The sequence below is a fragment of the Dipodomys spectabilis genome, unplaced genomic scaffold (genome assembly GCF_019054845.1).
Source record: "Dipodomys spectabilis isolate Male_0828 unplaced genomic scaffold, ASM1905484v1 ptg000288l, whole genome shotgun sequence".
Taxonomy (NCBI): domain Eukaryota; kingdom Metazoa; phylum Chordata; class Mammalia; order Rodentia; family Heteromyidae; genus Dipodomys; species Dipodomys spectabilis.
In genome coordinates this window covers 3182962-3759677 of record NW_024870965.1, presented here as the reverse complement: position 1 = coordinate 3759677, position 576716 = coordinate 3182962, and the positions used below count along the sequence as shown (strand labels likewise).

Genomic DNA, 576716 nt, shown 5'->3' with positions numbered 1-576716 from the left:
AGCACTAGTAACTCTAAGCTTAAGCCATAAAGACTTAATTTTACACATTTTTATCTTTGGTCTTTTATAATCATTGTTTTAAAATACATAAAATGAATTCAATTAAAAATCTTTCAGACAACATTTTTCTTCCACGTCATAACACTGTTATTTATGGCCTATTTTATTTTTGTAATGAAATCTTCCAAAGCCATTTTATTTTACTAGCTTTCATTTATACCATTTTTGTTTTAAGCATGGTGACTTTTTCAATACCCAAGAATCACTGGGGAAAGACTAAAGTTTGTTTTTTTTCTTTTTATCTCAACCAGATAACTTTGGTTATATGGTTTTAATAAAATAAATGAAATCAAGCTAATATTCTATTGTTAAAATCAGTTATTCTGGGGTTTTTTGAGCTGATTTAAATCAGATAAATATATACTTAAGCAATTATTACCAGGAGATCCAAATGACCAGTGATATAGATCAATCATAAAAAGGAATTTAATTAGAATTATGTAGCAATGGAATTGGCTTTCAATTCTTCTCAACTCAGTAGGTTAAAGCTGTACAATTCATTTACTTATAGTTAATTCATATTAGAAGTCTCTCATGTGTCTCTTTTGGGCTAAAATCTAAGTGTCTTTTGTGAGGTTCAAGAAAAACATCTCTTTTATTGTCATTTCTTAGTCTAGAAATTGTTGACAATGCTATATTTATGTCCAGGGTCCATCTCCGTTCCTCTGACAATTCTTCCCATATCTGATTTATCTAGGAGGAGTTCTTCAATTTTCATGATCAAATAACTTCGTGTGCGTGTGTTTATGTTGATGTTTACTGAATAATTCATGATAATCTACACACCAGTGCTTAATCACTTCCACAAAATGTCTTTGCCATGTAAGGTGCCATATTCCTAAACTTTGGGGTTGAAAGGTGGACATGTTTGTAAATCACTATTCTAAATTATCTATCCTACAAGATTTCTTTTGTGATGTGTTATTTGGTTTGGTTTGGTTGAACCCATTACTTGAGAAATTTGACAAAGAGAGAAAGATAGAATGTAAATAAATAAACTCAACTATTAATAATAAGAATATTAAGTAATCTTCCAGATATAATAGACACATTAATGAAAATGAAATCAACCAGTAAAGTGTGAAGACAACAACTTGGTAAGAAATATATATGCAGAAGACTTAGCTCACTTTCAAACCAACGTTAATCAATTCATTCATATAATAGATACCTATTCCAACAGATGGAAAGACATCTAAGGCAGGCATCACATATGTACAATTTTCAGAACATAGACTGTGGTGATTTAACAAATTCCTGAGCTGGCCAGATGAACAGAAGGCATTGATGAATTAGAATGTGTCAAGAAAAGAGTTATTAGAGTGAGAAGTACAGTGAAATTATGCTGGATGATGAACAGCTATAATAACTGGAGGTGTGAATCAGGAAATGAGAGGGTCAGGAGCTACTCTGTGGTTATCATTTCACACTGGATGTGTTATAAAAGAAACTAGTATTTAACTAGAAGCCACTATTTTGTCACTACATTGTCCCTGATTGCTCCAATTTTCCTCTGGTTTTGTGTTAATGTATGAAGCTTCAACCATACTTTTTAAATACAGGAGGTATATGTAAAATAAATTGAAATTAAATTAAACAATGCACAGGATGGAACTAGAGAGCAAGAATTTAATCATAAGGACAAAAATCCTTTAGATGGATCTAACAGGCCAACACAGAGATAAGTCATTCTTCTCCTAAACCTGCAACAATGCTAGTTAATGGTATACAAATTAAAAGCTGAGAAGGTTGAAAGGGGTTACAATGATCAAGATATATTGTATTCCTAAAGTGTTTTCTTAAATGGTAAGACCTTTGTGAAATTATTTAAGGATAATTTTTTAGAAAGCAGGTGGATTTTTCAGAAAATATTTTTATCTCTTAACATTGCTTATTTCAGTAACTTGCCACTAATCATAGTTACCAGGGCTGGCATACTACTAAATAAAATATTAGCCCCACAGAAAAATTTGAATATCAAATAAACACATATTTTAGAATCTATGTAAATAAGGCTTATGAAATATTTATACTTTATTGAGCTTCAAATTAAACTGTACCTCCTGTATTTACATGACAATTCTGATTAACTAAAAAGATACAAACATAGAGCAGAGGAAGAAACAGCATTTCAAAAGTGAAAGGTTTACTTTAATAAAAAATAAAACATTTTCCCCCAGCACCACAGAAAGTAAATAAAAAATAAGCTTGATAACTCCTCACTTTCTTCTGAGATATACAGTTTCTCAGTACATTTCAAATCTGTTTTATACTTCTTTATGCTAATTCCAGGATGGCTGAGGAAGGAGGGTAGAAAACTTAGATCTTTCTCAAAAAAATTGTTTATTTTGACTCTGTGGATGGAATTTATGATATCATAACTTAATATTATTTCGTGGGAGGCATTAGAATAACTAACTGAAAGATAGAAAAAGATTATCTCAAGATAAAAGTTGATCTGAGAAAAGAAAGAAAAAAAGACAAAGAAACTAAGTATATTTACAGGTTTAATTAATTTGGGATTTCTCAAACTAAGTTTGAGAAACATTATTTTTGTCTTATGCAAGTTGCAAGAGACTGAGTGCATGTATCTATTATTTAGATGTTTTAATAAAGTCATTTCATTAATAAGTGTATTCAGAGAACAACATCATGAACCAACTAAAATAATAATAATATTAATAATAAAGTAGTAAGGTAACAGCCCACAATCTGATTGTGTTGAATAACATAGATAAAAGCAAATGAAGGGAAAAAAACTAATGAAACAAATTGTTCAAGGCTTTAGGAAGATTTATTAGCAAAGAAATATGGCGGAGAGAGCAGCTAGTATGAACATGCTGAGGCGGGGATGCACCGTCTTGGCCACGTGGTGGATGATAGGTACTCAGGTTAGCTGGCGCCATCTTGTCTTCATGGAGGAGGAAGGGGAAGTCCTGCCTTCCAGGTGATGGACATGCCTGAATTCCTAGAGGCAGTGGAGGGGACTTGGATGATAGGTTACTGGGCCTTGAACTTGGGAGACTCTCACGTTTCCTATGACCTTGCTCCTGTCCCTGACACTGTTTAGGCCCACACCAGCCACTATTTCGCTATGCCACAGGTCTCCTGTGTCTCCAGTCTCCTGACTCTCCTCCAGCCACCAGGGTGTTCTACTTCAGCTCTCCATTGGAGTTGATCTGGTTTGTGGGTATTGTTTGTCTGCTCTTTCTGTCCTTGTCTGCTCTTCCGGCTCAGTTTTCTATCAGCATTAAGTGTATTTGCTGGGCTGCAGACCTACATTCACTGACTTTCCAATAAAGACTCCCAATGTGACCTATCAAAATGTGGCTTCTCTGTTTCTCGCTATCAAGTTACCTTAGAACAATGCCACAGGAAGACAGCACCTCAGCCCATGGCAGCCATTCTAGGTCTTCTTTATTACCTAGGTCGGCCTTGGTTTAGAGGCTGCCAGCTGGAATCCTTGTAGATGGCATTGTGATTAGTGGGTCTGCGTTCTGTTCCCGGTAAACTTGTGCTGCCAAAGATTTTGTGCTTGGTTCTTATTTCTTCATTCTTTGTCATTCTTTGGTAGCCTCAGCCCAAAGCATATTGTCCCTAGGATTAGGATTTATCAGCTTATCCTGCCTTCTGCAAGAGAAAAGAAACTTCAAAAGACAATCAAACCTGGAAGAAGGAGAAAAAAATGTGGTTCATTGATGGAAAATCCCATGCACAAATTTCTATTGATCACCTTATAGGAAGCCTGCCACACCTTCTACTAATATCAGTTCTGCACATCAAGTGTGGATTCTATTATTTGTGATGGGAGTTTGAACTCAGGGCCTTACTTTTTCTCAGCTGGCACTAAGCCACTATTCATTCAAAAACTATAAAAAAGCATTCTAGCCAGGTGCCAGTGGCTCACGCTTGTGATCCTACTAGCTACTGAGGCTGAGATCTGAGGGTTGTGGCTCAAAGCCAGCCTGGGTAGGAAAGACTGTGAGACTCTTATCCCCAATAAACTACTAAGAAAAAGCTGGAAGTGGTGCTGTAGCTCAAGTGGTAGAGTGCTAGCCTTGAGCACAAAGAGACTCAGGAACAATGCCGAAGTCCAGAGTTCAAAAAATAAATTCATTGCCTGAATTGAAGAAAGAAAGCCAACAGATGATGCCATTTTTATTTTGTTTTGTTTTATAGATAGGAGAAGTTTTGTGCTGATTTCAGGTCATGGGTTTAAATTATAGATATTCCTGGACATACCAAGTGGCAAGGTTTCTTTTTTTTTGGGGGGGGGGTCCTGTCGTGGGGCCTGAACTCTGGGCCTGAGCGCTGTCCCCCAGCTCTTCAGCTCAAGGCTAGCGCTCTACCACTTGAGCCACAGCACCACTTCCGGCTTTTTTCTTTTTGCTTATGTGGTGCTGAGGAATCGAACCCAGGGCCTCATGCATGCAAGTCAAGCGCTCTACCACTGAGCCACCTTCCCAGCCCCCCAAGTGACAAGATTTCTGAAAATAAACACAAATGAATCTTGTATCATAAAGAAAGAAAAAAATTGTTAGCTAGAATGAAGACACCTGGTGAAATAAACACCAAGTATGATTATTTTATGTGTAAAAGAATTACAGAGAAATGATATAATATTTTGTAAAGTTTGCAGGGCCTAACATGTTTTTTCTTTCTGTTCTTTCTGCATCATGATCTGTAGGTTATTCTTGGCTTACAAAAATGTTTAGATTTTTTCCCTCAGAGAAAATAAAGACCTCCAAATAAGCACTTGATGAGTTAGAATATGTAACACACACAAACAGACATATATTTGGTGGTTCTAAACATTCCCTAATAACAATGTTTTTGAAAGTAGACACTTTAGGGCAAAGCAAGATGTTTACATTTCCTTTGGCCAGGATATTAGAAGAAATATCCATCCCTACATCTACCATACCAATCTCTGTTACACATTTTACACATCGACTTTCCTCCAAGTTTTTACAACATACGATTCTGGCCCTTTGAGACTAGAAACTGAATTTCAAGAAGAAAAAGTACCAAGTGTATGAGGTAGAGAACTCATCATTATAATTCTTTAAAGTTCAAAGAAACAATAAGCGATGTTTGGGAGTTTGAGGAAGAAATGATCCCATATGCAGTTGTTTAATGGAGACTTTATATCTCATTTGCATGAGAAGTGAATTGATGAAACAAATGAACATTGTGGGCACTCATGGTGAACTTACCAAGCTGAAGTATGCGCTTTCCACAAATATTAATTCATGATTCCACAGTTGCCAATATCACAGTGGTGTACTGTACACAATGCTAGATCTAGATCTAGTTCCCTATATAGTTGTCATTTTCTCTTTTCTAATGGAGTAGCAGTCTATTATGTACATACGTGCAATGTTCCTTATCTTTTCATCGGTTAATGCATACACGTGATGATTATATGAGGCTCCTGTATTTCACCCTGTATAAAAATCAATTCATGATGAGTCAAAACATTAATAGTAGATCAGAAATTTGAAACTAGTGCAAGAAAGCATTGGAAAAATATTTCAAGACAAAGGGCATAGACAATAAATTTCTGAATCGGAGTTTGATGGCTCAGAAAATAAGAACAAGAATTGACAAATGGAATATTATCAGATGAAGAAGCCTTTAAACAGCAAAGGGAGCAATCAGAAGAGAGAAAGTCTACCCTATAGGGTGGGAGAAAATCTTGCCAGACTTTTAGTCATTCCCCCAAAGGAATTTCCATTCAGCACGTTTGAGGGTGCTGTTTGTTATGTTGCACATTAGATAGACAGCATGTTCATAGAATAGATTTTAAAACTGAACACAACATCTGCAAAGGACAAAAGGTGAATTCCATTAAGTTTAAAATTCATATTTACAGATGGACATAGGTTAAAAGTGGACTTTAGTTCTAGATTCTTTCTTAAAAGGCAAAATGCGTTATGCAGCATAAGAAAGTACTTATTATATTGAAAATTATTCTTAAACCTAGACTTGTTAATATTTCTGAGTAAGTAAAATTTCAATAACATAGGTATGAAATTTATTTTATATTATATAAGTAAAATCCTTTCCAATACTGCCTGTATGTTTATTAGGACAAATGCACATAAATAGTCATTCTTTAATTGTTATTTGTGTATTTTCTCTACAAGAACATAAGGAAACCCTCAAAGAAACAACAACCACCCAATAAATGGGCTCATGACTTAAAGAAAGACTTCTCAGAAGAAGAAGTAAAATGGACAATAAACACAAGAAGAAGTTCTCAATATCTCTGGCTATAAAGGAAATGCAAATAAAAACCAAACTGAGAATCTACCTCAGCCCAGTTAGAATGGCCATTATCAAGAAAACAAACAACACATGTTGGTGAGGCTGTGGCCAGAAGGGAACTCAATTACACTGTTGGAGGAAATGTAAGCTTGTTCAACCCTCTGGAAAGCAGTATGGAGATTCTTTAACTAAACTTAGAACTACCCTATGACCCAACAATCTCACTCCTGGGCATTTATCCAATATAGTACAAACAAGGCTGACACTAAAAGCCAGTAGAACAACCATGTTCATTGCAGCACTATTCATCATAGGCAAGACATGTAATCAGCTAATACACCCCTCAATGGACAAGTGGTTCAAGAACATGTGGTATATAGACACAATGGGATTCTACTCATCTATTAGAAAAAAATAGCATTGTACCATTTGTAAGGAAATGAAAACACTTGGAAAAAAGTTATATTAAGTGAAGTAAACCAGACCCATAGAAACAAAAGTTTCATGGTTTCCCTTGTTTGTGGTAACTGGAATGTGCCCACAAATCTACAAGTAAACACCTTGGGTGGTATGCAGGTAGTTACAAATGAATTAACTGAAGTAAAATAGACTCTCTGCAGAGCTTTTTGAAAGACTATATCAAAGCCCAACAAAATCAACACCAGGAAATGGATACAGGCAAGGGACCAAGGGAAGAGGGAGAAGAATGAAATAAGGAAGGGAGGGAGAATGCAATCATTATATATTCCTTATATATGCCACAAAATTAAGAAAAGAAAGGGGATGGTTCAAAGCAGGGTGAGAATGCTGAGGGATGACACTGACCAAGATGACCTTGTACACATAAAGTACGTTGCTGTGTGGCACCTCCTCTGTACAACTACTGAAAGATAATTTTAAAGAATAGAATGTAATTGGAGCCTCTCACAGGATGGTGGGTGATAGGATTTAGTTGTCAGTCAAGGAGAATGTTAGCTAAAAGCTGGGTGTGTTTGTATGCTCTTATAATCCCAGAATGTGGATAGCCCAGTTCTGAAGATGTTGGTCTAAAGTCCAGACCAAAACATCTACCTGAAAAGCAAATAAATCAGAAAAAAAGAGCTACAGACCTTGTTCAAATGGCTGAATGTGTAACTGGTAAGTGCCAGGTGGCTTTGAATTCAAACCCCTTTGCTGCCAAATTAAAAAAAAAAAAAGCTAACACAGACTATCTATCCCTACAACCTATTTGAGGGATGGATGCACAATAACTCCAAATCCTCTCATGCACTAATTTGTTTGTATTCAAGAACTCTTTAAGGCTATCATACAAAAGCATTTCATCAGCCAACATATGCAAAGACACTGAAATATCATCACCTATGCAACTATGGAATATTCTAGAATAGTTATTCCTCCAGTACGTAATAACAATATGAATGATGCCACTGATCCAATCACATCAGTAGGAAAAGTCTGTGCAAATCATTCTTGAACTGAATGTTTCCATGGACCGTGAAAACTAAGCAGGAGAAAGTCACTAGCTAGATAGTCATGGCACATTTTGATTCTTTCAGTATCACTTGATATCCTGCCCAGCTGGGGTATACATATTAAATTGCTTGGCATAAAGTAATTTATGATGAAAGTTTTAATGAGAAAACAGCAGATAATTTCAGGCAGAGTCATCTTCCCCTCATGCATATGACAGAATGCATTCACTGAAGAGAGGAGCAGAGTGACTGTCTGTTGACAACCATGTGTGCTCAACCAATCAGGAAGGCTTTCTCTTCAATAGCATGAACTGCATTTGCACATGATCATCTGTGTATTTCATTACTTATAGATAAAAACACTGGAAAAGTATAAAACAGTCTGTGATATAAGTAATGACTAAAATAATTCAGTAATACATACAACATCAACAAGAGCATTGATGACATCTTTAATTTGTTTCCATCCCATTAAAACAAATCTGATAAGAACATGGAGAATTTATTGCCTGCACGGTCTGAGTGAGGTGTTAAATAACATTCCAGTAAGTAAAACACTCATGGGAGACATGTGATCCAACAAGCTTTGACTAAATAAACACACAACTAAATAGATAGGACGTTAGTGATATAAAGGAAGATTGAAATATGCTAGGTTTTAGAACCTTGGAAGATGAGAGTTCCATGAGAAGGCTACATTGACCTGGTCCACCATTGATGTGACTCATTGATGTAGTGACCTTGGAGATGAATATTCAAAGATGAGAGAACGTTTATTGTCTCTGAAGATGGCGAGAAAACATGCTTTGCAAAAGACTTGAAGAAGAAATAACACTGTATACAGAGCACAAACTATACAAAGAAACTGTTAGAAACGGTAATTTCTTAAAGGTTTTGTTGAACTTAATTCACTGCGGTGGCCATTTTGTACATAAGCTATTTTTGCTCACATGCATTATTTTTTAAAGGAGGGTAGGATCGTTGTCACAATTCCACACCTGCGTATACCACGTAGGATCAACCTCACCCCCTCAGTCCCCCTCCCTTACCTCTGCCCTGCTTAAAACAATTTCAACAGGTTTGTTGTTTTGTTTTCATACATGCAAACTGCTTTGACCATCTTCATCCTCCTTTAGCCCTTTGCGATGCCAGTCCCTCTCTGATCCACTCCCTCCTACCACCACACAAACACATAGCACAAGTCCTGTTTAATTTTCACTCTTAAGTTTTCATAGTACTTTAGCTGTACCAAGGGGTTAGCTACAGCACGGTATCTCAGATGTGCAGATATTGTGCAGATCAGAATAAGCCTCTCTATTGCTTGAAAACCTAATAGCTTACCCTTTGGCCAGGCACCCACAGAACTCATAGAAAATGAAATTAACAAATGGAAAATAAGGTCACAAGTTTTGTGAGTTCAGTAAAATTATGCATTTTAATTATGACCGGTTGAAGGATACTTTCATATTCAGATTAAAATGGAATGATTTGATCTTCATAGAATCTTCAAATGAATAGGATCTATAACAGCTCTTCTTTGAACAATATTCTTTGAAAGACATTATCCGTGATTGCTCTCAGCGGAGGCCACATACCTGAACTTCAATGCTTTTTTTGTTTTATCATAGTCTAAAAGAGAAAACTGGCACAAAGTGGTTAATGGCAGTTCAATTTAGCACTTTTTGTTTGTGACAGAATAGAAAAAAAAACACAGGATGAATGATGGTTATATTTCTAGAAAAATGTTCTTTTAAGCTTATGAGTCATTGTGTTTTTCTTACAAACAAATAGATTTTAAAACGTTCTTTTTCTTCTCTAATATAGTGTAGCTACAACTTTTTTATAATTTCCATAATTTATAGCCCTTAAATGATCCTGGGAAAAGTCTCATTATTAAAAACATCAGAATACTCACTACCCTTAAGGGAAGAAATATTTATTTTGCTCATTGTATATCTGTATACCTAGAATAGTCTCCAATATCTAGTAAAAATAAAAAAAATATTTGTTTAGTGAAATGAGAGTTTTTAATGAAATTTGTAATGGTCTATGACTGTGTTATTCATGTAACCATTAAAAATTATTGATGGCAGGTGTTTCAAAGCTATGAAAGAAGTTGGCACAATAATAATTTCATAGGCAAAATATCTAGACTGTAATCAGTACAATTAGATTTATAAATGTTATTATGAGTACATCTATTTTCTAAGAAATAACACAGCTTTAGATTTTAGCTGTTTTAGTATATATTAATTCCAAAAGTTTGACAAATATCTATAAATATGCAAAAACAATAGCTGTGTATCTTCCTGTACTACTGAACTATGAAGATTGGCTTTACTCATTGAGCCATGAATTGTGCAAGATCTTTATGGTATAATCAATCCAATGAAAACATTTATGAAAACTCGAAGCATTATATATTTAATATTGTTATGAATAATCACACTGATTATTGTAGGTTAAAGAAAGGCAGAGAAAGTTTCACCAAGGAGTTGGAAGGAATTTGCATAAGAAAAATAAGTTTTTTGAAATCTGTGGCAAAGTTAGTAATAACTGGCATATTAAATTGCTATGAGTATGTTTCAAGTGTTCTTATTTCAAAAACATAATAAGTTAGCAAATATAGCCAGTTTGATTTAGTCATTCTCAAATGTATTCATATATCAAACGTTGCAAACCATATATAATTTTACTTCAGTGATAAACACAAAAAATGAAATAAATTATAGACTTATTCATTGGGATAAACAATAAATAAAATCTCAAGAGTTTCAACTGGGGAACTATATATAGATTTGGAGAATTTTTTTAAACTAAGCTTTAAAGTTTATAATATCTTTATAACTTTCTAGCATCATTACTTTAGTGTGGTCATAGTAAAATGATTTCTTCACATTATATGCATAGAAACATTGCATAGAAACATTGCATAGAAGTGATAAAAATTGTCACATTTAAAAATGTTTTAAATAAATCCTTTGCTTTTATCTTAGGTAATCACTTGACTTAGGAAGCAATTAATTTCATTTACTCTTATTAGTCATAAAGTTAAGTGTGATTGTCTATATCTCTTAAAGTTTTATTTATTGAACGTTAGTTTTCCTAGTGTGTACATTCTTTTTCCTGTTAAATAACGTAATGTGGATGTGAGTTGTCTACTCTCAGTCTAATTCTTTCCTGCCTAGTCTATACAAGAAGATTTATTGTTGTCAGCATGCCTCTTCCAACTAATCTCTGTTCAGTTTCTCTAGTAGGTCCTACCCTTAACAACATCGAAAGGCCCACAAACCCCTTGTTCACTTCCAGGTTATTTACCAGAAATGCCCCTCGGTGTCACATGGAGGCCTGTGGGTTAGTAATCCATGAGTAAACTGCGGAGATGGAGACAGAGTTAATATGTGTGCCCAGATGTGTCCGTCTAAGACAAACTGTGTCCGTGAGCTCAAGTTTGAATCTCAGGAAACCAGTCTATTTAGTTAACATGATTCAAAGCAAGCTATCCCACTCTTGGGATAAACTAAAAACAGAGTGCTAACAGCAGAAAGTTCACTTACTACAGGAGGACGTAAGCCTGTAGAAGGGAGCATGTCCGTGAGAACTGGGCCTGGTGATTACTGCCAGTAGAAAGGGCAGAGGGGGGCCAGCGGAGTTCAGAGGGCCTCAGGCAGCCTGATGTATTTATTCTGTTCTGGGACAGACAGCAGGTGAGCTGTGCAATTTCATACCGATCAATGCATATATCTGGGTATCCTATATTCAAGCTCAGCCATCCAAATGGACGTTAGGAATTGATGTTTGTTTATTGTTGTTGGCGCAACAATGAAGTATATATTCCATCCTAAAAGGCCACAGTTTCAGTCTGTTTATGTTCATTATTCATTTCAGATAGTGTATACTAGTATATGGGCATATCTATTGCTATATTTATATATACTTGCACATTTAATATTATAGTTGTATGTCTTGCCATTTCTGTATTTTTAATCTAAAGTTATTGTGGTAGAAATATTGGCAGTTTAAGTCTAACCTTAAAAGTGATCTAAAAACAAAATAGAAAATAAAAGAGAGCAAAATATTGAACAGTAGTATGTAAGAAGTATGTATTACAAACACCACATCACATAATTTAAAATTTTGAAATAGTTTTAGTGATTCTGTTTCATACTGGGTTACAAATTTGTAAAGGTTTTAAGAAAATAGGAGCTATATTATCCTTTCCCTTATTAATATGCATTAAGGAAAGAGAATGTTATTTATTATTTTTAAAAGATTGGTCCTTATCAGTTCTGCCCAGCAATCTATGAACTCAGAGAAAAGAAATGCTTATTCCATTATTTTATTCAATGGACCAGTTTATTGAATTCACAAGATTAATCCATTTAAGTCAACATCCCTCTGATATATGTAAACATCAAATACAAACTATTTGAATCAATTTTCTATTGCTTTCATCACTTTGCACTCTTGTAAGCATCAGTAAGCTCAAGAAAATATACTTCCTAGTTATAAATTACAGCAGAAGCTGTAAGCAGACAGGAGACGGGAGACATATAATAAATTATCTTTCCCTTTTCTCCAAATTATTGCTTGAATTCCTGGAGGGTTAATGCCTCAAAACGTGATCAACGTGTATGTCCCAGGTAGTGAATAATCTTCCATTAAATAACTTTTACAGAATCTTATTTTTCAATATTTACTAGCAAGATAATATGTGCTGAGCTCTGGGCTGGATATCAGAGCTCTAAAGCTGTGTAGGTCATTACAGCATGAGGGAGGAAATAATTTTCTTCACAAAGAGATGTTTGGCCTTATTCTTGGATCTTGAGCGGTAACTGGTCAACCCGATTTAGTGACTTCCTTGGGGACAGCAGTGCCTTTGGTGCTTGCTCCCTCGTTATTGACTGAAAACAGTTGTAACTGTCACTCAGAAAGGTAACCTGGATAACTGAGGACTTGCAGGTGGGCAGGCTTTGGAATCATTAGGGAAACTTTCAAAATTCTCTTGCTAGTTTCTGCTGAGAAGTGATTCATGATGGGTTCCTAGACCGGATGTGTCCATGAATAACTCAGGTTCAGAGATGGACGTGTTCAAAAAGACCAAACATGATTCCAGCCAGGCTGCCAGTATCTTGATCAGCCCCATCTCTAAGGATGAGTGTGGGGATGGACGCTGGGCACAGCCATACACCCCGTGATTCATTCAGCCCTTGCCCTGGGCTTACATGGTCGGTGAACTTCTAGGTTAGAAAAGAGCACACATCTCTGAGGGCAACAGAAGCTTCCAGTTTAGAATCATTGCAAGGAACGTGTGTGTGTGTGTGTGTGTGTGTGTGTGTGTGTGTGTGTGTGTGTGTGTGTGTTTTCCTTCGGTGATTCTGATTTCCATGCCTTTGCTATATTAATGACCACGATAAATATATAGTGCTTCCCTGTGTGTGGTGAGACATTCTGGAAAGTTCTTACATCTGAGGAGGTTCTTGGGACTTGTAAGTTTTGTAGCTGTGTGGTCTGACTGAAGGCATGTCTGAGAACTCCAGAACTTTCCGTTGAGGTCCCATGTGAAGGGGGTCTCATGGGGGACCATGCTTCTTAACTCCAAGTGCCACAAACTCTGCAACCAGGCAGCCAAAAATGCTGGCACAACTCAGTTCCTCCACCAGCCCAGGTCTGGTCTTTCTAAATGACAATCGAAATTATGCCTTAACATATAATTCAAGTGACTTTGTAATTATTCAAAGCTTTTCCATGGCTTCTGTTTCACGAAAGCTACAAAATCCTTTGCAAGGGACCTCCGGTCAGATTCCTGGCCACAGCTTCATGTAATCACCCTCTCTCTCCCTCCCTCCCTCCTCTCTCTCTCCCTCCTTCTCTCTCTGTCTCTCTCTCTCTCCTTCTCCCTTCCTCCCTCCCTCTCTTCCTTCCCCCTCTCTCTCTCCCTCCCTCCCTCTCTCTCTCCCTCCCTCCCTCTCTCTCTCCCTCCCTCCCTCTCTCTCTCCCTCCCTCCCTCTTCTCTCTCTCCCTCTCTCTCTGTCTCTCTCTCTCCTTCTCCCTCCCTCCCTCCCTCTCTTCCTTCCCCCCTCTCTCTCTCCCTTCCTCTCTCTCTCTCTCCCTCTCTTTCTCCCTCCCTTCCTCCCTCCCTCTCTCTCTCCCCCTCCCATTGCAGCACTTGTATCCAAAACAAGGCAACTATTTTGAATATGCAACATCTCAGCAGCTAACTTATTCTCCCTCCAACTCTCTTTTTCCTGATAAGCCTCAGACAGCAAAGAAATTACAAAGGTCAGAAAGGGGTTGTTGTTTTCCTACAGTGATCCATGGATTGACTTTATAAAGACAGACTATTTAATGATAAAAGTATGCATGAAAAAAATACATATGTATGTTCCCATTGAAGACAATCACAATAAAATGCTGCTTTTCTCCTTTTCCAAGCTTCCTTTTCAGAAAGTAGGTAACTTTATTTTAAGTAGAGGTAATTATATTTTTATAAAGGTCAGTACTAGAGTATGTAATTGTCACTTTCCATGCGCCTTACTCACAAGGTTTGGTTTCACCTCCCCATTTCCACCCTCAATTCTTGCATCCCAGACCCTCTGCTAAAAGGTTCCCAGCCTCACCCTGCACCCTCCGCCTTCTCAAGGATATGCCCAGGACTCTTCCTACTGCTGGGCCCGCATTCCGCCTCCTCCACTGACTGTAGTCTGTCACTCCTCTGGGACATACATTGCTTGGCTTCTCACAGTGGCTTTAACCTGAAGTCACTTGTTGAAGCTGTCATGCAGAGAGGAGCGTAATCCAACAAATGTTTTAAAATCAGAACTCTCTTTATTTAAAAAAGATGGAGGAGGAGAAGGAAAAAGAAAAAGAAGAATAAGAATAAGAAGAAAACAAAAAAGAAGAAATATCAAAATCAGCCTTGCAGGCATGGTGAAAGCAGGTAGAAAGATGCTAAAATCAAGATGGTTTTACTTGGGATATAATGAAAAGGACGTGGATTGTAAAATGTTAAAAGGGTTACCAGATAACAGTTTCATTATATCCTTGGATTGCATCCTCCCTCATCTGTGTTTGTAATGAACTCTGCAACATAAGCTGATATGTAAGACAACTTCCACAGCTGAAATGGAAGAGGAATAAGATAACTAAAGAGAAGGCTGATTGAGATAAAGAGAAGGTAATGAAGTCAGAAAGCTAATACGAAAAAAATCTAATTAAAAGCTCAAACTCACAGAATTGAATCCATCATGTGCTTTCAAAATTCTTCCTGAGGGGGAAAATCTTCACCCATATCAGCTCTTATCTTAAAAGCAGGATTTCACTACTCTGATTTGTCATCCTGACCCTCCCCCTCCACAACTCATTAGCCTACAGTTATGAATATAAATAACTAGGGTATTGATATGAATAGCTTAGCTATTCGTCATATTTAGTCCCCTGGGCATATGAATGTGAGAAGCCATACAAACACCATTCCTTCGGGGAAAATTATGACCATCTATATGATGTTTAGAAAGAAGCTAAGAAAAAAACAACAACAACTGCACTTAGAAAGCAGATAGGCTATGAATGTATCAATTGGCATACCATTTTTTTTGTTTAACAAGATAAAATCAATGCATGGGCAGACTGGGAAGGTGGCTCAGTGGTACAGTGCTTGCCTTGCATGCAGGAAGCCCTGGGTTCCATTCCTCAGCACCACACAAGCAGAAAGAGCTGGAAGTGGTGCTGTGCATCAATCGGTAGAGAGCTAGCCTTGAGCTGAGGAGCTGAAGGACAGCACCCAGGCCCACGACTGACAAAAATAAATAAAAATAAATAAACAATAAGCATTGCATGGCAATAAATAAAAGATGGGAGGAAAGGGAGAGGGAGCAATACACTTTATGTAGAAAACTTTGGTTCAGCTCCCAGATCCCTGCTCTACAGAGACTCTGTGGCAGCACTGGCCTTATTCCAAGAGTGATATGTGCTGCCCATATCCTCTGGTGCCAGGTTCCCCTGGGTGCCCAGCATTTCTTCTGACTTTCTAAGCTTGCCTGGATCCATGGAAATTGGTAAGGGAAGAGACTTTGTCATCATTGATTTGTGAGATGATAAACAGAATCCTGATGTCCTTAGAAGAATTCTAAGGGAAAACAAGATACATGGGTAAGGCTATGCCTTTGTTCTTCAGATTTTTTGTATTAAGTGTGAGTCTGGCTACCTATGAGACCAAAATTAGGATGGATTCCAGTTCTAGGACAGTTTAGGTATAAGAATTCGAGACTCCATCCCAACCAATGGCTGGATATGAACCCTGCCTATTATCCTGGCTTCTAGGGAAGCACAGTGGCTAGGTGTGGTAGTGAGCACTTGTCTTCTCCAAGAAGCAAAAGGAGGAGGATTGAAGACCAGGATATCCCAGGCATCCTCAAAATGAGACCATACTTCAAAAAATAACTGGTGCAAAAAGAAGCAGGTATGAGAATGTTTGCCTTGTGAGTGAAATACCCTTAGTTCAAAACCCAGTACCAGGAAAATAATATTTCTACCAAAAACACTCCTTACAGGTGAAGATATACACAGATGGAAAGTAAAACCATGGAGAAAGATAACCCAAAACATTATATGGCTTTGTTATATGGCACCTCCTTTGTACAACTGTTTAAAGATAATTTAAAAATAGTTAATAACGCAGGCAAGCACATTTTACCTAAAAACTAAAGCCAAGCAAAGACATAATTACAATAACAACACCAACAAAGCTATCAACTATTGTTTCAAGGAAGATAGAAGCATGAATTCTTTGAAATTTCAAAAAGAAATACTTGCAAACCAAAGCTTATGACAGTCAACAAACGTATTGGGGGACATAAATTGAAGGACAAAATCCACATTCATACATGCAGAAAAGGCCTTCAGCGTAAGGGCGAAGAAAAGAAGAGAGCGATTGAAAGATGGACAAGACCAAATGCATTGTATCTACGCACGAAAACTGCATCATGGAACCGACTAAAATCTGCAAAAAAAAGCTGAAGTTAATATATAGCAATTAATATATGGTAGTGAGAGTACACTTAAAATAATTCTTCAAAAAGAGTACTGAAGAATTATTCATTTATGAAAGCCACCTGGGAATGCAGCTCTGCTCGGAGTGTATTCTGAAAGGGTTGCCCCTCCCACCAGCTTCTGTATGGAAATAATACCTCCTGCCTGCAGGTTGGGTGTGGGAAATCATGTCCGCCATCTTCCTGGCCCTCGTGCACACTGTCCCAATCTAATAGGGAAGTCAAAACCTTACATTACTGTAGTCTTTGCTCCTGGACAGGCTAGATAGCTGTACCAAGGGTGTCCCGAAGTGAGTCCATCACACCTGCCAGCAGACGTGTCCTGAGGGGTGTGCCCACCTGAGGAGCCCAGGCTGCCTGATCAGAAAACGAGGACATCGTTCCAACCACAGAAACAGCACAGAGCTCACATCCATTTCTATGGAGACATCTAAGTATTGATTATGTCTAACACCCAGGTTACTAGTGATTTTCTTTTATACGTGGTCCACTCATTTCCTTGTTTTGCCTCTTAAGTTTTTGTCATCTTCTTATTGACTTGCAACGTTCTTTAGATCATCGGTATTAACCATGTTTATGATTTGAACACTGGCAATGTCTTGGTAAAGTCACTGCTTTCTTATTGCTTGTCTGTTCTACATTACATTAAAATATTTTTTTTAATTCTGTAACTTTCTGTAGTCTCATTCATGCTCTGCATGTTATGTTTAGCATTTGAAATTTAGTTGAAAAATTCTTTCCCATCCAACTTCAAGACAGGATATATTCTATCCATGCTCAGATTGCCCAGTATCAAATTAGTTCAAGCAAGCACCTTTGCAAGCAAAAATGGATGCATCCATTTGACACTTTTGAAATGGAAGCTGCTCACGCAACCCTTTTAACCATCCATGCTTGAAAACAGAAACTTTTTGAATATTGACTGTGGAGGCAAAGAAAGAAATGTATTTACAGAGAACTTATATTGCTACTGAAATATACCAAAAAAAACATTTGCATTAAACATCAATCTCGTCACAAGGCTCCAAGAAGTTTTACTCAGAAGATATAAAATGCTCAAGGCTTGAAAGATTTTTATAATCTTGCCGGATTTTAATCTGCTCAAATTTATTTTAGAAACCAATATCTAGGGTACAAATCTATTCCTGTAGAGATCGTATATAATGCTTTAAGGGTGTGTGAGGTAGATAGTAACATTTATCTTTTCTCTTTGCCTTCCTCCCAAGTATAAGATATTTTTCACTGCTGTAATTCTTCTCAACGGAGATTCTAGAATGTCTCCACCCCCATGCTCAGCAAAAGAGCAGGGAAATGTCTATGGCCAGCTCATGTTCAGTTATACTTTTTAAATATGAGCAACTAAAGCTCAATATTAAAGCCACCAAAGACACTGAAGTGAAACAGAAAGGTTGTTTAAAATCCGAGCCTTAGACGATTTGATTTGTCTCTCTACCCAGGGCAGATGCCTCCTGTATTAACACTGACTGGGGTTCTTCTAATAAATTCCCGAGCAGCTTTCTGATGAGATTGTCATCCTTCTGAGTTGCATTCTTACCATTACAATTTTCGCAAAATGTGTTCCTTTAAAGTAAATGGCCCAGCAGGACATTAATACCAAAGGACCTCCCAGGGGGCTCCCCATTGACTTGCAGATACATCATTCATGTTCTCTTTTGAACAAAGAAGGATCCAGTGCATTGCATGACAGACTGCAATGGTTCTGATCAAGACAGTTGTGTGACAAGCCAGGCCCATTTCACATTCAGATGTCGCCGATTCCTACGGAAACTGTCATATTTTGTACGCAAGGTTAATCCCATCCTTCAACCAGAAAAGAAGAATCTGTCTTTCTTATTGAGGTGAAAGTAATAGAATTAAAGTCAATTGAAGAATCCACAGCGTAAAAAGGAGATGTCTCAATCCATGACTCAGGTATGAAGAGTCATAGTTGAAATGCTTAAAACAGCACCATTCATGATTCAAGACAATGTGGAACTATATCAATGTCAATGTCTATCTACCTATAAATATACCTATATGTGTGGGTATGCTTATATGTGTGCACATAGTTTCCAGGTTCAAGACATGCCACGCCCAGGAACCTCAACTCCCACCCATGATAAACAGGCAACAGAGCAGTTCATAAATATCCAGAGGAGAGTTCTCAAACTGCTATATACACACTACTGGTAAACATGCTGAAGGAACAGATTGACAGCTGTGTGAGCGTGATAGGGCAGTGTGTGAGTGTGACAAGCCTAACCAAAGATACGTAGAGGAATCCATGGAATCCACAAACGGAAAACTGAATGAATGCCAACAGAAGGAAAGGGAGTCCAATGAAACTATTGCCACTCAACTAAGGGATCTAAATGTGAACACGGAAAACCAAATAAAGGAAGAAAAGAAGCCCATACCAGATCTAAAACAAATCTTCCACGAAGAAATTGAAGCCATCAAATCTGACCAATTAGAATAAAGGAAATAAAAAAACAAAGTAGAAAGTCTTGACTGTAGGTTAGACCACACAGAAGTTCGAATCTCTGCAACTGAAGATAGCCTAGACATTGTATAGGAAAAACAGACAAGTATTCAAAACAAATCCAAGAAATGTGATAGACCCATTCAACAGAGGGAAGACACCATCAGAAGGCCAAATTTTCTTGCAATCTTGTGTTTTCTTTAGAGGGATGCCCCCTCAAGAGGCATGTCCAAGGTTGTGTGTGTACCATGATGTATACGAGTGTGTGTCCATGTTTCATTTCAAAGTTTGCAGCACATATTTGAACTTACTGATGAAAGCATACCTGAAAAATAAAATGAGTTACCAATCATAATTTGCATCTAGTAATCCAGCACTCGGAAGGCTCTGATAAGCAGGTCATAAACCTGGAGCCAATTAATCTGGGTAAAATCATACGTCTAAAACCAAAAAAAAAAAAAAAAGGAAAAAAATCATAGAGGGAAGGGATAAATGGATATAAAGTGAAATATCCAGAAAATCCCTAGCATTAGTCACATTTCTGTGTTGTTTATGGTCTTGTGTTTCTGGTTCCAATCCAGTAAGCTCTATCACTTAAGATCTTAGTAATGAAATCCATCTAGTTGGAGAAAGTTTAAATGGATATCACTTCAAAAGTCTCTTAAAAAGGAGGGAAAAAGCAAAAGCTTACTTGGAAATGAAAGAACAGAAGTTGCCATTCTATATAAAAAAAAATTTACCAAAAGAACTAGCTACCTTTCTGAGCACTGCAGTGACCAATTCCTGCATGTCAAACTCAATTTAAAGATAAAATAGGATTATTACAAAAATAAAGATCAGGATGTTTTATTACTTGTATCCTGTGAAGTTCAGCTACCACTTGTTCGGTAGTTCGGCCAGTCTTTTCGGAAACATATCATTTTATGAGAAGTATTATTTAGAAATTGGTTTCAATGTTTATCCCAGGGATATTTAGGTTTTGGCCTTCCATTATTCTTTAGAAATCTAATCTGATTAGTCAGGAAAACAGTATTCTCATACTTATCTTTTGGGTATAGTAGCAAAGTAACTCAAAATCCCATCTTATAAACTAAGTTGGTATTTATTCTTGTTTTATACTTTTTTCTTGATAGTTTTGAATCAATAAATGTTAAAATTACAGTTTACTCACTTCTATTCTAGTGTAGAAAGCAATACCTCCACTGTTAGTACTTCAACTCATATTTTCAATAAAAAGTTCTGGCAAGGTAGAATTTGCTGAAGGCATCCTGTGTTCCTGAAGCTAAATGTGCTTTCTTGAAAGTTTAGAAATATCTAGAAACCCTAGCAGTTGTTCAAGCACAAAGATACTATAAATCTCTCCTAAAGTGTGGGTTCATACTGAGGAAGGAAATATATATTCTCCAAGTCCAATACTTACCTTACAAATGAAATTTATATTCTGGTGAGAGCTGAGCTAGTAAGTTTCTATTTTTTTTTTTCCTTGCACGGCATTAAAAGTAGAAGAAGTGTTAGCAAATAAAAATAGACAAGGCTAGACAAGACTGCCTTATTTTAATGAGCGAGGGCAGTGATGTGGAGAGGAGGCTTGACAGACAAGAACAGAGGCTCCACACACCCGGGTCCCACATTGCTGTGGATTCAGACAATGTTGCCGGATTCCAGATTCTGTTGGTTATATTCCCCGGGGCGCGGATAGCCCAGCCTCCAGGAGGATGGCTGGCATGATCAGATTGGCAGGCGCCTGCCATTCCTGACCGAGTGACAGAGCCTTCATGTAGAAAGATCAAATGTGACTCTCAGGAGAGAGTTCCTTTTCCTTAGTCAAAATAAATATTCCTTTCCTTGGGGACATGTTTTTTGTTTGTGTTTTTCATGAAAAGCTCAAATTAGTTACAGAGGCGAAATGGTGGCCATTAGTACCTGGGACAGGAGCCTGTGTCTCCCTCTGCCCCTTGCCTCGAAGACCACGGATGAAAACACAGAGAACAACCCTTCTTGGTGATGTTTTGCTCTTCTGGGTGTCCTCTGCTTACCCCTCCCTTTTGGATCTGCAGTCTTCTGTCAGAGGAAGCGTGCCACAGCGAGCCATGCTGTCACGGAGGAGAGGGACAGCTGTGGGGGAGAGGAAGGGCAGATGCGCAAGGCTGTCCCGATGGAGGTGGCTCTTCCTCTCCCATGCGTCTCTCCACCTTCCCCACCACCCTGGCAGAACTCCAGGTGTTTATCAAACAGCCCCGAAAACTGCTGAAGAAAATGCCGTAGACTCTCAGGATGACTGCGAGCCACGAACTCCAGAGACGCCGGCAGATGGCACAGCGTGGCTCTCTCGCGTCTGAAGCGGACGCGTGCATGCTTCCTCTTCCATCAATAGTCATGAGAATTAACAGCTAGAAATACAGAATGCCTCACTTCCCGGGCTTGTCAAAGTCCATAAGCACAAGTGCGTTCTAAAGACACAGCATCTGGCAAAGGACAGTGAAGTACACATTTTCCTACAGAATGTGATTGAGAAGAAGATGGAGGAGCAGGAGGGAAAAGGAGGAGGAGGAGGAGGAAGGAGGAGGAGGGATGAAGAGGAGGAGGGAAGAAGAGGAGGGATAAAGAGGAGGAGGAGGGAGAGGGACGAGGAGGAGGGAGGAAAAAGAAGAGGAGGAGCAGAAGAAAGGATAGCACATACCTGAAAAACAAAATGTTTCTCTCCAGTTCTAATCAAGAGTAGAGGCTCAAACTGTAATCCTAGCTACGTAAGGGCAGAGTTCAAGGCCAACCTGAGCATAGGAGTTTGAGAGACACTGTTCCAAGCCACGTCTGGGTGCTGTGGGGCCTGCCCGACATCTCCAACCATCCCAGAGCGCAGAGACGGAAGGACCAGCCTGGGCACAAAGAGAGACCCTGTCTCAAAACTAGCCACGGCTAGAAGGGGCTGGAGGCACAGTTTAAGAAGTACGGTGCCTGTGAGCAGGGATGGAGCTGATGGACACAGAGGAGACAGAGGCCTCCACAGACCGGCTCAGACTTTCACATTGCTGCAGAGCCGGCACCAAGTGTCATCAAGCAGCATCAGAGGTGACAGGAGCGCAGAGGGAGAGGAGTCTGGGTCCCAGGATAGCAAAATAAGGAAAGCTGTGAACTCCGGCAGCTACAGCAGACGCCCTGGGCAGGGGCCCTGCGCACTTAGAAAGGGCCAGGGGTGCAATTTTTCTGAGGATGGGTGGTGTGTGGGGAGGGGGGGGGCGGTTAGAGGTCGTGGAAGCAGCCCTGGGCTCCGAGAGCAATGCAGATGCCCAACAGTACCTGCTTGGCTACAGGAGGCCCCGCGTTCCATCTCCAGCGCCGCCCAAAGCATAAAAGTTGTTTGTACTTTCAAAATGCCCAAAGTAATGCCATATCCTTTTCCATGAGTTATGCCAGGCTCGTGGAGAGCAGCGCAGAGAAAGCCTATTTCTGGGTCAAAGCCTATTTCTGGGTCGCAGTGCTGATGCGCTTGTCCAATGGAAGGAACTATACTGGCTTTTATCTGCATGGCTTTAGTTGGACATTTTTTTTTTGTTTTATTTGGGAAAAAAACACATTTCTTGATTAGGGACACTAATACATTAACTCTATTTCATTGTGTAAAATGTCCTAATTGTACACTTGGAAAACAACACTATCTCTAGATTTTGTGATGTCTATGTATCCCGAAAGGGAAACAAATGCCGTTCAGTCCTCTCATCAAGAGAAAATCGCATAACCCAGTAATCAACTGTGCCTTTGGACTGGGACTATCTCCCTACTTTAATTTCCTAGTTTAACACACACACACACACACACACACACTCACAAACACACACAAGTAAGTACTGTAAACACACTGATCTTCAACTGAGTAGCTTGTTTCCTTGGTAGCAAACAGCCCAGTTTCAGTAATTCCTGAAAGTCAATCTCCAATAGCCATTACCAACCAATGTCCAAATAAGGCAAATGCCCATCATTATGCCCAAATAAAGTGATACGGCTGATCTATCTAGCTCCTGTTCTTGGCCTATAAATTCTTGCTGTTGGCAGAGGCGGAGTGAGATCTCTAGCTCTTTTGAGTGTGGATGTGCATCATTTCTATAAAAAAATAGCAACTGATAAGCCTATTGGTCTACATTTTTTTCTTACCTTTTTATAAAATGTTTTATTATGAGAGACTTGGAGTCACAGTGTAACCAAATAGTTCTTAGCATCTAGTAAAGACAAAAGATTTAAAGGAAAGACAGAGACAAGAATTTTTCTAAAGCCCACTACAAGGTAGAGAAAAGGCTCCTAAGAAGGCAGGAGGATTTCAGGCGCACTTCTATGGGCTTACCGAAGTGCACACACAGACCAGAGTGAGAAATAAGAAGCTTTAGCAGCTCAGAGGGAAATCTGGCTAGTTTCTTCTTCACAGTCCCCAGAGGTGCTCATGTGAGCAGTAAGGGCAGAGAAGGATCCCAGATAGCTTCCAGGAGCCTCTTGGGGCAGACAGAAGCAGCTGCGACTCTGGGCTTGTCCGTTTCCTGTAAGGAATCACAGGAGCAATAGGAAGTCTAAGCTTAAGTGAACAGATCCTGGGAACAGATGAGACAAGAACTTGTCTTAGGAGCTACTAAATCATTAGAAATCCTACTTTAAGAGAAGAGGTAGAAATGGTTCTTTTAAAAGAATGAGCAATGCTATATGACACAAAAACACTTCCATTTATTGGACCATGTCGAAGGGTCAGGAAATACCATTCCCACCAAAGGCAGGAGCACAAGTATTTGAGTAATAACATAAATAACCCCAGGTATATGATAAAGTATAAAATATGAAGTATTGATGAGTGCATACTGGTATAAGAAAATTGCTTAATCTATTCATGATGGAAAAAAAACAAAGCACAACAGATCAGGCTAAATCATATACAAACTTATAGAAACATGGAAAACCCGTGACTATTGATCAACACACATTAATTGTGGGTCACATAAAGTGCAGCGTATGAAGAATATGACAGGGAAAGGCAACAAAAATGAAGAGTGATCATCCGTTTGACCAAGGCCAACATCAAGCAGTTATAAATCATGATGATCGAATCTCCCCCTTCATAAGGTGTAATGAAATAAAGAAAACACTTTACCTTTGTGATCTCCATCTTCACAGTTCATAACCTACCTAGTCATGCAAAAACATAGCGCAAGTTCTAATAGACCTCAGCCAACATTATACCCGCCAATACCTCTCAAAACCATCAAGTTTGTCAAAAGCAAAGCCCAAGACAGTGTCATTGCCAAAAGGAATTAAAGAACACAACTTCATGCTGTTTCCCTGTGCCTTGCAGAAATCTAGAGGCAGAATCAACATTGTTGATGAATTGTGCTAATAATTGGTAAACCTTTTCTGTACTTTATGGTCAAATTCCTGAAACTGTACGATCCTTCTAAAGCACGGCCTGTTGAAATTTAATTGGTGGACTGGCTCAAGTAGGAGAACCACATGCTTAGCAAACACAACGTTCTGAGTTCAAACCCAAGTACCCTACAAACAATATCAGCTATTCCCGTTTATCATACATTTACTTTTACCTCTTTTTTTATTCGTTTTTTTATATCTGTGCATATATCATGAAATTTTAAAACTTTGGTTAAATGGTATTTATGTTAACAATAGCATTTGCCCAATTCTGAGATTCAGTTGATCATTACCAATGCATAATAAAGTTCCAGGAAATGATGATGGACATCGAACCTTTTTATCTAAACTCTTATTTCATTGTAAAAATCTAGCAATTAAGTTGTAGCTGTAAACTGCAGTGTAGAAACCGTTGTGTCTCACTGGTATTGGGTTCCGTCTGCATTTAATTACATTCGCATACTTTTTCAGTACAGTGTCTAGGGAGTTCTTCTCACCTTGCTTAGAGGCAAGTCTGTACTTCCATATAAATCTGTTCTATCTCCCAACCAGCCTTGTTTCCTTTCTTCCGGATGGACTGAGTTCCGCTCATCTTAACCAGGTAAAATATGATTTCTCAAAAATTAACTTCCATTCAAATTTATTTAACTTCAATTTAATTTTTTCTCCAGAAAAAAATTGGAAAATTTACAAGTAATACGTGTTCCCACCTTTATGATTAAGCTAAAGTTAAACTTTCAAGCTTAAATTTGAATTGAGTTCTTAAAGCTTTTCAGTGCCATAAATTGCAGGATATCAAATAATGATTAGAATATCAAAGATTAGAATTATGACATCTAAGCGCTATTCTTACTTTAGGAATTGGCTTTTCACAGGTGCTCTGGTGCTCTTCACAAAATTATCTAGCAAAAATACAAATTATATGTACATGCCTCTAACTACGTGGTGTGTGTGTGTGTGTGTGTGTGTGTGTGTGTGTGTGTGTGTGTGTGTGTGTGTGTTGTGTATGTGTACCGGTTCTGGGGCTTGAGCTAGGGACCTAGGTGCTGTCACTGAGCTTTTACGCTCAAGGCTCACACTTGAGCCACACCTCACTTCTGGTTTTGTTTTTGTTTTTTATTGGGGTGGGGGCTGCTGCTTAATTGGAGATGAGCATCTCACACACTTCTCTGCATAGTCTAGATTCCTACTAAGATAGTTAGATCTCAGCCCCAAGTAGCTCCTAATCCTAGAGCCCAATTAGATAGGATTACAGGTGTGAACCGCAGACTCCAGGCTTAACATCACTTTTAATCTTGAAGCTAGTTTAAAATTCTATCACTGAATTGAATAAAGTTAATTTTATAATAATCATTTTCTTAACATTTGGCTTAAAATAATAAAAATTCATATGTACAGATAATTTAACTTTAATAGAAAATATATACATAAGTTTTACTCCTAAGAGAAATATAATTAATTCCCATCTATAAAGTATAATATATTACTAATGAATTAAAGTAGCATAATATTTTTTATTGTGAAAATACTGTTCAGAGGGGTTACAATGGGCAAGATAATAAGTACATTTCTTATCAAGCATTGTAGCCTCCTCCTTTGTTTTCCCTTCCCATCCCTTCCCATCTTCCCCCCACCCCCCTACCCAACCAACCCTCCTCCCCACCACCAAAGTTGTAAAGTCCGTTTTCGACATAACGACTTGTATGTCTCATTGTTGCAATAGGTCCACCTGTGTCCCTATTTAAACCATTTGTTTTTCCCCTTCCCCTCCACAAATTATAACAACATCAAATACAGTGAAAACAGGGGTTATACTGTGAGGGAGGGACATATAAAGCAACAAAGAAATAATCTTATAAATGTGTTAGAAACAATCACATGAAAGAAATAAAAACACTTGAATACAGATCTTAGGGTTCATTTCCTTTAAAGTAGCATAATTTTTGTCACTAAAATTATAATTTATAAATCACATAATAGTTCATTTTTAAATGTATATGAATAAAGAGAATGTGGATAATGGGACCTAAGTATCATTTGTAATAGTAAAAATGACAATGCAGACTCATCTTTAGGTCTTCTGAAACCTGATTTTATAATTTTAAAACAACTAAGTACATTATGCTATAAATCTCTTCCTACTTCTTGTTACAAAGTACCTAAAAAAAATTACATCAAAATGGTGGTTATCATATGTGATGATGATATTTAAAGTAGTCCTTTATTATTTCCACTTTTCTCTCAAGAGCTGGTATTTATTTTTAATACAAGCATGCATCCTTGTGTACAAATTTTGAAATTATAATTTAAAAATGATGTGTGATGGAAGATGACGAGTATAATGAAAGGTTGAACTGTCCTTCTTTAAACTCTGTGATTAGGATGGTCAAACAAAATTATTTCCATCAACAAGATGTTAAGTCATTACTCACTAGTAGGCTAATTCATTTACCTCTGTTCCTAGAAGAGATGAATCCTGTTCCTGACTATGAGCTGACTCCTACTTGTCAGTTGACTGCTCTGTCAGAGTGAACAGCTTAATCGTTTGTACTTTATTGATAGCTGGAAGAGTTGGAAATGAGCTTTAATTTAAAGACACTTTTATGTGTACCATTAGAGTGTCTTCATTAAGTCATCCTGAATAAAAACAACAAAGCACAGTTCAAAGGATTGACTGAGCCAAATAAATTAGCCTAACATTGCTGTCTTCAGACAGAGAGTAACCCAGAATTGTGTTATGTTAAGACATTTATTATACTCAATGGCACAAATATTAACACTGACAAATTTTATGGCATAAAAACAATATTTCAATAAAATTTGTTATTAATTCTAGGTAATCAAAATACCTGTAAGGGAACTTGAAACTATGACCATCCGTGTCTGCACTTTCTCCTTGATGTAGCACACCTAAAAGGAAGAGATTTGTTTCTGTGGTCATTTGTATCTTGTTAGTATTTAGGGCATAGTAACTTGATATGCTGAAAGGGCAGTGTAAATAAAATAAAGACCCTAAGACACATGCAATTCCAAAAGTTTTTTGTTTTTATTTATTTATTTTTTGGGGGGGGATCCGGTTGTGGGTCCTGAACTCTGGGCCTGGGCGCTGTCCCTCAGCTCTTCAGCTCAAGGCTAGTCCTCTACCACTTGAGCCATAGCTCCACTTCTGGCTTTTTTCTTTTTGCTTATGTGGTGCTGAGGAATCGAACCCAGGGCCTCATGCATGCAAGGCAAGCGCTCTACCACTGAGCCAACAGCCCGTAATTCCAAAAGTTTTAAATCAGCTCATCTATTTTTGTTTCATATTTCTTCCAACACAATGTATCACTATATTTCTTTATATTTAAGGCAATGATTTTAACATACATTCCTGGGTTAAAAATATTGTTTGTCTAAGGCCCTGACCTATTACAACCAGGAAGTAATCACACAATTTAGATTTACTAGATCATGTAATAAATTTGTGTATATGTATATATGTGTATATATTTCCTTCTTAACACTAAGACTTATATACTCTAGACTTACATAGTCAAAAATAAATCATTCTAAATGTATTTCTATTATCCTTAAGTAATTGTACAAAGGAATTACAATCAACAGATCAATATATGGATATAATATCCTTGATCCATGTTCCTCCTTCAACAATCTCCCAAGTCCTCCCAATCCCAGTAGAACATATTATTTTAATTTACATGATTCATAAAAACATGTTAGGAATATCATGCAGGAATAAGTTGGCTAAAAGTACCTAAACTGTTGCTGGGCACTATTAGCTCAGGCCTGTAATCCCGGCTACTCAGGAGGCTGAGATCTGAGGATTGAAGACCAATGCCAGTTGGAAGAAATCTTTGAAACTCTGATCTCCAATGAACCTCCAAAGAGCTGGAAGTGAAGCTATGGCTCAAATGGTAGTGTGTCAGCCTTGAGAACAAAAGTTCAGAGACAGCACCCAGGCCTTGAAAGTTTCCCCACACACACACGCAAAAGCACCCCAAATATTTATCTCTACAATCTATTTTTCACTATGATTACTTTTGTATGTATTCAATGAAAAATGAGAGAAAAAGATTAATATGTAAATAGCAATCAAAAAGTATATATATGCATGCATATATATATACACATATGCATATCAATCTACATATAGATCTACAATCTACATATAGATCTACATATCCAGTATAGATAGGCAGAACTCCTTGTGACACTTAAATTATTCGGAGGACTGTTTGAAAGACATCTTTCTGAAGGACATTTACTTTATTATTTGCCGTTAAGTGAGGTAATTGCATGTGAATATTTAAATTGTTCATAAGATTTACAGAGCACATTTTCATTATGGAACTGAAACTTCTTCTGTTGGACTCTTTTTGGGTTATTCTTCGGGAATTCTCAGCATGCATGAGTTTGCCCTTGCTTTCTTTCCCTCTGCAAGATGCTCAATTACTCATGTTCCTTGGCATCTAACTACTCTTCCGTCCTATTCTCTAGAGCATGGATTATTACTGCCTGAATTCATTTTATTTTCACTTCAACAATTCTTCTTGTCTGTAACGTGATTCCCATAACATGAAATTAACTATTCTAAAGAAAGCAATGCTGTGCTACTAAACTTCTAAATAGATCCCAAAAATGTTTCATTCTCTTAGAATAAATACTTCCACCTACTAAGCAGCTCTCCACTCGACTCTCCTTTTAGTACCTGCTGCCAATGATCGATTTTGTCTCTCTATCGATTTAACTGTTCTAAATGCTTTGTATGCTTTGCCATATGCAAAATGTGTGATGTCTTGCATCTCAGTTCATTTAAGCACAGAATTTCCCAGATTTATCCAAGCTGTGGAATATATTTGTGGTTCATTATGTTCATGAATGTATAATACGCCATACCATAAAGAAAGGCCTTTCTGTGGACATCTCTCTGATCAGCACTCCATCTACCTAAAGAGAAAAACTAAAAGGAGCCACAGTATTTGCATTCCTGCGTTTGTTGACCCATTTTTATTGGCCTATAAAGGAATATTTGGATTATTTTTACACTTGGAACTAATGTGAATTGCGCTTCTAGGAGAATACTTGTATAGATGTTTATTTGAATACCTATTTTATGTTACAGAGGCAGGAGTAAATTGCTAGTTCACGAGGCAATTCTCTATATTTAACCTTTTGAAGAACTCCAAACTGCTTTCTACAGTTGCAAGCATTTTATTTTCCCATTAGCCACGTGCAAAGTGTTCTCCTTTCTCTATGTCTTGTCTAACACCTGTTATTTCCCATGTTTTGATTATGGCTGTCATAGTAGCTATTTTGTCTCAAAACTTTATTTTGTAAAATTTATTTCAGCTGTTATTTTTATAGAACTCATGATGGTTTGAGACTGAAGAATAGATGGTATGGAAAAATCATGTTTCCAATGAGATCTCTATTCAAAGTCCTTTCCTCTTCCTAAAGGTATCTTGTGTCTTCTCTAAAAGTTACTCTCTTTCCACAAACACCATGATCTGTCACAAATATATATGGGAGAAAAATAGATGAGGGACTGCAAGTTATTCTCTGTGGATATCCTTGGAATACATTTTTAATCTCACAGTTACATCTCACAGTTACAATATGTCTAGATTTACTCAAAGTATCCACATATGCAGGTCAGTGGCTGAGATATAGGAGAGAAGATGAGCCATTGGTTACCCCAGTTCCTAAACACATTAGTCATTGTGGTACAACGGTGCCCCCAGGATTACCTTCATGTGTCCGTATGATTGTCTTCATATTAGTACACTAATACTAACTGCTGGTCAGACAGGGTAGGGAGACACTGTGAAGGAATTCCAGTTCTACATTCTCAGTCACTACGACACTGTTTGTGTTTCTGGTTATGGAGGCTCTGCTTGTGCTCTAGGAAGACGCACCCACTCTTCTGTTTCCATTCTTAGCTCTCCTCCTCTCTATGACAGATACTCAGCCATCTTGTGAGTTGGCCCCTGCCGGTTACCACACACCTCTCTGGCTTCTGAGAATGACACGTTTGAAATCCTTAGGTCTTCCTTCATTCTGAAACAGTCTGCAGTATGTTTAAAAGATAGTCTTTCCCAATTGTCATCTGTGTAAAGTATCTCATGCTGTTTTGTATTTTTAGTCAGATTCTTTATTTACTGAACAAATTTACTAACCGATGGATACAACTAGTTCAGACACATCTGGCTATTTCAAGTATTAACCAGGGCAATTGGTATCTGGAGAGGAATGAAGGGCTGGCTAGCTTGCTATCTTTCCAGGCAATTGGCCTTATATTACTTCAAAGTGTTTGGGAGGTTGGGTCCTGGTGGCTTACACCTGTCATCCTTGCTGTTCTGGAGGCTGAGATCTGAGGATCATGGTCTAATGCCAGCCCAGGTGCCTTCATGACACCCTTGTTACTGACTAACCACCAAAAATCTGAAAGTGGAGCTGTAACACAAGTGGTAGAACAGGAGCCTTGAGCAGAAAAGCTCAGGGACAGCACCCAGGTCCTGAATTCAAGCCCAGGACCACACACACACACACACACACACACACACACACACACACACACACACACACACACACCACACACACACACACACACACACACACACACACACACCACACACACACACGGTGATTTTAAGCTACAGTAATTCAGATTTTCTGCACAGATACCTAATAGACCAAAGAGCAAGCCAGAAGCACCTGGCAGCCGTGTTAAGGAATGTACACCTCTCAGTCACCCTGTCTGGAACTCAGATGACATGTAGTTGTTTGAAAACATAAAACATTGAATTTTCCCTGGTGATAAAATGTCTTCCCTATTATATACCACTTGTAAACAACTTTCCACACATATTGGCAATTTTATTATTTGTTTTTAATTTCCACTAAATAAGATTTAAGACGCTAATGGTTAAGAGTATAAGCTTCAGAAAACATAAGATCCACTCAAGCCCAAAACCCAGTTCTGACCTTTGATCTTCTGAGACTTCAACCAGGTCGTGTGGACTTTTGTATTTTTTTTCCATATGAGCTGAGCCATGTCACTCCACTAAAAGTTAGGGTGAAGCTTTTGACCTCTTTAAGTTAAAAATAGGAATGCATTTGATGAGTAGCCCTTCCAGACAGTGATTAGCTTAAAATACATTGCTGCAAATGGGCTGTAATCCAGTGGACTAGTGATCCCTGAGAGTTGAGATTTAGACATACAGTGAGAGAGAGAAGAGCGAGAGTGGGGAAGGAAGGGAGAGAGGGAGGGAGGGAGAAAGCAGCTATCCCACACAGAAAGACAACCATGTATCTGTGTGTAGGATGAGGAGAGGCTTCAAGCAACTAAACCTGCTGTCACCTGATCTCGTTCTTTTAGCCACAGAAATGTAAGGAGCTAAAACTCTGTACTTTAAATCCATGAGGATTCTGGATTTTGTTAAGGAAGCTGTAGCACGTCAATGCTGTGAGTTACTCCATGCTTTACTAAACCTTTAACGTGAGGCATTCAACGCATTCGTGTATGAAGGGCGAGAGGATGTTATAAGAACTATTTAGCTCAGAGCCTGGCCTAGATGTGCCCTGGCCTATGAGTTACTGGTAACACCAGCTTTATGAAATAGCCTACCTGGCATGTACTCCAGGTTAAAAATCTCACATGCTATCTGAGCTGTAGAAAGTCAGCCCGGTTGTGCCCGTTGTGCGTGCCAAGCGAGGGAACAAAGTGGGCATGAAATGACCTTTCCTTTCAGTATTTCTCTCTTGAATCACAGCTTCTGCCTTTCCCAGTGGCACATCCAGATAACTTAGAGCTGAGAACGTTTTCAAGGACACTGGGAGAGCGTTTGCAGATTTATGGGTTTACCACAATTCCCCTATTGATCTGTTGGGAGGAGACACTCGTGCGTGGCATCCGTCATGGAGACGGGGTGAGCCGGGCGGAGAAGGCCATCCAGGGAATCAGAAGACTCTGGAGGGCGTCCAAGTTCTGCTACTCTGTACGAGGGGAATTGTGGAAATTCAGTCTCCTAAGCTGTGCTTTTCTCACCTCTGACTGAGGGATAAAAATGCTTGTTTTACAATACTGTCAAGTGCATGAAACCTCTTAAACTGAGACACAAGCTACTCCTATTTCTGCTAGTAACACATACTGGCTGTAGGATTTTGGTGGTGGTGGTTGTTGTGTTGTTTGTTTTTCAAGTAGATCAACTGCTCCCGGCCCCGGGAGTCGGGTAGTTGGCTTTATTTAATTTAGTATGAAGAAAGATAATTGCTTTTTTTTTTAAATGTCAATGCAATAAAACAAATCTCCTCAAACCCTTATGTTTCCCACTTTAAAAAATGTTATTTTTATCTTTAATAATTATGCAAGGTGTAACCACGCAGCCTAGTAGTCGATGAATGAAATGCAGCTTGATCATGGTCAGCCCTTCCATTGCTCACCCATCCCTCCCTATCCCAACCCTCCCCTCAGTTTGGGTAGTCATGTAGAATATACATTAGGTTTAATCACTGCATTCTCCCTCCCTTCCTCTCTTTATTGGCCAACCAGCACTCCCTCAATTAGTTAGACAGGGCGTTTATTCAAATTTTAAGATAATGTGTCACATTAGCATAAGAACTGAATATAAACAGTCAAATATAATTTTGTGGCAAGAGAAAAGTCACAATTTTAAGTCCTTTCAATTTTGTGAAAAGTAGAAGAGACAATGAGTTAAAACCAACTGGCATTGCTATGTAACAGACTTTGTACCATGGCAGATATTGAATTTGCATGTTATTTGTGATGCATTATTATAAGTTTTAATATATTAGCTTGTTAACAAGGCATAAATTGCTCATTCAAAACAAGAGTCATAAAATGCCTAGTGACAATGATTTAATGAAAGTTATCATTAGTAAATAGTTATCTTCTTGGCTCTCAGAGACCTACAACCTATCAGAGTCCTGCAATGAAATCTGATACTGTCATTTTTTATACATAGGGTCCTAAAAAAGTATTCTTCCTACCAGTTTGTCAGTCAGTGAGGCGAAAGCAGAGTTTCTCCACCAACCCAGCTTTTTAGATTCCATCTCCAATTTCAAGGATTCTATTTTCAGATACCAGAACAACATCTAATGGAATCCATTATATTTGTTTTTTTGTTTGTTTTTAATTTTGCTTTGTGCCAATATGGGGGCTTGAACTCTGGGCCTTGTGGTCTCCCTTGGCTTTTGTGCTCAAAGCTGGTACTCTACCACCAGACCCACACCTCCACTTTCTTATTCAAAATCAATAGGCGACTTCTCTTTTAAACAAGGAATTTCCCACCGTGGGATGGTAGGTTAGGGAGGGATGGAGGGGGTAACATTGATTGAGATTTGTTGTCCTCATAAGCAGACATGTTGAATTGAAATCTTTATGCACAACCATTTAAAAACTAAGCGAGGAACAAAGTAATTCATCCAAGGAAGTTACATATCTGTTGTTCCCATTTAATATTGAAAGTCTAAACATTTCTAATTATATTATATTATTTCTTAGGTTTGTGGGATACATAGACTAAGCATACTATATTCATAAGACTACTAGGGGATAGATATTTATCAGCTTATATTTTTATGTATATCTAAATTTTAGTCAGTTTGAGTTATTGAAATAACCCAGATGTAGATGAGTTATTTGGATAAGAGCACTCCAAGTTTCCCTTAAAATAAATTAGCTTCCCTAAGTGCAAAGCTCTGGAGATAAGCTCTATGTAGAGTTGATTTGGGAGAGGCAAAAGAAATAGATAAATCCTTTACCCACAGTTATTTATGATCCATCACAGAAGATAAAGTTGTATAGATAAGACTCTCTAAATTTTTTCTTTCAAAGCGTTGCAGTGAGTATACAAAGTACTGAGTTAAAGATCGGAGCACATCCAGGACTTTGTTTTGCTTCTTAAGTATTTTATTTTCATTCAAGCATTCTATCTTTGCATCATCTGAATGCATTATCTGAATTCTTACATGAATTTCAAGAAACGATCAAACAGCAGAATGAATCATTTATAACGATCATGGGTTCTCAGCAGTACTGCGTGTGTTGGGAAAAGCATGGAAAAAAGGAATAATTGTTTAGATGGTCTGAGGCACTGGCACTTAGTGCATACATGGGAAGTTCAAAACTTAGAAGACATTGTAAAAATAAGCTTACCAAGGAAGGTTGGGCAGGAAGAGAAATTCAGACATAAAATACTTCAACATACAAAGAAAATTAAACAAACTATAATAGCCTAAAAGGGAGGAAATTGGAGCTGCAGGAAAGATTTGCTGTGAAAAACAAAAGATGTAGCTGAGCCAAAGTGAGCAAAAAGATCATGGATCCTTCTTCCCACAGTATGGCAGAGTGCAGGGATGTTTGTCTATAACCTCAGCTGTAGCAGGAAGCATAAATAGAAGGCTCATGGTCCAATATGGCCCAAGTTAAAAGCAAAATGCTCTCTCAAAAATAACCAGAGCAAAAAGGGCTGGTGACGTGGCTCAAGTGGTAGAATCCCTTCCTAACGAACACAAAGTCCTTACTGACAATTTAGCATGAACCATAAAATAAGAGTTGGAGAAATGGATGGGGACAGAGGAATTTAAAGGACATGAAAGCGATCTTAGCATTCAGGAGTATTATTTATAGATAAAAAGAAGGTAGGTAATTTTAAAGACATAATCAAACAAGCATCCATAAATTTGTTTGCAAATTAGGTAAGGAAGAGTTATAGCTGGCTTGTTCCTGTCCTCTTTCCCTTCCTTTCTTTCCACAGCTCCACAGAAAGACAACAGGGCTGCACAGCAATGCTGTGATCACTTGCATTTTGAGTGAGCATCGATTGAGGTAGATAGTAAGGATGTTCTGATTACAACAGTGTTAACTGCATACACTTTCTCACACTTTCCTCTAGCCTGGCTCATGCTCACAGTGCCACCCATTTTCTTACAAAATATTTTATTCCGTGGATACTATAAAATAAGTCCTTTTTTGCCTAGTCTATGAGCTGCTGCAGTAAATTGCCTTGAAACATCTCCCAATGATGGTCGATGGTAGCTCATGCATGTAATCCTAGCTACTCAGGAGGCTGAGATCTGAGGATCATGGTTCAAAGCCAGCTGGGGCAGGCCTATCCATGAGGCTCCTATCTTTCATTAATTAACAAAAATAGAGCTTTGGCTCAAGTGACAGAGCATCAGAAATAGCTGAGAGAAATAGCTAAGGGACAGCACTCAGCCTCTGATTGAGTACTGGTACTAAAACAAACAAAACGAAACAAAGAAGGCATGTTGTGGCCAGCATACCTTTGGGACAAGTTACTATGGGACAAGTTACTAATTTGTGATTTGTGATTAGTTCTTAATTTTAAGTATGTATCAATTTAAACATATATTGTTTGTTCACTTTAACTTGAATTCCATGAGCAGTGATCGGTCTATCACTCTACACAACTTTCCAAAGTTTAATTTCTTCATATAAAATATCAAATGTTATTTTTATGGTTTTAGCCTACACATATTTGCTGATTAAATGTCCACACACCAAGACATAAATGGAATCAACTTTTTTCTACAAGAAGATGGTAGCCTATTGTTTTTTAATTATTATTTGCAAAATCTTTATTTACAAGTACTTCTCAACACCAATAAACACCTGAGCCTGGTTGTTTTTTTTTTTTTTAATCCCTTGATTATCCTGGTTTTCTTTACCAATCTGGGCCTTCTTAGGAATTCTGGGAGGAGTGTCCTTTGACATGCCTGGCTCAGAGAGCATCCTCCAAGGTGAAGGCATGGGGAAATCTTTATTATCAAATAAGCAGAACAAGCATTGAATTGAAACTGAAGGCCACCACGCAGGATGCGCCAGGGGTCACACAGGTGTGTGTGTGTGTGTGTGTGTGTGTGTGTGTGTGTGTGTGTGTGTGTGTGTGTGTGTATGTGAAAGAGAGAGAGAGAGAGAGAGAGAGGTCTCATCCTTTCCCAAGGCCAAGCAGCTACAGCAAGGCAGAGGAAGTGCTCGGACTCTACAGAAACCCATTTGGCTGGAGATGAAGTGGCTTTTCCGCAGTGTTGAACATGTTAATTCCACGGTGGGTCCTGACACCAAGCCCCTGTGGATGCTTATCCCTTTCTCATGATGGAAGTGCTCCCGGCCCGCAGGCCAGGGCGAGTGATAGACAGCTGTCGGCCTCTTCCTTTGCTGGGCTGCCTTACCTAGGGAACCATCCACGAGGCTGCTGGAGTGGCATGCACGCTGCACCCCAGTCACCGTGACCTTCGCAGGTGCTCTGAGGAAACTCCTGGTGCTGCCCTCACCACACGCATCCCAGCTGCTGCGGATGGCAGGCTTGGATGTCAGGAGATAGGTCACCACGGCACCAGGCAGGGCCCGTGGTCATCGGGAAACTTCACGTCGGCCCTGAGGGGCTTCAGAGATCTCTGAACAACATGCAGTGACTTTGCATCCACTCTCCTACCAGGAGAATGAAGGGGAGGGTGGGTGGCACTCAGTCTACTACCTGCAACCTGGCCCCTTTCCCTAAGGTATCATTAAAAAAAAGCCTCCCCTGAATAGTATTCTACTTCCAACATGCCATCTTTATCCTGGGCGAGGGGCTGTGTGGGGTATAGAAGACACTTGGAGCCTGGGTCCCAGAAGCAGCCGTAGGAAGAGTTCTAAGGAGCAGCCAGAAGCAGAATCTGTGGGAGTTGAAGTTGCACACGGTTGCGATGCACAGAGGGCGTGTAAGGCTGCGGGCACCTGGCCACCGAAAGCGCCTCAAGTGTGGCCACAGGCCCTGCCAGGCTGGGCGCAGCTGTGTGGGCGCTGTCACACAATGCCAGGGTTGTTGGGCTGTGGCCACCCACAGCGCCACGCTGCTGACCCGAGCACCTTGTGCTCTAAGTTTCTGGTTTTTAAAGTGCACACCTCAGTTTCTTCGGACTTGGCACTATTAGCTCCTGAGGTTGAAAGTCCAGCCTGTAAGCCAATTGTTCAAAGGCCCTGTGCTGCAGAGACTAAAGAAGCTGCTTCGTGACTCCTACAACTTCAAATAGAGCAACAGAACCCATCAAGTCTTGTCTGCGTCGCCCTTCACCCGCAGACCTATGAGACAAACGGTAAGGAGTCTTCAAGGAAAAGGACTCTACTACTCCTTGTTCGGAGTAGTTTATCCTAGACTTAGCTTCTGATTGAAGCAATCATCTTCTGGGGAGAGCTGACTTTATCCAAAGGAAACACAAACCTCATGGTTTTGAAGATTAGAGGAAGTTTTGAAGTCTGGTGCTGAAGCAAGGGACTGACTTGTCCTCTGAAACTGGGAAGTAAGCCTGCTGTCTTCCTGAATTGCTATGTCCCAGAGTTAATTCCCAGTTTTTGAGAGACAAAATCCTGTCTCTTAAATCTGACAAGAGGATTATTTAGCATTTAAAAAGAGTTTCACACTTTTCAAAAAGTAAGACCTTTACAGACACATTTATCCTCAAGCAAATGCTTCAGGGGGGAAAGGAAATTGGTGGATAGAGAGGTGTCTCTTCGTGTTTTCTCCAGAGAAAATTGAGTTTCTTATTTTTAATCTGTGCTTTTGCTAACCTATCGGTGAGTGAGAGATTTGCACAGAAATCTCATATCATATTGCTTAAATTCCATTTTATTTTGGTGACTAGGATATTTTGGTTTCTTATGTTTGTGTCTTTTTTTTATGTTTATATTATCTTGGCATGTCTTACCTTTGTGATGAGTTATGCATTATCAAAAATTTATATTCACCATTTTCACTGATGTTTTGTTAGTGGAAAGTATTTCCTTATGTGATATAGATCTTTAAAACTTTTTTATTGTTATAAAATGCTTCAAAAACTTCATCTTTTCCAAGGGTTATATTTTCAAATAATTCTTGTCTATCTACCTATCTATACATATGTATACGTATATGTAAACATATAAATAAAGATATACACATGTCAGTCTGGATGAAAATATAAACTGCTATAATATGAACTTCTATATTCTTTATAACGTAAAGATTATACTACCATTAAGGCTGTCGACACATTTGGATTTTCTTATATAATTCTACTTTCTAGTATCTATATATTCTATTTTTAAAAGTTTAGATTTTCACTGAAAAATAAAATGCATACACGGAAGTAGATGTAGTTTAAATATGATATTTATAATAATCTCCCATTCATGAAATCCTAAATAATAATATCCACATCCATAAGCACTGCTGACGATCCAGAAATTCCCTCACCCTTCAGTGTGTATTTCATAATTTGCATGTGCTTCCCACTTGTGCGTGTGTGTGCGCACATGTGTGCATGCGTGTATATGTGTATGTGTGTGTGCTCATGTGTGTGCTTGCATGTGAGTGTGTGTGTGCTTGCGTGTCCCTGTCTCTCCAGGGTAAGGACGGAATTCAGTGTCCTAGTGCACAGAGGATTTTTCTGGTATTCATTTCTCTGCCTTCTTTAATAGTTTCACTACATGAGCATGTACTCTAAAAAATTAGGCTCGCTTCCTTTCTTTTGAACTTTACATTGAAGAGTCTAAAATATTATGTCATGCTGTGCTGAGGTATTTTTTCCTTAACTTTTTTAAAGCTTCACTTTTGGCATATATGCAGTTTTAGTGAATTCCATTTTAGCCACTTACGTTCTAGAAGCAGCCAGTTTGTCTCCTCTGCTGCGGCCAATAGAACTGTGGGCAACCCAGACCTGCAGTCAATACTGCTATCCTCAACTGCTTAAATTTTTTTTTTCTGATGCTGGGACTTGAACTCTGGGCCTGGATGTTGTCCCTGAGCTATTTTTACTCAAGGCTAGAGCTCTACCACTTGAGCTACAGCTCCATTTCTAGCTTTTTCTGTGGTTTAATTGGAGATAAGAGTTTTATGGACTTTCCTGTCCTAACTGCCTTTGAACCACCATCCTCAGATCTCAGCCTCCTGAGTGGCTAGTATTACAGGCATGAGCCACCAGCGCCTGGCTCTGAATATTTTTTTATTGTATACTAGTGGACAGTGAGCCACCGGTTTCTGTAGTATGTATATCAGAAAGGAATTGAACATTTCTTGGTTATACATGACTTCAAATTAAATAGACACAGCCAAATTAGATTCCAATACAGATTTATCCAGGTACTCACGTACCTTGCTAGCAGTCCTGCTGCTGGAGGAGAAATGGAACGTCCCTTCAAAACTATTGGATTATCAAGTGTGCAAACCACTTGTGAGTGTTGTCAAGTGTGCAAACCACTTGTGCGTGTTGTCAAGTGTTATTTCCAGATAGAATCACACTTCGGTGTATATTCTCATGGAGTTGCTCCAATGTTTTATTGATTTCCTGTGTGTGTGTGAGTGTGTGCCTCTTTTGGGCCTTGAATTCAGGGCCTGAGTGCTATCCTTGAACTTTATTGCTCAAGACCAGTGCTCTACCACTTAAGCCACTCCTCCATTTCTGTCGTTTTTGCTGGTTAACTGGAGATAAAAGTCTCACTAACTTTGCTTCCTGGGCTGGCTTTGAGCCTTGCTGCTCAGATCTCGCCTCCTGAGTGGCTAGGATGACAGCTGTTGAGCCACCTAGGTGTACCTGCTATTTGTCATTTCCTTTTCTAGTAAAGTGTGTGTGTGTGGCCACCCCTCCTAGTGAGAGGTCAAGTCCTTCCATCAGCGTTTGATCTGGATGGACATTTTCTATGTATCTTAGCCAGTAAAATAGGCAAAAGGTCAGCAAATTTAAAATGATTATTTATAACTAGGTTTATGTAGCTATGTACGACTCTTTAGGGTGAACAAGTGTGGCTGCCATTGGTCCTACCGGGTACAATTTTAAAATTAGTTAAACTCATATTCCACCAATGCACTTTGTTTTCTTCCTACATCTTCCAACAAAGTAAAATTGTAGAAGCAGCAAGTGGGGCTGCATAAGTCTTAGTGACACTGAAATAGACAGGCCAACCTACTCAGTTCCTTGGCTATGATTCATCCTCGGGTTAGGGAGAGAGTCTGTTGGGAGAGTATGAATAAAAGTAGCAGGATTTAATCTGTAGCTAACATCTTTTAACACTTTTTAGTAGGTTTTTTTATTGTGGGATTATTAATTTTAAAATGCTACTGAACTAAGATAGGAAAAATTATCCTATATCAAATACTGTGTTTCTATCAATTTCCTACACCATAGAAATATGATATGCTATTTCAGTTTAATTCTTAACTAAATTTAGCAAGGTCATGGAAAACTTGATAGGTAGAACAAGAATGGCTGGACTTGGGTTTGGTTATAAAAATGTTAACTCTTTAAAACTGCGTTCCTTTAGAAGGCCATTCCTATAGCAATACTAGTATTTTCCATGACTTCAGTCGCTGGACACCTTTACCCCTGCTGACTTGTCATCATTGGCAGGTCTCTGTGCTTTACCTCAGAAGACACATTCACGACAATTTCCCCAGGCCCTTGAATGCCCCACACTGCCTTCTTTTTTTTTTTTTTTATTATGAGAATACTGTTCAGAGGGGTTACAATTACATGGGCAAGATAATGAGTACATTCCTTATCAAGCATTGTTGCCTCCTCTTTGTTTCCCCTTCCCATCCCTTCCTAAACTCCCCTTCCTCCCCCCACCCGATCCTCCCCCCCAAACAAAGTTATAAAGTTTGTTTTTTGGCATAATGACTTGTACATTGCATTGTTTCAATGGGTCCACCTATATCCCTAAACGATTTGTTTCTTTCCCTTCCTCTCCACAAATTATACCAGCATCAAATAAAGTGAAAGCATGGGTTATACTGTGGGGGAGGGACATACAAAGCAACATAGAAATCTTCTTATAAATATGTTAGAAGCAATTGCATGAAAGGAAAAAAATGTGAATACTTATCTTGGGGTTCATTCTTATTTAGAAATGTCAATCAGATGATGCTGTTTGCTTGAAATCACCCTGCTACCAAACAGGTATCCCTAAATTAATTACCAGTGGTTCACCCCTGGAATCTTCGTTACTAAGTAGGCTGGGAGCTGGAGAGTCATGGATCAAAGCCAGCCCAGCAGAAAAGTCATGTGAGTCTATCTCCAAAGTCACCAGAAGAAGGTAGGGTGGGAGGCATGGTAGTAGTAGTAGGCTAAGCAAGGGAAAGGCTTTGAGTTTAAATTCCAGTAGTGCAGAGCTAAAAGAAATAATAATACTATAATAATAGTAACAATAAGTACTAAATTCAAGAGAACCTTCATTTTTACAAAATACCAGTTCTTCAGAAAAAAAACATGCTTTTTACAATCACTCATAAATTCATTAAATATTTTTCTAACTAATTGCCTATAATGTGCATGAGTGTATTTTTGTGTGTAGATAAATTCTTGTTCTCTGGTACTACATTTAAGTTTAAAGGGGAAGAAAGTTAGCCTCATTCTGTTTCTTCAAGAGGCCTCAGGATCTAGTATAGGTATTTTTTGTCACTGGCTTGTTTTGTCTTTTGGTTCGTTTGTTTTTGCCCTTGTGCAAGAATTAGGGCTTGAACTGCTGTCATTTTTTGCTACTTAATTTGAGATAAGGATTACTTGGACTGCTTTGCTAGTGCTGGCTTTGAATTGAAAATTCTCAGATTTGAAAGGAAATGAATACAATGTTTTGAGCAAGAAGATAAACGCAACCTCTGTGCTCATGGACCACTATTTCCATTTAGCAAAACATAGCTATTAAAATTGCAGTAGGTTTAAGTGTCTGTTCATTGAGATACTTTGTTGAAAATTAGGAAAAGAAAGCCAGGCACCGGTGGTTCACACCTATAATCCTAGCTACTCAGGAGGCTGAGATCTGAGGATCGCGGTTCAAAGCCAGCCTGGGCAGGAAAGTCTTTTGTCTCCCATGAACCACCAGAAAACTGGAAGTGGTGCTGTGGCTCAAGCGGTAGAGCGCTTGCCTTGAGCTGAAGAGCTGAGGGACAGCGCCCAGGCCCAGAGTTCAAGCCCCACGAGAGGAATGGAGGCTCTCACTTCCCTTTCCTACTTGTCCCTGCGTTAAGTCTTGATCACTATTAGATTAGCAAGTCTGTCATGAAAACCACTGTACCCCACAGGCACATGGCCCTCAGACAGTAGAAGTTCTTGTCAGCTGAATACAGGAGTGAGCTTTTTGTTTGAAATGTGAGCGTATCCTACAGAATTATTCATTACATTTTTGAGGCACTCATGAGTTTAGGGAGCCACGACAAGAATTGCCCGCTGTTTCCTTTGACATATCTGCAAACCTATCCTTCTCAACCTGACACATTTTATTAATCATTAACGATGCCTCCAAAGCTCCTTTCCCAAATTTCCCAAGCAGATTTTGTCTCTATTTCCCCAAAGCAAGCAAGCAAGAAGAAAGAAAGAAAGAAAGAAAGAAAGAAAGAAAGAAAGAAAGAAAGAAAGAAAGAAAGAAAGAAAGAAAGAAAGAAAGAAAGAAAGAAAGAAAGAAACTCTTGCTGGGTACTCACTGCAAGAAATTGAAAACCATGCCCTGGCCATTTTTCCATGGTAAATAGTTATATCTGTGCCCTGCAAAGTGCTTGTGACATTATATGTATATATATATATATATATATATATATATATATATATATATATATATATATATGAAATGAATGTCCACATAGACCAAGCAGCTCCAGAATCATGTTTCCATCGTGAGCATCTGGTATTTTATATCACGTAGTGTACCTTGTTTCGGCATAAGACCAGACATGAAGATTTATTTTCCCAGATGATTTATTTTCCTCAACAGTTGTGTTTGTATTCACTATCAATAAAATATTAAGTCTAGTGGCAACATGATATCTAAAATAACCCATTTAAAACTTAACTGTAAAATAGGCGAATCAGGATGCTATGAAAAGTAGGTTTCATAGGAATGAAATTATGGGGATTATGGATACGTACAATGAAGCCTGGACTTTTAAGATGGAAGCAAACCAGAACCTCAGTGGCCTTATGGAGTGATAAAATGGCTTTAATGGATTTAATTAACTTACCCTGTAAGAAATGAAAATTAACGAATCAGTCTTGTCTGAACTGAGCTATTAACATAGTTTTAACTGCAATCTTTATGGCTGGAAAGTCTTAGAGCAGATGGTAAATTTATAGTCATTTTGCCCCCATGGAGAAAATATGAGGAGAAAATACAGTGCAGAAAATCTTATGTATTTTATTTCATGAATAAACTCAGAACGCAAGTAGTTGAAATACAATAATATATTGTACATACAGCATTAGTTTGGTACTCTGATGTATTTTTTCATAGAGAAACCAACCATCTCTGAAATGTGAGCAACATTTTACTCTAACAAATTAAAGAACTCCAAGTGCATCTTTATTTTGTAATTAATTTTAAGCACAAAGGTATGAATATATATGTCTTCAAATGTATATGGAATGAAACATATCTCCTTGAGCTACTATTTTGTTATTCAAAAAAAGAAAGTGCTCACAGCAAAATGTGCCAAGAAGTTTTCTGAAAGTCATGTATAAGTATAAAATTTATTGTAAATGCATACCAATAACTTATATATTCATATACTCATGATGTGTTTGTATAAATTATCAATACTCACACATATAAATGTGGCATATATGTCTCAAGAGAGACATTTATAAAATTTATATTTATGTGATTGAATTACATTAGCCAAAGTTAAATCATTTATATAGTACCAAATTATAAATGAGCTTTAGGTTTACTTCTGTTTTCATTTATATTTAGCTTTTCAACTTAACCCCACCATGTATAAAATGTAGCTTCTTTAAAAATTGGTGAAACTATGTGCCCTAATACTTGGTCAACTCCTTTAGAAGTTCAATGTATAGTTGAAAACAAATCAACAAGTGTTAGAAGATAATTGCCTAAGAACTACACTCATTGGCTGTTTTGGTCAAATCTAGTATAAAAGGAACTTCTGCCTTGTCTGTAACTCTTGATGGTCTATATAAATGGAACCTGCTATCCAGATGCTGCTGATTGCTGTGAGGCTGATTTCATAGGTTGATTTTTTATTAGTTCTGTGAGTGGGGCTGTCTTTCAGACTCCAGCATCATGATAACTATGTGCTTTATGTCAGAGAAGATGAAGAGAGATGTGGAATGGATGTCAGGGTAGCCATCTTCTGCCTTCTGCCTGAGTATGTGAAAAATTAGAGGTAGAATATGGAACCTAAATGTGGTCAATGAAGGGAGCACTTGTAGAATGATCTAGAAAACTGGTTACATGGTAGATCAATGGTGAAAGGAGGGAGGAAGCAGGGAGACGATTTTATTCTCTACAATGTGATCCACCCAGCCAGAGACATGCACAGAGGAGGTTCCCATCGCTGGCTGCTGAGCACAGTCCTCTTGCAGAGCTAATAGAAGCATGCAGGGAAGCCATGCACACCTCCAGGGGAGCACAGGACTTAAAAAAGTCAATGAAAGTCAGCAGCTAACTAGACATAAAGATGATCACTGACTCCAAGAATACTCTATCATCTATTTAGGACTGTTGACAAAGAAATATTAACAGTAACGTATGTGAGTGTGGCTAACAGAACCAAGAATTAGGACAGCACATTGCTAGGGCTCACAGAAACTTCCAAGTGAGAGAGCTTATGTGGGTAGCGGATCAGCCACTTCCTGGCTGCACACTTAGGTAGTAGACTGAGGTAAGCACAGCTAAGCAATTGCAGGGAGTAACGGAGGCTGCCTTGAGAGGAGGGGTTGCTGCTCTCCAGACATCAGGTCCTTCACATGCACTAAGGGGCTGAGAAGATGTCATGTGACCCAGAGACCAAACCTGCCTAGACGAGGGAGACATAAGGACCTTCACACTGTTGTGCAAGGGGCATAATGATGTGGATGAAATACTATAAAACAGAAAACAGTACCTTAACTATACTATAAAATACTACCACACACAAAACAAGGAAAGAGCAAAGAAGAAAGGAAGGAAGGAAGGGAGGGAGGGAGGGAGGGAGGAAGGGAGGGAGGGAAGGGGAGGGAGGAGGAGGGAGGGAAGGATGAAGGGAGGGAAGGGGAGGGATGGGGAGGGAGGGAGGGAAGAAAGAAAAAATAAAATTAAAGAAAAGAAAAATATAAAAGAGGGAAAAAGGAAAGAAGGAAGGGAGGAAAGAAAGAAAGAGAGAGAAAGAAAGAAAGAAAGAAAGAAAGAAAGAAAGAAAGAAAGAAAGAAAGAAAGAAAGAAAGAAAGAAAGAAAGAAAGAAAGGAAGGAAGGAAGGAAGGAAGGAAGGAAGGAAGGAAGGAAGGAAGGAAGGAAGGAGAAAGGATAGAAAACAGAAGGAAGCAAGGAAAGGAAGCATTACTGTCTTTGCAGAGCATGTGCAGTTTAGGTTCAGGTGATTTCTGAATAATAAGATGAGGGGAAAAGAGCAGATGGTTTTCTTTAAGGGTTGGGAGGCATTGAAGGTGGAGAAATCATTGCATTCTACTCCATGATAATAACTTAGTGTGGCAAAGCCTGTTTTGCCCGCTCAAATCTGGAGGAAAACAAATCCAACGATACCAATCCTCCTTGAGAATGGCAAATATCTGAAAAATAAAGCGACCTGCATTAGCCTCCTTTAATTAAAGCAATAGAATTCCATCGAACAAATAACGCAGCAGTAACAACCGTGCGAAGATGAGGTGGAGCTGGTCGGGCCCAAGCGGGCAGGCTCCAGTGTGAGGCCGGCCCTGCCTGAGACCGGGCTGCGGCCCCCCTCGCTTGGTTTTAATTGGCCCTGTCGAAGTTGAATGTTTGAATTGCCTGCTCAGATTTTATTCTGTAAGATGGAGCCAGTTCCGAAGCCAGAATGATAACAAAGGATCCTTGTTTTGAGTGAAGATATAGAAAAAGGCTATCATTCGAGTGTGCAATCGTTATTTAAATGTGACAGTTTGAAAGACAGATGGAGGCTGGTGGTTACCAGAAAACTATCCAGGATTGATCAAGTTGGTCCCTACAGGCAGAAGATTATAAAACCATCCAGATTAGACAAACACTTGCACAGATAGCAGCAGCTATTTGATGAGGGTTTTGGCTGGTTACTACCTCGAGAAATTTCACAATGTTCAAAAACTCAAGCCTAGGATAGGATGGAGGCATCAAATAAGTCTCAATGCGAACATTATCTCTTGCTCATTACCCCTTCAGTTGGTACAGGGTACAGGGGTACAGTTCATACCCCTGGTGTGAACTGTAATTGTTATGGAAGGATATAAGAGAGGGTTTTCAGGTCATAAATTCAGATCTTGTCTTTTAGGGTATCAGTGAGATACTGGAATAAGAAGGGACCCTCATAAGAGCATAAAATCACAAAGTGGAGGTAGAAGAGGAAGGAGCAGGCTCTGGGGAGAAATTCAGGAGCTAAGACTTATCTGAACCTGGAATGCAAAAGAGAAGCCTCCAAACCATCACCTTCTCCACTAGCTCTGAGGTTAAGCCCCATGAAGACCTTCCAGCCAATGAAAGGTAGACTACCTTTTCCATGGATGGTAAATCCGGAATGGTGAGTAATGCTGCAATTTATGTCCCCTAAATAGTTAACCCTCAAGAAGGAGGATAAGGATTTGTCCTCAGGAACACATTGAGGTAGTTCACTCAATTATTGATCTATGAGGCTCTGCCATGTGTAGCCCAGGGATTAACCCATTCATGGTAGAACACTAATGCTGACATGTAGATCTTCAACTCTGTGGCACCTGGAGTTAGGAAAATATTTAGGAGAATTTCCAGAAGGAAAACTGTGAGGCATAGAGAGAGTTCTTTCTGCCAAAATGGGGGGAGAAGGAAAAGTTTTTGGACTTCGTGTGACGAGCAGGCACTTGAAGCAATTCCCTTTTGCAGATGTAATGGCTGGGGAGATGAAATATTGCATCCAGTCACAATGAGAAATGAATCCCACGAAAGTGATACTGAGTAAAAATTCCTAAAGACGAGGGATGACAATCCTCTGGTACCTTGGGAGGAGAAAACAAGCTTTGACACTGATACCTTACCAGGTATGCTTACCTATAGAAGTCACTTAAAGGTTTGAAACAACTGATCTTCTATGACCTATAATGACCTTGATATGTTCAGATCAAAATATGCATTGCTCTGCCACCAATGTGAAATTGAGAAAGGAGGTAACTTTGCTCACTCAACTTCTGAGGATGGACTCGTTTGAATGCCAAGTAGGCAAGTTCAATGCTGTTCCCGAAGGAAGTGTCAAACAAGTGTGTAAGACCAAACAAGACCATAAAATATTTTTAATCCTAAATTTAAATATACTGGAAAGGATGATAGCTACTCAGCAGGGAAGGTTTCTAGGATTAGAAAATTAAAACTAGCCGACGGAACAAAGTATAATTCTCCAACTACAGTCTTTACCACACAACATCTTGAAAAAGTTTTCTTCCTGATCCAGTTGAGCTATTTCAGAGTTCAAAGTTACTTTTATCCAAAAATGCTGACATGCCAGATTCAGAACAAACCCATCAAATTTCTTAATGCATGCAGTGTATTTAAAGGAAAAGGTTCTCTATTTCCACAGTCATGATATGCATTGAATATTGATATTGAAGGTTGTATTTCCTTGTCTTAGGATATGGAGTTGTGACATTAGCAAATCATCCTGTGTATCCTCTTCTACTAACTCACCAAAAGCAAGATGGAAGTCTGTGGAAAGCATTTAATCATGTTCTGTATTCTAGTAAAAGCAGCAGTTATTATGATAGTGTAGTTCTAATGACAAGATTTTTAAAGGAAACATAAATATTTTTAAGTCTATGGACTTCATTTCCCATTAAATAATTGGATTGTTCTTTTAGTGTTTGATTATGTATTCTGGATATTAATCCTTTATCTGATAATTAATTGGAATAGATTTTTTCCCAGTGTGTAAGTTCCTTTTTGATTCTAGTAATTGTTTCCTCTGCTTTGCACAAGGGATTTTTTTATGTCCTCAGATTAAATTTTTAATTAGCATCAGTTAGTTGTACAAAAGAGGTTCATTATGACATGTCCATTTATGCATACAGAACGATCATGATCCCAATCACAGCCCCCTCCGCCATCATCGCCAAACCTCTCATCATGTGCCTTTCTGTTCCTTTTACACCCATGTTCACACCTACACCTACCACACACACTCATGCCCACACACACCCGCACTCATTCCACATACTCCCACACTCATCCACACCCGATTTGCACATCCCAACTCACACACACATGCACACACACACACCTTCTTCCACACCACCATTCACACTCAACTCACATACACACGTTAACACACACATTCACATACAAAAAGCTTTTTACTGTGTTCATCTTTCCTCCTCCTCTCCATTTATTTAGTGCAGAAATGTCTTTATTCACCACATAGTTTACAATTCAGTTACTTTTTATTTCGAACATTTAAGAATTTCAGAAATTACATACAAATTTATACCACTATGCCTTTCCTTTCAAACAGAAGAAGCACGCCCTCTTCTCAATCAAGCAGCTGAATGGTATGTTTGTGTAAGGAGTGCGAACGTAAACTAATATTTAAAGTTGCCAATACCTTCAGTGATTAATGCCTAGTCATCTGTTATCTGATATAAAGTTCTATATAAAGCAAGTAAAACAAATATTTGGGCAATTTACACATTCATAATGCAAACCCAAATAAATTCGGTACCCATATCTATCTATCATCTATGGAAAAAATCTCACAGATGAATCTGACTTCTCCAATGGCAGTGGGATTATTTATGAGGGCTACACCAATTTTTGTTTGTCCATGTCAGACAGCAAAGTAAATTCTAAGTAATCTGACTATGTAAATCTATGAAATTGGATAATGAGAATATGGTATAATTCGAGCTTAAATCAAATAATCTTCTCAAGTTTTGAACAGATACGCCTACTCTTAAATCAATTCATTCTCTAAAGGACCCACAAGAGGCAGCAGAGATTTCTCACTTGAACTTTGCACCCACCCATTGTGGAAGGAAACAGAATGAATGCTTACCCTATGGAGTCTCCACTTGTAAGGAACCAATGTACGTGTACCCCCATTCACACACTCCTTTTATAAAGGAGAGACGAGGCATAAATCATTCAGATCCACCAGTGCTTATTCTTCCAACAGCGTTAATCAGGAATTCCTCCACACCGGGCACAGTACCCTCTGCTCTGGGTATCAGAGTAAACAAAGCAGGCAAGACCTCAGGACCTGTCAGGGGACCTGTCCAGCCTTAGCATCCTTCTTCCATGGCTTGAGACATAATCATGGTCCAGTTCACTGGCATGCAATTGTAATAGAAAGAATGCAGCGCTGCCATTTGTTATGTTTCCAAGTTGACTTTATTATTTTACTTTTCTCTTATTATCTTTACATAGTTGTACTGAGGAAGTACCATTCCACCAAGCAGTCTATAAATATATAAAGATCCACATGCTCACCCCCCTCTCCTCTCCCCACCCTTTCCCTCACACTTCTTGATTTTATTGGATCTACATTGGATTCTCATCTGTATTTCCCCCCTCTTCTCTTCTTTTCCTTCATTGACCCCTTTCCCCTTGACCCCAGCCTACCCCTTGGGAGTAACCACTTCTCGATGTTTGATTTTGCTGAACATCGATTTCTGCCTTTCTAAGGCATTGGACTGTTTGAGATCTCCCTGGAAGCTACCAGATTTCAGTTAATACGTTTGGATACACTTGCATACCACCCAACATATTTACTTAGGAGTTCACAAACTAAACCCAGCTTTCACATGTAAAAGAAAAGATGCATATCCTGTGTCTTTGAGCTGACTCGCTTTATTTAGCATACTGTTTCCAAGGGTTTTTTTTTTCCTATTTCTTAAAAGAAAAGGCCAGGACCGGATGGATTTACAGCCCAATTCCATAAGGCCTTCAAAGGACCACTAACATCCATGCTGCACAGACCCGTCAATGAAATAGAGAGGAAAGGATCCTACCAATATCATTCTAGCAGCCTTTTTTCCCCCTTCCAAGTACCTCAAAGTGAACCCAGGTCTGGCTCACACAAGAGAGATGTAGAAATGAGTGGCTTTCCTCTGATTTTCCAACTGACATAACGCTTGCCTCTCTGTTATCTGTGCTAACGGGAGAATGGGAGGAGCAATCGCGTGGAACATTCACAGCAGCACCTGATCATCATAAAGTCACGCGTGCTTGCAAACAATCTATATGCTACGCATTTTAGTAGTTCACCTTCCCCGTAATACTTCGCTTCGGTGCACTTTAAAATTAGTTTACATTCCCTGTGTACACACAATCTCGATGACAAGGGAGCGTGTCGAGGAACTGTGCGGTGCGCTCCATGGTCGAGCTCACAGTCATGGCACACAGACCCCACACTGCAACACGGGCCACACACAACTGGCAACACATAAATCTATTGGTATGATTTTCCAAGTCTAGCCAGGACTGGTATTGCTATTATAATGGTCTATTTTTCACCTCCCCTTAATCACATTTAGGATAACCTAAGCAACTTAACTCTGCAAGCTTAGTGTAAAATTCTGTATTTATTGCTCAAACAGACACAGATCTAACTCAGGAAAGATACAAATCTCTGGTGTCAAGCTGATGAGCAGACAACAGAATTAGATCATTGACTTTTCTCTCCAGTCTTCTGCTCTCTCAGGAATTCTTTTATTTAAAAAAGCAATTTTAGTCTAGTTTTGGATAAAATCATTGTTTTTTTCTGAAATAAAATGAGTTTTAAACTACAAAAGTTTAAATGCTAAGTAGTTAAAAGAATAATCATAATGAGTGACAATAGTGCCAGTAACTACAGAATCATGTTAATATTTTTATATATTTTTCAAGGCTTAAAAAAGGATTTGTCCTCAAAGCCTTGTTAGAAAACAAGGCATGTTTTGCTTATTTTCACTTTTAATTTTTATGTATCTGATGATTTGACTGCGTACTAATAATTTATCACATTTATGAATGTAGGTGTATATGTTATTTAATTAAGGATTATAATTTATGTTAATGTTTACTACATATTTTGTGTGTGTGTGTGTGTGTGTGTGTGTGTGTGAGTTGTGGGTCTTGAACACTGGGCCTGGGTGCTGTCCTTGAGCTCTTCATCCTCAAGACTACTGCTCTACCACTTGAGCCACAGTGCCACTTCAGGTTTACTGGTGGTTAATTGGAGATAAGAGTCTCACGGACGTTCCTATCCGGGCTCTCTTTGAACAGCGATCCTCATTTTTTAAGGAAAAAGACATTATGTAGTGGCTATATGTTAAAGCAGAGGCTATGTATTTACATTCTGCTTGTGTATCATGTTTGTTGTTATTCATCAATTATTCCTTTCTCTCAATATATTAGGAAAATTATTACAAATAATAGGAACTACTATTAATAATGTTGCATCTTTTTTTTTTTTTTGGATCTGGTTGTGGGGCCTGAACTCTGGCCTGGGCGCTGTCCTTTAGCTCTTCAGCTCAAGGCTAGCACTCTACCACTTGAGCCACAGCACCATTTCCGGCTTTTTTCATTTTGCCTATGTGGTGCTGAGGAATCGAACCCAGGGCCTCATGCATGCAAGGCAAGCGCTCTACCACTGAGCCACCTTACCAGCTAATGTTGCATCTTTTATCACCCCAGAATTATGCTTATGATTATGTATATTTAGTTATACTAACTTTTTTTCTATTTGGAATAAACATAACATTTTTAAACAATATAATTTCAGATGAAGTGCTATCAGCTGAAATAGATGAGGACACATTGCATGTATTCTAGTTTCTTTTTTGTTTTTCAGTTTGAAAGAGAAATCTTTCGCCCAGAATTGGATCACAATGAAGCTAGGTTTTTTGAAGATGTCTTTAAGTCAAAATGTTTGCTGGATATCACTGACAAAGTCTTTATCATCAGTTGATACAGAGCGTTTTGTTCTGGGGACCTCAATACACAGGACCAGGAAAGAGAATTAGTAAACTTACAGGCATCTACAAACATTCCCTCCAAAAGCTACAGAACAGATTCTTTAAAACAGCTCATGGGAGTTTTACAAACTAGATTAGATTTTTAAGCTATAAAGAATTCTTAACATCAACTTATCTGACCTTTTCTGCTTGTCTCAGACATATACTAGTTATTTCAAATAAGGGAAACCATGGGACCTATGTTTCTTTGGGCCTGGCTTACTTCACTTAATATAATTTTTTCCAAGTCTTTCAATTTCCCAACAAATGGGGCAATGTCATTCTTTCTCATGGAGGCATAGAATTCCATTGTGTATATATACCACATTTTCTTGATCCATTCATCTACTGAGTGGTATCTGTGTTGGTTCCATACCTTAGCTATGGTAAATAATGCTGTAATAAACATAGTTGTGCTGGTAGCTTTAGTGTGGTCTTGTATGTGATCATTTGGGCAATGAACCCCAAGATAAATACTCAAATGTGTTTTCTTTCATGCAATTGTTTCTAACATATTTATAAGATGATTTCTTTGTTGCTTTGTATGTCTCTCCCCCATGGTATAACCCCTGCTTTCATTGTATTTGATGTTGGTATAATTTGTGGAGGGAAGGGCAAAAACAAATCATTTAAATAGGGATACAGGTGGACCCATTGCAACAATGAGATGTACAAGTCGTTATGTCAAAAAATGAACTTTACAACTTTGGCCAGGGTGGGGTGGGAGATGGGAAGGGATGGGAAGGGGAAACAAAGGAGGAGGCAACAATGCTTGATAAGAAATGTACTCATTACCTGGCCCATGTAATTGTTACCCCTCTGTATGGTATTTTCACAATTAAAAAAAAGAAGTCTTAACAAACACAGAAAATTGAAATAATATCTTGTATTTTGCCAGTTTATAATAGAATAAAATTATAAGTGAATTTCCATGACCAATCATTATTTCCATCCCAACCATTCATTTTAAGAGACTCACTGAACGAAAGGGTACATAAATTTCTCATTTTGCTACAGTGTCTTATTATTTCAGGGACATCTGAATCCCTGAAATGATAAGGTATTTCCATTACCATTAGCAGGTATACATACATACATACATACATACATACATACATACAAACATACAGTTTTTTCAGAATCGGCTATTGACATTTCAGTTCATGGTCACTAGTCCCAATCAGGATAAGACCATCAACACTGCTGATCAATATGACACATCAGCATTAGGTAAACCAGGGATGATGCCGTAATGCCGTGAGCAGGTTATACTGAGGTGTTATGATATAGATCAGAGCTCTGAGACCATGTGAGATTTGAGTAGCTGAAGATGCTGAGTGAAAGGAAATCAATTCAGGAGAATGTGCAAAAGAGTAAATAGAGGAACAAAAGCTTAGCTCAATAACCCTCGATCGCAACCTGCACTGTTGTGTCCATTCCAGGGCTCCAAGTCCCCAGGTCTGTCAGCAAACACTAATGTCTTACGCAAATTCTGAAGATAAAAATGTAGAAATGGATCGCATGTATCCATTGGGCAAAAGGATTACCTGTCTCCAAGTACTTAGAGACTCCCTGTAGTTTTCCAGTCATATTATGCATTAAAAACTGGAAATATGGGCTTACTTTCCTTATAAATTCTCTTCCTTGATGAGAAATATCAGCCACCCCACATATCCTTGTAATTATTTCCAAAATAATATTTTACTGAAGAAACAACTGCCTCCCCCAACTATCCCTGCTTTAATACCTACGTTTGCACCAGGCAAAAAAAAACCCAGAAACATATTGCTATGTTCACGTAATATAGTAGAGGAGCAAATGGATGAAAGGATTTAAAGATGATGCTACGGGATATGAACTCCAAGACATGGACACAGGAGGTTTTTCTTGTTGATGTTGTTTTTAATGTACTATGTGATTTTTTTGTTTCTTTTGTATGGTCTTCCCCCTGTGGTAAATCCTCTGTTATGGTATTTGATGTTGGTGCCCTGGTATTGTACATACGTTGATCTGAATGAGGGAAGGGAAGGGGAGCAACAGAATGGAGAGACAAAGGACAGGGGGAAACAATGCAACAGCCACACACACAAGACAATATGTTGGAAACGATCTGTACAACTTGGGCGTGGGGTGTGGGCAGGAGGGAAAGTAGGAGGAAAATGAAGGAAAGGGTAACAAGTTTGAAAAGAAATGTACTTATTACTTTACTTATGTAACTGTAACCCTGCTGTACATCACCTTGACAATTAAAAAAAAAAGGATTTGTGGTATACAAAATTGTTAGAGGGGCAACTACTGCTCAAGAATTCTGGAAGCATAAAAATCACAAGCAACTTTGGCCAACAAGCTCAGCTGTTACAGCCTGGAGGGAGAAAATTCACAGATGTCTTAGAAGTATGGCAAAAAAAAAAAGTAGATGACTGCCATTTTCCGGGAGTCTTGTTAAGTCCCAATGCTAATGGAACAAGAGTTGTTTCTGCCTCTGTGGCCATGCCGATCTTGCATTTTATTGGCAGAAACACAGTTATTAAACTCCCGGTCTTATAGTAAGAAAACAGAGGCACCATTTTGGTGCTTAATCCTCAACAGACAATTTAGCACAGATATGGAAACTCTCTAGATGATGTAAAGCTGGAAAGAGGTTTTAAGATTAAGAGGCAAATCTCCACGCCAGGAGAGAGGGCTTGCAAACCGGGCTGTGTTTGCAGTTCTAAAAATCATTGCTATTTCACTCCATGTGAAATGTTGGTTATTTTTCATATTTTATGTTTTCTCCCTGTATCACATTTTGAGGTATTTTGCTGACTTTTATTGAAAAAAAAATCATTTAAAAGTTCACACTTGTCTTTTTTTGTTCTGAATTGTTTCTTTAGGAGATATATAGTTTTTACTTTGAAGGTTTCAAATTCAGGATATTAAAAAAAAAAACTACTAATAGTATATCTACTTACATTGTTTTCAAACCTAAACCCAATATTTTTTAATTTTCTTTTGCAATCTTTTCATGTAGTTTTTCTACCTCTCTTGTCAGGCATTTTCTACTGTTGAACAATTAGAGGCCAGGCACTGGTGGCTCACATCTGTTGCCCTAGCTGCTCAAGAGGCTGAGCGATGAGGATCGTGGTTAAAAGCCAGCCCGGGCAGGAAAGTCTGTGAAACTCTTATCTCCAATAAACCACCAAAAAATCCAGAAGTGGCGCTGTGGCTCAAGTGGTAGATCGCTAGCCTTGAGCTGAAGAGCTGAGGGACAGCGCCCAGGCCCAGAGTTCAGGCCCCATGATCGACAAAAACAAACAAAAAAAGAATAATCAATCAGTAACTTTATAGATAGTGACCCATGTGTTGGCCTGAATGTCACCTGACAGGCTTTATTACAGAGTAGGGTTGCATAGTAGTTGATGCAGGGAGCTCTAGGGGAAAGGCCCTGGGATCCAACCTGAGCTCACCGACTGTGGTGATGTTGCTCTCACTTGCTCAGCAGCAACTGTCTTTGTTTTTAAGGAAAACTGGGTTCTTTTTTTGGGGGGAGGGGTACTTTTTTTGGAGGAAAATAGTTTTTCCAGTACTTGGCTTATATGACAAATTATGCTAACACCTAAGTAGTTCAATAAAAATGGACTAGAAAATGACTTTTTGTAGCAGTAAACACAGTGTGTTTCTTCTTAACTTGAGAGACTCAGGGTTCTAGTACCTGTGCATTTCCATAGAGGAAAATCAGAATAGTCCTTTATCTTCTATTTCCATGCCTTTTCAATTCATAGATTTTATTTTATGAAGTGTTGTGTTGTATTTTTTTTCTGGATTTCTTCTAACATGAATGACTTCAGTAAAACAGGCAACACAGTACAACCCTCTGTGGAACTGTGTGATAGAAACCTCACATCATCCCTTTCTGCCTTTCCTGCGCCCTCTTATCCACACTGGACCTGCTGGTTATCCACTTAGTGGCCATCTAGCATGTTGCTGGGTAGCACTTCCATGAGAGCTGACCATCCTTTCAGGGCCTTACCAGGCACCCGGGAGTTCTCATCATTGCAAGGAGAGGAAGAAGGAACGTGGTGCCACAAACTATTTTGAGAGAGGCTTCCCATTCACATAGCTTGCTATACTATGCTATCATTCCATTTAATTATTTGTTCTTGGTGTAACCTCAGCATGCTTAACATCCAAATTGGACTGTACAGTTGGCCTGCCCAGCACTCGGCCGTCCCCTTGTGGGGTGGGAGGTATTCCCTTCAGGAAAGGAGGAGGCCGTTGTGCAGAGCACTTCATTTACCCTGGTCCAGCCTCGCCCCTGGTTTCCAGATTCGCAGGGCCGGGTACTGCTGGCGAGGCTACAGCATTTTGCAAGGCCATCCCAAGACCACACAGCTATCCATGTGAACTGTGTTAATTCCACTTCTTGAATTCACATGCAGCGTGAATGAATATCTTTATCTGTTCCTCTCCACAGGAAACCTCCTGGCAGAGGGCCTTGCCAGGTTCACAGAGAGATGCAGGCCATAACTGTAAGTCCTTTGCTTTGCTTTCTGGTACCAGCCAATCCCGAGTGTCTGTCTTGACATCTGACCATTCCTAGTCCTCAGTATAATTTTGTAGGATGTAGGAACAAAGAGAAAAGCTTCTGACTTTGCCGTAAGTGTCATCCTCTCATACCCTGCCTCCTGCCCCTCGCCAGCTCCATACATTCTCAGCTATGGACATTTAAACAGAGCATTTGCCTGCACCTCCATGTCCTCTTCTCTATACCATTGCACCTTCACTTATTACAGACTTACTTGAACTCTAACATGAACCACTAGCAAAATAGCATTGAGTGCTTTTAAATCATCTATTTCCTATGCATGCAGTAATTTGTGGACTAGCAACTCAGAAAAAAACTTATTGATGGATAGCAACTTTTCTAGCATTCAGATGCACAACAGCATGCCAGGTTATTCCTGTTGTTTTAGGCAGTATGAAAATAGAATTTACTAGTTCACATGATAACTGATAACATAGAGCTATTGACAGCAGCACAGGCCCTGGGGAAAATACATACACGTGTGTAGAAGCAGGAACAAAGCAGGATTTCAGCCATGAAGCAAATACTCAGCCTCAATGTTGAAATCTTAAACACAAAGGTAGAGTAAGTCCTATAGGCAAAGGGAAGCGAAGGACGAGGCCCCTAAAAGAAAAAGACAAACAAACAACAGAAAGAATTGCTTTTGAGAAAATGCTTTTAGTCCCCACTTAGAGCTGCTCTCTCGTTTCTCACCCTGCCTGACTCCCATGTTACAAGCTTCACCTTTTAACATCAGGCTGGAAATAACACACTGCAGGATGAACTCACTGCTGGCACACTACATGCATGGCACACGTAACTGACTGGAACTGAGAATATAGACAGAAGTGTCCATTATCTCAAGAAATGCCATGAACACTGAAAGTATGTCATGAGGATGTCTCCTCAGTAACCTGGGACAAACAAAACAAAACAAAACAAAACACATTTGGTTGACGGGGACCTTCAGAAAAAAGAGAAGAAAATACTACAAGTTACCAAAAAGCCTTACCATAGGTAGTTTGATCATAGATTTAACTCCAAGGGTGTCCCAAGTGATTTTTGTCACATCTCAGTTCTTCTGTTCCTTAGAAAGAAAGAAAAAAAAAACACAAGGTCTCTGGCGTCCCTTGGCTAACCTTCTTTTACCAGTTCATTAAGCACACTGTCGCATGAGTTGTCATTGAAGTCACGGAGCCCTTGTTATCAGCCCACTGGGTATGCTGAAGTAAAAGCAGCTCTCATGGGTTTGGAAAGGATGCTTCCTTCACTTAAAAAGTTTATGGCAACAGGGGCTGGGAAGGAAGGTGGCTCAGTGGTAGAGCGCTTGCCTTCCATGCATGAGACCTTGGGTTCAATTCCTCAGCACCACACAAGCAGAAAAAGCCGGAAGTGGTGCTGTGCCTCAAGTGGTAGGCCGCTAGCCTTGAACTGAAGAGCCCAGGGCCAGAGTTCAAGTCCCATGACCAACAAAAACAAAAACAAAAAGGTTATGACATTCTTTTGTCAATCAGATTCTCTTATGATTTTTCTCTTAGGTTAATTTGCTTAACAAATACCTATTCAGTCCTTACCAAGTACTCAGTGAGATGCAATTTTGCCCTACACCAACACTCATGGTGGGAAAGTAGTATGTAAATTATTATTAATAATAATAATAATCACGCATAAGAGGCTGGTCCACAAAAGATCAATTATTTCTTTCTTGTTAGGATAGAAAGAGTGGGGTGCTAGGGAGTGACTCATTTTTCACTAAGTAAGTTCTTCATCGGGCAAAGGAAATGAAGCGTGAGCAGTCGAAGGATACGGGTGATAGGCATGGAAACACAAACACATGGTGGAAAAGACTGTTCACCAGAGTTTATGAATGGAAGACAGGAAATGAAGGGGACACACAAAGGGATGAGGAAGATGTTAAAGGGTTGACACAGGCCGCAGGGTTTTGTGTGTAATTATAGTGGATAGCAGTGTGAGCAGCATGGCCAAGTTATCTATACATACATATAGGAAATATAGGTACCTAGATACACATGTAAATATAGGTACATATATGCATGTATGCATAGATAACATATATGCACGCTTGCCTTCCTCTGCTTATAATAGATCTGGAAGCACCAGAAACAGTCATCAACAATTAAAATCATTACACCCACCGTGGTGTCTGCATACCATCCCTAGGAACTGCTCATGAAAATCAGTACTACTTCTACAACAGTAGTGACATTTCAAAGCCATTAAGTAGTGCTAAAGAATCTGCATAAAAGAATACATGTAGAGTGGCATGTGTTGCATGACACAAAGGACAGTTGAATTTACAGCCGTGGCTTGGGAGGGGCATACCATGTTGGCCTACGACCCTGCAGGCATTGAGGAGTTACCCGGGCATCTCCGGTGAGCTGGTCGTGCCAGTGACTTGAACGCATCACCTTTTCAAAGCTCATTGACAGGCACACGAAATGGGTCCAGGTGGCTGATATAAATTACACCTCAGCCATTAAGCTCATGAAAAAGATAACAAGGAGATATAGCAGAGCGAAAGAGGGATTGCTGACAGATTTGGGAGCTGCGGAGGTTTGGGTGTGGAAAAATCCTAGCATTTGATTCTCAAAGTGAGATGCGAAGGAAGAAGGGAGGCTGGCTAGACTCTCCAGCGTTCCAGGCATGGGGAGGGAGGGAGGGAGCCTGGGGAGCCCTGCAGAGATGAACCAAGCCAGAAAGAGGAGCCCTGCACTCTGAGCCTTGGATAAACGAGGTGCCACGGACTACCCAGCGCCTGTTCAGTGTGCAGGTCTGGGCTCACTATTGCCAGTGGAGACATCATTTAACTTTCCAAAAGGTTCCGGGATTTTTTTTTTAAATCTTTGTTGTTGGTTTGTGTTTGTTAGTCAACATAAAATCTTGTGAATGGTCCAACCAGATGGAGAGATGGAAGTGAGTTCTGACAAATCAAAGTCAGATCACCTGACATTTGCATCCATCTGTAATCCCCTATTAATTTTGAAAAATAATGTAAAAAATAGTTTCAGTATTTTAAGTAGTTGTACAAAGGAGTTTCCACTCAACCAAGCAGTTTATGAAGACAATGTGTCTTGAGCAATGTCACCCCTTCCAACATTCTCACCCATCCCTCCCGTACCCGCCCTGCCCTCGCTCTTTTTGATTTTGTAGGCTGTACAGTACTTTTGACTGAATTCTGTCCTTCTTCTCTTGATTTGTCTACTCCTTTCTCTTGACCACACAATTTTCAAGTACACATTTTCCTGATTCTGCTAGTGAATAAATATGTTGTAATAATCATATTTAGCACCAGTGAAAAAAATCCAGACTCAACTAAAATTGCAATATGAAATTAAATCAAGCCATACCAGAAAACCCCAATGATTCACCTGGTGAAATAGAAATAATAATTTTATAGCTTTGTTACAATAGTTTGAAACCAGGTATCAATACATATTAGAAAACAAAATGGAATGGTGTGGTTATTAATAAAACAAATAGTGCCATCTACTGACTACATAATTCCGTTACAAAACTCAGTAAACAACCAGCCAAGGCTCAACATTTTCCCCTGTGCTAGTCAGTGCTAGTCATTCATGCAATATTCTAGTGGATTGAGGAACTTTCATTCATTTAAATCACCGCTTCTATATGGGTTGGAATGTACCCGTGTATAAAACAAATGACATTTAAAAAATAACTGACATCAAGAAACTTTTCGTGCTACAAAGATCCCAAAGAAAGCTTCCTAAACCTTTCCCCCACACAATATGTGACTAGAACTCAGTAACTTACAAAGGACAGAAATGTAAGAACAATCAGACCCAGTACCTAATTAAAGAAATAAAAAGCACATTATATTTTGCAAGGAACAGAAAAGTTGGGAAGTATAATTCATCATTGTAGGTTGTTAAGTAGAATTCGAGGTATCTTTCATAAGCTAAAAAATTCAGATAAAACTTTATATGGAAAGGAACATATTGAGGAACACTCTGGACCAAAAAGAGTTATTTGAGAGTAATTTGATGTGCTATTTTTATATTTTTCAGTCCTAGGGATTGAATCCAGGACAAATGCATTTGTTCCTTCAAACCACTGGTTTTGTGGCTTTCTGTTACAGCACCAAAGGGACACAAACACATTTGGAAAACATTCTGGGTGGATGTTTGTAACCTGGATTTGTCTTTCACGGGATACTTTTGATATTATTTGCACCAGGGCCAAACTTCCATACCAAAGAAAATGTCAGCATATCTGTTTTCTTCTTAAATCATACCTTTCTTGTTTTGTTTAAACTAAACTGCATGCATTATGCATGAGTATTTCTGGCCTGTATCTTAACTCTTTCTTTAGATTGAAATACTTTTCAGTTAGGAATAGTAGTGCTGACCTCTCTTAGCTTATTTCGCTCTTATATCAAAGTTTTCTTTGTGTTGGAGTACATTCTAAATGCCCTGTCTTCTTCCCTCACACGAGACAAGACCAAAGCATGATCATATTGCTCTTGCTTCTGATTTTTAAGACTATAATTTAAACTCTGAAAAGTGCTATATAATTTGAGTTGTTAATTTGTCTATTTTATATAGTTTTTATATCATCTTTATCTTTGTCAACCGTGTAAGCTTCTTGAAGCAGAATGCCTAATCACTTTGGCTCATTAATGTATCCCTAATACATACAGAGAATGGGATCTGGCACAAAGGACATGATCATTAATTTTTAATCAGTAATTAAATATTTTAATATGTGGCAATGAAGTAGAGCTACTGTAAATATAAATGATAATCATCTTATTTCAGTTTTCACTTCTTGGTGATACCTTGTCCAACATTCTTTTCTTTTCTCCAAATATTTCTTTATTGGGGTTAAATGATTACATACATTTCACAGTACTGTGGCTGCTGTGGCACAGTTATACTTAGCTAAAGACACAAATACATTTTAACCTTCACAATGATAATCATCCTTTTCTTACTCTACAAAGCCTATGAACTCTACAAAGCTTAACACTAAAACTCTTTCCTCCAAATCGGGTGATATATACCTTTCTGTCCTTTTGCTTAGTGTCAGTCTCATTATTTCAGTGTTCGCTTCTTGGTAATACCTTGTCCAGTTTCCTTACCTGAAAATTTTTCTTGTTTTGTTTTCTTTTACTATTACTGAGCCTTGAACTCTAGGCTTCAAACCTCACCTGGGCTTTTTGCTCAAGGATGGAACTCTTGAGCCTCCTGAGCCACATTGTTACCTTTGTATTTTTGCTAGTTAATTGTAGAAGTCTTTTGGGCTTTTCTATTCAGTCTGGCTTAGTACCAGGAACGTCAGTTCTCGGTCTCTTGGGTAGCTAGGATTACAGGTTTGAGCTAGCAGTACCCAGTTTCTTCTGTTGGTTTTGATTTCTATTCTGGGTCTTCCAATGGCTCAGATCTTAAGAGGGCAGCAGAAGAGGCCATGATGTGCAGGTTAGCTGGTGCTAGAGCGCTCTAGTTATCAGGTAGGCTAGTGACTTTCTATTTTTTTAATTTCTTAATAGGGTTCCAAGAACAAAATAAAAATCTATCCCCGGGGCTAAAAAGGCTGACAGCAATACCAAGAATTGAGCTTTGCAACAACTTTTGGCCCATAATAGCTACCACTGGACCTGTCAGGCAATTCCCCTAAGCAATTAGAAACTCAACAGTGAACAAACATAAAGCAGAACAGTGGTATGAACACATTCCAGAGAAACTGGACAATGTGTAGAGAGAAACTTCTCTTGTGGACTAATTAGTTAAAATCATCCCTGATGTATTAGCAATAAATATCAAGAGAAATGCTACATTTACTTTATGAAAGAAAAAAAAGAACTATTGACAAAGTGCATTGTTTAGGTTGCCATGAGATTTGTACTATCATTTATAAGACCTCAAAGTGGTATCTGGTGAAAGGTGAAGGTCAGAGAGCGTGGGGAGGAGCCCCGACACAGAGCCTGTAGGAGGACCCACAGCACAGGATAGCCACTCAGAAAATCAGAGGTCCCCAGTCAACTCAGCCCCATGAGAAGAGGCCCCAGCATGCAGATGCTCTGCGGGTGGATGTTATACACAGACAACACATGAACATTCACGTCCCATTTTGATTAATAGCCATACTTCCTTCACTATAATTTTTCAGAATTATGGAAAACTAATTATATGTGTGATTACCAAAAGTTCAATTTGGCCATCTGAAGCATATGCTTCCTTTTGTTCCTAAGGAATGCATTCTAACAGTAAGCGGATCCAATTAAAGAAGATTGTCTGGGTTTCGTTTTGTTTTGTTTTGTTTTACATTTTTTGAAGGATGATGGAATTACCCAAATTAGAAATCAACATCCTGTTACCACTTTTTTGAATATTATTTTTGGAACAGGCAAGAAACTTACCACCCAATTCTATTTCAGAAAGGTGTGTTTTCACATATATTTCACATATAGATTTCACATATATATTTCACATATAGAATTTAATGTCTTAACATGTTCACAGGGAAAATTATAGGTCACCACCTTCAAAAATTAATAAATTAGGAAACAAGAATTGCTAAAGAAAAGATTTTTAAAATAAAAAATGACTGCTTTTTTGCAATTGAATCTGAGATATTAACCAGGAAACACCAGTGTAGAGGCATTTCCTACAGAAATCCTGATTTGCACATAACCAGATAGCAGTGAAAGTTACAGAAGGACAGAGGGCTGATGGAGGATACTTCCGTTGGAACCTGAACATCCCTCCTGTGTATATGAGTCAGTTTTCTGTTAAGATAACGAAACAACTGAGGCTGGGAAATTTCTAAAGTAAAGATGTTCATTAGCTCACTGTTGTGGAAGGGTAGGATTTTGTCTCCTGCTAATGTTTGGTGAGGGACCCAGGACTCCAGAACAAGATGGGTGTGAGTAGCAGGAAGGGATCACGTGGAAAGGTGGGACCTCATGCAGTTGAGCACTTGAGGACTCAGACATTCTGTGAAATCTGCACTCATCTCTTCCACTCAAGGTGATCCCAACAACTCGATGATGTCTTTAGGACCCTCCTCTTCGTTTCTGCTAATTCTCCTAAGTCTGTGCAGAGACCCAGATCCTAAAGATGTCAAATCAGAGCCATATGTCTATGCAAAATGTTAATTCTGCTATTCCAACTTATCTATCCATTGGTATTGTAGACTCTTCAAGGAGTTTATCCTTGAAACCAATGTATGACAGTATAGGTAACGAGCTCAAAAAACTGAACAGCAATAGGGCATATAAATCAGGGAGTGGGCAAAAGAACCAAAAGCAATTTTTCAAAAAAGAAAGATCTAAATCATCAATAATTATCTGAAAGATGTTCAAAATCATTATCATTCAGGGAATGCAAATCAAAACTGCACTGGGATTTCGCCTCCCCTCAGTCAGATAAGGGTCATCCTGACAAGGAGGAAGATGAATGCCGGGAAGGAGCACTTACACATGTTGCTAGGACTACCTCCACCAAATTAGTCAAATCGCTCCCAAAGTCAATGTGGACGTCCTTTATAATTGAATAATTATTCAATTCAACAGACAGAATTATCCTGAAAAACTCCCAGTCTGAGTGTTGCCATACTTAGAAATAATTAGGCATAGTCATACATGTAAATATAATACTAAGAGCAACTATGCTGTATCCTTTCTGAGACTAGCTCTGCTGATAAACTACTTAATACACAAATAACTAATATCATTTTAATGATATTTCCTGAGGTAAGGTGTATAATAACATTGTATTCTTAAAAAGTAAATTTTGTAGATGACTTGCATTCCTAATGTCAGAATTTTGAAAGAATTCTTAAACCTTTGAAATAGAATTAGTACGTATGATGTTCCACTATGGTTCATCTTTATAACAAAGAGTTGTAAATATATGTACACAATGAAACTCTAGGTAGGAATGTAAGCTACAGAGGCAATTCTGTATCTTAAATAGAGAATGACAGCTTGCTTTCAAAAGGCAGAATTTAGAGTCTTCCTAATTACCTACCTGGGAAATGATTTTCTCTTTTTCTATTTCTCCATACTTAAGCCCTGTTAAACTAAAATAAAATCTTTGCTAAAACTTTGAACACACTCACAGTGAAATATCCCTCTATTTTAACAAAAAATCATACAAATGCCTTATAGCTCATTTTATGTCATCATCCACAAAGGAAAGGTGACACACATGACAAGAACAGATCGGATATTAATGCATAATTTGTCTCCAAGGAAGCAGAGAGAAGAAAATGTGGTGATGATGATCAATCAGGCTTCAAAGTGGGTGTTCGTGGAAGTTCATTTATCCCTGAGTTCTGCCAGGGGCTTAGATGTGAGATTCAAATTCAATGTGACTTGAGGGTTATGTGGAAATGGATCTCATCAGTAAATAGTAGTGGTGCAAGGCCACTCCATCCCAAGAAACAGAGGAGCCACATTCTGAGAGGTCGACTCGGGGATCTGCGCTGGAAAGCCGGTGACTGCAGATGGACACCTGTCACGGAGACCTGCAGCTCCTCCTCCGCCCGTAACACCATCAGAAAACTACTAGTGCAAGCGTAGCGCAGCCACGAGAGCACGAGAGGAAGGAAAGAACAGGAGCTCACTGCCAACAACCCAGATCATCTCCAATGGAGAGCTGAAGTGGAACCCCATGGTGACCTGAGGAAGGGGCGGGACACAGGGGACAGGAGACACGGGGTATAACGTGCTCCAGCTAGTCTCGGCCTAAACAGTTTCAGGTCGGGATCACAGGGAGCTTGAGCCTTCATGACCCCAGATTGACAGGTCCAGGAACCTATCATCCAAGCCGCTTGAAATTCAGACATGCCCATCACCTGAGAGGTGGGACTCAACTTCCTCCACCACGAAGACAAGATGTTGCCAGTTAACTCCCCTCCCCAAGTTCCCTCTCCACCTGCGGCCAAGATGGCCACCGGTGAGACCCAGCAACCCCACCTCAGAAGTATAACATGCAATGGAAGGTTTCTGACAACCCCAACTTTTCTCTCTCATCTTTTAAATTCATCTGTAATTCATATCCAAATTGGCCAATGTTGGATAACATTTTTGTTGCTCAGCTGGTGCTCCAGCACTTGAGACCTACCTCCAGTGTAGGTTTTAGTTGGTGACTTTTGGAGAGGAACACTTTCATAGGTTGGTTTTGGCGCCCACGTCTCTAAGGCTGCTGTGCAGCGTAGCTAGGATTCCACATATGAGTCACTGATTGGCACCCAGCTTGGACAAACATTTGAGAGTTTGGATATTTGAAGTTTGTTAAGGACATACTGACCTGCCAATAGCAATTCCCTGGCACACTTGCTTCTAGAGCATGTGATATTTTTGTGTATTTCTGTTTTCTGTAGGGGGGTTGCCAGTTTATATTCAGATGTCATTTTTTTTAACCAAGAGAAGACAGAATTGTGTCATCCTAATGAGTTTTATTTCCATACCTGCACCAAATACAGCAATAGGAAAATGTTGAGATCTGAAATAAGTCAGATGCCATGTGAAGATGATGAACCTATGACTCATCACTTACTTTTGGCTTTGCATGGAAGTCTTTGCACGTTTGTTTGTAATCATGCATTATCTGCTTAAGAAATCCATCATATCTAAATAGTGCTTATGTTTTATTGTTTTAAAAATAGTTTGAATGGGGATATTTTCAGGCTTACATTATTCATAAACAATTTGGACATCAGATGTGTGTGGGAGCAGGGTAGAGTTAATGAAAAATGAGAGAATATCACTAGGTAAGGTCATGAGAAAGTTGGCAAAGATAACAAGCAAAATACTTCTCCCAGAATAATTATTACATGATTTCTTCTGATAATCAAACTTGAAAACTGTGCAAAATTTACCTCACACTCAAAGAAAGACTATAGCTTCTGACTGGTCATTACTACATAATAAAGACTAAAACACCTGCATTGATTTATCAGAAAAAAAAACTCTAGAAGAAACACCTTGGATATGTTGTATCATTTACATGGAATAGACTAAGATCACTTTAAACCAATGAGAAGAAATGCAACAAAATAATATTTCCTCAATTGTATATTACGTGCATGAACTACTGTGTTGATGTGGATTGCAATATACATACAACCCAAGAAATAACATAATTTCTCACCCAATACCTATATTTGTGATTATGAATAATTCTAAGATGCATTTGAATCAAAACATTTTTGGTAATCTAACAGCAAAGACTCTAGAAAAGCAAAAATTAAGAATGTTAGTTTAATTGCACAAAACTCATATGAAATAAAATCTCTAAAATTTAAATAGTCAAAACTGGCCTATGAAAAATAGAAATAATATATTTTCTTCATTGTTAAATTATTAGCCATAAAACATTACAAATTATCTTTCTATTTAATGGGTAAATTAGCTGTTATAATTGATAGCCATTTACCCAATTCCCTAACACTTTCTGTAGGTTTGCTTTCATATTTAAATATCCAAATGCAATTTATTCTTTAAAATTACCCCAAAATAATATGTATTAGAGTAGCTGAAATGATTTCTTTTTACTTTTTGCTAGCATATACTTTTTGTACATATTCATTATTAGGTTTATTCTAGAGAAGAATGCAATTATACTCAAAAAGCAAGAAACATTGAGTTTTACAATTTAATAATCTATTGATAAATTATCTTTTCACAAGCCCAAGATGGACGGAGGGAAGAGACATCCAGAAACTGAATGATAGAATGTTTGCTTTAATTCTACTCTCCATTGTGAGTAGATCTGTGGTAGAGTTGAAATGGGGTCAGACATCCTTAGATTATTTTGACAGTCTTACTTCTTAGTAGACATTATATGTATCTTAATCATTTCCCTTAAATTCAGTGGTTGACATCTTCTGACAATAGCGTCACAAGCTTTAATTCGTGTCAAAGGTAGATTTCCATATGGTCCATTAGCTAAACAAAACCCATGTGCTATTTCAAGTCATAAATCAATGTTTCATTAATAAAATTCTCTCTTCTTAGTGGATTCTTCAGAACGATTGACTCTCAGCAAGCTTCCCTTTATCCGAAACTGAAAATATTAGCTACCACAGAAAGCTTTTCCCAACAAAATGTTAAAGAACACAGGGAAAGGTTATGCACAATTAGTAGTTGTCCTAAATCATATTAAGGAATATCAGACAAGACCCCATTACCCCATTACAGTCAATTTGTTTAACTTTGGAATAAATGATTTTCCTGTGGATTGGAGCAAAGACATAGAGTAGGTCTTATTCATCATAATTCCTGAACAAATACTATCTGTGGGAAAAAAAATTGACAAACTTCTGGAGCAAACTTTGTGGTCATGAGTTGATCCCCAAGAACCTATTCAGAAGAAAAAGGAAGAAAGCCACTGAAATGTACACATAGAGGACTTACAGAGCTGGAAAATTCATTGACCCTTGACACAGATTAAACTTGATTTAGGAAAACATAAATATATTTAGAGGGCTAAAAGGGTCTTGAAACTGATGGTGGTTCTTAAATTTGTGTGACAAGCTTTTACACTGAAGTTAGTTCATTATTCCTATTCATGAGTTACATGAATAGCAATTCCATCTCATCTTTTATTTGCCTATGTATTCATTTATTAGTATTGTCTCTAGGACTCTTTGCTTTTTATGAAAGTGAATATGCTATAATATATGCAAAGTTTAAACATAAACCTTCACTAAAATATAGTGAATCTAGTGGAAACAAACACTGTACTTATATTGTTCCTGGATTACAGTACATGGAAAATTTTTAAATTTCCCTTTGATACTATTGATTGGTCAAATTGCATACGTTGTTTCAAGTGGAGCCAGAAGACATCCTATATCTTCTTTTATCATAAAGTTATCATCCACTTTTGCATCTCTATATTATTATCTGCTTTTCATATGACCTGAAACAGGTAACATAGGTTTGAACTATTACACACCTCTAAAGGAAAAACGCAATCCTGTTCGGTGACATTCTATGTACATCTATCCCTTTCCTTGGTCTTCTACAGTAATGGAGTATACTTTGTTAAGTTCCACTTCAAGTTTGTCTGATTTACCTATTTTGGCATGCATTTACCTAGGGCATTTGTTACAAATCATTGCATTATTTTTTACATTTCTGATTCATTTTCATCCTCATCCCTTGCCTCTTCTATAATAACTGAGCATATAAGCCAGGGTAATATCCAATTGGCTACTTATGTACTTATTTTATTTATGTCCTTTATTTTGTTATGTTCTTATTTTAATATCCAGTTGGAAGCATTTTACACTTTTAAAAACATCTATTTATTTAGTGTTTTTGTCTGCCAGTACTGGGACAGGAACTGAGGTTGTCTGGGACTATGCGTTAGCTTTAGCTGAGTAAGGCTGGTGCTCGCCCACTTCTGTGGTTGCTGCAGGATCCTTTGAGATAAGCCTCTCGTGGACTTCCTGTTCAGTCTGGCTTCAAACCATGATCCTCCAGATCTCAGCCTGCTGAGTAGCTAGGATTGCAGACATCAGTCTCCTGTGCCCAGATGAAACAGTTGTCATGTATTTTATTTTGTCACAATGGAGCGCGTCTTTTTTTTATTATGTACTTATTTTAAATTTATGTGGTACTGAGGGCTGAAGCCATGGCCTGTTTCTTGCTAGGCAAGCCCTCTACCACTCAAGCCATGCTCTAGTCCATAAATCAATTACTTAGTGAGACATTATTGAAAAGAAAAAGCTTAAGGAATTATAGCTTCAGAAGGTTTTAGGAACATATAATCTCCCTACCTCTTATTCTATAATAACAATTTAAGGAACTCGATTAGGTGAAATAAGTGATTTAGTATTGTCACTTGCAACTCTATCAAGCAAATTCCCTTGTTTCTGAAAGACATTTAAACTCAATGACTTGCTCCAATTGGGTAGGTGCTCTGCTATTTGAGCCATACCTCAAATCCTTTGTGTCTTTGATATTTTTGCAAATAGGGTCTCGTGATTCTATTTGTTCCCACTACTCCTACAGTCATTCTGTTTATGCCTTCACGTAGGCAGGATGACAGCAATGTACCAGCAGGCTGGGCCTTTTTATCGGTTAAGATGGAGTCCACAAACATTTTGCTTAGGCTGTCCTGTTCATTCTTCTCAATCTCTGCCTCCTGAATAGCTAGGAAAACAGCAGTGATGCACTGGTCCCAAGATATAAAAAGGTATTCTAAGATTGCCTCACATTAAAAAATAAAGACACAATAGGGAATTAAAGACAAACATTTCCTTAACTTTTGAAAGTAAATGCTATTATGCAGAACTCAATTGTGAGACTGTAAAAAAATTGATACAATTTTACATCATGGAACCAAACATATATGCCTTAAGATTTTGTTAGGGTTTGCATATGTGTTGATTACTAAAAGGCACTGTGAGTAACTTAGCTACGTTGATGGCAAAAATTAACCCTAGAAACATTATCAGTACGTGCATATAGTTAATCACACAACAGCTTAAGCTTATATGAATAAAACAGGATAATTGTATTAAAGTATCAGGTTATTGGTCTCAGGATGCATTCTGTATTTGAGTAAAAATAAACAACCATTTTCATTAAGAGTTGATGGTGAGGCTATTAGACCACATGTAGAGCTTAACATCTGGAAAAGCTTGGAAATTCCAAATCAGAAAAAAATTAAATGAGCAAAATATGTAAGTTCTTTCCATTCTTTTCCTTCTGATATGTCTCTTGAAACAAACTGAAATTACTGTATTACACTTCCAAGACAAATGATCATAATACGTTCCGTAGATTTTATTAAATCAAATCTCAATGATCTATGCCCTTCTAATGACGGGATATTATTCATTACTGAAAATGCAGTTCTGAGTGAAGACAGAGAAATTTTTAAAGTCCTTACCAGGATTTAATATTCCTTATAATCGAGTGATGACTTTTAGAGAATGTGTAGAGTTTTCACCTTATTTTCACATGGCTCCTTTCATCAGTCACAAAGCTGCAAGTAATTGGAATGTCTTCTGAGACTAGAAAGAATAGGTATAATTGGAATGATTTTTTAAATGCCTATTAAGGTTAAAACTGCTATTTCATATTAAGTTATATATCTTAAACTTCCTAGCTTGAAACTCAATAGATCAACTATCAATGTTGTAATTCTAAATGTTGTATATGTAAGTAATCGTAGTTCATAACAAGAAAGCACAGGGAATTAAAATGGAAAAATCTAAATAATTTAACATATCATAGCATTCATTCTGTCCCTGGTAAGCTTTTAATTGCATTAAAACATTTAATAAATACAATGTATCATATTTTTAATTTTCCCAAGTTCAGTTAAGCTAGTTGATAAAATATTTGTTTTAGATACAGTATGTTGAGAAAGATAGACTTAAATTAAGTCATAAGTTTCTATTCCCAGAGCTAATGAAACACATTTTGAATATAGAAGAAATTCATGACATTGTTGAAAGGAATATTCAAGTTGAGAGAGTAAATGTGCTCATCCACCCTCACTGACGGGGAGAGAAAATGGAAACTAAAGGAGATGAATGTAAAGAAGCTCTGTTTGGGGGATGAATATAAACCAGAGAGGAAGAGAGAAAGGAAAAACATACAAAGACCAAGGTTGTCAAAGTATTTTACACACACGTGTAAAAATAGAACTATGACAATACTACAATTAAAACTGTACACAAAAAATATAATCCAATATAAAAGGAATACAAAACAAAAGTGAGAATAAATGAGTAAATTAGTTTTAGTGTGTGATTTAAAACGTTGAAGGTTTGATTTAAACATTTCATTTCGTGATCCAAACTCAGGAAAACAGAAATAATTAACTCACTTGTGTTTCCAATGATATGACTCTCTATAAAAAAAACAAAAACAAAAAACAAAAAGCAGAGGTAGAAGTGAAACTCCTGACTTCTTGGTTCAAAGATGAATAAGTCTTAAATAGGTTTCTTAAATGGGTTTTTAATTGGTTTTAAAGTGAGGAGATGTTATGTAAGGGATTCCTGAGATCCTTGAACTTTGTAGAGACTGCCTCTTTGTGTAACATGTATTTTATGTATGGTCCTTTGTGTGAATTATTGTGTGACTCATGAGCAATGTTTTGCCTTTGGTGACCTGTGAAAATATTTTCATTAGTCACTATTGGTTAGCAGTCCACAAAGTAGAGAAATGCAGTATCACAGGGGCACAAGTAAGGTTCAAATGGGTGCAGCCATTGTCAGTAGATTTCCTGACACTTTCAACTCATGCTGATTTTCTGTGTGAAATTACAAGTAGTACCTCCAGACTGAATAAGCCATCACTTTCCTGCTAAAGGAAAATAGCAGCCTTGTTTTTATGTTGTTGGTTGTGGGGCTTGAACTCAAGGCCTGGGCACTGTCCCTCAGCTCTTCAGCACAAGGCTAACGCTCTATCACATGAGCCATAGCACCACTTCCAGCTTTTTCTGTTTTGTGTGGTGCTGAGGAATCGAACCCAGGGCCTCATGCATGCAAGGCAAGAGCTCTACCACTGAGCCACCTTCCCAGCCAAAGCAGATATTTTTGTGGGTATAAAACTATGTGTGTGTGTGTGTGTGTGTGTGTGTGTGTGTGTGTGTGTATGAGAGAGAGAGAGAGAGAGAGCGCACGCGCACATGCACGTTAGTCCTGGGCTTGAACTCAGGACCTGAGCTCTGTCACTGAGCCTTTTGTGGTCAAGGCTAGTACTCTACAACTTGAGCCACAGTGCTACTTCCAGTTATTTTGATGGTTAACTGGAGATAAGGGTAAGAGTCTCATGACTTTCCTGCCTGGGCTGGCTTTGAGCCACAATCCTCAGATCCCAGCCTTCTAAGTAGCTAGGATTACAAACCAGAATTGTATCAACTTAATAGAGATTATCCTGAAAGGTGACGATTTATACGTTGTCAACATATTCTCTACATTTTAGACATCTTTCATTTAGACATCATTTACCCTTTAGACATTTGCAGGTTCAAACAACTGATTTCTGCCTATCTACACAGGCAAAGCGCACGATGCATGCGCACATAGAGACAACTATAGAATCTCAACACTACTGTGTTTCAATGTAAAAAATAGGGAAACTACATCCTCCCAGATCTCAGCCTCTAAGTAGAGATGATTACACATGTGAGCCTTTGGCAACTGGTTTGATGGACACGTTAAAATTAAAAACGTAGCTTTCAAAATCTGAGCATGTCCGCGCATGCTTTTAATCTGGCCTACTCAGGAGGCAGAGACTGGGAAAATCAAAATTCAAGGCCATCTCAGACAAAAAGTGACCAGGGTGACATCGAGACAAGCCATCCAGGCTTGGTGGCACACTTCATAATCATAACTATAAGGGAGGCAAACTTAACAGGATGGCAGTCCGAGACAAAGACAAGAAACCGTACCCCCAAAATAACTAAAGCAGCCAAGCATTGGTCGCAATCCTACCTACTCGGGAGGCTGAGGTCTGAGGGTGTCAGTTCAAAGCTAGCCCAGGCAGGAGAGTCTGAAACTCTTATTTTCAGCTAATCAGTTAATCAACCAAAGGCTGGAAATGGGTGGGGCTGTGGCTCAAGTGGTAGAGCCCTAACCTTGGGCAAAAACACTCAGAAACAGCACGCAGTGTCTAACTTCAAGCCCCAGGACCAGCACCAAAAGTAAATGAATATATAAATGAATCCATGGACCAAATAACAGCAACAATAATAAAGCCAAACGATCTAGAAACATGGCTTGAGTGAGAGAATTCCTGCCTCTCAAGCAGTAGAGCTCACGTTCAAAATCCAGTACCACCAAATAATTTTGGAGATTAACATCAATAGAGTAAAACACAGCAACTTTCTCTCTTTAACTGCATTCCAGAGACTGATTATATTAAGCACTCCAGGAACCAGTGGCTAAAAAGTTGGACTGTGGAAAGAAACAGAGCTGATATATATATATATATATATCTATATATATATATATATATATATATATACACATATAAATATACATATATATATGTATATATTTCTCAGTTCACCTTCCTTTAGGGAAAGACGCTGCTGTTGTTTCTACACTAGTCACACAGGAGATTAACGGAATAAACTACACTTAAGCCTGAGAAACCATCTTACCAGCAGGAGCAGCCTGACAGGTGCTGGAATAATACAGTGAAAGAAAACACTTGGAGTTGGAGCAAGTGTACAGGGAACATAGTGTGTGTTTGCCTTTAGCATCTATTAGATCAAAGTCGAATAATGTCTCACAAAATTTAAAATCTTGTAACATGGAGCAATGACCACAAAGGAACTATTTTTTCTTGCCATGAAAGCTAAGCTGTCGACTGCCGTAAGGAAAGAAAATAATGAATTTGGAAAATAACATTCATATTTTAAATATTGCCAGAGCTGGTTTTATATTTGCTATGTTCCCACATAATGTGGAAGAAACTAGAAATGAATACTGATTAGAAATTTAATCAAACAAGAATGACGTCTTTGCCTTTCCTAAAAACCATTCTGATTACACTCTCTTTTCCTTCCTCTGTTTCCTAATAAAAGCTAATGAATCTCAGACTCTGAGGCACAATTGTAAATGGTCATGTGTTTGTAGATGTGCCTAAAATGTGTCAAAAGACATGATAAGACTATAATAGGGAAATTTTCTTTCACAATCTATGAGATTAATGAATGAGCAGTCATTGGTAAAATTCCAAGGGGTAATAGGTGAATGTATAGATATTTATCACTGCAAGTGGACAAAATATTCTTATTAGATAGAGAAATTTGAGTAGTTTAGCATCAATCTAAAAGATATTCTGCAGGCCAGTTCCATAGCAACTGCTAGTTAGGATACTGAAAGATACAGATTAAGACGGCACCTGCGGTTCCTACCCTACAGAATTTCAGACTCTCCTGTTCCGTGCAGTGTAATGTAACCTCCTGTTCCATGCATGCATGTGTACCAAGTCTGATAGAAGCATGCTTTTCTGTCACGATGCACACGGATTATTAACAGTTAATCAAGCCTGTAGATTCATGGGAAATTTCATAGGGAAAATCTTCAGATGAAAACCTTAACCTTCGGTCTTAAATTCTTTCTGAAAGACACCAATCTACATTGATGTCTTTATTTGTCTCTAACATAACCACCTCTAAATAAATGACATTTCACTTACTGCAACTCTTGCCGCTCTGCAGATAGACGTTCTGTTTTCTTTCCTGTTTTCAATATAGTACCAAGAGCTTGTTCTAAATGTGTTTGGTATTCTGGAAGTCTCCTGACTGATGTGTTTGTTTTTCTTAGAATTTCCCTTCTATCTTCCTACTGGGTTGTCAAACCAAGGGAAAGAGAAGGTGTCTACCACAAGCACGCTGCAAACACGCTGTTCTCCGCAGATAGTTGCTTTTCACTCTCATTTCCAGCATTTCTACCCTTTCTACTGTCCTGCAATGAGAATGAACATGCTTTCTGTTGCTCTGTTACTGATTCTGACAAAGATTCATCAAGTGTTTATCATTCATATTCTCCTCATTAATCCACTCTGGAATTCTTTCTGATGCTCATTGCTTCTGTAGGATTTCCTGAATATTTTCACTTTCATTTCTCTGAAAAGTTAGGACAAGGGCTGAGGAGAAGCACCTGACTTCCACTTGCTATATTTAACAAAAAAATCTACTATTTGCTGTTTATAAAATTTTTAGATCAAGTATATTCATGTCACATACATGTGCAGGTGTTTATACATACTTAACGATGGAGTAACACATAAAATCTTATAATGCTGATTGTTTCACCAGAAATACTACCCTCACACCAACACTGAAAAATAACCCTATGGATGCTAAAACAGGTTTTTGTTATTGTATCCTCAGTTCCTAAAAGAGAGTAAGTGCTCGCTGAATTGGTTGACAGACAAAATTTTTAATATGTATTTTTTATTGTAAAGATAGGATACAAAGGGTTACAGTTACATGAGTAAGGTCATGAGTACAGTTCCTATCTAGCATTGTGACCTCCTCCTTTGCTGTTCCCCTACCATCCCTTCCCTCCCCACCTTCCCTACTCTTCCCTCCCCCCAAAAAAGTTGTAAAGTTCGTTTTCAACATAGTGTGACAGACAAAATTATATGCCACCGGAAGGTGTGAGGTCAACGGACTGCATTGGTTAGGCCTTTATAATTGTGATTGTGTAATTTATTTTTACTATGAAAAGCCTGGTTAAGGATTCACTGAACAAAACATTGGGAGGCAGGGTTCTTGAAGAGCTAAATATCCTTTCCTGAAAAAATAACAGCAGTTGTATGCCTGGCTCTGTGCTGGGCGCAGCTCTCTCTTGAAGACTCAAGAGAAGGCTCTCGGTGGAAGGAGAATTCCCATTGTGTCTGTCGTCTAGGGAACTCCGCTCTGTGCACTCGGAACAAGCGCTGATCAGTCTTCAGATCCTCCAGAAATTGCTGTTCAAGTCTTGCCTGTCATTTTATCATAGGCACACCCAGCCCACTGCTAAAAAAAAACGGATTCCATTGTTTATCAATCTTTTGGCTTTAACGACCTTAAGATCACATTCTGGCTTGTCATATTACTTAATTTTTTTTGGCCAATTCTAGAATTTGCTCCCATCTTATGCCTACATATTTAGGAAAAAAGGTAATACTTTCTAATGATTTTTAGGAGTCCATATATCTGCAGAGTGTAAAATAGTGGGTCACTTAGAATAGCTGCAAATCCTCCCCTCTGTGCTGTAGGTTTGACATAATTCGTCATTGCTTTTCATATTGTGACTGTGTATCTTGCTCACAGGCCTTGAGCAATAACAGCGGTAGACATCCTGTCTCAGATCTGTTTGCCTTTCTCCTTGTTCAGATCTCTGTCAGGATTAAGGATCACCGAGATATATAGAAAGAATGATTTTTGACTTCCCAGGAAAGGACATTCGACTGCCTATATTAAAAAGTATGATTCAAAACATAAAATTTATTTATTTTGCTTTTAACTCAAATTCTTACCTCTCCCAAACAAAGTGTGTCCAATTCCTACATTTAATGGTGAAAGACAATTTATTTAATGGTAAGCGGAGTGGAATCTAGCGATAGCTTTCCTGGGTCATGATCTTGACTATGCCTCGTACTAATGGCATGACATTAGTCAAGTTGTGCTCTATTCCTTCAGTCTGTGTGCCCATCTGTAAAACAGAATGATCATAGCAATTACCTCGTGGGACTTTTAGTGACTGTATGTTTGTCCATCCATATCTATCTATCCATCACCTCTCAAGCTGTATCACCTCCAACATGGTTTGCCTCATAAATAAGTTATGTTTTGGTTGTCATTATTAGGTTGTTATTATTTTGGATCACTGTGATACAAGGAGATAAAATTTATTATCTAGAAAATTTTAATATTTTCATTAATCTGATGTTTTTGTTCATCTAGAGTGATTTTAATTTTACTTGTATAGTTTATTCTGAGTAGTTTGTTCATTTGTTAATTGGATCATTATTTCTTTTGCTGATTCATTTTTTGAGTTCTTTGTATATTCTCAATATGAATTTCTTATCTGTTGAAGAACTGGTAAAGGATTTTATCTTTCCGTTGCTTCTTGGTTCTGGTCATTTTTCTTTTGTTGTGGAGAAACCTTTGAATTTGGTATATTCTCATTTGTTATCCCTTGCTCTTGTTTTCTCGAAAAGTGCAGTTCTTTTACAAAAATAATTACATGTGTCTATAAATTCTAGTGCTTTCTCCCTGTAGTGGGTTTTAAAGTGGGAGGACCTCAAGGGAAGGGGTAGCAATGCTGGACAAGAAATGCACTCATTGTCTTACTCATGTAACTGTGGCCCTCTGTACAGCATCTTTACAAACACATAAAATTTAAAACTTCTACATTTTATATTGCTGCTGATATGTGATCTGTTTGTAGTTATATTTTTATGCAGGATGAGAGCTAGGAGTCAAGCTTTAGCCTTTTAAAAGTGGATGACCAGTTTCCACAGCATCATTTCTTGTAGGGTCTGTCCTTTCTCTACTCTGTAGTTTCAACTTCTTAGTCAGAAAATAGATGATTAATTTTTAATGTTGTTTTATTCTTTTATTCATAGAAATGTCTATGAGGAGGTATGTTGGGTGATGACATGCAAAATTTTTGTAGAAATTTCAAAATGCATTAGCAATAGGAAGTACTAATCTCTCAAAAGTAAAGATTTAACATCTTACAACTTCTCTCCAACCCTTCAAATAGGCTGTAAGACATTTGGTTTACTCCAGTAGTCACTAAATGATGCTGCAGCTAATTTGCTTGAAACTTCTCTCATACTGAGGTATAGTTGGTTCATTATGAATTCTACTTGTTATTCCTAATATATAACAAGACAGTTGTTGATTGTCTTATAATTCATGACAATGTGCATTCCTATTTCCTGCATTTTCAATATTTATACAAAGGGTCAGCAAATCACTTTTAAATAAAGAAGTATAGGTAGATACACATTTTAAATGTATGAGAACCCAATGTTTAAACAGGATAGCCCTCTAGTTTCTTAAATCATTTTGTGTCCTAAAAAAGAGAGAATACTCACAGCTTTGCATTTATGAATATTTCACCAAGAAATAATTTTCAGTCTAAATGAATCAGAAATGCAGAACATCAACTTATTTGTGAAATACCACTGAATGGTGGGTCACTGCATGCACTGCAGACAACATAACCACATTTCATCTGTGGAATGTTGGTATGGAATGGAATGGTGGTATGGAATGGACTGGTGATATGGTGGTATGTCATAGCTCAACTAACAGAAATACTTACCCAGTGAGTACCTGGTAAGTGGTAACCATCTACTCCAGAATGAAGCTTCAAAACCCACATTAAATGGTAAGTTATTAATCCTTTGAAACTCTGGGTAGCTAAAAAGCCAAAACCAGGGATCGAATCATGGATGAGCCATACAAACCTGGAATATTCTGATTTTGCTCCATGGTGGCAAATTGCTTATAAAATGCATTTTAAAGGTCAGAAGCAAGAGCAAGGTTTTGAAAGGGAAAGAGCACAATGTGAACAGTACTTGGGAATTGCATTCTAAAAGAGATCAGGATTCAGATTTAAGACAATATGCATAAATTCTGGCTAAATCTGAAGTAATAGGAGAACAATAGTATTTGTAATCCAGATAAGCTATTTAAATGTGGGTGAAATAAGGCTAAGAAGAAAGTCCCAGCCGGGTGTGAGAAGGAATTGGGGGTGGGGGGGAGGGTCACACAGTGGGATTGAGGAAAGTTTTTGAGTGTGATCTGTTAGATAAGTTGCCTTTGGGAATAATTTACCCTCTGAATAATGATATTGAAAATAGGACTTACTATTCAGTATACCTGTATGCCTCTTCATATGTTTGCAAAAATATCCAAACTGAAACAAACTCCAAAGATACGGAAACCAAGGACCTGTTTCTTAATCTGTTTTGTTTTCTTTTTCTGATGACTCTGTACTCTTTACCTGATATACATTATATTCACGCGCACATCTGTGGGAGGCTGGGGGGAGGGCACAGAATCAGAGGAAAAACCGAGAAGGGCAGCAGTGGAGCGTACTGGCTGCACTGGTCATTGAGGAAAGTGAACTATGCAGCTCATGGGTGGAGAGGGGAGGGAGGGAATGATTGACAGATGACACGGACGACACTGAGTGAAAGGAAATGTACTTAATACCCCATGCATGTAAAGGTAACCCCACGGTACATGACTCTGAAACAACAAGGAAGTAAAGTCGAAAAACAAACAAGTGCCATAATAAAATGAAAAGAGAGGAATGATCAAAAAACAAGTAAAATTACAAAGACCTAAGTTTCTTTAGGGCAATATTATATTTAATGAAAAATATTTTTTCAAACATTTTTATTTTTTAATGCTTCTCCCATTACATTGCTTATTGAATAGCTTGAATGTATGTCTCATCCTTTAATTATAACCAATAATACTCTTTTACGTTTTCAGTTGCCCAATCACAGTTCTGTTCTATACCAATAATACATGTTTTATGAAAAAGCAAGTTTAATTCATTTGTTTATTTTTTGTTTAAGGATGGGTTTTCCAGATACATCACTCTGCATAAATAATAATTTTATGACCCAATTATAGTTCCTAATTATGATAACTGGTATGAAATTTATTCATCCATGGAGACCTATTTCACTACAAGTACATTAATCAGTATAATGAATTCAGGTGAATAAATTGTAAATGCTCTAGAGAAAGTGGGTAGAGGATGCATAAGTAATTATCATATTATGCAGTATTAAATATTTTATCTCTTTTCCATATTAACCAAGAATAACAATTACCTGAGAACCTTCTGGAAGGCAATACAAATGTAGCAATAAGACATATTTACTGAGCACCTGCTTTGTGCCAGTTAAGGCTGTTGAGAAACACACACAAGAAATGGAATTCTCTCTTCAGACACAACCTAACTAGCAGGAAGAAGAGAAAGAGGGGATAAACATTTGTAATCATTCAAGGCAAGCCCGATAGTGGGCAATCCTCAGCCCGTTGGCCTTAGGTAACTTCCCAGACAGGCTCTTGGGATTGAATCTGGGTCCAGCCTCAGTTTGCTCTCCGCACACCTCCACCCCCAAACAGGTGGAGTCACAGATGTGAGCAATGCACCCAGCTTTACGCATGCTAATCACATAGATGTTACTGTTTACAAGTAATAGTGTGGTGTGTGTATATCCATATCTATAGATAGAGATATATAGATAGAGATGTATAGATGGAGATGTATACCTACCACAGAGCCCCAAAAGGAATTTTCTGTATGTCCACATTTAAACTCTAAGGAGGAAGAAAAAGAGTACCAATAAAAGAGCTACTGATGGAAAAACAACATTCCATCTTCAAGAGTGAGATGGTGTGCTTCGGGAAGCAAACTCGGAAATGCTGAGATTAGGAAACACTTAGCACGGCCTCTATGCCCAGTTTGCTAGAGGCTCAGAGGGTCGGAGACTCAGGAGCGTAGCTGCAGAAGATTGACAGGGCAGCCGGGCCTGAGCAGCTGAAGTCCGTATTGAACTCAATATCTGCCTTAGGTAACCGTAGCCCCTCTGTACATCACCTTTACAATAAAAAAATTTGAAAAAGAAGAAGTCAGTATTGATCACACATACCTTCTATAGTGTTCACTCTGAAGGAAAGGGAAATGGATTTCTATGAGTTGTGGCGGATTTGAGATCCTTTCTTTGTCGGTGTTGAATGTTGGGAGAGCTATTTTCTTTTGTTTTATGCCAGTAGAAATCATCTAGTGGAATATGAGAAATTTAGGGTGCTAGGTGTCGATTATTCCACAAATGAGTTACTTAAACAGCTTGAGGGTATGAAAGTTAGGGAAAAATTTGAGAGGTAGAAATCAACTTGCTATTGGCAATCTAAAAGAAAATAAAATTATGAATTATCTCATTATACAAGAATGCTAAGTATTCTAGAAAAACACAGCAGGACTATGCTGTGGTGATAATGTTTATTTACTTACTTGGCCAATGTCTATTTTAAACTGAAGAATTTTACATGGAACAGTCTGGATTTCTGGAATTTATAGAAATCAGACAACATATTTTAAAATATATACACGTATCTAACCTATAACTTTGGAACAGATTTAATTCTCAAATACACCACAAAGACCAAAATTGAATGCCTCTAAAAGAGACATATCTAAAGTAAAATTATTTCATTGTCCTTTCAAAAATTTTCAGAAAATCTGATTTGATTCAATAACACTCTCTAATATGATATTATGTTTCCATAGCCTGGCTTCGGGCCCAAGTAGGTCATGGTCATGTGATTAGCTGTCCTATATGGGCATGGGTCATGTGATTAGCCATCCTACCAAGGGGTGGAGTAGAGTGTGATTCACCTAGACAGAACTGGCTCCTATATATGCCTCCCACAGGCCTTCCAAGTATACAGAACCCAGGAGTACACATAATTAGTTTAACATTTAACTTCTCTCAGTGTGCTTTTCAATGCCCTCTATTCTGTAATATTTCAATCCTTATGAACAGTATGAATATCTTCATTAACTGTAATAATTGTAATAAAGTTGGACATAAATTAGCTAAAATATTCCATAATAGCCTGAATTATGCAGAAATGTAACTTATCCTAGGCATTATCACAAAACAATACTATTCTTGCAAGATTTCAGTTGCATGGGGAACTGGTGTGAGAATGCTAGTTGGAAAAGCATGACACAAATTGCATATACAGTACTTTGAATACTTTTATACTTTATTCCAAAACTTTTTAAGACAACTTACAAAATTCTAAACTGTTCTATATGACAGTATGTGGAGACATACACATATATTTGCATCTATAACAAAATAGAAGAATTTATCAAAGAAAAGAAACCCTCTTGCATTTATGCTTCTAAATTAGCCAAAATGGAGTACATGCCCTTTTCATATCGAGGCAGAATTTTCTCTAAGCATTTTCAAAACACTATTTTCCTAGGGAGAGGATAGGAGCTTAAAATGTTCTAGCATTACTTGGATAGGAAGCAGCTACCGTAGGGAAGACTAAAGATCTTGCACGGTTCTCTTCAGCAGGAAGGAATGATGCAGTAGAAGAGGAACACAGGAAGAGCCTTCTTAAAGCACAACTGTCATAAATGTACCATCAAGAACAAGTATACAGTCATCTTGTTCGTCAGAAGACAAGCTTACAATGTCTGATGCATCCCATTCCACAAAAGTGGAAATGGCTCTTGAGTCAGTAGCTGGTGTTGCTGCTGCTGTTAGTATCAATGATATTCCTTATTGTCTTCATAAGATTTCCTTCTGCTTGTATCAAGGTTTGAACTTAGAGCCTTACTCCTGCTTGAATAGAGTTCTAGGACTTGAACCACACCTCCATTCTGGCTTTTTGCTGGATAATTTTAGATGGAGTCTCGTGTACTTTTCTGCTTGGTGTGATCTTCCTTCCTAGGTAACTTAGGATTACAGACTTGAACAATCTGCATATGAAATCTGTATATTTTTGAATCAGAAAAAAATTATAGGTTTGCCTACAATTCATTCTGTCTAAATGTACTGTGTTGATGGATACAGGTACAGTGTCACTAACACTCTAATATCTATGACTACATATGCTTCATAATCTATTAAAAAAACAAATAACATGGAAATCATAACCTATATTATATCAAATCTAATAAGATTTCTACAGGCAAATATTATTCATGTTCATATTTTCAAGTGAATGTTCTCACTTGAACAGATAAAAGATTATAAATAGCATCCTAGTTTAAGCACGTATTACTACCGCATGAATTCACAGAATCACATAATAAAAGCAGACATTTGACTTTTCTCAGGCTTTTATTTTTGCTTTCATGTCTGGGAGGAGCAGGTATGGCATCTTTGCACGGCATACTGTGTGGGTCGCTGTGGAGACTTCAGTGTTGGACCCATGTTCAGCGCTCCTAAGGATTCCGTTCTTCCTGGGACTCAGGATCGACACAGCACTCGGGTTTTGTAAGCACCACTGTAGCACAAACAGAGATGTCAGATGACTTTCTGTGTATCCAACAATGAAGTCACAGATAGGTTGGTAGGTGGTGCAGGACTGCAAACCCAGGTATTTCCTCACATTCTGAGTCCTATTCTCTAAATATGTTTATTATAAAATGCACACAAAGGGCTGGGAAGGCAGCCCTTAGTGGTAGAGTGCTTGCCTAGCATGCATGAGGCCCTGGGTTTGACTCCTCAGTACCACATAAACAGAAAAAGCCAGATGCAGCTGTGGCTCAAGTGGTAGAGTGCTAGCCTTGTGCAAAAGAAGTTCAGGGACAGTGCCCAGGCCCTGGGTTCAAGCCCCAGGACTGGCAAAAAATGCAAACAAAGCCTAGCATAATCCTGGAGAAGGATGGAAAATTACCACCTTCTTTGGGAAGGCAAAAGTTGGAAAGCTAAAGCCTTATTTCTGAATTGACAAATAAACTTGTAGTCTTGGCCAATCATGTTACATCTGACAATGAGACACTTAGATCCATAGTCTCCAGTGTTTGCCATCAGAATTCGAATCGTATAACACAGGAATGTCATTTAAATCTTTCCTTAAAAGTTTAAGTGTTTTCAGAAGTTGATCTCCAGCACTTCAAAATAATGAAAATAATAAAGAATGCTCCTGTCAGAATAATCATTTTCTGATATCTCTCACACGTGGAATGAAAAATGATGACAATTAATAACCATAACAGCTGTGCTCTCCAGAGCATACCAAGTCTCTGCAGTCCTCGTGGATTAATTACACAGAATTTATCACAATACTGACATCTATGCTGTTATTTTGTATAACTTCTATCTTCCCTTAGGAAGTCTGAAAGATTTAAAATGTCTAAATAATTTCTTCCTTTTTACATTACCAAGTATTCTTCATCTGAATATGCTCTTAGACAACTTTCTCAAGATTCTTTTTTTGGTTTATTTTGCTGGTCGTGGGGCTTGCACTCAGGCCTGGGCTGTGTCCTCTCGGTGAGCCTCTCTGTGCTCAAGGCTCAAGGCTAGCAGTCTACCACTTGAGCCACAGCCCCACTTCCGGCTTTTTCTGTGTATGTGGTACTAAGGAATTGGACCCAGGGCTTCATTCATGCTGGGCAAGCACTCTACCACTAAGCCACCTTCCCAGCCCTAACATGATTCTTTAAAGCACCTTATTTTTTTTTTGAAGCAATGTTTGTTCCTCACAAATCTGATTCTTTCCAACATCTGTTAATCTTGGGCATCTTTTATCTATCCCTTAACATGTTCTGCTTTGCCTCTGTTTGATAATCAGTGAAACTCTGTTGTTTTTTAACTATTTTTAAGTTTCATATTTTGCTGGTATCAGTGTTTCAGGCTCGGGCCTTCTTCTCAATGGGCTTGGTCATCTGGTGCATTACCATTTAAAACCAGGTCTTCGATCATCATTTTGGAGAGGGACATTTGTGGAGTTTTCTGCCTAGGTTTTCTTTGAACATAGATTGACATAAGCTTTATGATTTTGTTATTGTTGTTAGTTGTGGGGCTTGAACTCTGGGCCTGGGCACTGTCCCTCAGCTCTTCAGCTCAAGGCTAGCATACTACCACTTGAACAATAGTCCCATTTCCCGTTTTCTGGTGGTTTATTGGAGTTTCGCAGATTTTCCTTCCCGGGCTAGCTTTGAACCACAATCCTCAGATCTCAGCCTTCTGAGTAGCTAGGATGACAGATGTGAGCCACCAGCGCTTGGCTATGATTTTATTTTATTCTTTTAGAAAAAGTTTTTTGGTACTGGGGCTTGAGCTCTGCCTCTTCTGCTTGCTTGTCAGGCACTTTGCTGGAGGAGTTAAGCCTTCTGTAATTTCCTTACTCAAAAAGCATTCATATATACAACCCTGCTTATCTGAATTTGTGTATTAAATGAAACTTTTGCATATTTTAAATATGGCTAGAGAGCCGCCTTCAGAATAAAAACTGTTGATGCTAGCAATAGGTAACATTTATCATTTACAATGTTACCTTGAGGATGGTAAGATTTACAACTGATCTTTGAGAAACACATAACAATACCAATTCACCATTACCAATGTCAAATAGTGTTCTTCAACACTGAAACTAAAAAAAGGTTTCACACTATTAATTATACACATCCACTGAATTTTTATTGAAAGGGAAGATGTACCGGTGTAGGCGTATGCTCAGTTTATGTTAAAAAAATTAACTTTCTCCATTTTTGCATATGTGTAACTCATTACTATTCCTAATGAACTCACAAAAGTATGTGTTAAGGTGCCTTTACTAATGAGACTCATTTTACAATAGCAGGAAGCACCCCATTAAAGAAAATGCTCATTAGCAAGGTTTTGGCTTGTGCTTTGAGCAAATCATCATAAATCAATATTTCTTTCTGCAACAGATGATGTCTGAAGAATTCCAAAGTTGTGTCGATATGGGGGTATGGACTGTGACCAATGCTCCATTTGGGTGAGGGTGTTGGTACTCAGGTGTAGACACAGGGGTTACTTCTCAGATCAGGTTCCTTCCCCCAATTCTGCTGTGAACCTAAAACAAAGCCTTGAAAGAAAAAATTCCAGTAATCATTTCATCTACCATCATTTTGACTAATTAAGAGAAAAGATCCAGAAACACAGCAAAGCCAAGAAGGACTTGGTAAGTGGGATTGCAACAAACTCACAAGTGTCTGCGTGGCAAAGGGCATGACTGACAGGCTAAAAAGAAAGTTCACAGCACTGAAGAGGATTGTGACCAGCACTGCAGCAGCCAAACGTTCTTAGAGCCCAAAAATTAAATCCTCAAAGAAACAACAACCCCCAAAATAAATGGGATGCTGACGTAAAGAGAGACTCCTCAGAAGAAGTGAAAATGGCCAATAGGGACTTCAAGGAATGCTCAACATCTCTGGCCATGATGGAAATGCAAATCAAAACAACACTGAGATTCTACCTCACTCTAGTTAGAATGGCCAATTCACAATAAAAAATGTTTATATACACAGATGCCCTTCAATGGGCAAATGGATCAAGAAAATTGGGGAACTTGGGGACATATACATACATATTTATGGAACTTTACTCATCCATTAGAAAGAATGACATTGTGCCATTCTTAAGGAAATTGAAAGACTTGGAAAGAATTACATTACGTGAAGTAAACCAGATCCAGGGAAACAAAAAGTGCCTATTTCCCCTCATTCATGGTAGATAGGACATATCTATAAATCTATCAGTAAACACACCGGGTGGTACACCAGCAATTACAACTGAATTAAGTGAATTACAATGCTATGGAGAGCTTAAATAGATTATTTTTTTTTAGAAAGACTAAGTCAAAGCCAAACAAAATAAGCACCAAGAAATGGGTACTTGCAAAAGAGGGCTGGGGTCAAGGGGAGAGGGGGTGAGGGGAGAATCCATCGATGACCAGGTTTGTAAAGGTCAATATGATTAAAGTACCTTGGATATATTTTTGAAAGTGATATAATAAAATTTACTAAAAAATATTCTGAAGGAGGGATGGGGGAATAAGAAAGAGTAATAGAAGGAGTCAACTTGATCAAACAATATAAATATAACCTTATTAACATATTAATTGGGCAAAGTGTTTTTACTGTGATACTTGCATCCATGCCCAATTAATATTTGTTAATAAGGTTATATTTACATTGTTTCTAGCTAGCCATCAATTCCTCTAGGGGAAAAAAATCGTTGCTTGGAGTTTCCCAATTGATTTAGAAAAAAAAATCTCCTAGCAAGGACAAATCACTAGTGATTCATCTCCTATGATATTTTCTTCCCTTTTTCCTCTTACAGGTGTCAAACCTCCACCAAATGTAACAACCCTCTTCATAAACTTGTTTCTTTTCTCTTCAGCATTCAAAAGAAATTTCCACTTAATAAAGCTGTCACACATTTAATCGCTTTTTGACTTCTGCTTTTTAGAGAAACTAAATTGCCACCTTGTTGTGTGTGTGCAAAGATTTGTTGAAATGATGAACACAAGAACGAGAGCAAAGTCAGAGGAAAAAATTAAAACAAGCAAACATTGACAAGAGGAAAACACAAGCCCCAGTGTGAAGAGCCAGGTAGTGTTGGGGTGGACACATTAGAAAATCAGAAGAAAACACTAGTGGAAGGGGAAGTACTTAGAAGAGAAATTACCTGGGTGGTACCAGATTGCATGTAAAGTACATGCATGGGAGGGGACAGCTAGGGTAGAATGAGAAAAAGAAGACCAAGGAATTGGGAGATTTGGATTGAAATTTCCTGTCTGTGGACATGGATGCCATCCAGAATTACAAGGTAGAGATTTGGAAAGAGGCAAATTAGGAATGAGGAAGTAGAGTGGAGTGTTTGGAAACTCTTCCAGATGATCACCACCACCCCAAAACTGCAAGCTGAACACCTAGGGGACATGGAAGGAAAAGCACATTCTGCTAGCAGCTTTGGAGACAAGGTACAGAAAAGGAGGTTTCCCAAGCCTACAATTAATGAACCAAGAGAAGCTCTAGACATAGAAGCCCTGCAGGCTCTGCTGAATTACGGAGTTTTAGTGCAATTTTGCAGACTCCGTTATGTATCAAGGTAATGGAGGATACTAGTTGAGCTGCTGGCTTATCACTTCAACATCCTGAGAATCTGTACCCCTGAAATTTACTCTTAGAGGTTGTCTATCATTTCTCTTTGGGGGACAGTTAAAATTATCCCTGTGATTATAAACATCATTTTCCAGCATAAACAAAATAAACACAACCCCGGGCAGTAAGTAGTCAGCTAGTGGGTGAATTTCTAATATCCACAGATGATACAGATTAAGTTGAAATTAACCTCTACATCAATCAACGTGTGGCAAAGCCAGAGGCCATAACATGTATAATTCTGGAAAATGCAGATTTATGTTTCACTGAAGTATTATAAAGATAGTCAGGATAGAAGAAAAGATAGACATTTTGATGTTAGCAATCCAAGTAAATAATTTTATGAATTGAAGAAAAAATTACCTAGAAACAGTTTCATAAATGGTTACATAACTGTGTCATTAAATCTACAGGGCTTAGAGGTTAAGTACACGGAAATGAAAGCAAAGGGTCTGTGGAGCTAGGAAAAATAGTAAAAGGAGCTCCACAGCTTACACATGGAAGAAATGTGGAAATGATCCCTTGCAAAGATCATTCTCGGTACTTGAGATTTGAAGATTCCTGTGGTAGCTAGCACCGATAAGCGTTATGCATGCATGTGACAGTTACACACCATTAAGCACAGATAAGCGTATGCACGTATGTGACAGTTACACACCGTTACCACCATCACATCCTCACGTGAGAGGCTGAACACTTAACACACTGCCCCCTCTCAGCATGGAATGAGTGACAGACAGTTTGCATGAGATCTGCCGGATCTGTACAGGAGATTTTCTGCCAGAGCAGAATGCTACCTCTTGCTTCCTGGGCCTTTTCAATATTCCACTTTCAATTTCTCAGAATTCCAACCACATGCCAAGTTTTCGTAGAGTATCAGATTTTAACCTTGCCTGGCATCTGCTACGGTTATTTCTTCAGATTGTTTTGGAAATCGAATGATTTGTTCTTTTGTGAATACATGTCAGGGATGGCTCCCGTAGAGCAAAGCACACTTGAGCTAGGAAAATGTCACAAGTTCACTTCTATATTACCCCACTGGAACACACAGGTGGTACCTAATAATTTTGTTCCTTGCTCTTGCTTTTCTCCTTTTGTATTTCAATAACCAAGATACATTACCGATGGATAGATGGTAATCTTCTCTTAGCACAGTCAAGTAATTTTCCTCCTCAGGGCTTCTGTGAGTTCAAGATTCGTCTCTGCTCCCGTGGCTTAGCTAACTCTTTCCTAGCTTCCAGGCTAGTTATATATCTTTTTACCTGGTGACAAATTCAGAGATGAATTCCGATCCTGAACGTAACAGAAATTATTCAAGTTATTTAAAAATTCCATTATCAAGCTCAAGGTTTCAAGCAGATGCTTAAATTACAGGCACTCCGTTCTTTCTCTCCCCCTGTAATTATACGTTCTGTCACACAAGCAGCAGTATCTGTATTTATTGGCCTCCCCTGCTTGGCAGCGATAATGACCTCATACTCAGCACCAAATGGCCACCTAATGGATCACTCTGGCAACAGTTCAACATTCTATAGGTTTTTAATCTCTATGCCGACATACTTTTAAACCTCTGATGCTGTTGCTTTAATTACTCTTTGTCAAGGCACTTGCCAAGAAAATAGGAGATAATTTCATTATTAAGCCCAGAAAAAAATATCTATTGTTGTTTAACACCGTATCTATTATGTTATCCTTCCTTGAATTTATACCACCACTGTTAGTGTTAGCGTTAAACCTTTAATTTAGAGAAGAGTCTGATTTCTGCTATCCGATGTTTTATCTCTAATGTAAAGTAGATACCAACATAAATTTTCCACCAACAGAGTAGAGGTAGTCTATTATGTACCTAAAGGCCCTGAAGCAGAAGTTTGGGTATTGAGATTTCGTTTTTGGAGGAGAGGAAAATTTTGGTGGAATTTTCATAGCCGTAGTGCAATGTCTGAGAGATGGTGCCAAGCACAAACGAGATGTTCACGTGTACTAATTACACTGACTGTGCATAGCTCAAAGCCAATAGAGAGCGTTTCAAGTGCAGAGCATGAAACTGTATGCGACTATCCATTTGACATCATTGGGGAGCACAAAAGGTGCTCGATTTTGAAAGATTTCAGATGTCAGATTTCAGATGTTTGAATTAGGGTTTTTGAAACCTAATCTGAGAAAAATGTCTGTGGATCTCAATATTCCTTTAACTTACAGCAGATTCTTACAGGCAAATACCTGTTGCTCTATTGTTTATCCAGTAATGAACAATTACTGTTTGTTCAGTAAGTAAGCCTTTTCTAAAAATTCATTAAGTTGGGCAAAAAAAGAAAGCTGTGTTTTATCATAATCTTAATTTAGATGGGTTTTATCTTAAATTTAAACATAAATATAAATATTTAATATATTTAAATACCCTTTGCAGCCTAGATACCCTTCATTGCACAAATAGATAAAGAATGATATATACTCAATGGAATTCTATTCATCCATTAGAAAGAATTGTATCATTTGCAAAGAGATGGAGGAACTTGGAAAATGTATGTTCAATGAAGTTAGTCAGGCTTAGAGAGACAAAGCTTGCATCTTTTCCCTTGTGTGTGGAAGTTACAATTCGCTTATAAGTAAATGTGTTGGGTCGTACAAATGGATTAACTGAAATATGGCAGATTCAAGAGAGAACAGAAATAGTGTGATTCCTTTGAAAGACAAAGTCAAAGTTCAACTAAATGAGCACCAGGAAACAGGTACTTGAATGGGGTGCGAAGGGGACCTGAGGGAGGCGGTAGAGGAATGAAAGGGAGGAGGGTGGAGATGCAGCCAAGCATTCCACGTATATCCTACAAAGTTAAGGAAAATGAGGGCAGGGTGCGTTTGGGCATCTTGTGTGAGAGTGTTGGAAGGTGTGGCATTGATCAAGACACATTGCATTTATAAACTTTTAAAAATGGCAGCTCATTTACACAACTGCTTAAAGATAACAAAATAAATATCTTTCATAATAAAAAGCACCTTGAACTTGTCATTTCTGACTTGTCACAACACTACTTTAAGAAAACATAAACATATTGTTGAATTATAATTGTAATGATTCACTTTTGCTTTGAGCCAATTAAAAATAATCATAGCAACATATGGATGGTCTGGTCAGTCTATCCCCTGGCCAAATCGTGTGGACAAATTATACCAAGTCTGACCAAAGGCTTCTGCAAAACAGAACAAAAAGTAATACAGTCAATAACTATGGAGGATTTGCTCTGATTCTAGGCCCCCTGAATCCAGACATGAAGAAATCAATTCTGAAGAAGGACTATCAGTAGGATTCTTTAAAAACAAGAATGACAGCCATGTGTTTAATAGCATGCCAGAGAACTAGACCCTGTGGTCTGTTTTTGGTAGTTTCAGTCTGTCTTCTTTCCATCCTCTGCAGGGATCTGCACAGTGAAATAACCAGTACGACCTTGAAACTCTCAGTACTGAGAAAGACACCGGGAGGTAGAACATGTTCATCCTTTAGTGATTCCCACGAGGCCACTGTGATAATCAATGATCATAACTATTTACATTCGGATCTGTAAGACCATGCATCAGTGGACTAATTTCACACATACCTAATATTTATCCATTTCCATAAGGGCCACTTTTTATAAGCCGTTTTGTGTGTATGGATGCACCTGGAAGGAATAGAGGGTTCTTCTTCCTCAAGCTACCTCTGGATACATCAACCAGCACCTCAGTATCTCCCAAGCCAGAAGGCTTGAAAATGCTAATAATAACACACTTCTGATGGTCAAGTTATCCAAAGCTCCCCTGGTTCCTCTGAAATGCATGCTGGTACCTCACAGATGACGGGTGTTGTGAGAGGTATGGATCAGCGTGGATAAGTTCTCTCCCCTTATGCCTAACATGGAGTTGTAGGAGAAGGATGAGGAGCCTCATAGACGCGGGACTCCTATAGCATGGTACTTCACAAAGTCCCCTCCTTCAATGCCCAGAATTAAGTTTTCCCTGCTATCCTGATATTTCAGTGGCACCCTAGCATCTTAGAATGTGTTTGTATATTAAAATGAGTTATTCAATAAGTAATCAACTTAAAATTAGGCCGCATGAGTAAGACTCCATTTTCAGGGTTAAAGAAATAGCATCTTACAAAAATGAGGATGAGAGAATGACACGGAGTCAGGACCTTGTTTTTATTCAAAAAGGCAGAAAAATATATAAACAAAAATCCGAAATTAGGATACAGGTTGACCCATTGTAACAATGAGCTATATAAGACACTGTGGCTCAAGTGGTAGCATGCTAGCCTTGAGCTGAAGAGCAGAGGGACAGGGCCCAGGCCCAGAGTTCAAGCCCCACGACTCACGAAAAGAAAAGGAAAGAAAAGAAAAGAAAAAGAAAGGAAAAGAAAAAGACCAAGAGTTGACACAGACATTGTCTGTAGCTCCATGGGTGTTTGCACTGCTCTGGTGACAATAGATTGGAGACTCAAGCTGAAGGAGAAGACTGCAGATCGTGTGCAGAGTTGGTGTGACCACGACTCCTTCTTCTGTGTGAGATGAGCATTAGAGGAACCAGTTCTCGTCATTCGTGGTGTTTCTGACGTCTATAACCAGGCAGAATCTTGAGAGCCAGAGGAACCGGTGGGGACTGAGCTACCTTGAGGAGCTGGAAACAAGCGTTTATCGCTGATCAGAGAACCCAAGGATGGCTTCTCACACTGCCTGGAGGTCACGGCACTGCACCTAGCTCGGTTAGGCTCTGGATTCTGATTGCAGGCACACATTGCACGCTGACTGAACACCTGTAGTGGTAGTTATAAAAATGGAGACAAGTAATCAATATTGATTACAGGTACAAGCACACACGTGTATGTGAAATCTGACAGTATCTGCCGTGCAGCTAACAGAAGCGTGTCAATATCAACTTCTTGCTTTGATACCGCTGGGTGGACACAAGAGTTGTCCCACCGCAGCAGCTTAATAATAAACTCTGTAGTTTGTTATCATTAATTAATATAGCTCCCAAGACACGGTAAAAATTCTCAAGTATACAACAACGTATCTTTTGTGTCTTTATTTTTCCGGTAAGCTGCATGCTCATCAGAAATACTATCAATTAAAACATTAATTCAGCAGGCAAGGTCGTTGTAAAAGTCACACATTATGCAGAAGTTACGAATCCAAACATTTCCCTTAATATTTTTTTACTCATAAATGTGGGTGATATTTGAGCTTTAGACCTCCGGCTATCCAGGGCTCCCTGGCAGAACAGAACCATTTCATGATACTTATCTATGTGTCTGCATAAAGGGGTGTCTAGGTTAGATTACACAATTGGAGTCTCAAGAGTTCAGTCATGAGTCCCTGCTCACGCAAAACAGCTAGACGCCTCAGAATAAGTAGGACAAATGAAGTGAACCCCAAGGTGCTGGGACAAGTCACCCTTGGAAGATGAAGACGTTGGAGCAAACAGAGACGCTCAGGAAGCATGGAACTGGCACACACACTCGCCGACTTCCTCCTTGACACACTTTGTGTCTGGCCGAAACCCACAACTGCGTCCATACTCAGGACAGGTTGGTCCCCTTCCATTACTGCCCTGCACAGAAGCACCTCCTAGACACACCCTGAAGCACATCTACTGTCCTTAGTCATGTCCCGTCCCTATCAGAGTGGCTATCAAGATTATCTGTCCCCCACACGTCACGGAAGATCATCCAATAATTTCTTCAAAAACATGAGTTACAATCTACTCAGTGCCTAGACTGAATTGATCATCATCACTGGGTGAGTTTTACAGTAATATAAGATTCACACAAGAATGTGGAAAACCAACTGAGGGAGCTGTCAATTTTAACCTAAGTAATAAAGAGGGAATAAATAGAGTTGACTTTGTGGCATAATAAACAATATTCAATTTGTCTATTTGAAGTGTTCATGTGGGCACCACACAAAGTAGCGGCACAATGAATACTTCAGAGCACATTAAATCCTAGTCTTTTATTACCTTCTGCAAATGCTACTGGTCAGTTTCTCCCGTGTTATCCCTGTGAACTCCTAAATTCTCTAAACAGTTCTAAATTCTCTGATAGTTGCCAACGTTTTCCCCATTTTAAAAGACTGTTCTAATTGTAGAAAGTTATCATAGCCTGTAAGATATTATAAAGGTTTTTATTTGTCACTTCTTTATATGTATGTAGTCCCCAAAGACTTTGGTGTCAGTAGGAGTTAATTCTTAAAAATAGTATGCATCAGTAACATTAAATATTCCAAATAAAAACTGTGAGAAGCACAGGTACTATTCGAGGAAAAATCGAATTACAGAATATCCTGTGTCTTTTTACAGTTCACTGCTACCTGCTCCCCCTACACACACACTCCTTTTGCCTTGAGTTAAACAAAAATGTTTTTGATCGTGTGTTGGAAGCCATTGGAGAGAGGAATGGCATGCCTGTGAAATCGTTTACAGGGAAACGTCTGTGTGAGTTGAAAGAGCACCACACAAGCTCCCATTTTCTTCCTCTGGCCAGTGTTCCCGAATTCAGTAATATGCAATTATAGCAACTGCCAGAATGAACACTACTAACTCAATAGAGGGGGAAAAAAGAAGGAAACAGCCTCTGATGTTCTTGCTTCTGAAAAGTAATTACAGGGCTGCGTGGGGAAAATAGAAATTGTCGGGTGAAAAATACAAAGGGTGAGCAGCGAGGTCTCCAGGAACTTTCTCGGCAGGACACGAAGGCTGTTTGCACTGCTGGATGTAAGGCAGGTGGACACAAAGCTATGCACTCAATGTGTCTTTGGGTGTCTGCGAATGGCTTTCTCCACACTGTGTGGTGTGGGCTTCTGTAGAAGGTCATTTATGCATCTGGGGAGAAACGGAGGGAAAGATCTGTCAATTATTTAACTGTGCGAGTGTAAAAATTCTCCCTTATTTTAATTATATCCATCAACCCAGCCTAGGATGGTAGCTACTTAACCAGAGACAATTACACTTTTAGCTTGTGTTGGCAGCCTGTGCCATTTCCAGTAGCCAGTGCATTTATAAATCTCTCTAACCAGAGGTACATTAATTTAAAAACAAAAACAAAGACTAGCAACTATAGTGATAAGTGAATAAACAGAGTCTCCCGGGGAGAGACTCAGCTTTCCCACTGCAGCAGCTTACAGGAAGAACAGACATCCTGCAGTCTCCTCTGCAGGCTGCCTTCCTGCGCGATTCTCCTTCTCCACCCATGAAGACAGCCCTTCAGGCACCCCATTGCTTACCGGGCAAAAGTACTTTGGAAAATCCCTGCCTGAAAGGTGGAAGAGAAACAGGCATTGTAACCCTGTCAATTATGCTAAACAAGCCTGCTACTCATCAGTCATATTCCATATTTGGTATGGAAGTGAACAGGAAGCAGGTTCTATTTGCTCTTCTGAAGGCAATATTCAAATCTGAGGCTGGTGGGAACACACAGAACTTCTCACACACACAAAGACCAGAGTTCCTGACTGACCTTTCCAAACCTGACCCATCTCAGTTAAAGGGACTTAATACATAAAGACAAACATAATTTTGGTTTAATTTGCATTTCAGTGGTGGAGCCCTTTCATCTGTAGAAGAGGAGAGAAATCCAATGTTTGCTATAGGTCTTTTCATAATACTTATTGATGGTCATCAATGAAATAAAAGCGAAGCCTTGTATTTTGTGAAGAAAATGTTTTGTCTGCCTAGTAAATTCATTATAGAGGTATCCAATTAGAGGATATGATTTTCCTTTATAATAGTCCATCCAAATTCTAATTTATTGATATGAAATTATATGTGTATTCTGGATCTGCATGTGTCTCCTTTTTTATTCTAAGGTTCTGTATGTGTTCAAGCTTTTTAGTATTTAATTATTTTATTATTTTATTTCAACAGATTAGTTATTGATATTCATTATCCAGTACTATACATTTAACTCTATTTAAATTTTTATTTTGTTTTCCAAAATTTCCTCTAATGTCTTCATAAATAAAATTAGTTAAGCTCTAAGTGCTAGTTTTACACTTTTTATTAGTACATATTATTGTGAATTATGTTTATGTGTTCATGGCAAAACAGTAAGTTTTCAGTTCTTCTCATCCAAAACTTTTTTAAAATAGTGTATTTTTCTTAATGATGAAATGTAATAATGGCTAATAAAATATTCATAGCTAATATTTTATGTTCAAAAATATTCAGTAAAAATATGCTGTTTTTCCTTTTTAAAAATTTAATTTTCTTATCAAGGTGATGTATAGAGGGGTTACAGTTACATATATAAGGTAATGAATACATTTGTTTTTGAACAGCATTACCTCTTCCTTCATTTTCTCCCACTTACCCCCTAATTTTGCCCCTATCCCCGCAGTTGTAAAGTTCATTTCCAACATAGTGTCTAACATCGCTGCTGCATTAGATCACCCTTTGTCCCACTATTTCTATGATTCTCTTTCCCTCCCAAAAATCAGATGAACTTATATACAAGACAAACAGTACTGAAATAAAAGACAGTGACAATAGGGACTAAACCAAAGGAAAAAGAAAGAAAGAAAAAAGAAATAACTGCAGAGTACATTATAAGAATCTCTAGTTTCTATTTCTTGGCATTCATTTTGATAAGCTTCATTTCATATGTTCATATGCACATAGCTATTGAGGTATTGTGATCCTCTGCTAAGAATATCACAGACATATTCTAGTCATTACAAATTAGGGAAAACACGCGGACTGTATTTCTTCGGGCCTGGCTTGCTTCACTTAATATACTTTTTTCCAAGTCTTTCCATTTCCTTATGAATGGGGCAATGCCACTCTTCTGATGGAAGCACAGAATTCCACTGTGAATATATAACACATTTTCTTGATCTGTTCATCTACTGAGGGGCATCTGGGCAAGATAAACAGAAATCCCACAGATTGGGAGAAGATCTTCACTAGCTGTACAATAGAAAAGGGCCTCGTATATAAAATATACTTATAACTCAAAAAATTAAACCTCCCCAAAACAAATATTCAAAGAAACAACAACCCCATTAAGTGGCCTAAAGACTTAAAGAGACTTCTCTGAAGAAGGAAATCAGAATGGCCAATAGACACAGTAAGAAATGCTCAACATCTCTGGCACAAAAGAAATGCAAATCAAAACAACATTGAGATTCCACCTCACCCCAGTTAGAATGGCTATAATCAAGAAAACTAATAATAACAGATGCTGGCAGCATGGGACCAAAAGAGCACACTACTACATTGTTGGTAGGAGTGTAAACTTGTTTAACCACTCTGGAAAGCAGTGTGCAAGTTTCTTAAAAGACTACACATAGGGCTGGGAGGTGGCTCAGTGGTAGAGCACTTGCCTTCCGTTCATGAGACCTTGGGTTTGATTCCTCAGCACCACATAAGCAAAAAGCCAGAAGTGGCGCTGTGGCTCAAGTGGTAGAACACTAGCCTTGAGCTGAAGAGCTGAGGGACAGCGCCCAGGCCCAGAGTTCAGGCCCACGACTGGACCCCCCCCCCAAAAAAAGACTACACATAAATTCCCCCTAAGATCCAGCAATCCTGGGCATTTACCCAAAAATCCAAAAACAAAACCATATTAAAGCCACCAGCACAAACATGTTCATTGCAGTATTGTTTACAACAGCCAAGATATGGGATTTCTTTTAAGATGTAATGCATGACAACTCTGTTAAGGTGTTTATATCTATTTTACAATAACTCAAATGTTACATTTTTTAGGTATATGTTTCTATATGCATCCATTAGGTCAAGTTTTTCCCATCTCTTTCATATAAAGATCAAAGGGAAGTATGCCTTATATCTCAGGCTGATAAATTGAATTAATTTAACGCATCAAAATATTGTTGTGTTTACTACGTGTCTAAACTATAATTATAGTTTGGCTAAATATAGAATTCTAGAATCAGAAAAATTGCCTTCAGGATTCAGACAGTGTGTTCGATCACTTCCAGAATCTCTCACTTGCTGTGAGAAGTCTTTCCAGGAATGTGAACATTCCTCCATGGTTTTTTTTAATATTTTCCCCTCTTCTCTTGCCCTTCACTGTGATACATTGTTGGTTCCCCCACCCCAGCTCTCTACTACCCTTGACTGCCTAAAAATGAGCACATTTCTGTAGGCTCTGCTTCTTCCACCCTGAAGAATTATGTTCCTATGATTAAGACATTTTTAAGCTTCTTTGTCTGGTGCTTTAAACATATTACAGTATGATTTTTTAAAATTCTAAATCAATTGCATACCACTATCACCTCTTTTTTGTGAAATCTCTCATCTTGATGACCTCTGTACTGCACTGTTGCATTGTGGTAGGCTCTGTTGCAATGCAGTGGGATCTGTCAACTTGATTGTCTCATACTCTAACTGACCTTCAACTGTAACCACTCCAATGCCAAACCTAGCCATTTAGAAGAGTACTTTTAGTTTAGAACTACAATTTCTGAGAAGTTTGGCTTTGAAACCTTGGTCATTTGTGTATTCATATGAGTTGTCTTAATTTTTTCTTATTCTGTGATGCACTTCCCCTATACTTTGGTTTTCTTAATCTCTTAGAGATGAATGGGTTCCAGGCAATTTTCAAACCTGCTTCTGTATACTCTGAGCTTCTTTTCTCATTTCTTTATTGTTATAGTGTCAAAATATATTTCAAAGAAAATTCTAATAATGATTAGGATAGACATATATGAGAGAAAACATGTGATAATATTATTGGGAGGTTGACTTTCCCCCTTAAGATGATGTCCACTTCCACCTATTTTCTGAAAATGACATTCTTCTTTTCTACATAAAACTCCACTACATTTACAGACCATGTTTCCTTCATCTATTCATCCACTGAATGGTATTTAAACTGAATCTATGATATGTAGGCTAGTGAGAATGATGCCTGGATAAAGATGGTATGCAGGTATCTCTTAAATATGCTGACTTGGGCATACACCAGAAGTAACTGGATTACTAAGTAGTTCTGTTTTGTTGTTATTGTTATTGGGAAGCTACCAGGCTTGTTTCTGTAATATGGCTTCATTAATTTGCATTCCCACCACATGTGGTTAAGGCCTCGTCTGATGCAAAAATGTAAAACAATGTCATTCCATTATTTATATTTTTAGGACAAAGAATGTGTAGAGACCCATGAAATATACTAGATTACTTTAGATCAATGATTGTTGTTTTTTAAACAATCAAATACACATTCCAACCTTTCAGACTTTTAATATCTAATATTGCATACATCAACAGATGGTATCAATTCAAAGGAAGCTCTTAACTGGGTGCCAGTGACTCATGCCTATAATCCTTTGAAAGTTACTGTTACCTCTTAGATAAGTATTCTGATTAAAATGTAAGAGCCTTGAGAGTCACAACCAGATTTAGACCTGAAAAAGTCCTCTGTAAATATCTGTTGGGTTATTAGCCAGATATTCCAGTAAATAAAGAAAAATGACACCGAATAGAAGCATTATTATGGGATGCAAATAGTTACCCTATCTGTATGCTTGCCTCATATTAGTTTCTACTTCCAATGAAGATAATTATGTCAACAAATATTGTAGAGAATGAAATAATAACACTCATTATGAATCACACAGAAGCCTGAAGAGGAAGATGAAAGACACATTCGGGTCATTGTTTCCTCAACCTGTGCTCTCTTGCTCCATGTTTTCATTCTTCTCTCACATTTCATATATCCCAAAGAGATCACAATAATTCTGGAGATTCACGAACAAAAATTATACCAATACTTTAGCTGAGACTTGGTCCTAGACCTCCTAGACAATGGATCCAGCACAGATCCAAAGTCAAAGTCAGCTCCAATTCACCCATGTTTAATTAAGGCACTAGCCCGTCAGGTCTTAGCAAACAAAGCCAATTAATGACAACATTATTTTAAAATAATAACTGTGACCTTAGACCACAGCAAGCTGGCAAACTGCAGTGACTTCTTACATACATCAGTACCTGACCAATGATATCATTGTCACTCCTGAGTGTAAATTGGCTTTTGCTGCTAAGCGTATTCAATTCTTTTTTAAAAATACATCTTATTATCTTAATTTATTTTTATTCTATGTTTAATTTTTTAAATATTTTATTGTCTTTAAGTAGTTGTACAAAGGAGTTGACAGTTTATGAATACAGTACATCTTGATCCGTGTCAGCTTTTAACCATTCTCACCCACTCTTTCCAACTCTTCCCTTCCCTCACTTATCCTAATTTTAAGTTGCGCATTTAATTATTTTGCAGTAACAAGGCAGCTCGTGTCTACATTGCGTCTTGATCTGTGCCACTACTTCAACATCTTCACCGCCCTTCTGCCTGCGCCTTTCCCTAATGCTGTGGTGTATACAAAGAATTCTTGCCTGCATCCTCCCTCTTCTCCCTTTGTTCTTCTACCCCTCTCTGTTTGACCCCTTCCTACCCTTTTGCAAGTACCCATTTCCTGGTACTTATTTTGTTGGGCTTGGACTTAGTCTTTAAGTAGCTGTACAAAGGAGTTGCCATTTAACAACACAGTTTATGAATACAGTTCTTGAATGAAGGGGAAATCCATAAGAGAGATTTTCATTTTCAAAAGAAAATTAAGCTTAGGAATTGTATGCCATACAAAATAATTACCTGCTGTTTATTATAGAAAGCTCTGTACACCATATTTTCTAAATTATCATGCAAGTCTTAGATCCAGTGGAAATCTATGCAAGCATAGAATTTTTTTTAAAGATCAGAGTTACAGAATATATATAATATCTTTTTTTTCTTGCCCAATTTCTCTTTGCAGGGAGTCATAAAATAGGCTGGCCTAGTGGCCTCTAAGTCAGACTTTGCAAGTTCTCTACTACAGACAAAATCTTCAGAGTGCTACAAATGTGTGCATTTAAAAAATGATTCTTAACTGAAATATGATGTATTCAGTTCTGTTAGGATGACTAAAATAATCTTTCACACAGAGGAGTAATGAAATTGACCTTTCTTGGTCTTATTGAAAGTTCAGTGTAAAAGATAAAAAGCACTGACTGATTATTTCACAGCTGAAACTTCAGTTGAAAGCTTGGAAAGGCATGAAGCAATTCCAAACAATTACAATTTTCATTCATGAGCTGAACTATTCAATCATACACCTACTATTCATGGGTTCAATCAATACAGAGACTGCAAAGTGAAAAATCAGACACAATCTGTATATCTGAGATAGAATCTCATTCATATCAAGTTCTTCTGATACCGGCTAGGTGCTTAACACAAGCAATTTTGTGCAGCATTATCAAGAGAAAAAAATCAGAAAATTATTAAAAGTCTTGGAGGGAAGCAGCAGGAATCTCTTCTAATCTATTCCCAATTGTTCTGTATTCTTGAATGTTTGTCCTTGCTGATAAAGAAAACTAGAATTTTTCAGTCTCTCATGGATACTTCAGTAGGCTATTTTGGAGCTAATAAGGAGAATAATTTACATTTTGTTTTTTCAAACCTTATTAATCTATAGTGCCATTAGCAGTATTAAGGGAAAGGAATAGTGAGAGATTGCTCACATTTCCATGTATGGAATGTCTTTGAAAACTAAAATTGTAAAGTAAGAAAGAAAGTCTGGTGATAGTGGCAAAAAGGGTTGGCATTAGTAAAATAGAATACAAATCATGGTACTGAGGGGAAAAATGGACTTTGCCAAAATGACAGTTCTGTGAAAATTTAGCCACATACTTTTTGAGGGGGGGGGGTAAATTAAAATGAAAAACGCATAATTTTAAACTATGGCTTATGTTTTTAGATAGCAGCATACCAAGCTATAAAATATTTCTATGTATCCAGATCTATGAACGTATACATCGTGTATACATATTGTGTAGTAGTCTTCCTTAGACTCCAGATGTTCATGAAGCTAAACTGTTAAAGTCAGTACTTGCCATGATATCAAGGAGGAAAAAAATTTGAGAAAAAATGTATAATTTTGTGTCTTCCAGACATGATGTATTTGTTTATACAGTAGTATTAACTACTGGTAATAAAGGATATCCATAGAATGTCTACCCAAGACATTCCATAGATTCAAATACATCAGTTTTTAATATTTGCTTTGGTTTGTGCTGTTTCTTTTATCTATTCTATCTAACTTGCAAAGGTTTTAGATTTGCTAGAAGACTTAGTCGATCCATGACTCCAAATAGTAAGAAATACCCTTCCCAGAAATGACATTCAATGTGTTTGGTCACAACTTAGGAGAAGTTGTATCCTATTTGTGGGAAACCTCACAGTGGCTCCAGGAATCCATTTCCTGTGCTTCTAAGCATATAGAAGGTGAACATTTCCCAGCTCCTGTTCCAGGCAGCGGTTCCCATGTTAGAACAGGAAGCAAATAGAAGCCACTTATGTCCCTTTGAGGGCTTGTCAATGGTCCCCAAGTTGTTCCACAACTTCTGTCTCCCCCAGGGAAGACAAGAATGACAAGCCTGAACTGACATATGAACAGCAGCGAGATCACAAAGGAGGAGAGTGAATCTCAGGAGAGATTTGTCAACTCGAGGGAGACACCTGCTCACCTCTTGCTGTGAAACTATAGATGGTTCACACTGCAAACCCACTGAGATTGGAAGGCTTCTCTCCTGAGTTGTAAAGCATTGCTACCACTGACAGCTCTCCTTCTTGTCTTCTTCCTGAAGCTGAATCATGTGCATATGGAGGGAGCAGAATCCAAGGATAGCAGAGCAAGTGGGAGCCTGTAAGACCCTCAGCTCTGTATACCACTCTGAGTGAGTGGGGGCAGCACGCTTACATCTGGACTCTTATTTGTGTATCTTTGTGCTGGAGATACTGCATTGGGGGAGTTCTTTGTACAGAATGTTCTGCCTATATTCTAAACAGTAGTTCTCATTAGTGGAGTTTGCATCGATACTCTCCGAAGGGATTGCTGGAACATTGAGAGCTTGTTAAATTTAGATTGTAACACCCATCTTTGAAGAAGGGATACAAAGAGAGCATTGTGGTAGAACATATACATTCCCTATGTGGCCATATTTTCCCATAGAATCACTGAAATCGTTTATTGTTTAATAAATTAGACATGACAAATCTAAAAAAGAAAACCTGAAGATACAGCTTCACTGTCCTTGAAAATGGTACACCTGATTTATTAGCAGTAAACTTGATTCACCACTAGAAGAAATAAAGCCTATATACTGTGACTGGAATGTACTCTTCCCTCCAAATACACTTTTCTTTAACTTCAAGTGGACAAGTGTGAAACTCTGAACCATTTAACCTAGACAAATGTTATCAGATGTACCTAAAATTAGGATCATGACTTCTTGATGACTCGATGTAATTATGTTCATTGCATTCTGTGGTTATCTTTGTTCACATTAATGCCCTTTGGAAATGAAAGGATTCTCAGAGGCCAGTGAATAGCCATATTTATGTCAGTAAAAATAATGACATCTATGGCCTTTTGGTAATGTTCATATGTCACTCTAAATATAATAGAAAGAGTTGGGCATGAAAAAATGAATTAAATGATGTATTAATTTTTATTCACTTATGGCAGTACTAGCATTTGAACTCAAGTACTTGCTAGGCAAGTACTCTACTATTTTGAAACACAATCCCTGTCCATCTTTCAATTTTCTGTTTCAGGTAGGGTCTTATTCTTTTGCTTAGTCAGCTTTGGACAGTGTTCCTACCTCTGCCTCCCAAGTAGCTAGAATTATGGTTGTGAGCTCCACATCCAGCTTTGGCCATCAATACTACTTTATTACTTTTTATTGTTGGGTGGATTGAACCCAGAGCTTCTTTCTTCTTTAACAAATATTCTACCTCTTGAGCTATGTCTCCAGCCCCATAGGACATTACTCTTGATTTGGGCATTAATGATCAATTTGATTCACATCACTGGTCTTGTTTTATTCATCTATAGATTCATCAAAAACATTGCTCTCATATTAGTTGTATTAAATGTACATTAAGTGTGAAGGGTTCTCTTATAAAATACACTACAAATATACCTTTAGCAATGGTACAGTTCATAATTAAATGTAGGTTAAGACAAGGGAGTGCATGCTTCTTTCTGCTAAGAATATTTTATCCCTTAGTTTATTTTTTTATTTTTTGGGTCCGGTCGTGAGGCCTGAACTCTGGGCCTGGGCGCTGTCCCTCAGCTCTTCAGCTCAAGGCTAGCGCTCTACCACTTGAGCCACAGCACCACTTCTGGCTTTTTTCTTTTTGCTTATGTGGTGCTGAGGAATCAAACCCAGGGCCTCATGCATGCAAGGCAAGTGCTGTACCACTGAGCCACCTTCCCAGCCCGCCCCCCTTAGTTATTTTTAAACATTATCCCTTGCTGAAATAGGAGGCAAGCTAGTTAGGAAAGCTTGCCCCACGTGTCTTTCTACATGTGTGCAAGATTACTGCATGTATCTTCGCATATGTGTGTATTTACTTTTTATTATCTTTTTCTCTGCCTATAAAATGAAGAAAACAATGTTTGTAAACATGAGAAATTGAAGTATCCAAATAGAAATGCTTACTCCAAAGGGAATGGCTTTTCCTTTATGCACAAATTAAAAGCAGCTGTGCTAGACATCAAGACAGCGTTAACCAGCAACTGATTTGTCCACCAATGAATCGTCTCAATGACTGTAATTCACGATGCTGTAGGTGGCATTTATTTTCACAAAATAGGTTTATTAAGGTGGTTAAATTAACAAAAACTGTTGCTCCACAAAAGAGTTTAAAATTACTCCAGAACACTTTCTTTTCAACTTAAGTAGAAGAATTTACCTTTTGCTTAATTGGTTATCTTAGCTCCATTGCTATAATGTAGTTACACATAGAGTGATGCTTAGCAATTTACAGAAGAGTTCTGTAGTAAAACATGAGAAATTTATAAACAGAGTCTAATGGATAAATATATACTCATAACATACATATAAAGCAGATAATACACAGATGATAGAAAATACAGAGACAGTAGGTAGATGATGATAAGTAGATGGTAAAGATGATAGAGATAATAGTTGAACAGAGTCACACATATAAATAAATACAGATTCACGCATACATATAAATAAACATACATATAAAGACATATAATGAATACTATATCAAGATGATAGACGATAGATAGGTAGATGATGGTGATGATGATGATAGACAGATGACAGATAGATAATTGATAAATAAATGGGCAGGAGTAATCAGTCAGCCAGTAATTGTCTCTTAAGGGGTGTATCCCTTTCAGCTGAATCTGGAAGCTTCTAAATCCAAAGTGGCACAATGGACACCTGTCACCTGGAGCCCTGTCCTTTTGTCATTGAGAAGGACTATGGGAAACACGTATGGGCCCTGCGGCAGGACAGTTAATGGCCGTGGGAACTCCTAGAGCTCCAGTTTAAACATGGCAGCATTTTTTGTGACCCTGTAGGTGCATGACATCAAGAAAATATGAAAACTCTGTGGCCAAACAGCCTTCCAAAAGACAGGGATTCTTTTGTGTTGTTTGGGGCAGTGAGATACAAAGTCTTGACCAACATCTCCATCAGAATTGCTTTTCTGGATTACATTTTGTCTATTTTAACTGCCTCCTTGTGTGGCAGAGCCGTCAAGTCTTTACAGACTGGAACTCGGGCCTACCACTCTCAGAAAGAGGCCACACCGTACTGGAAAGTTTGTAGTATGATTAAATACTTTTAGTTGAGAAAGAAAAATTTAAGAAAATCTTTTTCACTTTCTGAGTGGCATAATTATTGAACTCATTAGCAGGAGTTAAACTGACTGCTAAATTTTCAGTGATTCATACCAAGGAAAGAAAATTTGAATACTTCCCCCATACCTCCGTTTATAACACCAGCTTTGTGGGATGAGAAATGGCATGGGACTATAAGTTTGTAACACTAATGGACATTCCTTTCTAATGCAAAAGGATAAACTTCAAGCACTTATTACAGAGAATCAATTCATCACAGCAGGTTTGCCCGCTGCAATCTGAGTTTTGTTTTTTTTAAAAAAAAGGCTAATATGAAAGCTCTCATTAATCTCTCATCCGAGATGATAGAAATTCCAAAAGTCCTTGAAATATGTCACTGCATTTCAGAGACTTACTTACAAAGCTACTCCTTATTTCAAAGTGTACTTCATGCATGCAAAAGGGGTTTTAAAGCCTCAGCTGCCTTTTTCTGCTTTTCCTTTGCTAACAGCAGAGAAATTAAATGTCCTTTAATATTAAATACTGACTATTGTGCATGATAATAACTTAATAAATAAGTTACTAAATATTTGTTAGTTATTCTTAAGGAATATAGTGGTTATTAACATCCACTTTTTAGCTTCCTTCCAGTTTGTGGTAATGTCCTTCCTACATAAACACATAAACACATACCAAGCATGTCCATATCTTCATATATACATCTACATATATATGTGTGTGTATATATACATATAAATATATTACATCTCTAGTATAAATGTATAGCATACAGTGTGAGTGTATGTATGTGTATGTATATATATATATATAGTTGATGCTTATATGTACATTTTCCCACCTTATTCTCCTTCAGCACTGTAATGGTTCTTGTAATCAATAATCTTACAGCTACTGATTAGTCAGCAGGAATTTTCATGCTGTTGTCATTTATTCTCATTTCTCTTCTACTTTCCTCTTCACATGTACACCAACATGACAGTGACGTTTAGCAATATATTCACTCTTTCACCTCACCTGACACATTTTATGATAGTTCATTTGGCAGGATTTATCTTCCCTTTTTTATTGACACATAAAATAATGACGCCTTAGACTTAATCAGTGGTGTCGTACATACAGCAAGTGAGAAAACGCACTTGAATTTGGAGTCATGTCCAAGTATAATTACTTTTGCGCTAATATCATGGAAGAGAGGCTTAACTCTTTGGTTCCGTCGCTTCTCTTTGTTCATGCTCTCTTCAATTTATTACCCAGCTTTTCTACACACACTGCATAAATACTTTAGGAAAAGTGTAAGCGATAATTTCTGCATATTTCATGAATATGAAGGACACAAACACATCACAGCCATCCCCTAAGAATGGACTCCCCAAAAAAGTGTTACACGTGTTTTATTTTGCATTTCACTATGGGTCGTAAGACATTTGAAAATAATATTAAAGTCTTACTTCCCAAGCTGGACACTTGCTATAGTGAGCAAAATTTTCAGAGGTCAAGTTAACCCCAGGACGCCTCCTTTGATATGTTCATGTCATCTCAACCTTCACGGTGGGACTTAAAACTGCTGATTTAATATAGCAAATAAGGAGACATTTAGTAGATAGAATGAATGTCCTTAATTAGTTGACTCTAAATTATTAAAATGAAGATTTTGCTCGATAGGATTAACCTAATTACTAGAAGCCTTTAAAAGAGAGTCTGGAGTTGCCAGACACAAGAGGCAGAGATGAGCTCGTAGATAACACTTCAGAAACAGATCCTCATGATTTCTACTTCCACCAACGCTGCCCCGAAGGTTGAAACAGCATAAGATTCAGTTGAAAATACACCCCCCACAAACACCTTTACAAGAGGTTACTGAGACTTTGGTCAGAAAATCTATTTAAATATACCAAGAACTCTGACCTACAGAGAATTTGAGATAATGAATAAATGTCATTTTACTCACCAAATTCTGGGTATTTTCTATACAGCATAGGAAACAGAGAGCCATGCAGTGTGAATACAGTCTGTCATCAAGTGATAAAAACACTATCCCTTACTGGAAAAGTGTATATTTACTCTGACTTTGGAAAAGAAACAGCATAATTTTATAAGAAAGAAATGTTTTATGCGTGAAAAATCAAACCACCGGGGAATTTCTAGGACAAAATAGGGATCTAACAGGATAGATTTACTAACTGCAATTTACAAAAGTTTTTTTTTAATCCTTTTTCCTTCCCTAACCTTAGGTGTGAGCAATGAAAGAGTGAGTGGATTCCCTCCACCCTCCCTCTTTCCCGGGAGTTTGACCTTGACAGAATATCTTTTCAACTGTATTGTTGACTTTCATTTAACTAGAATAAGACTACAGGCTACTTGGGATTGCCATGTATTAAATTCCCTTTGAAGAATAAATGCAACAGTATCTGCCTTATAGCTGCAGATTGCTTGTGGTAAACAAACTTGCCATTACTAGATATATGAACCTTAGCAATAGAGGAATGAAATTACTAACGTACATTCTAGAGCCTGCTGAGCTCACAGGACTTCCTCTTCAACAGCAGTTGATTCCCCAAAAAGCGTGCAATGAAATTAAAAGGGGGTGGGGCTTCTCAGGAAGCGGAAGCTACTTCATGGCTTCCATTCATATCATGACTGGCACAAATACCTTCCTGAACAGGAGGCTGGCTCTTCTCGGAGGACACCTTGCCTTAGCATGCCAGTTCCAAATGTGTGCACATAGGAAATCCATACTTAGGGAGGTAAAGGGGTTTCTTAAGTTGTCTCACTGTTTGGAGACACTGGTTTCTTGAGTTGATAATTTTCTGATCACAAGGAAAGCTGTGTGCTGGGCCGGACCTGTGATTTCTGTGAGTCTATTGGACAGCTCACCCCTGGTACTAGCTGGAGATTGGAGATGAATGGGGAAAGAGGACTAACATTCCTGAAGGTTGTTACCGTAAATTAAATCCAAATCTAAGGCAGTTCAGAATCTTTTTTTTTTTCAAAATACACAGAACTAGGTTCTCCGGTGCATGTCTTCAGCGTTTTCATAATCAAATACTAGACCGTTAAAACAATCAATCATTGTATTTCCAATTTTTACTACTAAATTTTAAGATAAAAAATGTGTACATTACATAAGAAGTGTATGGGGAAGAGAATATTATTAGTGAGGTTATGTAATAATTATTGGAGAAATTGTGACCTCATGCTTCAAAATGCTTAAAATCTTTATATGAAAATTTTACGTCCCCATTTGCTTTGTCACCCATTTCACAAAAATACAGCGCTAGGTTCTGTATTGAACTCTGCTTTCTTTCTTTACAAATAAAATAATATCCAGGTGCCATTTTCACAGGCTCATGCCTGTAATCCTAGCTACTTGGGAGGCTGAGATCTGAGGCTGACAGCTTGAATCTAGTCTGGGCAGGAAAATTCCATGAGACTTATTTCAAAAAAAAAAAAAAAACAAGCTGGAAATAGAGCTGTGCTCAAGTAGCTGAGCAAAAAAAGCTCAAGAGCAATGGCTTGGCTCTCAGTTCAAGACCCAAGACTGACAAAAAATAAAAATACAATAAAGATATTTGAACTCTCTATGCTTCAATCAAGGTCATTTTCACACCTAGAACAGGGCAGCAGTGCTTTTCCGTGACTGGTCCCACCTACCATGCCTACAGGGACAGTTGAGTGATGCACATTTCCTTCCCAAGTGTTCAATGTTACTCAGGACCAAGACTTTCTCCGAGGACCCTACTAGTACAGAGTAATAGAAAAGAGGCCCAATCTTGTGACTTATTTACCATTATCATCCCAAGGAATTGTGTATCCCTTGGTACCTGACATTACCTGAACAAACGAAAAGATAAACTACATTTGACTCCTCATACTAGGAAGAGATGGACATGTCACCTTGGTTTATATAGTAACTTCCAAGGAGATTCATCATGCAGTATCTGCATGACTTTATAAGTAGAGCTTTCCCTTTGAAATCGGAGTACTTGACGTGCTATTGGAGATGAGCTGTCAGCTTTTCTTTCCTCGGTTGCAGGTATGATTTGTATGAGATTAAGGCTGGCAATCTGTCCTCACGGTGACTAGGAGCATGGTTACATCACGTGCTCAGGCTGGGATACTCTCAAAGCAGTCAATGCAGGCAGCCAACTTCTCCATCTGATTACTTGTTTTGGAACTAGGCTGGTGAACCTCTGTCAACTCCCGCTTCTCTGAAATGCCTTCGTGCATTCCCTGGAGTCTTATCTGAGAAGTTAAAATTTTCTAAAAATTACTTAGGGATTAATTAGCATATTTTCTGTAGGAATGGCTGCCGGTTTCCGCATAGTGCAGCAAAGTTCTCAGCTGCCTGAGGCCACATCCAAAAGGGTGATAAAATTGGACTTGCTAAGTCTCTATGATCTTGATAGCTGGTGAGTCTGTGAGCAACGGGGAAAGGCAGAGAAGGCACTGGAAGCGGCTCTGCCGCATCTACCATTTTAATTCTTCTCATGTGCACTGTTTACCTGCATCGTATTTCTTAATATTTTTCAAATGAATGTAAAACCCCACAAGTCAGAACATGATGGATTCCCTGCCTTATGTTGAGATAAGAAGTAACTCACAATACAAACACACACACACACATATACACACAGATGAGTTAGGAGAATTCACAGGTGAAATGCAAAGACTCAATGTCACTTTTGTGATTTTTTTTGTGGCAGTACAGAGGAGTCAAGCATGGTTTATTTTGTGCATGGCTGACACTATCACTTGAGCTGGAATTTTTCTGGTTAATAGGATATAAGAACCTCAGACTGATCTGCCTGGAAGGACGATCTTCACAGCTCAGCCTCCTGAGAAGCTAGGATTCCAGTTCCAAGCCATCAGTTCCCAGCTTTTGTGGCTTTAATACACAGTAAGGGATCAATGTCTGCAATTTCAGGACAGTAGTTTTTATGTCTATGGAAGAAGTATTGTCCAACGCATAAAGCTGTAGAGAAAGAAATTTGCATACTTATGAAGTGACCATCTTTGTTGAATATTTAATTGTTAAAAATTTATTAATAGTAAAATTTACTTCTTAAAGACTAGTTATGGTTTGTTTTTTAAACAAACCTGTTTTTGCCTTTTCTCTTACCTCTTTGGCTCTGTAATGTATGGGGAAGTAGAATTTTTATTTTTTTAATGATTAGTGAAATGAAACAGCTCTTTGTATCTGTATCTTTCATCCATGTATCTTTGACATGATATCTGATCAAATTATTATTCACTTTTTATTGGCTTTGTTTCCTTATTGTTGAGTTTTGAATATAGTTAAGATTTTCTTTATTTTTTGGCAGGGGGTTGGTTCTGGGGATTGCTAGGCAACATTGTCTACCAGTCGAGCAAATCCCCTAAGTTAGTTAGGAATAGAGTTGTCCCCTAGATTATAATCTCCTATTTATGCTTCCTTTTCATCTGGATACCATGAATGCACAACCACATGCAGACATTGTTGAGATGGAGGCCTCCTTATCTTTGGACCTAGATTATAAACCTCAAGTTTCAATGCTCTAATCTTTGCATCCCAAGTAGCTAAGATCTCAGGCATAAACTCCTGTGTCTGGCTGCTATTTAACTATGTTAATACAAATATTTCTCAGATATTTAATTTATGAATATTTTCTTTCAATAGACTTCTTCATATGAAATTTAGATAGAATATTGGACTAAATAGCTGATCTAAATATCACAGGTAATTGAGAATTTACTGGTATTAATACACTATAGATTCAATCACAGAGGTATGTGATTTTTAGAGTCCAAAGATTGTTTTTTTAGAAATAATCATAGTGACAAATAAAATATTAGGAATTTACCATGTTTGTATGTAGTATTTTAGATAAAAATTGAATACTGTGAGCACACACTTGTAATCCTAGCATTTCTGAAGCAGGAGATTGTAAGTTTGAGGCCAGCCTGGACTGTGTAAAAAGACCTTGTCTCAAAGAAAAACCCACAACAAAAAAGAAAGCAGACTAACATTATTTTAATATTACCCATAATTTGATTTTAATGTTTCAGAGTACTTCCACAATGATACCAATTATGTTACTTCAGTAAATAATGTCACATTATGGAGCCTTCTACTTGTACTCCATATTTGCATTTAGATTTGAATTTTATTATACCTATGCTTTATTTACACTTCAGGTAATAATGTTCATAATATTAGGTTAAATCAAGTTTGCATTAATTTCATTTTCTTAACCAACTTCGCCTTCATGCCTATTTGCATAATTCCTAGCAGACAGTAAACAGAATAATTCATCTTTCGGTAACCTCCTTACTATGTCATTCATGCTTTCTAAACACCAATAGAAAGCATTCTAGGAGTCCACACATGGGCTCACATGGGCTGCACTAGGTAGAAGGTGTGCCAAAGGCCAATGGTCTCTGGTCAACCTAAGGAATTCATGCTTGTCCCATCAAAAAGGAAGTAATGATAATGAAGACGTGCTACTTGGTGTTCCATGCTGTTCTTCATACTTGGTACTGATAGGATTGTAAGGAGAGCTAAATCACTGCTGAATCTCCAATAATCTCGCCTTCTATTGATAGGTTTTCTATCAATATCTTTCTAACTCAGTGAGTGTAGAATTTAATATATAGAAAACAATAAATTGCAAATGAGTAAAGTGCAATGTAAAGACTGGTTACAATGAGTTAATATATTCTCTCATATAGCAATTTATTGATTTATAAGCTTGGCATTCTATTCATACATAAACTCACTCATTTATCCATTTATTTATAATCAGCATTTCAAAATGTTTATATAACTCTAGGGTTTTCTTAAATATCAGAATTCCTTCCTTCTTTGGCACACATTTGTTTCTTAATAAATGACCAGTCAAAAATATCCTGTTCTTTTTGGTGACTCACACTTGGGTTTCTGAGTGTCTTGGAAAAGTGAACTTCAAAAAGAAAATTATTCTTTCTTGACATTTAATTTCTTTTGTTATAAAAGGTAAATAGCAACCACGCTACTTTGAATTGCCATCATAAGCGTTGATTATATTATGTGTTTAAAATCAATTATTGAATTTCAAAGCTTAGTATTTCACTAAAACAGGGTTTATCCTTAGATACAAGAACTCTATTGGATAAATATTTTAGAGATACATTCTCTATTTTGTAATTTTCCTGATGTTTTATAAAAATGGAATCGTTAAAAATACTTTGCTTAGTATTGTACAGAAAAATTAATCTCCATTAAATTAATCAATGTTGAAAAAGCATGTCATTAATCTTGTAAAATCACTAATACTTCTGGGCACCAATGTCTCACGCCTGTCATCCTAGCTACTCAAGAGCCTGACATCTGAGGATCGTAGTGCAAAGACAGTCTGGCTAGAAAAGTCTCCAGAGAACTTATCTCCAATGAACCACCAGAAAACTCAAAGTGGTGCTATGGCTCAAAGTGGTAGAGTGTTGGCCTTGAGCAAAAGAACTCAGAGACAGAGCCCAGGCCCTGATTTCAAGCCCCACAAGGAACACAAATAAAAAATAAAAAAATCACTAGTACTGCTGCCTACTCCGTTTGCATTTGTCTTCAGTGTGCCAAAACCTGATAAATCAAAAGCACATCCATAGTTGGACAGATCTCATCAAATGCTGAAACTCCCTTCTACTTCTACTGTAGCAAGGAGTGGGCTACAGTATACAAATTGCCACATGTAAGAGAAAATGAAGGCCTGGGGTGGTCATTAGGTTCACAGCCAGGCAGGTGGAGAGCAGACAGGAACCCTCCAGACAGCTCAAGATCAACTTCCTAATTCCCAGTTCAGCATTAACACAATGGCTGAGCCCCTGGGACCCAACTCTAGTGTATGATTCCCATTCTTGTGATAGACCCAAGACCATCTCAAACACCACGGCATCTCTCCCCCGGAGAGGCGGGTTCGAGTTCATGCCAGCTGGCTGTGAATTCTTGCTTGACCACAGGAGTGTGAGGATGTGGTGCTCAGCTCACAGACACGCGCTGCCCTCTCCGGAACACTCGCTCTGGCCGGCCTGAGCGGTCCTGGACATGAGTGAGCATCGTGACCAGAGTGAGGACCGGGCTCAGCAAGCAGCACTCACAGACGGGAGCCGGGACAGCGACCTGGGCTCCGTCACCCAGGTGACACAGACGATGGCCCATCCAATCTTGGCTCGAATTTCTTATGCACAAATGATCACGTAGCCACTTCCCTGTGCAGCCCCTTTCTTAGGCCCCACGTTGGAGGGCAGGACGTTAAGCAGGATGCCCGTGAACTACAGAAGGTGAGAGCATCACATAATAAATCTCTGACATTTTTATGACAGGACTCTGCATAAATCAGCAGAGATGACACGGAAGGTCTGTATCCATTCAAAGGGATTGTTATTGGCAGGTTTTCATAAAGTGACCGATTTGCCTTGGAGATACATAATGCATAGAGCAAAGATATAATTTGACTTTAGTGTTTACCATTTAAGAAAATCTTAACTTAAAATGCAGGTGAAGAGGATGCTGTGAATATCGCCTGGACTAGCAATGTTGAGACACATTCCTCACTGTAGAAACCCAGCCAGCCCGGGAAAGACACTAAGCCAGTTCAGTCCAGCTTCCAAGAGCAGGCTTCCTCTTCTACTGGGGCATTCTGTGTGGGTTATATGCTTTAAAATATGACTTACCCTCCTCACGTGATGAACGAGTAAAGAACTTAACAGATACGAAAAAGGACATCAGCTCCTTTTTACTTTGGAGATAGATTTGAGATGAATCATAGTTTGATGCCAGCCTGTGGGAGGAGATTGGTAGTGATATCTCCATCTCAACTATAGAGCCAAGAATAGCGGTGTACATGTGTAGTTCCAGCCACATAGGAAGTGTAGGTAGAAAGATCTCAGTCAGAGGCTGGTCCTTGGAAAATCATAAACCCATGTTAGAATAAAGGGAAAGCAGCCACAAATGAACGAAAGAAGAGAGAGAGCAAAGTAGGAAAGGAAGAAAGGAGGGAGGGAGGCAAGCAAGCAAAGAAGAAGGAAACAAAGAAGAAAATGGCTTATGCTTCTATATATGTTTTTTTGGGGGGGGGAGGATCCGGTCGTGGGGCCTGAACTCTGGGCCTGGGCGCTGTCCCTCAGCTCTTCAGCTCAAAGTGAGCGCTCTACCACTTGAGCCACAACGCCACTTCCGGATTTTTTCTTTTTGCTTATGTGGAATCGAACCCAGGGCCTCAGGCATGCAAGGCAAGCACTCTACCACTGAGCCACCTTCCCAGCCCCCTCTATATATGTTCTTGATGCTTCTCATAACGTTCATACAAATTGAACTGGGCACTGGTAGCTTACACCTGTAATCTTAGTTACTCATCAGACTGAGATCTGAGGATTGTAGTTCAAAGCCCGCGGAGGCAGGAAAGTCTATGAGACTCTTAGCCAACTATAGCTGGAAGTGGAGCTGTGGCTCTAGCTATGAGCACAAAAGCTCTGGAATGGAGCCTGAGTTCTAGTTCCAGGACAATAACAAAGGAAGGAAGGAAGGAAGGAAGGAAGGAAGCAAGCAAGCAAGCAGAGAGGGAGGGAAAAAGGAGGGAGGGAAACAGAGAGGGAGGGGGGGGAGAGAGACTCATACAAATTGTATTTTGGAATATATTGTCTCCAAAATCTGATAGGCGAGCATGCCTCTGTCATGTCCGAATGAACGAAAGCGATTTGCAGTGGTAACACTCACAGATACATCAGTGCCACAGCGTGCTACCCAGGACCTAGTGCAGTCTGGCTTAGCACACTTCCCTGTGAACCAGGGCTTTAAAAGAAACGGGCTCACTTTTGACAAAGGAGAGTCAGAGTACAAACGGTGCGACGGTACGTGTAACAACCTTACAAAGGCACACATTCTTCTTAAAATAAAAATGCAATACTTTCTCCTAAACCGTGGAATTTTCACCTGACCTTAGTCAACACCACCTAGGACATACATGAGCGATTCTTTGGGAAGCAGAGGCTCGCCGAGCCTCAGCACCTCCATCGGGCTGGTGGGACCACAGCTTCCCAAGCACCACCGGATGCACAGGGGAAAGCAAGCTGAGCATCAGCTGAGCTCTTCATTTGTGTTTTGTGTTTGATTACCTGCTGACAACGTGGAGAGGGAAGCCGCCTTTTCAAGTGAAAGTAAGTTTCGGTTTCCACTGTAAGCCGTGGGACGGTGGTCTGTCCGGGTGTGGTGAGGAGGATGCGAAAAAGAAAAACAAGAATCCGATGTGTGCAGGAAACACACACAGACGAAGCCTGCGTCTCCCATAGTGGAGACGTTCCCTCTCTGTCAGTGTTTGATTTTTCAGAAAATGACTCCTTGTTTCCTTTCTTAGAAGTAAATGATTTTTTAACCAAATTTGAAAAGCATTCCACTCTACATACAATACAAATAAAATTGATTCTCTTTATAAAGCAGATATATTAACAAAACGAAGACACGTGTTTTGCTTTTTGCTTTACAATTCCTGCTTCTTTCTAGAGTGAAGAAAATACAAGAAATAGAAGGAAATACTGTGTCCCCAGCTCTTCCTGGTACATATGGTAGTTTTTTTCTCAGATATGCCATCAGATTATTAAGCATAAAATCACTGAAATGAGGGATAACTCAATTAATACTAAACATAGGGTTAACTCCCATTGCTTAGCACATACAGATCTGAGTGTCCTGCTTCTATTTTTAAATGATACAAATAAATGTCCAGGCTTTTTTTAAACTCCAGTTTGACCAAGTACCTTCTATTTCCTATGCTTCTCTTTTCCTCACAAAAGTTTGTTCAGGAAGAGGGGTCAAATCTTCCATAACCACAGGACCAAACAACAGCTCTTCCTCCTAAACAACAGCTCTTCCTCCTCGCAACTCGACTGCCAAGCTATCCTAGGTTATTCGAAACAAAATCAGAAATCCAGAGACACACACATGAAAGATTCATTTTTGTGCTTGTCTTTTGTTTTTACCCAGTGATGTCTATGAGGAATTAATTTCTCCTAGTCAGAGAATATTCTATTTCTAAATGACAACAAGGCCACTGGCAGCACCTAAAAGGAGCAACACATAAATATTAATGCTTCACTTTCAAGAAACACTGGAAAATAGATGGTTATAAATATTATGACTTAGAAGATTCGCATGGCAGTGTGGAAATGTCTAAGCAGACATTAGCTTACAAGATTTGAATTTATAGCATTTAATTTGGCCAGCACAGCTTCTTAGTAATCAGTAAATAGGGGTGCACATGGTCTGGAAGTTGTCAAAGGAAGCATATCTGTTAGACTATCACAAGAAATCTCATCTCTTCACAGATACGGCAGGTTAGCTTGCAACATGTATATCACTTGGAAAAGCTCTCAGAGACTCACATGACAGTTAACTTTAAGTTACTATGTTTAACATTGTATCAAGTATGCAATTTCTCTAATCTGTAGAATTAAAATTGTAAATGCATATTAAAATGTTACGATTATGTTAGGCAAATTGAAATAAAAAATTATCCATTTTAGTAGGACAGTAACTATCAAAATAGATTGAGCATTGTTTTATGACTTACAAGAGCCCACTCTGCATTGTAACTTCCTATACTGAAATGTCAATTTTATCACCTAACATAAAAGCCAATTTTGTGAGATTAAAAAAGTTGATTAAAACTTATTTTTATTGGTTTATGAGCTTAGAAATGGAATGTAGAAATGAATCAAAGTTCATTAGGAAAATGAAACATTTATTTTTTCCCATCCCCAAATGTCAAATTGAAATTGCACAGCTCATTTTTGTGTACAGTCGTAGTGAAACTAAACAGCCACATGAATTCTCAAGGGGCATGCAATGGAAGACTTCCAAGAATAGAAGTGACTTCCAATACTGAATATTTTGAAAAGCGGAAAATGTTGACATTTTAAGACAAACAATTGGATGTTTGTATTTACTTAACAGCTAGGATCCTGGTTCATGGGGAAAATATGTGTCTATACTATATTTTTTATGTCAGCTTCTAATGACAAGTAAAAGGCTTTTGGAGGAGAATCTGGTCGCAGAAAGAACTGCTGGACTAATCCTGTCTCTGATTTTGCTTTAGAAATAGTACGTAATGCTCTACCTGGCATCTTTTGAAATTCTATTGTCTCAAAATAAATTAAAACTTTTTACTCTGACTTACAAATCTCCAAGAGGTTTTGCCTAATTGTATGTGCTCCTCATCATTACCTACTGCTCTCTGGCTATGACACACTCCCTTAGCAATTGGTGCTGAATCCCCCAAAATCTGCTCAACCCAGGGTTTAAAAGGCAAAATCCATCTGTCCACTGTATCAGCTCATGATAAAGACCTAATGTCTTCAGAGGACTCCCTTGACAGTGCTCTTCTCACCCTGAGGGTGTTCACTTTCATTCTGCTCAGCCCTTATCACAGTGCAATGCTTTCTGTGCATGGGACTGAATTTCATCTCTCTCTACACAAACCTAGACCCACAAGATGGAGACTCAGCCTGCTTTGCCCCTCCGTGAACAGCAGCCTTTGAAACTATGTCAGGAATCCTGGAGGTGGCCTATCACTGAATGAATGAGTTAATGTTTACTGTAAGAGACGTGAGATGATGATGGTTGGGAAAAGACCTACTAGGACAGGGGTGAGGGAACATTTATGCATGCATAAGGAAGTAAATGTTGAATGACAAAGGCTGTTCGATGTTAACGAGAAAGACATCCTGCAACACACACATCCACCTTAGTTAACAACCACTTAATTATTTAAAATCATCAACATTAGATTCTGTTTTTTATTGTTATTACAAAGGGGGTGTACAGAGGGTTTACAGTGTTATAACTCAGGGAATGATTACCTTTCTTTTTGAAAAATGTCATGCCTTCCCGGCTGTCTCCCGGATTTTCCCTCCTGACCCACCCACGAGTTACATTGTTTATTTTCTACCTAGTGTCTAGTGAGTATCACTGCTGCATTTGTTCACCTTTTGTTCTACCATTTATATGTTCCCCCCTTACCCTCCCAAAACATACAAACTTACAACCACGACCAAAGGTACGAAAACAAAAACAGCAACAAATGAATTACAATTACTCCATGAAAAAACAAAAATCATGAAACATTTCACAGATAGGAAAATTCTGAAGATTATCATTGTCCTTAAACCTGCCTTCCAAGAAACACTTAAGACAGTTCCTCAGGTGTAAACAGAGAAGATAATTAATATCATGAACATTAGTGAAAGTGGACCTCTGAAATCCACAATCCTACAGTACTGTAACGGTGGTGTTGAACACATCACTGGCACTAAGGTTAAAAGGCAAATCTGTGAAATGTAATTCAGCTACAGTAAGTTGGGAAGAAATACACATTATAAAAAGAATATAAATTCTGACATTCAAACCGTAAGTGTAGTAAAAGTCTGAAGTTTTTGTGCACAAAAGCTGAAGCTAAATTGTTATTAGCTTAAAATAGTAGATCATAACTATCAAGTGTTTGATGTAAGCCTTGTGGTAATCATGAACAAAAACTACGTCAGATATATAAACATGAAAGGAGACACAATTACAGCTTAGAAATTTCAAATTACTCTTTTAGAAATGAAGACAACAAAAGAAAAATGAAGACACACACAGCTACAAAGCAATCAGATAAAAAAAAAAATAACCAGCAGTACTTACCTACCAATAAATCACTATAAACTTAAATGGATCAAATTCTACCATTAAAACACATAAGACTGAAAAATGATTATTTTTATATTTTTATTATTTATTTATTTATTTTGTGCCAGATCCAGGGCTTGAACTCATGACCTGGGAGCTGTCCCTGAGCACTTTTGCTCAAGCAAGGTCTCTACCACTTACGGCACAGTTCCACCCCCAGCTTCTTGGTGGTTAATTGGAGATAATAGTTTTATGACCTTTCCTGCCAGGCTGGTTTCCAACTGTGATCCTCAGATCTCAGCCTCCTGAGAGTTAGGATTAGAGGGGTGAGCCATCAGTGCTTGGTGCTTGGCCTATTTTTACTTTAAAGTGAGGTTTACTGTTATTAGTAGTAGTAATATCTTTAAGTGAGATTGGTGCAGCCGCTGTAAAAAAACAAAAACAAAAACAAAAACAGAATTTTCTAAAGGAGTGAAATTAGACTTACCATGTAACTCAACAAGTCTTCCTTGGGGTGGGGGGGAGGGGAGGGGACATACGTGCGGACATACGAGCAAAAGGAATGAAACCATTGCATCATAAAGATCATTCTTCCCCTGTTTACTATGGAATTCATTTCAATAGCCCAGATATAAAAGCAACTCAGTATCCATCAATGGGTGAATTAAAAACCACAGCTGTGATTTGGATGTGTGAAGCGATATTGCTCAGCCCTGGAAAGCATTCCGATATTTTCCACATGATTGCTAAAGGTGGTAGACTCCATGCTAAATGAAGTAAGGTGGACACAGAGATAATAGTGCTTCAAGAGATCCTTTAAGTAAAATACAACATACAGAGTGGGAACTGTAGTTACCAGTGGTTAGGGATCCCTGAGGAAGGAAGTTGTAGGTTAAAAGATACAAAAGAGCAGAAACATCTAATGGGCAAGCCTAGAGCTCCAGAGTGTAGCAATAGCCTCATCCTGTAGGAGGAATCCATGATAAATGAACGTATTTGAGCTGCTCTCATCACAAATTAAAACAAAAATGATTAACGATGTGGGATGATGAATACCCTAATTTGTTTTACTGTGGATAACTTTTACTCTGCACATTCCTTATAACATGCTGTTACATACCTTAAATAGGCACAAGAAAAGATTTTAAGAGAAGTAACTAAACAACACACACACACACACACACACACACAAGGGGAATAAATTCACATCATATACAACTTCTGTGTAACCAGGAGCATCTAGAAAATTAAAACACAATTAGAAAATACTCTAGCATATCTTTCCAATAATTTTCAGACTAAATAAAGAGCAGTTAGTAGGGAAAGGGAAAGTATCACAGGGAAAAACTTAGTGTGAACAGGTGTACCACAGGAGAATGCAGGGACATAAACACCAACTCCCAGGGAATGTAAAACAAAAAAAAAATGGTTAAAGAAATCAGAAAGCCAGGAAGAGGTTATTTATCCACGTAAGATTTATGACACACAAGGCATAAATAACTAAAGTCAGACTTGAAGCCTTAGGTTTAGCCAGGTACTGAAGCTGGGACTTGAATGGTACCCAAAGATCCACTAGCTAATAGTCTTTGTCCCCAGCCTGTGTCTGGAGAGACGGTGGAAGCATTAGGAGGCGGAGTCTGATGGAAGGTAGTTAGGCCATTGGGGACCAGCTTCTTAAGGAGATATGGAGGTTCAGCCCTTCCTCTTCCTCTCTACCCACTTGACCACCCACCTGGCCACCCACCGTGCGGAGAGCTTCTCCTCTCTCTACCACATTTTCCTACCTTGCTGCCCTGTGCAGGATAGATCCACACAAACAGGGCAAAGGGGCCTTAGAATGAAGCCTATGAAACATGGGCCCCAGTTAACCTCTTCCAGATAAGTGCATGGACTTAGATGTTTCCATACCGTAATGCCAAGGTCAGTAATACACCACGTAGCATTCCCTTTTCTTCATCATCATATCATATCTCATTTGAAAAGCCTGTTCCATCCACTCCAGTACCCCACAACTTCTTCAATTATGCAAAACACAAGCATCGGGAAGCTCACACACTTCTCACAAGAACCCTTGAAAACGAGGATAGTTGGGTACCGATAATAGATCCAGGAATATTTCCGGGGTGTAATTAAAGCACTGGCAAAAGGGTGGAGCGGTTGGGTAATAAAGTTATTTTCTACTTTATGGGTTATGTTGCTCCTGATCGAACTACTTATTCCTGTCATGAAACATCGTGGTAGGCGGTAGTTACAACAAGTGTGACCGTGTTCCGATGGAATGCAATTTGTAGATATAAAACTTTAACTCCATGTAGTTTTCACATCTGTTGAAGTAGTCTTTGATCTTTTCTAGTGTTTAAAATTTTACAAGGCCATTATTAGTTCATGACTACAAAATATGGCAGTGTGTCTGACTTGTCTGATTTGTCTCTAGCGCTACATCTTAAAGATGTAGTCAAGTCGATGTAGCTCACACCTGGAAGCTGAGTAGTTCTGTTGAACACAACATAGCTCACAGGTCTCCTTGGTGAACCCCAGCTTGTGTTCCTTATTTTTCAAATGGCCACTAAGAGGAGTCTGTTTTCAGTTGCTGGTGTTGTACACGCCAAGGCATGGTTTTGCTTTGCATTCAAGGCTTACCTGCAGATGTTACACAGCCCTCAAATGTGTTAACTTACCAAGTTTTTATCCTGTGCATAATAGGATTTTATATGTTCTGTACAATTCATTTGTAGCTCTATTAAAATAACATACCCTTTGGGTTCCTAGGAAGCAGAAATAAAATGATAAAAAAAAAATACTGCAGCATTTTTTATCTCTTCTTTAAATGTGTATGCATAACCCATTAGGAGCTTATAATGATTTTGTTTGGCTTTGCTTATTCTCGTCATTTGAGGCCTTTCAAAGAGTAAATTCTACAGAGTCTAATTTATGAGCTCTGAAGCTTTAGACATAAAAACTTTTGAAAAATTTCCAGAATTTTCTCTGGGCATCTTTCACCACCAACTAGACGCTTGATATGATTTCTTCCTCTCCTTCTGCCACCCTGGTCTTTCCCTGGGAAGATGCCATCTGGTTCTACACTATACTTCTCCTGCAGGAGATTTTGTACAGTTTTCAGCAAATAAATGCAGCTAAATGGGAAGAAGTATTTCCTGACTTGTAGCCTAAGGGTGTGGCTACTTTTAATTTTGTTTTTAACTGACCCGTATTAATTGCACACACATGAGGCACGCTGAGATATTTTGTTACATGCATGCACTGGGTAACACTCAGTTCAACACCTTGAGCATGCCTATCATTTTAATATTGGTTATCTCTCTCTGGTGTGAACATTCGCAATCTTTTCTAGCCATTTTGGAACCATCCATGTGTACAATTCTTGTAGAACATTGTTACTCCCCCCCTCATTTCCTCCTGCTTTCCCTCCCCCACTCGACTCCCCTCCCCCCACGTTGTACAGTTCATTTCCAACCTAGTGTCTAGTGAGGATCACTGCTGCATTGGATCACCCTTTGCCCTTTTTCCACCACTCTTTGCTTCCCCTTCCCTTCCCTAAATCAGAAAAACTCATATGCCAGACAAAGGGCACCTAAATCAAAAACAGTGACCACAAGGGATAAACCAAAGGAAAAAGAAAAGAGAAAATAACTTCAAACTGTACACACACACACACACACACACACACACACACACACACACACACACACACACACACACAAACCCTCTTGTTGCTATTCTTGTTCATTTCAATTAGCATCATTTTATAGGGTGCTATGTACATAGCTATTGAGCTATTGTGATCCTCTGTTAGGACTATCCCAGACATATATGAATTATTACAAATGAAGGAAACCGCAGAGCATGATTCTTTGGGTCTGGCTTTTTTCACTCAATATGATTTTTTTCCAAGTCTTTCCATTTCCTTACAAATGGAGCGATATCGTTCTTTCTGATGGAGGCATAGCATTCCATTGTGCATTTTCCATTGCACATCTTCTTGATTCATTCATCTACTGAGGGGCATCTGGGCTGATTCTATATCTTAGCTATTGCAAATAATGCTGCAATAAACATAGCAGTCATTCCTTACTTATGTAACAGTAACTCCTCTGCACATTACCTTCACAATAAAATAAAAAAAGAGAAAAAGAAAAAGAAAGGGTAGGTTAAATATAGAAGTGATCCATCAATATACATACAGGGTATCATGATTCAGCTGACCAAAAAAAAAAAAAAAAACAGAATCTAACAGTGTAATCCAATAAAATTCACAATAAAAAAGAAATTATCGATGTAATATTGCTAATGCAGTTACCCTAGATTTCAATAGACCCCTAGAACTTAAACCTCATATCTTCTACTTTATACTGATTGTCTCCTGTTCCTGATCCTCACTTCCCTTCACTCCCTGCCTGATGATCCAGAATCCTACTTTCTAATGGTACTTTCTACTTATCAGATTCCACATATATATGAGAACCTGCAGCATTGGGTTTTCTGTGCCTGGGTTACTTCATTTTAACATAACATCTTCCAGGGCCATCCTGGTTGCCACAAACATTGGAATTTTCCATTCACAATTGTATACTCATCTATTGTGGAAACATATTTTTTTTCATTTACTTGTCAGAAATTTAGTTAGATTACTTATCTCAGTTATTTTGAAGTGAAGAAATAAATATATCAATGATGTATTGATTTTCTTTTGATAGTAGATCGCTAATTCTACAACAGTTCTCTTTCTAGTGTTACTGAGGAACGTCCCTTATAGGTCTCCATTATGGTCATGCTAATTTATAACAACATCAAGAGTGCACAGATTTCTCATTTTCTACATATCCACTCAAGCATTCACTACTTTTTTACAGGAACCATTCATTAGGGGTAAGGTAATACCTTGTTGCTGTTTCTAATTCCCTGATTATGAATGATGTTGAACTATTTTGTTTGGGGTTTTTTGACCACGAACCTGTTTGTCATTTCTTTGTCCTCTTTTATAAAGATCGGTTCAGGTTTTTGTTCATTTTAAATTGGATATTTTGTATTTTGAGTGTCCAATACATGTTCTCACTGTAGAAAACATATTCAAGACATAGATAATATGGCCAAGGAGGGCATCACGTTCGCATGCTGTACTCATGGGACTTCAGAGTGAGCTGGGCTCCATTCTTCCTCCCTTGGGAGTGTGTTTTCATTCAAATCAGCCCAGGAAATATGGGATCTGGATTCATTCAAGCTGGGTTTGCAGCGCTCCGTCCTTCATTGCCTGTTCCATGCCAAAGCAGCTACTTCCATGACACAACGCAGACAATCCTCTATGCTATTTCCGGCTTTCTATGCTAAACACACGCTTCTAGCATGCGAAGACAACCATTTTTTTTTAACCTGGTGACACTGCTTTATTTTGTCTTATTATGTAGAGCTTCCTTCAACTTGTTTCAGCAGTTTTCAGTAGCATTCTGCTCTTCCTTCATAAAGAACCTCAAAAGATAGCTTAGTAGAGACTCCTTGAGGCTGTGAATGTGTTCAATTATACATTGGTGTATAAATTGAGGAGCTATCACCCAAAGGGGAATTGGGAAATACTCATTTCTTTTCTCACAGTTGGTACTGAGACCTTAATTCCGGATAGGTAAAACTCACATCCCTTTATTACATTCTTCCTCTCAGCCGAGAAACTTTTCACAACCGAGATAAAAATCAATCTCAAGCTTTCAGTCCAAGTCAACCATGGGCCATACTGAGCCAGCTCTTTTTTTCTTCTACCCAATTGAATAAAATCCTAGAGGAAGTCCAAGTCTCTATTACTGCATGCACAAGAAAATAGAAGAGAGCTCATAAGCACCTTGGCACTGGATATTATTTCTGTCTGCATTGTGCACTGAAGTGTCCTACATGTCTAATACTATAATAAGTGCTTTAGAATAAAAAATGCCTAACCAAGAATTTTTTGTTTATATGAGAATGGCTTGCTGTTCCCTTCAGCATTATTCTGCATGTGCCACTTACTCTAATTACCAGCTTTGTGGAGGTCCACTTTCCATTTTTAAGTGGATTTTCTGATACTGCCCTACACTACTGGAATCTGCTGCCTGAAAGAAATCTAGTGATGATACCTGTGCACAGGATGCATGACTGTGTAGTGATGATTATTGAAAAGATGAGGAGCAAGGAGATGCATTGTGTAAACATCAAACAGCACAGCCCAAAGGGCTATGAGCAGAGCCTTCCTTCCTGTCTCCGAAGGCTTCAGCTCATAAGACACTTGCAATCTGTGAGAAGGTTAGACTCTCCAAGGCCCACGCAGCACCCGCTTCTCCTCTCCTTTGTGCTATTGTTACTCCCCTTCAACCTGTCTATTCTGGGTCTGTCAGACTATGTTTTCCTTTGGAGGTTGAACAAGGAAAGAATCTCCTTTCAAGCACACTTGGGTTGGAGGCATCATTAAGTTCCTGGTAGTCTAGCACCTAGGGCTCTAACTTTGCATGTTTTTAGCTGGAAGTCACTGTGTCCTGAGTTCATTCACTGTGTCCAGGGAGCACTCGCAGCTCTGAGACGTAATCTAAATGGAAAGTGGAACACTGAGTAACAGGACAGGGAGAGGAGTGAGATCAGGAAAAGGGAGATTTAAGAGCGACTATGTCAACAACAATTCTCATACAAAGCCACAGCATCACTGTGTGACATCACATCACTCAAGCAGTTATCTTTTATGAGAGTCTAGTAACAGATTCTACTCCCACTCAGGGGGAGAGAGGAAATACAAGAGAATGAGTATGAGAAAGCCTGTCTCCCTGAAGTTACATGAGAGAGATGCCAGGACATAGCCAGATAAATGACCGTTACTTTTATAAAGATACTGTGATGAAGAGGTAAGGGTCTGAGAGCTTCACTTCCTGGCTTTGATCTCAGGTCTGCCATTTAGCTATGTAGTCCTGGGCTATCCCTCCAACTCCATCTAGAAATAATTGTAATGTTAAAACAGTTTGTAGCTATGTTTCCTCTGTGTGAATCTTTATCAAAAGCAAGAAGATGAGCTAGGAGATGGTGGCTCATACCGTGATCCTAGCTTCTCAGGAGGCTGAGATCTGAGGATGATGGTACAAAGCCAACCCAATCAGACAAATCCACAAAGCCAAGAGCCTCTTATCTCCAAATAACTAGCAAAGAGCTGGAAGTAGAAGTTTGTCTCAATTCATAATGTAACAGCATTGAGCCAAAAATAAAAAAAGCCAAAACAAGTGAGTGCCCTGAGTTCAAGCCCCAGTATAGGCACAAAAGAGACAAAAACAAAAACAGCAACAACCAAAAGGTCTCATCCACACTAATACTTCCTGTTCATATCAGCAAAAGAAAACTTTGAAGTGAGATGTTATATCTCTATCATTATTTTCACAGAATAAAATCCACTAGTGTAGAAAAATTTATATATTTATCAGTACTGTAGAAAACATCACAAGGCAAATAGAGTTATTGCCACAGGCGGCTTTCTGTGACATGAATGTTGAAATCCTTGAAAATATTAAATATTGGGAATTCCTGTTCTAAGAGAGAGCACAGTGTATTATTATTCTGTAAGACTCCCCTCCCCCATATTTTATCCATGAAACTTAAAGAGGGCAAAGATAAAGTCTAAGCAATCTTCTACTTAAACTTGTTTCTTACTTATAACACCTAGGAATAATGTAATTGCTGCTATAAATACTCTGTTACAGCTATTATTTATGTCTCTGATATATAATTTACAGGACTAACTTGATTTGTATGTTTTGTTGCTTATTTGGGCTGTGTATTAAGTTACTAACATTAAGGGGACATAAAAATGAAGTATGAGAATTCCAACACTTACATTCTAAATATTTCAGTGATTCAAAAGAATATTAAAGCAGACTTGACACTCACTAGGTTAAGGGAATAACTCACTGTGGTTGAGGAGAAAATTGTGAGAACAAATCCATATTGCTTTAAATTATTAAGGACACAGTAGTGACATTATAGAGTTTGAAGCCCTCTTATTTCTAACACATGGAGTCTCTACATATTGCTGAATCTTTTCTAAAGGGCAATGAACTTTTATCCGTTGTAGGTGGCTAGTTGCTGATGCACAAGAAAGAATATTTACTGACATACATCCCTTTAATAATTCTTAGTCATTATTTTGAATCTGTTTACCAAAACATCTTCTCTTGTAGAGATGATCAAAATTTAATTGTTTAAGATTATTTTATTTTTAAATTAACTTTCGGCATGGTAGCTTCAATTCTTCATGTCAGTGAGTAAGTACCACCCATCTTGATCAATGACACCCTCTCAATAACCTTCACATTCTGTCCCATCCCATCTCCCACTCCAGCTTTCCTAGTTCTCAGATATGACTGCATTCTTCCACTCTTTCTCTCTTCATCTTCCACCCCGTTCCCCTTGCCCTAGCCCTCTACAATTTCTAGCTTCCGGGTATCTATTTTTGAGACTGTAACTTACTTGTTCAAAGGAGTTACATCTGCAGTGATATGTACCATACATTAGCTGACATGCTGGTGCCCATGTGCGAATGTAAAGTCTAACTTAAAACCTGACAAGAAGGACTTCCATTACTAAGTGGGAACACCTTCATGCGGGTCTCTGCGCTCCTGCAATCTGAAGACGGAGGCTTGTGGAAACATTAAGATGCTAAGAGGTACAGAAGGAGAGCGCCATGTCTTACGCATAATGATCTGCACCTGGCTTCAATCACGACTTTCCTCTCAAGTGCCAACCACCTTGGAATACAAATGCCCCCGCCACCAGCTGGAAGGCAGGGCTGCCTTGCAGACATGGCAGGCCTTGGGAGGGCACGGAGAACTTCCACAGGATTTTGTGAGTCTGAGCTGTGGGACTAGGACTGAGCTGTGTGTCCTAGCGAGGGCTAGGACAGGGAGCATGTTTTGCTTTGTCCCTCCCCGCTGGTCTTCAATAGCCTGAAAGTAAACAGATAGATCATCGCGTGGCCTGTCTGAGGCTGATTTACAAGGAGATTATGAACGCAACAATGATCACTGTCTAGTGTGGGAGCTATTGCTGCTGTCCGAAAACAAGCCTCCCTGTGTGGCCCCAAAGGGTAGACATTCTGCTGCCCAGAGACAGACTGGATTTCCTGCTTATCCTTTAATGACTTCCTGCAGGCAGCGACCAGGAGCCAAACCCTGGCAACAGCTGTTTGTTGGTATGGAGCTTGGTAGTGTCCCAGTACTGGAAATTATACGGTATTTGTCAGAACTGAAATCGTACAGTGTGCAATGTCTTGCAGCAGCCACGCTTTAATATCAAAGTGATAAACTCTCGCCCAAGCACTCACTTATGGAGAACCTCAGTTGAGCAAATGATAGAGCTCCAGACCATTTATTTGTAGATAGCCGCTTCTCAAAGTTCACATTTTTCATGAATAACTGCAAGGAAGAAAGCTTAGCTTCGTCATTTTAAATCACATGTGACATTTTAATGACCAAGGACACTTCATATCACAATTTGTACAAACAACGTAGGCCACAATGCGAAGTGTTTTGTTCTTCTGATATTTATATTTGAGACATCATGATCTTTCTTTTTTTTTTCATAAAAGGACTTTTAACCCTCAAACAACTAAATAGGATAGAAGCTAGCTCAGATGATAGAAGTCTTAGGAAATATCCCTTAATCTCTGTGAGCTTCTTTTTTGTGGAAATAATGATATTTATCTCACCAGATCATAGTTGCAAGTGAGCTCATAGATATAATATATATATAGCAAATCAAAGTGTGGGGAATTATTTATTTCTAAACTCTCCCACTTCTTGCTTGGAAGTGCATCCAAGAATACATACAATGCTGACCAAATGTTTTCTAGCTTGAAAAACAATCCAGTTTAAGCCAATTAAATTTCAACCTGTGTATGTGGGTGGCCTACATGGTAAGAAAAAATCTTAGAAATACTTACAGTGTGAAAAGATTTAAGTATATTTACCTATGTCTAGGTATGCTTCAGGAATGTTTATAGTGGGCTAAAAAAAATACCCAAAGATCTCAGGTCCTAAAAGTAAGGACCTCTAAATGTGACCTTACATCATGAATTATGTGATTATTCTGATGATGTTGAAATGAGAATGGCATCCTGAATAATTCAGATGGGCACCAAATGCCATCATAGAGCAATCAGATGGAGAGAAGACAGCCAGCCAGCAGACAGAGAACAGAGAAGATGCGCCCAGGTCACAGAGGAGAAGCCTGTGTGTCCACGGACACAGCAACCACACACACGCCCAGGTCACAGAGGAGAAGCCTGTGTGTCCACGGACACAGCAACCACACACGCGCCCAGGTCACAGAGGAGAAGCCTGTGTGTCCACGGACACAGCAACCACACACGCGCCCAGGTCACAGAGGAGAAGCCTGTGTGTCCACGGACACAGCAACCACACACGCGCCCAGGTCACAGAGGAGAAGCCTGTGTGTCCACGGACACAGCAACCACACACGCGCCCAGGTCACAGAGGAGAAGCCTGTGTGTCCACGGACACAGCAACCACACACCCAAGAAGGGGAGGAAGAGACCATCCTCCAAAGACGGTTGAAGAAGATGTGTGACCCCCATTAACCTCTTGATTTCAGCCTGGTGAAAGTACTGATTTTTGAATTTCTGGTACCCCAAAATATAGTTTTTTTCTTAATTTATACTTGTTCAATGTACTGTAGTACAGAAATCTTTAAAAAATGGGCACAGTGTTCTTTAATAATTTATGGATAAGTGGGATTAATTATCAGTGGTCCATGTGTCAGATGGATGGCCAATAGGACCCGAGTGTGAGAGGAGCTGTCAGCTGAGGACGGAGGAATCTGGGTCAGTGCACCATTTTGAAAAGGAATGAAATTTACAGAGTTCACAGGAAGGAAGAGGCACATTGTAAACAGATGACAAACTTGAAGGTAAAAGATGGTGTCAATGTCAGATAAACACTTGCATTGATTTTTATGTGAAGTTCTTTCACTGGGATGGGGGACCACTGAGAGAAAAATTTAATTCTGAGGCTCAGTCATTGAGAACATAATGGAAACACCTCTGGGGCATTGGAGTGAGCGAGGTACTTGCAAAGATACAAGAGTTGGACAAACGGAACTTCACTAAGCTGAAGAAGTAACATCAGCGTGTGTGTGTGTGTGTGTGTGTGTGTGTGTGTGTGTGTGTGTAATATTAACTACAGAGACACCTTGATAATTCCATGCAGGATATCTTCCCTGAAAAAAATTATATATATATATATATATATATATACATATATATGTATGTATGTATATAGATAGATAGATAGATAGATAGATAGATAGATAGATAGATAGATAGATAGATAGATAGATAGATGATATTATCTAGTTTAGGAAACACTGTGTGGTAAAAGGGGCAAAGCAGCCCCCTAGCTGCTTAGGGGGCTGAGATGTGGAAAACAAACTTTCAAAGCCAAAAAGGGACTTTGTCTCTAAAATCACCAGCAGAAATCCAAGTTGGAGGAGTGGTTGAGTGGTCGAATTTCAGTGCAGCCAACTGGGTGAGTAGTTGGTATCTGTCCTGAGCCACAAGTATTGGCAAGTAACTCTGGGACCATGCACAGAAAGACTGTAGGTATGATAGACAGCAATGCCTTGTAAGACATCAAAGCAGGCCAAGAGTGATGCCAGAAGCAAGGAAACGTCTGGCTAAGTCTTCTAGCTGCTTTGAAGCGAAAAGAAACAAAACGACCATGGAACTCTTATTTTGATGCATAGGGTCATGATTTTCTACATGCTATTCCTATTTGATGAGCTGGAATGACTAATAATAATTCTTACTTAACTTTAATAAATTAAATTTACTTCATTGACTTGTCTACTTTGTTTGTTCCTGAGAAGTAATACCCATCAAGTAATTTAAAGTGGAAAAGAATATTTCTAACAAGATAGAATTACAGAACACACACAAACACACACAGACATCTGAAAAGAGAACTCATACAAATATTCTGAAGCTTAGCATTTTTAAGCTAAAAATTAATCACAGTATGTTAATCGCAATATTTCAACTAGTTTTCTTCCTTCCTAATTTTAAGACTTACTCATGTAAAGGAAGAATATCTCACAGATGATATTTGAATGAATGGTCCTGCTAGTTTTTTTTAAGATAAAACAAGGAAGTGGCGCTGTGGTTTAAGTGATAGAGCGCTCCCTTGAGCTGAAGAGCTCAGGGACAGCTCCTAGGCCCAGAGTTCAAGCCCCATGACAAACAAACAAAAAAAAAAGATAAAAGAAGTGATTCATGGAAATAATGAGAAGGTCTTATAAAACGTGATAGAGACTTAGAAGCAATGTATTTCAGATGAATTAATTGTGGGAAAACAGGAGAGCTGCCACATAAGAATGTATAACCTAAGGTTAGAAAATAATGTTACATGAAAACAAGATGATGGTCAAAGCTAAAGTAATAAAGATCCCCAAGAAGGACATGTTATTTTAATATAAGGGAATAATTTTGAGAATCCTATTGCATGAGGAAATGCAACAGCATATTCCTATCATTACCTTCCAGTCAGAATAGTTCCTTTTTATTATTCAGATAGTACTCAGATCTCTGGATTTAATTGCCAAGTATTTGTAGTATAGATGACTTTAATATGAAAAACTTAAGACATACACAAGGGAACAGAAATCTGAATGGCAATCTACACTAAGGAAACAGAAAGCTTTGAATTATCTCATCAAAAATGTAGCTCAGCAAAGGTATAGAATCCTCTAAAATAAAAGCAAACACTATTCAGAAAATATTTTCTCCTGCAGATAATATTTAGTGAAGACATCAAAGATGGTGTTTCATTGTAATCCAATTCAAGTTGAAAGGAAAGCCTTCCTCCAAAAGCCAAGAGCACTAGAAAACAGTGAGTCATATTTTTGTGACTTCCCTCATTGGTATGGAATAGAACTTAGTGAAGAAAGAAACTTTATCATGGATTTGGAAAAAAGAATAGTAAAAATATAAACCAAAAATGCATCTTTTTCAAAATAGATGTTTTATACATGTGCGGCATAAAATTTATTGTTCTGGCTGTTAAAATATTTTACCAATTTCAGTAACCACCATTTGTAGTAAATGTGTGAAAATCATCTAAATTAAATCAGACTGTTTTCAATAACATATTGGTAGAAAAAATCAATTGGCTATGTAAGTTAGAAATACTGTCTAAAAATAGCTATAATAATCCATTTTGAATATTCAGACTAAAGCTCATAGTACATTTGATACAAAATCACAAGATAGAACAAGCTGGAATTTTTTGACTATAAACCATCTTCTTGAACTTCATAGCAAGCATCCTCCCTAATAAAGTTTGGTAAAATATCAGATGAAATAATATATTGAAATCAAAATGCATATTGGAGTTTTTATATCTTCTTAAATATGATCATTATTTTCAAATATTCATGTCATTTTGTGCTATGAAGTTCCCATGTGGTAGATAACATAAAGCCCAGTGGTCAGTACAATACAGACTTTGACTTCATAGCTCAGCAGTCTGTCCAATCTGTCTTTGGGATACTTAATACCACCTGATATCTTCTCTTATTGTTCTTATTTTCTGCCACTTTCTGAAATTGGATTTAAACATGTATTGTGAATGCATATTGGGCCCAGTGTTGTATAGACAATGTGTAACACCATAGCAGCACAAAACAGAGGCTGAGTTATTTTTGCAGTTGCAATAAATGGAATACTTGTTTATATATATAAAAAGATAATGCCATGGTTAATCATTTACAATATTATTCTCCAGTCTAATATCACCAAGCAATATCTTGTGGTTGAAAGGGTTTTATTATAAGAATTAAAATGATCTAAATAATAATTTTAGTCCAAATTGTATTTAACTTTCAATGAGACAGATTCATATTCATGTGTATTTATTCAGAGAGATGTCTATTTTAATATATTCTTTGGTTTTCTTCAAAAATCATTTAAGCAAATAAGTCATTAAAATGAATGAAATTATTCCACTAGAGTATTAAAAGTAATTAAGATATTTTATGAGCTACATATAAATGCACCCATTCTGAATTTTTGCTATTCTATATTTTTATAAATCAGTATATAAATTTTGAGTTTTTTATAATTGATTAAAAAAATAGTATGAAGTTATTTTTATGTAATCAACCTATTAAACAATGTAATACTAAAAAACTCCAAAAGAACTCTAGCCACTCATTTGCAGTGGTACACAGCAATGTGTTCTTAGAAAGCACAGTGGCTGCTGGACACCAAGATACAGTCCGATGTTTATGAAGAATCTCGGTGTGCTATTTCACAGTAGGTTAAGTAGAAGTAGAAGTAATGTACAGCACACTTGGAAAAACCCAGAAGACAAAAGAAACAACAATGGGAAGTGAACTTGAAGAGATGTTAACATGGTGTAATGTGTGCCTTTATCCAAACATCGAATGGTATCCCACAGCCGTGTCCATTTGATTCATGTGGCAACCAAAACAATAGAAGAGCAGACTATTCTCTGTGGTCGAGGTTCGAGCTGTGAAGCAATTGCATGCTAAGGCTCAGTGCTCAGTGGCTTCCGACCTGAGCTGCACACTGCGCCGCCTGTACATGGAGATCTGGACGGCTGGTTTCCTAACCAATTGACCAAGTGTCCTGACATAAAGCAGTGGACACGTCCATTGCCTTTGCTAGCGTCTGAATGTTGGTGTCCCTTAAGGTAGGGCTTGGATGAATGGGGTCGCTGAACTCATGAAGGGGTGGGAAGAGACCTTGGGGTCCCTCACCCTTCTGGCCATGGGAGGACCATCAAGAGGAAGGTCTTCCAGTCATGCAACCAGCTGCCATCTTGGTTCTGCCAGGCCAAGGACTCTGGTCCCTAGCTTGTTGTGATTTAACCTCGCATCATTCCTAAGTGACCCTGTCTAAAGAGCGGTGCTCAAGTAGCTGGAACAAAGTACGACTTCATTCAAGGCAGGTTTATATTCTTGGGAATCTGGAGACTTCTCTTCCAGGAAGTTATGAATCAAAAGCTTCTCAGGCCTTCTGAGATGTTCCAAGATACGGAAGGGAAAGAGATGTGAATCCCCTGACCTTCCTCCCAAGAGGACTACCAGCCATGTGGCCTCTAACTAAATGCTGAGCACTGGTAAGCCACAAGTACACATTGTAGAGTCTTTGCTGGGTCCAGGGTACCCAAGGTCCTGGGTCACCCACTTCCACGACAAGTAGGAAAACTCGCTTACTGGCTTTATGTTTGCACAAGTAAAAAAGTAAAATAAAATCCTTTCTGGGCAGTACTGTGAGTGAGGGCAGGTGTGAGGCAGGGAGAATTGCTGGGATATGACCTATGGAACCAACAAGCATCTCATCTCGCAAATTACCTCATTTTATCATGTTGGAAGTATAATCTACAGCTGCTAGCACAACTTTATTTTTATTGAACTCAGGGCTGGGCGCTGTCTCAGAGCTTTTTTTTTTTCACTCAAGGCTAGTGCTCTACCACGGAGTCAATATTATTACCAAAACTTTAAGTCAAGAGTTTTATAAAAATTCCTCTTCCTCCTGAACAGCATAACGTACAGCATAAAAATAATCAAAATGCATTTGATTGCATCTCTATCCGTATTTTGGCTGAAATTTGAAGCTAAAACCAGTGACTTAACCTCATACACTCTTTTTGAAGGCTCTTCTCATAGGTTACAGTCAACAGAGGCCTTGTCACACGGGAAATTATTTTAGACAGTTATATGCAGGAAAAGGAGGAAGCTCTAATTCTGCCATGCTGAGCCTCAATCTACCTCACTAACAGGAGCAACAATCCTTAAACAGAGTCCACACTTACACAGTGCTGACTTGTTTTCCCTCCTACCAGAGAAGCAAATGAATTAGATGGTGCCGAAAGCTCACTGAGCCTCAGACAGCTAGACTAGCTAAGCTCCCTCTCAGCCTATATTCCTTTCCATGCTACTACAGAGATTTCCTAGACCCAGGGCTACTTCATATGGGTCATTGGGAAGAATCTCCCCCACTCATTCAACAGGGGCACCCCAGGGTATTATCTTGCTCTAAAATAGAAAGGGCCCCCAGTAGAGGACAAAGCACTGCTGGATCATTTTGGTGCACACCGTAGGGATTATAACCCTGTCCCTTCTGACCGGTGGCAAACCTTCCACCTGTCATCTACAACGCAGCTGGATTGTGTGTGTGGCTGGAAGATGATGGCTGTCACAGCAGATGCTTTTCAGCCTGAGGCTCTGCAAATATTTTCAAATTCCAAAAGTCAGATTTTGCATAAAATGGTAGCTCTCCGGAGCTCTTTACTGTGGTGCTTCAAAAGCATAAACTGAAATTCAAAAAAAAAAAAATGATCTGCGATTTTTTCTTGTCCTGTGTTGTATTCGATCCCCCGAGGCAGAAGTTACCATGGGAGCTATACATCAAGTGAGAATGGGTGTATAAAGGAATCAGACACAAAAGAGCATTTCTGTTAGGTATTTTCACATATTATGTTGCTCCACTAGCCCTGGCAGATCTATAAACAAAAACACAAGATCTTCACAAGAAATTGTAGCAAGACATAAAAAGTACTGTCCAATCCAAACAAAAGTGTGGCTCAATAATGGTATGATACTAATATGAAGCAAATGCATGTGGGTTGTACAATTGGAAAACAAAAGTCTGGAACCTGGTCTGCAAAGCAGGAATGTTTATTGGGTTCTATTTCTTTCTAGAATTTAAATGTATGGTTTTTCTATCCCCAAACATCCAAGTATTATAGTAACTATATGTAAAGAGATATATTTGAAGACAGAGATGACAAACATAAGACTATAAGTTAACATAAAAATTGTCATGGATTATAAACACATAGTATACTATTGCTCCATGTAGAACTTATTTAACACGGGAATATTAAAGCAAACATAACACAAGATTCCTAAAGGGTTTGAAAAAATAATAAAATTCTTATGAAAACATAGCCTCTAATTTTTGTTCTAAATATATACGCAGTACCTTAATTAGATACAATAACATAATATAACTCATGGAAAGCATCATTCATGGTGTACAATCTGGGACTAATGATGTGTTTCTAAATAACTGTGTTTCATTGAGCAACTTCTTCTAAAGGAACAATGTTTCAAAGGACTATGATTTATTCAGCACCTCTGAAATCCTTAAATACCTCAATTTATATTTTTCCTTATTTTAGGTAAATACATACAGGTGGTCATTTAAAACTGAATGTAAAATAAAATAACTTTTTTGATGTATACATGGAATCAGTGAGTGAATCTGAAGTGATTCACTCCACTACAAATTGAAGAAAAACAAACTGGCACACGCCATAATTCAATTGAAGGCAGCAGTTTTGGGAGGCCTGCTCTCCACTACTGTAGGAAAAGCAGCTGCTTGCACAGTGTGACAATGGCTCTCTCTTAAGAGAGCAGCAGAACATTTTCTTAAGCAAAAAAACAAATGAGTACAATAAGCTTAAAAAATTCTATGGATGAATAGCAAAATGTAATTTGAACAAGAAGGAAAAAAATGCGTTAATTTTCAGTATAAATACAGAAAATTAGCTCAGGTGGAGCATCACTTCACTAATCAGATATTTTTAAGTTATTATCACAGGTAATAGAGTTTTGATATAAATAATGAGATATATCAGAGATAAAATCCCAGACCAAACCTGGAGTTTACCTGTGTTCCAAATATGTCTTATTCACGTAGCCTGAATGGTTTCAGGAAGTATTTTTAGCATGTATGGATTTGGTCTTTAACTCAGCGTATAATGTCAGATGTGGAATTTTTCACTTGTGGGTTTTTTTGCTATCAGAAAATTTAAGATTGGAAGCACTTTCAGAACTATGATTGGTATGTCCAAGCTGTATTGCTATTAATTTCTTCTTATACATTTTCAGATATGGCACTAATCTTTCCAGCTCTATATTTTATTATAGCTGACACAAAATGCAACCTCAGAACACACAATATAAAATCTAAATCTCTAACATAGGTCAATAGGTAATGCTAACAAGTATTTTAAACTTATTTTCAGATCAAATCTCCTGCAACAATTTCAAAATAAAGTACCTTATCTGAAAACTCAGCACATCTTTTATTTGAACTTGAACAACTTCCAGCGGAGTCACTTTTCTCTGATTAAAGCCTTAGCAACCACCACTGAGAGCTTGCTTCTGAAATGTCAGTTCACAAAATCCAATAATTGTAAAAATTTTGTGTAAAGTTCACTCAGAGTTTGACAAATAATTTTCAATTCCAGGTAGAAATGGCCTCCAAAGGATCTACTTAAGGACCATCTCCTTTATCCTTTCTTTACTCCTAGTGAAAAACTGGTAAGTACAAAAGAATTAAGAAAGAAGCTGTGATAAAGAAGGGTTTATCAGGCGGCATAGAAATGGAGGGACAAAGGATGAACAATTACAGCAGTGGGACTCACTAGACACTACGTTGAAAATGAACTATATAACTTGTGGGTAGGGGTGAGAAGGGAAAGCTGGGAGAGGGCTAGGAAAGGGGTGATATTGTATGTACTCTGTCTGACTTATGTAACCATAACCCCTCTGGACACCATCTTTACAATAACAATAAATAAATCTTCAAAACGAATAGTATCTGTGTCTATTTGACCCCTCCATTTCATCGTTGGTGGCGAGTGAAGGTTGACATTAGCAAAACAATGTTGCATCAGTGAGTACAATGGGTAGGGACTGTTTGTCAGGAACAGGACGTGGAAGTGGGAGGAGACCTGGCCAAGATGCTGCATGTTGTCTGGCCAGGAGGAGGATCATGGGGGGGGGAGGGGGAGGGTGGGAAACCCTCCCACCCTAGGTGTGAGAGAGATGGCTGCAAGCATTGAAAGGAATGTAGCCACCGGTCAATGAAGTTCATGATTTAGCCCTTACCTGCTGGACACAGCATCATTTCTGGTCAGAGAGCTCAGGAGGAGGATGGTCAGAGAGTCGTGGAGGGCACTTGAGGCTTATGGGACAGAGGTACTAAGGAGGTCTCTCATTCATGCAAGGAAACCACATGCTGGATGTGGCTCAACATGGACTATGGGGCCCTGGTGGTAAAACCATCAGATGTGCTCCTTCATGGAGCACATATCCATGACCTTAAGGGCTGGTGTGAAGGATGAAGGACTGATACTGACCGACATATACCCTACTCTTAGGCTGACATGCTGAATTGAAACTCCTTTGTACATCTACTTGAAGAAAATAATGTTTTTAAAACTGGACTGGTGTGGCCAGGTGCCGGTGGCTCACGCCTGTCATCCTAGCTATTCAGGAGGCTGAGATCTGAGGATCGAGGTTCAAAGCCAGCCTGGTTAGGAAAGGCCGTTAACCACCAGAAAACTGGAAGTGGCACTGTGGCTCAAGTGGTAGAGCACTAGCCTTGAGCTGAAGAGCTGAGGGACAGTGCCCAGGCCCAGAGTTCAAGCCCCACAACTGACAAAAACATGGACTGATATGGAAAGGCACAAACCAAAGGAGAATTTCTTGCCTTGGGTGTCATGGTTAGTGTATGATGGCAGTGTTCACAGGGATAGCGAAGACCACGGGGTTAGTGGAAGGGATGGCATGCACAGCTGGGCTGACTGGCACACAACTGGTCATTACTTCTGTTTCAGTCGATGCTCCAACCTACTCCATGCCATGACTGTGGACGGCCAAGTTAACAAGTGGAAACCTTTCCTTACTTGAGTGGTGTCTAGCACACTAGGTTAATATTTCATGCAGAATTCTTGACCTAAACTTCCTGTGTGCTCCTAGAAAATGGAAGAAGAGCCTCTTATCACCCTGACCAGGAAGGGGTGAACTCGTGGTGATAGGACCCCAGATAATTTCACATGAAGAGGAAGCATGGATGTTTGCCTTAATCTCCCCCCAAAAAGTCATCTTCCAGAAAAATCTCATCAAGGTCATCTTACCCAGACTTCTCTAAACTGGAACAGGTACACAGACAGGGCCAGACCTTCACCACCTGCTGGCTAACAGAGCCCTCATGAACTGGTTAGCAAGGATACAGTGCACACCACTGGTAGACACAGGGGCTCAGGTCTCCACTGTGCTTGATTCTTCACAGAGAGCCATGGATGCCCAGAGCTTTGCGGAAGTGTAGAATTGCTGAGGAGATGCTAAATGGGGTCCAGCATGTGGATGGGACCATTTGTCTCATTCCACACAGGTAAATGTGTTACTGTGATTGACCTTCAACTGAGATATATAACCTTAAAATACACATGCGTGTAGTATGAGTCCGAGGATCTGTTGGTGAAACTCATAATGTATTACACCAAAGGCCATGCCATAGCTTGGAGAAGAGATGGATATTAACACATCCTGTTCAAGGCCTTGACAGTTAGTACAAACATGGATTTTGCAGGAAACTATCTCCACTTCTATTGCCATTAATTTTTAGAAGAAACCATCTCTGCTCTGGTTTGATCAATGAAAAATGCCAGTGGCTCTGGCCTGTGCGGGAAGACTGTGGGTAATGCTCATCCTCACTGGTACAGAATGTGATCAGAGGAGGCCCGAGGCCCCTACGCTTTAACACATAGTCACAGACAGACTCATGCATGCTTGATCCCTTTGGGAAACAAAGGTGAAGAGCAGTTGCATTTACTTGGCAAGGTAAGCAATACGCCTTCACGATGCCATCACAGGGCTAATTGATTGTGTCATCCCTGGCAGGGGTGGGATGGGTTTTCATCCCTGTGCTCGTTTCCAAAGTGCTCTGAACTCATTCCATAGATGATGTTCACGGTGCATTGCGCTAAGCCGACTTCATGATCAGCCTTGGGTGTTTAGAAGTGTATGACAAGTAACAGAAAAACAAACCTTAATGCAATATAAGAAGCCTCCCCAGAAGTGATCTTTATCGCTCAGCCCACTTGTGCCAGATCCAATCCCAGTCTGTCCAAACCTGAAAGCATGAAACCAAATGGGTGTTAATAAAAAAGGATGCCTAATGTCCAATTTGACTTTTTGGAAGTCAGAGACAACACAGGAGAATGACTGTTTGGTGAGGGCCCAGGGAAGAGCCCTTGAGCTCCAAATTTTGCAACTTGGATGAACTGGGGATCATGAAGAGTCTGCCCCCCAAAATGCATGATAAGCTGGGCGCTGGGAAGTTATTGTAGCATCAATGCATTCTACCTCAGTGTTTCATGGATTGGAAACAATCTCCGAATGGACACGGTGCATTTGAGAAGTAATTAGGATTAAAGGAGTTGGTGAAGGCAGGGTTTGGGAAACCCATCAAGTTTGGGCGCAAATGCTGTGGGCAGCCAGCATACTGGCCATCTTCGTTCTGCTCACTGGCGCCGGGGTTTTCCTGAGGGATCCACTGGTAAATAGCAAACCTGCTGTGCAAAATTCCAAAATAAAGCAGCGTGACTTTTCTTCAATGCAGGATAATCTTCTCAAATATTCTGTGCAGTTTTTCTCTTTGCAGAAACTAAGTAGTCACAGACCTTCTAAAGCGCTGTCAACAGAGTAGACTCTGGAAAAGAGTGCTCTAAATAGACTTACGATTCTGCATCCAAACCTAAACTCTTAAATCTGTCGAGGATTCTCCATGACAGCTAGCAAGAACTGACTTACTTTTCCTTTCTATATCAGGAATAACTGATTCCTTATATGACAGATAACACAAAGTACAACGTGAACAGGATACTTTTAAAAATCAGAGATGTCAGCTCTATAGATCCAAACTTTTTTATTTTTTATTTTTTTTGCCAGTTGTGGAGTCTGAACTCTGGGCCTGGGCGCTGTCCCTCAGCTCTTCAGCTCAAGGCTAGCACTCTACCACTTGAGCCACAGCACCACTTCCAACTTTTTCTGCATATGTGGTGTTGAGGAATCGAATCCAGAGTGCATGCATGCAAGGCAAGCGCTCTACCACTGAGCCACCTTCCCAGCCCTCCAGATGCAAACTTATGGAAATGGACACGTAAAGTTTTCAACACAATCAAATAAAAGCAGTACTCTAAATTATCCCCCAAAAAAGGTATCATTCCAAGTCAGTGCAGTTTATCCAGTAAAACAGCACGCTTGCATTCAGTGATTTAAACACACTTTCCAGGAGCAACCCCTTTTGTCGATCTTATCAGTGAGAAATAGAGAGCTGTCTCTACAGCACAAACAGGAATGCTACTTCTGCTTTAAGTATCATCTTTCCTTAGGAGTGATTTCTTTCTTTCTTCTTCTTCTTTTTTTTTTTTTGTTGGTCGTGGGGCTTGAACTCTGGGCCTGGTTGCTGTCCCTGTGCTCTTCAGCTCAAAGTAAGTGCTCTACCTCTTGAGCCACACCGCCACTTCCAGGAGTGATTTCTTGTGGGGGAAAAGTCTTCTTGAAAAAGTTAGGTTGATTTTGTCATTGGCTTTTGGGATATTCAGAGCATGAAGCCAGTTGCTCCATGGGACTTCATCCAGATTACTAATAAATACTACTAATAAGAAGGATAGTTCCCCTTAGTTGAATTGTCCGATCACAAGTCCATTGTACATCATATGAATTTCTATTGATTTTGTAAGAAGCTGTTGAACTGAAAAATTGGTAATTTCTTACAATATGCTAACTTGGTAAAAAAAATGTCCATCATAATACAGATTTTGGATTAAAATGGATACGAAAGGAACTCAAAGGAGTAAAATTTGAATTGTAATTTAGATGTTGCATACACTCTCAAGTTTAAATAATGAGAAAAAATGATAAATGTCATGCCTTTCTTATTTCTCTCCAACTGTTATTCTCACCTGAATTCCCATGTTGGCCTCCAGAACCCGCTCTGACAATGCAGTGGAGAGTTAAACATGGCAAATAGAAGAACATATAAATACAAGATATGAGTTTTCTCTTAGGTCACTATATCAGGATCTTACTCCTAAGCACTATTTGGGAAACTCAAACAAATCTTGAATTTTAGAACTCAATTAGAAATCAGGAAGAAAAAAATCAACTGAATATTATATTTGTTATATCATTTTCTATTAAATTCTTTGATGTGGAAAAATAAAATACCCTCTTCTATCAAAAAATACAGTCTCTAGACAAGCTATTTCAGTGAGTATCTTGATATACCGTGAATCATCAAAAGTGAATCAAAGTAAAAATTATGAAATATACCATTTGTATTTTGAGGCTAAAATGTGACACGGTGGTTTTAAATACAAAGCTATGAGAGAAAAAGGACTCCCAAATTCCCTAATAGCTCTGAAAAGAGGAATTGTAATCTCCAAAATACTACTGTTCTAAGACACAGTTTCTACCAATGAGAAAAACACATCCATGTAGCTTCCTATTCTTAAATATGAGGGGAGAAAGCAAATTTGTAAATGGGATTATTGTGTTATGTATATATTACTCTAAAATTTTCAGTGAAAACCAATAACTGGGGATAGTGGTACGTGTCTTAAATCTCAGCACCTGGAAGCCAGAGGGATGATTGTGAGTTCCAGACCAAAGCAAAACCTTGTCTCAAAAGCAAAACAATCATAAACTAAAATCCTAAATAATAACTTAAGAATAATACTTTGTAAAGTTAAAATCGTTTTGAGCCTAAAGAAGATGATCAGGTCCTTTAGTATTGGGAAGCGGTCATTATTCTCAGCGTGGTGTCATATATACTGCTCTGAATGGTAGCCAAAGACTTTTTTTTCACAGAAGGCAATTTTGTCATTTTATGTGCTACAGAAAATTAGCCCCTCGCGTTGAAAAAGCATTGGTTTGTGAGTTAACTCTTGGTTGAGTTCAATTCCAAATCAAGAGTATTCGTGGAAAACACTAAGGAATAATATTACTTCTAAAAACACATTATAAATTTCTATGATGCTCTGAATATAACTTCTTAAAGTTTTAGGAAGCCAAATGAGTTTCTAGTATGTAGAAATGTTTGAAAAGAACACTATATTTTTAATAAGTTTTAGCTTGTGATGATTGTTTCTAAAAATGATAATAAAAGTATCTGTTCAAAATTTTCCATTCAAAAACAATGTGAACACTGGAAATTTAGACGTTGCAAGATCCTAAGCAAGTACTAAGATATTTATAATAAATAATTTACCTCACTACAGCATCATTGAATTATATAATGAAGAGTTTGTCAAGAACTAGCTATATGAATTAAATGAAAATTTTAATACAGATAAAGAATTCAAGAGTTATAACAAGTGAGCAGTATAACAAGTGAACTGCCAAGTTTGTCTTGACGGTATACTAATATAAGCTGTAAAATGTAACAGACTAAAATGTCCCGTTGAAATCGATGGTGTTAATTACATATTTCAAGTGACTTCAATAAGAGACAGCTTTGAGAGCGTCTGCCTTAATAGATTATGTTCTAGAATTGATACACGGATCCCATAACATCTTTATATATTATTAACTACCTGTGTATTTTGACACTAACCTGTCCTTTCTTTTGTTTTATTGTGAAAATGCCATACAGAGGAGTTACAATTGCATGGGCAAGGTAATGAGTACATTTCTTTTTTTTTTTTTTTAAATTTAATTTAATTTTATTTGTGAACATACTGTACAGAGGAGTTACAGTTACATGGGCAGGATAATGCGTACATTTCTTACCAAGCATTGCAGCCTCCTCCTTTGTTTATCCTTCACATCCCTTCCCAGCCTCCCCCCTCCCCCCCTAATCCCAATCCTTCTCCTTCCCCCCCCCCCCCCCCCGCACCAACGTTGTAAAGCTCGTTTTGGACATGACAACTTGTACTTCTCATTGTTGCAACAGGTCCACCTGTATCCTTAAACAACTGGTTTTTCCCCATCTCCTCCACAAGTTATACTGACATCAAATATAGTGAAAGCAGGGGTTATACTGTGGAGGAGGGACATACAAAGCAACAAAGAGATAATCTTATAAATGTGTTAGAAACACATGCATGAAAGAAAAAAAAACATTAAAATACACATCTAAGGGTTCATTTTCCTGACATCACATTATCTGACCTTTTCCGCTTGACTCATACATATACTAGATATTACAAATAAGGGAAACCATGGGACCTACGTTTCTTTGGGCCTGGCTTACTTCACTTAATATAATTTTTTCCAAGTTTTTCCATTTCCTAACAAATGGGGCAATGTCATTCTTTCTGATGGAGGCATAGAATTCCATTGTGTATATATACCACATTTTCTTGATCCATTCATCTACTGAGGGGCATCTGGGTTGGTTCCATATCTTAGCTATGGTAAATAATGCTGCAATAAACATAGTTGTGCTGGTAGCTTTAGTGTGGTCTTGTTTGTAAACATTAGGGTAAATGCCCAAAAGTGGGATTGCTGGGTCATAGGGGAGCTCTATGTGAAGTCTTTTGAGGAACCTCCATACTGCTTTCCAAAGTGGTTGAACAAGTTTACATTCCCACCAACAATGAAGTAAGGTTCCTTTCTGTCCACATCCCCTCCAGCATCTGTTGTTGTTAGAGTTCTTGATTTTTGCCGTTCTAACTGGAGTGAGGTGATATCTCAATGTTGTTTTGATTTGCATTTCTTTTATGGCTAGGGATGTTGAACATTTCTTCATGTGTCTATTGGCCATCCTTCTTTCTTCTTCAGAGAAGCTTCTCTTTAAGTCTTTCGCCCACTTACTTATTGGGCAGTTGTTTCTTTGAGGATTTGTTGTTGGGTGGTTTAATTTTTTGAGTTCCAAGTATATTTTAGATATGAGACCCTTGTCCGTTGTATGGCTAGTAAAGATCTTCTCCCAGTCCGTGGGCTTTCTATTGATCTTGCTAGCTATGTCATTTGCCCTGCAGAAGCTCTGCAACCTTATACAATCCCATTTGTCCAACCTTTCTTTGATTTGTTGTGTTTCCGGGTCTCTATTCAGAAAATTTCGGCCTGAGCCAAGGAGACCCAGGGTTTCTCCTATTCCATCCTGTAATGTTTTCAGAGTGTCTGCTTTGAGTTCAAGGTCTTTGATCCATTTGGAGTTGATTCTGGTGCAGGGTGATATATAAGGATCTAGGTTTAGTTTTCTACATGTAGTTAACCAGTTTTGCCAGCACCATTTACTGAAGAGGCTGTCTGTCTTCCATTCTATTGTTTTAGCTCCCTTATCGAATATTAGATGGCTATAGGTCTGTAGGTTCATTTCTGGGTTTTCAATTCTATTCCATTGGTCCTGAGGTCTGTTCTTATGCCAATACCAAGCTGTTTTGATTACTATGGCTTTATAGTAGAGTTTGAAGTTTGGTATTGATATTCCTCCAGCAGTGTTCTTTCCGTTGAGGAGCGTTTTTGCTATTCGGGGTCTTTTATTGTTCCATATGAATTTTTGGATTGCCTCTTCTATTTCCTTGAAGAATGAGGGTGGAATTTTGATAGGTATTGTGTTGAATTTGTAGATAGCCTTGGGAAGTATTGCCATTTTCACGATGTTAATCTTTCCAATCCAGGAGCATGGGAGGTTTTGCCATTTTTTAAGTTCTGTGTTGATTTCCTTTTTCAAGATTTTAAAGTTTTCATCATAGAGGTCCTTCACTTCTTTAGTTAAGTTAATTCCTAGGTATTTTATTTTTTGTGGGGCTATTACAAATGGAGTTGCTTTCCTAATTTCAGCCACACTTTTCTCATTGTTGGCATACAGAAAAGCCATTGATTTTTGGGGGTTAATTTTATAACCTGCTACTTTGCCAAAGTTTTGAATCAGCTTGAGTAATTTGGGAGTGGAGTCTATGGGATTCTTTAAATACAAGATCATGTCATCTGCAAAGAGGGAGAGTTTTATTTCTTCTTTCCCTATTTGGATCCCCTTTATGTCTGCATCTTGTCTTATTGCTGTAGCTAGGCATTCTAATACTAGATTGAAGAGAAGTGGAGAGAGTGGGCATCCTTGTCTTGTTCCTGAGTTAAGAGGAAATGGCTTTAGTTTTTCACCATTGAGTATAATGCTGGCTGTAGGTTTGTCATATACAGCCTTTATTGTATTGAGGAATGTTCCATGGATTCCTAATTTTTCCAAAACCTTCATCATAAAGGGGTGTTGGATCTTGTCGAATGCTTTTTCTGCGTCTATTGAGATAACCATGTGGTTCTTATTCTTGCTCCTGTTGATGTGATGAATAATATTAATTGATTTGTGTATATTGAACCAGCTTTGCATCCCTGAAATGAATCCTGTTTGATCGTGGTGTATGATTTTTTGGATGAATTGTTGAAGTCGATTGGCCAAAATTTTGTTGAGAAGTTTTGCATCAATGTTCATCAAAGAAATGGGTCTATAGTTCTCTTTCTTTGATGAGTCCCTGCCTGGTTTTGGGATGAGGGTTATGATGGCTTCATAGAATGTGTTCGGTAGTGAGCTTTCTCTTTCAATTTCATTGAAGAGTTGGAGGAGTATTGGTGTGAGCTCTGCTTTGAAGGCCTTGTAAAATTCCGCTGTAAAACCATCTGGTCCTGGACTTTTCTTAGCTGGGAGGTCTCTTATTGCTGTTTCTATTTCAATGCTTGATATGGGCCTGTTAAGCTGGTTTAACTCATCTTGGTTTAGTTTTGGCATGTCAATATTTGCTAGGAAAAGGTCCATTTCTGTCAAGTTCTCAAACTTATTAGCATAAAGTTTTGAGAAGTATTCCCTTATAATGTTCTGAATCTTGGTTGTTTCCGTGGTGATGTTTCCATTCTCATCTCTGAGTTTATTAATTTGGGTGTGTTCTCTTCTTTTTCTGATAAGATTTGCTAAGGGTCTGTCAATTTTGTTAAGTTTTTCGAAGAACCAACTCTTTGTTTTGTTGATTCTTTCTATAGTTTTTTTGGATTCTAATTCATTTAATTCTGATTTAATTTTGATTATTTCTTTCCGTCTACTGGATTGGGGTTTATCTTGCTGCTCTTTTTCAAGGAGGTTTAGATGTGTCATTAAATTGCTAGTTTCAGATCTCTCCAATTTGTTGATGTAGGAGCTCAGAGCTATAAACTTGCCTCTGAGTACTGCCTTTGCTGTGTCCCAGAGGAGCTGGTAATTTGTGTGTTCATTTTTGTTGAATAGCATGAACATTTGAATTTCCTTTCTAATCTCTTCCATGACCCACTCTTGATTCAGCAGTGTGTTGTTCAGCCTCCAGGTGATACTGGACTTTCTTTGGTGGCTTTTGGTGTTGAGTTCTAATTTTATTCCCTTGTGGTCAGAGAGAATGCAAGGTATAACTTCAATGTTTCTGAATTTTGACAAGTTTGCTTTGTGGCCTAAAATGTGGTCTATTTTAGAAAACGTTCCATGTGCTGCTGAGAAAAACGTGTATTCTGATGCTGCTGGGTGAAATGTTCGGTAGATGTCTGTTAAGGCTAGTTGATCTATGCAGCTGTTTAGATCTGCGGTTTCTCTGTTGAGTTTTTGCCGAGTTGATCTATCTAGTGGGGAGAGTGGTGTGTTAAAATCCCCAACAATTAATGTCTTTGGATCTATATGGGATTTGAGGGAAAGTAGTGTTTCTTTGATAAATTTGGGTGCTCCGTTGTTTGGCGAATAGATATTTAGAATTGTAATATCCTCCTGAAGGAGAGATCCTTTAATTAGTATGTAGCGACCTTCTTTATCTCTTCTCACGAATTTTAATTTGAAGTCTATTTTATCTGATATTAAGATTGCAACTCCCGCCTGTTTATGGGGGCTGTTTGCTTGGTAGATTTTGTTCCAGCCTTTAACATTGAAAATGTGTTTGTTTTTACGGGCAAGATGTGACTCCTGAAGGCAGCAGATAGAAGGGTCTTGTTTTTTAATCCAACTAGACAGTCTATGTCGCTTAATTGGAGAGTTCAGTCCGTTAACGTTAAGAGATAGGACTGAGAGGTATTTGGGAGTTCCTGCCATGTTATCCACCTTCTTGGGGGCTGCGAAAACTGGGCTCTTCCTATGGTTCTTGGATTCTCAGTTTGGGTGCAGTTTCTTGGCCTTTGTTGCGGTCTTGTTGGTTTTCTATGTGTAGGACATCTTTAAGAATCTTTTGTAGGGCTGGTTTGGTGGAGATGTATTGTTTCAATTTTTCTTTGCTATGGAAGGTTTTTATTTGGCCTTCAGTTATGAAGGAGAGTTTAGCTGGGTACAGTATTCTTGGTTGATAGTTGTTTGTTTTTAGGGCATGGCATACATCATTCCAGGCTCTTCTTGCTTTGATTGTCTCTGCTGAGAAATCTGAGGTGATTCTAATTGGTTTCCCTTTATAGGTGATTAACCTTTTCTCCTTGACAGCTTTAAGGATCTTTTCCTTGGTCTGAGTTGATCCTGTATGGATTATAATGTGACGGTGGGATGTCCTATTCTGGTCTGGTCTATTTGGGGTTCTAAAAGCTTCTTGTATCTGAATAGGCCTATCTTTTTGTATGTTTGGGAAGTTCTCTGCTAGGATCCTGTTAAACAAATTTCCTAGACCATTAACTTCTGTTTCTAGGTTCTCCTCTACACCCATTATCCTTAGATTAGGCCTTCTGATGGTGTCTTCCAGGTGTTGGATAGATCTATCATACTTCTTGGACTTGTCTTGGATGGTTGTATGTTCTTTCTCTATAATATCTAGGCTGTCTTCAATCCCTGAGATTCGATCTTCTGCATGGTCTAACCTGCTGTCAAGACTCTCTACTTTGTTTTTTATCTCTTTTCCTTCTAATTGGTCAGCTTTGATGGCTTCAAGTTCTTTGTTGAAGCTCTGTTTTAGGTCTTGTATGAATTTCTTTACTTCCTTAATTTGGTGTTCAGCATTTGTTCTCAAATCACTTAGTTGATTGGTTATGGTTTCTTTGGACTCCCATTCCTTCTGTTGGGTTCCATTCAGCATTCCCTTTGTGGTCTCCCTGACTTCCTTCAGCTCTTTGTTAATGGATTCCATGAATGCCTTTAGTGATCTTTGTGTGTTCTCTACCTGGTCTCTCAATTCCTGAATTACTCTTTGATTAGCTTCCTTCCGTTTGTGGGATTCCTGCAGTTCTCTTTCCTCCCGTTTGTGGGATTCCTGCAGTTCTCTTTGAGTGTTCTCAGCCTGCTCACGCCATTCCTCCCTTTCTCTTTGAGTATTCTCAAGTTGTTCACGCAAATCCTGTATCAGTTTTTGAGTAGCTTCCTCACGCTTATGATATTCCTGTATAAACTTTTGGGATGCCTCCTCTCTCTCCCTATCACGCTCATACAGAGTCCTTTGTAAGTTGTCAAACTTCTCATTTATCATGTTTGCCACCAGTGTTTGTAGAGCTATTTGGGAGCTCTCCTCTGGATTGTTCATTATCTGATCTGACCCCTGATTATCAAGATTGGGAATTGAGATACCCGGATTTGCCATTTTTCTTGTGTTTTTCCGGCTTACTCTGCCCATTTAAGATGAAAATAGCACCAGTTTTGTGCTAGAACACTATCTTAAGGCAACCATCAACCAACGTTTGCATTTATACAGTCAATAGTCTACAAATACAATCTAGTTCAACAGATACATCTATTCAACATCAAACAACTATATGTTAATGGGCTTCGAACCGCAGAGAAGAATTTGGAAAACCAGAAATTTTTAGGTTTAGGGAGAGATGTGGGTAAAAATTAGGAATAGATTGGTGTGGGGAGGCACAGGAAGAGTTAACTATGTCCTAATCTCAATGCAGGAAATAGGTTGGGTAGGATGCAAGTAGAGAGGGAGAGAAAAAGAAGAAAGGGAAAGGGAAATGAAAAGAGACCAGAAAAAAAAATTAGAAACGTAAAAATTAATATAGTTATGGAGATTGAAAGACCATCTATTTAGTGAGGAATGTGAATATAATGAGAAAACAGGAGGGAGATAGAGGAGATGTGAAAAACTTAAAAAATGCTTAAAATATTATATAGGTATAAAGAGGTAGTACTGCTATTAAGGAATTTAAGTCTCAGAGGTTTTGGATTGAGTAATAAATTTGTGGATTAAGTGTGTACACAATGGGGGATAGGGTCTACTAGTTAACTATGGGTTTATCTGAGGATGTGCAGGACAAGAGTTAAGTCACATACAGAAGAACAAAAGAAAGGAAAAGGTGAAAAGGATAAGAAAGGGAGAAAAAAAAAAGATCAGAAGTTCAGTAGAGCTAGACAAAAAACAAAAAGATAATTAAGAAAGAAAGAAAAAGAGAGAGAAGACAAGAAAAGAAAGGAAAACGTACATTCACGTATTCCTAAAATAAAAATTATAAGAGGGAAAAAAAAGTTACTGGAAAACAATTATTTTTTCAAAAAAGGCAAAAATTAAAGATTAATAAAAGTTTTAGAAAAGGAAAAAAAAAATTTTATATATATAAGGTACCAAAAAAAAAAAAAAAAAGAAAAAAGAAAAGAAGAAAAAAAAGTTCTTTGATTTTTTTTTTTGGGGAGGGGTGGGAAGAATCCTGTATCTCCCTTTTGTCTGTACCCAGCCTCTTGTTGGAGTCTCTGGTCAGCTTGAGGTCCTGTGGCTTGATTGGTTTCTTGAGTCAGTTTGTTCAAACAGGCAGAAAAATGCTCTGCTTTACCCAAGATTTTGAGATCCCCCTCCCAGGTTAGTTTAATGGGAGGGTGATCGGCTTTGAGAATCACAAAAGAGGGGTGATGAGGCTAGGTTCTGGTAGAGTTGAGGCCTTTCAACAAACAGTAGCTTTTCCCTGGGGCTATTTTGTGAAAAATTCACAGAGCCCACCCTGGAGCCATTCTCAGGGTTTCTGTTTTTCAATTGATTGTGGAGGCTGCTAGAGGGAGGGGCAGCCTCTGGCTCTGGTTACCCAGTGAGGAAAGCCACTCCAATGGCTGGTGCCTGAGCTGGGTGACTTTTCCCTGGATGGAGCTGAGTCTGGCAGGTCACTTTGCCGTTAAGTTCTTGTGACCTGTTATATGACTCGTTTTATTCCAAGGCCTGAGTTGGAGCTAGCAGCTCCTCTGAGCTTTGTCGGTATCCAAGATGGAGATCACCGGTGCTGGGGGGGGAGGGGTGGCCTTCCCTCCTCTGCTCCCGGAGAAGGAGTGAGGATGTCGGGCTTCTACTCACGCCGAGTCTTGGATCCTGGGTCGTCTCTGGTCTGCAAACTGCAGGATGAAGATGTCCACTCCTTGTCGGTTCTTGCTGGTGTTGAGTAGAATCCTCTCACCCGCTGCGTCTGGCTCCTTCATCCCGGACTCTCTGTGTGAGTGCTCAGGTATGGCCGCCGCGGCGGCGGCTGCTGGCAGGCACTCAGATGTGTCTCCTTGGCTTGGCTTCCCCTTTCTTGTCTAACTCTCTGTCCTTTGATGGCACACTTGGTGTGATTCTCTGGCTTAGGACTGTTCACTGGAACTCTAAACCTGCTTTCTATGCGAGAGCTTGTTCAGATTCCAGCTTCTCCTCCGCCATCTTCCCGGAACTCCATGAGTACATTTCTTAATAAGTATTGTTGCCTCCTCCTTTGTTTCCCCTTCCCATCCCTTCCCATCCCCCTTCCTCCCCCCCCCCACCAAAGTTGTAAAGTTCATTTTTTTTAATTGTGAAAATACTGTACAGAGGGGTTACAATTACATGAGCAAGATAATGAGTACATTTCTTATCAAGCATTGTAGCCTCCTGCTTTGTTTCCCCTTCCCATCCCTTCCCATCCTCCCCCTACCCCCCACCAATCCTCCTCCCCCCCTCACCTATAAGACAGATATTCAGACAGAAATAAAATAGTTACATTTTTATGGCAGCACTGGTAACATATAAAATTTTATATGTTCTTTCATAGTTTGGTAAAGCCTAACATGTTTAATTGCTAAAGGAATCATGAGAAAATAAATAAATGTTCTAAACTGAATTTTTCAAGAGAAGTAGGCTTGCGAATGTGATTTTGAAAAAAATAAGTGCTTTACATTCTATATTTCAAGAAAAGTAGGTTCATTCAATATCATAAAAGGCAGTTTGGACATGAAACAAAAATGAATGTGTTGATATGAACTTATATGTGGAGAGTGCATGCGTGTGCGTTTTATCCTGAAGGCAAAGAGCTTAACTTTCAGCTCTAGTACTTATTGATGGATGGATGGATGGGTGGATGGATGGACAGATGGATGGACAGATGGAAGGATGGATGGATTGATGCATGGTGGATGGACAGAGGAATGAATGTATGGGTGCATAGGTGGATGGATACTGGGAAAGCTATTCACTTTAAGAATCCATTTTTCTTTTGCCTCTAGCATTGGTAATATAGTCTTTGGAATGTTGTAGGTATCCATGTTAATGTAAATTTCCATGGACATTCAAAGAAATATCCAATAAATAACATGAATCATTTTCAAAAAACTATTGGGGAAAACTAAACAATAAGCTTAAGAGACAGCCAATTCTAAAATACCAGTTAAGCATTTGACATATCATTTCCATTGTTAATGGTTTATGTCTCATTGAGGGATTTATCAGTGACCAGGAAAGTAATTTAGAAATTCACAGGCACTCTTTTATCAAATGTCTTGTGAGTTTTTCATATCCATATTTTAAAGTAGAATATTCAGTATTTGAGTAGGATGTGTTTGGTGTTTATTTAGGGTACTGTATGATGTGGGTAATGAAGAAAATACATGTGGTTTTTGTCTAATTCGCCAGTACTGATGAATCCCACTGTAACTTAGAATGTTTAAAGATAATTTCCAGACCTAAGTCGGATGATCAGATGGGGTGCTCTTTGTTTCTTTCTTTGGCTTCTCTCAGACACACACATTATTTGCTCTTCTCTGAGGAACATAAATTCTTTTATGACCTGAGTCTTTAATTATGCTGTTCCTTCTGTCAGAGATGCCTTTCTTTACTGCATATTATAAAACTCACATGGGCACAGACTGTTCTCTTGTTTATAGGGCTCTATATTCTTTGTCTAATACAACGAGCTACTGCGCCATACACATAATAATACCCTAGAATGCATGATTATCTCTCAGGAGAATCTCTACTTTTTTCTTCAAATTTGTCTCAAGAAATGTTTATTATCCATCCTTGGTGAAGCCTGGTATAAATTTGCAACCATATGCAGAATATTTACTTCAGCCTTTGAACTTTCAAAGTATCTTCAGCTTTGTGGCTAGTGTAATATTTACAATCCGCAGAGTCTGATCAGATGGTAAGTATAGGAGAAGTAGAAATCAGCATCAAACTCTTAGAACAATGGCTAAAAATTTAAAAATATACATAGGAACTCCGGCATTCATCCTTTTAGATTGAGAGGTTAGTATTCCCAGCTTCACTCCTCGTGAAGCTGATGTTTGTTATTTATGACGTAGTCTGTGACAAATCATGATCTCCCTAAATGAATCCAACTTTCTTCAAATTAAACTGCAGAATTTACCCAAGTCTTTCTACACAGATTTTAATGAAAACATGCCTTAAGATAAATACTAAGCAGTTTAAAATATGACTAACAACTGTAGAGTCAAAGTAGTAAAAAGACAAGCTGTACTTGATTTTAAACATTAAGGCTTCTGTTTTTCATATCTTCTATTTTTAAGAGTTAATTAGTAATCACAAATTGAATTATTTATAGGAAAATGGAATCAGAGATGATATAATAATAATTCCATTAGTGGGAGAAAGAAAAACAAAATAAGAAACTTAACTGAATTACGGTATAATGGCAAAGCTGAAGTTTATAGCAGAAATGATGATCACAACAGCTCCTAATGTTTCCTATTTTTCTGAGAGGATTATAATAAGCAAATATAACTTGAGATTTTCAAGGTGTAGTAAATTGGTTAAAAGTAGCACTTTCTAAATTCCCATGCATCCTTCATTTTGCAGGTAGAGTTCCTTTTCCATTTTCAGATTAGGAATTGGAGGTCAAACGTATGGCCTCTTGAAATCCTGGGTCAATCTCTGGGCTTTTTATTAACTTCATTAACAACACGTCCCAACACATCATCATCAACATCTGTGTTTAAAAGCTTTTGGCAAGAGTCTGTCTTCGTTGATGTTAGGGTTTTCTGGAATAATTTAGATCCTGTCTGCTCCCTCTCCATGCTTGTCTCAGTCTTTCACTTTGACTTTTCCAAACTGTGTAGGAAACAGCTTGAAAAGAGTGTGAACAGGTGAGCAGAGGGCCCCGGGGCACCCATCAGCCTGTGATTTCTTCCTTCAGGCTGCAGTAACTTTAGTTATAAATCTGTGCACCGTGTAATAGGAGAAGAGTGTGAGAGAGAAGCCATTTTATTTTTTTAGAGATCGTTGTCTGTGGTGGATCAGAGTTTTGCTTTTGAGCCTGTCCCAATTTTTCATGTGAGAGAGATTTATCTTTTTTATGCATGTGAATATTAAGAGTTTGGTAATCGTAGCAAATCCCAAGAGATTTGCTTAACTCAACTGAGTCCTAACATTGATTGCTCCTAAATAATTTTCTTAATTTTTTTCCTGCCAGTGTTTAGATTTCACATATCATTGGCAGAATAATCACTATTTAAAGCAGAAAATATTAACTCTCAGCCATTCTTCTATATTTCTTTGCCTTTTATTATGGAGACGATACATTTTAAGAGAATTGGACCCTAAAATAAGAGTACCTTCTCATTTCTTTCTTATCTCAGATATTTCTGTTTTCTTTAACTTGAGATTTTTGTTACTTTGGGTTTTTGGTTGAACATTATTACAAAGAGTATTATTGTTTTGAGACTAATAGAAACAACTAGAATGGATTGATCTTGATCATTGAAAATCTTTCCTAAGTGGTGCTGTGGCTCAAGTGGTAGAGCACTTGCCTTGAGCTGAAGAGCTGAAGGACAGTGCCCAAGCCCAGAGTTCAAGCCCCATGACCAACAAAAAAAAAAGAAGGGACTGGGAAGGTGGCTCAGTGGTAGAGCGCTTGCCTTGCACGCATGAGGCCCTGGGTTCAATTCCTCAGCACCACATAAGCAAAAAGAAAAAAGCCGGAAGTGGCTCTGTGGCTCAAGTGGTAGAGCACTAGCCTTGAGCTGAAGAGCTGAGGGACAGTGCCCAGGCCCAGAGTTCAGGCCCCACGGCCGGACCCAAAAAAAAAAAAAACAGAAAAGAAAATCTTTCCTGAGTATAATATGAAATTTGATTGATCAGAAATATTACTAAATAATCATAGAAATAGAGTAAATGTTAAAAACAAGTAAAGCTTTATTTTAAATCAAGATTTAAATTAATAAACAACTGTCATAACTAGTAAAGGGTACATTTCTAAAAATCATTGCTTTATTAAAGAAGCTCACTGAAGAATTTCATTAGCAATCTTATGAGAATTTTACTATGCCTCATAGGTTTTTTTGTTCTCAAACTAGATTTTAGAGTAATAATTTCCAATTGCATAGCAAATGCTTAAGTCTTCAGGGGTGCATTAAGTAGATAATTATCACAATATATTCTATGTACTCTTAATTTATATCATTATTAATCATATTAATCTAATAGTTTGGGGTTTATGGATCATCAAACCTGACTCAGTCTTCAAAATTCAATTAGCTGTTTCATATTTGCTTTAATAGCTCATATTCATATTAGACTTTTGAATTCATTCGGTTATTTTCTTTCAATTATATTTTCCTTATTTGCTTTTTAATCTGAAACTTTCTTATAGAAGTCAAAACATGCAGACAAAAGGCAGGCCCAAATTTAAGCCTCTGTACTACTCACACTTTTTTCCTACTAGGCAAAAGCTCTTAGATGTATCACTTTATGAGAATTTTGCTATTCAAATACACATACCTTGTCAAAAGTTGTTATCTGCCTAAACATATATAATCTTTCTCTCTCTCCATCATGTCCTATATTAACATTGTGAACAACTTTAGGGTATAATCTCTTGATGATTACTGTTAAGGGTGAACTATCAACAGCTCATGGCAGGTACTCAGTTCCTTTCCACACAACTCTCTCTCTCTCTCTCTCTCTCTCTCTCTCTCTCTCTCTCTCTCTCTCTCTCTCTCTCTCTCTCTCTCTTTCTCTGAAACATGAATAACAAGGTGAAGGGTAAAAATGACTGACACTGAGAAATCCTAATCAGGAGGCAGAAAATAGGTAGAACCTTCATTCACCTCAACCAATACAACGCTGGCATGCTGATGTGTATCTGTCATACCTGCTGTGAAAAAGTGTGAATACAGTAGTATAAAATGGAGGACCATAGCACAAGCTTGTTTGGGAATAAATATTAAAACGTAACTAACATTCAAAAGTGGCAGTGGAGTTCTTGACTAACAAACAGAAGGTCTAGAGTTCAAAATCACGACATTACCAACCACCAATATTTCTCACACTTTTCAATCACGCTGATGTCTACTTTTCCTACTAGCCAGAGAAAAACTCAGATATCATTTCACTAAACCTAACAAATCGCCATACTTAAGATCAACCACTGGTTAACAAAATGTAACTCTAAAATAGCTATTAAATGGGCCTCTCGTAGTCATTGCAATAACACCAAGAGTCATAGGTCATGATATTTCTTCCTGCCACATCTGTCCATCTGAGGGGAGAGGTAGTCAGAAGATCTCAGTCAGAGCAGTTGATGGCTTGTGTCTTTGGAATGTTGTTTCTTCTTAAAGACTTCCTTTGCCTTCACTTTTATTCCTGAAAGTGTTCATAAAATAATAAAAGAGCAAAGCTGGTTTCCTTGATCTGATTACACAATGCATTGTGTTCCTTCTGTGCTTTTTCTGACGGATCTATCACAAACCCATTTATGAAGGGCAAATGATAAAGGGCAAAGCCCTGAGTTTATTGAGATCATTAAAGCTCAGAAACTTCTTTAGTAATTATAAATTCATAAATCATCAAGTAGGAGTTGAATTAACTTTTATTTGTGCTGAGTAATTTTATGCTTTCCTTAGACATTTCTCTTCTGGGCGTGTTTCTATTAGATATTCCAAGAATGAAATCACAGCTGTAATCAGTGATTTATTCTTGCAATCACACCAACCTGAGGAGGACTGAGGTTGGAGGCCAGCCCTGGCAAAATCCCATTTTAAATAAGCCAAGCATGCAGGCGTGTGTCTGTCATTCTTCACTTTTTGGAATATTGTATGGAAGGAGAAGCATGGTCTGATGCCAGCCCTGAGGGGAAAATGTGCAAGAGTACAAGATTCCACCTGAAAACAAACGAGGCAAACAGAGTGGGAAGCATGCCTCAGTGGAGGAGCAGGGGCCTAGCAACTGTGAGACTTCGAGTTTAATCCCAGTACCACCAGAGGAGGAGGAGGAGGAGGAAGAAGAGGACGTGAAGGAAGGGGAAAAAGAGGATGAGAAGGAGGAGGAGGAAGAAGAAAGAAAGAGAAGTAGGAGGAGGAGAAAGAAAAGGAGGAAGAGGAGGAGGAAAGAGGGAAGAGAAGGGAAGGGAAGGGAAGGGAAGAAAAGGGAAAGGAAGAGAAGAGGAGAAGGGAAGGGCGTTGAACCAGGATGCTCAGATCTCAGGCTCCTGAATAGCTAAGGATTATAGGTATGAACCACTGGTGGCAGCTTAAGATTCCCCATTTTTGTGGCTTTTACAATGATGACAGACACTTCATACCACCTGAACAGTCCACAGCTACTAGAATTCCTCTCTGAAGAATCAGAGTAAACATGACAGTTAATATCTTCACACTAGTACAGGATGAAACTTCAGGTTTGCACTAATATTGAGCACTAATATTCACTGCAGTAAAATTCCTATTTTAGGTTATTTTGAATTTCCCAAGACTATTGCATACTTCAATATTCATCTTCCTTAGAAATTACAGAGCACACATAGAGTTCTACATGGAAACTCCACGTGCTTAATTAATTCTCCAGAAAACCAGAGAACGTTGAGGTAAATGAGTAGTCAAAGCACATTCCTCAGCTTTATGTTTTCTGTTCTTTCTCCTGTGATTCAGTTTTGAGTATGTGGACGGGATGTGGGGCCTGGGCTTTTAAACAAGCGGGTCTACATTCATTTTTTTGAGTGGGGAACTGAATGAAGGCCGAGTAGGAAATGCTAACGTGGGTGAAGGACCACCCCAGTTCCGGACAATCTCAGGCCTGGTGCATTGTCTACGTTCGCTCTTCCCATTTTCACCTCAAAGCTCACTGTGGATTTGAAACTCTTCAAACGTGTCAGGCTTCGTTCCCAGAACTTTCAGTCATCATCTCTCAGTGGCTGTTGGTGCAGCTGAACATTCTGCTGTTGAGAGAAGGGAACTCATTCGTTCAAGGACCACAGGACAGAAAGCACACAAACTGAAGTCTGTTACATTCTGTCTCGTATACAGTACCGTGATCCTAGCCGACTCCTCAAAATTCAGGGATCCTGACGTGAGAAAATGTAAAAAAGAAAGAAAGAAAGAAAGAAAGAAAACCGAAGGAGAATTACACAAAGAAGGAGAAATCTCTCCCTTAAAATGATTTAAAAGATAGTTGCACTAAGTAGGCAGGGGAAATTTTCTTAATCAGAACATTTTTGGTGGGGATGACTTCTCGCAGCTCCTGCTTTTGTTAATATCTTAATATTGGTCAACCAGGTACAAAGTAATTTCTGATATGTACAAAAGAAAGAGCCTACTTAATATCCCAAATACTTCATAATGGGTTATAAAAAATTGGAATTATTCAAATGACATTGTAATTATTTAATTAAATTCCTTTCATTTCAAAAGAAATGTCACTAATAATTGGAATATTTGAAAAGTTTTTTCTAGCATATTCTTAACTTTATTTTTTCCTGTTAATGGTATTCTTTGCATTTTCCCTACTGAGCACTCTAGCTATCTGGCTTGTAAAAAAAAACAAAAAAAAAAACAACTCTCTTTTCTCCTGCAAGGAAAATTGTCTAACAAATGTCCTGGTTCCTTATTGAGATAAAATAAAATGCATCAGAGTTTCTCTTACTGGAAATAAACATATTATGGTAGAAGGTTCTCTAGCATTATGCTTTCCTTGGAGCCACACAGAGCTGTGGAAGGTAGATAAAGTACAAGTCCAACACTAAATCCACTGTGAAAGAGAAATTAAAATATCTGCTCCAAGCATGTCCTGTGAAGAATGTGGTAAAGCCATGCCAATAGATTTTGCTTAGTAAAACAAATGGCTTCAAATAGATTCTCTCTTGCCTTTGTGGTACTTTTAATGGCTTTAATAGGTAGTAGTTTAGCACATGAATAGTAAATATTGTACTTGCCAAAGGGGGAGATGTTGCAGAAACATAAGAATTTATCAGCACTACAATCTCGAGTCTGTTTACCTTAATTTTAATTCCTGAACATGAAAATTTCTTACCTGCATCATTTATCACACTATAAAAATTTGAAGCCATTCTTCATATTAGTAAGTCCTTTCCAGTGCACAGATGAATTGAATTTCTCGTCTCCTAATACACTCTTATGAACAAGTAAAATGATCATTTTTAACCTTAACCATAAGTTTTACTCTCATGTTTTAATATTAAAAAACAGTCTATCTAAGATGTCGAACTCACAGAGCTTGCACATTGACTATAATTGCTGAACTAAAAATTGCAATTTTCCAGTCACCAGAATAACATTATTAAATGTATGAACACTTAGGAACGCTGAACTGGAAGTCTAAAAATAAAAACTTCATTTTTTGTCCGGCTCATTTATCATAGTTTTCCCAGTAAGTACTAACGTTGGAAAGTACGGAATTTCTTATTCGGTAATTTCATGTTCCAGCTTTCACTTCCCAAATGGCATTCTGAGCTTAGTGAGTTCAACCCTACGACATGAGATTAAGTGAAGTCATATTTCTAAGTATAGGTTCACCATTCCCAATATTAGCCCATTATTTGAACTCAGTTTACTAATAGAGAAGATTTTGTTTCTACCATTTGTGTGTGTGTAATGAGTTTGAACTCACAGCCTTGAGCTTGCTAGCCAAGCACTCAACCATGTGAACCATATCCCCAGCCCTGATGCCAGTATTTTGAATAGTCAGTTATTTGATGTGGCTTAAATAGTACATGATTTCAGTCTTTTAACTCTATTCTGAAAAGGGATACCGAACTGTGGTGTCACATTGTAATTTTTCTGGTGGATGATAAAAATTCTCTTGTAATAATACTTGAAGAAATAGATAATAAGAACAGGAAATTAAACACTGTATCACTTTAATTTTCATTTAGAGAAAATACTTTTAGCCAAGAGCTGAGCTGTGGTTTTAATCTCCACGCCCTTCCCGTCTTCCTTGTCAGGATTTAACTTGGCTCCTGTGATCAGTTTCACAGTATTGTTTGGAAATAAGAAATATAATTTCAAGACATTTTGGTGCATTATACTTTTCTTACACTCAATCGTATTTATAAAACTTAACTGGATCATGTCTTAATAGGAAAGGAATATTTTTACTGGTTTCATATATGTTAAAATTACCTCAGAACTGTAAAGTTGTATAGTAAAGGGCTGAAATCCACTGGAATTTTGAAATATTACTTCATAAACCTATGTTTTATACCAGTTCTGGGCTTCAACTCAGCCTGGGCGCTATCCCTGAACGTATTTTTCTCAAGGCTATTGCTCTACCCATTTGAGCCACAGCTCCATTTCCAGTTTTCTGGTGGTTAATTAAAGATAAGAGTCTCATGGACTTTTCTGCCCAGATTGGCTTTGAACCACGATCCTCAGATCTCAGCCTCCTGAGTAGCTAGGATTGCAGACATGAACCATCAGCACCCCGCAAGAACTATTTTTCAACAAATAAAAATCAGACCAAAATTAGTCATGCATGCCTTGATACTATCTCCTGGGAAAGCAGGTGCAGGACGATAGTAGTCTAAGATCAAAGCGTGAGACCCTATCCGCAAATCTAAAAGCCAAATACCAGGGATCATGGAACTAGTGATAGAATGCTGGAACATGAGGCCTGATTTCAATCCAGTAAAAATAAGTAATAACAACACCACCACCACCAATAAATGAAAAATAAGCCAGCTAAAATAGAGACCTGAGGACAATCCTCTTTCAAAGGGAAGGGGTATGGCAAGTGAAGGTTTCTGGCAGAGGATAATTATGAGTAGAAATTAGGAACAGCTCATCTCCATTTTACTGTAAATAAATGGGAAGGCCCACACTAGAAATTCCAATTGATTACAAAACAATAGTTATTCTCATCCCTTCCCTTCTCCGTATCTTCCACATCCAGTGCACAATTGTGTCCCAGTTCCGCAGAACTCCTCCTGGGCCAGCCACGCTCCACAGCTCTTCTTGATCACAGCCAGTTGAGCCCAGCGAATCACTGCTGTCTCTGGTCTTCATTCTGGTCTGCTTCCTGGGGGCACTGAGCTCTTCACACAGGCTTTCTCTTCTTTATCACATAGTCTTCCATGGCCTGGTTGGCTTCGAACACAGAACTTATCCTGCCTTGAGAGGACAGTTCCAAAGCGTGCCATTCTCCTGGCTTTCCACCATGACAGCATCTGCAGAGCAACGGCTGTGGAATCTTCTTCTGTCAATCACCACCGCCAGTCTCAAAAATGGTGTGTTGTTTCCTGCACAATCGCAGAGTCTGTAGGGTGCATGCTGCATACGCCGAGTATGTTCCCTCTTGGTGGCTGGAGGACGCAGGCTGTCTTGCTGGAGCTGGGTCCTGTCTTTCCGCCAGGTAGAAGCCATGTCAAGGCTACATTTTTGCCTTTCCTGTTGTCTTCATGCAGCATAAAATACACCCAAAACATACGTCAAAGTTTAGCTTTTCAAGTGCCTCAGAGGCTCCTGTAGAAATTCCTTTAAGGAGAAGTTGGAGAGAAAGTGAAGTGGTCTATTGTACGTGATGGATGGGGTTCCAGGGCAGGTGTTTGGTCTAAAGAAACAAAGCAGCTCTGAGATGGACTGGGTAGAGGGGCATAGACCACTTTGAATGATGCATGGGCTCCTCTGTGAGAGTTCTGTGGAGTATATTTTGATTCTGTCTTCTGCCTTTTAAAGGAGACAATCAAAGTTAAAAAGTTTGAGCAACTTGCCTGAAGTCAGATAGGAAGAAGTTAGGGTACTGGAAAAAAATGAGCTGTAGATTCAGCATCTTTCGGCTTAAGCACTCTATTTTGTCTCAATTTGTGAGTTACCCATGACAGATTTGGGTACAATTAATGTGTTTCTTTAGCTCCCAATGGCAACATTTTTCAGCATATATTTCCTAATTAAAGATTCGTTAACTAGCCAGCATCATCTTCTTTCTAATTCAAACATATGATAATACATGGAATAGCAATTGATAAATTTAGCCTGTCAAAGTGCTTAAAACAAATGATAGCAATTTGTAGCTTGGACTGAAATTTCTAGTTATTCTTTTTCTCAAGCTTAATAATGTTTGTTTTGTAACTTTACTTGACTTGCCCAGAGTATATTATTAATGATGTGGTTTATGAATTTTTTCAGAATATATTATTAGCAGTTTATATTATGGTTATTTTAGCCAAATATGTTAGGTTATGAATAATAAGTAATGCTCTGTTCATGTATTTCTTTAATTACTCTAGAAATCATTATTCTTAGAATTGTTCCTATACAGCGGTAAATGTAATAGGCAAAATATCTTATTTTTACTTACTTCATTATTTATTGTTATAGTAGAGCTGATGTTCAGAGGGGTTTCAGTTACGTGAACCAACTAATGAGCAAATTCTATTTGAGCTGTGTCTACCCTTCCCTCCTCTCTCCCAGTACTCCCTCCCATCCCTACTCCTAAGATGTACAGTTCATTTTCCAAGGTGTCTAGTGAGTATCGCTATTGTTTTTGTTCACCCTTTGTTCCACTTTTCTGGGTCGCCCCTCCTTGTCCTCCCAAATACAAATTAACTAACAAACAAGACAAAAGGCCAAGGAACCCAAAATAACAACAGTGGCAACTAAAAAATGTCTCTCCTTTCTTAGAATTCATATCATAAAATATTATTTTATATGATCATATGCACATAGCTATTGAGCCTTTGTCAACCACTGCTGGCATACCCTCCTTTGACCTCCATGTGTGAATGCCTGGAGTCCTATTTAATTTATCATGTCCCAGGGTATGTGTGTGTATGTGTGTGTGTGTGTGTGTGTGTGTCTGGGTATGTGTGTGTGTGTGCATACACATACGTATTTTTTATCATTCAGTGTGTGTACTTGTAGATTTATAGACACATTCTAGTTACCACAAGTGAGGGAAACTATGCAGCCTGTGTTTCTTTGCTCTGGCTTGCCTCATGTAATGTAATTTTCCATGTCTTCCCATTTCCTTACGAATAGTGCAATATAGGTCCTTTGGATGAACGAGTAGAATTCCTTGTGTAAATAGACCACATTTTCTTCGTTCATTCACCCACACGGGTTTGTGGCTCAAAATGGCAAACTACGTTTAAATATGATGTTTTTTTGAAGAATATTGAAGCTGGGTTTTAAGAAATAAGCCAATACAGGATAGTTTCGAATATTATAACCTGATGTAACCTTACTCTACTCAAACGTATTAGAATGCTCACCTGATATCCAGCAGGCAAGGAACCAACTTCTCTACTGAAAAAGTAAAACACATTGCTTACGAAAGGGAAATGATGACTCATTTGTTATTGTTCATGTATGGACTCAAATTATTTATTTAGCAGTATAAAGCTGAAAGTTATTAAACAAATATAATTACATCATTCGTGGCTTTAGGAATTGTGTCAGGTTGAAACAGCCATAACTTTTGTTTATTGTCAAGGTGATGTACAGAGGGGTTACAATTACATAAGTCAGGTAAAAAGTACATTTCCTGTCAAACTCGTTACCCCTTCCCTCATTTCCACCTGCCCACCTTGCCCCTCCACCCACCCCCTACACAAGTTACACAGATCATTTCCAACGTATTGTCTTGTGTATGTCTCTGTTGCATTGGTTCCCCCTTATTCTTTGTCTCTCCATTCTGTGGTTCGCCTTCCCTTCCCTAATTCAGATAAACGTATATACAATACCAAGGTACCAAAATCAACTACAGTGACAACAGGGGATAAACCAGAGGGGAGAGAACATAGAAAAGAAACAAAAAATCATATAGTACATTAAAAACAACAGCAAAGAAAAACCTCTTGTGTCCATGCTAAGGAGCTCATTTCACTCAGCATCATCTTATATGGTTATATGTATATAACTATTGAGCTATTCTGCTCATCTGCTAAGATTATTCTAGATATATACTAATTATTGCAAATAAGGGGGACCATGGGACCTCTGTTTCTTTGGGTCTGGCTTACTTGACTTATCACTCAACCTAAAAGTTACCTAAATCCTAAATATAACTAATATAAATATAACTAAATATAACTAATTTTCCTTTTGTTTCAAGCTCTGAACACTTCTATAAAATAGTGTGAAAACGACAAAGCTTACAATTTTGTATCTGACAGAATCTCAATTTATTTTTACCTTTTACCAAAAGTATATCATATTTATTTAATAGGTGTACATTCATTTTCTGGAAAAATGTATAATCAAATAAAATTTTAAAATCGATATGTACTTGAATGAGTGGTCAATCCAATATATTTTATTCTGAAAAAAAAAGCAGTGCTTGATCCATTGGGAAGATAGTAAGCCAATGTCACCATATACCCAGGTAATGAATTCTCCAGGTCGATTAAGGAATGCAACTGTGATTCTTTGGGGATTTCTGATGGAACAAAGTCCATTCAAGCACAATTTTCTTCCTGTGGAGAGACGATTTCACTCACTGAAATGTTGAAGATGAGACATCCATTTTTCTCGCTTATACTAGGCTGATTATAAACACTACCTGACTCCATGGTACTTCCATTTACTGACAAAAGCTAATCATAATTATAATCATTTACAGCAGTTGTTTACAGTTTAGGGTAATTCCACTCAGATAAAATATCTGCTGAATACATAAATCAGAGTCGATTTTATTGTAAATTCTATCTTATTGAAGCACTCAATTATTTTCATAGATATTCATGTGCTTTGGTTGTTTTGCTAATCAAAAGTAAAACATTATTTATATGAATAGCTACATGTTGAATGCCTGACTTTCTGGCTTTTTAACCTGTAAATTTTTAATGACTAAGTTGTTTTATATAAGGATGCTATTAATTCTAAAAAGGCACTCAGGTTTAATAACAAAATATAACCTAAATGGACTCTTACAGGTTAAAAATCTAGTAACAGCTTTTCAAATAGGATAAATGGAGTATATTGTAAGATACTTGTGAATTTCTCAGGGCCCCAGATTGAGCTACAGCCTGTTATAGAACTGGTGGTGAAGGGTTTCCTCACTTATTTTCTCTGAATAATGCTTCTGTGAGTTTCTTTTTGCTTTCCTGTGGAAGATAGCTGAGTGATCCACGTCCGAAGATGGACTTTTCCTCATGGTGTCAGAGGTTTAGTTCAGGTCAGGGTGGGATCTGTTGATCTGTTGCTCTTGAGGGTGGGCATCTTGGTGGGAGTGGGGATGTAGGACACACTGGTTCCCTTCCTGGCAGCAAGGAGCCCCCTAGAACACACCCCCATTGGCATACCCCCCCCAATGATCTGAACATCTAGAAATGTCTTCCATATTCCAAGAAAAACATCAAATGACACCATCCATTGATGCAGACAGAGCCCTCAAATACAGCCAGTTCCCCACATGCCAGCTCTGAACACTGCCTGCATCAGCAACCAAGCCTGAAATACGTCACCCGCTGAGCAGAGGCTTCACGCCCAACCACACCACTGCTTGTTCTTGTGCTGGTACCATCTACACACCTCAGACCTCTCTGATTTCTCTCAGAAGAGACACGTTGAGATTGAAAGGTGATTCTATTTTTATATTAAAGGGGATTCTATTGTAAGTGATTAGGTGCAAAGAAACCAAAATCTATTTCTGTGATCATTAATCTTAATTTTCAGCTTGATCTGGTTAAGAAGCAGCTAAGAGGTTAACAAGAGGTTACCTCTCAGTCAGTGTGAATTTATGAATGAATCAATCCCTTGATACCTTCATCATCTGGATGTGGTGACATGGTGGAGGTAGGTCCAGTTAGAGGAGGAATGACATTGGTGTCTACCTTAGGTCTGGATCCTCCTCCTCCCTGGTTGAAGGTATAGTGTCTGCTAGTTTTTCAAGTAGTTAAGTATACATAGATTTTTTTTTAATATATAATTTTTGGTATCTCTATGGTGATAGTAACATTTTTGCAAGTCTATAATATTTTTTCCACACTATGCTTTCTTCTTCCCCCAAAGCCTTAAAAATTGAATTATTTCCCCAATGATTTTAGCATCTCTTTCTTTGCATTGATCCTTCTCTATTACAATAGAACTTTCAGATACCCAAACTGTGCCGTAAAATTCAGTCCTCCATTTTCTCTGGCTGATAATTGTTGTACTATTGGAAATGAATCTTTTTCAAAACATATTTGAGGCTATCATCTCCTATTAATATTATTGCTTTTTATTGTATTCTCCTTCAAGAGAGAGGAATGAAACTATGCTAACCAAAAGACAATTTTTCACTGATTTTAAGAAAATGATGGAATAATACTTTGAAAGTCTGATGTTCTTGTCTGTGGTACTTTTAATGAAATGTTCGGCCTAAGTACATTTAAATTCTTTGGGAAAATATAAGAGCTTTGTAAGAGAATAATGATATCAAAATAAATGTCCTTTTCCCTTTATCATCTTGTAGATATAGAATGCTCTTGACTGTTTTAGGGGTGTTTGACATATTTATTACTTCTTTAATAAGATGATAATCTTATAACAGGTGAAACATAAAGCCAAACAGGCTTATGCACGTGTGCGACTTGGTGTGTAGGGGTTATGTTTTTATATATACATTACATACTTCAAATTACATAATCCAACCTCCACAATTTAAACTACAATCAATTATTGTTTGAAACTGGGATTTCAATAGCGAACTATTCTGCCTCAGCAAATGTCCCCAAAAGGTCGTATTTGGGTCTCGCTGAACTCTCCTGTATCCTCATAGCTCAGCATCATCTTAGGGAAGAAAGTGGCAAGGTATACTGGAATAGTGTTCTCCAGAGATTTCTATCACTATGGCCACTCCTCTCGAGTGCTTTGATGGCATCTGGTAACACAATTTGCAATCAGTGGCCCCACGGGAGTCCTTTGAGTCCTAGCAATGCTCAAATGATACTATGGCTTAAAGGCTGGAAACAACTCTATGTCACTGATGAAGATCTGTGTACATCCATCTCCCCTGTTCCCGGGACCCCCCCTCTGAATTTCTCCAGCCAGTACATGCAGCAATCTAACACATGGCTCTCTGTCCATCACATATGTGCCAGCCCAGAGTTCTCTTCATGGGAAAATGATGTGTCCAGTGGTACCTTTCAACTAGGTTGTAGCCGTCAGGACTTTATCCTTGTACTGTGTGACAGACATCTATGTGTCCCTCAGAGTTATCTATACCTAAACTCCCAATGCTCAGCCACAAAGGGCTCAAGCTGGAGCCTTTACTAGGCCTTATGAGCCACTCTTGGAACCAATTGTGTTTCAAAATTCAGGCTTTCAATAAGGTTTCATTAAGCGAGGCCTAGGTATATACTTCCCAAATAATTATAATTTCAATAGGCTCTGGGGATATAACCCTAAGAAAATACATTAATATGTATGTGTATGTCTTCCTGCTCACAGATAGACACACAGTATTCACCGATGAGTAATATACAGAAGCATGCATATATGCATAATATACAGGAGTGTGTATAGATACATAGCATGCATGCATAGACAATGTATATAAAGCAGGGAGATACGATTCACCTCCCTGCAGCTCAGGTCAGTATGTGCTCAGCATTTCTCGACTAGAAAAGCCATGAGTGATCCTGGGCCAGCAGAGTGGGCTTTGGTATGCTGGCCACATCACCGACACTGCCTCCGGGGAGGGAAAGCAGGTTTAGAAACTCTCCTTCCTTCTAAAGCCAAGCTGTCAACTCTTTCTACTGCATAAAGGTCAAAAGCTTCTTTCTCCTGCCCTTGGGCAATAAGTGGCCGGGTCCCACCTTCTCCAGGAACTGCTGCAGACATTAGTGAAAGAGCAGTGAAGTCTCCACAGTTTAGTATTTGCCTTCTCTCCTCTAGACTACATAAAGTTGAGTTGAACCTTTGACTCACACGCTCATTTCTTTTGCTATAGAGCAGTATCTTAACCACTGTATCACTGCTCACCACAGGGGAACTTTTTCTGGATGCTTCCTCTGCCTTCAGCATTCTTCCTAAACCTTTCACAAGGACTAAGTGATGCAATCCCAAGACAACTGTAGAGGCTGCTTCTGTCGGCAGTTCACAGATGATTAAACTGTGGACAGGAAAGCTCCTTAAGTTGCCTAAGGCTACTTGGACCGCTAACTAAAGGTTTTAATTCACAGATTCAATCATATCATTCTGATTTCTCTTGTAACAGGTCTGTGATTCTAGATGGAAAGCATTTAGAGAGGAGAGAACCAGGAAATGGTGCTGGCAGCCATGAAGACTTGTAAACAGTGACATGCTCAACAGAAAGCACCGATTGGTCAGGGCTGCTAGCTTTATTTTTGTGGTTGTACTTTAAGCAGAATATATGCCTTAATGATATTGCCTAAAGATACCTCAGTCTGCCTTTGTTGTTCTACCCTATTATGAGACTCATGGCATTGAACCTTCAAGACAAAAAGGAGTTGGTGAAGAATAAAAGAATAAGTAAATGGCACTAATTGAATAAGATGCTCAAGTCTCTTCATTTCAGATTGTCATAGCTGATGTGCAATGGCTCTCTGAAACCTTTCTTGGCCTAAACTTTATTCAAGACTAGCCAAGCACAGCATTGTATCCAAAGAGAGTAATGTACAGAGGTGAATACAGCTTATAGCAATTTTCCACTCCTTTGTTCATTAACTACATGCATTTGTTCAAAATATTCCTTATATCTATTAAATTGATATTGAGTATATAATTTATAAAATCATGATGGTGGGCTAGGAAGGTGGCTCAGTGGTAGAGTGCTTGTCTTGCATGCATGAGGCCCTGGGTTCGATTCCTCAACACCACATAAACAGAAAAAGCCAGAAGTGTGCTGCGGCTCAAGTGGTAGAGCGCTAACCTTGAGCTGAAGAGCTGAGGGACAGCACTCAGGCCCAGAGTTCAAGCCCTACGACCCACAAAAAAAAAAAGAAAAGAAAAAGAAAAAAAAATCATGATGGGAATTAAAGACTAAAAAGTATAAACTGCCTTTTAAAAATAAAAGTATATATACATATATGTACATATATATGTATACATACATAGCCAATGTGCATCAATATGCATATGTGTTTATAGTCAATATGCAAATACTAATTATAAATAGTCAAAAACTAGTATCGTATTCTAAAGCCCTTGAGTTGAAATATAAAGTATTCAAGCAGCAAAGTATCTTTCTAAAGATTGCCCAATAATTTCACAGATTATCAGGGAGGGAAGAAACTTTACAACAGAGAGACCCAGCACATATCACTCTTAAAAATGTTTTCAAAACAGCGGTATCAATCAGAAGCACAGAAAGACCCACATCAGTTGTATGACATTCTTCAGGGAAAAAAGTGGCTCTAACTTTGAGGAAAAATATCAGATATTTCAAGTTAATCATCATTGTACAAATGGCTATCTATGATAGTCAATGAAAAATATTTTTAAAGCTGTTAAAAGACTAAAAGTAGATAAAAAGATTTGATAATGATATGCATAATTTTAAGCTCCTGGGTTTTAAATTGTAAAATATTATTAAACCCATGTACATATGAAACACATTTGCAAAATTAAAAACACTATGACTCTATATTAGATTGCATTATAATTGAAATATAGACTAACTGAAATTTATACTAGTATTAACAGATCTGTGTAGATTATGTGTACGGAATATCTTCAAACTGATGAAAAATAAATAGATTCAAATTTAAATTGATTCAGTGTAGAAGAAAGATGTGTTTGCAAGTGAAAAAATGAACAGAAAGGATAAAGGAGAGAAAAATATAGAAAAATAGCAGTTGGTAAATCTACTAGGTTCTAGGGAAATTCAAAGATGCTTATTACACTGTTCTTTAAATCAAGCAAACTATTTTGGTATGAATATCACTGTAAATAGCCAATGTTTATTTATGGTTTGATGAAAAGACCTTCTGAAGCCTTTAGGCAATGTAGCTTTAACTACACTGTGGACTAGGTAATCTTTCAGCTAAAACTTTCCTCCATTTCACATTTTGTTTTGTTAATCACATAAGCTTGTGAGTTCTTTTTGGTCTAAAATTCTATTCATGCAAAATATCAGATTTGAACTGATTAATACAATTCTTTGGGGAAGATGCAATCAAGGGAAACCTTAAGCCTTGTTTACTGTGCAGACATGAGATCTAAAAACAAGCGAACTCATTTTAGGAACAAGGACAGGCAAAGGCACCATACAGGGCTGGGCACTACAGGCCTACTCTTCCTCCGTCCAGCATTCCCACGTTGTATTCCTCCGTACTCCCATGTGAATATTTCCACTCAAAACTTACTGGCAGAATGAATGGTTATCTCTATGAAATACATTTTCCAGTGCAGAGTTGTTCACAGCATAAAAGAATGGAATATAAATCGCTGGTGTTTTTATTGCTTATAAGAGAGACCATGGAACCCAATTTTAATATATAACATAAAGTATTTAGATCATCAGGGTAGAGTTTTGAGGCATGTTAAACATGCACATACATACACACACTCACACACACACACACACACACACACACACACAAGGCTCAACAGATCTTTGCAAGACTCCATAATAGATTGATTTTTAATGTAGTGTGCTGATTGCTGACTATAATTAGTTTTACTGACTTAGGAAAAAAATATTATCTATGGTGATTGATGATTCTGGCTGAGGATCTGAAAGTCAATAATTAAATTAAATTCAAAGCATGGAGGGACTTTATGCCATTTTATTTGCTTATTATATATGGCTCTTTCCGATGAATTTCTTGGTAATTCCTTGGCCAGTCCCAAAATCTTTATTTCTCATTTTTTCCCATAGATAATTTATAAAGTACAGTAATTACTCGTCAGTTTCAGTTGGAAATTTTCAAATTTAATGTGTTTTGTGGCTTCACATGAACATTTTTGATAGAATGTCTTCAAACAACTATTTTTATCCGAGAGTTTTGTAAATCTCTCCTATTGCAAGCAATCTTGTATTTCCCCCCTTTTGATACTGGGATTATATTTGAGCTAATTGAATAAACTGAGTCGATCAGTCCATTAATTTCCGTGATTCATGTTGCAGAAGCTGCTCTCTAATTCAGGAAAGTCTCATCATTTATTATCTTAATCTAATCTATATTCTGGTTACTGGCATAATAAATGGCAATGGGCTGCATTTCCATACTTACATGTGATCGAGTGGTCTAATCACCCTTTATGGACTTCGTTATCTGTGCTCAGGGAAGAGAGACGGAATTATGGAAAATACTGTGAGGCATAATGTGACCGTGTTCTCTTGCTCAGATTCTCTTCCCCGAGCTTCACTTTCATCCTGGCTAAAGCTGGGTCTGAGGGGTCATCGTGAAACCCTGATCCCTGGAGGTTTCCCTCTGACCCAGCACACTCTGGGAGCTCACAGTTTACAAGGCTACCACGCTGCATTCTCCCCATTCACATTTAAATACGTTTACTTAGAATGTGGTAGACTTGTAAGTGTACTTGTTTACCTCATTTTGTAAGAAAATGATCAGAATGAACTTCAGTGCTTGAAGACAAGTCGTGGCCTAGGATTTCCCTTGGCGAGGTAGACACGTATAGAAGTACATTGATTTTAGGACACAACCCTAAATGCTAATCAGCGACTGACTATAATCTCTTCCCTATTCTGGGGATCCTGTGGGGGTGTGTCCCAGTTGGACTAGAGGTGTATATTCCAGAAAAATCTAACTTTAGAAAGGAATACAATTTAGGTAAGAATTTAAGTAACATTATAAGTCATATACATTATTAATTAACTTTTCTGCTTGAAGCAGCGCCTTACTTCCCCATTTAAATCTCATTATGCTTACTTCTCATGAATACTTCCCCAGGAAATCATTGCCTGTGCCAGTAAATTCAGAGAGAACACTTGAAGAATAATTTTAGAACAGAATAAATGATCTATTAAGTGCTGCACATGATGAATGATGCCGGATACATCAGCGTTTGTTTTACACCATCCCTGCTCACGCAACCTTGGGGAAGAATGAGACCTCCACTTGTCTCCATGAGTTTGCTGAGTCTCCTTGTACTCCTCACTTTCATCTGAATGCCCTTTTGGTGAGTTGAAGCAACTATGAATGTATTGGTAATGCATGAACTACAAATGGGCACATATTTATTATGAAATCAAATCAAGAAAGAAATGAAACTGTCAATAATTAGGCAAAGTTCAATACTCTCCACATAGTACATCCCTAGTTGAAGCAAACACAAACCAGAGCTGTGCTTTAGAACTGAGAGTGAATCAAATTTTCTTCAAGGCTACTTCAACAAAAAGGAAAGGCAAGAACTAGCTTTCCCCACATGCTGTGAGACATGTGTTAAGTGTGTGCATGTATATAGAAGTGATGAAGAATTGTTGAAAAGAACTTGCAACCCCCACGCATTTCAGTTTCTTAAAAGAATAAGCTCAGGAAGCCATGGTCATTCTGCATTTAAGAAACATATTTACAAAATGCACAGTCAAACACTCTGCTCAAGAAAACATGATTTGGGGGACATTACTCAGCAGGAAAAGAATAAGCAGGGTTGTGCTTGAAAAAAAATTAGAGAGGTGGGGCTGGGAAGGTGGCTCAGTTTTAGAGCGCTCACCTTGCATGCATGAGGCCCTGAGTTCGATTCCTCAACACCACATAAGCAGAAAAAAAAAGCCAGCAGTGGCGCTGTGGCTCAAGTGGTAGAGCACTAGCCTTGAGCTGAAGGACTGAGGGACAGCGCCCAGGCCCAGAGTTCAGGCCCCACGACCGGACCAAAAAAAAAAGAAAAAAGAAAAAAAGCAGCACAAAAAAAAGAAAAAAATTAGAGAGGTACTCATAAGGATTCGAAGTCATGAGATTTTTTTTTCTCAAAAAGACTTTGGGTTGCTGAGGTGAAAAATAAAAGTTTGCATTTGTCATAAAATAAGCAAGTCTATAGTTCTATTAAAACTAGAGAAAATCACTTTTTCTTACAGCCCCGTAAAGTGTAATCAATGCTCCACTTGCCTAGTAGCTGAGATTTTTTTTTTATCAATGTCTCTGCAATTACAAAAGGGATAGCAAGCTGGGGTAATTGCACGATGCTCCCATTTTCTAAAAAGTAGTATTTTGTCAAATAGTACTTGGATAGATTTGTAAAAGAAATCTGTGTACACTGCTAAAGGAACTATATTATATCTCTACAATTTCATTTCAGAGGTATAGCGAGTAACTGCTGGTGGTGAAATAGTTATGTGCATGTGGTAGTGTAGATGTTTTTCTTCTTCTAGCAGCATCTCTGTGGTGGTCTTTACTTAAGATACATTAACTTACTTTTATTGCTTAAGATCTATATTGCTGCTTGCTTTCATTGATTATAACCCTAGTCTTTTTAGATCCATGTATTTGCAACTTTTTTAGCAAATAAAGAAGACATGGTCATGAATAACATTCATAGGATGTTTACCATATGCCTGGTATCCTTGAAAGGATTTCCCTTGAATTAGCTCATTTGATCTACACTTGATCCAGAAGTAGATATTTTGCATCACTCAGGTACACAAAAGAAAAGAAAAAAAGCAAAGACATTGCCATATTCTGCCTTAGAGAACCAGGGACCAGATCTAAGCACTGAAATTAGTAGTTAGCTCTGAAGCCTGGTGCTCAGTTGCAGTGTCATATTTTGTCTGTATTTTCCCCTATTTCCTATTTCTCTGTACCCTATATCAAATTATGCTTTTCAGAAGTAGTCAGCAGTTCAAATAAACTTGCCAGAAGCTAAAAAGTACAGCATTTAATCTAAATAAGTAAAAAAAAAAAAAAAACTTCTGATAAAGTAAAGATGTTTTATGTAGCACAGGAAGAAAATAAAAAGTCAGGTATAAATATATAGCTGGTGTGTTTGTACTCAAGTACAATAAACTAAGATTTTCCCACAGTCTCAGTAATGCTGCTGATGGTTCCTATATAGCTTACTGTGTGAAAGTACAGTATATCAATGCCTGAAGTATGAAACATGATCGCCCCTGTGATAGTGAGTGGGTGGAAAGTAAACAATATTATCACATTATCATTTTTCTAATGACTACAGATTTGTCACCATGCTATACTACATAATTATTTTTATAAAGTAATGCCCTATGTTTAATACTGAGAGAAAAATCAGTTTTTAAAAAAAGCAGTAAAATATTGATGTTTACAAGAGCTTTTAGAACTGCAGTGTTTTGCAAATATTGTAGTTCTAAGGCTCAGAGCACCGCTCAGTGGTGGAAGACATTACTATTTTAAAGAAAGAACACCAGCTCACCGTTGTTACACTTGAAGTTCTCATGCACACACATTTCTTCCATGGATTGTCTGAGACATTTATCTTTGCCTGACTCTTGAGTCTTTCCTCTTTTGCTTACTGATTGTTGCTAGCAGGGAAAAGACAATATTCCTGTGGGTATTATGTCACATGACTTTTAGAAAAAATGTGATATAATTAATGTGATGCAATTAATTAAATAATAAATAATAGCATTCATGATAAATATGATGTGTCATATGTCTTTCTTCAATTTGTCTAAACAATGAATAATTAGCTTTACATAACTACAGGTTTTAGAGAAGCAACTGATAAATTATACATACATATCTATATAGATAGATAGATATATACACATATATCTATTTAGATTGACAGAGAGATGATAGCTAGCTAGACAGACAGACAGACAGACAGACAGACAGACAGACAGACAGACAGACAGACAGACAGACAGATAGATAGATAGATAGATAGATAGATAGATAGATAGATAGATAGATAGATAGATAGTAGACAGACACACAGACTTATCTCCACTTTCCTGTCTATTGTACTATGGGAAGCCCATTGGCAGACACAAAGCCCAAATATTGCTTAGAAATATTATTTCCGTGGCTTTGTGTTTGATGCTGGAGAGTCAGTGATGGTAGGGTAGATGGTTTGGAAGGGAAGGTGGATTTAAAGTAGAATTAGACAAATCAGAAACCCATAAACATTAACTGGAGGTTGTAAGAGCACACGGACGTCCCCGTCAGTTTTTGTTGCCCTGTAGGTACTTCTGCAGAACCCAAGGAGTGTTGGCTTACAGCTAAACATCTTTATTTGTCCAAGAACCGAAGAAGAGGGAAGATGGAAGAGTGCACACCAGAACAACATGGGCGGAACTTCTGCCTGACACAACGGGCTGCCCTGCAGCCTCTTCATTAAGAAGAGAAGCAATGAATGCACAGCCCGGGTTTTATTTTAGAACATTCTAGGAAAGCCTATAGAACTTCTTTAGGATTTTTAAGGGAAGAAAACAAAAGATTCTTAGTACTGGACAAATTTTATACAGAATCCAAAAAGACACACACACACAAAAGAGGGATATATTTAGATTTCCTTCGGTTTAATTTTTGTATGTCAAGTTTATAATCCAGATACTATAAACAATTCCATCTATCATTAATACTTAAGAATAAGGGTGAAAGCTGGCCTTTTAACAAATAAAATGGCCAGTTTTTTACAACAGAAAAATGATACATGCTGCTCCATTTTTTGTTTGCCTTCATCTGTTGCTTGCTTGGATCATTCATTTGGCTTCCTCTGAGCTATGTGTACAGAAATTATACAGAAGGTTTAGGCAACAAGCTGTGTATTCAAATTGGCACCTTGTTAAGCTAGAGTCAACCTACTCACTATTTACTGTATTTAAGACTAATAATACCTTCATGTACAGCAAGTTTTATGCTGTTTTCCAAAGAGGTGGTGATGCACACGTATGAGCTACCGATCCAATGTCTAGGAACCTCTTCGCTTTTCCTTGAAGTGGCAATTCCTGCCCTTCCCTGCTGGGCTCTCCTTGGCCTGCTTGCTGTCTTCTACTCCAGGGTGCCCTCCGGGGCCCTGTGCTCTGGTGAGCAGAATTCTCCAGGGGTGCAGAAGATGAGCCGCGAGCTCCTGCTGAGCTCAGTCTGCAACCCACAGTATGACTGGTCCCGCAGATGTTTCTCTCTTGGATCCATAAGAGCTATAATTGGGTGGGGGGAAAATGGTGTATTTTGCTTAATTCAATTTACTACTGCATTCACTTGCTAGAACAGTAATGGATTAAAGTCTGTGTGCATGTGCTGCTTTGCATAAGTGGACGGTGGAATGTGGGATTCCATCCTGGGCCACCACAAAGATGGTTCTAGAACATGACACCTGCCCCGAAATCCAGAGCATCCTGTTCCCTGTCAGCTCAGCTCAGTCAGTCAGAAAGGGCTGGATTTCCTCTGAGATTCTCTGTAGTCAGGTAACGTTCTGTGTGGATCTCACATCTCAACACATCTCACCCTGTCAGCCTGGAATATGAAGCATCCAATAACCTTTTGCAGAGCCAATAATACTAAGGTTTTGCATTTTCTTAAATATGTATGATAGAAAATACTTAATATATATACATAATATATGAAAATACTTATAAAATGCAAAATAATTGTACATTTATTTGGTAGGTATGCGGTATATTTGTTACAGGCTAACATCAATATGCAATTTACTTTGGATTAAAATCTATATAAGGAGATTAAACACTATTGTTTTTGTTTTGTGCCAGTCCTGTAGCTTAAACTCAGGGCCTGGATGCTGTCATTGAGGTTTTTTTTTTCCCCCCTCAAGGTTAACACTCTACCTCTTGAGCCACAGCTCCATTTCTCTCTCTCTTTTTTTTGGTAGTTTATTAGAGATAAAAGTTTTATAGACTTTTCTGCTCAGGCTGGCTTTGAATTGTGATCCTCAGATCCTCAGCCTCCTGAGCTGCTAGAATTATAGTCATTGGTGCCTATCTGGGAAATCTTGTCTTTTCACAGTAGAAACAAGCCTTTCTCTTCTTGAAGACTGAAAAGTTTTATTCAATGTCCCAGGGAAAAAAAAGTACTAGTCTTTGCTTGAGTAATTCTAACCGTGAGAATTCTCCATTCCACTCGGATGTTATTTTGTGGCAAGAAATCTTTAAAATTAGACTCTTACAATTGATAACTGTTTGTATCTTTGTAGAGATCAGCTGGAAACGCAGCACACTCTTGGCTCTGGTCCTGAACCACTGTCCTTGGTGTTGTGCTCTGATTCCAGATGAGCACAAAGAAACCCACCTTATAGACGTCACCACTCAAAACATTCATAGGAAAATGCCTATGGAGATCCTTTTACTGAAATTTATGAAGATGATAAAATGCTTCCTTAACAAACAAAGCTCATCTGACCACAGGGTCAATTACACGTTTCCATTCATCTCCACATCTTTATTCGTCTCCACATCTCCATTCATCTACATGTCTCCATTCGTCTCCACATCTCCATTCGTGTCCACACAGAAGCCCTCAGGTACCTAAACTGATCCATCTATCTTTTCTGTGTTCTATACAATATGCTTTCCAGAGTATTGTCATCTTCAGAGGTCATGATTGATGTTTTCTTCTTCTTTTTGTATTTTTTAGGTCTGAGACCGGGACTGGAACTCAGTACCTGCCCCATTCTCTCATTGGCTAGCACTCAACCAACTGAGCAATGCTCCACCAGCTGAGCAATGCCCCCGACCCCTGATGTTTGATGTTTAGAATGTCAATATAAAATCTGCACTTTATGACTTACATGAAAGGTAGTTAGGGTAATAATGTACACATAAGTCAAGTATTGTGTGTGTAGTTATATATGTGTATATATGAATATACCTATATATATACATCAATATGATGTAAATATGATATTGATATCATCCATCCTAGTTTCCCAACAAGATCCCAAGAATTAACTTGAAGAATCTGACTTTATATAAACGAAGCAGTTAAAGCAATTAATCATACCTTAGTTTTATATGGCAGAGGCTCATTTTTCTGAAAGAGGACACTGGTAGTATTGGATCTTTACATTTATACTAATGAAGCTTTAAAATTTTTAACTACTCATAATCAAATAAATCATTTTTCAACATTCTGTTATGTTGTCCAGGTAATCAGAAGCTGGGATTCATACCAAGGTTGTATACTATATCCTTTTTCCTCCCTCCCCGCTGCCAATTTTAAGCTTGAACTCAGAGATATCAGGTTCACCATGCTTGCTTATTCATGGTTGGCAGTCTAGCATCTGAGCCAGGACTCCTTCCTGGCTTTTAGTTAATTAGAGATAGAGACTTGCAGAGTTTTCTGTGCAGGCTGGTTTTGAACTGTAATCCTCCCAGTCTCGGTCTTCAGAGTAGCTATGATTACAAGCACAACCCAAAGTCTATGAGACACTACTTGTTGCACTTAGAATGCCTTAACATGATTACCACCCAATAAAACAGATTAAATGAATTCATAGTCTTACATTGTCACACTAGTATGAATTTTACAAATTTATTTTGCACCATGGACATTCAAGAAAACATTTAGTCATTTTATTTACAAAATTCATTTTCAGAACTCTTTTAGACCGGGTGGAGCTACCTAGGTCAAGTCGGTCTTCCACTCATGGGGCTCTTGCTTCAGCCTCTGAATGCTGGAATTACAGGAGAGTGCTGCCATACTTGGCTTGAAACACAAAACAAATTCTTCAAATAGCTTCAAGTATGTGACAGTCAACAAATAATGTTTATATTTCTCCCAGGTTAAGGGTGTTAGCCTTGTACTCATTAATTATTTAAGAAAATCTTTCCAAATGATTCCACAGGAAGTATGAACAATAGAGCAGAATTTTTTGAATAAGATAAAAGGAGGTTCTTTTTCCAAGTTATATCTTTCAAAGGGAAGTGATATATATTTAAAGCTTGGGGAAGTAGAAAAAATTAGTATTCAAGTATCATAGTAAATTCAGACAGAAATCTCACTAAATGAATAATTAACATACGCAATATGTCACCGGGAGACCACTTAAAGATGGGATGAATCACAAATCTTGTCATCGTTTTTGATGGAACTGAAGTAGAGGGAAAAAGGCAAGGAACACAAGTCCATGTTTTCTTTGTTGTCAAAGTTCATCTATTCCTCTATGCTACACATGCCAACTGGTCCTTTTGCTGGTGTAAAACGCTTAACAATAATTTCATCTTCCCATAGATAATTTTTCCCATCAGATTTTATCTTAAAGTGCCCACTCTTATATTTCCCTTCTCCCATTATCTTTCTTCTTCATTCATTTTGATGACCACACAAACTATTACATATTATAAATTGTGAAGATTGATGTCTCTTGTTTTTTGAGTAAGATATAAAACAAAATAATTGACTCATTATGAGTCAATTCTATTTACTGAGATGGTCTCTCACACATTAGAGACATCAGCGTCTTTCTTCACACGCTAAATGCTCCGTCCATTTCCTGAGATATTGCTCATACAACTAAAATGTCAGTATTTGTGTCTCAAGCATCCTGAACTTCTTTAGTTGTTCCTTATTATTATCTTTAAGTAGTTGTACAAAAGAGGTGCCATTTATGAAGAAAATCTATCTTGGTCAGTGTCACCATTTCCAACATTCTCAGCCCTCCCTCCTTCTCCCATCCCTACCCTCCCCCTTCTTAATTTTGAAGAATATTTCATAATGTACACTGCTTCGTTCATCCAAGGATGTAGCACATGAAAACATAATCACCTCTGCTTATAATGGAATCCATTTCTTGGGTTTGTTTTCAGCCTGACTGTTGGCTGGGTTAAGGCTATTCTATTTGTGTGTGTGTGTGTTGGTCGTGGGGCCTGAACTCTGGGCCTGGGCACTGTCCCTCAGCAACTCAGCTCAAGGTCAGAGCTCTACCACTGGAGCCACAGCACTACTTCTGGCTTTTTCTGCTAATGTGGTGCTGAGGAATCGAACCCAGGGCCTCATGCATGCAAAGCAAGCCCACTACCACTGAGCCACCTTCCCAGCCCGGTTAAGGCTATTTTGATTAAGAATGCTGAGGAGCTGTGCTCAGGTCTAAATTGATACGTTATTCATTCTGCCTGGGAATGAGAGAGACAGGAAATGGCCTTCTGTGAACAGGGAATATGTAGGGAAAACAGCATGGGGACAGTAGATGAGATATGGACATTGACTTGTTCACTAATTATAAAATTATTTTTCAAAAAGACGATGCAGTGTGTTCCTATCTTAATTCTACATGCAGTTAAGTATTTGTAAATTTTTATGAGAATGAAGTGTGGTAAATGAGCTGAACAACAGTAAAATTTAAATGTTTTGAAGTAGGTACTTATAAAATACTTTATGATAAACATGAAATAGAGGCGATAGCTATTTATTCTAAAAATTATAATTGACTATTGCGTCGCGGGGTTGGACTCTTGACTCATAGCTCTCAATGGAGGCGAGAACACGAGAACATGAGAGGTTTATTTTTCATCATTCACCAAGTTCTGACGGAGCACATGTCATGTGCTGGGTCATTTTGTGGCTCCCTGCCATCTTCTTCACCAGACAGGCAATGTGGACTCAAGTGTGTATTTATTAAACTCCAGGCACTCATACAATGTCTGGCATGAGATTTTAGTCTCCTCCTCCTCTTCCTCCTCCTCCTCTTCTTGCTTTTCTTCTTCCCCCTTTTCTTTCTCCTCCTCCTCTTCTCCTTCCTTCTCCTTTTTTTCTTCTCCCTCTCCTTCTTGCTCCTCTCTCTGTCTCTCTGTCTGTTGCTCCCTCTCATTCCCTCTCTCACTGTTCTTTTTGACTTGCTAATGGGAACTAACTCTATAATGTTCCATAACAAATCTCTTCACATATGTTGAGACCATCACATCACTTCTTACAAAAAAAAATCTCTCAAATCCTACACCAGCTCAAGAGCATTGGTTATATCTGATTTGTTTATTTATTCCTTCCTGTATTTATATATCTGGCATCCTCAGCCTCCTTGTTAATATATTTGAAGGAACTCATATTTTTAAAATGTGACAGGAATTTGATGACAATTTATACAATTGAAAATAAAATGTCAATAGAGACAATAGTAGTAGTGATCAATCAAATGAACATTCTGTATGACATGTGTGTCACATGTGATTTTTAACACACTAGAAGTAATATTTGACTTGATTGCTTTCAAGATTTTATACAAATTATTTTTTACCTTGCATTATACCCATACTAACATTTTGCAACCATCTTGCTCTATAATATATTATGACAATAAAATATTTAAATGAGAACACATAAGAACACACAAACTTCTTCTCACTGTAATCAGAAAAATTCCTTTTAGAATTTTTTAGTGTTTTTCCCCTGTTCTCCACATTTCTCTTCCACATATGTTGAGGACAGAATGTCTTAAAACTCCTTTTAGAATTCCCTTTAGAATTCCTCCATTCCCGTGGAAGGTACAAAGGAAACAGCAAAGAAAAAAAATGCTAGGAGATTAATTTCTTCACCAAGGAAATTAAGATGCTGCAGAAATCCAGAAGACACTGTGATAAGAATGCCATTAGAACTCATTAAATAGTATGGCTGAAAGATACGTCTCTTCACTTTACCCTATTATTTGTTTTTCCTTTGTCCCTGGATCCTATGTACCAATCTTTGCCTAATAGTAGAAACTGCTTTTGTTTTCAAACCTGAGAAGCATCAGTATCACTTGTGATGAACAGTTCAGTAAATTCACAAACGTATTACAGCTGTGCAGGTCGATAGCCACACGTGTTTCAAATACATGATGAGTATGATTATTATAGATGAATCGCATGCCACCGATGTTGAATAAACCTGGTATTCGCCAGCACACGAAAATTCCCACAATGTCTCGAAAGGTCACATACACATTAATGTAATTGCAAATATTTTGTGACCTTTAAAATAGGATCACTTTTAAGACAGATTTGGGGAATAAAGACTGAGAGAATAATACACCCTTAATGCCACAAGGAATTGCTAATCTAATAACATAAAAATGGGATCCATTTTATGTTTTGCATAAATAATGATATGAGTTTTCAACTTTGTGTACTGAAATAAACAACATAAGACCAATATTTTTTTTAAAAAAGAACAATTTTCTATTTTATGGCAAAGTTGAGTGTTACTATGAGCAAAAGCAAAATGAAGGATACTTCTTTTCCTCTAGATTGATGTTACTCAATTCAGAAATTTCATTTAGCTGTGAATATTCACCCTTTTCCATACTACTTTGCAAACTATCCCTCTCACATTATAAATGAAAGGTTCCACTTCAGAAGTGCTGAGGAAGAGAAAAGTGAGCATTACTTTTTAAGGGAAAGCTCATATCAGTGGAAATTTGGTTTCTAGTCTATTAGACAACTCAAAATAGTAAGAGCAGGTGTGTGTGTGTGTGTGTGTGTGTGTGTGTGTGTGTGTGTGTGTGTGTGTGTGTGTGCCAGTTCTGAGACTTGAACTCAGAGCCTCTATGCTGTCCCTAATCTTCTTTGCTTAAGGCTAGTATTCTACCATTTGAGCCCTAGCTCTCCTGCTGGTGTTTTGGTGGTTAATTAGAGACAAGAGTCTCATGAACTTTTCTGCCTAGGCTGTCTATGAACCTTGGTCCTTCGCTCTCAGCTTTCTGACATAGCTAGCATTACAAGTAGACACCACTAGCACCTTGCACAAAGCAACTCTGACACTAAAATACATGACAAGTTTGCCTTCATTCATTCTTTTTGTTCCTAAAAGGTTTAGATTATTTTTGTCTTGCAACTATGTTAAATACTGATTAATTGATACATACTTTAATTCAGTTGACATCAGTCTGAATTCTCCCAAGTGACACCTCAGTTATAAAGGACATAAATATCTAACATGTGTCAGGCCCTTTGTTCAAGCTTGTATTACCATAAGTAAATAGATAAAATAAATAACTTACTGATTATACTCTTTAGCATTCAGAAAAAAATGAGAAAGTGAAATTTATTGATTTCCTAATGTGTGTCAGACTTCTTAATGTCTATAACATTAAAAGGCAGTATTAGTACTGCAGCTTTTGAAAAGATTGTGGGTTTTATTAGCAAAATGGTTTTGCTCAATCCTGATTATTGTATCATTTTTATAATCAGTATTTCTAAATTGTTCAGGAAGATTTATTCTCTCTTAAGAGATGCATTTCTTTCTCGTCTATTCTATCTTCACAGTTCTCCTTTATAAAATCAGAAACAGTTTTTCGGTTACATACATTTCTCATTAATATTTCACTCTAGTTTGAATATTTGTTCCCTGCAAATCCCTTGCTGCCCTGTAATCATCATTTTAAGAAAACTGAGGACTGGCATGCTAATAATGGTTTAAACTAGGAGGGTTTTGCTTTCCAGGAGTGGAACAGCATTAAAATCTTATATAAAACATATATTTGGCCAGGTACAATGGTGCCTTCCTATGCTGAATAACCATCAGAGATATTTTTTCCATTCCAAAGGTTATTTCTTGTTTCTGGTAATTGTCTCTTTGGCTGAACAGAAACTTTCTAAATTTGATGCAATAGCATTTGCCAATTTTTGTTCTTGTTTCCTGGGTAGTTGAAGTCTTATTCAGAAAATGATTCCACGTGCCCGTAACTTCCAGAATTTCCCTTCTTCCCTTAGAGTAGGTTCCCTGTTCTTTGATCCCTGTTGGGTTGATTCCAGTTTTTATTTGGCATTTTGATTTCTGTAATCTCTGTGCAGTTAAAATGAAAAGTCGTTTTCATGATAACTGAAGTACAGTTTGATTAATTAAACCAGTAACTTATAGTGAAGATCATGATCTCTAGAATAAATGAGATTAAAAATTTCATATCCTATCTAATATTTATCATTAGGCTAATGGTAGGAATGGATTCATACAGTTTTATCACTTGGCTTAAAACTAAACTGTGATACTTTAAAACCATATGCATGGTTTCTACTGAGTCATCTTGGTAAGATAATAAAAATTTTATGAAAGAAAATGCTCATGCAATCCCACTAAACACTGGACCTGGTCATGATCTTATGTCTTGTGGAAGACCCCCACCAGATTCTTCTCTGAAATGCATGAAAGACACATGACAAAATGAACCCTATTTCAAGTGAGTTTTTTTAAGACTATCTTCTAAAAACTACCTATTTTTTTACCATTGATGAAAATCTTAACAGTGGAAAAACTGTCTCAGATTAAGTGTTTATTCACAGAAGATAAAATACGCCTTAACTAAATTGAACAAAGTCTGTAAGACTTCTAGAGAGTATGTGATAGGCATTGAAAATAGAACATAAATTCCCTTTATGTGTCAGGCATCAGGATCGTTTCAGAAACAGAAATTTGGTTTTAATGCTTTTGTTTTCTTAATTAAGAAGAATCAATCTAATTCCTCACTTTACTTTTCACTTGCCAGTGAAACTGACTTAAACTATGCTGCATGGAGATCTCCCAGTGTTGTATGCATTTTCCCCCAAACATTTAAAAATCATGAGTCACTGCAACCTGGAAACACGCATCACCACCTCATAGAAGCCTTGGCTCTGGTTCAGACACAATTCAAGATGGCGCCATCAAGTGTTTCTGGTGTGGACAGTGTGTTTACCCTCTGCACTGTGTATGGAAGAGCATCCTGTTTCTCCCACCGCATGGTATCCGGGGAACTCCACCTGTCTTCTCAATACAGACTCTTTTGCAAGAGCGCACCAGGCTTGTCTCTTGCAAACTGTAGGGATGCGTGTCAGTATTATCAAGTGTCACTCTCTGTAGCCAGTAATTGCAGTGACCTCCTGGGATCTCGGGTGTGTATGGGGGGGGGGGGGTCTAACAGCATCTTTGTCTCTTCACTAATTAGAGGATAGAAAACCTCTCAGTATGTCCTCTGTGCCTAGCATCTATTTGCAAAGAAGTCCTGACTTGGATCTAACCCCTTTCATGGTCCTGCAGCTAGCCACAGAGACTGAAGTAGGAATGAATGGCAAATATTCTTTGATCTCTTTTTTAAAATCTTGCTAGAATATTGCCATGGCCTCTCTTGCATGAGCGATTATTTAATATTATTTCCAGCATAAGAATGTTAGGTAAATATGTGTGACAATGGAGGAGTTAGTTGAAGAACTTAAATCACAGGAAATCTTCGCAGCTTCTCTTTGCCCCCTTTGCTTTGATAAGACAGTGCCCCAACGACCTTAAACGGAAGATGTTTTCAAAAGCCGAAGGCAAATGTCTAGAGCCAGTAAAACCACTATTCTATTTTAAAAAATAGCTTTATTAGTTACCTTAGTTTATCAGTGTATGATAACCCAGAGACTGGCTGGAAGTTCAGGGCAGGAGAGCTGATTTCCAGAGGCATCGTTTATCAGAGCACAGGGAGACACTAATCACTCAGAGACGGGTAGATGATTGATTCAGGCAGAGGATAGTGCTGAGCCCGCACTGCGAAGTCTTGATGAATGAGATAGAGTAAGGCAGGGCCTTATTCAAGAAAGGAAAAAAAGCATCTTATTCTCCTCACTGCCTTTCCAAAAAGATGGGCTGTTATACTTCATGTGGCTTTTCAGAAACAGGGATAACATACAGATAATCATGTTACCATTTCCTAGATCATCACCGTCATCCTCCAGGCTGGAGCTAGGCTGGCAGGTGCACGTATTGGGTCAGAAAGAGGCGTTTGGGAAGAACATCACCACTGGGCACTCCAGCAACAACTGAGGCACCTGTTCACCGATCTCACGGGACACTCACTGTGCTTTAAATGCCGGGTCCCTCCAAACTCACCTGCTCAAACCTCCACTGGCAGATGGCTGTGCTGGGGAAGGAGAGGTTGGCTAGGTTTTAGAGGTGATTAGGCCAAAAAAAAAAAGATGAATCCTCATGATTGGGAAAGGTGTCCTTACAAAGATTCACAATCTTTCTGCCAAGTGAGGACAAAGCTAACAGAATCCCCTGAAGAAGACCCCTCGTGGGCGCGCACCGTCCTCCCCGCGTCCCCCGTGCTCAGGAATCCCTTCCCTCCCCTTTCCACGCTCCAACTGCGCTGTTTCGACAGGCAAACTTGGACTTCCCACCATTTCACATGGAGAACCACACTTTGGAGTTGGTAAGATCGGGCTTCTTTTGCTTGTGCAGCTCTGTTCGGGTTCACGCAGGTGCTGCGCACACCCGTGTCACTCTGTCGCCTTGTGGAGTAGAATTCCGTGGCACCAGGGCACCGCAGATTGCTCAGTCTTTGCTTTGTCGGGGACTTCTGTGTTTTCTAGGTTTAGGGCTATCATCCCTGAAGTTGTTATGTGCACCCCGGTGAACATCTTTCCATTTCTTTTGAGAAAAAAAATCATGTGTGAAGCTTAAAGTAAGCAAACGTCCATCTTGGGAAGAACTATCAACGTTTTCCAGAGCGGTTGCGCAGCCTCCACACCTACTATGGAAGCTCGTCCATGCTCTGCCCGGCACCTGAACCACTTGAACCACGCAGGAAGTCTGTGTGGCATTTTTATTATCTTTAAGTAATTGTCCAAAGGAGTCGTCATTCGCTAGAGCAGTTTGTGAAGGCAGCACACCCCCTCTTTTTTCTCCCCATGGCCTCCCCTCCTCTCCCCCCCCACCCGTGGCCCTTATATTGTAGGATGTGCTTTGACTTCTACAGCTACATTCTGCTAATTACTGATGTTATCATATTCTGACATTCTCACATACAACCAATTCTCCTTTCTTGGAGTTCTCTTAAACTATGTTTAACCACTGTAAATACTAGATTGGGTGGGGGTTTTCTAATAGCCTTTTGAGATTCAACAAGATATTCCACATGGCGGCCTTTTGTCCAATGAGCAATTTCTGCTTTTCTCATGAGGTAGCCTCTCTGTTCCTTTGTGCATCAGGGTTACATTATTGTATGTAATCAATTATCAATGACTAAAATATCTTGAAAATTTCTCCTGACTTCTATCTAGTCATTTTACAGACTTATATTTTATACATAAGCCTGTGGCCCATTTTGTATATTTAGAGCTTGAGGTGGATCCAACTTAATTATTTGGTATACATATATAATATATATATGTTTACATATGCATATAATATACATGTTTACATATGCATATTATATAGGTATTTACAGGTAAATAGATTCCAATTTTATTTGTTGAAATGGCTATTCTTTCATCTCTAAACTGCTTTTACAGTGTAGTGTTAAATCAATTCCCCATATGTGTATAGTGGTTTCAGTATTGTCTATTCTGTTGCCTTGATCTATTTGTACATCTTAATACCAATGCCACACTATCTTATTTACTGTAATTTTATTATAAGTATTAAACACATTCAGTCTAAGTCCTTCATATTGGTATCTCTATACTAATTTTAAAATCAATTTGCTACATTTTTCAAGAAAAATGCCTGCATTCACTGCGTCCAGGAATACTGATATCTTGATAATATTCAGCCTTGAGATCCCTGAACACAACGCACCTTTCAGCATATTTCCATCTTTTAAACTCCATTAAATAACCCTGATATAGTTTTAACCATATAGTTGTTGCATATTATTTTCCACACGTATTCCTAAACACTCCAATATTAGTATAGAGTAATGGAAAATGTAGGGGTTTTTAAGTAGAATGTACATACAGTGGAATTAACTGGTAAACTTACATAATGTAATGTATGTTTGCAGTAATTATATTCTTAAGCTATTGAGAGTTATTCCATTAATTGGCAAAATACCTGATCGTCACCTCAAACTAGTGAGAATTATAATTGACGTAAGAATATCTCCAAATATGAATACCCTTTCTATAGTGCTACTACAGTCTTCCATCTCAGAATCACAGCTGTTATAAATGTTTTAATGGCACACCACCATGGGCCAGAGGAGGAACTTCTCAAGAGAATATAACTACTTCTCAAGAGAAAATAACTACCTTTTATTCCACTGTATAATTATTATAAAATAAAGCAAAATAAAATATTTTCAAATATATTATGAATTGAAATTACATAATATTTGTGAATAAGGATTTGTGTTTCAAGATGCTTTATATCCCAAGCTCATCCACTATATATTATATCCAAATCTTATCCTGGATGCTTACATCTGAAATGAACGCTTACCTACAAGTAATACCTGCCCCTTTGAAAGCTCCAGTTTTTGTGTGTGATTTCTGTACCTTATCTGTCAAAACAATTTGTGAGCTCTACCCCAACTTTTCACATCAAAGATGAAAATGTTCCTATAGGTAATCCTCTGCCACTTTGAAAGCTCAATCATTTATATGTAAGTTCTGTCCATTAACTATCAAAGAAATTTGTTAGCTGTAGCACTGGAGCTATAAAATAATGAGAAATTCGGCAGCAGTAGGTCTACACACTGTTCTCTTTGTGTGGAAAAGTATTTATGTCCAGCTCCAAGGGGAAACATAAGCCATGCCAAAACTCACAGTAGAATATTTCACAAATCTTCTGTACTGGATATTAATTGGAAAAGAAATAAACCATTAGTCTCAGTTCTTTTGCCACATTAGGTTTAAAAAAACAGCTACATTGATAGAAATATAAAGACAGAAAGCCTTAAGGACTTTAATAACAATCAATTGTGGCCACTTCTGTTTAAATAATTGTAGTATTAGGTATTGTCTATTTATGTTATTTATTCTAATAGACCTACCCAATTTATGTGACCCACTTGTATTTGCTTTGGTAAGGGAGCTAAGAGCTACCTTAAATTAAGAAACAGGTGTACTGTCTTCTGATAATGACTGAAGCTATAGCTAGAGAGACCACGTGTATCTCACTACACAGGGAGCTAACAGATTGCATTCCGAAAATATCCCTATATGCTTAACTCTTATGTACTGCTTAGCTCATTGAACATGCATCTTCATATGTTTTAGGTTCTCGGGTTTTGCTAGTGCGTTCGCTCAACTGTGTCCCCTCAAACTCGTTCTTTCTCCTGCCCCCTTTCAGGCACTGTGTAAATATTAAGTGCATCCAATACTTGTCACATTTTTGTTTGAAAGAAAACATAAAAAGATACTGTGGAAAACACTCCAAATTCACTCACTCATCATCTCCACTGTCTAAGCCTTTCCTGGCTACTATAGCAACTATACATGGTACTATATAACCTTTAGAGTAATACAGTCTTTTTAAAACAATGTGATGTGAAAATGGAACTATGTAACTCAAGGGATTTGAGTTGGGGTTTGGAAAAATGGGAAGAAGGATGGAAGGCATAATATTAATCAAGGTGTTCCATGTTTGTAAAATGATTTGTGGAATTGAAACCTCTTTATGAAAGTGCTTAATGATAATTATGTACATATACATACAATGTTTACTATTCACAATGAAAAATATAAAATTTCTTAATGTTCATGTAAATATAATATTTCAGTACTTATAAGAACCTATCTTAAAAGGAAGAGCTCCTTGTTAGAAGGCTTCTCCATTTACTATTGATAGATAGATAGATAGATAGATTGATTGATTGATTGATTGACTTACAGTGTCTTTCTATATAACTCTGGCTGTTTTTGCACTTGTGATTTTCCTGCCTCAGTCTCCTGAGTGCTGAGATTACAGACAAGTACTACTATATCCAGCCAACTTCACTTTGCCTTTTCTTTCACTCCACATGGTACTACGAGGTAGTGTGCAGAACAGTAGCTATCCTGAAAATGCATAGCATAAGTTAAATGATAAAGATAAGAACAGGAAGTGAGGATCTGGGGTTGCAGTAAGTCTTTCAGTAGCTTTGGGACTGCTGCACCCCCTACCACTGGGAATGTTCAACTTGCTACTTCTTAACCTACGATTGGTCAGCTCTTGTTGATGAAAGCACCTTCTCTAAGAAGTATTCAATTAGTATGATCTAATAAACATTTACCCCTTAAAATCTAAACTAGAGCCTGGCACCAGCTGGGCATGAAATAATATTAACAGGCCTGTAATCCAAGCTACTCAGAAGGCTAAGATCAGGAGGATCAAGATTCAGAGCCAATCTATGCAGAGAAGAATACAAGACTCTATTTCTACAATAAATTCTGAGAAGCTGAGTGGAGATGTGACACAGTAATAGTGTCTCTGCCAAGCAAACCCAAGACCACAGATTCAAACCTTGGCTCTGACCTCCTCCCTGAAGAGAGCAAATAAATAAATAAGTAAATGTTTTAAATATTTATTTTTATGTATTTTTAAATATTTAAATATTTTTAATATTTACAGAATTTCACTGTTTTAAAATTAGAAGCCTGAATCTTTGTTTTAAACTCTCCAAATCTTGTTTCAACGGTGCCTTTTTGTTATGGGAGTCATATATCTGAGATGATATGAGACCACGTTCTCTCTGGGGAGCTTATTTCAAATTCTCTGCACAACGGAGAATGCAATCAAGATTGTTATAAGCGCTAACCGCCTTTTTGCTGTGCACTATAAATATCAGGACTCATAAATAGCAGCAAATATGTCTCTGTCAAAGATATCAACAATTTCAATGAGGCAATATATAAATTGTTAAATCACATCCAATAAAGAGAAAATTCATTCTCTAAGTATGCCTGCCATATTGATCCAACAACAAGCATGCCTTCATTGAGAAGTAGAATTTGATCACACTGTGATACACATATGTGTAAAAGTTAAAAAATAGAATAAATATGAGTTCATGACTGGTAGGTTTTATTCATCTATGTTTTGAGTTTTCTGGTAAAACATTTAAAATTAATATAATTAACTTGGTAATTAAAACATGCATCTACAACTGATTATGTGATCTACACAAAGTAATAAACTTCTAATTTGTTAATGGAAAACCATTACTTCTTATGTCACTGTTTTATATGTCCTGTAATTTTCTCTGATCCTCACGCACTGGTCTCTGGTTATGGCCCATGTTTAATTAAGAAATTCAAGACTTGCTTATCATGACTAAACAGTTTCTAATTTTACATTCTCCTTTTTCTCCAGGGAACTTGCTACAGCAAGGTGTGCAAATGGGGCTGCAGAACAAGATGACTGTATGGTTTTTGTCCATCACTGATTACTTGAGCAAATTAACTTATTTCATCTCTGACACCATCTTGTATCTTTAAAAAAAAAACAGACATTCTAAATTTAAAGTTCAGAATTAGTTTGAGGATAAAATTGTTTGTTAATTATCTGCCTTCCTTGAAGTGCTTGCTAAATTTGCCACAATAGATTTTGGTGGAAAAAGAATTCCACTTGAGATGGTACAATTTTGGTTTCAGTCCTCACAAAAGCAGTTGTTGGATATTTGATTCTTGCATATGACATGTGACCCCTCTGAATGCCTCTTTTCCTATTAATAAAATTCAAAGAACAACAGTTCCCCCTCCCTCTGCAGATCTTTGAGCGCCAAAAAGAGACACTGTAAGAGGGAAAACAGTGCAAATACACAAACACAGTGATAGTTTTCACTTGATATCCTCCAGAGCTCTCCTCAAAGCGTTTTCAGGCTCATTGGTTGGTCAAGGAAATAGTCACTAAAGGAGGAAATAGACAAAGTAGTCTGGAGCTAGTCAGGAGCTCTCCAATGTCTAAGACAAGCATCACTTCCTCTTGTTCTTAACTTGGACCCAGCCTCCCATAGTCTAGACTCTTCAGTGCTTTAAGTGTTACCCAGGGGGTATTCCTGACCAGCACCACCATGTCTGTCGGTTAGTGCATTGATAAGAGGGGCTGTCTATATCCATAACCTGTTCTTCTTTCTATGATGTTATATTGTTTGTCCTAGTAAGAAGGGTATTTGCATTCCATTAACAGAGTGACAGTAATTTTTTTAATTTGATTTTATTGTCAAGGTGATGTATAGAGGGGTTACAGTTACATGCATAAGGTAGTGAGTACATTTCTTGTCAAACCTGTTATCCCTTCCCTCATTTTATTTCACTCTATTTCTACTTAATTTTAAGGGGATGTGAAAGGAAGGTAAATGTGCTTTACTCTTGAAAAGAAAACAGATGAGTCTGGATGATATACTCTCTAAAGTGTTTTGTATATATTATATGCAGCTGTATCACACAGCTACACTTGATAATGCTGCATAAACCTACAAAAGAAAATGGAAGCAGAAAGTAATTATACTGACCCCTCAAATTATATTGATCCCTCAATAAAGATAATGTCCCTAATATTTGTATGCTATGATAATAGCATAATAAATTTCTCCATCTTATTTTGTATCACTGTGTTAATAAACACATCATTATGCATCCATACACACATATACACATACGATGTCAACTACTATCCTGAACATTCTAGATTCTGAAACTTATTGACAATACTGGATTCCATTTGGAAAAGAAATACCTTCTCTTTTGATTACATGTTATGCAAAATATTCTACAGTTTTAGGTTTGTTTTTAAAAAGATATTTATGAAGGAAAGAAGAGGAAGAAACATAAATTTAGATGGTAAGAGATTTGACTGAAACAGAAACAGTGGATTTCTCCCTAGCCATATCCAATTCTAAAAATCCCTGTAGTATATTTATTAGACATTGAGATTTATTAATATTCAAAAAGCCTAAGAGGAAGTACACACTCACAGTCAGATTTAAAAATAGATTTCCGAAAGCAGTATCCTCTAGGGACTTAACACATTTGACTCTGACCAAAATGAATAAATGTAGGTTTTGCTGGGCATTGTGATCAATTAATTCTAGATCAGCTGCAGCAAGAAGATTTCAGAGGACATTAGGGTAATTAAGAAGAAGCGCTTTTTCAGACAAATGGTTTTGGGTATGCATTACCCTGTCTTTGCTAGTATAACTTTATAAAACAGTATTTATTGAAGATTAGGGAGAAAGAAAAGACTTAAGAATTGAATATCTCAAATGTTTGAAATAAATTTAATATCTGTCATAGAAAATGCACAAAAGAATCAAATAAAATATGTTTATGCTGCAATGGAATTCCAATAGATTATTTTCGCTCTCTGTTTTGTACCATCTATATCTACCCTTCTAAGTTTGATGTCTTTCCATGAGATTGCAAGGCTCATTTTTAAATCTCCAGGAAAAATTCAATGCTGGCTTTCCAGTACATGTACATATTCTTCTGCTCAATCTCTATGAAATCATATTTAAAAATAATTACATGAGGGTTGGGAAGGTGGCTCAGTGGTAGAGCGCTTGCCTTGAGCTGAAGAGCTGAGGTACAGTGCCCAGGCCCAGAGTTCAGGTCCATGACTGACAAAAAAGAAACAAACAACAACAACAACAAAAACCTACATGATCACAGCCACTTGCGGTGTCAGCCAGCAAGCGCTTAGCTAATGAAGGATTTTCATCAACGTGAAGAGGGAGGCTGCATTCTCTCCCTTGTAAGCACTTAAAGTGACCATGGGTAACCACGCCTTCTTCGGAGAGATCCTCAAGTTAGGACTGTATGCACTGTAATTAGTACCTGTAGAAGTTCAGTGACTCCTAGCTATTCGTTTTCGGATTACAAACTTAGCACCTCCTGGAAAACGACTACCACTTCTTCACAGAGAGCACGAAGAGTCTCAGACCCCAGTTTTAAAGGGAATCCATAGACCAGGCAGTGTGGTGAGTGCACTCTCTCATGGCTGGAAGCCCCGAAGACTGAGCTGGGTCGTGAGCCTGAGAAACAGACTGGGTTCTGACAGTCAGAACCTAAAATGTCCTGTCCCCTGCATGGCTAGCCCAGAACAGACCACAGGAGCCAGGAGAGAGGGTGGAGAGCCAGAGGCCACGGGGGAGCCCTAAGCAGCATGATGATGAGATGGACTGTTCCTTAACGCTCAGTTCTGCCAAATCATGCTGTATCATCTACCTCTCCTTCACAGCCTTGCATAAAGATGTAAAACATATCAGCCAGTACCATGATAAAAATATTCAGTGGTGTCTGAACTAACCTTCCGCTTGGATAAGATTATAAAACATTACAAAGGTACAAATTATAAAGGAAATATGTAACTGATGATCATGTCAGCTCCAAGAGACAAGAAAAGTGAACATTTTTGTCAGCTTCATACTTCACATTGGCTAGCGTGCTTGATCTGTGGGTGCAGTACCAATTGAACCAAGCCTCCAAACTTACCTTTTGCTAGATATTTCATAATGGATTCTTGCAGATCTCTTTTTTTTTATTTCTTTGCCTGTGCTGGCTTAGAACTATGATCCTCTAGCTCTCGGCCTTCTGGGTCGCTAGGACAATAGCCATGAGCCCCGGTAGCTGGGTAAGCATCCTCATAGCTTTTACAAACAGAAAAGCAAAATTTTATGTGTAAGTCAATCCTTAATATAATTTTATGACATTTTCCCTAGGCATATACCTATGTCACAATTACCGACTTATGTGTTTAAATAAATTATTTATTTTAAATAGTTTATGAAAAAAATTAACAATAAATATCTAAAGCTACATTCCACAAAAGATATTACACCAAAGTCTGTTAATTCTAAAATAATATTTTAGGGGAGTAACTGGCAATTGAAGAATAAATTTATTCCATGCCCTCGCTTGTAGACCAATTTGTTGCTAGAGCTGTGACCTTTGAAATCTTCAATTACCTAGTGGTAACTGAATTTTATCTCCAAGTTCCTTTACAGAGCTTGCCCAAGAACTTGCTTCTGAGCAAAGGTCAGAATAGTCTGCCATGTAATATGGGCTTTCATTATTTCCTATAAACTATAACCTTTTCAAAATGTCAGCATTGGAGAAACTGAATATTTTTCATTCCTCCTTCTAGATATATGCTATGAACTATATAGCATGGAATTCACATAAATTATTATTTACCAAGGGTGACATGATAAGTAACACAGAGAATTTAAAGGTTTTTTTCTGACAGAATTTAGGGTTAAATATGGTTCTAAGTTATGTAAGAATATTGATTATATGACTATCATGCAACCAATTATTTTTCACAATAAAACATTTCTCATGTTTTGTGAAATCTAACATCTCACAAGCATAAGTTAAATCCATAGTCTTCAGAAATAGAAATAGAAAATTATGCTGTATTATTTGAAACAGTTAACATTTAACTTGTAGATGGCTTCTTTGAATAGTTAAATAAGGCTTCTTAATCTATTAGATTGATATTAATACTTACCATCCAAGTGCCATATCACACTAGGATGTAAACAACCGTTAATGAGCTCGGTGTCTGTGTAACAGGAGCCCAGGCCTCTTGAGTGAGCTGGTGTGTGAAGGACACTGCCTAGAGCTTCCTCCTCTCCTCTTTTCTATGCACCAACTCGCTGTGCATGCTGGGAAAGACAGCAAGAAACCAGCTGACAAAGACATCTCCCCCCAGTATAGAAATTTATTACAAAGAATGCCTGCTGCCCACATTGCCAGGGAACAAACAGCCTACAACTGAGAGAGCCGTCAGAACACCAAGGAGAGACCACTTTAACATGGCACACAAAAGGTCCCACCACTGTGAAAGGCAGAGTTGACACTGAGGACAAATCCACTCTCCACACCCAGAAATAAGGTAACTGCCCAGCGTACACAACTGTATGAACGGAAAGATGGTGGACTCAAGGAGAAGGTTAACTCCGTCCAACAAAAGAAACACCAGGAAATGGATACTCAAAAGCACCTCTGGAGGTGAGATCCAAGGGATGGGGTGGAATAATGAAGAGAGGAAGCGGAGAGAAGGCAGTTATAAAACTCAAAACATGTTGTACAAAATGAAGGAAACTGGGGGGAGGGGTAGTGTTGGGAGAGATGAGGGAGAAGGACGAAATGCAATCCAGATGCTCTGTATTCCTATACTACTTTGTTGAACGGCGTCTCCTTTGTACAACTACTTACAGATAAAAGTAAAGTTTACAAAAAGAAAAGAACTGAACAGAACAGGCTAAGCCTTGTCTGGGTTCTCCTGGCATGGGTAGAGCCCTAGCTTTTAGGCAGCACCCAGCTTTCCTGCTCTCCATTTTGTGAAGCAATTGTTTTAACCTAAGCTACTTCTGCTTGAAAATAACTGCAGTCACAGAAGGAGTTTACATGTTAATGCACACAAACAACAACCACCTGTCAGCATGCCAGACAGATGAATGCTTTCTTTGCACCAATAAACAATTCACATATATCAACACAGAGCAGAAACATATCAGAAATCAGGGGCACAGCAGGAGGAATGCTGAGCACTGAGACACAGGAGGGCGCACACGCACACACACGCATGCACACACACACACACGCATGCACACACACACACACGCACACGCATGCACACACACACACACACACACACACACACACACACTGTACGATCACGCAGCATGATTTTCAAGGATGGACAAGTGATAAACTCTGACTCTGTCCCTGGGCCTTCAGCTCAATACTCTTGAACGAGTTAAAATCACCCAATAGAAAATAATGAAGCTGGCACGACATCCATAGCATTCCACCAATGAGGAACTGAAGAGGGACCAGCTGGTCTTCTGCAGCCATTGAGTGCCTCTTCCCAGGAGATGCTCTTGCAGGAGCGTCATAACGATTGTACAGCGGCTGCAGTTCCTGTTAGGACACATCTTTTGAGTTTGGATAAATGGGTGAGTGTGTTATACCAAGTACTACAATCTTATATGAAATAACTAACAGACTCTTATGTTACGTGAATTAACTAATATCATTGCTATATAAATAAATGGCTGTGCTGTTCTTGCCCATTCCATCAGCTTGAGAAGATAGCTAGGTTTAATTTAAAAAAAAAAAAAAAGAGGCTATCCAGGCTCAATTCTAATTCCCGGTGTTGTGCATCCTTCCACATACTTTCTTATTAAGATTCTCACATTGAATTTAATATTTGGTAGAGCATGTTAGTAAAGTGCAGATAAGAAAGAGGTAGAGTTTTCCTTGTGTTTAGGGAGTCATGGGGCTGGTTTGAAAAAGCAAGCCAATGGGGGAAGGGACCCACACCAATAGGTTATTATAACAGAGCCGAAACCAGAATAGACTTAACCATGACCTTCAGACTTAAAGCAAGATTCCACGGCTGACTGTGCATGCCCAGCGAGGAGCTGTGGACCGTGCAGGGTCTGTGGTTAATCTAGAGCATGGTGGTGGGGGCGGTGGACCAGAGAAGATGGCTGGCCATGGGTTTGTCCTCTGAGCTGGTGAGGAAATTCACAAACATTCAACTGCAGAACCACAACTCTACATTATTAGCCATAGTCTTGACTATTAAACTACAGATAAAAATCCTGGAAAGCACTGGCAGCTGATCTGTGAAAAATAGGTGAGAGGTGGGTTTGTGATTGACCTGACATGTGTTTTTATTATCTGCAAAGAGTTTTTCAGTATACATAAGTGAGCCAGAGGTAAAACCTTCAGCAGCACCCTACTTGTTTCTCATCGAGACAGAAGACTTGATAGCTGAATTATTAAAAAGTAAACCAACACCATAATTCCAGACTTTCACTACTCTATTCTCAAAATTTTTTTAAAAAGATAGGATCCACTATTTTTAGGATGGACTGACATTTTCAGTGAAACATCTCCTCTGCTAACTGAGAAACAAAATTAACAAGGTAACAATTATTTCAAACATAGCAGGATGGTCTCCTTCCTTGTAAACCAACACTTCATAGAATACTATAGTACAGGTAATTAGGCAATATTGTATATTTCTTTAATTTTATCAATCTAGCCCCTTGGGAGGAGAAAAGCTATGAAGTATCATTTTGATCTTTATTTTTAAAAGTGTAGGAAAGGTTCTTAATCCAAACAGAAAACTATTCATTTCCTAGCACAATGACCAGATGATAGACACTGGAAAAGCATTTATTGGAAAGATAACGAATGAAATATTCACTAGTGAGTAAATTAATCAGTAGCCATTCTCTCTGTCTTTGCATTTTAATAGAATATTCAGATTTTAATTCAGCAAAGATTGGATAAAGGTTAAACAGATAACAAAGGACTTCATAGAGAACAAATTCCTTAAAAATATGAACTTGCATTTTGTAAATTCAAGCACAAATTAAACTAGGGAAGACACTATAAACAGCTGGAGCAGATCACTAAGATTTCTCGCAATTGCCGTACACATATTAAATGTTTTTAATATGCGGCAATAAAGTGGAATTTTGAATCTTTAAACAAAAAAGTTATTTTGAAATATCAAATATATTTGGAAATAGGGCCAAATGGAAAATTGTGAAAAAAGTCACAAGGACTGCACAGAAATATGTTTGATATCTATTTCTTTGGCCTCTGTATTTATAGTAACAAAGAAAGATAAATTGGAAATAAGATAATTTAAAAGATTAGACTGGTCCAGTACAGTACTGGGATATTTTGCTATGATTAATATGTTTCAAAATCTGTTTTATATATAAAATATAATTTTAAGTGAACATGTATATTGGACACACATAGTAGATAATTTATACCCTCCACATTCAAGATTATTTTAACAATAATTATGCAATTCTCAGGAAAAAAATCACTTCTCAATTTTCTTTTGAAACAAAGGACAGTTTTTTTTAATGTGAAATTTAAAGACCAAGCTCACGCTCACTAAAACATTTCATGCACATATTCCAATATGTTCATACTTATCAAAATGTTATATCTTCATATCTGATAATATTTCATCATTTTTATAGTAAAAACAATCCCCAAATGCTCATAGAGAGCCACATACAGTACATCAACTTCTTCCTTAACCTTTACACTCATGGTAGCTATCAAGTTTATAATTGAACAATTCAGGGATTGCAACCAGGGCTCCACATACCCCAGTTTGCTTTTCCAGATGCATGAGTAAATGTTAGTGAATGCATTTATTCAGTTTTAGTTCACCTGTCACTCCAGTGTTCACAATGAAAAACAAAACTCAATAGTCCACTTGACAGTGGTCACTCCATCTGGCAAGATGTGGAAGATACTCTTCCTGTGCCTCAGGCCATTCTGGTTTTGATGTGGAATAGAAGAAATATGGGTAGCATGTGATTATTCTACCTTATCAAGGGGCCGGCTACTGGAGAGTGTTTCCTTCCCTCTTTCATTAGCTCCCACAGGCTCACACACTTACAGCTGACTTGATTTGCAAAGAGCATGACTCACTCACATAATCTTTCTTAAGTTGATGGCTATTTAAATTCTTGAAAGGAAATCTTTCATATTGCCATCTAATTGCTTGGCCATTTTTGTGCTATTTTTGTACAATCTTCAGGCTCCTCTCACTGCTCAAGTGCATAAGACGCAAAATAAGTCTTTTGTTACAAGGAGGATCAGAGCCTCAAATACCTGCTGACCGAAGTGCTGAGCTAAGTTGTCCAGTGATGGTAACACGCAAATAAAGCGTGTGGCAGTGCCCGCAGTAGCGTCAAGTCACATCAGCAAAAAGCAAAACGTGCGAGAAGTCCAGGTTCTGATACGTGGATGTCTGCTAAATACCAGGAACGTGCGAGAAAGTGAACAGTAATTGAAAATGCCAGAACTCTTTCTCACCACTTCGAAAGATGATTCATGCTGTAACAAGTGTCCAGATCTTAGAAACTTGTGTTAATGGGTTGCAAGTTTCTTCCTCTGAGCTCAATAACACTTAGTTTTTAACTGTTGTATATTATTTAAAGATATCTATCCTTACTTATTTTTAACAAAGATGGCTGTATAATTGTGTAACCGTATGACGTTTTCAATTAAAGTGTAGCTTTCTATGGTGAAAACCTGATCCCTAATGGATTTTTTTTCTCCTGTACATTTCTCGGAGCATCTGTTCTTCTTTCTTGATTTGTGGTTCCCTTGTGGCCTGACCACATTCCTCGTCCAAGTGACCTGGTCTTCTGACCACAGTTAATTGGGTGGACAGTGAACCAATCTGTGCTAACAGGTTCTTTTCCAGCAAATGACAATGGGAAACCATTTTCTTCTCAGTGTGGAATGTTTTATGAAGTACAAAGCAGTTCCCAAAAGCAATTTTTGTTGCATTTACAGAGTTAAAGCCGTTGACTGAAAAGCTCAGGCTAGAGGAGAAAGGGCGGGTGATCTAGCGGGCAGCCTCTCCCAGGGCCTCTCCAAGGCCTGGCCCAGGGCCTCTCCCAGGCCTGGCCCATGTGGGTCTGAAGCCCAGCTTTATCCTCGCTGTTGATGTGTAAAAATGAGATGGACATTTTCTCACTTTACCATCACAGTGTTCCAAAATTGTTTTTAAACTACCAATTTCAAAATGTAGAATGATGACTAGGCATGGTTAAGCTATTTTCCCAAGACAGGAAGGAGTGGAGTCGGGGCCCACCGATGGTGCTGGGCCTCTTACTGCCCCCCATTCTGAGGAGAGTGATCCCAGGCCCACATCTCACCACCACGGAGATGACCAGCCGCAGCTATGCAAACACACAGGCGGAGCTTTCATTTCAGAGATTTTATGAAACATGCTATTAAAGCATACATTCCTCAAGAAGGTCATCTTCAAGCTCACAAAATTCAAGCTGCTAAATACCTGCATTTCCAAAGATACTTGATGTTGACAAGAGAAAAAAGAAAGTACATATGTTCTCAGCCTGAGGGGAAAACCGCACACACCTTCTTCATTCAGTAGGAATCCTGGTGTGATGCCCACTTGTCATCCTAGTTACCAAAGAAGCATAAATCCAAGCATTTTAGAATAGGTAAAAAAAAAAATCAAGATCTTCAAAAAGTAACAAAAGAGAGCAAAAATGAGCTGGAGGCATGACTCAAGTGGACGAGCACCTGTCTAGCGACAAAAGAGCTTGAGCTCAAAGCCAGTGTCCAAAGAAACTATGACCATTGCTTTTTCTCTATAGATATAACAGACCATTTTCCATTCTACTGATTCACGTGCCGCACATATTCCCAGATCACTACCTGGCACAGACATGGATTCTATTCATTGTTTTAACTGAGCATGTAGTACTTGAAAGGAAAGGGCTCAGAATGGTTTACTAACCGTGTGGGCTAAGCCCAGAAGTGTTAATGACCATGAAGATGATGCCACAGGCAGCAGGTGCCGCACTCAGATCTGGATAAATACAGCAGAGAGGCCGGAGCTGGGAGAAGAAGCAGCCAGAGGCACTGGAGCAGAACCCAAGGAAGGCTGCTGCCCACTGCTTTGGGGGTCTCCACCCAGCCGGACATCCTTGGCCCAAGCATGGACTTCGGGTCTTCAACACGGCTGAGAGAAGATGCTCCTGCTTCTGCAGGAAATCCTGCTGCCGTAGCCTCACCGGAGCTCGGCCCCAACAGGAAGCAGAAGGACCGAGTCCCAGACCACCTGGCCTCCTTCCAGAAGTTTCTAGCTTGTGGCCTTTATAATAGAGACTACTGGAAAAGGGATTTGAATTGCAGAGTTCAAGAGACATTATCACGAAGCCTGAAGACTAAGTTAGATCTGAGCAGCTATAACCTAGTAACCCACATAATATACAGAGGTGACTGTGTATAACATATGCCTGAATACATGCTCCAGAAAAACTCATGTATTTCCATGTGTCTATGAATACTATCTATCTATATGTGAATATATAAACGTGTTACATAGGTGTATGTATATATATAATGAATACGTGTATATGTGTTATGTGTGTGTGAATATATATGAGTGTATATGCATCTATTACAGAGACCTCTGGAGTATCATCTAAAAATAAACTCCTTTTGACTTTTATCTACGTGTGAGATGAAGCTTTCATTAAAACGGTTGCACTAGCTGTGTGCATTTGTTTTAATTTTTGTTTTGCTGGCAATGCTACCTTGCCTTCAGTAATGTAATTTAATATTCAAAGAGATTTTCTGATGCCTTATAGCAGCTAGATTCATTACCCATTGCAGCAATAAAACCTTGTTGTCCTTAGTCCATGAAAACCTTCATGCATACCCGGCTTACAATCCTGGCTGTGTGTCCTACTTCCCTGTGGGAGAAAGGACTGAGGGATTCGGCCACCTTCTGGATTTCCCATCTCACACCTACACACCCTGCCTTCTCCCTCCTACACCTGTGTGCTGAATTCTCACAGACACAGCTTCCTAGGGTGAAGAAGGTCTTCTGCATGAGGCTGTTTGCACTCATGCTTGGAAATCCATATTCTGACTATCTTAAACCTCATAGTCTTTATGTAAAATAAATCCATTATATATTTATTCATTGAGCACAAATAAGCATCCCTTTTCATGCTTTAAATCACATTCCTGTTCTCTGGAGTTGAGGTAAAATAGCAATATTTGTATGTATACATCAAAGCCATCAGTAGAACAGAGAAGGGAAAGGAGCAAACACTTAGGTAACTGGAGTAATTTTATTTCCCAGGAACTTAGCCTGATAGGCACAAAGCAGGCTGAATTCTAATGGAATTTTGCTCTGTGAAAGGAAAAAGTAATAAAAGCTTAAAAGAAGTAAATCACTGTATTTGATGTTGGTATAATTTGCGGAGGGGAAGGAAAAAAACAAATTGTTTAAATAAGGATACAGGTGGACCCATTGCACCAATGAGATGTACAAAATGCTACGTGGAAAAGTGAACTTTACAACTTGGGCAGAAGCGGGGAGTGTAGTCTTGGAGATGGGAGGGCAGGGATGATAGGGGAAAAACAAAGGAGGAGGCAACAATGCTTGATAAGAAATGTACTCATTACCTTGCTCATGTAATTGTGACCCCTCTGTACGGTATTTTCACAATAAAAAACTTATTAAAAATATTTCAAAAAAGAAGTAAATCTTTCAGAGGAATAACGCTATCTTAAGATAAAATTTTCTTCGTAAGAATTAAATCACTCATAGGGCATAAATGGTGAAGTGTTGCCATAGGAAAACAGACTAACAGAAAAGAAAGATTAAAATTAAATTAAAACACATATATCTTTTTTATCAGGCTTAATATTTTAGTATTTATTTACCCTAACAACATTTCAGCTCTTGAATATATATTGGTTCATATCAATTCACCTTAAAATAGTCCACAGGAAAGAATCAGGCTCAAGTGCCTGGCTAGTTACTAGTATTTTTTAATTGGTCTTCCTAAAATGCTATGCAGTCACACAGAAAAATTGAAAATCATATGACCTAAAATTAGTTCCATGACAGAATAAGGAAGAAAAAATATGTTGTAATATTTAACTCTTGTTGGCATCAGTTAGTTATTCATGGTGTGTTTTTCTTAGGTAAACAATGCATTCGAACCATGATTCCTTTCTCTTTCTTCCTCCTCCCTCCCCATGCCAAACCAGGCTCATCAAGTTTCCTTGTTCCATCATTACATGTGTATATAAATAAGTTGATGCAGCATTGTTGGCTCACACCTGTGATCCTAGATACTCAGGAAGCTGAGATCTGAGGATCCAGGTTGGAATCTAGCCCAGGAAGAAAAAATCTGTGAGACTCTTAGCACCAATTAACCACCAAAACGCCAGAAAAAGTGGTGCTGTGATTTAAGCACAAGAGTGCTAGCCCTGAGCAAAAGAAACACAGGAACAGAACCCAGGCCCTGATTTCAAGCCCCATGACTGAATATTTTAAAAATAAGGAAACAAATAAATAATTATATCTCCTGAGGTTATGGAGGATCCCAATGGATGGATGGATGGATGGATGGACGGATGGATGGATGGATGGATGGATGGATGGATGGATGGATGGATGGATGGATGGATGGATGGGTTGATAGGTGAAACAGAAGGAGAATGATTGCTAAAGACTCATCATGTCAAGTTTATCTATAAACTACTCCAGGATAAGATCTTTACACTTTACATAATAAAATATCTAGGAAGATGGTGTACCTTAACACTGTATTGGCAGGCACTTGAAAATATAAATGAAGGAATTGATGTCAGTCCCTTGGTGTGGTAGACAGAATAATAGCTTCCCAAGACAGTCATGCCCTAATCTCCCGTGACCTCAGCAAATGTACTATATGCATATGAGTCCGGTGGGAAGGGGGAAAATAGATGTGAAGAAGGAAGAGAAGATTGGAGGCAAGCAACTACCGGAGAAGGGACATGAGCCGGGGAATGCAAGCAGCTCATAGAAACAGGAACATTTGTAGAATTCTCTCTCCTGGAGTCTCAAGGAAAATTCAGCTTTGCTACCACCCTGATTTTAATCACTTTTAGGTTCAATTGAGAGTTCTGACTTCCAGAAGTGAAATAAAAATAAACTACGTTTGAAGCACTCAACTTGTGACAATTGGCGACAGCTCCAGTAGGGAACTGAAAGCCACAGCAATTAATCTGATTATTGCCTGAGACTATAAAATTGCACCTTCACCTCTGTGTCAGCCCGAATGATCCCAAACAAATATTACTGACGCGGGGTGGAATTTCTATCTCACTCCCACATAAATGCTGAAATAACTTTCTTCTGTCTTTTATGACCCCATCAAGTCATCTCGAATCGAGAATTAAATGAATTTCACTCTGATAGAAGGTAAGTATAAAACACTTACAGTTTCCTATCATCTGTGATTATCAATTGATAGCAAACCCCAGCTTTAGAGACATTCTTTATTTAGTCATGGATAACATTGGCCCATCTCCATTCTTCAGGCATATTTTATAACAAACTTAATGGAATTTGGTATCAGAAACTGTTCAGCAAATGACATACAGGTAGGCTCAGGTCTCAGAAAATATTGGCAACTGTCTAATAACTTTTTTGCACAGTCAGTTGTGAAAGTGACTTACAGTGACAAACTTTATTAAACACCGTGAAATAGGTAAGCATTCTGGACATATCATGAATTATGAGGCAATGGGTATTTTATTTTTGATGCAGCTAAATGTGTCTGCAGCTTGATGACCCTCATAAGTAATCATCTGGGTTGCCTATCAGAGGAAAGTGCTGGAGTTATTTACAAAGGAACAGCTAACCCAATCATCCAAAGTGTCACCATTTTATGCAGAAATAAAACGAATCCAGCAGCAAGAATAATGAAGGGATACAAGCCACACACTTGAAATCTTTTATTCCATGTTGAAGAAAAAAAGTCTCATACAAACTATTTCTGTGACTCACTAGGTTTACGAAAATAGAATTCACATAATTGTAACGATGATTAGGCAAAGTGCTGACTCTAACAAAAAACCCTTTTCTCTAAGTCTCATCATGTTCCTCAGTTGTGTCCTAGACTCTCATATCTGAGGCAGAGAGACTGAGCTATCTGAGAAATTGAAAGACTGTCTCTTTTCATAGAAATATCTTCTATCTGCCATCCCTTTGTGGCTCGGCCAAACCATGTTTCCAAAGATGTGGTCTCCCTGAAGTTTCATGTTCTTCACCAGGAGCCATCATGCAGCTAGAACTCTTGCTGTGCTGATTACCCAAAAATCTGTTTTCCTTACACTACATCTACAACTTCTTTTTCAACTTCTTCATTTAAAAAAAAAAAGCTTTTTTTAAAATACAAATTCTTTCATATTTCTTAAAAAAATAATGTTCTATATTCACAACTAATCTTTATTTTTTTCCTAACCCATAGGTATTGCTACATTGACAGAGAGGGAGAGTATAAATGTTCTGCAAACATCAACAGAGCCTTAGGCAGCAGACTTAGTTCTTGTTGAGTTGGGCACCAGCGGTGAGGACTCCATCTCTTCCCCTTGTTTCTTCATTATCCTCCTGTGTGATAATGGATTGTAACTGTCTCTTAGCAGGAAGAACAACTCAGGGTGTTACCTGATGGAATCCCTCATCCGCCATACCACAGATGGCAAATGTGTAAGAAATTGGTATCAGACGCAGGTTGAAGTTGAGGAGTGAAATATGGAGGAACATTATAGCTTATTTCTGGCAGTGACACGCAGCTGCTGGAAAGATGCATCCCAGACTTCTGATTCCTTTAGCCCTGTGCTTCTCAAAGTGTGATTTGGGAAAGTCTACTATGCCTTCAGTCGATGACATCAAAAATATTTTCAAAATACTACTGAGCACACGTGTGTATATTTATTATATTTTTTATTGTAAAGACACATGCATGTGTTTTAATGCTCATTCTTTTACAAGTGTTGGGTAGAATTTTCCAGAAATTATAGAATGCTCATATTGAGCTAGTATCAAGGATGAAATACATATGACATATGATTTACCTTCAATTTAAGCAGTCTTGAAGGGATTCACAGAGCTCTAAAACAATACTACATTTTTGGAAAGTAGTTACATCTCACAAATAAGTTATCGAGTATGTTCATGGAGCAAATATATTATTGTTAATTATAAATGAACGCTTTCTTATATCTCAGTTCTAATTTCTGATACAGTAATTGAGGAACAAAAAGAAAGTGGAGTGAAATGTCAAGAAATCTTACAAGTAGAAAGAGGTCCTGAGTGGTGGTTTGGAGACTTCTCTTTCTTCTCTTGGTAAACAACTCATTCTCACTCTGTGTCCCATATCACACGCTGTTATTCTAGTTTTCGTCTGGAAAGTGTCTTTCTATTTCTGTGAGTATTTGGCCATGGCACGACTCCTCGGGCACAAATGCGCTCATCACATTACAGATACCATTCAAGTCCCGCCATACTAGAAGAGCTCAGATGCACCAACTGAGTTGGTAATCTGTGATGGAAGCCTGTTAAGAAGAAAGAATAACTCTCACTCTCTGGTAGTCGTTCTGAAACCGGAACTTTTCTCTAGATCTTTTCTTGGATTGTGTCTCAGAGTTTGTCTCTCTCACCAAGCAGGAATTCTGGACTCTGAACCTAATAGTTCTGGTCAGCTCCTACATCTGACTTCCCTAGAACCTAGAGGCAATTTGAATTTAACGTCTTGCTTCATAGATTTCCTGGGTTCTTTACTCAGGACTCTGCGGTTCAGTATGGCTACTGAGCACTACCACTGAGAATCGCTGGGTTTTGGAGAACAAGAGGAGGCAGGGTACTCCTCTGCTTCAAACATTGTTCTGCTCTTCCTACTTCTACTGTGTTAGCCCATCAATACATATTCCACATAGAAACCATAGTAACAATAGATAAAACTTCTAACACCATGAAAACCAAGCAATGTCTGAGAGACTAACAGATCAGAGGACACTAGAGACATATGACACCTAGACAGGAATAAAGGCAATAGAAAATTCGTGGAAATCCAGAGCCTGGTGTTTGGCTAGCAATGACATGTGAATGTTAGTTTCTCAGTTTTGATCAATCTAAAACAATAATCTAAGACAGTAAGGGGCAGTTGATGAACAGTAATTAGTAAGGCCCCCAGCCCCTGTTTCCTGACTGTAGCTTTATACCCAAGCCCAAGCTTCGTACAACAATAGTTTACAATGCAAATCCGGCAACAAAATAATCAATGTTTTTTACAACATTATACAACATTCTGTGCAGCATAGTAAAAATGTGACAGTGTCTCCCTCTGCCCATCCCAGAAACATTCCCATTTCTCACATTGTGCATGCTCCTGAAACCCCCTTCCTCCTTGTGTGGCTATGAATATTAGTGAATTTCAACTTCGCCTGATCAAGATGCATTTGTTTTGTAAGCAATGGCTTCAAGAGCACGTGCAAGAAACACATCAAGACTCAGAACCCGAAAGGATGCATTAACTGTTCTATAGTGTGGCAACAGGCAGTGCACATGCAAAACAGAATAGAATACTTAGGTTTCGTATCACTCATCGTGAAGAGGAAACCACCGAGGGCACACTGTAGTGCAAATTCTTCATAATTCAAAATTATTCCCAACTAAAAAGTATATGAAATTGAATCTGTCCTCACTGCTGCTTTCCTCTGAGACCTGAACGGCTTTTCATTGCTTATGCAGTGAAATCTAAGCTCTCCTTTTATCTCTTCTCCCTTCTGCCCCCTCTTACTTCTGTGTAGAAGTTTCAAGACGTCCCATAAACTAGCCTGGCCTCTTTCCCTATTTGTCTCTCAGCTGAGTCACTTTTTCAGATTTTTTTTCATAATTTCCCCTTTCTAAAATTTTCCCTCTTCCCTTAAGGCAGTCAGAATCAGGGCGCCTGGATTATCTATAGACACAGATATTGTACTTTGACAGATCTTATCGCTATAGGAAATTAAGTATGTTCCTGCTAGCAGACATCTTTTCTCTCTCTCCTCCCTCAATGAATAGCATGTCCAGTACTTAAAAAAAAGAATACTGGCATACACGTGAAATTATCCAGTCTTTCACAACTGCCATAAGATTCAAAAAGTTAGTGGCCTCGAGCGATCCCGTGGCCTTGTGAGCACCGAGATTCAAGCAACGCCTAACTGAGATGGTGTCTTCTTGTTCTTCAGTCCTCGGAGCCTCTGTGGGAATGGATCCAATGGCTGCCATGAATACTTCTCTAGCTCTTCTCTAGCAAGGAAAGCCATAACTGTCCTGAGGCTCAGGCCTATATCCTTCACGTGCCCAACACACAATGTTACAGAAATCTCATTCAATCGAGACATCAGAGATGATAGTTCAGAAAAATGCAGCATGAGCATGGATGGATGACAAGTTGAAGCTGTCTGGAGGGAGGCAACCGGACTGTCAGGGGTCCCATCCCCTTCCCCACCCCTTCCCCATCCCCCCTGGTGGACTCCCTAAGCAACCTCGAACTGCTCGAATCAGAACACCATCAAAGGGAGGATGCTATGCTAGCTGTCCACCTGTCCAAGGGATCACAGCCGCAACAGAATTCAATTCAATAAAGGAGTTGTTAAGACTTTGAACAATACTTGAAAGTAGAACCTTCTTGTGATGGCGTCTGAATTTACACTCTGGCCCTCCAAGTATAGTTCTCTACAATTTGCTTAAATCTCAAGATTTCCTTTTATTTTTCAGCAAGAAGATAAAAATACCATTAAGAACCATGTTGTGCTGTGTTTTATGGATGGAAAGTAACTCAGATAATGCGTTGAAGAATTCTCTGGCACAGTGTAACCAATTTTCATTACCCCTCTATTTCCTTTCACTCATTTTTAGAGTTTTGACCCTATACTTTAAGACATCAATAGGAATATAGATTTGCTGATTGCTAGCATATGGCTTTATTTTTACCAAACTCATTGTTTCTTCTTTATTACCTAATTTATTTTTATTTATGAAAGATAACCAAGTAAAGAATTAACTCCTTGGATGAATAGGATTGAATGCAACAAGAGAATATTGCTTTATCAAGAACATAACATTATTAGCACTTTATATACATTAACTGGTTTGTTATTTTTAATATAAGAAATGTCATATAGATGAGATGTTGTGGTGTAAAGTAATTATACTCATTTAGGATTACTTACAATCTCAATTGCAATATTTTCCCTTTAACTATTCAAAAGCTACAGTATTTGATACTACAAACAAGTTCATTAGAATTCTCATTGCAGTAAGACGTCCCTTAGCATTGATAATTCTTCTAGCATTGATAACTAATTATTTATTTCCTAGTTAACTTTAACCTATTTTAATTTTTAAAAAGCATAACCATCTTATAAATTCCAAGTCTAAATAATGTAAATGACATCGATTTCTGTTTCCAATTTTCTTATTTAAATTAGGATCGTAGTAGGTTTGATTATAGATTGAAATCAAACTGCAATTTCTAACTGCATGTGTAAATTGTTCCTTGGCACTAGGCATTATCTTGTTTTATCTCTACTAGAACTAATAAAGCACAATGAAACTCAAAAATAAAGCATAAACGAATGAGCTGTGAATTCAATCATAACAAAATAAAAACATGATGAAAAGAATACTCTGCTCATAAGGTATGCATTTAAATATTTTAAAGTTGTTTTAAGGAAATCTGAAGGAAAGTCTCTAAGCCATTTTATTTTTTTATAAAGCAGTGATTAGTTGACATTCAGGAAACGAGCAAAAACTAACAAAGAAAGAGAAGGAAGAAAAGCATGAATTTTACGTAATGGTGGTGAATAATGCACAATAAACATTAAACCAGAATACTTCTTGGCTAGAGAATAACAAGAGTATTCTACCCAGCAAGTTCCTTCTGAATTCCCTAAGGAAATGCATTCACAGAGAATGAAGACAGGGCAGCAACATTTTGTCATTAATTAGAATTTTAGTATCACACATTCAAATAGAATTCTAGTGAGTTAATGAGCCCCCCCCCCAAATTATGTCTTCTGTTTCCTGGGCAGTGTATCTCAGATGAAGGAACAGCAGTTTAAGATTCTTCATGTCATATAATACTACAGAGTTTATGTTCTGGGGAGAATCAGACAGATGAGACAAATCACCCTGAACAATTACTACATAATTCAGACTGCACTAAGGGACTCCTCCACCTGGAGCTGAGACCTTGTAACTAGCTGACACTCAAAGGGCAGAAGGGAGAGTCAGAAGAAAGTGGAAGGGAGGAGAATCACCTCTCGTTTTTTGTAATTGTTAAGGTCACATTTTTTTTTTGAATGAAGCCATGGTTAAATAATTGACACACATTTAAGAAAACAGAAAACCACCTCTTCTAAGGCATGGAAGTGGCAAAAATGCACAGTTAAACTGGACTCCGGCAGGAAGACAAGGAGAGTGTGAGAGAGGAAAAGGCATAGGGCACACATGGGAATAGACATCACCTGTCCCCGCTGTAGGAGAGGCCACAGGGAGGAGGACTAGGGTTGAAGGCTGGTCCTGCTCAAAAACGAGAGTCCCTCTCTGAAAAATAGCTCAACACCAAAAAAAAAAAAAAGAGGGGGTTTAGGACATGACTCAAGTGGTACAACACCGAACAAAAAGGAGGTCCCTGAGCCTAAGATCAGGTATGAGAGAGAGAAACAGAGAGAGGGGAAACAAAAAGAAACCAAAACTGAAGAAGACCAAGTCAATCGTCCTTGCATGGCGGCAGGGAACCGCAGGCTTTTAGACGATTTGTGTGCTTGGAATCATCTGCTGCTTTGCAGTCTACGAAATACGTTTTGCCAAATTCAAAGATAAATCTGAGTTTCCCTCACCTGCGGTGCAAGCAGCTTGTGACCCCCTGAAAATAAAGTCTAACATCAAGGCCGAGACATCGGGATACTTTGACATGAAATTTGCTCCCTAAAGTGGCACAAATGGCACACAAATCTGTAGCATCGTTTAGAAACTTGGGACATTTCCAACAAATACTTGGATCTTCTCGCTGAAAGAGGATATTGATCAGGTATATCTTTCACTTTCTCTTTGTATGATGATGATGTATATAAGTGTGCATGTGTGTGCGTGTACATGTATGAGGAGAATGGAATTTTGAGTCTAGCATTAAACAGGCTCTCTAATAGCAACCATTTTGAACTGGAGTTGAATAATAAACATATATATGTACATATATATAATAAGGACAATGAGGAAAGAAGTCGGTGGGAGAATGATAGATCAAGATACATTGCACATCAATGGACATGTTGGACTAAAATTCCTTTGTACAACTATCCGAAGATATAATAATTATCAATGATAGATAATTAAGATAATCAAGAACTTTGAGTGTATCAGGTACAGAGCACTCTTTTCCATATATATATATATATACACACACACATATATGGAAAAGTTATTTTCTGAGTATATAACTGTAAGCATGATGTGTCTTGTACCCTAGCAATCAAGTCCAAAGTTAACAATTTCCACATGGCTTGGATCTAGCTTTCTACTGAACTTCTGAGACCTTACTAATAAAATACCAGGACTTGAAGGAGCTCAGAAATGGCCCACCACCCACTCCTTAAAATCCCTGGTAAGGAGTCTGAGATCAAAAGCCTCCTGCCCTGGGTGACCTAGCCTTGCCTTGGGCACGGCTCTGCGCGGCCTGGTCTGGCCCTGAAGTGAGCCTTCCTGGCTTGATGTGTGGAGGCGGCGTCCCAGGCTGGCTTGCCATCCATCCAAGTGCGCAGCTGCGCAGTCTCCCCGCAGAGGTCTGATTATTCGGCTGCTGAAGGAATCACAGGCCACTTGAGAATGCACGTTTGATGTGCAAGTGGCAGCAAGCGCATAAAACTGTGTCCTGAGCCGCTAGGAGAAGAGCAACAGGCGGACACTGAGCTTCAAAAAGTCCTCAAGTGCAGACAGCAGCCGGGGGCCCGGGCCAGCTCTGCCCCTTGATCCTGCAAATGCATCTCAGAGCCTCCTGCCAGGAGCAGCTCCTGGCACAAGTCAGACCGGCTTTGAGACTAGACGGCTGTCTGCAGCGCTTCGCCCCTGCCTGTGCTTTGAAAGATGCCGAGGCCTCAAGGCTGAGTCTGGAGTGGTGGAGGGCAGGCAAGCGCGAGGCCTGGGTTCACTCCCCAGTACCAGGGGAAGGGAAAAGCAAGACAGGAAACCAGAATGGTCTCCACAGGAGGCAGGGTGGCAGCTGATCGGCCACTGAGGACATGGAAGGGCTGGAGAGCAGGCGCTGTGGACCTCTTCCCTTTGGTACAGAACATGGTTATACATGGGGAAGTGTATTTTTTTTATTTACTAATATGAATGCGAGGTTCATCAGGAGCACCCCAAACGGAATCTTCTGCGTTAGTCCCCAATTTCAGACATCATTGGTATCCAAGGTTTGAATGGTTTCCTTTATTAAGAGAGACTGGAAGATGCTGACTTCGTAGCACGACCTTCCCCTATGAAGTCAATGCTAAGTCGGACCGGTGGACCCAAGAAAATAGCAGGTGGACTGCAGTTCCTCTTTGCTAAACCGATCATTTGGATCTGGCAGGTGTGCAGTAAACACGAGAGGACCAAAATCCGGTGTTCTAACTGGTGACTGACTCAAGCAAACACTCTGCACCTGAGACAACTCAGATTCACCCACAAGATACTCCGGAAAAGAATGTCCTCATGACGGGAAAAATCTACCCAGAAGCCGCCACAGCTGAGATACACGGCAGGAGACCAGGCACCGAAGCAGCGACTTTGGCAAGAAGCACTGACAACTCCTTTTGTAGCACATTGCAGCTGAAGACAATTCTCAGACCCCAGAAGAAAGGAAATGCACTCATGTTCCCGGATATCTGACTTAAAAAAAAAAGTCATTAGTTTCTTTAAGAAAATGATCATGGGAGACGTTTGTAACTAACTTATAACATTTAGTTTTTAAGGTTTTGCTGGCTTCTGTGATGCCATCCAAGAGGACAATGAAGTCACAAACATCCTGCCTCTTACCCCCGAGAGCCGGAATTACAGGCAAAAGCTACCACACCTGGAACACATGCGGGCTTTAATTAAGGTAAAACAAATCTCCAAGATGATACTAAAATCAAATTAAAGGGCAATCTTGCTTTTAAGAAAGAAGTTTTGTAGCTCGCTAGTTAGCCTTCACTAGATAGGGTGGGAAATGAAATTAGATTTGGCCACAAGATGGAGCTATCACAAAACAATTTCCAATATAAGACCGATTATCCATATGAATTTTTGGATTGCCTCTTCTATTTCCTTGAAGAATGAGGTTGGAATATTGATAGGTATGGCATTGAATTTGTAGATAGCCTTGGGAAGTATTGCCATTTTCACGATGTTGATCCTTCCAATCCAGGAGCATGGGAGTTTTTTCCACTTTCTATGTTCTGTTTTGATTTCCTTTTTCAGGTTTTTAAAGTTTTCATCATAGAGGTCCTTCACTTCTTTGGTTAAGCTAATTCCTAGGTATTTTATTTTTGTGGGGCTATTACAAATGGAGTTGCTTTCCTGATTTCAGCCACGCTTTTCTTATTGTTGGCCTATGTTGGGGGGGGGGGGGGGAAGGGGAAGGGATGGGGAGGGAAAACAAAGCAGGAGGCAACAATGCTTGATAAGAAATGTGCTCATTATCTTGCCCATGTAATTCTAACCCCTCTGTACAGTATTTTCACAAAAAAATACGTATTTAAAAAAAAAGACCGATTATCCTCCAAGCTATTCATAGCGTTGACTTTACATAGTGACTTTCAACTTTAAGATTCTTCTCAGTCATCTTAAAAACAATGTTACCAGGACAAACGATTTTGAAGTAGATAAATTGTGGCACAGCACCAGAGCTACCTGGGGAAGTTACGAACAGACTTCTTACTGCACACCAAAGAGCATCTACATCTGAATCAAGGTTGGTAGTGGCCAGGATTTATATTAGGTTAGCCATATGATACTGCCATTTGCTTAGGGGAAACAGTAATGACTTCATATTTTATTCTAATGATTTGTATAAATTCTCTGTCTTGTGCAAAGGTAAATTCTTTTCAATTATTACTGTCATTGAGGAACTTGGAAAGATGAAAATTTGGATTATTTCTTTCTGAAACAAACCTTAAAAGAACAACAGTGGAAGAATGTGTCAAAAAGAGAGCTACTGATAAAGTAAGGAGACGCCATTAAAATTTTAGAACAAGAAGGAATACCAAAATTATTTAGCTCTTCTTCTACCTTCCAACAAAAGCTTACGCATCAACAAGCAGACGCCTACATGGAGAGGCATTCTATTTGAGCTTATACCAAATATCTCATTTAATTTCTGTGGCCTGTGCTTTTGTACACATTGAAACAAGTGTCCACACTGAAACAAGTGTTACAATCACTGTAGCTAAAATGGGTTTGAGATCGACTTTATTTATAAAGTCCCAATCACAAGAAGGAAGCTCCCAAAACGTACTTAAAATGAGCTAGGCATGGCCAGAAAACAAATACTTATGATAGCTATGTTTAAAATGCTGCCAACAACCTTCAATAATACAAAACCCAGAATAGCGCTTGAAATGCAATTGAGGCTTAATAAATTATTGAATGATTAAAAGAAGATTCTTCTCAGTTAGTGTCTTCCTCCAATTTATATTTTACTCTGGACATACTTTATTCTTTACTGCTATTACCGATGATAGCTTACCTTTCAAAGGAATTCAGTCAATCTTAAAATCAAACTTTAAAGGAAAAATACTCCAGCAAAAATGAGAAAGAAGGCTGGGCACCAGAGCATAAGACTATTTGTATCACTTGCCATTTCTTTATTTTTGTTATTTAACAAACGAAATATGTCCATGTCCGGTACCCAGAGCGTTCCTTAATACAATAGGCGCAGCGTGAGTGCTTTGGGAAATAAACTCTGTGAGGGGCTGAGAAAATATCCTCATTATATGGAAGACCTCTGGGATTCCATTAGAAGACTGTCTTGGGCATAGAAAGAGGGAGGTACCAGCTAAAAGCACAGAAAACATGTTCAATACAATAATGAAAATTTCCCCAAATCTTAGAAAATAGATGAACGTCCAATAAACTTTTAGAACTATAAATAAACATAGTACCCAAAGAACCTCTCCATATCAAGTTCTACTTAAAGCCTAAAGTGTAGAAAACAAAGTAAAAAGTGAGAACGACAGTAGGTTTCTCAGAAGGGAGATCAGCAGATCCCATTTTCCCAACACTACAACTCTATTAAAGAGACACTTCTTTACCCTTTGAGTTCATGACATTTTGTGGAGGTATCATAGATCACCTGTTCTTGGGCTGTTTCTGAGCTCTCTGTGTTTTTCCATTGCTCTTCGTGCTTGGTTCATTCCAGGACAATTCTATTCTGAGTACCTGAGTACCATGCTCCCTAACATCATTAGAAACCAGGGGGTGTGGTTTCTTCAGTTTGGTTCTTCCTGCCCCAACTTGTTGCATCTATTCAGTATCTTTTGTAGCTGCATAAGAATTGTATTACTTTGGGGCTGGGATGTAGCTCAGTGGCAAAGCGCTTGCCTAGCAAGTGCAACATCCTGGGTTTGATCCCCAGTACCAAAAAAGGAAAGACAAAAAAATACAGTTAAAAAAAGAACTGTATTACCTTGGAACGTGACATTTGAAATTTGATAGGCTTTGCATTTGATAACATTAACTTAATAATCAATCAATGCTATATGTATTTTCATTATTTATGACTATATTTTCTTTCCTCCATGTTTTATACTCTTTACTGCATAGCTCTTTTATCTCCTTGGCTAAAAGCACTGTTGTATTTCAAATACTATTAGAAGTAGATTGATTTTGTTTTCTTAATTTCATTTTGGGGTAAGTCATTGTTACAACATAGAAACATACCTGATATTGGTATGTCAATATCATGTCCAACAACTTTAATGAATTTATTGGCTAGTTTTTGTAAACAGTCTTCCTAAATTCTTTATAAGATAATGTCAAGAATTTTCACTTCTACTTTGAATGTTTTTTATTTCGTTCTAATTCCTAGTTGCTCTGAGCAGAGCTTCTAATAGGAAGCAGAAGAGAAGTAGTAGAACTAGGAAAATTTGCTTTGCCTTTGACCTTAAAAATGAGTTCCCAGCGTTTTACAGTTGAATGTAATATTAGCTGGGCCTTTGTACGGTGATGATAACATTTAGCACTCACAAATAATGAGAGTATAATTGGCATGCCCCTGCTTGACAATGTAACCTATAAATGCTTAACAACATGGAGAATTCCTTTAAATAGCAGCCCCATTCTATGCCCCACAACTGAGCCACCAAAAGAGCTTTAAGCCTTACTTATGTTGCAACTCGGACGTTCTAATGCTGAAGCTCATAATCAAAGCCTTCTCCATCTCACTTCCGACCCCCCAGGAAGCCTGCGTCAGGAAACTCAAGGCATAAAAGCCAAAGGGAGCACACGCTGCTGCAGGATTGCAGGTTTCAAAGTGAACGGGAAAATGGCAGGACTGCAATCTAAGCACTCTCATTTCCTGCTTCTAAAATTACCCTTCCAAGAGGCCAAGAATGGCCCTCTAATGGCTACCTCTGTTTCTTGACAAGCCTGTAAGCAAGGAGAGCACTTGAGAGTACCCTCAGAATCTTTAGCTATAGGTTAATTGCCATTTCTTTTTGGGGAATAAAGGCAGCTGCAAGATGCAAGATGTTCTAGAAACACCATGGCAGAGCTGGCCAGAGTAGAGCATGTAGAGAAAGGTAGAGAAAGCCCATTGGCCATGAAGTAGGTTTGCACTTTTCGTCCAATCCATGGTCTTGGGTTTGGTGACGACTCATAGCTGTACTGCGTAAGACAGGCTACATACAACGTCAAAGAACAAAACAAATACAGAACAGAACACACAACCAGTAAACATTTTGTTTGTCTGAGACTTAAGAATGGAACTCACTTAATGGATCTTTAAAACTATGGGGAGCTTTCATGCTTAAGAGGAAGATAAAATAGATTTGCCTGAACTTTAAACAAGAGCACAAAGATGGGGGCAAAATTCCCCTTCCAGTACAGAGAGTGGAACCGAGAACATGGTCCAGGCTGCGCACACAGAAACAGCACTGAAGAAAGCTAGGAGAAGAGTTTAATTCCTTGGCTGACAAGAGAGGATCCATTGACCCTGTGAACTGCTAAACCCTGAGAAGATCTCCATAGAGACAGAGCCACTTTCCACTAGAGACAATCTAGTTCTGCAAGGTTGGTGGGAAAACCTACACATCGGGGCTAACAGGAGAAACACAGAGGGACTCTACGTGGTGGTGGACTAGAACAGAAGAGAGATGAAGATCATCTCGAATTGCGTGAACAGGCAAGTTGCATCCAGCAGCCCTTTTGCGGTTAGTATCCTGCAAGGGGCGCAGAAACACTTGGAAATAATGGATCTAAGGTTACTAACCCTCCCTTCTGCAAAAAGAAAACCTAAATCTAATTGGAGAACAGTACATAACTGATACGTCTGTCTGGGGACCATCTTCATTCCCAGCTGGTGCTCAGGCCAAGCCCAAGTTTAGAAGATCAGTTTTTTTTTTTTTAAATTTCTTTAGTGTCTGGGTTTCAAAAGATTTCCATTTTTTACAATATGGGCATGTAGCTACAGAAGGATTCTTTCCCTCAATGACAGGCCATCTCTCGGTGCGTCTTCATTTTCCCGCATGACCGTAGACTCCTGTGCTACCCGATGCCACCGTCCTTTCTGGGGTAGCGACAGGGCTGTTACATTGTCTCCTCTCAGCCAATCAGTGGTCATTTTTGTTGTCTTCATCAGCAGATGACAAAAGGCCAGAAGAAACCTGCCTCTCAGAGGGCTCTGGCCATCAGCTGCTGGATCGCTAGGATGGCGAAGGAGGACCAGGGCCGTTGTGCCTTCTGGTGGCCTTCGTTGCTTCTGCTTTGTTTGTATTTGAGGAAAAGGTCTCGGCCTGTCATGGCCAGGCTGCACTGCCTGTTGAGCCAAAGGCAAATTTTCATCCCTTGATATAAAAGACACATATGATATCTACGGTTCTCACCTGCCAGCCTCATGAGCAAATCCAAGCCTGAAAAAAAATCTAGTACAGAAGATTGGTTGGGGTTTGTTTTTTTTTGATAGAAAGTATAAAGTTTGACTTTCAAGAGATTGGCTCTTCATCATCGTCGAGGCCGGACATCAAGGGCAGCGCTCCTGTGTGGGTACCCATATCCTTCTAACAGCTGCCAGTCCCCTGTGTGTTCCCACTTTTGTCCCCTGAGTAATGAGGCACAGAAGCAAGGATCTGAGACAGCAGGTGACACACAAGAAGAAAAACAAGTTAGAAACCCGCAATAGTCACCTGCCGCTCAGAGCACAGGCAGGCACAGCTAACTTTACTACCACATCTAAAATCCCCACAGACTGGAAATATCAAAGTAAATGATTGGGAATTGATTTTTTCCCCTTTCCATTCAAGTTAAAGGAGAGAGAAATGATCCAGGTTTTGTGATCATTAATATTTCCCTCTTGCTCCTTATTTCCCTGTCTATAAATAAATATTCCTTGTCAGGCAAGCAGTGATCCAGCAACACTTGCAATTACATACACGAGACTCAGAATTAAATATAATTGGAAAAAGAATGCAAGTTGTGCAAGAAATAGTAAGAGTGCATGACGTGTTGTATGGTCAAATTTGTTTTTGTGTGATTATTTGCAATTCTTTGTATTAAACTCAGGATCCCCAAGATAATAGGAGATTAAATCTTTGTGAAGCAGCAATCTTTTCTAGGAAAATACAAGCTTTTTATTAGTACTATGTAGGGTTGATAAATTCTGAATATTTCATCATGTGTGTTGCTAGAAAGGGCTGTTTCTTTGTAAGAGTTTTATCCTCATTTCATACTTGCTTTGTAACTTTAAAAGGCTGCATTTATTTCACTCAACAACATTAGAATGAATTTGGAAACATTAAAATGCATATACTTTTTTACACTAGTTGATATGTATTTTGAGAGAGAGAGAGAGAGAGATACATCAATGACATTTCCAGAATGCATTCTGAAAAATATTTTCAATTGGGTAGAGCAATCTAACTGGCCTCAGTTTAACAATATATTTTTCTGCTCATTAGTCAGTCCTTCTGTGTTCCTTAGGGTGTGCAGAAAGTGTAAAAATTGTTTTGAAAAGCTAATTGCTGCTACATGCATATCCTCTGAACAATTTAGCAGCCTGTCGTCAGGAAGGGTGCTTATTAATTCCAAATGAATATTTCAGAATATCAGAGTAAAGTAGGGCCTGACCTCAATTGTATCCATTCATAGCAAACTTAAGAGTATTCATCCAGGAAAATTTAATATATGCACTCAATTGTCAGTAAAGGATCTATTTGTATAAAGTAAAATGAACACTAGAGAAAACTAAAGCCTATATTTTAGAATGGTAGCAGCTTTGAAATAAAGTTCAATTCACTTTCAACAGAAAAATAATCTTGAAACATTTTGCCTTGTTTTTCACAGTTTTCCATTTCAATTTTGGGGGTACCAAAATTTTGAGGATAGCACTATAAGAAAAATGTTCTTTTATGTGAACTCATTTTCCTCTTCCCTGTAATGGCCACTGTTCTTAGCTTTATTTTCACAGTTCTAATATTTAAATTGATAGGTAAAATGCTTCATAAATATAATAAGTAGATGATACAGAGATATTAATTATCCAAAATGAATGTACAATGCTCATCTGGCCTATTCAAGAAACATTGGTTGAGTATCTATGGTGTGTCTGCCATGGTGTTAAACTTGGATTCAGTGAGTGGAATGCCAACTGAACAAGGGTGTGGCTGTGGCACTGAGCTCCAACCCCAGTGACCAACAACAATCACCACCACAAAACAGCTGGAAAACTAGCAGGAGGGGTGGTGAGCTCTGTAACTAAGCTAAGTAAAGGAAGACATACAGTGAGATATAAAACCAGGGCACAGACATATCAGAAGGTGGAGAATCTAGCCTGTTGCTGAGTACCGAGCGGTCAACAGTTGAGTATGGGAATTGGGGAGAGCCCCGGAAACTTCCTGGGGTGACAGAATAAGGGGAATCACAGGTACAAGGCGTTAGTTAGATCTGACCCTCTGGCGAGCTCCTCTGCATGCACACACACACACACACACACACACACACACACTCACACACACACACACACACACACACAGAGGAAAGCATGCACCAGTCAATTTGCAGAGACAGCAGCAGTACAAATCTAAACTTGGTGGTATGTGTGTATTGAGGAGAATTCCCAATTTGGTATCTATGTGTGGCTCTATATTACAGTAATTTAAAGATCCTTCAAATATAGAAATATTCAGTCTATCCCTTCAGAGACTCTCAGTGAATATTCTTGGAGTGAGATTTAATTGTTGCTACATGTAAAAAGCTCCCCTTGATAATAGTAATTTCTAACACTGCTGAGGCCACTATTAGATAAAGTGACAAAGCACATTACCAAAAGATAAGAGTGTTTGCAATCTAAATGACAGTGCTCCTTTGTGACTCTTCTCTTTAGAAGGTGGCTGGGAAGGGCTGTAATTTCAGCGACCTAGCTGTAATGGGAGGAAGAGCAAAGGGTCCAGGACCAGGTACCCAGGTCTAACCTCTTCCGTAGGTTGCTATGGTTACCACCGAAGGGATGAGATCTGATGTGATGATCTCTCCTCTGATACAATTTCACTGCTAGTACTGAAATGAATCCTGGCTCCCTAGAAATAAAATTGATAAGGCAACCCATGAGCCTTTTCACTTGATTTGAACCTGAGTCAAATAACCAAGAAAGTCTATGACCCTTATTCCAATCTCTCCATGAAAGCGATGATAGAATAAGTGGAGTCTTTTGAACAAGAGGAGTCCAAGTCACCTGGAGGGACACCGCTGTTTATTACACTGAGGATTGGATGGCAAAACTGAATTTCTACCAGCACATACCTCCCTTCTAGCCCCCTGAGAGCTTGACATAATCCATGTTCATTATTTCCTTTTTCACACTGTCTGGTTGAAGCACACTGAGTGTATTCTACTTGCTATTACTGTTACATAGCTACCCTCCACCAAGATGCTCTCTGACCAAGAGATTTACTTCAAAGTAAATAAACAAATGGTAAATGTGTAATACATAAGATGTTATGTGTGGCAGCTTATTTGGCTGACACAACAAAATGCTACAATATTTGGTGAGTGAAAACAACTCCTTTGTAGAACTCCTTTGTAGAACTACTTAAAGATAATCAAACATATTTTTTAAAAGAATAGTACTATATAAATATCAATGATTTATCAAAACTCAGAAAAATAAAATAAAACCATGATATGGCCTCTAAATAACGCTGCAACAAAAGACAATCATTTTATTTGGTGATACTTTCATTTGTAAATTTCTATTTCAGTGGAAAACTGACAAAGCACGCAGCCATCTTTTACAAAAGGTGATGCATGTCTCCAATATTGTCAGATGAACACACTGCATCCTAAAATAAGCGGTTTTCCCGTCCACGCTATTACGTATCACAGCCACATTGAAGAAGATATGCAGAAATGTTGCAACAAGTGAAGTCCTTATTTTAAAAATATATGCTAAGAATTTTGTATTTCTTATTGGCAAAAAAAAAAAAACACCAATCCTCTTCTTGAATGATTTAGGGGTCTGAACCCTAACAGTACCTCACAGGTAAGCAGTCCCTTTGTGTCTAATTTCAGGCTAGATTGCAATTTCCTGACAGGCACAAGGATGAATCTCAGTTTGACCAAAACGGACATGAGAAGTGATCCCAGCAACTTTGAAGATGCTGTGTACCTCAGGCAAACGGCTTTTCACTTTGAGTTAGAGATAATAACTTAAGCGCAGCCATTTTATTATGCTTAGCAACACATTTTCCGGTATAAACTATCAGTTATTCCAAAGTCATTTCACAGCATGATTTCTGCCAAAAAACATTAAAATTGAATGTGTTTTCATTAAAAAGTAATCATAAGAAATCTCCCTTTCAAATCCAAGTTGTTTATAGCCTCGTTGGCCCAAGAATGTCTAGAGCTAAAGTGCTTTTAAAGTAGTTATTACTTCCCCTGCATTTTATATCAAAATGCTTTGTAAAGGCCATGAATATTTCTTTCATATTGACAGTATTATAATGATTTGGATCTTTATAGCCATTCCAATGTATGCATATCTATAACACTGATTTAGGCTAAAATGTTGTTTATATAGGGGTCATTATTTGAGATAATTCTTTATAATATTAAACCTCACCTTGTGATTACTGTGCCCATCTAGTGCTGTAGTACACAGCTCAACAGAGAGAGCCTAATATACATCACAAAGTGGATTTCTTTGTGATATCAAATGACACGATGATGGTTTTTTGAGAAAGGAGTCATTCTATGGTAGCCATTAAGATTTGGAAATCATTGCATGTAATAGATTAATGTAAATGTCAAATGTCACAATATTCTGTGCTTAAGAGGAACTTTGAACTTTAAAATGATGACTTTAGCAATGTACAATTTAATTGTGTCTGTATGTGTGAGCAATGTACTTACGGACATCAATTTCAGTATTTCTTCATGGAGAGTAAGAGCTGTGTCTCAGAAGTCTTTTTTGTGCACAAGTTGAGAATTTTTCAAAGAAATTATATTGTAAATATGTGGGAATGTGACAATGAAATCCCCTTCTCTATAATCTGACACATTTTAAAAACAAAAAACAAAAATAAAAATGAGACTTCTTTATGTCCTAAACATAGGTCTTTCTTAGTCTGTATGACAATCAGCAGCAAACAGATCATTGTTCAGCATTCTTTTTTTAATTTTTTTATTCCCTCCCCCTCAATCCTCCTGGCTCCCCCTCTTCCCCTCCACCAAAGTTGTACAGTTCGTTTTCGACATAAGGACTTGTACGTCTCATTGTTGCAATGAATCCACCTGTATCCCTATTTAAACGATTTGTTTTTCCCCTTCCCCTCCACAAATTATACCGACATCAAATACAGTGAAAGCAGGGGTTATACTGTGGGGGAGGGACATACAAAGCAACAAGGAAATAATCTTATAAATGTGTTAGAAACAATCGCATGAAAGAAAAAAAAAACATTTGAATACATATCTTAGGGTTCATTTCCCTAACATCAACTTATCTGACCTTTTCTGCTTGACTCAGACATATACTAGTTATTGCAAATAAGGGAAACCATGGGACCTATGTTAACCAAAGAAGTGAAGGACCTCTATGATGAATAAACTTTAAAAACTTGTTCAGCATTCTTAAATTTAGAAAAGCCCCCTTTTGAGACTGCAATGAATCTCTAAGCACAAAGGTTCTCTAGCTCAACTATCACTAGAGTGAAACATTGTGTCTATTACACATAGAAAGAGAAAACATGTCTGTGTATGCAGAACTGTACATTTCTTTTGCATGGGACTGCAGTGCAGTTTGTGGAAGATTTCTTTGGATTCATTATCCCCCCCCCCCCCCCAAACAGGTCGTTGCTTTATTTCTACGGAAACATTCCAGAGTTCATTAATAAAACTCAGTTCTCTGACACAACGGAATGGCAGTGGAGTTCAGTCAGAAGATCCCTAATTAAGAACCATCTGTTTGTATCTTTGATTGACCCACATTACATCCAATCCAATCCAGTCCTCACTCTGTGCTCTCTGGTACCCGCCCACATCCCTGTGTGGTCTTCCCTTCCCAGGCGGAGACCCCAGGGGAAACCTACAGTCCATCAGAGACAGGAGGGTGGTGGTGGCTTGCGCACCTGCAAAGAGGTCGCCGTGTTGTTGCACAGGCAGAACTTGCTAGAAATCAGTCTCAGTCGCGGGAGGGGCTGGCGCAGGGAAAGCTGTTCCTGCGCCCTTCCCTGGGCACCCATTCCGCGGGATGCTGAGGACATCTGTGTCTCCACTCTGGATTCTAGCAGAAGCCACCCACACTGGGAAAAGCCCAGGAGCGTGAGAGAGTAGGAGCTGCGCATGCCCGAGGAGCCTGACTTTGGGGGAGAGAGAGCAGGCTTTTCTAAGGACATTTGCACCTCCGGCCATCAGTGTTTCCCAGGATGCCTCTCAGGATAAACAAGGAGCACAAAGAAATCCCAGGGAAATGCAGCGCCAGGCTGCTCCTGGGAGTCCCTGTCTCCTTCCCCTGATACAGCGTCTTCTGTGTTTTCTGAATAGTATCTAGGGTACCATCACAGGAAGAACAAAGAGAAACATGCCAACTCCATTTGCTTGCAACCAAAAATCTATTTTCGCATTTTAATCAATCTTCATGGGAACCAATACTTCCATCGACTTTACATCATCATGCTGGGATATTGTTCTCAGCTTTGTAAAGTCTATTTCCCTTGGGCATCTGCTTTTTAGTCTCCTATCTCCTCTTCTCTCCCATCGTTCACTGTCTCTTCTTTGCTATCTCTCTCCTTTCCCGTCAGTGTACAGTAACGATCAAGCATCTAATACATCACTTCAACAGCGGGGTTGTGTTTTGCTTTGCTGTTTTCCAAAGAGTAACTTTCTGTTTATTTTGGGTTACAAGTGTAGAAGCGACAAGGTAATTTTATATTTTTAAGACATACTTTGTTTAAACAAAGCTTTGACACATGCCCTCCCGCCCAAAAATAAACCCTAAGAATTTTCATCATCAGAAATAATTTTATTATTAATTTAAAGCAATTCAATGTAACTTGTAGCAAAATTATACATAGACAATAAACAGGGCCAGTTCCCATAGGATTGCAAGGACAATTACTGACTTTGTTTTATTTTCATGTGCAAATGTAATTATTTTAAAAAGGCAACAGTTTGTTAAAAGTCTTTTATAAGCATATTTTATTTTTTTAAATAACCAGAAAGACTAATAAACTATCAATATTACAGCAAGCTGATATGAAGTCTTCCAAATATTAAATTTGGAGCAATACTCATAATCAAAAATAATTATTTTAAAATTTATGAAAGAAAAATTTTAGTTTTATAGGAAATATAATCATACCCTAGCTTAAAATCTCAGTCGTAACAACTGTCATAATGCAAAAATACTAAACTTCAGATCTCACTGGGAAATAGAAGATTTGTAAAATCTTGGATTTTTGTTTTCCTAAAAATAATTGCAATGGAGTAAAAAATGTCAACCCAAAGAAATATCATACTTGACTATTGGTATTGCAGCTATGATGCAAGGTCAGCAAATCCATTCTTTCCTCTGTTACAAGATTAGAGTCGTTTTCAAATTTAACAATCTCTGGTAGGTGCTTCGGTCAAACATATTCTATGTTTGTAACACATACACACATAAATGCATACAATCATTGCATTTTAAGGCATGCTTCCGATTTTCAATAACGTGTAATCGTACTGCTCTAGAGATTACAGAGAGCCGTTATCTGTTTTAGGGGAAAGTCTTGGCTTTCTTGTCATCCTAAAACATGGGTAATGTAAAAGACTCATAAAGAAAGAAGAGATGGCACATATTCTTCAAGCCAAATTAAACAATGTTTAGAAACATTGATTTTTGCCTTTTTATGTTTTACATTTTTTGTGTGATTATTCAGATACAATAAGGTTTTTCTGTTCTATTATGCTTGCAAATCACCTGCTTTGTTTAAAAAAAGATAAAGTGATCTTTTCTTTTACTATGGGTCCTTCTTTTGTTGAGTTGAAAGTTTATAGCAAGTTGAAGAATAAAGAAATATTTTCACAATTGACCCATGCCTGTCCTCTGGGAACACATGAACACACTTCTACCATTAGGTCACCTTCCTGTGTTTAGCTTGTGCTTTTTGGTCTACATAAAGTAGGGGAAAGGAAACAACACAGATTATTATCACGATATGAGTGTCCTCAAGGGACAATTCCTATTTAAATGTATAATTATTAAATTCTGAATGATCCATTCAAAGGACAAGGATTACTCATTTTAATGTTTTTGCTTCACAATGCTAAAATATAGATAGTTGGAAAGTAAATCAGGATTTCTCACAGAATATATTTGAGTGTTATTATATAAGGGCTTAAAGTGTCATGGTAGTGCATTAAAAGTATTAATGTTCTTTTCATCTTAAATAACTTCTAATTAAATTCACTCCAGGGAGACATGGAAAATATTAAATAAGCTCCAGAATAATCTAATGAAAACCAATTCTGCATATTTCAGAAATCCAGCTAATGTTTTAATTCTTGAGTTAAAAATTAACAAGCATGTGTTTTATTTTCTCTATGATAGGCATTTTTAAAGAGAACAATACATATTTCCTTTTTAATACACTTTTCTTGGCATAAAATGTGTACATGTCAAGTTACTAAAGAGCTCAAGGTACTTAAGCTCTCTTCCTGATAATGTTTTAGCTTCTTCTGTGTAGCTAAGCATGCTATAAAATCTCAAATTGGGAAATGAACCTGATGTTGTATGAAAAGACAGACAAAATAAAGGCTGACTAAAAACCTGTATTCTAAAGCAATCTATGATTCTTCCACAAAAGTTAGCCTCAAGGTGTATTAGTTAATCACTATGTAGAGAAGACAGTCAGGATGAGCTTTTATAAGTTTTTTTTATGAGTTTTATAAAATGCCACAGTTAAAGAATATAATCTGACAACGTTAGATTTTTAAGAGGAACAACAATTTTTGATGCCCATTGCAATGTATATACCAAATGCAGATTTTTTTCCGTTTACTTTCATAAAACCTTAGCCAGTACTTCCAACTGGCTTTGTAAAATTCATATGGTTCTCAGTTAAATATCACATTCTAACGTTTGTGGTTTCATTTCGGTTTTGAGGCTCATCACCTAGGATTCTTTTAATAAGGGAAGTAGCAATAAACCTGTTTCAAAATGGTTCATCCTTTGAAGAAATGTTGCTTGTTCAAATATGAGAGAACTGAATACATTTCAGTTTGTTTGTTTTCAATGCCAGCAATACTTTGATAGTTCAAACTAGGTTCTTCTAAGAAAAAAAAGTCTCTTATTTTCCTGTTATCAAAGTTGCGTTTCCTCTCGAGAGTCATGTCCCATGGCATTGCACACACTGTTTTTCCGACTGGCTTCGCTGTTTGGAAGGTAGGACAGAGGATCTGGCCGGATTAAGTATCTAATGAAAGAAAATAAAGCCAAATTTATCGTCATATGAGGTGAAGACAACATTTACGCATAATGTCGGGTGAGATTGGCCACTTTGCTTTTAGGTGACTTAAACTGTTTCTCTACGTATGACAAGTAAAAACACCAGTTAATTAACTGGTAGAGTTTTTCACTCCTGGAAAGATTAGGCTGAAAAAAAATCCTTCAAAAGAAAATCTATGAATTTGTGATAAGAATGTGGGGGGGCAGGCAGGAAAACATCACTGGACTTTAGTGGCTCACATTTACGATCTTAGCTACTCAGGAAGCTGAGATCCAAGGATCATGGTTCAAAGCCAGTGGGGGGAAGACAGTTCTGCAAAACTCTTATCTCCAATAAACCATCAAAAAAAAAGAAGTGGGGGTGTGTGTGGCTCAATTGGTAGAGCTCCAGCCTTGAGTGAAAAAGCTAAGCAAGAACCTAAGGCTCCGTCTTCAATCCTGTGCACACACACGTGCTTACACACACACACACACACACACACACACACACACACACAGTTCAACACCATTACTCATCAGAGAAAAGCAAATCAAACTGCAATGAGAATCACCTCACCTCTGTTAGAATAACTAAACTCAAAAAGACCAAAAATGTCAAATGCCGATGAAGATGTAAGAAAAGGAGACTGCTCCTTACTGATGCCTCACACATAATTTAGCACATCCAAAATAAAGAACACTATGGACATTGTTCCCAAAATGAGACCTGAGCTTTTCTAGAAATATCCATATGTAGGCTACATAACCATTGCAGCACCTGTATTATAGACTACAGAAGCTTGCTGGTTATGTAGCCAAAGGAAATAAAATTTGGTGTGTCAAAGGAACATCTGTCTTCACACCTTTCTTTACAACAGCTGTGAGATGAACAAACCCTGGTTCCACCAACAGGTTACAGAGATCAAGGAGCTTCAGCATAAGCAGAGTGAAAGTCATATAGTAGACAAAAGTACTGATTTTCCACATGCGACACATATTTTTAGTGGATCATGTTACCTTTGGAGCCTTTTTTCTAGTTATTTTGACCTCTTTGACCATAAGCAAGTTTAAGGTAATTAAAATTAGTAGTGTGGGATATTTTAGGTTTTCCTTGGGCCTGTACTCTTATTATTCCTCTTCTTTTCTTTCTTTCTGAAATATACGTTCACTTAGAAGATACGGCATTCATGCTATCATTTCTTATTTTATACTTCTTTCAACAACCTTGCCTTTTTATAGGAAGTAGTACATACGTTAAATGCATTGCTTTTCTATTTGAAAAAAGGTTTAAAATATTTATTCAGGAGAAAAATCGAGGTCTACTATAGTAAAGGTTAAAACTTGGTGTTAAATCAGTTGTTTGGTTAAAAAATATTACTTTCCAAAAGTGAACCATGAAGTCAACTTACACAACATCATTGAGCTCGAGTCTGGTATCTGGGGATGGGTTGATCAGGATGTAGGAGAGAGTGCTCTGATGGTCATTCATTTCATCTGGAAGACAAATCCATGGAAGGGGCGTTACATCACTGACAGGAAGTTACAGAGGATGACTGTGAATTTCCTCATCTTCAAACCAAGGAGCACTTGGTCTGTCGCTGTGTACATAAGTTTGCTATTTTTTCAAATTACTTGTCACTGGAAATAACGGACAGGTACCTGCTCTTTGTCCAACGAGATGATTAAAAAGGAAGTATCTAATTCTGTTTGGAGGAAACACAGTTAGAATCTACCAAACTAAAAAAGTTTCCATTAAAAAGTGTTTACTTCATTTTTACAGGCCTCGCCCAGTCTTAGAATATAATTGTGGCTGATGATGGTCAAACCCAGAAATATTCATAGAGAAAATTATTAAGGAAGGAGTGAGTAAGAACATTGAAAGGGGCCACATTGATGGAGGGGCAGGGTTCATAAACTGCTTTGGTGAATTGGAAAGAAGGAGTGGGTAAGAACATTGATGGAGGTGTAGTGTGTTCATAAACTGCTTTGGTGAATGGGAACGCTTTGTACAACTACTTAGAGATAATTTTAAAAAATTCAGAACATTATCTAAGATAGCTATGAAGCCAGTGGTGGATAAAATTATTATGTAATTTTGTTTGTTTAATTATCCTATTTTGGTCATTTTAACTGTTCCCTGGGCTCTAGGAACTAGAGCACATATTTTGGTAAATGGACTGGAGTTAAGGATTCCATTTAAAACAAGATATAAAGGAGATCATAACAAGAACTAATCAGGCCCCGTTTCTTTCCGCGACTCTCACTGAGTACCCCAGGCACAGAGGGACTGGTGCTCTTGATTTAGGTCAAAAGAAGTTGCCGATTTCAAAACCCATTTTTTCCTCTCTCTCATGTCTTCCCAGCCAGAGTTCATTTAACCTGCTTTCTCTCTGCCATGCTTTGCTGGTGGTCTTACAGCTCTCTCGCTCTCTCTGTCATGGGGACTTGATACTTAAGAATTCACAAGGGAGATTTTTTTTTAAGTCTATTATAGATACTTATCAAAGTCACATTCAACAATCATTTTTAAAAGTACTTTTTTTGGCTCATTCCTCACTCTCTGTAGTTATATTTGCACTATTTCTAAATTCCATAAGGGACAAGGTGATCGGTTAGTTTATATTATTAAGAACTTATCATAGTAATGATCAGTGATCATGAGGCAAAGACACAAATTCATTAAATATATCTGCACCAAAAATAAAATACCATACTTACTAATCAAGGTAAGTTTTTACTTTGTTTTTGTTTTACTCTTTATTTTCTCTTGGGAGGTGGTGTTTTGATTGGTATTTGGTTTTTGGTTTGGGGGGAGGTCAGTTTAGCTTCATGGCACACAGAATCAAGATTCTATTTCCTACCCAACAAAAATGTGGGCTAAGGAAATCTCCTGTGAATATATTCACTATGCCCTACTAAGGGCCTTCTTACTGTAGCAAGGTGAAAGTACTATGTTGACACTGACACTAAAATGACTGTTTCAATATTGAGCTAATTGTCTTAATAAAACTATTCTTGGCAAAAGATTTCTATAAGAACAGGTCTGCACTTTTGTATAAACTTTCAAGAAATTATGTCAAGTAAAGCTCAAGGACTAGTCCTTATGTATTAATTTTGTGCTTTGTTAATTACAATAGGTAACTATTGACTCACAAATTCCCAATAGCAAATATTCTCCATTACTTCATGCAGATAGACCATCTTGGAGAGAATAGAGAATATTTCTAAAATTCTTTTAAAATTTGACAAAAAATGTCTAGTCTACAAAAGTCAAATTTTCAATTGGTTTTAAATTTTACTGTTGACGTTCATGTTAAAATATTTAAAGACTTGAATATTTTAGAAGAGTTTAGAAAAAGAGAACGCAATTTGGCAAGCAATAAACTTAGATGCTCCATATATTTTGTATGTAGTGATTGAATATTATTTCTTTTAGGGGCCAAATTATGTTCTTACTCACCCCAAACTCTCAAATTCCTATAATGAAGACTTGAGCACCAAATTGGCTGTGTTTAGACATAAAGCCAAGGGAAAAATTAATGCATAGTGAGAGTTGGACCCTCATCTAAAGCACTATTTCCTTCTATGACACCAGCTTGCATGTACAGAGAGACATGGCTGTGTGCAGAGACGTCTGTCCGCCCATCTCATCTGCAAGGCGAGAGATGAGAGACCAGGGAAGATGAGAACGTGGACTCCCACACTTCCACCTTCTACTTCTGAGGAAATAATCTCCAGTAATTTAGGCCAGTTGGTGATATTTTGCCATGACATAGTCATAGGTTCTGAAAACCAATAACCATTATAAAACCCTTAGTAAAAGAAGAAAACTAAGCATAGAAAGAAATATCTCAACCTAATATACACATAGAAAAAATGTCAATAGAGCTTACCAATAAACAAATTCTAGGAGAATAAGTACATAAAAGCTAGCTGGAGAAGCAAGGAGCTCATATAAAATGGTTCTATGAGTAAAGATCCTTAGTGTATATAGGTACTATGAGCTAACAAGGGAATCTTTTTACCTACTAGATTAATAAACTGTTTGGAATTAGACAAAACATTCTACTGACAAGGTTTTAAAGAACTAGATTCATATTTTGATAGAAGAAATGTAATAAACCTATCAAGAAAGAACACTTGGAAAAAACTATATATATATATATATATATATATATATATCCATATATAATCTTTAACTCTCAGTAATTTTCACTTTTAGAAATCTGTCACAAATATACCTTGGAAAAATACAGAAGGATGTATATTATAACATATTCTACCATAAAAACACAAGAAACTATGTCAGTAGACTTTGTGTGGCACTGGGATTTGAACTCTGGGCTTAACTCTTGTAAAGCAGGTCTATACCACTGGAGTCTCACCTGAAATGCAAGGATTATTTCTATATACTATATTCTATATGCCAGGGTGCACTTCTAATTAAAAGAAGTACTGTTCATTAAAAGAACATACGCTAATACAGTTATGTTTTAAAGTATATTCAGAAAGTGGAACCATCTACTATAGCCTTAATAGTAAGGAGGAGGATTCTGTCTGGTGTTTAAAAGAGTTGATGTCAAACTTCCTTCTGTTCATCTTCTATTGAACTTAATTTGATTGTGGGAATAATTTTAGAACTATACAAAGAAATTCAATTTTAGAAAAAGCAATCCTCAAATACTGAGAGTAAAACTGGGCCTGATTTTATATTCTGTTGATGGGATAAACAAGCACAATGCATTAGACCAACAGGGTCCCTAGGGAAACATGCCTTAAAGCATGTACAAAAATAAACCTGTTAGCAACTGTATTGCTGATACTAGCACGAAATTAGTCTGATACTTCTGTATATTGTGGGTATATATTACCATACTAAGCTTTCTGTTGTCAATGGGGGCTAAGTCCAGCACTATAGAGCATACTGATTTTTTTTTTTTGCTTTTTTATTTAACCAGTCCTGGGACTTGAACTCAGGGCCTGGGCACTGTCTATGAGCTTTTGCTCTAGTATAGCACTCTACACTTAAGCCACAGCACCACTTCTGGCCTTTTCTGTGTATGTGGTACTAAGGAATTGAACCCAGGGTTTCCTGCATTCTAGGCAAGCACTCTACCACTAAGCTGCATTCTCAGCCCTGACAAAAGTATTGATAAAACATAAAGTGAAATAAGAAGCTGTAGGCCTAGATTTGAACTATAATAATTGTATGAGCTCATAGCTATGTCCATTTTCTTTTTTTTGTCAGTCGTGGGGCTTGAACTCTGAGCTTGGGCACTGTCCCTGCACTTTTCAGCTCAAGCCAGCCTGGACTGGCTTGAACTGCAACCCTCAGATCTCAGCCTCCTGAGTAGACAGGATTACAGGCGTGAGCCACTGGCACTCAGTGCTGTGTCCATCTTCTATCTAGCTATCTAGCTGTCTGCCTGTCCATCTATAGGTTGGTCTATCTGTCTGTCTGTCTACCTACCTACCTACCACCCTCCATACCCTCCTTCCTATGCATCCATCCATCTATCATCTATCTCTATTATCTATCATCTCTCTATTCACCTGTCTCTCATCCACCCTTCTATATTTGTCTGCTTAATTTTAGCTCAGCCTGTTGAAAAAACATTGAAACAATGACAAACCCAGTAAAAATGAGTACCTTTACATTGTGATAATGGTCTTGACCTCTTTTTCCCTACTAAAGAAACTAGAGACACTTAGAGAAGTGAGTTCTATGAGATGGGAGACCTTAGTCCTGTAGAGAACAAGGCTGTCCATTCTAGATGATCATTGTCATGACAACAACATCTTCTCAGCGGTCCCAAGACGCTCCCACTGGGTGAGCAGAAAGCAATCTAGTAAGGATACGGTAGCTATGATGAACTAATGCGTAACACACATGAGGTTATAATAATAAATATGAAAACACCAGGGGGAAATGACAAAGGAGGGAAAGAGACAGGTACATTGACATGGAAAAAATTAGATTATGGAAAACCAAATAGGACTGAAAAGAGTTTCTGTAACAAATACATTGAAATATAAACAAATGACTTGGCCAACTTGTAAGCTAAAATGACATAAGAAACTTTTCACTCATCTCAATGTTTGGACCTTAACTGATCCTGATAGATCAGTATATTAGTGCAGTAGCTATGTCATCTGTGAGTTAATTGGAAATGTAAACTCAGAGTGCATATTGGATAATAGTAACCAATTATTTCAGAGTCTGGAACCGACAGGTGGTTATGTTGAGTCCTTAAATTATAGAGGTATAGGATGAAATAGATGATGTCTGAACTCTTCTTAATAACATGAGAGCTGATGGAACTGGTAATACGCACAACATAAGATGACCCAAGAGCTGACAAGTTATGAAGCAGTGGCCTGGGTCAATAATACAGAATCAGCTTGTGCAATCTAGTCATGTTTGAAGTTTTCTGTGTTAATTAAATCAGAAGAGTTCAATGGAATCTGGCCTAGAAAGACACAAGGTCACAAATCTTCTTTCACATACAATGATTTTTGCCATCATCCTTCACAGATGATTGATAACTCTTTAGGATCAGTTGAAAGACTCAACTTCCTGCCAAGATATCAACAAGTTCACCACATTTAAAACATGCTTACTATTTCCAAATTCCTAAATGGCTCCAACTATGTTCTCTTCCCATTATTTTTTTACTTTTTCACTGATGGCTCAATCTTAATACTGAAGCATGTTCAGGCCTTTCTGATATTTAAGAGAAAAAAATCCTTGTCTCCTTCCATTTCTCATCCAGTTATTTCCAAATTTCTCATCTCTTTCACAGTGCAGCTTCTTGAAACAACATCTATTGTGCTCATTATTACTATCTAGCTTCTTTTCTTTCTTAATAAAGATCTGAGCCCCACAAATGAAACAAACCCAAACAAACCCAAACACAAAAGTATGTGTGTCTAGGGGCTGGGAAGGTGGCTCAGTGGTAGAGCGCTTGCCTTGCATGCCTGAGGCCCTGGGTTCGATTCCTCAGCACCACGTAAGCAAAAAGAAAAAAGCCGGAAGTGGCACTGTGGCTCAAGTGGTAGAGCGCTAGCCTTGAGCTGAAGAGCTGAGGGACAGCCCCCAGGCCCAGAGTTCAGGCCCCACAACCGGACCCAAAAAAAAAAAAGTATGTGTGTCTTATAAAGGGGTAGAGTAAAACTGGTATGTGCAACTGCTTAGAAATATATTTTACATATAGATCTAAAATATTCTGGGAAATGATAAATTATACAGGACTCTAGGCATTCACATGCAGGGAGACCAAGGAAGGATACTTTTAGGAAAGGAACAAAGTTGCGATTCCTATATGCATCTGTTCAAAAGGAAAGTCATTTCCCTACCTAATCATTAAGATGTTATTTTTGTTTTCTTATTGTCTTGTTTTCTCCTTATCTGTCTTTCAGAGAGTAAGGAGGAGAGCAGAAATGAAAGGACAGAGGGTGGACAAATTTAGCAGCAGTGGTACTCACTGGACACTATGTTGAAAATGAACTATACAAATTATGGGTGGGGATGGGAGGGAAATTCTGGAAGAAAGTGAGGGAAAGGGTAACATTGTCCAAAAAAATGTGCTCTTTACCTAACTTATGTGTCTGTAAACCCTCTGTACATCACCTTTTTTATTTTTGTTCCAGCCATGGGGCCTGAACTCTGGGCCTGGGCGCTGTCCCTCAGCTCTTCAGCTCAAGGCTAGCACTCTACCACTTGAGCCACAGCACACTTCCAGCTTTTTCTGCTTATGTGGTGCTACGGAATCGAACCCAAGGCCTCATGCATGCAAGGTAGCACTGAGCCACCTTCCCAGCCCTGTACATCACCTTTATAATATTTTTTAAAAAGAAATTTTTAGCCGAAGAAAATCCCCAATGGACAGAATGTTGTGGTAAGATGACCTATGATAATATACTATATCTTTTGGATAACAGTTTAGAACATTCAGCTCATGATCTAAAATAATGTTCCTCTAACATTCTAGAAATATGTAGGTTTGAGATTCCCCTGCACCTGAGGAATATTTCACCTATTCTTGCAGCTTAAATTAAAAATCTATGTTTATGACTTCAGACTCGAACCTTTATCCACATCTTCTTTCTTTTCTTGACTCCTAGACACAAGGGTTCCAGCTTCTTGTGAAGACTGATCCATTAGGGGTCTTCTAATGCTCAAATCAAATGTGCTAGCCTGCTGCTGATAGCACATCTATGCTCCTCACTACTTGGGAGGGTGAAAACAGGAGGATTGTGGTTCAAGGCTAGCCAGAACAGACAACTTCACCACACTTCTCTACCCATAGGTGGGTGTAGTGGCCTGTGAGCTCATGTACACCGAGGAAGCTGAAATTGGAAGGATCATGGTATCAGGCAGACCAGGCAAAAAAAAAAAAAAAAAAGGCTGAGACTCCATACCTCCAAGGTGGACCGCCTGCCTGTGATCTCAGTGAGGACAATGGAAATGGAAAAGCAGGCACCTCTTGGACTGGGCTCTACCTGGGTAGACCAACCAGTGGTAGTGTGTCCATGAATGACAGTGATAATGATAACAATAATGAGTAATCATGACGTTCTTCTCACCTGAACACACTCGTCTTCTTCGTGAACATTACCGTGGCACACTGGGGGCTCATCCCAGGGGCCCTCATGAGTCATCTTTTTGTTTTCATTATTTTTGAAATAATAATGAAACTCCCACCCTCCTTCCTCAACCTCTCCGCTGTGGAGATTTTAGGCATGCTAGTTGCAGGAATCATATTTTGATTCTCTTCTTCTAACTTCCTATAACCAGTGAGTCATAATAATCTTTAATTCTTTTTTTTTGAGCCACAGTGCCTACTTTGGGCTTTTTTTTCTGTGTATGTGGTACTGAGGAATCAAACACACAGGGCCTCATGCATGTGAGGCAAGCACTCTACCACTGAGCCATCTTCCCAGCCCAATAATCTTTCTTTCATAGCAGCCAAACTTCAGCAAAAAAAAAAAATCATACTATCACTCATGATTAACTCAAGGCTACCAAGGTTCAACATATTTTGTTTTGTTTCTTTTTTTGCTGTTGTGGAGGTGCATCAAACTCTTCCTTTGTTTCAAAAGCCCATCCTTAATACACGGTGGCAAAAACTCTTATGAATTATACACCATGTGTTTGGAGAATTACAGATGTCGAACAAGTGCTATGTTAATCATAATGCCATTTGTCTTGCAACAAACCAAAGATCATGGTACTATCTCATTTTATATTCAAGAAGACAGGTTCACAGAAGTTAAGGGATTCACCCAATCTACGGAGCTGGTATGAGAATGTGAGTTTTATAATCTTGTCAGGAGGCCCACTGTCCTATTCCTGCTACCTAGAGCAATGTCCCATACCAAGAGGGTAGCACGGATCCATTACTATAAATGAGGAATAGAAAAGTAAATCCATGATGCATTAGTTTCCAAATCCTGTGGATTTTTTTAGCCATTATATTAGCGGTTTCAACCCAGGCTGGTTGAGAGGCTTCCTATTGCCATGAACAGATAGATGGATAGAATAGAGAGAGAGAGAAAGAAGGAACGGGGAGAAGAGGACAGAATGCCTGAGTCCATTCTGTAAGAGTCATTGTGAGCATAAAATAAACAAATTACGAAAAGGAATACAAGCCAGACAGTACAATAAACCCAGGTGCTTTGAACAGGTTTCATTAGCAAAAACCATAAAATTTTCCTCTGGTTTCTCATGCAGTTATCCCACACATTTTTATGTCTCTAAAAGTTAAGCCCTTCCTTCTTTGCATGGCCCCAGTGTGGGGCTGGAATGCTCATGCAAAACAAATGAGACCTGGATGAACAATTATTTGTTAGAATTTCTCATTAGAAGAAATGTGCCTTAATAATAAGTAATACATAAATATAGGAGCTTCATCCTGTGAGAATTTAATGATCTTGAAAGACATCAAATTAGCAAAAAGCTACCAGTGAATTTCCAAAGTGAAGATCGTTTTGTTCCCTTAATTTACTTCTGAACACAAAATGTGATGTGCAACTATATTAATATTACTGGCACAGATGAGTCTGTACAACATTTATGTAAATGAAACAGAATCACTAAAGAAAGCTACATGGAGAACCCTGACTCCACCACATTTCAACTCCATGTCTTTGAATAAGCAATCTTTAACCTCCGTGACTCAAATTCTTACAAGAGCAAAGTAAATGTAATTATCTCATTAGAGGTATAGGAATTTATGAGAATATAGTTGTAGTTCTGGGCATAAAAATATTCTGAAAATATACTTTTCCTTCTTGTTCAAAATTCACATGAAATTTCACTTCAGGTCTAATTCAGGAATTAAAATTGCTTCTTATGAACCTTGTCTCAAGTTGAGACTTTAATAATGAGCCAGCAATGGGGGAAATATAGAATGTGTCCTGCTTTACCCTTAACCTGCATGATACTGGCATTGCCTAGATGTGTGCCCATGTGTGCACATATACACACATGCTCATGTGTGTAAGGGAGACTTTGGTATCACATGATGTAAATCTCTACTCCTGAGAGCCAACTAACAAGTGACTTGAACAGATTTCTTTATGTCTAATAGAAACAAAGAATCTATCCCAGAAATTTATGGGGAAATTAAAGTGGAGATGATCTGCATAATAGGTTAAAAACAGGGCTTTTTAACTCAGTAAGTGTTTAAAGTTCTCAGGATTTTCTTTCTGCCATTATCACCTGAAATTCCTCTGGCATAGATCGGTGTCACTTGTCCCTGCCCCAACCTGTAAAACGAAAATGCAATCGTTTTCTAACCAATCAGAGCCAACTTTATAAGCAATGCACGGCAAGAAAGGACAAGTCCACAGATACAGTAGTTTTAAAGGGCATACCATATCCCACCGTAGAAAGACCCAAGTGTTTCATTCTATTTTTCACAAGTTCAGCAAGCTCTTGTCTTTCTGACCTCCTGTAGAGGTTCAGTCGCTGCTGGGTTATTTTTTCAGCTGTTTTACCAGAGTGCTTTGGACCTTTCCTGCTCAGTCTTCGAGCCCATTGCATGCTCTTCCTGCGGAGCAAAGGGTGGTCCGACTGGTCGCTGGAGGTCGAGTTGCGGTGCAGGCTGCGGTGGTGCCCGGCGTCTTTGCAGTCTTTCGTGTCTTCCCACTCTTCCACGTTGATAGATATTTGAGACTTCAAAGGAAATGGATATTGGTCATTAGGTATGGCAAGATCACAGCTTGGAGCTGACAACAGAGTCATTTGCAAAATCTGAGCATTGGTTATCTATCCACTTACGGGCATTTCCATAGAAAGGGAAAAATCATAACTATTGGTTCTAAGTATCTATTACTAAGGAAAAATAAAAAAGATGTGATAGAAGATGTTTTCTTGAACTGGAATGTGGATTCACCAACATGTCAGCAACTCACAACAGCACTTTTCAATGAAAAAGTGCCTGTTTGTTTCTTAAATGTGTGAGGTTTTTCTTATTATTGACTGCTGACACACGGTAGTTTGAAGTATGAAAATGCAGGCCTAGCTATTTTCTATCTTCATTCACATAACACCCACAGAATACGCTTCAAAAGGTCATTACAAGCAATCCATATTCAACTTAAATGACTTGCTTAACATTCTTACAAAGCTTTGTAAGTGATTGCAGCTTTCTAAAGGTAAAATTAGAGTAAATTATAAAATGCAAATTTTTGAATCCTTTCCTATGCCCAAGAGAAAATAGAAAGCACTTTTGCTCATTTATTCATTCATCATTCAACACAAAAACACTTCGCTGGTTAATTTACTTATTTTAGAAAACATTTCAAGTGAAACACTGCCAGTGGTAATATTTGGAAAACATCGTGTAGAATTACAGCAGAAAACTTAAACTAAACCATTCTCCATATGAAGGGAAACCAATAACAAATTCCCTAAGCCTGTTCTGATTTAGTCTTTAATGACTGAATCAGATTTTTAGAGCAAGAATCTCTCTCTTGAGTGTCAGCCCTTCATAAGTACAAGTGTACAGTTTTAATAATTATTGCTTTTCATACCAGGAAGTCTTATGAAATATAAGACCCACTACATCAGAAACTCCAACTTTATAAAACATGCACATCAAAATGAACAGCATCCTAATTCTATTATACTGGAAAGCAGCAGTTCTGATTCTGCTATTTCCCTTCTGAGGATGGCATCTTTAGTTATAGCTGCAACCTGTATGCAGTATTGACTCTCCAAGTAAAAGAATAAAATTACCAACTGAAGTATGGTCATGGAGTAAAGCCAATACCACCTTTGTTTTCTCTTTTAAAATTTCTTTGAGGATATTTTTTCTTCTCAGTTAAATTACTGTAGCAAAATACATGCACCACAATACAATCTCATTGAAGTTAAAAGTTCAGTGTTGAAAATTACATTCGTGAAGTTATGAAATAATCACCATGGACCTTCTCCAGAATTCTACACTATTCACCCACTAAAAACAAACTCCTGTCTGTCTCAGTCACATCTTCTGACCACCACCATTCTTTCCAGCTCTGTGATGTTTTTACTATTCTAGGGACTGCCTGTGTACAAATCCACATAGCATTTGTTATCTCCTCTGTGTTTCTGTATTTTCCTTGAGTAGACTATCCTTACAATTCAGCTATATACTCTAGCAAATAGAGACTTTTCTTCCTTTAAGGTACCAAGTATTACTCTACGTGTGAAACAAAGTATGAAGGCTCGGGACATGCCTTCCATTCAAACCTCTGTAACAAACTAGGAAATTATCTCACACTGAAGTCGACCAAAAATGTAAGGTTCACTAGTGGTTTTGCTACAGAATGGTAGCATGGTAGAGAAAGCCATCAAATTCTAACCTGCATAACTTCGTGACGACAGGTCATTTGACTTAAAATTTTTAGAATCCATATTTTATCTATCAGAATTCAACGTAGAAGACATTGTAAATAGCATGGCTTTGCAGTAAGGGATACTTTGATAAGTCTTAACATATTCTATTCTCACTCATTTGGCAATACACTGAAAATCCTGTAGAAGTAAAAGGCACATTCTTGAGTAATATCTATCGTCAATAGAGAATATCCATCTTTGTTCAGTAACTTATGTGTTCTTTGTAGCAGAAATGAAAATATATTGGTTCAATCTTGTTTAAACACCAGTTTGCCAAGTTAAATCATAAGCTTTGATATATTTGAAGTAATTTTTTCTGGTCATTTTTTCTAGACATGTCTCCCTACAAATAAGAGTTTGATCTCTTTCAGGTGAGCAAATAGTAAGTAATAATTTAAGTCACGGACCTATAACCTAGGTTCGAGAAAGAGCGATGATTTGCTTCTCTTTCAATATGAGAGAAAAGATGATTTGACTATATAAATGTTTCTCCCTGTCCTGTGTATCAATAATTATGCAAATTATACATATGAACTGAAATTTAAGTGCACATGAGTTATTCAATATTTAATGTAGTATTTATCAGTGTTTGAAATTCCCAAAGGAAGGAATATCCTGATTTACATATAAATCGTGAAGAATTACCAGTAATTTTTTAATAATTCAATAAAAATAAATAAACATCTCTTTGGAAATTTCAATTTGGCTAAAGGATAAAGGAATGAGAAGAATTTGGAGATTGGTACTAAGAAATCCAAGTAAAAACTGATTGCTTGTACATGTTTGGAATGTGTGTGCCTTTCTTCTAATCTTTCAACATCATGTAACAGAAAGTACAACTGGATATTTGCATAATAAGCTATACAAACTGGAGTGATGCTTTGAATTTTTCCTAGCTCTGTACAACAAAAAATTTCATGGGGAGCTGGGACTCAGGGCCTGTCATCCTAGCTACTCAGGAGGCTGAGATCTGAGGGTCATGGTTCAAAACCAGCCCAGGCAGGAAAGTCTATGAGATTCTTATATCCAATTAACTACAAAAAACAAAAAGCTAAAAATGTTGCTGTGGCCCAAAGTGAGGGAGCAATAGCATTGAGCACAAAAAGGTCAAGGACAGTGCCCAGGCCCTAAATTCAAGCCCCAGAACCCACCTAAAAATAGTAGCATTTTGAAATAAAGCAATTCGAGTAGTTTGAAAGTGACTCTTTGTAATCTGGGTTTATGATTCCCATTTTTTTAAAAAAAAAGCTTTATAAGCTTTGCAAGACTTTAAAATAGTGCAACCTGACTTATGATTGAAGACAAACAAGATTGTCCTTAAAGAAAATGGCTCACTGTGGTATGTGTATGCTTTATATGTGGTTTCCTACCTAACACTTTCCAGAAGAGATTCAATTGTAAGAATAATTGAGAGATCACAGTGAATCTCATAGAGGTAGAAAAAGGTTTCCTACCAGTCTTGAAACGCTCCGTTCAATATGCTCAGCCAGCCAGTGGCTTCAGCCAAGACAGAAAATAAGTAGTTACATTGTATTTGCAATGTATTTTGAGAATTTAAGAGGTCAATAAATAATAGGGGATTGCATAGTGTAAACATCACTGCATTTGCATTCAAATAACTACCCTCATTCTCTAACTACATTTGACATCTTTTATAACCTTGATTGTATCAATTGAGATCTTCATGAAATACCAATTTTCATGAAGAAAACCCCAAAACTTCATGAAAATTTGATAGTGAAAAAAGAAGTTCAAGATCCCGTGTCTAACATTTGTATTTCTACCTACTCAGGAGGCTGAGATCTGAAGATTATGATTAAAAGTCAGCCTGGGCAGGAAAGTACTTGAGACTCTTATTTCCAATTAACCACCAGAAAACTAGAAGTGGCTCTGAATCTCAAGTGGTAGAGTGTTAGCAAAAAAGCTCAGGGGCAGGCCCAAGGCCCTGAGTTCAAGACCCAGGGTAACATCTCCATCCACCATAAAAGAAAAAGAAAAGAAAAGAAGTTCCAGATCACATAATAGCCTTTAAAGGCTAATAAGTTGGTGGAATAATTAAAATTATTTTCCTCTCTTGAACTCATTTCCAGATACATTTAAGAATAAAGTCTTTCTTCTGTGGTCTCTTAGATAACTTTCAGCTTCATCTGAAATCTATAGTTAGTTTATGTTTATGAGCACAGCCTCCTTAAGTTTGCTTTTCAAAAGCACAACTTTAAAAGTCATAGTGTTCATATAAACCCTACTTTAGCTGTGAATATGTAAAAAAAAAAACAACTGATAAAGTGGCCATTGTTATTAGGAATGCCCAAAACCCTGAAAATACTGGTTTGAAAATTCCCCAAATGAGAGACTTGAAAACACAAGCAAACAAGACAGATGAGCCAGCAGTAACAATAACAGTAACAGCACCAACAGCGAAATGGACACAAGAGGAAACACAAATTAATGGAGGTCGATCATTTTTCCCCCAGGCAAAAACATCCCATGTGGATTCTCAGAATTTGCTCGATAATAAGTAGGAGATGAGTGGAGCTGTGATGCTCCTTCATAATTTCCAAACTAACTCAGTCATCTCCGGAAGTGGATCAACTCCCAAAACTTCAGGGTCTTAAAGCTAGGGTTTCGATGATAGCAGTGTTAGTAGCAAGGTACTGTATTTGTGAAATTTGCTGAGAGTCAATTTATATCTTACTACAAGGGCATCTTTTTTTTCGGTCATGGAGCCTGAACTCTGGGCTGGGCGCCGTCCCTCAGCTCTTCAGCTCAAGCCTAGCACTCTACCACTTGAGCCACAGTGCCAATTTCAGCTTTTTCTGCTTATGTGGTGCTGAGGAAATGAACCGAGGTCCTCATGCATGCAGGGCAAGCACTCTACCACTGAGCCATCTTCCCAGCCCCTACAAGGGCATCTTTAATGAATATTTTTGGGCACCAGTCAGGTACATCAGCTTCTGAAATTCATGATCTGCCGCCTGCCAGCATTTATGTCTCATCAGAGCATGTGGCAAATGCAACCCATCCTCCAGGAGAGCAGAAGGGTTTGTTTGATCTGAAGCTCATGATAAACCAAAGACCACTAGCTTCCAATCCATTTCAAAAACTATAATCCCATCTTGGAATATCTTTGCTTACTAACTTTGATGGAACAGAATATTAAAATATCATTACACCTTAGAGTCTGGACTTCTTGATAGCAAATACCAGGACAGCCATTAGCATCGTTTTTAATTACTCAATTGTAACATTTTCTGAAGCCATCAGTTTGTGCCTTACACTGAGATTATGTGTCACAAAACTGGAGGAAGCAGATAATTGTAGATTATACAATATAATTCTGTCCAAATAAGTGAGGAATTTAAGAAAAAATAGCTGAAATTTTAGAATTTCAGATACATGATGTTCATTCGTTTCTCAATGCTTGCTAAAAGACTAGTGTATTTGAAGTATTAGAATTCTGAAAGAGAGTCCAAATTGGGGGTTAATACACAAACACAAAGACAATTTATCATATGTCTAGAGATAAACCTTATTCTACATGGGTAAATCTATATCTATACCTAGAAAATAAAGTATTTCAGCATTATTTATTTTCTTTTCAATTTGAAATATCGAATTCTTTTTTATTTAATAGTTATGAATTATTATAATCCACCATGAGAAGAGCAGGAGACAAACAGAAAGTACTTACTTGTGATGCTATTTCTCGAGACTGATACAAGAGGGGAAAAAAAGAAACACGTAAGATACAGGTTACACACTGACCGAATGATACAGACGTGAACCAACAAGCACCAAGGCAAAGACAACACTGACCATCCATCACCAGTTTAGTGTTTATCACGGGCTTTTGAACAAAGGGAGGTAAAGCAGAAGCAAGTAGTTTAATGGGCTGTCATTTTTAGTGTGTAAAATTGCTTTGAGTGGAAACATTCCGATGGTAGTAGTAGAAGTTTCTGGAGCAGGAGCATGTATGCCAGGGTTGAGGTGACCTTCATGCTACATGCTCATCTCCCTTCTTACATTGCGTGGATATTTTAGTCTACCGCGAATTAAATGGCATTCCAGTTCTTTTGTGAATTTGATTGATTTGATTCCCCCAATGATTCCTCATCAGTATCTTTGCAAAAATGTACGTTAAACTATGCACTAATTTCCTTCCAGCTAGAGCAGTGACATAACTTGCCATCTATTTCCTGTTCCTCTATCCAGAACATGCCCAGAAACTGAAGAGAGGGCAAAAAACAGATGTAACATCATCCCTGGCCCTGAACTTTAAAGTGCGAAGCATCAGAGACCAGTCTGCACACAGCTTAGTGTCCACATCCAACCAAAGCTCATCTAAGACAGCCTAAAATTTAGTGCGAAGTCTGGTGTAAGCAGTGGATGTCGACGTGTGTTTGCTGTTTTACTAGTTACAAATGCAGAGTTCATACATCAAAGAGTTCATAAATTAGAACATTTAGGTTTGTTTTAAAATAGTAGCACCTAACCAATTTTGCCTGTTCTACACCGGCTTTAGCATTTCTCCATTCATGAGGTCACTTTCTGATTCTCTCTATCTCTGTTTCTCTGATTGTCTTTCTGTCTGTTTCTGTCTCTATCTCTGTCCCTGAATCTCCCAGGTTTACTCTTTCTCAGGCTGTCTTCCAATGTAAAATTCTCATTTCTTAGCCTCCCTAAGTGCTAAGATTACAAAAATGAGCCATTACACCCAACTTTATTGTTTTTTTCACTCTGGAAAAATTGAAGAATTAAGAATATTTTCATATATTCTTATAACTGTAGAATGGTCCATCATCTCACAATAGTTTTGGTTGGACCATACTCCAAGACATGTGAATCCCAAAGGACACAGCACAGTATACATGAATAGAAATGTTCTTTGGAAAATAGCTAATGGCCCAACTTTCTATCTTTATTTGTTTCTCCAGTTATTTTCTGCAATAGTCATACAATTTAGGTAAAATGTGGGTCAAGTGATTAATATAGAGAAACAAAAAATCTTTAACTCAGCTTCCTTTAATCTTCTAAAGACAAGCTTTATTTAAGTAGTGAGCTAGGAAATTTAGGAGCACTTCATTGAGATCATTTCTTATTAGGGGCAGAAATGACCGATCGGTAGTAAAGGAGCTGCTAGAGGAGCTACTGCGGATACTGAGAAACTCTTCCCCTGTGCTCTAGAATTCACACAGCACACTGCAAAGTCTTTTCACACAAAGGTGGCTGAGATAGCTAGAGACTGACCTAAAACAGCATTTACTAATCCGCAGTCTGCATACTAGGTAAATACAGTGACAGAATTCTGTATGGAAATCCTCTTTGTAGTAACCCTAGGCAAACAAGAAATGTTTGCACAGAGTATAGACTGTAGACTGGGATCTCTCTCTCCCTCCCTCCCCCCCCCCCTCTCTCTTACACACACACACACACACACACACACACACACACACAGAGTAGGTTGAGAAATGTCCAGAGACAAAGCTTCCTCGTTCCTTCTCCCATAGGACAGCACATGGGAAGGAATCAGACAGCAGGCCTCACCGGACACAGAACTAAGGGTGCCTTCATTGTGAAATTCCTAGTCCCCAAAATTTCTGTATTATTTTTCTAAACCATTAAGCCTATGGTATCTTATGACAGAAGCTAAATTGCTTAGGTGTAAAAGTGCTTGTCTTTGTTGAACCTACAATGAATGAGATATCCTTAACTTTTTAGTCAAATGAGCCAAACCACTGTTCTTATTAAGTTATCTGGAACTTTTCTATAATGAGACACTCCTGATTGCTTTTTGGGATTGCTGTTTGCAATCCCAAAATGAAAACACAATTTGAGCCAGGCACCGGTGGCTCATGCCTGTAATCCTAGCTACTCAGGAGGCTGAGATCTGAGGATCGCAGTTCAAAGCTAGCCAGGGCAGGAAAGTCCATGAGACTCTTATCTCCAATAAACCATCAGAAAACTGGAAATGGCGCTGTGGCTCAAGTGGTAGAGCACTTGCCTTGAGCTGAAGAGCTGAGGGACAGTGCCCAGACCCAGAGTTCAAGCCCCACGACTGACCGAAAGAAAGAAAGAAAAAAAGAAAGAAAGAAGAAAGAAAGAAAGAAAGAGAAAGAAAGAAAGAAAACAATTTGAAGAAAAATTTGAATGCATACGATAGATGATTTTTTAAAAAGCTCCTTTTTACATCCCAGAATATACTACAAAACCACTAAAAGAACAATTTTTGCTGGTCAAAGTACCACCAATGTTAATTTCTAGCTATAGATTTCAAGAATTAAAGTAAAGCCTACCCTATAAACCTTATGTTCTCTATAAGGCTCTTCTTTTGACACATGGATTTGATTTTTTTATCATAAATTAGTTTGAAACATAGGTTACTGAAATTATATACAATTGAGATGAGCTTGACAATTGAGGTTATTTTGACTTAGAACAAAAAAGGGAAGAACTAGCTTAAGTGTTTTTGTTATTTATAATCACTTTGGGGTACCTGGGAAAAATAAGGATTTCCAAACTAAACTATTTAAGTTAAATGATGTTATAGATATAGGTAAAATAGCACATTTACCTAAAATCTTTATTTCCTAAAATGACTCAGTTTAAAAGGTGGTGGTTTGTTTGAAGGAAATAAGAATTACTTTAAACCATAGGATGGGACCAAATCAAAATACAAATCTGTTTTCAGAGATTTCATTATCACCAATAAGCTCTATCATATTCATAAACTCCACTTTGCTATTAAAAATATGAAATTCTCCCCTAGAAAGTCCTACTACACTACTCATGCAGGGTTTTGTTGTTGTTGTTGTTGTTGTTGTTGTTCCTATGGTTATTGTTGGTTGTGGGGATTGAACTCAGAGCCTGGGAGCTGTCTGAGCTTTTTCTCTCAAGGCTAGCACTCTACCAATGTGCCACTTCTGGTTTTCTGATGAGTCTCATGGACTTTTTCCTGCCTGGGCTGGATTTGAACTGTAATCATCAGATCTCAGCCTCCTGAGTAGGCAGGATTACAGACATGATCCTATAACCCTTCTCTCAGGTTTAGAGGGGTGGTCTTCAATGCAGAGGCTGAACAGCATAACTTTCAGCATTGACTTACTTTTCCTTTGCTTTCCTTCCTTCCAAATGCCAAGCTATGTCCTTGGAGAATATTTATTAGAATAATTACTAGAATGGAGGTTACTTTGAGAACTTTTCTCAGGTGTCAGACTTCAAAGTTACTTAGATTTAATTGGATCTTGGCAATATTCTAGAAATGGCCAGTGCTGGTCATACAAGAGTCATTCAGATGCTAATAGCTATAAACACTAGCATGGTCACTTAGCCAACAAGGTTTTGTGAAATTCCAAGACATTCTCCTAGAGGAGCTGGGAAGATTTTATCTGCTGAGAACTCATGATACCAGTGTGGATTATGTTCTTTGTCATCTTCTGTGGCATCTTTCAGGAATTAGCTTCCTAGTTTATGAATAACTATATTCACCAGAGGAAATATCAGACCAAGAACACTCGGATAATTCCAAACCTCAGACGCAGTAAGTTTCTGAGACTCGGTCCTGTAGATGCCGATGGGGACATCGCCAGTGGAGGAGCACAGCTTCTGGTAGAGCCGGGCGTAGGTCCTGATCCACAGGTCCTCCTCCGTGATTTTCATCTGCAACACACACGAATCATTCACCACACAACCAGTGGTTATGCAGTAGCAGCCTGCTGATGGATTTTCACTCCTTCAGGGTACATTTAACAGGTTGAAATTTCAAAATAATCCTTCATCAATGTTTGTCTGTGCATTAAATCTGTCTGCTGTTTTAGTCAACGTCGACATCTCCTGGAAGTTTGACCCCATGGGAGAGATGGCAATTCCTCCCTTGGGGCAGTACCACATTTCCCCTCACCCATATGAGTCTACCCCAGGAGAATGGCAGCTGGCAGGCATGAAGACCATGTTACAATAACCTGGGGCTGCTGCTGGCAAAGTTCTCTGGTGCGACAAATAAAAAGTGCACAGACTTCAATACAAGAAAGAAAACAGAGATCTTGATGTTCCACTAATGTTCATGTTGGAAGACAGGAGGAGTGAGCTAGGTATGGTGGCCGGTACCGATCACCCTGATTGAGGGGGCCACTACTTATGAATCCAGACTGTTAGCACCCTTGTATTCCATGTGTTTTGACACAATATTGTCTTCTCTAAAGCGGTGTCACTGAGCTGGCACAGTGACCCGGGCACTTGGAGGATCTCCCTAACCTTCAGCCCAGGAGTTCAAAGTAAACCTGAGCAACAGTGACACCCCCATCTCAGAGAAACAAAGAACCTCAAAAGAAACGAAACGAGAAGTTAACGCCACGATCATGGTTTTACTGCAGAAGCATTGGTCCCGGTAGGAACTTTTGAGTCTCAAATCACCAGCTAAATATATATTTCTTATGAATTTTGTACTGGATGGCTGTTGGCTAGGATGGCTATGAATAAAAAATGTTGTCTCTGTAATCTCTCTTGCAATGGAAGAGTGTCAGGCGTAAATCTTCGGACACTCATTAGAAAAGAAACAAATGCTGAGATGAACTTACAGAGCAAAGGAATCCTGATCCAGGAATAGTGTCCAGTCCTAGTAGAAGTCTGGTGATCGAAATCATGTAATCCTTCACAAAGGACTGCAACAGAAGAGAAGACACATGAAATATTACATGCTTGCCCCGTGCAGCAGGGACTTCTGAGAGGCTGTCCCCCATTACCAAGTCTCCATGTACAGATTAAAAGAAAAATCTGCCTGGTGACCATCCCAACTAAATGTGTACAGTTAAATCAATCATAAGGAAATACAGGATACAATTACGATTTAGAAATCTCTGACCTTTGTGTGGGCTACTAGGCAGGATACAAACGTTTCAGATGCAGACATAATTCAAAATCTCTAATTGGAAATAAAATGGTGAATTGACAAAAGTCTTAAATTTTGCCGTGACGTATTTCAGATGGTGTTTTGCTTTTTTTCAGGGTTAAGCAGTCTTCTAGTAGAACAAATTTTTGTGCTTCGTTTTTCATTTATTACACATATTCTTTCCCCTAAGTGAGCTGATATATAAGCAAAAGAAAAACAGAATCTTCCTAATTTGTCTGAAATAACAGTGTCTCTCCTCTTAGAATATTGGTTTTTTTTGTTATTTTTAAAGAAAAAACTTTGTTTCCATATCTTTGGAGTTTGTTTCAGTATGTACCTTATTTTATATACATATGAAGAAGTGTCTGGGCATTATGTCTTTGTGATTTGCTCCTAAGATCATCCTCTTCTGGTCTCACTATATGTGAGTATCTAGAACTTTGTGCATATTGTCATGTCCCATTACATTTTAGATCTAACTTCTGCCTATCCGGGAGAGCATGTGCCATTTCCCTCTGCTCTTGGCTCTTTAGCATGATTTGTTCTAGTTCCATCCATCTTGCTGCAAATGGCATCATTTTATTCTTTCTAATGGCTATATAAAATTCCATTTTGTATAGATACCACATTTTTGGATCCACTCATCTATTTTGGGGTATCTGGGTGATTTCTGTATCTTGACTACTGTGAATAGTACAGCAATGAACATGGGTGTGCAGGTGTCCTGATCATATCCTGATTTATGATATTCAGGGTAGAAGCCTAGGAGTGGTACGGCTGGGTCATAGGGAGTACGGCTGGGTCATAGGGAGGGTCTATGTTTAGTTTTCTGAGGAACCTCCAGACTGCTTTCCAGAGTGATTGTACTAGTGTACATTCCCACCAGCAGTGCAGTAGGGTTCCTCTTTCCCCACATCCCCACCACTACTGGAATATTCAAAATCTAGAATAACTTTTATGGACAAAAGGACTACACTATTAGGAAGATACTACAAAGAGCATGAGTAAAAAATAGCCTCATGAGCTGGATATGGTGGTGTCTCCCTGTCATCACAGCCCTTGAAAGACTGGGGTAGGAAGATCACAAGTTGGAGGCAGGCCAGCCTGCCGTACATACAGACAGGAAGTCTCCAAGGAAACAAAGACAAACAATAGCAACAAGATCAACCCCAGGGGTAGGAATGGAGCTTAGAAGGATGTCACCTGCATATTTTGTACAATGCAATTAAGTGTCCAAAAATACAAAACAAAATAAAGCTTTTCCAAGAGTTCAAGAGCCATGAATAGCCTGCTAACACCCAGGTGACGAGAAGTCTTTTCTCTAGGTTTTACTCATTTTAAAGCCTTCTGGTTGGACAGTGAGTTCAAAAGATTTCATAAGAAATAAAAAATGTAGAAAATTATAACTGTCATGTGAGATTTTTCTTCTCTCATTTATATACATCAAGGCACACATACATATACACTCATAGTATGTACTAGATTGAAATGAAAGATGTAATGTTCACTCTGTTATGATAAAAACGTTAAAACCTTAGTTCTAGTTCAGTCATTCTGCACAGCTTCAGAACATAAAATAACATGCAAAAATGAGAGCCAGGAAAATTGCTTTCCAGTTCTACAAAATTCCATCTCTAATAATTTCTACATGAACCTTTTCTTCCTTCCTTCCTTTCTCCCTTCCCTCCCTCCTTCACTCTCTTCCTTCCTTCCTTCCTACCTTCCTTTCTTCCTTCCTTCCTTCCCTCCCTCCCTCCCTCCCTCCCTTTGTTTCTCTCTTTCTTTCTTTTTTTCTTTCTCTTTTTCTTTCTTTCTTTGTTTCTCTCTTTCTTTCTTTCTGTCTTTCTTTCTGTCTTTCTTTCTATCTTTCTGTCTGTCTTTCTTTCTTTCCTTCTTTCTTTCTTTCTTTCTGTCTGTCTTTCTGTCTTTCTTTCTCCCCATCTTTTGTTTTCTGTAGTTGCCCTGCAGCTTGCATTCAGAGTCTGGGCACTGTCCCTGAGCTTTTTCTCTCAAGGCTAGCACTCTACCACTTGAATACCTCTACTTCCAGGTTTGGGGTGGTTTATTGGAGATGTCTCACAGACTTTCCTGCACAGACTGGTTTTGAACATTCATCTTCAGCCCTCAGCCTCCTGAGTGTTTAGGATTACAGGCTGGAGCCACTGGTACCCAGCTCTGAACCTTTCTAAATGTGCTAAGCTATTGAGCTAGAGTAGGAGAGCCAATGGTTTCAAATAAGATCCAAGCATTTGTTTGCTATTGCTATGAAATCTTCAGTTTCAAACTTCCCTTCCATCAAGCCCTCCCATGTCGCCGTCTAAGTCCAGAGATAAAACGTCTGGACACAGACACAGCAAGTGCTTGCTCTCCCTTGAAGAGTATGTTCTGGCATTCATCTGCCTAGACAGATGGCCCCTGGCTTTGCTAGGGAAGCACTTGGGCATAAAGCCTGAAGCCAGCAGACGAGCTTGGCAGTCTGTGGACTGGGTTTTTCAATCAAGCAATTACAGAAGAGTGCATATAAACAGACAATAAAATAGAGTATGGGCAATGAACTGCGTATGTGCTTAATTTGAGAGTCAAGCTATAAAATAATTTAAAGCCCTACAAAGATCTTTTTTTTCCTTCTTACTAGAAATATGTGGAGATTGTGTGATGACTTTAATCAAAAAAAAGAAAGATGGCTGTGGTTCAATGGTTGGAAGAAACAATAAAAGATGGTACATATGTATAAAACATTTTTATAAATCCCTTAGCTATGATAAAGTGACAATCTTAACTAGGCATCAGGAACAAACTAAACGGTCTGCCGTTATAAAATCTTGTTCTGATTTTTCTAAAGTAAACAATAATGATCAGATGTTTAAAGAATCCCTAGTTTGACAGTTTACTAGCAAAGAGTTGTTTGTTTTCAAACAGGGGCTGGAAAGTGCTCTGGGCTTTTCTTTTCCATTGGTTGTGTTGTTTTAATTCTTTCAAAGTCTCAACAACATACTTAGAGTAATATAAAAATGTGTCAAAATCGAATTACTTCAGCTCGGTTTTAAGTTAGGGGCTTAAAATGTCACTACTATTTAATACTTATTTGCATGAGATATAAAATAGACATTTTAGAGAGGAAAAAAAAAAAACAAAAAAGGATCACATACCTGGTAAAGAAGGGTATCCAACATACTGATGCTAAATACTCTTCCGGCAGCAAAAGGCAGGCGAAACATAAAGGCCAAGTTCGACCCTCTTTCCCGCTCTTTCTGTCCAGAGATTTGAGGGTGAAAACTTTTGTGAGTATTCTACATTTTGTGCCTTTCTTGCTTAGGTAAATTTCTTGACTTATCTGAGACAGATATCCTTGTCTATAAATACTGCCTTTCCTTTCACATAAGAATTAAGTCTTAAATGTCCTTTTCATTTTAATAGACAACTTTTATTAATCAACTGAAGCACCAAGTCATTGGACAATAGGTCCTTTCATACATTAGAAATCTATAATTGACATAGCAGTGAAATAAAACCCAACAAAAGTAAAGCAATCACTTAAAAAAAAAAAAACTAATGCAACAGAATGTATCCTGAACTTCAGATTTGCCTGTAGAGTCTTCTACTGTCTGGCCAATATTAGGCTTCATCTCTTCCTCTAACTCAATAATGACCATCATCATTGTAAGCTTCACCTCATGTTTTACTAGGATAAACATGAATAATACTCTAAGTAGTCAATTGGGGTTAAAAATAAAGAACAAGGCAATGCAAGCACCTCTGACCCCCTTACTACCCAGTAAATGCCTCGTTTCCAAATTCCATCACTCATCCATTCAATTAACTCACAGCAGCTCTGTTTTCTACATCCTATTGCATGGCCATTGACCGAGGCTCAGATTTACAATCAACTTCCCACCCTAGACTCTGTCAAGTCATTCTCAATTACATCGCCAGTTGATCTCACTGAAGTTTTGATAATGTCATTTCTTGCTTGTGTGTCCAAGTCCAGTTCTGTTTGTGCTATGATCGGACTCTCCTGATCTTCTTAGAGGACATTCTTAGAGGGTAAATGGCTTCTTCATGGAAAGATTTAACTTTGTGTCTGAAATCCCTTTGGTTCACAGTGTGTCTTTCTCTCAGATTATCTCAGATTATTCTGACAAATACATTTCTTTAATGTTTTTTATTATCTTTAAGTAGTTGTACAAAGGAGTTGCCATTTTAAAAAAGCAGTTTATGAATACAGTGTACCTTGATCTTTGTCTCCTCTTTCAACATTCTCACCCATCCCTTTTCTCCCCTTCCCTCATGCTTCTTAATTTTACAGGATATGCCTTGAATTCTTGCCTGAATTCTCATCACCTTCTCCTCTTCAAGTACCTACTCCTGTCAAGTGCCTGTTTCCTGGTGTGTATTACGTTGAAGTTTGTCTTTGCCCTTCTACGTATTATACTATTTGAGTTCTCCCTTGAGTCTACTAGATTTCAGTTAATGTATTTCTATACACTCTCACACAATGTATTTATGAGTTTATCAGCAAAAGCTGATTTCCACATATTAGGGAAAACATGGATCCTTTGTCTTTGGATCTGATTTACTTCACTTAACATAATTTTTCCAGTTCTTTCCATTTCTTTACAAATGGTACAGTATCATTCTTCCTTATGGATGAGTAAAACTCCATTGTATTTATATACCACATTTTCTTCATCCACTCGCCCACTGAGGGACATCTGACCTGATTCCATACCTTGGCTATGGGGAATAGTGCTGCAATGAACATGGTTGTACTTGTGGCTTTACTGTATCTTGGTTTTAATCATTTGGGTGAATGCCCAGGTGGGGAACTGCTGGTTCATAAGGTAGTTCTATGTTTAATTTTTGTGGTTTTTGTTTGTTAAAACCAGTGTTTGTCCTCTAGTTTAAAAATTAACTAAAATCTAGATTATTCTTTATTATCCACTGATGTTCACATATATTACATTCAATAATATTATATAACATATTTACTGTCCCCTAAAAGAAAAGGTTAAGATTTGGATCTGACTTTCAATGGAAATGGAAATATCCACGTATTAAAAGTATAAACATGGCTGGGAAGGTGGCTCCGTGGTAGAGTGCTTGCCTTGCATACATAAGGCCCTGAGTTCAATTCCTCAGAACCGCATAAGCAGAAAAAGCGGGAAGTGGCACTGTGGCTCAAGTGACAGAATGCTAGCCTTGAGATGAATTGCTGAGGGAAAGTACTCAGGCCCAGTGTTCTATCCCCATGACTGGCAAAAAAAAAGTATGAACAATATATAAAGGGTTGGATGTTGAGTTCTGGACTTGAGTCAAGTGTTGGCTTTTTACCTCAAGACTGGCATTCTACCAATTGAGCCATCCCCGCTTCCAGGTTTTTGGTGTTAAAGGAGATAAGAGTGTCATGCTTTTCTGCCCAGCTTAGCTTTGAATAGTGATTGTCAGATTTCAGTATCCAAAGTAGGTAGATACTGGCTACTATAATTTCTTTTTGAAAACATTTTTCCTGCTGGGTACTGGTGGCTTACACCTGTAATTTTAGCTACTCAGGAGGCTGAGATCTGAAGATCCCAGCTGAAAGATATTCAGGGTAGGAAAGTCCATGATACTCTTATCTCCAATAAACCACCAAAATGTCAGAATTGGAGCAATGGCTCAAGTGGTAGAGTGCTGGCTTGAGCACAAAAGTTCTGAGTTTGAGCCCAGGACCTGCACTAACAAATAAATAAATAAATCTTATTTCTGGACTGGAAATACTACTCTTGAGCAGATTACCAGTTCAGCATACACAAAGCCCTAGCTTTGATCCCAGACCCAATGTATATAATATTTCCTCGTAACAGAATTCTGCTTTCAAAGGAAGTTTCAGTAATGACTCTGTGGCTTCTCAATAATCATTTCTAAAATAGCTAAAAGAATTCAGAGATATTTAAAGGACCAGATTTCAGACATTTCAATTTATTTGGTCTTACCAATCTTTTCTATTTAATTTTCTATCATAAATATGTATCTTTCTGAGAGGGAAAAATTGTTTCTGGCAGATATTTTGTTCCCAGCAATCTATGTCCACCCAACACCATATGGAATGAGATGATGAAATGATTAGATGCAACAGAACAGTGTGGGAGGGAAACAAATAAAACGTTTAATCGGCACCGTATAATTTTTCTTTCTGGACATAATCACAATGTATTCTCCTAACTCTACTGGCTTTCCTCTGCTTCATGCTGTGGAACTTTCATTTCAGTGTTTGGGGGAAAAAAACCTAACTGTACAAGTATCGTTCTTCTTATATAAATCTATCTCAGCTTCCAGACAACTTGATTTCTTACTCATTTCTCTGATTCTACTTTTTCCAAGAGTCTTCTATATCAACCTCTAGATAAAACTCTCAGCTAAATAGTTTCATTGTGGCTCCTATCTTTAAATTGTAATTTTTCCTTAAGGCTTTATATTTAATCCATCAAAATGCTTAACTTTTAAACATATATCTGCACATACACACATATACATGTCCTGTACATACACATATACATATACATACACTCATATACTTTCATATAATGCATGGGTGTAGTTTCCATAACTTTATTGAGCTTTGCTGATATGCTGTTATCTAAGTAAGATAATGTGCTTTTATTTGTATTTGTGCCACCCATCAAATTATAAATTCTATGTGCTTTATTCAATTTTGTAATTCCTACTAATTAGTCAGGCATTTGGCTCAACCAGAGTGTATAAATACACATTCAGGGAATTTCACGTACACTGTATCAACCTTTTATCTTTTTTTCATAATAAACATGCTGAAAATAAATAGCAGGTAACTTATACTCATGATAGTTTTCATTGTGATTTCAGCCTACCTGAAGTGATAGCATTGACAGAGCCTGGCACTACCCCTGAGCTGCTTTTTGCTCAAGGCTGGTGCTCGACCACTTGAGCCACAATCCCATTTCTGGCTTTTTCTGAGTGGGCTGTCTTCGAACCCCAATCCTCAGATCTCCGCCTCCTGAGTAGCTAGGATTGCAGGTGTGAGCCACTTAGAACTGCCTGAGGACTGACATGTTGATGAGAACAATGTCATGATTAAATCTTACTATGGAATTTGTGTCTGACACTACCAGCCTGGATCTGGTGCAGACAGCACAGGTTAAGAGCTGTGGCTCACAGCGCTGATCCGGCTCTGCCATCAGCTGTTTCCAGGACAATGGCTACAAATGGAGGCTCCCGTGACCCCCTCATGTGAGATAAAGCTCCTGAAACAGTGGTCAGGACTCATGAAGGCTCTGTACTAAGTCACTTCAATCTGATTGTAGGAGGTCCTATGAGACAGAAATGATGAGAACTATCGGGAAAGTTGAGGCAGGGTCTACTAGCACATTTACCGACCAGAAAACCCCTAAAAAGCCTCACTTTTAAGCACTTTTATGGAGGTTCGCTTTTATAAGTATGATTACTTGAGCCATAAGACAAATAACTGGACTCAATAGTTTCCTAGAGCCTAAACTTAGGCCACACTAAAGATACCAGCACAACCATGTTCACTGAAGCATTATTTACCATTGCCATGATATAGAATCAGCCCAGATGCCCCTCCATGGACAAATGGTTATACACAATGGAATTTCACTCATCCATCAAAAAGAATGATATTGTACTATTCATAAGAAAGTAAAAAGACTTGGGAAACATTATATTAATTGAAGTTAGCCAGACCAAGAAAAACATAGGTTGCATGGTTTCCCTCATTCATGGTAGCTAAAATATGTCTTTAAATCTACAAGGCTAATGAATTTTAAAGCTCAGAACCAGGATCCAGGGGCAAAGACAAAATACACCACTCCAGTTATCCTACATTTTCATCACTTTGCTTCTTACATCAGGGTGTCATTATCATGATTGTGAAGAGTAATTACAATCATTGCTGGGGATGGATAGAGTTCAAAGCAATTTTAAGGAAGAGATCTTGAAGCAAATGCTGTTCATACACAGCATCCCTAGAAAATATTTTAAACCACCATGAACATAAGAGAAATAAAATAGACCTTTAAAGGGAAATGAGAGCTTCCACTCATTTGTCTTTCTCTTCTACATGTCTTTATTTCCATTCACCTTCTCCTGCTCTATGTAGCTGTCACACTGTGTTGCTCATTCTTTGTTGTGCCCACATGGCTGGGAAATGGGGGAAGCACAGTGGATTTCTGGGTTTCAAATATGGAAAACAGGGAAAGAACAATGATAGCACTGGGGGGACCCAGGAAGAGGATCGTGGAACAACAATTCAGCAAAAACTAGACAATGGTGAAATAAAGGTCAGAAGAAAAGGTGAGTGTTTCTAAGGGCTACAAATCTGAATGGCAGGTGCTGGCAGGCTAGCTCCTTTATGAGGACTCTAACTGGTGCATGTGTTAGGTACTTCCCTCTGGCTCCACAACATGTCTATTCTGTTTATTTGTTTTTTGTCTTTGTGGTGAATTGGGTGCATAATTCAACTTTTAAGAGTATAGAAAAGTGTGTTACAGCATGCATGCAATGCGAGAACTTGGAAAGCTGTGTAGAAAATTCATGAGTTCAAAACCAGCCTGGATCTTTCACGATTCAACAACAACAAACAGAATATGTTAGTCCAAAAAATATTCTTCATGACAAAAATCCTAATTCTAGATTAATACATGATGTATTGTTGTTAAATCAAATTTCCAGTCAATTTCTTTCCTGACTTTCTCTCAACCCATGTCAGTATCACTTTGGAAGTTAGTTTTCAAGAAAGCCCTGTCTCTCTTTTAAGATCCTCGAGACTTTTTGGAAACCACAAAACTATATAAATATAGACCTCAGGAGGGAGTGGAATCATTTGTATTTATCAACACAGCTGATGTTATATGTGAGCATAAATGCTTCTGCTGTACTTCCAGAAATTATGCTGTAAACTTGTAATTAGTGTAATAGAACAAAATATTTCTCCCATTTTTACTTGCAACGCAAATGGAATCAAATGTATTGATTCATTGTTTTCAAATAGGGTAGACTCAAGGCAGATCTCAAATACTGTCATTTCTTAGAAAGTCAAAATCAAAGTTCAGAAAATAGAACAGTAGGAAGTGGGTGCTGAGAAGAGGTGGGGTGGGGTCAAGGGGAAAGAAGTAGACAAAAGAAAAAGAGAAGAGAGGAGAAATGTAGACAAGAATTGAATGTATATCACAGAAAATGAAACAGAGTAGGTGAAGGCTGGATGAGATGTTGATGATCAAGATATATTGTATTTATAAACTACTTTGTTAAGTGGAAACTCCTTTGTACAACTACCTAAAAATAATAGAAAAATAATAACAGTAAGCTAGGATTTTATTCTATAGAGAGGAATTTGAAATAGCATGCTTGTTTTTGCTATGTCTTGGCATTTCTTTGCCTATATCGATATTTTTAATTGCCCATTGAACAAAAATAGTTCGTTCCAGCGTCCATCATGAGGGTCTTACCTTTTCCAGTTTTGAGAGAGCAAGAGAGTAACAGTCTTTGGCTCTGAACTGCATGAACCTCATGTTGGCCGGGTGAGTAAGCTCGGTGATGATGCTGAGACTAGAAAACAACCTATTTTCAGGAGAGAAAAAATGGGTTATACAAACAATCCAATATGGCACTTTCTATTACAATGTATTTAGGGTTAGTGAATTCTAGGTGAAGGTCTAAAAGTAATATCCAATTACAACAACAAGAAGTGCCTCATTATGTATAATACAAGGAAAATAACACATTAAATCCAAAAATTATTTTAACCCTCTTTTCTTCTTTCTTTCTTTCTTTCTTTTTGTTGGTCATGGGGCTTGCACTCTGGGCCTCAGTGCTGTCCCTGAGCAGCTCAAGGTTCACACTCTAGCACTTGAGCCACAGCACCACTTCCAGTTCTCTGGTGGTTAACTGGAGATAAGTCCCACAGACTTTCCTTGCCCTGGCTGGCTTTGAACCGTGATCCTCAGATCTCAGTCTTCTGATTGGCTAGGATGACAGGCGTGAGCCACCAGCACCCTGCTTAACCACCATTTTACTGACTCCTGAGTAGCTGAAATTAGAGGCACAAGCATCATGCCTAATGAATGCATTTTTTTAAAGATCAAAGCTTGCTACCATGAATTTCTAAGATGAAATAATTCCACTGACATTTCACCCTCATGTATTGACCACTGGAAAGAAAACTCACATGGCCCAAATACAATAACAAGTTATTAAGAATATCTAGCAACATGTTGCAGGGGTGTATATTACAAATCAAAAATCAAATCCATTTCTATAATATCAGCTCTGTCTCTTCATTTGACTTTGCCATAGGTCATTGACTGTGCCATTGAAATTTGTGTTTTGGAGGGTAATATTTAATATCTAAAGGTAAATTTATTATTATACAAGTAATATCTAAAGCTAATGTGCTTACTATTAGGAAGTCTGAGTCTTCAGGAGATAGCTACACATAAAGGGTATGATTCTATGCCTTAAACAGTCTATGAACTTACATAGGAAACAGTAAATATTCACAAATTGTAAGATAATCTCTGTTCTAGTGCCTATAGATGGTGTGGCTGATAGAATGCTTCCAGTGTAAGTGGCATTCAGGTGTAACTGAGCAGACATCCTGTGAGGAAAACCTTAGCCAGGAAAGAAGTTTAGATGCACACAGCTATAAACTTTTGTGTCTCTATGGATTCTTTTGCTTACATTCATTATCTCTAACAAACTATATTGAATAGAAATACATGCATATGTACATGTGTGTATATATATAAAGTTCATATATATATGAAGTATTAGTGAGAAAGAATAAAAGAAAATTGAGTGACTAGGTTTTATTGTATTGGAGACATTTCTAGAGTTAAAATTAGATCATATAGCAAAATTTGTATGGCTATCTGACATGTCTATCATACATTGATGAACCTAAATCACTGGTATTGTTTCAAAATAGGAAATTCAGTGTATTAGCAAAGTCTGCCACCTAGTGAAATTTTAGATTGCAATAATACTTAGAAATAAAATAGTGTCTTTTTTCTATAAGGCATTACTTATGTTCAATTGCAATATTTTTTATTTTTATACTTGTTGACCTAATACATTTAATTATGCATCTTCTAAATTATAATACATGATATCTATTTCTGGGACTTAAAAGTTGCTAAATACACTTTGAATATAGAATAAGAAATGAATAAAATGATAGAGCAAACCCTGCCCTCCCCACGTACTAAGATCATAATATAATCATAATACAATAATACAATTTGTTCTATTTAAAACTTTTCTTCAACTACTTTAGCTTCTGGTTAACTTCTGTGAGGATGCAAATGTGTGTGTGTGTGTGTGTGTGTGTGTGTGTGTGTGTGTGTGTGCATATATATATGAAATTGTTTTCTGTGACTGCTATTTATTTGAGGGATATTTCTGACGTGCTCAGTTACCTTGATCAATAGAAAGACAAAAAGCTGGTGAATATGACATGAGTCAGGAATGGCCCTCAGTGCTCATGCGCAGAAGGCCCTAGCTGATGGTCCTACGCCCTGGGAAGTAGGAAATGTCTCACTGTCCACTTGGGGGAAGTTCGGTGGCAGAGGAGATGTCCTTGAAGGGAAATCAGGCTCTCTCCTCCTCTTTGGTTTCACAGACTGCATGATGACAACAGCTCTGTTTACCCTGGCTTGATGTCCTGCTGTTCACAGGCGCAGGGCAGACTGGCCCTTGGCCGTCAACTAAAACCTTGGAAACTATGAGTCAAAATAACACTTTTCCTGTTTTAAGTTGTTTCTTTGGGGCGTTTTGTCCAAATGATGGAAAACTAATGTATTTATTATGCATACTTCATGGGTTAGCAAGAGAACTGAAACTACTTGCAAGTGTGTGTATATGTGCTGGGTCCTGGGTCCTGGGTCTTGAACTCAGGGCCTGAGTGATTTCTCTGAACCGCACTTACTCTAGGCTGGCATTCTACCACTTGAGCCACCACTCCACTTCTGGCTTTTTGGAGATTAAGATTGGAGTCTCATAGACTTTTCTGCTCTGGCTGGCTTTGAACTGTGGTCCTCAATTCTCAGCTTCCTGAGTAGCCAGGATTACAGGCGTGTCTCACAAACACCCAGCTGCAAGATTATCTTAGACTGTTTGCTCGGCTGATCTCATCCACTCTCTCCAAAAGCATTCTCCACGTTGTACCTAATGTCATCTTATCTTGCAAAAATTTCTTATTAAGCTTGAAGAACAAGTCCATGCATTAACATACTCGACAAAACCATAACTACTTGGGCTTCTGGATGCTCCGTCATCTACCTATAGTTACACCTGTCTTCCATTTGGTCTGTAGTCTACAGTCTTAGCACCTGGGAGCTGCCTGCAGTATGCACAGAGCCCTCTGCGATGCTCATCTCTTGGCTCATGTAGCTTCTATTCACCTTTCAAGTCAAAGGTGATCAGATCTTCTGGGAGGATTTGCCTGAGTATCTTTTTCACCTGGGTTATATAACGACCTACTCCCCAGCCTACCGTGCTCTCCCCCCCACCAACCCAGCAATGGCCAATCTCTTCAGTTCAGTTTTGAATTGTCTTTCCAGCAGACTCTCAGCATACAGGACTTAGGGCAAGGCTGGCTTGATTGATCTCTGTATAGTCTCAACATTTACAAGATGCCTAATAAATGTGTGGGCTAAGCACTGGACATTAATAAATAACGACTGCAGGGGGCAGTCACAGAGGCGACCGCGAAAGGTAGAAACTGCACGATTTCACGCATAGCACAGACCCACGGAGTGTATGAAAATGTCCAGTGACATTACTCATTATCTTACAAGACTAGTTAGCTAATTTTCAGAAAACAAAACAAAAACAGACATTTAGAAAAAAACACTGCATATCAGAACAAAGTCATTTTTCAAAGAACTTCTAAAGGGAATTTCTCCTGGACTTTTACCATGCAAACTGAAATCAATCCATCTTTGTACTTACTCTGCACTGAACGTTTTCCTGTGTGCTCACCAGACAAGATTTTTCCTATTGGATGCTTAAACAAAACTTTCTCACCTCGTCTTCTCCCAACAGTCAGGCTGTAGATTTTAAACTGACTTTTATTTTCTTTTTAATTTTTCTGTATGGGTTAAGACTAAGGACCAAATTCCTCAGTAAAGCAAGAAAAGGGATAAATTCCACTGATACCTGAATATTGCCAAAGGAGGGAGTGGAATTTGATCAGCTACAATATCGTGGCCATGTTGAGATGAGTATTGTAAATCTAAGTACGCTTTGAGGTGCTTATTTAAGTTTAGTTTAGGTAGTAACACTTGTTCATAAGCGTATAGAAGTATGGAATTTCTCCGAAGGTACTGAGTATGAGGCTAGATAAAACTTTAGCCATATAAATTTAAATTTCAAGGCCAGATCTTCTTTGTTTTCACTATAGAAATAAAAACTGCACTCTCTGGTCGAACTTTGTACTGGCAAAAATCACTTCAGTCTTCCCTCTTAGATGTGTAAATGGAAGCCCTCAGGCGCTAGAGAGAGGAAGGTGTCGGTGTATTTGACAGGACAAAGACGTGATCTTAATGCTTTCAGTATTCAGAAATGATCTCGGAGAAGAGGATGCAGGATTGCTTAGAATTCATCATGAGGCTTCCCAGAAAAGGAACTGGCTACCCTATTCCGAGGAATATAGACCCTCTGGAGAAACGTATCCAAGGTAGTTCTCTGCCAATAAAGGAAAACTCAATGTGAAGAGCATTCACAAAGTGTGGTACCGACTGAACAAGTCTAGCTCTGGGTTTGTTCTGATGAGAGCGCATTGTGGCTGGCCGGCCAGCCACCCTGGCACGATTTTCAGATGACTTCTTCTCAAGCACTATCATTTCAGAGGCTATAGTCTAGACTTTGAATGCTGCAGAAGAGGCTCTATTGATAAATCACCTGGAAGAATGGCTTACCTCCTCTCAAAGAAAGAGAAAACTACCACGGCCAACTGAAGAACAGCAGAATTTGCCAACCCAAATTTGCTACTTTAGCTTAAGAGTTATGTTGAGTTTGGGAGCAATTAAGAATAAGAAATAAATATCGAAGCAAACAAACAAACTTCCCTGCCGTCTACTTCTTTGCCTAAACACAGGACAAATATGTCCATCAACCTTGTTTACCTAGAAATGACCAAAGAGGAATTTTACAATGTTTACTACCAAGTAACCTCTACTTGCAAATAGTTTTTTTCCAGATTTCCCTTACTCCAATCTACCACCAGTGGAAATGCACTCCTTTCCTTTTTCCAGGATATTCCTAGTCTACTGCTCTCCACTGAGATCTTAGCAAGACCAAACCTAAGCCTATTCTTTCCAGAAGCCTCCAGACAGCTACCTGAGCGGCACATGGACTAATAATCTTGTTCCTTTCTCTTTTGTTAATCTGTCCTCTTGATCTTGTTAGTCTGCTTTACTAACTTGTTACAAGAGTCCCAAGTGAAAATGCAGAAGAATAGAGGGGAAATGACTTTTTCTTCTTCCATATAATGAAAGCATATCACATTGTACGCTCCAGTCTTCAATGGCAGAGCCATGCTCATTAGAGTTGGAAAATAACTCTCCACATGCTGTTACTGCTCTCCTAGTGCGACCATTTCCCTTCCCAATGAAAACATACATACTCCTAGTAAATTAATGATAGCCTTCAGTTCAGGGCCCTTTGGAACTGAATAACCATAAAGCGTCTTTGGATGATCTGAAGGAAAAAAAAAGAGATCTAATAAATACAGTTATATGTCTCAGCAAATCACCAAGTTAGGAATTCAAGTGCTGCATATTCTGAACGAGAAACTGAACCTTATTTGAGCATATGGTTCATGAAGACATTGCGAGTCAGAACATTTCTACTACCAGTGTATCCTCGAATTACATCTCCATCAGACATAGCTCTAGGCAAAAGTGTTTTCTGAAAATGAATCTGACCTATTAGCTTTGAAAATTGGAATGTAAAAGCCTAATAGTTCCCATCAAAATGGAATTCAGGTCAAAGTAATCAATTCAATGCATGTCAAAGTAATCCACTCAAAATGACAGGAGATCAAATAATTTTCCAGCCTTTTAGGATGCTAAAATAAAGAGTAGCATCATCTCACACAAAGCCAATGGGCCAGATGTATTCATGAGCAATAGAAATGTTCAAAGGGACCTAAACAAGAGTGAAGAATTGCAAAGTTTCTGAGAGAAAATATGTATGCAAGCCCAACAGTCATTAATCTGACTAAGAGATAGAATACCAGTTAGAATATCATGATGATAACCCTTTATACAAGCAATATTCACACACAAGGAAAAGATAGGAAAGGAAAGCGGACTCTGTTGGAGCATAAAAACAAGATGGAGGCAAATAAAGATGTTAAATGAGGGTGGCTATACAGTTTCCACTGCATTTCTCAAAAAATAAACTGAAAATAATTTATCTGTGTATTTTCCATGCTTGTGCCTGTAAAGTCATAACCGCTATTTCACTAAGTGCAGGGCTTTGGGGGGGGGGGGGGGGGGAAGCATGAATAATCTTTAAAGGTTGAATGATAAATTGTTAATCTCTGAATATAAAAAGCAAGCCAGTCTCGCATAACAGAAGGCTAAGACCTTCTGGAGCAATGTCTCTCCTATTTCCTGTAAGCTGATAGAAAACCTACTTATAAAACTGAAATAGCGATCTCCCTGATAAATAAGGTTCTAAATGCTTCCACAGAGAATCATCTCCAGGATCGCAGACTTTTTGATTTCTAGCCACCTCTGAGTTTGCTGAGAACAAGGACTGTCTGCATATCCTCAACCATGACCCCAGAGCTTCATTATCTGAGTGCGTTTAGTGAAGGAAAGACAAGCAAACAGTGAGGGTATGGTTGGAGTTTGCGCTTCACGGGGACAAATGAGCTGCTCGGAGCATCTTACGTTGTGGGTGACATCGTGTGCGGAGACAGGCATGTGTTTAATCATGGCCTCGGGACCCCATGTGTGGGGATGAAGTGATCTGAGGAGGTGGACGTGCCGTTTTCCCTCCTCTTTAGAGCTCTGCCTCCGTGTTTCTTCTGAGAAGAAGCCCTTTGCTCTGCATTGCGACCGTATCAAGGCCATCCCGAGCCTGTGCTTGGGACGGGGCCCCACGCGCGCACCTGAACAGGGTCTGCACGTTCACGATGGTCTTGGCGTCCGCCATGTAGTCCTCCTCGGCGCTCATGGTGCTCTCCTTGTCCACCACCACCATGTTGGCAGCAAAGCTGACGCCGCACCTGAGCAGGTCATCTAGGCTTTCATAGAAACGAGCAGACAAAAGCAGACGTTAGACAAACCACGGCGTGAACGCGCCCCAGCTTGGCGCATCCGTGGATAAGGTGCCCTACGGGGGGTTTGCGCAGTGGGCAAGCACAGACACGAACGGGGTTTGTGACACAAGGGCACCTGCTTGGAGGAGAGCATTTTCATCGGGAGCTCGTGAAACTGCACTCGATCTCAACTGCGTCAAAGCCTCTGTAAGCAATACTTAGGAATTACACACTGGTACAGGGAACACACCTCGTTTGCAATCAAATGCAGAGGGAGGGTGTTAGATGTACGTTTTATAGTGAACAAATTATTTCAAAGACACAACACCTGCATTATTTATTTCTAAGGTACTTTGGCTAATGAAGAGATGGATAATTTATGTTCGTTTAACTAGCCAAGCCTCATGAAGAAGCGTAAGACAATAAAATGTTTATTTTTAAGTCTCTGCTATTTAAGTAAGAGCTATGCAGCATAAATTAGTATAAAGGAGAGATTTGTTTAATTCGAGCCTACCATTTTAGCCAGCCCAAATTGTTGAGCAACTGATTGAACAACTTATATTCTTTGAATGAATAAAGTGACTTAAAACTAGAAATATATAACCTGAGTTTTTCTTTATCTCTGATAGAATATTTTACATATTCCTAGGAAATTAATAGTCTCTCCAATCTCTAACAAAATACTTAATATTCTCCCAGGGAAGTAAAGGAAAAGATATTGTCCATTAACACTGGAAATGGGAACAACTATTATTCTCATTGCCTTCAGACAAATGGAATTGAATGGATCAAGAGAATGAATTTGAGTTAGCTGGGGTAACTATATATCTGAATATATCTATATCTGAAGTTGATTAAAGACAGATCAAGTTAGATTAAGTGATTTTAACTGGGAAGTATAAAACCTAAAGAATGACAATGACCTTTTAGATCCTTAAGTTGAGGGTCTGAACCCCTGAAAAGTGTCTCCAAGCCCATGACTGGTAGAGTTCTACATGTAGATTTCAGCAGACTCCTTTCCTTCTATGGAAAGGTGGAAAGCAGAGTTTCTTACTCTGATGAAGTGAGAATTTTACCAAAGCTACAATCCAATATACTCAGGAGTAGTTCAGAAAAAAATAGTTCACTTGAGTCAGAAGCAATGTTCTGTAGCAGAATGGATAACACTATGTACGCAGAATTTTATGATAATTATTTTATTTTTATTTTATCTCACATAATTTAAAATTTATTTATTTCATCATATCCAATGGAAAAGATCTTGAAGTTTCTCTGAGAATACTTGAGAATTTCTTAGGATATTTATCATAATTGGTCTTATATCTAGTTGAATGAATTTATAAAAAGAGTTACTCAAGTGGTTCACTTCTATAATCCTAACTACTCAGGAGGCTGAGATCTGAGGATCGCAGTTTGAAGTCAGCCCAGACAGGAAAGTCCTGAATCTCTTATCTCCAATTAACTGCCCAAAAGTCAAGATGGAGCTGTGGATCAAGTAGTTGCTGAGGGTATAGCTGAGTGCTTTCCTTGCGTGTACAAGGCCCTGGGTTCCATCCCCAGAACTGACAAATAAATAAATGGAAAATGGTACTTAATAGAGTATAAAAGTTATGACCAATGCATTTGCCTTCAATCAATCCAACTCATAATTTTAGATTATTCCCTCACATTTCAGCTTTTATAATTTTCCACATTAAAAAAGAAATCTCTACTGTACTGTAATTTTATTTTTAAAAAAAGGGAGTGATAGAGTGATAGAGGTGAGTTTGGCTGGATAAGATATGCAGAAAGAATTTGAGCTAGAAAAGATGAATGTTGGATCAGCAATCATTTAACTAAGCTGAAGTTGATACTTGACAAAAAGAAATCACTCTTGGGAGTTACTTCTGTTAAAGTTGTAACAGTTCCCAATATCCACATTCATCAGTTAACTCCATCCTCAATTTTTTGGGTGGTTTAATTACTCCTAATTAAGGTAAAGGACATTCACAATCATCATTAAGTATGAGCTTAAATCTACAGGGCATGCGTAACTTTCAAATGATAATCCTGAACCCCATGGAAGCTTTGTTCTTCCTAAGAAGATGACACTATTCTTTGCTATTCATTTACTCTCCCATGGAGTCCTTTCTTCCTTTTCCTGAGTAGGCTACCAAGCTCTGGTAGTTCATCCCAGGCATGATTTGCCTCCAGCATCGTCATGATTTTCAGTGGCTGATCTGCCACCAGGTGGCAGCCGACTCAAGTCCGTCTGTTGTTTTTTTTAAGTTTGTTGTTGCTTTTAAGTTCATCTAATCAACATCTTTTTGCCTCTTACTTTGACTCCTTTTTCCAGGAGCTAGAATGTGACATCTACAAGCTGAACTTCAGTCAGAGGAGTCAAAAATAAGCAAAATAAAACTCCAAGGTGAAAATCCACCTTCCTGGCAGCCTGTTTCAACAATCCTCAGATTATACTCCATTCTCTTTCATCTCCAGCCCTAGAAACGGAATCTTCTCAGGTCTTTTTTCCTTAAGATAAATATTCTAAATATTCATAGTTTATATCAGAAAAGGCATATGGGAGTTTTATCCTTAACTTTATCTCTCACAGTTTTTCTGATGAATTTTTAATAGAATGACCATTTAAAAGCACTTCCAATTATGTTATAATCATGTAGGATTAAAGTAATGCTGACTGTATTTTAGTTGGTTATTATTATTCTGATAGCTCACAATATAACTAATGATACTTTAATAATAACTAATAACCTTTTCATGTATATTAGGGATTATTAATACATTTTGGTATGTTTGATCTTTCTTTTATCCCCAGCCAATAAATAATTTTAAGGAGCTGGTCAACATCTGGAGGGTAAAACCTAAGCACTAATATTCTCAACTGGTCATTTGAAATATTTTAGTTCAAAGATGTGACTGAGCTTTTGTTAGTGGACAAGGTAACATATTTTACTTCTTTTTCTTACCACTAACTTTTTGAATTTTTCCATATTTATTGTCATGGTGAGGCATAAAAACATCCAATTTTGTGTTAATGCATTATACATACAAGACTTCTTGTAAACAAACACTTTACATATCATCAATTCTGCTATCTGGCTAGAATAAATTCTTAAGGTGTTGCTATTTATGGCTCCAAGTCAGTGAGCTCTTCTCAAGTATCTTAAAGAGTCTCACAGGTTTTGTTAAAGAAATCAGTGTTAAAGAGATCTTAGGGGTATTTTCCTGTCATTTTAACCGCAATAATAACAGTCATAAACTAATATGAATTCAGTAGAAGACACAGAATGGAAGTAGCTTTGCACACGGACAAGATCGGCATGCAACAGGATTGTTTGAAGTCCACAATGGATGACTGCTCAGGAAGCTGACTATCAGCTGAGTAGTGCACGGACATAAGCTGCGCATGCACGATGCATCATGTCTGCGGTAGAGACAGACCCACACGCACCATGCACAGGCCACCACAGGACACCACACAGCGAAACGCCAAGGACTTAGTCACCTACTTGTCAATAGAGCCCACCATGTAGTAAACCATTGGAAACCAACAGATGGCATCCAGAAAGTGCACATCTGGCCTAAGTGGCAGACGGGTTACAAAATGAAACACAATGTCACAACAGGGCAGCACTTCTAGAGAAAGGAGGCAAGTTCACTTAGTTTGCATTTCCAAAACTCAACGTTGCTGACAAGAGTCTTTTTTTTCTTAACCCCCTTAACATTAATTAGAAGTTGACATTTGCCTGGGCTGTGCAAACTGCACTGTGCGCTCAGAACAGCCAAACACCAGCACTCAGCTTTTCTAAGTCAGAAACATTATGGTACGATTGTACAAAAGGTACTGGATTAGTACTCTTGACGAGGACTAAAATACCAACTCCATAAACTGTAAAGCTGCTCCTGCAGAAGAGGCCTTGGAAAGGAAGAATCTAAGTTTTATCCTAATGCCTGTGTTAGGGGGTCTCTTCTGAGACATTTGTCTAGGGAAGATCTAATTACAACATGTCAAATAAAGAAACACTATATCCCATACAAAATATGGACTAGTACAATAAAAGTATTTCACCTTTATTGGTATATTCAATATACAGCATTGAGCACCATTTATTATCCCTGTAATATATATATATATATATATATATATATATATATATATATATATAACTTATATTTGAGGGAAGGACCATGAACTTGAAATCAATCAATATATTACATTTCTTTTACGAGGATTAATTTATCCACTTATGTAGTTATCCAGCATGTATGTATCCCAACCTTCTACTTCATGTGTATTTACAAAAGAATAACAGATTGACTTCGATTTTTTAAAATGCACATACAAAAAGACAAAATGAATTATATTCTTAATCTAAAAAAAAAATAGTATGTTGCATGGAGAAGGCAAGATTGGAAAATAGTGCAGAGGCGATACTTAGCTGGGAGCTAAAGAGTGAGAACTAGTGCAAATGGAGAAGATGCTCCGGACAAAGGAAATCCAAGCCCCTGCCATTTCCCACACGCTGAGCTCCCACTAGACCAGTCCGGGCCTCCCCGCCTATTTTCTGCCGAGAGATTGTCCCCTATCCCCTTGTACTCCAAGAAAAAACGAAACCTGCACACAGGGAGTAATGCCTAACCTGTCATCTTTCAATGAAGAGCATTGTTCTGATTTTCACCAAATGGATTCCACAATAAATTCCTTTGCAGTCACTTAAGAGGCCCACTATATTTCATCTATTAAATGTATCCCAATTAATTTTGTAAATCGTCGATCATTTAGCTTATAAGTTATTTTTACTCTGCACCAGTGGTCATTACAGTCATGTTTAGGATGTGGTTTTAGATAGAACACTGGACATGGGTGTGGTTGGAGTGGTAAGGATCTTGCCCTGCAAACAGGAGGCCCTACTGCTAAAATAAACGACTGCTACTGAAAAAGTGATTCAAATATATACCTGCAATGTAATGAACTTGTCCATTTTACATTTCCATGTATTGCATCAGCTTACTTAACTAAACTGACCACAGTGTTTATGACACAATCTGCTTCAGAATTGAGTAAAGCTAATTAGAACATTGGTTAATAAACTAATCTTTTCAGTCATTGGGAGATAGTTGATTGATAAACATAACCTTACTATTGAAAAGCATTGTTTTTGAGAAATGCCAAACAGACACACAAAACAGTCACAAAACGCAAGAGATGGTTCTTTGTGTTACATCTCTAACATACAGGTGAAAAGATGAATGTAGGAAAAAGAACTATAAACTACAAGACAATAAAATGCACATAGGGTATTTTTCTGCTACAGAGAGGATGCCTGTCTATAGCATAAGAAGTCATGTTAAGGAAAACTTTTCAAAGTGAGGGACAGCTTGAGTGATTGACAGTTTTAATTAAAGAGCACCACAAAAACTTCAACCTCTAAGAAACAAGTTTCAAAAATTGTTGGTTATAAAACCAAGTGCCAGTGCTGATGCCTGTAATCCTAGAGACTCAGGAAATGGCCCAGATAGGAAAGTGCATGAAACTCTTCTCCAAGTAACCACCAGAAAAACTGAAGTGGTGCTGTGGCTCAAAGTAGTAAGTAGAGCGCTAGCCTTGAATGAAAGAACTCAGGGACAGCTCTCAGGCCCTGAGTTCAAGCCCCAGGACTGACAAGAAATAAAAATAAAAATAAAGAAATATTTTGAATCTATAAGGGAAAGATAAACAAGGCAGGGAAAGAAAGAAATTTACAAACCTAAACAAAGCTAAACAAACCACAATTAGTGATAAATGAAATTAAAACTCTACAAGCATGCAGAATCAGTAAACAGAAGAAAATGCGCACATTCATTAACTAGTCCTAAGTGTAATTCTACAAAGAAGTATAACCTTTTATGAGTCCGAAGCTTCATATCCTTATTAAGTCTCTCATAATAAAAATGGACACTGTTGTAAATATTAAATACGTAGTGAGCACCAGGAGCTGAATAACTCACTATCAAACTCATAATCTTAATAATTCAATGTGTGAATTTCAAGATCAAGTGTAATATTCTTTTATGAGCAGTTCATTTTGTCAGTATTTCATATTTGTTCGTTTAAGGGGTTTAGGTTTTCATAAGCTATTAAAGTTTAATTGCAGCTATTTAAAATATATTTCTTCTTCCTTCCCTGACCGCTTTCCTTCCTCCCTCCCTCTCTACCTTCCTTCCTTCCCTCCTTCCTTCCTTCCTTCATTCATTCTTTTCTTTCAATACTGGGACTTGAACCCAAGGCAGAGTCTACACTGAGCCACACTGCTGCCTGGAGTTTTTTCCCACTGGGTTTTCACATGAGACTTTCTGTATATTTGCACAGTGACAGCATTGTTGTTTGGAAGGAAACTAGCCCAGATCTTGTGCTAGTATTTTATGTACTATTTTTAGTCTCATAATAACTCGGGAAGAGTTCTAACCATTTCACATATCAAAAGTCCAAACTAGCCGGGCACCAGTGGCTCACGCCTGTAATTCTAGCCACTCAGGAGGCTGAGATCTGAGGATCACGGTTCAAAGCCAGCCAGGCAGAAAAGTCCATGAGACTCTGATCTCCAATAAACCACTAGAAAACTGAAAGTGGTGCTGTGGCTCAAGAGGTAGAGTGCTCACCTTGAGCTGAAGAGCAAAGGGACAGCACTCAGGCCCAGAGTTCAAGCCCCACGACCGACCAAAAAAAAAGTCCAAACTGACCACAGAGGTTCAATGTCCTGCAACAGGCCTATTGAGAGGTGGGTAATCCTGTGTAGTATTTCAGATCTGTGTGAGGCTGCTTGAATTTCTCTAAGAAGGGCATTGGTATAAAAGCTATCTTACCATTACTTTTTAAATAAGCTGAAGTTTTCTTGACAGACTTCACAGATTGGCTGAATAAGCCACAAGTGAGTTCAAAGTTAGTAGTGTAAGCTTGGATCTTATATTTTTTTGTGTGTCCAGTTTTAAGTGAAATGTGAAAAGTGTTCTACAAGTGTTCTAAACAAGTAAAAGATATTTTCCAATTAGACTGTGTTTTATTTCATTATCATTTGGACTGTGAATGTTTATTTCATCATACACACATATTTGTGAATAGTATAAATTTAATTACCATTAAAAATTCCATATTATGATGTCAGTTTTTATTTCTGTTATGTTAAATTGATTGTTCTTTGTATTAAATTTCCTAGATGGCCATGTACCTATTATTAACTTCATCATTACTCATGGGAACTTAAGCATCAAGCCCCCAAGTTAAGTAATAATTATGAAAGCACACATAATCATTGTAAAAAAAATCTCTTTCGCGTGGAAAAATGTTAAAGAAAGCTTGCTTTGTAATATCAAAAGATAGATTACAACAGGTGAATCATGTCAGAACAAATGTCTCATTATTTAAAAAGGGGGAATTGCGTAAAACTTCCAGGAACATTATTTATTGATGTTTACCTTCTGTTTCTTCATTCTTGTCCAAGGAAACAGAGTACAACAAATAAAAATGTTAGACAGCCCTAGAGAAGTATGCAGGCAGATAAAAGGCATTACAACATGTACCTGCAGCCTAATCAGCAAATTAAAACAGTGATAATTGTATAACATGTCATCATTTAGTGTCCTGAAATAAAAGCAAACCCTCCCAGAATCATCAACCCGCAATATTATGCAAACAATTAGATTCTAAATTGTGAACCGTGACAAAGGCTACTGGAATGAGTAGTGAAAAATCAGCTGAAATTAATATATATTCTTGCCTCCAAAAATAACTGACAATAAATAGCCTTTGCCATATCAAAGACTTATAAGTAAGCTCCCACAGCCGAAGAGACAATGACCTAGGAATTGCATAGAAGGCTGTGACCTTGACAGATATGTTTGGATGTCCTGTGCCTCTTTAGAATCAGTTTTACACCACTTATAAAGAAAGACAATGCATCGGAGCCACTCAGCTTTGCACTGTCTGCTTCAAGCTTTAAGAAGACTGTAAATCTGTGAGAACCTATTTCTAGTTAAAATGTAAAATAAAGGCAAAACAGCTGCTCTTTGACAAGAATAGGAATGCTCAATGGCTTTCCACTTGTAAACAGGTTAAATAATGTTAACTTTATTACCTGATCTTTATGGTCACACACAAATGAAGTAGTCTTGGATAAGAATAGTGTGTGTGTGTGTGTGTGTGTGTGTGTGTGTGTGTGTGTGTGTGTGTGTGTGTGTGTGTGTGTGTGTGTGTGTGTTATAGAATGGTCCAGTTTGTCAGTCATCAAGAGACGTTTTCAGGTTTCCCTGTGGTTGTGCAAATTCAGGAATTACACAAACAACCACCTGATCCTAGTGTACAAACTCATCATTCACGAATCAGACATTCTGGTGACCCCATTATGTAAAACCAAACAGAAATAGTCTACAGAGCACAGCTACTGGAACTTCTTTTAATTCTGCTACCAGGAGTTAATAATAATACGAGGTAGAAGGAGGAAGGACAGACTCTCAATCGAGATCAGACTCATTGGGGAGATTAAAATTGAAAAGGAGGGCTCTGTAGAGAACCATGCTCCCACAATTGTGCAGACCCAGTTCTCCAGCTACACGTCAGGACACGCAACCTTATCTTGAAGTAACATGAAGAAGAGGAAAGGACAGCGTGGGCCTTAGCCCTGCCAGAGAAAACGCTGTCAACACAACTCCTTTCCTCCCAGGCCTCATCCTGTCTTTTCTCCTGATGCGCCTTGATTCACATCATCCACGATGGAGCTACTCCAAGACAGTTTGCAGATATCCATGCCCCTTGTGGGTGGAGATGCCGTGCACACACACACACAGAGATGCCACAATCTCAGATTTGATTTGGCATAGTTTAAGCTCTCTGTTGTTGCCAGTTGAGCTACGCCCTTGCAGCCTTGGAGCCCTCAGAAAAGATTCACCGTTGGGCTGTGTTCCAAAGAGCTGGGAGGGGCTGGAATACTGCTCTAGCGCCCAGGCTAGCTCACACTGCCCAGGCACTGCTGCTCTCCTGGGGTTTGCTTTAAGATGCTTGGATTTCTTCTGAGAATGGGTTCAACTCTGGGTGCTGTCATGCCTAAACTAACTAGCTCCACACCTCCCTTGCCACCAAGAGGATACTGGATCCCGATGGCTGAGAATTCTTCCACTGACCGTTCTGTAAAGTTTTAGTTACCATGGCGAAGAGAGTGTTAAAAAAAAAGAGAGAAAGAGATTCAATACATGGGTCTTTCAATTTTGGTCTATTGAGAAAGGTATTGTTGTGAAGGGACGATATATGGGGGGAAGGCTCTTTGGAGAAACTTTTAAGAAGCCAGGTATAATGTAATTTGATATCATTTAATTCACCCTGACATTTGAATGGGGGGGACCACCCACTATCAGTTTCCAGTCATAGGAAAAGTCATTGTAATTTCAGAATATAATGGTTTTGACTATTGTATTCTATGACACATTTGTATTTGTGGGAGTGTTTTCTGAATCTTAGTCTTTAACTTTATCTAACAGTTTGACACAAACATTATCTGGACTACGTTATAAAACCAAACATTTTAACAGTAATTGCAGTGAGACTGTAAGACCATGTTTTATGATATAACAGATAAATATGGATCAATAAATGCTTCTCTGATATTTAATGGTAGTCAACAAAATTGTCCTGTTTGGGAAGAGATTCTTTTCATGTCAGTTTGATTAATTTAGTAAAATGGAAATGATTATTTCAAGGGTCTCTTTCCCATGGCAGAATAAATAAATTTCAACTTGTATAATAAAGTTAAATAAAATTCTCAGAATATTCCAGTGGTGTTTTAAGTACTATTTACCAAACACAGCCATATTCAATGACGGTTTTTAAATCATTGCAAAGAATTTATCTCCCAATGAGTTGTGTACCATAATGTATCTGATTTAAAATACTCTAAGCAAATTAAAGTCAATTATTTCTATGTACATAAAATAATATCAAAACTCTGTCTGGTTTACATACTTTAAGACATACTTACGGGTTATCCAACAGCAGTACTATGGGATTAAGTTCTCTCTTTGGTCTATAATATGCCCTGAGAGGTACAATAAAATTATACAATCCGTTCCCAGCTGTTTCAGCTGCAACTATAATTAGCTTATTTTTGAATCCATAGGCTTTTGCATCTTCATAGTAGTTATGCTGGCAACTCTGAGAAGAAAAATTATACAAAGAAAAGCCATTTTTGTATTTCAATATAATTTGGTGGAAAACATTAGCATATATGACGATGTAAAAGCAATCTGATTTAACGTTCTCACAAATTTGACAGCAGTTACCTCTGACTGGGCTCTGTCCTCCCACTTGAGGTAGGAATTAAAGCTTGCATGTAGGGGAAAATGAATTCTGAGTATACAGTTCGATGCTGAGAAAGTCTGCACTGTCAATGCACAGGAAGCTACCACTTACCACAAGATGACATGCGCAGTAGCAATTACCTACTGTGTCTTCAATTTCTAGAAATAGCCAGGACTAGAACTAAGTAGCCCCAGCAACATTCCCAGTACTGCATACCTAAAACAAAATAAAACAGAAAACAATCCCACAAAGAAACCTGGTCTACATGGGTAATAAGGTAAGTACTCAAAAGAAAACTAGTAATAATAAAAATAATAACAAGAACAACGCATTACCAAAATCCATTGCTGGCCTGAGAAAACTTAGCTTGAAAACAGACTTTTGTTATTTCCTGAGAGTTTAAGCTTTGCTGGAATTAATTAATATTGCTAAACCCAAACTACTCTTAAACGTGGAGAGCTGCTTGCTACCGTTCTTTCGCCCAGATATATCTCTACAAGGATTTCTTTTTATTTACTTGGGCTGAGATTAGTTAGTCTTCTGTAGATTCATCAATTTTAGAATAAATGTTTTGCTATCCTTTCTTAATAAAAAAAAATTATAAAACACTGGTGTGAGACAGACACCATAAGTAAAGCAATAGACAAGATCACCATTGTCACAAACACCACAGACACTGCTGCTATTACAGTCAGAAGGTAAAAAGTGTTAAATATACTTAAGAGATGAAAGAAAGCAAACTAGGAACAAAGGAGAGAGATCTTTCACAACAGCCAAGCAAAAGGTTGAAACTAGGTAATATCTATTCCTATGTATCTTCTCTAACTCAACAGTGAAGTCAAAGGATAATTTAAGTTCCATAAAGAATGTAACTGAAGGGATTAACTTTGAAACAGAATTGAAGACATCACCTAAAATTCAAGAAAGAGGAGAAAAGAAATAAAGGCTAAGATAGAAAAATTAGAAAGTATTAATGATAGCATAAACTCTTATATATATATATATATATATATATATATACAGAATAACTGAAAAATCACAAGAATCCCAAAGTTTATCCAATCAGATATTGATAGATTATTCTTCAAGCAGAAGAGAAACCCAAATCCTGAAGAAAGCCAATGACTACCAACCCAAATAACTAAAAAGAATGTCCATCTATGCATATGATAAGGAAAGTATAGCTCAGCCAAGACAACAAGAAAATCTAACAGCACCAACAGGAAAAGAGAACTACTTGCAGGGAACAAAAATTACAAATAAGGTTGTTTTTCAGCAGTAAAAGTATGCAAAATGGCATTAAATAAAGACCAGAAAGTGCTAAAAAAGAGAGAGAGAGAGAGAAATAATTTTTCTTAAAAAGGAAGAAAAAAGGAGCACAAGGAAGGGAGGGATTGAGGATGAGAGGGAAGGAAAAAGGAAAGAAGGAAAGGAAGGAGAGAGAAGGAAAAGAACCATCCTAGTCTGGGGTTAGGCACCAAGGAAAACTGTCTTTCAAGAATAATCACAGAGTAAAGGGGTATTAGTTGGGAAAGTATGATTGGAAACATTTCCCAACAAGAAAGTCTTATTACAGCAAATCTAATGGCCAATATGAACATACATTCAGAAAAAAATAAAGCCCAAGAAAGAGTGAAAGGCCAAAGAAACGGCTAAGAACAAATCAACTCGCCTCGACTGGACAGGCATCTGGAGGACGGTTCATGTGCATGCAATCTGAAGTCACAAAAATAATTATGGTCACTGAGAAAGTGGAAAGCAGTAAGGGAAGGAGAAAGATGGGCAGATGCCACACCAATCCCATCTTGAAAATCTGTGTGAAGATGAAGCATTCGCTTCACTAAGAAGGAAAACCCAAAGGGATCATGGAGAAATGGGAGTTTAACCCAACAAATTGCCTGGAACAGGGTTGACTGTCTCAGCAGGACCCCAATTCACACAATGCCCAGCCCACAATCCCAAAGTGGCCACTGGTTTACCTAGCCAACCACTTCCTACCAGCCTTTGCTCCCTAAATAGCCCCAAACACCAGGCTTCTCCAACCAATCAGCAACACTGAGAAAGGGGATGTATTAGCATTGTAAAGACAGCTAACAGTCCTCTGACTTTGAGCCTCTACTGCAGTCCCGGCAATTCTCACTGGTACACAGCCTTCCAGTGGGATCAGGTTCCTGGCTTGGAGATGAAAAATTTCCACTCATTGCTCTCCTGATACCACACACACACACACACACACACACACACACACACATTACAAAGAAGTGAACAGTGCAGATGTAAGTCTAGATTTTGAGGTTCCTAAAATGTGGATTAATTTAGGAATCTTTCTGAGGAAAAGAACCACAAGTAGTTTATGTAACTGCATTTATACTATTTAATTTTTTTAAAATAGTGGTATAAAAAAAGCACAGAAAGACTCTGCAGGTGAGTAACCTTAAAAATGAGCATATCTTAAAGTGACCCAAAGTTGTACACAGTTGGGCACAAATGTCAAATATGTCAAAAATTAAAATAAAGACTACAAGATAATAAAGCTTTGAGAGATAGAGAGAGAGAGAAAGAGAGAGAGGGCGGGAGGGAGGGAGGGAAGGAGAGAGGGAGAAAATTACCTCTCTTAATGGTTCGATGAAAATATTTAGAAGCAATGTCAAAGATCTACCAAGCAATTTCACAGAAATAAAGATTGGAAATGTTCAGTGCCCACTTCATCTTCCTCTACAACATCAGTAATAGCTGAAATTTATAATGCTTTTTTACGTGAATAGACAACTAACGTTTAATAAAGTGAATTGCACCTAGTCAGTTATTAGTTTTCTTAATTTATCAAGGACTTTAACTTAAAGCATGTAGCTCAGGCATTTAGCACCTACTAGTGAACATAGCCATACAAAAATGTTCTTTGAAATTCATGTTGTTAAAATTAAAGAAAAGGTTTGAGTGCAGATGGTTGGCCAAGTTGCATATCTTATGAATCAGGCAATAGGATCTTAGTGCCCATCCCATAATTTGTAATAAAGAAGTCCCTGTCTGGAGCTAGTGATATAGTTGAGGCTCTAGGAGGTGTATAATATGTAATTGAAATCTCTACAATTATACTCTTGGAGGGAAAAACCAGGGAGAGTGGATGCTTACCTTATCTAGTCTTAAGCAGCAAAATGGCACTTTTTCATGAAGGAGGTGACAAAAGGTAGGTGAACTTCCTATGTATGGGGAGTAAGGGGGGTAACCTTTAGCATACCTGCAAAACAGCACAACATATTGCTCCTGGGTAACTCCTGCAAATTTGGAACATTAGGTCATCATCATGTTCTCCTGTTTTGATAGGTTAGTATTGATCACTCTTCAGGTATTACATTGTGCTTTGAAAAGCAGTTTAGGACGCAAGTAGACAAATCAAATCTGGCCCACTGTAAGATGTTGATTGTTGACAGTAGTTTTTTTTAAGTGATTGAGAGAAATAAAAAGCTATTAAAATATAGGTCAAACATTAAATAAGAGCTGGAGACTTGGCTCAGTAATAGAGTACCAGCCTAGTAAGCATAGGGCCCTGAGTTCAAATCTCAGTACCACCAAAAACAGCTACAAGAATTGTATTTCCTATCATGTGGAAATTCTATGGCGCTCAAAGTTCCACTTTATTGAAAACTAGCCATGATCATTCCTTTATAAATTATTACTGCATCAACAGAGATCATGAATCAATAGATATTTAAGAGTTCTTTCTAGAAAACATTTCTAAGCCAGTTTCCATTTTAGAACATGTAGAGATACATTTTAATAAATATTGATACTTTGGTGAGACATATTTAAAGCAAAACACGTCATTATGAGTCATTCCATCAATATTCATTAGCTAAAAATACTTAGTTGACCGTGGGGGTGGGGGGAGAGACAATTGCCTTAAATACTTTAAACATAGGTTTCTTTCTGGAATCAAACTTGAAATAATATCAAAGACATTCATGACTTGTAAAAAAAATTCCCACTTGCACATTTTGGCTGAAAGCAGAACTTTTAAAAGTGGGCAACATCAGTGACAATTAAGAAGTAAAACAGAGGCTCTTGATTTTAATCAATTTACCTACAAAACCATGAATCACAGACTCCAGTGATCTATTTTCCAGACTCAGAGACTGAGAGCCCAGAGAGAGAGAGAATTCTGTTACATCAAGATCACTTGCAGTTTTCTTGAATAAAACCTTTCCACTGCTCCAATGTTTGGAAGCACTCATTTTTAAAAATGTCTATCCTAATTTGAAACACCATTTCCTGCAAAGATATTGACCATCAAAACTCCCTTTCCCCTGACCTTCGTGTTCACAGGGACCATTAGTTTTATTTTTGTTTGTGCTTTCTAGATGCTTCTATGGTTCTAAATGTGAGGAATTAGAAAGGATTGGGGCGGGGGGGAAGAATAGGATTTTACTAAATTCCCATCGCATTTTGGTTTATTTAAAATAGATCCAACATTCATTAAATTTATATGAACGATATTGGGAGGGAGATAGAGATGGCATTGCTTACATCACTAGAACCAATGCGCCACTCACAGCCATTAAAATCACTCACTCTGCAGAAGCATTCATCTGCCACTTGTGTACAAAAAGTAGGGACAGGGCTGGGAAGGTGGCTCAGTGGTAGAGCGCTTGCCTTGCATGCATGAGGCCCTTGGTTTAATTCCTCAGCACCACATAGGCAAAAAGAAAAAAAAGCCGGAAGTGGCACTGTAGCTCAAGTGGTAGAATGCTAGCCTTGAGCTGAAGAGCTGAGGGACAGCACCCAGGCCCAGAGTTCAGGCCCCACGACCGGACCCAAAAAGTAGGGGCAAGAAGAGTTGGCTTGACCAGGTCCTCCAGCTTCCACGGGCTCATTTTTGGGGCAGGGGTTTTTGTCATGGCAACATACCAGGTGGAACATGACTGCACAACACGCTAAGCTGTAACCACTACTCGACAGAGGTAGGCACCTCCTGTATAGATGCTTAGAAAAGGGAGAGAGCCCTTTCTCTATTCATGAATTTGAAACATGGCGGCTTCGTGCTGAATGAAAAGGTTAACTACTGAATGAGAGAAGTAAAGACAGCTCACTGGATGCTGTCCACAACGGCCATCAAGTGATTGAGGGTCCATCAGTATGGATGCAAAATAAAACCATCCAATGGTACAAGGTACGACATAATAAAATGCAGGCGTGAAGTTGCAGCTTGTGTTACAGGAAAACAAATCTGGATCTTTTACTCATTTAAGCACAAAGAGAATTTTGAGAAAACTAATATGTGTGTGTATGTACACATACATATGTATAATACACAAACGTGTGTGTGTGTGTTTGTGTGAGTGTGTGTGTGAGAAAACAGGGCTTAGAACACTCAGTAGTTGAGACAGTGAGTCATAGAAGGCTGCTTTGCTCCAACTATGCAGGAATGATTCTAGAATATTGGGAAGTAGGAACATTTACCCCCTCACTGAATTGGTCATGAACCAAAAGGCCATACTGACCGCACAGATCACACAAAAGCAAGCAAGCTTACAGCTGAGCTTATGTCAACATACTCCAAGTTTGACGACATGTCTTCATCCGGGGTAGCTTCATCTTCTGACTGATCGCTCAGGAGATCGCAGGTTTGGATGGATGACGTGTCTGCCACCTCCAACACAGGAGCGATGCTGGGTCTCCTCAGCTCCTTACTTCCTTCGGCAGGGAGGGACAGGGTGGGCCCGCTTGCTGATCTACAGCTCGTGTCTTGCAAATCTATTGCCACGGTACCTGATGCCAAGAAACGGGAGAAGCCATCAAGGAAGGCACTGACCACCTCCACAGCCAGCTAATGGTTAATCTGTGACACCTTAGTTCCTCTTTGTGGAAAAGAAAAGAGCTTTAAAAGTTGCTTAGACAGAGTGTATGTAATTTGTCTCCTGTCATTGCTTCCAAAATGCACACCTCTCTGGGACCCTCTACCACTCAACTGGGAGAACTCTGACCAAAGTACACAATCAGCGTTGCGTGGCTCAGCTCAGCCACCAGCCCTGAGTCCTGACAGGAGAGGAAATCAACGTTCATTCACGTGAGCATCAAGCAGCTGTCTTGATGGGGTTGGTTCTTTGGTGTTCTAGTGTGCTCTGTCCCTCCTCCCCCCTCCTCCTTCCTGATTTCCCCACCATCTCCTCCCCCTCCTCCTTCCTGATTTCCCCACCATCTCCTCCCCCTCCTCCTTCCTGATTTCCCCACCATCTCCTTCCTCCTCCTCCTTCCTGATTTCCCCACCATCTCCTCCCCCTCCTCCTTCCTGATTTCCCCACCATCTCCTTCCTCCTCCTTCCTGATTTCCCCACCATCTCCTCCCCCTCCTCCTTCCTGATTTCCTCACCATCTCCTCCCCCTCCTCCTTCCTGATTTCCCCACCATCTCCTCCCCCTCCTCCTTCCTGATTTCCTCACCATCTCCTCCCCCTCCTCCTTCCTGATTTCCCCACCATCTCCTTCCTCCTCCTCCTTCCTGATTTCCTCACCATCTCCTTCCTCCTCCTCCTTCCTGATTTCCCCACCATCTCCTCCCCCTCCTCCTTCCTGATTTCCTCACCATCTCCTTCCTCCTCCTCCTTCCTGATTTCCTCACCATCTCCTCCCCCTCCTCCTTCCTGATTTCCCCACCATCTCCTCCCCCTCCTCCTTCCTGATTTCCTTACCATCTCCTTCCTCCTCCTCCTTCCTGATTTCCTCACCATCTCCTTCCTCCTCCTCCTTCCTGATTTCCTCACCATCTCCTCCCCCTCCTCCTTCCTGATTTCCTTACCATCTCCTCCCTCATCTTCCCTTCCTGTTTTCTTCTCAGCTCCATGGTACTTAACACAGATTTTCTGTAGAGATGTGATCTTGGCTTCTTTCTCTGTCCGTATTCATTTCTTTGGTCTTTTCTACTCTCATAACTTTGAAAGTAGTGTGTGTGTGTGTGTGTGTGTGTGTGTGTGTGTGTTCAGGAATCCAGAAGAGACTTCTCTTTTTAGTGGTCTAAAGGGTTTGAATTCAGAGCCTCATGCTGACTGGGCTGATACTCTACCACTTGAGCCACACACCTCCAGCTTTTTCCTGATTATTTTGGAGATAAACTCTAGCTAATGATTCTATTTGGGCTAGCCTCAAACAGATCCTCTGGCTTTCAGCCTCCAAAGTAGCTAGGATTTCAAGGTAGAGCCTCATGCCTGGTTTCAGCGTTTTCTCTGTCCAGCCTGCGCTGCCCTCCTGAGGTCCGTACTTTTTTATGCTCCAAAATAAATCTAAATCTTGATCCCCTGCCTTATGCAGACCTGCCTGTCTATGGCCTTCTCCAGACCACTTCATTGCCATCCTCCTTTCCTGATGCCTAAGGAAAAATCGGGGGCTTCTTCAGACTCCTGGTTTTCTTATGGTTCCGTTTCCAGTGTGTTAATGGAATCTGATGAATCCTCCTGCTTTTGAGACATACCCAGAATTTTCTCCATCTTACCACTTCCTCTTAAAAATGCTTTGAAATGGAAAGACTTGGAAAAAAAATCTATTAAGTGAAATAAGCCAGATCGAGAGAGACAAAGGATGCGTGGTTTCCCTCATTTGTGTTAGCTAGAATGAGCCTGTAAATCTGTAAGAAAACACGCTGGGTGAAATGGAAATGGTTACTAATGTATGAACTGAAATGCGGTAGGCTCTAGGGAGAGCTCAAATGGTCTAATTCCTTTGAAAGACTACATAAAGCCCAGCACAATAAATACCAGAAAGCAGGCACTTGCAAGACAGGGGGGGATGTGGAGCCAAGAGGGAGGGGGAGATGGATGTAGAGGACATGTGGACTGGCGGGGGGAGGGCGGGGGGAAGGGGAGCAGTCAGGAATGCATTGCATCTACTGCAAAATAAAGAAAAATACAGGAAGGGCTGGGTCGGGGAGATGTTTGAGAACGTAAAAAAGGGGAACGTTGAGCAAGATGCATCGTGCTGACCAATGGCTTTGTTAAATGCCAACTCCTTCGTACAACTACTTGAAGATAATTGTACAACATGCTCTGACCCCGCCTGAAGATTCCTACTCTCAGCAGCAGCAAGAGTGACCCCACGAAAGCCTGGGTCTGCAGGGCTGACATGGAGGGATCATTCTGCTCCATTCCTGTGCTGACTTACCAATACCCATCACGACCCAGTCACCTGTCCAAAACCAGGGAAGAGAGTGGGAGAGAGAGGGAGAGGGGCCGAGAGAGGAGGGAGGAGGACAGGAAGGCTGTCTGCATGGGATGAGGTGGATGGAAGTATGTTCTGTACATGTCACAAATATCAAAATGAAACCCTTCGTACAATTAATTGATGCGAATCAAACTGCTTCTCCAAATCCAGTTCTTCTTCATTCAGAATCACTCTTACTAGCAATTTTCTTTCCTTCCTTTCTATTACTTATCACCTTCCAATATTCTAATAACCTGTTAATATGCTAAATTGTTAACTTGTTACTATGCTAAGTAATTAACAGTTCTACAAGTAATGCTGCATGTCTTTCTTCTCTTCGGTAGAAAGTAAGGCCAGGGAACTAGGAAGGTCTTTGTTCAGTACCTTTTTTTGTTTAAAGCATAAGTACTTGTGAAAGCCCATGGTTCACATCATGTTTTTCCAAAGAGTTCTTGAATACAGGGAGAAAATGTGTTGTCACAGAATAAAAACATCACCCTTTGTCAATTATAAGCAGATATTTAAAAAATCTATACAGGGCCACATCCTGGATGGAGTGCTACTTAGACAGAATCAGTAAGGATTAGATACAGCTCCTTAGGCCAGGTTAGAGAAATATTATGTGTGAATAAGATCCAGTTATTTTTAAAGGAAGTGAAGAGTGAAAGGAACTCAGTATGATTGGGGAAATGGCAGGGCTGGAAATGTTTTTTTGTTGTTTAATGGATAAAATGTGCAAGCAATAGAAATTTGTAATTTATCTTCTAAACTAAGACATTCCAGAAGGACGGAACAATGGGTAATCTCAACAATGACACCCTAACTATGTTTAAAAATGGAAATGTTCTGGGAAAACTGTAATTGCTTTGTGCAAATAAGGGGATTTAGGGATCCTATTTTTAAGCATTTATAACAATGGAATTTAGGGGTTATTTTCCCCACTGGGTAATAGGAGGTGGTTAAAATGATCTTTCCAGGAGGATGACATCATCAAAAAATGATGTCAAAAGGATGGTTTAGTTTGGTTTCAGATGGAGAATGAATGCAGAGCGACCAGACTAGAGGCATGAGAAGAAGTTTAGGTTAAAGAGTTAGACAAACAAGTCAAGAGTGTAGCGTGCAGCTGAGCGACCCTCGGGAAGACGTGTGTGTCTGCGAAGGGAGGAGCTGCCTGAAGTGTTCCAATAAACCACTCTTGCCCAAGTAGTCAAGCGAAGGACTGGAGACAGAAGGAAGAACCGACCGTCTTACTCCAGACAAGAGCAGTGTGAACGTTCATGCCTTGAACTGAAGACAACTCTTTGGAGGAAAGATGGGAAAATGTCCGAGGCATCTTCAAAACTCGACCATGTTTGCCTTGCCCATCCCAGAGAAGCCAAGAGCAGAATGAGGGTGAGAGTGTAGATAGAGAGTTGGAGGAAAATCACATAACCAGTGGGGTCTGCTCATCATTTGACTGAAAACTCATGAGAGAAATACAAAGGCTGGCAAGGTAAATATAATCGCAAATGAAAAATGACAGTGGCTATTTCTGTGACATCTTCCTTTGCAACCAAATGCATAGAAATGCATATATATGAGTATATATATTTATGTATATCTATATATATGTGTGTGTGAGCACAATATATTCTATAATGTAATATACAAATGCATAATATATACTCGTGTATAATATATTTTATGCACATATATGTATGCACATATACATCTATCTATGTGTAGCATACACATATGTGTCACTTGTAATATGCACATATGTGTTTTCAACTTGTCTTTCCACTGTTAATGAAATGGAGTCCCTCTTCCCCTTGGCCTGGGCCAGCTTCGGGGCTGGGGTACTGACCCATGCTGGCGATGATACTGTGAACCGGGAGTCTGGAGGCACCCGGGTAAAACGACCGTGGGATGTTGCTTTTTCTCTGCTGGTCCTGGTTTTTAAAGGCCGAATTCTCTTCTTTGGTAATGTTAATGTAGAAGCATATGTCCGTGGCATTCATGATGTATCGAGGACCCGGATTTAGTAAAATGTTTTTGTTGTCTTCCCTCCTCACCCCAATTAAGCAGACACCAAACCTGAATTAGGAAAAGAGAGAAGAGATGGGGGAAAATAAGAAAGAAATCATGAGACAGAGAGAGAGGTAGAGAGAGAGAGAAAGACAGAGACAGAGAGAGACAGACAGACAGAGACAGAGAGAGGGAGAGAGAGAGGCAGAGAGAGAGGGAGGGAGAGAGAGAGAGGGAGAGACAGAGAGAGATGACAGAATATTTAAGAATTTTACTTTAGCAGTGGTCTTGGGTTTTTCTCTTTTCTTTTCAAGTAACCTTCACGAAGCAGGACAAGGTGAAAACCCTTTATAGAATTAAGAAGCCTGAAAACCTTAAGATTCTCATTTTTATAAGATATGGAAAAAAGTCCTTATAAATCAATACAACTGATTCTGACTAATATAAATTTACATATATAAATGAAAAAGGATAAAGTATAGAAAACAACAGACTTTATGTTACATAGTAAAGTTAAAATATTGGTTGTGATTTTTATGAAAACTTTACTTCTGTGAAAAGCATAGACACTATTCTTCAGTTTCTTCAAAATTTTACAAGCTACTTATCTAATAAAAATGTATAATAACATTTGGAAGTAATATAGTACTTAAACACTTTTATATACTTTTCTGGACTATATCCCAAATACAATTTACTCTGAGTATATTTATTTTAGTTAGTATGTGTAACTAATAATGGTTTAGAGTAAATCAAGTCTAAAACTATTTTAAGTACTAAAATATGAGAAATGGAGCACAGTATATATTGCACAAAGGGAATATACTCTATTACAAATCCACAAATAGTTTATTTTAGTGCATTTTAATATATACGATATATAGTTTTCATGATAGGCAGTTTTATTTCTTAAAGTAAATAGTTTTTCTCTAATGGGAAGGAAAAAAAATCCCTGTTTGAACTGAAATGTAGTATCAATTATTTCTACCTCATTTCTCTGGCCAAGGCCAAAGTTATTTTCCTACTATTTTTAAATTGTTATTACTCCTTTAGAAAATCTTAAATCCATCATTTAAATTTTCTTTCAGTAAAAGAAACTCATTTTTGTGTATTGTGACTTCTAGGTGGATGACAAGCCAAAAAAAATAATGAGAGTTTCAAAGTTACAACAGTAAACCTTTCCTCTTGATGGTCATTCTCTCCTGACAAGCCTAACGTTTAGTGGCTGGAATTCAAACATCACAATAACTCTGTCGTCTGCTTCAAATCCATCAGCATTAATCTGGGTTTTGCAAAACCCAGTCTACATGGTGTGACCGAAGGACCAATATTCAAATACCACTCTGCGAGGAGAAACGTACTTTTTGTGTGCATGGAAGGAGGCGTAGGTGAAGCTCTTCCCTTCGTACTCCGCAAAGAAGGTGCTTTCTTCCAAAACGATGTGGTAGACCTCGTTCCCGGAGCACCGGCCGTACATCTTCTGCCACTGCTCTGGTGACTGCTGGCCTTCCCTGAAACACGGGCACACACGCATACACGCACACACACGCAGGAGAGCGCAGTGAGTGTGGTCACAGGCAGGTGTGTCCCCCCCTCCCTCTGCCTCCCCAACCAACAAGCAGCCAAGTCTGGGGCCCTGAACACACTGGACACACTCAGATGAACGGTGTGCTTGCGTAGGCTTGAGAAATACACACGCCTTATAAATGTGATTGATAGATTGATTGGAGATCCAGCTCAGCCCTAAGAATTTCCTCTGATCGCAGGACAATGAGATCTAGCATGTTCTTCCTAGTCTCTGACACCACACACACACACACACATACACACACACACACACACACACACACACACACACACACACACACTTGCTTGCTGCTTCTGTGAGGTGACTAGCATTTGCTGGGTCCTGGGGGTGTTTGATGTTACTTTCAATGACACCCTTTTTCTGTTCAACAATTTGGTTTCATAGAAAACATGTTCCATTTCCCTCATGCCGTGGCTTTCTTCTGTTTGGGTAGCAGCCAAGAAAAGACACTGCTTCATGAAAAGCCACTTGGGTTGTAGAAAGGTCTCTACAATGCATTCGGTATTTGTGAGTCCCACCCCTCTGAGTTTAGATACTGGGTAGGGGGCCTCGGTGGGGGATTTGGCCACTCATGACTAGTGGGTTGTATTGTATTCTGTGGGAATAAAACCAGAAGTCAGAAGTACGCTACTTGGAAGGTGGCCATGAGAACTCAGACCTGAGATTTCTAGACCTGAGATTTCTTTTGTTTATAAACAATCACTGTCTATGACGATTTGTGACAGCAGCCTTATCATCCAAAAATGTCTCTAAAAGAGATTCCAGCAATACTTTTCCAAAAGAAGATAAGCCCATCACAAAAAGTATAGCTTCTTTTTCTTTTACTTTTTTTGGTTCTAGAACTTTCTGGTTTGGCCTGCTTAATCCTGTGGCTTTAGAAATATAAGGAAAACTCAATTCATATGAAACTTATAATGAACATATGCATTGTGCTCCTTCTCTGTTATTGACAATAAACTAATATTGATTGGACAAAACTTAGGAATTTTATTAGGATAAGACATGTGCACTGAGCAGCAATTTGTAAACAGATAAAAATAAAGCCATTTCATTACCATTTCAATAGATAATAGACATGCGCAGAACAGGACATCATATTGGAAATCTAAAAAGACACTTTCATTTCCAAGTGTTATCTAAAGGATTATTACTGACACACACAACTCCAAAGTGTTAGTTACAATACACTTTAAGCATATTGTACTTTATTATTATTATTATTATTGCAGTTATGTTATTATTATTAAATTTTATTCCTTCACAAGTACAATTAATGAGCCAAAATGCTGAGTGATGAAACCTGACCACCCGCTCTAAATCTCAACTCTCTTCTCAGCAGACCCTTCATCTTTTCTGTAAATAACAGTGAACATTTGATTATGTAAGATAGAGATCATTTCAGAGACATCAGGATCATAAAAGGCACTTAGTAAGGGTTAAATGTTATTGTTGGTTCGGTTATTTCTTCTTCATACCTGAATTTTGGACCCTGCTCAATCTGTCTAGTTAGCCTGTTAGTTCAGTGCTCACAAACTCTTTCTTCATTCTTCCCTCAAGCTAATCTATTTTGGGAAATAGGAAAAAATAAAATAAAACAAGGCACTTTGGCCTGTTGATTGCATGTGGCTACTTCTAATCATTGCTTCCTAAGAGTGATTTCTCTTGGTGGACAAACGTTCCCTTTGGCAAACACAAAGTTATCTTGTTGTGAACCCTGGAACCATTTAGCTAGATGACACTCAGGGAAGATCAAAAGCCAGGTGAGTGTCTGAAAATGTCCAAACGATGGTGCTGTCATTTTATCGGGATTTTTTTTTGAGTGTGTGAGTGTGATCCAAAAGTCAACATGGGGTCATATAAGTGTCATTCAAGGGTTTCAGCATCTAATGGAGGGAACAATCTAATTCCAGAAGCGGAGTTGGGAACTGGAGGTGGTACCTTGGAAGAGGAGAGCAATAGAGCAGGGTCAGAAAAGGACCGTTCAGATGAATCCGATTCCATCTGTTACTTTTTGTCTTGCTGGTACATACTGGTGTTCTTCACCCCAGGAAGTGTCCTTTCTTGAGGATTTCTATTCTTTGTGATTTATTTAATAGGCAAGAGAGAATCTTCACATTCTGCTAAGGGTAAGTATGCAAGGTTTCCCCCCTTTTTAGATGTTTTGATTGAAAAAAATGGTTAGAAACTAGCAGTTCTATTAAATACTGTTGACCATGTCCCATTCCTGCTCATGCAACTTGTATTGCATGATTGCAAACTGGCAAGAAAGAACTGCGATCTGAAGGTTATGAGCAGATGCACTTGCTTCTCAAGGAGCTGCTAGTGAAAGGAAATCCAGTAATGAACACTACACAGAGGAAGTAACTTATGTGTGTGGGTATTTTGCGTGTGGGTATTTGTGTTTGTGGATGTTTTAGGGCGTGTGGGGGGAAGAGAATCACAGCAAGGAGAGAACCACATGTTCACAGGTTCGTTTGGGAGAGGAATGGTGATTGAGGAAGATCTCACTGACAGGACAATACTTGAGTATTGAGGCTCTGCTTCCCTGGGAAAAAAACCTCTAGAAAAGGGATCATGTTTCATTTGCAAGGTGACCACTAGATGTCGCATCCCGTCTGACACACAGTAGGGGCTCAGTTAATACCAGCACAGATGAATAGAATCGTGTGTGTGTGTGTGTGTGTGTGTGCATGCGCGTGCACTCAGTTACAAATATGCTTCTTCTCCAGTTATTTGCAATTCCCTTCTCCTTAACCAAAACTCTTCATCAGGTTTAAAAATTTAACTTTCTTGTGATGAGTTTTGCTGTTACAAAAGAGGAGGAGCAAAAAGAAACAATGACTTTTTAAAGTATTCATAGATGTATGATAGTACACTAATTGGACATTATAATTAGGCAAAACAGAAGACAGCAAAACCAAAAAGACATGAGGAGTCAAAAATGACAGCATAGGAAGCTAATCTACTTAACGAAGATTTAAAATGTGTTCATACCAATTAAATGAATATTCAGTGGGAATAATTGTCCAAAAACTTGCCAAGTACTTTGAGCCATGAAGACTATACCTCATCTCATGAAACGATATAGAAGCTTGCTATTTCGTACCTTTTTGCTGCATTGTACGGGCTGATAATTGACAAGGGAAACCTGTTTCCTAGTCAGGTCTATCTAGGTCCACATTGATTTTCAAAGTAATTTTCCATTGTAATTGTAAACAGGTTAACACAAAAAATTGTGAAATGTTTATAGACCTGATATTTGAAAGGATGAGTTATATCTCTACTTTGCCCAAATAAAGAAAATCTCATGGTTCAGAATTCAGGCAGCCAGTATTATAGGGAAGAAAGCCTTGGGAAACGTTTTGGTGGTAAACTGGTATCTGTTATTGTTTTCATCATGAACTCTAAATGAATGTCTTAGTGGGGAGATAAATCCAGAAGACGCAGGACAGTGTAAGAAACAAGAGAAAAAGGGGAGAAAATTCTAACCAAGTCAGTGAATTACAAGCCCCCCGTCGAGACTGCAGCTTTCAGCCACGCCACGGTCAGTCTTCTTTTTTAAAACTGTGTTCACACTCAAATGCCAAGCCACTCCTGGTGAAGTTGTAATCGCACCACCTTGGCCTTGATTTCCCTGGGCAGTGGGAGATCTCTGGAGTAACTGGCCCTGGGCATTCCCTGTGAAGATGACCGAATGTTGGCTGTCTTGTTGAGACATGAAGATCCTCTGTGGTGTTAGAGGCAAGCCTCAGTTCACATTGAAACTCCACAGACTTCAAATGTTGCCCTTCCTCACCTTGTGTGGAATAGTAACAATTGGGCCATGAAGATGTGGGCTGTTCTACTGTTGTGTGTGTGTATGTGTGTGTATGTATGTGTGTGTGTGTGTGTGTGTGTGTGTGTGTTGTTTTCTATCTTCCCTGCCTTATCTTATTCGTTTTTTCTTCAAAAAGACACAAGACTACAGATGCAGGTGTGTAACTGGCATTGAGAAGCAAGGTCCACCTTCTAGTGGACAATTTGCTCCCCAGAAAGCTCACAGGCCTCTCATCCCTGTCTCATTTGGCTGGGGTGGAAGGGAAAACGTGGGCCTTCTCCACTTGGCCCTTTCTCTGATCATCTTTTACAGCAGGGTTGGAAGCTTTGAAAATAAAGTAGGTAGGGCTGGAAGTTGGCTCAGTGGTAGAGCGCTTGCCTTGCATACCTGAAGCCCTGGGTTCGATTCCTCAGCACCACATAAGCAAAAAGAAAAAAGCCGGAAGTGGTGCTGTGGCTCAAGGCACTAGCCTTGAGCTGAAGAGCTGAGGGACAGTGCTCAGGCCCAGAGTTCAGGCCCCACAACTGGACCAAAAAAAAAAGGCATTTGAAAATAAAGTAGGTTACTTTATTCTTTTTGAGCTACAACCAACAAACCCAGGACACTGAGAAAATCCATCTCAACATAGCTGTTGATTTCTTCAAAAAATGTGCTCTACGCTATTGTTTCCAACTTAGAGATATGATTTGCCCAGTTAACTTTTGGATCGTGGATACATCAATTCTGACAAAATATTTTTTAATCTCAACTCAAGATGAATATTTCCCATTAATCCATAATTATACCTTCAAGGCAAATGGATATTTATTATCAGAAAACAAATGAACCAGCATACCAGTCTACTATGCTTCAGTGAAATCAACTGAGTAGAACAGGGACTGCAAGGGACTATAACTTGGGTCTGATTTTTGCAGGCGTGCATTTTCATATAGACCTCAAAATTCGGTGGAAAAATTTTATATGGCTTTGATTTTTTTTCAATATTTCTCTGCATCCAATTGTGCCATAGGGAGCAATAAAGGAATTACTTAACCAGAATTTTCTGCTCCACATACAATATGTTGAAACCTTATTATATTGCATATTCTGTTCCTAGTTAAAAGAGCATAGTGAAGTACCCCAGCCAGTCATGTTGCTTGCAGCTTTTAAAAAAATCAGCAACTTTGTTTTGCTATCAATTCTTTTTTTTTAAATGAAGTCGTATGCTTTTATGAAGTTCATGCTAATAGATATTAGAAAAGTAAATTCTGATGTTTACTTTTCATGGTTTCTTAATGTTTATTATTTTAAGTTGACATAGTAAAGGAAAACTACGGAGCAAGAGTCGTCTATGCATTGCCTTGAAAGTTTTAAAAGGCAATCAATAATAGGAGCCTGTCTCCTTCACTATTGTATTTGTTTGTTTTTAAGTCTATCTGGGATGTAATTACCGGGTTTATTTTTTCTGATACATTTTGTTCTTTCAAATCCTAAATGTCCCTAAACACAAGCTAAACAGTCCATTACTAATTCAATAAAATAGACAAGGATTATCTACGTGGTTTTGAACTTATTCACGTCATCAAGCAAACATTTCACACCAAGGAAACTAAGAGCACGTTGTCACAAAATATCTTTACCACTGGATGCATTTTCAGCAGATAACACTATGGAGATCATTTTACCTTAGGAAAGGGCCATCATTTAGGTCTCTTTTAAAATAGCATTCCCTGTCCCAAGACTCTAAAGCAGTAGTAATTTTTTTATACTGACCAAAAGTAGATTTAACAAGTCTAAAATAAAGAACCAAAAAAGTCAATCCCACTTAATTTAATTTCATACTCTGGTTGTGTCTGTATGGTTCCACTTACTTATTGATAAACGTCACAAGGTGCTTTTCCTTCTGCTCACGTACTCCTGTTATGCTGTTTCACAATGGTATGAAACTGTTCACTTGTTTACAACTTAAACTACATGCATGGCACTGCAATGCTGTCTTTAGTATCCATGACAGGCACTTTGTATTTTAATGACTACTAGCAAAGCCATCATGCTAACGAACTGTAGCCTATATCCTGATGGTGGCTATTTTAGGGAGAAAGAGTAGGCAGAAGTTTCCCAAAAGAGAGTGATCACAACAGTTTGTAACTTCCTCACTTGTGCCAGTGTCTGTTTTCAGAATTGATTGTACAGAAGGAGAATATTATGTACAGCGGGAAGTCAGAACTCTGGTTAGAGGAAGTGCTGACACAGACACATGCACCCCAGCCTACCAGGAAAGACTTCCTCTTCTCTCATCTTAAATCGAACATCTATGATGCTGTGCCAAAAAAAGATCAGGCATGAGTGCTAGGCAGCAAATGCAGCGTAGACGATGACCAACAAGTTTCCACCACTAGATGGAACTGTAAAGCCATCTGCGATTCCTACAAGAGAGCCAGGCTGAAGGTGGAAAGCCCCCTGCCTGCCTTCCAGGGAAAGTACCAATGAAGCCATTTTGAAGGAGAGCTGTTTCCATGAGAAATGGAGGTAGGTCTATTTTGTAGTCTTCAAAGTGAGACTTGCCAGGGTGATTGCTAGAATTCACTGAGCTGAAAGTTCATGTCTCCTTCAATCGCTTTGAGAAGAAGTTAGGCTCCATGTAGAAGATAGATGGTGGCCAGGACTGGCTCCAATGGAGAATGAGGAGTGACTGACTCCACAAGGCCTTAAGAGATGGAGGAACCAATCATGACACACCCTTACAGCACCTGTCCACCCCTCGGCCAATCAGGGGAGGAGACAAGGGGCCTTATATAAGGCAGGCAGGTGGATAAGGGAAGCCAAGGCTGCACAGACCTTGTCTTAGGAAGCCATCTCCCCGTTTCCTTTGCCGTCCCTTTCTCTGTTTCTTCTGCTTCCAAATTACCTCACTCTGGATGCTTACTCTGTCCTGCCCCTTTGATTCTGCCATCCTTGGAGAAAAGGAAATCCTAACCCTAGACACCAGCGACTTGCTTTTCTCAAGGGCCTGTGTCATTCGGACAAGTAATTAACAACCACCAAAGAGATCCTGGAACTCCGGGAGGTTTCATCTGTAAACAGCCGAGGACAGAGGACACCCTCTTGTCCGAAGGAAACTGCCTGAGAGCTGGAACTCCACCGCTGAAGTGGAGACCTCCTCCCTGGGCATGAGCAAGCTCCAGGGAGAACTCCTGTCCCCTCTGCCAGCAGCGACCTCCCTTCTCGCTGAAGCCTCTGGGCCAGGGCTCCGTCCTATGCACCCACATCGATCTCTGCATGTGTCCCCTCGGTCTAGAGCAGCGCAGAACTTTGTAGAAGAGCTGCTCTGCGTACATATTCACACCATGGAGAGAGGAGTTTCAACAGCTCCCATCATTGCCATCCAGATCTTATCTTTGCTACGTCTTTTGTCCTTGTAAGAATACGTACAGCTTTTGACCTTTTCTACTTGTCTGGTGAGATTATCCTAGACATATACTAGTTATTGCAAATAAGGGAAATCATGTTTCTTTGGGCCTGGCTTACGTCACTTAATATAATTTTTTTCCAAGTCTTCCCATTTCCTAACAAATGGGACAATGTCGTTCCTACTTATGGAACTGTAACCTCTCTGTACAGCATCTTTAAAATAAAAATATACATAAAATTAAAAAGCCCACAAATAATAAAGAACACAAAGAATACTTATAGCCGAGAAGATATTTGCTTCCTCTCTGTACCACCTGACTTACTCTCAAAGAACAAAACTCACCTTCCCGTAACAAAAACAGAACATTAGTCATAAACTAAACCCAAGCCGGGTAAACTGAATGACATGTTCCAACTCTGCTTGTATGCAGTGTTAAACCTGTGTCCTGCCCCGAGCTGCCCATTGATGGATCAGACCATCCTCTCATAAATCCATCGCAACTGTGATTCATGTGCTGGCATTTTCAAAAGTATACAAGCGCATGCTACCTTGGGTACTTGACCAACTTCTGGAATGAAGTTAGGAAGGAATGAATGAACGGTGAAAGTATAACACTATTCAACTCTTGAAGACTGATTTTTAGTATATTACCTCACTTATGATTTTCAAGCAAGCATGCAAATTTGCAACGCATCCTTCCATCTCCCAAGTTTAACGTAAGCCTGGCAGTAGGTTCCTGGTTACTGTGATCAGATTTTATTGTTGTTACATTACTAGTCTCTATCATCTCCTTCTGTGAGGTAGGGCAGGAAAGTATCCATTCACAGTGGATTTTCCCTGAGGCTTATCATATAACCATACTACTACTTTCGATTTCTTGTACACAATGTTCTGTAGCCCTCATATCTTCAGAGCAAGTTCAAACACCAGGACACAGGGGAGATAACTAGACTTGTGGAAGTTGGCTGCTGTCCATTGAAAGTTAGATTCAAGCAAAGCATTCAAAAGAAAGAAAACATTTGCAAGAGCTCTGCCCTAATCTTATCTACTAGCTGAATTTGACTTGCTGGTTGTGATGTTGCAACGGAAGTTCTTTTGGTTACTTTTTAAACATGGAACCGTTTAAAATGTATTTTATGAACAATAGACTCAGTCTTCATTTGCCACTTTTATAAGCTGAGATTATTAGCAAGGTACCTCCTTTTACAGTTTCAATTTTACTCCCAAATTTCAATTGCAGTACCATTTGTTTTAATTTTTAAAGTTTTAAAAAATGCCTTTGTCTTCTAGCCATCAGTAAGCCTATGGTTTCAGATTACATTTTTTTTAATTTTTAAAGTTTTAAAAAATGCCTTTGTCTTCTAGCCATCAGTAAGCCTATGGTTTCAGATTCAAAGTAAAGAACCCGGGCTGGGAAGGTGGCTCAGTGGTAGAGCGCTTGCCTTGCATGCCTGAGGCCCTGAGTTCGATTCCTCAGCACCACATAAGCAAAAAAAAAAAAAAAAGCCAGAAGTGGCGCTGTGGCTCAGGTGGTAGAGAAATAGCCTTGAGCTGAAGAGCTGAGGGATAGCGCCCAGGCCCAGAGTTCAGACCCCATTACTGGACCCAAAAAAAATAAAAATAAATCAATATAAAAAAAATCAAAGTAAAGAACCAACCCATGGCAGTCAGAGGATGACTACCGCAGTGGCCTTCCGTGGAAGAGCGCAGTCGCGTGGAGTGCTATGACTCGGTGAAGCTTTACTCCAGAGAGAACGCTCAGACACGTCTTAGTCATCTTCTAATAGACTTTGGTTTTCCTGAAGTTTCTGTCTGCCTTTGTGTTCCATGCGGGGGCAGGGTAGCACATGCTTCTCCTACTCCTTTGTGTGTGTGGATTTTTCTCCAGTCTCCTGTTGAAATTCTGTGCCTGGTTTTTCTAGCTGGAAACCCTTCCTGGGGGCTCCGTGTAGGGTCCTTGTCCCTGTATGGTGCTGACGTGAGGCCTAGTTTCCACCAGTGACATGTAGGAGTTTCTTTGGGGAATGAGCTAAATGAGGAAAGTAGCAGGTCGGGGGAGTTTCCATTGTGTGCCAAGAGACCCTGAAGAGGAAGTGTCGCTCAGGAAGGCTGGCTGTCCACAGCCCCCTTGCCTGTTTTTTGTTTGTTTTGGTCAGTCATGGGGCTTGAACTCTGGGCCTGGGTGCTGTCCCTCAGCTCTTCAGCTGAAGGCGATCACTCTACCACTTGAGCCACAGTGCCACTTCCGGTTTTCTGAGTGGTTAATTTGAGATGAGAGTCTCATGGACTTTCCGTTCTAGGCTGGCTTTGAACCACGACCCTCAGATCTCAGCCTCCTGAGTAGCCAGGATTACAGGCATGAGCCACTGGTGCCTGGCCTTGCCTGGTTTTGTGGTTGGTGTGGTAGCAGGAATTGTTCATCCATGTTTGGCCTACACAGATGTTAATTTTTGTGTTCACCTAATGGCTCTGGAAACTACCCACAGTCCCTTCATGAACATCATAATATTGAAAACTGGCAAAACAGGTAGTTCGAGTTGAAGGTTCAGAACTCTTTCAATACAGAGGATGCTCTTTCCCCCCTGATAGTGGTAAGTTTTCAGAAATTTTTAATGTTTGTCTTTGTAGTTGATTCTTCTTTCAAATGTTATAGCTTTGAATTCCTAAAGAAGAAGTTTCTTACCAGTGAATATTAGACCAAGAAGAAATTTTCCCAATGGGCTCCAAACAATTCCAGAAATAGTGGCAACTTTCTACCTAACTGAATGCATTTCCCCCATTTGAACTTGAATGCTGAAATCCAACAAACAAGGCTCCTATCCAGAATTCTGAAGGTGGGATTCGGATGTTTCAGAGATGTCTTTCTCTGTGAGTATGGTTTGGTGGAATGCAACGTTGAGTGGGCAGGGCAGGGTCAGGCTGCGTAGCCCAACATCTTCTGAATGTTCTTCGCAGAAGGCTGAACCTCCAAATTACCTCCCAGCAGATACTTTATACCGTTCTAATTGTTTCTTTCTGTTAAGAAAACTCATCTCTTCTTTTTTCCCACTAGTACATTTCTGACTAGATGTAACTGTGAGAGTTGGCACTGTGGTCAATGGAAGAGAGGGCAGTCCTTGCTCTGTGTACAGAGATTTAATTTTTTTCTGTGATGATCTGCTTTTCTAGGAATCTTGTTCTCCAGCATGCTTCCCTGCTACATCACTATCTAGGCTCCTTCTGGTCTGAAGGTCTCATCCAGAAGCAGCTCTTTATTTACTTTTCACACCCTGAAAATTCATTAAAATCCTTCACCCTGGCATTTAATTTTCCACAGTGAAATCTTATGAGTCTATTTTGCCGCTACCATTTCGATGCAGTCTCATGAGGGAGAACAAATACACATATATAGCTCATGAAATATCTGGAACCAGGGCCCTCCAAGAATCACTTTAATTCATCTCACTGATAATATTGACTGCCTGCATTATTAAAAAAAAAACTTATAGAGCCAAAAAATATATTGAGTATGTTGTCTACATTTAGTTAAATTACCACCTATGGCGGGGAGGGGAACACTTTAATCACATAAAACAACACCACACCCAACACACACCCTGGCAGAAAAATTATATACCTATTTACAGAAGTCAGTCTAAATTAGGAAGTTTCAAAATAGTCCGGAGAAGCTAGAATTTTTGATATAATAAACTCTTCTGGGAAGCAGAAGGGGCGTCATCAAGGGAGCGCATTATAAGAAGATCTGGGTGGCAGAAGCTCCAAGTGTATTTAGGATGGTGTTATTTGGAGAATGCTCTATATATACAAAAACCAGGGGAGATGTGGATGTAAGAATAAATTAGGCTAGAGCACACAGAGCTTAAAAGAAGCGACATGGAAATATGTAGATCTAATTTGGCTGGGGATGCTGAGCTATTAAAGGTTGAGCATGAAGAGGCTTCTAGTCTGGGCCTGTAGCGATTCCTGCAATGCACTGGCCCAGATGCCTATGCAGCAGACCTTGTAATGGGTGTGCTTTGGAAATTCTTTCTCGGGTCACAAGTCACAGGTCCTTGCAGATAAACTTAAGGAAACACCTTCCTGTCCATCCCTCCAGGGCCCGTTAGCTCAAGGAAAAGCACATGGGAAGACTGGGAGAAAGTTTCCCAAGCGTGCCATGTCCCCTGCTGGTGGGAGCCCTCCGTTCCCAGCTCCAGCCCTGTAGTCATTCCTGGTCTTTGATGTTTGGGAAACAAACGAAGCCAGGGCCACCAGGATGACACAGATGATGCCATCTTTCTGAATGTCCCAGCTTCACCAAGGGGCTTTCTGCAGCCAGAATATCCAGGCAGTGTGTCTCCCATGCAACTAGCAAAATTGAGGGGAGGGCTTGGGTTGGCAGGGAAGGAGGGAAAGGGCAACATCCACCAAGGTCCGCCGTACTTATAAAATAACACCTTGTATGGCAACTCTTTTCTACAACTCCTTAAAGAGAATAAAAATGTAACTTAGTCAGGCACTGGTGGCTCACACTTGTAATCCTAGTTATTCAGGAGGCTGAGATGTGAGGATCATGGTTCAAAGCCTAGGCAGGAAAGTCTCTGAGACTCCTATCTCTAAATACACATACACACACACACACACATAGAAGTGGAGTTGTGAATCAAGTGGTAGAGCAGTAACCTTAAGCAAAAAAGCTCAAGAACACAGCCCAGGCTTCTCTGAGTTCAAACCTCACAACTGATATATATGTATATATAGTCTTGTATGGGAACAGCTGAAGCAGTATGAAAGAATAGTCCCAGAAATAGATTTTAGAAACTTATATGAAAGTCGTCTCCTAACAATTAGTTGATATACAGCAATCAAGCAATCAAGCATCTTAAAATTAATTTGCATATGTCTACGTTCACTCTAAGGAGAAGTCAAAATGCCTCTCCTCTATTTATCTACCCACAGGAGGAGGGGGGGTCTGGCTGGATTTGCCAGATTACAAAAGCTAGTCCCCTGTCACCACTTTTTGAGTGTGACACTTCCGAGGGAGCTAAAGATAGCTCGTGTAGGGCATACTCTCCCACCTTTCCTCTTTTCCTTTCTGGCAGTCAGGATGGTAATTATAATCCCTATTACTTTTCAGAAAATTTTCTCTTCCACCCACATGACAGCTGATTCTGGGGGCTCTCTGAGGAGCTGGGGATTAAAGGGAGAACTCCTCTTTTTTCTGTCTACCTCTCCTCTTGTTTCTCTCCCTAGTGGTTTCTCATGGTCTTTGTTGTGGGTCTTTTTTTTTTTCTTCTGGTGACAAAGCATGACGTTACGTTTTATTTTTGTCTCATCACAGTGTTTAAATTTACAGACTTTGTAGGAATTGGGATATAACGGATATGGAGGATTCATGGCTGATTTTGCTTCTGAAGTCTTTGCCCAAATGTTCAGAGAAACACTGGAGACCTCGTGTGGTCCAGAACCTTGGGGTTGTGTCTCAGTTGCTCTTTCTAGTACTTGGGACATTGTGCCTGCTAGGTAGGTGTTCTAGCTCTTGAGTTGCAATACCTAACACCTTTTGCTTTGTTATTCTTCAGGTAAAGTCTTTCAGCTTTGCCTGGGCCAAGCTGAGACGTGATCTTCCAACTTATTCCAGCAAACCTAGCTAATTGATGGAGCAGGGGTCTTGGTGACATGTTGTTCAGGCTGGTCTAGAACCTCACTGATCTTCATCTCTGCCTTTCTTCCTCAAGTAGATGGGCCAAAGTAGGTGGCCTACTGATCGGAAATCTTCAGTAAGGAAAAGTTATCTCTCCTCTATTTACTTTTTTGCTTTATGAGGTCATACTGTTAGTTTTCATGAGGGGTTAAAAAAAACTAACGTGAGTGTTACGTATAGGTCAAACTCTTCCTTTATAATCATTTGCAACTCTTGCAGGTTGGTTTTGAGGTCATTCGACAAGCCCTCAGTATTTTATTATCTTACTTCCATTCCCAGAACTTTTTTCAGGATCACACTGGTATATTTACTGCATTAGTCGCTGTATCAATACAAGCTGGAGGGAGCACTGGCTCATTTTGGCGGAGAAAAGTATTGAACCATCAAGATCTAACCAAGAGGCGTGTTCATGGCTTAGGAGAGACCATCGCTCCTCAGCTCTCTCAGGGACATGAAAAGTAACTTTTTCCAATGCTTTCTACCAGCCACATTGGACATACATTCATACTTTTGTATTTATGTGTTGTAGGGAATGTAAAACAGTACAAATTCATATGGACACAGTCACACCTCAGAAATTGCCACATGGTTGAAAACCATGTGGCAAGGGAAAACAAATGAAATATAGGCTAGGGTTTTGGCTCAGGCTCTGAGTTAGAAAACAGAGGGATGGGTAGGGTTGGGAGAGGTGGGGAATGGTGATGTGGCACAGATCAAGATACAGTATTCACATGAACTGATGCGCTGATTTGAGCTGCCCCTGTATAACCACTTAAGAAAGCTTTAAAGATTAAAGAGGAGAATCTAAAAGCAAAATACTTTCTAGAAAATAGGCAAGTAATTTTACTTGTTAGAAACTACAATACAACTTTGGAAACTAAGGAAAAAACCATGAAGTATGTATTCTGATTGTTTTCTCCATTTTTAAAACAACAGTTATTTTGTAAACTATTGCAAAAAACAAAGAAGTTAAAATGATTTTGATAACTTGGTGAACAGTCTACTAGTGTGAAGCCCTCACTTGCTAATTGCATGATAATCAAAGAAGATATAAATATTAAGTGAAGGCACACGGGAGGGTATATAAACACATTTCTTGACTATTTTTGGAACTTTTCTGTAGGTGTAAAATTATTTAAATAGAAAGAAAGTAAAATATAATTCTTTAAAGGCATGTCATCAATCAAGATGCACTGTATTCATAAAATCATTTGTTGTGTGGTTAAGTCCTTTGTACAACTATTTAAAGATAATAGAAATATTAGAAAACCAATCTTAACCTGATATTTCTCAATTTCCTTTGTGTGTGTTATTTTGTTTTCTGGGAAGGGTGTCAGCACCCATCCACAACTGTTAATTTAGTCGTAGGACACAAATTTGGCAATGGTATAATATTACAGAACCACAATTTACACACCACACACAAATTGGTTCCATGGCATTTTGACATAACATTTTTCTACTGTGCTTTGCAGATTTTGCTAAAGTGTTATGCAATCTCTGGTGAAATAATTATTTGTGAAATCATAAAGTTCATTTAGCTTTTAATGCTTATCACAGAAATTTGAACATGACCACTTCTCCATAATTTTGAAATACTTTGCCTTTTGTTAACAATCTGATAAAACTTAGAAAACTAAGGGAAAAAAATCTATGAACTGGGTATTTTGATTTTTTCCTCCCATTTGTAAGATACTAACTACTTTGAAAAGATTAAACAAAACTTGATAATTAGTGCTTATAAGTTAATTTTCTTTTATCATAAGAGGGACACCACAGAAATTTCCAGAGCTGCTGTTTAATCCCATTGACAAAAATAATGTTTTTGTTCAGTAAGTTAATGAAGGGTTTCTCATGAAATAATTACTCCCAAAGAGTATATTTACAAAATTATAACTTTTTAAAATAGATTCTGCTAGAATATAAAAGCTACTTATGTCTACTTATTTTCAGTGTATTCTCATGGAACACAGCACTGGTTCCCATAGATTAATGCTTTAAATTGTCTTTCAGTAGTTGTACAAAGGATTTTCAATTTAACATGTCAGTTTATGAGTACAAGTTATATTGAATAGTGTCACCCTTTCCAACATTTCCCCCTATATCTCTCTCAATCCTATCCAGACATATTTTTTATTCACTTAGAGTACTTGACATATATATCAATATCAAACCCATTAGAATCCAAAGTGTTCTTGTCTTGGTGATGTAAAATAACACTGTTTCTGTGTACTTTTGTAATAGTGTGTTATTATCTGAATCTACTAACAACTTTTAAAAATCTGCATTTCTTCTACATTTTCAAATAATCTTCATGTCATATAAATCTTAAATAATCCTCTTATGTATATCCTTACCATTCATTTTCTCTACATAAGCTTGTGTGTGTGCATGTTGATCTGTGAGTGTGTGTGAGAGAGATTAAGTGTGTGTGTACACATGTGCATTTGTACATGTGGGCATGCTGATCCTGGGGCTTGAACTCCAGGCCTAGGCGCTATCTCTGAACTTTTTTACTCAAGGCTAGCACTCTACTACTTGAGCCACAGCTCCAGTTTCAGCTTTTTAGTGGTTAATTGGAGGTAAGAGGCTCATGACTTTCCTGCCCAGGCTGACTTTGAACTGAGATGTTCAGATCTCAGTCTCCTGAGGAGCGAGGATTACAGGCATTAGCCCTTGGATCCTAGTTTCTGAGTAAATTTTAAATGTTTACAAGAAACATGTATGTTTCAAGGAAACTAATGATTTTCACCTTTCCTTTAACTCAGTGCTCTTCTCTACAAATCTTGGGACTAAATGTTTGACCCCTAGATAATGAAAAGGCACAACACTGTAGGTCTCTCCCTCATCTTCTTCAAAATATATTTCATTCTAATTTTTGTAAAACCTACTACAGTGACTCCAAAGAGTGGACATGGAGAAGATACATATCATGACTTTCTTTTTGGTTCTAGGGGCTGAACTCTGGGCCTGGGCGCTGTCCCTCCGCTCTTCAGCTCAAGGCTAGCACTCTACCACTTGAGCCACAGCAAACTTGAAAATCTATTGCTATCTATATGCTTAATAATAACATCAGCCCAAAAATATCCAAATAAAGTAGCAGCTAACATGTATTCTTGTGCTGTGCTGATAGTTACCATATTTTGGCATGGGTCCCCCAAATATTCTGATTTACATATAAATATATGTGGAGAAAGGGATGTCTCTCACTTTGTTTCACCCCATACATAAGGTTGTAAGTGTCTCCCGTTTCCCTCCAACCTGTCCAATGAGACAGCAAATTGCATGATTGACTTTGATGCAGAGAATCTGGCTGCACAACAAAACTGAACCTGTTATGACCACAGCATTACATGAGCCTCAGTGAGTCCATTGGCTGACTTCCTCCAGCTTCTGACTTGAGGTATTATTCACACGTTGATGGCAATCGCTCACACTTTACTTACATCTTCAGTACAGCTCTAACTCTAGATCACATACCAAGCAAAAACTGAATGTTCTAATGTGTAAAATCTTCCTTATGTTCTACAGTAGTATACAGAATTACAGCATAATTGCAGCAATTCTGATTGTGCAGTCCAAATAAACACTGCTCTCTTTCCATTTCACCCCACATGCAATCAGCCCAAGAGATCTCCATAACGCCTCTTAAATACTTCTAGAATCTGAGCAATGTTCATCTTTTTTCACAGAAAATACTCTAACTTGAATTATTAGGATAGTCTTACTTTGTAGTCCACTTAAAGAGAGAGAGAGAGAGAGAGAGAGAGAGAGAGAAAGGAGAGAGAGAAACCATTCCTATTATAAGAATAGCCGATATCTGATCTAGAATGATAGCTGACACCTTTCTAACAGCATAGAATTCCTATAAAATCAGGTACCATGTTTTACGTGGCATTTAGAAAAACAGTATAAGCCAGACACTGGTGGTTCACTCCTATAAAACTAACTACGCAGGAGGCTGAGATCAGAGGATCTTAGTTCAAAGCCAGCCAGTCACGAGGGGAGAAAGGTGAGTCTTTGAAGAACAAAATGAACCCCCAGTGAACAACAGAAACACGCGTGTGTGAGGCGCGTGTGTGAGGCTGCTCATCGTTGGAGCTCGTCTAGGACTGAAAGACACGTAGAATTGCATAGGGAAAGAAAATGGACCGGTAGAGGAGAGCTACCAGGGAGGCTAGGCTAGCATACTGTCAGACTGTACTGACAGACTCCAAACTCAAGACAGATTTGAAAAAAAATGCATGTGGGCCTATTAATATTGCTTATCCCTTTTAGACAAGCTGAAGGTTGGCGATTCACCCTTAGCGTGTGAGTCTGTCTGTCCGCATGCACAAGGCAGGGCAGAGTCGGGAGGGACCTGGGCAGGGATGAAGCTGTGTGTACTGGAACAGAACCCAGAGCTCCATGATTACTGTGCTCCCAAGGCAGGTCTGTCACTTACAGGGGTGGCCTCTGGCTATCCAAGGACTGCTGTTAGTCTATCTCATTTCTGAATTAATGTTTATCATTTTCTTCAAATAACTACACACTCTGCTTCAAAATGCATCTTAAAAATTGTTTATTGCTAGGGTTGTTGACTTTATAACATATCTTTTATTTACTCTGTATCAGTCATAAGGTACCCAGGGCCCGGGACTATCAATTCTCATACATAATTATTTATTGTAGAGTGGAGTGGTAACATCATCTTATTGCTTTAAAAGAAAGATTTTTAATACTATTTCATTGCTTTGTTAATTAGCAATCTTCTAACGCTTGCATAGAACAACACCCAGACTCGTCAGCACTATTCCCCATTACACGACTTAATTCAGTTTCCAAGTTTGTTCTCTTATTATTAAATCGATAGATTGGAGCTTTTGAAATTTCTACTGGCACTCAAAGGTAAAAGTACAAACATTCTGTTCATGACGGAATCTTGACTATCTATTCAATTAATGCATAACAGAAAAGCTTTGATTAAAAAAATAACTTGAGAGCCAGGCACCAGTGGCTCACAACAGTAACCAAACTACTGAGCTACTGAGAAGACTAAGAAGTGAAGACCTCAGTTCAAAGCCAGCCTAGGCAGGAAAGTTCCTGAGACTCTTATCTCTAATTAGCTGGAAGTGGAGCTGTAGCCCAAGTGATAAAGTGCTAGTCTTGAGCAAAAGAGCTCAGAGACAGTGCCCTAGGACTGGCACCAGGACTGGCTTGTGCGCACACACGTGTGGGCATGCACACGCACATTTATTTTGGTCAAATAACATACTTAAAGAAGTACGTTAGAAATGTTAAATTAAATGGTCTGTTTGGCTGGTTATTTGTATTCCAGTGACAGTTTACCTCCGACAAGGTATTTGTAATATATAACTATCATAACTCAATAATCAAAGATAAACATAGGCAAAGGATCTGAGTATGTTTTTATTCAAGAAGACACAGAATTATATCTTCTTTTTGGACCAACAGATAACATGGCTACTGTGACTGGGAACCCAATACATTATTGTTAAAAATTTAATATTGCAGCCCATCTGAACAATGCTCTAAGTCCCTAAGGAAAGGATTACAGAGTGATCATATGATCAACCTCTCCTGCTCTTAGGTACGTATACCCAAGAACACCAAAAGCATACATCCACGCAACAACTTTTACACAAATGCGAATGCCTGCATTCTCCATGTGAAAAACAACCTGTATACCCAGTAGCAATGGCGAAGAATGAAATGTGATATATCCCATCATTGGCCAATAATCAGCATGAAAATGAGTATAGTACAAAGCATATTAAGTCACCCTTTGCACGTGTGTGTCAAGCCAGAGATACCAGACCAAACAAACACAGCATTTTGTGACTCCATTTAGAGAAAATGTACCAAACGGGTGAATCTATAAGAATAGACAGAGTTGGTAGAGCGCGAGTCTTGAGCTGAAGAGCTGAGGGACAGTGCCCAAGCCCAGAGTTCAGGCCTCACGATTGGACCCAAACAAAAAAAAAAAAAAAAATAGGCAGAGTTTTGTAACTGCCCAGGTCGCAGAGAATAAGGCAGTGTGTTTGCAGTGTGGCTGTCCATGGCTTGATTTCTTCGTGGTGCTCTGCAGCTAAGAAGTGGTAATACGCGTTTTCCCTAGTAGATGGCTTGTGAATCAAATCTCAAGCTTTAACAATGAAAGTAATAGTGGACTACAAAAATCATTGTGAGCTAGTTGTGAAATAATTTTTCAGGTTAATCCTTTGAAAGACAATTTCCTTTTCAACTTATCTCAGGTACAAGTTTTTATCCGGGCAATGTTCAATGTCAATAAATATTATTTACTAAGGGTTATATAGTTTAACTTGAATCTGAATTATGAGCTGCATTAAATAAAAATCAATGGCCTGGTGGTATAAGTTGAATGCACAACAGTGAATTGGACTAGATGTTTGGCATCGAAGTTAACTCATTAAATTATGAAGATGCATGGAAAATTATGAACACACATGGTGAGTTCTCCATTCTGTCAGCTGGCATGTAAATGAATTGTAATAGTTTAATTGCATCAAAAGTCTGAGTATTGCTTTAAATAAACAATTTCATTCATGTTCCTGTTGCATCCTTCCCATTGAACAGATTAAATTTTTGTGAATGTACAGAATCAAAATACCTCCATTAAGAACTAGAGAAACTCACTCTTGAGAAATCCTTACCATCTCTACCGAAGAGAAACTCAATTAGAAGTTAGAGTTTATGGTCTACTTTGAAATACCACTGGGCATCTACTGGTTTTATATTAGCCATTCAGTCTACCTTATGTAAATCCCAAGAAAGAATTTTGCTTGTCCAGGATTTGTATTCAAGTTCACTTAATACTTCTCACCAATTAACTTTCAGAATTTAAATGATTGTGCATGCATGTTCACAGTCATATGTACTTAGAAATTCAACATTTTATCTACAGTCTCAAGTTAGGAATCTGAGAAAGTATGACATGTGGTGAAATATTTGTCTCTTTAAGTAAGAGCAGTTACTAAGTTCACTCCCTAATATTTCCTTGGCCATCAAAGTTAAAAAATAAAAAGGCTGCATTTCATGAAACTCATTAAAGTAATTAAAAGCAAAAGATGTTTCTGATAATATTGCTTTGTCTCATCTATGTTGAAATGCATGTTTAAAAAAATCACAAAACTAATTTTTGAGCTTAATCACATCCTAAAGCTTTAAAATAAAAACTTACCTGAGGAAAATACTTTTTGTTGTCAGTCATGGGGCATGAACTCTGGGCCTGGACACTGTCCCTCAGCTCTTCAGCTCAAGGCTAGAGCTCTACCACTTGAGCCACAGACTTTCCTGCCTGGGCTGGCTTTGAACTGAGGTCCTCAGATCTCAGCCTCCTGAGTAGCTAGGATGACAGGTGAGTAGCTAGGATGACAGGCATGAGCCACCAGCACCCAGCTAGAAAATACTGTTTCTGTGATCTTAGATCAGTGATGGTCAGGATCTTGTTTTTAAAATTATATGTGTCTTTTTTAATATTAATGGTGAAAAATAGTAACCATGATATAACTCTAAGCTGAAGAAATGACAGAATTTATCATGTAACAAGTTATCTCAAAGAGAGGTGAAATAGGACAGCAAGTAATGGCCAGCTTTCTCCTCTAGACTCCTTTTAACACACAGTATGCACTGGTGGAAGATAGCACACAAATGAAAATAATAAGCACACATCACATAATTGTACTTACGTTTATATAATTTATCTCGGAGGAAAAAAATATACTTACTGCCCTCTCGAGGTATGAACCAGTAGTGTAATAAGCGTAGATGTGGCTGGACATACACAGTTTAAAGCTAACATGGCGTATTTAAACTCTTCTTCACAAACAACATGATCTGTTTGAGATAAAATGGGCCAATTAGAATGGTTTGCCATGGGAAAGGATGATATTGAGATAAGACATAATGAATGAGTTACAGAATTCTCCATTGAAGCATACTTGGTTTAGAGATGGTTTTACGTTTGTAAGAAGAAACTGTCAAATGACTGGGTTGGGGAAGGAACGGGGGTCGTCTCCTAATTCTCCCTATAACATGAGGATACTTAAATACTAGATTTTCCTCCACCCCAGCCCCGCAAGGAAAACATTCTGCTTTCTTTAGTCCTGTCCATTCTAAGGTAGGAAATCCAATGGTATTGACTTTCTAAAAGCATAACCACGTAGCCTACACCTTCATAATTATTCAAAGTCATGTTCGACCACATTGGCCTAGTCTAGAGATAAGAGGGTTCATCTTATGAAAAAACTGTCACTAATCAACAAAAAAAAATGCCAAAAAAACTGAAATTGAAGCCTAGTCTAGAGATAAGAGGGTTCATCTTATGAAAAAACTGTCACTAATTAACAAAAAAAATGCCAAAAAAAACTGAAATTGGAAGCACGCTTTCCTCTGAAGGACTGAGCTTCACGAACGCCACGTATGACGAGGTCCAGCCAGGAAAGATAATGCATACTGACTCCATGCACTAGAAATGCACTAGAATGTGCCAAGCTAACGGCAGGTAGGGGTGCGGGCTCCACCGGCAGGGGCCAGAGCCCACGGCTCACGGGGGGAGGATCAAATGGGAGAGAGAACTCAAGCTGTCAGCCCTGGATTTCCACACACATCATCTTCAGAGAAGAGAATAAAGACTTGTTTATGTTGAAAGCAGCAATGAAAGCCTCCTTTCCCAATGGGGACAATTATGGCTGGTATTAGAAATAAAGGCACTGTTAAAATTCGAAGAAAAACCCATTATCTTAGGTAGAAAATAGCAGTTTGGGCTACAGTAAGCAATGGAAGATTGGAGTTGCCAGTGAGAGAGATCTAGAAAACAATAACAAACACCACACACTTTAAGATTCTGAAACACACACACACACACACACACACACACACACACACACAATGTTACTTGGGAAGAGGGTTAACAAATGCTCTGAATAAATTTTGACCATATTCTTATTTTATGTAATAATTAGCACATGAAAGACCCCATGGTGTTTTTTTCCTTTATTTAAGGGCTGTATTGTTTTAATTTTCTCATTCACATTTTATGGAAGAAATTATACTCAGGATTTATGCTCAAATAAAATAAATTAATATTGAATGAGTATTAGGATCTCCTTTTTCTTTTTTTCTCTCTCTCTCACGCACATGCATATACACACATCCACATTTCTGCTTGTCAATATATCATACAATCATGAAAGAAAATTTAAAAATACATAGCCATCCCATCTAGTGCTTTGCAGGAAAAGCAAGCAAATGAAGTGTACTGAATTTTAAAAGAGCAGTGCATTCAAGCTAGCATTTCAATATTTCTCAAAATAATTGTAGAATGTGTGTGCCTCATCTGTGAACATAATGCAACAAAGCTGCTGAGCAGAATGCTCTTCCTTGCGACTCCCATGCTAGGATTCCACAGGGGACTCAGAAGTTTCAACCCCAAAATTGGAACATACAATCTGAGAAAAAATATGTACATTTATCATAACACAACATAAGGCAGATCTTTGTAACAGCACATTTGGAAGGCTAATTACAACATATAGAATACCACACGGAATTATTAACTTTCTCTCCCAGTAATGCACAGAACATATTTCTTACACGGCGGATATGAATGAATGCAGATGTGTGACCTTAGTAAAAGTTCTGTTTGATTTTCCTTCAATAGCTAAAAGAAAAATAGTGGCTCCCTTCATTTTCTTTCTGGCGCTATACATCTGAATTTGAAAGTGGATAGTTTGGGGAGAATTATATCTCCCTGGAGATTTTTTTTAGTTTCTTGGTTATCTTTCTGTAGTTCCACAAAAGTGGTTCAGTTCCACCTCTGAGTACAGCGCCTCTTGATAAGTGTCACCTGTCCATCTTTCTCCCCATCTGTCCCACCTCACCCATCTCCAAAAGTTACCTGGCTCCATTGTCACACATGCGCATTGAATGTGACTAATTAAAAAAATGTACTAATGCAAGCAGCAGGAACTAGAAGGGCAGAAAAGACAAATCTACTTCAGGCAGCTATTCTTGGATTTACAAGTCTTTTATTCTCCTTTAGGTAAAGATTTTGTAGGCTCTATTGGCCCTTCAATCAAAAGGCACTTACATACACTATCATTAGAGTTAGTAATTTTCCATGGGAATGCAAAATAGTCTTTTCACTATTTCACATAGTCAGGTTCTGAATTACTTAGGGCCACAAGTACTGTATAAATTAAAAGTTTAAGATACTTTGGTTAGTATTTATTATCCATATCAGCTTCAATTCTTTGCACAGTTTGGGGTTTGTCTGCTTCCTTTTGCTCTAATTCTTTTGGGTACTCATACTTGATCCTTTATATATTAACAAACACATCTCATTATTTTGCTTCTCATTGTTCTACATGTTATAATTCAGATAGCACAAGTTACATGTATGAATAGTTCTATTTACTCTGAATTACATTCCAAAATATTAAGAGATGTGCTGTAAAAAGAAGGCAATATATCAATAGAATAAAGATTGTTAAGAAATTCCTTGTTAAATTAAAGGTAAAAATCACCAGACTTCATTTGAAAAAGTCTAGTTGGAGTCAGATGGGCAAATAAAAATATTTTATGACAAACAAAAGTTAAAATAAGTTATCTCCATTAAACCAGCATTACAGAAGACTGTTAAAGATAACCTTCACACTCAAAAAGAATATATAAATTTGAAAAAAGGGAAGAAAATAGGAAAGAATTTAACATTAAAAATTTTTTAATGGCATGAACTACTACACACCTTTTGATTTTAACACCCGGTATCAATGAACTAGTTCCCAAATTAAAAGGCAAGTTGGATCAAAAGGCAAGACCTGACCATATGTTGTCTACAAAAAACCTCATCTGTTTGACAAAAACAAATATTGGCTCATGATAAAAGGCTGTAGAAAAGCTCTGCCCAGCGACTGGATCATGGAAACAGGCAGGAGTGGCTCTTTCTCCTTACCAATGTGGTAAAACTTGAACTAACACTTTACAGAGACAAAAGTTACTTCATATCAAGAACATGAATTCTCCATGGAGAAAATGGATCTTAGACCTAAAATACAATCTCCTAGGTGAACAGACAGAAGTGCACCATCTTATATACACGACCAACTAGACTGAAGTGGTCTACGTACTGTAAACCCTATGAACACCTAGCAGATAGTTTCAGAGCATGAATATTGGACAGCTGAAAGGCTTGTGAAAAGGGAGGCAGTGGATGAATGGAAGCGAAAATGGTGGATGAATGCACAATAATATTTAATGTACATCGGTGAGAAAGGAAATGGAAAACCTGCTATGATGGATGAGGGAGGAGGTGAGTAGTGTTTAGGGTTGGAGGGAGAATGATAGAAAGAAGGAAGGATCTGACCAAGAGTTACTCACTGTACACATTAATGGACATGTCAAATTGTAACCCTTTTGTACAACCATTTGTAGGTTAAAAACAAATTTAAATATATTAAATCCCCATGGGTAGCAGAAAAACTAAAAGGAGTCATGATAGAAAATCCAACTGAATAACAATATTGATTATATATAATATATAACATATGTTATAATAGTATGCAACAAATATATAGAGATAGTATATGACAAAGATCTGAAACATAAGCTACAAATTTAGATTGGATTCTGTCTCTAGATTTCCCTATCACATCTAAATACTTCATTCCTTTAAGTACCTTTTTTCATATTCATTTCTAATCCTTAACCTACACTATAAAAACTTAAAATAGCAAGGCTGGGGGATCTAGCTCATGGTAGAATATTGGGAATACATGCAAGGCCTTGGGCTTGATCCTCATGGACTATAAACCAACAAAAACCCTGAAACTGTTCATTCCCCAATGCCCTCCAATAGCCAGAGCTCATCAATCAATAACACCATCAACAACCCTCCCTGGAAACCTCTCTAAAAGTTTCCAGTCTGCAGACATAATTCCCAAAGATCAAATACCAAATTTTACAATAATTTATTTACTCATTTTTATTAGCACGCATTAGTCATTTTCATTTTGACCTGTCCATAAAATACATCAAAGGAGTAATCTGATCTTAAAAACAGCACTATTTCTCATCTTGATGTGTGAGTCTTTATACTAAGTAGAAAAAAATAAATAAAAGATTAAACTCTTCCATGGCTGTTCTATGCAGGGACTTGCTTCCAAAGAATTTATGTCAAGTCAAGCTCGTATTTTTCTACCAACAAGGATACACATATGCTTTCATTTTTCAGCAGGTTTTATTTTTTTGGGGGGGGGGGTGGATTGGAATTGATGCAAAGGATCATGAACTGTGACTCAAACTCAGCTTCTCACCTAAGCGGATAAAATGATTCCTAATGCATCTTTGTGTTTTCCACCTACAGCACTCCAAAAACAGTGCTGCCCCACTAACCACGGGTGGTTTTAATAAATTAAAATTGAAGACAAATAGACATTCATTCCCTCCATCAGCCTGGCCACAATTGAAGCCACCACTGTGGCTTATGCTACAATACTGGACTGGGTTCGATGTTTCCATCATCACTAACCACTCCTTTGCCCAGTAAGTGGAGTCACTCTCAGCCAAGTGAATTTAAAAAGCCCTAAAACATTCAGGACACACTCTGGAGTCCATAAACACATCATTTCTAGAGAGTCAGGATTGGAGAAAGGCTTGTTACCAAAATATACCACCCTTTCCTGTGCACTATTTCAGACCTGCAGCTGCAAAAAAATTCTCACAGGTAATTACAAAAGAAAACAAAGACTGCGTGGACAAACGCTGGCTCACAAGTGGGTATACATATTGAAGATTATGAGACTCATGCTTTTCTTCCTGTAGCTCTACTTTTCTAAGTGTAATCAATGTGATCAGGGAGGGGGGTTAGCGTCTGGAAGCTTCAGATACTCCTCTCCCTGTGTGCTGCTTCATTTCCATGAGTCGTGTTAAAATGTTTGGAAGTCAATGCTAAGAAGACAAGAGAGGTAGATTGGACTAGGTGCGACTTCCGACAAGCAAGTTTAATCAATAGAGAGGTACGAATCGATCACTTTAGCAAACATAGAATCTTTTTACTCCAGCAGGCCCTTGCTTGCCATCAGAAATCTATGCAAGGGTCTAGAAATCTGGACACCTGCAGAGCTGGATAAAAATCAGATGAACTGAATCTAAGTAGCAGGAGGTGATGCTTCCTTTCCAAGCCTGCACTGGGGCCTCCTCTTCCCTTCCTACTTAAGACCTTTCAGCCACACTAATAGGCCTGAGGTGTGGCGGGGAGCAACTCAAAGCACTGTGCTCTCTTCCCACCCAAATATGATATGCTAGACAACCCAAGACTCCTTGGAGGGCACAAAAGCCCTAAGATACACAGGGTTTAGGACAGTCCTTAGCAAATCACTTGGAGTGCAGTTACAGACACTCTGAGAAGATTGCACAGACTACACTCAGCTTCCACTTCAGTTGTATCTACAGCAAACCTATAATGGAGGCCATGCAAATGAACAGACCAAGAAGTCCCTTCCCACATGCAGAGTGGGCTTCATTTAAGAAACTGCAACCCTGCTCCAGGGTCTCTCCATCCGCGGGCGGCAGGCCCTGCTATGAGCCGCGGTGGCTGAGTCACGGTCCTCCCTGTCACGTTGTCTAGGTGAGCGAGCTCTGCGCTCTGTGTGCCCAGGAATGGTTCTGGTAAGGAGCAAGTGGAGTCATCTTTATGGTTTACTTTAGTGGGGGGCGGGGGGGGTCACATTCACCAGACACCTGCAGTTCCAGCTGGCTGCATTGCTTGTTTGTTTTTTTCTTTCTGTTGGTCCTAGGGCTTGAACTCAGGGCCTGGGAGCTGTCCCTGAACTTTTTCTCTCAAAGCTAGTGCTCTTCCACTTGGAGCCACAGCACCACATCCAGTTTTCTGGTGGTTCACTGAAGTTAAGAGTCTCACGGACTTTCCTGCCCAGGCTGACTTTCAACTGCGATCCTCAGATCTCAGCCTCCTGAGTAGCTAGGATGACAGGCATGAGCCACCGATGCCCAGCTCCAGCTGCATTTCTTGATGGGGCTCTGGGGGTTATAGGGGAGTGATAAAAAAAAGTCTACAGATATTTTCATGAGCAAATACTGAACTGTGGCTGAAAGTACTACCATGTCCACTACCCTTTCCCCTTCCAGTCAGTAATGGAGACTCCTGCGCTTCCCTCCCCAACCCTTGTGCTGGCCATGTGGCTGCTGTTCTGGCAGAAATTACTTTTCCCAGCTTCCACTTAAATACTGTCATCACAGGATTGGATTGTGATGAGAGATGGGAAGGAATGAGCAACTTTTACTGTTTTTTTTAAAGATAAAGCCACTTTCTCCAAATGCATTTCTTCTTACTGCTGATACCATGGATGGGTCACAGCCCAGCTTTGATGATACAAACAAAGATAACTCGTTATCAAATAGAAAATCTGTCCAATTTGTTCTTAGGGCTTCTAGGGTGTTTTTTTCCTCTGTGGAAGAAAGCATTTCCTGTTCCCAGATTGCATATATTTAATCTCATGTTTCCTTCTTAACCTTTCAAAGTTTCTGGTTTGATTTGGGTTTGTTTCCCCCCTGTTATCATCTGATAATTCAAGACAGGAGATCAAGTAACGCTCAAACTGAACAGAACAGGACGCAGACATCTTTCTTTATTGCTCCAAACCCAACTTACTTCCCTCTCTGAATTATGAGCAGCACGGGCACTTAGCTTATAAGGTTGTGTGGAGGAACAAACTTCTGATCAGAATTCTAAACCAATGTTACGGTTCATCATAACCAGGAATTCATGAAAATCAAACGTGGATTTCAGTGAGCTACGTCGGAGCAGTGCCAATACTGTATTCTCAAAATGGAAGTGGCAAGCCAAGCTTGGTAGCTCATGCCTAGATTCCTGCAGGGTCAGAGGAGGACTGGGAGGCTGGTGTGGTTCAAGGCCAGGAGAGGCAGATGTTTATAACACGTCCATCGCAACCACAGCCACACCTCTGTGTGTCGTGGCACACATCTGTCATCCCTGCTCCAGCAGAAAGCATAAATAAGGGGATTGTAATAATCCAGGACAGTTTAAAAGCAAGACCCTGTTTAAAAATAACCAAAGCTAAAAGAGCCAGGGGCATAACTCAACTGGTAGAGAACCCGGCTAACAAAGTGCGAGACTGAGGACAAACCTTACTAGTGTCAATAAATAAATAAATTTGAAATGGGAGTGTCAAATAAAAATGGCCCACTGTTACACAGTTAAAACAGTCTACCATTTTTGGAAAATGGCTGAATGTTATATGATGTGTGTGGACAAGCACAGGAAGCCAGCCTGCCATGGCTTCCATATTCTAATGCCCCTCATGACCCTGTGGATCAGGGGCCAGGTCCCAGCTCCACAGGCTTGGAAGGAGGCAGAAGATTTAGGAGTCGGGCCTTGCGGGAGGTCTTTAGGTCATGGGGAAGGCAGCTTTGGAGGGAACCATGAGACACTCTTTGTGCTTTCTTTCTGTTTTGTTTCCTGGAGGTAGCATGAAAGGGTTTGCCAGGTGCTCTCACGAAGAAGTCCTTCTTCACCCACAGCCAGAGAGAGACAACGAGCCATGGGCCTGATACTTCTACAATGGTGCGACCCAACAATCCCTCTCTTTATCCACCTCCGCGAACACAAAGAGCTTGCCAAGGGGCTATGCTTATCCACTGACATGCGCAAGTTTTAAGCACCATCAGCATAAAAAAATAAATAGATCCATAGGCATGGAATAACAAGTACGTCCGTCCCTTTTGCTTCAAGGAAAATAAAAGGTCTCCTTATGTTTTAGTAAGTCAGAAAATGTTTTTCCATTGTCTGCGTTGTCATCGTATTTCCTAAGTTCTTGTGTGATCTGCCCTGCTAGAAGTCTCCCCGCACAGTTGCTAGGTAACGGCCTTTGGAAAGCAGGCAGCCATGCAACTAAACCAGTCCAGTCCTGGGCTTTTGATTTAAAGAAACCAGATGTCCTCTGGGAAAGATCTTATAAACCGGGTCAGTGTAAATAAGTTTTATCTTAAGAGTAAAAAGTTTGTTACATAAAGTGCCTGGAAATAGCGTGACTTTAATGTTCCTCATGTATCCTCTGCCTACTAGATTGTGTTTATATGCAAAAGCGATTGATTCTATGAAAAGGGTCTCTTTTTCTTACAGAACACATAGTGTCTAGCAATCAAGTGATTTTAATGTTGACCTCGTTGCTTCCAGTGATAAAAGTACCCATCTATGTGTGTGAGTGTTTGCTGTGTCTGTGTTTGTGTGTATGCATTTGTGTGGGAAGGGCCTGTGTATGAAGCATGTATTTGAGGTGGTTGTAGGGAGGTGTGTGTGTTTATGTATGAAGTGTTTGTATTTGTGTGGTGTGTGTTTGTGCGGGGAGTGTGTATTTGGGGTGTTTGTGGGTAGGTGTGTGTGTAAGTTGCTTGTATTTGTGTGGTATGTATATCTATGTGGGTAATGTGTGTTTGGGGAAGTGTGTGTGTGAGGTGTTTGTGTTTGGATAGTGTGTGTTTGTGTCAGGCGCTTGTATTTTTGTGGTGTGTGTGTGTGGGAAATGTGTGGTTTGTAATTGTGCATATCTGTGTAAAAACTGTGTGTTTGGAGTGTTTGTGGAAAGGTGTGTCTGTGTTTGCATGAGGTGTTTGTATTTGTGTGGCGTGGTTGTGTGAGAAGTGTGTGTTTAGGTGTTTATGAGAGCCACACACATTACAGATTTTGCCAACTCAAGATTTAGAAATCATTCAACTACTAACTGGCTAAAAATAGATCAAAGTAAACCTGTTAATGTCACTTAGTTTCACAAGATCTAAACAAAAGAATGCTTACTATGTAATATAGAATGCAAAAATATTCTGTAAATCAGAGGCATTTCATTTCAGTAATATTGTGCATAAAAAGCACATTTGCATTTTCATAACTGTTTAAACATTCATTTTAATGCTATAATTAATTGCTCCAAAGGAGATCCAACTTTCTGGTATTCTAGTGCAAAACAAATTTGAATTTATTTAACCCCTGCTTCATTTTTACTTCTTGGTAAGGCATAGTAGTAATAATAAATTTTTAAATTATTATTCTCCCAACTCTAATTTCTTTGGATTCTAACCAGAAGTATTCTTTCCTTATAGGTTATAATATTGCAAACTATGGTTGTTGAGGCTTCTTATTAGTAATATAGTAACAATAATACTTCAGCTTTATGCTAAATGATGCATGACATACATATGTGAGATTATAAACTTCACAAAAAGTTGTATGACACAAACTTTGGGGAAGAGTTTGTAGGTAAGTAATGAAATATTCTGAGGGGTAAATTACTTACCTAATTTATCATCTAATTAAATTCAAACTTTTTACCAAGAACTATACAAAGCCATACACTTTAAATTTGATTGACCAAGTCCAAATCAGTGAAAATATTTACCTCCTACCAGACAATGACGATAGTAGCTGTTAAGTTTGACTAATGGTTGAGAAAATAAAACCAGGAAGCTCCCCAAACAATCATCAGGAGAGAAAAAGCTGTGGAGAATTGTAGGCATGTTTGCTTTCCTCTTCAAGAACTCGTGCGCAGAAGCATGCACACACACATATATGCATGCATATGCATGCACATGCACACATGGTTGCATACACATTTGCACACACACACAAACCATGTGTGCACAGAGGTACACATGCACATGAACATGCACATGAGCATGAATGGTAGCTCCAGTAGAATATGTGAATGACTCATTCAAAGAGATTTGGAAAGACCTCTGGGAAAATTATTAGTTGCAAATAAATACTGTCTAAATGCTACAGAAGAAATAACCATTCGTCGGTGCTCAAAGAGGGCTGAAGGGACAACGTTGTCTACCGTGGACAACTAAGAGAAGCATCCAAGAAATGATGCTTACACTAAGATTTTAATGACAAGGATGGTAAGTTAATAAAAGGGTGACATGAGTCTACAGAGATAATCTCGGAATTGGAGAAGAGGATAGTTAGATCTCTCTGGAAATAAATCAGCAAAGATGAGATCTGAAGAGTAAACAAACAAACAAAAAGAAAAGAGAAATATTGCAATGCAAGTAATAAGACCATGAGATACAGGGTAGATATGGAAATAATCCCTTCAGCTCGGACAGGAAGAAAGCAGAAAGCCATGAATGTATGTAAAGGAAGAGTTGCAAAACAACTGTGTTAAGAGCATTTTCTAGAAAATGAGGTCAAATGTGAAAGAGTAACTGCCTGAGTAAGAGTCATTTGAACATGAGGATCTCGCCCTGTAGAATTTAAGTGTATAATTGTTGAATAGAAACAAATAGAGGACAAATACCAGAATATTAATGGAATGAAATGATGACAGTAGTGTTCTTAGTAGAAGAAGATGAAATTGAAGAAAGAGATCTTAACAATGATGTATTCATGCTTCCCGTGTGATCTGCGAGGAACTATCATATTCCTTGCTTTCTAACCTCCAGCCCACTGCAAACACATGCAGTTCAGCTCTAAGACTGGCACATAATTGGATAATACAACTCTCACCATGTGACTCACCAATGGTTTGATAACACCTGAGCTAGTCTGTATGGTTTCTAAAAGAGACAGTCCAAAGATGTCTCAGCTGAATGTCCTGGTGATATCAATTGCTGCCCAAGATCTTAAAGCCCATTCTCAATGGCTCTATTTGTTAAGTTAGTGAGATGAAGCTGACCTTTGGACAACAAGTTGAAGAGAACTGTGTACCTATTCTTCGCATAGTATCAAGGGACTTCTAAGCTAAACAGAACAAGAGAGTGGAGATCATAGAACTGAATAGTTTGAATGGGAATTGTGGGATGGCCCAGGGTGATCTCCCATCTATTTATCTTTTTGCTCCTTTAACTCAGGAAACTTTTCTCCATGTAACAAGGAAAAAAATTCAATGAATCAAAGCATTCTATAAAGCATAAAATGCCACATAACCCTAACCCTTGCAAAAATTCAGTAGAAAGTTGTAATGTAGCAAAGTAAAAAGATGTCCTGTATTGATTTGAAGCATTGTTCTTTGTGTGACACGAATTCCATCTCTTTGTCTTAAATCAAATTAAGTCTTTGAACAATTGTATCATATTGAATTAAAAGACAGAGCTATTTCTATCTTAGAAGTTATAGCTATCCTATTCATTGTGATACTAAGTTGTGTTCTTGAAACTTGCTAAGAGATGCTAGCACATTCCCAGCATGCACACACACACACACACACACACAAATGAAATTATTGAAGCTGATGAAGGTGTGACTTGATTGTGTCAACCATTTTATAGACTGTGTCTTTCAAATCATTGCATTATCCATCTTATACCCATGTGATTTTGCTAGTTTTGCCACCATACATCTGTAACAAAAGCTGTTTGCTTCAGATTGAAATGATTCAGAAAAGCTCACAACAAGAACAAAAATCCCATGACAACTAAAGGTGTCTCTTGCAAAGAAATAATAACTGGCATAGGAACTGACAGGTGCTCTGATCTTTCCCCGTACCAAGGAATAAGTAGTAACAAACCTACGATTGTCACATGCTATCAGTATAGCTGGTGTTCATGGCAACCTTACTTTTCTGAACAAAACTGCAGGGCAGTATCTTTTGTATTCGACTTTTGAAAACCACATTTTTGCCACTAGCTATCTTTCGTGACACACTCATTACAAACAAACATGACATTTCCTTTCTGATCAGAGATGTTGAATTTTTTTTTCATGCATCTATTGGCCATATTTACTTTTTCTGAGAAGTCTCTTTAAGTCATTAGTCCATTTATTAATTGGGTTGTGGTTTCTTTAAGGGTTTATTTTTTTGAGGGTTCAGTTTTGGAGCTCTCTACATATTTTGGATATGAGGCCTTTAGGATATTAGGATAGTTGGTAAAAAAAAAAAAAAACTTTTTCCCATTCTGTGATCTTCCAATTTAGCTTGTTAGCTATGTCCTTTGCCATAAAGAAACTTTAAAGTTTGATATGATCCCATTTATCAACTCTGACCAAAGGGAAATGCAAATCAAAACAACATTGGGTTCCTCTGCACCTAAGTTAGTATGGCCACTATCAAGAAAACTAACAATAAACAGAGGCTGGCAGGGATATGGCCATAAGAGAACTCTATTACACAGTTGGTTGGAATGTAACCCTATTCAAACACTCTGAAAAGCAGTATGGAGGGTCCTCAAATAATTAAACATAGAGCTTCCCTGTAACCTAGCAATTCCACTCTTGGATATTTATCCAATAGACCACTAACAAGGAGACACTAAAGCCACCAGCACCACCATGTTCATTGCAGCATTATTTACCATAGCCAAGATAAGTAATCAGTCCAGATGTCAACCAATGAATAAGTGGATTGATTGGAATTCTGCTCATCTGTCAGTAAGAATGACATATGTATCATTCATAAGGAAATAAAAACACTTGGGGAGGATTATGGTAAGCAAGGTCAGACAGACCCAGAGAAGCACACACTGGATGTTTCCCTCATTAGTGGGAACTAGAAGGTGCCTATAAATCTAGCAGTAAGCACACTGGGTGGCCCTGAAGCAGTTATCAATGAATTCACTGAAGTATAATAGAATCTGTGGAGATCACAAGTAGTATAATTCTTTAGAAAGACTAAGTGAAACCTATCAAAATGAGTACTAGGAAATGGGTACTTGCAAGCAGTGGGTGAGGGAGTGTCAAGAGGAGGGAGGTAGAAAAATGAACAGCAAATGAGTAGAACGCAGGTAAGAATGCACTGTAGATGCCACAGAACTGAGAAAAATGAGGGAAGGGGTGCGTTGAAAGGGGATAAAGATGTTGACATTATGGCACAGATCAAAATGCACTATATATATATAAATTACTTTGGTAAACGAAAAAAATTTTCAATACATAACCTAAAAATTAAGAAAAGTCAGGGAAGGAGTCGGGGGTGAGAATGTAGAAAGGGGCGATATTTGATCAAGAAGCACTGCATTCATAAACTGCTCTGTTGAACGGCAACTCCTTCATGCAACTACTTACAGAAAAGAAAAAATATATTATTAACATGTTACAAATGAAAGACAGAGTCATATTTCAATTTCTCATCATCTTCTACGGTTTCTTGCTCTTCTGTAGAATTCTCCCTCGTGGTTTCAACATGAAGGAATATGACTTGACTATTTGCAAACAATTTCATATATTTTGACATCTTTTATTTTACTACTGTTATCGAGTGTTACTTTAAAATATTCTTGTGGGATATTTTGAGTTTTAAATCATGGAATGTTCTGTGTAGTAATACAATGCAGTGGGTGAAGCACTATGTGTTTAGTGAAACGATAAAGCACAAAAGAATAAGCCCTCAGAGTCTTGTATTCAAGAGATATTGTAGCAGCAACAAATCACTTAGTTAACTGCCATAATGAAATTCTTATTAATGGTGAGGATATACAGAAAGAGCTCCGTGGGGCAGAGTTAAAACACAATGACTTCTTATCATCTTTTGGTTCTCAGAGTCATTTGATCATTAAGTTTACAGAACACATTGGAAATGTTTCATAAATCTGTTCTCCCATCTCAATTTTATTATTAGCAGGTTGTTTCCATTTCTCAGTGTCTTTCACATGAGAAGCTGTGATAGCTTCCTAAACCATCATTCCTTTGAGGGGCTTTTTGTGGTCTCCACTGCATTCATGGCCCTCCAGTCACTTTCTTACCTAGCTCAAATTTTATTTATTTCATCACTTCCACCATGACAAAGTTCCAAATCCTTTGTCAGATCTAATCATAATCACTCAACACAGACAATCACACTCATACTGTGTGTGCTAACATGAGCACACACACATACACATACACATACACACGGATGCAAATGTGTATACCTACACAGCATGAAAAACCTACACATATTTATGACAATGAGTCAATTAAATAAATTGTTCATTACAATTGTCTTTTGTACTTACTTAAATCCTACTTAAACTCATTTTTGTGAAATTAAAATTTGCATTTTTAAGAGAGTCTTGTTAATGCAAAAGCGACTATTTCAGGAATCAGGAAATTCTATCATGGAACCTATCATGAATATTCTATCATGAATATCTATTATAGACCCATTTGACCAAATTTATCAAGCAGTAGCCATAAAAATTGGAAGCTAAGTGGGCTTTCATAGATGTACATCTGTATGCGTGTGTGTGTGTGTGTGTGTGTGTGTATATATATATAGGTTTTATATATATGTGTGTTTATGTATATGTGTATGTGTGTGTATGTGTGTGTATGTGTGTGAAAGGTAAAGGCAGGAAATGGGAGGTCGTAAGGTTAAAATAATCTATGTAGAATAACAAATAGAATTATTTAAACTTGCTTCCTTGGGTAGCAAACAGAAGTACATTTCCTCATTCATTTTTTAAAGGTATAAGGTACAAAAAATGGACAGAGTTGTCATTAAAATTGATGTATCACTGTGTTTATCATAACAGCAAGAACAGCAAGTTGCTCACAAGGACTCAAGAAAGTATGCCGAAGGAAGGACTGAGAAAACCACCAGCAATGCCTGGTATTCTCCACAAAAGTGCCATCAAAGAATGACACACTGACTGAGCATCCTGTCACAGGCTAGAGCATGCCAGCCATTTTCCAAAGACTGGGGAATACATATTTACTGGAGAATAAATATTTGACTCTGATTTTCAGGTTCATGCAATTGTTTGAAATATATTCAAAAAACATGTAAATTAATGGAGAAAAACAGAGATACCTTGACTTAATTTATTTATACATAAGTAACCCACAAAGTCATGGCCTGAAATTCTAAATGTTTAGTTGCTAAACAGTTATTGAAAAGGTAAACAGTTATTAAGAAGAATACACAGGAAAGACCACATAATTTTAAATGGCATAAGAAAGAAAAAAAGTAAGTTATTAATTTTTTGTGCGGAGGAGTGACACTCAAGAGTATATTTCACTTAAAAATAATGTATACCCCCACAACCAACATAAGAAAAAATCAATCTTTGATATTCTGGGCACTGGTGGCTCATGCCTATAATCTTAGCTACTCAGGAGGCTGAGATTTGAGGATCATGGCTCAAACTAGCCCAGGCAGGAACGTCTGTGAGACTCTTATCTCCAATTAGCCTTCAGGAAACCAGAAACAGAACTGTGGCTCAAAGTGATAAAGCACTAGCCTTGTGCAAAAGAGCTCAGGGACAGCGCCTAGGCCTGAGTTCAAGTCCCACAACCAACAAAACATAGAATAGAATAGAATAGAACAGAACAGAATAGAGTAAATAGTATATACTAATGTTGATTATCATTTTGATGAAATGGACTACAGTTTTATGACACCTAAACATCAGCAGGGCGACACCATGAGACACAGAGGCTATATATGAAATCTTTGCTAGCTACACCACTAAAACTCTTAAAATAATATTAGAAGAAATGGAAAATTGACAATTATAAAAATTAAACTCTGTGATTGTACTGAACTTTAAAAACAGCCTCGAGGTAGGGTGGTTGGTCAATTGACTACATGCGGATCTGAATGGGTTTCACAGAACTATTACCAATCCAGTCATAATAAAGACATTAGCATGAGTGTGTGTGAGGTGCAGGTATGGTGCATGTGTCTGACACATATGTTTGTACCAGGTGTACGATGTGCATGTGTGACACACTTGTATGATGTTTGCATCGCATGCATGGGACACTTGTGTGTGTATGTGATGCAAGTGTGTGTGACATATATGAACTTCAACACAGAGAGAATAAGCAAATGTGTAAAACGTTAGCAATCCCTAAATGACCACAAAATGAGTACAAGTTTTATTGTCTGTTAGTTTTAAGGCCTCTAACCTAGAATTTTTTTCAAAATAAAAGAATACCAGGGAATGAGATAAACAAACAATCACTCTCCTGATACTGCTTAGCGTAAACTTGGTCTTACGTTACTTTCTGATAATCTGCATGGTAATAAAAAAAAAAAGTCATAGTTCTATCTGAAAAACTGAGTTGTTTTTTATTTCTCCCAAAAGCTTGTTGCTTTGTTGTTTTGTATTGTGACAATGGAGGAGCTCACGGCACCGTGCTCTTCAGTAGGTTGTGCGTCTGTGTTGTTTTGTGTTGTGACAATGGAGGAGCTCGCAGCACCGTGCTCTTCAGTAGGTTGTGCGTCTGAAGCCTCAGCTGTGGCCTGTAGGCGGCCCAGGGGAAATGGAAAAAACATTCAGCAGGAGAAACTCACACCTCGCCCTTCGCTGGAAGCCAGGCCTGCACCGCCATATGTGATTTAGAAACAGAGAGGACATTTCCCAGTGTTTATGCTGCTTGGAAATATTTTTCATGCTCTCTTTTTGGGGTACAGAAAAGTAAGGCATCAAAAAGTCTAGTGTGGCAATCAGAGAAAGACAGTGGGCAAGCGGAGAGGAAGCCTTCGCGTGTGAAATCACCGCTCCCAGGCCCCACTCCACACACATCCGGGCTTCACACTTCGTAACACAGCTGTGCCAGCTGCATAGGAAACGCATGTCCTAAAATACCGTCAGGACCGCTGCAACGCCACATTCATGTCTACTGTAATCCCACTGCTTACCGTAATTATTATTTAATTTCCAGAAGAATTAACCCAGGGAACTGTTCTTTCTGGGAAGCATAGGGCATCTCACCAAGTTAGGGATTTCACTACTGTAATGCAGTTCTGCCTTTACATTTTTTTTTTCGGTTGTGGGACTTGAACCCTGGCCTGGGCACTGTCCCTCAGTTCTTCAGCTCAAGGCTGGTGCTCTACCACTTGAGTCACAGTGCCACTTGCAGTTTTCTGGTGGTTTACTGGAGATAAGAGTCTCACAGACTTTCCTGCCCGGGCTGGCTTTGAACTGTGATCCTCAAGTCTCAGCCTCCTGAGCAGCTGCAGCTAGGATTACAGGCGTGAGGCTCCTAGCTCTACAAAAGCTGGCCTTCCTTCCTTCCTCCCTCCCTTCCTTCCTTTCTACTTTTCTTCCCTTCCTCCCTCCTTCCATTGCTCCCTTCCTCCCTTCTTCCCTTCCTCCCTTTCTTCTTTCCTCTCTTTATTTCTTCTTTCTTTCTCTCTCTCTGTTTCTTTCTATGGATCCAATAAAACTAAAGCAAAATTAAGTCTTTTCTCCACAGATTTGAGGACAAAATTAAACACCATTTTATTACCCAATTTCCTAACGATTCAAAGCAAAATCTCATGTGATCAATTATTTTAAAATCAGTGCCACTAAAACAAATACTTAAATGTATCTTTTTCTTTCATCCTATTCAGTCTACAGAAAAAATAAAACATAATCATGTATCAGAACACATTTAAATGTACTATGTAATATATTGTATAGTAGACATATTTGTTAAATATAGAAAGGTATTATCTATGTCTAAAGTTAACAAGAAATGAAGAGGATTTGAAACCTGTGTTTGTCTTATGTAAAAATCTCTCCCAATACTAAATTAGATAGGCTAACAAGGGTGTTCAGATAATTCAGCTGCTAAAATGACCAAGTTAAATTAAAAAGTAAAGACTTATCCCAAATATTATCTTTCCTATACTAAAGTGAAGAAACCATAACAAGTAGATGATTAAAAAGAAAGCCCTTTGCATTATATAGAGTCATGAATACATTTACTGGCAATACCTTCGAAGAAATAACTACGAATTTACAATGGGAGTCCAAGGAAATTCATAGAATCTCATTAACAACAACAGAATACTAGGAAAAGATAAAACTTAAAAACTTACCAGCAAATTTGATATGAAATTTGTTTTCAGGTTTTAATATCTGGACGTACAAAGGGCAGTTTGGAGCAAAATCTTTTACAGCCCATGCTCTCAAAATTGTTTGGTGATCCTGAAACCATAAGAATAAAAATATCATGAGATGTATGGAAAGTAAAACAGTATCCATTTAACTGTCATATCATACTTAAAAATTAAGTATACAAAATAATTCACCTTGAGGTCTTAGATATAAGAATATTTATCTCTATAAAATAACAATAATTATCCAACCAGTGTTAATTATGAGCACTTAGAGAAAATTTGTAGTGAGCAAAAATCCATCACTAGAAAAAGTAATTTTTTCCAAAACCATTTTGGAGTCAGAAACTCTCAGAATTTCAGAAAAACTAATAATAACATTAGTTGTATGTAATAGAAATTTTCATGGAGACAAATATTAATTCATAATATTAGCATATTTAGAAAGACAGGTAAAAGGAAAACAACTACAGTGCCAATGAATGGAGAATATATTCCTATGCTTTTTTATATCACAGTAAAGGTTGAAAGATTTTGACGTGTGTGCATGCACACATATGTGTCCACACATGCGTGTGCATGCGTGTGTGTGTGTGTGTGTGTGTGTGTGTGTGTGTGTGTTTGGAGAGAGAAAGAGATGAAAACAGATAAAAATATTGAGAAAGTAGGATGTTATGTTTCAGAAAGAGAATCAAACTCCTAATTAATATGAAATTCTGCAAAGCACTCACCCCTATAATTATTTATGAATTGGATTAATCAAGGCAGATTATTAGAGAAACATGGCCTGGAGTTAGCTAAAACATTTTACAAAAGGATATTCTAATGTAGCAGTAGCTGGATAGTATTCAAATCCAAATATCAATGCTGAGTCTAATATAATTAAAATTTAAAAAATTCAATACCCTCAACCACATAGCCACCTATCAAGGTTCAAAGCCACGGATGGAGACGTGGCAGCCAAACTGGAGAGTGGAGGTACAGGGAATTTCCTTTACAGTATCAATTTCTACTGGGCAATGCATCCTCTTACACATGCGTGGTATAAATAGACTGATGGTTTATTCAAAGGCACAGAAAATTTAGTTAATAGTTGGTAACCGCTCTGAACGCCTGTGACCCCACTTATCCTAAGTATACAAGGCCATGGAGAATGACATCATCACCTTCCAAAGGAGACATTCTTATCAGTGCTCTTTAAAAATGACCCCAGAGAGTTCCAAAGCTCTGTCAGCCCTGTGGCACTGCAGCAGGAAGACCATGTCAGAGAGCTGGGCACCAGCCTTCACCAGACACCAAACCTGTCCGCACCTCAGACCTCCAACTCTCCCACAATAGCAAGTGCATTGTTGTTTTTTGAAAGTCATCTCCCCTACTGAATACAGAACTAAGTGTTCAATAGTTAGAACATACTGAACTAGGTCAGAACAGAATATTATACATCTAATGAGGGAGACAATGTCATGAAGGTTCAGGAAATAACAAACATCTGCTATTCCTGTAACACGATGCTACATCTTGGCTAGAATGAGTACCAGACATAACTCACTTCTCAATTGTTACTGCTTTTGCTGGAAGTACATTTTAACTGGAAAGGAAATTCTTGTTCATGCAATGTGATTTCAATAAAAAAAAAGGGTACAAAAATGTAAGTTTTGTCTTATTTCATTTTACTGAGAGTCATGCTCAATGTAATAGGTCATTTTAGGAAGTTCATCCTGCTCATCCCTGAATATATCATTGATCTTGGGTGAGTTAGAGGCCCATTTTTTAAAATTTTTATTGTAAAGATACTATACAGAGGGTCAAAGTTACATGAGCAAGGTAATGAGTACACTTCCCATCGAGCATTGCTACCCCCTCCATTGTTTTCCCCCACCATCCCTTCCCTCCCTACCTTCCCCGATGTTGTTTTTTTTTAAATTGTGATTAAGTGATAACATAATTTCCCAAATTTCACAGTGTCGTGGAATAATGATGCTCATTTAAAGTCACAAGCTCATTCTAACTTTCCTGGAGCAAATTGTCTATCACAGTCTATAACATATAACAGTGTACACATATACACCATACATGTGATCAGCAGCATGGGGATATTTAGTAGTGGTTCGACCAGATGAGCCGGAGTTCTTTGTTTCTTAAGTCCTGTTAATTTTGTCGTATCACCTAACATTTTGGATTTAGCATCCACTTATCAGGGAGACCATGTACCATTTGTCTCTTTGCTCTTGGCTTACCTCGCTCAACATGATTCCTTCTAGCTCCATCCATTTCCCTGCAAATGCCATTATTTTGTCATTTCTAATGGCTGCATAATATTCCATTGTGTATAGATACCACAATTTTTGGATCCATTCCTCTGTGGTGGGGCATCTGGCTTGTTTCCATATCCTAGCTATTGTGAACAGTGCTGCAATAAACATGGAGGTGCACGTGTCCTTGTATATTGGTTCCTGTTGTTCAGGGTAGAAGAGGCCCTCATTTTTTAAATGTGGACACTTTCTGTCTCCTGAGATTATTAGTAAAACACGTGAAGTTCTTAGTAGAGCTCGACCAAGTTCATGTGGAATAAGCTATATTTGTTATTCCATGCATTAATTCAACTATTCTCAAACTAGTATGAGTTATCATAAAAGCCTAAGTATATGCAGATGAATGGTTTGACAGATGGTAGACCATAGGAAGGTAGAGGATAGATAAACAGGTAGGCAGATAGGTTAATTTTCAACATACACATAAATGTAAAAAAAAAATCTAAACTAGAAGACTGAATACCACATGAATCCAACTACATGACATTCTGGAAAGGACAAAGCCAAAACCATGGAGACAGAAGGGCGGGACTCCCAAGAGCTCAGAAGAAAAGGAAGGATGCTGGGCCTAGGGGTAGCAGCGCAGGGATTTCAAGCCATGAAACGGCTCTTCAGGACAGACCACCCTGAGGGAACCCTGTCGCACAGCTGGGCATGCACAAGAATAAACACCACTGCAATAAATACCCCGCACCAATGGGCATGCACAAGAATAAACACCACTGCAATAAATACCCCGCACGAATGGGCATGCACAAGAATAAACACCACTGCAATAAATACCCCGCACCAACTGTGGAGGGGATGGATGTGGAAAGCTATTATTCTCTAAGTTTTCTATAAATTGAACATTTCCAAAAATTCAAGTGAATTAAAAAAAAATGGGACATGTATGAGGTCTTTGAATCGCAAGTCCTGGGTCTCTAATCTTCACTCTAGAGCTCAGAAAACGAGTCGAGAAACGTTGTCTTGGATCTGGTCCTCAGGATTGAAGGGTTGATTCTAGAAAATGTAGTCTGTGGCCACCGCTGTCTGTTCTCTGTTCTGACATCACGGCGACTTTCCCTTCCTAACTTACACTCATCTTCCTCCTGAGAAGCCTTGCTTCCCCCACATTCCGAGTCCTCAAGTACTGACTGTCTCCTTTCCTCTGAATCCAGCCAACCTCTAGTTTCATTGCTGGTCTCCTAAGTCTTTCTGTGATAGCTACGTTCAACCAACCCAATGTGTCCTACACCCAGCATCCCAAAGACTGTCATTCCTAGTTTAGATGCCGCTGGGGCTCAGTCTCCAACTATCTTATCTAGCGCAGCTTGACTTTGTTTCGGCTTTCACAATTCTGCATTCCTCCAAGTTGAAATACAACCCACAAACTAAAACCAAGTTGTTGACCTTGGCAGCATGAAACCCTGGGCTCTTTTTATTACTCTGGACATCAAATCCAAACTTAATATCAAGGCTTGAAACAACATTCATGAAGCATTGCCTAAACTCTTTCCCAACAATTTGCAGTCGCTTCCCCCATGAGGATAAGCATTCTCCTTCCACTCCTGAATCTTCAGCTTTTCTGACACAGAAAACAATCATTCACTCCTGCTAAGAAGATGCCTTTTAGCTAAGAGGCAACTGTCTATACACAAGCATTGATGTCTCTAGCAGCTGGTTGCATTATATTCTGTACTACCCCTTCCACTATGGCAATCCTATCTAATGTGTCTTTTGTATCTGTCCTAGAACTTCAGCTTGTAACCCGGGCTCTATCCCTTAGCATTTTTGGTCAAGGCTGGCACTCTACCACTTGAGCCACAGCTCCACTTCTGGCTTTCAGTGGTTGATGGGAGATAAGGGTCTCATGGCTTTTCCTGACTGGGATGTCTTTGAATCTGGATTCTCAGATCTCTGCCACCCAAGTAGCTAGGATTACAGGTGTGGGCCACCAGCATCCAATTAACCCTAATTTTTTTAGAACTTTTCAAAAGGAAGTTTAGTGAGAAGCAGACATAAGGCTACATTCATTTAAACAGCAACAGAAATCGTAGATCACATTGAGTAAATCATGCTGTACAATGAGTAAATACATGAAATAAACTACTTATCCTGAAAACCATAAAACTTCCATTTTTGTGTGTTAACTGAAATATAAAAGGAAATGAGGACTGTAAGAAGGCATAATTGGTCACATTTAAAGGAAAAGAGGGGGGGAACCATATTCCTCATGCATACAATAAACTAACATACAAACTCCTGCTTCCAAAAGCTAAAGATGAGACAGATTTTTAACTTTCGCTGATGACAAGCTCATTCTTAAACCAGGCTCATATTTCTATCCAAAGAGTGAAAATATTGACTGTGACACTTGGTAGCAGGCTGTCATAGGAAGGAAGGCCATGGGGCCAAGCGGTAACCCTATAAAGACAGAATGCTTCACCCAAAGTCACAACAAAACCGACAGTAAGGTCTCTCCCCCAGAAGCCAACTTGTACAGACAAGGCAGGAAGAGCGAAGAGAGGGTGAGTCTGATCCAGGACGTACACGGTATGCATGTGTGCCGGTGTCAGAGAGACACTGCCTTCTCTAATACCCCAGGCCCATAAAAACGTGGAAAAAGAGAAAAAATAACTTTAAATGCCAAAATATTAGTTGTTAGTGTTCTACGGACTTACATAAATCACTTTACCCTTGTCAGGTATCGCTTTATTGAAATCCAACCACTCATGAAAAATCCAAACAGTTTTAGATAAAATTTTATGCATGAATTATCTATCACCCATCTGTGAGATCTTGTCATTTTAATTAGATTCTCGAATAGAGTCCATGACCCAGAAAACGCTAAGAAACTGATCTTCCCAAACATCATTTTCAACTTACAAATGTACAACAATGCAATTTTCAACTGACAATGCAATTTTCAACTTATAAAGACACAACAGCTGCATTTTTACTAAGGATGAGTTTATATTCTTTTAAGGATGTTTTACTAACTTACCTATTAGACTGTGTTTCTTATGTTTACTAATCTACAAGGTCAATTTAATTAAAGTTTAAATGAGTATATGTATATTAATTTTCCCAAAACATACAGGCAATTGAAAAATAATCACAAATATTTTAAAAATAGGGAATGGAAAGAAAGCCATTTAGAACACAATGAATGGTTATTCAAGTCCTTAGTCCATTTTTTAAATGAGGTTATACATTTATTTGTTTTTCTATTAAGTTATAGGAGTTCCTAATACATTTTTTACCTTAGTCCTTTAATTACATACACAGTATGCAAAGTATTATCTTCCACTCTAAGTTACCTTTTCAGTCTGTCTCTCTGTCTCTGCCTCTCTGTCTGTCTGTCTCTCTCTCACCCTTGCCCATTCCTTTTCATTTTACTGTCTGTACTTTGGGCATCACATTCATGAAATCAATTCCAAGACCAAGACCTCCAGGCTTGCCCTGGCGTTTCCTTGTAGTATCTTACAGTTCTTGGTTTTATGTTAAAATATAATCCACTTTTAGTTTATTTGGCTTCTTTTCTTTATCTTTTTAAATTAAAGGTCTTTCTGGAAGTGGATTTCCTGATTTCCTAGTGTGATTAGTTACATGCCTCTTTTGCCTACTTTTGTTCTTGGTAACCTTGTCAAAGGTTACCTGACCAACCATACTTAATTAAAAGCTCTTACTCTGTTCTGTGCTGCCATATGCTTGTCTTTACACCAATGTCATATTGTTTTAACAACAATAGCTTTGAAATATGTTTTTAAATCAGGAAGTAAGTGTGACAGCTCCAGTTTTCTCAATCTTTCTTGAGGTCACTTGGCTGTATTGAATATTTTATAGTTACATAAGAGTCCAGGGTTGTTTAATGTCTCCGCAAAAAAAAATTATTAGTAGAACTTTGGTGATGACAACATGGGCTTTGAGTGTGTGGAACATTTTAGAAGGCCCGCTCTTTCCCTCCTTTTTCAAATTTGTTTTTACTAAGGAGTTCTACAAAGGTGTCACAATTCTATACGTCAGGTAATGAGCACAATTTTTTTGGACAATGTCACCCCTTCCTTCATTTTCCTGTTTCCCTCCTCCCCCATCTCTGCCTTAAGTTGCATAGCTCATTTTTATATAATGTGTATGAAATACCATGATTACATTAGGACAAACACTTTTATATGTTAAGTCTTCTATTTCCTTTCGTGTCGTATATAACTTTTCATTCCCCAATTACATATATTCCTAACTACTGTATTCTTCTTGACCCAGTTGCATATAGTACTTTTTATTTACTTGTATATGTTGACTTGGTATTCTGCAATTTTACTGAGTTAATATTTTTTCCCTCAAGGTTTCAGGTCTTATACAGGAAAGCTCCTACCATCTGTAAAAGACATTCTTACTCCTTCTTATGCTGAAGATGGCTTTGGATCTCTTTCTTGATTATTACAGCTGGAATGTCTAGAACGATGGTGAATAGAAGTGCTGAGATGGTGATGCCTTGTTCTGTCACTGATTTTAGATTTTAGGGGGAAAAAATCTTCTGGCTGGGCGCCAGTGGCTCACACCTGTCATCCTAGTTACTCAGGAGGCTGAGATCTGAGGATCACAATTCAAAGCCAACCTGGACAAGAAAGTCTGCGGGATTCTTATCTCAAAGTAACCACCAAAAGAAGTCAGAAATGGAGCTGTGGTTCAGGGGTAGAGCACTATCTCTGAGCAAAAGAAGCCCAGGGACAGGGTCCTGGCTCTGAGTTCAGGCCCCAAGAGAGGCACGAAACACCACCAACAACAACAATAAACAGTATATTCTTTCTGTTTTTCACACTGATTTCAATTTTAGCTGTGTATTTGACATGATGTATGTAGAGTTCAATTTTCCCCCCTTAGCTGATTGCACTTGCTTACAATGAACAGGTTTTAACTTCCGGGAGTTTGTGCTGCATTTTTTGAGATGGCTGTGAGGTGTTTATCCTTCAGGCTGTTGATGTGCTATGTCACAATTATTGTGCTTTATTAAACCATCCTTGTGTCACAGGGAAAGTCAGACTTGACTATGACATGTGACACTTTTAAAGTGCTATTGAATTTGGGTCACTGTATTTTTCCTTGAGGATTGTTACATCTGTTTCCTTAGGGAGACTGACCTGTTTTTCTTATCTGTCTCACTTTAGTATCAGAGTAAGGCTGGCCTTAGGAAATGAGTTTATCCTCTGCTTTAATTTTATGAAAGAAATTGAGAACGATTTCCATTTTAAAAAAATGTTGGATAGAATTTATTTGTGGAACAGCCTGATGCTGAGTTTTTCTCTATTGTAAAGTTTCTGATTATATTAATTTTCTTACTATTGTGATCTGTTTGAATTCTTGGGTCTCCTTAATTTAATCGTAGCATATTGTTATGCGTTCAGGAATTTTTGTAAAATAGTTTTTTTTTCTTCTACAAGGAGATGCAAAGCTTAACTTCATCGTACTATCTTCAGGTCTTATTAATTATTGTGAATAGTTTCTTTCTCTTCTTTTGTTTCTGACTCAAATTTTTTCTCTCTCTTCTATCTTATTCTCTCTCTTGAAGTCCAGTTGAAATTTTGTCCCTTTTGTTTATAGTTTCAGAAGACAGTGCTACGTGTTGCTTGTGATCCTAGTCTGTATTTTATTTATTTATGTTGTCATCTGTATTATTTCATTCTGTCAGCTAATGTGGTGTTCAGTTGAGTCTTTTCCCATCTCTTGGTGCTGATCTGCTCTGTCTGGGAGCTTCTGAGTCCACGCTTGTGATTTCACAATGGTGGAATATGTTTGCTATTTTACCAAATAGCACACCGGTTATCAACATTTTATCTATCTCCTCTAGATTCCTCTCCGTAACCACGTCCATTTCCCTCTTCCGTGTCCATGATGTCACTCACTCCCTGTAAGTGTATTTGGCAATTTGTGTCATTAATGGTATCACAGTTGTCATTTCTGAATCTTCTCATGGGGACTGATTATTTTTCCGGCTTACTAAATAAAAGTTTGGCTTTGGCAAGTCCAGTGATTCCTTTAAGGCTGACCATTTTGAAGACCGTACTGAATTCACTCTCAGCACTTTGCCTATCCTTCAAAGACTGTTGAGCTTTGTTTTGGTACTTACTTGCAAAGAAACCATATTCTGGCGATAATATTCTGCTGTTAAGCTCTCTTTGAGCTATTGTAGAGGATTTCAGTCAGTAATTGGTCTATTTTTATAGAGCAAGCTTTCTTGCATCTAACAATGATCTGTGTTATTCAGCCTGGGCCACCGACTTTTTGTAGCTATAGATGCATTTTGTTCTAATCTCAAACAAGATGTGGTTGCTATTTTGTTTCTCCCTGGTTGTTTTTTTTGTTCTTTTCCAAATTACTATTATTATTCTTTGCTGCAGGAACTCTCCCCCTGAGTACCCATGTCCTGCTATTCAGCCGAGTTCCCCCACAAACCAAGATGCAGATTGCTAGAACTTAATTAGAAGGAGTTCTCTGTCCCTTGCCTCAGCTCTGACATCCATGAATTGCACGCTTGTCTCACACACCGCCCTCTGCGCAGGTCTTTCTCCTCTCGGCTCCCTGAGGTAGTCATGAATTGCTTCGGTTCTCTTGCTCTTCACCAGAACCGTATTGACGCTTCCAGCACAAAGTGAAAATTCTTTCTGGGTTGGTCTCTCTCTGTACCTTACTCCCAGATCACAAGCCTACGCTACATGTTGTTCAGTCTGAAAATAATTGCCTTGTATTTCTTTTTTTTGGTCCAGAATGCTAAACATTGGCGTGGGATTGCTATTCTGGTTCTAGCTGCTTCCATATGGCTGAAGGCAGAAGGGATTCCGACTCACTTGGAAGCACACTTTGGGCTTTAAACACCCAGTATTTTATCAAAACCTACTCCTCTATGAGGGACAATGACCTCTATCTCACCGAATCTCAAGATAATGTTCAGAGCCAACATTTTACTAATGTGCCTTTCTCGAGAAACATCATTCATTTGGTTTGTGTATCTCATTCTCTGATGATTTTGTTGTGGATTATTTTTATTTTTTTAAGTCTTCTCTGCTCAATTCTCATCCTCTGTGCCAACTCAAAATATTAAACCCCACTTGGGTCTAGTCCAAAGGCTCTTTCTAGCTCCATGTAATCTCTAGGTGACTTCTACTTTGTCCAGTTTGTGGCTTTGATGTACATATCCAGATACATATATTTACCATCTATGCCTCACTTGAAACTGAAATTTGTAATCCAAACACCTACTTAACATTTGTGGCTGGATTTCCCATAGCTGTTTTACATTTCATAAGCTGAAAGTGTTAGTTCTTTCCCCAAACGTGCTTTTTCTTAAAGATTTCAATGTCATTGTACTATTCACATTTCCCATGATCCAGCATATTCCTTTGTCTTCTGTATTGTAAAAATTATATCTAATAAATTGGTAAATTGTGCCAGTAATACTTTCAAAACATATCCCACAGCTGGGCACTGGTGCCTCATGACTAATCCTAGCTACTCAGAAGGCTGAGATCTGAGGTAGCGGTTCAAAGCCAGCCTGGACAGAAAAGTCCATGTGAGATACTTATCTCCAATTAACAACTCAAAAACCAGAAGTAGAGCTGTGGCTCAAGTGGTAGAATGTTAGCCTTGAGCGCTGGGACAGAGCCCAGGGCCTGAGTTCAAGCCTCACAACAACAACAACAACAACAGAATATCCCATAACCAACCAGCTTTTCTATATCTCTGTTCCTAGCACATCAATTAAAGGCATTATTGTCACTCACTTGCATTATAACTTGAGATTCAAACTTGTCATCGGTCCTTCATACTCACTTGTACTCAAATACTCCTTTTCCACATTGAATTCAAAGCAAAAATCTAGGACAGGTCTTATTCCATTTCTATTCAACCCTTATTTAGAGTCAAAGCTTTCTTCCATGTTTCTCTCTCCCCTTATGGTTCAAAAGCAAAAAGTAGAAGCTGTGCTGTATGCTCAACACTTTACTTGGAAAGTTCTTTAACAAACCATTCAGATCCATTACTGTCAAGTACAACCTGACAGGAGACAGTGCTGTTCCTTTACGACTTTCCTCTGATTTCCTTGGAAAGATTTTCCAAGGACAGATTTCAGATTTATATTCCTATTCTAACCAAAATTCTCTTCGGGTCAACATAATCATTCTCTAAAACAACAACAGTCAATATATGCATTCTCTGAGACAATACAAGTTTCTCCATATCTCTCTTTGTTCTGAGCCCTTTTGGGATGTATTTCCTGCGGTGATTTTCCAAGGCAATCTAGGTTTTTTTTTTCCCATCGTTTGCCACAATACCCTCTTATGCTGTACTCATTAACCAATTCCAAGGCTATTCCATGTATTTTTGGGGTTTTTTGTTTTTTTGGTTTTTTGGACATGGGGCCTGAACTCTGGGCCTGGGCACTGTCCTTCAGCTCTTCAGCTCAAGGTGAGCTCCCTTCCACTTGAACCACAGCACCACTTCCAGCTTTTTCTGCTTATATGGTGCTGAGGAATCGAATCGGACCCATGCCCTCATGTATGCAAGACAAGCACTCTACCATTGAGCCAGCTTCCCAGCCCCATATTTCTGTATTTTTTACAGCAGTACACTGCTTCCAGTACTCCTCAAATCTGTATTTATTTGCAATGGCAGGAATAGCAAAGCAGTACAAACTCAATGATCGAATCAAGGACAATGTATTGTCTGTTAATTCTGATGTTTATAACCTGAAATCATGGAGATAGTAAGATTGGTTTCTTCTGATATCAGTGAAGAGAAGCTTTAATTGATTCCTGTCTCCTCATTTCCATGTTCCTACATGTATTTTGGGTGTGTTTTGTCTCCAAATGTTCACTCCATATAGAGAATTCATCTTGGATAATGTCCTACCAAAGTGGCTCTGTTTAGATTTGATTTTGTTTTTGTAAACATCCTGTTTACAAATAAGGTTATTTTCTGAACTAACAGAATGTAGGGCTGCAAGAAAATGGATTTGTCAGGCATAACTTAAATTTGGGTATTAGTTAAACTGCCCAAAAAGTATAGAGAATTAACTAGAAAATGAGCATTACTAATATTTAAAATATAAAAAGTTTTTGAAAAATGAATGAAAAGAGTTAAAAAATTAATTCCACAAAGGGTAAGGCTACAAAGGCAATACATAAAGGGGAAAAAAATGCACCCATGATGACTGAACCAAGCAGAGAAAATAAGATGACAGTCAAAACTACTATGCACTACGTAGATGATCCTCACGGTTTTAGAAAGAGCTTCAGTGGTAAGGACGGGGTGGGGCTGACAGGCCTGGGGTGGAATCTGATTGTTGGCGTTTTTGTTTGGTATGGTTTTGTTGTACTGAGCCTAGGACTTGAACTCAGGGCCTGGGTGCTGTCCTTGAGCTTCTTTTGCTCAAGGCTAGTGCTCTACTACTTGAGCCACAGTTCCACTTGCAGCTTTTATTGCTAGTTTATTGGCGATCAGAGTACATAAGCTTTTCTGCCCAGAATGGCTTTGAACAGTGATCCATAGATCTCTGCCTCCTGAGTAGCGAAGATTATAGGCACAAGCCACCCAACTATTGCTTTAATTTTTTTTTAATTTAGGAAGAGAGAATTTATAAGGAGATTTAGCTAGTGGGCTCTCCAGCCATTTTCAGTGGAACAAATACAAAGTATCTTATGTGGTAATGTGTTCTCCATCAACAATTAATAAGTTTCACAATTATGTTTTAAATAAATCATGTGTATATGTGTGTGTGGAGGGGTTTGGGTATAAATAAAGCATCAATGTGAAAAATCAGCTTTTATCACCAAGGGAAATAATTTCATGTAAAGAAAAGGTTTGAGGATTGGTATCGGAGCTATGGAGCAACGTGATTGAGCAGCTAGCTTTGAACAAAATAGTTCAGGGACAGACCTCAGGCTCTGAGTTCAAGTGCCAGGACCCACAAAAATTAGAAAGAAGAAAAGAAAAAGTTTTAGTCAGGCAACAGTGGCTCACGCCTGTAATCCTAGCTACTCAAGAGGCTGAGATCTGAAGGTCGAGGTTCAAAGCCAGCCCGGGCATGAAAGTCCATGAGATTATCTCCAATTAGCCAGCAGAAAACCGGAAGTGGTGTTGTGACTCAAGTGGTAGAGCACTAGCCTTAAGCAGAAGAGCTGAGGGACAGCACCCAGGTCCAGAGTTCAAGCCCCACAACCGACAAAAAAGAAAAAGAAAAAGTTTGGAGAGTTGGAAAGAACTGAATCTCTCAGAAATCTAATTAATACCTCTGAGCCTTGATGAAATCAACCTACAAAACAACATAATGGACAGAAAATACCTGGCATATGAAAGCTAATCAATAAACGTCAAATCTGTTTTTTAAATTTCTTTTTAAATTAAGAGATCATCATGAAAACTTCGGAAACCTGCATAGCACTAGTAAAATGTTGATTCACAACGCAGTCCTATGTATGCATGCAAGTTCTTTACAGAATTGTATTTTGTCTGTAACTGGTATCATGTTAAGAAAAAATAGGAAGGCAATTTTTTTAAAGGTACATATCATGCACTTTATTTTTTTAACATTTGGAATAATCAGAATTTGATCTTTGTTTTTGGTCAATACAAAAAAAAGACCCTTTACTATAGTAGCTGTAATTCAGTTATCTACTGATTTTCTAATAGATCATATAAAATTGTATATAGACATGTACTTATTTTTATAAAACATTGCCAATAACCAAGCAATAGATGTAATCCCTAATGGTTTATCATTTTGATTTTAGTCAGAACTTCCCACTCTTTCTGAACATAAACGTAGGGTCAGCTGTGTCCTGGTAGATTAGGTTACTAAAGTAACAAGAGCTTATTCATTTCATTTTGAAACTCAAAAATAATAATTAGAATGTCACTTTTCAGAAATAGCATATCACTTTTGAAACTGTACTATGCCAAAGAAAATCAAACCAAAAGAAACAAATTTTATGACATATCTAAATAATTTAGAGCCACATTGAGAAAATCTCTGTTAGGATGCCTACCATTAAAAAATGCCACTCTTTCTTCTTAAAAAATGTATTTTACCCACATTAAATTATTTACTTTAGGCTTAGGTAGTTATAGACAGAAAATATTTCAAGACACAGGCAATCTGTTAAAAAATAGTTTTTTGAAATGTCCTGTGTAGGGACAAAAATTTCAAAAATTAGCCTGTTATTTCTTTATTAAGAACTCACAAACATTTCAGTAATGAATCTTATATATTTATCTCTGGAGCTGAAGCTAAGGGAAGAAAAGAATTTACTCATTCTTAACTATTTAGCAAATATTTCTCTAAGGCTCGATAATAATTGACATTATGCCTTTGTTCATTGTTTAAGAAAGGAAAATTCTTTGTTTTGCTTAACTGTGTTAGTAAAATGTGAGCCTCTATGTTCAGTGTACCTGTATGATGGTTTTAACATGGTTTAAAACCACACTGAAAAGCACCCAGCCTAGGAATTAAGTTTTTGTTATTAAGATGTTTGAAACTTGTACAAAGGAGTTGCCGTTCAATGAAGTCATTCATGAATACAAACAGTCTTGGTCAACGTCATCCCTTTCAACACCTCCCTCCTCCCTCCCAAGCATCCCTTCCTCCAATTTTCTTAATTTTGTTGGATATGCATTGAATTTTAACTACATTTCCCCCCCTTTCTTCTTGTTATTCATCTAGCCCCTTCTCCTGGTTCCATTTCCTGGAAGTACCCATTTCCTGGTGTTTGCTGTGTTGACCTTTGACCTTTGATGACCTTTGTTTTAACCTTTCTAAGAAATTACACTGTTGGGTTGTCCTCTGAAATTACACCACAGTTCTGTTAATATATTTGGGCACATTTGCATGCTACCCAAAGTATTTACTGATATATTTATACACTAATTTTAGCTTCCACATATAAGCAAAAACATGTTACTTGTGTCTCTCCAGGCCTAACTTCACTTAACATAATTTTTTTCCAGGCCCTTCCATTTCTTCACTCATTCTCGTGAATGAGTAAAATTCCATTGTGAATCGGTACCACATTTTCTTGACCCATGAAGTTTTGATTACCATCCGTTTGAGAATAGACAAAACATCTAGAAAGGGTCTGTGTGGTTCACTGTGAGTGATCTCAATGAAAATCTTGGAGAACTGACAGTCCTCAGCCACATGAAATCTGTGCGTGAGGCCCAGCCTCCTGGTCCTGCTAAGACATTGACGTCCACGGAACCATGGGAAATGCAAGGGGCAGTGAAGAAGAGTGGAAAGAACTCACTCTCCTCTGAGCAAAAGTACAAGAAAGCTTTCTTGCATGTGAAATGATTACATTGCAGCAAGACTGCAGGTTCAACAAAATTAAGAAAAGTGACGGAAGGGGAGCTTGGGAGCAAGGGTGAAAATGTTCAAAGCAATGGCATTGACCAAGACCATTGCATTCATAAGGGCTTTGTTGGAGGGCAACTCCTTTGTACAAAGATTCGAAGATATTAATAATGAAAAATTAATTCCTTGGCTGGGTACTTTTCAACATGGTTTGAAAACAATGTTAAAATAGAGAGGAGGAATTATTCTCTTCATCCTCTTAACTCCCAAAGAGAACCATTTACTTACGAGTCACAATGAAGAGGATTTTCTGGAATAAGGTTTTATACATTTACCACGTAGTCTTTGGGGAAAAAAAATGTAAGCTAGCCTAGGTATTTCTCACAAAATGTAGAAGTAATCAGCGTATTCACTTTTGAAAAGTCACAGAGCAGCCACCTCAATGCTCCTGAATGGACTTCAGCCAAATGCCGGAGAAGGACAAGGGTGGGTTAAGGGAATTGTTGAACCACCCTCTGTGTGGAACAGAACGTGTTTGCATCCAGACCATGCTAGATCTTTCCCAGCAGATAATTTATACCACCAGGGCCTGTTCACTACCAAACAATACGGAGTTCTCCCTGCTCACGTTGCTAGCTAGTCATCAGACTACACACAAACACACACAAATAAATGGGTCTGGGTTTCCTTTTCTGAATAAGTCTACTTTGTTTGGATCATTGGGCCCACCTCTAGGTACAAATGGTCTTAGAAACCGTGAATGAGTGCTCATCTATCGGTATGGCCAGAACAGGAGTGCATTAAAAACCCTCATCAGTTACTGAGGAACTGTCTCACCGAGGGCTGTCAGAGTTCCAAACATAAACAAATGAGGGATGCTCTGACGCTTGCCAAAGAGGAAGGTATATCGGCTGCACATTTGGTGGCTTCTCATGGATATCTGTGTTTGTTGACCTTTCCTGTCCATCAAGACTCACAACCCCAGCCAGCTACCAGGACCCAGTAGTACTCTCCACATTCTCGATCAGGATGCCCTTCCTTGGCCTTCACTTCCATTGGGCTCCTAAGGACCAGTTTGCTCTCCTTACGCCTCCCAACCCTTGTTCCTCTGCTACACCCACAGTTATCCTTGTTGCCTCCTTCTTGGCATGCTCTTTGAAGATAAAACAGCTGTTTGGTTCTACCTGCTTTCCTCCGCTTCGCTAGACATGTCTAGTCTGTGTGCCTTCTGAGCTACAGGTGGTGAACAAGGTTAAATATTCTCATCCGGTTTCAGAACGTTGAATTTTTTTTAGTGTATTCACGCATATAAAAATATACGAAAGCAAGGTATATGCAAGGGGGGAGGGTATCTCTTGTGCAACTTCCTTGAACTTTCCATTTCATAAAATGAGTTTCCAGAAGCAGAGACTGGAGGTGTCTGGGGTGTGGGGAGTTTGAGGTCAAGGGTAGGTGGGCAGACAAATGGAGAGAGGAAAGGTGGGTGAAGGGAATCATCAGATTCAAGGTACGTATGTGAACATGGAATTTGGAAAATTGAGGGCAATTGGAGAGCTGGAGGAGAATGATGAAAGGAAGACAATGATCAGGATATACTGAATTCATATCTGGCACAGTGAAGGGAAATGCCTTTGTAATGATTGAAACCAAAAGAAAAATGCTTTCAAAATACACACACTTCCAATGATAAACTCCTTCAATGTCTTTCTGGCATTTCAAAGGTCACATCCAGCTGGTAGGGCCAAGAGCTCATTTATCACCTCAAAACAGAGGGCTCATCTTTTAGATGAATGAATTTTAGCCTAAACAGCACAAGCTAACTTCTATCTAACTAAAGCTACTGTCAAACCTACGCCTGCCTTTCGTTCCTATGAATAACAGCATTCCAAGCTCCCTAACACACAAACGGCCTGCCCTTTCCAGTGGGACCGCCCCAGCGAAGCCCGTACACGCATTGTTCCCTCATTCATCTCCATATTTCGCACTGTGGCTCACAGCATTCATGCCTGATTTTTCTCCTTTGTTTGTCCCGATACGGGGCTGGAACCCAAGCATTCCCACTCTCCGGGAGCTTTTCCGCTCAAGGCTGGAGCTCCACCGCTCTACTTCTAGCTTGTGTTGCAGAGACCGGAATGGAAAGTGGGGAGTCTTTCCAGGGGGCTTTGCTACGAAGGCTGCTCTGTGACAGTGCCCTGGAAACCTCCAATTCGCAGGTTTACATGAGCACATCCATGTCACACTCCACAGCACATGCACGTCAGACGCACACCACAGATCGCATGCACTAACACCACACTCCACAGACACGCACACAGAGATCTTGGTTGGACGGAGATGTGAATGGGCCTGCTAGGGTTCAAAGAGAAGCTGGAAAGCCCTAGCACTTTCCCTGAGGCATCTTGTTTCAAGTTCCCCTAAACTTGGGGTGTCAGGAACCCCACAACTGTGCCTCGTGTTTCAGAAAGGACAGTGACCCGAGCTCACCCTGACTCCACAGTAAAACTTCCAGGGCGTGGAGAGTCGCTAGCAATGTATATGTGAAGAAAGGCAGGGTAATGTCTTCTCTTCCTTAAAGAGGTTTAACCACCACTCACAGAGCCAGGCCTACATGGAGCCCTACTTCCACAGGCATCTGGCTCCTCTATTTCCCGAGACTTTTGAGACTCTCGAGTTCTGTGGTAAAAAGCATCCTCCGTCTCATGTCTTTCCTCTCACAACCTAAACTTGAACTTCTTTCCAGCCGAGTCTGCTGCCGTTCATTTACCACTCTCTTAACCTTCCAAAATTCTAAGCCAGCCCTTTGTCGTTATGCGGTAAATATGTTCATTAATTTCTTGCCAAGTTACGAGTGTCCACGGGAAACGGAACATATTGATAGGTGGCAAATTCCCAAATTCATCTTATAGAGAGAACTCTAGAAGATGTCAGACCTCCACTTCCTAATGTCTTCTCTGCTCTTGCTGCTCAGTGTCATGAAAGAGAGCAAAAGAATGTATTTTACCAAAAAAAAAGTTAATACTTGAGGGGCACAAGATTCAAAATTACATTAATGTAATAATTAAAGACACACAAGACTATCATCAACTTGAATTCATTTGCTCAGTAAATAGGTTTGGACCACTAACTGTGCCAAACCCACAAGGAAGCTATTGAAACTGCTTTTGTGAGCTGAGAGGATCTGGGTTTAATTAAAGTAGTAAATGTGGAAAGGAAGGAAGTGATGACATATATATATATACATCTATATGTACATATCTGCATATTTATATTATATATATATATATATCTTTTTAAAAGAAGCTTCATACAACTGTTCCAATCATTTGTTTGGTTTATGCCCAACTACTAGCTTTGGGGCTTCTGTAATGAAGAGCCACAAACTGGGTGAGTTAAACACAGGAATTGCTTGTCTCACAGCTCCTGCGGCTGAAGGGAAGTTGGCAGCATTTGTCCCCTCCAAAGCTGGGAGAGAGGTATCTGTTCCAGGCTTCTCTTTGGCTCCTAGTGAGTTGCTTTCATGTTCATTTGGAATCTTTCCTGTATCTACATCTGTCTTGAAATTTCCTTTTTTTTCTTAAATAAGACATCAGTCTTTTTTTTTTTTTGTCAGTTGTAGGGCCTGAACTCTGAGCCTGGGCACTGTCCCTCAGCTCTTCAGCTCAAGGTGAGTGCTCTACCACTTGAGCCATGGCGACACTTCTGGTTTTCTGGTGGTTTATTGGAGATAAGAGTCTCATGGATTTTCCTGCCTGGGCTGGCTTTGAACCGTGATCCTCAGATCTCAGCTTCCTGAGTAGCTAGGATTCCAGGTGTGAGCCACCGGCGCCCAGCTGACATCAGTCACTTTGGAGTAGACTTTGCTGTGTGACGTCAGGATAACTCGATTAAGGTTTCCAGGAACTTCTCTCCAAATAAGCCTAGGTTCCAAGCTTTTTAGGGTCAGGACTTTTAACATAAATTTGGTGGGGACATAATTTAGCCCACGGCAGCCCTCTTCAAACAAGCAAGGAGAACGCTGGTTTCATATTTGTAAAAATCAGTAAAACACTGGAGGTAGGTAGAGGAAGGCATTCCAGAGGATGGCCTGCTGGGGACGGCAGCCCTCAGCACCTGTCACAGACTGCGTCTCCTTGGTAATCTCCACGCGCCTGGCCCGTGTCCGTTAAGGCCTATTTTCTATATGTCATCCTGTCTGCAGTAGCCGCAGACATTACCCAGAGTTCTTGTTGGTGTGAGCACCATACACAGTTCAGCACCAAGATGGGTTTAGAAACCAGAACAAAATACTCCAGCACTTAAGAAAAAACAAAACCAAACATGCACTTCAAAGGTACTCTTAAGCCAAACGGAAGTCACAATTTAATCATGTATTTCATTAGCTTCTAAGTTTGCAAAACACAACACTCACCACATAGATCACAGACACCCTGTAAGTACAATGTGACTTCACTTACCTGCTGGGTGTCTTCCGGAAGTTCCCAAACTCCCAGTCCCCACCCTAGGTGCCTCAAAGTAGATTTTCATAAATGCATAGATATTTTTGGAAGTCTCCTGCGCCACCCAGCCACCTGCCTTCTTTCAGAGCCCAGAACAAGGAGGCCGCTTGAATGACAACGGACATAACAAACGGACAAAAACATCATCTAGTTCTCTATTAATTCTGATCAACAGAAATCCAGAGGATTTTTGTGGATCAAAAAAGGCAGTAGAACCCTGTGTAGTGTGGCAAAACAGCTAAGAAATAGTTGCTGCTCATTGGTGCACTGATATATTTAATCTGCAGATTTTTAAAAAATTATGAACAACATCTTCGAAGGTGGAAAAGCACAACTTACAGATGAAGTTCTGTCCACCTCACAACGGCTGCTCAGAATGAAACAGGCCTTAGCGTCATCCATCCTAAACACAGTCAGAAGAAGAGAGTCACACCGTGAAATCAGTGTGCTGAACCAACAAAAGTAACCAGAATTACAATGCACAGTCTATGTATTTATATATTTATTTTTTATGCTGATACTGAAGCTTGAACTCAGGATCTGGGCACTAAATTGGCTCTTGCACTCAAGGCAAGCACTCTATCACCTGAGTTACAGCTCCACTTCCAGTTTTCTGCTTGGTAATTGGAGATTAGAGTCTCAGACTTTCCTGCCCAGGTTGGTTTTGAACCGTGATCCTCAGATCTCAGCCTCCTAAATAGCTAGGATTATAGGCATGAACCACCAGCTTCAACCCATTCAGTATTGTGTGTATGTAACCATAACCTTAAATAAAAGTTGAATTTCTAGTATATCCTGACTGTATTTGACTCTGAATGAAAGAATTCTGTTGGGCTGTTTATTTAATTCAGTAGTTTATGATGGAAGTTAAAAAGAGCAAAGGCTTTCTTCTCCTATGACTGTATATTTTCACATATATGCTTTGCACAAATTACAGCGTGCCAGTGGACTCTGCTTGCTGATGAATTCCATGTCAGCTACAATGTCTCAGGTAAATTAAGAGTGCGAACAAAGCAATTCAGTATTGGTGAATCAAACTCTACTGTACATTTATTTTTCTTGAAGACGACTCCGTCACCCTCCCTTTGTGTGAAGGTTTGCTATATCTTAAATAGTAATAAAGAAATATCCTTTAGTGCTTGATACATAATGTTTAAAAACACAAGAACGTTTTCTTTTCAAAAGAAGAAAGGGCTTATCATTCTGTTACACTAGGATAAAATAAACCTTTGCCAAAAATACGTTCAATGGAGAGGAAAGCTGAAAGGTTTACAAAATGTATCCAAAGCAAACCGTTCTGAAAAGAAAGAAAACACACTGTGACACAACTTTTTATGATAAGATGAGTGTTGGCTAGCATTTGTAAATATTTTCACCAAGAAGATTCAAAACTCATGCAGCTGACCTTTGCCGCTTGTTTGGAGTCTTTACTCCTTGTTCTCTGCATTGGGCGACAGCAGGCTCAGCCTGCGCCCCTCGGGAGCCTTGCCCAGGCCTGGCAGCACCGGGGTGGCACAGGTAGATGGCTCACTGATCTCCTGGTCCCTGCAGCCCTCAGGGACCCTTCTGTCTCCTCCACCAGACAGCACTAGTGCTGTCTGCAAGCACGTTAAAGGACATAACTCTGGCTCCTTCCCTTTGCTATCCCACATCCTTCTTAGTCCCATGTGTTTATTTGTGGAATCAAAGCAGCCTTCAGGGATCTGGGGACCACTCTAGCAGGGAGGCTGGACGGGCCTGGCAGCTATCACCAGCTGAGCTAACCCTGCTTCCCCGTGCGCGGTGCAGACGCAGAGGGCTGGAAGCCATGGCTGTGGGGCGAGGCTGGAAAGAGGAGGAAATGCATTGATGCTCTGGTTCTGACCCTACCAAGCCCAAGTCTGACTCCCACGTTCAAATATACATTTTAAAACAACCTTGCAGCACTGATAACTGCTACAACTTGGAGGCGGAAAAATAAAAAGACACCAAAGCATCAGAAACGGTAACCTTCAAAACAGGAGCAGAGATCAGAGCACCTACTTTGCTCTCAATAGATCCTGATCTTTGAGAGCTGAGCCTTGAAGGTAGATCACTCGCTGGGACCACATTGGAATCTGCAAGACCCTGCGAACTTGCACGTCCATCTCAGTAGGGCATAAAATCACCACGTAATAATCCTGTTCGAAACAAAATAGGAGGGGTGTGCAAACACTTGGTGCTTTAAGCGACATACCACACAGGTAGATTCAACATTTAAAAGAAAATTTGAATGAAGGCTCAATTCATAACTTCATTATCATCCTAAATGACACCTTGAATACCAGGTAGAACCCAAAGCTGCCACTGTGATTTATATTATTTGGTGACAATATTATGAACTGATCATTTGGAAAAATTGTTGATGAGCATTTTGAAGAGCAAGCGATACCAAAAAAAAATGAAAGGCAAATAAAAAGGTTTAAGATCAAAATTTTAGGAAATGTGTAGTCCTTTGGAGAAAATGCAAAGCTTTCTAAATGATAAAATGATTTTATTTTTGTTGTTGTTGTGATTTTTTAGTCACTGTTATTGAGGAAAAATTTAGAAAAGGGTTACAATTCTGTAAGTCAAGCGATGAATCAATGCTGCTTGGCCAATGTCACCCTTCCTTCACTCCCTCCCATTTTCCCCTAATAAAATAGTTTTAAATAAGTATCTACAACAATATTAGATTAAATTATTCATTGTAGGATCAAATTTCTCCCCACAATAGATTTTTCTTAATATATAAAGATCAGACTATAAGTTATGAAAAGATGATTTTACTCTAAACATGATAAAGAACTTCTACAAAAATACAAAGTCATGAATATGAAAACAGAGGAATGTATCATACAGTTTTCACTTATAAATTGATTTTAATGTAAACACATAATAGTTAAAAGGGTCTCCAAAATATTTTCTTTATTTTAAGGAAGGATTATTAGATATACTTAGCACTGTGTTGGTCTTGACATTATTCTACCCCTTGAAAAATCTGATTGATGAGGTACAAGACTAGTAACTCTTAATTCTTCAAACTATACTATTTTCCGCAAGCAGGAAAAAAGAAAGCTAAATCTCCATTAACCCTACTCTGAAAGTAGAAGAAATTTCCAGAGATTTTTATCTGGACAGACAAACAAAAAGATCTTTCTTTATTTATGGTTTTAATTCACCTAATTCTTGTGCCATTCTTGGAATTTACCGCACCTATAAATAGAACTTCTGATATTACTGAAAACAAACAGGCAAAGGACCTTCCAGACTTCTAGAATTTCCTTGGCATATTTTGCTCACTTCTCAAGTATACAAGGGAACAGATGACCTTACATTGGCACCTTCATTGTTTTATTACATTTTATGTTAAAATTCACTGTTTCATTAAAAAAAGAAAAACATCACTGGTACTTTACCCAAGAGGGGAGAAAGCAATCTTTTAATTCAAAGAAAATCCTTGGTTTCCAGAATTAGCATAATTCCATCTGGCTTTAAGTGTAGATACAGAAAGAACTTTAAAGTATTGTTTATCCCTCCCGCAGTTTTTCTATGTTCCCAGCTATATTTGTACTTCATTTACTGCTTCTAAATTTCGAAATGCATAAATAAAAACCCTCCAGCATGCTGGCCGTCTGCAGGGCTGCTTAATTGGCTTTGACAAGATGTTAGCATGGATGGTGTGGTGTGGTGAATAATAAAATCCAAGTGTACCTGTAGTCGTGGATGCGCATAGAATTCATTTAAGAAGTCCATCAGTAAGTCGATCTTCAGTGAGCTGACGCACAGAACAACATGCTTTTCAGTCTGGGCCCTGTGGCGGCTGTAGTTACCTCCTGACTTTTGTCTTTCCATCCACAAGTAGGCCAGCTGCTCGAACTGCAGAGAGTGTATTTTCCACATGGGAAGCAGAACACCAGACACACAAACAGAAACCCCCCTCCCCAAAAAAATCAATGCAGGACATCTACTGTTCACTTCACTCAAGTCTCTCAGATGGGATGCGGTGAGAATCAAATCATGATCATGGGATTTCTTCAGAGTCTACCGAGGTCACTAGGGAGCTTCAAGTCTCCAAAGAAACATACTAACATGAGGTTACTTCTGTATCCTATTGGGCCAATAAGTTTTGTGTCGTTCCCCGCCCCCCAATTTTGGCTTGCTGTGTCATAGGCTGAGGGGAAGAGAGGAATCCCCTGTGCATTTCTACACATTCCTCCACATGGCTACACTCTCGTGTCTTGCAAAGGTCGGAGGCAGGACCTCGTGCCCAGTGCCACCTTCCAGAGAGCAGAAGCTGACCTGGGGGAAGGGAGGGCACACAGGGCGAATGTCAGGAAGACACGGGTGGAGGAGAGGCTATTTTTGTACATGTTTGAGGTGCTTTTCGATACACCGGGGACCACATTGTGAAATTAGCTTGCAAGACTAAATTGCATTTGTCATTGATGCCCTCGACACCCGGGACTCGGGATGTGGAGGTTAGAGACTGCTTCTACTCATCTGTAATCACATTGAATATTTCTGTCCTTTTGGGAGCTCCGTAGTCACTGCCCGAAATGGGACATTGCTATTTAAAGTCCATGTCTCCATTTTGTTTTCATTCACCAATACAGCGAATAAATCTTCACTCTATTGCAGTGTACGGATTTAGTGATTATTCGCAAGAAGGAATTGAATCTTTCCCAAATTCACTTCTTTCATTTGTTGGCCAATCACTAAAAACAATCGTATCTTATGATGAATATGGCTGTCATTGTGTTGAAAAGGAAACAAGTAACTGAAATCATATGAGTTATCAGCTGTGATTGGAGGAAAAGAAACAACACAGTGTTTGGAATGAAATGTCAAAAAAATGAGCATTTCTGAAATAACATAAATAGTTGACATGATGATGAAATAAGCCAGCCTGTGTTTATTGTAGAATGTGAAAGAGTCAATCTCATAGGAGTTGCATGCTTCTATAAAATGAACAAAGGTCGTGTTTACCTGTATGGGTAAAACCACCAGAGCAACACAGATCATCGCAACAACAAACAGCTTGGAGGGCCACGTCTCGGGGGTGACATCCCCAAAGCCCACGGTAGAAAATGTCACAATGCAGAAGTAGAGGGAGTCGAAGAGATTCAGCTTCTTTCCAATTCGCTCCAGATGCTGGATTCCGCAAATGCTAAAAAAGCAAAAGGCGTACTACCATTACCACCTGCATGCTGGACACGGGGTCTCCCATCACTGTTCTCCCAGAGACAAAACATGTCTCAGACATGTTTTATACAGACAGCTGAGCCCTCTTGTTTTACAGCGCATGTTCTCAGAAAAATATCAGTTTGAAGTGTTCAACTACACTAATCAGATAGAATCTTATTTTGGCTAAAAGCCAAAATATTATGATGACCAAAGATGCTAGCGGAAATATCAAATCCATGCATAGTCATTCATGTAAGCATGGAGATCAGACACTGCTAAATCTCATTCTGTTCGGGACAAATAAGGTTAACGGAAGCAAGACAGCACACAGTTAGAAGACGCCTCCCAAACAGGGGTGTTACGGGGCATCGGCAGTAGCACTGTTCCTCCTTCTAAGGAAGGAATAACAATGAGTGACAAATACGTCACTCCTGCTGGAGGTTTCTGCAAACATGACAGTGTAGAACTCCTTTATTGGAATGATGGCGTGGAGCCAACTCCAAATCCTCAATGCAACAATATTAAAATGTGCAACCTCTGGGAGGTAATTAAGGAGTGGGGGATGGAAGTCCTTCAAGCTGGACAGGAGAGAACTCGCTGAGCCCCTTTTTGTCCTTCCGCTTTCTGCATTGTGAAGATACAACAAGAAGACGCCATCTTGGACGAAGACAGAGGAACAACGCCTAACTGAGTATTTATCCTTGTAGATCTCGATATTAGAAATCTCAGCCTCTGACTCAACTGGCAATACATTTCTTTTGTTTATAGCTTATCCCATCTCCGATATTTTTGGTATAACAGAAGACCAACACAGCTTTTCGTCCTAGAAGCTGGAAGTTGCTGTACCAAATACCTAAAAAGTCCTGGAGTAGGTTTGAAACAGGGTAATGGGCAGAAAAAAATTGAAGGTAAGTGACAGAAAAAGTCTTGATTATCCTAAATGGGGTGGTAAGACAGTAATTTTGTAAGGGATCAGAACAGGAGAGTAGAAGAGAAACTAAATCTTCTTAAAGATTGCAGAAGTAGTCATAACTAGAATGTCGATAGCCATGTGGACAGTGAAAGCCATTCTGACGAGTTATTAGACAGACACGAAGAATATTTTCCTGGAAAGCAGAAGAAAGGCCATCTGTGTCACACGGTGGAATTGCTTGGCTGAATGGCTTCCATGTCTTAGTACTCTGCGCACGGCAGAACTTAGGAACGATGATGGAACTAGAACTTTTGGCAAAAGACATCTCTACATTAAGGAAGTGTTCTGGGTATTTCAAGGCGGCTCCTGACGGCATGCTAAAATGGGAGAAGACAGAAGTAGATTCAAGATGGCATTTCTAAGCAAAGGGTGGCAAAACACGGATTTGGAGGAGTTGCATCCTGTCCAACGCGTGAAGAATGACAGAAGCGGTGCCGAGGAGAAAGCACAAAGGGCTGGAGGTTCCCCGGAGCGGGGAAGCGCTGTCCTCCCTGCCACGCTGGCTGGCGGCTGCCTTTGAGTCGCCTCAGTGCGCCTTCAGGGCACAGGCTGCTCCAAGGGAGGGACCCCAGAGCCTCCTGGGCTTGTCCTGAGGGAAGCTTCGGGCCCCTCATCCTTGCACTGGGGGACAACATTTGGGGACAACCCAGGTATGTTGCAAACGCATCCTAGAGCTGCTCTAGGAGGGGCGTGGGCAGAGAAGGCATGGGACCACGGGTGTGCAGCGTGACTGGCCTCTGAAGGAAAGCCACGCACGCCTGCAAGTTCCAAAGGGCGTTTCTGGGGCCAGGGAGAGCAGGGCCACCAGGCCATTCCTGTCCCTGTCATCACGCTCCCTGACCTGCAAGGCCACCACCGCCAGCCCAGCAGAGATGAGGCCCAGAGCCCCCCCCCAACCAGGGTGGGCAGGCACCCAGGGGCTTGGAGCCAACCCCTTCACTGCTGAGGTTAGGGGGTCTGACATGCAGCCAAAACAATGTACCCTTTAACCTCAGGGCTTCGCATTGTTTGCTGTATTGGGTAATGGTGCGAGTTTAGACCTTCAGAGCTACCAGAAGGCGGTGAAATGTATTCTGTGGCTAAGAAAAAGGCATAAATTGGTATAGCCAAGCTGAAATGCTATGCGTTGAATCTGTGTCCCTTCCTGCCTCCCCACACCCAAGAAACATTCATGTTGAAAGCTAAATTCACAATGCAACCATATTAGAATGGAGACTAGAAACTGAGTAACTCAGCAGCAGAGTGCTCTCGGGAGCAGCAATCCTGACATGAGGGGTGGGGTAGCTGGACAGAAGGCCTGCACTGCACCCCACACTCAAGGAAGCCTGGCCTTGGGCACGTGAGTGTAAGAAGCCAATGGATGCTTTCTATAGGTTACGCAGAACCAATGCAACAGTGATATCCACAAGACAATACGTTAGAAATGATCCGTGCAACTGGGAGGGGCAGGGAGAGGGTGGGGGAGAGAAAGCAGGAAAGAATTGAGAGGAGTAGCAAGGTTGACACGAAATGTACTCATTACCTTATGTATGTAACAAACCCCTCTGTACATCACCTTGACAATTAAAAAACATTTAAAGTATTTCATTATACCAACCCAAATGCCCTACACAGAATACAGTCCTATTCAGGGAAAGAAAGAAGGGAGACGGAAAGGAGGAAGGGGAGGACAAAGAAAGAGAGAGGAGAAGAAAAGGAGAGAGGGAGGAAGGGTGGAAGAAAGGGAAGGAGGGAGGAAAGAAAGGGAGGGTGGGAGGAAGGGAGAAGGGAGAGAGGGGAGCTGGGAGGAGAGAGAGGAGGGGGAAGGGAGGGAAGGAGGGAGGGAAGGGAGGAAGGGAGTCCTGATACAAGCTAAAGCACACAGAAACTGTGCTGGGTGAAAGGAAGTGACAGGAAAATGAACACACACACTTGTGTTTATATGAAATACCCAGGAAAGTGACATCAAGCAGATCAGAGGTTGGCCAGGACTCATGCTGGGAACTGAATGATGGACATGTTCGAAAGCTGGATGGTGGCTGTGGCTGCCACCTAGTGAGTATGTATGTTAACATGTGATTTAATTTACGCGTACGGCAGTGAGTCTGACGGTGTGTGAATGGGGTTTCTGTGAGGCTCTCGAGGAAATCAGTGCATGATTTTGAACGTTCACTACATTTTTTTGTTGCAACAAATAAACAATTCAGTTATGTCCTGGAAGAAATAAAGGAACACCCAGTTCCTTCCCAGAAATATATTTTCTAGCCCTTTTACAACAATCTCCCTGTTTGTCTAAGGTAAATAGCATTAACATTCACTCTTGAGGGTGTTGCTAATAACAAACATCAAGGCTAAGGTGGTGAAGACTGGAGAAACAGACAGACGGATCAAAGGGCAGAAGAGAGGAAATCGGAAATGATCATTTTCCTCCTGAAGCAGGAACAGGTGTTGGGCTTGTTTTCTTTCACTTCTGGTTTCCAAACTGATCCGGGAAAAGGTATTTTAAGAAGAGGAGGAGGATTACAATCCAGCAGAGACAAGGTGAGTGAAGCTCTCAGTCAAAGAAAACGCTCGGCTCAAGTTGTCAAGTAACTACATGGTAGGTGCAAAGGTTTGTTTGATCGTTAGCACTTCTAAATCAACTCACCAACCCAATCATCAAAAACTCAGTAACAACTTTTCATAATACTTAAAATTGTACCGATTACAAGTAAAACAAACCATGACAGAGAATACACCAATAGTTAGTCTAGGCACAGAGGGATGGTTTTAAATGCCAGCACAGGTCCTCTTCCTTCCTGTGGCTCTTCTGCAATCTCGTCTTTGATCGCCTCTTGTGCCTTACTTCATTCCACCACGCTGACTTTGGCGCTGTGACTTAAACATGGCAGCATGCACAAACTCCAGTCTCAACATGTAAGCAGTCTTGTCTCACGCAGCATGGCAGCACCGGGAACTGAATCCTGAGTTTTCGCTCTGCTCTTCCCAGACTCACCAACATGGTAAATTTAGTTCTCCTGTTGTCTCAGCCAAAATCCTGGATCCACCTTCCTTTTCTCACAATTGACATCCAAATTCTCAGCAGCTCCTGCTTCTAGAGCTCAAAGTACATCCAGGGTCCTCAGTCATTACCCACCATCTCCACTGCCCCTGCAAGAATGCAGGCAGCCATCTTTGTTCCCCAAACTGGAGCAGATACTCCAACTCTTCCCCAAGAAGCTGTGGTCCATATTTCAGGCAGACTTGGCTTGGAAAACCATGCTATGTCTCCCCTGTCTCACTAACACAGGAAGCTAATGTTATTCCATTTGCCCACAGCGTACCCTGCGGTCCCTCCCCTCACGGTCTTTGGGGCTCACTTCCTGTTCCTCTGCCTAGGGTTCCTTCTTCCATGGATAACTGGGATTGCCACTTTCTACCCAACGAAAGACACATGGAATGCCGACCCCTGGATGGCCTGTTTTCTCTGTGTGGCACCCGGCTGTTCTAGAGTTTCATGGCTAACACCTTCCAGTCCGCCAGACTTTGCACAAATGCCACTGAGCCGTGACGTCTTTCTCGCCCCTCACACACACGCCAGGCCTCCTTGCCCTGTTCTATAGGGATTGATGTTTATTGGATGCCTTTCGCTATAGAAGGGGAAGTTCTGGGATTCCTTTGCTTAATCGTACAAAGCATGTAAAATAGTGCCTGGAACACACCAGTGTTCATTAATTAGAACATAAAATCTGCAGGCCTCTGCTCCTTAAACTTAAATCACCAAGCCACTCAGACTGCTGGGATATACATGAAAACTAATTTAGGAAAGAAAAGCAAAAGCAAGTCATACTATTTATCAGACTGCTGACTTCATTATTGACTTGAACACAAGGCAGTGGCAAGATTAAATATCTTTCAGTCAACAAAATCAGACCCTGTGTTACACAAGTCACTGCAACATGGGTTGAACATTTGAACTTAAACTATACAACTCCCAGAAAAATACAACACTCCTGACATGAGTCTTGGCAATGATATCTTGTATTTGATATTAAAAACACTAGAGAAAAAATAGATGAGTAGAGCCACCAAAGTCTAAAAAGCTCCAATTCCAGAGGAGTAGGAGAAAATATTTGAATTTGGAAAACCATTTATCTAATGAGGGATTAATTTTAAAACTTTATAAGAATCCCCTATAAATCAAGAGCCAAAACAAAGAGATAGAGATTTAAAAAAGGGAGAGGAAAGAGAGAGAAAGAAGAAAAGAAAGAGAAAGTGACAGGAAGGAAGGAGGGAAGGAGGGAAGGAGGGAAGGAAGGAAGGAAGGAGGGAAGGAAGTAAGGAAGGAAGGAAGGAAGGAAGGAAGGAAGAAAAGAAGGAAGGGAGGGAGGAAGGGAGGAAGGGAGGGAGGGAGGGAGGGAGGGAGGAAGGAGAGACAACAAAGAAGAGGTGAGAAAAGGACAAATATTGGTGATTCTGTTTACAGAAGGTATCCAGAACAGATGGAGAGGGCGGGTACACCTGCAAGAGGCTGGAGTAAGCAGTAGGGAAAGAGGAATTGTGCAACGCCCAATAATTGAGTATAAACTTGCATTTACGAAAGACAAACAGAATGTCTGCTTTAGAATGTTTACCTAAAATACAGCCATGCACACTCAAGCTAAAAGGGTAGTTTTCATATTGAAGATTCGTAACATAGAGTCACATATGTATTTTGCAAGGAATACAAGGAAGCTTTTGGAGATATTGGGTATGCATAATACCTTGATTATGGCTTTGATATCATAAATGTATGCATTTGTCAAATTCATTCATTGGAAAGATTAAACTACACAATTTTCGTAGAGTGGTTATTCTTCAATCAATGATAAGATAAACATTTCTTCAATGTAGGCATCAATCACATGACCCCACAAATCTGTAAACTCCCACAAAATTGTAATCAACATCAACCTGAAATACTCAAGTGAACATGGCTGGGAATGTGGCTTAGTGGTAGAGTGCTTGCCTATCATGCATGAAGCCCTGGGTTGGATTCCTCAGCACCTCATAAACAGAAAAAGCTGGAAGTGGCGCTGTGGCTCAGGTGGTAGAGCGCTAGTCTTGAGCAAAAGAAGCTCAGGTACAATGTCCTGAGTTCAAGCCGAAGGACTGGCAAAAAAAAAGTTCAAGTGAACAAAACAGCATTACTCTCTCTAATAATTTGTGCTCAAGTTCTGCATTTCTTTCAGTTAGGAACTCATAGTATTATAGTAAAGAAAAAAGTTGGAAATATAAAATGGACATGATTTACTTACTGAATTTCATGATGAACTTCCTGCAATTCATCTATCTCCTACATAAATTCATATATGATTTATGAGAGCCGGGCGTTTTACTGGATAGAGAAGATAAAATTATAAATAGGAGATAGCTCTTTCACCCTATACTACAATTAAAAAATTAATTTAATTACAAAAAGCAAAGGTCAGTCCTAGTGCTGATGACTCATTGTTGCATTTCAAATTCCTTTGGAGGCTGATATCTAAGGATAGAGATTCAAACACAGGCTTGGCAGAAAAGTCCATGAGATTCTAACCACTGAAAAGCTGGAAATAGAGCTGTGGCGCTAGTTGTAGAGTGCCAACCTTTGAGTAAAAAAAAAGCTAAAGGATAGTGTCAGGCCCTGAGGTCAAGCCGTATTACTTACATAAACACACACACACACACACACACACACACACACGCATGCATGCACACACACATGCATACACATGCACACACACAAAATCAAAAAGGTGAAATGAATGCCAATGACCCCAACTTTAAGACAGCACAAATAATACTATAAATTAATATGCAAACACTTTTTATTTGCTCAGTTGCTAACTTAGGTAAATTGCTTAAGCTTTTCAAATGCATGCTCAGTTGAGAAGTCAATGTAATAATATTAGCTCCTTTAGTGGTTATTATGAGGATTAAGTGAATGAATGCTCCATGAATGCATGGACCATACTAATGTTCAACGAATTCAAAGTAATTGTCTGATGTGCTTCCAGCTTCTGAAGCAGAGAAATAGAAGCATCGAAACAAGCCCAATATAAGGACCAGATACAGGCACTGAAGTAGTACAGAGCCCTTGTTTTTCTATTTGAGCAGAAACAAGTGCTCCCTTTAAGAATACAGCCAGGGATGAAGGACACGGACACAGAGAGATGAGAAGTAGAATCTGTTTCCCTGCCCTCCGCACGTGCAACCAGGATTATTAGCAGCAGGCTTTAAAAAAAAGTAGCAATAGTCTTGACCAGTGCTTTCAGAATGCCACAACCCAGCAGCTTCAGGGAAGAAATATAAGTGACCAAAGAAGCCTCCAGAAGACTTAGGCAATAGACAAGGTCAACCCGTAATCGTTAACTATTTAGAAAGGGGAATCGTTTGCTAAGATCAGATGACCTTCCATGGCTCACTGACATCATTCACAGAAACTGGCAACTAATTCTTGGGAAAGCAGGATGAAGAGAAAAGTTTCAAAAAGAGGAAAGAATCAAGAACAATTTCTGGGTCAAAAGTGTCATTAGGCCCTTAGCTCAAGCCCTAGTACTGGTGTCTGTGAGGTCACACCTGCGCATGCACGCGCACACACACACACACACACACACACACACACACACACACACACACACACACACACGACAGATTGAGAACCAATGGTTTTTGCCTAAATCTCAAGAGACGTGATATGTACAACAAGTATTCAGTGAACAGAAATACATGATTGCTCCACAGAGGTCACTCTGGCTACAGAAGGTGTGGAACACACTCACAAGAAATGTGCATAAGCCACACACCCAGCTCTTGTTACAAAGAGGTTATAACGCTTTGATAAACAATGTGGTGATTAAGAGGAACACAATTAGAGGTATTTACAGAATGTTTAAGAGGTTAAATCCATAGGCTTCATGAATGGTATATTGTGCAGAAGAATCAGAAATGCTAAGACTAATTGCTATAAACCAGGTGTCATTAGCTCATACTTACAATCCTAGCTACTCACAAGGCTGAGACCTGGAGGATCTTGGCTCCAAACAGAAAAGTCCACAAGATTCTATCTCCAAAATAACTAGCCAAAAGCCAGGCTGGAGCCATGGTTCAACTTGTAGAGAGGCCAGCTATGAGTTAGAAGGCTAAGCACCAGGCCAAAAATTCCTACCACACTCAGCAATAGCACACACACACACACACACACACACACACACACACACAGAACAACTCCTATACATCTAGGTGGCCCAAAAGAATATGGGCAATTTTAGAAATAGATTTTATAGAAATTATAACAGAAATTATCATCTGGGAATAGTGCTTTTTTTTAAATAATCTAAGATGTAATGTCACCGAAACAACTGAGTATCAAGGTTGTGAAAAAAAAAAGCCAAAAGAAAATTGGCCTAAGAAAATTTTACCTTTACATAAATGTCAGGTTCTTTCTGGAGCAATATTTAACCTCCAATGGAAAGAAAAGTCCAGGCAACTGGCTTGCCACCAAACTTACACTGAGAGCAAATCTGAAATGGAGTTTAGCACACACAATCCTCAATAACCCCTGGTTACTAAGATCAGCAGTAGCTTCTCCCTAAAATTCTGTGTACTTACATACATATTTAAAGGAAGGCCTTGACCATTAAAACTGTGCTGCGAATAGGTTCACACAACTGGCTTGTGTTTGCAGTAGATCTCATACACACACACACACACACACACACACACACACACACACACACACACACACGTCAAATAGAAACAGTTGAAATATTCCTTAAGAGGAGCCATATCTACAAAAAGGGATTGGGCTTATTCTATTCTTATGAGAAGACTTCTAACTTCCTGTTCATTTGTAAGGATTCCGGCTCTGATTTCTTGGTGCTTTTCACAGCCTGGTGATGGAGATCTTCACATGCTAAGATGTTCCTAGATTTTTATCTCATACAGGCACTGGTGTATCACACTATCCGCGCTGCTCTGTTGACAGGGGACAGTCAAACTAAGAGCGTCTCTTACATTAAGTAAGAAATATATCTTACAGGCAATTTCTTGGGTATTTAGATTTTCTTAGGAAGAAAATTTGGTAAAATGATGGAAAGGACTTCTTAGAAGTGATCCATGCAGAACTGCATTATGAAATGATACGTTATGATAAATGAAGGACTAACGTGTGTGTGTGTGTGTGTGTGTGTGTGTGTGTGTGTGTGTGTGTGTGTGTGGTGTACACCTATGGAGTGTAGAAGCGCATGTCTGTAAGAGAGCATCATTGGTCCAAATGCAGACTCATGACTTTTGTGTACATATGAAGGTTATTCATGTAAACATTTCTGACTTTAATTCCAGGAGTGATTTAAATTTGATGAGTTGTGCTGAAACATCAGAGACTTCCTAAATATATCTTGGTTCCCTTTCCAGTAATAGGATAACAGTAAAAGGTCAACAGTGCTAAAGAACCATATTTTCCAGGCCTCTGTTTTTCTTGGTTTAAATCTGAAACACAAACAAAGTAAAGCCAAACACCCATCCCACTTTCTACTTGTGTATTTTCCCTTTCTCTGACCATTATTTTATCATTAAAAAACACTGTGTTCTAGATGGGGGAAAAAAAAGAAGTCTTCATATAATGACCAGCACAAAGCAACTCCTGGCAGTAAAAGATGCATGGGATTTTACATTAAAAAAAAAAAACAACACTACAAGTACAAAAAGGCTACGTACAGCCCACAAAGGCTGAAGAGATAGTCTTTAGAGTAGTGTAAATAGCAATGAGGCTACACTTTAGCAGAAAGATCATACAGTGCTTTGTACATAACACCAAGAAGTGGACATCAGCCTGAAGACAGGAAGTATAAAGGAACAAGTTAAAGCCAAAAAATGAAGTCATTTGTGCAGCATTTGAGATCACGGGGGGGGGGGGGGGGGGGGGAAGGTCACAGACACATAGCAACTATATTTATGCTACACCATGAGTCTCAGGCTGAAATCACTTTTAAGACTGTCCCCACAAATCACCAGTGAAGACAGAACTCAGCCCAGAGGAAATAATACATGCAGAAAAGCATTAAATTTAATCCTACAGCAGTTTACAGCTTGTGAGCACTGCTTCAGAACAATTTTTCCCTTGGAGAATTTTTTGAAGGCATTCATCTATTTTACTTATTGGATTGGATTCAACTTTTAAAAGCACATTGCCAACAGAAGTGACCTAAACTTACTAGTTTACACATTACTGGTTGACACTGTATGTTTGCAGATAAAAATCACGAAATTGATAGAACAACATATGTATGTATCCTGATTGTCTCCCGAATTTTGATTCAGCAGTGTACCTTTCATCTCATCAAGAATTTAGTAAGATGAGTCTTTTGTGCAAGTAAATATGAAATGGAACTGTATGCATATCGACTAATTTAAGCTGTTTTCTACTCTTTTTACATATTCCTACCAGATTATCTTTCCATTTACTGGCAGGTAACAAGATCAAATGGTTCCTGAAAATCAAAACAACCACAAAACAAATTTTGACCATAGTCTATCAAAAATACCCAAGTTTTATTCATTAAAAATAAAAGAAAAAAATAAATATATAGTCTAATTTAATATGCTACTGCTCATTATACTTAGTGGAGAAAATGCTTCTAGAAAGAGTGACTGTGGTTTGTATTCAATCACATATTTGAATTTGGCTTTACATGTAATATTCAAATATAATGTGCACCGATAGAAAAACCCTGTCACACTGAAAATATTTCTCCTTTCAAAATTCACTGTTTGCACTTGAATTGAATACTGTTCCATTCTAAGAGATAATCAAAAATCTTAAAGCTATGTCAGAGTATAATCATCACAGATAATTCTTTAATACATAGCCATCTGTGAAAAATAAAACTTGGACATTATACTTGTAAATTCCTATCAAATAGGTGAGAATCTGTGTAAAATGGACTCCTAGTTCATTCTTTTTCACTGGAAATTAAAATTGTTTTCCTGATCGATTTGTTCAAAGAGCAGTTTTCAAAAGTCAATGACTGGAAACCATGATTTGTATCAACACTGACCTAATGAACATTGCTCTCAGGGCTTTGGGATTTAGAAAATTTGTGGGAACTACCTACCAGATTACATAAACAGATCAAACATAAAGTTAGTATTTTTATTTAGATATCATTATTTGAGAAAAACCTCTTCTTTTTTGTGTGCACTGTTTTTTTTCCACATGAGAGGAAAAGCAACAGAATAAGATTGCTGAGTCCCACAGTGGAGGGAAGATAGCATTGGTTTCATTGAGAAATGTGTGTTCCCTTCTTTCTGATCATGAGCACTAACTAAAATTACCTAGTTTCCTCTAGCTTAACTGCCTGGAAAATTTTATGTAAGATTTATACTTAGTTCCCACTCTGTAGATTTTCCTTCTGTTGTACGAACCCAATTCCATTTCTATTTTGAAAATGCCTAAAACCTTTTATTGAAGTTTATATAATATTTGTTCTCTCTCTATATGACAACTAAGTAAATCAAGGCTGGAAAAGACTATCACTCCAGTAAAGTCATGGACCAAGAATATACCACCACCAAGATATGGTCAATTCTAATGAATTTCTTTTCTAATGTCCATATAGATATATATGTACATATATATATATAAATGTCCATATGTGTGTATATGTATATATCTGTACTTTGGGTAAAATGTTCATATATATATATATATATATATATATACACACACACACACACACACACACACACACACACATACACTTACATGCATACATAAACACATATGTAATGGGTGTGTGTGTGTATGCAGGTCATCTGAGAAATAAAACCTCCAGAACAACCATCTTTTTTCCCCCACTAGGAATCTTTCCCTGAAATTTACAGGCTACCCTGTATTTGAACAGTACCTTATAATTTACAAAATGCTTTGATAGAAATAATTTTCCTCTTTGTGGCTTCTCAGCACTGGTGGCCCTGTTTGAATTTCTAATTATGAAACAGAAAAGATTTAGAGGAAAAAATAATCAAACGACCAAGCAAAACAAAATCCTGGGGAGGAAAATTTAAGCACATTTCGGGGACGTTTTGCTTGAAGGAGAGCAAGTGCTCTGAATCATCCACGTAACAAATAATTACAACGCAAGGGATTGAGAGTGGCTTTTTTCACTTTCCCAGTAGGTGGGCTAGAGGGGACGGACTCATGAAATTCAAATGAAATATTTAGAACATTCTAAAACCACTCTGCTAACAAACCAAGAACCTACAAATAAGGACCAAAAATGTATACATAAAGCCAAGCCAAAGGTCGATAATAAATATAATTCATTTGGTGAACAGGAACTAGGAGAAAGAAAAATGAAGAGTACCGAATGGCCAAATGGGCCTGAATGATTATATTCAGCCTAATGTTCACATAGCAAATCATAGATGAAGTTTAATACAGTTAAGGGCTAGGAGAGTGAATCAGATTAAGAAAAGGCACATAGAAAAAGGCAGATGGATTAAAATGAATCAGCATTCTAGCTCAACATACTTTACGATATATAGACAAGATGATGGGCCAGGAAGAAAACAAACTAGAATATGGTGAAATAATTTAGAGGAACCATGAGACACACAGAAATGACACTTGGGCATGAGTCTGACGATTCTAAGAATCTCTTCAAGGGTGAGTGGCCGGATGAAGTAGAGAATCTAGATAAGCAGAGCAGGATTAATAAAAAGGAAAAGACAAGACGAAAGAACTGGGGATCAGTTCTGAAAGAGAAAAAGAATTTGGCATGAATTTGGTCGCTTGATGACAGGAAACTGCTTTTGTGCTAATAAAAATGAACTATGCAAGTGCTGACATTGACTCTGGTTTAAAATAGACAGCCATCTGGGTGGATGGTATAGAGCGCTATGTTCACAGCAGTGGGAAATAGAAAATATTCTCAGATCCCTTTTAGTCAGATGATTCTTTATATATATAAAAAAATCTGCTGCTGAAATTATGTGTGTGTGTGTGTGTGTGTGTGTGTGTGTGTGTGTGTGTGTGTGTGTGTGTGTGTACGTGTGCGTGCACGTGCTGTCCTGGGGCTTGAACTCAGGGCCTGAGCACTGTTCTTGAATTTTTGTGCTCAAGGATAGTTGTCTACCACTTGAGCCACAGCTCAATTTCTGGCTCTTTGGTGATTAATTGGAGAAAAGAATCTCACAGATTTTCCTGCCCGTGCTGGCTTGGAACTGCAATCTTCAGATCTCAGCCTCCCAAAGAGCTAGGATTGTATTTTTATACTTGATTTTTTTGTTTAAATGTTGTATATTTTAACAGCGACATTTCTTGGCCCATCAGTGCATGAAAGCCCATGCTGCTTATACCAGCAGCTTTTTCTCTCCAATGCAATGCCCTTCCCAGTGAGTTGGGTTTTCTTTGCAAACGGAGACAGAGCTTCCTTGCTTTTCCCTGGAGTGCACTTTACTGAGTAGTCCTCAATTGACATGTCAGGTTCCAGCCCCAGCCCCTCTTCTAAGCCGCAGGCTCCTGTAGGTCTATGTTAATTTAACTTCTCACCTGGAGTGGATGTTTGCTTCTTATGCCAGTATGGGGGTTTGAACTCAGGTTCTGGGAGCTGCCCCTTAGCTTTTTCCACTCCAGACTGGTTGGTGCTCTACCACGTGAGCCACACTTCCACTTCTGGCTTTTTGCTGGTTAATTGGATATATAAGTCTCACAGACTTGCTAACGCGTGCTATCTTGAAAGTGTGATCCTCAGATCACAGCTCCTGGGCAGCCAGGATCCGAGGCCTATAACACATCTGAAACTCAACAGTCTGTGTTTCTCCTTTTCCCTTTGCCAGCCTTCCCATCCTGCTTCAGGGCACGAAGCAGTCATGGTTTCCTAGAAGACAGCCTTGCTACACACTCCTTCCCAGATGCAGGAAACCAGCAGAACTGCTCCACTGCAATCTCCAGAAGGGAAGGAGACCTAAGTTCAGCCCACTGCCTGGCTGCATTGGCTAGGCCACAACTCCACTGCCTCCCTCTCGGAGTCCACCATTCACCTAGGCAGAAGGTCTGACTTCCTTGCGCTCCTTACAGCCTATCACTCTCTGTACAGAGGCCTCGGCCTCTTCATTACAACTTCCAAGAGCACACTCCCCAGAGGAAAGCAGAGGAAGCTCAGCCCCTCGGAGGTGCACCCCTGGCTGCTTCTCAGCGTCCCCCCAAAGACATCGTAATTCCCCTGCTTACTTCATGTGTTTCCAATCTCGCTTTCTCGGCTAACAGTTCCCGGAAACAGCCACCGGCTTCGTCCTCAACATGGATTTATTGTCTTTGCTTTTCTCCACTCATTGACTTTGTTTCGGTGCCTTTACTAGTTTACTGTCATTGTCCTTTGGTTCCACAGAGAACTTGGGATCATTTTAATTAGTGTCCCAGCCTAGCACCTAACTCAAAATTATGTCGAATGAGAGACAAAAATGTAAGAACTTTTAGCCCTGTGTGTTCGGATTCTCTTGCTATTCCTTTTAAATCTTTTGAACCACTTTCAATAACCTCCCTATACTTCTAAGCAACCATGACTGTATACTCTCATAAACATTCACTTTTTTCTAAGCAGCCATTACTTTTCACTCTGCTAAATATTCGTTTCTTGTGCATGCAGGAAAACGGAGTCCCTTTATAGATGAGCAGACAGAGAACCAGTAAGATAGTACCTAGAAACTACTATTGCTCAAAAAACTCTGACTCCTTACCTCGGCCTATGAACTACCTAGAAGCAACATCAAAAGGCTTGACATTTCTGCCTCCTATCCTTATAGCCAGCTGGAATCCAGGAAGGAAAGCACTGGTTCCTAACAACTGGGACAGGACCTGCCCCGCGGACAGGGGGTAGATGACCAGATCCACCTGACATCTCCACCTGACATGGAGACTAGTCAAACCGCAGATGTCACCAGAAGTGTCAGATCCTTGCGTCCCTCTTGCTCCGTTCTTGCGTCACTAAAACCTAAAGCTCTATTTCATTCTCGGTCTTTACTTCCATCAAAAACTGGATTCTTTCCCAAACAAAGCATTTCTTCCTTCCAATCCCTGTACTCAATCTCTGTACCCGCCCTTCCATGAAAACCAGAGTTCTCATTCTATTATTATCTATATAAAGCAGATTTTTAAACTCAACTTTGAGAACCCAGTGATCTGAAGTGATAAATGACATAATATGAACGCAGGCCTCACCAGGCCAAAGCTGCTGACCCTATTCCTAAACCAAACACATCATGAAGCCAACTGAAGGGAGTTCTCTGTTCCCATTCTGACTGAAAACAAGCTGGGGGAAATGCACTTGATGAAAGGCTGAAGTTGAGCACAGTCCAGTTGCTGTTGGTTGCTAAGCTATCTATTTGTGGTCAAAGTCTCTTAGCCATCATCTATGGGAAACCAGAAGTTACCCTGAGTCGGTGCTCGGCCAGCCCTGACCTAGAGAACCAGACCCTATGCTCTCCGGCTGCTTCAGAACAGAATCAGAGCACCGTTCAGGGCAAGGTGGTGATTGCAAAACCCATCTTCCACAATGACCATAGGCCAGGACTCTGACTAGCAATAAAACCAAGCACGGTTTGATCAGAAGATAGAATACTGGGCACTTGAAAGTCATTCCAGGCAAAGCTGCCAGGACAGGTAAAGTGTGAAGCTAAACAGATCTAGAATGAGAAAGACCACTTCAGACCTTCGTTGCCACAGCCTGAAAGTGGACCCAATCTAGTTCATTCCAAGGCTGTAGATATTGACTATTATACATACACATACAAAATATATAGGTATTAACTATCAATATATAAATTTATTATAGATGTATTATATGCTATATAATACATAGCCCCATGTAGTATATAATATGTTATAGCATAGAATAATATAATACAAAATATCATATATTATAAAGAGACAGGGACAATATATCTAATAGATACAGGTATATAATATTCATTTATGATTACTTCATAGAAAGATAACATTAGAAAACAACATTATACTATTGCCTTCACTCCAAATATTAGAGAACTTAAATGAATTGTATATCATTATCACAAAGATTCATTATAAGGGTAAACATTTTAGCAAAAAATGTGTTTTGCTGTTTGAAATATTTCAAGATAATCTCATGAAGAGCATGAGATTTGAGAATATTGTGAGTTTTGCTTTTTATTAACCAAACATTAATAAGCAGTATCTTTGACACAGACCTATAGAAAATAACTTCACAGTTGCATAATTTGAAAAGAAAATAAATTCTCATGTGACCCTCTTCAGAATGTCTGAACAAACATAATTGACTTGCTTCTTTATAGACTCTATATATAACCACAAAGGCACATTAATTACTAATCACTTGCTCTGTGCTTTTGAAAATTTGCTTCCTTTAAAATGCTAACTATGTTTTCAACAATACAAGCTTTTTAAGCTTTGGAATCCTTTAGGTAATAAAAACAACAACAACCATTAATTTGAATGGAAGGAAATATTGAGACTGTAAGCTTTTATCACCACCTGGTAAATGTCAACCTGTACAAGTGTTGTACAATTGTACAATGTTCCCAGAGGAACAAAAGGTCACATGACAGAAACAAATAACCTTAAATATTCACGTGCTCCCCAGCAATCCGAGGGCTATGTAGAGTTACTGGAAAAAATGTAATTAGCAATGGCCTTCTTCTGGAAAAGCAGCTACCTCTTTGATTTCCTGCCTGTAATTCAGACATTAGCATTCCAGGCAGCCCACATCTTGCACTTTGGCATTTATTGAGGCAATGTCAATTCAACCGCTCCAAATAATCATTTTCAACTCCTGTAGACTATCAGCCTAACACCTGACACTCCTGTGAACATTAGATAATTTTAGATGTTCAGATTCTACATTGTCTTCATAGGAAATTTTTATCCCGAAACAGAGACAAAGCAGTGTTTTCTATTGCTGGAAGAAACGTCTCTCTCCTAGGTACTTTGCCATTAAAAAAAGAAGAAGAAGAATTTAATGCATCATGCTGCTCCTCTCCCCACCCCACCCCCCATGCTTAACCGACAACACAACTTAGTCCACGAAAGTGTCCAGGCCCCTGTCACCTGTCCCTCGAGCACAAATGCACATCTGCTTTAGGTGCAAACGAGGTAAGATGAGAAGATTTTTCAGGAGAGATCTAGTACTTAGCTCAGGTAGAAGTCAACTGAAATTTCAAGAATGCAACTGAGAACAAAAAATGGAACACCACTGTTGGAAAGCATAAATAAATAAATAATGGGGGCATTAAAGGCGATGCTTCTAGCATTTAACAAGTTGGGGTTTGTTTTTTTGTGTGTCTGTGCTTCACACACAAAAAAAATAGCTGATGGTTTTCAGGAGCTGATTGTCTCTCACATAGTCTAAAATTAAGACCAAAGAATGGAAACAAACCAGGATGCATTGTGCTCAGAAAAACTGACACGTTGAATTGAACAAGTTTCATCCTTTGAACGACTACTTAAAGATAGTAACAATAAATGTTAAGAAAAATCCTCAAGGCATAGATTCTGAAATTGTAAAGAGACACAAGTAACAGCCAACATTTGATTTATCTGGAAGTTCCTTTTAATGAGGGATGTGTGTGAATCCATAAGAATTACGAAGGGTATTTCTTTTTTTAAATTAAAACTTGTAGGAGTAATTTTACAGTACTGCTATATCTCCTTGAAAGAAGCAGTAATCTCAGAACATCATTTCACAGAGCTGTGCTCTGAAGGAAACATTTATCACTATAAAGATAAGATTGCTCAAATTCCATCATCTTCCACAAAAGTTCACAATGAAAAGAAGGGATATCCCCAAAATCTACTGTTGGAATGCTGAGCTTACAGTATGTTTATGTATCTTCAATAAATAGGGACAATTCATTATCTCAGTCCTTATCTGTCAATGAAAAGTTCTTGTCATGAGAAATGCTAGGTAGAAAAGGGTAAGAGAGAAAATGAGTTTTACTCATATATCCAAAGGTAGAAACAATCATTGATAATTAAATATTTATTACCTATTAAATAATTTTTTTAAAGAGAAAGCATAAAGCTTTCCACTTCTCCTAGGTAATGTAAGTAATAATCTACCAGTTAGAAGTTGAGAATTAAGTAAAAGAGAAAGATAGGTAATTAAAAAATTCAACGAGGAAGATTTGATTGATCGTGTTTTGTATTTTGTGTTAAACTGCGTTGTCACTTGGCATTTGTTATTTTTTATATTTTGTCTGCTTTTGTTGGCTTCCAAAAATTATGTAGATGCATAATAAGTATCAAAGTATATTAAAATGAGTTAAAATTCATATATAATCCTATATTTACATGTAATCATTTGAGATGTCATCTAGCTCTCCACAGGAACATATAAACATAAGAAGGTATTGCATCTATAATCCTAGCTGCTCCAGAGGCTCAGATCTGAGGATCTGGGTTAGAGGCAGCCAAGGCAGACAAATCTGAGTCTCTTTTCTCCAATTAAGCAGCAGAGAGCTAGAAGTAGAGCATTGGCTGGAGGTTCCCAGTGAGGTCAGAGCATGAACTATGTCAGTTTATAAGTACAGTACATCCTGGCCAAGGACATGCTGAACTGAAACCTCTTCTTACAACTATTTAACTAACGACAGTCCTGAAATAACTACAATGGGAGTTGGAGGCCTAGCTCCCTTGGTAGAGCACCAGACCATGAGTGAAAGCTTCACAGACCAAGTTTGAGTACTGACCTTGAGTCACCAAAAAGAAAAAGGAACCAAAAAAGTAAAATAAAACCAACAAAGCAACAAAAGACAAAGCCCATACCACCACCAAAAACAACACAAAAAATGTATAGGGGGAGATACAGAGAGAAATGAACAGACAAATGGAAATAATTCTACTAAATTGGAATCATATGTATGTATTAATGTGTCAAATTAATGTATGCACTGATTTTATATAATTTCATCACACTAATATATTATTTTTACCCAAATTGAAAACTAAGAAATTAAATCTTGCTGATGTTTGACATATTTAGTTATTCACATTAAACTCATAATAGTGAATAATATATTCTGATGTAGCTTGTCAAAGCTTTTTTGAAAAATTAAGACTGCCTTCTTAATGCCTTTTATTCATTATGATTCTACTTGAAACAGCAAGTTAAAAACCTATAATGATAGAAATGATCAAATTGTCATAGTCCTAGCTTTTTTAAATTTTTATTTATTTACTTATTTACTTATTTGTTTGTCAGTTGTGGGGCTTGAACTCTGGGCCTGGGCGCTGTCCCTCAGGTCTTCAGCTCAAGGCTAGAGCTCTACCATTTGAGCCACAGCGCCACTTCTGGCTTTTTCTGCTTAGGTGGTGCTGAGGAATCGAACCCAGGGCCTCATGCATGCAAGGCAAGCGCTCTACCACTGAGCCACCTTCCCAGCCTAGTCCTAGCTTTTTTCACTCTTATTTGTGCATATCTAGGTTATGTACCTCTAAGCTATCATACAAGTTTGTGGCCGCAGCTATACACTGAACTTCGAATCCAAAGCTAAATTTTGCTTCTGAATAGTCTGGCCCTTTAGACAAATTATTTAACCTTCCTATGCCTTTTACTCTAGAGAAGTATTCAGTTTTAAAAAAAAATTAAGTATTAAGTAGTTGTTACAATTCCATATGTCAGGTTTTGAGTAGAATCCTGCCAAGGATGTCGTGATCAGTGCCAAGAAGAGCAAACGGTTTCTACCTGCTTCCATGACCACGTGAGCAGAGACCACAGGACGTTGTGCGGCCTCGGTCTGTGTGGTGTGATCTCTTCAGACTCCACTCCTTCCACAGCTGCTAACTGCCGACCTACTTCACTGGAAGCCAGCTACCATCGACCACTGGAATGACCCCACAAGGATGTGCTCACTTGGTCATCAGGCCAGGCCCTACTAGAAGATGGCGGAATTGCCCATGGAAGGAAGGTATGGAGATGGGATGTGCTCTAAGGGAGGGTATCGCCAGCCTGGTACCTTCTGGACTCTCTCATTCCCGCTCTGGCCTCTGAGGTGAGCAGCTTTCTTCTTCCATAGCCTCTCACCACGGTCTGTTGCCCAAAGCAACAAGACCCAGAGCCACCACACCTAGACCTTCTGACCCCGTGACACAAACCAATCCTTCTCCCCTTCCAGTAGCATCATCTCTAGATGCTTCCTCTGAGGGACAGAGCTGACGAACTAGCAATCTCAATCATAAACAATAAAATCATGACTGTGTCTCTACCTGGGTCAGCCCTCTGTGTACTTAGATAGATAAATAAGTCCGAATGGAATTTCCCAATAGTCCAGCAATATCTTACTATTGACTGTAGAATTGTCTCTTCTCGCATACAAGTGTTCCTTTTCTTAATATTTCATTGAATTGCTTTTGAATCACCTCCTTCATAACATGTAGCTAGAATGTTGTCTAAGTTCTTATATGTCCAAAACTACATAAATATTGCCAAACTAATATGATGGATTGATATAGGTCCCATGGTTTCCCTCATTTGCAATATCTAGTATATGTCTGAGACAAACAGAAACTGTCAGATAAGTTGATGTTAGGCAAAATTAACACCAAGATAAGGGTTCAAATGTGTTTTTCTTTCTTGTGACTGTTTCCAACATATTTATAAGATGATTTCTTTGTTGCTTTATATGTACCTCCCCCAGGGTATAAGCCCTGCTTTCACTGTATTTGATGTTGATAGAAGGGAAAAAACAATCTGTTTAAATAGGGTTACAGGTGGACCCATTACAACAATGAGATGTACAAGACGTTATGTCGAAAAATGAACTTTACAACATTGGCAGGGTGGAGGGTGGGAGGGGGTGGGAGGGAGGTGTGGGGGTGGGGGTGGAGAGGGGAAGGGATGGTAAGGGGAAACAAAGGAGGAGGCAACAATGCTTGATAAGAACTGTATTCACTATCTTGCCCATGTAATTGTAACCCCTCCGTATGGTATTTTCACAATAAAAAATAAAATAAAATAAATGATGGATTGATTTGATAGAATTTTAGATGCTAAAATTTTCTTGGAAACTTGTGGACAAGTGCTAGGTCACAGAAGAGTCCAGTGAAGATATCAGATTTATTCTTACTCTTTAGTAAGTGAAGCCTTTCTCCAAAAATGTTAACATAGCTCCCAGAAGATCAGGGGGCCTTAGTAAATTCCTTATCTATTTGGCATCACAGTATCTTTATCTATAAAATTAAGATAATAATCAAACTTAACAGGTGGTTGAAGATTAAATTAGTAACAGTACACAAAGTGCTCAGACAAAGGGTCTGACACAATAAAAACTTAAAATGCTATTATTCTCATGTGAATGTCTAGAAATGATGATGGAACGTCATCATAATTTAAAAGTATCTGGTTTGAGGCCATTTTAGCTTCAAAGCTATGCTCCTTTGAGGGGTATGTTGGTGATATGGTTTCTCTATGCTAAGTGACACAGCCTCCTTTTTCCTTCTTGAACTTGTCTTCATTGGCTAACTACTTACCCAAAAAATCTGTCTTGCTAAATTTACAACAATGTATTGAGACACATGGTTTTCTATTTGTTCTAGAATGATAAAACCCGGTGGTTTTATGAAATTCACTCAACTGGGATATAAGTAAAAGAAACTTGAAAATTAATAAAAAAAACCTAATCAAACTTAATGACAGTGACAATGAACACTATTAGAGCATGTTGGACTGCGTTCTCCAAAGGACAAATCTTATCTCCTCACTCTCCACTTCCCAAGTGGTTATTTAAGACCAGAAATCTATAGATTCTATTGTAAGAATAATAGAACCAATAGATTAAAAAAACACCTAAATATTCAGCATTCAGGTAAGTGCATGGGAAAATTCCAAATGGTTCCAAGTTATGCACATCATAATATTTAACTAGATCATATCTAAGTGGACTTATTTTCTCCTCAGAGAAAACTGAAAAAATGAGTTAAGCCTTTTACATTGAAGTAAAACAGAAAGTATTTGTTTCTACAGTTCTTTCTACCCATGGAATAACACGGGAATTCATAAATAATTCCAACAAATGGTTAAAGTTTGAAACAAAGCAGTGGCAAAACAAGCCTATGGGTGTAAAATTAGAAACACCAACTGCATCACCAATGATGGCACTCGTTATTGGTTAGAATATGTTGGCAATTAAGCCAAAATCACGCAGCTAATCCCCGGATGTAGCCGCTTCCTCTGCTTTGTTTCAGAGGTACAGGATGAATCACAATTCCCAGCTGTCTTGGACGTGAGCATTATTGATCAGGAGGGAGGGCAGGCCCAATGTGTGGACAGATTGGTCCAATTTCATTACAATGACAGGAAAAACAATTCTGAGCACATTCTCTGCAGGGAGGGTGTGGGTCGTTTCAGTTTTATTTCAGCTTGGCAGTGAGCTTGTGTGCCTCGTGGACAGACGCTTAATGAGAGACCACCATGATGCCTGCAGAGAAGCAACAAGGTACCTGCTAACGCTCCTGGGCAGATTTCTCATCATCAGACACGAGCCTCAGGGAGAACACAGCATTGCTTCCAAGTATTAATTCCTGAATTTTCAAGCCCCAGCTATAAAGTACTTTATAATATTCATAATAATAATTTGTATTATTATTCATTATTGTGCTGGTACTAGGGCTTGAATTCAGGGCCTTGTGCTCTCATTTAGCTTTTTCTGCTCAAGGCTGATGCTCCAGCACACGAGCCACCCCTCCACTTTCTTGCGGCAAATGACAGAAAGAGTCTCACAGACTTTCCTACCCCACCAAGCTGCAAACTGTGATCCTCAGATCTCAACCTCCTAAGGTGACAGATGTAGCCACGGGTGCCCAGCTACAGCGTATTATTAAAAGTTCTCATTGAGAGTCTCGCTCGGTGATATTGTGACAAGATAGAACAACCATCATTTAAAAGAGACATAACACACACACATACACACGCGTACATATACATATGGTTTTTGTATACACACACCACATATATACCTGTGCATTATACAGCTGTATGAATCAAGTAAGCAAAATATCAATGTCTGCCTATACCCGACTCAATATTCATCAAAAGGGTTAAAATTGATGGAGGGCTTGTTTATTGTGGAAATATTCCTACATATTCCAAAACTTCGCTGTTCCTTTTCTCATGACAGGGCAGTCCTTCACCTGGCTATTGAATTAAGTCACCATGCCTTCACTTCTTGTATCATTTATTCAGATAACATAAAGAAACTGTTCCAACAGGAGAGTCATGGATAAATTGGCATGCCTTGCTCACATAATCATAAATATTAAATGTGCCTAGACACTCACACAGAGTGAGAACAAAGGAAGATACTCTCAGGAGAGGCTCCTATAGGCGCAATAGCTATGTGCCTCTGACCATGTAACATAGTATTTATCGAAACGAGCTCCAGGAAACAGAAACAAGAGGCTGTCTTCTTCCTTTGTTGCAGGTTTTGTTTTCATTTTCTTTTGTCTTGTTTGTTGATCTGTCTTTAGGTGGGTAAGGAGGGGCACAGAAATGGAGGGCCAATGGGTGAGCAAATGCCGCAGTGGTTCTCACTAGACACTAGGTTGAAAGTGAACTGTACAACTTGGATGTGGGGACAGGAGGAAAAAAGTAGGAGAGAGCAAAGGAAGGGTGACACTGTCCAAAAACAAAGGTACCCATGACCTGACTAACATAACCATAACCCGTCTGTACACCACCTTTAGAGTAACAGCAACTGAATTTTTTAAAACGTGCTTAAAGAAGTGCTAGCAATTTCCTACTTAGTGGAGATATACCCCCAAAACCATATTAGAAATATATAGAACACATTTGAAGACACTACAATGGAGAAAAGTGTTTTATCATATTTCCTGTTAAATACAACTTTGGAATTAAAATGGGTTATTTATGCTTAGCTCTTTTATAGTAAATACAGTGTGTACGTATCTGTATTTTAATCTTTATTGTAAAACTAGCTTATAGGTTAATTAATATTATCCCCAGTTCATGATATGGCAAAAACTTCTATGATTTATCTGTGCTAAAGATTTCTATTGCTCCACATAGCCAGAAGTTTGTTGTTTTTCTTTTTTCCTGAGATAAAGAATATTCTGCTGAAAAACATGGTTCTTCAGCTAAACTGCATTTGTACTGGCTTTCTATCAGCTCTGCAAATAAATGGCACTAAATTCTATACTTAATTATGAACACAAACTCTCAGTTAAACTTTTCTTCTTTTGAAGACAGGGGTTGGGATTTGATGGCAGGAATGAATGCTGTTCTCTTGGACTGTAAGATAGGAACCATGTTTTCTTCGTGGGAGAGACAAGACACAGGACAGTTAGTCTCCAACAGGGCTGAATTGAGGTAGTATACCAGGCCTGGACGGGTGGTTAAGTTGTGTTTTATACTTTATACACCAGGTGAGTATAACTCTTTACTAAAACAGTCTAAATGATGTATTTTGACTAGTATAACACACTTATATCTGTCTTGGTAGATCATAGCATGATGCTGCCTATAATTTACAGAGGTATTGCCAGAGAATACCCAATTCAAATCTCAAGTCCCTCCCTTCTGAGCGCTATCATTTTAAGAACATCCAAATATGCCTGTGATCAAAACCAATAATATTTTCTTTGGCTAAGTTTCTCTTTGGCTCATTTTGGCAACGTTAAAGCCAGGGCCACATTTTGGCGACAGCTAGAACTTCGGCTAGCAGCTGACAGCACTACTAAGAGTTGTCAACAGGTGACATGGACCCGTCACAATAGCAGCAACTCCCACAGCAACGCAACCAAGAGCAAAGCAGATTATCCTTCCAGACTCTTCTGTGGTGTATGTGCTGGTCCTGGTACCTGGGCAGGCGCTGTCCCTGAGCTCCTGTACTCAAGGCTAGCTCTTCCCTACCGCTTGAGCCTCGGCTTCTGGCTCATTGTTTTTTCCTGCCTGAGCTAGTTCGGAACTGCTATCCTCAGATCTCAGCCTCCTGGGTAGCTAAGATCACAGGTGGGAGCTACAGACGCCTGGACATTTCTCTGTGTTGTTGATTTTCATAGTTGATCTCTTGCCAAGGCCCTGCCTTCTGTGAGGCACACCACTGTGCTGTGGAATCGTCTACGATGGCCCATGTGTGGCCTGTGGAACAGGAAGAAGTGCTGGCAGGGCCTGGAGGAGCCGCCTCTGCGTCCTGTGCAGATGCAGGTAGAGCTCCCCTGCAGACGGGCAGGCAGAGGCCGGCCCGGAGGGGGGCAGTTTTCACCCCATAGACTGTGCCAGTGCTGTGAAGGAAGTATTCTCCTCCGACACGCAGGGCAGACCGAACAGGCTCTCGTGAGCTGCTGTTGGCCGCACTTGGGGAAATGTCAGAATCCCAGTCAATCTCAATACCAACAGACTCAGGCCACACCAGCGCTGTCTGTCGGATAAAAGAAGGACTCTGCTTAGGCGGAGGGCCCGTTACAGTTTATGCTGAGTATTGAGTTGTTTATTTCAACCAACCACTGATCATAATGGGTGGTAACGCACTGTCCTTCAATAACTGTAATGAAGCAAAAGCCATAATGAAAATGCTGATCGACAGGAACTTACCAGGTGAAGATGAGACAGAGTAAGGTAGATATCAAAATCAAAACTTGATTAAACATGGCAGACTGAGTACGCTGAATGGCTCTGTGTAGATCATTCTAGAATAACAGCAAGAGCGCGTGTATTAGTCTCATGTTGAAAGATCAAATAATAGTATATTCAATGAAGGCGTGAGTAATAGCAAAGTGAAACTACAATCAAAACTCATTGTCAAAAAAATAGGAATTAGAACACATAGCTTATCGCCAAAAGAAAAAGTCCATGAATACAATTTTGATATTTGATTTAATTTTTGTAATTTTTTAATTCATATTGTCCTTATGTTGTTGTACAACATGACAGAACTGGGGCTTGAACTCAGGGCTTTGTGATCTTGCTTGGCTCTTTCTGCTCAATGCTGTCTCTCTACCACTTGAACCACACCTCCACTTCCAGCTTTTCCTTGGTTAATTGAAGAAAAGATTTTTCTACCCAGGCTGGCTTCAAACTGTGATCCTTAGAGCTCGACCCTATGAGTAGCTAATAGTATAGGCATGAGCCACTGATATCCAACTTGACTTAATATTGATATCAGAAGAAATGTAAATCCAAGACATATTTGGTACCTTTCCAATTGATAATTAAATAATAATAATAACAATAATAATAATAATCAGTGTTGCTTAAAGCATAAAAGGTGAACACCCATCTCCAGTACCACTCAGGAAACTACAAATTTTAGGGGGGTTATTTAGTAATATATATCAAAACCCAGAATATAACCTTTCTAATCCATGCATTCATTCATTCAGTAAGCATTTAGCCAATAACAGAATTTCTAAAATGTGAACACATGAAAATCACCCAAAATGGGTAATAATGTTTATGTGACCTAATGAATGATTGTCCATACTAAAGCGAATAAAATATGCAATATAAAACCGGTTAATATTTAATTATAGGTTTAGTCATATCCATTAAAAAGGTTTTTTAACTTAAAGAGTTATAATCATTGCATTTCTTTAGAATGTACTTTTAATGTCCTCAAAATTAATGCCATATGAGAAAAGTAACTTCACTAGTGGAAAATATCTCAGTGAGACATCACTTTATTTTCCCTTACCACAGAAATACCAAGAAGTCCTATAGAAAAAAAAGAATTATGGTGATTGATTAGATTTTCATTGCTCATCCTTTAGTTTTTTGCAGAAGCACTGCTAATGAGCAGAGAAACTGTTCGAATCCAATGATACATGGAAAAGCAAACCTTAGAAATATGAGAGAAAGGAATCCTATACTAATATTGCAAAACATTCCTTTTTCCTCTCCATGAATAACTAATGGTTCTGTCTTGCTTATTTTTTCCAACAACTAATTTCATAGTAATTAACAGAGATTTTTTTTTCCTGATGTATTTTTTTCATTAGCAATTTGGCGATCTCTATTCCATCAACTGGAATTGCTTTGGGGATAATTAAGACTGCACCGAGGTTCTACAAGCCAGTGCACAGGCCAGGGCCCCCCACACTGGATGTGAGCCCCCAGGGTTACTTGATATAAAGAAATACTCGCCAAGTTATTCAAATAGTCTTCTGGGCCAAAACTTTGGTCATAATGTCTATTCCAAGACCAGCTAAATGAAAATTAAGTTTGTCTCCAAACAACTGTGATTTATAGTGAAGCATAATTATTAATATTGAGACTCTTTCTGGATTTCTGTCAAATACAAGATTGTATACACTCATATTGTATGTGTGTGTGTGTGTGTGTGTGTGTGTGTGTGTGTGTATGCACAAGCAAACCTGCTGTGTATGCCTGTATCTTCTCTTGCAGATGAAGATACCAATAGTAAAGTTAAGTAGTTTGCCTAGTAGAGGGGGTAGTATATAGTGAAAAAAAATCTCCCTACCTATAGAATAAATGAATGAAAACAAACTGTTGAATGAATGAGCAAACAAAATGTCTCTTAGCTTGCTTGCACGTCTTCAACAAGGCCTCTGTAAACACACTTCGGTCCTAGGTACACGACATTCATTTCAAACACAGTCAGCTTTGAGCAAATACACGTGGCATAACTCTCAACCTTGCATCTCTTCTTCTGCATGGCTTTCCACTCTTAACAGCCCACACACAACTAAAACCAACCAAGTCTAATAGGATGGTATTAAATGAGAGAATTTCACATCTCTCATAGGGCCCCATAAATTGTGTGGATCATGAAACCGCTCAAAATTAAAAGCAATTTGACACATCACTTCCCTGCGTCCTTCAAAGCAGGGCGCCTCTTCCAGAGGAACAGATTCCCTGCAAAGGGGAGGGGATTTGTCCATGGAAACCAGGTCCAAATAAGAGTTAGATGCTGTCTTATGACATGCAGAAAACCTAAACCTCTTTCATAAATGAGGCCCTACAAAGGAAGTAATGTGTCTCTATAGACATTTCACACATTGTCACACTGGTTTCACTATTCTAAAAGGATCGCTTCCAGTCTCTCAATTAACATAGATATACATTTAAAATACTGTTATATACATATTGCTCTATGTGTATATATATTTTTTACATATTATATTTACACAAAATATATAATATGCATAGAACATGCATACATAACAGCATTTTAATGTTATGCCTATATTAATAAATTTAAATAAATTAATAATTAATTAATTAAATGTTATGTGTTAATAAATACAAATTATATAGATTATATATTATATATTATAAATACAAATTATATAGGTTATATATTAATGAATACAAATTATATGCAATTTCAATCTTATGAATTTGATTTTATATGTAGTTCCTATTTTCTGGGTAACAAAAGGTCAAACCCTGAAACAGCTAATTCGGTTTATGCCTAGAAAATCAGAAAGGAAAGAACACAGGGCTTAAAAGTATTTTTTTCATATTTTGCATTAAGAGGGAAACTTTTGGCCTTCACTTTTATTACTTACAATCATGTTTTCCAAGGCGTGCTTCGCAAGCCAACAGTTTAGAAATACTGGAACAAACAGGTTCCGTAAGGAAGGCCAGAATATCTGAAAAACAAATCAAAGCTGAACTTCTATCTCAAAGAAAAACATCCCAGCCCACGGATTAAGAGTTTCATTTAATCAGATTAAAAGTTGAGACAACTAAATGATTTAGTGGCAAAATCTTTAAACACATATTTGTTTGTTTGGTTGGTTGGTTGGTTTCTATTTTAAAAAAACAATAAAAGCAAAGTAAAGATAGGACCTTTAATTCATTAGGTCTTCCTTAGAAAAATAAGAGCAGAAGAAAAGAAAATAATGAGCTCTCATTACATGTCAGATATAACTATGCTAATTCCATTATTAGGCCTTTTACTATATTTATAAGTGGCCTTATCTTCCTTCTTTCTTGAGATAAGCAGGAAGGATGAGAGAAGGCTGTCTTTTACAACATTTCTACTCCCTGTCTTCCAAATCAAGTGACACTGAGAACCTGCCCCATTGCCATGATTCTGAGCCTGTTGTCACCTCCCGTAGATAAGTTGCTCAAAATAAACTATCAGAAGTAACCATTTCAGGATTGATTTATTGCCTAATGTTTCCAGCCAAAATCCAAATAAAGTGCTAGAAAGTATAATTCCAACCAACATTTCTCTATTGAATTGAGATTAAAACCTTATTTTGCAAATGGGAAAGCACAAAGTTACATATTAATATGACCACAGTTACATAGGATTATTATGAAAGTGGTAATTGACAGTACATTGGTGTCTAGGTCGCAGAAAGTTTCCTACTAAAGGAGAAATGCAGTTAGTATACCCTGTGGTTAAAACTAGAGATAAGTGTATTTTCACTATTGTTCATTGTAATTTGTTTCCACTTTTTAATATTTCTACAACATAACAAGAAATACAGTGAGCAATTTCAAGTCTTCCTAAGAGTACTGATAATTGTTCAATGGCATCTCTAGAACGATACTTCATTTTGTAATTGAACTAAATCTCATTAGATTTCATTGAATTACCCAATTCACTTATTCAGCTGCATTTACTCTTTTTCAGTGCTATGATTCTAACCAAAGTGTCAATCCATTTATCTTTGCTGCAATATCATTTACAAGCACTTAGAGTTTAAAAAAACTACTTGAACATAATAACATTTTTTTTTTGTTTTTGAAGATATTAGGACTTACTGAGATAATGAAAGGAACCGCGTTGATTATCTCCAAGATAAATGGAATTCGTAAAATCTGTTCCCAGATATTTCCCTAAGCAAGAAAGAAGGAATAAAAATAAAAGTCAATTATGCTGAATCCTATTAAAAAGGGAAAAAAAACTGGACTGTTAGAATAAGAAAGCCCGTGACAACAGAAAACTGAATTGCGGAATGATAACTGGGGTAGCGGCGACCTGAAGATTGTTTATGTGATCTCTCAGTTTTATAGTAAGTCCAAGAAGTAAGAGAAATGTTTTCTAGTAATCCATATGAAATTGGAATCCTACACCGTGGTGTAGAAGTAAAGAATGAAAATAAAATACATGAATCAGCCAGACACCATTCTGTCATCCTAGCTACTCAAGAAGCTGAGATCTGAGGATCGTGGTTCAAAGCCAATCTGGCAGGAAAGTCTATTCAACTCATATCTCCAATTCACCAGCAAAAGGCTGAAAACAGAGCTGTGGCTCAAGTGGTAGAACAGTAGCCTTGACCAAAAACAAGTTAAAGAACAACATGTAGACCCTGCATTCAAGCCCTCGCATCTTCCCAACCCCCACATGTAAGTCTATAGAGTCAATTATAGAGTGACTCAATCTTTCATACTGCAATGCTTGTGTGAAATGTATCCCAAGCAGTTTTTCCATCACACAGCTTGTTAAAAGTCGCTGGTACGGTTTTACCCTAAATCAATCTTAAAGGAAGGGCCTTTTTCAGGCATCTACTCATAATCTCTCAACCCACACAGCACAGTATCCCTCGAGACTAAATAAGAAGGTTGCAGAGCCCAGGGCAAAAGGAATCCATGGAGCTTCTTAAGAATAATCCCTTTAACCTTTTCCAGAAGGTGCTATCGGCATGTGAGACCAGCCCCTCCATGCTTCTTGGCAGTGGATCTCCACAGGAACACACACATCCTGCCCCGGAAGTGAATCCTGGTATTCACAGATTGCCATTGAATCTGTTTCTCTACTGGTTCCTGCCATGGTTTGGGGGCAGTCTGTGTGCTGGAAGCCAGGTGCCCCGGGTGGGGCTATTGGCAGGTACTGGCACATGAAGCTGCTGCAGCAAAAGGGAATAAGCAGGTCATGACACAGCACCTTGGAAAGGGATTTCCAGAGTTCTTGAGGGACCCCAGTCTGCCTTGGTAAAAGTAGGTTTCATTAAAGAGAACCAGCCTGGCTCCCGATTATCTGTGGCATTACTTTCCAGGCCCCCACACAGCTCTTTTCTGGGTGCCCTCTCCCTGTGGTACCAACCCACAGAGTGGACCTCAACGAAGCCCAACAGAGAATAAATACTCTGTCTTGGACTTTCAGGCTCCAGACCTGTGAGACACAAATAGATAAACTCCTTTCCTTTATGAAGAATGTAGCCGCTGGTACCTTGTGGTAGCAACAGGAAACAGACTCATTCAGCACCTAACTCCAAACTACTCAGAATTGCCTACTGCTGACTGCTTTTCTAAAAAAAAAAAAAAAAAAAAAAAAATCTATAAATTGGAAATGCAAAGTAGAAATCTGGCTTTCTGGAAGTTTCCAATTACCATATAACACTTGAGGTCCCAAAACCACATTTGAGTCATATGAGAATATGTCCATATCACCAAACAAGTTCTAGTGAAGCCATTTCCTAGGAGCTAAAGTATTCATGGCTTTGTGCCACCAGCTCCTTCCCCTCCAGGTTCTATCCAAAGTCCGACAGGAGGGAGCAGGAAGAACTGCTCTGCCCGGAAGTTGGTCCAGGAACTACAAATCTCCTCCAGTACCTCAGGAGACAGGAGACTCACTCAGGAGTGGCCTAGAGAGATTCACAGGGACAGTGGCCTAGTGCCTACTGCATAAGAAAGGCTGGAACGCAAGGACAGCAAGGGTAAGAGCAATGTTAATTCCTCCCATCTCCATAGGCATCAGCTACAGACCCTAAGGCACTGGGCTTGTTTTTAAATGGCGTCCTCCGGAGTGCAAAGTGGGTTCTGATAGATGGTGGGGCTCAGAAGAACTGGGTCTGGGTCTCAGCCTCAGAAACTGCCCTGAGAACCAGGCTCCAGGGAGCTTTAGCTAATGGCGAAGGCAGGGCCTCTCAGAATCCCAACCCAACACCAGATCGTAACTGCACGCTGACTACACTTAACTTGGCTTGTCCTGACCCTGGGGCCTGGATTCAGCAGGTAGCACCAAGGAGACAAAGCTAATAGGAGCTAATCCTGTGATGATGTCCTACCCCTGTAGGTCTGTACTGAGACAAGCGAGAGACTCACTGCCCAGGAATGTAGGAACTCGTGGACACCCATCACTGCCTCTGCCTGAGGTACTTAGTTTTTCTCAAATGTCACTAAAGCAAGCCTGTCCAACAGCGCAGTTATAACCACTGTTAGGTACGCCAACTTGGTATACTGTACCAGTGTACAACAGTGTACCTTTTGTCCATTTAAAAAAATATGGCCGAGTTTTCATGGTCTGTTCTCTTTTGTAGTATTTTAACTTGTCATGGTATATAGGCGTTTGGTGGAGGTGGCTTTTATTTCAATGTGATGGTGCTGGGGTTGGGATTAAAAGCCTTGTACTTTCAAGATGGACACTCAGCTGCTGAGCCAGGGCTCCAAAAGCATTTTACCCTGATTATTTTTGAGATATGGGGTCATGTTTCCTGCCCTGAATAATAATTTCATATTATTTTATATTCATATTGTTTTATATATAATAATAATAATTTTCTAAGAATAACAGGCAGGCATTACAGAACCCAGCTATTGGTGGAGAAGGAGTCATACAAACGATGAATTACTGCATTTCTTCCCTAGCTGACCTAGAATAGCAATTCTCCCATCTGGACTTCTAGGAGGCTGGGATTATAGTTCGATTGTAAGTAGATCACTAGTTCCTGGCCAAATTCTAAAATATTTTATAGATCATCCTTCCCTTCTTTAACATAATTGTCTCACTTTTTAAACAGAAGTATTGGTATTTCTCCACAATGGTTTCAAATGGAAAACACTTGTATAAGAATGTTATTATTTAGCCGTGTGCTAAATAATACCTTTAATCTGAACTACTCAAGAGACTAAGACTGCGGATTACAGTTCAAGACCGGCCCGGCCAGGAAAGTCTATGAATCTTTCATCTCCAATTAACCACCATGAAAGTCTATGAATCTTTCATCTCCAATTAACCACCAAAAAGTCAAATGTGGAGCTTTGACTCAAGTGGTAGAGTGTCAACCTTGAGCACAAAAGCTTGAAGACAGTGCCTGAGTTCAAGCACCAGGACCAACACACACACACACACACATACACACACACACACACACACACACACACACACACACACATACACACACACACAATTATATGAGATTTCCAACCCTAGCACTTGCTTAACAGTCTGATGGGCCTAAATCACTGCTATCACTAACTCTTGCTGTTCAGAGAGTGTGTGTGTGTGTGTGTGTGTGTGTGTGTGTGTGTGTGTGTGTGTGTTGTGGCCAGTGAGTGAACTTTCCATTAAGGACCAATTCACACGGTCAAAAATTGTACAGGAGAACAATATGTTTCCTGCTAAAAATAAATGGCCGCATTTTCAATTATACTCATTAGGTTTAATTCTAAGATCCCAGGTTGTCCTCTGAACAGAGAGATGCATCGTTAATCATCTCAAATGAAAAACAAATATGGAAAGGATCTGAATGCCACTGGCATTAGGAAATCCCAGCTGACCTGGAGCTCAGAGCCGGCTGAGCACAAGCCGTTACAGTGACAACAGAGAGCAAATTCACACGCTGCCATGGATAGAAGCAGGAAATCAAATCCGTTAACTATTCATCTCACTTAATTTTATTACCACGGTGGAGATAAAAGGCATTACTCGTCCTTCTTGCAAAATATAACTTCTTGAAAATAAATTTTAAATTAGCATCTGAATCAGTTTTAAGTAAGTAGTACCATGCTCTCTTTAGAAGTCAGTAAAAAAAAGGAATGTCTCAATCTAACCATTTTCCAGTTAGCTTGGGCATATTTCTTAGTGAAAAATATGGGATTTGTCTAAAAAAATCTATCCTACTTTTATTTTTATCATCCAAGAATGGAAATCTGGTGCTGAAAATAATTTGAAAAAGCACTTGAGTGAAAAAATCCTATGAACTGTAGCAGTTTAGTTGTTGTAAAACCAGGCTGGACTAAAGGATTTCTTATACTTTTTCTTCCTTTATTTCTTTGCTCTTTAAGGCAGAGACTCATGTCATGTTTCCCAGATAAACCTTGAATTTGCTGGAATTTGCAGGAGTGCTGAAGTACAGGTGCATGTCCTCACATACAGATACATACTGTATTCATAAATGATAAAAAAATCAATATTTAACATATAATGACAGGGCTGCTCTCATCTTCCTTAAATGAATTGAAAATAGTGACGTAAACCCAATCTTAATTAGTTTTAACTGTCCAGCACCTAGTAGAAAGAACTAGCCTTACTTAGAGTGATGCATACATGAGACTTGAACTAAATTCTTTGTTCCTTTCTAGAAAAGAAAAAAAAAAAAACCTTTATGGATAGGGCTGCATTTTTTTAGATCTGTAACTTTTCGTAAAGTGATTATAAGAAAAACAATTGTAAACTTAACAAAAGCTTCTAGGTATGCTAATTTTTGGTTGGCAGAAGTTTGAGGGTTTTGTGGGAGTTTGTTTTTGTTTCTCTTGGACTTAATGAATATGTGCGTATAAATAGAGTTCTATTTTGAAAGAGGTTGATAAAGAATTAGAGGGTATTTATAGTAATCCAGTTAAAACTTTACTGTTGGGAATTACTGTGTTCATTTTGTCAAGTAGCTATAAGCATGAATGGAGAAATCAGAGAGGCAGACATCTGTACTTGGCTAGGACAACTGATAAAATCGGTTGACACAGTGGATTTTATTTCATTATCTGCTAACTTCAAAATGCACTGTATGTGTTTGCTGATTTTGTTCCCGTCTCCATGACAGATTAAACTGCTTTAATTGTTAAAGGTTAGATGATTGCTGATTTTAGAATGCCTAATTCCAAAATAATGAATGCCTAATTCCAAGGAGGGGCGAGAGGGTGCTTATAAAACACTGTATTTGTTCATATGAAGACACTCAGTGTATGCAATATTTATGTATCTACACATAGGTAATATATAAAAAGTATGAATTACGCACACATGCAATATGCCAATAAATATGAGAAAAAATATATGCTGATTTGCTAGTCATGTTGATATTTCAGGACACTAAATGTCAAAAAAAACAGCATTAGGAAGGTGTCCAATCGCTGATGTAAGGAAATATCCATTTCTGCATATGTGCCTATGGCTTTTCTTGAAAACCCAGTGTGAAGAGAAGAGTACATTTCCAGTTCTTATTTATAGTCCACAAACAATTCCCAGTTTTTTAATATCTGTATTCCAAAGAAGTTTCCACAGCACTGTGGAGAAGTCAAACAAGTTCAAGGATTTCACAAATTCAGGAGAGGAAAAGAAGATAATTAATAGCATTTTACCCTTCTGTGGTCACAAAGGTCTTTTTTTCTCCTTTCTCCTTCCTCTGTAAATTACTGGACTTTAACATCTCCCTCTCTCCCATCGAAGCCATTAATGTTTATGAGGGTCAGGGTGGAAAGCTTGTGTTTCATCCAACCCTGCATGCGAAGTCTGACAATGTTCTGCTCCCGTTTTATAAATGAGAGGAAGTAATTAATTATAAATGCCATCATCCTATAATTGCAGTGGAAAATTATCCGGCATCTCTGTGTGTGTTTTTCAATGACTTTTTAAAATTAGAACTAAAGAGTTCTTTTAGCAAAACACCAAAGTGGTTTTCACATGACAGCATAAGCTAACATTTGAAGCAAATGCATTCACAAATGAAGACTATCTTGGCTGTGTTATATTTCTGCAAATATGCTTGTAGTACAGAGAGAGATAGGACAGATTTACCCATAAAGCTCAGGTCTACTTGGTTAACTGGATTACTTTTTGTGCATTATTCAACACACAACAAATATTTTCATAAGAAGGAACTCAAGAACTAGTGACTAGGTTTTTGTTCTGATCAAGATTTAAATTTATTTATAGATGTTGCTTTTGTTTCATGAGAGTGCAAAAGAAATCCAGATTTCTCAATCAGGATAGAAATACAGAGCATGTATTTTGGCAAGGAGAAATGAACCACTGAAAGACTGTCCCCTAGTCTGTACAGCTTATAAAAATCTGGCTCTCTTCAGGTAATGGATGCATGCACGTGTGACAGCCCTGTCCAGGCTTTCTACTTCCTCAAGCTTTGAAATACTCCCTGATGGATCATGTGGCATGTTCTCAATTCTCAGGAAGGAAAAACAACTTCCTAAATCTCTCAGTTCAGTTTCCTTTTCCACTGTTTTCATTAACCTTCCCTCTTCTGTCTATTTTTCTCTGTCCCATTCCTTTTGGTTCAAACATTGCAAACAATTCTCAGGGAGCCATTTCTGCTTTGTTCATTTTCTCTAGAAATCTCCTTCAGGCAGCCAAAGTTCTCCACTCAACCATTTATTTATTTATTTATTTATTTATTTATTTATTTATTTATAACCTCAGTGCGCTCCATTGACCCTGGTCATTCGCAGGTGAATAGCTAAATAGCATTTGCTATTTAGCCTTCCAGAAGCTCCTCATACTTGCCAATGCTCACGTGCTCCCACAAAATACTTTCCTTCCTTAGGTATTTCTAAAACTTTATTCTTCTCATAATTATTTAACTATCCCTTCTATATTTCGAAATCTTTGTTGTTGTTTTTCGTCTGTAAGTTCCTATTCAGTAATCTAACCTTCATAGAAATTAGTGTTCTTTTCTGTAGATGACAGTAACAGTATGTTTGAAAACTTGGCCTGCTAGCCCACCACAGCCTGCAACCCCAGTTACTTAGGAGGCAGAGCTAGGAGGATCATAGTTGGAGAAAAACATGGGTACAAAGGTAGCAACGCTCTAGCTGAAAGAATATGCCAGCTTCCTCGTACAGATCTGTGACCCTATCTATGTGAGAAGCAGAGGTAGGAGGAGGATGGCCCAAGCTTGGCCTCAGGAAAAAGTGTGAGAATCTTACTAGAAGCAAACTAACCAAAGCTGCAAGAGCTGGAGGCATGGCTCTGATAGAAGAGCATCTGCCTAGCAATGGGGAGGCCCCTATCCAGGTCCTAATCTCAGTACTACCAAGAACAAATATAAATAAGAAATAAATAATATAAAATTATATATCTTATTTATAATTATATAGAAGTCACGTATATATGTATAATTATACATTTATAAAACTATAAGGGAGAATAAATATTCATAAATAAAGCTTTAAGAAACAGGAAAGAAATTGATACATGAGTTTGTGAAAGAGATAAGGTTGAATATGTGTATTGGTAAAAACATATAAACTGTTAGGAAAAAACAATGGTGATTCTTAACGCCAGAGACCGTGACTCTGTCTCCTCTGCTTGCTCTGTTCTTCCAGAACAATGAACCCAAGCCTTCCATTCTACTATGGAGATTCTGCCCTGCAAGAGACTTTTCTGTTTTGCCAGCCCTTGGGCTTGCACTCAGGGCCTAGGCTCTGTTCCTGTCACTTGAGCCACAGCGCCATTTCCAGCTTTTTGTGGGGGAGGTAGTCTATTGGAAATAAAAGTCGCACAGACTTTCCTGCATAGGCTAGTTTCAAGCAGGATCCTCAGATCCTCAGATCTCAGCCTTCAGAGTAGCTAGGATTACAGGTGTGTGCTACAGGCACCCAGCTGCTGGAGACCTTTATGACTCTTTCCATCTCTGTGGGAAGGACCACTGAATCCCGATCTCTACCTCCATGTTCCTGCTCCTCACCCTCAATCACTTATAGATGCCGCTGCCCTGGCTGTCCCCTGGCCCCTGGAATCCATCATCTCCGAGTCCGATTCCATTAAGCCCACCTATCTGCACAGCAACCTGTTGGTATTCTTTTTCTTTTGTTCTTTTTATGATTCTCTCTTAATTTGACTACCATAATAGCAGTCATCCTGACTCACATGGCTTTAAAATGGCATGTGTTTCTCTCTCCATACTCCCTAACTAATGAGCCCGTGCAATGTCCATCCACCTGGACCCTTTACTTCGCTGACTAGCTCCTCACCATTGGTTAACACTGTCCAGCAATGTGACCCGTCATGTCTCTTTGACCTGAACTGCACACAGGTTCTGGATTTGTATTCCGAAAGCCGAATTACCGCATTAAAACTCCCATGTTTTATAAACCGTGAGAACAAAAGAATACAGTAAGGCTCACACCTGGACCGCTGGCTCACTACCTAGGAGGCTGAGATGTGAGAATCACCATTTGTATACATTTATTAGCCATCCAATGCGAATGCATTTTCCACATAACTTCTTTGCCAGTTCTATCAAACCTCCTCGGTCTTTCCCTCTTGTTTTTTATGGACATCGCTGATTGCAGGACTGCTGATCAGGCAAGTATTTCCTTCCCATCCAAGTTACCACCTCTCTCCTTGGCCTCATGGCCTACTTTACTTACACGTCACAGGAAGCCCTCTTCCCGTCTCTGCAGTGGAAACTCCTTGAGGAAAGATGCATCAAATTCCCCACCATAAAGCACTCCAATAACAATTTGCTAGGTGGCGTTAGCCAAAAATCATAAGCCTCACCACTAATTAGCATCATTGGCGAAAATATTTCCTAACAGACATAGTTTTACTCTGTCAAAAAAAAAATTACACACATTATGAGCCAAGACAAAAGAGCATAAAAATGCAGACTTTCCCTTCCATTTGCCTTAACAGCGACAAACGTGGAAGTCAATAAAGCCATCCGAATTAGTGAAGGGGCTCTCAAAGCAGCCTCACTCTATTGCCATAGTGCTTAGCACCTGCTGGAGAGGCTCAACACAATTACGGAGGTTTAAGAAAAGCCTGCCCGATTCCCAAGCAGGAGTCGTAGGGAAACCAAGACTGGGGAAACACGCGGAGCCCGTAGCCGTGCTCGGGAAAATCACTCACCTTATAACTGAGATAGCCAAGCAGGATGGTCTCAAACAGACTGATCAAGGCCACGGAGACCTAAAAATGTACATCGTAACTCAGTGAGAAAAGGCGATAGAGTTAAAATCCACAGTCAGAATCATTCTGCTAAATTTACATAAATACACAGCCGCGCGTAGATACTTTGTGTATATGTGGTGTGTGTGTGTGTGTTTAGGATCTTTACACCGATGACAGACCTAGCACATGGCAGATTGTATAGCCTCTGCTGTTTCCTACTGTATATCCTGTCTCCTTTATGCTAGTTTAGTTTTGATCAATTCTAGCATCTGTCCAGATCCTCATAATACATAAAGGACTTGTTCTTGGACTCTGCGTGATGGTACATACACCTGCAATCCCAGCTACTCAAAAGTAGATATTGGGAGGATCATGGTTCAAGACCAGACCAGGCAGAAAAGATAGTGAGACCCTCAGCTCAGCAAACAAGACAGGAGTGGTGGTGTACCACTCTAATCCCAGCTACATGAGCTATATAGAGGGCCAAGGACAGCTCTCGGCAAAAAGACAAGCTGCTACCCAAAAAGCAGAATAAAACAAATAATGCAAAAAAGGTTAAGTGTCTGATTCAGGGGGCGGGGTACCTGCCAGCAAGCACAAGGCGGTTATTTCCCCAACCCCACTACTACCAAAACAGAAAAAGGGTTTTTGTTTTTCTTTTTATGTGTGCATGTGTGTGTGTTCCTTCCTAGCGTCTACGATCACACACAATTGCACACCCAAACCAACTGCCCCTTCCCAGCAATACCACTACCAGAATCAGTATTTCCTTCATAGAAATACAGAAAATAAAAGCATATGAGCTGGGCACTGATGGCTCACACATGTAAATCTCCAGAGGCTAAGAGCTGAGGATTGCTGTTCAAAGCCAGCAGGAACGTCTGTGAGACTCTTATCTCCGACTGACCACCAAAAAGCCAGAAGGAAAACAAATTAAATAAAAAAATAAAAATAAATTAAATTTTGAAAAGCCAGAAGGAGAGCTATGGCTCACGTGCTGGAGCACGAAGCCTTGAGCAAGCAAAGCTCAGAGACAGAGCCCAGAGCCCAGACCTTGATTTCAAGCCCAGAACCATACTGAATATATTTAACTCTATCATCCACCTTACACAGAGGGGAATCTAAACATAGAACATCATCAACACTTCGGAACACTTTCAGGATTCATTTCAAAGAAATTTGTAACCAATTCTTCCTTGACAGCTGAGGAACAAAACCCTCTTAAAAACACGTCTTCCTAGAATCCTTATGATAGACTCAATTTCTACCATCAACGTCAGAAAAACGTCATCACAACAGAAAACATATAGCTAGAAAAAAGAACTGCAGAAATTATTCTGGGTTAAGAGTCTCAAATAATTTAAAGGAATAAAAGAATAGATTCAAGTAATAAACACATGTGTTCGTAGGTTTTCTTTTTTGTTGTGTTTTGTTGTTGTCCGTTGTGGGGATTGAACTCAGGGCCTGGGCACTATCCCTGAGCCTCTTTGTGCGCTACCACTTGAGCCACAGAACTACTTCTGGATTTTGAGTAGTTAATTCATCTGGGCGAATCCTCAGATGTCAGCCTCCTGAGTAGCTAGGATTACAGGCGTGAGCCACTGGCTCCTGGCTTGTTAATAGGTTTTTAAGATCTGAATTGAAAAGACACATAGCTTCTAGTTTTAAGTGTTGTCTGGTACTGGAATGAAAGTTTTTAATTTATGTGAATATTGAATATGGATATGGGGACAAAAAGAAAAGAAACAACCAATCCTTTGAGGTTGGAAGTGTTGCTGAGTTAGAACAACAGCCAATGAGTAAAAGCATCAAGGACCGAGTTTAAGTCGCCATCTTGGAATAAAAACAAAATGGGAGAAATAAAAATAGACACCTGTTTAGTGTATAAATAAAAGATGTCACGATCACATTCAAGAGCCGGGCATGATTACAATAACAAAGTTTAAGCTCCTTGATTTTCTCCACAAGCTACTAAATTAAATCAGCCAGGCTGCTTCCCAGAGGTGCATATTGCTAGATGATCCTTAAGATATTTTTAGCATGTTACTTGGAATTCTTTTTAGAGAAGAGTATTCTTTTTAAAACAAGACTATTAAATAAAATGAATTTGAATAGATCAAAATATATTGGAGACAATAGATGAATATTCATAAATCACTAATTCATTTTAGTCGAAAGGGAAACAGAAATCTAGGTGTGCGAATAACTGACTATATTTTCAATGAAAACATAAGTATGGGGAAAGAATTGTTCATATAGGAATGTGACATCTAAACAAAAACCAATGGAAACCAACATAAAAATGAACTTCACCTCAATAAACCATGTCATGTCCATAGTAAAATTCTGATTGTGTAATTATCACAACACAGATTCGATTCATTACGACAATGTGTAGACCTCCCAATCAGCACAGCATTAAAAAATAAGGCAAACCTTTGATCTGAGCGTGTTCTAAAGAAAGCTCAGAATCCGTGGATCTCTAATGCTTCCCCTTCCCCCAACTCAATTGTTTTTGAATCTCCAATTTGAAGTCTGTGACAGAATTCTGGGTAATTGCTTAAGAAGGTATTTCAGACATGCTGCTCTCTCTGTAAGAAAGAGCCCTTTCTTAAGGACTCTTCTTACAGAATAATGTTTTGTTCTCCTATTTACACAATTAGCTACTTGGGAACTTAGCTCTAACTATCAGTGTCAGGACTCATGTATTCATTCAAAAACTACCTAAGGGATTCAATCATGTGCCCAGGATGGTATAAGGTAAAAAGTAGAGATACTTGATGGGCCTTGGTCTTGACTTTCAAGTAAATCCAAAACAGAAATATACAAATGAAGCAGTTTGGAAAAAATAAATCCTTATTATTATTTCCTCCATATTCTTATACTGTCTAGAGTCTAACCCTGATCAGAAGGAAATTATCACAAGACAGAATGAGCCACTGAGGAAAGCAAGACAAAAGCAATAAAAACATTAGTCTAAAATATGAATAAACATTCGGAGGAAAGAAAAACTTACTTTGAATCTCAACAATTCTTTCTACAGTCATATATCTTTATGACACATGACTCTCAACCCAGAAATGTAGGAATAAGAGAAAATTGAACCTAACCTGCAATCCCCATAGAGGGAGACTTCTATTCACCCAAAAGATGTGAGACCTAAGAAAAGAAAGGTATAAATGTTAGTTTAAAACAACAAATTATTTTTAAAAAATCATGCTTTTAGAGACTTCAATTACTGTTTGAAGTACTAAAATAATGCTACCATTAAAGAGACAGTGAGATATGCAAATTACCTTTAGAAAAATGTCACTGATCTTTGCCTTTCTTGGTAAGAATCATCTGTATTCCAGCAAAACCCATCCTCGTTTTTAATATTTACTTTATTACACTTAAATACTTGTCCAAAGAAGTGGCCATGTAACAAAGCCGTCTATGAATACAATGCATCTGGATCCATGTCAGCCCTTCGAGGTTTCTCTCCACCCTCCCAGCTCACGCTCTCCTTCACTCTTCTTAATTTTGTAAGTCAGACCTTGAGTATTAGGACTGCCATCTCCCCACTTCCTATCTTCATTCGTCTCCTCCCCTCTCCTTGACCCCAGTCCCCTCTTCTGAGTTTCCATTTCTAGGTGTTTAGTTTGTGGGGCTGTGAGAAAGTCTCTTTTCATTTCATTTTTTGGTTACTGTTAACAATGAATGAAAATAAAAACAGGTCATCACTTAAACATGGATATAGCCTGCAAGGGGAAAGGAAAACAAACCAAACTCTTTGCCGGATAATTCTTCACTGAATACTTATATAAGGATCTGCTAAAGCTCTGTTTTATCTTTGAGGTTTTTGTTCTTGCTGTTGTGATTTTGTGTTGATACTGGGGCTTGAACTCAGGACTTGGGCGCTGTCCTTTTTCGCTTCTTCACTCAAGGCTGACTGCAATCTACCGCGTGAGCCATACCTCCTTTTCCAGGATTCTAAGTTAGTCTTTCCTGGACTAATTTAGAGTCCTGATGCTCAGACCCTAGCCTCCGGCATAACTAAGATTACAGGCATGAGCCACTGGCACCCAGTTTTAAGTGTGTTAATAGTTGTGTAATACAAAGTCAACAGTATAAACAATAAGCATAAAGTTAGTAATTGAGAATAGAGGACACATTACTATTTCAGATCTGTATTTCTTTTCTTTTTTTTTTGTCGGTCCTGGGGCCTGAACCCTAGGCCTGGGCGCTGTCCCTCAGCTCTTCAGCTCAAGGCTAGCACTCTACCACTTGAGCCACATTGCCACTTCTGGATTTTTTCTGCTTATGTGGTGCTGAGGAATCAAACCCAGGGCCTCATGCATGCAAGGCAAGCGCTCTACCACTGGGCCACCTTCCCAGCCCCTGTATTTCTATAAAAATAGTTAATAGATTACAAAAACCAGTAAGGGACATTGGCACAAAACATTATATAGTAATAGATCACAAATGTCTTCTCCAAATGTTGTTTACAAGCAGAGCTCTGTAGTTCACACCTGTAACCCTAATGACTGAGGATCTGAGGATCACGGTTCAAAGCCAGCTCAGGCAGAAAAATGCATGAGACTCATATCTCAAATTAGCCAGCCAAAACCCAGAAGTGGAGGTGTGGTTCAAACTTAAGCAATCAAGCCAAGTGAGAGCCTGAGGCCCTGAGTTCATGCACCAATGCAGACACACACACACACACACACACACACACACACACACACACACGCACAAAGTATAGACCAAAATCCTTGTCACAGAAATCCTAGACTTATTCAAGTGTACGCATCGCCTTTCCACTACAAGCCTTTTGAATCTTCTGTCTAGGGGTGTTGTCTAGGGCTCTTGGCTGAACCCTCTGTCCCTGTGTCACCAGAGAAAGCTCTGAGAATTCCAGTTGACAATGGCATCAACCAATGTCTTAGTGGGGTTCACTACATCTCTCCTCCACATCTCTCCATTGAAACGTGGCAATTGTTTGAAAGCTTGTATCCTTAAGGGATGTCACCACCAGCATGCCAAGTGCTCGAACATTTACTAATACATCTATATTACTCACAGGCACATAGTAGACTAGACATCCATTTTAATGCTGCACGATGCCAGGCAAGACACAGATAGAGATGATGAGTTCACTATCTTCCCAACACATTTCTGTTATATTCTCAGTCACATTTGAGAAATCAGACACAAACAAGGAATGTCAGAGTGGAGGAGGACATATGCTTGGTGCTGGCAGAGAGAGAAATCATGGACTTCAACAACTTCTAAACAACCAAGTAGAGTAGTCCCTGGAAAACTATAAAATAGATAGCTAAACCTAAGTCGGAGAGCGCTTTCAGAGGGAAACTGATAAATAACATAGACTTACTAAGATCTGGTTATTTTTAACTGAAGGTATTATCTTTCATCTAGGATATTTTCTTGTAAACAATGGAAATGCTGTAGAAATTGATAAGTTAAATAAGATTATATATAAGATATAGATATACATATATGATGGAGAAGATCAAGAATAATCTGGACAAAAAGTTACTGAGAGCTCCAACTGTGGTCACTGTTATGCAAGAGCCAGAGGCCAGAGAATCTTAGTCCAAGAACTCATCTGAAAAGAAAAGATCCTATCTAAAAACAAAGCACTAAAGCATAAAAGGGCAGAAAGCATAGTTCAAGGAGTAGAGTGTCTGCCTAGCAAGTGTAATTCACTGAGTTAAAATAAAAAGGACTATGTCATGTAAAAGAAATGACAACACATGAAAAATATCTATGTATCTCCAATATATACATTTCAATGAGATGAGAAATTCCAATGAAAAGCCACCTTGTCACCAATTTCCTTACTATTAAGTTCGATTTTTCAAAAAGACAAGAAAATGTATCCATTTGGTAGAAAGCTAGTGTTCTTCAAAAAAAAATGGATTTCCCATGAAAACCTAATGTTCATGTGCAATCTGATCTACAAACTCCTATATAAGCTGCAAAACAAGGAGAAGCAAATAAAACCAAGGCCACATGGTCCTTCCAATCTCATAGATAAAAAGCACAGGAAGGAAAAAAAGCCCACACAGGCACACGGCACTGCAGGATTACTTACAGCAGAAACATAAGTGGATCTAATAAGTGAATTAAAGTAGCATCCTCATCATCTTCTACAACAACATCATCACTGAGAAAAAACTAACATTGCGGGTCATGTGTTGTATACCGATGTGCACACAGAGAGACTTCATACAGGACATTTTTAAATCCCCAAGGGCCTTCCTACGTGTCGGGGTCTCGGGTGATTTCTACTTCGTTCTCCCTGTCATATGGATTCATGCCATCCTAAGCATGAGTCAGTCACGAAATCATGAATTACTGAATGAAAATCACTTTACCAAAACACAGGGGAAAAAAGAACCAACTCGAGCAAACAATGTGAACAAAATTCTTTCATTTGGCTACTTATTCTGAGACGAAGCAAATAGAAACTATTCGACTCTGAGTAGTAGAAAAATAGACCTGGGGGCCGGGGGCTCACTCCTGTCATCCTAGCTACTCGGGAGGCTGAGATCTGAGGCTCACAATTCAAAGCCACGACAGGCAGGAAGGTCCATGAGACTCTTATCTCCAATAAAGAACTCAGAAAACACCGGAAGTGGCACTGTGGCTCAAGTGGTAGAGCACTACTATTCTTGAATATAAAGAAGCTCAGACTCAGAGCCCAAGCCCTGAATTCAAGCCCCAGGATGAGCACTAACTAACTAAATAAATAAGCAAATAAATAAAGGTTTATGTGTTTCCTACTTTCATCTCTGTCATTTGATGCACAAAGCACAATAATCCTTTTAGTTTTTTGTGTTTTTTTTTTTTTTGTCAGTCACAGGGCTTGAACTCTGGGCCTGGGCGCTGTCCCTCAGCTCTTCAGTTCAAGGTGAGCACTCTACCACCTGAGCCACAGGGCCACTTCTGATTTTCTAGAGGTTTATTGGAGATAAGCGTCTCATGGACTTTCCTGCCCGGGCTGGCTTTGAACCGTGATCCTCAGATCTCAGCCTCCTGAGTCGCTAGGATTACAGGCGTGAGCCTCTGGCGCCTGGCCTCTTTTAATAATTTTTAAAGTGGAAACACACGCAGCTCAGGTCTTGCCTTTTGATCTAACTTACACACGACATCCTGCGGTGCCTGTCCTTTGTCAACACTTTGGAATCCCAAACTGCGTTTTGTCCACACGGGCCAGCTCCTACCTGCAGTGTCAGACCTTAACAGTAAAATGATGTTCCTATCCTTCCATTTGCCCGTTGGGCCACACTTTCATAGAGGTTTTGATTCCTGAGGGAGTTTATAAATGAAGCCCAGACAGCATAAAATACCTGCCAGCCTGTCATGTCAGAAGCTCTAATTCAATAAATCTCCCTGCTGAATGAGTTTCATTATTCTAAAATAGACTCTGCGCCCACCAAGGCTACTTCTGCTTTTCATTAACCAGGGCTGCACTGACAATGAGATCTAAACAGAATATGGTGCTTAACATGGAACCGCAAGTTAGCTCATGGCATGTCTTTTTTAATTACAGTAATCTGATTTGTCAGATGTATAGCCTCTGTAATGACGGCTAACTACTCCTAGCAATGTCGCCTACAAGCTAATTGTAGGAAACTATGGTTTCCAAACGGTATGACTTTACTCTGCCATCACCTGCTGGTGCTTTCCCCCAACCTTCACCCCACGTGGAAAGGCTCTTCGTGAATCATTTTGTGATTTTTGGGGGTCTCTCTTGTATCTGTTTCATTTCTAAATCACCAAGTGTTTTAAAAAATTCAACTGTAGCATGCTACCAGGAGGAAGCTTTTCACGTGCACCGTGCTTAATAAAACAGAGTCATCAACGGTATCACGTCACTGGGCTGCGATCCCCAATCAGCTGCATTGTGTCAAATATCGTGACAGTTGGGCATCATTTCACTGCTTCCCTCCTATTGCCTGCCTCGACAAATCTCCTGCGCAGAACGAGAGGAAAAGAGGCAGAGATGGCATGGTCCTGGTCTTGGATAAGAATACAGAGAAGGTAGGAAAATGGCCGAAGGAAATGCAACGCGCTCGTGGGAGAGGGTTGTCCTGGCTGTGTCCAGATACCACTTGTAACCCTCACAAGGGCCGGATGCCCGCTGAGAGCTTCAGATTAAGGTATAGCCAAGACATTGTGATCCCAGAAATAATCCAGGCATCCCTGACACAAGTTGAACCACAGTTAGTGGTCGGGGGAGGAAGGGAGAGATGGGAAACACGTTTCTAAAAAGGAGCCATGAGATGAGGCAGAAGAAGCTGAGCCCCACGCTACTAGAGTAGAAGGCAGACGGCAGGAGGAGAGAGCACAGAGGAAGTGTTTTACTCATCCACTATGACTCATGGGCCCAGGCTGTGGAGATGCAGGCCAACAACCTCTAAGCCATCATGGAATGTCAAGTCTGATAGGGAAAACAAGCCAACCAGCCAAAGCTTGATATTAAACCACACACATTCAACGTGCACGTAAACACCTGGTTGTGTTGAGGAAACGTGCCTTGTGTGATCTGATGGCCAGACCCAGCCGTGCCCCCCACGACCAGGGAGGGCAGGGGCAGGGCGTGCACAAGAATGGGTGGAGAGGAAGGAGCTCTGGGTTATCCTTGGCGCTTGGCGCTTGGCGCTTGCAGGGGGAATGACGCTCACTGTTAAGAACGAGCCTGACGGGAGCCAAGTCCGAATGAGAAGTCCAAATCGAAGGTGGCTGGGGTCAGGGTGAGGAGCGAGGGCGGCCGCACCAGGGACGTGGCTCACTCAAGTGGCCCAGTGCAAATCATGCCACGTGCAGTGAGCAAATCATGCAATACGGAAGACACAGCAGAAGGTGGCTGGGCCATGAAGAGGTCTGAGATGTCCTTTAGCAGCCAAGAAGTTGAACATGCGGTTGCAGTTTGGGAGATGGAAAGGCCCGGCTCCCTTGGTCACTGATGTAAACCAGGCTACAAGGCTCAGGGTCCACCCCGAATGTCTTCACACAGAGAGGAGGAAGGGGAAGAATAACTCTGATTCTTCACATTTAGCATAGGAATGATAAAATATGTATTTCAGGAAATAACAGACATAAAGTCACTAGTCCCTTGCCAGAAAACAGCAAGAATCTCAAGATAAACAATCTTTGCACGGGTTGAAAATGTCCTTGGAGTGCTGGGAATATTGGCAGGGCCTGTAATCTTAGCTACAGGGGAAGCAGAGATCAAGAAGACCAGGGATTAAGTCCACCACAGTGAAGATTTTATGAGATCTCATCTCACCCAAGAGTTTGGTGCTATGGCATGCACTGCTCTCCCAGCCATGTGGAAATAGGAGGATTGTGGTTCAGGCCAGCTGGACATACATGTGACACCTCATCTCATAAAGAACCAAAGCAAAAAGGGCTAGAGGTATGGCTGGAGTGATAGAGCTCCTGATCAACAGGCAAGGCCCTGAGTTCAAACCCTACCACCAATAAAACCTAATTCCTCTGTGTATGAAGTGGTCTTGTGTACCTCTATCTGGACTTGACTTCCCTGTAAGATGACAGGGCATGCTAAGTACATGATTTTTTTCTTTGTATGTCCCGCCCCCACGGTATAAGCCCTGTTTTCACTGTATTTGATGTTGATATAATTTGGGGAACAAAAGGGAAAAAACAAATTGTTTAAATAGGGATACAGGTGGACCCATTGCAACAACAAAATGTACAAGACGCTATGTCCAAAAATGAACTTTATAATTTAGGCAATGGGGGTGGGGGGAATGTAGTTGTGGAGGTGGAAGGGAAGGAATGGTAGAGGAAAAACAAAGGAGGAGGCAACAATGCTTGATAAGAAATCTACTCATTACCTTACTCATGTGATTGTAACCCCTCTGTACAGTATTCTCACAATAAAAAAAACTTATTAGAAATATCTACCAATAAATTTTTATTAGGCAATTTTTATTTTATGCAGAATCATCATACAGATCACTGCCTGATAAAAATTCTTGTAGGATGATCTTCATCGTGTCTCTCTACACTTTTGAATAAATGCAAAGAAGTCTTTAGTATCTAAACGTACTAAAGAATCCTCGGTTCATGCAAATGCATATTATGAGCTATTGTGGCACGCTCATATCTGGTCTTTTAATTATTTGAGGGTAAAATTTCACATTGAAAGGAAAACAGTCGTGGGAGAAGTTACTCATCACATTTAACTCTCTGCTTAGAAAATCACTGTGAACTTAATATATTGGCCAGCCATGTGTCGTGGAACATTTTACTAAATACCCATACAAAAGGGCGGAGCCTAACAAGAGGAAGCCCATGAATGAATAGAAGTTCAATTTAAGAGAAACAACAGGATTGTGGATGAAAAAAGTAACTGAAAGTCAATCAACGTAGTTTAATTCAATAGAAAGAACTACACAGGCCACATCTGAAACTGGAGACATTAAACGTGAAATCCCAAGCTTGCTTTTATGCTTCTATTGAAAAAATTCATAGTGTAACTTCAGTATAACTGGAAATATGGAAAAATCCAGCATGATACAGATTGAACCTTCAAGCAGTAGAAAAGATCAAGAATAGAACTGCATTCGGGTCTTTAAAGACACAGGGATGACCGAATGCTGGGGCTCCTACCTGTCATCCTAACCTACCCTGGAGGCTGAGATCTGAGGACCACGATTCAAAGCCAGCCTCAGTCAGAAAGCCCATAATAAGACTCTTATCTCCAATTAACCACCAACAATTCAGATAGAGCAGTGTCTCAAGTACTGGCCTTAAGCAAAAACAGATACTCGGGGCCTTAGACCTGAGTTCAAACCACTATACTGGCACATGTTCTGTGCCAGACACACACAGACATACACACACACAGAGTGAGCCATTTTGAACAAAATTATTTCCAGCATCTTGGATGGCAATACCAGTTTGATTATGCAGAATACAGTATTATCAACTGGACAACTAGAAAAACAATACAAGGCTAAAAGTTTATAAACATTAATGTATTACAGGAAACCCAAATTGGTTTGTGACAAACACCTCCCATCTTGAAAAAAAATTAATTCCACAACTTGTCCTTCAAAATGTATGTAATACAATTCAAAATAAATACAAGAATATTCTGGAAGTCCAGACAAAGGTACCTTACCATTCGTTTCCTTGTGAAGGGCTTTCTAGTAGCACTCGGATTATGTATAATAAGCAGCTTAATAATTTGAGAGAAAAATTGAACAGACGTATTCTTAGACCTTTGAACAAACAACAAAAGTTTGATTTTCATTTGAACTTAGTTCATGAAAGATCACAAAGGATTGTTATATACACTGACTTTCAGTAAAACACTCACTTAGGTTTTGTTTAGAAACTACAATGCTGTAATAGTCTAAACTCACTGCAGTTCATGGTAGATCCATTTTAGTTCCATGTACTACAAATGGCAGCCAACTATGTTTCCTGAGAGGAAGTGTGGGTTCTAAACACTAAAAGTGGCTAGGAATGGGGCTTAGTGGCAGAGTGCTTGCCTAGCATGAATGAAGGCCCGGGTTCGATTCCTCAGTACTACATACCCAGAAAAAGCCAGAAGTAGTACTGGGGCTCAAGTGGTAGAGTGCTAATCTTGAGCAAAAGAAGCTCAGAGACAGTGCTCAGGCTGAGTTCAAGCCCCAGGACTTGCAAAAAAAATTAATAAATTTTTATTAATAAAACAACACCCAAGTCCCATCAAGGCTAGTTTGAGTGGGTTTATAACTTTCAGAATTCTATATATCCATGAACTGGGGGATAAAGCTGAGCGAGTTATAAAATCTAGCTTCCTGTATGTATGTAGGATAAATAATAAATCCTGGAGCTCCAGGGCACCTTGTAGATTGATAACAGGGAAATGATACTTACATTTATGTAATTATATGTGATATTTTAAATTATATGTTTGCAGAATGGTATATACCAATTTATATAATTACAAGTTGCATATTAATTGTATAATTACAGAGAGATAAAGCATAATAGTATGCTAAGAAACACAATTCTTTCTTCTCTCCATCTCCTGCTACTCTCTTCCCCCGAGCCAATTGAACCATGTCTCTCCATTAGGTTAAATGTCAGTGAAATGTGGTGAGAACGTAGACTACCACACACATATATCCCTTCAATTATTAGGTCACAATCGTACAGCCCGTAAGACTTAATGGTGATGAAGAAAAGTAATTAAGGTTAAGCAAAACAGGCTTATGGTCTGATTAATAGGAGCATTATCTTGCCAGCAATTAGACAGTGGTATTTGATTTACACATTTTGAATAAAATTTGGAGAAAGTGCATCCTATAATTATTTCCTAATAAATCTAGAAGTAAAATGTCACTTTATTTTTTTTACAACACTGTCTGTGAGTGTACTTTGTAACATTTCTGTAGAAAGGTTAATGCCTAATTATATCATTTTTTCTAGGTTTTCCTATTAAAATAGTGAGTATATTTGATGAGTTAGCTTCCTTATGGAAGTCTTTTAAATTATTCATGGATTTGCGTGTGTTTCATGTGAATGGCTTTCCGTGGTAGTCAGAGGAGGATTCAAACAATGCAATTCACCTTTTCTGTCCTGGAAAGACAGGACAGCTCCTATTAAAATTGGAGATACCTTCATTCAAACAGCATGGCCCCTTCACAGTTGTAAATAATCAGGCCAGGAGAGCTGTAATTATTATCAGCTTTAACTTAGAGGCTAGTCTACCATTAAGAACATCTAATGGGTGGACCTTGAATATTGAAATATGACCAGCAGCCAGTCTTTGGATAAATTCTTACAAATCAGGTGGTCCCTACCTACTGAAGGACAATTTAATTTTAAATACTCTAAGAGGGCTCCATTGTCAAAATTCAGGTAGACAAACATCTACATAAACCATGAGCCTTAAGGCTCATGGTTATGGAAATTGTAAGCAGTGAACATAGTAATAGGATCCATGATCTCAAAATTATTCTTAAGGCAAGTCAGCAAGTTATCACTGACACAATGACCTTGAAAGGGCAGAGATTATGACTACGTCACCTCCCTCTGAATTTCCAGTGTTCCCCAAGTTTATTCCATGATAAGTGTCATTGGAATGCTAAATTCTAAGACTCACCCTATGCTTGTACTGTAGCCAGTCAAACCACAGAGCCTTGTCGAAGTATAGTCTTGCACATTGCTCCTCGCACTTACGCGTGTGATTCCTCTCATTTAAGTTAGCTTCCTCAATGTTTGTGCAAATTCAAGTAGCCCTCCTAGGGGCCTCCACATTCGTGTGGGATTTGGAAAATTGAAAGTATGGAAGAGATATTCACTCTACTAGATTTAACATTTATAGTTCCTAAAACATTCACGGTACTAGATTTCACACCTATCGTTCCTACGATTTTATTGTCTGTCAAGCAACCTCACCACATTTTTTTGCTATGTGAAAAACATTTCGCACAGCTGGAATTTTGAGGGAGAAATATTTACAAACACATAAGACAGGAATGAAAAAATAACTTACTTGATCTCTGGTTTTTAATGAAAAATAGCTTTAATCTCTCTTTAAATGTATTTTCATTCATGTAGAATTCAACTTGTACCCTGCAAATGGAAAAAAAATTAAATGCATAAATTTAGATAAATTCAACTGCACTTTAACTTGATAAAGATAAATATAGACCAACTTAGCAATTCTCTACTTAATATATAATAAAATTCTTTAATAAACTAAACTCTTGGACTGAATTATATAGCACAGAAAATAAGAATAGAATGCAATACACTGCTATTATTTTAGAAAGAAGCACTTACCTTCTAAATTTAAAGATTGTAGTAGTTCAAGTGCAGTAATTTTAATCACCTGTACTAATGAATGTGATTGAGGGAGGTCATTCAGAACTAAAATTAAACACAGTTAACTCTTTGGGGATAACCAAAAGAGTTAATATCTTCTCAGTTTTTCCACTGTAAGAATCGCTTGAGTGCTTGAAAACGTCATGCTCGACACCCCAGATTCATGTGAAAGTCAAGGACCACAGATTTATTTCTAGCAAGTTCTTTACTTCAACTAAATCCTAGCAAGACACACTATTTACCATGATTTTTTTCTTGTTTATTAATTTGGCATCATATGCACACATCCGCAAAGGAATGTTAACAGAAAGTAGAATATTAAAGCTACCAGAGATTATGAAGTAGATGGTTAATATACCGAATATTACATATTTAGATCACTATGGAATAAAATCAACAGTCTAAAACTTACTACTCTAACACATGTATTAACTTTCTCTCTAAAGCCTTTGAAAACTCTCCTTTGCATTATAGGGATATAATCAATGTGTTTGATACACAGAAAAAGGAAAACTACCGTTGGGTGTGCAATAACATGCTAGCAACTATCAACCATCTCGATTAGTCTCAAGTATATTTATTATAGTTCAGGCGTCCAAAGACAGCTAAGGAAGTATTTTAATGTCGGTGTAAGCAAAAAATTACTTTCATTGTTCTAAATATCACAACATTTTGAGTATGTAATCTACATAGGGTTGGGAGTTTGTGGCTGGGTTGGATTTGTTGTTTGGTTTGGTTTTGTTCTTTGTCAGAGAAGCTGAAAGAACAAAATAAGTGATACATCATGCGCTCTCTCTCTCATACTATGAGGATTTTTCAGTCCTGTTTTCTCCTCTACTGTCCTGTGCACTCAAGAGAACTTAGGAAGAACCAAAACTTAGCCCCTCTGTGCCACAAAAGCAATCCAGTGTTTACATCAATAGCTACCCATGCTCTGCTTATTATATCTTCTAAAAACTTGAGCGCCCTCTAACTTTTTTCCTCTTCCCCCTAAAAAATTCTCTACTTCCATTTTTGCCATTTTGCACCTCCTCTTTTTCTTCATTTCATATTTATATGGGGAGACAAAAGGGGGAAAAAAAAACACGGGAAAATAACTCAGCTTTACAAAAAGGCCATGAGCACATGTTCAGACCCGAGCTCCATTAACATCTTAGAAATCCCCTCCCCACTGTCCAATTGGTCTGTTTTACTTGTATGGCTGGATAAAACATTAGTTCATTTAAAATTAACCATCATACAAACATCAAGCTAAACTGGTTAAAATTTATTATGGATACAAAGCAAATTTGAGAGAGGACATGTGGCCATTACACCAGTCATTTAGCAAAGGCCGTGCACATTCGCTTCCTTGAATTATCCAATTTGTAAGGCCGCGTATCCATCCCGCAGATAGTATCTGGAATTCAGCACTGGGTTTGTGCAGATCACCATTTTCCCTAAAAATGAGGTCATTGAGAGAATCCAGCAGGAAGATGAGAACTCCAAAAAGAATGGAGCAGTTGTAGAAACATGACGGGGCTGGAAATATTTAATAAATACGAAGAGTGCAGGGTGACGTCTTGATTGTCTATAAATATCGAGGTGGTCACCATCATTCCAATGAGATGATGCTACTGTTGAATAAAGCGAATACTGGTGCAAAGGATCCATGACTCCGTTTTGAAAGCAGCACCAGTGTCAAGCCGAGTGGCTCTCCGATGTTAGGAGAGCGACACAGCAGACTGGACTACACTCACAATCCGTGGGCGATTTCCTACCAGCCAAGACCATGTTGCAGGGCCTACTAGCTCCCTCAAGTGACGTCTGAGTCCAAATCCCCCTCCCCCGCCCCCACCGTGGTAAAATGATGTGAAGAAAAGCCACTGGCTAGCCCTGTGATCTGATTTTTGCAGAAATACGGCTGGCACCCAAAAACACACATACACAATGGGGTTTAAACCCAAAGCCATAAACAAATGGAAAGCTAAGAGAATCTTTTTGGATCCATGCGTGGAGGTACAGAGAAAAAAATACATCATCCTCCAGGTTTCCTCCTGGCAGTACAGACTAGAGCCTTCTTCTGTCTCATCCACTGGAGCCCTCCAGGTACCAAGACATGCCCTGCTACTCAATGGTTCTGCGGGACTCACTCACATTTGGCAGATTTAGTGGTTATTCTTTCAAAAACCTTTACCACTTTAACTAATTGTAAGGAGATCTCAGTAGTTCCTTTTCCATATTCAAAGATGCCTTCTCTAGCTTCTGCTCTTTGTGTTTTTAACTTCCCTCCCCTCTCTACGTTTACTTTCTCCTCCCCTTACTTCTTTCCCTCCCTCTTTTCCACCCTTTTTCCTTTCCTCCCTCCCTCCCTTCTTTCTCTCTTCTCTCTCTCCCTCCCTTCCATCTTTCCTCCGTTCTCCCTCCCTCCTCCCCCTCCCTTCGTTCCTCCCTCCCTCCCTTCTTTCTCTCTTTCCCTCTCCTCTAGCTCACTACTCACTTGCTCCATCTGACTTTATTTGAATTCAACTTCATCTACTATGCCATGTTTTGAACAATACAGCTAGGAAAGTCTAACTGCGACACTTCCTAACATGACATTTTTATTACATGTTTATACAAAAGATAAAATTTAGGATCATTTTTGTCACATTTATCATAACTCACAGCTATTACTTGCTGGCATCTTCTATTGAAATATGTTCTCATACTTCTATTGAAAGATGTTCTGTTAACTTTGTTGTCATCCCATGCATTTTCTCACTATCTATTTTCGTGGCATTTGCTCCTCGATGTTTTATGACTGTGGTTAGTGTTTTGTGAATTTTTTTCTCTCCTTGGATGTGGCCATGTGTGTCTGTCACCCCAGCCCTCAGGAGACAAAGGCATGATCATCAAGATTTTGCAGCCCATCTGGGATATAAAGTGAGTTCAGTCCAGACTGGGCAACTGAATACAACTTGATATTGAGAAAATAGAGTAACAGTACCCTTCTGACTAAAAATAATTCTGCTTTTGCTATTATAAATGGCAATTGCATTTAATTCCCTTCTATGTATCCGTGTAGTGATATTTTTTTTTTGTTTCTTCTTTGGTGTGCAGACAAAAGTGGTGATATTCTCTAGATTTTCTATTTTGAGTTTAATTTTTTTGTCAAATTACATTGACAATTATTTTATGGAGAAAATGTCACATAGTTGCAGTATATATAATTTCCTTACAAGCAGATGACAATACTGTATCAGCAATAATCCTGCTGTTGATTCTGGGATTACAATGAATATTTATATTTTATTAAAACTTTTATAAGATTTCTATTTTTTTTAAAAAAACCTACTTTCATCTTTCAGATTGAAGGTAACTTGTAGCGTTATTGTTGATTTAGTGAATTATTTTATTTATTTATTTATCAGTCGTGGGTCTTGAACTCTGGGCTGAGGTACTGTCCCTGAGCTCTTCAGCTTAAGGCTAGTGCTCTACCCCTTGAGCCACAGCGCCACTTCCAGTTTTCTGGTGGTTAAGAGTCTCACAGATTTTCCTGCCCAGACTGGCTTTGAACCGTGATCCTCAGATCTCAGCCTCCTGAGTAGCTAGGATTACAGGCATGAGCCACCGGTGCCCGGCTATTAAAATACTTTATTCAGGGCTGGGAAGGTGGCTCAGTGGTAGAGTGCTTGCCTTGAAAGCCAGAGGCCCTGGGTTCGATTCCTCAGCACCACATAGCAAAAAGAAAAAGGCCAGAAGTGGCGCTGTGGCTCAAGTGGTAGAGCGCTAGCCTTGAGCTGAAGAGCTGAGGGACAGTGCCCAAGCCCAGAGTTCAGGCCTCATGACCGGACCCAAAAAATATATATATATATATTTTATTCAAAAACAGTTAAAAGGGTTTTTGTTATATCTATTATATGATTATTCTTGAGACCCTTTTCTGATGAGATTTTTGTTTCACTGCAGCATTGATAATCAACCCCAGCAATCAACTAGGCACGTGTTGTACTACTGAGTTCCACCAGAGCCCTTGGTTTTCAATGATCTTGGAAGAAATTATTTCTGTAACAGTAAGCTAGTCAGATAACATACTGCTGAATTCTTTTTCATACACACACACACACACACACACACACACACACACACACACACACACACATATCATGAACTTTGCTTCTGTCCCTACAACTGTTTGATTGCAATCTTCTTTAGATTATTTTTAATATCTTCAAGTATGAATTGAAAGCCATTTGGATTTTTTATACTCTGTAATGACTGTAATTACTGCTTATATTTTGAGAGGCTCTGTCTATTACAGATTTCTCCTAACAGCATCAAGTGGCCTTAGCATCTATTCTCATGTCCGACGTTTTTTCCCTTCCATTTTCTTCTTATTTCAGTGCTCTAGTATTTGGTATAAACTGTAATTTGCCTGGTCTATGCTTAAGATGCTTATTTAATCATTTTAAAGTAGACCTTATCATCTTAACAACACAGGAAGTAATTCGGATCCAGGTTCAGAAATAGACTGTAGTTTCAGGAACAGCACTTGGTGACATTTGAATCCCAATGCCTTGCAATCCATTTAGATCTTTAGGGTCTTAGGGATGACACAGGTCAGGACCGTGGGGAAACTCTTCACTGCCATCTACCCGTCTTCACAGGAAGATTCTTCGTCCACACCTACTCCGTGTTACTTGGTGCTACTGGCCTCCAGCTTCCCTCTGAGCATGCAATATGAGCTCAGAGTCCACACGTATTAGATCTTTATCCCCAGCATTCAGGGCAAAGGAGGGATTATCTGTTTGGACTTTAAGGTCATAGCAGGCTGGTTCTGCAGAAGCATGAGAGCACTGCTCTCGACTTTCCATGGCTTCCCTCTGGACAGTCTCCATCTGGATGTATCAACACACACAGCTCTCCTCGCAGCTCTCAGTCCTGGAACCTGCTTGTCTTGATGAATTTCTGTGCTTTTATGTCATGGCTTTCACCTAAATCCATACCTGGTGTTCTGATTCCATCAGTAAAACCTCTTTTGGGGGAAACCATGCAACCTATGTTTCTTTGCATCTGGCTTACTTCACTTAATATAATTTTTTCTAAGTCTTTCCCTCATTTGTTGTAACTAAAAAGTGCCCATAAATCTACAAGTAAACACACTGGATGGAAAAAGACAAAAAAAAACCTACACTTGGATATGTTGCTAGACATTCACACAGTGAGACCAAAGGGAGATATTTCTTAGGAGAGGATCATAATGGTTCAATAGTTATGTGCATATGATCATGTGACATGATGTTTATCGAAATGAACTCCAGGAAATGGAAACAAGAGGTTTTATGTTATTTTGCCTTTTGGTTTGGGTTCTTTTTGTTTTGTTCGTTTGTTTTTCTTTTGTCTCTGTTTTTGATCTCTGTATCTTTTGTCCTGTATATAAGTTTATCCGTTTGGGTGACACTAAAGAAATGGTGGGAGAAATGCAGCCGTGACACTCACTAGACACACCTTGTGGGGAGGGAAGGAAAGGGTCGGGAGGGAAAAACTGGAAGAAAGCAGGGAAGAGGTAAAACTTCAAAAAGAAATGTACTCACTACCTGACTTATGTAACTGTAACCCCTCTGTACATCCGCTCTGCGATCCCAATGCAAAAGAAATAAAAAATAAATCTCTTTATGTACCACAAGCATATTTTGTTACTATATTTGCAACCCTAAGTTAGGTTTTATACTTGTAGAAATTACATCTTTCCAGATGTTTTTTATTACCTTAAGTTGAATCAGACTTGAACTACACACTTCAAAGGATATATTGAAGTATTACCTCTTAGTATTTCAGAATGTATCCTTACTGAGGAATAGGGTCATGGCAGAAATAGTGAGATTAAGATGAGATCAGACTGGAATAGATCCTCGAGCCAATATGACCGCTGTCCTTACAAGAAAAGAAAGACTTGGGCACAGAAACAGATGGATGGAAAGATGGCCATGTGAGGAGATTCAGGAAAGGAGGGACACTACCACAATTCATAGAACGCCTAGAAAAGGCGTTTAAGGGCATACCAACCCAGTACCTGCAGTTCAAGTATCTGGCCTCCAGATCTGTGGCCAGTAGCGTGTATAGTTTTCAGGCACCTGATGATGGTCATTGGTTATGGAAACTCACAAAGTCTTTTTTGTGAGGTGATGGAAGCTTTCTCACTCACACGAAGAAAGTCCACTAGAGCAGGAACTCCAAGGAACCCGCTCCACGCTGAGTTCTGAGTTTGCTCACACTTATTCTTGTATATCACATGGTACCTGGCACCTACTAGGCCTTAGAGATTGCTGGTCGGATGCCTGAGCAGATGCTTAACGGGGTCTCCAGTTCTTCTGGAAGTCTCTGAGTCAGTAATACAGTGAGTGGAATAAACATCTCGTCCATGCCTCCCTAATAAGAATTCCAAAATGTAAAATCCAGATTTTCAGTGAATCTTTGGAAATCTCTTTTCTTCTTCCAATTTGATGTATCCTTTGACTAATGGTTAATTCTCTGCTGACTTTTCTTTGAACTTTACTAATATAGATTTACCTGCACATTTATCTACCCAGGATTCTATTTATTTTATCATATTTATTACATTTATGACTATAATGAATATTTAGGATGAAAATATACTAGTACCACTCGCTCATTTGATTTGCTAAATTCCTCTGAATTTCAAAAGCTAGAGGTGACTTGGGTTGAATAGACCTCAGTTCTATCTTATGACAAAGACTTTGACTCACCATTTCAGTGAGACTCTTAATTCATTCATCTATGTCTGGAACAGAGTTAGGATTCTGGATTTCCTCTGTGTCTTCACTGTGTTCATAGCTCATTAATTAAGGGGGTCTACATCACTTGTTACGTATTTACTAAAGAGCACTGCAAACACCACATCTCCCTGGGGGAAGTGTATATTGATTTCTGTCCTTTGCTTTTTGACTAGCTCATTATCCACTTGTAAATATCCCCTGCTACGTCTGGCAATAAATGGTATTTTGGTTATATTGAAACTGGTGATTCCAGGGCCTCATTTTTGTTTCTGACCTTCAAATTTGTGTCCGCATGTAGGTTCACTTTAAAGTCTGGCCAGCTCTCCATTTTCCCACACTTTTCTAAACAATTTTTTCACAACTACTCAAACTTAGCTTTCTGGATCCCTTTAGTTGGTTACATCTTATAAGGAAGTAGAGATGGATTCAATGCTTTTTCTCAGCATTAAAAAGAAGTAAGAGAGAATAAAATCATTTTGGAGAAGCTAGTTCAGCTACATACCCAGGCACATACACGTACATATGCGTGCAATTACATATGGCACTATACACATGGAGGTGCCTCAACCCAAGATTTGGTAATAGCCGGATAATTCACATCCTCCATAAAGTCTATCAACAACACAATTGAAACTGGGGCACCCCTGACTCACACCTGTCATCCTCGCTATCCAGGAGGCTGAGATCTGAAGATCACAGTCCGAAGCCAGCCCAGGCAGGAAAGTCAGCTGCAGAAAGCTAGAAGAAGAGCTGTGTTTCAAGTGTAGAGTGCCGGCTAAAGGACAGAGCCCAGACCTGAATGGAAGCCCCGGTACCATCATAAAAGCAAAACAAAATAAACAAAGCGTTGGATACACCTGCCTTCCAAACACTGTAGCTTATTCAGCTCAGTCCAGCCTACTTATGTCATGCTCAGAAGAGGTCCATTAGCCTACAGTTAGACAAAAGCACCTAAAACAAAGACTATTCTATACTAAAGTGGAGTGTCTCCTAGAGAGTTTATTGAATATCTGAATCAAAAAACATAATAATAATAAAATACATACTGGTAACAGTTCATGGAGAATTTGGGTGCTGAGCCTAGCCAGCTCACCCTGAGGCTGACTGACCAAGCTTGCTACCACCCAGCTTCACCATCTTAATACATTCTAGAACATCTTAGTACATTTTACATGCCTGGGAAAGGTAGAAATTAGAAATTCAAGGTGCAGGTTCTAGTGAAAATCTGCTGCTTTTGAACTATCCCATGGAATAAAAGCCATTAAGCACAACCGCTGTAAGGCAGCGGCCACCTGTATACATATGTGTACAGGTACCATGTGTGTGAGGGAAAGGGGGAGGGGGCGTGCACGTGCATGTGTGTGTATGTGTGTGTAATATAATGGCAATAAGAGAAGAATGCAGAGTGTCCGCCATGTATCATCTTCCTCTCCCTGTCAATAAGCCCATGCTGATTGCATTCACTCTGTGTCTGCCCTGTGATCAGGACTTGCAGGTAGCCGGAGTTCCACAATCTGTGGTTCCCATGGCAAACGCATTCCAAATGCAGCCGGGAGTCCTTTCTGTCCCAGCCTCTCTTCACTTTGAAAATTCCTGTCCTCACGTACCGTATCCATTTATGGAGCTCCTCTCTTTCCTTCGCTGTTTTACTTAAAGGAATGAAATTTAAACAACTTTAGTTTGACTTAAATGTAAGCGTGAAAGCAGAAGGTAAAGAAAGCTAGAAGAAGTACAATGGTACACTTCAGCATCCTGCAATTACAGAGATTCCGCCTCCTCAGACCCCCCGCCCATCTGTAAGAGCAGGGCAGGCCCGGGCCAAGCCATTAAATGCAGAGTAAAAAAGGAAAATTATACAAAATAGAACACTTATTCATTGTATGGTCCCAAGTACATCACAAAGGGCAGCCAAAATACAACCCATTTAGGTTTGTAAGAAATTGGGTTCGATAAGGATTATGTGGCCTTTTTCTCCCCCCACACCACCAGTCTCAATCAAAGAATAGAAGTTCCACCTGCTTCAATATGGCTTCCATTGTTTCCCTCTGTGCACCAATTCCAGCTTCCCCTTAAATACAACTCAGAGGCCCTGCAGTCCCATCCTTGCAGACACTGGTCACAGATAAACACACACACACACACACACACACACACATATACACACACACACACACACACACACACACACAAGTTTATGTACATTCTAGAACAATAAAACTGTTCATCATAAAAAGATTTACTGACTTATAAAGGACCATAGACCTTCACATGCTCACCTTAAACCAAACAGCCTCCCAACCAGAATTCGTTGCCTCAACACACTTCCATCTGACTCTCCAGAGAACAGAGAGGATAAAAAGAACCTAGAATTCTCCATGCTGATCTTCTCCCAGACTTGAAGTTAAAGGTAACAATGTATTCTCAAGGTACTGGGCAGCTGCAGCAAGCCATGTTTCCCACAGGCTCACAAACACACATACACACACAGACACACCAACACACACACACACACACACACACACACACACACACACACTCTGTCTCTGTCTCTGTTTCTGTCTCTGTCTCTCTCTCTGTCTCTGTCTCTCTCTGTCTCTCTGTCTCCGTCTCTCTCTGTCTTTTTGTCTCTCTCTGTCTCTGTCTGTCTGTCTATCTCTCTCTGTCTGTCTCTCTGTCTTTCTGTCTCTCTGTCTCTCTGTCTCTGTCTCTCTCTCTCTCTCCAGGAAATGGCGCTGCCATTTTTAAAAAAATTGAAGCATTCAATAAACTGTGTGAGGCTTTGTGCCTGGTGCTGGTATTCTGTGCCTCTAATCCCTGCCACTCAGGAGGCTGTGATCTGAGGTTCTAGTTTGAAGACAGCCCAGGCAGAAAAGTCTGTGAGACACCAATTAATCACCAAAAAGTCAGGAGCTGGAGTGTGGTTCAAGTGGTAGTACACCAGACTTGGGCAAAAAGCTAAGGGACAGCAACTAGACCCTGAGTTCAAGCCCTAGTACCTCTGTCTCCCATCTCTTTCTTTTTTCTCACTCTCTTTCTCTTTCTCTCCCTGTCTCTCAAAGATCTCTCGCTCACACACACACACAGGTGTTGAGTTAAGTGAAATACCCAGCTCTCAGCTAATGTAAACATCCTGGGCATGTTTAAGGTAGGCCAGGCTAAGCTACAGTATTCGCTAGGCTCATTGTCTGAAATTCTTTTTTTTTTTTTTTTTTGCTTGATAGTTTTGTTCAACTTGCCACCGGTGTATTGGAACATAACTCCATCCCAAGTCAAGAAGGATTTGTATTGCACCAATCATTGAAAAACCTTGAAGGAACATTTAATAATGCTTTTCCTGGAAATAAAATAGCAAAGCCAGTTTGGGGAGAAACGCGTTTGCTGAGAAGGGACCGTCTGGAGTCGGGGAGTCGGGTCATGTACAGCAGGGATTCAAATGACACTAGCAGTTGTATGGAAACAAGAATGCACAGGAGAGAAAGTAATTCAATATAATTGGTAATGCCTCCCTTCTGTAGTATAAGATTTTAGGTCAGTACTTCAAAGAGCCACATCTATTTTTCACTTTCCTGGGAGCAGTCATTTCTGAGCTCTCTGGGACCTCTTTTTCATACTTGGTACTTAGTTCTTACACTCAAGTAAAGGGTGTGCTTTTTAATACTTAGTACTTTTACTCAAGTACAAGTAGACTCTGAGATTCATATGGTGAAGCCTCTTGTACTGAACATGTTGGAAGACAGGATGGCACAAATTGGCATAAGAGAAGGAATGTGACCCAAAGAATCTCACTCAAAGATGACAATAATAGGTCTTCAGAGAAGTTTTTATCCAATCAGTATTTGTTTATTTATTCTGTTGTAAGTGTAGGATACAAGCTTCATTCTAGAATGAAAAGAAAGCATGGACTATGAGACTGTCTGTCAATATTCTATGGAAAGGTTAAACATGACTTGCATGTAGATGAGTTATCATAAGAAGAAAGAAGGTATGTCTGGGGAGAAACAAAACTTTGTGTGTGTGTGTGTGTGTGTGTCTGTCTGTCTGTGTGTCTGTGTCTGTGTCTGTGTGTCTGTGTGTGTGTGTCTGTGTGTGTGTCTGTCTGTCTGTGTCTGTGTGTGTCTGTCTGTCTGTGTCTGTGTGTCTGTGTCTGTGTCTGTGTGTATTGGTACTAGGGCTTGAATTCAGTGCCTATATTCTCAGTATGCTCAAGGCTAGCTTTGTAACTTGCCACAGCTCCATTCTAGGTTTTAGTAGTTAATTGGAGATAAGTCTCACAGACTTTTCTGCCCAAGCTAGCTTTGAACCTCTATTTTCAGAGCTCAGCCTTCTGAGTAACTAAGATTACAGGCTTGAGCCACTAGCACTCTTTCAAACTCTCTTTTGATGCATCAAGTAAAAAAATAATCAGTAATGAAACAGTTCCTAGGGGAAAAGTATGGAGTTTTCACTGGAAAAACAAAAACCATGGGTCACTTATTTAATTTCATGCTGTCAACTTCTGTGAAAAGCACGTGATCAACAAATCGGGGCATAGCTCATAACAAATTTGGCCAATAACTTCAAAAGGAACTTTGTACAGATCTACTATTGAAGGCAATGTGGAAATCTCCAACTTACAATGAATGTGCCAAGTAATGATTTTCCAGTTTTTATCATGCTATAAAAGTGAGATTCAACCAGTAGAAAAAAATATAATTTCAACTTAGAATGTATGCTTCTTCCCTGGATGGTGGCATGCAGTCAGCTACATTCAGATAGCACTGATCATCGGCAGCAATCACAGATTTCCGTGAGGTGCAGTCCTGCAGGCAAACACCTACACCTCAACATGGACAGTGCTGTGTGGGTGAGCTACACTTGTTCAGAATGTGAGTGGTATCAAGTACAATCACACTGGCTATGCCACTGAGCTTATACATCAACATGTTACAAATGAAAAGTATTTTAGCAAATTAAAGAGTAGGTTCCCTATCTGATCTTAAGGCTTTTCGTCATGATTCCATAATGAAGACACTATGTACGTGCTATAGAGAAAGACAGATTAGTTAGTGGAAGAGAGTAAAAATCAAGAAACTGGCTCATGCATAAATTAGGAATTAATATACAGGAGGAGTCATTAGGCAGATCAATACGTACAGTAGGATCTGTTCAATCAGTGGATCTTTAAAATGGTTATCCAGATAGCAATCAATCAGTCAATCAATGCAGAAACAATTGCATCTTTCCCCCTCACCATATGTCATTAAACCCAAATACAAAAATAATTAAAATCAAATAATTTACTTAGGAATAGATAAACATCTGCTAAAATATATTTTTAAAAGCCATAGAAATCAAAAATTACCAAAATAAGATAGTGATTGTTTCTTGTAAAAAGCTAGGGAAGAAAGCAGAATCCTTAGTGAAATGTAAGTTATTTGTAAAGAATTAGTTCTGGGGTATCCATCCATGTCTACATATTACAAGTTAATAAATTAAGGAATAAAGAAATGAGTGAATGGAGGCAAAGAATCTGTGCACAGAATGCTGGGAAGTGCCCCACAAACTAGGGCGTTTAATTCTGAGCTCTTGAGAATTAAAACAAAAAAGTCATGAGTATTTTATATTCTTAATAGCAGGGTGCAGAGGAGACTTGCAGGGTGCGATCTGGGAAGGAATTAGCATATGGTTTGCATAGGCAATAAGCTGGTGAATCAACCCTCCCGCACTGATGGAGGTTTGGTGGGAAACCACAAAGCAGACGAGTGGCCGTGGGGGTGGGGGTGAAGACACACGGAGGATCCTTATTTAAGAACTGACCAATACAACGGTGAACAGTGTGTAAAAACACACAGATCTGTATAACACTGATTCAAGCAAAGGTAAAGGAGCCCTGCACGTGAAGAGCATCTCATAATAGCAAGGATGAAGCTAAGGGTAGGAAGAAGCGTTTCTGGGTTCTGAGACAAGAACTTGAGCAGAAGCTCAGGAATAATGCCTCATGGGACGAATGAAGCTTGCGGAAACTGGCCGGGAAAGCAGCGCAGGGAGAGAGATGGAGGGGTGAGTCTGGCCTATACAAGTTGTACATTATGTGGATATAGCAAAATTAAAGCCCCTAGTAACTGCTTAATGCTAATGAAAGGAGGAGGAGGAAACGGAGGACCTATTTGTTGAAAATGCCTGGACACTCTACTAATCATAATATATGATGTGTATATAACATATATAGTTTATAGTATAGTACTCACATTATATACTATATAATGCTATTATATATACTATATGTACTATTACATATGGTACAAACAAATATATAGAGAACATATAAATAAGTACTAGATCTTTTGAAGACGTCAGCTCACTGGGCTGAGAGAGGGATCAAACTCAAGGAAACCTCATCTATCAATTAAACTGCTGCATTTTTTATAAATACATGTAAACGTCCTGTTGTAATATTTGATCTTGGAAATAAAAATAAAAAGTTTTCAGTAAAAAAAAAAATAAACAAATAAGTACTAGACATTATATATAATATATAGTACATGTTTGCATAAATTTATATATATGTGTGTGTTTAAATATAGGGCTATGTATTCTGATGATCATAATAGGCATAAATAGTGTTATTTGATCCCCAAGAAAATAGTTTCTAATAGCACCTCTATTATGTAGATACATAGACAGAAGTCTTTGTCTAAAGTCACAAAAATCCTATGTAGTCTATTATTCACACCCACGCAGTCTAAAACACACGCACAATCTTGCCTGAAATAAATCTACTTTGTTTTTTTTTTAATAGAGAGTACATTATTTTGTTTTCTAATGGCAAAACATAGTTCTAAACAGACTATCAAATGTGTTACTAAAGCTAAGAAAAGCATTTTAAAAATTACTTGGGATAAACTTTGCCTACATATGAAAAATACCCAGGATTTACTTCATACTGCTAATAGAAAAAGCAACTGAAAGTGCCAAAGGCCGCCGCGTGTGTTAGATAGCACCAGCTGTGCAGAGTGGAAATGCAGCACCCAGAGTCCTCCCGAGATGGTGCTGCTCCTCTTGGTGACCCCAGCCTCGGGTCCCCAGTTCATGAGGCTACTCCACCAGCATGAGCCATGATCCAAACTCTGCGTTGCACCTGCTAATGGAAAATCCAGATGGAAACACTCAACTGCATTATTATTATTATTATTATTATTATTAGATGAGTTTAATAGTGTTTTCCCTGATGAAAAAGCAAGCCACTGATTATGAACAATGTACACACAAGAGCGTGAGCTCTTATGTGCTATACCCCGAAGGAGCTTGAGGTTACGCTTCTGGCAGTAGTGGGTACCAGGTGTCCTGAAAGACAGAGATCTCAAAGGAATCATCTAAAGAAGTTAATAAACTGAATAAACCATCACACACACACACACACACACACCACTTTTAAGAATATCATATTTAACTAGCAAGAAAGTAAGGCTAATGTTTAGGAGCTGAAGGAAGGGGAAGAAAAGGGGAGAGATGAAAAGAAGAAAAGGGAAAAGGAGGAGGGAAGGAGGGAAAGAGGCAATGGAGGGGAAGAGGAGAGGGAAAGAGGGCGAGAGAGGACAAAGGGGTCCAGAGAAGTAAACCTCGACCAAATCGCCCTTTACCTTGTTTTCTACCATCTTTTTTTTTTTCCTTTTGTTCTGTGGGTCGTGGGGCCTGAACTCTGGGCCTGGGCGCTGTCCCTCAGCTCTTCAGTTCAAGGCTAGCGCTCTACCACTTGAGCCACAGCGCCACTTCCAGCTTTTTGCTTTTTGCTTATGTGGTGCTGAGGAGTTGAACTCAGGGCCTCAGGCATGCAAGGCAAGCGCCCTACCACTGAGCCACTTTCCCATCCTTCTACCATCTTTCCTCAGCATAGAGTTTGTTGACAGAAATGCCCCCCACAAAGTGTAAGGGTCCCTGACAGGCACTCCCCTCAGCAACGCGTCTCCCAGCAGAAGCAGAAACTGAACGCACTGCCCAGCCATGCGAGCAGTATTGCAAAGACGACGCAGAGGAACAGGGAGGCTGAAACAAAATCCCACCACTGATTTCTGGGTGACTTGAACAAATCTATTATCTCTGCTCTAGAGGCCACCACTCCGAGATCCAAGTGCTGGCAGTGGTGATGTCTCCTGCAGCCTCTGCTTGCTCCCTGAGAGCCTCGGTCCGCTGTTCCTGGTGTGCACATGAACCGCCTTGCTATTGCTCCCATGTGTTCCAACTCGTGACCACACAGACCACGCTCCCTCCCAGTCTCATTTTAATTGACTCACCTCTTTTTAAAGACCCTCTCCTTAAATACAGTCACAGACTGCACTCCAGGGTTTCAGTGTACAGGGATGGCTGGGAGGACAGTATTGAGTCCCTAACACATGTCCACAGCGAGTCTAACTACAATCACCAATTCCAGATTAACACCTCCCATGCTTCATACACCTGTTCAGTCTGTCCAACTGAGACACCAGTGATCCTCACCCCCCCCCAGAGGGCACCCTGAAGCTGTTCGGCATCAGCATCACCGGATTTATTGCATGAGCATTCTCCAGTTGATGCTCTCATACCCCCACCTGGTTTCCCTCCCAACTTACAGCTTGCTCCCTCTGAGCATCCTCGGCTGCTCCTGTCTCCTCGACTGCTAAAAATAAGTTCCCTTTCGGGGTGAAATTCCAAAGGTAATCCATGCATCTCGCCAGGATCGCAGGAATGACACCAATGAGATGTACAAGTCGTCATGTCGAAAAATGAACTTTACAACTTTGGCGGGGCGGGGGGAGGGGGGGAAGATGGGAAGGGATGGGAAGGGGAAACAAAGAGGAAGCAACAATGCTTGATAAGAAATGTACTCCTTATCTTGCCCATGTAATTGTAACCTCTCTGTACAGTATTCTCACAATAAAAAAAAAAAAAAAGAATGACGGTGTCCAACGTCTCCTCTCTCAAACTTGTGCAGACAACTGTGGGTTTGACTTTTCTATGTGGCTCTCCAATGGGCATTTCCAAGCCAGCATATCCAACTGTAGTGAATCCCTGATTTTTATCTCGAAGCTTTCTCTTATGAAAGCTTCTCCTGACGTACATTCTTCTCCTAGTTCAACCAAAATCATGTCTTTTTCACTTGAATGCATGGTCAGCATTATTCCCTAGGGTTCTCTCTGTGGAGAAATATCATTTGGTAGGATAAGAATCAAGGGGGAAAAAAGCTGGTAAACAATGCTTGCAATGACAATGGTCACTTGATACCAGGGATGGTGACCTGAAGATATTTATCCTTGTCTTCAGGCAAAATGTGCTCTCAATACAAGACATGGAAAAATAAATCAAAACAGTGCTTCAAATGAAAAATGAAAATCCTGGACCCAATTTGAAGCTACAGCCGTATGTCAAACTATAAAAATAGTGGCAAAATATTACACATCATTGAAAGCCCTGTGATGTATATTCTAAGCCATGACCTTTAATTAGATATAACTACAGATAGTGACAGATTGGATCCCCAGTGCTTGTGATGTACAGTGATACACACACAAAAAATAAGTATCAGAGAGGAAATAACCACCCACCTTCTTCTTCCCATAAGCCTACTGTTTCTAATATATCTAATGCATCTGCTAATTTTCTTTCTTCCTTCCTCCCTCCCTTCTTCTCTCCCTCCCTCCCTCCCTCTCTTATTCTCCCTCCCTCTCTCCCTCCTCTCTCTCTTTCTTTTTTCTTTCTTTCTTTCTTTCGTTCTTTCTTTCTTTCTTTTCTCTCTCTTTCTTTCTTGTGTGTATGCTGGTACTGGGACTCAAACCTAGGGCCTCTCATCATCATGTAGGGTCTTTTGCTCAAGGCTGACACTTTACCCATTGAGCCATACTTCCACTTTCAGTTTTATGCTGATAAATTGGAAATTAAAGTCTCTCACATTTGTCTCTAGGCTGTCTTTGAACTGCTATGGTCAGCTCCTCACCTCCAGAGAAGCTATGAGTACAGGTGTGAGCCACTACACCCAGCAACTTGCTAATTTGACATGCCTATCCTCATTTCCCCCTAGTTAACTCCAAACCAGGCATTTGGGCTTCTCTAAAAGCCCAGAGTCGGTTTGACAATAATGTTTGTCTTTACATTGCTTCTTAAATCCTCACTGAACTTCAAACTCTGAGGAAGAAAAGCTAGCCCGTCTTGCTTGTAAGTGATTGCATGTCCAACACCTAGACCATGGTGGAGGCTCTCTAGCACATACGGAATTAAAAGTTCCTCTGCTGTGGTAATATTGGATAAGTATTAGCATGCAACTCGGGCAACTATCCGCACACAGAGGCTGACAATCTGTGGATAATGCCATCTGGCATCTAGGCTGGGGAAACAGAAACTCCCAAATAACCTGGCTCCAAGAGGGAGAACACATTTGTTAATTTGAGAATGCGGGGATCTGGTTTGCACAGAATAACACGAATAATCTAGCTTAGCAAAATTCCTTGTTAGTTTCTGAAGCAGCCTTAATTACCCCACAAGTTTTTCAACAAAAACTAAGCTACTAGACATTCAGAAAATGGAACAACTTTTGTATTAACTAAAACTTTGTTTTTGTTTTCTTTTTTTTTACATTCTTCTTGTCTTTGCTATGTTCCCTTCAGCGTTTCCATTTTTAACCACCTGAGGCTTCCTTCCTGAAATCTTTGTTAGATGATATGCGTGTATTCTGCTTAGTGCTATCTCTTCTTGATGATGTTACAATAGATTGGATTGACATGTGTATGGTGTGCATCCTTCAAGTGGACCTCAGAAATCAAATAGCTAGCTCAGATTACCACCCAATGTACAATGCAGAAACAGTAAAGGAAAGTAACTATGAAAATATTTAGAAGGCCAGAAAATTGGTTATTTGTGTGTTGGATGGATAGCCTGCTCTCCCCTTTAGCAAAGTCAAAGCAGCTTTAGCTTCGTACTTTGCAAAAATCATGAGCAAAAAATAGCCTGAGATAGACAGGAAGCTACCAGATGGAATGCATCATTAATAACTCCCAACTCTGTGCCTCATCAAGAGTTGATATAAGGGCAAATCTCTTGCTGTGTGTCCCTCGGAAGTTGCCAGCAATGGCTTTTACTTGGATCGAAAAGTGTGAGGGCAGAGACTGTGTCTATTTTGTTCATTTTGCTGGGGTTTGCAGAACCCAACACAGCACCACCAGACCGTGTAGAATGCCTAGATTTACTGGGCATTCATCAATATCATTGTCTTACTCGGTACTGACTCACTTTTTCTCAATAAAAAGGTATTTTCCCCTCTTGTTGTTATGGATAGCTTTTGAAATCACCGGGGAATTCTTCAGGACCTTCCAAACATTTTTCATCCTCATTTTCTTTCTTTTTCACGCACACCTGGCAGTCTCCCTCCACTCTCCCCTTGTTGGTACCCCCAATAAGCTGGAGGTTTGTTCTGAGTGCAACCAGCACCACAGACACAGAAATAGGTTCCTTGCGGATCCTTTCAGCAGCGCTACTGTATTCCACACAGATTATGGCTAGGATGGGGCTAAAAATATGTGCCACCAAAATATTTACTCAATCTGTAAAATAAATACATGTGCTATATTTAAATGTAAGCTTCGTGTCCCTTCTCTGAAATGCTTGGGGCCAGAAAACGGTTATGATTTCTGTTACTCTCTCTCTCTCTTAAAAACACCAACCAAGACTTGTAACCCAAAGTACAACAATGGATATTTAGCAGTGAAAATAAAGAATGTTCATGGAAGAGGACTCCAGGAAAGCAGTTCTTCATACATAAGTGCTACAATCATGTTTCATATTCTTTAATGTGAGGGGGTCCAAATAAGACCGGATTGCTTAGTGTCAGTGTCAGACACCATCATGAAAAACATGGTAGATGATGCTAAGTAGCAACAGGTAGAGACACATTTCTCTTCGCTTCACTTCTTGCTGAGCCTTCCCAGTTCCACTCACTCAGCCACTGTACTTGGAGCTATCCATGTGCTCTTGTCAGGGCTTCAAATGTTACCACATCAAAATCAAGAGTAGAGTCTTGCTGTTCTGTTTAATTGAACAACCCCGCCCTCAAAAGTCCTTATCAAAGAAGCTAAAGTGGATTTGGAATTTAATAGGAAGAAAGGGAAATGGAAAGAGAGCTGCTCATTGGCTTTTGGAGTTTGTCTTCTGTTATTTTGGTCTAGAACAAAGGCTGAGGAGCAGCCTATCATCAGAAAGTTAGGCAAAATCACTTGAAATGTGCTCAGAATCATTCTCACGCAAGTAATGACACTAACTTAACCAGCAAGACAGGGTGATGTAAGGGAATCACATCAATTTTCCAAAAGGCCATTATCCTTACAGTTTCAAGGACTTTAAAAGCTGCTTGAATTCCTTTCCCAGGGAAGAATATTAATAGGAAACCATTACTCTGCTAGTGAATCAGCGTGCATTCTTTGAAAGCAGCAAATACTTCTAGCAGATGAAGGATATATGTTTAATTACTCAGAAATGGAAAGTGACTATCTGAAAAGTTAGATTTCGCTCTAAATAATTTCGTGCAAGTTAAACTTGCCCGTGCACGCAAGGGAACATATATTTAGTAAAACACGCACACTCAAACTCATTTCTCACTGCAGCCAGCTATTAGAACTAGTTCTTCCTGTGCCTGCCTGGTGGAGCAGTTCCATGAAAGATCCAAATTGGAAATCAAGATTTTTTTTTTTAACCTGTGCTTCTTTTGAAAACCACCTAGTCTAATCGTCCAAATCATTCATACAGGAGCTGAAATCATGTAAGGAATTGATATTGGTGGCTAAGTTGAAAGACATTTTTTAAAAAATAACCCAAATAACTAATATTAACAATATAAAAATATTTTAGCACAGATGCCAATTTTCTTCTCTAAAAATGTGCGTATATATATATATATATATATATACATATATATATATATATAAATCATACTGTTTTAAGTACCCAAGTGGATGACGATGTTTTCATTGCATGCTACCATACATTGGCATGTATCTTCTTCATTGAATATTACAAAAATGCCTGGTGTTAAGAATTAATATCTTCATGGGGAAGCTCAGAAACCTCAGCCCATCATCCAAGAACACACCATGGAGATGTGGCAAGCTAGGATCTAATAAAAATGCAACTTTGCCATAAAAATAAAATGTAATTTGAAGACTCACTTCCCCCTGCCTTTTATCTTACTTATAAAACACTAGACATGAGGAGTCCATCTCTCCTTCTCCACAGTGAGTTCTTCAGAACTACATTTTGTGCAGACAGGACACTTATGCCCAGAGATAGGAATAGAAGACACTCCATTGTGCATTCAGTGACAGAAAAGGAACTGATCACGTTTGACTCCTACTGAGGTGCCAAATTTCCCTGAACATTCTTCCATATACCAAGTTCTTACACTCAAAAAGGTGGCAGTGAACGACATCAGAAAGCCTTAAAAAATAGACATATAAAACAGTGGGCTGAGAAAGAGTGCACCAAGAATTGTGAGCGCAATGGTCATGCTCTTAATCATTTCCAGAGGAAAATGACCATCTGCCTCCAGATTTAAAAAAATAATTTAACTATTCATGCCTTCTTACATCAAAATATAATGTTTTATTTTCAGTTTCCAAATTCTTTTTTAGTGCACCAGTGGTTTGCTGTAAATCTACAGAAAGACAATCCCTGTAATTATACACAAGATGGTCTTTTCTAGAAAGCTAGAATCAGATGTGGAACCACTTTGAACACTTTTGTCTCAATATTCCAATCCCAGGAGCCCCAAGCATTCCCTTTACAACAAAATCCTCTTAGAAACCATTGTGTCTTCCTTGAACTCAACAGAACACTCTAAGCTGCCATTTCAGTAGCCAAAGGACATGTGGTTCTTTTCCCTGCCTCTTCAGAAGTGTTCAAGCAAGGGCAAAGCAGAAGAGGCATGCAACGCCTTCTTTAGGTCTATGATATGTAAGACAAAACAGGAGCTGAGGACCCACAACCAGCGAGAAATGCAATCCATCTTTACACAAAATGAGTTATTACCCGCACACTTACTTTCAAACAGTCCATTTAAGGAAGAAACATTTTAGTTTTCAGTGTTGCTCATTAAAAAAAACACAGTCAGCAATGAATGGAACCAGAATTTGCCCTCTGCAGGAGATCCCTTCTTACTGGCTCATGACTGTTGGTTGGTAAGAAAACTTGGTTAGCATTTCTCTTGCCCATTGAGTAAAATTATTCGCCTGACGGGGTGACATCAATGTGTTTGTAACAACCCCCACCTGCCCTGTGCAGCCCGGCCTAAGACACATGGAGAGAAAGAGAAGAAACAAGTATTTGAGAGAAAACCAACCTGGCCATTCAAGCCACCCAGACACCCAGCCGCTGTACTAGGATGGGTTCAGTTCCCCCATAGTTTGCATGCTTACAATGATGCGACACATAAATATTCAACCACTGAACAGGTATCTAAATAATGCGGTCAAATGGTTGATAGCATAAATGTTGTTTGTAAAACGCACTAAATACCTTCTGTTGAAATCAGCAATCCAGCAATGATGATGTAAGGAACCTGGTTACGGCTCACTTATGCTGAAATATCTCATCTACAAAGTATCTCAACTACGATGACTAATTCTAGAGAGTTTTCATAAATGTGTGTCTTGTGGATCTCCACAATAAACCCATTTGAAACATCCAATGTGAGCTCAGGAAAATACAGATGAAAAGTACTCTGTCTTGCAAATAAGGGGAAAGTACCTGTCAACAAGAATAACCAGACCTGTTCTCATCCTTCCCCCAGCCCGTCCTTCCCAGCTTTCCGTTACCTTGTCATTGAATCAGATACGGATGGCTGAAGTCGAGGAAAAGGCACAAATGTAGATCCACAGGGAACTAGCTGTGGACACATCGTAATCTTCCACACAGGTATTTGCTCATGAGAATGAAGCCTACAGACGTAGGCTCCTTTTATTCAGGAGCATGATCAAAGGAAGAAGTAGCCTTGGTTTTTTAACGTGATTCTGGTTTGTTGGGGTTTTTTTTCAAGAATGTTGGTAGGATGTAAACATTTCAGATTCAGCAGCTGACTCTAATTCCTTTCATGTTATCTTTGATGCAGCTTTGCTTGACAGACTATTAAGGAAATGTGGATGATACAGGAAGGCCAGTGTACTGGTTAACATGATTACTCTACAGAGCACTGTGCATTCATTAATAGCAAATAAATTGTCCAGATACTCCTCTCGGCTTCTTTCTATAAACCTTTGATTTAGCTTTACTGGGTCTCAAGATGTTTGGTGTTTAAAATACAGAACATAGCACTCGCTTCAGAAACTATAACCTATGATTTCCTCTGTGGTGAGAAAAACCAGATAATTTTAAGAAAGCCGGTGGTCTAATGTTTACAACTCAGAAGAAAACACAATAGTAGCATCTCAGTGTGCACATACTAAATGTCAAACCCCAAAAGGGAACTAATGTTTAACACATACTCTATATATGCAATTGGGGCCACAGGAAACACAGAGAATGTGCTAGCATCCAAAGCCAGAATGACAGGATAGTCAAAGGAAGCATGTATCTTGATGAATTCATAACTACTGTGTTGTAGACCAGCTCTATAAATCCCATTAAAGCACACACTGGATGTGAGAAAGATATTTGAAATTGATATGAAGATAATAGTGCACAGAAATCCTTTGGACTCCTTGTCTCCATGGGAAAAAAATGAAAGCAATGTAATAGTTCAATAACTGAAAATCAGCTAGTTTTAGTACATCAATAGGATAAAGTGGTTGTGCAATTACAAATAAGGATGGAAAGCTATTCCAGATACATTGCCAAGTGTAAAACTAATCAATAAATCCCCAAACACAGATTACCAAATATCACTGTTGTTTGGTCCTATAGGGGTTAATACAAATATAATTGCATGTACCTCACATAAAAACTAGATAATTCACTATCTTACTCTTTATGAAATTGATATGAGCAATTTTGAATTTCTAGTAGATACTTTAACTGTTATTTTTCACCTTGACTATAGTTACCAACACAAGGAAAGTGTATAATAACTCTTTGTGATAATACACCAGGACCACAGAGTTTAACCATGATTTCACTCATGAACATGTTTATCCCTTTCAAATTAAACGACAGTCTGATATGATTCTTACAACTTCTGTTCCACTGGGTCTGTAGGACAATACCCATTTCATCCATTCTCATGTAAGTCGGCATCCAACAAGATGCATTGTACCCTACACTGCCATGTTCAATGGAGAACCCTTGACACAACCACATAAAGAGAATACAAATAAGAAAATAAATGTTTAAATGGAAAAGAAAATAGAATACACAGGCTTTGGCTCTGGCAGCTTTTGGTGGTATTTCCCTCGCCTCAGATGAGATGAGCCCCTATACCAGCCACAGTGGGAAAAGGAGTTCCTGCAGTTTCTAGGGCTAACCTCCCTTTGCAGAATTCCAAAAGCTCTGGCTTCCATAGAAACCTCATCCTGTGGAGGGAAGTAACCACAAACTGAAAAACAAGCCATGTGGCTACCTTGCATTCAAGTTCAGTTGTGGGACTGCATAGCTGTGCAATTGTGAATGAACCAACAACATCTAAGTGCCCTGACTCTCCCCCCTTGCCTGCAAATAAAACGGGGGTGGTGATTTCTACATTCTACTTGAAGAAGAATGCACGTGTAGAACTTCAACTGGCCTGGTTAGCTACTTCTTGTTTTTCTTTCCCAGATCCTGTTTAATTTGCGATAGCCAACATTATCACATACATGTTTGATGACACTGGACCCTAAACAGATTTCCAGTAAGGCCTCAATGGTATTGTTAGCAAGAAATGGAGATTCCTGGTAAGTTTATTGAAAGAATGAAAATAGCCCCAGAGTGCAGTGATTTTTTTTTCAAAAATATCTCTCTAGTCGGTTGGCACTAGCATCTCTTTCTCTATGAAGTAATAAGAGATGTCTTTGTTGCTGCAATTTAACATAATTACACTGAAATGTCTGCCGGTAGAAATAAAGAAGTGACTGCAAAAGCAGAATCTCCCAGTATTTAGAAGCCACAGAGAGTAGCAATTAGTGGCAGAGATGGCAGAGACTCCTCCACAAGTCAGCTGCTCACTGATTACGCAAAGCCACCAAATAAAGCCACCAAGACTGTGGATGGGGTTCTTTGGCTCAACTTCACAATTAAATATGTGCTTTAGCCAATGGGCTTCATTCCCCTTTCCCTCTTAGAGTGGATGCTGAGTTACATGTTTGTGCTTCGTTATTGCACAATGATCACAAATAAGGACCAACGGAAATCGTATTCTGCTTTAAACCTTACACTCATGAGGCATCTTTGCAAAACATCAGTTTGTTGCCGGGAACAACTCGTTGTGGCCTGGATCCACTCACAAACACCAGCAGTCGCCAGAAAGAAATGGCAAAAAGGAGGTGATGTTCACAGTTCTCGTGTAATTGATTTCTTTCCACATGACTGGAGCTTCCAAAACTAACATCAATGGAACTATTCAACAGCGATTTCATTTTTTTAACCTTCATATTCTAGAACTCTTTAACATTTCTAACGTCACAAGTAATGTAAGACATTAATCAGAAAAGAAGGAAAAGTACAGGTAAACAAGAGAGAACTAACATACAATCCTTAAAATGTTTCTGATGTCATCTTTGAAATGTCACAACACCTAACAGAGTTCTATGTGCATAATATTTATGAGGTGATGTAGAAAGGAAAAGAAAATAAGAAAACTGAACATGCACCACTTATGATCAGAAATATTAATCATGCATCTTACCAAGTTTATTGATTCTCTATGGCTGAGTTAAGCACTTTTCCACTCTATTCAGACTTTTTTATGTGTTTAAATTATAATAGTATACTTCATTACTATGCTTTATTGGTGAATAATCAAGTTAATGATCTCTTCTTGTAAACTAAGTCAAAATACCATATGAACAACACAATGAAGCACGGTGAAGAACCAAAAGTCGATTTCTTTCTTCTCTTTATCATCTTAGGAACATTGCTTTCTCATCTCATATAATTCCGATAATCAAGATTCAACTGCTTTTAGAAAAAAAGGAGAAGTACTTCAAAAGCAAAGAAAGTCTTCAGAATAACACACATGGAGGAACTTTCAGTCACAATTAAATTTCTTTTGTGTCCTGGGCAAACAGAGAAGAGTCTGAATGATGGATGGAATAAACTTTGTCACTAAGGTAGATGATCAAGAATATCGCAATTCAAGCTGGATACAAGCAGCTCACACCCTAAGTACTCAGGAGGCTGAGAGCTGAGGATCACTATTTGAAGCCTGCTAAGGAAGAAAAGCCACCAATAGTGGAGATGTGGTAGAGCCCCAGCCTTGAGTGAAAAAAATAAAATAAAATCACAACCCAAGTTAGACATTACTTGCACCTATTGATAGATGTGTTCTACAACACAACATTTTCTTGGTGAAGCTATCAGTTAAGAGATATCTATTAATGTACTGAAGCATTTTTTTCCTGGTGCACAACCCCAGGCCTTCATAGAATTATATTTGTAATAAAAAGTCACCCCTCCATGACAAAGAGAGGCCATAATCCTTATTGCTCAGAAGATGGCTATTTCATTAAGGATAATGATCATTTAAAAAGAGATAAATGATGATATAAGACAAATACATATACAAGCCAATTTCACTAGCATTGTTATTTCACCGCACTATTATGGACCAAAATGTATTTGGGAAATTGTGAAGTTTTTCCATCTTCTAGAGTGTTTAATCTCCAAGGAGATTTAACCAGCTTTCTCCGAGGTTTGAAATGTACAACTTGTTTGCATTAATCCTGTTGAAAGGAAAACCTCTGGTTGATTTCGCAGACGTGTTTATTCATTCAATATTATGTTATTCCTTTCTCTTTTGGGTAGCATCTTCTACATATTAAAAACAATGAACCAATAGTTCTACTCGCAGAAATGCTATTATTGACGAAAGATGCATAACAGAATCCCTCAGTCTTAAATGTTTAATTACAAAAGGGAGCAAGAGTTACAAATAAAAATCCCATGAAGAGAAGGTAGATCGCATGGGGAGAAGGCAACATTCCCACTTCTACCCTGAAGCCCGGGAAAGAACTTCTCAATAGGCAAGCCCAGAAATAATTCTGTTACCTAAAAACTAGCTGTCACTCACCGCTATGCGGGAAAATATGCTCCTGTTCATCAAGGCCTAGTATTCTTGCACACTGTGAACGCAAGCTTGGATGGTGTCATGGGTAAATAAGGGACCATTTTGCTTAGGACTTATTCACACTACCCCCACATACTGAGATTACTTTTATTTAATGGTTCATATTTCCAAGCTGAGCACCTTTGATAGATAGCCATTCTCAGCACATTTGAAGTTGGAGAGAAATTCATAGAGAAGCAAGGCTCCACGGAGTTTAGATGAGGGAAACCAAGTCTGTGCACTGGGAATGCACAACTGTCTAATGGCATTAGTTTAAAGGATCTCATCTTTAAATGCTACTCCAGGCAATAAATACATACAAAGCTCAGAATTATTATTAACATAGTACTTGCTAGACTTGGGAGACTAATTATTTGAGTAGACACAGAAGTGCCTGTGTCTTGAGATTATTCTCAGAAGAAGAATAAGAAGGAAATGAGAAGACTTTAAAAAAATCAGTTTCTAACTAAATTACCATTAAGTGGAACAAACATTAAGAGAAAGCCTACATCTTAGCCTTTAAAATCATTTTTTTAAAAAAAAGAATAGGAACTTGTTTGGGAGATATTTGATTTAAAAATCCATAATAATTGAATTTATACAATCAATGTGTATTAAAGAGGTCTTAAAATTCCCTGAAAGAAAAAGCAGGTCACTTTGTAGACCTGCCATACTTTCACAGGGTTTGGTTTGCTGAACCATTTGAGGAAGAAGAGCTCTGGAAGGAAAGACAGCCAGTGTCTCCTCCACCCCCTACACCACAGGAGAATTATTCTATTACAATTTTCCTAACAGGAACTAGTCACGACAAGAAATGTGTATTGTATGCAGTTCAACTTCACCCATCTCCCTTGCCTCTCTTCAGCTGATTTCAAGTTATCAAAGCATACTTCTGACTATAATTATCCTTACACTTATGATTCAATGTGGACTCTCCTAACTTATGGTTTAGATCTTAGTCATAGTCTAGTTTGCTAAGTGGGAGATAGTGACTGTGAACTTACTCAAGTCTGATGAGCTGTTACAAAATCAGGTGCCCAGGGTTCCTAGAGTGGAAGATGTGGCCAGGCTCCCGCCACACCAGCCCACTGTTAACACACGCATTTTCCTTCTGAATTTGGCTTTATATCTAAAGTCATCTGTTCATAGCAGTGTCTCTGTCCTAAGCCAAGCTCCCATTTAAAAGAAGCCAGGCTCCAGTGGCTCATGCCTGTAATCCTACCTACTAAGGAGACTAAGATCTCAGGATCAGGGTTCACGGCCAGCCAGCACAAGAAAGTCCATACCGTCCTTATCTCCATTAAGCACCCAAAAAACTGGACGTGAAGCTGTGGCTCAAGTGGTAGAGCAATAACCTTGAGCAAAAAAAGTTCAGGACGGCACCCAAGCCTTGAGTTCAAGCCCCAGGACTGAAACTAACTAACTAAATAAATAAATAAATAAATGAAAAATAAAGCAAGTGAGCACCAGCAGCAAATGGGACATTGGAAGGCTGGGAAACTCAAATCAACTCATGAAAATTCTAATAAAAAATGACAACTGGAGCTAGGTGCCAGTGACTCTCCCTGGTAATCCTCACTATTCAGCAGTCTGACACCAGAAGGATAGTGGTTCAATGCCATCCCAGAGAAGACAAGGTGACTAGAATGCATCTCTAATCAACAGCAAAAAGCAAGGCTGGAGATGTGGCTCAAGTGATAAAGTGCCAACCACGATCAAGCAAAATGATCTGTGCTCATTCTCTTTATTGACTTGAGTACAAGGGTGATAGATCCAAATTGTTTTATTATAGGTAATTGTGCTTGTGGGAGCTTTAATTTCAAATATATGACTATATTTTATGTCAAGTTGTGTTACACTTTAATTTTGCTAAATTATCAAATTCTGTTTTCCTTGACTATTTGACCGTCTTACATTGATTATTCTTAAAATTTCTTGAATCCTGCCTATTGACCTATACTTTCCATTTTCCACACACAGAAAATGATACGTGCGCATCCTTGAAATACAACTCTATTTGAAATAAGAAAAGATGGCTTTCATCTTTCTTTGCGGTTTGTTCTTTTGGCTACAGAGATTTCTACTTCTGTCTAATCAAGGACATTTCACATATTGCATAAGAAGTATTCTGAAATATCTCCCTGAAGACAAAAGTTAGAAATTAATGCTACAAAAAGAAACCAAGTCAGCTTGGGTAGCATTTTCTACAATTAACTAACCTGTTACAAAAATGAGGGAGTACTAAATAACTGAAGAGCCAGAGAAAAACCATGTTTAGTAAGAAAGTAAAGCATAGATTATTTCATTCAAGAACTATGTGCGTACTTTGCACATTTTTGCACTGTATTATAGAAACCAGGGACCCAGGAAGAGCCTTAAACCATTACCATGCTTGTAGAAAGAATAACTGTGAGGATATTGAGGCTAAATCAGTGATATATTTTAGTTTTTAAATAAATTTAAATAAACCATTAAATAATGGTTACAAACGAGTAATTATCCTCATTGGTTTTTCTAGTTAGTCTTTAAGTAATGTTTACCACTCACCAATTTAATAAAAGGCATCTGTTTTAAATTTTCAAGGCAGATAGTAGTTGGATTTTTTCTTTAACATCTAAAAGTAATTCAGAAAAGTATCTCATTATCAACTACTAAAATAATGTAATCAAATTCAGTTGCTTCATCTATAGAATCCTATCATTTGGAACCAAAGGAGCTATCACTCTTTTATTAGAATTCTCTCAATAGACTAGAGAGCAACCCTAAATTCAAAATAGATGTTCCCTTGGCTAGAGAGAGAGAGAACAAGAGAGAGAGAGCGCACATCCCATTTATTAGGATATTTCAAGCTGTTAGTGAATTTAGATGTCAACTTAAAATTTAACCTCTTACACAGCAAACAATAGTAGTTAAAAGGCATGTTATTAGGTTTTCTTGTTACTTTAACAATCCTGTTCAAGTAGTTTAATGAATTCCTGATATAGTTTGCAAAAAAAAAAAAATCAGAATCTATCCATCAAAAGAATATTCACATTTGAAGAATTATAAAATGAATTAAAATATGTTTCTCTTGTCAAATTCTCTTAAGGGTGGCTAAATTTTTATAGACTGTTAAAATTACAAGAGTAATTTAATGTTATTGCTGAATAAAAGAATCACACTAAGTAGTTTTTAAGGCCAAAAAAGAATGCATTTTTTATAATGCCCACATAAGAACATTTTTTGTTCTTCTAACCACTGTCAAAAACAATCTCAGAAAACTGGTGTGTCATTAATATTCTTAGGAACATCCAAAGATTCAAAAAACTTGAATTGAGTTGAAAATTTAATACATAAACTCAGATAGCTGATAGATGGAAAAAGAGAGCATGATAGACAGACAGACAGACAGACAGACAGACACACACACACACACACACACACACACACAGAGACAGATAGAATGGCAAGTCAAGAACCACAGAAAGATGGGATAATCTGTACTTCAAGTGCTATTTGTCAATTTTTCAATCTAATTCTCTTTAAGGAAGTTAGATAGAGAAAAATCAATCAAATCAAAGCTACACATTGCAAAATAAATGACTTATTTTTTTTCTGCTTTTTGTCTTTTAAGAAAACACCAGCATTAGACATCAATCAATAAAGATAATAAGATGTTCAGAACAAATCCATAACCTCAATACTGCACTAAGTAGACATGGCATATTTTTTATCTTGCAGGCTAGAAGATCTTTTAAATCAATTATTCCATCATTTAATCAAATATACATGGACATATATGTATATGCACATAGTATATACTCATCCACATATATGCATACACACATGCATACATACACCTACAAATACACATACATTCATACATATATGCTTGTATGCATATGGATTCACTGAGTACCATTCTCGTAGGTATGTCACCATACATAGCACTGGGACAAAATAAAATAAAGATGCCTGCCTCTCTTTGCAAAGACAAGACACAGTTTTTCTGTTAAAGGACAGTCAAGCAATACAAAGGAGCCTTCACTCTCGCTCTGTTATAAAATTATAGTTAAGAAAGGAGAATTAAACTTGGTCAAATCCTCCTTGGGCATGTGACCAATTCGACCTGGGCAAAACAGAGATTTGAAGGTGAGTGGTAACCTAGAAAAATAAAGAAGAAGAATGGGACAAAGTAAATATCGGAAGTAGACATCATAATATATTTCATATGAAGCCATAAAGAACCAAATGCTAAGAAAATACACAAGCACAATGTGACTTCAAAATACACTTGTGTTGATATTGAAAGCTAAGACTATTTTAAATTATATTTTTATTATCTTTAAGTAGTTCTACAAAAACCATTACCATTCAATAGATCTGCTTATAAGTACAATGCATCTTGATGTATAGTGGTTGCAGGGAAGACATTCAACAGCATAATTCCTCAGAAAAACTCACACACAGCCCAACAAAATGAATACCAATAAAATTGTAAAATTGGTTCTTCATTTAGTGTGTGGCTTTCATATTTATTTAAAATTATTTCATATTTTAAAATCCTATCACCACAACCCTAATAAAAATCACTGACCACAGAAAATGCTATGAGATATGGAAATCCGTCACACACACACACACACACACACACACACACACACACACACACACAAAGAGAAATGGAAGTGATACAACCACGAAGTAGTTTGGCTCTTCGTTTAAAAGACAATAAACAAGCAATTGTGCTCAGACAAGTATATGAGAAATGAAAATGTTATGCTTCCAGAAGAATCTGCACACAAGTTTGTGGCAGCATTAATCCAAAACTGGAGCCTTCCCAATGGCCCTCCAATGAGTGCATTTTCAAGCAAACTAAGGCATCTGTCTTTATAAAGGAATATTACTCAGCAGTAAAAGGAAAAGTTGATCAGAAACAAAGCAGCATAGATAAGTTTCTCAAGCAACCTCCAAAGCAATCCATAAAAGCTTACTTCAAGAGTGGCACAACACAAACAAATAAAAACAAAACCACTACGGCATCCCACAGTTAAAGATCATACTGTCAGTTTTAAAAATTCAGGGAAACTCCTAGTACTGTGGCAGAACTATCTTCTAAAATAGCCTATAAGGTCAAAAAAAAAGAAAAAAAAAACAAGAAACCATTCTTGTTTGTATAACAAAGAAAAGAACATGCACATATATTTAATTCCAAATTCATAGACTTATCTCTTGAAGCATATCCTGGAAACAGAAAACCCAGAAGGATCGTGTTTGTACATATCAACTGGAGAGAATCCTCATGCTAATTCCTGTTTATATTTGTTTTAAATTGCAAATCGTGTACTACCTATTCAGAAATTAAATAATTTTTTATAGATGTATAAAGGTATATAGATGTGCTTATAGAGAGAAAAAAGAACTAGAGATATAGAGACAGAGATAATAACGATAGAGATTTGTGCTTCAAATAACTCTTCTGAAAGCAGAATATTGTTTTTGTTAAGTGGAGCTCCAATTAGAAAAGGAGGAAGAGAAGCTGGGAGAACTGTAGATTTAGAAATTGGTAACAGATTTGTCTAATATATTTTCGGTCTGAAATGGAATTGCTGGATGTTAGACACATTCTGATGGTCCCTGCATTGTCTTTGATAGGATTCCATATTCTCCTATTCTCACTGAGCAAGACTTTCAAACTAATTTTTTTTTAGATGTCGAGAGTTCACTGGAAACAGAAGGCCCCGAGCTCTATTAAACCCTCTGGCATGGCTGGACTTTTGCTGCCTTGTTCTACATGAGCACATTTGTTTTATAACACAAATCATGGCTCTTAGGAGACCAGACAGTGTGGTTGTCCCAGAATATGAGCAGTTGAGAAAAACGTAACTTTGTAATAATAACTGACTTCATAAAAAGTTTGGAATAAAGTTAAAGCTTATGAAATATTTTAGGGTGAGAAATGAGAAAAGAAAAAACATTAATTTTCTTTTTAGCAAATAATATTTTTTTAAAACTCCAACCTCAGTGAACTCTTCAAAATCCCAGTAGATCTGGATATTGAATACTTTGATGCAAACAGGGTTTTTTTTCCTCCATGCATGTCAAACCAACTAGCAGAGGTTAAAATTACAATGAAATCTGAGCCTTTTCTCCACAGCCTTAACTCCAACTTAAAACTGTGCAGTTTCTGCTGAGCACTTGTGGCTCACATCTGTAATCCTAGCTACTCAGGAGGCTGAGGTCTGATGATCAAAGTTCAAAGCCAGCTCAGGCAGAGATATCTGAGACACACATCTCCAGTTCACCACCAAAAAAAGGCAGAAGCAGCTAATGTGGCAGAGCACAAGCTTTGGGCCAGAAATCTAAGCAAGAATATAAGGCCCAGACTTCAAGCCCCAGTGTGTGCGCACACGCACACACACACACACACACACACACACACACACACACACACACACCACGCGCACACACTGTCTGGGTTCAGATGCTTTACTTCTACTGCATGCAAGCACAATAGAGAGAGACAACCACAACATTAAAAAGAGAACAAAGAAGGAATACTGTAACTTTCATCCATTTAATCTTTCCTGCACCACAATCATGAAATGAGTGACTAGCGAAAACAGGACTTACAAAGAATCCAAAGCAAGAAGAAGCCGAACACAGGGACTTGGGGAACACCATCAACAAAAAGGGGGGAGGGGGCTGCTGAACCTCATGGGAACCTCAAAACCACACCACACATAGCCTTTCTTGATGGCTGTATTGTAATGTTATTCATAAATAGACCATTTACATATGCAATGGTTTCCACACTCAAGTGAAAACATACACCACCACCAAAACAAAGCTGAGAAGAGTACTTGTATCCTCAAAATAAACCCTGTCACATAGTGAACTCCATCTGCCCAGCTCCTACACACCACTGGTATACTTTATGCTTTAAAAAAAAATACATGTTCCTTGTCAAAGACTTCAGGTGATTGAAATCAAGAAGTATTTAATCTTTGTTTCTTTCTGTCTCTTCTCATGCCCGGTGTTTCCAACCTTCATTTACTATTGCCTTGGCACTTTATTCCCTTTTCTGTGCTGCATAATAGTTGTCTGCATTGGCATACCACTTTTCATTTATATATCCATGTGTTGGATTTACCTATCGGTCGCTTGGCTTCTGCTTTGGCAGTACGAGCAATGCTGCTCTAAACACCTTTGTGTCAGTGTTTGTTTCCTTCGCTCTGGGAATTACTGAGTCAGGTGGTAAACATAGCTGACTGTCTGATGACTTGCCAGGTTCTCCATCCAAGCATCTGCACCTGCAAGGGGAGGGGGCGAGCGCTCCGGTTCTCTGCAGCTTCCACAGCAGCAGCACCGGCTCCACTCCACTCACAAGGCCTGTCTTCCACTCTCTGAGTACAGCCTCACGAGTCTGCTTTCGCTGTTGTCTCTTGGGGTGAAAAACACAAAATTTTAATGTTGAACAAGTCTCACCGATTGTTTTATACGTTGGTCCTTCTGTCAGGGAAGACCCCCTGTGCGCTCTGAGGCAGGGAGGAGGGATGACAGGCTACCACCTCACACTCCAGGCCCTGGGCCTTCAGTCATTCTGGGGGAGGAGGGGGTAGAACAGGCACCTGGCAGCTCTGTTATTAAAAGTCCACCACACCCTTGTCCTAAACAGAAGAGCGAGCGGCAAACAGAAGAGTGATGGCAAAGAAGGAAAAGCTAAACCCTAAGAGTCTAAGTGGTGTAATCTTCCAGTTATTTACAGAACTACTGCACTGTGAAGCAACAGAAGAAAATAAACCTGGACCCAAACAGATACAGAAGAAAGAAGAAGGAAAACAAAACAAGGAAGGAAAGATGTAAGGGAAGAAGGAAGAGAAGATGGGAGGAAGGGAGGGAGGAAGGGAAAATGAAGAGTGAAAATAAAAGGGAAAAGGGTACAAAGGAAAAAGAAAAGTGGAAATGTAAAATTATTAATGACATTATTAAAAAAACTGTACACTAATAACTTAAATCCAGCAATTTAAAGACTTACTATAAAAAAATTATGGCAAAGCAAAGGAACAGATTCATAGAAAAAGAATTTACTGCACTCATAAGAAAAAAGAATGGCAGAAGATTTGTCCAAGGATACAATGCTTGTGTGCATTTCCACAGCATTATACCATGAAGGACGAGGAAAGAAGCCCGCCCTCAGAGAATTTGGTCTTGCCATATAAAGAAAACATACCTTTTCAAGCATGCGTGATGGGAACAATACAATTCAGACTTTGAGATGGGAAAAGGATACAAATCTTGAATGAAATCTTTGCATTTAAGAAATGAAAACTCAAGGGTCAGGTATGGTTGTGCATATCTGTAATCCCAGCTATTACCCAAGCAGGGATCACCAGGATTATAGGTCAAGGCCAGCCAAAAAGTTACTGAGATCCCATCTTAACAAATAAATTGGGCATAGTGGATCACAGATATGATCCCAGCTATGGAGGTGGCCATAAATAGAAAACTCACAATCTGGGGTAAAACACAAGACACCTCTGGAAAAGTCATTAAAGTAGGAAGGTCTGGAAATGTAACTCAAGTGGTGGAGCACCCCAGTACTTCCCAACAAAAGAAACTCAGGAAGGAAGACACTGTATTAGCTACCATAAGTGAGACGGTGTGCCTAAATATATAAATGAGCTTAAATATTGTTTGAAATAACATTTGTAGAAGGGAATGTGAACCTTGTCATTACAAAAAAAAAAAAAAAGAAGTTTGTCATTCACTGAACAGGCAACAGATTTCTAACCTTGAAACATACCCATCTCAAACTGCTACTACATTCCAGAGCACTTAGAAGCACTCTGGACAGCAATGCTTGTCCAGAAGCATTGTATTGTATTGTATTGTATTGTATTGTATTGTATTGTAAACTCAGCAGTCATTTCAATGTTGCTTAAATTTCTTTGTCTTCTAAATAACTCAGAAGTCAGAAACATTAACAATATATTTCATTGTACAGCAATACCTGGAGACCAATTCCATTCAGTAAAATCCTTTCTTGTTCTTCAATCTATTCATTCATCTAACTCCCTCTATTTCTTCTTGTAGCTACATCTGTGTCTGCACGTAGACATGTGTGAAGTCACCATATGCTAATAATGTGATCTCTTACTGATGGAGTGAATCTCCTTATTCGTATTTCTCTCTTGCCTATTTATATTCCCTCAACAGGCATACAAATTTGAACAAAACACACAGGCTGTGTTTTTAAGAATTGTTCATTGTGAATCCATCATTTCTGGAAGGAACAGATTAAAAGTAAAGTCTATCGGAAAAATATTTTAAGGCACTACTTTTCAAACTGTAAGACTAACTCAACTCAGAGATCCTCTAAAATACGTGGGTTGTGAATTGGGAGATCGGGAATGGGTCCAGAAACTAGTCATTTTCTTAGTGAGTAGGGACACACATTGAGAAATAACTTGAAGGCCATCCACAGAGTTGCTCATTAAATAAACAACACATTTTAAAGCTAGGAAAATAAGGACACAAGGGTATTATGACTTGGCTATTAAGTTTTTTCCAAAAAGGCTCCAGGGTTGTGGGTTAGTCTCCAGCTAGAGGTGCCATTTTGGGAGGTCCTGGGCATAGGGCCTGGCAGGAGGAAGTGGATCGCAGGAGTATGCCTGTGAAGGTTGGACCCAGTCCTTGCTCCCACCCCCTACCTTCCACTTCCTGTCAGCTATGAGGAAACGAACTCCCTCAGCTAACACATTCCTCCACCATGATGCTCTGACCAGATTACACAGCAGGAACCACAGACTGAACTCTCCAAAACCATGAGCCAACATAAATCCTTCCTCTCTTTAAACTGATCTCTCGCCCACAGGGATGAAGGCTGACCACTCCAGAAGCAAATCAAAGAAAACTAGTAAATAAATAAAAACAGTAAAAACTCCTTTTCTTTGACTTGAACTTCTATACTGAAAAAAAATGCATATATAAGAAAATCTGTTTTCACAGTTCTTTAAAACATCCCCCTTAGGTCCAACAAAGTACAATTTCTATTCTATTATTCAAATGTACAGTTTAGGAAGTCATTGTTTTTCTTTATTTTTTTTCTCTACTATAACCCTATTTTTTTAAGACATGAATTCTAAGCTTCAAAGTAAAATGTCACATGAGGAATGTCATAGGCAAAAAGTAACATCAAAGCTGTGCAGCAGTGCAAGCCTGTGATCCTCGCTATTTGTGGTGTGGAGAGCAGCAAATACCAATTCAATGGCAGCCAGAGCATCACAAGCTCATGTTCAGCAGACTCCATCTCAGTGACCGCATACAAGGACACAGTGTTTCATCCCAATGACGTGAGGAGAAGGTGAGCAGCAGGCCAGCCTGGGCACCAAGGAATATTCTACCTCAGAAACTACCAAGGCAGTAAGAGGCTGGACAGATGGTCCAAGTGGAAAAGTGTCTGCCTAGCAAGTATAATGTCATAAACTCAATGCCAGGAAAAGAGAGGAGAGCAACACTGAAGAGTCCTACGGGAACTAGGCGATCTCTATTTAATCTGTTTTATCATGACAGGATTTGTGAATGTGTATCATAACATGTGTTATGATACTAGAGGTTGGGCTATCCCAGACTTAGAGGACCACATCTCCGCAGGCTCCTGTGTTTTGTCACCTCATGGCAGGAGAAGGCAAGAGTTAGCAAGAGAAAGAAACGGAATCGGAAGGACAAAGTCTTTAGAGTTTGCATAATGCACCTATGAGAATGGATTCCCATAACTTCAACCCCTTCCCAGAAGACCCACCTCACAGCAATAGCGCATTGAGGGGAGTTACATTTTCAATTTGGGGGGGGGGAACACATTCAACACATCATAACCACACACACAGAATGAGAATGGACAAGGGAGTAAAACTATATATATATATATATATATATATATATATATACATACATATATGTATATATATGTTTGTGTGTGTATATAATATATATGCATATATATACATATGTATATATATAAAACCTCATTATACATCATTTCATTATGCAGTCACATGTATGTATAGCTTTTTTTAATGTGATCAGACTCAAATATTGCATGGTTGGTTTATTTATGATGAGTTACATCTTCCTAAAACTCTGATGACTGACAAAAATTCAAGAATGAATTCTTTTCACCAGCCCTAGAACCTTCTCAAGGCTTCTGTTGAAAATGGACCATAATAGGCTCTGGGAACAGGTGTCCAATATTCTCTCAACAGGCAATCCCAGAGACGGCCTAATTTACGAATCATGAAAGTCTCCTATTGAGATGCATTTGGGTATTTTTTTTTAATTGCAAGCTGAAAAGAAGGTTGCACTGAAGTGGCTCTGGCTGTTTTAATGGAGTTTAAAGTTCTCAACAGCAGACTGTACAACACACTTGTCTAGAGACTTCTTCCTGTTCAGCAGAAAGTCTCCCGAGTCTTGACACCCAGATGCATTACGAAGAAATACAATGAGTTTGAAGACAGATGTGAGGGAGGTGAGCGGCCCTAAGACAGACAGAGAGCCTGCATTTGACAACTGATTTAAGATTGACCTGTTCCTGGCTCTGGTCAGCCCACATTGAATTAGAAGCTGCTGTCTCTTCAGTCTAGCCAGATCACCAACAAAGACGTGTGCGGCCTGTATCAAAGCTGGAAAAGACCCTCCAATCTCTCCAAGGGCTTGCAGTCTCTATAATACTCAAAAACTCCATGCTTCCAAATTTATATTAAATCAGAACATTTAATAACCCTAGACTGTTTCCTATCTATGTTTAGTCTTTTTTAAGAGGTAGAGAGCTGTGAATATGCTATGCCTAACTATGTGGTTCTGAAAATAACAAAGCAAAAGAGGGCCAACCAATAATAGGATGACAGGTATGGCAATAATTCTCTGCTTGCCAGTGGGAAGATTTTGGATGTGCTGCATGGTCTTAATTCTGTCTCTGGAAATGCACAGCTAGAAAACCATGAAGACAAAGCAAGAAAATCAGGACTTCACCTTGCTTCATGCATGCCTCCCACTAGAATGATTTTACATTGGGACACATTTTGCCCATTGCTGGATAGTTCAATGTTTTCGATACTTTACTTCTTTTTTTTCAGTGTTCAATAGAAATCAACAGCTTGTCTTCAATTCAATCCTACTCCCATATGCTTATCCTCAGCTTAAGGAGAGAAAATGAGAGAGAGTAAAAAGAAATTCACTGCTCAAGTAGATGGCCTTTCAAATGTATGCACTGTCTCGGGAGAAGCTAGAGGAGAAAATAAAAAATGTAAGTGCAAAACTGGCAAAAAAATTATTGGGAAAAAATCAAACATTTGGATTTTCAAGATTCTCTTTAACTGTTTTGCTTCAAGTACTATGTGTAAGAAAATACACAGAATGAAGATGGCATATTTAAAATGTGGCACATTTTATGATTATTCTGTCAGGGAAAAAATGGCTGTTTTTTTATATTACATAAGTGATTGCTGTTATATTATTATAATAAAGGAGTATCAAAAGGAAGACTGCATCCTCAGCCTCTGATAAGTTACCCTTATGTTAATATACAGGATACCAGATAAGATTTTATAGCTAGACCATGCTTGTACTTAACCTATGTACACAAACTTAAAACTAAGCACAAGATGAGATCACTTGCAGAGGTTCGAAAATAAATCAGCCAGCAGACTCCAGGAAGTGAGCAAGGTCTCTCTGTTTCTCTCTCTCTCTCTCTCTCTGTCTCCTTCCCTCCCTCCCTTCCTCTCCCTCTCCCTCCCTCCCTCCCTTTCTCCCCTTCCCTCCCTCCCTACCTCTCATTTTCCCTCTTCCTTCCCCTCCCCCTGCCCCTTCCCCCCCCCCCCACTTTCCCCTTCCCTCCTCCTCCTCCTCCTCCTCCCTCCCTCTCCCTCTCTGTAGACTCCAGGAAATGAGGGGGGTAATCTGTTTCTCCCCCTTCCCCCTCCCTCTCCATCTCCTCCTTCCTCTCTCTCTCTCTCTCTCTCTCTCTCTCTCTCCTTCCCTCTCTTTCTCCCTCCCTCCCCCTTCCTTTTGCTTTCCCCTCCCCCTCCCTCCCTGTAAACTCCAGGAAAGGAGCAGGGTCTGTTTCTAACTCTCTCCCTTCCCCTTCCTCCTCCCTCTCCTCTTACTCTCTGTTTTTCTATTCCTCTTTCTCTATTCTTCTCTCTCTTTCTCTCTCTGTTTCTCTCTGAGTGTCTGTCTCTGTGTGCCTCTCTCTGTTTCTCTGAGTGTGTATATGTGTCTCTCTGGGTCTCTGAGTGTGTGTGTGTGTCTTTGTGTCTCTGAATGTGTGTATGTGTGTCTGTTTCTCTGAGTGTGTGTGTCTCTCTGTGTCTCTGTGTGTGTGTCTCTGTGTCTCTGAGTGTGTATGTGTCTCTGTGACTCTGAGTGTATGTATGTGTGTGTCTCTGTGTCTCTGAGTGTGTATGTGTGTCTCTGTGACTCTGTCTGTGTGTGTGTCTCTCTCTGTTTCTCTGTGTGTGTATGTGTGTCTGTCTGTGTCTCTGTGTGTGTGTCTCTCTCTGTGTCTCTGAGTGTGTGTGTCTCTCTGTCTCTGTGTGTGTCTCTGTGTCTCTGAGTGTGTATGTGTCTCTCTGTGACTCTGTGTGTGTCTCTCTCTGTTTCTCTGTGTGTGTATGTGTGTCTGTCTGTGTCTCTGTGTGTGTGTCTCTCTGTTTCTCTGTGTGTCTCTCTCTGTGTCTCTGAGTGTGTGTGTCTCTCTGTGTCTCTGTGTGTGTCTCTGTGTCTCTGAGTGTGTATGTGTCTCTCTGTGACTCTGGGTGTATGTATGTGTGTGTCTCTGTGTCTCTGAGTGTGTATGTGTCTCTCTGTGACTCTGGGTGCATGTATGTGTGTGTCTCTGTGTCTCTGAGTGTGTGTGTGTGTGTGAGTCTCTCTCCCCTCCGTTATCACAGGAGTCTCTCCCCCTGGAGCAGACACTTCTGTTCTCTGAGTCAACGGTGCTGGGCTATAAAAAGGGAAAATGCATAATTAAGAAGCGGACACAGTGCAGAGGAGAGTTGGTGAGAACCCCATGGAAACTTTAAGAACAGCATGTCGCTATACCTTTCTCTAAGTGTAAAGAAACCCTCCACCTGTGTATGTGGTGCCACGCCGGCATGGCGCAAGCTGGCAGGCTGTGTCATCAGCTCATAGTCCCCGTGAATGTCTCTGCCTTGTTGCCCATGAGTGACTTCAGGACTCAAGTCAGGAAGTCTCCGCAGGCCTCGGCCTCCGGGAGAGAAGAGAAGGCAGAAGCAGGCCTCGGCCTCTGCGGCCTCCTGCTAGCCTGGCGAGGATTCACCCCTGCTCAGAGGACCCCGAGACCCTGCTTCTGCCTTCCACCCATGACTCCGGTCAACCGTGTCCATCCGCGTGTGACACAAGGACCTGAACACTACTAATAACTACCCTGGGTTTTGTTTGAAAAACAAAGCGTAACTGTGATATTGGGGAACTGTCCGTGAATGAACAAGGCCAGGTAGAAGAGGAGAACCAACAGATGGCAGAAAGGTGCTGAGGATAGTAAAGAGGGGAGACAGGCCTGAGAAAGGAATGGGAATTCTGCCGAGGAACCAAGAGGAGGACAAAAATAACCTTGGGCCTCTCGGCCATGACGACTCCCAGGACTCTCGTTTTCACATACAGGCCTGGCTTCGGACAGAAGGCAGGGGATACCACGTACAACCGTCTTCTCCTGTGTCTTGGACAGGGTTGAGAATATCTCAGCCATCCATGGGAAAGGAAGATTCAGCTTTAAAGTCGGGGCGGTGACCCCCGAGCCCCTTCCTCTGTGTCCTCCTGCAGCTCTCTTGACCCTCTTCACGCTTCTCCGAGTCACGGCCAGAGGAGAGGCTTCCTTCCCCAGTCACACTAGCTCACCGCGCAGCCACTGTGCACGGTACTTACTGCGACCCTCAGTTAAATCAACACGCATGGCTGCGGCTCCCCCTCTGAGGAGCCTGCCGTGGTTCCAGGTCCTTGAACAGAGCACTCCATTTTGTTCTGTAATAAAGACAGCCTTTCATTCGCTCTGTCTAGTGTCCTTGAGAAGAGGTGCCTGTTATCTAAACAGCAGGAGCTATCGAGGTAAAGTGATCCAGAATGCGCTAAGAGGCTGGCCCTTGTGCTAAAAATATGTCCAAAATACCCATACTATAATGAACCCCAAACTCTTACAAAGTCTGCTTGCTGTCCTTCTTTCTTTTTCCCACCAAGCATGTCAGGTGCTTGCCCTAACCATTTCCAACCTCCTTTGTTGTAACCGAATAAAATAAGCAAAGAGGAAGATCAAGGTATTTTGTACCACTGGGATTAATATGAGGGACAAAGGTCTAATTCTAAGTAACTACTGAACTCTCTAAGTAGTTGTATATCTGTCTCATATTAAGTTTGTTTTCTTTAAACAGGCTCATTGCTATTATACCCTCCAGCCCTATATTTTCTTTATAAAATGAAGAATGACTGGTTATGATATCAGTAAAATAACAAGATTCTTCATTTTGCAGGCATCAGCCCAATAGTTTATAAAAGTTAAACCATTCCGGCCTAGAAAAGGTATAGAAATGGCAAAAAAAAAATCCAAAAGTTATAATAATATCCAGTGAAAATTAATTTTTATCAAAACATACAAAATGGCATCTGATGCCCTTTCAGGAGGAATATTAGGATCCTGGCAAACACTGCAGCTCAAACTTAATTAATAGGATATATTTTTTCCTGGCCCTGTGGATACTCTTCTCATACAAATTTTATGAGTCAGCATAATGTTAAAGGAATGGTGGGTTGAAAGGCAAATGACAGTGCCACCCGGCAGGCACGAAGGATTGATGAGGAAGTAGAGTAATTGCATTTGCTTACCAGGCACCCATGTCATCTCATTCAAAGGATTCCAAAAGTCTGAGGTTACTTCAGATCGGGAGGTGAAAAATAATTCTGATAAATTGGAAGTCTTATTTGGGAACAAGATCAAGTTAAGTAAGAAGAGCAACAAACTGATTTTCTGGCCCTCAACATTCCTTTTCGTTGATTTTTGTTATTCTTGTTTTGTGTCAGCATTTGGGCTTGAACTCCAGGCCTGGGCACTGGCCCTTCACTTTTCACTCCAGGCTGACACTCAACACTTGAGCCACTTCTGGCTCTTGCTGGTTAGCTGGAGATAAGGATTTCAGGGATTTCCATGCCCATACTGGCTTCAAACAAGGATCCACAAAGTTCAGCTTTCTGAGTAGCTAGGGTTACAGGCACGAGCCTCCAGCACCTGGCCTTACATTTGTTTAAATAAACGCGGATGCCCTATGTTAACACATATCTTTTGTTTTCAGTGGGGTCAAACTTTGTGAACAAACGATCTCTCCCAGAATTACTCAACCAAAGCAATGGGCTTTAGTTATTCTCCTGTCACAGGAAGCCCTGTCCTAGTTCATTCTTGCCACCAAAATGTGACACAATTGCATCCTGGAAAACTGGGAGATATTTTACACTCACCAAACCTGTACTCTTTAACTGAAAGCTGGTATTATATTTGAGGGATGGGTTGATTTTTTTCTTTCTAATTAAAATAATATCATGAGATCCAAGAAGTTTCTACATTCGAGCTAGTTCTCGATCTATTTTCCAATGGAGAAATGGTATATATAATTTTATATCATGTGAATATGTACATTTTTGGGTGATCTATACAAAGAATAACCTAATTGCTAAGTGGGAAAAAAACCACTTTTTTGTCAATTTAACAAATTAAGTAAAAATATCATCACTAATTATATATTATTAAATTTTTTAAGCCTTGGAAAATCTGTCCAAGTGTGTATTCATGTGTGTTTATATATATATAAGTTTATTTTTCTTGAGTCTGAGCTGTTTTTTTCCTCTGTTTCTTTTGGAGTATTTTTTTTTTGTACTGGATTATTTGTCAGAAAATAAGAGGAATAATATTTTCACAACCAGTGCAAAAAGCCAAGTCATACGTAACTTACCAGAATCACTAGTGTCTTTGGGAACCTGGTGGATCATTTGCCAGGAACATGCAACCATAAACAAAGAGGCTACGAGCCAAGGGTAACAAGCCACTACATTGCATAAACGCGTGATTCATGTGTTCAATTTGCTTCATTTGCAAAACACTTTTAATGGGCTTCTCATTACTCTTTCCTGTACGCAGTTCAAATGTACCCTGTGAGCAGTTCTGCAAATACAACAAAACTAGAAAGCATACACTAAGTTAAATATGCAAGCCTTAATTTTTATTACATAGAAAACTTGAGTTGTCATCCAGTCTCTCACAATGGTTCAGCCTCACGCAGACTCTCAAGCCATGGAAGTTCTTGGTAGAGGAGAGCAAGACAGATGCTGATGGCTGGCGGCTGAAGACTCTGCCGGTACTGACAATTTCATCTGGCCGGTGAATTATGTTATGACAGTCCAAACTGTCATAAAATAGGCCCTGCGCCACTACAAGGTGACAATTTATTGTTATTACTCAAGAAGTAAGTAACAACTTGAGGGACACGTTTATTTCAAATGCACACTAGGCTACGCACAAATAAAAATTGTAAAATAGTTTAAAACATAGGCACAGGCAACTGTCTTATGGGGGCAGGGGAACCTGAATATTTCCTTTAAATTAATCCCCTTACATACGAGCTATGTACAAAGTCAGCCAAATGTAGACTATCTTTTCCACAATTTTTGCCACACATAGTTTTACTCTTAAGACGGTTCCTAGCAAATAAATTGAATTTTGTTTCAGTAAATAATAGATAATGCTATGCATAATCTTGCAACAACAGATTATGATCCAAAGAATTCATTTCCCATATTTAGAAAAGCATGTTTGGGGGCTGGGAGGGTGGCTCAGTGGTAGAGTGCTTGCCTCACAGGCATGAGGCCCAGGGTTCGATTCCTCAGCACCACATAAACAGAAAAAGCCAGAAGTGGCGCTGTGGCTCAAGTGGTAGAGCAGTAGCCTGGAGCTGAAGAGCTGAGGGACAGAGCCCAGGTCCCATGACCAACAATAAAGAAAAAAAAAAGAAAAATATGTTTGGGGCTGGGCATGGTGGCTGGCATCCATATGCCAATCAAATATGAGACGATAAAGTGAGGTGAATGTGGACCCCAAGCCAACCCAGGTAAAGTTAGCAAGGTCTCACTTATGAAGTATGGTTTGCACCTGTGATTCCAGCGACACTGGAGGCCTACTCAGAACAGTGGTCCAGGCTAGCCCAGGCAAAAAGGAGAGAGAGAGACAGAGAGACAGACAGAGAGAGACAGAGCCTATCACAAAAAACTAGAGCAAAAAAGCCTAGGAAAGTGGTTCAAATGGTGAGAGATAGACAGACAGATAGGAATTTCCTTTGAACATATATAAAATATATATAATCATTAATTAGTAAGTCATTCCTCCACTTTTGAAGACGTACAGTACTTCCAGTTTTACCCTATTATAAATGAACTTTGAATAATCTAAGCTCTTGGCTGAGTTTTAGACTACAAGTTTAGGAAAGACTCCCAAACATCGATTTACATGGTCAACGGGAAGAAATATGTGATTGTTCTGGACAAAACACTGACAGATTACTTTTGAAAGAAGTGTACACAGTTTCTGCTAGCAATGCACCGCAGCTCCTCTCTTACTATTCATCCACTGCCATGATAAGTAGTATAATTATAAAAAAGAATTCTGCTAAATATGCAATCTTGTTTTAATATGTGGGGTTTTTGTGGGGGGGTCAGGTCGCGGGGCCTGAACTCTGGGCCTGGGCGCTGTCCCTCAGCTCTTCAGCTCAAGGCTAGCTACCACTAGAACCAAAGCACCACTTCTGGCTTTCTCTGCTTATGTGGTGCTGAGGAATTGAACCCAGGGCTTCATGCATGTGAGGCAAGCGCTCTACCACTGAGCCACCTTCCCAGCCCCACATGTGGGTTTTCTTAAGTTTATATGTGATATCTTTTCTGTGGTTAGAAAATATTTCATTTTTATCTTTATTTCTGGATTTTTTATTTAATCCTTTTTTATTAAATGTTTTTCATTGTTATTACAAAAGTGATGTACAGAGGGACTTAATTCTTTTTCTTTAATTTGACCATAAATAAAGCGCCACATCCTGGTGTTCTAGGCAGGTGTTCCGCCAGGTGAGCCGGACCTCCAGCCCTATTTTTCAGTGGCTATTTTTTTAGATAGGGTTTTATGTCTTACCCAGCATGCACCTGGGCTGTAATCCACTGTTTTTAGACTCCCTGCATTTGCTGAGATCACCGGTGCCTGTCCTCACAATGACCTTTCTCCCTGAAAACTCATGGACTTTTCTCTCCAGGCTGGTCTACAGCCACCATCTTCTCAATCTCAGCTTCCCAAGTAGCTAGGATTGTAAACCTGAGCCACCAACACTCGACTCTAAGCCCTTATCAGATAAACTGCATAAAATGCTTAAAAATAACCTCATCTACTGGCATATTATTTTCAGTGTGTTGGTGGACACATGAGACATGTGAAATCGATTTTATTTCTTTTCTTTTTCCTCAAGAAACTAGTTCTAGGGTCTATTTTTTTTTCTTAATCGTAGTAAGGCTTTCTCCACCCAGATATTTAATTATTCTGTCTTTTAGCTTTTCAATAATTTATCCATTGGTCTCCGCAGACCAGTAAGGTATGGAGAGAGGCTACTTTGAACTTGCCATGAAGGGATACAGAGATGAGGGAGAATCGCCGTGTTCACAGAGCCTCAGCCTCAGCTGTGCGAAGGCAGCTGTGAGCCACGCGAAGGGCAGAGAGAAATGTGCAGAATGCTAACTAGAGAAGGGAGAAGGGAAGCGGACACAGCGGTTTTGCTGAACACTGTGGGGTGAATTTTGATCAAATAAGAACAATGCAGATGAAAGTCCGTGAGAAGAGGATGAGGAATCAGGAGAAAGCAGGAACTCCAGGAGAACCACCAGCCCCGGGAGCCCCTTAAAACTTCCAAGTGTTGTCTTAGCCTGACTGGAAAGCATTCGAAGGTTATTCATGCTGCACAGGCAAATAGGAATTAAACACAGGAGGCTTAATTCCCCAGGCTGACAATAAAGAAAATGAGTCCTGCCCTTTAATGGGCAGCACTGGGAGTTGAACTTGGGGGCTTTGTACTTGCTAGACAGGTACTGTACCACTTAAGCCGCGCCTCCAGGCTCCTTTTAGCGTTATTTTCAAGGGAGAATACTGCTTTATGTGTGGCCAATCCTAGGCTTCTCGTTTGTGCTTTTCACGGTCATTGGGGATGACAGGCAAAGCTACTGGCTGGGGTGCAGGCTCCTGAGCTCCTTTGCTAAGCTGGCTCAGTACAGTCATGGCCAAAAATCTCTGCTTCCCCAGTGATCGGGATTATAGGCTCTAGCCACTGCCCCAGCTCCCTCTTCTTCCATTTATTTATTGTATTTAGTTAGAAGTTTGTGTTTAAAAAGTACTCTCTCCTGTCTTCGCATGTTCATCCTTTGGGGAAGAGAGTTTCTCTTGTGTGCATGAGCTTTACTACCCAGGAATGTATTTCTCAAGAACCTGGGAACGACCTCTGCAATTTAAACATTCGCCCATCTCTCAGCTTCTGTGAGACACAGGAGCGTAACTTCTCTGAACACCATTCCAGTGGCAAAACTACTTCTTAAGTCAACATAGGAGATGCTTGTTTATTTGTCTGGCTGAATAGTGCCAATTAATTAGCAACAGGATCACCTCAATATTTGTGACAAATAATGCTAGTAAGACCTCTAACTGGAGGACCAATTATTACTTTGAAAACCTTAGGGTGAAAGGTTCCATCTGTTTGCCTTACAGAATGATGAGATTTATTTCGTTTTTTTGAAACCTTATCTGTGGATGGCCTGTGGCACACATTATATTTGGGCCCAATATTTGTGTAAAAATGAAAATTCTGTTGTCTACTTACCGTTCTGGAAAGAATTTCCAGGTTAGGGGAAGGGTTTTTGTTTTGTTATGTTTACCCAACGCAGAAGTGAAGGAAGGCAAGGAAGGCATAGTTGTATATTGTCTAATAGGGAGTATTTTGTTGACTTAGGTGGTTGAGATGCTTATTTTTGAGATGAGGTCTTGCTTACATTGTCCAGGCTGGCCCCAAACTCCTGGGCTCAAGCAATCTCCCTTTCTTAGCTTCCAAAGCAGCAGCGAGAGCTACAAGCATAGGCCAACACACCTGGCTTGATGTTTATTTTTAGTGACCTGTAGATATTTCAAAACTACTAAGACAGTATACTTCAAATGCTCACATGACAAAACAGTGTATCTACTTCTTCATTAGCTAAACTCGACCATTCCACAATGTTTGCCTAGATCAAATAGCATTCCATATTCCATAAGTATATACAGTTTTCAAAAAAGAAAAATGACAAACTCTAAAGGGAAAAATTATCATAAGAAGACAAAAGTGGGATGTAGGAAAGGAACTCACAACTACCGAAATGTTCAGGTGAGACAGTAGGGCCTTGGACTAAGACGGATGCAAAAAGGGAGAGATGGTTTCACACACAAAATCACGAAAACCTGGGATAGGGTTGGCTTGTCCTGATGAGAGGTACAACAAGACACACAGTTAAACTTACAACAGAATCGACAGTACCTCTAGAAAATACAGAGACAGAAGAAGGAGCAAGTTTTGAGGAAGACCAGGTGCTGGAGATCAGATATTTAAATAATAAATTTGAAGTATCTGGGGAAGAGGAAAGTGAAAATGATAGATGGGTCATTAAAGCACTTTTAATTGTATTTCGGTTACTCCTGCAAGGTTCTAATTTCTTTCTTTTCCCCACTTCTGAATTGTTAATTACCCCCAAAACAATTATATTTTAATTTGCTTTTAACAACCAATTTTATCTTTAATCAAAAGCAAACAAACAAAACAAGACAAAAACGTGAAAGCTACTATGCAACAAACATGACTGTCCTTCCTAGTAGATATTTTCTTTGGGGTTTACTACACCTCAACATTTAAATGCAAAGTAGAATCTGTACTTCAAACTCACTGACCTGTCTAGTTACCATCTACATAGAGAATTAATTGAAGGAGTGGACAGTTAGTTCTGCACACCTTGTTTCTGTTACAGTTTTCTTACACGTGGGGCTCAGGCTTCAAATCAGGATTATTCTATGAGCTTTCCGCAAAATTGTTGAATCTAGAAACGTTATTACTTAGCGTTCCAACAACCTGAAGAAAGTAGAGGGGCGGGGGAGCCAGAAGCACTTTGTTGTCTTTATTTTCTTCTTGAAAATACAGGGATTTTTTTTTCCTTATGCCTCATCTATTCCTTTTCCGATCCCTGACAACAAGTAAGTACAATTACTCTGCTATAATCACAGAACTTGGGGAGTTACTAAGTTGCTATACAAAACTGTAATCACCTCAAAGAAATGGGCATTGTCTTTATAACAATTGTGTGCCCAATTTTTTTTTTAAAAAATCCATCTCAAATGCTTCCAAAGTAATAGAAGAAAAGGGTAAACTCCCAAACTCAGTTTGCAAGGAAGGCCAAGGTAACCTGAATACCAAAGCCACATAGACATACTTGAACTAAGAAAATTACAACAGCAAAATACCAGAAAACTAAAACAAACAATACATTAAAAAGGTCTTTGACAATGAAGATCAAATGGTATTTATTCCAACAATGCAAGGATGGTTGGATACAGGGCAGGCACTAAATGTGATATACCACCTCAGCAGAGTAAGGAAAATAATCACAGGGTCATCTCAATACAGAGCTCTGCATCCTTCCATGACAATACTCTCCAAAAATGCATCATAGTAGCAATGACCCATATATTACAGACCATATATAATAGTTAACATGCCCAATGGGAGAAAAATGGAAGAATTTCCCACCCAAAATCCCATATAAGCCAATAAAAACATGGCTGTCCACATGATGTCCTTCATTAGTTCATTAGCTTAAGTTGCATTTCACATGTAACACTTGAAGAAAACATTTTCTTAACTTACAAGTTGTTCAGGCAGAATAACAACAAATGACTACTTAAAATACACACAGACACACAAAATAATATTAAGACACAACTTTGCACATTAGAAGTCATAGACAATCTTCCCACAGCCTGAAGGACCCATGAAGTCGGCAATCTCTTCCTAAAGTTATTTTCACATCACTCATCCTAGAGACAGAATGACACTGATGCTTTATAATAGAAAATTAACATTGTTACTCTGCTGACATTTAAAATGCTGTGCCTGAGGTAATTTCTCCATTCATTTTCAAAGTAATTAAATCTACAGTCTAAGCCGTAATGGGAAGGAACAAGTGCCTCATTCAAGATGCCTTTCAGCAAGGGCACGTGTCAGCAAGAAGCTGAGGGAAAGCGTGTCTTTGCTAGAGACTAGCTCAGAGCATAACTGGAAGAAGGGGGCAGTTCTGACTCCCAGGCAGGAAGGTCCTGGGGTGAGTAGGTGGCCTATTTCTTGTACTTTGGGCCCTTTTCTTCTTTCTGTTGTTTTTGTTTCTGGCTTTTGTTTTGTTTGTGTGTTTTTCTGATGCCAGTACTGGAGCTTGAACTCAGAACCGGGGCTCTGTCCCTTAGGTTTTCTGCTCAAGGCTAGCTAGCGCTCTATCACTTGAGCCACAGCTGCTCAAGGCTAGCTAGCACTCTATCACTTGAGCCACAGCTCCACTTCTGGCTTTTTTTTTCTTTTTGTTGGACTTGTTGGAGATAAAAGTCTCACAGACTTTGTCTATGGCTTTGTCCCACAATCCTCAGCCTCCTGAGTAGCTGGGATTACAGGTGGGAGCTACTGGAGCCCAGTTCCCCAGTTTCTAGTTTTATAAAATAGAAAAACAAATATTTACATGGAGCTACACAAGATAATAGTTATTCAAAGAGTCCAAGACTGTAATCTACTGGCCAACCTACCTAGGAGGTAGGGGCTGAGAATAACCCGTGTAAAATTTGGGGATACTATCACAGAATCAAAAAGTAAACTAATGGAATGGAGGTATGGTTCAAGCGGTAGATGGCTAACAGCTCAAGTCCCTGCAACCAAACACAAGTGATAACAACAAAACTAAAGTCACCAATTAATCATGTTAACTGATCAACTCACCTCAAATTGTACTACAATTCCATCATCATCCAAAGAACATGATTCTTGGCACCAAACAGACACAAAGGACAATGAGCCAGAAGAGGAATTTCTGCCATAAACTCACGTATCAACGGTCAGTTGATTTTCAACTACAGGGACAGGGAAAGATTCACAATCTAGTTGGTGCCGTGACATTGTATATCCACATGAAGAAGAATGAAATTGGATACTGACCTCCTGCCTTATACAAAATTCACATCCACATGAATAAGCAGGCAGTGATGATAATTGGGTCAAGAGATCACTGGAGAATCCTGTCTTACCAAGAACAAGGAGACTGCTATTTCTAGATCTGATTTCCTGCCATCCAAACAGTGCAGAAATGACCTGCTAGGTAGGACATCTGTCTACAACAACAACAGAAATAATAATAAGGGAAGAAAGGAAGCCAAGACCTAAATAGAGCAGATTCCGTGGTCCCCAGAGCAGCTCAGACCAGAAATACCAGTCATGGAATATTAAGCTGAGGAATCTAGACTGCATCACTTGGGAGACGTGGCCTGCACAATGAAATGACCTTAGTGAGAAATGGCCTGGCTAGCTCACTGTCGTGGCCTGTATGCAAGGTGGACAAACTGAACTGGCTTAGGTCAGAACCGGCTGGTTCCAGGAGGCAACAGATGTGGGATGACACAGAGGCAGATGGAGTGGTGGGCGTGGGAAGTGAAAACAAAAGAAATGACATAAAATCGAAATAGATGTTTCCCTATAGTTTCACAATGAATCAGCTGACTTTAGAGTTTCCCCATGCTAGAGCGAACCAACAAAATACTATCTGCAGGACATTTCCTTAGAGATAAGAAGGAAATTATATATCATTACCACAGCTAAATGCGGTAAATGAATACTTCCCAAACATAATATAGGTGCCTCCTATGAGAAAAATGCAGCATGCACACAAATAGACTATGAGATTTAACACGGCCTTCTATTTTGAGACACCACTAAAAGCAAGATAAAAATATCCCTAGGTTTTGACTGTATACCTTAAGTGTTTGATGCAATATTTTCCAAAGTCAACAAAGAAGTATGCAGAAGATCTATGAGTAAAAATATGTACAGAGATGTAGAAAGATGTGAAGAAATAAGACATAAGCACAAAGATCATATTGAAAAAGCTATTAGTCCATATGGTCATTAATCAAAAGCTTCACTGGCCCAACATAAGTTATTCCATTTAATACGAATTTGAAATAAGTCTGTGATAAAAGTTTGCTCTATCTTCTGTTCATCTCTCCCCCTCCTCTTTCTGAACACTGATGTGTTATGTAGGCTGCTGTGCATGAGGTACCATGTCTTAAACCCACCTCATTTCTGCAGGTCATTTTCCACATGAAAGACTCCCATGAAAGTAGAACCTCTTGGATGATTTCCTTACGTGTCAAGAGCAAAACTCACATGTGGTCTCTAATTTAACATCTACAAAATGCTATGAAGTCCCTGTGCAATGAGGCTGAGCCTCAGATGCTGTCCTTGTCACAAATCCAAGGTTTCTCTGTGGTTTTTATAAATAGCATTGAGAGTTGATGCTTTATTGCATCACGAAGTACAAGGTGGCTCCCGAGAACATATGTGGTTCATTGGGAGAATTTCTCATGAGCAATTAACAGGCGAGTGTGCTCATTTAGAGCTAGTTACAAGGAGCTCCAGGGAAGCAGGCTTTTGTGATGGCATGTGCCTTGTGGCTGATGGGAAGCTTTGGGTCTTCTGCTGGGAAAATGGTGACGGTCATGAAGAACCATTGAGGAAAGCCAAGAAAATCTCATAAAGGTTTGGGAAGGAATCAGGACAGCACCCGTGAGCAATTGAATCGCTGGACAGCTACTAGGCCTGAAGCCATCTCTCAGTAGCAAAGGCTTCTTTGACTTGGGTTGCATGTATGCTGTTTCTAGGTCTTTAACATTCAGTTTTAATTTATGTGGCGGTGATTTCACCCCCATTCTGAGCAGCTCTAATACTGGAACACAGAAGAGATGACCTCCATGGAAACAAATCTCTTCACAGAGAACTGGCTATTTTGAATACCATATTTTTTAACTATTTTTGTCTTTTTCTTTTATTTATACTGGGGACTGAACCCAGGACATTGCACTTGCTAAACGAGTGTTTTGCCACAGAGCTACATTCTAGCCTTAAAATATTTTTTAAATGCACATTGTCCTAAAATGTGCTAAAATATGTCTGTCTGCACTTGTCAAAATAACCCCTCATGCTCTCAATCTTTACTTTTCAGATAGTTTTGACAGTGGTATAGCTCTTCCATAAAAAAATGCTCAAATTTTTATGAGGATTAAAATAAATCGAGAATTTATCTGCTACACAGTCACTATATTGAAATAAAGCTATGTCTTAATTTGTCTTTCTCTATACGTACCCAAATGAAATTTATTAGGTGTTTTAAGGATCTATTTATTGCTGTAGCTCTGAAATATTACTGAAGTTCTGACCTTCAAAAGGGACTTTTCAGTGCTAATGAAGCTCATGGGAAAAGAGAAGAACAGGAAGGAATTCTGGCTGTACAGGGCTGGAATGACAAGTCCCTACTCACACCTAACCAATGTTCATCCACACTGGTCAGGTTAGGGAGAAAAATGAAAGCACAGATTTCCAGTGTTCCTTGAAACTTACACCACACACACACACACACACACACACACACACACACACACACACACACACACACACACACACAGGGTGCAATGTCCTGAAGTGTATATATGGTCAACTAGAGATGGCAAGATAACAAGATCGTTGAGGTGTGATGAGATAAGAGTTGATGGAAAGGATGGTGCCTTCTACTCATGACGCTGGGATAGTTAGATATCCACAAGCAAAAGTGAGCAAATACAGCCAGGTGCCCACAGCCCCCGCCTGTGATCCTAGCTACTCCGGACATCCAGAGCTGACGAGGGCAGCCCAAAGCCAATGGAGGCAGCGAAGTCTGTGAGACTCTTATCTGCCATTAACCACAGAAGGCTGGACGTAGAGCTGTGGCTCAAGTGATAGAGCACACAAAAGCTCAGGGGCAGCTCCCAAACCCTGAGTTCAAGACCCACGACTGACAGAAAAAAAAAGTAAAACATAAGAACGTGGATAAAAGTTCTAAATATAGACTTGAAAATCTAAATCAGCTTTAAGAGAACATAAGCCATACTGCTTTTGTCAATTATTTTTGGATATCATACAAAAACTCAGGCTAGAAAAGCAAAAGTAAACAAACAGCTTCTCACAGCAAAGGAAACAATGAATACAATGAGAACACAGCCTGCGGACTGCGAGAAGAGTTATGGAACCAGTATCTGATAAAGAGTTAATAGGCAATGAATAAAGAACTTTTATAACTCCATAACAGCACAACAAATAACCTAAACAAGAATATCTAAAATATATTTCTCTAGACATGATATAAAATTGGCTAGCAGGTATATGAAAAAGTTTTCCATAGCACTAAACATCATGGAAATGCAGATTACAACCACAATGAGATGCTAGTTCACACCCAGAAGGGTGTAAAATGACAAGAAATAAATGCTGTTCAGGCTACAGAGCCACAGAATTGCTCTAAACTCTTGGTGAGGGTGTAGCATGGTACAGCCATATGGAAAACAGTATGGAACTTTTTAATTAAGTTAAAAATAGCATTTCCATAAGACCCAGAGCCCCTCTTCTTGGTGGAGATGAATTAACTACCTCATAGAGATAGTTGTATTCCCAGGTTTTTATGGCATTACTCAGAACAGCCAAGATATGGAAAGCAACAAATGTCTGTTGAAAGATGAATGGATTTTTTTTAAAAAATGTGCTCTGTGTGTGTGTATGTGTGCACACACACGATGGAATATTATTCAAACTCAGAAAAGGAGCCCACAATTAACTACAACACAGATGGGTACAGAGGACAGTATTCTAAGGGAAATAAGGCAGCCACAGAAACAACTTGAGTTTATGCACTCCAAAATAACTCTTTGGATAACTCAAACCCAATGAAACCCTGATGCTTTCTGATCATTGGACTCCTCAAACTAAGTATGCATTCAAGTGTTCATTGCACTAATGTTAACCGTTTGAGATTTAGAAGAGATTTACATTCCCAGTTAGCTTAAACAAGTTAGCTTTAAACAAGCCTATTCAGTTCAATGAGGAGAGGAGAGGGGACTGAACAAAGGAGAGGAGAAAAGGGGGAGGTGAGGGAGGGAAAGGGAGAAAGAGAAAATAGAAGACCTAAGTCAAAGCCGGGCACGGGTGGCTCACGCCTGTCATCCTAGCTACTCAGGAAGCTGAGATCTGAGGATCCTGGTTCAAAGCCAGCCTGGGCAGGAAAGTCCATGAGACTCTTCTCCCCAATAAACCACCAGAAAACTGGAAGTGGTGCTGTGGCTCAAGGGGTAGGGCGCTTCCCTTGAGCTGAAGAGCTGAGGGACAGCGCCCAGGCCCAGAGTTCACGACCAAAAAAAAAGATCTAAATCAAATTGTGCAAAATAGCATATATGTGGAGTGAACAAATAGAGATATAATATGTAACATGAGAACTGAAGTTAATAAATCGATTATATTAGGAATGCTTATTACAACATAAATGTTCTTGTTGCACACCAAATGTAACTGAGATGCTTTGTGTGTTAACCTACTTCAGCGAGTTTCCCGTGATACTGACCCTAAAATCAGGCTGGAAAGCTCAAATATATAACATAAATGTGTTTTAAAAACCAAAAAGAAACTCGCCACTCACCAATTCTGTCCCATTGGGATATAAAAATCCTTTGAAGATTGCGAAAGAGGAACAAATCATCACATTTTGTCACAAAGCCTTTAATTTAAACAAAAAATACATAGGTGCTGTTATGATGATGATGATGATGATGATTACAAGGTGGTTGGACAACTTTTAGCAACTTTTAGGGGTGAACACAGAGTCAGCGATTGGGGGGATCCACAGACAGGCTGATGATATCACTGACAGAGGCTTCTGATTATAAAGAGCAAGTCCGCATCAATAAAATGTCCCCGTATGAGCAAGGAAAATTGAGACAGCACTTCATTCCATTAAAAGCCAGCTATTCTCCACACAATAACATTGGGGAAATGTAACCCAAACCCACTACCAAGTATCACTTCCCCTACATAAACATGACTGCCATCCAAAAGATGAAAATACAAGTGCAGATATGGAGGGGAAAAAAGAAACCTTGCTTGCTGTGAATGGGGGTGCACATGAACAGAGCATTATGGAAGGCAGTGTAGATGCTCTTCAACAAGGAAAAATAAAAGTACAGCCCCAGGACTATCTAGCAATCCAACACTGTTTACTATACGTGTAGAAAGCAAAATCAGTATGCTGAAGAATCAAGTCGTCTCCCATCCTTACTGAGTCTCTACTCATAACAGCCACTAAGCTAAAATAACCTCAGTGCTCATCCACCATGAATGGACAAGGTAACAAGATCCAGAAACACTAGGCCATTAAAAGACAAGAGAGAATGAACCTTGTCATTTGATGTGACGTGGATGACACTAGAAGGCACCATGTCGAGTGAAATACGCCAGCCACAGAGGGACAGGTACCCCATGACCTCTCATGGGTGAAATCTAACATCGTTCACATCAGGATGTGAGAGCAAAATGGCAGTTAGGAGAGACTAGAAATGGTGATGACAGGAAAAGGTTGGTTAGTGGGAACTAAAGTATGGTGAAATATGGTTAAAGTGAGAAGTTTGGGTGTAAGATTGGACAGTAGGTGAGTATGGAAAACTGCACGTAATAGGTATTTCACATGGTAGAAGAAAAGGTTTTAAATGTTTCTCCCATAAATGATAAATCCTTGAGGAGGTGTTTACCTCACCTGACCCACAAATCACACTGAGCCACCTGCCGGTCACCCCAGAAAGATGTGCACTTGGTAGGTTTACATGTGTCAGCTCAAAAGAAATTTGAAACAAGTGTTCTTTGTGCTACTACAACGGATTCCTCGTTGATAACTGTGTTCTGCTAAAGCAAGATGGAAAGTGACTTATAAGTGTGTGTGTGTGTGTGTGTGTGTGTGAGAGAGAGAGAGAGAGAGAGAGAGAGAGAGAGAAAATAAGCCATCCTTGGGGGTAAAACTAGAATCCTTTAAGAAGCAGCTACACTCAAGCTTTCTGCTAGATCTTGCTACAGACTAGTGGTCTGACTGTTAAACATGGACAGTCATCCCACTAAACTACTAATATCAGCTGCCCACCAAGGGTATCGCTGCATCTGGCCCATCCAGCCAAAATGCCCAAGCAGCAGCCAGCACCTCGTCTAGCAGAAGCAAGCTACCTGAGCAGTCAGTGTGCCGGCTCCACGCTCCCTGCTCTGTAGGTCATTGGTTCAACCTCCACTCTTCAGCAGCCAGTAAGCGCCATCAAAACTAAAATGTGCACCTACTTTGTGTCACTTCGACACTTGGAATAGGCCTGGTATGGTACATAGGACCTGCTCGATGCATATTTATTGAAATAATAAATGCTCACAGAGTGGCCGGATGTTACCCTCCAAAAAGAAGAGATGAGCTCGACTTGAGACAATGACTCATTTACAGTATCTGTTGAGAAAATGAAATGAGGGATTCCCCAAGCATTTCTTCAAGATAGTATTGTTATTTTATCATTATCATCATCATCATCATTTTTCTTCAGTAATGGAGCTCAGACGCAGAGCCTCACGCCTGCTTGGCTTCCTTGCTCACAGCTAAAGCTCAATCACCTGTGCTGTGCCTCTGGCCCAGCTTTTTGCTAATCAATTGAAGCTGTAAGTCTCCCAGACATTTCTGTGCAAGCTGGTTTTGAACCACAATCCTCCAGATCTCAGCCTATTGAGTAGCTAGGTTTAAGGTGGGAACACAGCACTAAGAAAGTAAGTTTATTCAAGTAGTAGTTGTACAAGTAAGGGAGGTCTCACTGTGACCCTTTCATACTGTAGACAACGCACCCATAGCTCCCTCAGCCACTTCTGTCGCCCTTCCTGGCTCTTTCCTTCTTAAAGCAACCTCAGCAGGCTTCATTATTCTGTTTTCAAGCAGACATACTAATGTGACCACAGCCCCCCTCCATTCTCCCTCTCTGTCCCCCAACTTCCCTCCGGCTCAGCCAAGGTAGTGTTTCCAGGGAGAATCAATGTTAGTTGTTATGGCTGTGCTCAGGAAACACCCAGAAGACAGGAACACCGGAGCCTGGCTCAGACATAAAAGATTTGGAAGACACGTGGAAAAAGAATAAGATCATACAATGATAAACTTGATGTCAAATATTTAATACACACACACACACACACACACAAAAGAAGAAATGAAGCTCATTTTTCCATGCAAGGGGGGGAGGGGGGGAATCCTCAAAGGCGATCAGAACCTTTGTGAATTCCAAAAAAGGTTAGTTCTGATTCTTGTTGATACTGATTCTTGTTAACACTGGTTTACATGTGTGGTGGATCTCTGGTCTACACACAGGACAACTTAGTGTGTGGCTCATCCATTAATGCCCAGCAAGAAAGAGTGCAAACAGCTCCTGCCCAAAGGGAGGCAGGAGGCTCTGGGATCTGCGGGCTTCGGCGATCTGCTGGCTTGACCACGGGCCTCAATGCAGAGATGCTTTTCCGTGGAGGAAGCTCAGCTCAGGTAAGAGTGAAGTGTGTTAAGGACAGCATGGTATGCGTTCTCAAGGCTGCACAAAGCAGAAATAACAATTCTTCCAATGTTCTAGCTTTTCGATTCTCAAAGGCGATCGGAACCCTTGTGAAGGTTCTGGGGGACACCCCGACACGCACCCCTCTCCACAGGGATCAAATGAATTGAGCTTCCCCCACTGATCTTGAATCTCTAGAACTGTGAACTAATTTTTTTTCTTTATCCATGAGTTGCCTCTGGTTATTTATCACAGTGGTGCGACGCTGGCTGTTACAAGACATGGCATGTTTTGAGCGTTTACTCCAACTCCCAGGCAAAAGAAAATCCTTGAAAGTTCAGGGTCTCAACCAACTACACAAAACCCCACTAGGGACTTGGGACTTCCAACTCCACAGGAAGAGCTCCATCTGCGATTCGGGACAGTCTACTCATGGGTCACAGAGGCTGGCGTGCAGGGCTGATGCCTGAGAAGACGGAAAGACAAGAAGGGAAGGAAGTCCTGATAGCCACACACAAAGGGGTGTCTTCACCCCAGCTCTCAAGCAGCCAGAGAGAATACCATCCAGAAAGCAGCGGAGGCAGAGGGAAAAGTATCCCAGAGAGAAAAATAAATTTGTTTTACAACACTGTCAGCAAAGCCCATTCCCATCAGCCACGCTGGTGGGATAATTACTATGCCATAATTGATGGGATGTAAATGCTTTGTAATCAGGGTGTTATTCTTAAAAGGCAATCTCGTTGCATTGAGCACCATGATGCATTTTGAAATCGGAAAATATAGGCTATCACCCAGGCTGATGAAAAGGGGAAAGGGAATTTACTGAGCTGATGGAAGTCAGAGGGCTTTGTAGACTGGAGCCACAGCAGAAAAAGTGGTACGTAGACTTTTGTGAGCCCAAATCCCTGATGTATGATTTTCCATTTCCTGAGGCACAACAATTCTTTCTTCCTTCTCAGAAAACCTTGAGCCTTCGTTATACTCCACATGAGTGGAACAGGCTTTAATGTTGCATCTAAATAGATGCTAGGAGAAAATACAAAAGCATGGAAATCAGAAGGAAAAAATCTTTCACTAAGCACCTATCTGAGCTAGTGTTAACTATAGCAGAACTTATCATTTCAGTATGTTTTTTTTTTAATTAGAAGATTGTACACACCTGTAATCCTAGCCCTTCAGGAGGCTGAGAGCTGAGGATCACAATCCAGAAAGACAAGTCTGAGAGACTCTTCTCTGCAATTAACCATCAAAAAGCCAGAAGTAGAGCTTGGAGCACAAAACGTAATGGACAGTGCCCAGGCCCCGCTACCCCCCCACACACACACACAAAGGAAAAGAACAAAGAAAATTGGAATGTTAGTTTTGTTTTTTTACAAAAAACAAAATCTTTTTTAGAGAGAAACTGAATTCCTCAAAGTGACTGTAGAAGTGTTCACTGAACAAAATAACCAAAAATGTCACACTTACGGATAATGTTTAGCTTAAGAACAAACTAGAGCTCAAAAAGAAAGGGAAACCTGTACATATTTAATTTCATAAGAGTAGAAAAGGGAACTCATGAGCATGTGTGCACACAGGCATGTGTGAATGTGGGGTGTGTGTGCACACACGCATGCATGGGTGCCTGTATGTGTGTATTCTCTCCTTAGCTTTCTTATATCTAAAATCAATCGCACCTTCTGTGGTGAGACCTGGCAGAAGGGCTTTTAATTTTGTTGTTTGTCAAGCATTACATGTGGTTATCGATTTGTTTCAAGTGAGTGGTAGGAAGCCTGGATTCCTAGTTAGACTAGAAGAAATGACCAACTACCTTCCACGAACTGTTCCATGGACCTCGAGGGGACTGAAGGCTTGTTACCCAGCACCTGTCACCCACCACTCCCCCAGAGCTTTCAGAGTTCACCAATGAGTAGAAAGCAGCAAGGAAGGCAAGGGGGAAGAAGCATTTGAATGTGCTGCAATAGAAATCTGGCTGACCTATTGGCTCACTAACTTCATTTCCAGCAAGGTGCATAGGAGGGGAGAGGGACAGAGGTGGGGGGGAGGGGAAGGGGGAGAACCAAAACTCTTAGCAGTCAGGGTGCCATTGGCTCACTCCTGTAATCCTAGCTACCCAGGAGGCTGAGATCTGAGGATCATGGTTTGAAGCTAGCTGAAGCAGGAAAATCTGTGAGACTCTTATGTACTATTAACTGCCAAAATGCAGGAAATGGAGCTGTGGGTCAGATGGTAGAGTGCTAGCCTTGAGCAAAAAAGCTAAGAGATAGCCCCTAGGCCCTAAGTTCAAAGCCCAGGACAGGCATTAAAAAGATTAGAAAACCTGTTTCCCACAGATAGCATATATTTTATGTATGTCTAAATATTATTCTTAATCTTTTGTTGTAAGGTGATCATAGATTCATAAGAAGGGCAAAGAAATTTGCAGGAATGTCCCATACACAAATGCTTCAATTACCCATCATTGGCATTTGATACAGCATTAGCACAACACCAGAAGCAGAAAAAATTAAGTTGGCTTGGTCCAAAGATAACTCAGATTTTACTAGTTATAAATCCACTCCCTAGTGTTGCTTGTGTGTGTGTGTGTGTGTGTGTGTGTGTGTGTGTGTGTGTAAAATCACCTTGATGGTATCTATCTAATATTGTAGCTTGTTATTATACCTAATGTAATATTATGGCAATTATATTATAACTAGTTGCACATAAAACTGCCAGAAACTTTTGTAGGAAAGTTCCTGTAGGAAAATCCATTCTCATTTCTTTTCATTTTAGAGTGCATTAGTGATACATTAGTATATATCAACTACAAAACAATAGGGTGGACTTAACATTAAGATCTTTATTTTTTTCCCAGAATCATGAAGATCTGAAAAAAAAAAGGAGAATTTTTGAAGTGAAAATTAGCAATTTTCTCTGAGAAAGTGGTAGGTGAATATTATTATTAAATTAATATTATGATTGCAAAGATGTTTTCAGAGATCACATTCCAGTGTTTCAAGATTCTAACAGTTATCCCAACATGCAGTGACTGAATGCCCTCCACATGCTTCACTTTCCCTTCAGAATCCTCGATCTCCAGGATCCTTCAGTGGAAAATTCCACATCGACATTACTTTTGAGACTCTGCATCATGATGCACAACAGTTCTACAGGGAGTGATGCATCAGTCCAACCCCCACAGCACAGAGCATGCATCTCGTAGTAGGAGCAGAGCTGGGAAACCTCCTCATCTCCAGCCAGGACCCCTGCCAGCATTGTTCAGATTAAGGAAGTCTCATCAGTTCACCTGATTTCTTTCACATTGGTTTCTTTGACGCTGCAATCCCAACAGACAACTTGGATAAGGACGCCACCACATAATACACAAATTATTCTCGACATTGTCAAAACCTCTGTGTTTATACAGAATCTAAGGTGCATGATGCTCAATGCCTTGCTATTTGTGTTGAGTGATTGTACCATGCCATGGCTAAATATTTGCAAAGTTCCAGGTAGGGTGTTGGGTTCTTCTGACATGTCTCAAAAATGGCTAACATCAACACAGCCAGCGGGACAGAGCGGTACCCCCATCACCATGGAGGGAGAGGAAGCTCCCACAATAAAGTAGATATAAAAAAGAGCAATATAAACACTGGTATATCTGATTTGAAAGCCTTTTCTTGGCTTTACTACTCATTTATGGGGGGTAAAAATGGGATCCACAGAAATTAATTATCTAAACATGTCAGAGGAACTGGAATGAGTGCTTTTCTAGTCTAGTCTCCTCAAGGATCTATTCTGTGTGGGAAAACATTCCAGGCAAAGCTCATTAAGACAACAATTAGCAGCAACTGCAGAGTGTGGGTAATAAGGTATCTGCACATACTCACATAAAGATGGGGCAGACTATTTGTAATGAGCAATTTCATAAATGGTCCAATGCACATGGCCAGCACACCTGTAAACATTCAGTTCATAGTTATAAAATAACCTGCATTATTGCTTTTATCTGCAGAGACCTGTCCTTTTCTGGCGATATTAGGATTTGAACTCAGGGCCTTATCCTGGCTAAAACAAGCATTCTACCACTTGATACACACCTCCTATTCTATTTTGCTTTATCATGTTTCATATAGGATCTCATTTTTCCCACCAGACTCAATACATGATCCTCCTACTTACACTTCCTATGTAGCTGGGAACAAGGACAATTATCAAGCCTGGCTATTGGTTGAGAGGGGTCTCACTAATTTTTACCCACGATGACTTCAAACCACAATCTTCCCAGACTCTGCCTCTCAGTAGCTATTATTACAGGCACGAGCCCCTAAGCCCAGCCCAGACCTGTGATTTGAGATAAAAATTGTCTTTTGCAACATTTAAATATGCATGCAGCCAAATAAAGCCTCTGCACTCACTAGGCATTGTCGGCTTTAAAATTCATTTTACAAATTTATTGTTTTTGTGTGTCAGATATAAGGCTTGAGCTCAGAATCTGGGCACTGTCCCTGAGCTTTATTTCTCAAAGCTAGTGCTCCATTACTTAAGCCTCGGTTCATTTCGAACTTTTTGGTGGTTAATTGGAGAGAAAAGTATCACAGATTGTCCTGCCCCAGGCTGGCTTTGAACCATAATCCTTAGATCTCAGCCTCCTGAGTAGCTAGATTACGAGTGTGGACCACTGGCACCAGAATAAAGTTCATTTTGCAGATTGCCAAGTGTACATTTATAGAGCAATCATACGATCAGTGGTATTTCCCTGTCTTCTTGCCTGTTCTTCCTAGAGCGAAGAACACAATGAAGCTTATTAAGCTCTTCTTTCTCAGCAAAACATGATTTTCTTGGGGGAAAATGATCTATTTATCTCTGTACAAGTCATTTCTAGTTGGATGCCCATGGAGGAACATTTAATGACATTCTGGAGAGAGAAAAGTATTTCTCAAGGGGACTTCATTGCTCTTCATTTGTTTATGCCAACTGATCACCGTGACTGTGCCAACTGTTTATGAAACTGTCCAGTTCTTATCTGAAGAATGGACAGTAATAACTAAAAATAAAAATCTACTCCATGGCTTCAAGTTCTGCCCAAAGTGGAGTAACAGGCACCACAAGAAAGAAGAACAAAATGCTGACAACATATGTACTCAAAAAGTGTTTCCCTTTCCACTTCTGGACATTGGGTGCTGCAGGAGTATAAGGTGTACAGGTGTAAGGTGCAGGTGTAAGGCTTGCAGGGTAGGAGGGAGAAAGCAGTGAGGTGAGTCTGCTGTGTGCCTCAGTTTACCCTTACTGTTTTGAGGGTTTCCTAAAGAAGGGGAAACCCCAGATGAGCCTGGCAAATGCAGTGAAATGGAACGGCAGAACCATCTGTGAAAAGATCCAACAGGAAATATTTGGGGAACATCATCAGGCTCAGGAAGAAAGAACGGCTCCAAGGATGAAGTGGAGAGGTCAGCTGACCTGCTCTAAGTCTGGAGGAGATGCATGCAGCTGCTGGTCACCGCGGTGACAGATCCTGACCTTGACCCTGCTCACAGCCAGCTGCTGCCAGACAGCCTGGAAGAACTGGGGTCGATTCTCAGAGCAGACTCTGAGGTGTGCCTGCGGCCGGACTCCTCGGGGAGGCTGAGCACAGCCCTGTTGCTGCCTAGCCAGGTTGAAAAGCAAGAAGACCCAAAGCATCAAACTGCCTTCCAATAACACGTCAAGACAATATTGATAGAATCTGCCACAAACGTGCAATGCCCAAGTTCACATCCAGTAAAAGTGCTAGAAATGCAAAGAAACCGGAAAAGAGGGTCCCCTCGCGTTGTGAGTGCTTGATTCCCCTCTCCTGCATGCAGGTTTGAAAGTGCACAGGAAGCGGAGGCCCAGGGGCATGAGGAATACCGTCTGCACAGATTTTAGTTAGCCGCCCTGTGACACGGCTTAAACCCCTTGTCTGTGTCCACCGTGAGCAACTGAGGGCGGTGCTCAGAGGACTAAATGCGCAGTGATTGGTTGCCGGAAATGATGTTCATTCAGAACCAGAGTTTGGAAACAAGTGTTTGCAATATAGTCCAAGGTGAAGAAGAAAGAAAACCCATCTTTATGCATCCATAACTGATCTGATCTCAGGGATAAATCACACAAGATAAGAAACACCTCTGAACTAGAGAAAGCAGTTACTGGGAGCCTAGGTACTCAAGAAGAGTTGGGAGACAGGAAACAATGTAAGGTCTGTGAGAACCAGCACGGCCTGCTTCACCACCGGAAATCCACAGGCGGCTGTGAGCCATGCCAGTAGTCAGGGATAGGGACACAGGAAGGAAGGAGTGTGAGGGAGCAGCCCGCCCACCTTTTACAATGAAAGCCTACATAATGCAACGTAAAGAGCCCTTCCCTGCTGTGCTTCTCAAAACAAGCTAGAAAGTCAGACATTAAAATATGCAAATCTGAGGGGCCCTGTCTCACACCTGTAATCCTAGCTCCTGTAGAGGCTGAGATATGAGGATCATGGCTCAAAGCCAGCCCAGGCAGCAGCGACGACGACGTCTATGAGATTCTTATCTCCAATTAACCTCCCCAAACAAAAAGCTGTAAGTAGAACTATGACTGTGACTCAGTCGCTGCTACCTTTAAGCAAAGCTCAGGGATAGCACCCAGGCCCTTAGTTCAAGCCCCAGTGTAGGCACTAAATAAATAAATAAGCTCATATCAAGAGAAAGTGATGCGCAAAGCTAGAAATATTTGATATCTGAAACTGAGAAGGAATAGAGGAATTGGTGAACAAACAAACCAGCTGAGCCTCTGATCGCCCCGGTATACATACAACACACAGCAAATTCTGCAGGCACAAAAAGTCCAGCCATTCATAGAAGCCTTGCAGTGACTTCTTGATAATTCAATGATGAACAGATTTTTTTTTTTGGAGTCCGGTCGTGGGGCCTGAACTCTGGGCCTGGGCGCTGTCCCTCAGCTCTTCAGCTCAAGGCTAGCGCTCTACCACTTGAGCCACAGCGCCACTTCCGGCTTTTTTTCTTTTTGCTTATATGGTGCTGAGGAATCGAACCCAGGGCCTCAGGCATGCAAGGCAAGCGCTCTACCACTGAGCCACCTTCCCAGCCCCATGAACAGATTTTATTTAATAAAAAATGGCTTCTTGCTAAAGTATGTTGCCCTGGGAGAACAGAAGAGTAAAGTTTTCAATAAGTAGCAGTAAACGTCAGAAGGCATCAGAAGTACCCGCAAGACTTTACCTGGAAGTTGCTCTCCAACTCCAACCATTGCTGATCCAGATCTAGGCTTGGCTTTGAGATTTTTGCACCTTTTTTTCCCATGGGTTGTGGGGCTTAAACTTGGGGCCTGGGTGCTATCCTTGAGCTTTTTTGTTCAAGGCTAATGCTTTACCACTTGGAGCCACAGCACTACTTCCTCTTTTCTGGGGGCTACTCAGAATTAAGAATCTCATGGACTTTTCTGCCCAGATCCTCAGGTCTCAGCCTCCTGAGTAGCTAGTGTGACAGGCGTGAGCCACTGGCACCCAGCAATTTTGCAAGTTTAACAAGTGTCCAGGTGGTATGCATGCTGCTTTCCTGGTTAGCAAACTCTCAGAGCCATTGCTCTGGTGGCAAATGTGCCAGCACACCCATCCTGCATTTCACAGGTGTCAGCCGCTTGCTGATGGCCTGGCTCAGAGCCTCAGAGAATGGCTGACCTCTTCCAGGGCTATATATGGCCCTCGAGGACAAATGACCAGAGCTGTGGACAAAGACTTTCTCCATTCAACATCATCTGAAGAATCATCGCAGCTACACAGACACCACTGAACCAGCTAACACCCCCCCCCCATTTGCCTGAATGGTGAGCCAGATTTTCCTCCTCTGGATTATTGTTGCCTTACTGCCTTCAGGTGTGTGTTCCAACACTACACCTCGATAAATGTTTACACACACACACACACACACACACACACACACACACACACACACACACACAGAGAAAACTCCAGAATTCAGTCAACAGAAGCAGAGATAGAACAGAAAACAGAGCCGCATCGCCTGGGTTTCAGAGCAATCCCATGTTCCATGTGTGGGAAACGCAATCATGCAGCCGCCCCATCTTAAATTTCCCAGCCTCCATTACTGAGAGTTAAATAAACTGTTGGTTCTCAACTACCTGGCCTGTGGTCTTCCATTATAGCTGCACAAAACAAAGAAACACAGCTTCCAAATCATGAAAGGAAATCATTTTCCAAGCTAGAATGCTTTCAGCCAAATGGAAAGAAAGAATAAGACATTTTTTAATATGTACAAGCTAAAAAAAAAATGTTGCCTTCTTAAAACCTTTCTAAGGAAACTTCTGGAAGATGTATCCTAACAACACAAAGGAACAAACTCTGGGACTAGGAGACCTACCTAAAGGCAAGTAAAGAGAAATCCTGAGGAGAGGAAGCTGAGGTTAATAGAAACCCCAAGTCCACATGACAATGAGGAAATACTGAATAGAAATCCCAGCTCGACAGAGCAGAAATGATGCACTGCTCAGAACGAAGCTGGAAGATGGCTGGGCGGAGGAGGGAGCATAGAGCCCGAGCCTCCTAGGCCAAGGCCTCTGGACCAGCTAAACCAGTCTGCACGGGCCCGGCAGATTCGCCCCCAGAACGCTCTAAACTTCGAAAGGCCTCGTGATTCTGCCACACTGTGTGTAGAACGTTACTTGGTTTCTCTCCTAGGTAGAAGCTAGGTTCTGCTTATGCACTTAAAAGTAAATAGTTGGGTGGTATGCAAGTGTCCACAAATGTATTCGGTGACATACAGTAGAACTCAAGGGAGAGCTCAAGCAGTGTAATTCCTGAGAAAAGCCAAATCCTACAAAATGAAGACAGTGAGGGAAGGGGTGGGTGGGAGGGATGGGTGAGAACAATGAAAGGGGGGACACTGAGCAACATGCACCGCCTTCAGAACCGCGTTGGTGAATGAAGACGCCTGTATACAACTACTTATAGAGAGAGAGAGAGATGCTTATATATGTTTTATATATATCTACATAGACATGTATATAAACATATTACATATATATCTTTGTATACATATAAATATATAAACATATATATATTACTCTACTCTGAGCAATATTTTTTTTTTGTCAGTCGTGGGGCCTGAGCTCTGGGCCTGGGCGCTGTCCCTCAGCTCTTCAGCTCAAGGCTACCACTTGAGCTACAGCACCACTTCTGGCTTTTTCTGCCAGGGCTTCATGCATGCAAGGCAAGTACTCTACCACTGAGCCACCTTCCCAGCCCCCTCTGAGCAATATTTTAAGTCATATAATATGTATACTTGGTACTCCTGTAAGCATAAAAGCATGAACAGGTGGATAAAGAGCAGACACTGTAGTTACTGTATTGTAGAGAGACTGCTATATCCTCCTTGTACATATGAGAAGTTAAAAGATTTGGGCTAAAACTGAAAAACTAAGAAACATAGTAGACAAAGCTTGTATCTGCATCAGCAACTGGAAAATACAAAAGGAAAAGCGGAAAGAATTTAGATGAGCCACGGTGGCTTACGCAAGACCCTATCTACAACAAGCTAGTTGTGTGGGTCACAGTGGTTCACACTATAGTCTCAGCCACACAAGAGGCACAGGTAGAATTCACAGTGGGAGGTGAGCCTGGGAAGAAACAGGAAAACTTATCTGAAAGCTATCTAAAGCAAAACAGGCTGGGGACATCACTTGAATAGAACAGCTCTTTCCCAGCAAGCTGAAAGCCCTACGTTTAACCCTTCATACCATCAAAAGAAAACTACAGTATTTCTGGAAATAATGGAAAGGCTAATAAGACGGAAGCAGCTGCTAGCGGGTTTCATCGTTGTTTCTGTTGTTAGAGTTAACTTTATGAGATACACACAGTTATATATTATATGCATTCACGTATATATATGATAGATGATGTCTATTCATATGTATTCATACAATGTATGAATGCAGGCAATAGATGGGTATATTTTCCCATTTGTATTCATATAGAGCATACACAAATATATGCTCAGCACATTCATCTATATTAATATATAAATATATGCAAGTGTATATATTTATCTATACATTCATATCTATTTACACGTGTGTGTATGAGTGTGAAGAAACATATAAAACCTTGTCGGAGATCTTTCTAACAAGTAGGTAAGTTCTTCACAAGGCTTCCTCTTGACTATAGCTGCCGTGGGTATTCAGGAAACTTACATTTTTCAAAGCAGATTAGCTGTTTGCAGGTTGGTGGCAGTGCAGGGCTGTCTCCCTCTCCCTGTCCTGACTTCCTGTGTCTCTGGAATCTGGAGCAAAGAGACCCCCAACTCCCCAGGTGGGAGTGGTGACAGGAACGGACATTCCAGCCCATAGGAGGGAGATGCCAGGGGAAGTGCGTTCTCCACCTTCTCTCCTTGTTACAGAAAGCTTGCTTTGACCCAGGACAATTCTCCTTAGTGTTTTTACATTTGTGACGCCTCCCAACCCCATTTGCCTGCACATATCCACATTTGGACTTGTGTAGTGAGCGTGGCTACAGTTTTGTCTATATGTGAAATGCAAACATATCCCCAAAGGTAACAGGAAGGGGTTTTTCTATATGAAGGGTTTTGAATATTGTTTGTCGGTTACTGCTGCAGACACCTTGTGTTAGGCCAATGCGGTTGCTCCTCCCCCTCCCCCATCTCTTTCCCTCTGAAATCTGAAAACTGTCAGGTTGTTGGAAATGTATTTATACTAGTGTAGAACGCCAGAAGATTCAGAAGAATAGAGATTTGCAGAGAGGGCAACGCTGAGATCATTAAATCAACCGAGGACAAGAAGAGACAAAGACAGATCAGTTTGTTGATTGAGACGGGGTCTTGCCTGGCCTGGCCTTGTACTAGAACCCTCCTGATATCTGCCTCCTGAGTAGCATGAGTCCTTGGTCTAAGTTCTTCTGAATTCTTTTCATTTTATCTTTATTTCTTGCAGCTTTAATTTGAATTTCTCAGAGAATTACACCATTCCAACCCTGTAGTGTCTAGGAGCACTGTTAAAGAAAATTCCTATCAATCTCTTGCAATCCTTATTTTCAGAATAAGTTTGTAAATACTGTCTGTACCTGGAGCCCTGGGATTCATGATTTAGTGCCTCCAGCGTCCTCATTGAGCTCTGAATAAGCAGAAACATAACTCATGACTTACCAGTACATCACGCAGTCTTGGGGATACAAACAAAAGAAACTCTGTGTTGGTGGAGGGTGGTGGTTTTGGGGGTAAACGCCGCATGGAACGAAGGGCCTGGATCATCTCTGAGGTCTCTGGGAAGAGTCAGCACAGGGGAACTGGTCTCCGAATCAGAACAGGAAAGCTGCGTACTCAGTGCTCACCATGTGTTTCTTATTTATTCTAATATAACAAGATATAAGAGGAACTTGGAATCTAGCCAGGGGAAATTGTGTTATCACTCTTAAAAGACAAGACAATACTTATAAAAATAACAAGCACAAGGGAAAGCAGAGTAAGAATAAAGAGCAAGAGAAAACAAGGGTGTGGGGCACACCAGAAAGGCAAATGGGCAGCGACATTCTCAGACTGCTCAGCAGGCTCGGGCTACAGATCCAATAATTTTATTAAAGTGATCTCTTCAACAAGACTATGAGCCTTGACTTGCCCACCAAACAACAAGCATTTCTAAGTCAACAGTGAACAGACGGGAGAATGTGAAGGCACGGGTGGTTTTGCGTGTGCGTGTGTTTACAGCGTATGATTTGGAACAGGCACCCGCACCTTATCAGTGGTCTCACCCCTATAATAATCAGCAAACGGCCTAAGTAAATAGAAAAGGCTGGCCTTTATTATTCCTTTTGAAATAGTCATTTCCAAACTATGTCTTAGGGCCAATAGAATAATAGCTCAGCATGAAGCTCACAAAATAAATCTGACAACCTGTGACTAACAGAAAGATGAAACAATGGAAGGATATTGGAATGTTTTTCCTTCTTACTCGGGTGGGAAGATCACTGCTCTGCTCACCTGTCATCAATCAAATTACAAAGAGAAAAAGGGTTGGGGTTTTTTGTTTGTTTTGTTTTGTTTAATCCGTTGGTTGTAGGGCTTGAACTCAGGGCCTGGATGCTGTCCCCAACCTCTTTTGCTCAAGGATAGGACTCCACTACTCTGAGCCGCAGGTCCTCTTCCTTGTTTTGGTTTTTGAAAGTTTCAGACCATTATTGGTTGGGCCCTTGGCTTCCGGGCCTGAAGTGGGGCTTGAACTCAGGGCCAAGGGACTGTCTCTGAGCCTGGGTGTTGTCCCTGAGCTCTTCAGCTCAAGGCTAGCGCTCTACCACTTGAGCCACAGCACCCTTCCAGTTTTTTAGTTGCTAATTGGAGATAAGAGTCTCAGGGACTTTACTGCCCAGGCTGGCTTTCAACCACAATCCTTAGATCTCAGCCTCCTAAGTAGCTAGGATTACAGGTGTGAGCCACTGGCACCTGGACAATTTACACTTCCGATGTAGTTTACTACTAAAAGTGTTTCTCCATGCAACCCTCTCTCAAGCACTTTTTATGTTGATGAAACTGTGTTGACCAATTATCACCACCATCTGTAATATTCAAGTATATGAGAACAGAACAAAACATAGGATTACTATCCAGAGCAGCCTGGCCAAAAGGTAAAACCCTACCTCAAGAATAAATAGAGCAAAATATACTGGAAGCTAGGTCAAGTGGTAGAGCACTACTTTGCTCTCTGAAATTTAATGAAATAACAGGAGTCATTGCACACATTCAAATAAGATTTTAACAATCACTGAAACCTCATTTACCTGCAATCCATCTTGAAAAAGTGATGTTCTAAATCCTACCAAAAAAAAAAACCATCAAACAATAGACTGACAAATCCTTAAGGTTGACAAGCTATCCTACAATTCCTAAGCTACTAGTCATTAAACTACAACTCATATTGATTCTAAGGTAATGATTACACAGCGCTAGGAAAGTTTCAGGAACTACTCCTCCTCTTCCCAAGGTGGTAAGATTACCATCTTCATTTCACTGATGACACACCGATAGCCAGGGAGATTAATCAGTAGCCCAAAATCATACAAGTAAATGCTAAGGAGGAACACAACCTCAGCGCAAAGGGATGATTAAAGCTTAATTTGCTCGCAGTTCTGCTCAGTAACATTTATAAAGGGCCTGACCTTTCCCCTCTAATTATTTAATTGCCCACCAGAATGCCACAAATCAACATGTTATCCACGTTTGTTGACATTGCATATCATTATCCAGATGCCTAAGAATCATGTGTTAATTTCAGAGCCCTAATTTAGGTGACTATATTAACGCTATGGGCTCTAATTACAATAATTAAAGAAAACATTTTGTCACTATTCACTATAGCATTTTTATCTTTAAATTTCAACTTCAATCTTCTGTTTAAACAAGTGCCCTGAATGACCCACAGAGATACATCCCCAACTTTTGATACTTACTTAAGAATTAAATGGAGTACCCATTGAATTAAGGAATGAAGTAGAATAATTTTTTTAATTCCACTATGTAGCCATCCTTTCACATTATCCTGCTTTGATATATTAGCCTGCTCTACTGCTCCCAAATATCTAATTTATTCCATAGAAAAAGATAGATTGATCTTCTCAAAAGCAGTGGAATTCTCTAGCTCAATTGCCTGCCTGTTTCCTCCTGCATGGTATCTTGATTTATAGGGCTGGACTGAAAAGTAGTAGTTTATAGTATCTGAACGTGGATTACATAGGCTGACTCCCCCATAAGGGAATAAAATACAGGAAAACAAACAAAGCAGAAATTGGTTCGCTGTGGTCCCAAGCGAAGCACAACACAAACGTGAGGATTTACTTTCGATAATAAAAACCTGAATGACATTCACATACATCGTTAGTGTTCCCAGAGGGTGGAGCTCACGTGGGACTCCTTCATTGCCTTGTTTGTACTTGACTTCACAGCACAAAGCACATTTTCATTAGAAACAGGAAAATACTGTCTTACTGCAATCATTTTGTTGAGATAGTTTAAAACACAGCTATTATTGTTAATGCTAATATACACAATATGTCAAGGTCTTGTTTTAGTCTTTGTTTTGGTTTTGCCGACGATACAAAAAACACAGTGTTACAATAAAACCAATGGAAAGAAAGAAGGGAAAATGTTCTCCCCAGTCAGCCAAGTTGAAACCGTGCATTTCAAAGTGACCGAGAAGGTGGATAACTATGGGGACCAATTAAGATTTACTAAGTAGTAATACATGGGCTAAAATTGTTAGGAAAAGAAATTGAAATCCATTTCTGTAATACCAAAATATGTATTTAAAAGACATAAAATGCTTAGGCTTTTACTCAATGACAAGGAAATTCCACATTTAGGAATTTATGATAGAAAATCCATCTAAACCTCAGAGATGCTTCTAAATAGAAGCAAGTATATAAGCTATCAGCATAAAAGCACGCATCTACCACCAACAACAACAAAACTTAATTCACTGTAGATGACATGCTGACACCAAGGAAAACCTTTTAGCGGCTTGAGTCTGAAATCCCCATCACCTGGGAAGCAGAGATCAGAGGATCTCAGTAAGAGGCCAGAGTGGCATAAGAATTCAAGAGACCTTCAGCTACAAGAGAAGTACCAAGGCCCGGTGCAGGGGTGTGCACCTGTCATCCAGAAAAATAATAGACCAGGCTCACTCAGACATACATGAAACCTTGCCTTAAAATTAACCAGGGCACAAAAGGGCTGGGAGTGTGGCTCAAGTGGTAGAATACCTGTCTACCAAAGTGAGACCCTGAATTCAACACCCCCACCCTGCCCAAACACCTCCTAATCTTTTCCCTTCCATCTGTCAGTGTCTGTTCTTCTACAGTCTCCCCACCAGCCCACCAATAAAACACAGCATTGATCCCCACTCTAATCTAATCTACTTGTTGTATCTGTTGGGGCTCTGGATGGGTCTTGGACATTATTTCCTCTGTAGAAATGCTACTCTACAGAAGGTACTGTCTTTGGAGTTCTGAGAAGCTTTATTTCCCCTTGTTCTCTCGGTGCCATCCCCGGTACTTGGTGGTGGGTTTCATAAAAGTGAGTGGGTTTTGTATATCTCGTCTTCACAAAACAGAATCGTGCAGAAGACTCCACATCCTCCAACCCTCTCCCACACATGACCCTACCTTCTAGGACAGCAGAATTTTGCTCCCTTGTCTCTGAACTGGGGAATGGAGGAACATCCCCATAGGTCACTCTAAGAGCTTATTCTAAAGGTCTTACTTGGAAGACCCCCAAGTGAGAGCAATGTTTCAAAGGACATGTTCGCCAGCATCCGTTTCCAGGATACTTCATTCTGTGTTCCTGTGTGGGGACACGGGTCTCTTCCATGTCCCATGATGGGGCAAAGTTCCCAGTGTAAATAAATGTTCTAGAGCCTTCTTTCTGATATTGAAAAATGAGCATGAGGTGAAAGCAAACTGGGTCACATCGTGTGACCCTGACAGGAAAGAATTCACTTCATACATAGAGTAAGAATAAGAACATGTATGCTTTGTATTGCCTGATGGCTGGCCGGTTGGTTTTAGATATGCGGCCCAAGCTGGCATTGAACTTGTGTCCTTAGCATTCCAACATGTATGTGTCATCACAACCAGCTAGCATACATGTTCTAGTAGAATATGTCTTTTACACAAAGTCTTGGGTCACATTAGATAACTGTCACAGGTGTAGTGTGAGATTTATTTTTAATTCTTCAAGAAAAATCATTCATTCTTGCTAACACTGCAAAGCCAAACAGACTCTGCAATCCATTATAAGCACCACTCCTAGGCAAATATATATACATATAGATATTACAGAATTGAAAACACACAGAGAAAGACTACGGTTCTGCTCATCGTGAGCAAGCTTCCCCTCTCCCCACAGCTTGCCCAGTCCTGCCCGCGTCCCGTGGACAGTGACGGGGAGGGCTGCTGTCTGTGGATTGACAGCTTCCACGGAGTCACTCTCCATGTAAATTTCAGCATTCTCTCTAGCAGCCATTTGAACTGTCACAGTGTGAATTATGGACTGAAGCTTATTCGGCTCGATCTTTCCACAGAAAAGCTCCTGGTGAATATTAAGCTAGTGGGAACAGTATTTTTCAAGTCAGATGACTTGGACTACAATAGTCAGGTTTAGAATGAACACTGAAAAATTCTTTTGTTTCCACAGGGGAGGAAAAATCTGGATTCACCACAATGGAATTCTATGCCTCCATCAGAAAGAATGACATTTCCCCATTTGTTAGGAAATGGAAAGGCTTGGAAAAAATTATATTAAGTGAAGTAAGCCAGGCCCAAAGAAACATAGGTCCCATGGTTTCCCTTATTTGCAATATCTAGTATAGCGGAAAAAGTCAGATAATGTGATGTTAGGAAAACGAAACCTCAAATATGTATTTTAATGTTTTTGTTTCTTTCATGCATGTATTTCTAACGCATTTATAAGATTATTTCTTTGTTGCTTTGTATGTCCCTCCCCCACAGTGTAACCCCCGCTTTCACTATATTTGATGTCAGTATAACATGTGGAGGAGATGGGGACAAACAAGTCGTTTAAGGATTCAGGTGGACCTGTTGCAACAATGAGAAGTACAAAATGTCATGTCAAAACCAGCTTTACAATGTCGGTGGGGGGGGGGGGTGGGGGGGTATGATTGGGTGGGAGGGAGGGGGGAGGCTGGGAAGGGAGGTGAAGGGTAAACAAAGGAGGAGGCTGCAATGCTTGGTAAGAAATGTATGCATTATCCTGCCCATGTAATTGTAACCCCTCTGTACAGTATGTTCTCAAATAAAATAAAATAAAATTTAAAAAAATAAAATCTGGATTCAAATGACCTCTTATTTTTATAATGTATGCAGGTGATTTTATATTATATATATATATATATATATATACATACATACATACATACATACATATTCATCCCCACAACTTATTATCTTTTGGCAATATCTTTTGTGGTGGTGGTAGTTGGTTGCAGGGCTTTGAACTCAGGGCTTGGGCACTGTCCCTGAGCCTCTTTGTGCTCCAGGCTAGTATTCTACCACTTGAGCTGCAGCGCCACGTCTGGTTTTTGAGTAGTTAATTAGAGATGAGACTCCCTTGGGGACTTATCTGCCCGAGCTGGCTTTGAACCACAATCCTCAGATCTCAACCTCCTGAGTAGCTAGGATTACAAGTGTGAGCCACCCAGGCCCAGCTGCAATATCTTATGTTATAGAGTTAAAATTTTTGGAGCCTTCATATTAACCTACCTATCTTCACTAATGTAGGGAGACAGAAAATTAATTGGAAATGTGGCCTTTTCCCTGGGAAGTTATGTCTGTAAAACCATGAGCATAATTATAATACGACATAATGACACGCTAGATATATTGAGTTAATGTTCATTATATTGAATACCAAATTCAAATATTCCCAGCTTAGTAACTATTAGTAATGAATGTTTCCAGTCTAGTTCTAAGATCTGGTTATGAAGGAAAGATGACACAGGCAAGAGCATTGTACGAGTCTGGCCAAGACCCGGAGGCAGGTATGAGCATGTGAGATGGAGGATGGTATCAGTGGACAATACTACAGCTTAAATCTCCAGAAACATTGCAGGAAAAAAATAAAGTCAGTTCATGGGAAGCTCTGGCTGCTACGATGAATAATAATAAGCACTAGTGACATAACATAGATTTAGAACATGAATGGTGAATTGTAAAATTACGTTTCAGATGGAAAGGCATAAGGGAAAGATGCTTGAGTTGAGCCTTGAAGATCTTTACAGGTGGAGCATGAGGGTACGTGCTGGAGCTGTTTAAATAAGAAGAGATGAAACACCGATCAGGAAAAAAAAAAAAAAGCAGGGGAAGGCCAGTCAGGGAAGCAACCTCAAAAAGTCATGAAAACTACTGAAAAGCTGGAAAATGTAGAATGTAAGCTGAAAGGAGACTCTAGTTAGACATCATTGACATGATAAAGAGCGAGCAAGCCCAAAGTTAATTATGAGGTTACTATCACTATGTAAATAAAGATGCCAGTGAATGACTCTAGTGTACATCCATATGTATGTGCCTGAATAAACACTAATAGAATATCAAATTGTATTATATTTATGTTCTTTGGAAAAGCATCTAAAATAATCCACAATCTGTATAAAGTAAAAACAATGACAGTTCAGTTTTGCTTAGAATCTTTGTAGTGTCTCCATAAAAGGACACCCACCCCAGACTTGGCTAACTACTCCTGGCCTCTTCTCTTATTCCAGGCTCTTAGCAAAGCATGAGCTCCACTCTCTCAATAGTTATAAGCATTCATCAAGTCTATAAGAACTCGATGAGTATTTATGGAAGAGGACAGAAAACACATCCCACCAGCAACCTCATGTGCTCTCCTCCTTGTCCTACAAGATAGATGGATTTAGGCTTGTGTGTGAGTAACCCAAAGCACTAGCCTAAGTGGGAAGTTATCTCCAGGTATGCCATCCTCAGTGGTCAGGATATGGCACTCATCCTGGGAAACTTGATTGTGTGTGGGGTGTGTGTGTGTGTGTGTGTATGAGAGAGAGAGAGAGAGAGAGAGAGAGAGAGAGATGAGAGTAGATAATGGAATTGCACAGTGACAGACCAAAACTCCACGGGAACAATTTCCTCTACCTATAAAGCAGAAGCCATGTTCCCTCTAAACTACAGGTTCCTTTCTCCCTCTCTAGGACAGATCCTGGCTTCTTCAAGCTCACCCTGTGACCCACTCCAGTGATTCTGTAAGAGGAACTTATGAAATGCATACTGTGAACCAACTGAATACACTTTGGCCTAACTTTTCCTTACATTTTCTTTTCAACCTGCTACATTGTCCGTTCACTTGGTATTATTGCCTCCCTGTCTGTGAACAATTGTAAATCTTCTTTGGAATAGGTGAGCATGCTAACAGATGGGCCACAGGATGAATCTCTAGATCAAGCAATTGCATGGTACCATGGTGAGACCTCATAACATCTCTGCAGGAAAAGGCTCGTTACCACTGGCACACTGGATGAGAATCATGAATTCCACTCAGGTACAGTACTTTAAGGAATAGAATATAAATAGGAACCCCCCAATTCCTACTGAGAAGCACTGGCTAAAATAACCAACCATCAAAAACAACTTTTACTAGATTAAAGTAGTAAAGAGACAACCTAGCTAAAACTTGCAAAACAAATATATTGAGAATTGTAGTAAGCTAATTATACGATCTTGTGTGAAACTTCTTTGATTTACATATGCTCAGAATTTATTCTGTTTGTCATCTTTTTGTCCCAGGAACTATTCTGCTATATTATAATCTTTACCTTTCAGATACTAATTACTTCTACCATATTACAAATAAACACATGCACACATACATATATATACATATACATATGTGTTTCTTACTTTAGTTGTTTTCTATATCCAATTTCAGTCTACTTCTTCAACTGTCAAATGAACAATGATCTAAATACCTGAAATTTTTAATGCTCTAAAAACTATTACAAATTTCAAAAACTCCATAACACCATTTAGCTAGACAGTGAAATATTGGCCTATGAGCTGCAAAAGTTATGTGATTTGTGTGTGTGTGTTGAAAGCATTTACATTTATTTTCCTTTTTGTCTTTCATGTTACCTAAATAGAATAAAATGGTATTTGTAGATGTTATAAACACAGTGGGAAGCATAATTAAATTCTGATTCTCCATCTTATGGATGATGTGTCTTAGAACAGGTTATACATTTCTGTACCTTGGGAGATTATCTACACAATGGGAAAAGATAACAGAATTCCTCCAAGCTGATCTAAAGATTAATAACACACCTGACATGCTTGAGCAATGGTTGTCAACAAACACTATCATACAAGAAATACTAAATTCGATATTACCAATCCTTTCCATATGTGTTCCATGTCTTTGGTAACCATAGGTAAACTAGCCCATGAGCTCGCTTGTGGGGGTGTGGGAAGAGAGCCCTGAAAACTTGCATCTGTAATTTGCCAATGTAATCGCCACAGAGCTGTGGTAAGGGCTGGTGCCATTCCAGCCGCTCCACAGAGTGACTGGTGCAGCTGGCTGACAGCCCGCTCTCCTTCCTAGGGGATTGAGTGGTATTTCAGATTGGGACAGAATGGAGACAGCAGGCTGGCCATTATCAAACCACACATCTGGGCACCTGTTGTTAATAACCACTGGATTTTTATATTCTTGCAATACAGGAACAATCTACTAGTTTTCCCACGGGGAGTTAAATGAGGTTGAAATGTGTTAATCTGCCTTTATGCCTACTCACAGAGAGATTTACAAGATGGGTTAAGTGTGCTCTTGTAATAACAATGTGTCATAATGAGGCTGTGTAAGTCCAGGGAAAGCAAGCCAAGAACAAGTCTACCCTTATTTCTTAGATTCACTATGATTTTTTTCTTTTGGCTCTTGATGCAAAGTCCACTTCTTACGTATATCTACATACTGTGAAAATTGGAAGTCATACAACGCCAAGTTCAAAAACTACATTCACAGAAGGAAATTATTCTCCTTCGTTAGGACATTGGCATAATTGAAATAACATGGAACCTTTGAGAAGGTGATTTGGAGTGACAGGTGGGCTGTGGGCCAGTCCCGCATAGATCAGCCATGTTTCACAGCCAGGCCTCCGTTTCTGTTCCTGTGATGCTTCTATCTGTAAAAATGATCATGATAATAATAATAGTAGTAGTAATAATAATAAATTAAAAAGAAGAAGAAAACCCCATCATCAATTCAAAATCCAGTTCAAAAGAATGGCAAGAACTCTTGCTGTCCCTGGTCTCTTGGACATGCCCTTCAGCCACATCCTACACATTTCTCCCCATATTTCTTTCAGGCAATGAGGCCTTTCCAGACTCTCCCCAGCTCTTTACCTGCTCCCCTCAAGTCGTGTCCATTTCCCAATCTGAAAGGACACATGAATTTAACGCCACAGGTGCAGTTTCTCATTCAGTGTATGTCAACAGTTTATTTTTCCAAGTTTGTGTGGTGGTTCTTACATCCCTTGATTTTATCATACAGCTCAGACTGGATCTGTGAATCTGCCTGTCTGGGTGGTAGCCAAGTGTTAGGGAGTGTGGGGCAGAGATTTCTCACCTGCACCCCTGCAGCTGTCTGTTATATAACTGCCATGAAAGGATCTAGCCATGCGAAGGTTCTCTTCCCATCGTGGCCTCTTAGTTCCCATGCCGCTTCTTCAAGTTGGACATCATCGCAATAGGAGAGTGGCACATTCAAATACTCAGTCACCTGATACTCAGGGGTAGGGACAAATTATGAGGCCAAATGCACCCCAGCAAGATGTTAGATTGGAGAGATGGGAGGTGGCATGCAGGTGAACTTCAGGTCTTGTTCATCAACACACACACACAAGTGCTGAACTGAGAAAACCACAGGATGTTAACATGAAGCATTAGAAAAGATGCAGTCTTAAAAACTAATAATGCAGTTTGGCTGACTAAAGCAAAACTCATGATTATATATGGGGGGCAAACTTGCTGATTAGTATGCAAATTAGAATTAAGTATGATGATCATTACTCACTAAAATATATTAGGTTTAAATATTTAATATTGACCACATTAAATAATTGATATATTCAGTGTTTAGTGCGTGTCAAATACACATCTTGGCACAGTTTGCTTGTTAATATACAGTGTGTTCATTTGCTTACAACTTAATGGTAGAGCACTAGCCTTGAGCAAAAAAAAAGCTAATGGACAGTGTCCAGGCCCCAAGCTCAAGTCCCAGGATCAACACAAACAAACCAATAAATAAGTAAATTCATTCTTTTTAAATATTGGCTCTTTCTACAACCATAAATTCTATGATGGTCAGAACTAGACCTATTTTGTTTATAATTTTATCCCTAGAGTACAGTGTACTTCTTGATATTTTTTTGATGTTTACAATAGAATAATCCAGTCCAAGTAAGGATTTCTTCAGGATATTACTAAGTGGAATGAGATAACTTTGGAAAGAGAAAGGTCCAGTTCTCCCCAACTCTACCAGAACTTTCTCCAGGAAACCCTTAATTAACCAAAATAGCATTGGCTTCACTATTTTGCTAATCATCGTAACCTACTCATACTGTGGTATTCTTCCACTTTTGTATCAATTGCACCATTTTTTACTTTGTATATTGGCAGAAGCCTGTTTAAAAAAAGATCAGCCTATCTCAATATCCTTTAAGGTTTTCCTCAATTGCCTTATATTACATTTTAGTTCCTAAACACCTTGTCTGAAACTCCTCTTTATTTGATAAGATGGCTGACATCCATCTTACTTTTAAAAGGAAGTTGAGCAGAGTACAATAACTTGTTGTTTGCACACAATTTGTTCTAGACACTGGATCAGAATGTTTACAAACATACTCTTACTTAAATTGTAAGAGTATTAATGTCTGATGATCAAGATCATTGAGGAAAAAATTGGCAATTTTCATGACCCATAAAATTATCTCATGTCCAATCAAATATTTGAAAGAAATTGTCCTTCTTGATCATTATCTTTGGTTTTGGTTATATTTGCAGAGAAAATTCTTTATCTAAAACTCAGAGAAAGTATTAACTTACAACAAAGAACTTGATAGGAGATATTAAATATTGCCTAGAAAATATTAACTTAATTTCAACTATTTATTAAAAGCACTGGCCTAGTTTCACTGTAAATAGAAAACAAATAAGGTTTCCTAAAGATAATGTAAACAAACATGGTACATAAGTAAGATTACACTGGTAATATATAAATGTACTAATATGAAACAGACGAACCACACATGACAAAATGATTTACAAATCCTGAAAACATTTGATAACCAAGAACATTAAAAGTAGCAGCCAAAAAAAAAAAAAACAGTGTATTCACTTTTAACATCATCAAAAGAAAAAAAATGAGCTAGCTACTGGTATATGTTACTACATATATTATTTAATTTTTTATTTTCTTTCAATATTGAAGACTGAAGCTATGAGTATTCAGCCTCCATCCTCAAAATTTTGCATATTTTCTTTTAAGTAAATTTTTGCAAAACTTAAATTACTAACAGGAAAGGTAAAGTATATGTTTAGTATCATTGGTACAGTAAATAATTAATTAAATAATAAATAAGTAAATAATTAGGTGAAATCAGTTTCCTGGTCACTCATCTGAAAGTATATTTTGACAAGACTGAGTTGAGCCAGCAGGAAGTTGTTTGGTAGAAACTGAATTCTCTGTAAAGTGTTACAAATTTTATGTACAAAAAGAGATTACTGTAGGGCGCTGGTGGCTCACGCCTGTAATCCTAGCTACTCAGGAGGCTGAGATGTGAGGATCGCAATTCAAAGCCAGCCTGGGCAGAAAAGTCCATGAGACTCTTATCTCCAATAAACCACCAGAAAACCGGAAGTGGTGCTGTGGCTCAAGTGGTAGAGTGGTTGCCTTAAGCGGAAGATAATGCCTGGGCCCAGAGTTCAAGCCCCAGGACTGACCAAAAAAAAAAAAGAGATTACTGCCTTCTAACTCCTCTAACTTTACTGCAAATGGATTTACTTTACGAAGTTAAAAACTTAAGACTTACAGAAAGGTATGGGTAATACATGGTCACATCCATAAAAAGAGGCTACGATAGTTATTTAGAGAACTCAGACTTTTAAAATAAATTCTAAGTGGTCTGACAAGCCACATTTCAATGTTATTCAAAGGTACGTATTCACAGGAGAAAAAACTGTTTCCTTTAAAAAAAAAGTCAGAATTCTTGGTCACTAGTGAAAAATAGTGGTTAATTACTAATGTAATTCCTCTGTATTCTTTGGAATGCACTGTATATGTTTAAATTCAGATATGATTTTTTCTTTGTTTGTTTTCATGTGAGTACTGGGGCTTGAACTCCTGGCCTGGTTGCTGTCACTGAGCTTTTTTGTTCAAGGCTAGAGCTCTATCACTTGAACCACAGTTCCACTCCCATTTTTTTGTTGGTCAATTGGAGATAAGAGCCTCACAGACTTACCTTTCTAGGCTGACTTGTAACCACAATTCTCAGATCTCAGCTTCCTGAGTAGCTAGGATTATAGCCGTGAGACACCAGTGCCCAGCTTAAAGTGAATGTTTACATTAGTACTTGCAGTTTCTGGGATTTTATCACCTTATTTCTAGATATTTCTCTTTATACTATTGACAGAGCTTAAAAAAATCATAAGAATTTCTTGAATCTCTAGGAATAATTGTTAAATAATTTTAATAATGTGTGTAGTTGGCTTGTCCCTCTCTAGAACTAGAAGTTAAAAATAACATTTCATTCATTTTAATAGCACTCGAAATATTTAAAGTGTAGTTACTGGCCCGAATTTATAAACTTAAATACTTTATAATAAATGAGTACTGTTCCAAGTAATATAGAATGTATTACAGGAGCCAAAACTGAAAATTATAAAAACAAGGTCTCATATGAAAATACAAAGCCACTTCCTATAATTTAATTTTATTACAGACAGTAATATATATTATAGTATAGGTCTCAAGTAGTAGAATATCTTCTGAATGAATACAAGGCCCTGAGTTCCAAACCCCAATACCATAAAAGAATAAATAAAAGATATAGATATAGATATATGTATGGGAGGAGGGTGTATGATAAATACAAACTGCAATTTAATACCAAAAATTTCACATGCTCTAAAAGGATACAAGACATACTACTGAAATCTTTTCCTTATTTTATAAAGACCTCTTAACTGTTCATTGACTTGTACTCTGTTAAAATTCTTTTATGGTTTCAGTCACAGGAAATTTGCTAATATTACTTTTAAGTGCTACCCTTAAGACATGAAAAATACACTTAAAGTTATTATAGTTAAAACAACTGACCTGGCTTTTTAAAAAGAGAACCATTTTAATTAAATTAATGTCCTAGTGCTTTATGACTGTAACTAAAAAATGCCATTAACAATAATTGAAATTACACCAATTTATCCACATCAAGATCATTGTGTTCCATACTTTTAAAATGACTAACTCATGATGGAAGAGAATAAAGGCTCATATTAAGTGTCTGAAAAAAATTCAAACATGAGACCTACCAGTCTTCTATTTTAGGAGGTGCTCTAAACCTTTATTGTTTTCTAAATCATAGAAATATTAAAACAGAATATCATGGTTTATACACTCCAGATTCAGTCACTCTCTTATCAGAGAATGGCTTCTTATGAAGCCTCTTAGTTTCAGCATCTACTTGTGAATGTAAATTAAAGAATAATGATAAGACACAAACTATTACATTTTATGTTCAGAATATTTTGCTATCTTAAGCCATCTCTAATATGGCGACTTCAGCTATTATATTTTCAAGTCTGCGTTGAATACACTATCTACAAATGATAAAGCATGCTCTGGGTATCTAAAAATAGAAAGCCTACCAAAGAAATTCCATGACGACCTTATGATAACATAAACAGTATTCTGGGAGAAATTCACCTGCTATTATAACAAGAAACACCTGCACACCAAGAAGTGCTGTTTCCGATTCTTCTACGTGCTTTTCTGTAACCTAACTTAATGAGACCCGACGGCAAAGCAAGTCTTCCAATGTTAGCTGAATGGGTAATGGTCATTAAATACATTCATAAGATGGTTAACACAGGTGTTGGTCTCCGACTTGGGATGCCAGAGAAGGACATGCACGCCCTACACAAAACAGACATCCCAAAAGCATAAGAAGAATTCTTACTGAGCAATTCCCAGATTTCTTTCCTAGCCTCGCAGCACCAGCATTAACTATGTGCTGTGTTCTCTGCCACACTTAGTCTCTGCTCCCAGTGTTGTGCTCTGGAAAGGATGGAAGAGTGAAGGTGAAGGAAGGGAATTATGTAAGGATTTGGTTGTGATCACGTAACGATATGGATTCTATACATATTACGCATACGCCGCACATCTGTTAGATACACAACACATACATTATGGGGGGGGGGGAAATGCTACCTACTGAGAGATAGCACAATATAAATTAGGGGACCTATTATTTTGTAGAGAATCTATGGTGTGGAATGTGCTTTTCCTTTATGTCAGTGGGCTCATCTTTATTTTCTCTTTACATCCCTTCACCTATCTGTCACATGCCTCACTGATTTTTCTCATACTCATCAACCATGCCCTACAAGATGTAGCTTAAATATATATATGTACATGTATCTATATACGTATATATACACATAGAGAATGTTTAGTAGCTTTAAGCAATTGAACTGAGGGGTTTCAATTCAATGCGTTGGTTACCAAGTATAATGCAGGCTGGGAATGTGGCTCAGTGGTAGAGTGCTTGCCTAGCATGCTTGAAGCCCTGGGTTTGATTTCTCAATACCACAAACATAGAAAAAGCTGGAAGTTGTGCTGTGGCTCAAGTGGTAGAGTGCTAGCCTTGAGCACAGAGAGGCTCAGGGACAGAACCCCGGCCCTGAGTTCAAGCCCCAGGACCCGCAAAAAGAAAAAAGAAAAAAGGACAGTGCCTCTTAAAGGGAAGAGGGGTAGAAATTGTCTCCCCAACATTTATTTCTAGGTTTTAACTCTGAACACTGCAGATGGCCATGTTGATTCTGTTTCCTCTGAATTCTACTTTGAGATAGGATTGGAGCTTAAGCACTTTTTCTGGACTTGTTTGTGAAAAATCTCAGAAAAGCAGAGGGGTATTAGAAGCCGCAGAGCCAGCTAGAGCTGGGAGTGACCAGCCTTCATCTCCTATGACACAAAGTATGCAGAACATGCTTTAAATTACCCCAGCCAAGGAACCAAGATGCTTACCAAACATCTTTCTGTTGGCTCCTGACTCTTTGGGTGGGGCACCTGCACCATGCAGACCTAGTGGGGGGGGGGGGGGGGGTGGAAGGGAGGTCAGGGATAGTCCAAGAAGAAGGTATTCCCCTGTAGTACACAGCCTGAGAACAGCAGCATGGCACTCAGTACATCTGCTGGTGAACACCATCGGCGGTGAACTTTAGGATATAGAAGAGTGTTTCCTATTCAATTCAACCCAACAGAGGAATCTGTGACCTGATTTACAACTAGAGGTAGTTTTTACTCGCGGGAGAGGGGGATAAAAACAGAATCTGCAAACTGCAAATTAGAAGCAGAGAAGAAGCTACATTTCAAAAGAACATACCTTACTCCAGGTACTATTCAATTATCAGAACATCAAATGGGTTAAGTTGGGGGGCGGGGAGGGGAGATTAAACATTTCTTGAGAAACTGGACTCAACAAGATTAGAGTTATCTCTGCCCTCATGAGAAATAATACCCAAGATGACTGTGTGTGCTCTCCAAAGTTCTGTCTCTCCGTCCCTGAAAGAATTCCCTTTCCCTCAAGGTCTACGTGAGCACTCCTGAAACAGCACACAGCACTGATAAAGCGCTTGATTAGCTTAGTGTCCCTTGCTGGCCCCGTCCTGAGTGCCCTCTCTGCTTGTCACAGGTACATGAGGTGGATATTCATGAAGCATTGATAATAGAAACAGACCTGGAGTCCTTCTAATGGTTGAATGACTTGCCCAAGGCCTCTCATTAGTGAGACAGTTAAAGACTGAAAGCTAGATCCTCTGCTAAAACTCTCTCTCTCTCTCTCTCTCTTACACACACACACACACACACACACATACACACACACACACACCCCTTACCCAAACTAGATACTAACTTTCATAAACCACAAACCATCATTTAAAATGATGGGGTATTTGCGTTAAGATTATGAACTTTAATTGCATGGAAAATGTGGCTTGATTTTCAAGTTAAAAGATAGGAAGTAGACTAGGCTTTTCACCATAACAGAAAATGTAAATGACAGTGCAAAACTTTTTACTACGGCCATGACTCATGTAGGCCATGTGTAACTAACCGACATTCTTAATTCCTGAACTATTTCTCCAGCAGCCTTAGAACAAGGAGGGCAGCAAAGGAACAGCTAGCATCTTAATGTGATGTTACAAATAAAGCAAACATTACCACTGCCCTGTCCAAAGCAGGTGTCCTGTGTATCTCACCAAGTTACCCTTCCTACAACGAGCGTCCTGAAACTATTGCTGAGAACAAAGCTCACGATCCCTGAACTGAACAGAGACCCAATCTCTAAGCACTGAGCTGCGCCCATCAACCGTTTGGGGGCGGGGCAGGAGGATGGAATCCATGTATTTGAGTGCTGATTGACATGGCAAAAGTGTCTAAAGATGCTCTCCGGCATCGTCAGTTAATCTGAAGCCGTTCCATGCTGCTAAGACCTCAGCTATTGTATATTTAAGATACACACTCGGGTGTGTGTGTGTGTGCCTGTGTGCCCAAAATGAAAAGCCTTGGTTGCAGATAGCATCCTTTACCACACATCCATCTCCCCGTGGGGAAGACTCCATAATGCGTGTCCCATGGGGGCTGCGCTGGCTTCGGAGCTCTGGTTTGGGGGAGAAGAGAGGTGCAAAGCCCGCGGCTGAACACAGACACGGGGGGGGGGGGGGGACTTCAGACCCAGCCCATAACGGATCCGGTGGGGAATGCCACGCTGAACTTCCTGGAGCGGGCTTCCAGGCTAATGGAGGGCCTCTTCTGGGCACTGTGACTGACCCACGGGATGCGGGGCCGGCCGGGGGACAGATGGCATGGACGCTCGAGGCCACGCGACACACTTGGCTTTCTCACAGAATGAGGGCAGCAACCAGGGAATTTCCTCCATCCAAGCAACACCACGCCATGGCGTGTGGCTGCAAACAGCCAGGATCATGGCTCATCCCAGGGATTCCACTTTTAAAACTTAAGTTTTCATTTGGAGACGTTCACGACCGGGGTTGGAAGGAGATAGATAGATAGATTGATAGATAGGTAGATAGATAGATAGATAGATAGATAGATAGATAGATAGATAGATAGATAGATAGATAGATAGATAGATAGATAGATAGATAGATAGATAGATAGATAGATAGATGTGGTGAGGGAGGGACTGTAATCCTGCTCAGCAGCACCCTGAGTGATCCATAAATGGAGCCCCCAAACCGGCTCCCAGGGCGCGTTCTCCACCACCGGAGCGGTCAGTTTCTGGAACTACCTGTTACATATGTAAATCCAGCCAAGTACCTCACTCCCCCCACCCCATCCCCCCCCCCCATCTCCCAGCGCCCTGGCGCCCTGGTTGGCGACCCCGTCCTCGGCGCGGGGCGTGGGAGCGGCCGCAGGGACGGTGAAGTTTGCCTCGCGCGCGGGGTCGGGGAACTTGGCTGCGGACGAGCCACACCTAAGGAGCCGCGTGGAGCCGCGGGGCGCCGGTTCCCGGCCGTCCGCAGCGTGCCCAGCCCCGGCCGCCGGCGCCCCGCGCCCCGCGCAGATGCCACCCACCCCCTCGCCCCCGACCCCCCGGGCAGGGCGATCGCAAGAAAGTGGGAAGGAAGGGAGCGCGTTTCCCGGACCCCCCGGCCCCCGCCCCGCGCCCCGGCCTCCGCGGTGCGCGCCGACCCCCCTCCCCCGACCCCTCCCCCCCACGCCCCCTTACCTGTCGTCGTTCTGCCATCCTTGGTCTCCCAGCAGCAGATCGCGGAAGCGGTACCTGGGGGGCAGCGGGGGCACCTCGCTCTCCAGATCCACCATCCTCTCCCCAACCAGGGGGAGCCGCGGCGCGCCGGCGGCTGGGGCGCGCGGGGGAGGGGGACCCCGCGGGAGGGGTGGGGAGGACGAGGGGGGCGGGCTCCCAGCCCGAGCTGAGCTGGAGGAGGAGGGGGAGGGGAGGGGGCTGGCTCTGGCTTTTTGATTTTTTTAGGGTGCGATGGAGACGATGCACAAGCAAACCCAGGAGCAAAAAAAAAAAAAAAAAAACACCAAAGTCTGGCCGTGCCAGGGAACCCCACTGCCAGGGAGCCGCCCCCGGCTGGCGCCGCCTCTGGTCCCGGGCACTGCGGGGGGCGGGGGGGCAAAAGTTACTTGGTGGTGGGAAAGGGGAGGAGGGGGAAAGGACGCGCAGTGCCCAGCAGGCGGCGGCGGTGCCGAGGGCCGCGACCCCCCCGGAGGAGCCCGGGGACCCCCCGCTTTGCGTTCCCCCCCCCCACGCGTCCCCCTCTCCCCACCCCCAAAGCTGAAGGCCCCAGCCAATGGGCGCCCCCACTTCAGCAAGGCCCGGTGACGGCGGCACGGGGGTGCCCCGCACAGCCAATGGAGGCCACCCCGTTAGCGGACTCCAGGGGGGGCTCCACGCCCTCCCCCTTGAAGAGGGGGTGCGGGGTGCTCTGGAGGCCTTGGACTCGGCCCAGCCAAGGTGGGCGGGGGAAAGATGGGGGGGTTCCTTGCAAGGGGAATCCCCGCGCTCAGCACCAGGGATTTGTTTGCTTTCTCATGTTCTCCAAGAAAAAAAAGGTGTTTCCCTGATCTGGGGAGGGGGGCAGGGGGGATTGGGGTGTCCCCTGAGTGTCCCCCGTGCCCCCCCCCCGGGGGCTTCCTGTAGGAAGTAGCTGGTGCAGCCCCGCTCCTGGGGCACCCGGAGCCGGCTTTTCAGAATCAGAGGTTGCTCATGGAGCCCTGCTTTTGCCATGCAGTTGTCTGTGCGCGCCCCTCTTCCTGTCTTCAGGAACCAACGGCTCCTGGGAATGGACAGACAGACAGACAGACAGATGGACGGACGGACGGATCCAGGAGCGCTAAGCCCCGACTCCCGGGCCTGAGCGCGCAGGGCCGGCTGCACAGGGAATGAGCAGCCTCTGCGCACGCTGCCCAGGACAGCAGCCTCCAGCCAGCCAGGCACACAGACGCCCGCCTGCACATGAGATGCCCCCTTCCGAGGTGCGGGGAGAGGCCCAGGGCATCCCCTTGAGCCCCAGGGAAGGAACAGCAAACAATTAGAAAGACTACTACTTTGAGGAGAGGCAGGGTGAGCTTATGAAGGACGGGAAATGGTTAGTGTGAGCAGAGTTGGAAAAGGAGAGCTGCAAGGCAGTGCCACCGCCAAGGGAATGGAATGCGTGTCCCGGGGAGGAGACCGGGAGGAGGCTCCGTCTTCCCTACCTTCAAGCTGCTCCTCAATCCCAGAGTCACCATGACGTCATTCCCATGACATTTCTAATCCTCGGCAGACAAGATGCCTTTCTCTGAACCCTGATGACCCCCGGGAGCGGTTAGTTGGTGATGTCTAGTATGATCTTGCCTATTAGGCTATTATTTGTGCATTTAAAAAAAATCTCCATCCCAGTCTCCGTGGCATGACTTTCGAACGCAGTGCCCTCCACATAGCAAACTCTTATCAATTACAGGTTGAGAAGCAGCAAAACCTAATCAGCTAGGAAATGGTTTTTCACAAAAACTGGCTCTGGAGTTCTATATTTGTTGATGACACCGTTATTTACAGTGGACTTTTGGAATCATCATCTTGTGCCGAGACAGACAGCTTTGGGACTTATTTCTTATCATCTGTTATTAAAATGACTCTGGGATGTTTATATTTTAAATATCCCAGGTTAATATTTATGCTAAGAGAGTCTGTCTTTACGCACTTAGACTGCCAAAACTCTGAAATATCTGGAATCATTAATAGACTCAGAAAGAGGACATGAAAAAAAAATGAAGTATGAAAGAGCTTTTGAATATTGACTCCCAAGAGAGAGGAGATTGGAGACTAAAGCAATATTTTACTTAAAAGAAAGCTGTGCGTTTTATTCTTCATTTTTATGGAAATCTTACTTAATTGGCTTTTAAAGACCAAATGAGTAAGTATATATCAAAAAAGGTAAACAGACTAGAAATATATCATCTTGGCTACTCAGGAAGCTGAGATCTGTGAATTGAGAGTCAAGGTTTAATCTTATCGCTAATTAACCAGCAAAATCCTGGAAGTAAAGATGTGACTCAAGTGGCAGCCCTGAGTTATAAAACAAAAAAACAAAAAACTAAGCCAGAAGCTGGGTGCCAGGTGACTTAGACCTATAACCCTAGCAACTCAAGAGGCTGAGATCTGAGGATGACAGTTCAAAGTCAGCCTAAATAGGAAAGTCCATGAGAATCTTATCTCCAATAAACTACTCAAAAAAAAGCCAGAAGAGGCTCTGTGGCTCAAGTGGTAGAACATTAGCCTTGAGCAAAACAAGCTCAGGGACAGTTCCCAGGCCCTGAGTTCAAGCCCAGAACCAGAAAAAAAAAAACCCTCAGAGCAAGAAGTCTGAGTTCAAGCTGAACTTAGTAGCAACAGGAAGAGAGAGACAAAGAGACAGAGACAGAGACAAGTTATCTGCTCAACTAATAGTGTCAGTGTGACTTGTATTAGCAAAGAAAAAGAGCTATAAAGTATTCTCATGTGCTCACCAACCAGCTGCACACTGCTACATCACCACATTTTCTTTGTGCCTTAAAACTGATGTCAAAGTAAAAAAAAAGTCTCCAAATTCTAAATGTAAGAAATTTAATGAGACATTCGAAATACTCTGAAGCTATAAAGGAGAGCAAATAGGTGCCTTGAAGCTTAAATTACCAGCGACGGAAACGTCTGAGGGCCTTCTTTTGCTCTTCCGTTACTTGGACTTTCTGTCGGCAGACTTTGTATTTCATTTCATTAATTTTGCCTTCTAGCTCGCCCACCTGTCGCACCACACTTTTATTCTTTTTTTATTTTGTGCTATGTCTTGCCACTCCCTGCTGTTCACATGTATTTCCCCTCTCACTCTTTAACTTTGGTTCCTTCACTTCACTGTGGTGTGCTTTTAATCTCTCATCTCCAGTCCTCCTCACTCTGGGAGTAAAAGCTTTTATTCTACTTTAAACACGAGGTTCAATTTTTGGAAACAATTTTGCCATCGGTCCCGCACATGGCAATCTGTCCCTACGTTTCCTTCATCAATGTGAATTGTGGAGAGCACGCTGAAACAAGAAAACCCACCCAGAAAATTCCGAACGATGACGCCGACAGAGAGGGAGCAGGGACTGTCAAGACTACAAAAAAAAAAAAAATTGATGTTAGAATTTTTAACTTATATTTCCAGACAATACAGTTGGAAATATCACTTATTCCTTTGTTTGGTATCAAAGGGTTACTTGTTTGCTTATTTGCTTGGATGTAAATTCAGGCTCTCGGGCTTGTGAAGCAGGTGCGCTGTCGCCTGAGCCACATTCCTCATCCTTTATATTCGTGATAATTATTTTTCCTTAAGTCCTCCTGCTTACAGTGCAGCTTCCTTGGACTATGATCCTCCTATTTACACAGTCATGTGGTGATAGGTGTGTGTCACTGCTCCTAACTTTATTGGTTGAGGTGGGAGTCTCATTAACATTTTGCCCAAGGTTGGTCTTAAAATACTATTTTTCTCATCCCTACCCTCCACACACAATAGCTAGGATTCTAGCCATGAGCCACCATGCCTGGAAAACGTCTTGTTTTTAAATTGCTAACTGCCACTATATGGGTTGATTATACAGATGTTTTACAACAAAAAGAAGAGATTCAGGTTTTAGTGACAAAATTTCATAATCATCATGCACATATTGAACAGAATCGCAATCATAGACTATGACAGAGAATTTTATCCTAAACAACTGAAAAAGAATGTTTAAAAAGAAAACAAAGCCAGACGTAGTGGTACACGCTTGTAATCAAGGCACCCCGGAGGCCAGCGTGAGAAGATGGCAAGTTTGAAGCCAATACCAGGGCTCTAGGGTGAAACTATCACTGTGAACGAATGAATGAATGAATGAATGAATGAAATAATGATCTTTACAGGAGGCCACTTCAGAGTTAATTCAGGCAGCAAAGCATTTCCATGTAACTATGCTCTACTAGTTTTCAGCCATAAGATTCTTATCTCTAATTGACTGGCAAAAATCCAACTAAACGTTGTATTTCTTGTAGTCTGTTGGGTGTAGCAGGGTAGACCACCGGGAATGGCAGGAGGAGGCTACCAATCACTGTGATGATTAGAGCTGGCTTCTGTGTTACTGAGGAGCACATAGAGAGACCTATGTCTGGCTGGAGAACTCAGGGAAGGCTGCCGAGGGGAGGTACCATTCATACTCAAGGGCGAGGAGTACACAGTTGGGGAAGGGAGAGGTGTGAGAAGGCATGGTGAACTCCAGCCAATGGACATGCCTCCTGCGGCTGCGCTGGTTGTTGAGGAAGAGTGAAGGCTGGATTTGGGCAGCTCTGGGCTGCTTTCTCTTAGCCACTGTGTGGTATGGACCTTGCGCATCGCCATCACACGTTGGACCAGCCCCCTGAGGATTCAAAGCAGGACAAGTGACCAGGCTTTTATTTCTCCGAAAGATTGCATGGTATCCTCCCTGCAGTTGGTTCATTATCTGGGAAGCCAAGAATGGAAGAAGAAAGACCATTGGTGAACTATATTGTATGCCAATGAAGCTTGTCCATTGTCTGAAATCTGACAGCGGTTCTCACCCTGCAGGTGGAAAGCAGGAGATGGATCTGTGGCAAATGAAGGAGATGCAAGGACTGGGCTTGAGGCGTGAGAGAATGTGAACGTGGGGGAGAATGAACGATCAATGGTACTTCTCAGCTCTGGGCTGAGTAAATAGTGCGGGCTGTCCTGTGGGATTACATGAGAACACCGAGCTAGCTTTGAGCAAGAAAATGATGGTGCTTCTGGCCATCTTCAGAAGGTCAAGTGAGGAGATGCAGAGGGTGGGAATGTGTGGGTTATTCAGAGCTATAAAATGGGAAAGCATCTGCTTTTGGAAACTGACAAAGGATTAAACTCATCCAGTTCTTAAGACTGTGGAGAGAAGAGGAGGACAGAGACCAAGGCCATAAAGATGACTAAAGACATAAAGGAGAGAAGAGAAAGCCCACAGAGGAAGTCATCATCTACTATCTAGGAAGGAGACGTGTGTTCTTTATTGTCTAAATTTAAGCCAAAAAAAAAAATTCAATCTACAACAATCAAAATTTCACAAAACCTGTCCTGTACTCTGAGCAGATCCAGTCATATAGAAGAATTATTTTTTAATTTCACCAACACTACAAATAGGAAACAATACAACACACACACACACACACACACACACACACACAAAGACACACCATATTTCTTTCTCAACTTCTACCCAAGGGAATATGAAAGGATGCTCTCACAGTTTATCAAGGCATTCTAATGGGCAATATAATTTGCCCCAAATATATAGTCACTTTTATCACTTCCTTTGGAATGCGCATGGAAAGCTATCAGGAGACAGAGAAGGTTTTATTCTAGCAACAAAGGTGTCCCCTGTGCTTCCTGTTGCTTTCCTCCTCCAATACCTCCCCAAGGCAGGAAGCAGCCTGCTGAGGCTTCTCTCCATGCCAACACAAAGCATCTCCATTTATCTGCTTCTAAGTCCTCCTCACAATTTCACTCCATGGTGCTGGAAAGAACACAGAGCCAAAAGAGGGACTATTTAGTACCAAATGCAATTCAGTAATTTTGAAGAATGTTCTCTTCTATCAATTCAGGAGTAGTCTATTCTTGGAATGTAGATAGATAGGTGGGTAGAGAGATGGATGGATGGATGGATAGATAGGTAGACTTTATGTATAATATATGTTACATATATGTGATATAATATATATATATATATATATATATATATATATATATATATATATATTGTGTGTGTGTCTGTATGTGTGTGTAAAACTCCTACCAGGTTATCAGGTTGGGAAAATTCCAGCTATCCTCCTGATTCTTCTCATTCTTGCATTATTAGTGTTTATTTGTTCATGGAGGATGAAGTTACCCCTGTTCAAAGGTGCGGCTCATACCACTTCTTTGCCATCTTCAATACACTTGGCAATAGCAGATGATGAATGACTGATACATGAGTGAATACAGCGCTAACATTGAGGCTCTGGATACCCGAAGCAGGTACAGGTCATTTAAAACGCACCTTACCCCTTACCATCTCTCACTCCCAGGCTTGACTGCACTGACTGCTTACCCAGCCTCATTTCAAACTAGCTGGGAAGCAAACGTATTCTGTGACCACGTATACACTTCTGAACCTGCACTGTATGGATTAAAATGCTCAAAGTGGAATCTGTTAACTACTTGACCTCAGAAAACTTTCCCACCATGCTTCAGTTTCTCTATCTGCAAAGTGAAATACAACTTTTATTTAGGGAGAGATCGCATGTGTGAATGCATCAACATATATTAAAATGTTGCTTCCTTCATAATTTAGTATTGTAATTTATGTGTCTGTCAAACTGTAGGTATCTGCCTTTTTAGAAGGCTTGTTCTTAAGTTCATCTTTGTTGTTTAGTACCTAATGAATTTAATTGTTTTCCAAATTTCACACAATGGATTGAGAAGCTTTGATTACCTCTGAGGAGGTAAATTAAAGTATGTACCCCCAAGAACAAATAAGAAAGCATAAACATACCCAAATGGAGAAAAAAATAAATCTAGGTATTCAGTAATCCTTCTGAACTCCCATGAAAATAATAAAAAGGATAATTTTTTAAAGCATAATAGGTGTTCTCCAGGAAGCAACAGTTTGTGTGGGCACTTAAAATTAAAACAAGCATCTTGACTCATACTCAAATGCACAACAGTGTGTGTGTGTGTGTGTGTGTGTGTGTGTGTGTGTGTGTGTGTGTTAGCATACGGACCACACTGAGATCTGCTTCCAGCCCTGAGTGAGCAAGGCAACCTTTGTAGTGCAGCCATGCAAACTCTCTGATTGCAGAAAACAAAGGTACTTGGAGAGGAAAAAGCAATCTGGAAAGGTCACAGCCAAATCAATCATTAAGGGAGAAGTTCACACCCTCCTCCTCAAATATCAATATAAAGTATATTGAAATACTGATTTGTACGAAGAAATGCAATATATGACTTTTCAGACTCTCAGCACTAACCTTTTGACACAAATTTAGGAAATAAACTTAAAGGCAACATTCACTGCCTGCACTTCCTGTTTTCTTTCTTTGGCTACAAGTTAATGAGCCTTGAAAAAATGGCCCAAGTTGTGCAGTGTGGATCAGCAATGCCAAATGGTATTAACACAGCCAAAAGTAAGATTTCAAATAACTTCCTAAATCAGGAAGAGATAATTTTCCCAGGTGTTAACTACCAGATTCTCTACCGGCATAAGATTTTTTCCCCACATGGCTTGTTTTCAATTAACATTTCAAAAATATTGTATCACTACTTCAATTAAAGAAGAGGATGTACTAAGTAAGACCAAGGGTATGACTACATTAAATCAAAGAATATTCTCCAAAATGTCCCACCTGTTGTTTCTTCTTGTTTTCCTTCACTGCTAAGATTTCTGCTCACTGATAAACCCAACTCAGGCTGAAGCTGCATTCATTACAAGGGGAAGTTGAAACAGTCCATCAAAAGCCAGGTCATTTGTACCAGTCATGTGGGAATCAGGGAGCCCGAAAGAGTCAAATAGGGAAGAAGCAGAAATTTCCCACTCCTGACCCAGTGCAAAGAGAGAGATCCACCTTGGAAATACTGTGGGAGCCTCCCTGGATTAGGAAAGAACCAAGTCAAGAAGTCAAATCAAAAGAGAAGTGTGATGACCTGGCTTGGTGTGGCACTCCTGAAATGTCAGCTACTCATGAAGCAACAAAACAAGGGTTGAGGTTCAGGGCCAACCTAGGGGAAAAGCAAGATTGTCTCAAAAACAAACTAGTGGTAAGAGAGAAAAAAATAAGGAAGGGAGGGAGGAAGGAAGGAAGGAAGGAAGGAAGGAAGGAAGGAAAGAAGGAGGGAGGGAGGGAGGGAGGAGGAAGGGAGGGAAAGAGGGAAGGAAAGGAAAGAGGGAGGGAAGAAAAAGATAGGAAGGAAGGAAGGAAAAGAAAGAGAGAGAGAGAAAAAAAAGAAAGAAGGAATGATAGAGAAAGAAAGAAAGGAAGGAGGAAAGAAAGAGAGAGAGAAAAGAGAGAATGAGAGAGAAAGAGAAAAGAGTTGATTCTTTTTGCTAAAGATAATTTGAACTTCTAACACTTGGACCTGAAAAAACCCAACTAATAAAATATGGTAATGTCAATAGAACTATGAATAATTGCCCATCATTGGTGGCCCAGTGCCAGATTCTTCTAGTGAATCTAAGTAGGGGAACCACTGTATAATTTTTTCTCAGAAAATTCCACTGCTGCTTGGATGCTAATTTTCAGCTCTTTGGCATCAACTACCATTCCACGTTTGGGTCCTGACTTCCATCCTACAGCAATTACACACCCACCACAATAATCAGACCATCTGATCTCCTTAGAGAACTGCAAAATTTCACCGTAGTAACAGCTTTCAAAGAAAAGCAGTGGAAAATACTTTTACTGACCAATGGTTTAGCCAGTTTCCATGTATTACTCTTATTTCATTTTCAACTGCATGGTTTGAGCATTCTTCCTTTGGTAGTTTTATCCATGTGTTCTGTCCTAACAGTAGGCAAAAGAAAGCATTTAAAGACAGAGAGTGCTGCAGCTTCAATAACCCCGAGATAGCCATAGCCTAAGTCACAAACTCCAGACACAATTTTACAGAGGGATTGGGTGACATTGGAAGAAGGTATTACTTCTAGAGAGTGTAGTGTGGAGGAAGAAAAGTATAGTTGTGTTCTTAAAAGGGCCTCAGATACCTCCAAGGGCATGTGTAATGGGATACAGGCATGCTAAAGAAAGTGAAGGAGGGAAGGCTCCGAAGTTTCATGGACAAGCCGTATTTTCAGAAAGCAAACATGTTCCCACACCACAAGCGTCTCCATGACAACTCATCAAAGACAGCTGAAGATGAATTACTATGTGCTATGTATGTCATGGACACCCTTGGAACGCAGGTTGGACTGTGGAAATCCTGAAGACTCCCTGCTCAATGGGCCAGGGGAAGGTAGGCCGCAGCGGGGTCCCCTCTGGGGGAGAGGAGCCACCAGAGATGATGGCACCATTCCTCTACTCTAGCTACCATCTTGCATACTCATCCCCAACTTTACTTCAGCAACTATTGAAACCGCATTTGTAGGCCCCATTCAAAGTCGGAAGAAGCAGCGTGGCTGACATACTCATGATTTAAACCCTTAAATAGATAGGAGCACGGTGATCCGAGAGAAAAAAAGAGACTAACAAAATCACTAGATGAATAGCCAGGAATCCAAAGATAGTTTCTAATGAAATCTTCCTGAGTTCAAATAAATTAGTGAAGGCAGAAGGGAAAAAAATATTCAGCCAGAGATTCAAAATAAGTTTACAGAGCTTTGAGAAAGGTGGAAAAGAGAAATAAAATAAACCAATAACAAAGGCCCTGAACACACACACACACACACACACACACACACGCACACACACATACACACACACTTATTTATACTCTGGAAGAATTGATGAAATGTTTTTAAAAGACTAAAACTGCTCAGAAACCTAAACATAGACATCATGAGCAAGAGAAACAGGAAATAGAGTGCATGTATGATTGTTATTACTGAGCGTAAAAACAAACCATATATAGTAACAATCATGGGAGAAGACATGTATAATAACTTTAAGAGGACTCAGAAAAAGATCTTAAGAACTCAGATGGTTCTATAATCACACTTCTTTTTCAAATGTGAAATCCTTTACTTATAGATTAAAGGGGCATAATCTATTCTAGGAAAAGTTGATACAGAACAAGAAAAATAATGGAGGAGCCAGATCAACACACAAACTCTCCACATTGGTGAAAGAGCTCTTTGAGGTAAACGTACAAAATCAATGGCTTTTCTTAACAAAGGACATCTGGTTAACGTTATCAAATCAATAACAGATCACAGAAATCTGATATTTCCAATATTTAATGTGTAGATGTGGTTGATTCAGAATATATAAAACTATATATGCTGTAAGGTATTTGTCATATCAACAGTATGAACAAGTTGTGATTTCTCACAAAAAGAAAATATGAGCAAGAATTTTGCCAAAAAGGGAACAAAAAAGGGAAATGGGGAAATATAGGAAGAAATATTAGAATACATTAGTAGTTAGGGGAAAGTAAGTCAATACAAGAATGAGGTACAAACATACGGGAACTCTTGTGCGGTTCTGTTCACTGCTATAGCTATGCTGCAGAGCAATCTATTTCTATAAAGTTATATTTGGCATAGATACACTTTTTGGACCAGGAATACAGCTTCAGAAATATTCCCAAATGTCTTCAGAATCATGCATAAAGACCATGTACCAAAAAAATGTATTTCATCATGGTTGAGCTAGTGAGAAGTTGAAGCAACTTAGACAGCTCTCACTGAGGGAATAGATGTACATTAAGGATTTTGTGTGTGTGTGTGTGTGTGTGTGTGTGTGTGTGTGTGTGCGTGCGTGTGCGTGTGTGTATGTGTGTGTGTGTGTGAGAGAGAGAGAGAGAGAGAGAGAGAGAGCAGGCATGCGCACACATGCGTGCAGGTCCTGGGACTGGAACTCAAGGGGCCTGGGTGCTGTCCCTGAGCTATTTTGCTTAAGGCTAGCACTCTACCTCATGAACCATAGCTCCACCTTTAGATTTTTTATGCTTAACTGAAGACTTTCCTATCCAGGCTGGCTTTGAACTGCATTTCTCAGATCTCAGCGTCCTGAGTTGCTAAAATTACAAGCATGAGCCTCTGGTGCCTGTCAGGGCTCTTGTTTTTGCCAGAGCCAGCTCAAACTAATTGTGAGGATCCCGTTTATCAAATGACATAGTATATTTGCATGTGTCTTACGCACATGGTCAGCATAGATTAAATCATCTCTATATGACTTGTAAATCTTAATACAATGTAAATGTTATGCATTTAATCTTTTACCTGTGTTATTTAGGGAATAATGACAAGAAAAAAATGTAATGTTCAATACAGACACAGCTCTTTCCCCAGACACTTTTGATCTGTAGTAGGCCAAAGGCATTGGTGTGGAAAGCATGGATACAGAAAGTTGACTGCATAATGTCGAGTGAATGAAACCATGAAAGAATAAATAGCATATATTATTTATAACTTACAGAAATATGCAGAATATTCTGATTTCCGAAGTCCAGATAGGAAAGATGGAAGTCTGATGTGCTGGTGATTGTCTCTTTAGTGGGTCCTGTATAATTGTGACTTATGTAACAGTTAATTGAACTACCTTTCCAGGAAGATGTGTCATCACTAGCCTAAGGTAAAGAAATGAAACAGTGTTAATGTTTGGTGGGGTGGCTTAAGTGGTAGAGCACCAGCCCAGCAAGCACAAAGAGCTGAGTTCAAAACTTCCAAAATAAATAAGTAGGTAAAATAAGAAGGTATTATTAAACACGGTAAGTATTTCACCTTTCCTGATCCATTAATTATAGGGGAAGCACACAAGGCCTTCGGGAAAGCTGATGTTACATGAATTTGATATGCTACTTGAATCAATATTCACACTTATAAAATTAATTCACTGGTAGATACATACTTTCCCCATTGTCTGTCTGTCATGATTCAATAAACATTTCTGCTTAAGGAGAAGAAAAACAAGCACAAGCAGGTGAAATTTATAGGATGCATAAAGATTTACTGGTCTTTTCTTTATCTCTGTGATGCATGACTTATTAAAATGGTGCATCTTTTTTTGGAACTTAAAAAATGTAAGTTAAATTGGATTTAAATTAGTTAAAAAATGAAAAAAGCATTTATGAACAGCCAGGGAAAATCATAGAAAGAAAAATCTGAATGACATCAGACTCTTCTTGCATGTAATCATAAGATAAAATGAGTGAAATGTTTTTAACTTGTAAATAAAAAAATTGTGACTCAAGACTTTTTATCCTCAGTCAAGTTGACATTTCCATATGAAAGAAATAAATCCATGAATATGTAAGAAATGAAGAAACAGAGCCCAAGAGCCTGTCCTCAAGATTTCACTACAAATTATGGGGAGGGGAGGGTGTGAAAATTAACATTGCTACAGCAGAGGAGCTATCTTTGGAATGCACAGGCCATAAAACAATACATGCATATAGATATAAAAATAAGATTGAGTAAATGATAAGCCTAATATAATGATGGACAGCAAAAATGTTTTTGGAGAGCTGGGAAGGTGGCTCAGTGGTAGAGCGCTTGCCTTGCAAGCATGAGGCCCTGGGTTCGATTCCTCAGCACCACATAAACAAAAAGAAAAAAAGCCAGAAGTGGGGCTGTGGCTCAAGTGGTAGAGCACTAGCCTTGAGCTGAAGAGCTGAGGGACAGTGCCCAGGCCCAGAATTCAGGCCCCACGACAGGACCCAGAAAAAAAAATGTTTTTGGATGGCAGGCATATGCTATCCATGCCTTACTAAAAATAATGGATAGATGGATGGATGGATGGATGGATGGATGGATGGATGGATGGATGGATGGATGGATGGATGGATGGATGGATGGATGGATGGGTGGGTGGGTGGGTGGGTGGATGGATGGGTGGGTGGGTGGGTGGGTGGGTGGGTGGGTGGATGGATGGGTGGGTGGGTGGGTGGGTGGATGGATGGATGGATGGATGGATGGATGGATGGATGGATGGATGGATGGATGGATGGATGGGTGGATGAATGGATGGATGGGTGGATGAATGGATGGATGGGTGGATGGATGGATGGATGGATTTATTTGTTTATTACTACCACTTTATCTTGTAATGAGAAGCTTAGAGCTATCTAAGATATTTCACAAGCGAGGCTGGTTTTTAGAATGTAGTAGACTCAAATGAAAGTCTCTTTCTTCACAAGAAACAATCCTCCATATTTCCACATATAAAGAAAAAAGTGATTTGGCAATCAAAGATCACTAAATACATGGGGGATTTTGACTTACAGCTTGAAAGTAAAACAACCAAAATCTTAAAATTCTAGAATTACATAAGTCTCAAAGCCAGAGAAGAAAATAAATAAGCAAATCTGAAGCTATGAGTGAGCCAGACAGAATGCAACACAGACCCAATTGCGTAAAAGAGCAACAGAGGCTAGAAGCCGGGGACCTCATAAGACTTTAATGTGAGCTCAAGGAAAGAGCATGTGGAATGAGTCCAAACAGGTACAGAGAGCACTGCTGAAAATCTTTTTAAAGTAAATGAAAATATGATACCCAGTGAAGAACAAAAAGATATGTGAACATAGAACAAAATCTCACCTCTGTACATGTGTTAATAAAACTGAGACAAAAGACAGAAATAAAAGACAACCCATCAACAAACGTTCAGATTTGAACACTATTAAAACTAATGAACTAACCCCACCCAAAGAAAATGAAGAAGATAAAAGATATGAACAGAACATAATGCTGTTGCAGTAAAGAAGCAGGGAACCTTAATAAAGTCCAAATTGATTAATTTCAAGTGACTAATCAAATAGATAAATCTCTGGTCAGATTAACATGAACCAAAACTGAACAAGAGAACTGGGTGGGCTTTAAACGTTAAGATGCAGCAAACAATGAGACTGTTACAAACAGATCGCGTGACAATGCACTTGACACACAAGTGAAATAAATCCCTTGACAGAAGATAGATATTTACAAAACTGATTCAAAATAATAGAGAGGATGAATAGTATAAAACCACAGAAGATATGTTGGTCCTGAGCCAAAGTTTCAAAGCTAATTCAGAGATGTCCCTGAATTCTTGTTTAACAGCACAGCTAGGTATCCGAGGTGGGAGGGAGCATGGCTGGCATTCAGGCCTCGGGGTCCTGCTGGACAGGAGAGGCTTGGCACCGAGTCCCTGAAGGAGAAACACAAGCCTTGTCACCATTTCATGTTATATACAAGTGTCGGGTTCTGATAAAGTTTAACAATGAACACTTGGTCTAATAAGAAGATACATTGATAGAACTCAAAAATAACACTAGGGAATGAGCACAAGAGGGTTCAAAGTCTACAGACTCAGTGCCATGGACGAAGCCTTGTCTGGCAGACATGCTGCTGCTCAGATGGGTCTAAGCGTGGGGCCAGATCTTTGTCACCTAAAGGAAGAAGCGAATGAAGCTCTGTCCCTCCCTCCCTCTCGCCTCTATCCCTCCCTCTCCCTCCTCCCTCCTCTCTCTCTGTCCCTCTCTCCCTCCTTCTCTCCTCTTTCCACTCACCTTTCTTCTCTCAGTCTCTCTCATCCCCCCTTTCTGTCTCTCCTTCCCTCCCTCCCTCCCTCTCCTCTCTTGTCTCTTCCTCTTTGTCTCCTCCTCTCTCTCTTCCCTGTCTTTTCCTCTCTTTCCTTTCTCCTCCACTTGGCTCTCTTTTCCTTTCCCTCCCTCTTCTTCCCCACCCCCCCATGCTTTCCTCTATAACAACAGAAATCCAGTGCAGACAGTGCTGAGCTTAGAGGTATGAGCTGAAGGTATGTCCGGACGGTGCCTTCCCTGGCCTCTTGGCTGGCAATGGCGGCCTCTGCCCTGCGTCTGCACCCCAGCCTCCTCGTGAGCATTGCACAGTATTTTCTAAGAAGGGAACAGAGCATCCATGAGTGAGAAAACACCAGGCTAGATGGAGGGGGAGGTGGCATATCCAGCCTGTTAGTGATTCATACCATGAGGCATTGCCCAGAAGATTAGTAGAAGGTATCTGAGGCTACTAGTAAATAGAAAAGAAAGAAAGAAAATTATATTCCCAGCTGTCTCCCAACCAAGGAAAATCTGAACTTCCTTTCGGGAAGTCCTTTGTCAAGAATGGTTGTCCTTTGTCAAGAATGATGAGATTGCAAGCCATCTGCGGAGTCGGAGGAAGAGATCCATCAAACGAATTGGGGGAAAAGTCAATTACTGAGTTCCTACCTTCTCTGGCATCCTTGCTGGAACAATAGGCTCTTTTGCTGCTGCTTTCTTCTGAGGTTAAAGGAATAATTTAGAAATTGTTTGTGTGTCTTCTGAGCTCCCAGCAGATTCCCACAGGAATGGAAGACGTTACACCTATTTGCTAATACTGTTATGAGAGCAAGGGAGGGAACGAGTTTCCTTCAGAAATCCTTCATTCCTTGACTCATGCATTTCTAGGAGCATTGCCAGGATGGGAGATACAGCCGTGTGGAACTTAGAGGAATCCGAAGGCTTCTGGATCAGTTAGCCCTGCAGAAATTCTTGCTTACATGGTCACAAACAGCAAGGAGTTTTTTAAATAAGCCTGGCTTTGTGGTTTGTATTATTTGCTGCATTTCATGGTAAGCTGTGGATTCCAGAGAAGCAGCACACCTTTTCTTGCCCAACATGGCTTTACTTGGAAGTTAGGGTATTTTTATTTTTGTAATATGGGTTCGCATATGTATAACTTGAAGAAATGCTTTGTAGTTCTCCTATAGGTATATTTTGAGACTGATCGCCCTGAACACATGAACGATAACCTTATAATTTTTTAGGTTTTTAGTTTTGCCCCAGGGGGTCTGTAGTTAAATATTGGAATATTCAGAAGATGTGGTCTAAGTCCAGAACACTGTTTTATATACAGACCATTTTGTAAAACAATTGGTGCTGTGAATTGTTGGCAATCTATCATTACTTGTGAATGGTGCGTCATTCCATAGACTTTATCATCTGTACAGGCAGGCTGATTTATAGTGAACCATACTGTCTGTTTCTTAAAAATAAATTATTTAGGGTCACACCTTCTATAGGTGCCATTGGAGTGACATAGCTTTATTTGGTGAGAAAATCTGAATAAATGGTTGCCCCATAGCAGGAAAAAGACTCCACAGAATTCTAGGGGTTCAGGGGGTTACTGTCTCCCTTCTACTCAAGGATTTAACCAGCTGTAGGCTGGATAAAGATGTTTGCAGCTTCATTGAGTCTGAAGGGCAAGGCAGTAATACTTGTAGTAATCTTTAGATTGCCTTCAAGGTTGCTCCCTGTAGAAATTATTTGGTTTGTATTTGAGCTCATCATAGAGGATACAGCTCATTTCCAAATGTGGTGCATGCCAACTGCAATATCCAAAGACATGGATTAGGTGTTGAGTCTCCTCTGTCCAATTGGCGGATGGAGAACCAGCAGGTCCATCTTTCTGGTTTCTTTCTGTTATATCCAAATGGATTCCTGCAAGATAACTGCTACAGTGCTTTGGATTTGGGCCTCATTTAAAGTTAACCTGTTATTGCTATCAGATGTGATGGCAGGTGTGCAATGTGATACAAGCAAATTGCTCAGTTGTAGCTATCATCCATTGTAATGGAATCTGGACAGACTTCTCATCAGAAACCTCCAAAAGCAAGACTAGAGTACTTAAAGTGTTGGAGGATTGTTCCTGAAACCCCAAATTGTATACCCAGCAAAACTATCCTTCAAAAGTGAAAGAAATAGTTTGGTATAGAAAACCTCCGGGAATTCATCATCAACAGATCTGTAAGAACGGTTGGACAATTTTCTTCAGGCAGAAGGAATATAATAGTATCTTTCAAAAAAAAAATAAGGAATGTTCTAACTTGATCTCCAGTAACTGTGAATGTGTTATTGTGGTGTTTGCAAACTTGATCAGGTTAAGATTGAGTTATAGGAGATGGCATGTCTTTCAGAAAGAAGCCCAAGAGCCCATAGGGAAGGTCACATATCGCAGTGGTACTGCTGCAAACCAAAGGGTGATGAGTGACAGCTGCCACCACCCATGGGGAAATGAATGGTTCTCATCAGGCCCTTCAGAGGCAGTACAGCCCTACAAATTGCCTGACCTCTGTCAATTCTCCTCCCAGGGAGGAAATAATCTCTGTTGTTTTTAAGCACCTACTACTGGGTGCTTTATTATAGCAATCATGAGGAACTCATGCACAGAAAAGTCTTAAAAGACTGCAGGATTTCAGGATTCCAAGAACACTGTCTTAGAGGCACAAAAGGAAGATCTCGATTACAAATAACTAAGCAAAGATGGAGTGGTTCACTCTAAAATCATAAGCCATAAGTTCAAGAAAATATTAAGCAATCAAAAAATATTTTTCCTCTTAACAATTACTTAAAGGTTTTATACTAAGCCATTTTGCAAGGCTAGGGTACAAGGCGTGCTTTTATCTACTATTGAGGTTTGCATCATTAGGCTACCATTCTCTGGCAACACTTTAGAACATCTTGCCACATAAAAATGGGTAGTGTCTGTGGTCTCACAAATGTACTTTTTATTTTAGAAATCCTCCTCCATGTATTTTGGTTAACATTATTACATACATTCATTTTCACAGTGAAGTTCATCTTCAAGAGGTATTTCTCTCTTTTGCTCCCCCCTTTTTATCTTTCTTTCCTTTTTCTGCTGTGTCATCTAACCCAGCTGTCTTTGCAGCCAGCATCATGTGCAGAGAGAGCCAGGATGCTGTGCTATTTCATGTTGCTAAAGTCAATATGTGATTCACTCTTAAAATAACGTAAAGACTAGACAAATATGGCTATATGGCTACATGGAAGCTGGAGGCTAATAGATTGGACATTACTGCTAGCAGACTTAGAACTAATAGCAACCATTACATCTTCAAGGCAACAAGTTCAATGGACTTTCAACCTTGTTTGTGTTTGTTCTCTTTAAAGCTCACCCATCAACCGAGAATTGGCATGTGAAAACTATATATTTAAGATGCACAACTCATTTTCAACGACAAAAGAAGGTATCTATGGCCCACCTCACAGTGAAAATGTCATAGCATAGCCAACCCTTTCCTCTATTAACTTCTTTCTAAAATCTAATTCTTTAATCATTTTAAGATATCAGTCTAAAAATGCTCATTCTTGTCCTGTCTGCCACAAAATAAATCACTACAATTAGCTCGACTTTGGACCGTGGCTGAGAGAGATGGAACTAGATAACAAATGAGAAAAAAATGGGTATTTTATTCAGCTGCTCAATCATAATTTTTTTAGGAAATGACTATTTTCGTTTGTGAACAATTTTAAAGTCATTTTTATATGTCATCTAAAGGAATCTTCACAATTTGGGCATTCACATTAATTTCTAATCATTTGCCTTGCCAAAAAAAAATAAAACTATCTATTATTAAGGATAGTCTCAATGAAAAATATGCTCTTTTATTGGGACTGTGGTATGGATTTATTCTCAAGTTATGGCATCTGTATTAAAAGAACTTTGGAATACACTTTAAAATTATTGCTGAGAGGTACTTTGTAAATGGAATTCTGTTTCCTTCTATCTTTTGTTGATTTTTATTAAATAGGAATCTAGGTAGCATATTACAAACAAATTGGAATTTTTAGTAGCATTCAATTTTAACAATGGTACTAGCAATAGCCACAATGTTTTTTGATAATGTTGATGCAGTCCTACATCTAATTTCCTAAAGCTAGTCATGTACCCAGTATCATTTTAATGTTTGTTTAATATTTTTTCTTTTTGCTCAGTGACTTAATAATTAGAACTAAGGAAACAGAGTTCTTTATTCTCAGGAGAAAATACAGATGAAATAATGTCCATCAAAATTTTAATGAGAATATTCAAGAGTCATTTTGAATTTGAGGTTCATGTAAGCTTGACATATAGAACAAACTAATGGACTATTTTAGCTGACTAATTAGACATTTGCTTCCAACTACTAAATGATTATTAACCATTTAGTTCCAGTCACTCGCTAATGGTGAGTCAACAGCAAAGTATTTTATGTTTCCTAAGAAACATTTACTTCTATCTGATATGCTACTATGCATAATTTATTAGATATTATTGGAAAAATAACTTTGGAAATGCAGTTATATTCTACTGTCATTACACAAATTACTAAATTGTGTCTCTCCAAGTCTGTTGTTAGACGAAAGGACCAGCTTGAAAAGTTTTTCTCTGCCCAGAGCAGCTGTGGAATCAGACAGTTGGCTCAAACCTCCATGCTGCTGCTAACATGGGCGAGTCACATGAACCTCGCTTAAACTCAGCTTCCCTGGGCAGAAAACAAATCCCAAATGTGTCCTGTAAGAGTTTAAAGCTCCACAATTGGCTATGTTGTGTATGTGGGACACCTGACTAGGAGCCTAGAAGACAAGGAGCTAGTGTGAAAGGGGAGATGGTGGAGGAGCAGTCGCTGAACACCTCCTCCTCTTCTTTTTCCTCCCTCTTTCCCCTCCTCCTCCTCCTCCTCCTCCTCCTCCTCCTCCTCCTCCTCCTCCTCCTCCTCCTCCTCCTCCTCCTCCTCCTCCTCCTCCTCCTCCTCCTCCTGCTCCTCCTCCTCCTCCTCCTCCTCCTCCTCCTCCTCCTGCTCCTCCTCCTCCTCCTCCTCCTCCTCCTCCTGCTCCTCCTCCTCCTCCTCCTGCTCCTCCTCCTCCTCCTCCTCCTCCTCCTCCTCCTCCTCCTCTTCCTTTTTCTTCATGGCTCAATTATTTAAAGATCTCCCAATCTAATTTTAGAAACATACCTGATAATGTGCAAAGAACTTGTGCATTTTCAGTGCAATAAGTCACTGCTCTTCACTTCTGTCCAAATTAGTAGATTGGCCCAGCTAGGGCTGTCTCTTTGGGACAAAGTAAAGCCATTGTCCTCCTCAGGAGGAAGCTAGGCTTTCTTCATCATGTAAGTAGGGAGATGTTCCAAGATAAAGCAGAAAAGATGGCATTTATCTTTATCTTGTGTTACAGTAGAAGTCATGGGTATTGTTTCCCATGTGCTCAAAAGGAGAGATAGGGGATGGGGGAAAAAAAGGAAAGATAACAAGTCACCAGGAAATTTCCAGCTCATTCTACAAGGAGAGAAAGGAGACCATTACACATCTGAATCAGTAGCAGAGGAAAATCTGACCTAAAATCAGAAAATTATAGGTTATTTATGGTTTGAATTCGTAACATAAAGCACACTGGACTCCACACTGCTCTTGTGTTTGTAGCTCTATTGTGTCTCTACTTGTGTGAAAGGCAATCTCCCCATGCTGGGGGCCACGCACACATGAACAGAAAAGTTCAAGCCTGACAAGTCAAAATGTACACATCACATATGGAGGGGCCGATGACCAGATCTCCACATGTCACTCCTGTTATTTAACATCCATCAGGACAAAAGTGACTGACTCACTGTCCGGTACACCTACCAGCTCCCTTGCTCAGTTTTTGATGATCTCTAGCTGCTCTTTCAAATAGATACCAAGGTCAACCTGTGGGAAATGAAGCCTCTTCTGTGCCCTTATGTGGCACTGCCTTACAGAAACATTCACCCTCGCAGAAATGGCCTGCATTATCTGCCCATCACCAGAGGCCCCCATTCCATGGACTATTGGGCTCTCAGGAGGAACTATAAAGAACCCATTCCAAAACTTGACATAAAGAACTTTTTGAAAGGTTACCAACATAGAATAAACTAGTTCGCTGCCATCTCCACTGGCAATGTTCTTCATTCCTTTGTGAGATCTAGATTTCCATGCTGTCTCATTTTCCTTCTGCCTGAATTTTTCCTGTATCATTTTTTAGTTTTTATTTTCTTGTAAAGATGCTGTACAGAGAGGTTATGTTACATCAGTAAGGGAATGAGGACATTTCTTGTCAGGCATTGTTACGGTCTTATATCTTTTTTATTTTTTATTTTTTTGTAGCGTGGCTTAGCTGCTAATGAATTTAGTTGGCTTTTCTATATCTGAAATGACTCTAAGTTTTGTTCTTTACAGGTTTTTGTTTTGGGTTTTGTTTCTGAATAGAGAGTTCTAGGTTGGCAGAGTTTTGTTTTCAGTACTTTAAAAAGGCTTCAGGGAGAAATCACTTTCCCTGTGTAAAGCAAAGGCTAAGGAAATCCATCACCACAAGTCTTGCTTCACCAATACTGTTAAAGGAAGTTTCTTCAACTCAAACAAAAGGCTGCTAATCATTAACATGTACCATGTGAGGGTATGAGGCTGAATAGCACAAGTAATACCAGTCATACTCATAGTACTCCAGTCCTTTAATGGTGATATGTAAAGCAATTATCATCTTTAGCATAAGGGTTAAAAGGTCACTGTTAAAGCTGGGAAGGGTAGCTCCTGCCTGTTATCCTAGCTACTTGGGAAGGCTGAAATCAAGTGCATTTCAGTTTGAAGCCAGCCCAAGCAAAAAGTGCCTAAGATACCATTTCAATCAGTTAGGTGTCAATCTGACTGGGTGGGAGGCCAGCCCAGAAAAAAAATTCAAGAGATCTCAACAGAAAAAGTTAGGTGTGATTGTGCACACCTGTCATTTCGGCAAGTACAGAAAGCATGAACAGGAGGATCACAGGCCTGGCTGGTCCTCTGAGAAAGAAGACCCTGTCTGAAGAAAATAACAAAGAGCAAAGATGACGCAAGGTGTCGCTCCACGGGTAGAGTATCTGCCTAGCAAGAGAGAGGACCTGAGTGTAATCAGTCATAATTAAAATTGGCTTATATCCATTTCAAGCACACACAGAGATGCTTATTACAATTATTTAGACTTTCTGGTTTTGTTAGTGTTATTTTATTGTAAGGATGCTGTACTGAGGGGCAACCGTTACATGAGTCAGGTCATGAGTACATTTCTTGTGGAGCCTTGTTCCCCCTCCTTTGTTATTCTCCCACGATCCTTTCCCTCCCCACCTCCCTCCCTCTTGCATTTAAGCTTCTTGATGGTTAGATGATCACCTTCCTTTTGTATGGGGTGGGACAGGGGCCTGCTGAGGAACACCTTTGGAGGCTTTCGCAGGCTAATGTCAAGAGGCAGGGCACAAGTAGAGAGGTGAGGAGGCCGAGTGTACCTTGCCCCTGACGGCCTCCTCACAGCCACCCGTGCCTCTTGCTGGGTGGAGGGAATTCTGTGCCCAGTGTAAAAACCCCAGAGGCAAGAGAGGCGGTTCACTGAATGCAGCTGCCTGGCTCAAGGTGAGCTAGGAGAGCTCTGCTTTGGGGAAATGCAGACACTATAGCCTTAGGAGAGCTTTGCATGGACAATGCTCTGAATCTTGGGGAGAGCGGGTCTGGCCGGCCATTTTGGCCACACTGGTGCAAGGTGGGGGAAGGAAACGCCCCCCCCCCCAGGGGATGGGTGTACCTGAATCCCTGGGGGGCAGGGGACAATTTGGATGATGGGTTACTAAACCTGTCATGCCTGGGACTCCAGTGTCCTGTGCCCTTGACCCCTGACCCTCACACTATTTAGGCCGGGACCAAGCTCAGGTGTCTCTGGGTTTGTCCCCTGGCTCCTGACCCCCCCCCCACCCCTCCATGGAGTTCCACTTCAGCTCTCCACTGGAGCTGAGTTGGTTTGTTGGTATTGTGTGGGTTCCTTTCCGGTCAGGCCTTCAGGGCTCAGTTTCCTGGCAGTGTGAAGTGTGTTTGTGGGCTGCTGGTCTTTGGGACAAAGTTTCATAAAAAAAAACTTCTCACAATGTGACTTCTCCACGTTCTTGTCGTATCACAGCAGTAGAAGACAAACGTCAGGAATGACTGGAAAAACGCTCACCTCCCCCAGCTCAGTCCCCCCCCCCCACTTTAGCTGACCCCTCTCCCACCCCCAGCAGCACCCGCACAGTGCATTCTTGGCAAAGCTACAGAAAGGCCTCGATGTTTGTTGATTGTGAAAACTTTGCCTGAGCTCAAGTCCTTTGGGCAAGGATTGTTTTTCTTTTTTCAAAGCGCTTCCATTATTTCTGGTCTGTGGTTTTGCACACCCTTCGACTCATTTAGCACAACTGGCAGGTTTTAGGAAATCCAGAAACTGCCTTCCACAAGCTCACAGTATTCCCAGAACCCTGAATTCATTTCAACACACCATCAACCCCCGCCACCACCCCCCCTCCACCAGCACTGTGCCAAGAGAGGTCATGCGGCGCACACACACCAGCCGGTCACAGGGCTGGGCTCAGACACCAGGGCTGCCCCGGCTGTGGGTGACTTTTTTTTCCGTTTACTTTGCAGAAGTCTCTGGTGGGTGGAGTATTTAGTAATCCCTGCTTCCTACACTGGGCTTCGACTTCCTTTTGAAGCAAGTATTTTGCTACACTAATCAAAACTTCTCTGGGCCGAGAGCTGTACCCTGAGAGCTCTCTGCTAGCAAATGTCCCTCTGAAGACGGCCATGAGAACACCGGCTGAGATCGTTTGGTTTATATTATGGGCTGTTTGTGTGGCACAAGGTAAGATGAAAGGAGAAAAACCTTTTTGGGTTTCTTTTCCTCCCCTGACTATCTCATGAAACATTTGTGATGGCGTTTTTCACAGTGATCCCTAAGCTTTTATCTTGAAAACAAATGTGATTTAATTGTTGGTCTCTAGCGTACGATCTGATTGGCTTTTGACATTCAGGCTAAAATATAAAGTAGCTTGCTTGTCGAGCAGACAGAGATGATTGCCCCTCATTGTTTTATTTCATGTATAACTTCAGAGAGTGCTGTAAGAAATGTTTGTGGAAACTATAATCAAGCACGATCATTTACCTTGGAATTGCAAAGTGCAATCTCGTTTTTTTTTTTTCTTCTGGCTTAGAAGTTTCAACAAAATGCTCAACCAGAGGGTATTAAGATAGATGTCAATGCACAGCCAATACATCTTCAAATCGTAGAAGGAACTGATTTTGTTCACATATCATTTTCACTCACCTTCAAAGAGTCATTATTTATAAATGATGTCATCTTGGCCTTCACAGTCTTGTAGAAAAGCTGGGATTGTATTAGAATGGGAAGATTGTATCAACTGGACATCTGAAACATAGTACAAGATCTGTAACTGGAACTCTTGACTTGCTCTTTTGTTTCCTGTAGAGGGTAACACATAGCTGCATCTGAAAGCAGGCTTTTGTACTTATAAATCAAATTTTAAACTGACAACAATTTAATTATGTCAACAGTTCTCAAGAGATGAACAATTTTATCCTCACAGAAACTTTGCTTTCCTTGTTTAGCACCAGAAACTAGTTATCAAACATGTAACTGACTCTTAATGCCAAATGATAAAGCAGGAATTGTAACCTCATCAAACTTCCCACCTAAACAACGTACTGTGATAGAATACATGTGAATGCATGTAAACTGCACGTGCCGTGGAGACCATTCCGCGAATTTTCCGTGGACACTGGACTCTGGTTTTGTTCCCTGCTTGGCACACAGCCTCTGCCACAAAACGTGGTGGTTGTCAACAGTCCCACCCCTCGGAACCTGCACCCTGCCGAGGACCTGGAGCACTGAAAGTAATCACCCACACTTCAGTACTTGCTGCTACGTTTATTTCCCACACTCCACACTGATACTATGGTGAAACGTTGAGAGGAGAAGGCTTTGAGTTAGCCCAATCTCCATTACATACTTAGACAGGAAATAGAGCAGCTGAAAATGTTCTTCTGCCCTGGTTAAAAAAACAGAAAGAAAAGGGAAGAAAGGAAGAATTACAATAGCTAGCAGGAAGAATCTGTAAATACAGCTTCCTCTTTGCTTTGTCCTTCTTATATATCAAGTACTGCCTTTGAGATAGATAGATAGATAGATAGATAGATAGATAGATAGATAGATAGATAGGTGTGAGAGAGAGAGAGAGAAAGAGAGAGATTGCATTATTTTCGCAGTCTTAGCTGCATAGGGACATTAATGGCTTTCTGTGTGTCCAAAGTCCTGGCTTCTGAGATTCAGATCAGGTTTCCAGGACAAAGTGCAAAATAACATTTTCTCCACCCAGACATGTGCCTTCAGCTTTAGGGAACATATCATAACCAAGCTTTTCAAATAGATCGTTCAGATTTAAGGTCTGACAATTGAATATTTTATAAAATTAAGCCAAAGTCTACAAATTCCTGGATAATTGCAGAGAACAAATGAAAACTATGCTGAATCACGCCTAAGCAAACACTGGCTGTGTTGTATGGAAAGAGATGTTTCTTAGTTCTCATGCTTTGTATGTGTGTTAATCCTTGTGGGTTATATGTTTTCTGGTCCTTACATTTTAGAGGCCAATGTCCTTTGAGGTGAGGCAAGACCATTGCAGTTCAAAGACCAAGGGATTCCGTTTCAGTCTGAGAAAAGAGACAATATGTTTTGGTAACTGTTATATTATTTCGAGTACAAGATATTTTCCAACTTTAATGCAGAAATAGGTTGGTGTTAAATATTATAAACAATCACTCTTTTAGAACAGTGCATTTTTTGGTCATGTGAAGAATCTAGAGCTAAAAAATAATAATGTGGGGCTGGGAAGGTGGCTCAGTGGTAGAGCGCTTGCCTTGCATGCATGAGGCCCTGGGTTCGATTCCTCAGCACCACATAAGCAGAAAAAAAAAGAAGCTGAAAGTGGCGCTGTGGCTCAAGTGGTAGAGCGCTAGCCTTGAGCTGAAGAGCTGAGGGACAGCCCCCAGGCCCAGAGTTCAAGCCCCACGACCGGACCCAAATAATAATAATAATAATAATGTGGTATGGTTGTGAAAAGGGACTCTTTGGGGAGCATTCGTAGGTCAGAAGAGGGAAAGTCAGTGATGGAGGGGACTGTTATAAATAAATCACATCTGTATAATATATCCTATATTACCTTATATGTATTACGTAGTATATAATATGCATGTTAAATATACTATATGATATGATTGTATAGTATGTACTAGGTGCCTATTACATTAATAATATACATTAATTATACACACAGAGGAGAGCAGTATACTGAGACCCCGCAAAAACACTTAAAAAGAAGTGAGAGGAGGACAGGGAGGTTAAGAAAGAGTAGGATGGAGCAGGTGTGCGTGATCCAAGGTCATGATGGACGTACCGTCAATACCCCAGGGAGGCTGCTTGGTGAAATTGATTCCCTAACGAGACACAGCTTCAGGCTGTTGAGGGCTGAGCTGGTGATGGGTGGAATGGATGAAATGGTGACGCTCCCCTGCTGTCTGACCCAGAATGCACAGGATGCACAGGTGAAGGGTTTCCTGGCCGCGTCCTAAGGCTGGGGTTCAGCTGAGGGAGGATGATGTCCACGCCTGAAACCCCCTGGGAGAATCCCGGCCCCACCGGCCCCAGAGGACAGAGCCTTTGATGGCATCCTTGAAGAGCGTTGAAGTGAGAATCCACCTGCAGAGTCTGCTGGGAGTTTTGGTGACTCCCTGGCAGAACTTCCGGGGGTGGGGGGTGGGTAGCAGCAGATGCTCGGGATGGGGTGCAGTTTTCCTGGACCTCACCCCCAGGCCGGCCGGGGCAGGAGCGGGCAGGGCTTGGCGTGGGGGTCCAGGAAGAGAGCCAGCATGCAGACGCAGTGAGTAAGGAAGCTCCGGAGCCCACAGGAGTCAGACGAGGGAAGGGGTGGGGAGGGGAGCGTGGATGGGTGAAAGGGTGGAAGGGCGGTGTTGATCGAGATGCATTGTATTGCTAGACTGCTTTGTTCAATGTCAACTCCTTTGTACAACTAGCTAAAGATGATGATGGTGATGATGATGATGATGGTGATGATGATGATGATAGTGGTGGTGGTGATGATGATGATGGTGATGATGATGGTGGTGATGATGATGATGATGGTGGTGGTGGTGATGATGATGATGGTGATGATGATGATGATGGTGATGATGATGGTGATGATGATGATGATGGTGATGATGGTGATGATGATGATGATGGTGATGGTGATGATGATGATGATGGTGATGATGATGATGATGATGGTGATGATGATGATGATGGTGGTGGTGGTGATGTTGATGATGGTGATGATGATGATGATGGTGATGATGATGGTGATGATGATGATGATGGTGATGATGATGATGGTGATGATGATGATGGTGGTGATGATGATGATGATGGTGATGATGATGGTGATGGTGATGATGATGATGATGGTGATGATGATGGTGATGATGATGGTGATGATGATGATGATGGTGATGATGATGGTGATGATGATGATGATGGTGATGATGATGATGATGATGATGATGATGGTGATGATGATGGTGATGCTGATGATGATGGTGATGCTGATGGTGATGCTGATGATGATGGTGATGCTGATGATGATGGTGATGCTGATGATGCTGCTGATGATGATGATGCTGCTGATGATGATGGTGATGATGATGATGATGGTGATGATGATGGTAATGATGATGATGATGGTGATGATGATGGTGATGATGATGATGGTGATGATGATGGTGATGGTGATGATGGTGATGGTGATGATGGTGATGATGATGGTGATGATGGTGATGATGATGGTGATGATGGTGATATGCCTAGGTGGCTCTTTTGCCCCCCCATAGAGTTGTAAATTCCAACTCGAATATTGAAGTATTGCAAACTGAGGTTTCCTTAAAGTAAAACCTCCTATGATGTGTTTAAAAGCTGTGTATTACATACGCTTCATTTTCAGTCTTGGTTCTGAGGTCTGACCCTATGTCTAAATTAATCCTTTGTGTTGGTGGTAGTGTTGGCCATCAGGGCCTGGGCTCTGCCCCTGAGCTTCTTTTGCTCAAGGCGAGCGCTCTACCACTTGAGCCACAGCACCACTACTGGTGTTCTGATGGTTTATTGGAGATCAGAGTCTCAAGGACTTTCCTACCCAGGCTGGCTTTGAACCTTGATCCTCAGCTCTCAGCCTCCTGAGGAGCTAGGATTACCGGCATGAGCCACAGGCGCCCGGCTGATCCCTTTTTTTTTTTTTTAATTTGCTGACTTTCGGATTCTTTTGCAATCACCCCAATTCCCTCACCCTTCTGACTAATCTCCTCTTCCACCAGCACCCCAAGCCCCACCTGCCTGGACCTTTGCCATTCTGCCAAAGTCTGTACTCTGTGGGCATTTAACTAATACTGCGCCGGACTCCTCTCTCCCAACTTCTGCACAGCTCAGACCATAGTGCTCCGTCAGAGAGACTGGTGTCATGGCGGGGAAGGGGGAGAATGTGTTACATCTTAGTTTAAAATTGCAAGGCATCGTTGGGGACCAAAGGAAAAAGAAAAGGCTCAGAAAAAGTGAAGTGACTGAATGGGAAAACACCTAAAACAGCTGAAATAATACAGAGAACAGAACGACTCAATAGAGGACTCTTATTTGTTTTGACATTCTTAGAAAGTCTAGTTCCTCAGAAACCTTGTTAACGGGAAATATATAATAGAAAAGTGATTATGGAAAGGTTTCCTCCAAGGTTTCTAAAAGGTGTTTTTTTTTTCTTTTCTTTCCTTGTGTTTTTTATTTTTAAGCTCAATTAAAGCGATTTCCAACTTTAAAAAAATGTAAGCTTTGAACCCACAGATGATGGAATTTCAGCGTCTGTAGGTCTGTTTCCTGCTCTTCTTTTAACCTTGTACCTGGGCCACTGTGGACGACTCCATGATCGCCTGCAGATTACAAAGGAGGGGTGCTGACAGCCCCACCCACACACAGCTCCACCCCTTCACCCAGCCATTCCTTCCCCCCCCCCAGACTTCGAAGCCATAGGCGGTATGAGAACCACTTCCCCAAACATGGTAGCTTCGTAGAAAAGAAAAAGAGGGAGAAATGCCCGAGATAAGCCAAAAGGAGTCTAGGATCATTTCTGGTAAGGCAGGAAGCTGCCACTGGGTGAGCACAAGGGGCCAAGTTGGTTAGAGACAGAGAAGTCGAGATCGAGAGCATCTGGGCCAGGCTGGTTGCTTGTTTGACTCAGGCTCTTGCCATATAACCCAAGCTGGCCTAGAACTCATGATGTTCCAGTGACGTGGCTACAGGTATACCATGCTGGTATTCCTGGGTAGGGTTTGAAGAGTTAGGCAGATGAGGAGGACAGCATGGGTGGTAAAGGTGGGAATGGATGCAGGATAGGGCAGCCGCTAAAGCTGGGAACGGCTGATGTGCACCTAACGAGCTAGAAGTAGCTCTGTAACACTGAGGAGCCACAGTTGGGTGATAGAGCAAAGCTGGGCCCCGTTTTGCTTCTCTTTCCTTTCTCTTCTCATCCGTGTTCTCAAGATCCCACCGCTGCTAAAGTGTCCCTGTCCCAGACTACTTAAGGGATCCTTTTACTGTCAGTCAAGCCTAACAAAAGCTCACTGGAAACATAGCGACAGTTTAGCACGCTAGGGTGCTGACAGGGACAGACACTAACTTTCACTAAAAGCTTTTCAATTACTTCAAGAAACTAGATTCTGAAGCAGTCTCAAGCTCTATCCTGGTAGGGACTTGTTTCAACCCTCATAACGAAATACCTGTTGTTCTGCCCGATTTCCTTGGGGAATTACCTGCTCTCTCACCTACTGTCTGTGGTTTCCAAGCATTGTCTTGCTCTTCTTCACGGGGACAAATTTGTAAAGGAACTAGGAACTCCTGACTCAACGCCTGTAATCCTAGCACTAAGATCTGAGATCTTAGTTTGAAGCCAGCCCAGGCAGGAAAGTCCATGAGACTCTTATCCCCAATGAACCACCAGAAAACCCAAAGTAGAGTTCATGCCTGTAAAGCACTCGCCCCAAGCATAAAAATGCTCCAGGACCAGGGGCCCAGGTCCTAAGTTCAAACCCCCAGACCGGCATACACACAAAAATTTTGAAATACATAAACATTCAACATAATTAACTCTGTGTGTATGTATGTCAATTACAGAACTTTAAGATTTAGAAAATAGAAACAATTGTGATTTAAAAATTTCCAACTACATTTGTTTTTGACTTCAACTGAGATTATAAAACTGTCTCCCTCAAGCTAACACAGAAGATTCTCGTCTGCTGTTAGCTCCATTCACAGTTCTTATTCCTGAAGCAAAAATAATTTGAAATTGGCAAACAAAGGCCAGGGAATAAAAGTTCACCATGTAGTGTTCTATAAACAAAACTAATTGGCACTTAAATGATTGCAAACACATAGAATGCAACAGTCACTGCTAAATCCCAGTAAATATCTCCACATGAGAGAGTGTGTGCACTCATTAACTTAGAACTGGAAACAGGAGGCTTTTGCTGTTTCTTTTTGTTGTTGTTAAGTTTTAGGAACAATCATACTTTCCAAAACATTTTGTGCTTTTTAAAAAGCCTTGCTCTGCTTCCTGTTTGCTGAGCCTCAGCCATGCTCTTCTCAGGACTGCCATTTTAATTCACATATGTGAGGTTGATGTGCGTACGTGCAACAGTTTGATACTGCAGCCCAAATAACTTATTATTGACTAATTAGCACATCATGCGTTTTCACTGAGTGCAAACAGTTGTTGTTTGTTACAGCTGATGATTGTTACAGCTCAATTCTGTGACAGTTCAATCCCAGCATTTTTACTGTCACAGGTCGATAGTCCTCGATGAATTAGTGATTCGTACAAAGCTAGACAAAAGGGTGTGGAATTTTATTACACAGGCATGTAACAAAAAATTGTTCTGCCAACTATGAAAATCAGAGGTGGCTCTGATTTAGTTATATCCTTTGCTTTCTTAAAGTAATTAAATTCACAAAAGCAAGAATTAGAGTATACTGAGAGTATACGGATGTTATTTGGAAACGTGATTATGGCTAGCAAAGAATCATACACCCCTGGGAAGCCAGAGGGCTGAACTCTGAGAATGAATTCTCAGTTTGAGTAGAGGGTGGCTGTAATTTTTTAAAATCATTTTAATCAACTACATTGATAGGAAAATCGACATTGTTCTTTTGTTGCATTAGATCAAAAAAGGAAAGGCACCAAATTTATCAAAATGTTATCGTCGTGGAAAATAATTTTCTACTCATGGTGCTGGAATCTATCATTTGGAATTTTTATTTCTTCCAGTAACCAGAACACCATGAAGTAGATCTCAGTGTTGAAAGGGGCGGGGGGGGGGGGGGCGGGAAACACCACATTTCAATCTGCAATTAAAGGGTAATTTTCCGTGCAAAAACATGAGCATGCAATTTTAAACAAAAACAAAAACATCAGGCTTTGGATGATGGCAGTGATTGGGGGGGGAGGTTCGTTTTGTGCTAGGATACTAGCACCACCTAGTGGAGAAAGGTTTAGTTCATAAAACAAGCTGGTCGACCTGCATTGCCCAGTTTCCTTAACACCAATGTGCTCAAACTTCGTGAAATCTTTAAAGCAAAAACTCAGTACACATGGCAGACCAGTGCAACAATTTTCTCCCTTCATAAAATATGGCTACCTGTGGACGTTGATGAAATGCAAAATGTGTTCACATGGATATGTTCCACCAAAGGATCTGGCTTTGTTGATTTCCTCTGCCTTGCCTTTTAAACAGAAATTCTAGAATAGAAGAATATGATACCGTTATTATAAAACCAAATAAGTGGGCTGGAGGCTTGGCTCATGTGGCAAAGTGCCCATAGAGCACTTCCACCCACAAAACGCTGAGCAAACAGCAAGGAAAACAACAACTTCAGACTTGCTAAATTATTTTAAAAAGTATGGAGTCTGCCATTTAAAACACGGATGTGTTGAATTTGCTAATGCAATCATCCTAAATCAAGATTGCTACATATTAAATAATGAGTAGGCAGTATTAAAATATTAACTATTAAAATCAGTAGGCATGAGCTGATCAATTTTCTGTCTGTTTTTTTTTCTGCACCATGTGCTTAATTAATCTTTTGCAAAATAAGAGTAATACTACATATGCACATTTTGATACTTTTATATTTTAATATAAAATACCAAACATACACTTGGGTAAAATATAAGCAGGCCTTATTACAAGTGCATACTGTCTTACAAATAGCTGCAATTATTTATGGCAAGAACAATAATGTTTCCAGAATCCGAGGAAACACTTCCTGATCTCTTTTAAATTAGAACCTCTAAGTTTCTCCTAGGAGAATATATTATCTTGATATTTCTTTCTTTTTTTTGCCAGTCCTGGGGCTTGACCTCGGGCCTAGACACTGTCCCTGAGCTTCTTTTGCTCAAGGCTAGCACTCTACCATTTGAGCCACAGCACCACTTCCAGCTTTTACTTTTTATGTGGCACTAAGGAATCAAACCCAGGGCCTCATGCATGCTAGGCAAGCACTCTACCACTGAGCCACCTTCCCAGCCCTTATCTTGGTATTTTCATAAAACATGTTTTGTGTTTTGCTTTTCTCTAATAGCCTCACATCCTATATAGATATCTTATTATAGCCAATGTCTTTTCCCACATTTTATATTGATGTAATAGTCCTATAATATTTTATGTAAATTTTTACTTGTTATTTTCTATTCATAGTATGGCAATGGTGCAATATTCCATTGCATACTTGCAACATAAATGTTTATTTATTTAACTATTGATAGATATCGGGATTATTTTATTGTATGGTTATTAACAAGATGGTTACCACCTGTGAAATCTAATTCGTTATGTATGCATTCTTCTAGGATACACTTCTAGGAATAAGATCGCTGAACAATAGATATTCTACTGTTTCCTCTCCAAACTAATATGCTAAAACCTTAGCATGGGTCTCTGGGAAGTAATTAGGTTTGGATGGTTTTTTGAGGGAGAGTCTCCAGGCTGCAATTGCTACATTTATAAAGGAAAAACCAAAGCTCCATTCTCTGGTTCTATCTCGGTATTGTGTTTGTCTGCCTGGATCTCTGTCCCTGTCTCTGTCTCTGTCTGTCTCTGTCTCTGTTTCTGTCTCTCTCTGTCTCTGTCTCTCTGTCTCTGTCTGTCTGTCTGTCCCTCTCTCTCTCCCTTTCTGCCCTCTTCCCCCCATTTCAGCATACAAGGAAAGTCTGCCTTTTACTAACAAGGTACACCATACTTGAGCAAACTCCTGTCTCATGCTTCATAACTTCCATGAATATGAAAAATATCTTGTTTTTTTTTTGTCAGTCATGGGGCCTGAACTCTGGGCTTGGGCACTGTCCCTCAGCTCTTCAGCTGTAGACTAGCAATCTACCCCTTGAGCCCCAGCCCCACTTCCAGCTTTTTCTGCTTATGTGGTGCTGAGGAATCAAACCCAGGGCCTCATGCATGCAAGGCAAGCACTCTACCACTGAGCTACCTTCCCAGCCCCGAATCTTGTTTTTTTTGACCCACGAGATGTCAGGATTTCTGTTAAAACAGCCCTGATTGGGACAACAGTGCGTATTTTCAACAACACTTTTCTCATGAAAAAGTTCCATTTTCCCCCACAAACACTTCTGAATGCGGCACTGTCTTTCCAGATTCTGAGATAGTTTTAAACTTTAATTTTTGCAAGTGCCATTTTTACATTGTAAGTTCTTGTTGTTGTTGTTATCATTGTTGTTGTTGTTGTTATTTTGGTCAGTAGGGAGGCTTGAACTGAAGGCCTGGGCGCTGTCCCTGAGTTCTTTTGCTCACGGCTAGCGCTCTACCACTTTGAGCCCCAGCGCCAATTCAGGTTTTCTGGTGGTTATTGGTGATAAGAGTCTCGTGGGGACTTGCCCAGGCTGTCTTTGAACCCTGATCCTCAGATCTCAGCCTCCTGAGTAGCTAGGATGACAGGCGTGAGCCACCGGCTCCTGGCTTATCATTTTAATTTTCTTTTGTAGTCTGAGGAAATTTTCACAAGTGTGTGGCTCTCGGGCATTTCCTCTCATTTATTTATTTATGTATTTATATTTTTACTTGTCTTGTAAGGTCTTAATAGAAAGGTTCTTTTTTCTTCAATACTTTGCAGAAACCAACTCTTTCTACAGAGGCCAAATCTCATCTCTCTGACTCTAGGACTCCTGTGGTTTTAAAGACTCTTTGTGTCAATTTTGCTAAGCGTTTTTTTTAAGGAATTTATTTTATCCATATTTTTGAAAGTATGGCATCCTGCTAAAATCTTTTCACTGTTCCCAAAATGTCTTAGGTTGTTCCTTTTTACTCCTCCTCATAGTCCTTTGTTCCTTCTCTGTTTCTCTCTTAATTAATCTTCCTAGAATCACAACTATTCTACTTAAGTTGTCAATAGAACCTTGTGATCAGCTTCATTGGTACTTGGTCTGTTATGGACTTTTTCATTTGCTTTTGCTGTTTTTATTATTTGCTCATTTAACCCAGTGGAGCTTGTGGGGGAACTCTGTCACGTTATTCAAGCTGTGCCTGGTCTTCTGGAGTTTTACTAGATTTTCATATTATTCATTTCAGAATATTTCCTAATTCCCACTGTGATCCCTTCATTTCCTCCACTACAGGAGATTTACTAAGTCACAAATCCACTATAGCTTCCAGTTATTTACTAGTTCTTTCTGTTGTTGCATTGAGGTGGGTATTTTGAGATTTATCAGGATGTATGTGATCACCTAATATAATTTATTTTTAACATATTGTATGTATTCCTACAATATTGTTGGGTACAATATTCTTTGTGTGTAAATCAGGTCCATTGTTCTATAACCTCTCAAATTTTTATGTCCTTATAAATTTTTCTTCTTTTTCCCATCAATTCCCATGTGAGGAATGCTAAAGTCTCTCGTAGATCTGTGACCTCATTGACGAGTTGCTCCACATTGAAAATCGTCACACACTTCTTACTAGAAGAACTTTTGTCACTGCAAAGCGATTTTTCTTGTAATCCCTGCCCGTGCTTTGTACACTGAGTTCTGCTTTGCTTAGTGGTATTATAATAATGTCTACTTTACTGCGACAGTTTGTGCATGGATACTACTATTCCATTATCTCACTAGACATCAACTGTAAGTTGTTTTAACGTTGTTCTGTGGATTTCCTTTGAAAACCATCTGCTTGCTTGAGTGCTGGTGCTGGGGCTTGAACTCAGGACCTCACACTGCCAGGCGGCATGGGACCATGTGATCCGAATCTGTGGAATAAAACTCATCGGTGTGACTAAAAATCTGACGTTCAATTAAATCCCCTCTCCTGATCTTTTTGGAGCTGGCTAGCGTTCAGTATTTAATCTTGGAATGTTTATCTCTGTTCTGCTTCTATAACCTCAGCATTCACACAAGCTGTCTGAGCCCATTTGGGTTGGGACAACATGCCATCAGCTTGGTACCTGGCTAACCATGGGCCATTGTTTTTTGGGGTTTTTTGTTTGTTTCGTGTAGTTTTTAGTTCTTGAGCAGTAGAGTCCAGAACCAGTGTGACAACAGATTTGATGTCAAGTTTGTAGAGAATCCCTTCTGCTCTGGTCCTCGTGTGTGTGTGTGTGTGTGTGTGTGCATGTGTGTGTGCATGCATGTTTGTGTGTGTGTGCGTGTGTGTGTGTGTGTGCGTGTGTGCATGTGTGTGTGCGTGTGTGTATGCATGTTTGTGTGTGTGCATGTGTACGTGCGCGTGTGTGCATGTGTGTGTGTGTGCGTGTGTGTGCATGTGTGTGTGCGTGCGTGTGTGCGCACGTGTGCGTGTGTGCACGCGCGCGTGTGTGTGCATGTGTGTGTGCATGTGTGTGTGCATGTGTGCGAGTGTGTGTGCATGTGTGTGCGTGTGTGTATGCATGTTTGTGTGTGCGTGTGTGTGCGCACGTGTGTGTGCGTGTGTGCATGTGTGTGTGCATGTGTGCATGTGTGCGTGTGTGTGCGCATGCGTGTGTGCGTGTGTGTGTGCGTGTGTGCATGTGTGTGCGTGTGTGTGCATGTTTGTGTGTGTGCGCGCGTGTGTGTGCGCGTGTGTGCATATGTGTGTGCATTGTGCGTGTGTGTGTGCATACGTGTGCGTGTGTGCGTGTGTGTGCACACGCGTGTGTGCATGTGTGTGCCTGTGTATGCATATTTGTGTGTGTGTGCGTGTGTGCATGTGTGTGCATGTGTGTGTGCATGTGTGTGTGTGCGCGTGTGTGTGTGTGCGCGCGTGTGTGCATGTGTGTGTGCGTGCGTGTGTGTGTGTGCGTGTGTGTGTGCATGTGTGTGTGCGCGCGTGTGTGCGTGTGTGCGTGCATATGTGCGTGTGTGTGCGTGTGTGTGCGTGCATGTGTGTGCATGTGTGTGTGCATGCGTGTGTGCGCGTGTATGTGTGCACGCGCACGTGTGCATGTGTGTGCGTGTGTGTGCATGTGTGTGTGCACGCGTGTGTGCGTGTGTGCATGTGTGTGCATGTGTGTGTGCGTGTGTGTGTGCATGTGTGCGCATGTGTGTGTGTGCATGTGTGTGTGTGCGCGTGTGTGTGTGCATGTGTGTGTGTGTGCGTGTGTGTTTGTGTGTGTGTGCATATGTGCGTGTGTGTGCATGTGTGTGTGCGTGTGTGCGTGCATGTGTGTATGCATGTTTGTGTGTGTGCATGTGTGTGTGTGTGCATGTGTGTGTGCGTGTGTGTGTGTGCGTGCGTGTGTGTGCATGTGTGTGCATGTGTGTGTGTGCGTGTGTGCATGTGTGTGTGCGTGTGTGTGTGTATGCATGTTTGTGTGTGTGCGTGTGTGTGTGCATGTGTGCGCGCGCGTGTGTGTGTGCATGTGTGTGTGCGCGTGTGTAGGCAGGGCCGGCGTTGGCTTCTTCCCAAAGCGGCCCCTTCACCCATGTTTCGCGTGGCTTCTGTACTCTTCCTGAACTTCAGCTGGACATTTTCTTTCTACCTCCAGCTCTCTTCAAGCGCATTAAACTTCCCGTGGCACGCGCTGACTGGAGTCGTCATGTATCTGGTCACGCGTTTATGGTGTGGCTTTCGGGTGGCACGTGAACGTCGAATCTGGAGTGGCAGGACCTTCTCACACTGTTCCCTGAGGTTCCTTCAGCGCACAGACATATTGATAACGCAACCCGAGTGGAGCTGCAGCTGTACCATCCTGTCGACGGACGTTCATGGAAGCACGCCACACATCCCAGCAGCGATTTCAAGCTTAGTTTGTTTTATTTTCCTTATTCGTAGATTGCCAAGGACCTCCTCCCAAAAAAACCACAGAGGTCCTGTCGGGTTCCTGGCCTGAGCAAACCTACCCGGAGGGCAAGCAGGCCGTCTACAAATGCCGGCCGGGGTACCGGACTCTGGGCACGATCCAGATGGTGTGCAGGAGTGGAGAATGGGTGTCTGTGAACCCAAACCGGGTCTGTCGGAGTAAGTGCTCATTGCTCCTTTCTAAACACCATGAAACCGCTCCTTATGAAAATGCTAAGTATTCAGCAGGACACCGTCCGGGCTGAGTGACACCAGCCGTACAAAACACAGCATGGTCACTGGGATCTCACCGCTGCTATTGGGCGGTTACCCTCGCACACCCCTGCCTTCTCGTGGCCCCAGCTCTCCCCTCCCCTCCCTGCCCTCGGGTGGCTTGACTCATTCTGCACGTTGTGATTCTGACCTCCATGCCCGCCTGCAGCCATCCTTCCTCCCTCGAGTCACATCAGTATTTGTAAAGAGAGCGCTAGTTCTACAAATGCATTTTCCTATTTATTTATAAAGTGTACTTACATATCTATCTTTCTATCTCGGCGCCAGTATGAAGGCTGGACTCCGGGTCTTGTGCTCACTTAGCTCTTTCACTCAAGACCCTTGAGCCACACCTCCACGTTCAGCTTTTTGCTTGTTCTTTGGACCTGAGACTTCCCTGCCCTGGCTGGTTTTGAACCATGATCCTCAGAGGCCAGCCTCCAGAGTAGCTAAGATGACAGGTGTTGAGACGTTGGTGCGGGGCAATCCTATACAGCGTTTGATTATAACACGTAGATCTTTTCAGCAGAAGGACAGTGTTGCCATTTGCAGTGTCCTTGTCCTCCCGCCGTCCTGTGATGTAGTTGGAACGTCCCTGTCCCCAGCTCTGTGTCACACTCTTGCATGTGGTGTGCTTGTTTCTCCATCTTAGAGAGACCCTGTGGACATCCGGGGGACATGCCCTTTGGCTCCTTCCAGCTCACTGTGGGAAGCGAGTTTGAATTCGGTGCCAGGGTGGTTTACACCTGTGACGAAGGGTATGTACGCAGCGTGAGAAGGTTTGGAATTCAAGCTGTAAACAGCTCTACTGATCTGTATTTTAAGGTGATGTGATGTGTTCCCCTAGTTCTACTTAAAAACAACAGCCCAGCACACATGAAACATGAAGAATTCAGCAGTGGCAGGGAGGGTCTCACTTGGATGCCATTTTGCCTCCTTCACATTGAGAAATTAAAATGAGTTTAGTTCCCCTAGTGTAGAAGCAGTTACATCAGTATTCGCCTAGCTCAGCATTCCGACGAAAGGCTTTACCGCACTCCGAGAGGTAAAGAGTACAGGAATTCCGCACGGCTGGTGGAAATTATAATACAAGGACATCGTAGGACACCTACCTCGGAGACCCCTCGTAGAGTGAAGGGCGCATGCACCTTACCTGTGAGTCCAGTGATGGCAGGGGCCAAAATGCTTTCCTCCCACAATTGCTCGCTCCTGCGTCCCGACCAGCCATGGGGGCTTCGAGGCTGATCTCCCGACTGGACTGCCTCAGTATTCTTCTCCAGACCACAAATCATTATCATTCTGGAGGCAAAGTTATGTAGGGTAAAGCCAGGATAAGGTCGTTCTGATTTTACACTACACCAAGGTAGCTAGGATCAAGAGATTGCAAGTGGAGGCTTATAATTCTTCCCCTGACTACATCTTGACTTGAGACATTAAGACGTTAAAATCCAAAACCTGAGAGCTGAGGTTGTAGAGTGAGTCCCCATTCCCAAACTTCAACGCTCAACATCTACCTGTATTTCTTGATGTAGTGCTTCATTTCCATTCCCTGTGTTACAAAAGCAGAAGCTTATGACGTGTACCATTGGGATGGTGGCAGAATCAATACGGTCACACGCAAAGTCTTTAGACAAGATCCTGGGATATGGATAAACACCTTATAAAGACTCATGCTTATGAATCTAGCCTCTCATTGCTCACTATCCAAGGGAGAATTTTTAAACACGCATTAAAAAAAAAAGTCCAACTTTCAAAAGTCCAACTTGCATTACTGCTGACCTCATTACACATATCCAAATAGATTGATTCCTGTTGGGCCTAATTCACTCCATTCTTCATCTCTGAAATCTCTCTCTTCTTGGAAGTGGCATTATGGCTCAAAGTGGTAGAACCCTAGCCTGAACAAAAGGAGCTCAGGAACAGCACCTCGGACCTGAGTTCAAGCCCCATTGACTGACCAGAAAAAAGAATAAGAAGAAAAAGAAAAAAAAAGGAGGGGGGACTTAATTCATCCTGCATAATATTAATCAGAAAAAAAAATCTCTCCTTCCAAGAGAGTCTGCTAACTTTCAGGTTTCACCTCTGTCCTGGCAAAAACAAAATACATATACTTCTGTCTTTAATTCTGCCAGTGTCAGGAATTCATATCTAAAACTTAGCAACAAAATCAGCTGCCTACCTTCCTCTGACCCTAACTCTCCTTTAATGCCCTTCATCGTGTATAAATTAGGGGCGAATGCTGATACACCCCACTATGAACCTGTCTCAACAATCAGCTCCCACCTCAATTGAACTCTACTACAGAAATCACTGACAATTATCAACAAAAACAAAAGTCCTCAGATCGTCCAGGATCAGACCTAGTGAATGGTATTTGGAAGCTTGGCTGAGGGGAGGTTTTTGCCTCTCTGAAGAAAGGTGAATCTTTCATCCAGCTGTGGAATGAGGGGATGCTAACTCTGAGAATCTCTCTCTGTTGGAAAGGGTGTATTTGGCTTCGCAGGGGAGCTCGGGACCTGCCTGGGTAACCTGTGGTTTCATTTCCTCTGCACGAAGCATGGAGAAAATGCTTTACTCAAAACGGAGAAAATGTACTTTTTTTTTTTTTAAGAAAGAAGAACAATCCAAGAACAATCCAAGGAAGATAAAGCATGTTGTGAGGGAGAAAGTTTGTTTCACTTGTGTGATGAGCAGAAGAATCCTTATTTGTAGATGAAGGGGATGAATATCCATGTGGAGATATTTAGTGGCCTTGTAGCCTTTTAAAGAAAGAAGAAAGAAAAGAGAAGGAAAAGGAAAAAGAGGACAAAGAGTAAAAGAGAAATTAAGGAAGGAAGGAAAGAAGGAAGGAAGGAAAGAAGGAAGGAAGGCAGGAGGGAAGGAAGGAGGAGGGAAAGAAGAAAGGAAGGAAGCAAGGAAGGAAGGAAGGAAGGAAGGAGGGAAGGAAGGAACGAACGAATGAACGAACAAATGATGGGTAAAAGGAAGAGAGGAATGGAGGGAGGGTAAAAAGCAGGAAAGGATGGAGGCAAGGGGGAAGAGAAATGAATGAAGAAAGATAAAAGTAGGAAAAAATACATTCGTTATTATCTTTCCATGAAGTGGAGCTCCTACATAATACTCAGAATGGCATTGAGTCTAGGACCGCACAGAAACACCGCTGCACAATAGTATCTGACCATTTTGCTACTTGGGTTTCCAGGTATCAATTGGTAGGTGAAACTAATTTCCGTGACTGTGAAGCAGATGGATGGTCCAATGATGTTCCTACATGTGAAAGTAAGTATAAAACCCATTCACAATGATCTTGAAACACCCGAATTACCTAAGATTTTTTTAAATGGTTCACATTAAAATATCCTTGAGGCCTATGATTAAATATTTCTCATTCAAACTATTTTTATGATTTCTAGTAGAGAACAGAGAACTTGGTCACTTTATCACTGCATTATTTTGTGTCTTAATATACCCAATATGGGTGCTGAAGATGTAGCTCAGTAGTAGAGTGCTTTAAGTCTAAGGGACTAGGTTCATTCCCCATCACCCTCCTCATTCCCCTAAATCACATAATCTACTTGGCACCAATATATCCTGATGCATTCAGAAAACCCTTAGTTGGTATTAGGAAAGCTAGGGTTCATTCTGGCTTCTCAACACTAGAAATACACACATAGCATCACTTGCCTAAAGCATATCAGACTTTCTGCTTTGGTAATGAAGAACATCCCACGCAGGGACACCCAAATACAGGAGCCTCAACTGGAACACAGAACATGACTTAAATGTCTCTCCTGAACTGATCACCAGCTGTGGGTGAGGAAGCGTCTCCTGTGGTTATCTTTCTACTGAGGAAAAGGTCAGGAATTACTAGAGAGAATTACTGTGGAGAGAAGAGACAGAAAGAACGAGAACATGTAGGTTCCGCTTCCTAGGGTTCAAACACCAATTTGAATAACAGGTCTTACTTTGATGGTGCGGGGGAGAAAGTGGGAGAGACAGACAGAGAGAGACACAGAGAGAAAGCTGTGCAACTATCTACTTGAGTATCCAAAGATTCTTCATCTGTGGAAATAAGAGGAAGATGATTGAAGCAATAGCGCCATCAAACTCACCTCTGCTTGTTTCTTTAGAAAACTGAGACTTTGGGCTACTAAAAAAAAACATCCATTCAATCAATGTTTCTCTGCAGTTGTGCAGAGAAACAGCTCTAGAATTCCAATTTTAACAGACATCCAGGGTAACTCTATAGTACAATAAAATTTGAACACCCTACCTGTGCAAAAAAAAGAAGCCCTCAAATTATTTTTGAATGAGATGAAAAGTAAACTATAGATAATTCCTCTATTAAACTATGTATCATAAAATTTCCTTTTACAAATATTATGATACACTGTCATCTTTTTCTGAAGCACACGTGGAAAGTTTGTACTTTATTATCCCAAGATTCTTATTTCTAAATTCTGGGAGACATCACAAAAACATAACCTAACATCCTAAGGGCCATCCCATACAAAAGAATCAGAGGGACATTTTATTTTGGGGTCGCTGAGTCATTTAGAAGCAGAATCTCTTACAGCCTACCCTGGCTGATGCCCATGTTCTTTAAGTGCCGTGAGAAAGCACTGTGTTTCTTTGCAGCTGTGAAGTGTTTGCCACTCACAGAGCCCAAGAACGGGAGGATTATCACCAGCGGGATGGAGGTGGACCAGGAGTACTATTTTGGACAAGTGATCCAGTTTGAATGCAACACGGGCTTCAGAAGAGAGGGCCCCAAGGAGGTCCACTGCGCGGAGGACGGGCGCTGGAGCAGCGAGAAGCCGGCCTGTGTGGGTGAGATTCGGCTGCTCACGGCTCATGGCGCGCGGTTAGCTTCTCTTAGGATAATAGATGTTTCAAAGCAAGTGTCAGCTCGAAAGAGCACAACGAATTCTAAGTGTTTGTGAAATACGTACTCTTTTAAATTCAAGACTTTTGGGAGGTCTTTTGTTTTTTTGTTTTTGCAAAGGTCATCTTATTTTATCTCGAGAATAGGTAGATAGCTGGGCATCAGTGGCTCACGCCTGCAATCCTAGCCTTTCAGGAGGCTGAGATCTGAGGATCACAGTTCAAAGCTAGCCTGGGTGGCACAAGTGGTAGAGTGCTAGCCCTGAGCACAAAAACTCAGGGGCAGTACCCGGGCCCTGAATTCAAGCCCTAGGAGAGCAACACGTGTACACACACACACACACACACACACACACACACACACACACACGAATAAATATATGATTAATGTTCTCTTAACACTTCTACTTTACAATTGAACAAACTGTGTTATGCAGTTGAATCATTTTCCCTGAATTACTATGACCATAAGGGGTCCAGTGAAAATCAAACCTGAAGTCAGATGCCAGTAGCTCACATGGATAATCCTAACTCCTCAGGAAGCTAAGAGCTCGAGTATCATAGTTCAAGGCCAGCATGGGCAGAAAATCAGCAAGATAAGATTCTATCTCCAAAATAACCAGCAAAAAGCTAGGCTGGAGGCATGGCTAAAGTGGTATTGCCAAAACCCAGCAAGCAAACTAAGCAACTATGAGTCCCTGAGTTCAAGGCCCACTACTGCCAAAATATAAATAGGTTCCAACCTAGGTCATTACACAATATATTCTCACTATAAGTACACTGAAGTTGGCTCCTGTCAGATGAATTTCAGAATTTCTCTGACATGTTGTAATATTGACCCCAGAATATATTCATCTCCATGTTTCGACAGTGATTGATTAGGCAGGATGATATTATATTTTTGAACATCTCTAGGAAGTGAATCATTTAGTTTTGTTTCATGCTATAAGTTTAACATAAATGAGTCCACTAAATAATTTTCTGTCTTTCTGGAAATCTCTATATTAAACTCCAGGTCAAGATTTCTTTAATGAATGTTTTTGGTCCTGCTCTTGCTGACTTACCCATCATGATTGATGGATACATTGGACTTTTGTGCCAAACATTGTGGGCAACTAGTTAGTTTAGCAGGTTATTTTATGTTCTGTTAATTTGAGTAGACATTTCTGTTCTATTCATTTGTTGACATCTCTCAGTCTGACACTAAAAATACAGAGTTCTCTCATTAAGAATAGGCTAGCATTTTATTCAGTGTAGCAAATTTTGGAGACTTCAGCCATTTATGGAGGCATTTGCAACTCTGCAGCTAGCTTTCTGTAATCTGTGGGATTCTCCTGGAATTGCTGGTGCTTCAGGCAAGGCCTCGGGAAGAAGGGGAGATGGATTTTAAGTGAAGAGGACAAGGGAAGGGGTAAGAACTCATGGGGAGGATAGGCATGGCTGTAGCTTGCAGAGTACACGGCTCTGTGGGGCTGGTCTGCTGCCCCTGATCCCCGAGTACCTCATGCCGGCCAGTGACCTGTCAGAGTAGGACTGAGGACCAGATAGCTTCTGCCCTGAGGGGCTGAATGCACCAGGCTTATGCACTGGGCTCTGCTTCTGTCTGATTTGGGAATCAATACAGTATTTCAAGCAGGGCAAGAGATGGCCCCTTGAAAGTTCTCTAAGTTATACACTAGGAGAATGGATGAGAAAAAGAGAAGACAATTTGGGAGGAAAGGGAGTTATCATTGTTATAACCCCAGGGAGAAAAAAAAAAAAAACATTAGAAAGAAGTCCTGCCAAAGCTGATGGCCAGCTTGTTTTATTGGGTTGGGATGCTGAAGACACAAACAAAAAACAACTTTACTTTCTTCCTTTTTCTTCCTTCCTTCCTTCCTTCCTTTCTTCCTTCCTTCCTTCCTTTTTCTTTTTTTCTTTCTTTCCTTTTTTCTTTCTTTCTTTCACTAGTACTGAACCCAGGGCCTTAACTATTTTTATTCTACCACAGCGCTCTACCACTAATCAACATCTCCAATTCTAGCTTTTTTGGTGGTTCATCAGAAATAAGAGACTTTCTACCTGGGCTAGTTTCTAACTGCCATCCTTAGATCTCAACCTACAAAACGGCTAAGGTTCCAGGCATGAGTCACCTTTGTTGAAGGTGATTGGATGAAACTGTAAATCACAGCACACGTCTCTGCATTTAATCTCATACACACATCTGATGACTAACCGGCTGCCAATTTATTTTAGGAGGACTGATTTGCCATTAAGCAAAATAAAATTAGAAACGAGAATTTTAACTTCTTTCCAAAGTGAAAGTTCAGAACCACAGATAAATCATCCATCAGACAGTCAAGTCCAAACATCTTTTCGCCTGGTCAGCTGATTCACCTGAGTGGAAACACCATTTCTGACTTTATGTAAATATGATTTACCCACAAGCTTATTAATTCCTAATAAACACTTCAGAATGAATCCCTTGCATTTAGAAATATCCTGCACATTGCCAGAAATTCAAAATGGATACCCTCTGTCCACGGGGAGAGTTTTTAAGGAGAATGAACGATTTCAGTATAAATGTCACCCCGGGTTTGATTACACGGAAAGAGGAGATGCTGTGTGCACCGCATCCGGCTGGAATCCACAGCCCTCCTGTGAAGGTACGTCACCGGCAGTCCTGCGCTGTGTGTGTGTGTGTGTGTGTGTGTGTGTGTGTGTGTGTGTGTGTGTTCTGGGTTAGCAGCCAGAGCCAGAGCTCTAGCACTGAGCTACACACCCCTTCCCAATTATCTCCATTAATATCATCCTTTTAATTCAGCAATTTATTATTGTCAGAACTAGAGGGCCATAATTGTGTAGGGACTCACTATTATTTTTTTTAAAAAAACACACAACAGTGTAGCCCAGCATCTTCAGCGTGCAAGGTTCCTTTTGAGACCATCTGGGATGAATTTGTCACTCGCCACATCTCTGGGGGGACAGAGGCAGCCCTGTCACGGGTTTCCGAATGCCCCAGACTCGATAATTCTCCAAACACCAACCCAAGAAGGAAGCTTTTAAAAGAAATTGTATCCAGGTGAGGTGAGAAAACCCATATTGCGGGAAAGGAAGTGGAGGTTTTCACTATCAGGCTGCTACCGATGACCAGTCAGCAGCCACTGCAGAACACAGCCGGACTGTGCTGGCATCCTCGCCATGGGAGCCAGCAGAGCTGGGAGCGAGTTCCAGGTTCCAGCTGGACTCTGCCCCACGGGAACACTGTGTGCTGTGCAGCCGCCTCATTTAACAGGGGAACTCTCACACTATTCTGACCTAGAAGAGAAGTTATACACAAAGAATTTCAGAAATCATGCTAGAAGAAGGATAGCAATAATAATAATAATAATGATGAGACTGGTCTCAATAGGCATTCAATCTCTTTCCAATGGGTTAAAGTTTAATGAAATATACTTTATATTAATTAGAGTAATATAGTTTAATCTATAATATGCTAATATGTTAATATAATGTTATATGCAGGTAATAGTGTAAAATAACGTCAATACAATAACATATACTATGTTAATATGATATTTGCATTAACTGGAGTATATTAATAGAGTTTCATGTTGACAAAAGCACTCTTCTTTCTGTACTTCAGCTAATATTTTGCAAATGCTCCCTGTTTTCTTGTACTCCAAATATATAGACCTTAGTTTCTTGGCATGTATATAATTCAAACTCACCACTATATCTAAATTTATAAGAAGCAGAACAGTCGATAATAAAACAAAACATGAGTAAAATCATCAAGGAGGCGCTAGTTCAGTTGTCTTCCATGTTCACGTTAGAGGTCAAGCCGGAGGCCTTGCTGAAGTGGTAGAGAGGCAGCCAAGGGAGCAAGCAGAGCTAGCACAAGGCCAAGAGTTCAAATTTTCCGCTGCCAAAAGAAACAGAGTCATCTAAAGTGAATTACCAGAGCCTTGCCCACTAGATTCCTAAAGGGCAGTCTCCGGCAGGTCATTTGCACTCATCCGGCAGGTCATTTGCACTCAGAGTGGCTAAGTGTGTTCAACGAAGTTGCTTGGCTTCTCTGGGCAACAGAGGCTCACACCTAGAGTCCTGGCTACTCAAGAGACTGAGATCCAAAGGACTGTGGTTCTAAAGCAGTCCCTGCCTAGACTTTCTAAATCTCCAATTAACCAACAAAACGTTAGACTGGAGGTGTGGCTCCAAGTGGTAGAATGCCACAGTAAGCAAGAAATATGAGCAAGAGCACAAGGCCCTGAGTTCGAGCTCTAGTAGTGGCTTCAGTGATCCATCTTGAAGCATATAAAACTCCTTTCACTCATTTTCCTGTGGTTTCGTGCAGTGCTGAGGACCGATCAATGACAGTCATGTCTTCGTGGTGATGTACATAATCAAGTTTCATGGGCGGCCACTTCTACCTCATTCACGTCGCTTTCTTTTGCAGAAACGACGTGCAAGCCTCCTTACATTCCAAATGGCGTCTACTCACCTCACAGGATTAAACACAGAACTGAAGATGAAGTCAGATACCAATGCAACAATGGATTTTACCCCTCCACCCGGGGAAACGTGGTGAAATGCACCAGCACTGGGTGGGTGCCCGCACCCCGGTGCACCTGTAAGTTCCACTGGCTCTGGAATACTTTTCCTCTGAGTCTGCTTCCTTTCAAGTGTACAGAAGCAGAGATGTAATAAAATAAAAACGAACTCTCTGATGCTGTGTATGTGAAGTGGAGATGGGGGGAGGGGGCAGTGTTCCTTGCTTTGCGGAATAGCTGACAGTAAGCAGTAACAAGACCGCATGAGCCTGCTTTCCATTGCTGGTCACCCCAAATGAAATGTATGTCCATAAACATCCGCTTCTCCAATTAAGAAAATGCTCCCAATATCTGAATTGGAAGCACTGGGGAGGAAGATGGCCACTCCATGCTCTGTGGTGCTGGCGATTTGAACTCAGGGCTTCCCACAGACAAGGCAAGAACAATACCACTGACCACGCCACCATCCCTCCTAGGTAATACTTTTATGTTTATATTTAACATATTATTCATTGTGCTGCTTACACATTTCTCCCCAAAACAAGACCCTATATTCTCTGTACACAGTCCTTGTTAGCTCACAGCTTCTCTAGGCCAGGCATTGGGGGATGGCTTGGGTGAGGCCTGGTGAGATGGAATGCTTGTTGGAGCTCTGCCCAGGATGCTGACTTGGGCTGTTGTGGGCTGAAAACTCGGCTGGGCTGTGAGATCAGTTTCCAACATGGCTCCTCACAGAGGTCTCGGTGGAGGCCTGAGTTCATCCCTGGGCCTCCCCCTGGGCTATTTCACGAAGGCTCACTTCTTCAGAGCTGCTGCTCAGAGCCATTCCTTCCGCCATGTCTGTTCTTTAGAAGTGAAACATCTTCCCAACCTACAACCCACGCTGAATGTATACGCAGGAAAGGAGGGAAAGAAAACTCTGTTAGGAGGGAGGCAAAAACTAAGGGCTTTCAAAGTTCTTGAACCTCTTACACTTGAATCAGGATTATCTCATTTCTGTGAGGCATCCACTCAGCCCTTTGTTGTTTCCATCTGTCTCCATGATTGAATTCCTCTTTATCCACCAGAACATCATAAACACGTTCCATACTTACATTGGCTCTATAATAAAGGAAAAACGTAATGATACCATGGATTGTTCAATGGCCTTTAGTTACACAGCTTTCTGCCTCTGTCCCCAAATGCCTAAAATATGTAGTTCGGGCATGCCCACAATGCACCTGCAATCCCAGCTACTCAGGAGGCTGAGGCAGAAGGATCACATGTTTGAGTTGAGCTAAGTCTCATCTCAACACAAAACAATGGCTAAAGGGTTGGGGGTATGACGAGTTAGTAAAGGTGTACCCAGTCACACATACCCACAAAAATACACGAATACTTAAACAAGTAAGTAAATAAATAAATGAGACAGTGGGGAAGTATCTGTTAAAGGAAATAAGATACAAGAAAGTAGACAGAAAAGACTCTGTCTCTAGTGTTCTTTAAACAAAGACATTGAGATCAACATGAATTCCAAACACGCAATCCACATCACAAGGGTGTACAAACTCTTGAAAAAAGAATCTGGAATCAAACTAGAAAGAAAATGGATGCCTCCACTTCTAAAAATCTTTCATATAATTGTGTGCATGTATGGAGGGAAAGGAGAAATTGCTTAAACACGTCCCATAATGTTTCTAGATAGAATTATTCTGCATAAGAACAAAGGAATGTTATTCCGGCATAAAAAATACAAAGCATTTCTAAATAATCTCATGAAAAGAGCACAGTTGAAGAAAATATTATGTGTGCATAATGCAGCACACAATATTGGGTTTAAATGTAGACTCAGAATCACTCAGGAAATTATCTGATGCCTCAACTTTTAAAGATATTTTATAGCATTAAAAATATGTCATTTTTTTCTGGGCTTGGAAGGTGGCTCAGTGGTAGAGTGCTTGCCTTGCATGCATGAGGCCCTGGATTCAATTCCTCAACATCACATAAGCAGAAAAATCTGAAAGTGGCACTGTGACTCAAGTGGTAGAGCGCTCGCCTTGAGCTGAAGAGCTGAGGGACAGCGCTCAGGCCCAGGGTTCAGGCCCAACAATCAACAACAACAACAACAAAGTCATTTTCCAATTAAAACTACAATTACACAGCATCATAATTTTAAACATGTGGCTATTAACAAGTGTTCACAGGACATTTGCATGGTGACCTGCATATATCGTTTCAACTTCATTAGCAAACTAACTTCCCTTGGCCTAGAAACTTCCATGCTCTGTGTGTGTCGATGATAGGAAATAACTCATGGATGAAAGGATTCGTCTAGGATATGATCTAGTCGACCTACTGAGTTTTTCTTTCTTGTTTTCTATTGCAAGTGAAACCTTGTGACCTTCCAAAAATAAATCATGGCGATCTATATAACAAAGAGCGATATAAACCATACTTTCCAGTGCCCATAGGATCGTCTTTCAATTACTACTGTGACAGTGGTTTTGTGACGTCATCATCACACTCCTACTGGGATTCTATTTCTTGCACAGCAGAAGGATGGACACCAGAAGTGCCATGCCTCAGTATGTAAACACCTCTACAATCATGTAATCCTTTCAGGGCGAGCAGAGAGGATGCATATGTATTTAAAAGAAGTCTAACTAGGCATCCATGGCTCACACCCATAATCCTAATTACTCCGAAGGCTGAGAGCTGAGAATCAGGAAAAGTCCATGAGACTTTTTTCTCCAATTAACCACCAAAAAGCTAGAAGTGAAAATGTGACTCAAGCAGTAGAGCTCCATTCTGGAGGACAATGCCAAGAGACGATGAGAGGCCCTGAATTCAAGTCTCATCCAGTATTGGAAAATACACCAAACAGTATGCAGGACTTATTAATTCAGTTGCACAGGCCAGGCATGGTGGTACATGCTCGTAATGATGACATTGAGGATATGGAGACAGGGTGAGTTTGCAAGCAGGCCAGACCGCCTGACAAGACCCTGTCTTTAAAGCAGGGAAGGGAAAGGAAGAGCAGTGGGAGAAAAAGAATCCACTTTTGTCTTTCATAAGGAAGAATACTTTCATGACTATCCTGTGAAAAATAAAGACAAAAGCTTCACAAGAATACTGACGTATGTTTTAATCAATAGGAGCTAGAGATAAAGAAATTGTATTTGGAGGAAGTGGCACTGTGGCTCAAGTGGTAGAGCGCTCGCCTTGAGCTGAAGAGCTGAGGGACAGCGCCCAGGCCCTGAGTTCAAGTCCCACGACCGACCCTCCCACCACTACCCCCCCCCAAAAAAGAAAGAAAAAGTATTTGAAAACAAATATTTGGCAGCACTTTTAGTTTTCCTTTTCTCCCTTTTCTCCTCCTCCTCTTCTTCTTCTTCTTCTTCTTCTTCTTCTTCTTCTTCTTCTTCTTCTTCTTCCTCCTCCTCCTCCTCCTCCTCCTCCTCCTCCTCCTCCTCCTCCTCCTCCTCCTCCTCCTCCTCCTCCTCCTCCTCCTCCTCCTCCTCCTCCTCCTCCTCCTCCTCCTCCTCCTCCTCCTCCTCCTTCTCCTTGTGTGTGTGTGTGTGTGTGTGTGTGTGCTGATCCTGGGACTTGAACTAAACACCTGGATACTCTACCTGAGCTTTTTCAACTAAGGCTGGAACTCTACCACTTGAGCAACAGCTCTACTTGTGGCTTTTTCTTGCTTCATTGGAGATAAGAATCTCACAGACTTTCCTACCCAGGTTGGCTTCCTACCAGGATCCTCAGACTTCAGCCTCCTGAGTAGCTAGGATTACAAGTGTGAGCCACCGGCGCCTGATTATTTTTTCTTAATCACACATTATTCGAGATACTCTGCATCCTTACTTAAACATTGTTTTTGTTTTTTTTTTTACATTTCTTTTTTCTTTTTCTTTTTTTTTAATTTTATTTTATTTTATTTGTGAACATACTGTACAGAGGGGTTACAATTACATGGGCAGGATAATGCGTACATTTCTTACCAAGCATTGTAGCCTCCTCCTTTGTTTACCCTTCACATCCCTTCCCAGCCTCCCCCCTCCCCCCCAATCCCAATCCTTCTCCTTCCCCCCCTTACCCCCCCCCCCCCGCACCGACGTTGTAAAGCTCGTTTTGGACATGACAACTTGTACTTCTCATTGTTGCAACAGGTCTACCTGTATCCTTAAACAACTGGTTTTTCCCCATCTCCTCCACAAGTTATACTGACATCAAATATAGTGAAAGCAGGGGTTATACTATGGAGGAGGGACATACAAAGCAACAACATTGTAAAGGCAAATATTTTATTTTAGTATTTTAATCAAACTAATAGTTTCCCCTTTCTTTATCATTTATTTCTATGTTCCTAAGAGCAATGTGAACTTCATTATGTGGAAAATGGAAGGTATCCCAGATGGCCAAGACTGTATGTACAAGGTCAGACTGTAAAGGTTGAATGCAACACCGGCTTCAGTCTTCCCAATGGACTGAACATGGTCACATGCACAGAGGACAACTGGAAACCTCCTCTCAAATGCATCCGTGTCAGTAAGTAATCGGCAGAGCCAGGCGTGTTCATGGGTTTTAAGACCTGTTCACTGTAAGCATGCCAAAAGATCTCCTACTTTAGCATTGCAAAGATGTGGAAGTGAATATCCAAGTTGCTTGACAAGTACTCAGCACAACGTGAGTCTATCAGGGGCGTGAGTCAGTAGAACCATAAAGATTCCAACGTTATATTCACTGTCCTATTACTATATGCATTGAGAGACTTACCTATTGACTTGAGAAGGACTGTAGAATTCTAGTGTGCAACAGAAAATAAATCCGATGGTAGCCAGCACCGCCAGTGGTATTTTCAAGAGGTAATAGGACAATTTTCACAGAATGGCTACTCGTATCTGAATTTCTCTGAGGTGTGTAACTAAATAGTAGTTTTTCAGAAATGTTATACATGTCATCTAGTGCTTGTGCCAATAACTATGTATATTAACAGCTCCTCAGAAAAGACTGGGTGATATCACAGATAACTATTTACATAATAAATGGCTATACAATGATGGAGTGCTGTGTTTCTTGATAGTCGTTTCTTTTTTTTATTAAATGGGTTAGCAACTAAAGTCATAAGTTAATGGCGGTTAATTTTACTCTATCTCGTGGAGGTTTGGGCATTTGTTGTCAGAATCGATCATTTTAAATATTAATCCCTTTTAATTAAGTATCTTGCATAGGTGCTCATTTTTGTGGCTTGCATTTTATCCTTAATACTTATCATGCCCAATGAGTAGATCTGTTTTTTTTTTGTTTAATAGTTTGTATTTCTCTTTAGTTCATTTTTTTAATTTTAAAAGTTATAGAAGTTTATCTTTCTTTTTCATGGGTCTAATTCCTCAACTGAATTGACTTTCATGCATGATAACAATCGTATTTCCTTTTATGAAAATGGTGAAATGCCCAGATTGCCTAGCAACTCGATACGTAGTTCATTTTGCAGTCTTACTAAGCAATTGTTTAGCTGATGTCTGGGTAATCTTCCATCTTAAGTAGCATAGACATAGAATGGGTAGGGACATCAGTCATGACCTTTCACCTTATCTTTTATTGTTCTGTCTCTTTGGGGATTGGGGTCTCGATTTTTCATACGCCTTTGAAATCAGCTTGCAAAGTCTTCCAGTTTCAATGTATAGATTTGAACTTAAATCAGTACATGTTGCCTTGCGTGTGATAATGTGAGTCCCTGACTTTCTGAAGTCGTAGTAAGTCAGAATGATTGCATAATTCCGAGATGTCTGTGCTGTGGCTCCTGTCCCTCTGCCTGACAGAAGAACTTAATAGATGTTGCTATGATCCTGAAATTCAGAGAGTATTCTCATCTGGGTGAGGCTCAAAATCATGCACAGAGAGAGAGGAAAGGGGTAGGAGGAAGGAGAGAGGGAAGGAGGGAGGAAAGAAGGAGGGAAAGAAGGAGGGAAGGAGGGAGGGAAGGAAAGCAAGATGGAGGGAGAGAGGAAGGAAGGGATCCTATAGAGATTCGATGTTGCTGCTTTTGAAGATGGAGGGCGTGTGGAGCTCTCAGTAGAGAAGCCTCTGCAAACGGAAAATGGCCAGAGCAATGGTCCCCCATTATTCCACCAGAGAGTTCCGCATGAACAGGGTAGCCATGTCTATGCCACATTCCTGGTCTTCAGCATTTTAAGATACTAAATTAATCTTGTCCACATGGACTAGTTTGTAGAATTTCTACAGCAGCTCTAAAATGAACATTATTTTATTGACTGTTTCCATTGGTCTACCAATTTTTTTTTTCTGGTCATGGGGCTTGATCTCTGGGCCTGGGCACTGTCCCTGTGCTCTTCAGCTCAAGGCTAGCGCTCTACCACTGGAGCCACAGTGCCACTTCTGGTTTTCTGGTGGTTTATTGGAGATAAGAGTCTCACAGACTTTCCTGCCTGGGCTGGCTTTGAACTGCGGTCCTCAGATCTCAGCCTCCTGAGTAGCTAGGATTACAGGCATGAGCCACCGGTGCCCTGCTTGGTCTACCAATTTTCTTCACATTGTTCTATTACCTTGTCAATTTCTACAAGTGAAAAGCTTGTTGGGATTTTAAGATTGAGTTGAAGATAGATGATAGATATATAGATGGATAGATAGGTATGACAAAGTGATAGGTGTTATCGATATAGATTGATAGCTATCAAAAATAAATTATCGGTAGATGAAATAGAGATGGATATATAGGTAGGTTGGTAGATAGATAGATAGATAGATAGATAGATAGATAGATAGATAGATAGATAGATAGATAGATAGATGTAAAGATAGATAGATAGATAGATAGATAGATAGATAGATAGATAGATAGATAGATAGATAGATAGATAGATAGATAGATAGATAGATAGATAGATAGATAGATAGATGTAAAGATAGATAGATAGATAGATAGATAGATAGATAGATAGATAGATAGATAGATAGATAGATAGATAGATAGATAGATAGATAGATAGATAGATAGATATAGTATTTTTGGTGCCATGCTACGTCAGTGCCATTTTCTGGTGAAGTTTATCTATTGCTCTTTGGGTTGAGTTAGGAATTCCAGTAACATTTATGTGAGATTCCTTTGCTCTTTTGCAGGGGGGGGTAGGGGAGTAGATATTACCATCAATGTCTTCATTTCTTGGAGCCCTTTGTGACTGTATTTCTTGGTGTTTGGCATTGGACACTTGTTTTAAATTTTGTTCCATAGACCAAATTTGATTATTTTGGTCCTTCACATATTTTATGAACAGTGTCTTAGGGGAAAGTCGTTTATCCAGAGTAGAATGGCCCTTTCTAGGTAGGCGAAAGGATCTTTCTACTCTTATCAACATCCCCCAGGTGTGCTGAAACTCTTGACCTAGCTGTTCTGTAGGAATGGTTTTTCCTCTGGCAGCTTTTCTTGTAGCCTAGAATCCTGGAGTTTCATCCTACCCTACATCCCGGCAACATTCACCCGGAAAATCAGAGGATTGCTGTCCCCAGTCCTCCAGCCCTCACGCTCTGTGTTTTCCCTTCTCTTTCTAGCCTCCAAATTCTAGTAAGCATCGGTCTCTTTGATAACACCGACTTTTGTTTTTCGACTCAATAAAACTGCCTCTTTCTGCTTCCGTTCTTTCCCTATGTAATGTTTTCTGGAAAATCCTTCCTAACATAAAGTCCTGTTGTCTTCTCGTCCGTCCTTTCCTCTCTGGAATTACAGCACAGGTGCTACTTTCATTCCAACATCTGGCTAAAGCTCTCTGCAAAATCTACCACAGTTTCCTCCTTGTTTTGGTTGGACCTTTGTAATTCTTCATTATTCCTGCTGACATTTTAATGCATTTCTTTATAAAAATCAATCCATCCTTTATTAACTGTCCCTCTTGTTTGTTTTCTCTTTGATCCCTACTCATGATTGTATGATTCTTTTTCAGATTTTATGCTCATCTTTGGGACTGGTTGTTTTTGTCTAATTTCTTAAAGTAACAACAATTGTTCTTTTGTTAAATAGCTTTTTGATGACAAATTCCCATCTCAGCAGAGTAATGTCACCTCCCAATGCTTTCACTAATATTCAATCAAATTATTTAAGCTTTTCTCTTGATTTTCTTTTTGACAATGAAGCTGCATTGTGGGAAAAGGCAGTCCAGCATACAGCTCAGCTGGGTTGCACATAACTGGAGGAATCGCGCTTTCCACAGGAGAAGATAAACAAATGCATCAGCCCTTCTCATTTTCCTTGAACTCCATGCACCCGTGTGTTTTACGCACAGACTTGTGATGCCATCTTGAGCTTTGATCTTCAAGTGATTCAGGAACCCCAAATGGAGAGAGAAGATGCCTGTGAGATCCAAAATATTTCCAGATTTAAAGCCAGTGCCACACTGGGCACCGGTGGCTCCCATCTGGAATCCTAGCTACTCAGGAGGCTGAGATCTGAGGATCACAGTTCAAAGCCAACCTTGTCAGGAAAGTCCATGAGGCTCTTATCACCACTAAACTACTAATAAAAATAAAATAAAGTAAACAAAATGAAAGTGAAGCTGTGGCTCAAGTGGTAGAGCGCTAGCCTTGAGCAAAAGAAGCTCAGAGACAGTACCAGGCCCTGAGTTCAAACCCCACAACCCTCTACCACCACCACCCACCCATAAAAAAGAAAAGTTAGTCCCAGGAAAACAAACAAACATTGCCTATGGATTTCTGGCATGCTTGGGCCTGGGTTCCATTAGACAAACAGACTTCTAGTAACTTCTTGGAAGGGATTGTGAGTCTTAAAAATCTTACCTGGTTATAAAAAAAATTCATATAGAATCTTAAGGAAATATCTTTGGAAACTCATAGTTTGCTTTCCTTCTTCCTTCCTTCCTTCCTTTCTCTCTCCTTCTCCCTTCCTTCCTCTGTCTCTCACTCTCTTTCTTTCTTTCTTTCTCTTCTTCCTTCCTCCCTTCATCTTTCTTTCCTTTGTTGATCCTGGATTTGAACTCAGGGCCTGGGCACTCTCTCTGAACTTTTGTGCTCAAGGCTGGCACTCTACCACTTGAGCCACAGCTCTACTTCCAGCATTTTTAGTAGTTATTGCAAATAAGAGTCTCATGGTCGTTACTGCCTGGGCTGGCATGGAACAGCAATCATCAGGTTTCAGCCTCCTGAAGAGCTAGGATTACAGGCGCAAGCCACAGCCCCTGGGTTTCTTGGACACAATGACCCGCGTTCGTACGATTGATCACGCCAGGTTTTCACATACATGATTTTATACGTGCGAGTCTTCATAAAACGTTATTAAACATGTGTTTGTCTTTTCCTTGTTCCTTTCCCTTATAGAAACATGCTCAAAATCAGAGATAGAAATCGTGAATGGGTTTCTGTCCCAGTCAGATTATGTATACAATGTAAATAAACAAACAGAATTCAAGTGCAAGCCAGGATATATCACAACAGAGGGGGAAACATCGGGAACAGTGACGTGTCTGCAGCATGGCTGGTCGGCGCAACCTGCTTGCATCAGTGAGTACCCAGCCCACGGCGATGAGCAGCCCTTAACATCCCCCGAGGTTTAACTCCATTCTCCCTTCAATTTATCGGAAAGAAAAAGAAAAAGACAGTCTTTGAGGAAAGGTGTACATTAGTGTGTTTTTCTTCAGGACTAAGTTTTAGTATCGTGGAATATCAGTACATATTTGCCTTGTTCCTTTAAAGGCATCCATGGTTCAGAAACTAGTGAGGCAGCGTGATGTGTAATCCATGCAAGCTCACTTATTTTATCTGAAACCACTGCAGCTGTTAGTGCATACCTCGCTGTGGCCTGGATGTCCACGTGTTTGTAAAAGTTGTCTTCTTGGTTAAGATATTGGTACATGGTATATAGTTTCAGAGTAATTTAACTTCTGTAATTTACATATTGGATGCCATAAAGTCGATCTACTTTGGCCCTCTTAGAAAACCTACATCAACCTCTAGTTGGAAAACAAGCCATGTTTCTGAGCGGCACCTACTTTTTGCTGTGTTAAAAGGTTTTCTGCAATCCTATCTAGAAGTGAATGAAGGCTTTTGTAAGACAGATCTGCTCAGTTTATATTATTTGTCAGAACACCAGTCAGTGCTGTTTTTAAACTGCTGTTTAACACAGGATGAAGTGGCTAATTAAGCTATCCATTCCCGGTGTCTCACTGTCTCTGTTTCTTCCTTTACATTCAATGCTTATTGCAGGGTCTAGCTACAGAGAAAAGATGATAAAAATGGTCCTCATTCAGAACTTATTTTGTACCAAATTACAATCAATAATCCATCAGGAGACTTTCTTATTGTCAATGAAATCTGTCTTACATAATAAATGCATTGATTTTTAAAAAAAAACTCATTAACCAACTTGTTTCTTTATGTCACAACAGGTAAAGTCTGCTACATTAATAACACAAAATACTGTTATAGCTTCATAAAAATGTGACATTCATTCATATTGGCCTACTTATTTAATTCTGCTTACCTTAATCCTAGTATGGAATAAATGCATGAATATGACTAAATTGAGAATAAAATCAAATGTTTTCCAAGAGTTTAGGTGATATGAAAAATGTTATGTATGAATGTTTTTCATTTCTAGCATTTCATTGTCATTGATAATTAATATAAAATATTGGTAATTAATATATAATTTATGTTACATACAGTATATATAACAATTTTATACTCTATATAATAGCTATATAATAACTCTATAGTAACAGATACTGTCCTTATTTTGTACAGTACTAGTTTGTTAGCATATGCTAATCAATAAGGTCTGTTCTGTTCTTACTCTGAAAATTACTCTGGCCAACCTTCAAAGTCCATCGGGAATGAAATTCTCAATTTTGTTGTATGTTAGAATCTTGTGATAAGCCAGTATTCGAGCATGCCAGCTCCAAAAATAACGCCTCGTGGTTTAAACTCAATGACAAATTGGACTATGAATGTCACGTTGGATATGAAAATAAACATAAAAAAGTCAAAGGTTCCATAGTGTGTAAACATGACGGATGGTCAGATACACCTTCTTGCTTCGGTAAGTGCTCTTTGTGTTTTCGGGAATTTTTTTTTCCTCTAAAGATTAAAAAAAAAAAATAGATGTTTATGTGTTCTAGTTTGAGCATTAAAAAACATGTCTGGGTATATTTGTAAATAATAATAAATTCACAGCCTTTCTTTTCTGATTGAGTGTAGGCTGTGATTTAACATTTGAATGATGTCTTGAAGGCCAAAGATACTAATGTGCTGCCAAAAGAATTTATTAGCCAAGCATGATGGTGCACAGCTCTGGTCTCAGCACTCAGGAGGCTAGGCTAGGATTGTGACTTTGAGGCCAGCCTGGCTATAGAGCGAGATGCTGTCAAAAAACAAACAAGCAAACAAGCCAATGCAGTAAATGGGTCTCTATGGACCACAGGCAACACATAGTTCTGGTTGGAGAGTAATTGCTTTTGTTATTCTGAAAGTAGGTAGGCTTTTAAGCGATTGGAAACTGGAAAGTCATCACCAAGCTCTGGATGCTGTTTCTGCTTTACATCTTTCCCCTTGAAAGTTAAATTCTACAGGTCCCAGCGCAACTGTTCGCTTTCTAACATTGGTGACTTGTAAAGAAATGAAATAAAAAGCAGTTGAACTGGCAGATTGCCGGTCAGGACAGCTGAGTCAGGACTTCCTTCCTTCTCCTCCTGAGTGAAAGGTAGATTTAGGGGTCTGGGAAACCCAATGTGGATCATTCTGTAAGGGAACGTGTAGGTTTGTCCACTGAGCACCTCCCTCCTTGGTTCATGACAAATATGAAATTCACTTGGGCAATGGTTAATTCTGTATTCTTACTAAATCATTTTCCTTTTTATTCTTTCTTTACAAAAAGAAAGAGAATGCAAGATTCCCAAAATGGAAAAATACTTAATAGCTGATCCCAGGAAAGAAAAATATAAGGTTGGAGATGTGTTGAAATTCTCCTGCCGGCCAGGACGTACAAGAGTTGGGCCGGATTCGGTGCAGTGCTACCACTTCGGGTGGTCTCCACAGGTCCCAGTGTGCAAAGGTGAGTGCGACAGGAGGGCTCAGGTTCTGAGCAGAAGCCTCTTCTCTGCTCTCTGAGATCCCTGTCGTCTCCTGCATGTGCACCACCTCGTGCCTTCTGAGAAAATACCGGAAGGACTCCGGTATTCATGTAGTAAGTGAATCACCAGGTGTTTCTGCAAATACACATTGACACATGCGCACAAAGGAGCTAGGTAGAGAGATTGCTTTTGTGTCTTTTCAGGGTGCCACACTCCCACTATTAATAGGGAAGAATTCATACAGCTTGTACCTCATCCCAGGCTTTGCTGAGCCTGCCTAAAAAACTGACTTAGCTCAGCACTGTGTATTAGTCAACCAAAGTAAAATGTATTCATCTGTGATGATACTCTTTCAAAAGAGCATTTATAAAATATGACCTTAGATTATAAATATTAATATATTTACTTGTGTGTGTGTGTGTGTGTGTTTGCTGACGGGTTTTCATGCATCCTGAACGTATCTAGATTTTTCAGCATACCTAAAGCCTCGAATATATTTCTAATGCTATTTCAAAAGAAATAATATGAATCAATTACAGATACAGATCAAATACAAATAATATGATTCAGTATTTGATTGCAACACAAATGCAATGCAAATATTCTTTTTAACAAAGCAGGCTGTAATAAATTAAGCGACTAATAGATTCTGAAGAGAAAACAGTTTCATTGCACTGTGTTTTAAAGTTGTAAACTGAAGGATGTAGACATAACTGACTCAGTGCTTCTGTAGAAACCGTCCAGCCCTGTGGTCCCCCACCTGAACTGCTCCACGGGGAAGTGAAGGGACCCCTGGAAGAACAGTATGCACACGGCGATGTGGTGGAGTACAACTGCACCTCTAGATTTCTCATGAAAGGACCAGAGAAGATTCAATGTGTTGATGGAAAATGGACAACCTTGCCAGTATGCATCGGTAATCATTTTTTTAAAACTATTATTTTTTCTGGGCACCTGTTGTTGTAACTACTCAGGAGGCTGAGCTCTGAGGATCCCAGTTAAAGCCGGCCCTCGAAAATCAATCTTAACGACTTTTCTTTCCCATTCACCAGCAAAAAGCCTGAAGGTGGAGGTGTGGCTCAAGCGGAAGCGTGCCATCCTTGAGTGACAAAGCCAAGTGGGAGCACGCGGCCCTGAGTTCGAGCCCCAGTAAAAGCCTGTAAAAACAAATCAATAGATAATGTAAACAAGTCTATATCCACTTAGCACAGACATGACATCTTCATCGTGAAATGTTCGCAGAGGAGCACAGGACGTGTGGAGACATTCCCCAGCTGGACCACGGCTACACCCAGTCCTGGGAGCCCGGTGCCCCGCATCGCCATGGGGACACGGTGGAGTTCCAGTGCTCAGAAGCCTTCACCATGGTTGGGCCCAAGTCAATCACGTGCGTGAGTGGAGCGTGGACCCAGCTTCCCCAGTGTGTCGGTGAGAAGACCCTCTTCCACCCCAGCCCTTACCGAAGCTGAACTCTGTCTTTTTTGTCTTTTTTTCTTTTTGTTGGTTGTGGGGCTTGAACTCTGGGCCTGGGCGCTGTCCCTCAGCTCTTCAGCTCAAGGCTAGCGCTCTACCACTTGAGCCACAGCGCCACTTCCAGCTTTTTGTCTGCTTATGTGGTGCTGAGGAATCGAACCCAGGGCCTCATGCATGCAAGGCAAGCACTCTACCACTGAGCCACCTTCCCGGCCCTGAACTCTGTCTTTATAGTACTGGTATTCTTGAAAATTATTTTTATTCTTATCATTCAATGTATCAGCAGAAGAAAAACTAGAACAACTCTCAGTATAGAAGGTTGTATTTCTGCCCGTGATATTCCTATTGTGTACTCATACAAGTATCAAGTTGGATTGAGGTCATAAATTGTGATAGGATTAAACTATGAGTCCCAGTTACCAAGAAACAGTGAATTTTTTCCACCTAAACATCTTTGCTGTTTTCAGGCCTTGGAAAGCCAAAGGACACTGACAAAATGCTCTCTCCTAGGAATCATTCTTCTCTAGAAACTTCTTTACATTTTTTAAATCATCTTTAAGTAGTTGTACAAAGGAGGTGCCGCATCGCAAAGTGTTTGTGACTGTGATGCCTCTTGGTCAGCGGCATTACTTCCACATTCTCTTCAACCCGCCCTGCATTCTCTCCCCTGACTCCCCCCTTAATTTGTCTACCCCTCTCCTCTAGCCCCACCTCCTCTTGGATGGGCCTATTTTCTGATGTTGATTTTGTTAGCTATTGACCTAGTCTTTCCAAAAAGGTTATACTCTCTGAACGCTCCGTAGTCTGTTCCACTTTCGTTTGTTCATTTGTCATCACTCGCATACCGCTCACCTGCTTACTTACGACTGTATAGAGATGTTCTATTTACCACAAAGGAGGGAAACCACGCACCCTCTGTTCTCTGGGTCTCACGGCTTCTAACAAGGATAACTGATCAGATTCTTTCAGACATAGCGAAAGATGGGCCCAACAGTATCATATTCTGCCAGACCTATAATTCAGGAAGCCTGGGCTGGAAACAAATCTTAGGAGGGATTTCTCTCAGCTCATCTCATTGATTCAGTACGCATGGGAAGGATGGAAGCTAGCATTTGCTTTTCCCTTGGCCTGAGTTATTCCCAGATTACTCTGGGTCCTTCCTCCAGACACTCTTCATTCACTGGATTTCTAGACATTAATCCCAGAAACAAGAGCTCAGATCTTGAGGATGAAGAGAAGCCTGCTTTGTGGGGGATGTCTGGTTGATACACGGTAGACATTCAAAGAGTCTGTCAAATGAATTTTAAAATACTTTTTTTTAATCAACCCTTATCTTACTTCCTTTGGCTAAACCTATTTTTTGGTATCAAAAGTACTGCCTTCAGTCTTTTACAACCTAAGCCCGTCATTTGCGTTTTCTTTTTCAACCAGTAAGTTCAGCTCATTTCATATGGGCTACCACTCCAAGCTCAACTCAGAGGCGAAAACCCTTCACTCTTCCTCCTGTCTTCTAACACAACTGTACTTCCACGGTCATTTCTTCTTCTCTCAGAATTGCGCTTCCTCTGGTGAGTTTCCTGTCTATGTTCAGTGTCATATCGCTGGACTCCTCTATTTTTCCTCCTATCCACACTTGGTATTTTCCTCTAGCTTCTTCACACTTTCAGTATGTTTTTTACACCTAATTAATAATGAAATACTGAAAGACACCACCACCACCACCAATGCTGACCCCAGCTCTCCCTCCAGTCCCTGCGTCTTGCAAAATGTCCAGCTTTGTCTTACTCACCAAACTGGACCCGTCCTAAGTAGGAGACAGATTTTCAAGTTTCTATTGTGCTTTGAATTTGCCTATTTCATTTTTTCCCCTGAGATTGGTTCACAATACCATTACTGTGCTTTGTTGGGTTGCTTACATTTTGTTGCTCTCTTCATTTTCATGAGATTCAAGTTTTCAAATTATTAACAACAAATATTTTAAGAGATCTACACTGATATTTCCTTAGGTTCGGACAGAATTCTCACATTCACCAAGTAATTGAAGTATATGGAACATTTAAGGCTTCTATGGTCCATATTTAACTCATAAAAGAAATAGAATTAATTTTATTACTATGACAGGATAACATATTGGATTATAGGATGATCTGGTATATGAAATAACTTCTTACAACTTCAGCCAAGAGTTTAAAGAGAAAATATCATCATTCTAAAAATCTAATTTCCTGCTGGATGCTGGTGCTTCATACCTGTAATCCTAGCTACTCTGGAGGCTGGTTCCTCAAGATCAGAGTTCAAAGCCAACCTGGACAGAAAAACATGGGATTCTTAACTCCAGTTACCCAATAGAAAGCCAGAAGTAGAGCAGTAGCAAAAACAGCCAAGTAAGAGCTAGAGGCCTCACATTTAAGTCCTAGAACACAAAGAACCTGATTTCTTATTCTAAGTCTCAGTCTCTAGTGTACTCTCTCTCTCCCTCTCTCTCCTTTCTCTCCCTCTCTGTCTCTCTCTCTCTCTCTGTCTCTCTGTCTCTCTCTCTCTCTCTCCTTCCTTTTCCCCTTTCCCCTCTCTATCTCTCTGATGGACATATAAAAATTCTTAGCTGTAGTTTTCCTATCACATGACTTTTCCTTAAAAGATACATTCTATTCTCAGAACTAATGGCTTTATTATGTATACGCCTACTGGATTCAGGTAACAGTGGTAATTATAATCGGGAAACCAATGACTGAAAACAGTTTCAGAGATTTTTTAAAAAGTACAATAAACTGAGTCATGTGGTACTGTGCAGAGCACTTGAGAAAGCAAACATCTATGTTCTTCTAGCATAAAACGTCTTCGTGTCAGATATGGTCCCTGACAGGCCACCGAATGCCTTGCCATCAGGAGCATTTGGTTGGTGGATCATGGAAAGGCATCAATCGCCGTTTCATTAGACATGAGCTCCATGACTCCAGTTTGTGTACTAGTAGGCTGGTTTCTGTAACTGGAGTTTTCACGGGAATACTTTCATTATTACAGCGACAGACCAGCTTGAGATGTGTAGACCACCCAGGATTAATACACACGAAGCAAGTCAGTCAGAAAATCGGGAGTATCCTCATGACTACGTCCTAAGTTACAGATGCCGAGGGAAGCAAGAACGTTCAAAGTGCGTGAACGGGAGATGGGACCCTGAACCAACCTGTACCAGTAAGCCCACGCTCATCCTCTCTGAACCACATCACATGGCTCCTCATTTGTAAAAGCAGTAGCTTTGTGCACTGTAAAAAAAAGTAGCTATTTATTAATAGAGATACTTTCTAAACTCGAAGATACCTTAGAAACGAATCATTTCCTAAACACTCATTGCATCCTATTTGTTAGGTACTTGTAGTACAAAAGTACAAACATAGGGACTGTAAATCCACATCTGGACACATGATCATCATTATAAAGTCCTGATGTTTCAGATTCATTTATTATACACATGTGCTTATGTATATATGGATGTATCATATATATATATATATATATATATATTACTAATAATCCATCTTTGTAGTCATCTGTTTCTACCTACCTTGAAATCTTGACAAGCTGCAATCTGGAGGCATAATATTCCAGCACCAATTCCAGCTAGCTAGCAAAGAGCTCATCCCAATCTGTATACTTTTTGTGTTTGTTTTATGCTTCCTAATTTGGTATGGTTTACCTCATTGGCCTCCATGTTTAAGTCCAGCTCTGAGTATCCAGAATACACTGACATGTCATTCCCAAGTCAGTCTATTACACATATTTCACCACCCCAGTATTCAGAAAAGCAGAAAATATTATTGATAAAATATAGATCATATTGCCTTAGGTAGGCATTTAAAAATTGAAATGATTAACAACTGATAAAATGTATTTGGTCAAATACCTCCCTGAATTGATAATACAATACTAAACAATTGGGAAGACGTACAGTACTTGGCAGGAAGCTTTTAATGCAGTGAGGTACACAGTGCAGGAAAAACAAAACAACAGAGGAATCACAATGGAGTTTATATGATCCAGATGCACGAACAAGTCTCCCCTCAGCCAAACAAGACACAAATTATCCGGACACTACGAACCTCCACAGAACATCCACAGTGACTCGGGTCTGCACAGAATCAGACGTGCGATTACAAAAGGGCCTCTACCCCTCTGCTGTGTAACCATGCTCCGTTGTACAGTATTAGCTTGGGTGCATACCATTTGTATGTTCCTAAAAAGTAAGCATGTTAATAAATGGTAGGGACAGGCGATTCCTCATCAACAATACAATCTACATTGCCTGTGGGCATATTGAATACTTACGTTGACCAAGAGTCAATCACAAATTCATTATCAAATACATTTTTTTCCTTTTGCTAATTAGCTTTGACTGGTACAATTATCTCAATCCGATCCTGATATATTTGATCACAGATAACTGCAAAAAGACCTGGATATAACTTTTAGTTGATATTTGTTATTAGAATGGTAAATTAAGTTAAAATATCATAAAGGCTAGGAATAACTAAAAATAAGTCTTACATAAATTATTAAAGACACAGCAAGAATAAATGGCAAAAAGATAAACCAGTGAACACGCCCAGGGAGACAAGAATAGATCATATTAAACTGCTATGCAAGGTAAAAAGTAACACAGAAACACAGAGCCTTCAATAACCATTGAGGATTGATTGTTACCCAATTCTCCATCTCGAAAAGTATTCTTCATCTTTTATTAAACTATGGCTTCTGAATCAAGAACATTGATGTTTATGTTTTCTAGAGATAGAACGAGGCTGGTGCCCCCCTCCCCCACAGATTCCCAAAGCCCAACCTATGGAAACCACCGTGAAGTATCAAGATGGAGAAAAGCTGTCTGTTCTTTGCCTGGAAAATTACCTCAGCCAGCAGGGAGAGGAGATGCTGTGCCAAGACGGGAGGTGGCAGGCCCTGCCACGCTGTGTGGGTGAGTCCCAGAGCACCTGGCCTTAAACTATACCCGATCATCTAGACCCACGAATCCATCACCACCATCACCACCATCATCATTTCTGTGATGAGGTAGAAAAGTCAGATTCAATTTGGGACTTGATGCTTTTTTTCAAAGATGATGATCATACAGATATTCTCATGACATCACCCCAGCAGTATTTTACTTCATTTTTCCATTTGCAACATATTCTTTTTAGTTGACCATTTGTTTTTTTTTTTTTTTCTACTCTCTGTATAGAGAAAATTGGATGTTTTCAGCCACCCAGCATCGACTATGGGACTATCCAATCTCCTAGGCTTCTGGAAGAAATGAAGGAAGCAAATGCGCCCAGACCTTACAAACATGGCACCAAATTCAATTATATCTGTGACGATGGCTTCCAACTCTCGGCAGAGGATGGGACCAGGTGTCACCTGGGGAAATGGAGCCCACCGCCTCAGTGTGTGGGTAAGGATGCAGAGCACACAGCAGTGGCCTGGGAACAAATGTGAACATGAATCTCTGATGACAGGCAACAGAGTCATTTAAATGGCTGTAGATAAAAATCATTTCCTTAAAAAAAAAAAAAAACCCCGGGCCTCATGCAGCCACATTCCCAGCCCCATGAAAAAATTTCCACGTTTTACCCTTAAAATACTTTTTTTTTAAGTTTAAAAAAAACAGTTTTGTTTTCTGATTTGAGGTGGTTATTCGCATTTCCAAGGGCTTTTTTAAAAGTTATTTAGTATTATTTTCTGTAAGTAGTTAGTTGCCTCTTAACAAAGTAGTTTGTGAATACAATATATTTCGCATAATTGAGTCAATCCTAATTCAGGTCGTTCTATTGATTAGTGATAGAACCAGCTTTAAATGAGGGGGGGAAATGCAATAGGTAGCACATTTGATTGTACCTCTTCACGTGAACCAGTACGTTTGTTCAGCCCTCAGGTTTTGTGATACTTTTTAAGGCTTTTTCCCCACAATGTCTCTTCTGGTTTTTTATAATGAGTGATGCTTTTATTAAGCTTGTCAATGCTTTGCCAGGCACTGGCAGCTCACACCTGAAATCCTAGCTACTCAGGATGCTGAGATCTGAGGATCACAGTTCAGAACCAGTCCAGACAGAAAAGCTTGTAAGACTCTAACCTCTGCAATGTCTCCTCAGCTGTTTTAGGAATTCCCACAACTACTAAGTAGGGCCCTGGCAGGTTGAATTGGGTGTGTGGCTTACTGAAACACACGTTCATTTTGCTGTCATTTTTAGGACTCCCTTGTGTGTCTCCACCTTCGATTGAGAATGGCGTTGTGTCTCACCATGCAGACAGTTACCAATACCAAGAAGAAGTCAGCTACAACTGCTCTGAAGGCTTTGGATTTGATGGACCTTCGTTTATTAAATGTATAGGAGGAAAATGGTCTACCCCACCCAGATGCATAAGTACAGTGCATTTCAGTATTTTCTCCATGTTAGATAGCCCAGAGGGCTGTCTATATGATGTCTGTAAGAAAGTAGCTGTGATTCTAGAATGTCTTAACCTTTCTCTTGAAGGCCCTGGATTTTGGCAGAGAATTTGCTCTAGATTAATTACTAATTGTATGAGATACGTTTACTATTTGACATTATGAGCAAAAATAGTTCATTTCCACATCATGTGGTGTGAACATTCAACATCTCCTGGAATAGATTCTTGACTTCTTGTCTCCCCTGCTCTAGCATGTCTTGCCTAACTCACCAATCTCATTGTTCAATCTGCAGATAGTTGATTAGCAATCTCTCTACTAATACACATCTCTTAAGAATTTAAAGCAGTCATTACAAGAAAAACTTACATGTAACAAAACAAAAACTGTAGACACATAATCTTGGTGTCATGTATGGAGGGGAAATAATTTAAGTGTAAAAGTGTGATGTCAAACGCCTGAACAACTACGAATTCTTCAGACATCCAATATCATTCTCTACTTACACGTTCAATAATTGAGGACAATTCAATATAAGGAAGGCAAAACTGGGAGCGTATTCTGCTAAGCTGTAAGAAATCTACTGTATAGGATTCATCAGTTCTACAAGTAGATATACAAGTTCTGCAGATTATTTTAAAATATAAGCATTAGATATTGTGTCTTTTAAAGTTACTGAAACATAACATCTTTTTCCTCTAGGAACAGACTGTTTTGACGTACCCAGAGTCGATGTTGCCAAACTCATGGGCCAGAAGAAGGCCGTATACAAGTCAGGGGAACAGCTCACTTATGAGTGCCCACCATTCTACCAGCTGAATGGATCCAATACTGTGACGTGTGTAAATGGCAAGTGGATTGGAATGCCAACATGCAAAGGTATTTTGACAGACCTTTCACAGCTGGCTCCAGTGCCACATTCTTGTCATCCTAGCTGCTCAGGAGGTTTAGAGCTGAGGATCATGGCTCAAAGCCAGTACAGGTAGCAAAGTCTGTGAGACTTTTAATCTCCAATTGACCATCAAAAAGCTGGAAATGGAGCTGTAGCTCAAATGGTGGAGCACCAGCCTTGAACAAAAAAGCTTACAGACAGCACCTAGGCCCTGAGTTCAAGCCGCAGAACTGGCAAAAAAAAAAAAAAAAAAAAAAAAAGCTCACTTATTAAAGTGATCTAGGGAATGGGTATTTCCTAGATCACTTTAAAAAAAATCATTAAGAATGGGTGTAGACTAATTTTTAGGCCAAAACAAAGGTTTGTATTTGAAATAAGAAGGGAATTGAATATGTAATGGTTAGTCTCATAGCACAATAGTTCTCCAAATGTGGTCCCTGAACAGCATCATCGACAGCTTTACATTTGTTGATTAAAATTCCTAAGCTCATTTTAGACCTACAGAATAAGAATAATCTAGAAGTGGGATCTTAAAACCATTTTATCAAGTGCCCAAAGGGGACTTTATGCACATATCATTTTGGAAAAGTTTGCTATTGACTCATTATCAACAATATACCGAAAACTCTAAAGAAGTCTACATTGTGCATTCTAGTCTCTTAAACGATTCTAAATAAATTATTAAAGACTTGTTTTTAACAGTTATGATTTGTTTTTCCGGGATTTTTCTTGTGTGTCCAATTAGAATTTTTTTGCATCATCCTCTGCACCTTTTGTGAACTTGTATTCTTTGAACAGTATTCTTAATTCTTGAATTACTCCCCAAATAAATACTTCTTTGTGTTTATTGGAAAGGGATAAAATTACAATTGATAATCAAGGTGGTTGAAAATGGAAGAATGAGACCATAGAATCTCCTGGCTCAGGGGGAGAGGTGTTGTTTTCTTTCAATTCATATTGCATTTATAGAAACTGTAATAATAATGTCACTAAACTACAAAGAGAAACATTCAGGAGAGGTTTTATTTAAACTGATATTGAATATGGAAAAAAATCTATCTATGTTGTGTTGAAAAATGGAAAGGGGATTTAAAGACATGAACCTGAATTTTTATTTCAAGAATAATGTGGTGGGGCTGGGAAGGTGGCTCAGTGGTAGAGCGCTTGCCTTGCATGCATGAGGCGCTGGGTTCGATTCCTCAGCACCACATAAGCAAAAAGAAAAAAGCCGGAAATGGTGCTGTGGCTCAAGTGGTAGAGTGCTAGCCTTGAGCTGAAGAGCTGAGGGACAGCGCCCAGGCCCAGAGTTCAGGCCCCATGACCGGACCCAAAAAAAAAAAAAAAAAAGAATAATGTGGTAACTTCCTTGATAACACATGTTAATTTTGTTTAGAAAATACAAAATGAACACCAGGTGGATATACTGTCTTTTTAGATAATTCCTGTGTGAACCCACCCAAAGTGGGAAATGCTACTATGGTGTCCAGACAGATGGATAAATACCCGTCTGGTGACAGAGTACGCTATGAATGCAACAAGCCTTTTGAACTATTTGGGCAAATGGAAGTCATGTGTATGAACGGAACATGGACAGAACCCCCTCAGTGCAAAGGTAAAGTGCCAGCTTCCCCAGTATGTCTGTCTGTCTGTCTGTCAGAAATATACTGTGGACAAAAGAAAAAGCCAAATGATTCTTGCTGAAAAAAAATAGTATGGCTGAATTCTTTGGTCTTTGAGCAAATGAAGCCTAGAATGGTATAAATATTTTTCAAGAAAGATGCATGCAGATTACAACCAGTGAAAATTCTTCATTTAAAATGTTAAGACATTGTTGCTTCTTGAATAGTATGTGTAAAACCTATGTTGTATAGGTTTGACATCTTATAAGATACCCATTTGAGGCTGTAGACTAGGTAGTTGAAAATGGATCATGTAATATGATATAAATTTGTTCATCTTTCATGTATAAATTCTATTTCAAGGTATAAAGTCTACTTCAATGACTGAGATCATCATATCTTGAAACAGAATTGACTGTACTTATACATAAATAAGCCTGGACACTTAGCCATTTGTACTACAATATGGAATGTTCAGGAAAAATGGAAAACCAATAATGGAGATCTTGTATCATCCATTTACATTTCTGAAAATTAATTATTGCATAGTACGTCTGGATCTTTTTTTACTTTGATTCTATTTTATTAATTGTTAATGTGGATTTTATTGACAGGAGAAAAACCAACAATGTATTAAAATACATCATCCATTTGCATTTTTAAAAATTAAATGTGCCTAGTATTTTTGTCTGTTTTCACTTTTGATTATATCTATATCTATCTATAATAGAGATAGATAGATAGATTTTTTTTTTTTTTTTTTGGTCAGTTGTGAAGCTTGAACTCTAGGCCTGGGCACTGTCCCTCAGCTCTTCAGCTCAAGACAATGCTCTAATGCTTGAGCCACAGCGCCACTTCTGGTTTTCTAGTTGTTTATTGGAGATAGGAGTCTCATGGACTTTGCTGCCCACGCTGGCTTTGAACCATGATCCTCAGATCTCAGCCTCCTGAGTAGCTAGGATTACAGGCATGAGCCACCAGCGCCCGGCTATATCTATTTTTTGGTTGTTGTTGATGAAGTGAATTTTTACATTGATAATAGGTATTTGGGTCTTGTTTATCAGTCCACTTTGCCATTGTGATACTTTGACTGGTAAATTAGGCCATTTACATTTAATGTAATTATTGATGTGCTAAGGCTGTCTGACATTTTATTTTTAAGCAATCTTATTTGGATTTATGTTCATTGTGTCTTTGACAGCATCCCCAATCTACCCTTTTAAACTTGTTGCTCTAGGCATTACAATACCCATCCCCTATGTAGATTCTCCAAATACACCCCTGTATGGAGATTGCTGTTTCTATAGCATTATACACTACAATGGAAAACTAGAAACTTCTACAATTTACCCTCCCCACCTTTTAATTAAAAATGCTTTCAGCATTTCCTCTATGAACAGGGAGTGTCACTATCAAATAATAGAGTTTGGCCTCAAATATCAAACACAGTTGACAAACTCATGGAGGAGATTCTCCTGCGTACCTTCCGTCTTATCTCTTCTCTCTCCTGAGTCACTACCTCCTGGTGCCATTTCAGTTCTGTTTGAAGAATCCTTTCTCTTACACTCCAGTGGGAGAAGGTCTACAGGAACCTGGAAAAAAAAATTAAGGAGGATGGATGGAGGAGGTAAGAGGAAGTAACTGAGAGTGGACATGACTGAAAGGCGTGTTGTGTCTGCGCGGACAGGAGCCTTTCTTTACTAGGAATGCGCACAGGCGCGTGTCTGTGCGACTCTCCTGGAGATAAGCGTGGCTTCATCCTCAGGACAGGGGCCCTGCCTGTCGCCTCGGGGCCCGCGACCCCAGGGTCACGGTGGAGCCCGGGTACCACCTCTGTGGTGCTCGGGCTTGCGCACCGGGGTGGCCTCTCCATAACCGATCCATCCAACGTTCCCTAGACGCCACCGGAAAGTGCAAGGCCCCTCCGCCCATCGACAACGGCGACACCATCTCGTTCCCGCTGCCCGTGTACCCGCCACTCGCGACCGTGGAGTACCAGTGTCAGTCTCTGTACCAGCTCCAGGGAAACAAGAGAGTCACGTGCAGAAACGGGGAGTGGTCGGAGCCGCCCCGCTGTCTGCGTGAGTGACGGTGACACCCCGGGACCCCCCCCCCCCGGGGCGCGGGGGCGCGCGGTCACCCCGGGACACCCTTCCCCGGGCGCGGGGGCGCGCGGTCACCCGGGGACCACCCCCCCGCCCCGGAGCGGGGGGGGGGGGGGGGGCGCACGGGGGACTCGAACCCCCACTCCCGGGGCCTGGCTGCCAAGGGCCCGTGGCAGGGGGTGCGCACCCCTGGGGGGTCATGCTCTCCCTCTCCACGGCCCTGATTGGTGAAGGCTCCGGGGGGCGCGGGCTGAGGATGGCGTCATCCTGAGGATGGCAAGGCGATCAATGGGATGATCATCACAGATCACCGGGTGGTCTGTGCGTCTGTAGAGGGAAGCACTTGTGAGCTGATCACACCCAACTTCCCCTTCACCAGCCATGGCTGGTCTAGGGTGTGTGGGGTGTGTGTGTGTGTGTGTGTGTGTGTGTGTGTGTAATGAACTTACAAAGTGAGAGGGAGGTCTTAGGGGGAAACTGGAGAAAACAAGAGAGGGGGTATCAATGTTTGAAGACTCATGGAAGTGGTGCTGTGGCTCAAGGGGTAGAGCACTCACCTTGAGCTGAAGAGCTGAGGGACAGCACCCAGGCCCTGAGTTCAAGCCCCAGGACTGAAACAAACAAAGCAAAACAAAACAAAGAAAGGAATGTACTCATTACCTTATGTATGTAACTGTAACCCTCTGTACATCATCTTGACAAGAAAACTAAATTTTTTTTTAAATGAAAAAAAAAATGTGACAGTTTCTGGAGAAGAATCGTAATATTTTATGATTTTTTTCTTTAGATCCATGTGTAATATCAGAAGAAATTATGGAAAGACATCACATAATGTTCAGGTGGAGAGAACAGCAAAAGCTTTATTCTAAATCAGGAGAAACAGTTGAATTTGTATGTCAATATAGATTTCATCACTCACCAGAAACACCATTGCGTGTGGAATGTTATGATGGTCATCTGGACTACCCCACTTGCAGAAGAAGGGGTTACTAAAAGGATAACAGTAGCCAGGCACCCATGGCTCACACCTGTTATCCAACCTACTCAAGAGGCTGAGAGCTTAAGATTGTGGTTCAAAGCCAGCCCAAGCAGGAAAATCTGTGAGATTCATATCTTCAAGTAACCACCAAATTCTGAAGTGGAGCTGTGACTCAAGTGGTTGAGCACCAGCCTTGAGCAGAAAACTTCAGAGACAGTGCCCAGGCCCTGAGTTCAAGCCCCAGAATTGGCACCAAAAACAAAAAAAAATCCTATTGTGACTCTAATTAAAACAGGCACCTTTATACAGCAATTGTTATTATCCATTTGGGTCTCAAGTTTTTATTGTTCAGCTCATTTCTGTTCATAAAAATGAATTTGTACTGCTCTGTGGAGATGAATTTGGAATCTGAGACCACCACTGTCACATTTGAACAAGGACTGCCTTCAAGCCTTATAAACCAAGATGCTACGTGTCCTATTCATAACACAACCGTGGCAAGAAATCACACGTAGATACTTCACTGATTGCCTTTGCCTGTCATCTCCTCTCTCTCTCCATGCTTTCTCCGTAGTTTCTGAGGTTCTTGAGACTATGTTCTACAATAAATGGAAGAGCTCTGGTTTCCATCTTCAAAATTATGTATCACTTTACCCACACTTAAAATCTGGACTGTGTCACAAGACTGTACTACTTTTGTTTGGATTAAAAACAATGTGTTTCACCATGATGAAATGCCTGGTAATTGACTGTCAATTCCCGGTATGACTACGTCCTGACAGGAAAGATCTAGGTATAGTAATGGCAGCCTGATGGCCAAATCACCAGCCCATCTCAGCTCATCCTCCTCCATGGCCAGAAAACAAACCAAAATCTGAATTAGGGCATTTGACTTCAGTGATGAATGAGCGCCTGCCCAGTGGGAGGTGAGCATGATGATGAATTCTCTGAAACACATAGCACATGAGAAATGATTTGAGGTCTCCATGGCCTTGCAGTAGATAAGATCAAAAACGAGCCAGTCTACTCTTCTTAGGTAGCCAAGACTAGAAGGAACACTCAAGACAGGCCCACCTGCCCAGAATTAATTAATTTGGTTGGAATCAATTTGCTTGGAAAAATATTCTACTTCTAGCACTGAAAGTCAATGAAACACTCATTAAGTCACATTTCTATATTTTAAAATGTGTAATACGTCAAGCTCAGTGAGAAAGAAATTCATTAAATTTCACTGAAAGGACTGAAATTCTGAGAAAATCAGTAAAGGAAATTAAACTATATTTAGAATGGGTTGTAAGTTCCTTATTGTTTACCATTTGGATCTTATAATTAGAAATTACTCTTATATAGCCATTCAAGCCATCTCTGTAAAGAGCTCCTTGTGGACACTTTTACCAGTTCAGATCAGCAGCAGGACATTAATTTTCTGGATTATATCAGGGTATTAAGTAAACTGACTATTGAACGAAGTTATACTTCTTTAAATTTCCTTTCTGAATTTCTCTTAGATTCAAATATTCTTTTAGGGCTTAGTTAGCCACTAAAAGCCAATAGTTTTGTCACACTCAGAATCCTATGATGACTCCACTTTTATAATATGTTTATCATATGTATACTTGCACATTAAAGGTGTATAAAGGCATAAATACTGTACATGCCATGGGGCAATCAATGATGTTATATATATACATACACCGTGTACAGTTTAAAATGGGCATACACATCCATCTAGGAAGTGACTAGGTGAAACTCAGATCCTGGTTATGAAAACAGGGGTGAGCTAGATAGCATGTCAACTCTGAGGCAAGATAAGAGGCAGGACAGAAAGTGTGGGTAGAAGACTGGAAAAGAGGACTTCTCTGAGAGAAGAATTCTGTACATAGAAGAAGAAAAAGATGAATGATCACAAAAGCTCAGGAAATAATAAATCCTGCTAGAAACGCATAAATGAAAGCTAAGAAAGAACCAAAGATGTCCAGGTCACTAAACCAACAAATTTGTAAATTAAATCAATGAGACAAACACAACATATTTGAAACAAGAAAAAAATAATGTGACAGGATAATTTTTTCAACAGCTGACTGAACTTCCTCCAAAATAGACCACATTTAATTTAAAGACCACAATTTCATTTAATTTAGGCCACAAAAGACCTTTTATCAAATATAGAAACGTTATATAATAATGTTTATATCGTATCAGATCATAATGGAATAAAAATGAAATATGTGGCAAAAGGAATGTGTACAGAAATTGTACACATTTGTATAGAAAAAAGTCTGTACAAAATTGTACGGACATATGACAGTTGAACAACATATTTCTGAACCATCAACAGGGAAATTTTTAAATGCTTTGAATAAGCCGGCACTATCCCAGATACTTGAGAAGCATGCTGAGCAAAAAGCTTGGCATGGTGGTCTATGCTCTTAATCCTAGTTAGATGGGAAACAGATAGGACAATCATTGTCCAAATTCAGCCCAGCCCCCCCAAATTCAAGTCTATATGGAAGATAAAGCAAAAATGGTTAAGTGGAAGAGTACATGCTTAGCAAGCATAAGGCCCCAAGATCAAGTTCCAATATGGACAAAAGGAAAAAAATAAATCCTAAAAAGCAAGTAAAATTAAAAATACAACTTATAGGACCTGTGGGTTAACAACAATGTTCAAACTGAAAAGGACACTTATAGCAATGCATGCTGACATATATATTTTTAATAAGTTTTTATTATGAAAACACAGAGAGAGGGGTTACAGTTACATGAGCAAGGTACTGAGTACATTTCTTTTTTTCCTTTTTTTTTAATTGTAAAAATACCGTACAGAGGGGTTACAATTACTGGGCAAGGTACTGAGTACATTTCTTATCAAGCATTGTTGGCCTCCTCCTTTGTTAATACATTTTTAAATCAGTGAATTCTCAAGTTAGTAACCTGATGATATGCCAAAATGTCTTGGAATAGCAAGAATGAGTCAATCCAGGGAGTTATAGAAGAAATAATAAAGCTCAGAGTCAAAAGTAATGAAATGGAAACCAACAGAACATTCTAAAAGATGATGAACCTTGAGAAACATTACATAGCATGATAGAAATCAGTCACAAAAAGCCATGGATTCTAGCCCTCTCCTTTACTGGGTGTGTCAGCAACATACATAAAGATAAAAAGTAGATCTGTGATGTTTCGTCCTGGTGTGGAGGACAGAAGAGGAAGGACTGACAGCTGAAACGTAGGTGACCTTCTTTTGAGATGCTAATGATCTAAGCTTATTGTGGTGATGATTGTAAGGCTTCATGATTATGCTAAATACATTGAATTGTACACTTTTAAATTGGTGAATTGTGTGCTATGGGAATTGTATCTCAATAAAGCATTGCCAAAAAATGGTCAATATCTAAAGCTCACAAGAAAATTTGAAAATTTTTAATTATAAAAATATCTTTAAAAACTTAGTTTCAGAAGCTTAGTATTAGAAGGAATGAGCCTGGGATTGAATAAAAAATTAAGAACTTAGAAAACATGCTTGCTATCTATTCGCTCTTCTAAGATGCAAAGGAAGACAGGAAAGATGAAAGACATAAGGTTAGAAATTCCAGAAAACCCTTCCTTGTTGCGGGTGTTGTACATAGTAAACCATCCTTATTAAAAAGACTACCTGAGAGTGTTGGTGTGCATTCACCGTGTTGGGATTAAGAAAAAGAGAGAAGGCAAAACCAGTAGAGAAGAGAATCAGAGATCCAGAAGATGAACACAATCCACCTAGAACACACTTAACAGGACGTGGTCCTAAAGATCTACCTGTCCTAAAGATGTACCTTAATAAAGAAGAGTCAGAAGATAGTGAAATGTGAGAGAAGGGGAAAAAAGGCTACAATGGTTGAATTGAAAGAATAGTCCACAAATATATCAACCTGCCTTTTCTTCTTGTTGATCCCCTTGAAGGTCCAAGAGCCATAATTGTTCGGTTAGAGGTGGGTAGTTAGCAAGAAGAGCTCTCTGTGTAACAGTCATTCGCCCCTGCCTTCACTCCACCCTTGATTTCATACAGAGCCAGTGTTAGAGGAGGAGAAGTTGTCATTTGAATCAAGCTCTGCTTTCTGCTCACTGTATTGAATGTGACCATAAATCAACCACAGAGCCTAACAAGTGGCATAGAATTTATATGGTATTGACCAACTTATGTGTCAGTACTTTTTAATAAAACATTTCCTACGTGAAGGCTGAATAAGAATAAGGATGGGAAAGTTTGAGCCATGTAGTCTAGGTTTCCTCCTCTGTCTATAAAATATAATAAACTGTGCCATTGTATTACACGGGGCAAATATCTAGTTTCTAGAACAGCCATGCTGATCCCATGCTGGGATCTGGAGGAGTGCTAGTTGGTGCAGCCTACTTGAATACATGTACTTCCCACCAGCTTTTTAAAATGATGAATGGTTATAATATTTGAACAAACACTTCAGCCCAACTAGTGTTGAAGCACCTAAATTCATCAGTACTAACAGTCTGCCTGCTTTGCTTTATCAGTCTACTTACATAAACTCATCTACATTTTCTTCAAAGTCAGTCTAAGTTGCTGATGCTGTACCATTCATCATGTCACATTCCACCTTCTCAAATGCATATTTTAAAGCCATATTTTTAAAGCCATTTATAAAGTCCAGATCTCTTGCTGTTAGTAGATAAAAGTGTTTGAAACCAAATATATGGAAAGGAGCATTGCCCTACAGGGATATTTAAGAATTGCAAAGCCAAAAAAATAAAAAGTAAGGCCAATATTTAAGACACAAAGAAAGCCCAGAGGAATTGTCCCAGCATTTAGAGGGTGATTTTTCTCTTCAAACAATGGCTTATTCGAAAGTAGTAGCAAAACAAACTAAGAATTACGAGCATATCTGTCCGCAGACCCTGGGGTTCAGAAAGCAATACACTGGTTTTAAGAGTCTGTCAAAGTACAAAAAATGAAGGGACTTAAATCCAGACTCTGTGAGCCTGAGACAGAGATCCGCCTGCTGCTAAGAAACCAAACTCCAGCTCCAAATCCTGTGAGTCAAAATTGAATGAGGGCAATGTAAAAACTGCTAGTGCTTCTAGCCTAGTGCCAGCTGAAAGCAAATTCTCTCTGAAGGACAATCAGGGCAGATCACTGCATGTGATCTGTATTACTACATGTAATGTCCTAGATTGACTGACTATGCTACACAGCAAAAAATAATTTCCTATTGTATTCTTGTGTGTGTGTGTGTGTGTGTGCCAGTCCTGAGGCTTGAACTAACTCAGAGCTAGCACTCTACTACTTAAGCCACAGCTTTACTTCCAGCTTTGCACGTTGGGGGGGGGGGGGGAGGGGTGTGCGTGTGTGCACGCATGCATGTTTAGTTGAAGATGAGTCTTAAGGACTTTCCTGTCTGGATCGGCTTCACAGTGTGATCTTCAGATCTCAGACTCCTGCATAGCTAGTATGACAGGTGTGAGCCCCCAGTGCCGGGCCCATTGTACTCTTTGTAACAAAGGATATAAATGGCAGAGTACATAGATAAATTCTGCTTCTAATATGTATAAGTATAGGGAGAAGACATAACTATAAACTATGAATAAAACAAACCCTTCGTCTGACTACAAAACAACACAATGCTGATAAGGATGAAGGGGTGGAGGGGAGGGAGCCTTGTACACAACTGGAGGGAGCGTGAACTGGTGCCGCCACTAGAGAGATTAGAATGGAGATGCCTCAGAAAGAAAATAGACCTACCACTTGGTTCAGCTGGACCACTAATGGGCACAAGCTGGAAGCCCTCAAAGGCAGCACACACACACACACACACACACACTTGTTTGCACAGCAAACAGCAACCTGGCATCTCAGGACTTTGACCTGATTGATCCAAGTCAATCACTGGTGTGTTTAAAATAACACAGTTAATTTGTTCTCATTCTTCCCTAAGAAGTATTTCCTTTAAAAATGTAAAGACAAAGTGAGATCAAAGCATAAAATGAGAGCCAGTTGATATCGAAGGCAATATTGACTTAGTATTTTTATGATCTGAAAGAACTGATACAAAAATATAGGTTACAAGATAGACTAGAAAGAACATAACACATAATGAATTGTAAGGACTTACATAGGATGTGATGTTCTTGAACTGCATCAATCGGAAAAATGTGTACATTTTCCTCTGGCTTGTTATCACCTTGTCAGTGTGAGTGTTTTTAGCCTGTGAATATTTACTAAAAGGTAACACGAAGGCAAAGCATCAATCATATTAGGTATGGATATAGAGATTAGGAAATATAAGGAGAAAGGCAAGGAATAAGGAAGAAAGAGACTGTTCATTGTTTGCCATGCCATTGGAGGCCGACAGCATGCTGCTCTGCCAGGGCTTTGCTAGCAGATTTTCTTTAAAACTCACATAAGTTAGAAATTGTGAGCTCAGGGCCAAAGAGTGGCTCCAATTTTTCCTCTCAAAAGAAAAAGAACAGTCTGTGATACGGACATCTTCAAAGCAGTGCCTCAAGTAGTTTCAAACTAGTGCTGGAACATTCTGAAAAGTCTCATAAGCCCATTATATTATTCATTTGATCTACTATCTCCAGCATGTCCTAGCTAAGTTAGAGTTGGGTGGAGAGCACTTTAAAGTAATATAAAAATAATAGTATGGGAATATATGGTCTCTCTAGATGTAACTTTCAACCATGATAATATCCAACAGACTTATTTCTAGAGTAAACAAGAATAACTTGGCCATAATATGTTTGATACCAAAAAAGCATTCTGAGAACTACTAAATTAGCATCTTGGTCACAGAAAGAATGGTTACAGAATCTGATGTTCACTGTTTTTCAATGTTCATTTCTCATTAAGAAAGTCACAGATGGATCAAGTCACCTTTATTCCCAATTTGATATTTCTGGACATTAGTATCTATGTTAATAATATGTTAATAGATGATCATACCAGGATTACAAAGACATCAAAGAAGCACTGATTTCTAAGCTTGATGAAGCCCTGAGTCACAATTGATAGATATATACTAGAAAGAGTAACATGATTCCTCAATCAGCTGAAAAATGCTTTAATTACTAACTCCATGTCAATGGTGTGCCATTATTTATATTCTAATGTGGGACTTGTTTTCTTTCCCATGAACAAGCTCTCAATTGCTCCACTCCTACCAAATAAGTGGAGTTCTCCACCCAATCTGGCCAATCCATCTTCACCCTTCCTTAGTACCCCCTCTCATGTTGTGATTTCAGGGGAGTAGAGCTATTTTATACACATGTGCACACACACATATGCATGCATACATATTTTTTTCACCCCTGCATCTTACATCTGAAGCCTAAAGAACAGTTCTTGGGAATTCTTTTTATTGCCAAAAAGTTAGCAGAAACTGTACTTACTTACCTAGCCTTCTGCCACTATTTATGCATCCTTCAGCCTGGAGGGCTAGATTGTGAAATCCAAGTTTCTACCCCACTACTTTAACTTACTGAGGCAACATTATTCATATAGTACTTCACTGTCAAGCTTGTCGTTAGGGAAATCTAGTTACTCAGAAACCTGAGATCTGAGGATCGTAGTCTGAAGCCAGCCAGAACAGACAAACCCAAGAGACTATCCTCTCCAATCAGCCACCAAAATGCCAGAAGTGGAGCTCTGGTGGCTCAAAAGGTTGAGTGAAAAAGCTCTGGGACAGGGGCCAGATCTACTATATCATACACCTCCAAGCTTTCATGCCACAATGCTTTACTTGGCTCTTTACACTTCTCTTCCTTCTATTTTAAAATATTTACAACTCATGGTCATTGATCAATACATCTTCATGTCCTTCATCCTCTTACTAATATGTTTACCAACTTCTTCCCACAGGCTGACTGGACTTTCTTCCTTCAGGGCGCCGTTTTCCCGCTACTGGAGCAAGGACTAACTCAGAACATATTCTGACATAAAGGTAATGGTGTTCATTTTTCAGAAAGGCAGGGGTTTTTTTTATAGCCAATCAAGATACATTTGTAAGGTAGAGAATATTGTTTTTTTCTTAGAATCTTTCATATCTTTTAATATCTCACTTACCTGAAGTAATTTAGGATAAAATCTTTATTCAATGTCTATCCTATTATGTCTTAGGAAGTTTCTACATCATAAAACTTACTATTCTGTTAATTCATGGAGAGGTATCTGTATCTTTGGTAAAAGACGCTCTAGGAAAGCTTTCATTTTTGCCTCTTTATTGTCTTCACTATGATTTTCACTTTATCCAGCCTGTGATCCTTGTATCTTTCTGTTTCAGTGGTTGTGCTTTAATCTAATAGAAATCTGGAGGGCTTTTTTGTGCCACTGGTGTTTAATCTCAGGGTTCATGGAAACATTCTACCACTGAGCCATACTTCTAGTCTTTTTCACACTGCTTGTTATTGACATAGGGTCTACGTTTTTATACAGGTCTCTGCTAGACTTTGATCCTCCCATTTTCTACTTCCTGCTTTAGCTGAGATGACAGCCACAATATGACTTCAAACAACAATATGTAGATTCTCAGCCTCCTGAGTAGCTGCTATTACTCATAACACCTGGCTCTGATACACATTTTTAAATGGTAATATAATACACATCACTTAGTAGTACCATCTTGTTTTTATAGTGTAATTGCAATATCTTCACACCATTGTACAGCCATATCAAGAAGCCTTTCATGTTATAAGACTGTAATTCTGGGTCCATGAAACAATAACTCACCATTTCCCTTTCTTCCAACTCCTATTTTCTTTCTCTGCAAACTTGATAACTTTAGATATCTCACACAGGTAGAATAATAGTCTCTTTTTACACTGCAACAAGCTTGCTCCACTTAGCACATGGGTAAGGAATCCTTTTTCTGCCAAAGGTCGCTCAGATAGTCATAACATAGTGTACAGGACAAAATTATCAATACAGGGAGACAGAATGCTTCAGCTGCTGAGAAACATACATGAAGTAAGGGCGCCTATCTACCAAATGACTTAGTGTCATGTGGATCAGAAGGTTCTTAGGTGGTTTTCTGATTTCCTCTTGGAATAGGAAAGCTAAGCTCTTCTCAAGTTTGATATGTCTACTGTGTGTTTGTACACTTTGGCCTATTTTCCTTAATCTTTATGTTCTTGCCATCTTTGCCAATGTTTTTATATTCACTTTTTTTAATGGGAGAAGTGTACTTTTCAGGCAGTTGAGCGCATGCTCATGGTTTAATACTACTCTATTCCTAAATGTTTTTGGTAAAGTCTATTTATACTTCTCAGTAAAGGTAATAAAAATAACTTATAAAATTTTTCTTCCTTCCTCTTATCATCATCTTATTTTAGATTTTGAGATCTTTCTCCTTATTTTGTATTTATATTTGTCCTTGTAAATATGTTTAGGGTTCTTCCATTTCATTTTAGGATTCCTCATTTGACTTCTACCTACAAGCAATGAAGGAAGGAAGAAAGGAAGAAAGGAAAAAGAAAGAAAGTTAGGAAGATTTAACATTTAAAAAGTCCATCAATCAAAGAATAAGTAATTTTTCTTATCGCCAGATTATGAGATGCTCTTTCATTATCATGAAAAATGAAATAAATGGCCAATCTTATGGCTCAAGTAGTAGAGCACATACCTAGCAAGCACAAGGCCCTGTGTTCAAATTCCAGTACTTCCAAAAAAAAGAATTACAAATATTGATATAGTGATATATCTATTATATTCATGTGTTCAGGAATAACAAATATGATATCAAATACATATCCCACTTAGTATGTAAAGACATATATAATGAGTATATTTAGGACTAGCCTCTGAAATAAGAAAATGGGTCCTAAGTATTAGATAGAATAAAAGGAATTCCATTCTTTATCCTGTTTAATTCATACTATTAGGACTGTTCATAATGCCAAAGGGTTGGCTTTATATTTGACAAAAACAATGAATATATTCTCATTTTAATTTTTAGAATTTTACCTACTCATAGCATAATCTTCTTTGTTCCAAGTATATTTATTAGCTAAATATCTATTTTCCTATTTCAAAAATACATAAAAACAAATTAAACTGCCTGCAAATCTGACACCTGGCAAATTTTCTAATAATCAGTCTTTCATGTCTATTTTAGAAGAAAATGGCTTCTCCGTTTTGTGAGACTTGAGACTTCCCATGTTCTCCATTTTCTCCTTGAAGGAACCATGCTGAGTTCCCCTGAACTCAGCTTTAATAGAGAATGTCTCCAGTGTTTTTGATCTTTCTTTTTTTTTAATGAAGAAAAAGACAGATATCTATGAATTCTTAACTTCCCTTTGAAATATTCAGGTTCTGTGCAGCCCTCCTGTGCTCAGGATCTGCCTCGGGTCATCCTCATGTTAGTGGTTCTTTCATCCTCCACCCTGGGTCCCTGCACTGCATGCATGGGAACATGAGCTCAGCAAAGTTTGCTTTCATATCCACCAGAATGCAAATGATCTTACAACCTAACCTTCTTTACCTCTTTTTTTTTTTTTTTGGGGGGGGGGGGGTCGGGTCATGGGGCCTGAACTCTGGGCCTGGGCGCTGTCCCTCAGCTCTTCAGCTCAAGGCTAGCACTCTACCACTTGAGCCACAGTGCCACTTCTGGCTTTTTTCTTTTTGCTTATGTGGTGCTGAGGAATCGAACCCAGGGCCTCATGCATGCAAGCGCTTTACCACTGAGCCACCTTCCTAGCCAACCTAACCTTCTTTAAAGCAAAATGATCATCAGTGTAATGTCCATCCCAACACAGCTGATTGCGTGATAAGCCCAAGGAAATTATTTCAGTCTGCCAAATCCCCTGGTTGAATTATGCTTCTTCTTTCAAATTCTCTCCCCATCTCTCCACCCACTCCACATACTCAGCAGGTGTCTTCTTCTCATTCACAGAGGAGACAAACCATCTGACCATGCGGCCTTCATTCCAGCCCAAATCCAGTATCATCTCCTACCACGGGTCTCTGGTCTCATTTGCTTGTCTGCAATCTACTCAGCAAAGATTCCCCAGAAACTCCCATCTTCCTCATAGATAGATAGATAGATAGATAGATAGATAGATAGATAGATAGATAGATAGATAGATAGATAGTTGGATATAGAATTATAAACATATCTGTCTGCTATAGAATGTACACATATTCAAACTCCAACTCCTTATTCAAAAACACCTCCTTTACCTCCCCTTGCTGCTCAGTTGTTGAAAAACTCATTACTCTCATGTCTGTGTCTTTGTACCTTACATTATTACTCGGCCTATTCAATGTTCAGACTTGATGCTTTTGAGGGAATGAAAAAAACCCAATTGGCATTTTTAGTCTGATTTCTTCCAGTGTTCCTTGGTGGCTCACACCTGTAATCCTAGATATACAGGAAACTGAGATCTGAGGATCACAGTTCGAAGCCAGCCCAGCCAGGTAAGTCCATGAGACTCTTATCTCCAATTAACTACTCAGAAAAAGCCAAAAGTAATGCTGTGGCTTGAGTGCTAGAGCACTAGCCTTGAGTAAAAGAAGCCCAGAGACAGCACCCAGGCTCTAAATTCAAGCCCAAGGACCAGAAAAACACTCCTCCTCAAATATAACAATGGCAAAGATCATTTCGTTCTCTCAGTTGCTTTGACGAGATGTATGATTGTAAAGCTTGAAATAAGTATTAATGTCTTTAATTTTATTGTCACAGGGTTACAGTTACATATATAAGGTAGTGAGTACATTACTTGTCAAACTTGTTACCCCCTCCCTCATTTTTCTCCTACTTTCCCTCCCTCCTAACCCTCCCCCCCCCACCAAGTTTTACAGCTCATTTCTAATATTGTCTTGTAAGTATTACTGTTGCATTGGTTTTCCCTTTGGCCTTCGGCCCACCATTTTGTTGTTCCGCTTCCATTCAGAAAAATGTGTATAAAAGACACAGGATACCAAAATCAAATACACTGACAACAGGGGATAAACCATACAAACAAAAAACATGAAAGAAAAAAGAAATAACTTCACAAAGTACATTAAAAACAACAACAAAGAAAAACCTCATTTCCATACCTTGGAGTTCATTTTGCTTAGCACCATCTTATAGGATCATATATACGTAGCTATTGAGCTATTGCGATCCTCTTCTAGGACTATCCTAGACATATACTAATTATCACAAATGAGGAAAACCATGGAGCCTATGCTTCTTTGGGTCTGGCTTGCTTCACTTAATATGATTTTTTCCCAAGGCTTCCATCTCCTTACAAATGGGGCAATGTCATTTTTTTCTGATGGAAGCATAGAATTCCATTGTGTATATATACTACATTTTCTTGATCCATTCATCTGCTGAGGGGCATCTGGGTTAGTTCCAAAGCTATGGTAAATAATGCTGCAATGAACATGATTGTGCTGATAGCTTTAGTATAGCTCCCCTATGACCCAATAAGTATTCATTTTGAAAGTACTTTGTATTTTGAAGGGCAATCTCTTCCACACTTAATAAATCTCTTAATATAACATCATTACCATTGTGTATGGTTCCTTACTGTTGACAACAATACTGAATTAAAAGTAACCATAAAAACCTCCTAACAATTAATAGAAAATGGTAAATTCAAATGTAAATGTAATTTTTTGCATGTATACAAAGATGTAGTCAAGTCAATAGGCCTTAGTAAACTGCAATATTTTGATGTTTGGATCAATCTTTTTTTCATTCATTCCTCATTGATTTATTTAAATTCATAATTGAAATAAATTCAAGAGCCTTCCCTTATTTGGCTCTTGCCTAATTTATCAGTCTTGTGCTTATCTCTACCCACCCCACACTATTCAATCTGCAACTTTTTTTTTTTAATTTCTGCTATTGCTTGGCTCCCTTTTCATCCCTGCCTCTCCCTCAGATAACACACCACTTTGAGATTCTTTCACCACACTGATTGTTGCACTATCCCTCAGCTCTTCAGCTCAAGGTGAGCACTCTACCGCTTGAGCCAAGCACCACTTCTGGTTTTCTGGTGGTTTATTGGAGATAAGAGTTTCATGGACTTTCCTGCCCAGGCTGGCTTTGAACCATGATCCTCAGATCTCAGCCTCCTGAGTAGCTAGGATTACAGGCGTGAGCCACTGGCGCCTGGCAAGTAATGTTTTTATATAGTGTAATTACATTGATATAATATCTGCCTAAAAGTCAACATGTGACCATAGTAAATGGTATACATCATTTTATTCTGTTGGTGTAATATTTGTGGAAACACTTCAGAAATTGATTCTAAACACATGCATAAATATGATGCTGAAAAGAAATATATTTTTCATCATTATTGTAATCCTGTTCTTGTCTCAGTAGAAAGCTTACCTTAGTATACTTCCCAACATTTGTAACATACAAACTTAGAACTTATACTGAA

At 39.5% G+C, this 576716-nt stretch overlaps 2 protein-coding genes across 3 annotated transcripts; one reads left to right on the top strand and one right to left on the bottom strand.

The window, feature by feature from the left end:
* Nucleotides 1-227708: 227708 nt before the first annotated feature.
* Nucleotides 227709-491198, bottom strand: Kcnt2 (potassium sodium-activated channel subfamily T member 2). The gene is made up of 30 exons (XM_042701224.1): nucleotides 491104-491198; nucleotides 447419-447437; nucleotides 441145-441167; nucleotides 403441-403520; nucleotides 401074-401173; nucleotides 393023-393071; nucleotides 389871-389930; nucleotides 380828-380902; nucleotides 379618-379701; nucleotides 376682-376776; nucleotides 350930-351110; nucleotides 349655-349819; nucleotides 347966-348102; nucleotides 346283-346346; nucleotides 326796-326904; nucleotides 308763-308871; nucleotides 287897-288046; nucleotides 286375-286604; nucleotides 281895-282108; nucleotides 279475-279580; nucleotides 276023-276195; nucleotides 269528-269599; nucleotides 265869-266003; nucleotides 259195-259306; nucleotides 252862-252963; nucleotides 249402-249485; nucleotides 248356-248484; nucleotides 238821-239121; nucleotides 229352-229436; nucleotides 227709-227931 (listed from the first exon to the last, which is right to left on the bottom strand). The coding sequence occupies exons 1-30, from the start codon at nucleotides 491196-491198 to the stop codon at nucleotides 227820-227822; spliced, it is 3450 nt and encodes a 1149-aa protein (XP_042557158.1). The 3' UTR covers nucleotides 227709-227819.
* Nucleotides 491199-514239: 23041 nt separating this feature from the next.
* Nucleotides 514240-563431, top strand: LOC122126710 (complement factor H-like). Of its 2 annotated transcripts, XM_042701167.1 has the most exons (22): nucleotides 514240-514513; nucleotides 528058-528243; nucleotides 528989-529094; nucleotides 531539-531615; nucleotides 532975-533166; nucleotides 535695-535865; nucleotides 537659-537832; nucleotides 540119-540316; nucleotides 542103-542279; nucleotides 547077-547259; nucleotides 548620-548796; nucleotides 549631-549807; nucleotides 550560-550742; nucleotides 551069-551254; nucleotides 554321-554491; nucleotides 556083-556265; nucleotides 556530-556739; nucleotides 557536-557709; nucleotides 558435-558611; nucleotides 560060-560236; nucleotides 562142-562324; nucleotides 563136-563431. In XM_042701167.1, the coding sequence occupies exons 1-22, from the start codon at nucleotides 514456-514458 to the stop codon at nucleotides 563339-563341; spliced, it is 3726 nt and encodes a 1241-aa protein (XP_042557101.1). In that variant the 5' UTR covers nucleotides 514240-514455; the 3' UTR covers nucleotides 563342-563431. The 2 variants fall into 2 exon arrangements, with proteins under 2 accessions (XP_042557101.1, XP_042557102.1); XM_042701168.1 differs by lacking the exons at nucleotides 562142-562324; nucleotides 563136-563431 and adding an exon at nucleotides 561781-562124.
* Nucleotides 563432-576716: the final 13285 nt, after the last annotated feature.

What these genes read in the sequence shown, in the direction of transcription:
- Kcnt2 (XM_042701224.1), bottom strand. Translation starts at nt 491,198, where the DNA reads ATGGTGGATCTGGAGAGCGAGGTGCCCCCGCTGCCCCCCAGGTACCGC. An exon ending in TCCCTCTATGGGGATTGCAG is followed by an intron (nt 389,931 to 393,022) that starts GTTAGGTTCAAT and finishes GTACATTTTTAG; the next exon opens with GTCTCCGTGGCCTTGATCAG. An exon ending in GCTGCTTAAGACTAGATAAG is followed by an intron (nt 276,196 to 279,474) that starts GTAAGCATCCAC and finishes TTTTCTTCTCAG; the next exon opens with AGTTGCCAGCATAACTACTA.
- LOC122126710 (XM_042701167.1), top strand. Translation starts at nt 514,456, where the DNA reads ATGAGAACACCGGCTGAGATCGTTTGGTTTATATTATGGGCTGTTTGT. An exon ending in TCTCAAATGCATCCGTGTCA is followed by an intron (nt 542,280 to 547,076) that starts GTAAGTAATCGG and finishes TTTCCCTTATAG; the next exon opens with AAACATGCTCAAAATCAGAG. An exon ending in TGGAATGCCAACATGCAAAG is followed by an intron (nt 558,612 to 560,059) that starts GTATTTTGACAG and finishes CTGTCTTTTTAG; the next exon opens with ATAATTCCTGTGTGAACCCA.